Source organism: Excalfactoria chinensis, chromosome 2 (assembly GCF_039878825.1).
Source record: "Excalfactoria chinensis isolate bCotChi1 chromosome 2, bCotChi1.hap2, whole genome shotgun sequence".
Taxonomy (NCBI): domain Eukaryota; kingdom Metazoa; phylum Chordata; class Aves; order Galliformes; family Phasianidae; genus Excalfactoria; species Excalfactoria chinensis.
The window spans coordinates 36,590,771-37,167,486 of record NC_092826.1 but is presented as its reverse complement, the minus strand read 5'-3'; the positions used below and the strand labels follow the sequence as shown (position 1 = coordinate 37,167,486).

The 576,716-nt window shown below is 38.7% G+C and overlaps 6 protein-coding genes across 10 annotated transcripts; 4 read left to right on the top strand and 2 right to left on the bottom strand.

Moving 5' to 3' along the window:
* Window positions 1–21,342: 21,342 nt before the first annotated feature.
* On the top strand, window positions 21,343–23,030 carry LOC140248547 (transcription factor Sox-17-alpha-like). Its single transcript, XM_072329367.1, has 2 exons — window positions 21,343–21,682; window positions 21,774–23,030. Exons 1-2 carry the CDS (start codon window positions 21,394–21,396, stop codon window positions 22,709–22,711), a joined length of 1,227 nt encoding a protein of 408 aa, XP_072185468.1. The 5' UTR covers window positions 21,343–21,393; the 3' UTR covers window positions 22,712–23,030.
* Window positions 23,031–25,595: 2,565 nt separating this feature from the next.
* Window positions 25,596–27,988, top strand: LOC140248530 (transcription factor Sox-17-alpha-like). The gene is made up of 2 exons (XM_072329333.1): window positions 25,596–25,926; window positions 26,019–27,988. Exons 1-2 carry the CDS (start codon window positions 25,638–25,640, stop codon window positions 26,960–26,962), a joined length of 1,233 nt encoding a protein of 410 aa, XP_072185434.1. The 5' UTR covers window positions 25,596–25,637; the 3' UTR covers window positions 26,963–27,988.
* Window positions 27,989–54,887: 26,899 nt separating this feature from the next.
* Window positions 54,888–263,463, top strand: RP1 (RP1 axonemal microtubule associated). Its single transcript, XM_072328072.1, has 60 exons — window positions 54,888–54,999; window positions 62,543–62,682; window positions 87,982–88,632; window positions 90,528–90,699; window positions 113,984–114,147; window positions 116,086–116,172; window positions 119,909–120,041; window positions 126,545–126,696; window positions 127,312–127,390; window positions 128,372–128,447; window positions 129,683–129,759; window positions 129,861–129,892; window positions 130,016–130,145; window positions 132,460–132,563; window positions 134,250–134,423; window positions 134,709–134,921; window positions 136,694–136,875; window positions 137,363–137,478; window positions 138,591–138,722; window positions 142,184–142,386; window positions 144,302–144,391; window positions 146,407–146,536; window positions 146,824–146,975; window positions 149,341–149,495; window positions 151,964–152,022; window positions 155,504–155,667; window positions 164,034–164,259; window positions 174,278–174,432; window positions 175,078–175,156; window positions 180,284–180,365; window positions 182,470–182,525; window positions 182,678–182,710; window positions 188,453–188,622; window positions 194,546–194,765; window positions 196,074–196,228; window positions 198,542–198,755; window positions 199,791–199,978; window positions 201,727–201,937; window positions 209,716–209,867; window positions 211,391–211,469; window positions 212,591–212,722; window positions 213,297–213,478; window positions 214,014–214,100; window positions 215,644–215,776; window positions 217,067–217,206; window positions 221,458–221,710; window positions 226,589–226,830; window positions 229,180–229,306; window positions 230,056–230,204; window positions 241,947–242,154; window positions 244,513–244,572; window positions 244,889–245,067; window positions 245,600–245,822; window positions 249,484–249,638; window positions 249,772–249,847; window positions 251,963–252,041; window positions 252,251–252,533; window positions 254,107–254,185; window positions 257,719–257,794; window positions 263,362–263,463. Exons 3-60 carry the CDS (start codon window positions 87,994–87,996, stop codon window positions 263,414–263,416), a joined length of 8,553 nt encoding a protein of 2,850 aa, XP_072184173.1. The 5' UTR covers window positions 54,888–54,999; window positions 62,543–62,682; window positions 87,982–87,993; the 3' UTR covers window positions 263,417–263,463.
* Window positions 263,464–272,402: 8,939 nt separating this feature from the next.
* Window positions 272,403–506,956, top strand: XKR4 (XK related 4). Of its 3 annotated transcripts, XR_011902793.1 has the most exons (5): window positions 272,403–273,406; window positions 411,213–411,412; window positions 490,234–492,395; window positions 493,003–493,093; window positions 494,728–506,956. XR_011902793.1 is itself a non-coding variant. In XM_072328202.1 (3 exons), the coding sequence occupies exons 1-3, from the start codon at window positions 272,568–272,570 to the stop codon at window positions 491,178–491,180; spliced, it is 1,986 nt and encodes a 661-aa protein (XP_072184303.1). In that variant the 5' UTR covers window positions 272,403–272,567; the 3' UTR covers window positions 491,181–506,956. The 3 variants fall into 3 exon arrangements, 1 of the variants encoding a protein (XP_072184303.1); XR_011902792.1 differs by having other exon boundaries at window positions 493,003–506,956; XM_072328202.1 differs by having other exon boundaries at window positions 490,234–506,956.
* Window positions 505,559–536,873, bottom strand: LOC140247967 (DGAT1/2-independent enzyme synthesizing storage lipids). 2 transcript variants are annotated; one of them, XM_072328203.1, is made up of 8 exons: window positions 536,631–536,873; window positions 533,560–533,904; window positions 531,073–531,237; window positions 525,209–525,402; window positions 523,062–523,122; window positions 521,153–521,292; window positions 519,364–519,478; window positions 505,559–510,952 (listed from the first exon to the last, which is right to left on the bottom strand). In XM_072328203.1, exons 2-7 carry the CDS (start codon window positions 533,891–533,893, stop codon window positions 519,374–519,376), a joined length of 999 nt encoding a protein of 332 aa, XP_072184304.1. In that variant the 5' UTR covers window positions 533,894–533,904; window positions 536,631–536,873; the 3' UTR covers window positions 505,559–510,952; window positions 519,364–519,373. The 2 variants fall into 2 exon arrangements, with proteins under 2 accessions (XP_072184304.1, XP_072184305.1); XM_072328204.1 differs by lacking the exons at window positions 505,559–510,952; window positions 536,631–536,873 and having other exon boundaries at window positions 517,202–519,478; window positions 533,560–533,660; window positions 533,756–533,900.
* A 3,151-nt stretch (window positions 536,874–540,024) lies between these two features.
* Window positions 540,025–559,363, bottom strand: LOC140248409 (DGAT1/2-independent enzyme synthesizing storage lipids-like). 2 transcript variants are annotated; one of them, XM_072329116.1, is made up of 7 exons: window positions 559,256–559,363; window positions 554,689–555,017; window positions 553,024–553,188; window positions 549,672–549,865; window positions 541,620–541,680; window positions 541,126–541,265; window positions 540,025–540,186 (listed from the first exon to the last, which is right to left on the bottom strand). In XM_072329116.1, the coding sequence occupies exons 2-7, from the start codon at window positions 554,972–554,974 to the stop codon at window positions 540,082–540,084; spliced, it is 951 nt and encodes a 316-aa protein (XP_072185217.1). In that variant the 5' UTR covers window positions 554,975–555,017; window positions 559,256–559,363; the 3' UTR covers window positions 540,025–540,081. The 2 variants fall into 2 exon arrangements, with proteins under 2 accessions (XP_072185217.1, XP_072185219.1); XM_072329118.1 differs by lacking the exon at window positions 559,256–559,363 and adding an exon at window positions 555,323–555,353.
* Window positions 559,364–576,716: the final 17,353 nt, after the last annotated feature.

Below are 576,716 nucleotides of genomic sequence, written 5' to 3'. Positions count from 1 at the left end.
ATGGGAAAGAGAAGATAATTCATCACAAGAACAAGACAGAGATGGATAAATGCCAAGATAAAGAAACCTGTAATGCTATATGGGATTATTTTTTTTTTCATAGATCTACACTTATTCACCTTGGGATATTCCCAATTATTTTTAGGGACCTCACTCATTTCCTGGATGACACATGAGAAACATCACACTGTCAAGTCCTTGTGAATAGAGAAAGAAAGTTATGGAGAACCCCTGTATTACTCTTCTTTGTTTACTGGCCTACAATGTAACTGTGATGTCTCCAGGTGTCAGAGACCAAGAACTGACCAGAACTTGAAGGAGTGGGGAGTCATAGACCTTAAAGAATTAAAGATCTTGCATTAAAGTATGATTTGGAGAAGGTCTTATATGTACTGTTAATATCTTATTAAGTAAGCTGATGGCATTTTTTCAACTTTCAGTTTTAAATCAGAAATTGTTACTAATGGACCTAATGCAAAGCAATATCATCGCTAAGGATATGCTACTATAACAGCTCCTTTATCTTTTCTCTTTTTTGCAGCTAGATTGAAGGATGCAACTTCACTTTATAATCAGATTACACTTTCTTCAGTGGAGCTAAATAGAGTTTAACAGCGTAGCTGAAATCTCCTTTTTATTAATATTTGGAAGGTAGATTTCAGTAAAAATACGAATAAGCATCCAAATCTTGTTGTACTGAATAGATACTTGACTTGATTTTGGAACTTCTATTGAAAACATCAAAACAAAAGCTCAGTCTGAATACAGAGTTGTCAGATGAAGATTTTTGTGCTGAAGCTCTGATGCCTGCAGCACTGAATGATCCAGCTTGTGCAACTCAGTTTGCTTTTCAGAAAGATATTTCTCACTATCTTAAAGCAACTTCTGGTGCACCTATGCTGCACAAGACAGGTGATGCTACTTTCTGTATTTTGCAAATTGTGCGGTGTTTTACAGGAACTTTGCAGCCTTGTAAATGGCAGTCTCCCTCACTTCAGTTGTTATCAAGGAAAAAGGAAGAAGAAGAGAGCAGATGAAAGCTGTTACTGGGCAAGGAAAAAGAGAGGATATGGTTATAAACCAGAGTAACACAGAAAGGCTTGAACTTAGAACTGAAATAATCAAAATGAAAATCAAAACGGATGTCTTCAAGAAGGTATTCTTGAAATGAAACACATCTTAAGATTTAGATGAAGTCACAGTGGGTGCTCAATTTTTAAAGTTAAAATCCCCAATTTTGACTTTTTAGTTGATTGTTCTCCTGTCTATGAAATGACTTTTTGTTTGTTTGTTTTGAATATCAATAAATTGTTTGGCAGATGAAAATTACATATGTTCTTTGTGAAATAACACTTTAGAAGGAGTGGTGAAGAATGGAAACATGTAATAGAGAAAGGGAAAAAGAGCTACTTGTAATTGATGTTTCCAGTGCCTACTACTGTTGTTTATTACATGATATATTCAGGTGTTGCATTGCCATTGTGCAGGTTATATTCAATTCCTAGTGGAATCTCTTGCAAGGCCTCTTCTCCAAAGAGGCTTTTTCTTCTCCCCTGTGAGTGGGTAGATAAGAAAGAAACTTGCCCACTCACTCTTCAAAACCTAAAAAAAGTTTTGTACCTGAATTACAAAAGATGCCAGTAAAAGAAATTAATGTTTTGTTCTTTAGGTTTAATCAATTTGTTTATAGGTGGCCTTTGTTTCATGAAAGAGTGAAAACCAAGAAGTTAATTTGTATTTTTCTGTCCTACATTTCTGTCAATGTATCGCATTTTGTTAGAATGTCTGGGCAATTATTTGTTTTATTTAATAATAGCTTTTCTTAGTGTTGTGAAAACTCAGCTACAGATTGTGCATTTCAGACCGTGGTCTGTTAAAGGTTAAGAAAAATGCAGTTCCTAAAAGTATTATTATTTTTCCCTTTTATGGATGAGCACCAGCTTTTAAGACATCAGTGTAAATAGAGTTTCCTGTTCCAGGGAAGTTTGGCTACTGCAGGAGCCCAAAGGTCCTTTGGGAAAAGCTTGATAGTAGAACTGAGGGAAACACATTTCACAGCCCTTTTGTGCAATCTCAAGTCCCATAAGCACTTCTGGGAAAGTAAACCCTTCATCATACACACAGTGTTTATTGCTAAAGGAGAAGCCTTACTAATGGTTTTCAGAAGTTATTTTGTTATCTGCAGATCTGTGACTTCTTTCCTTGAAACTTGTGACTTCAAAAACTGGCAGGTTTGCAGAAATGCTGAGCAGGAATAGGAATGCTGAACACTTCTCTGTGACCAGTTGGCATCTTGCAGACTGCAGTATGGCAGGCAGTTTTGCATTCAGCATTTTTAGGAACATTAGTATTTTGTAAACAAAATGTACTTGAATTACTACATGAACTCTGTGCCATTAGCAACATTGATTTATCGGGACTGTGTACTTATTTATTCAGAAATGGTGTTGGTTATTTTCTCCTGCTTTGCTCACCTTCTCCCATTCATAGCTGAGCAGAATTTCTGCATGTTTATAGGGAATGAGGAAAGCAAGCAGTGTGGGTGAGATTACTCAATATGATGGAGAACAGCCAATGCACATTGGTGTTACTGAGGTTCCTTGGGTGATTACTGCTTGCTTGTATCTTTTTCTTCATCAGACCAAACTTTAATTGGACATCTGCCACTGATTTTCCAGTTAGACATGAGGTGAACTGTCTAACTTCTAACTCTATTCTATACCATTAAAAAAGAAGAGCTAATTGGATCTTTACTGGATTTACTGAATGTAAGTTGGCAAAGAAATGTCCCAGATGGGATCTGTAGGCCCTGCTGTAAAGTAAGCAGTTGAAATGTTAAAACAGCTTGGACTATTTGAAAAACAACACTTAATTGTTTATTTAATATTTCCATTTGCTTTTATATTTCCATTTGATTTCCATCTTTGAATATCAGAAGTAAGAGGGGTTTTTTTTGTTTGTTTGTTTTTTTGTTTTGATTTTTAATTAATATAATAGAAAAACTTGAAGTATATTTTATATTTTTATAATAAAAAAGTATTGGCTGTAGGGATCAGAATGAAACAATGAATTCTCTCTTCACTGTTATTCTTGCTTTGTGTTGCAAGAAGTTTTCTTTTGGAAGTCTGGAGCGTAACTTTTATAGTGAGGAATTAAGTCTGTTAAATTACCACAGTTCAATATTTTAAAAAGTATCATTCTTAATGGCCTAAACTTGAAAAAGCAATTTTCTCTCTCATTCCAGCTTATGTATAACAGTCACTCGTGTGAAGCAAAACACAGGGTGCGTGCTATCTGAAGACCTCCATAAATCAACAAAGCTATACATAGCACAGTCTGATGTAGATAGCAGCTGATATTTCTGCAAAGACACTCCAAATGAGAGAGGAAATTTCAGACTTCCTTATTATTCCAACATGCTGATCTTGCTTGCTATTCAACCAATGTTTTCCACGTTTTATTTAGCATAGTGGTGGCATCTGGCTGGTTGCAGTGGCAGGTACAATTTGTTCCATAATTTTTGTTACCTGTGAGATTTTCTATCATGTTGCAAGTCTGAAACACGATAGAAACATGCATTTCTGACCTATTCTATTATATGAATTATGTTGTTTCCTTTTAAGCATCCCAACTACATCCCCTTTTGATGAGCCAGTGTATTGCAATGGATAGTTTCACAGTGAGTGTGCCACTTTTGTGTATGGAATCAGGAGAGCCCAAGTTGTGGGATCTGGCAGGTAGAAAGGGGAATTGAGCCTAAGCATTGCACTACTGTAGATTTTTTTTGTGTGTTTGGTGCCATTCATGTTGCCAGAAGACAGTCAGCTTCTGCAAAACCAGGTAATCCAAGCTGAAAATTAATGCAAACAGAGTGATAGGAAAGAGATGTAATGATGAGTAATGGTTATTATATAGTTATTATGTAATAAAAACATTGTGTAATTATACTAATAAAGATATGAAATTAAGAGAAAATAAACATAATTTACACTCTAGTGGAAAAAATGCGATGTTGGAGTAGCAGTGAACAAAAAGAATGCAACATCAGAAAAGTCGCGTTAGTGACCATAATAGACAAAGGCTCCCATGTGTTTCGATAGTGATTAGATAAGTTAGTAAAAAATTTACTTGCTATCTTGAAAGTGATCCAGTCTCTCCCTCACCAAATTTAGTGATATTCACGGATCTTTCCATAGCTTTAGCCAGCCACTGTATAGTGCTTCGTGTATATGGTTTTTAAAGGTGAGTTAATTTGGTTAAATTAGGTAACAGGTTCTTGAGTAAAAGTTGTGTTGACTCAGGAACACAGAGGGGTACAAAGTGTTCTTGTCTCTGAAAGCTGAGGCTGACAAATTTTATCAAACAACCCAAAGTGTAAGTAGAAGTAGATGAGGAATATATCCAACATATGTATAAAAATGCACACACACACAAGACAGAAAATTGTTGTTAAGATAACAACATGAAAAATGAACATAAGATCCTTTCTATTTCTGTATGAAAATTGTTGTGAGAACACTAAGACGGTGCAGCTGGTAGGAAAAAAAAAAAAAGCATCAAGAAGTCAGCAGTGATTCAGAGTATGAGATTTTTACTGGTATAGATTATTGTAATATTAAAAAAAAAAAAATAAAAGTGTGCTTTTGGAGTTGTGGACTAACAACTCATCAAACACAAATTCTAGAAGTAAATGTAAGTGAACAAGAGATGTAACCCTGAATCGCCAGTACCTTCATCGAGTTGCAGAGACTCCTTCAGCATGATGTATATTCAGAAAGGAGACAGCAAGGGACGATATTAAAGCTACGTGACACAAAGTTATGGAACCAAGAAGGTAATAGCAATTATGAGGTTAATAAGTCTAGAATACAGAACTTTAGGCAGTAAAGACAGATCGATAAAAACAATTTTTGAAATAAATGTTCAAATCATCTGTCATACAAATCGGTGGCAATTACTAATGTCATAGGGGCCAGCAAAGTAATAAATACATCTAGAAAAGATGCTGTTGCACTGCTAGACACTACATTTTATTACACAGGTGTTCCAGATTGTGAGGATACGCTTGAACCTCAAGGAAATTCCTATGCCACCCAGTATAAAAATACTGAGAAGTAATTTAAGTGACACAAGTACAGTATAACTCTCAGAAGTGAGGGCTTAGGGGGGTATCTTGCTAAAGGCATGGATAATCATTTTGATAAAAATTTAACTTTTCCAAAAAAATGTCTTACACGATGCTGATTACACAAGCAAGTTCAACAAATATTGTTTGGAATGTAAGGATAAAAATAGTGTCTGTAGATAACTACAAAATATTTTTAACTAGCAAGCTTTGCAGCAGTAAATAAAGCAAAGATAAAATCTTTTATGTATGAGGTGAATGCTTTACATATCCTTTTGCATTTCCACGACAAAGTCTGGAGACAATCTGAGAAACTGAGGAAGGTCACTATTAGCCAATACTAATATGGCTTTTGTCAATAAAAGACAAATGGAACAACTGAACAAGTCTACAACTTAATGAGCTCCACCACATATGAAACAGGAACAGAAATTCTCCTGATAGTAGGCATATGTGCTATCCTAGGATAGCCGTGTATCTGGAAAACCAAAGTTATTTGGAATGACTGACTATAAATGTTAGAAAGATAACAGGCAGTTCTGATTATGTATAGCAAAGTGCAATGAAGAAATAAGAATCTAAAGAGTTCTGAAAAAGCTGGATAGCAGCATAGCGGGAGGCATTGCAGAATTTTGCCTGCCAGCAGTTCAAAATCCAAATGGGATTTCAGCATGTACTGTCTAAGATAGAGAAAACAAATATCTGGCATTGTTTTCTGAGGCCAGGCATGTGAGTTGTTTGTTGTTGTTGTTGTTTACACTGTTGTTTTTACACTGGGAGCTCCCTGTGAGTTAGCAAGATGGATTTTTAAGGTTCTGTAAGGGAAAGCAAGGAAGATACAAAACATCCGTATCCTCCTCACCCCCAATCAAAACTAAACTAAACTAAACAAAAATCACTTCAAGAAAAAGTGCTGTTTGGTAAAAAACTTAGTGTGCTGATGTGTGTATATATTGCTGTCCTTAGGTATAGTATTACCTTGGTAACTGTTGAAATTGTTGAAAGGAAAATAACAGAGTTGTAAGAAGGTCTGCATTCCGTGACCTGCAAGCTGGTATATGAAGATTATAAGCCTTGTTACGACTTAACTGTTTTCAGCTGCATCATTTTGTCATTTGACTTACGTGTACTGAATAGATAATAGTTTCCAAAAGCATAGGATGTAATGGCCATATACTTGATTAAAATTACAAATATATCTTCCCCTTTCTAACACACAAGAAGAACAAATTTGTGAAAAAAATCTAAGAGTCTACAGAGACTTGATCAAGATGACATAGTATGAATTTGTGTTTGATGACATAGGAAAGCAACCCAAGAGTGATTAATAGATGCTGGAACAGACACGCAAACAGAGTTATCTAGTGATAAGTGATGGTGTATGCTGTCTCATACCTGGAAAGAAGATTCTTGTTCTAGTTTCAGTATTTAGCTCCTACTTTTGCTCTCTGGGCTTTGATTTTCAGTTCTATTCTGTGGGAAGTCATCAGCCCATTGCTGGCTATGTAACTATCTAGCCAATCAGGTGTAACTTTTTTTAATTATTATTATTATTTTTTATTTTTTTCAGCTCAGGAGATGTGGCTTCATATGGCTTCATTTTAAAATGTGCTTTTCCTACCTTAGTGGATAAAGGTGTTAAAATCATCTTGAAATCATGTTGCAAAGCTGACGCACTAGAGTGGAGTGGTACTGATAGAATTTGCCTTTCAAAACTGCAGAGGCAGTTTCATTCTTTAGACAAGAAAACATCCTAGAATTGTTGCAGTGGTAAAAATGTAAAGCTCTGTAAGTTAGCTGGTAAATTCCTTTTCGTTACTTTATCACACAGTTCTACATAGGACAGTTTGTTTTACATAGGACAGTTTGTTTTCATTTCCTTTTAGTTCTTCTCCAATTTAAAAACAATTTTGTGAGGCAGAGGCATAGTTAGCACTCTTGCAATATGTTTTGCAGTTATTGGTATAGGTTCTCCAGAATGAACAGCTAATGTATGAAGCTGGCAGTTTTTCAGGCTTCATGCAAACCTGGATAAGGACGTGCTTTGCTAAATCTGCTTATCTTTTACACAGACAGTTGGGTTGGAGTTCATTTGCAGCATTGTTACAAGGTATCTCTCAAACCAGAATAGACATACATTGTTCATAAACCCTTTGAATTAAATGTGATCTTTCTCTTAAAGAGCTTTGAAACAAGCTTTTTATCAGAAAATCATGCCAAACAATAGAGCTTGTCTTCAGGAAGGCAGCATTTGAACTGAGGGGTCTGATTGAAAGGCAGGTTTTCATAATGACATACATGTTCAAGTATGATAATTATTAAACTGGGCTAAGCGACTTGTGTGCAGAGTCTTGACAGGTTTCACAATACTTGCTGAAAATGTATACTTGTTTGCATTACTATTCGATTTCTACTCTTCAAAAATAGCTTTCAGGAAACTTCTGTTTTGTTAATATGCATGAGAATGTGAGTTCTGGGGGTCTTGGTGTTTCATTTTAGCATTAATACTTTAAGTCTCTGACAGGCATTCTGTGTTTTCCTTGGTCACAGGAGACAGCTTCATCAGGGAAGGTGTTCTTGAGCATGACTGACTACAGTAAGAATAAAACTCTCTGTCTTTATCCTACCCCAGGCCAACATAGAATAAAGGAACTATAGAATCATAGAATGACTTGGGTTGGAAAAAAATTAAAGATCGTTGAGCTCCAATGCCCCTGCTATGGGCAGGGGCAGGACACACTAGATTGGACTGCCCAGGGCCCCATCTAGCCTGGCCTTGAATGCTTCCAGGGATGGGGCATCCACAGTTTCCCTGGGCAGTCTTTGCCAGCTCCTCACCACCCTCGGAGTAAGGAATTTACTTCTACCATCTAATCTAGATCTACTCTCTTTCTGTTTTAAACCATTATTCTTTGTCATATCACTACACTGCCTGAGAAAGTATCTCCCAGGCTTTCCTGTAGGTCCCCTTTATGTACTGGAAGACTACAATGAGTTTTTCCCAAAGCCTTCTCTACTCCAGACTGAACAAGCCCATCTCCCTCAGCCTGTCTTCATAGGAGAGGTGCTCCAGCCCTCCGATTATCTATGCAAAACTCTTGCTATAATATGGCTATATCTTTGCAGAACGCATCAACACTTTTGTATTTTTAGTAGCAGTAAATGTTATTATTTGTATTTATGTTTATAACTTATATTCTTATATCATCTTCTAATTACAGGAAGCACGAGCAAACCAACATTCCTGTTCATCACGTTCTTCACTGGCCATCAGAAAGCAGCATTCTTTGCTACTGGAGTTCTGACAGTTTCAAAGTGAAAAAAAATACAATGACAGTAACTGGGGCTGTGTTCCCATCCTTCTGCTGTGTGAACAGAGAAGGCTTTGAGGCAGCCTTACTTGTAGAATAAAATTGTACCAGGACTTAACAAATTAAAATAATAATAATAATAAATGTCTTTAGACAATAAGTGAAGGGATTTGGGGGAGGGGTAAGTTTTAGAAACACAATTTCTAGTGTAGGAACTGATACCAATTAAATAAATACTGTTGCTTAAAATAGGGACATGGATGCAAACCAGGCTTTAGCTGCAAATACAGATTGACAGATACAGTTTTAGACTCTTGCTTTAAATGGTCAGTTGATCAATCTGGGCAGCGCTGTGAACTTCTTAATTGATAGTCTTTTAAAGTCAGCCGCGGTTTGTCTGCATAGAAGAAATTTGCTTTTTAGATGGAGAATTGTTTTTTCTATCCTAAAATTGTAAAAAATAGGAAAAATTGTTTCACTGTTATAATGCATTTCAATGATTTTTGTTTATTTTTTAGTTATTTATATTTTATTTAAGTGATCTGTAAATCAATACGATTGTGTGTTTTCATTACTTTGCTGGGAAATTTGTCTAAATGTTTTAAAATGTGTGTCTGAAATGGTAGTTATCCATTACTAGAGGTAACTTCAAAGATGCCTTTAAGAAATAAATACAGGTTTAAATTTTCTTTATCTTTGTCACAGAGTTTATTTGTTGATTCTGGAGGAATTAAATTGATAAATGCTGTGCTCAGGTAGCACCCAGTGACATTTTAACCTGGGTTCAAAGCTTCTCTTGTAGCTCACCTCCCTCAGAGAACCTTTGATGTTCTTACATTCAGTCACCCATCATTTGCTATTGTCTTAAGTATTTACCCTCTGGAGTTTATTTAGGAAAGGTATTCTAGGATGTAGCAGAATATCTTAAGCAGAACCATGGTAGCATAGAGATGCTTGCTGAGAAGTTAATCACCTGTGATCTGTCATGTACTTAGGCACAAATTGCAAAGTCAATACTGCACATATATGATTCTGGATTTATTTATTCTCATTTTCTTCTTTTCCAAACTGCTCTTCAGACTGGAGATTTCAGTAGCTGTTAAAGTATTTGGCCAAATCCCTGTTGCACAGATAATCTTATTAGATTCTCCAAGGTAATTAATGTGAATTAAAACAAACAAACTACTATATATATATATATATATATATAGTATATATATGTGTGTGTATACACACACACACACACACACACACACAGTATATATATGTGTGTATATATATATACACTATATATGTATACATACATATATATATAAGTTTGTTGAAAAATAAATAGCTTTTCAATATAAAATTACCTTTTTCTATACATTACAGTTTTTAATATTATTTTTTTTTCCACAGCTTTGTGTGAGCAATTAGTAATATATATATGTAGGAGATTTGTGCTGTCCTGGTTACTGAGAGTATGAAACAGCTCCTTCAGTGTTTGATACATTAAATAACTGGAACATGTCCTTTCTGTTCATAGCAAAGCTGACCAGTGAGACTAATTGACTTCAAGCATGAGGTTGAAAATTAAGACTTTGAAGGATTAGTGTAATCTGAGTGTGCAATGTGAAATCAGAACTGCACAGTTAGGGCTCTTACTCCAGGGGGACACTGCTGTCAGATTGTTTATTTGCAAATTTATTGTGTGTAAGATTTATATACCTATTTTTATTTGAGAAAGACAGTTTTCCTTTGGTGCAAAAAAAGGTTCAGTTCTGCAAATTTACTGTTTTAGAAATCTGTAGAGGGGGTCTATTAAGTAGTAATATAATGAGGGCTGAATTTAACTTAGGAAATTGTACATATTTCAGCAGTTTCTGAATAGCAATTGCTAAATGAAAAAAGTCATTCTAGAAAAGATAAATGAAATCTATATACAGATTGGTACAAGTGGAAGGAATTTAAGGAGCTGATTAATCTGTCACCTCACAGGCTGCCAGGAGGCTGTGGAGTCTCCTCTTTCAGAACCTTCAGCAGCCACCTGGACATGGGCTTCGGTCCCCTGCTCTGAGTGCCCCTGCTGGACGCCCTCTTCTCTAAGGACAGAGGAAAGTTCATTTCATAGGCTGCAAAGAACATACGTATCTACATTGCCACTATGATGTAATTTTTCTCTTCTTTTCCTTCAGCAGCATGTCAAAGTTGTCTGGTGTTTGAACTGATCTACAATTACTTCTTAAATCCTTTTCTTCAGTACAGCTTCTTGCTTCAAAGTTCATTATCCATAATGTAGCTCTTATTCTACATCACCAGCATAGCTTGCATTTGTCCATGTTAGAATATTTTTTTGCAGTTTTTAGGCATGTTCTGAAATTTTGAAGACAGTTTTGAATTACAGTCTTGTTCTTAAAACTCCTTGATGCCCCTCCTAAATAAGTGTAAGTTTGCATATCTAATAAACATATACCTCATTTCTACCAGTCAGCTTGGTAGAAAAGTCAGCAACAGAACACAGGGAAATGGTTTTAAACTGGAAGAGGGTAGATTTAGACTATCAGGAAGAAATTCTTTACTATGAGGATGGTGAGGCACTGGAACAGGTTGCCCAGTGAGGTTGTGGATGCCCCCTCCCTGGGAGCACTCAAGGCCAGGCTGGATGGGGCTTTGAGTAACCTGGTCTAGAGGGAGGTGTCCCTGCCTATAGCAGGGGGGCTGGAAACAGGAGATCTTAAAGGTCCCTTCTAACCCAAGCCATTCTATGATTTTAAGAAAACATATTTTTTACTGCTAATCGATCCATATAAAACTCCACTCTACTTGTCCTTCCATTTTGGTGCTGACATGTTGATAAGTGATGGCTGACTATTATCCTACAGAACAAATGATGGAAATTCTTAGTGTGGAGGTCTCACTATGAGTATTAGAGGATATCTGTGATTTACTGTAAACAGTATGTAACGATTACACATATTTGTAGAGGATCTTATCCTGAAGGATTCAAAATCTCTATGAAGAGGCATAAGGGGATACTTGTCACAAAAAATGTGGATGTGATTTGGATGGGCTACAGCTATAGTTTAATCACTCACAAGTGGCACTACCCAGTGTTTAGAAATAATAATAATAATAATAATAATAAACTTATTTTCTGTGGGATTCTTCCTCCTTCTTTTTAATTAACTTTCTCCAGCCTGTAAGGTAAAAGCTTAATATTAGGCAGTATAAAATTATTGTGTAAAACAAACTATAATGAAATAAATTACCCAAACTGGAATTTGATCTATATTGTGTCAGCAGTTTCAATACTTAATTTTACAAATAGGTAAAAATGTTTTCTTATGGAATGTTCACAGTTTTTGTGCTATCTAAATGTGGGTGCTTTGGTACATAATTTTTTCAACTATCTCTGAGTGATTTTTTCCTGATGATTTTATATGTAATATACTTTGGCATAAAATAGGATTTTCAAAAGGAATAATTATACCTGATTAATTCACTCATCTGTTAGTGGAGTAACTATTAAAAATCACAGTTAATTATTCGTTGTTTCCTAGGTTGCTACTCTTGTAGTCAGAGATTATGGTACTCAGTTAAAATAAAGATTCAGCACACAAAAATTATGAAAAAAAATCAAGCACTGTAGTAATGATTATGTAGTTGTATGTACTATACAGTATGGATGATTGGTTATTCATTATGCTCATTTACATACAAATACAGTCATTCTTATTTGGTGTGTATGATTTACTACTTTATAGTCTTCTGGGATCAATATGAAAAAAGTTACTTAAACTCGGTAGGAGAGTTAAGCCACAGTTCCAGAATTAGCTTACAGAATGCACAGTAAAAGCAAAGGTTTGAATTTGGCTTGATTTCCTCTTCTAATTATCTTCTGAACCATTGATATACCATTTCCCCAAGTGACTGTAACCAGTCTGGTATTCTTCGCCTTTGATTTGTTATCCTACCCAAAGCTCTTGGGCAGAATCCACTAAAGGGTCCTGATGGTGCTTAGATTTGCATGGTGCTAAAAAGCTAAGGTGCAGGAGCATGAACATAAGGGAAGCTGGGGCCAGTATTTTAGGTCCAACAAGAAAATGCATTTAGACCTGAAGAGGGAAAAGGGAGAGATTTATGATCCATGATCTTTTACTCATCTACTGCAGCTGAGGGCAGTCCGTTTAGAACATGTTTGTTCACAGTTTCCAAAGCTTCAGAACATTGATAATAATGTTAAAATATCTTTGGAAAGCATGTGCTGAATGAAAGATACTACATAAATGCCTTTATGTAGCAAGAAGTTGTACATTTGCTGCATCTGGAGGAAGTGTGAACTCCACTTTTTTTCAGAAAGCCCTCAATTACAAGATAAAAGCAATAGGTAGAAGCGCGATAAAGACAACTTCTAATTGATCATCTAGCATTGTGTTCACATAGGATTTCTAAAGTGCTGTGTGCTCTAATTTGTGATACAGCAATGGTTCCAAGTAATGTCCAGTTTAGTGTGTAAGAAAAGGGTGAAGCTGCAGCTGTTTTTGTAATCTTGGTGTGTTGTCCAATCTTGGGAGTCTTCTTGAATGGCCATTCTCTGCTTTAGACCTTGAATGCTTTGTGATCTTCCCAGTCACGTGTCCAAATTACTTCTGGTTCCATATATGGTATTAAATTCATATTATTATTTAAATTATTCCTGGAAATATATATATATATATATTCAACTAAGCTCTTTACTGAAAATACACCATTGAATTTTAGGGAGCTGAAATTTTATTTACATTATTTATTATCCAATTCTGTTACAGAGATACCCTTTTCTACTCATCTCCTTTTCACTACTGTAGGACAGATGCTGACCTTCACTTATATAAAAAATGACGTTAATGTACAGTTAGTGGGTGGATGAAATCACATTATGTGTATGTGAACCTGTAAGTTCTTTGTATGTGGTTAATGATGAATATAATGTTTTAGTGGTTTGTTGTAGATATGGTAATGGGAGGACGGTTGGACTAGATGATCTTGTAGGTCCTTTCCAACCTTGTGATTCTATGATTCTATGATAGCATGTGCCTTGTATAGGCAGCAAATAATCATCAGTCTTAACTTTAATAGTAATAAACATAGAATCATAGAATGGCTTGGGTTGGAAGGGACACCAAAGATCATCAGGTTCCAAACTCCCTGCTGCAAGCAGGGTTGCCAAATGTGAGATCCAATACTAGATCAGTTTACCCAGGGCTGCATCCAGCCTGCCCTTGAACATCCCCAGGGATGGGCATCGACAACATCTCAGGGCAACCTTTTCCAACACCTCACTGCTCTCTCAGTAAAAATAAAAATAAAATAATAAAAATTTAAAATATTAATAAATAAATGAATAATAAAAATCATAATTAAATATATAGCTTGGGCAACTACATACTTCAGTATTACAGGTTGTTTCTAGTTATTATAAGTAGTGTCGTTACAGCTATCTGATCAGTCTGTGTCTCTCCTCCTGCCCATGGATATAATCCAGTAAAATCAGCCATTGCAAGTGTACATGGATATTTCAGCATTTTGTGTGCTTGACAGTAAGAGCTCTTTGAGACACAAATGTAAACCCTGCACACATTTGTCAAAGGGATTCTCCACATTCCATACTTGTGCATGTATGTAATTTAGTAACTAAATGACTTCATCTTATCTCCTTGTTTTAATTCAAATGACTTTGGTGCTCCTGTGAAGAGAAGTGACAGGCTTGTGACTTGTCACTGCTATTGTAAGGTTTGATGTCTTATTTGGGAAAAGCTGATTGATCAGCAAGTCTCCAGGAGCAAGTACCCCTTCCAAAGACAGCTGATGCATCCAGTTTTAGTTCTGCAATCACATATTGAAATAAAAACGAGTATTTCATAATGTTTCTGAAGCTATAGTCTGCAAGAGATCCCCCAAGAATTAGTTTGAAAGCATTTGTACACTTATGAATTGCACCCTTATTTACTGGATCAAGTGTTTGTTAGAGATTCACAACATCCAGAATGGATGCACTTGGTGGGCACCTCAGGGTCCAACTACTGCCCAAGCAGGGACACCCAGAGCACGGTGCCCAGGACCTCAGTGCTTGGAGTTTGCTATTAAATCAATTTGCCAAATGGCAAACCTGAAGATTTAAAAATCCTTCCACCCACCCAGTAAAAAATTGATTGCACTGATAGATTTGTTTTGTTTTGTTTTTAATGGAAAGAAGATAACTGGTGCACTTTGGCTTTTACTTATCAGTATTTCAGGTCTATGCTTTGGCATCTACTGACTTCTTCTGGCTAGAAAGAAAAATGCTGAAAGATAAAGTGGAGACCAGAGAAGACACAGCAAAGGTAGTAACTTTACAATACCTTATGATACCGAAGGGGGAGGGGAGAAGGACAGACACCAGGAGATATGCAGCTGTAGGTAATCACGTAGTTCTTCAGTTTGACTGTAAAGAGAGTAGAAGAACAGCTAATACAGTAGAGGTTTGTTTCTTCTCCCTGTGGAAACGTGAAGTGAGAGGTGCCTTTTTTTCTGAAATACTTTTATTTTTCTATTTTAAAATATTACTGAAAATTTTATACCACTTTCTTATCTTAAAATATATATCTTAAAATATATATCTTAATATATCTTAAATAATGGCTTAAAATATTCAGTGGAAATATATTGCAAATTCAGGGCCACAAACAGTATGCAGAAGGGGCAATATAAAATGTTTATGTCTACAGACACTGCAGAGATGAGAATGGTTTCCCATGAGAAAAGTTCTGCTTGAAAGACATAGCAGCTTATTCACTAAAGTGCCTTTCGTGCTGCAAAAACTATTAGTCAAGCATCTCTACGGTTCTTCACAGTTTTGTTCTTTTCTCTTCGTGGTATGGCTGTGTGGCTGCCTCAGTTGGCGCGAAGGTTTTGGGTGAGTTATAATGGCAGCTCCCCAGGCAGTAGGTTGGTCGTACTACAAGCGCTGGCTCTTGGGGAAAATGGGCTCCCTCTGGTGAGTGGCTGAGTGCTTGTCAGCTGAACCACCCGAGTGTTTGGGATTGTCTTGGCTTGGATCACGTTTTTGCATGCACTGTCACAGCACTTGAGCACCCACATATAAAGTTTCACTGGCGAGTGCTAACAGTTGTCTTTATTTTACTAAGTAGACATTTTGCACTAATGAGCCTCGCAGTGCTCTGCTAACTGGGAGGCTGACCGCAAGCAATAGATCCCTATAAAAATTCAGGTATTGCAAGTATTTAAGGTAATTTTGCATTGCTTCAGTCCTAACTCTAGCCTTTGTAAATTGTCAGTGTAGTTGGTTAAAACTGCTTGGGCTTTTTTCAGTTTATTCTCTGCTGAGGGATATATTGTCTTTATGTTTTGTAGGCTGCTAGTCTGAACTGAAAGGCACAAATACACTTTGCTTTTGTAAAAGGTGCGTGTATACACATCTAATGTTGGACATTAAAGCTCTGTAGTCGTCCTCCTTGCTTCATTAATTCAAATCTCTGCTGGATTTGATTGCTGCAGGATGTCAAAATGGTGCAGTGAGGTACTGTATAAAACATCTCCTCAAGATTTGATACGACTCTTAACACTATAAAAGGTTGTTCATCGTTAAATTTATCATTGAAGCAAGGTTTGTAAACTGAATATTCTCTCAGCATTTACATCCACAGCCTCCTTAAACAGGCATCCTGCCTTAAAGGAACTGGGAAGCTGGAGAGAAACTGTCTTAGATCTCGCAGGTTGTTTGCAGTAGAAGTGAGAATCTCTAGTTCTTGATCTAGCTCCAGAGCGGGCTTATTGAAATTCCTGCTTTCTTTTTAAAGTTTTCGGTTCTCTGTGATAACCGATCTCTCATCCTTTCAGTAAATAGCCTTTCAAAGGGTGTTGTGGAGATAAAACAGCCACGTGAAGGGGACAAAAGAGGAGGAAAGGGGACATTCGGTCCCTAGGTTTTATTCAAACAGAAATAGACCACGCAAATAAAATAGTTGCGAATGCTGAAGTAAGTCTAGATAATTTTAAACGTATCTCAAGGCCAAGTAATAATGACTGGATCAAAAAACCCACCTGAATTACTCAGCTTAGTTAAGCATTTTCTTCCAGCGTAGCTGCTAGCCATGGCAGCTGTGATCCAATGAGGGGTTGAATCCCGTCCTCTCTCATGGCTCAGCGTAAGTCAGAGATGTTCAGAGCACCAGATTGTAATGCATTCTAGGTAGAGAAACATAATTGTGCCCAGTAAAGCAAGTAGATGAAACTGGGAGCACTGAAACCAAGGCACATTTAGTGAATGGTAATCGTTAAGAAGACGATCGTGTTGACTGGTTTGGATCTGGAAGGAGGGCAGCTTTTTCCTATGGTCTGCAGCTTTCAACGATGCTTCAGTGAAACTGCAAATGGAACATTAGTCAATGAGCTACAAGTAAGATTATCTATTAATAATAATCAGGAAAGATAAACATCCTAAATCTCAACACTTGCAGCTACCAATAACCCCAACCTTCCGTCTGCCTGATTTAATTTCTCTTCATAGTTAATTATGAATGTAAATGTCAGACGTCAGGAGCTGCAGTGCACTTAATTACTGAATATTACTGCAAAGAAAAAGAGAGAAAATCGGGACCATTTTCACTGGGCAAATTTTAAGATTACAACCTTAAACAATTTGATCTTTTGTTTTGCAAAAACAGCATCAAATTTTATACTTGGATGTCTTGGATATAAAGAATGCCCTTTTTGGTCACGTTAGAAGAGATATTCTTAATAGCACCAAAGGAAAAACGAATGAGAGATTCTTTGTTTGCTTGTGTTTTGGTTTGTTTTAAATAAATATATCACTGCCAGCCTTGTTAGAAAGCAAGGAGTTTTACTCCGCTTTGGTGTCACCGAGGGATTAAATACGTTCTTAATTTCTTTCTGATCTCGTCCATCTCTGCTGACTGATCAGAACTGCAGACAGCAAGCTGTTGAAACTGGAGCCGTCATTGTCATGTCATAAGTTTGTCAGCAGCACTGATGTGCTTCTGCTGAGCTGCCGACAGCAGAGCTACGTATGTAGGGTTACATATGCCAAAACTCGTCCCTTCTGCGAAGTAATTGGCGTGTGGGGACATTAACTGCCCAGCTTCAGCCACAGCAACTTTCATATCTGTATAGCACAGCAGTTTTGTTTTGTTTTGTTTTGTTTTGGGGCGGGGAGATTAAATACAACGACCTTTACACCTGCAAAATGCTATGAGACTTTGCTGCCTACTGAGGAGGAAAGCAATATATATACGTATGCTATAAAGCTAAAATACACCGATATAATACACAGTAGTACAGCTCACCTCCTAGAGCTTATTTTATTCAGTTCTTTCATTCTGGCCTTGATAAGCACAGTCTGTGGGCTGAGTGGTAGCAAAGAGGAAATTCATTTCACCCCGGCGTCTTTGGGATGGGCTTTGGCTGTACGGATACACGAATGTCCTTTGCAAAGCCACGACTTTAGTATCTATTTAGCATGTCCCAACGTATCTTGCGCCAGTACAAATTTGTCGTGGCTCCTCTGACATAAAACCAGCGCAAATACAAACGGGCTGCCTCGAATTGTTTAGTTCAGTTCAGATGCCTGATCTTTTGGAGCGACTCCAGCATTGTATTAAGCCTTATTTCTTTATTTATTTAATTACTTGCCTGTACTTAAGTATAAAAAGTGCCAGGATTTGTGTTCTTGGAAATGCAGGCGTGGGGAGCTCTACCCTGCCCCAGACACCGCTCTGCTCTTGGTCCTGCGCAGTTCAACCTCGAACGGAAGGGCACGAAAGCCGCAATGACAGCTTCTGGTGCAGCCCGAGAGTATTTTAATTTCACTGAGAAAAACTCAACCGCTTTGTGATCTTAGCGATCTTTGTGATGGTGAATCAATCTTCATGTAAAATGATCGGCTCCGATCTCTATTACATTGTTCCTAATACCAGGAAAGAGCCACGTCCAGGCTCCCACTGGCTTCACTGGGGTTTGTGTAACGCCACGCGTTACCCACCCGGCGCCCTCACCCCAGCCGCGCTCTCCTTGCTCCCCGCGTCCCTCCCACCCTTCCCACGCTTCTGATGGATGCCTTCTCCCCGGGTCAGGAAGGCGGCACGGCCGCTCCGAGCAGCGCCGGCAGCCCCGCGTAGGGGGTTAACCCTTTCCCGGGAGCTCCGAGCTCCTCCGAGATGCGCTGCTCTGCCTTCCCTGCTTCGGGCCGTTCGGGAGCCGCCGAGATCGCAGTCCCCATTGGGCAGTAGCCGGGCAGGGTGAAGCGCTCTTACCTGAGCCCGGGATCCCTCACGCCGCTCTGCCCCCCCTGCATCCGCATAGTCGGGAGCGTGGAGGTGTCCGCCCGGCGCCGCTGTGAGCCCGGGACGGCTCCGCTCTGCGTGCGGCGGGGGAGAAGGGCTCGGGGCAGCTCGGAGGGGTTCGGCCTGCGGTGTGAGGTGGTGAAGGGGCACCGGGCACCTTTTGGATGCTGGGAGCTGTGATTTGGATGGGAAGCAGTTCACGTTATTTCGAGATGTCGGAGTTTGGAAAGATTTTTGGTTATATATACGTGATGTATTATTAATATACATTTCTTAACTTCAATTGTATTTTAGGCCTTCAGCAGTACACCATCCCCGGGCAGAGGCTCCAAGCACCGCACGCTTTCCCAACGCGACGTCCCGAAAGGTCTTTTATTCGGAGTGATTGCTTTGCACAGAGCTTACTGTAAGCGGTTTGGAACTGCCTGAAGGAGGCAAAGCGCGTTGCCTTTAAGTACGCGTTTAAAAAGAAAAAAAAAGAAAAAAAAAAAAAAAAAAAAAAAAAAGAAAAAAAAAAAAGCCTCTGCCTTGAGAAAGGCTCGGCTCGCAGGAAACCCTCCGGATGTTTGCTGCTTTTCATGTGGCATTTGTGGTCGGCTCTGATAACGGCGCGCTCCGTGAGGGCCCCGAAATAGAAGTGCGGCTCTCTGCGGAGGATCCCCGCGCAGCGCTCGGGCGGGTTTAAAAGGTCATCGGGAGTCGAGTGGGGTGGGGGGGGGGAGAGGGAGTTCACGTCTCACCTCGGGGCCCGGAGGGGGTAGGGAAGCGCTCGGTGAAGCGATGCGGAGCCTTGCTGTTCGCGGTGCTGCGAAACCACCTTTTTGGGCTCGAAAGCACCTCGACGCTGAAAACAGAACGGGAGAACAAAAGTATACGTGGAGAGCTGGAAGGGCCCCGAGCTGGCACAACTGTTGCACGAAGTTGAGCTCGGTTGTGTCCGGAGCGCACCTGGCGTTCTTTGATCCAAGCACACTGAGTTGGAGAAGCGCTCCGCACTAATCGCCCAAAGCCGGCAGCTCAGTTCATCACCTCCCGTTTTCTGCAGAAAGAGACAGCCCTAAAATTGCCACGAAGTATATTCAATGAGAGATCTTTCAGGGTTTGTTCCCTAGACTCGAGAACCCATTTATTTAAAGCACCAAGAGAAGAGCGGGAGGGCACTGTAACGAGATGGGCTCGGGACGAGGTGGCACCCGGGCTTCGGGGAGCTCCTAGGGGCTGCTGTGGCCACCGGCTCCGGGCTGGGCTGGGGCCGGCCCGGGGGAGGCTGAGAGCGCACCGACCCGTCAGGGCACCGTCCGTTGCCTCTTGCCGACTGCTTTGCTCGGAAGCCGGCTTGATTTCTCCGCTACGTGTTCTGTCCCGTGCAGGGAGAAACACGCTTCCCTCGAGCACGATTGTAATTCAGATAAGGTTCGGATGCCGCTTAATTCCTAACGTTCCCTGCGTATCAGCAGGCAGCAAACCTTCCTCGGACACTCGGCCCAGGGCCGGGGGATCTGGACGTGCTACACATCTCAGCTGCAAAGCAGTTCCCGGCATAGGGAACCTCAGATACGTGCTCGACACACCGCCCCGACGGCAGGGGCAGCTGGATGGGCACCCCATTGCGTTCCTGGGCGCCATCACCAGCCCTATAGTGATGGTGTCGACGTAGGGATGGCGGTATTCTGGATTAGGATGCTATCAGCGTGCACACGTACAGAGACGAGCGCTGTTGCTGCTTTCTGCTGCATCTGGTATAAGGGAGATGCAGGACTGGCGCGTGTGCGCGAACCGGGTGAAACGAACTCCAGCTCCCAGCTGGGTATGGGCAGGTGTCCTTCCCCAGACAGCCGTTCGGCCCCTGCAGCGGGGTTACCCCGGCGTGTCAGAGCTCTGGGAGTCGTTCGCGGCTGCGGAACCGAACAGCACGAGGGAGAGGGGAACGGCAATGCCAAGTGCCTCGAAGTTACACTCTCCGATGTCGGTATCTCGCCTTGCTCGCTACCGCTGTTTCCATCATCTATAAAATACGCACTGGGCCGGAGGGTGCGGGGTACCGGGTTTTAAGCTACATGAGTGAGGAATTGCGATGTTCGAACGAGTTAAAGGTAACGCAGCCTTCTTTCGTTTGATTTCAGTGAGAATCCTTCCGGTGTTGGTTTATGGGACCAAAGTGGGTACCCTTATACAAATACATCCCCGGTCATCACTTGAAAGCTGATGAGAGTTTGGCTAATTCGTAACAAGCCGCCTTCCAAGTATGCCTACAAAGCAGCCCCGTGGTGCCACGAGCTGCGTAGGCGCGTTTGGAAATGCTCGGTCCCTTCCACCTCTATCGTGTCACTGCGGTTTCAGTGGCCGTGGGGCCACAAACGGCACTGCCCCATTATCACCGCGACGACGGCCTGCTCCGGCCCCCCCGTCCCAATGGGCGGAGCGGCCGGGCTCGGCCCCCGCGCGGCTCAGGTGCCGGCGAGAGCCCCGGGGCCGCCCCGCGGAGCCGCCGGCAGCGCCCCGAGCCGCGCCCGCCCCCGCGGCCCCATTGGCCGCGCCGCTGCTCAAATAGAAGCGGGCGGGAGCCGGCGGCCGCCAGCGGGTAGCGAGCGGCGCGGCCGTCCGATCTTAGGCGTCGGGGCCCGGGCGCCCCGCGATGAGCAGCCCCGATGCGGGCTACGCCAGCAGCGAGGAGCAGGCGCAGGGCCGGGGCGCGCTGCCCGCCATGATGCCGGCCCTGGGCCCGTGCCCCTGGGCGGAGGCGCTGAGCCCGGCGGGCGAAGGCAAGGCGAAGGGCGAGGCGGGGGCGACGGGCGGGCGCGGCAAGGGCGAGGCGCGGATCCGGCGGCCCATGAACGCCTTCATGGTGTGGGCGAAGGACGAGCGCAAGCGGCTGGCGCAGCAGAACCCGGACCTGCACAACGCCGAGCTCAGCAAGATGCTGGGTGAGCGCCGGGGCTGAGGGCCGAGGGGGGCGGAGGGCGCGGGGTCGGGTCCGGGCTTCGGGCGGCCGCGGTGACGGTGCTGTGCGCGCAGGTAAATCGTGGAAGGCGCTGTCGCTGGCGGAGAAGCGGCCGTTCGTGGAGGAGGCGGAGCGTCTGCGGGTGCAGCACATGCAGGACCACCCGAACTACAAGTACCGTCCGCGGCGGCGGAAGCAGGTGAAGCGCCTGAAGCGGGCGGAGAGCGGCTTCTCGCAGCACGGCCCGGCCGAGGCGGCGCCGCCCGCGCTGGTCCCCGACGGAGGCGGCGTCGGGCCGTGCGCCGAGAGCCTGGCGCTGCCCTACGCGGCGGAGCGCGGCTACGCGGCGGGGCCGGCGCGCTACCGGGACTGCCCGCCGCTGGGCGCCGCCTTCGACGGCTTCGGGCTGCCCACGCCGGACCCGTCCCCGCTGGACGCGGCGCACGGCGAGGCGCCCTTCTTCGCTCCGGGGCCGTTGGAGGAGTGCGCGCCGGGGCCCTACGGCGGCTACGGCCCCGCGGCGGCGGGGGGAGACTTTCAGGCGGCGGCGGGAGCGGGCGAGAGCCCCGCGGGGGCGGCGCTGCGGCGGCACCACCAGCACCATCACCCGCACCAGCACTCGCACCCCGCTGCCGGCGAGCTGGGGCCGGGCGGCGCTCTGCAGGGGCTGCTGGGCTGCCCGGCGCCGCCGCACTACTACGGGCAGCTGTGCCCGGGCCGCGGCCCGCCCGCTCCCGTGGCCGTGGCGCTGGGCGCGCAGCCGTCCCCGCCGCCCGAGGCCGCGGCGTGCCGGGAGCCGCTGGAGCACTTGCCGCAGGAGGAGCTGCTGGGCGAAGTGGACCGCAGCGAGTTCGAGCAGTACCTGCGCTTCGCCTGCAAGGCCGAGCTGGGGCCGCCCTTCGCGGGCCACGACGTGGCCGGGCTGGCGTCGCCCGAGGCGGCGGGGCCGCTCTCCGCCGTGGTGTCGGACGCCAGCAGCGCCGTCTACTACTGCGGCTACGCCGACGGCTGAGGACTGCGGCGGCACCGAGACGCCTCGCTCCTATTTATGTAATTTATTCGGATGCTGAGGACTGCCTGGGCCTGGACTCGCTCGGGGTGCACACGTTTTCGCTGCTGCGCCGCGCTCCGAGTGATGCTGGGATCGATGTCCCGTCTCACCGTGGGGTCCGGTGTTCGTACCGCGGACCAGCGCCGTGGCACACAGCGGGGATGTCATTCCTGGCAGAGAGAACAGGATGGTTTTGTAGCGTTGTACAGTGTTCGGGTTTTTATATGTTGGTCCTGTACAGAGTAATTTTGCACTTTTTCAAATAAAGTGACAATAATAAAACCGCCCCTCGCTGTCTCCTCCCAGAGATGAGGTCGCACTCTGCACACTGTCACGGCTGCTCTTTGCACTGCTCCTATGGGTGCCCCTGCAGTGAGGATGCAGCTCCGGTACAGGCTGCAGGCAGTCCCTCCCGTCCCTCTACTCCAGGTGTTGTGCAGTGTTCTCTGTTGGGATATTGCCTCCTTCCTCCCATCTTTTCCCTCCCTCTCCTCCCCCCCGCTCCCGAAGTGATGTTGTGGCCATTTATTGGTGGGTTTCTGAGACGGCTGCGATTTATCTGACCGCATTTAAAGGCACGACGGCAGGGAGGTGGCTCCGCGGGGTTGCTGCTGCTTCTCCACAGCAGCACATCACGAGGAGCGTTCAAGAACCCTCACTTTCACTTTCCCTAAAGTAATTCCTGTAACAGAATGATCTTGCCTATAGATAGAATTACCTTTGCCGCTGGCAAACCCGCACGGCCAGGTGCAATCTGCCCGCCATCGCTGAGCCTCCCGAAGCACAGCCCCGCTGGCAGAATGCAATGTCATTTACACGCTGCTCGCGAGTCACCGATCACGGTGCACTACACCTGCCAGAGGCGCTCCCCTCCTCTACCCACCCGTTCCGGCTGCAGAGCGGCGTCCCAGCGCTGAGCTCCCTGCAGCCCCACCGGCTGTTCCCTCGAGGCTCCCACAGGTGCACGGCAGAAGCAGCTCTCAGCACACGAACACGGGCGGCCCTCGGTCACCTCTCTGCAGGTCCATGCATACTCTGCACGGAGAGCAGTGTCCAGGTGGTGCCCAGGACATAAACGGCAGTAGCTCAGTGTCACTTTCCTCACACAGTTTTAACCTACAGGGTTTGATAAAATTCATAAACTCATAGAATCGTTTGAGTTGGAAGGGACCCTTAAAGGTCATCTAGTCTAACTCCCCTGCAACGAATAAAGACATCTGCAGCTACATCAGATCGCTCAGAGTCCCGTCCATTATGACCTTGATTGTCTCCAGAGATGGAGCATCCACCACTTCTCAGGGTGACCTGTGCCAGTGCCTCACCACTTTTATCACAAAACAACTTCTTATATCCATTCTGAATCTCCCCTCTTTCCATTTTAAACCATTTCCCTCTGTCCTGTCACCACAGAACATGCTAAGGAGTCTGTCCCTTTCCTTCTTATAGCTCCCCTTTAGATACTGAAAGGCCGCTGTCAGCTCTCCCTGAAACCTCCAGGCTGAACAGCGCCGGCTCTCTCAGCCTGTCTTCATAGGGTAGATGTTCCATCCCTTGGATCATTTGTGTGGCCCTCCTCTGGACATAATCCTACAGGTCTGTGTCTCTCCTGTACTGAGGACTCCACATCTGGACACAGTACTCCAGGTGAGGTCTCACCAGCACAGAGCAGAGGGGCAGAATCACCTCCTTTGCCCCGCTGGCCGCACTGTTTTGGATGCAAACCAGGATACAGTTGGCTTTCCGGGCTGTGAGGACACACTGCTGGCTCAAAACCAGTTGCCATCCACCAGTATCCCCACATTCACTTTCCTCTTCACCCTATTCGTGACTTTGTGGAAGAAAATCACTTCAATTGGTTTAGAACCAAATCACTCTAACGCTGTTAGCATGTTTGAGCACCTCCTGGCAGTGACTGTCAATACACTGTGTTAAATAAGCATAGGGGAATAGGAAACGGGGCCAAACGCATCCTCTTCAGGTGATCGCCACCACCCTCAAGTGAACCCCGTGTCTCTCTGTAGACGTGGAGGCCCTCTCAGCACTAGAGATGCCCGTGGGCATCCACAGCAGCGCCCAGGCCTGCTCTGCTTGTTTGCTTCAGCTGGGGCTGCATGGGGGCTGCGGGTGCCGCAGAGCTGCATGCTATCGGAGGACACCGCTGGCCTCGGGTGCCCCTCGCGGGGCCGCGGGGATCCCACCCTCTCCTCTCTCAGCCCTTCGCCTCTGCTCTTCTCCTCCCAGGGAGGGCAGCGCGGCATTTCGCTGAAGCGCCGCACAGAGGAAGAGGGAAAGCGCGGCAGGTCGGGGAAAGTGGGATTTTCCGACGTGGATCCTTCGGATTTATATCAGGATGGCTATGCCCGCTCTCCCCTGTCCCAAAGCAGCTCCCAGCTCAGCCCCATCTCAGCGCGGCTGGCCCGGGAGCCCGAAGGGAGTCAGCATCCCCGTTCCCGTGTTTCTGTGTCCCCTTGTCCCAGAAATAACCTCCCGGGTCAGTGCAGCACAGCTCTGGGTGTTCGCTTTAAGATGTGCTCAATGCGAAGCCCGAAAGGGCAAAATCACAGAGCCGATGGGTGTCCCACCGCACAGGACAGTGCTCGCCGGCTCCGTACCTACCCTCGACATCTCCACGGCATCCTCCACATGGGCTGCGGGAGGCGTGATCGCTCCGGAGAGGCCGGGCCCGGCCCCCGCGCGACTCAGGTGCCGGCGAGAGCCCCGGGGCCGCCCCGCGGAGCCGCCGGCAGCGCCCCGAGCCGCGCCCGCCCCCGCTGCCCCATTGGCCGCGCCGCTGCTCAAATAGAAGCGGGCGGGAGCCGGCGGCTGCCAGCGGGTAGCGAGCGGCGCGGCCGTCCGATCTTTGGCGTCGGGGCCCGGGCGCCCCGCGATGAGCAGCCCCGATGCGGGCTACGCCAGCAGCGAGGAGCAGGCGCAGGGCCGGGGCGCGCTGCCCGCCATGATGCCGGGCCTGGGCCCGTGCCCCTGGGCGGAGGCGCTGAGCCCGGCGGGCGAAGGCAAGGCGAAGGGCGAGGCGGGGGCGACGGGCGGGCGCGGCAAGGGCGAGGCGCGGATCCGGCGGCCCATGAACGCCTTCATGGTGTGGGCGAAGGACGAGCGCAAGCGGCTGGCGCAGCAGAACCCGGACCTGCACAACGCCGAGCTCAGCAAGATGCTGGGTGAGCGCCGGGGCTGAGGGCCGGGGGGGGAGGGAGGGCGCGGGGTCGGGTCCGGGCTTCGGGCGGCCGCGGTGACGGTGCTGTGCGCGCAGGTAAATCGTGGAAGGCGCTGTCGCTGGCGGAGAAGCGGCCGTTCGTGGAGGAGGCGGAGCGTCTGCGGGTGCAGCACATGCAGGACCACCCGAACTACAAGTACCGTCCGCGGCGGCGGAAGCAGGTGAAGCGCCTGAAGCGGGCGGAGAGCGGCTTCTCGCAGCACGGTCCGGCCGAGGCGGCGCCGCCCGCGCTGGTCCCCGACGGAGGCGGCGTCGGGCCGTGCGCCGAGAGCCTGGCGCTGCCCTACGCGGCGGAGCGCGGCTACGCGGCGGGGCCGGCGCGCTACCGGGACTGCCCGCCGCTGGGCGCCGCCTTCGACGGCTTCGGGCTGCCCACGCCGGACCCGTCCCCGCTGGACGCGGCGCACGGCGAGGCGCCCTTCTTCGCTCCGGGGCCGTTGGAGGAGTGCGCGCCGGGGCCCTACGGCGGCTACGGCCCCGCGGCGGCGGGGGGAGACTTTCAGGCGGCGGCGGGAGCGGGCGAGAGCCCCGCGGGGGCGGCGCTGCGGCGGCACCACCAGCACCATCACCCGCACCAGCACTCGCACCCCGCTGCCGGCGAGCTGGGGCCGGGCGGCGCTCTGCAGGGGCTGCTGGGCTGCCCGGCGCCGCCGCACTACTACGGGCAGCTGTGCCCGGGCCGCGGCCCGCCCGCTCCCGTGCCCGTGGCCGTGGCGCTGGGCGCGCAGCCGTCCCCGCCGCCCGAGGCCGCGGCGTGCCGGGAGCCGCTGGAGCACTTGCCGCAGGAGGAGCTGCTGGGCGAAGTGGACCGCAGCGAGTTCGAGCAGTACCTGCGCTTCGCCTGCAAGGCCGAGCTGGGGCCGCCCTTCGCGGGCCACGACGTGGCCGGGCTGGCGTCGCCCGAGGCGGCGGGGCCGCTCTCCGCCGTGGTGTCGGACGCCAGCAGCGCCGTCTACTACTGCGGCTACGCCGACGGCTGAGGACTGCGGCGGCACCGAGACGCCTCGCTCCTATTTATGTAATTTATTGGACTCTTCTCGGGACATATTCGCTAAGCCCGTCGGGGCTGGAAGTGCCTTTACCGAATAGATTACAGACATTTTTTCCTGCTCTCCTTGCACTGATGTGCCTGTGCAGTTACAATTCAGTTGTCATCCGTACCCTTAGCTTGTGTTTTCTTTGCTGCACTGGTGCTGTTACTGTCTGCATGGTTTTATCCACTGTTTTTACCTGTGTTCTACTTTTATGTAGTTTTTTGTACTTCAGGATAGTAAATACCTGTACAGCTCTTTCTGTCGTTCTTTTTGGTCCTACGGCCCTGCAGGGAGATGCAGCAGCAATAAAAGCTTTCATGTCCTGCGGCAGAGTGAGGGGATTGCAGGTGCTGAGTGACGCTTCGCTGCCATAACTATCTCACTGAAGACGTTTGTTTCTTGGTGTAGCTGCTTTCCTGCTCCAGTGCTACGTGGACAGAGCTGTGCCAGCGTCTCTCCTCGAGTCAGACACTGTGACCTCTTTGGTGATTTTGGTTGTTTGGTTTCTATTTTGTAATTGCCAACTGGAATTTATGATTGTCATTAAATGCATTGGGGAAAACCTCCTAGCCTGAACTGTCATCTGTGACAGAAGAAACCAGGTAAATTTGAGATGCTGCTTTTAAAGGAACTGATTGAATGTAGTTACCTGCACACTTGAAGGTGATTTTGCTTTATGTAGTGTGTTCTGCTCAAAGCCAACTGTTTGCCGCATCTCACAAATGATTTACATGTGCTCTTACTTTCTATCACCTACCCCTGAGTAAGTTAAGGTTCTTTCTGTTGGGCTTCAGACTTCCTCTGGTAGGGTGACGGAATGCCCATGTGCTCATCTCAGTTGCTGTCACTCGACTGCTCGTATCTTTTACCCATTAAGGCAAGTGCTGTTTCAGTGTTCATCTGTTCTGCCCTGTGACTTTCTGCCTGTGCTAAGAATGGAGCTGCACCCCCATCTCACTGTAACTATGCTTATGCAGAAAGCATCTCTGATGCTTCCCTTTGGAAGATGCTTGCCAGGGCCAGCTGGTGTTAATTGATGAGAATGTTAAGAGACATTAATTCACATATGATGCTCAAAAAGTGGTATCAGTGCCATCCATAATAAATAATCTTAGCTATCTGGCACTAGATTCTTAGGCTGCTGAATTGTCATTGAAGAAATTCAGTCAAGGTTCCAATTATCTAATCCATGCTCAGCCTTGTGAAACTTATGGTAACTTTGATCTATGGTGACTGCCATTTGCTGAACACCTGTCACATTCAAAGCATCAGCTGAATTGTTTTCAAATAATCCCATAGCTGCATACTTGAGCAGTGAGCTTTTTACTTTGGAGAAGTCATTTAATGTAGTTCAGAGGAAATTCTGGTTCTGTCTGCTCCAATGGAGTTGGGTTTTCAGTGCTGTAAAGTGAACTAACTGCATGTGGAGTTGAAAAAGCTCATCTGAAGTTGCTGTAACTACGTAGTACTTCAAATGTCATAAATACAAATGCAGTTCTCCAAAGTATCATTAAATTGCCTTAACCTTGAGGTGACTGTTTTTCTGCCTCCTTTGACTACTTCTGGTGCAGGTTCCTTTTTCATTTGCTGTCTGCCTTCTAATACTAATTTTTCTTGGAACTTTGTTCACCAGCTACATTAATTGAAGCAGAAAGTAAGGAATGCCTCATCAAACATGGCATGTATGCCATCCTGTATTTGGCCTGAGACAAGGGGAAGATTAAGGAATGAACACTGTCAGTGGGTTTTGGAGTTAAAAGTTGAGGACAACTGGGGATGTAGAATAATTGGCTTGATTACCATTCACATAATGAAGCTGTTACTTCAGCATCTTTGCTTTTGCCATAGTTTCCTTCTACTATGCTCTTTGCCTAGATGATATTCCTTTTGTTGCTCAAATTTGCTTTCTTCCTTTTGTGTAACATCCCTAACATGCCTACTGAGTTTGTACATCCTCTTTCCATTCTCCAGCATCCAAGCTTTTCCTCTTTGTCTAAAATCTCATATGCTGTTCCCTTCTGTAATTGCTTTGCTTTGTATTTTTTTCTTTTACTCTTTTATTCCTTCCTGCTGATAGTTCCCACTCTCTACCTGTATCCCTCCTCCTCAGTGTTAGCCTGATTTTGTTCCTGCCCCCGCTATGCTCTCCTTCTACTGCATGACATCCCTTCATCTCTCCTATCCTCTTGCTGTGCTGGGTGGTAGTTTAATCATTATGAGCTGCTTCTCTTACCTTCCTGCTTCACATCTTATGGCCCAGTGCTCCTCATCACATGTTTTTGTTTTAATAGATTCTATTCTAGAGTTTCACAGAGGATAACATGAATCACACCTCTGACAATGAGCTGATGCCTACCCTGGACTAAACATTAAATTGTACAGCAAAATGTTTTTAGGTTAGTGTCATGGTTTTGCAATGTTGTAATTTTGCTATCAGTATTCCACATCATAACATCATGTTAAGCATAGATAATTTTGACGAATCTGCTGCTCACAGAAAGAAGACTACATGTCCCAGGGAGCACCACGGTCAGTCATATGACCAGGACTATATAATCTCACTTCAGTGCTGGACTCGCTCTCTTGGATCCTGCCAGCCAGGGGGAGAGCCGTGTGGGAGCGTTCCAGCCGTTTCGCCTAGAGTTACAGTAGGCCTCTCGGTTTCGGGACTCACTCTCTCTTATTTTACTTTGATTTGTTAGCCTTAATTCCAATTATATTGTATTATATTGTGCTATTCTGTATTTCGATATAGTATTTAGTAAAATAGTGTGCCTCCTTAGATCGCTGCCGCTGTATTTATTTTCTCTTTCCCTGTTTTCTTTTCCTTCTGGGCCAGCGGCCTGCGGGCCGACTGCCCCCCTGTCTTGGGTGCAGGTAGATTTTAGGCTAACCCACGACAGGATTTTGGTGGAGAATCGGGCAAGTTGCCGTTTTTTTTTCTGCTGTGGCAAGTTGCCGTTGTTTTTTTCTGCTGTTCTTTTAGCTTCTTACAGAACTGCAGAGTTTTTACAGAGTTTTTTCTCGTTAAGGAGCTATCTAAGTTTACGTTTCTGCACCTGGGAGCTTGACCTTGAAAGTCTGGGCGGACCGCCAATACCCAGGAATATTTTGTAAACTTTGAAATCCAGGCAGACTGCCAACAGCCCGGTATATTTTGTAAACTTGAGCTCCACTTTTTTTTTTTTTTTTTTTTTTTTTTTTTCCCCGCTGTTGAAGAAAATAGATAAATAAATAAATAAAAATGTGGCCTCTAATTGAATTATTTTGCAAAGCATTGCATGCTATTGGTTCTTCCTTCGTAATGATCCAAACCTATTGGGCCATAATTAAGCTCGCCACTTTTATCTATGGGGCTATAGGCATATACAATCGATTGAAAACATTTATGGAAATGCTTACCTGGTACCTGCATACAGCTCCAGAAGCTCCAGAAGGAGCAACTAATATTACAGAAATGGTGGTTTTCGAGCATGCTCCTCGTTCCTTTTTTGAATCTTTTATGCAGTTTTGGAAAGCCCAGTTGACCACACTGTCAATGGTGTCAATCGTGTCAATCTCCCTGAACTTGCTGTTGATTATTTTACTTATCAGTTTCTGGATTTATTACATTCTGAGGAAGTCTTCCCCAGAACCAGAGAATACTGAATGGCAGGGAGTGTGGAGAGGTTTTGGAGAGATTTTTAAGGGAAAGACATCTTCAGTGTCATGGAGCTTTACTCCTGAACACTTGAAGAATCCCGAAAGTTTGATTGCATATTTGAGACAGGAATGTTGTGGCTCAGACAGATCTCAGGAGGCACAAATGTTTTGGGGCCTGGCTAAAGCTTATCAGGCCTTATTCAATACCATTCCGAAGAGTCTCAGAGCTGAGAGAGAGAATCTCAAAGCTGAGAGAGAGAATCTCAAAGCTGAGAGAGAGAATCTCAAAACTGAGAGAGAGAGTCTCAGAGCTGAAAAGGCAGAGAGGGAAAAAGTTTTGGAAGCTGAGAGAGAGAGTCTTAATGCTGAGAAAGAGAGTCTCCTAGCTGAGAAAAAGAGTCTCCTAGCAGAAAGAAAAAGCCTCCTACAACAACGAGACGCACTCCAGTATGTGGGAGAGGCTCTCGAAGATGAGAACGGCTCCCTGCAATCCAAACTTGACGCCCTCCGGTCTGAGCACGATGCCCTCCAGTCTGAGCACAACGCCCTCCAGTCCGAGCGTAATACTCTCCGATCTGAGCGGGACACTCTCCGGTCCGAGTACAACGCCCTCCAGTCCAAACTCAACACTCTCCAGTCCGAGCGCGACACTCTTCAGTCCGAGCACGACACTCTCCAGCCCAAGCGCGACATTTTCCGGTCTGAGTATAACGCCCTCCAGTCTGAGCACAACGCCCTCCAGTCCGAGCGTAATACTCTCCGATCTGAGCGAGACGCCCTCCGGTCCGAATATGACGCCCTCCAGTCTGAGTACAACGCCCTCCATTCCAAGTGTAACGCTCTCCAATCCGAGCGAGATGCCCTCCAGTCTGAGCACAACATCCTCCAGTTCGAGCGTAACACCCTCCGATCTGAGAGAGACACCCTCCGGTTCGAGCGCGACAACCTCCAGACTGAGTACGGTGCCATCCTGTTCGACCGTAACTCTCTCCGGAATCACATAGGTGCCCTCCAGTCCATGTATGATACCCTCCAGTCTGAGAGGGACATCCTCGAATCTGAACTGAACGCCCTCAGAGGCGGACTACAAGCTAATTTGGAGGGCATTAAAATCAGCCAACCTGATCAACCACAGGGGGCACCAGATTCAGTGTTGGTTGCCCCTGTAAGAGGACGAAAAACGAAACGAGTTTCAACTCAGTTAGAAGAACCAGAGGAGGTAGAAGAGCAGAGGGTGATAGAAGAGCAGGAGGAGGCAGAAGAAAAGAGAAGAGAAAGGGAGGGTGAACTGGAGGAAATAGAGGAAATAGAAGAGGAGGAGCCAAAAATTAGATTTTCTATGCGAGAATTTGTTGGCCCCAAGACTTCAAATGGGGGGTCCTCATCAATACAGTTGCCGCCATCAACACCAAGGACTCCTGGAAGAGCAAAAGGTGAGGAAAAAATCACAACTCTTACTGATCGATCTTTAAAACTGAGTGAAATTAGGGATATAAGAAAGGACTATGCACGCCACCCAAAAGAATCTATAGCCGCTTGGTTACTTCGATGTTGGGACAATGGGGCCAACAGTGTGTGCCTCGATGGCAATGAAGCTCGCCAACTGGGTAGCATTTCCAGGGACTCACGTGTGGATAGAGGTATTGGCACATGCCAAGATGAGTCCTACACCCTCTGGACAAGGATGTTGTTAGCAGTAAAAGAAAGATTTCCCCTTAAACAGGACCTGACACCTGAGGAAAAGAAATGGACTGATATAGAGACCGGTATTCGATATTTGAGAGAACGTGCTGTGGTGGAAATGCTATACAGCCCTAACTTCAGACATGATGATCCCAACCAATTACATGATCCTGAGACAGTCCGTGTTTCACGCCTTATGTGGCGTGCATTTACAAGGACTGCACCAAGAGAGCATGCTAGTGCACTAGCAATAATATATGGCACAGGGGCGAGGGAACCCCTTGTGAGTGAACTGATTGATAAAATTCATGGAATTGAGTTATTTATAAATAGTGTAGAAGTTTGCATCTCAGCCGTAATTAAAAGGTTAGATAAAGTGGAAAACACAATTAAAGGGTTAGATAAAATGGAAAACACTATTAAAAGGTTAGATAAGATGGAAAACACACAGAATGATATTATAGATATATTGACTACCATGCCTGATGTTGATGGATCCGTGGTGGTACCAGATGATGGGGACCAGGATTCCCACAATGGCCTATCGGGAAAACTAAACAAAGTAAGATCCTCCCATCCTGTACCATTGAAGATCTCAACCATAAAAAAGAGACGTCTTCATGTTGGAGCAAATGACAACAGTAAGGTCATACGTTTTGCCTTGTTGTTTTTCCTGCGTAGTCATGGGGAGGATATAAAGAAGTGGAGTAATTCATCCACTTCTGCACTCCAGGCACGAGTGAAAGAATTACAACGCAAATCAATCATCAAGGCGAACCCCTCCAAAAGGGGGAAGGCTCCAGTTGCCGCAAGCTACCGAGGTAACCAATAGAGGGGCCCTGCCCCCAGCCAGGGGGGGGAAAGGGACAATAGAGTATACTGGACTGTGTGGATTAGGTGGCCTGGCACATCTCAACCACAGAAATATAAGGCCCTGGTGGACACTGGTGCACAGTGCACCCTAATGCCCTCCAGTCACCAAGGGACACAATCAATACATATCCATGGAGTGACTGGGGGTTCCCAAGAATTGACTATATTGGAGGCCGAAATAAGCCTCACTGGTAAAGACTGGCAGAAACATCCTATAGTGACTGGTCCAGAGGCTCCATGTATATTAGGTATCGATTACCTCAGGATGGGATATTTTAAGGATCCCAAGGGGTATCGATGGGCCTTTGGAATAGCTGCTGTTAACACAAACGGTGTTAAGCAGCTGTCAGTTTTACCTGATCTGTCAGATGATCCTTCTGCTGTGGGGTTGCTCCAGGTAAAAGATCAAGAGGTACCAATTGCCACCAAAGTGGTGCACAGACGGCAGTACCGCACCAATAGGGACTCATTGCTTCCCATTCACGAGTTGATTCGTCAACTAGAAAATCAAGGAGTGATTAGCAAAACTCACTCGCCTTTTAACAGTCCCATATGGCCAGTGCGTAAAGCCAGTGGAGAATGGAGGCTGACGGTGGATTACCGAGGTCTGAATGAAGTCACACCACCATTGAGTGCTGCTGTACCAGACATGCTAGAACTCCAGTATGAACTGGAGTCAAAAGAAGCCAAGTGGTATGCCACCATTGACATTGCTAATGCCTTTTTTTCCATCCCAGTGGCTGCAGAATGTAGGCCACAGTTTGCTTTTACCTGGAGAGGTGTTCAGTACACCTGGAACCGTCTACCCCAGGGGTGGAAACACAGCCCAACCATTTGCCATGGTTTGATCCAAGCTGTTTTGGAGCAGGGTAATGCTCCTGAGCACTTGCAGTATATTGATGATATTGTCGTGTGGGGTGATACAGCAGCGGAAGTTTTCAAGAAAGGAAAACAAATAATCCAAATTCTTTTGCAAGCTGGTTTTGCTATTAAGCGCAGCAAAGTGAAGGGACCTGCCCAAGAAATTCAATTCTTAGGTATAAAATGGCAAGATGGGCGTCGTCACATCCCAGCAGATGTGATTGACAAAATCATTGCTATGTCTCCACCCACCAACAAGACAGAGACCCAATCTTTCTTGGGAGTAGTGGGTTTTTGGAGAATGCATGTCCCAAACTACAGCCACATTGTGAGCCCCCTCTATCAGGTGACACGGAAGAAGAATAATTTCTCATGGGGTCCTGAACAGCAGCAAGCTTTCGAGCAGATAAAGCAAGAGATAGCCCGTGCCGTGGCCTTGGGGCCAGTACGGACGGGACAGGATGTAAAGAACATCCTCTACACTGCTGCTGGAGAAAAAGGTCCCACTTGGAGTTTGTGGCAGAGAGCCTCAGGAGAGACCCGAGGCCGACCCCTAGGATTTTGGAGTCGAGCCTATAAGGGATCTGAAGAGCGCTACACTCCAACTGAGAAGGAGATCTTAGCCGTGTATGAGGGGGTTCGGGCTGCTTCTGAAGTAGTTGGTACCGAAGTACAGCTCCTTCTAGCACCTCGCTTGCCAGTAATAAATTGGATGTTTAAAGGACAGGTTCCCTCCACCCATCATGCTACTGATGCCACTTGGAGTAAGTGGATTTCACTGATCACACAACGAGCTCGGATGGGGAAACTCAGCCGTCCTGGAATCCTAGAGGTGATCATGGACTGGCCTGAGGGTAAAAAGTTTGTGACATCACCTGCAGAGGAGGTGTCACGTGCTAAAGAGGCCCCACCATACAACGAGCTACCAGAAAATGAAAAGAAATTTGCCCTATTCACAGACGGATCGTGTCGTATTGTAGGGAAACATCGCAGATGGAAAGCTGCTGTATGGAGTCCCACACGACAAGTTGCAGAGGCCACTGAAGGTAAAGGAGAGTCAAGCCAATTTGCAGAGGTAAAGGCTGTTCAGCTAGCCTTAGATGTGGCTGAACGGGAGAGGTGGCCAATGCTTCATCTTTATACTGACTCATGGATGGTGGCAAATGCCTTATGGGGGTGGTTGCAGCAGTGGGAACAAGACAACTGGCAACGAAAGGGTAAACCTGTTTGGGCTGCTGAACTGTGGAAAGACATTGCTACCCGAATAAGGAATATTGTTGTAAAAGTACGTCATGTAGATGCTCACGTGCCTAAAAGTAAGGCTACTGAAGAACATCAACATAACCACCAGGTTGATCGAGCTGCCAAAATTGAGGTGGCTCAGATAGACTTGGACTGGCAGAACAAAGGTGAATTATTCCTAGCTCGGTGGGCCCATGAGACTTCGGGTCATCAAGGAAGAGATGCAACATATAAGTGGGCCAGAGACCGAGGGGTGGACTTAACTATGGATGCTATTGCTCAGGTCATTCATGACTGTGAAACATGCGCCATAATTAAACAAGCCAAAAGGATGAAACCTTTTTGGGGGGAAGGGCGATGGCAAAAATATAAATATGGGGAGGCATGGCAGGTTGATTATATCACCTTGCCACGATCCCGAAATGGTAAGCGGTATGTACTCACCATGGTCGAGGCGACCACTGGGTGGCTTGAAACATACGCAGTACCCCATGCTACTGCCCGAAACACCATATTAGGATTGGAAAGGCAAGTCTTGTGGCGGCATGGCACTCCGGAAAGAATTGAATCAGATAATGGAACTCATTTCAAAAATTCCCTTGTAAATACTTGGGCCAAAAATCACGGCATCGAGTGGATTTACCATATTCCCTATCATGCACCAGCGTCTGGTAAAATTGAACGATTCAATGGATTGTTAAAAACTATGTTGAAAGCAATGGGCGGCGGAACATATAAAAATTGGGAAAACCATTTAGCAGAAGCCACCTGGTTGGTCAACACTCGAGGATCTGGTAATCATGGTGGTCCCAACCAATCCAGCTCCCTACGTACCGTAGAGGGAGATAAGGTCCCTGTAGTACACGTAAAGAGCGTGTTGGGAAAAGCGGTTTGGGTTCTTCCAGCATCTGGAAAGGGCAAACCTCTCCGTGGTACTGTTTTTGCCCAGGGACCTGGATGCACTTGGTGGGTGATGCACAAAAATGGGGATGTTCAATGTGTACCACAAGGGAATTTGATGCTGGGGGAGTGCAGCCAATAATTTCTTGTATATATAAGTAGAACCTTAAAGATATATGACGAATGTCCGATTATGGTGCAGGACTTAAGATAGATGGATTAATGTTAAGAAAACATTTTCCGTATACGTAAATTAGGCATCCTATAAGTAAGTTTTTCCATCTGGGCTCTATATCGTGCACTGGCCATGCATGTGTAGAGCACACGTGGAAAGAAGTAGAGTTAAAAGGGAATTTGTGGTGGTTGGGAAAGGATGAGTGCACCTTGATGTGGGGGACGCCCCACTAGCGCTGCTTTTCCCTTCCACCGCTGTCATATTCCTTTTCCGGCAGTTTTGCCATTTTCTCGAGTTAATAAATAATAGCGTGTTAAGTTAGAAAGTTTCATTTTCAGCCTAAGGATTTGCATGAAATAGATATAAATTGTTAAGAAAATAAGGTTGCTGATTGCTCACAACTATATATACGTGTGTATGTGTGTAATAAGCATAATGTAATGATGTAGAATAAGGGGTGGAATGTCATGGTTTTGCAATGTTGTAATTTTGCTATCAGTATTCCACATCATAACATCATGTTAAGCATAGATAATTTTGACGAATCTGCTGCTCACAGAAAGAAGACTACATGTCCCAGGGAGCACCACGGTCAGTCATATGACCAGGACTATATAATCTCACTTCAGTGCTGGACTCGCTCTCTTGGATCCTGCCAGCCAGGGGGAGAGCCGTGTGGGAGCGTTCCAGCCGTTTCGCCTAGAGTTACAGTAGGCCTCTCGGTTTCGGGACTCACTCTCTCTTATTTTACTTTGATTTGTTAGCCTTAATTCCAATTATATTGTATTATATTGTGCTATTCTGTATTTCGATATAGTATTTAGTAAAATAGTGTGCCTCCTTAGATCGCTGCCGCTGTATTTATTTTCTCTTTCCCTGTTTTCTTTTCCTTCTGGGCCAGCGGCCTGCGGGCCGACTGCCCCCCTGTCTTGGGTGCAGGTAGATTTTAGGCTAACCCACGACAGTTAGATTTATTTATTTATTTTTAAGAACACCTTTTGGAAGTGTATGGTGAGCTTTATTGGACTCTCCTGTACTCTTCTATAGCCAGCTGTTTGAGATGGAAAATCTGTGGTCCAAATATGTCACTGAGGCTATGGACAAACCAATGTTGTGTAAATGGAAAGTCTAAGGACATCAGAGTCTGTATTGTGTTCAGCATCAGCTGAAGATGGGCACTGACTTAGGAACTGCAGTGCAATTTAACTTCTGAATTGCTTCAAGCACAGCATGTGTTTTTCAAAAGATCCTGCATAGAGATAATCCAGTATATCTTGTGTTCACAGGCTACACTGAGCATGCTCTGTTACATGTAGTCTGGTGAAGAGCTTCCCTTGTACACCCTGGATGCTCAGCTGTTCTGTGTGTCTGGGAGTTGCATCTACAGGACCAACAGGGATGCTGTGGGAGGCACAGGCCGGAGCTTCCACCTCACTCCTTGCTGGTCCTGCTGCACAATGAGGACATGCACTCATGTGTGTTGTACATGCCAGTGTCTGGTGGTTCCAGCTGCCCCAAGGAACTCAGGTCATCAAAGCACATCTCTGGAATTTTAAAGGGATTATGAACTCTTCTGTCATGATAAAAGAAGGGTCATCCTGCTTTTAAGCCACTGAATTTTCAGACCAGTCCAGGAAAACCTGGAAATCTGGGTATGGATGTTCTTAAATGCTTTAATCATATGTATATAATAATTTTATTTGATTTTTATTACCTACCTTATTTTACTTTTTATACAGGCCACATTGCTTTGATTTGTTTACTTATCGATATAGCAAAATTGCTATTGTTCCCTTTGCATACATTCTTTAAACTATTGATTTACTTATTGAAAAGCTTAGCCATTCTTAAATGAATATAGATATTTAGATAAGGGAAATATATGAAGTGTTTTAGCAACCAAGACTTTAGTGGCTGTATGTTTAGTATATAGTGTATATAATGATGTATCTAATCAGAACGGATACATACATTTTAAATCAATGTACAGTGTGAAGTAGATAAACCTAGGCTAGTAGTGGAATAAAAGCAATTTAACTTAGCATAGTCCTAAATGGTGACTAATTTATTCTTCTTGTCAGGTAAATTATGAATAAACATCTTGACTTACTCCAATGATTTGAAAATATATTTAGTTAAATGGTTGTGTAGAGACAGGGCATGTTTTACTCTGGGATGTTTTACTGCCTGTGGAGGGCTTTCTGTCTCTAAAACAATTAGTACATTGTAACACTGATTTTTTTTTTGAGGTTAAGTGCAATTTAAAGGTGTCTGCCTTAGACATAATTAAAGCATTATTATATCTTAGCCTATGTGTCATTTCCATTTGAAAGTGCCACAGCTCCTGGAATACTGGCTAAGGTTGAAAGTAATAAAAAAGGAAAGTGAACCACACAAAGGTTATGCCGTATCACCTGACGCAGATGAAACAGGTCATTCATGAGCAATCAATCATTGACAAATGCTGAAGTAGGTTTTGGAAACAACACTCATTAACATCAGATTTCATCATGTAGCTGTTCAAAGTAGGATTTTAGTCTATTCTGTGTGTTTAATAAGCAATGATTCCGAGAAAATAAATTTCCATCTTTTTCCTTATCGGTGAGAAAACTTGTTTCATGGGGTATTCTACAGAGTTATCAGGGGAATATAGTTATTGTTCACATTGAGGGTGGCAGCTCCATTTACCCACAGAGAGTATATTTAGGTACCAGCAATCTTGGGCTCCTTCCAAGGCATTGTGGAGTTACTCTGCAGTGTCTGATTTACTTTAAAGCTTCTTGTTATTACAGTTAAGGAGCAGAATTTATCCTGCACACATCCTGTTTAAAACAAAATTTTGTTCCCTGTTCAACAGAGATAAAGAATATTAAAATGCGGTTTCTATGGGTAAAAATTGTGTCCAAATTAACTGAAAAGGTGAACCCATATCTGTGAATTCGTAGAACCATAGAATATCCCTAGTTGCAGTATCTCTGTAAGCATCACCAAGTCCAACTCTTGGCTCCACACAACCACCTCAAATCAAACCCTATATGTGAGAGCAGTGTCCAAATGCTCCTTGAACTTCATCAGTATGAGTCTGTGCCCACTGCCCTGGGCAGCCCGTTCCATACCCTGTCCTCTGGTGCAGACCCTGTCCCTCACTCCAAGCTGCCCCTCCCCTGGCACAGCTCCATGCCATTCCCTCAGGCCCTGTTGCTGTCACAGAGCAGAGCTCAGCACCGTCCCCCGGGGGCTCCCTGTGAGGAGCTGCAGCTGCCATGACTCCCCTCAGCTCCTCTGCTCTGTGCTGAGCAAACCCAGAGACCTCAGCTGCTCTTCACACATCTTGCCTTCCAGGCCCTTCACCATCTCTGTAACCCTCCTTTAGGCATTCTCTTAATAGTTCTATGCCGTTCTTATATTGTGGTGTCCAAACAGTACTCAGTGCTCAAGGTGAGGCTGTACAGCACAGAGCAGAGCGGTCAGTCCCTTCCCTTGCCTGGTGGCAGTGCTGGGCCTGGTGCAATCCAAGTTTACAGCTGGTCTTTTTAGCTACCAGGGTGACTGTTGATTCATGTTCAACTTGCTGTCAACCAGATTCCCCCACATCCCTTGTTGGGCTGATCTCCAGCCTCTCATCCCTCAGCCTGTACATGTATCTGGAGCTGGCTAATCCCATGTGCAGAGTCCAACATTTGCTATCCTATCATACAATTGGTGATTGCTGAGCCTTCCAATTAGTCAAGATCTCTATGCAAGGCCTCTCTATCCTAAAGGGAATCAAAAGTTCTTCCCAAATTAGAGCTGTTCACAAACCGACTTAGTAAACCTTCAAGCCCTGTATCCAAGTCATCAGTGAAAATGCTGAAGAGAACTGGCTCGAAAATGGAGCCCTATGGAACCCTACCAATGCCTGGACACCACCCATTGTAACCATACTTTCTGTAACTCTTTGAGCCCAATCTGTCAGCAAAGTGTTCACCCATTCCACTATTTTTTTGTTGTTGTTCAGCTGTACAATGGGCATTTGTTCCAGAAGGATACTGTGAGATACAGTATTAAAACTGATCGATACAATACAAATTCTGGTTTAAAATGCACAGAATGGTAATACTTATGGGACAAGAGCATAAGTCATAGTAAGGCTATGTAATCTTAATACCTTTTCATGCTTTGAAAGGTATCACTTTTGTCAATTACTATGAGTGAGCCTGTGATTACATACATATTCTGTTAAAATATCAACGTATGTCCACTTGCATAAAATCAACAGTGTTTTCAGGTGTTTTCTGTGAGAAATGGGAAGCAGCTTTGGTGTCAGATTAATGCAATGTATCAATGTTTCATACTTTTGAATTGATACTGATGTGAAAAAGACAAAAATAAGACTAGCTCTACTATTCCTGAATAGGTCAGCACAGTGTTTTGGGGAAGAAGATGCAAGGGTTCTTTGAGACAGGTATGTTTAATCGGTGTGAAAATAACCTGACTTACAGCACATAAAACACTCCTTTTGAGCAACCTCAGACCAGATGGGTTGGTTGTACTGAGTGGTTTAATGTATTTACATAAGGAAGCTTATGTAGTCATTTGTAGTCTGATCTGGTAGGAAGATACAGAGAAGTAGGCTTTGTCTTTCAAAACACACACTTCATCCTTATAAATTTAAATTGATTTCCAGGACAGACAATTTTCCAAGCAAACTGTCACTCACTGAAACACTTCCTTTAGAAATTTGAGAGCCTTGACATGATGGAATATAAATAATCTGAGCAAAAATTTGCATCGAGTACATCAAGCTCTGGGCACCACTACTAAATCACAGAAAAGAAAACGTTCAATTAGAAAACACTGCGTTAGGGCTTTAACTTGACTGACAAATCTGAGATTGTAGTTCCACAAATGTTTTTCATGGTGTCAAAACCAATAACGCTGATCCGAGGTAAGCTATATGTGTTTATAGACTTCTATCCAATTTTGCTCTGACAGTGGTGTCAATGGAACAATAGGTGGAGATTCTGTCAGTACTGAGAACTTTTAGTGGTAGTTGTAGCTGTGCCTGAGGATCCAGGTGGCATCTGAGAATAAGCCTGCAATGCGTCAGTGTTGTCTTAAGAGTCAGAGGAGCAGCTCAGTACTGCTGAAGGCCTGAGTTTTTGCAGCACTTCCTTCTATAATCAATGAAATATTGCACTGTGTGTAGCCTGTGCTTAGAAACAGAGAGCAGACCATATTCTTGTTTTGCTAAACAAATGTAGTGTTAGCAGAATGTAAGTAATCCGATGTGACACTATGTTATTTCTTTCGACAGACACCTATAACTTATTAAGGATGAAATGGACATGAATACTCTTTCATTTCTAACGACTTCAGTGCTTCTGCCAGTTGGGATGGGCTGTTTGGATTAACAGAATCACAGAATGGTTGAGGTTGGAAGAGTCCTCTAGGATGGACCTCTAGGTCCATCAGCTCCCACTCCAGCAAGGACAATCCAGATCAAGGGGTCCAGATCTGTGTCTAGGTGGTTGCTGAAGATCTCCAAGGAGGAGATTCCACAGCCTCTGAGTATAGAAGGAATACTGCCACCAAAACTTCAACCTTGGATTTGGAGTGAGCAGATTTCATTCTCCTCAGGGAACTAGTTAGTAGGGTCCCCTGGAAAACTGGTTTTGGAGGCACGGGGGTCCATCAGTACTGGTTACTTTAAGTGCTACCTCCTAAGAGCACAGGAACAGGCAATTCCAAAATGGTCAGAGTCAGTCAGGTGGGGCAGGAATGCTTGTCTGAACAGAATTTTTCTAAAGGTCAGGCAGCAAATGTATGGCTGCTGGAAGCCAGGAGTTGGACATAATGATCCTTATGGGTATCTTCCAGCTTGGGATATTCTGTGATTTTTCTGGGCAACTTGTGCCAGTGCTCAGTCACCTGCATAGCACAGAAATGCTGCCTGGTGTTTAGAGGGAACTTCCTGAGTTCCAGTTTGTGCCCGTAGCCTTTTGTCCTGGCACTGGGCACTACTGAACGGAGCCTGGCTCCATCCTCTTTGCATCTCCCATTTTATATACATTAATGGGACCTCCTTGAGCACTCTCTTTTCCAGTTCATCAGTCCCAGCTCCCTCAGCCTCTCCTCATAGAAGTGCTTGGTATACCTAGGCTAATTCGCAGTGACTACCCATTGCTGTCAAAACAGATGCCCCACTAACAGTTCACTCAATAGGAGCTTACTGCTGTAGAGAAGCTGCCTGCTGCAGAAACACAGCATGACATGTTCAGACTTGTTCTGTTGCCTGACAGCCTTGACACAATTGCTCTATTTCCTCTGTGTGTATAATGGTCTCTGGCTACAACACACATCCTTGGATGTGAATTTTCATTTTACAGTTTGCAAACGGCCTTCATAAAACTTGTGTGCATGTAACCCCATAATTGCATAAATTACAATACATCAATCCCAAACTTCAGAAGGGGAACATGTTCTGCACCTGACTGCTCTTCCTAATCCAGTATCAATGTGTTTACTGTATTTTAGTTTGAATTTACACACTAATTATATGTATTTTTACTTTATGCAACACTGCAATATTACTGCTTTACATAGGATTAAATATTGCCTACTCTGAGTCTCTGGATGTGTTTAAAAGCCATTTGGATGTGGTGCTCAGGGATGTGATTTAGTAGAGGGTTGTTAGAGTTAGAGTAGAATGATTAGGTTGTGGTTGGATTTGATGATCTTTAAGGTCTTTTCCAACCTGAGCAATTCTATGATTCTGTAGTGGAAATGCTAAGTTTCAGCTTGGAACAGTGATTGAGCACCTGGTGGGAAAGTAGGGCCAACCCAGGGGAGCTCAGGTGGATGTAGTGAGCTCACTTAAGGGCTGGCAGAGGAGGAAACTGCATATCAAATGAGAGTTTTCCCTTAAATGAAATATAAGAAAATTTCTGAACTCCTGCTGTGTAACATGCTGTTCTCAGCTTCTCATGATGAGCAGCCTGGCAACTGTGCTCTTTCTTGGTGAAGAACCGTTGCTTTCAGTGCTGTTTCCTGCACTGCTTGCTGCACCATCTGATACCTTCAGAAAATATTGCTGGCTGTTGTTGTGAGTAATAAACAATCTGCCTTTCATATTGGTTTTCAGCAATCATAGCAGGATTATTGCCTGTCTGTCTGCCATTAGTGGCAATTTTTATTTTCTTTGTTAGAATCTGGGTGTTGCTGATGATCTATAATCACAATAAATGCATTTTCAGAAAGTTTTTAGGGAAGCTTTTAAGCCAGTCACACTTCTGTCAGTTTTAATGTTCTTGTGTTTTACTGAGGCTAGAGATCCAAAAGGAATCTTTCCATGTGCAAAATTGTGTTCCTGTTTCATGGAGAGAAGCTTAACAAATTGGCTTTGTAGACAAGCACATACTGTGGTATCCGCTAATCTCCTTTCTGCTTTTTCTTTCTTCAGAATCTTACAATCTTACAATACAATATTTTTGTTCGTGGTTTAGAGAATCTTTACCTCCACCAAAGGACAAAATGTGGTAGCAGCTGGACAGTGTTTCAAACATCTTACAACTGGGTGCCAGGAAGATTGTCTTTAGTGTTGTCTTTGAATTTACATCAGCAGTCAGGCCATAGCGTGTCTCTGAATTTTGGAAACGCTCGTAACCTTTCCTGTGTAGTGTTCTCATCTGCTGCCTCTGATATATTCTTTCAAGGTTTCCAATGTATTCTTCATCTGATCACTTCATTACTCAAACAATTCCATGATTGCCTAAACTTAAGGGTATAACGTCATTTGAAATGTGCCATCTGAGTCTGGCAGGTGTGACACAGAACGTACCGAAGACCTGCGGCCTTTTGAAACAGCAGCGGGATCTTGGCTGGAATAAGCACTTGCTCATACAGTATAGGTAGTTCCTTTGGGAGTTGAATTTATCATAGATCTGAAGTGTTCTCAAGGGGTGTGAATCTCAGTGTCTGAGCTAGATAACCCCCCCCCTGCTACTGCTACCTCTTCAGCTGTCTCAAGTCTTATGTGAAATTATTCTAGTCTGCAGACTGTCTGGAAATACTCCAAGCTTCCCTTTGTGCCAAGTGATGAATAACAATGAAGGCGTTGTGATGTCTCCTATAAACAAACCACATTAACTTGACTTTTCATACTACCTAAAATAGAACTACAGTAGCATACAGGAATTGCAGATATTTTCCAATATCTGTAACCTCCAGGAGTTCTCATTATTTACTCTAATGTGAGGGAAACAAACTGATATCCAAAGTCTACCTCTGCTATCCTCGATGGTAGGAGAGCAAACAGTGTCAGTTTTAACTTTGATTGTCAGAGTTTGGAAAGTTCATTTGCCAAACAAATTTTCTCTCTTCTACCAAGAGCGAGAACACTGTCTTCTGAGACACTGTGCTGTGCTTATAGGTTCTAACTACTTTTTATTTGATAAAAGATTGCTAAGACAAAAAGTAATTGAGGGAAAAGGTGAGGCAGAAGGGAATGTAATTGTTGTCTCTATTAGGCATTTAAATCAATAGCTTTGTAATGATGGATATAGTGAGATTTTAAAAAGGGTTAGTTATCTCAAGTTTTCTAAATATCGTATTCAAGAATGACTTTTGTTAAACTGATCCTATTTCCTTTGTTAGCAGAGTAAGTGGCTTGTCCCTTTAGAAAGAAACAATAGATAAAGCAAGGTGATAGTAGAACTTTTGATGTTGTATGTTACTCTCTTAAATTAAAGATACATAATCTCAATGTTAAATTACAGGTAAGAATAGTTATGAATGTCTTCACCTATACATATATATAAATGTTGCTTTTGATGTGGTCCTGATGTGGTAGCTTGAGCAATGAATTGAATGAATACGTAGACTTATTTAATGAATTTTCTCCATGTCACAAGGGATGAAAGCACTATAAGGATAATGTTAGAAGTAAAAATGGCCCTGGTAATTTGGAGAAAGACCCTGAGAGCAATGAGGTGAATTTCTGGTTAAAAAAACAAACAAACTGTAAACACAGTTTAATAAAGTAACAAATATAAAGAAAATAATAATGGATAAAAATAAATGAGTAAGGGAATAGACATGAAGTGATACTAGTGTGTGAACCAAATTGCTCACAATACTGAGTGTTATAAAGGATGTGGACTGCTTTGAGCAGCTGCTTTTCCTCAGTGGGGAGTTATACCTCAGGTGAGATGTCATAACTGAATGAAGTTGCCAGCCTGGTTCCCTTCAGAGTGAAATCAAGTACAGTAGCTACATCTCTTAATTTTCATTTCATACTCTTAATGATCTGGGTCAGCAAAGCTGCTGTGAAACAAAATAAAGGTCATATTGACACATATGAAGAAGAACATGTGTGACAACCAAGTTGACTATTTTGCTATACAAAATAGATAGGAGACCTCAGGTGAGTCTTGTGTATTTGCACACAACACTTGAAGAGAGAGAGAGAACTAAAGGTGAGGACAGAGGTTTCAAAATGTAAAGCCTTACAGAAAAGGTGGTGATCTGATGTTCTGCTTGGCCAAAAGACAAAATGAATTCTCTCAATTTATTTCCCTCCAACATAAATTATAACTAGAAGGTTCTTCATTAGATTTCCCATGCTGGATCCAGCTTGTGAGGGCACAGTTAGCAAGAGACTGCACGTGAAAATAGTGCAACTTGGTATGACACCTAAATGCCTGTAGGGAGCTCCTGTCCTTTGTCTCTGCAAATGTCTGATGTACAGCTGAGTGAAAACAGCTTCATCACCTTCCCTTTCACTTCCTCCAGGATTAATCCCAGGTTCTCAGCCCTCTCAACCATCTTCCACATTTAACAGAATTACAAAATACCCCAAGTTGTTGGAGTCCCATAAGGATCATCTGGTCCAACTTCTGGCTCCACCAAGACCACCCAAAAAATCAATCCATATAACAGAGTGTTGTCTAAATGCTCCTTGAACTTTGGCAGCTTAGAACCATGACCACTACCCTGAAGAGCCTTTTCCAGATCCCAACCACCCTCTGGTGAAGAACTTTTCCCTAACACCCAACCTGACCCTTAGCTGATGCTGTTCCAATGCTGTACATTCACCAGCAGCCATCATTAGTCTCAGATGCTCTTCATCTTCCCAAGAACACCTGTAGAGGTGCAGGAACCTGCCCTTGCTAGTGGTAGAGGAGGAGCTGTGTAGTTCATGTGATGACGGATAATTTGGTGGAAATCAGTTTGATTAATTGCTCCTATAGTATTTCACAGAGATATCCTTGTGATGCTTAATCGCTGTCTTCTCATCCTGTAACATACTTTCCATTACTCCATGTTATAATAGCATTTTCATTACTATTAATATTTTGATATTAATAACTTAATTAGTTTGAGGACTCGTGCATTCAGGGCCACGCCTTGTCCTCAAGGCATGCCTAAATTCACCCATCTGAGTCACATGTAGTTAGAAAGCTCAACTCATCTGCTGCACAATCTTTTTTTTTTTTGCAAATTTAGAGTGACAATTTGTCTAAAGCCAAGATTTTGTTTTAATCACAGAATCATTAAAGTTGGAAAAGACCATTAAGACCTTCTTGTGCAACCATTGAGCAAGTACAGCAACTGAAAAACTGTCCAAACAAAACTGGCTTGAATTTTACATTTCAGTTATATAATGTAACTAACTTGAAAACTGTTGTCTGCATTGTGATTCTGTAACAAGGCAATGGCTCCATTCCAGATACTGTAGATACACAATATAAGAGCACCTCAATTGCATTTAAGAGACCAGGTATAACAGATGACTGAAATGAGTGTAGATGGAGGTCAGAAGTTTAAGTGAAAGAGGAATAATACTCAATTCATACTCAGTGAAGAGGAGGAATGAGATTTGGAATCATTTATAGAGCAAAACAATGTGTCAGGAGAGTTTTCTGTGTGCATTATGGTGATAAGGAGTGTGTGTTTATGTGAATAACAAAACATTAAAGAAAAAAACTTTTTTTTTTTTTTTTCTTTTTCTTTTTTTCCCTGTGGAAAACGTATTGAATGATTGTTTTCCCCTATTTAGTTCCTGCTGGAGGAATTGCTTCTTAAATCTGTTTGTTTTCAGTCTTTTGTAGAGTTATCTTACTAGTAAAATGCAAGATGTTGAATGGAAGAGGACTTGTCCTTGTGGTTATAGGATCACTACAGTAATAGTTCTTTATATATATATAAAAGAATTTGTGAATGACAGGGATAAATATGATGGTTCTAGTCTGCTGCTGTTAACTGCCCATCAAGCATGTTTTTCTTTACTCTGCCGTGTCATGTGTCTGTGATTTTTTTTATTTTTTTATTATTATTTTTTTTTTTTTGATAGTCATGCTTAGTGAATAGGTTGAGAAACTGAGGTTGCTTACTGTATTTCATTCAGTTTATTATACGTCACAGCAGGAGAGGCTCACCTTGCCTGGTAAACTCTACTGTAAACTATAATTATAGCTGTAGGTGAACGTGCACGCAGCAATCACTGGAAATCAAATGGCTGTGTACTATTTTGTGACATGAGAAAAGGAACATAGAAAAGCTGTACTTGGGCTGTGCAAACTCTTCCCATCTCCTGGAGGTGACAGTATTGCCATGAGCACAGCTAATCCTAAAAGCACACGCAGACCTGATAATCTGTGTGCACCTCAGACAAGGAAGGAAGATCTTAGCTGGTGAGAAAATAAAGAAAATGTAATTAGCTTGCCTCAAGATTTACTTGTTGTTTCCACTACTAAAAGCTCTGTAATTTTTATTTGAACTCTGCATGACATCAGGCTACCGTGTTATATCCCTGGTTGCTGACATCACTTAAATACATTGCAGTAGTGAGCAAGTCTCTCAATCAAACAGGGCAATTGATTCATGCTAGAAAACAGATGATGTAATCAATTATCTGGTGTGGCCAGTTGCAATTGAATACTGAAGTTGAAGGCAGTGCAAATCGAAAGTACACTTCCTTAAGTGTAACTCAGATATTTCAGATTGAATTAGTTCAGTTCTTTTCATCACAGATACCTTGGAAGAAATATGCAAAGATTTATGTAATGCAGATTACTTTAGTCAGAAACAGGACTTTGCAATACCTGACACCATTTAAAACCATAACAAGACTATTTTTTTGCCTTACTTCTTGTTTTTTTTTTTTTTTTTTTTTTTTTTTTTTTTTTTTTTTTTAATCTCAGTAAACTATTTTTTGGAAGTTATTATTTAAAAAATATCTGCAAATAGCAGGTTTTCTGCTTGAAAGCTTCATTGAAAACTAACCTTCAAGTTAAAGCTTATTAAGAAGAAATTAGGAGGTAAAAATTTGATTAATCTTAAAATGTTCTCAGCTGCATTTATGCCATAAGTGTGTGGAAATGGTTTTGATTAGTTCTTCTCAAAAATAAATGCTTGGTCTCTTGAAAGTAAGGCACTAAATTGATGCAGCTAACCTAAAAATTGCCAGACGGTTTTGAAAGCTTTGGTCTACATGTAAATATTCTCACATGGACATACATATTTTGTTATAATACCATATCTTTAAAGAGCTTTATAATTCTAACCCCGAATCTGGCAAAATTCATTTTGTGTTATTTGAAATACAGTAAAAGTAAATGCTTGCCTTGTATACCTTCGTTTATTTTCTGTTATCCAGCCAATGTTCAGTAATGTTTTTCATTTGAATAGTGGCCACCTGTGGTGTCTATTTGTCCTGATGTGTACACCCATGTGTAGGCAGTGTCAGTCTGTAATCCAAACAGAAATTTCATTTAACCAAACCTACATCTGCTGATCCTATCTCAGCAGGTGTAAATTAAGAAACTTGTGGAGCTGATGGAGCTGATGATAGCTTGGGGGGGGGCTCACAGGCTCCTGAGCTAAAATACTTGGCAAGGCTGTATTAGGGAACTATTTTAATTAACAAGGGATATGCTAACCCAATATAAGGGTGTAATTGCTGACAAATTCTGTTTCACTGGTTTGAAAATATATTTCAAGATAACATAGCTTAAAATAGGACAACACTGATGCATAGTACAGCAAATCTAGAATCAGTGCCCAATCTGTTGATTATTGGAACTGTTACTTCTTTAAAGAGGAGATGAGGGTGTTTATGCAGGATGTGAATGTAGGGCCACTGGGAGGACAAACAGCAAAGATTGTTCAGCATTTTTAGATTGAGTCATGGTTCTCAAGTTTATAAAGTTTGTCTTCCATCTCTGCCAAACATCTTAGAAAGGAAGTATATCTGTCCATGCTTTGCAAGCCCCTTCCCCAAAGACCACACTGGTGTCTGCCTTTATAAGGTAACAGTAGAAAAGAGTATTACTGTGTTCAAAATGGGAGAGATTTCAATACGTTAACTCCTCTGGGATGTATCTTTAGCACTGTTTCTTCCTTTACGTTTGGACTCAGCACGGTTAGGCAAGATAAAGCCTACTACTTAAGTCCATAAAGAACTGCCTTCAGTAGGAATTCTTCTGATGCCTTCAGCCAAATGTGCCAATCAAATCAAGCCCTTCAGTACAATGGAGAACTGGCATGGTAAAGAAGGAGTATGTGTTCTGCTGGTCCATATCTGGGAGTTGCTTAGTATTCTGTTGTGTCTTGGGAATGTCCCATGCATACTCTGTGCTGGGGCAACGCAGTTGGCCATGGCCGTAGTTGGCTTTCATTGTCAAAGCTGACTCAACTTTATGACTTAAGAACTGTTCTTTCTGCTGCTCCACATCCTCTCATTAAAGTTAGGTGCAAAAGAACATTTCTGCTGCGTGATTTGGGTCATACTGACACCAAACATTGCGTTGCATATTAGAAATCCCATTCCTAGTTCACGCCTAAATGAAGGAGCTGAGAGAAGTAGATGCAATCTAGGCACAGTAGCTGCATGTGGATTGATGTTTCATGTTTCTGCTACTGTCCCAGGTTCCAGATAACTCCCACAGACTTAGGTCCCTTATCTCCACACTATCTTGCCTACACAAGGACAAACTACGCTTTGTTTGCAAAATCACTCCACCTTATCAGGATACAAGGAGCGTGGCACTAAGTACCAGCTACCTCCTGGAGGTAGCTGACATGCTGCAGGGGCCCAGACCTTGTCCTTATGGCTGCCTGGGACAGTATTGTCATGTGCAGCGCATGTATTGAGCCAGATGGTGACATACAGAGCTCATAGTTAATGACTTGCTAGTGAATGAAAAGAGCGATGCAGAATGGACAATTAATTTAAGCAACTATATGATTATTGATAGCTTAATAGGATGCAAGGAGGACTGGTGTTTCTTAAGTGTGTTAAAAACATGTAAGCACAAGTGGTGTTTGTGTGGTCACTAGGGATGCCTGAATAAACATGCGTTCTTCATTTCCTTGTGTAACTTCCTGGGAGAGGAGCTTTGGGGAACGGGGTGAATGTGCTGCCTGTCTCTGTCAGGCGGAAGAGCTGCTCTGCAAGAAAGATCTTCTGATCAGTGTTTCCTTATCCTGTTGCACAGCTGTTTCTGTAGCTTTAATAAGGCAGGGTAAAGTGAGAAAATACTCCGATTCCTCACGATCTTCTACAAAATACTAAAAATGTTTAGGTTTCAGTCTTCTGCTAGGCCACCTGTCTTGGTTTCCTAGCCTTCTGGCCTCTGTCTGCCCTTTAGATGACAGATTAGCTGTGAACATCCTCTATAAAAGGAAATAGTGTTCTATAAAATTCACACCAGGGTTTCCAATTTAGTATCAGAGTCAGGACATCCTAAAATAAGATTTGTTTCAAAAATAGGTCAGGGGGATGTCAGGGTTAAAAGCAAACAATCTACTGATGTCAGATCATTCTGTGAGAAAACATGCATGGAAAAGGGGTTTAGAGTCTTGTTCAGGTGCAGTAGTTTTTTTTGCTGATGGGGAGTAAAGCGAAGCAAAACAATAATAGCATGTTCCTTGAATCAAGTGTGATAAAGAAGAGTTCCTATATAGCAAAACAGGAAGTTTAAAAAAGGCCAAACAATTGATCTTTGAGGACAGGAATGATATTTTAATTTTAACCTTTCTGTTTTGGCTTTAATTTAGTTTACAAAGTGATGCAGATCAAAGTCAGTAGGCAAGTGCTTCAATATAAAGAGATATTTTAATATCTATAGAAGAAATACAGAGAACTTTAAATACCTGAGATGTGTAAATCAGGTTATCTACTTACATGACTTGTTAACTTCCCATCGTGTTTTTTTTGTTTTGTGTGAGTAGTGCAGCAAAACCTTTATCTGAGCTTTCCCAAGAATATAGTTCTAAGGATCTTTTCTCCCTTTGTTTGTTTAAATCTATCTTTTGGTAATATTGTTTTGAAGACCTTGTCTATGGTTGAGAATGTTTTGTTTTGAAAGTCTATGCAAAAATGGTCAATTCTCTAACAGCGTGAATAACTTTTAGTCTAAAATCAAACTCTGTCTTAACTGAGACCTGACTTAAGCATTTGCATCTTTAATCCTTTATGTCTGGTATTCAGAATAAACTGACAGTCTTAGGTGCTAACTATTAAATATTGGGGGAAAAAAATTGGTAAGCACTGCTATTATTAACATTTATTTCCTATCTTCTCTAAATTTCTGGCTTTCACTTCTAACATTGAACTTTGCGATGTTTTTGCTGCTGGAATGAAGAACATTGTAATGCCAGTGCTCTGTGCTGGGTACTTAAAGAATGAGATCAAGTCATTGCTTCAGTTTTTCTTTGTTAAGCTAAGAAGATTGAGTTTCTGGAGACCTGCACCATCAAATGTCTGAATCATTCCTGTACTCATAATTGATGTCACTGTGGTTTGTCAGTGTTCTTCTTAACATAATAGTTTGAGATCTGGCTATGCCTTTCTAAAAGAAAATGCAACATTGCCCAAAAGAGAGATAACAGAAGCTCTGTTCTCTTATCTCTTCCTGCTTCGTATTGTTCCTTTTAAACACCCCAGATTCACATAAGACCCGCTGGACACACAGTTCTCGAAAACCCATATTCAGTTGATCATCCTTTCCAATGTTTCCTTTTGCCATTGCTTTTGTTCTTGTGCATGACTGTATTTTCTTATCTTCAAATACTCTGGGGTTGCTCGTGTCCACATCACCATGTGATCTAGATTGCTCTGCAACAGGGAACTCTACCCTTTCTGTTTTTCTTTTTTTGCTTTTTCCACAATGTTCACGCCTTCTGTGATGATTTTATTTTCTTCCAGAAGTGTTATGTTGAAGGAAATAAGAACTGATCATACGGATTCCCATTAGAAAAACATGATTTTCTGTCAGCTTATGTTCAACACTATGTGGCCATGTTAGTCCCATGCTGAGCAGCACCTTGCCTGTAATCACGTGCTATGGCTTTTGGAGGGGAACTGCATGGTCAGCTTGACCTGTATTTGGCCAGCACAGAGTATGGATGGCACAGGACTTGAAGTGCTTTCAGTTATTGATGTGAATGTCATTGGTAACTATTGCACTGACACTGTTTGTTATTATCAGCCAGACTTGTAACACCATCAGAAATTTTACCAAGTTAGTTGCCATTATCTTATGTAAATGCACTCAAAGTATCACTACTGTTATCAACGTTTTACTGACTGAATCCCACTGTAGACAGTTTTGTTTTACCTAGCACTTTTATGTGCTTGGCAGGCCCTATAAGATGGAAGTTTTCCCATTTCTATTTTTTCATAGTGATGCAGACTGACTTTTTTTCATCATCCTGACTCTTTCTCTGTACTCTTGGATCTTCTGAAAATTTTTCAGAGTTCCTCTGCCACTTGTTTTTCAGGTTGATAGGTCAGATGTTTTGATTTAAAAATATCAAATTTTAGAAAGCTTTTTATAGGATTCTCCTTATTTGCCACTGAAATAAAGTAGAATTCCATTGACCTTATGGTCTGTCTGCATTTGATTATCAGTACATAAAACAGTTAAATGAACGTATTGAACGTTTCTGCTGTACCCTCATTATTTCTGAGGATTTAATAGCAGTACAGTTACATTGTTTTTTGTTAGTTTACTTAAACTCAGTCTTTTCTCATCGCTGTTCTACAGTGTTTTTATTCCTTATTCATACAGCTGTCATAAATGTTCTTCTGTGTAATTTTGTTTACTTCTTAAATTACTTTTCTCTCAGATTGCAGCTTTTTGAGCGACTGGTTTATTTCCGAAGCATTGCATGTTTTATTTAAATATTTCTTTTCCTTAGCTTTATTTTCCTCTAAAATAGCTGATACGTATTCACGCCCCTATACAAATATATATATTGATATGTATACATAAGTGTGCGCATATTTGCAGATGACTGTTTTGTGTTGCCTCTGGCAGCATAAAATATGAAGTTTCCAACCAGCTTCATCTGTACTTGATGTATAGTCTTTAATTTATGAAAATAGATTTCATAGTCTTATTTATATTAGCACTAAGGGCAATGTGGTGAATATAACATTTCTAAGCTGAAAGCTTTTGTTTTCAGGATCTAGAAAAAAACAAAGCCAATATTGGTAATACTTGCCAGTCAGATTTAAGGTTTCTGAACACTCTCACAGAATTCTGTAAGCCATCATTTCCTAACTCTAGGAGCAGTTTCACAACCTTCCTGCCTCTTGGTGATGTGTGGGATTTGGAGGAGAGTGGATAACAAGGAGACCTGTAGCCTCTTCATTTGCATCCTTTCCCTGCTTGAGGCTGGGGCAGTACCTCAGTGAAGGACTGCTGTTGGTGGTCTCAAAGGAAGCAACCAATTAAGAAATACATTGGGGTTTTGAAAGAATTACATGAACTGAACTGAAGATCACGTTCCTGATCCTCTGATTCAATGGAAAGCATCTTCTAGCTTGATACAGAACTATATACTGTCAAGAGGCTTTTCATGTCTCCCCGGGAGGCAGATTCAACCACATGAAGTACCTCCCCTCATTCACATTGGAACTCAATGGGCAGGCAGATGAGCTCTCCCTCTGGGCAGATCTGGATGGGAAATGCCCACGATACTTGGCCTGGCACCTGGTCTGAGGCTGCTGAGGATAGTAGGGATCTGGTACTGCTCAGCTGGTTTAGGAGGACAGAATATGTGATATTCTCATTTAGGCCTTTACCTGACCTGAACAAGGAAGACAAAGGAGAAATTTCTACTTGCCTTATTAAGGCATTTATCAATCCAGAACAGCAAAAAAGGCAGCGGGCTCATAGATTCAAGTAATGCAAGTCCTCTGTAAAAGCACAAAGCAGAAAAGACCTTGTAGGAACAGTTTATTTCTCTTCTGCTAGAAATACTCAGTCTCTTTGTGTCTTTTTAATCAGATGGCTGCATTTTCACCTTTGCTGGTTCACTAAATGCACTTAGACAAGAACAAGGGAATCCTGATTTGTTTATTTATTTATTTTGTCATTGTGTGCATCACAGATAATTTGTTACATCTGTTTCCTCTTAAGGAAGTTTAGTGCTGCCTTTTGTCCAGCAGGTGGAAGACTTGCTGCAGTGTGCGTAGCTCAGCAGCCTGTCTATATAGAAACGTTTAAAGAAGAAATCAGTTTTCTTTTTAGGCTGCCACAGCAAGCAGATGTTGTTAAACACAGTTCTTAATTGATGTGTTGTTTGCAATGACTCTATTAGTCAAGGAAATGTAATGGTAAGTAAAGAGAAGGTTATCTCTGTGCTAGAAAATTTAAAACCATAGCAACTGAATCTGGGAGATGCCACTAGGGTAAATCCCAGCTCTATAAATAGCTGCACTAGGCCTGCTGGGTTTTGTTCTATATTCACATTATCATCGTATCTGTAAAAAGTATTTCCTCTTGAGTTCAAGGCACACACTTCCCCAAAGCCCTGCATCTGGGAGATTCAGGAAGACTTAAAGTTTGGTGGGACAGTGGTATTAATGTTTGCCTTTTTCATCAGGGAAATTTGTTTCAAGGAGCCATGAGTTACAGTAAATCATGTGTAATATACATTGTACATATTGCAGTAAATGAATGTTTAGAGAGGTGAAATAGAGTCTAGAGTGATTTATTGACAGTGTACATGTTAAGCATTTTTATGTGATTGGTATGAGTTACAGTAAGAGATTGCAAAGGGACATTGGATATAGTAATGTTAAAACTGTGTATGCTAGCCAGGCAGTTATTTTGCTAAAGCAAGCCTTAGGATTTACACGAGCAGGCTAGACTTTGCCAAGCGTAACCTGTGGAAAAAAAATGAAATTGAATATATTTCTGTACTAAAGGAAAGATACATTTCAGGATTACTGTACTGTTTTTGAAGAGCGCAAATGGGTTGATGGATGTAATCCTAGCACATGCACACAGTTGTCTTCTATGCTTTCATGCTCCCACTGTAACACTTAAGTGTTCATCCTCCTGCCCATGTGTGTCTGCTATTGCCAAGCACAGCTGATTGCTTTTTCATTTATTTGTTTGTTTTTAAATCCCCAGACCTTAAGTACCTGCTCAGCTCATGTCTCTGTTTGTTCAAGAGCAAATCTTTCTTACTATCTTTTGCTTGTCAATGAAGTGGTCAAAGGTTGGTCTTGGGCATCCCAGGGAAGCCCTTGGTGTTATGTGGAGTACTGTAATGAGAATGAAGAAATAATTAATGGACAAAGGAACATGCTAAAAGCTGTAATCTTTGTGTGACTTCAGAGCTCAATGCCTTTCTATGTTTCATTGACTTGCTGACTTATCCTAGAAATAATGACGACAGACAGAGAGATTTTCTTATGATAGTTAGGGTATGGTTATTTAGAAGATGAGAAAGGTAGGGTTGATTTCAGGTGTACTGTAAGAATTGCTAAATAGGAACAGGATTGTGGCTACCAATGATGTTTGAAAGGCCCTTTTCAAGAAAGCAGAAAACAATGATATATCTCCATTAAACTGAAGAGCCTGGCTTGAATCATAGGACTAAATCTGTCAAAAGGTATGTTGTGAAATTCTATCATAACTCAGCAAAACATATTTGTTTGCCAAGCCTGGATCTTTTCATCAAATGTGTACAGACATTACTCCTGAGAGATTCAGAAGTAGGATTAATAATTTACCCTACTGAATGTCCTGGCTTCAAGCTTATTCTTCTGAGGTTTCTCAGCTTATGCTGGTTATACAGAAGTGCTATCTAAATTTTCACTGGTTGCACATCTAAAACTATCATATTGGTTTTGTGCTGCCAGTGCTACTATTTGCCCTCCCTCCTAAAAACAACAACAAAAAACAAACATAAAAACAAACCCCCCAATTTTTTCCCTTTAGATTTTTGCTTCATGAGGTAGCAAAAATGGTGTAATTACATGTAATAGAAAAAGAAACAGGAGAATGAGTTATGAGGAGAATGCTCCTAGCATTCACTGCAATTCATTGTGTAAATGTTGAGTCTGTTGTCTAATTCTTAATGTTATTAATTCAGTTGAATTACTGATTTAATTTTTAAATGTGGTTGCTGTAGGACTTTAAAATTTTGCTTAGGTTCTATTTTTTGATGCGGTAATAACATCCTGCAGCTGACCAAGCTATTGTGCTTGGGCAGGCCCACTGCTCACAGGGTCATAGAGTCTTATCATAGAATGACTTAGGTTAGAGACCCATCCAATTCCATCCCTTTGCCCTGGGCAGGGCTGCCCTCCACCAGCTCAGGCTGTCTGGGGCCCTATTCAACCTGGCTTTGAGCTCCTCCAGGGATGGGGCTCCCACAGCTTCTCTGGGGAGCTATGCCAGGGTCTCACCACTCTGAGTAAAGAATTTCCTCCTAGTATCTAATATGAATTGCCCCTCTTTTAGTTTAAAACTTTTCCCCCTTGTTCTATCACTTTAAGACAGTGTAAATAGTCAGTCTTCCTCCTGTCTGTAAGTTCCTTTTAAGTTTTGAAAGGCTACAATGACCTTTCCCTGAAGCCTTCTCTTCTCCAGGGTCACAACAGTGAGGCAGTGTGTATGTGAAGGCTCAGATTCTCAGAGTGTTGAGTATTGCTGCTGTTAGTTTTGTTGAAAAGGGGAAAATTATAAAGGACTGCCTTGTGGTCAAACTTAGTCGCAGAAACTTTCATTTTTTGCTTGCTGTATCTGATGGCAGCTGTTAAGCTGTGATTCAGATGATTTGCAGCATGTTTATATACAGGGAGATGTAAAGAGTCACTGCAAATAACTGCTAAAGTGTTATGTATACCTTTAATAACAACATGAGTGTAGCAGGTGTTAGTGATTTCATCTAACTTCATCACAGCTGAACTCTGTGAGGCAGAAGATGCTGTAAGGCAAAGAACAAAGCTGGATGGAAGTTGCCTGTGGAAGCTTTGTGAGCTAATCTATAGCTGCAGAAGACAATTGCTGTTTCTCAGAAAAGGTTTCTGTTCAGTGGCAGTTCTGCCTTTTCTGAGATGAGTAAGCTGGATCTCATACCAGACTCAAAAGAGAATCACACAGTGGGATTTTAGAGTTGGAACATATTTTTTCCTTTGCTTGTCTTGGCATTAAGCTCTAAGGATGTGTGATTGATATCTGTGATACAGATTTCTTCTGAAGAGAAAAAAGGAGGCAGTTGGATTGGCATTTTTATCCAAATCCATGTTTTCTCTGAAACAAAGAGATTTATGAAGGGGAAGCATTTTTGTTGATAAAAAGGGTAGCCCCTCACATTAAAACAGTGCTAATATTGTTCCTCTGACAGTGAAGAGAGACATTTTCTCTCTGTCTGCACTGTGCTCCAGAGATCAGTGTGATAGAGGAGAGGCTTTGGCAGAGCAGTGAGGGATTCTGTGTGGTTCCACTGTGTGGGGCTCCTTATGGAGCTTGGTGCTCCCTAGGCTGTTAGACCTGTTCTAAAAATTGAGGTGGGAGGATGGCACCTCTATAGAATAGGTAGAGAGTAACAGAGCATTTGGAAGCAGGTTTTTCGGAATGCTACATTTTCCCTTCTCTCTTATCTATTTTTCCTCTTACTCCAGTGTACTCCGCTCCTTCTATTTTATTCATCAGCAAAAAGAGAGGAAAGGAACGATTTTCTTTTGTGGAACAGAAAGGCTGGGGTTAATTGTTGCAGAATTTGCTGTTTCTGTTCACTGCGTCACTAGGCACGCACCTGCAACTGCAGGTTTCAAATGGCACGTTACTGATCTCGCTACTTAGAAAGGGAAAATAGCGTTAACGCTTAAAGCTTACTACAGAGATGATGCTAATATTAATTTTGAAATCTTTGTAAATCTGTGCTTTGTAGTGACAAAGAAGAGATGTCCTAAAGCCATGTAAAATATGTCTGGTTTGGTGGGACTTGAGACTGAATTGAAGTATTTTTGGTTTAGGTGTAATCTTGTTTTAGAAGCAGATTTCTGCCACAGCTCTGGAAGTCTGTGCTGTATGGGCCCATCTTAGTTTTTCTCTCTTTTTTTTTCCTGTACTTTCTTTGTGATGTAGGAGAACCTTCAGAGCATAATTAACACGTTTATTTTTGGTGGTGTACTTTTACAGGATTGTAGAAACAGGCTGTCTTATAGAGCTGCCTACACTGCAGGGTGAGCCAGAAAACTTTTTCAATAAACAACCATTGAGTTCAAGAGAATATCTGTAAAGATCAAATAGCATTGTAAACAAATAGCCTTCCCTCCGTCTTGCTCGCTTCTGTGTGTTTGAGATTTGTCACCTGATGCGTTATTGTGCATTATATATTATGGTTAGGTATCAAAGTGCTGAGTTTTCTGGGAATTCAGAACTTGGACCTGGGAAAAGATGGAAGAAAGGTGGTCAGAGACAGTGAGATCTGTTAGTGCCCTCAATGCTCTGATGTCAAATGGCCTGGCAAACAATTTTTTTTCCCATATTTTTTGGTGAAGTTTTGTATTGTTGCAGTTCACAGGGTACACCTTGTTAAAAATACATGGGAAGAATTAGATTTGGAAATAACTTTCAAAACCATCTGGAAGTTTTGGAACATGGAAGAAAGAAAATTCACTGCATTTTTGGTAACATACTGAAAAATTCAGGTTTCTTCTTTTGCAAGTGTAGAGTCTTGCACCTGGAAAGGAATAACAACATGTATCAGTTCAGGTTGGAGCATGACCTACTGGAGAGGAGCCCTGCAGAGAAGGACCTGGGGCTTCTGGTGGCTGACGGGGGCCACGTGCCAGCAGCATGCCCTGGTGGCCAAGAAGGCCATGGGGATACTGGGGTGAGTTAAATGGGGTGTGGCCAGCAGGTTAAGGTTGCTGATCCTCCCCCTCTGCTCTGGTCAGGCCTCACCTGGAGTACTGTATCCAGTTCTGGGCTCCCTCGTACAAAAAAGACAGAGATCTCCTGGAGAGAGTCCTGCGGGGGGGTCACAAAGATGATAAAGTGCCTGGAGTATTTCTCCTGTGAGGAAAGGCTGAGTGAACTGGGTCTGTTCAGCCTTGAGAAAAGAAGACTCAAGTGGGGATCTTATTAATGTTTATAAGCATCTTAAGTGTGGGGAGTCAAAGGGACATGGCCAACCTCTCTCAGTGGTCTGTGGGGACAGGACAAGAGGAAATAGCAATAAATTGGAGCATAGGAAGTTCTGTACCAACTTGTGAAGAAACTTCTTCACGGTGAAGCTAATGGAGCACTGGAACACCTGCCCAGGGAGGCTGTGGATTCTCCTTCTCTGGAGATATTCAAGATCTGCCTGGATACCTACCTGTGCAGCCTGCTGTAGGGGGACTGCTTTGCAGAGGGGTTGGGCTCAATGATTTCTAGAGGTCCTCTTCAAGCCCTGGAAGTTTGTGATTTTAGAGGAAAGCAGTTGGTGGGTAAGTACTGCACCCACCTTTTAAGGTCATCTTGCACAACCCCGGTCATCCACAAAACTGTTGTAATAGTGCTTGGAAATCATACATTTGCTTGAAATTTATAAATAGAAAACCTGTGAATGTATTTCCAATATATGTTGATTCTAATTTAAGGGCTTAGACAGCCATACTTTAAAAACAGCTTTTGTAAAGCAAAACTTCAAAAGTTCATAAAAATATTTGAAGGAATTTTAAGTACTTTGTTTAGTTGAAATAGAAATGTTATCTAATATAATGTGATTTCAATGATAGTGTGACTAAAGGGACTTGTCAGATGCTTGTCCAGATACCCATTCACAGGATGTAATTCCTTTACGGGTTTTGAACCCAATTTGTTGTGCCTCCATAGTAATCAGTGTGTGGAAAAAATGTTTTAATGAGGTGATCCATGCAATAACATTGCATGTTGTCCTTACTGTAGCTGTGGGACCCAAGACTGTGAATATGCAGCTCTCTACTTGGGAGATGGTTCAACTCAGTGCCACATATCTCTCCTCATACCACTAACTGAGTGCTTGGAAGGGCTGGATCCATTACAGGGCTCTAAGACCACTGAGAGACCACTGGGCAAAGCTCTCAGTTGTGCAGTCTGATTTTTGGAAGATCTTGGATGGAGCCTAGAGCTGAACTTGGTGATTTGTACATGTCCCTTCCAACCTGGCATATTCTGTGATCCTAGGACTTCTGCATAACAATGACAGGTGTAAAAGGCAGAAGTCAGATGTGACCCAAACTTGTATTGCAAATATGGGAGATGAAAATCTCTCTTTCACCTTCGGGTGGCACTGCTGAAAAACAGCTCTATGTGCTTTCAGGCTCTTTGCCGCGGAAGGCTGCAATGCATTATAACTCCAGTACTGTGCCTCATCTTGCACAGCTGGCAATCTGGTCAGCAAGGGAAGCCTTCCTGTGAAGGGCTCTGCTCGCTTCCCCAGGGCAGAGGGCAGGGTCCCAAGCTGCTGGAGTTCAAGGAGTGTTTGGATTATGCTCTCAGACACAGAGTTTGATTTTTGGGTGGTCCTGGGTGGATCCAGCAGTTGAACTCTGTGGGTCCCTTCTAACTTGGGACATTCTATGGTTCTGTGAAATCAACACCTTAAGATCATGTTACTAAAAAGAAGACTACTTTATTCTTGTGTTTGGAAGAGTCTGTTTCTTACCTCTGGATAGGATGCGGATGTAGGATGCTGTGGAGAAGATCAGAATCACAGTGTGACGAGAAGAATCCTTTTTCTAGTTAAGAGATAAATTTCTATGAGCAGAGCCTCCTAACTGTTGTAATACTTATTTATTTTCACAGTAGATCACTGCTAATTCTGGAACTAATTTTTACATTTTCATACAGTTTTAATTTACTTTCTGTTGCTCTGAATTATGTATTACGGGGCAGAGAAGACCAGCAAAGTATACTGAAGAAAAGAAAAAAAACAACAAACCTCATAATTTGGCCAGGATATATGCCTTGGTGTTTTGGTTTTAAAATCAGTTTCTATTTCAGACAATATGAATATATTATGTGTTGTATTTTAGGCATTGTTTTATGCCCTGATTCACAACAGCATTATTCCATTTTCATATAACTGCAGCAATTTAAATGAAACAATATTCTAAATTGCAGTGTTTCTCAGTAAGGTTCCCAGTAATATGTTACTGCATCTGTCATGTAATTTAAAATGAGTAATATAACACAGTTTTTCATTACATAATTTGATAATTTCCATAGATTTTTGGTCTGGGATTTGGAACTGCTCCTAAACTCTCCTATATCTAGTGTTGGATTTCCACAGTTTCCGAACATTAAGCAAGACCTGTATTATTGAAACAACAAAACCCTTTACCTGGTTACTAACTCAAGCAGATTAATTGGTGCCACTGTGTCAGGGATTTCCCTCAGTCACTGTATCCTCAAATACTTTGTCTCTCTGGTGCATTAATCTTTGCCTTTCTTATACCCTGTTTAATATAGCTAATATAGTGATTTGTTGAGATGCTGTTTTTGCTACTGTAGTTGATCTATCTCCCTAATAGGTAATTTAAGATTCCAAGAGGTGACAAACATGTGATACACATAAGCTATTACATGAACATTGGACTCCTAAAATAAGATCTTAAATCCCCTCCCCCCACCCCCACCTCTTTTTTTTTAAAGCTTATATAAAATGTTTCTCTACAGTGTTGTACTATATTATGAATAAAAATGTTTCTAAAAGGGGAAGTTTGTAGTACAGAAGATACTACAGCATATCTGCACATACAGTTCAAAGATAAAACTGAGGCTGTGGTAAGGGAGTGGTCAGCCTGTTGCTTAAGTGTTCTACAGTGTGTTTGCTGTTGCTATAGGTACAATAGAAAATGGTATTACACTAACATCAACGCTTGCTTTCAGCTTGGGCCATAGTGTCTGAAGCAAACTGCAGCTGGAACACGCTTGAGCTGAAAGAAGCAGCATCCATTGCCTAAGTATCATCTACGTGGTTCTGTTTTTTTGTCACATACTCTTTTAGCCCTTCAAAGATCTTGGATCAGGTAAAACCGCTTTCATTTTTGTCCTGACGATTCTTTCTATACATTGATGATATAAAAGGATGAAATTGTCTTCTGATTACACTGCAGCATATTGTATTTGGTTTTTATTTTGGTTTGAGCCAAAAATATTTGTTTGCAGTATTTTAACAAATAATCATATTTTTGTATTTGTGTACTCGGAATCTTGTCTTTGTGCCAGTATTGTAAACTTCTTGAAGGAGAGTTAGTCACATTTCCTCATATATGTACTTATTGCTAGTTAATTCCTTTTTCTTTTAAAAATATTATTATTTTATTGAATGGCATAGAGCATAGGGAGTTCCACACAACTGTGCACAAGAACTTCTTTATGGTGAGGGTGACAGAGCACTGGAACAGGCTGCCCAGGGTGGTTGTGGAGTCTCCTTCTCTGGAGATATTCAAGACCTGCCTGGACACCTACCTGTGTGACCTGGTGTAGGGAACCTACTTTGGCAGGGGGGTTGGGCTTGATGATATCTGGAGGTCCCTTCCAACCCCTACGATTCTGTGATTCTGTGAATTGCTTCCCACATTAGAGAAGAAGAATGTACAGCATCTCCTTCCTTCTAAAAAGAGATAAAAATACTCCACTTTATAGCTCCTAAGCTCTACTTCTGGTTGGCTGCTGCCTGTGGGTATGCAGATCTTCTAGGAACAAGAGGGACAAAGTACATAAGTTGTGGCTGTTGCGACGGGTAGATAAAAAGCCATGAAGCTCTTGAGATACAAGAATTTTGGTTCATAAATTTCTTAGTTCAAACACCATGTTTAGCCTGCTGCACTGGTTAGCCTTCATCACCTATATCCAGTGGTTTGCTGAAGGCATTCTGTATTAAGCAGCAGCAGTTATATACTTTGCATAAAATATCAAATCATACAGTTTAAACTTTCCAAATGTTCACAGCAAAGCCTATGCATTACCAATGAAAACAGAATCTTGCTGTTCTTGGGGCCATATGAACAAGTTGTTTAACATGGTTTCTGCCTCAGCACCCACAGTTTTAATATAGAGTGGCAATGTGCATCGAGGGAACTGAACCTTTTAATCTGTCCATATCCTCTGTAACCTACTTTTCTGCCCAAGTGACATAGTAGAGAAACAGCTTCAGTTAGAAGATTAAAAAAACCTGTAAGGATTAAGGCTGCAATGGACGCTAGTTCAAGGAATCTGGAACCTCTTCAGGCAGTTTCTCTAGTTTTGTTTCATAGTTTCTGGAGTCAGTTCACCTTAAATCTGTGAAGTATTAACTCATGGCTAATAGAGATATTTCTCAAGATGAAAGACATTTGATCAAAGGAGTTCATTTTTTGTTTGTTTGGTTTTTTAAAATAAAAACGTTAATTTTAATGTGGCCAAATGTTGCAACAAATTCTTGTACACTGGCCTATGAAGTGCAAGGCTGGGAAAATTATGACTTTCCATACATTAAGTTGTGTTCAGAACACTTGTTCATGGAGATATTTCTGTACTGTTATTCCTGGTATTGAAGAGCAAAGATGAAAGGACGTGCTTGGATGACATAATCATTGCATTGTCTTTTAGAATCAGTAAATTAAGGTGAAAATCAGCACACAAATATATATATATATATTATATTGTTTTCGGTAGTCAGGAACCAGACCTGAAGTTGTTTGAAAATCTGAAAAACTGATAACTGCTACAGAATAAGCAGTAGTGAATGTATCTTATTGGGATGTAGGATGGTCTGGAGCTGCCTTTTTGCTGAAGTGGGTGCAATGCTGCCTTGGTTGGAATTTTTCTCAAACTGCACCTTGCAGATGTATGGGGCTGAGCTGGGTCTGAAATCTGAGCATGTAAGCATAGCAAGTTTGTGTTTACTTTTAAAGAAAAAAACCCAGCAAACTACAGATTATTCTGGAAATGCCAAATTCTCCCATGGGGTTCTTTGGTGAGGTTTCTTGAACTAAGTTGGGACTGTGGAGTCAATGGCTGGTTGGATTTAACTTATCAATATGCTTCCGAGGGAAATCTACTCTACTTCTCTTGTTTGTGTCTACAGATAATTGCAGGTACTAAACAGAATTACATAGCTATATCCATATTTATAGCACTGACATTAACTTAATTATCCTATGGTAGCATAACGCATAAATGTTGGTTATCTTATACCCAATTTTATTTGCTCATTAAAGAGTAAGTTATTTGTCTAGTTAGAATTCTCTTTTGAATGTTTTAATGAGCTTCTCCCTGTCAAAGTGAGTGTTCAATATGTTTACTCTTTGTGCCATGGCAATACATGCTTTCTGTTTGTGGCTCCCTACTGCCTTGGTATCGCTTTTATCAGAAGATCATGCAAAATAAATAGTATCCTTAGAAACTGCAAACTAAACATGGGAATTGTTGCCAATTGAACAATTGCTGCTGTATAGCTTGTGACTGCATTTAGCATTTTGAAATATGATAAAGATCACTTGGGAATGACTTTCAAGTTGTAGCTGTACAATACTTGTTGATAAAAATTGCCATCTGTGATATCTTACCTGAATGATGAAACAGCACAGAAAAAAGTATTCGTTGTTGTACAGGGAGCCAAGTGTGTTTTACTAAGTGGCACATGAGGAAAATATAATTATGGTATAAACTGGGAGATTGGGCTCTGTTTCCTTGTTTTCATCATGAAAGACTTCAAAAGAGTAAATGGCTGTAGAATGTCATTCTCTTTCTTTCTAACATGCGCATTTTGCATGGGCAGTTCAAAGAGAGATCACAAACCAAAGTAGACAAAACCTGAGGTAACTTCGGGCGGCTTAGAAGAGGTTTTGTAAAATAGAAACTGAAAGTATGCACTGCATGTTTATTGAAGAAATGTAATTTAGAGCATGTAGTACTTAATAATTTTATCTTCGTAATTCTTTTCTGTTTGTCTGTTCTGTTCTGTAGAATTGTGCTGGTTACACTTCTCCAGTGATTAAATTTAGTGGTGTATTTCAGCAGCTCTTTTCTGGTCCATGTAATGCATCCATTTCACTGTACTGGAGAGTAGTAGGTGCATCACTTCAATCTGTCTTTCACTCCATTGATCTTATTTAGTAGAAAGAAAATATGATCAAAAAGAATGAAATAGGAAATTCTACACAATCAGGAATGATGACTAATTGCTATTTCTCATTACTAATGTAGGTCAATATAGTTTTAGTGAAGTAGTTTTGAAAGAGGAAAGGACTGAATCAGAAATTGTTGAAATCTTTACCATAGGCTGTCCTGGTAAAAAGTATTAACATGCTAAAGAAGGAGTAGAAAAAGCTAAGTGAGAATAAATTCATCAATGGCTATGGAGGTGTATGGTCTGAAATCAACCTCAGGCTCAGGATATCACTCACTGATTGCATTTGGTGAGTGTAGTGAACCAGAGAAAGGAGCTGCAGAAACTACATTCATGTACTTCCTCTCTATTCTACTACTGACTGTGGTCGGAGATTCTGGCTAAACTGATGTTTGCTTGGATTAGCCCAAGAGTTCTTAAGTTTAGGTATTTTTCTTCACAGTGATGAAAATCCTGCATTTGCTGTCTTGCTATAGGAGGACAGTAATGCACATTGTGGGGATCTAACCCAGTCATGGCAATTTTATCATGCTGACTTAAAGCATCCTCTCTTTCCTCCATTTTCAGTTTGGTTGCTGAGAGTTGACTCAACAGGAATGTTTTGTCCCATCCAAATACCCAAAGTCTCTGCTGCAGGAGGATTAGTGAAGACTATATGTCAAAGTAGGGCTGTCTAATTGATACGTTCTACCACAAGTTGCCAGTGAGCTCTGAGACACAACAAGGCAGCAGCAGACTTTCAGAGTTACATTTCAAGAAGCAATATTTTCCATATTATTTCCATTCTCTGCCAACTTCTTCTGACCCTTCACCAAAGCATACTCCACATTATTTTGTGGCATCATTGTTCATTGTTATACATTGCTTCATTAGGTTTGTAGGTGTTTCAGTGATGGGCCTCATCTTTTTAAATGCCATAAAGGTGTGCTTTTGGTTGTGCTTCATCAGGAGCACAAAAATTAATAGAAAACAATCTAAACACAAGACAGCATAACAAGGTAAGTATATATATTTTTTCTGCTATAGTTTCTCCCTGCAGCTGAAAACAAGTCTGCAAAGCAGATTACTTTATAGTGATTTGCATTTGCCAAGAAGCAAAAATGTTGCACTTCTTGTACCTTTTCAAATATGCAGTCCCACTCATCTTAGAAATAGTTCAGCTTTGAGTTCTGTCCTCTTGATCCTTTGTTATCTCTCTCTTATAAAATTGTGTTCTGTTCAGTGTGTGAGGATGCTTTGGCCCCATAAATGAGTGTCTACTGCATGACTTTTGTCACTGTCTCTTCCATCAGTGGATGTCCTATTATTATTTAGTGATCCAGGTCCCCAGATTCACAGAGCACATTTTGCCAAATTCAGGACAAAACCTGTATTTTGTTCTTCTGGAAGACCTGTGATAGTGTGTTCAGTGTTTTATTTGTACTTAAAACAGATTTTGATTTCAGATCTCTGAAGGAGGGTGCAGAGGTCTTTAGTCAAACAGTATACTTCACTGTTCAAAATCAGGTGCCTAGTTTACTTTTGTATCTCAAAATTTAGATTAAGGAAAAAAAAAAGAGCAAAAGAAGATAATCTTAACAGGCTCTAGAAATGAAATGTATTTTCTCATTCTGATCAGTTTAAGTTGCAATTACTTTCTCACTAACAGTTTTGTTAGCATCTCAGAATCCCCTACATGGAGGATTCTCTTGTGCATTGTAAGCTTTTAGCTAAAAGCGTTTTACAACTTTTGCATTAGTTACAATATTACACTTTGAGAATACTATTATGTGTGCTACTTTTTTAACTAGAACATATATTTGTGTTTTCCTCTCTTCAACAATTCTAGTTGGCTAGTTTAAGAAACTTCCTTAATTGGCTTAATACAGTTAGTCTAGATATTTCTTCTTAGTTTTGTGCTTCTGAATGACACTGGCTCTGTGTACTATTTGTGCAGTTTTACTTCTGAGCAAATATTTCCATTTTGGCTTTTATTTTATTATTATTATTATTATTATTGTGAAGTTTTTTCAGAAATAAATGATGCAGTCCTTGATTTACTTTTCAAAACTTAAATTAGTTAGAAAAATTACTTTTGCAATATTACTATGGTTAGGTATCCTGAATATACTGTCACAGGTTATCAAAGGAAAGGTGTGTTTTCAGGAAGTCTGAACAGAATAACAACTAGAAAAGCGACAAATGTTATAAAGCCAAAGTGGAGAGCTGCTAGATTAAGCACCTCCCACTAAGTCTGATAGTAGCTGAAGGTGTTCTGTATTTCATGTGATCTGCCTGACTAAACTTCAGGTTTTAATCTGAGTTATCACTTGTTCATTTGCCTCCCTTCAATTTTGGCTACAAAAATCCTGTAGCAAGCCAGGCTCCAACCTGTAAGATATTTAAGTGTTTATTCCACTGACTATTCTAATAGAAGTTAAACTATTTAGATTATAGAATTCCTAAGGCTGGAAAAGACCCTTAAGATTATCTAGTTCAACAATCAACCCATCGCTACCTTAACCATCAACCATGTCCATCAGTGCCACATCTACATGTTTGTTATCATAGGGTCCTTCAAGTTAAAAGGGACTTTTAAAGATCATCTGTCGAGCTGGTCCACAATGAACAGGGACACCTACAGCTACATCAGATTGCTCAGAGCCCTGTCCAGCCTGATCTGGAATGTCTCCAGGTGCCCCTCTGGGCAACCAGTTCCAGTTCCTCACCTCCCTTATCATATACATATGTATACCCTTTTCATTATGTCCAAAATAATTATTCTTGAATGTTTCCAGTGATGGTGACTCCACTGCTTCCCTGGGCAGCCTATTCCGATAACTACCACTTTTTTCCGAGGAATGTTTTCTTAACACCCAACCTGAAACTCCCCTGGTACAACTTAAGGCCTCTTGTATGAATGAGAGGTGCTAGGAGGTAGCAACTTTTGGCACAGTTCCACGTGTTTTGGTCATTTACAACTATACATTTATTACCGTTTTAGCCCAGAAGACTTAAGATAAACTGGAAAGGACTTTAGATAAACCATCTCTAGACAAACCAAAATATATTTGTGGCTCTGAATGTGATATCAAGCAATTTGCCTCTGTTCTATAGAAGAAAGAAAAAAGTCTGTGACCATTTCATTACAAGGAAAAGTGTCCAGATAGCTTACCAGGGTTGTCAGTAGGTCACTGCAGGAGCAATGGAGAGAGAATCTCTCCTCACTCTACACTTAAGGCAGATCTGACTCTTTGCTTGTTTCTGTTGTCCTGAAACCTTGACCCTGACCTGATGATACATCTGCAGCAGCAAAGGACAAGTGAACATATCACCTTCCTTCTAAACTGTTGCCTGGACACAGATGAACAAGAGAATGGCTTAAAGCAGAGTTCTCTGCTGTGTTATTGTGATTACTTCAGTATTTTTTGTTTCCTTTTAGTTACTTCCTGGGATAAAATTGTACCAGCTGTCTTGCCAATTGCTTTTATCTTCTGTAGCCTAAGGGGGTAAAAACCCTGGGACCAAAGTTTACTCTGCTGTATTTTGTATGTGAAATTCATCTTTCTGGATATAAAGGTAAGAGGGAAAAAGTACAAGAAGCAGAAGAATTCCCAGCACAAGTGAGGCATGAATGTCCTGGAGTGACTTCAGCAGAGGGGTCACTAAGATGATTAAAGGATTGAAGTATCTAACATACAAGGAGAGGCAGAGAGGTAGCTGGGATTGTTTAGCCTTGAGAAAACTCAGGAGGGATGTTGTCACTGTGTATAAATAGCTGATGGGATGAAGAAGATGGTTAGTCTCTCCTGAGCGTATTTAGTGAAATGATGAGAAGTAATGGGTACAAGTGAAAATGCAGGAAATTCCACTGGAATGGAACAGAAAACATTTTATTTTTCCTCTGGGAATGATCATATAATGGCAGGGGTAGCCCGGAGGCTAAGTCTCCTCCTTGGAGACCTCCAAAAGTTGTCTGGATGTGAGCCTGGGCACCCTGCTCTGGGTGGACAAGAGGATCTCTAGAGGTGTCTTCTAATTTAGCTGTTCTGTGATTCTAAGCCAAAATCCTTACAAATTGTGCCTTAACAGACTATTTATAATGAACTGCAAAGGCACTGATATCTGATTGTTTGAATTCAAGATTCACTTGGAATGAAAAAACAAATTTTTACTGGACAAAAAATTTAGTCAGATATAAAGGATTAATTGAAACTCACTTTATTGAAAATAAGGACAATATTATTTTATTTATAAAGTAAATATATATAGGAGGAATGTATTCTGTCTGTATTCATTATGTGTAATTTATAGCATTTCCCTGTAGTCTCTAGTTTAATTTTTAGCATCTGTTTTGGAACACTAAACTCTTCATAAATGAAGGACTATGACTGACCTTTAAAATTAAAGAATTTGCACAGCTTTCATTGAAGTAGAGAAAGAGATCTACACTGGAACCCTGGGAGCTGGAGAGCTGGAGAATTTGTAGAATTTTGTGGGATTTGTGTTTGTACTATAATGTTCACACGTAGAATCATATATAAGCTTCTACAACTTTGCAGTATGTACACTCATCATCTAAACTTTAACTGTTGGTTTAGTCTGACCACATGCACGTCTTTTCTTCCTTTTTGCCTGGCTTAAAAAGCAATAATTAATTAAAAACTTGTGAAATGTGTAAATAATTGTTTGCTTATAAGAAGTATGAAACAAATAAATAGTTTCTTCTTTATTCACATGCTTTTAATGAGTAATACTACCAGTTGCTAGCTTTAAGTTTGTATCAGGCAAGTGTTAGTTATCTTGAAACTCACATTCCTTTATAGATCTAGTCAGAGTAAAAGCTGTATGAAAAATGCTAAAGTCTGCAAGTGAAAACACTGGGAAGTGATTTATCTCAGCAGGGAGGGAGCTAATCTTTTCCCAGATTTTTGTCCGGAAACTGATGGGTTTGTTTCATAGATAAGGCTCTGCTACCAAAGCCAAACTGATATGAGGCACTGCAAAAAACCTGTGGGTGGGGGACAGCATTAGTCAGTTGCACACGAGCAACTTTGTCATCAGTTATAAATATCTTACTTGATGAAGTTAAGTGATATGAAGGATTTTATATGGCATTTAAAAAATACCTATTTACAGCTGTTCAGTCAATCTAATATTAAAAAATGAGCAAATACAGGATCCCCAATGACTGTGAAATGAGACTGATCAAATTTTTGTGTTTTAAGGTGTGTTTTTGCCAGAGGTGAGGGTCTAAGAATGCTGTGAAATAGAATGTATCACAGAAATATTATAGGCCTTATGCTTTACAAATCAGTTTGCTTCTTAGATATTAAGAGAGCTCTTAGAAGTATTACACCAAATTCAGCTGTGCTTACTCAATTCTTTTCTTTTTGTGAAGGAACGATGGAAACTGGAAGAGAAACTAAATGGACTTATTTTACTTATTCAGGCTTTATATTGAAAATTTCTTTTCCTTGAAGTGAATTTTCTACAGCTTTTTCTTCCTAGTATGGATGTGATCACTGCCTCATGTTGCATCTCTTAGGGCTTTGTGGTCTTTTCTGTCCCGTGAGGCAGCATGTTCTGATTTAACCTTCTCTTTTTTTTAATAGCTGCACCATAGGAATTTCTACATTTGGATAGAAATAATGGGACAGAAGTTCGGGAAATATGATGTTACGACTTTATTATAAACATTAGTGCAAAGACTTTCTGCTCCGTATTTGTCCATCAAGCTCATGCGAGGATTTCAGACTGAGGAGTCGTTCTTATCACATCATCTCATTTATTTCATTGTGGGAGATAATATGATTTGATAGAATATACCACCTATATATAAATAAAGAATGAACTAACTCTTTAATGATTTAGAATTTTCATTTTTAAAAATAAGATAAAAATTATTTAAACCCTTTGTGATCAAAATATAATATTAGATAGACTGGATTTTTTTTTTCATTAAATTGGTAGGTTTTTTTATGAAGATGTTGGATATAGCTATGATTGCTTTAAAGCAAATATAGCAGCTAAATTTTATTCCTAGGTGGATACTTACTGGTTAAGCACTGGTTTCACGTGGCCTTGAAATCAATTTACTTTAAATATCAGAGGAGTCCTTTTTTAATTGAAATATGTTATCTAATTACTGACATTGTTGCAAAGATAATAGGCACTTTTTTGTTCATACAAGAGACATTCTTGTTTGCCAACATAAAGATGTTAATCTGTCATTCAACAATGCAGTAAGTTTTTCATTAGTCTAATTTCAATACTGATTGACATTTGCTTATTTTCTTTTGAGCATCTATATTACTGTAAGTATGTGCTTTTAAAATCATGTTTGAGTTATTTATGCATCAGTACTATTGAACAGTATGTAGACTTTAATTGAATGACACGGTTATAATATATTGGAAAATGTACTTCATCTACTGCTGGAGCAATTTGCTATGAGGCCCCAGGCGCTAGGACAGCAATGTTAATCATCTGGTCTGTGGCAGTCTACCAGTTACTCAATTGCTATAGTCCAGTTTCAGATGTTACAAAAACAGAAGTTGCTCTTCAAGATGTGATCATTATGCTGACTGCCTAAAATTCTAAACGCGGCTTTTTTGTATTCATTTTCCATCCTGAGATTTCATCTTTTTTTTTTTTTTTTTTTTTTTTTTTTTTTTTTTTTTTTTTTTTTGGTGAAGCCAGGACCAAAATAACAAAGGAAGCTGAGATCAGATCAAGAGGAAAAAGCTCTGACTGGTTTGAAACATTTCATCTAAATGACTTGCTGTGTTTTCTTATTGTGATATTTTTATTTTGCTATTTTAAAAATATGTTAGTTTTCTAAAACAAAAAAATGTCTTCAAAGCAGTAAACTGAAATTTCATTTAAAGAATATCAGAATGTTTGATGGCTGGACTGTGGATGATCTTGTAGGTCTTTTTCAACCTTGATGATTCTACGATTCTTTTTATTTATGAGTTTCAGATTCTGAAATGCACTGAACAGTGCCTTTCCTCTGAATGGCTTCTCTTCAGACACTACTCAACTTCAGTTATGTGGCCTGAGGTTATAAACTCTTGGTCCCACTATTAACTCCACTTACTTGAATGAGCTTACTTGGCTGAAGCACATAGTTTGTGTCAGTTTGCAGGTTGATTGTCTGAACTCTGACAGTATTGAGGGAAGTATCACCATGACTAAAAACTTGCAGTTAAGAGAATGAGGATTTCAGCTCTAATCTCTTGAAGATAACCATGGCAAAAAAAAAAAACAAAAACAACCAAAAACAAAAAAACAAAAAAACCCCAAACATTTTCAACTTTATTTTCTCTTATCTACACCTGCTGCTACCAGGCAGGGTGTTTTAAAAAGGAATATTTATGAGCCAGTAGTTACTATGGAACACCTTGATTTTGCTCGGACTGATTGCAGGAATGAAGGGCTGCAGTTTCTGAATCCAAGGATCTGTGTTTCTCTGGGTGAGCTGTGGTGAAGGGCCAAGAGCCTGCTCTCCACTTTGGCAGGACAGGTTGAGGAAATAGGATGAGAAAAAATGTGGTTTGAGGTAAAAACAACAAAGCTGCATACTGATTATTATTTTGGGCAAAGCACTGATGACTTGGGGAAGACTAATTTAATTAGTTAGCCAGCTAAAATAGATTTCAGTAGCGATAAACAAATACAAACTTTAAAATAACAGCTATGAGTTCACAATGGCTCCTCTCTGCCTCTTTCCACCTTGTAGTCCCCCCCCCACCCCCCCTTCCAGTACTGGGGTCTGTCCACGTGCTGCAGTACCACAGAAGATTCTGCTCCAGCATAGGACATTCCATGAGCTGCCGGACATCTGCTTGGGAGCCTGTGGCACCACCTCCTCCTTTTCCGCCTTTGGTGCTCACACTGCTTTGTCTCTCACTGCTTTTCTGTCCTTCTCCACCTGTCCAGCATTTTTTTCCTTTCTTTCTAATATGTCATCCCAGAGGCACCACAGGCATGGCTCCTGGGCCCACTGGAGCCAGCTGGAAGCAGTTCCCTCTGCAGCAAGGCAACCCCAGCCCCTCCTCACAGAAGCCACTCCTGTAGCATTCCCCTACCAAGACCTTGTCACTGATACCTGAACTCACCTGTCTTCAGTGTTAAAAAGAGCACTTAGTAAAGGGACTGTACCTTTGTTATATGCCATAAAATATAGCATTGTCTAAACTACTGCAAATGAAGTAGCAAACTTTTGAACTTAGCAGCATATAAAAGCTGTTTCATTCTGCAATAACATTTATTTATTTAGCTTTTCTGAATATATATGTATAAAAAATTTGGTACATTTAAAAGATAGCCTTTAATATTAATTATAAACAAGCTTTAATTTGTCTTCAGAAGACTAGTTGTGAATCATCATGATCCCTTGCATGATCCCATTCTCTAACTTTAGGATTTTAAGGGGTATATCTCACATTTTTGTAGTGCATGCTGTGTGGATTCATGAAAGGCAGGTCGTGCTTGACCAACCTCATCTCCTTCTATGATTGGGTGACCAGGCTGGTAGATTAGGGTAAGGGAGTTAATGTAGTCTACCTGGACTTCAGCGAGTCTTTTTACGCAGTCTCTCACAGTATTCTCCTGAGGTAACTGGCTGCCCGTGGCCTAGACAGGTATACCCTTCTTTGGGTAAGGAACTGGCTGGAGGGTCGTGCCCAGAGGGTAGTGGTTAATGGAGTTAAGTCTGGCTGGCAACCTGTTACAAGTGGTGTCCCCCAGGGGTCAGTTCTAGGGCCCATCTTGTTTAACATCTTCGTTGATGACCTGGATGAGGGAATTGAGTGCAAGCTAAGTAAGTCTGCAGATGACACCAAGTTGGGAGGTGGTGTTGATCTTCCCGAGGGTAGGGAGGGCCTCCAGAGGGATCTGGATAGGCTGAATCACTGGGCTGAGGTTAATGGGATGAGGTTCAACAAGGCCAAGTGCCGGGTCCTGCACTTTGGCCACAATAATCCCATGCAGCGCTACAGGCTTGGGGCTGAGTGGCTGGATGAATGTGAAGAGGAAAGGCACGTGGGGGTGTTGGTTGATGTTGCCTGAACATGAGCCGACAGTGTGCTCAGGTGGCTAAGAAGGCCAACAACATTCTGGCCTGTATAATAGTGTGGCCAGCAGGAGTGGGGAGGTGATCATCCCTCTGTACTCAGCTCTGTTGAGGCCGGATCTTGAGTACTGTGTTCAGTTTTGGGCTCCTCACCTGAAGAAAGACATTGAGGTCCTGGAGTGTGTCCAGAGAGGGGCAACAAAGCCACGAAGGGTCTGGAATACAAGCCTGATGGGGAGCGGCTGAGGGAGCTGGGATTACTCTGTCTGGAGAACAGGAGGCTCTTCATTATCTCTGTCTTTCAGCTTTAATGATTCTATGGTTCTTTCATTTTGATGACCCACAGTACAAATTCCTATTGTACTGTGTGTGTGTGTGCACGCGGCATTGGGTACAGCTCTTGTCTAGCCGGTGAAGTTGTCAAACTGATAGAAATGCTTCTTGTAAAACATAACCAGTTTTGAATCAGATTATTTTGTGTAATACAAATAAGTATTCTCTCTCCTTCTTGCCCGTGTGCCTCTGTGCTTGCTGTACTGATAAACAGTCAGAGATCTGATTTAGCAGAGGGTTAGAGTTAGGGTGGTATGGTTAGGTTGTGGTTGGACTCGATGATCTTTAAGGTCTTTTCCAACCTGAGCAATTCTATGATCCTATGACTATTTTAAGTTATATTTTGCTTAGGATTTTTTTTTTATTTTTTTGTTTTTAACTGCAAATAATTTTGTCATTATTTATTGAAGTATAAATAAATCCTGGTGTGTTACAAATTATCTTACAATTTAAATTATTTGAGAAAAGCCCATGAAAATTTGTAATTTGAAAAGTGTCAAAGGCAATGAAAAGAAAGACATGCATCTAAATTAAATGAAAATTTGCTTTTTAGACCTGAAGTGAGGACACAAAAAAATAATTTTCCTGCTGTCTTTCTGAAAGGAGATAAATGTTAAGGGTTAGTATCTGGAGAAAATGCTGAACAATGTATTTATTATTATTGTTGTTATTTTTTTCCTATGTGTTTCAAAAAGTGTGCTGAGTACCTCAGTTCATTTTGAGGTTATAAATTTTATGGTGACTACAGTATGGTGACAAATTTTATGGTGACTATAGTAAGCTTTGATACCATGATAAATAGATGTACAACTTAGCATTATATATACAGTATTTTTCTAGGAGCAAGTCTAATTCCCAAAAGCAAAAATAAACCTAAAATAGCATTAAACCAATAAGACAGTCTAATTGCTTAGAGACAGTTTGCGTGACCAGATTATACTATGTCACTTCTTTTTAGATCAGGCTCTTCTAAGTAAACAGACATCCTTCAGCATCTGAGTATTTCCCTGTGGCAGTTTGCTAAGAAAAACATGAGAGGAGATCTATCCAGCATCCCTCTTTCCGCTAGCTGTTGCCAGTGATTTATTTGAAGTCCTAAGAATTGCTTATCTGTTGAGATAGAAGCAGAGTCCTAGTGCCTAGTTTGCTCTGTGCAGCAGGTCTATTGTTCTGTCACCATTCCTGAGTGATTGCTGTGGTTGACCTTGGCTGGTGACCTGATCAGAGGAGGTTTTGCAAATACTGGTTTATTTCAGCCATATTCCATTGGCTTTTTATAAACTGTTTTCCTAATACACTGAGAGTTACAATGGCAAGGACTTTGATTCTAGCTAGAGCCTGCTCTGGAGGGGTTTCTGTTTTTCTACATTAGTTTTTTACTCTCCAAAGCCTTATGCTGTCTTCTGCATCCCTAAAGACACAGATGGCTGTACTTGTGAAAAGAATGAACGACTGCTGCTCTTCCTTATTTTCCTTCTCACGAAACCTGAAGACAGTAGCCAAGGATAACTCAGATACTCTGATCCTCTTGCACTGGTTTATTTTGTAATGCTGATGGGTTTATTTCCTGGTTTACAGGCACTAGACCAGGCTATGCCATTTAGTCAGTCCTCTACACAGGAAAGGGTAGGTATTATCTCACAGAGGTGTTATGATGATAAATTCCACCAGTGATTACTAGCTGCTATAAATATGCAGTGGTGAGAGCAGTATAAATACCAACTACAGTGGAGCTGGACTTGAGAGAAATGTAGCTCCAAAATCATATATTTAGAAAGCGTTTAAAGCAGATAGCACAAGTTAGAAGAAAAACATATAAGGCAAGAGACTAGCATGGCTAAACCCAGGACCTGCTGGTCAAACTGGAGAGCTAGAAGAAAATGCACTGGCAGTAGAAGTAGGGACAGGTACCAAGGAAGAAGTATAATGAAGCTGCTGGGCTTTGTAGGGATGGGGTCAGGAAAGCCAAGGTACAGCTTGAACTAAATTTGGTAAGGAGTGGCAAGAATAATGATAAATGCTAGTACAGTTACCTCAACCAGAAAAGGATAGTTGAAGAGAGGGTGTACCCCCCCTAAGTGAGTGATGCAGGCAAGCTGAGAACAACTGACAAGGAGAAAGCTGAGGAACTCAACAATATTTTTGCCTCAGTTTTCTCTGATAACTGCTTGTCACACAGCCCTCAAAGAAATGGTTCGGTAGGAAGGGATTAGAGGCCTTCTGTGATGGTGCGACTGCATCGATGGACAGGGAAAGAGACACTGATGTCAACTGTCTGGGCTTTAGTAAGGCCTTTGACACAGTATCCCACAAAATGCTTCTCTCCAAATAGGAAATATATTAATTTTATGGGTGGACTGTTTGTTCATGAAGAACTGACTGAAGGATGGAGTCTGGGGAGTGGTGGTCAGTGGCTCAGTGAAGATCAGTGACAAGTGGTGTCCCACAGGGATCAATGCTGGGACCAATACTTTTTAATATCTTCATCGCTGACATTGACAATGGGGTTGAGTGCACCCTCAGCAAGTTTTCATGTCACCAAGCTGTGGGGTGCAGTCCATTGCACGTGAAGGATGGGATGACACCCAGAGGGACCTAGATAGGCTTGAGTAGTGGGCCCAGGAGAACCTCATGTGGTACAACAAAGCTAAGTGCAAGGTCTTGTACCTGGCTGGAGGGAACCTCCACTAACAAAACAAGCCAGGGAATGCAAAGATTGATCTATGTAGAGTTTGTGTATTGCTGCAAGTAAGAGAGTCAAATATAATTCTGTGTTTTCCCTCAGAATACTCTGTACCTGTATTTTCTCTGTACTTCTTGCTTATACCTGTGTTTAGCCGAGCTGAGCAAGCTAGACTCATTAAGGATACAGGCATGGGGATGCTACACTAGAGGTGGTCAGCTTGTTTTCTTTGGGAATTCCTAGCTTTGAGTTAGATAAGTTGGCTCCTGAGTCATGGCAAGTTGTAGAGTCTTCAGATTGGTGTTCTTATTTGATATTATTTCCATGGTTGACAAATAAGTAGGTATTTAAACCCAAGCTTGGAATTATCTTTCACTATGAGGTGATTATAGCTGGGAAGTCTGTTACGGAATTAGATGCTCTATGCAGGTCAGGCTTTTTCTTACACAAAGCTTATACAGCAGGAGGAGTGTAGAGCTGTCTTGAAAGCTGATATGCATGTGCTTAAATCCCTGCTCTAAATCAGGCAGTGAACCAGCCCTTCAGAGTTGTAAGAGTGCTAGTAGCTGGAGGAAGTGAGGAGGGTGACAGCTTGCTGCCTGGGCTGTTGCAAGAGGTGGTCAGGTTTCTTCAGGCTAGATGGGCAAAACAGTGACAGGCTGTGCACTGCATCAAGGCTAAGATGTTAAGTGGCTTAGTGCTGTCAGAGCTGGTAAGGTTGTACATGTGCTCAGCAGTAGAGCTGTACTGTTATAAATTCAGGATCCTCAGCCTCAGATCTGAGCAAGTGTTTGAGATGTAAATTTTGATCAGAGTTTTACAGTGTTAGGAGGCAAACCTGAATAAAATGTATAAGCCTTGTCTTTTTCCCTTTTTGTCCTCAGTTTATGAACGTATACCATCTCTGAACTGCACCAAGGAAATAACACTATAGCCCAACAAAGGGCTTTATGATGTCCTCCAGATCAACAACAGATCTGTCCCTCTCAGTCACTTACCCTGATGGAGTTTCATGACATTTCTTTAATCGATGCTTCACAGTGTTTCTATGAAATATGAAGGTTGACAAGGGTCTTTGCAACCAATGTCAGATACACAAACTGAGGCATATAGGGTTGATATTCAGGATAAACTGATAAGAGATTGTCCATTGAGCTCATTCTTAACCCTCTGCTTTGGCCATATTCCTTCAAAGATGCAAAGAATTATTACAATAAATTAATAAACTGATAATAAATACAGTGAAATAATAGAAAATTACACAGGAAGGAACATGTTAAAAACTGAAGTTGTCTTAATAAGTAAAAATTTTGAATAAAACTTTACATGCAGGAGTTTTCTAACCAGTTAGGGGGAAAGGTCAACATTCACTGAGCTGACAACACTAATTAGACCTGCAGTTAGTTGAAATGTTACTGTATTTTACAATTTCCATTGTGCTAAGGTTGCTTTTATTAATTTGATGAAAGAACCGTGGTGGGTCATGAAGGCTGGATTTAAATGGAGAAAAAAAATAATTAAATGTGGGATAAGAAAACCGGAGCCAGAAAAAAAGAAGAAAATTTTAGTCATGATTTTTCCTGTTTAAAGAATTTGACATACTTTGCAAGCATGCACATATCGGTGCAAGGAATTATGTTGATGTAAAGTAAGTATAGCAAAATATAGTTGGTGGTTGCTTTTTTCAAAGGATTAACCTTAGAAAATATGCAGAGAGATGAGCTATCCCTGTTCAGCTTTTATATTTCACAAAAGCAAGGCAAAGTAGATGGCTAAAATAAGGAAAAGTAAAGAATGCTTATACACTTAGCTCTAAGACAAGCTTTCCAGGGAGGTTGTTGAGTCACCATCCCTGGACGTGCTTAAAAACTGTTTGGATGTGGTGCTCAGGGACATGATTTAGCAGTGAGTTGTTAGCGTTAGGGTAGTATGGTGGTTAGGTTGTGGTTGGACTTGATGATCTTGAAGGTCTTTTCTAATCTGAGCTATTCTATGATTTTATGATTTATGCACTGCACAAGTTTACAATTTGCTTCTACGATTCTAGGTCATACACTCCAGAATGAAATTCTAGCCCACTAATGATGGTGGGAGAATCTGTACAGTCAGGCTGGAAATTTCCTGTAAGAAGCTATTTTCTGAGCACAACCATTCAGATTTAGGTAAAATTTAGTGAGACTCAGTGTTCAAAATCCAGAACAGCTGGAACAGACATTTTCAGACCTTGTATTGCAGTCCACCTAACCAGTTAGAACTCTATTAAGAGCAGGGTGCTGATTTCATTTTGATTTGTTTGCCTCCCCCGAGACACATTTTTTTCTTTTTTTTCCTCATTCTGCATTCACAGCTGTTGGTTATCAAATCTCTGTTGGAGAATTTAATGAATAAGAGTCTGTGGGGATTAATGTGATAAGAAGTTCATGCATATCAAGCACTAAAGTGCTGTTGTAATGCAATAGCTTGAAATCTTATCAGTAGTAACATATTAATAATGGCATATATTTTTTTTGGAAGGCTTAACTGGAAAGGATGTAGAAAGGTTGGGCACACCACGGGGAACTGAACCTGGTCCTCTGCCTCCAATGTGATAATTTCCTTTTTAGCTTGATAGCATTTTTCTTATTACCTCACTGAGAAGTCCAATTAAGAAAAACAACAACAACAACAACAAAAACCCAAGTAGAGGTATAAGAGGTTGAAGGGACTTGGAAATATGAAGTGTATTATTGGCTTTTTCTTGGGGCAGGAGGTCAATAATAATAGTTTAAGTGGTGTAGCTACTGCTCTTTTTAATTGAGTGACTCATACTGGAATGATAAAAATACTCTGGTGCTAAGTGTTGTTCCATATGGCTTGAGCTTAAACAAAGGATGTCATTCAAAGGCCATAGGATTGCCAGTCAGGGAGGGCCACTGTGCACACAGTTCTGACCCTGCTCTGACTCAGGATAATCCTGTAAAAAGACTGCTTACATTTTTCAACCTGGGGTGCTGGTTATCTGCTAGAAAAAAAAAAAGAATATATCAGCAAGCACGATAATGTAATTGCTAGCACAATTTCTTTTCTTGAACATCAGTTTCCTGCATATGATTCTGATCTTGAGAAACAGTGAAGACTTATAAAACAAAGCTTAAAATATTGGATTGTATTTAGGTACTTGTACCATTTAATCAGTTTGGTTATTAAAATAAATTCCAAAGACGAGAAAGAGTAATAAATCAAAATCAGAAAGTGTAAGGATAAAAACATTTAAAAAAGTTATTTGGATGTCATACTTTCCTGGGCTGATCCAAAGAATCCTGGAGTTGGGAGTGTTCTCTTGACTTTGAAATTTTTCTCTTTAGCCTTAGTTCAGCCCAGGGATTATAGTCCATGTATTTGATTTTGATATTTGACCCGAGCCTTTCTGATGTATAGAATGGCTTTGCAGGCAAACTGCAGACGTGGGACCTTTAGTTGGTCATTCCTGTACTACTGTCTTTCTTAAGAACACCCTTTGACATAAAAAAACTGCCACTGATACCTGTGGTCATTGGAGTAGGTCCTTTGTATGTATTGATCTCCGTGTTCAGAAAGAACAAAGAAATAAATCCAAATGCTATTCACTTTCCTCTTCTTTTCAATGAAAAGCAAGAGCTGTAGTTAGGGACTACCTCTGAATGTAATCTCAGCTGTTAACTGGCAACACTTGGAAGTGTTCACTTCGAGATCACTTCCTTGAGGTACACATAGCATAGTGTATTTTATTTCTTATTGTTTACTTCCTGTGTCTGAATGTGTAGTGTACTGTTTTTCTAATAATAAATTAGAATTTGTTGCTACATTGTGCCATTAATATTCTAATTGTCTGTGTTTCGTTTGCGTTTGGTCTTATTACTATCTTCTCTGTTCCTCAAGTTTTAATATTATCACTGAATTTGATTGCAGCAGTTACCTCACAGAAGCAGTAAATTTCCTTCATAAATACTTGAAGAGCTTCCCATTTCTGTGCAGTAACTCAAGGAAGCATGCAATCGAGATCTGCTTAGGGAGTATACATGAACATTTAAGTGCTTTGAAATGGCTGTGTAACAGAGTCCATGGAGGATTCAGCTAAAATCCAAAGGCAGTGAGTCCCTATGGGCCTGGCTGCAATGTGCCAAGAGGGATGCCAGCCCCTAAGTTGCCTGTGATTCCTTTTTACTATGTATACCTCAGACGGGGAGCTTGTTTTAGTTTGTATGTCTCCTATGAATGGCTTAAGTGTAGCATTCAGTGGTATTGAGAAGGTACCTCAGAGCTAGGGAAAGAAGTTCAAAAATGAGATTTATTTCAAATTCAGCAGAATTTAATTATCAACTTTATAAACTGTTTCTTAAAGTAAAAGAAAGTCATATGCTAGCAGTCGAATTCATGTATTCAGTCACAGTTCCAGTTCTTTATCTGTAATACTTATGTTTGCAGTGAATAGTGAATCTTTTCTGTACCATAATCATTTTGTGGAATAGAAGTGCAACTCTTCAGCTAATATCAATAAATACTTTTGAACTTATGTAAACTGCAACTTAAATAAGAGCTAAAATGGCTTTTTATCATATAGATCAGAAAAGAGTCCAGGTACACTAAACAGAGGCCTGAAAAACGTGGGCTGCAGAAACAATGGAAGAAATATGTTGCTGTTATTTAGAAACTGATGACTAATGAAACATAGGATTTAAAAAGTAGCTAGAAAAATGAACAGAGGCATATTCCTCCAGTGTGGGCAAAGTAGAGTCAATTAAGGGCAGAGGAGGAATGGGATGTCCTCTTAAGATCACTTCCAAATTATCGATCCTACAGGATTGAGTTTCTAATGTTGAAAGACAGTTTAACTTTTGCTAATTAAATATATTGGTTGACTAGGCCCCTTTCTAGTCAACGGAGGAAAACAAATAGTTGTAAAAGTTGATGTATCCAGCCCTAGAAAAGGTGGAATGAATCAAACACAAGAGATGTGCTTTTATCTACAGACAAACCAGAACAAAAGACTTAAAACAGTCACTTTTCAGATGGTTGAAACTGAGGTACAAACTACCCTTTATTTATGTGTAAATTATATTTATACTTTAGCCCATATATAATTTAGTTAAAATAAATTTTATGTAAATCTGCAAAAATTTCTGTAGTCTTGAAACATTTCACAATGAAAGAAATAAATGTTTCTAAAAAAGTAGGAGCAAAATTGTAGCCTTAGCTATTAAGCAAACTATTGACCAGTCAATAACTCCTACAAAATAAGTAAGAACAAGGGGGATATTGAAGTTAGATGTAATGTTTAGTATCAGAACTGAGAACCAGAGATGTTCTGGAGATTTAAAAGTGAAAATGGCAACAACACAGAAAACTGCAATGCCACTTGCAATTGCAATTTCTGTCACTGAAATAATTTCTTACGAGGCATATTTCGCATTATTACATTTTCAAGACTAATTTTATATTCTCTGATTTTTGTTTACAAAATATAGAAGGAGCATATTTTCTCCAAATATTATGACCAAATTCTTTTCACATCACTTTAGTAGTTCTGTGGATGTCAGTCAAGCTGCATGTGTGTACAAATGAAAAGTGCTTTTGTGTGGATATCGTGAGTAACAGGACTGTGATAATCTGTGTTTCAGCTCTAGAATAATAGGAATAGAAAGGAAGTCTTATTAATGCTATTTTTTCCTATAAAGTTGATGTTTTCTTCTGTCTTTTCTGACTAAGTGGAATGTTTGTAGTACAAGAAGGAACGCAGTGGATCACTTAAGTTGCACTTGTTTGAACATTTTTTGGTCATTGTGAGCCCTTTGAAGACTTACAGGGCTCTCATACCATCAAATGGTAGCACTTGTTTATCATCCTCACCAGGCACATAAGTATCATCTCATGGGTACCACATTACAGAGGTGTTCAGAAGCAAATGATTGATTAGTAGGTTATAAAAAGTGGCACTGCATGCACTGGAACGCTAATGAGAGTAGCAGTGATATTTTAATCATGCACTTCAAAGAAAAACAACCCAATGAAAAATTTTAAAAGTTTGATAATTCTAAGTTCCAGAACTTAGATTTCATGAACATTCAGGTGTTGCTTGTGCTGATAAACATGTTTACTAGCCTGGCAGCCAGTGTAAGCTATTGGAGAAGAGTAAAAGAATAAATAACAAAATAATGACTGGAATATAAGCATCACATTAAGAAAGATATAGACAAGATAAGAAATATTAAGGACTTAAATAGTGATATTAATATAATATTTAAGAAAGTTACGTTTATAGTCACATCTTTTAATGTTTGTTTCCATATGTTTTACAAATGTAAAACTGAATCAGCATTTTAAAAAAAACTTATGGGTATTGAATTCTTTACTAAGTAAAACAGTTAAAAAGTAATGTGGCCTGCAGTGGTACTGTGTGCTGAGAAGTGTTTTTGTTACTCTGTTAGTTTTGAGAGCTTGCTATAATCCTGATTAAGTAAAGAGATTATGATTAAGTAAACCAGATTATACATCTGGTAGTAATTAGATGGAACAGTTACCATATGAGGACATAGTGTTTCCACTGGAAAAAGAAAAATATCACCAACAGTCAGTAGTATAACTAAATTACGGTCAGATGTAATTCCCCTCTGTCTTTGCAAACTGTATCACATACATTTATCACCATTGCATCACCTTTTTTTCCAGCAAGCAAAACTGAAGAATGTTTCATAAAAAGAAAAATCCATCAGACTGTGAAATATTTTATTGAGTATTGTGGAAAAAACTGTGGGATTATTTTCAGCGTGATATTTGAATGGAGGAAATATCAGAGAATCTTCATGGCAGAGATCATCTTTACCAGATGATTGAACAGAAGAAAGAATTAATGCCAAGAGACAGTTAATAATTTCAAAAAGTCATTGATAAAAACACCATCTCTGAAAGCATTTAATATTTATATTATTTAAAATTTTAATTTGGAGGGTAATTCTATATAGATAAAAAGAGATTAGATGATCTATGTTATCTACTCCCATTTTTATTTTATGTGGTTCTTTTGAGAGATTTAAGTAAAAACTGTATAAATGAAATATTTAAAGAAAAATAAGGTTTAAATATAATATGAGAGAACTTGTTGAATGAGATGTTAGATAGTCTGCTCTGAACAATGGCTACCTAAGGTGAACCTAGTCTGGTGATTAACATTAGCCAAGATTAGGCAGGTGGATTATGATGTCTTCTAGAGCTGAGCACACTTGGAAGAACACTGAGGATGTTTAGTTAATTTGCCATAGACAATCACACGTACATTTTATGAATGTCTGAAAAGGAGCTAACTACAATTTTATTTACATAGGATGTGACATTGGGTGAGTACAATGAAATTACATGCAATAGTTAACAGCTATAAGGCATTGGATATATCCTTATAGTCTAGAATAAACTGTTCCTTTTATTGTCTTTATTAAACTGAGCATTTTTTTTCTGTAAAAACTTTGACAGACTTATTTGTTTTGTGAGAATGCAAGAAATGAGATTCAATTCTGAATTCTGTTCCAGTCTCTTGAAGAACTGAATTCTCAGTGTTGTAATTATCAAATTATCTTAACAGACGTTGTGAATCATGTTAAGGACATCTGACTATAGCTTAATTTTAGAAGAAAATGTGATCACCTGTAGAATGAAATAGCAATTTATACAATACATTGATTATTATTTTGTTAAATATTTGTAAGTTATAAGATATCTGAAAGATGCATAAGAATTTTCCTTGGTAAAGTTAATACTAGAATTTGTTAATGTGTGCTATGAAGTTATCAGTTCCCTGTTAAAACTGTGTATCATTCATTTTATGACTGGGTAAAGAAGAGTTCTTTTCCTTAGTTACTTTTCTAACTTCAAACTATTTTATGTTTACGGTGAAAATTATCATTTTACTTTCTGACTTTGTTTTGGGTTTAATTGTTGCTACAGTACAATAATTATTCAGTCTAATAATTATTTCCATGTAACATATATTATGTTTCTATCCCAAATACTGATGGGATCTACATCATCTACACGCATCTACAGCATCTACAACAGCTTGCATAACTGAATGTTTTATGCCAGTGCAAATATCCAGATCCACTTCTAAGATTCTAATTGAAAAGTGTTTCTTATCAGTAGCCTCATGAGAAAATCTACTTTAAAAAATCTCTTGTATGAGCGAACATTTGTATTGTTGGATGAAATTTCTCTCAATTTTTATAAAGAGTAGGAAGTCATAGTATAAAGTAGCTGCGAATCTGAGTTGTTCCCTGGCTACTAAACATCACAATGGTTTGCTCACTGATACCAGTCTGAACTCCTTTAGCTAGCTGAAGTCATCTTGGCCAGTTGAACGGTGTAATTTGGCATGCAGATCACTGAAGAACATTTCTGCTGTTATTGATGTCTTTGTAGTAAAACATTTCCTATGCAGAATAGGAAGGATCATGTTGTAGCTAGTAATACAAATGCCCTGAATGAATTTCCTCTAGGAATATCACTAGGTACAGAATGAGGCATGAGACTTAAAATGGCTGCTCTAAATTGTGTCCCTAGGCTTAACATGTCTGCCAACACTTCTGTTTAGAACTGTAATGAAAATTTAGGCAGCTAATGAGTAGGTGCATCAAAAATGACAAAGAAACTGTATCTCTCCATGATCTCAGTAGAAGTGGAGTTCTGCCGTACAACCGTGAGAACAACATTTAAAAAGATATTAACTTTCCATAAGGGGAAAATACAGAAACTGAAAGCACTGTTGGTTTTTAATTTTTAATATATATATATATATATATATATTTTTCCCTTGGAAAAAAGACTAAAATCTGACTTTATTTGAACTTCGTCTGTCTTGAGAATTGGCAATGTTTTCTTATCAGTTTTGAAAGTGAAACATGTAGTAAATAGTAAAATATATCAGAAGACTGTTTGCCATAGTTATATTAATAAAAACACAGAGTAGTCAGGAAAGATTGTTCCATTAGTCAGTATGGCAGCTGTATCAAGGTGACACTGTCAATTTATTTTCTATTATTTTGATGTTTAATATTCCCTGAGGCTGCTACACAGCTTTTTAGTAGAACTGCGCTAAAACTCCATCTTTGTGGCTGATTGGATGACCAGTCATATCTATCCTATGTTCTAGACAAGGTAAACAAATCATTCAGATAAAGCAATTTTATTCAATTAAAGGACTGCCATTAAAGTATCTGTGTGTAGATCAAATTAATGTGGAAAGACTGCAGTGAGAGTGGTCCACTCTCAAGCATGAAGACTATTTACATATTTGTCAGAAACAATCTGACATCTATTTAAAAGACTAGTATTTAAATTTACCAGTCACAGAAAACTGCTACTTCTGCTGAAGAATGTCTGAAATTGTTGTGTCTTCGTAAGGACTTTAAAAACTTTTTGATTATTAAAAAATATTTAATTAGTAGTTTTTCAATTAATTTAAAACATTGAAGTGATTTATCATAAAATATAAGACAGTATAGAAAAGCAAATGATCTGTCAATTTAAGATGTACTATAACTTTAAAACAAGTTTTGGGCCTAATTCTCTTTTCTCTGAATCCAATGGATTTGCCTTGGTGTAAAACTAACATATGAGATCAGAATAAATTGTATTGTCTTTCAGTTTTGTTATTTTGTACTGAATATGGATTAAGCCAAGGCACAAATTGCTCTCTTTTCACAAAGGTTTTACTAATATATTAAACCTGAAATGTTGTCATTAGCTTCATTCTCAAGAAAGAAAGCATCTACTTATCATTCTGGACTGACAAAGTGCCTTCTTCTAAGGAAAGGTCTCTTGTAACAAATGATAAGAGATTTGAAATTACATTGGAGAGTGCTGGGAATACTTGCAAGTAGAGCTATGCTAACTTAATCCGACAGTACTGGAGCCTTTGTGGAATTTAGAGATAACAGCTTGGATCCATTTAAATCCAGTGATTTTTGGCTCAACTATCTGCTGTTCATTTCTTACAAATTCTCTTTCTGTTTTTGTTTTTTCCTCAAAATTAAGACTCTATTACTGTTACTCATAAGAAAACTTTTACACTCTTTTTTTTTTTTTTTTTTTTTTTTTTTTTTTTTTTTTTTTTTTTTTTTTTTTTTCCCTCCCAGAGTGCTGTCAAAATGAGTGAATCTCTTTCAAGCAGTTACTCCGTGAATCAGCCAAACTCCTCAGAGAGTGAACAGAGTTTATCTACACGCCACTTCAATGTTACTGAACCTGTAGTGGCCAAAAGGATCTGTTTTTATAAAAGTGGAGATCCTCAGTTTAATGGAATCAAAATGGTCATTAACAACCGGTCTTACAAAACATTTGATGCCTTGCTGGATAGCTTATCTAAACGGGTCCCATTACCTTTTGGAGTAAGGAATATCAGTACGCCAAAAGGGAGACACAGCATCAACAGTCTGGAGGACCTTGAAGATGGAAAATCTTATATTTGTTCCCATCAGAAGAAAATAAAGCCTATCAACCTAGAACGGGCTAGCAGAAAGCCACTGCCCTGGCAGATCAGTAGGCCTGTCAGTGCTCGTCGTCGAGCTGTGCAATTAGCAAGGGAGAATGAAGATGGATTTGGCCATCGAGAAAGCAAAATAACAACTCCCAAAAAGATGCTTGTTTTCAAAAATGGGGATGTAAGACTCAGACGGACCATAGTTCTGGGAAAGAAAAATACACAAACCTTTGAGGCCTTTCTGGATTACATGAGTGAATTAATGCAGTATCCAGTTGCAAAACTATATACCACTGATGGCAGAAAGGTAAGAATGAAGATAAGTACCGATGATTGTTCTATGTTTGCTTCTAGAATATAAGTACCGATGATTGTTCTATGTTTGCTTCTAGAATATATATATATAACACATGATGATAGTTTAAAACCATTCCCCCTTGTCCTATTACTATCCACCCTCATAAACAGCCATTCCCCCTCCTGTTTATACACTTCCTTCAAGTACTGGAAGGCCACAGTGAGGTCGCCCCGGAACCTTCTCTTTTCCAAGCTAAACAAGCCCAGTTCCCTCAGCCTTTCTTCATAGGAGAGGTGCTCCAGCCTTCTGATAGTCTTAGTGGCCCTTCTCTGGACCTGCCCTGAGAGCTCCATGTCCTTCCTGTGCTGGGGGCCCCAGGCCTGGACACAGTACTCCAGATGGGGTCTCACAGGAGCTGAGTAAAGGGGGACAATCACCTCCCACTCCCTGCTGGCCACTTCTCTTTTAATGCAGCCCAGAACACAGATGGCCTTATGGGCTGCAAGCATGTGCTGCCGGCTCATGTCCAGCTTCTTGTCAACCAGGACCCTCAAGTCCTTCTCTGCAGGGCTGCTCTTAAGGGGGTCTTGCCCCAGTTTATGTAATTACCTGGCATTGCCCCGACCCAAGTGCAGCACCTTGCACTTGGCCTTATTGAATCTCACTAGGTTTACATGGGCTCACTTCTCCAGCCTGTGCAGATTCCTCTGGATGGCTTCCCTTCCTTCCAGTGTATTGACTGCACCATTCAGCTTAGAATCTTCCACAAATTTGCTGAGAGTGCCCTTGATGCCATCACCGGTCACCAGGGAGAAGCAAGCAGGAACATTTTATTTCAAGTCAAGAAAAGTAGTCTTTCTTTTTCCTACTTAATCCTCATCCAGATATGATCTCAGTTATATATTTTTGCCTAATTTTACGGATGCTTCCCTTAGTATTTATGCCATTTTTCTGTTTTTAAATGTTTTATAAATACTGTAGGTAGTATCTAGTAGACATTTCTATTTTGTCATTACACAAATGGAGACCGGTTTGCTAGTAATTACTTGAAATTAGTAGATCTTATTTTATCTTACCGTTTCTGAACAACAGACCAAGATTTGTACCTTAAACCAAGATGTTGCAGCAATAGTAATTCTGGTTTTCATTTCACACACTGTTCTGTATGACTTCATTTCAATATTTAACAACAGAGAAGGACTTATGGTTTATACCTGAAGACCTGAATCTGGAAGGGGAATTCCATGCAGAGTGTCTTTTGAGGGCAAATATTTGCTTAAATTCTACATTAGGTTGGGAAAATCTCCATGTCTGTGAAATGCAGTTTGCAATCCTCATTTTGCAGTATATCTTGGAATACAAATTCAAAGACTTTATACGGGGACCTGAACAACTTCATCTGAAGTTAGACCTTGTTTAAGCAGAGAGTTACACTAGATGATCTCCAGGTGTCTTTTCCAGCAGAAATTGTTCTAGGATTCTGTCCTGTTCCTTTGTGGTGGTAGGTATGAAGTACATTTGTGATGTACTCTGAATTTTCCATTTCTTCCTCCTTGTTCATATGTATTATCAATCTACAAATGTACATTCTTATTCCGTGGCTGTATATTAAAAGGGAATTTTTATCTATACCCAAGTCTTCTTGAACTCTTTTTCTAGTATACTTATATAACGAGACATACCCTCATAGAGATAGGAATTTCCTTATAGGAATTGAAAAATTAATTCTGCTCTGTGATACATATTTAATAGCCAGCTGCAATGTAATGTAGAGACTAAGAAGTGAAGATATTAAAGCATGAAAGAGATAAATCTTTTACATTATTTTTTGTGGTTGCTAAGGCGGAGAACTTAATGTCATGGGTTTGTTTTTTGCTTTTTGTTTTTTTTTTTTTTCTTTGCAGGTTCCTAATCTTCAGGCCCTGATATCGTGCTCTGGAGCTGTAGTTGCTGCAGGGAGAGAGCCTTTTAAACCAAGCAATTATGAATCTCTAGGGTATTCAAGGCCTGCTAAATTGCTTGGAATTGCAAATCGTGTGTACCCCAAAGCAAATGCCAAGTCAGAAAGTGAAAACAGTAAGTTCTTTGAATTAATTTATACTTTTACTAATTGGTTCATCTCTCACAGCATAAGATGTAAACCATGACAATCTTACTGGGATCAAGGATATTCAAAAAGGCCAACTGAAACTGTTTATTTTTGTTTCAACTCATCTGTAGGAATCAGAAAGATAAAAGTGTTAATTTTCCTTTTAAAATATGAGTTTCTGCTAAGAACTCAGTTAGTATGCATACTTTCTCTCAAACTGGCTGATTTAGAACAAGAATTCAAATCAAGATATATGTTATATTTCAATGAAGTTGATGGTTATTGTTATTTTAATGCACTTATTTTTATTTTTATTTTTGGTATTGCATTTAATAATAGCATAGATAACAGAGACCCCAAAGGTTACTTCAGAATTCTAAACTATCTAAATTGATTTAGCAAAACTTTTGTGCAGTTTTCAGAACTTAGCAAATGGGAATTTAATTTATTCTCATGACTTTCACATTTTCCTATGTCACATGGTCAGCATAAACATGAAATTCATCATAGCAGTTATCAGCATACAAACTCAGACTCTTTTTGTGAAGCCTACAGAGACTGTTACTATTTCCTATATCCTCATGCTTGTGATATACACTTTTCTTTTGACTACTCAAGAAACCTGCCACTGAGATATTTCAGTGAATGTGAAATGGTTAGATCAAGAATATGAGGAGAGAAGCTGGGCCAGCTGAAAAGCCTCAGGCTATGGGGAAAAAAATGATGCAGCAGTAGAGCTTTAGGACATTCATGAATCCTTAGCCTTAGAGTATGCTGTAGGGCAGAAGTGCTATCTCAGGGGAAATTGTTTAATCGAGAGGTAGTGTGCGCTCATGATATAGTTGTATGCTATGCTGTAGAGCCTAGGGTATGCTATAATTGTTTCTATGCTGAGATTTTCTATGGTAATCTTCACTTTGTCATGGAGCATGATTCTGTATAAGACACTAAACTTCCATTTACTTGAAGGGATTTCTTCCATATCCCTCACAGTTTATAATGTCTCTGCCAAACTATTCATTTTAGTTTTTCATGGCCTTCATGTTCTTTGACTTTCATAGCTTGACAGCTTTTTGCAGAGCATCAGTAACGAGTCAAAATGAACTGGAGAAATGAAAAAATGAATTGGAACATTTTGTGAATGCAAATTCTGAAGAGTCCAAAATTCATATCCAAATCCTGCTTTAAGTCAGAAATCCAGGCTTACAATGCTTAAAAAATAAAAGGAAAAAAAAAAAAGTGAATAGTTGAGAATCTGATAAAATTCTTTGTCTAATCCTTAGTTAACAGCAATAAGAGAGAAAAAGTAGTTGGAGAAAAAGTAGTTAATGTGTATGCAAGCTCTTATTGGCCCATGCTCATAACTTGCTGAAGTCTAACAGTATTCTCATTGGCTTCACTGCATTTGAAACTGTCATCTAGTGTGCTGTAGCATAAAATGCATCTCAGAGTGTCCTGATTTAAATTCAGATTTTATAAGCTGTCCAAATGCTTCAAACATAGAGAAGTTTACTTCTCCATAGAAGGTCAGTCTAGGGGACTGAATCTGAAGCCTCTAGTCACGTATGTCAATAACACTGCTCATAGTAATGACTCATATGTTGCAGATCATTGGATTAAGACCTGGAGAGATGTATTTACACATTGGCTGATACATTTTAGCACTCACTGTGAGGACTAATAGAAGGTGTTATGCTTGTGATTGTTAGAAAAAGTATAAAGTTAGCTTAAAGCTCCAACCGGTGCAGGTGTGTGAAACTCTTGAAAAGTTCAAGGTAACATCATCTCCCAAATGAGTACACAATGAGAACATTACCTTTTTAGGCATTGGAGCTTCAAGTAGAAATATAGCTCTATCATTTCAGTGTCTATCACAAAATAAGGAAGAGAAAAAAATAGTTAAAATCTTGATATTTTATTAAAAATTGGTTGCATTTTGCTCTCTTAAGTATTTCTTGAAGTTAATAGTTAATTTTTACTTTTTTTTTTTTTCCTCTTTATTTTCTAATACTCTAGGAAATAAACTTCATTAAATTCTTTTGTACTAATTTTTCTCATTTCTTCTTGTCTTTTTTTTTTTTTTCCTTTGCTACCTGTCTACTGTTTGATCATCTGGAACCTGTCCATCATATCTATCTGCTTTACTCTCAATCTACTGAATGAATTCGGGTTCTTTAAACATAATTGTTGGTAGTGAGAGCTGAAGTGATCTCTAGCCCAAGATCTCAGATATTCTCAGTTTCTTCTGGTAAAGGGTCCAGCAATGATAACAACTTGAATGATAACAACTCAGATTCTTCCTATCTTCCTGACAATCATAAAGGCATAAGAGGAAATCAGACAGTACACGGGGAAGACTTATCTGTGGCACATTTTGAAGATGACATTGAGAAGTCTGTTCACCTCAATGAAGATGGCAGTATGACAGTGGAAATGAAAGTTCGATTCAAAATTAAGGAGGAAGAAACTATTAAATGGACAACAACTGTAAGTCGTGCTGGCCTTTCTGATGAAAAAAATGCTGTCATTTGCAATTCTGTGATGGGTGCAGAAGACTGCTTATCCGGTGTAAAAGTATCAGAGTGTATAAAACAAAAGGATGCTCCATTTTTAGACAGCAACGGTAAAGAAGAACGAGAGTCATTAAAGCAACTCCATACAGAAGTCTCAGATAAAGAATCAGAGTCTGATTTACAAATGGATGCTTATCATATCTGTCAGAGGAACAGTTCTGGAGATCTAGATGTAAGCAATGTACCTGAGGAAAATATCAGACCTCATTTTTATAGGCCTCCCACCCCTGGGCCAAGACGTGTTAGAAAAAAGAAAGCAGTAGTTGAAAGTGTCACCTTAGTTTCTGAGAAAGAGGTTCAGGAGAAGACAATAGGACAGTTTTCCTACAGTGAGGAAATACAGAGTGGAGAAAATAAATCTGAGTATTGCATGGTAGCACAGTCAAGCACAAAAAAATCAAGTGTCAGTAATCCAAAGATTAATGAGTTAAGCGACAATGACTTATTAAAGCTTTCTACAGAGAATATAAAAGAAGAAATGCTTTTTAAAGTAAGGCACAAAAGTTATGATTTAATTGGAACCTCAAATAGGAAGACGTTAGATGTATCTGATGAGCCTGAATTGGTACAGAATGTATTAGAGAAATCAGCTATGGAACAAAGTACGTATAATAGTTTAGTATCAACCTGCAAAGCCAGCATCAGTGGTTTCATGCCATCATCAAAAACATGCAAGACAACCAGGCCAGTTTCAGCAGACCATATTCGTGAATTATGCGATATAAAACAAATAAGAAGATCTCTCAGCTCTTACATTAGGTATTCAGAAATTTCTCAGTTGGAAAATGAAGAAATAAAACGTAAAACTTCTGATTTGTCAACTTCTTCTCAAGATTCATTGCATTCAGCCTGTCATGGACATAATCAGATGGAGATGGTGGTGGCCCCTACTGAGAAAATAAATCCAACAACTGGATTCTTTCCTACTGTTAATGAAACTGAGAATCAAATCAGAGTCTTGTCTGAATGTGTGATGGCATCACATGTGGCTGATGAAAGCCAATCTGCATCTTCCCTCACTAACAAGAAGAAGAAGAAGAGAAAATCATTGTCCAATTTTTCAGAGCGAGAGATAAATGAAAATAAAAAAGATGCAGAATTCTCAGGGATAATTAAAAGTGAGGGAATGCTTATCACAAGCGAAACAACACAAGTTTCTGCAACCCAAGCTACAGATAACTGTTCTGACAGGCTTCAGAAAAAAGGAAATGGATTACTCATAAAAGATAATGATGGACCTGCCAATTCAGAGAAAAGCAAATGTCCTGAAGATGAGATATATCACCCTGAATCAGTGGAACAAAATGGAATATCATCATCTAATAAGAAACCAAGAGCTAATAGACAGTTGACTGAGGTAAAATTGAAGTCAGGCAAAAAAGATAGTTCCCTTTTGTCTGCAGAAAGTGAAGATGGCCTAATGTCAGTTGATTCAAGAACTGAAACCGAAAACAGCCAGGATGAACTGAGTCCTGCAAAGGAAGGCAAAAATCTCATGACTAATGTCTTTGAACGGATGCCTAACTCAGCAATGATTTCAAATCCATTGTCAGAAGTGCCTGAAGATCATAACATAGAAAAAGAAATGGAGAATGTTTTGGAAAATTTAGCATCAAAGAAAGAGAAAAAACAAAAGAAGAAGAAAAATCTGAGTAAAAGTAAAAATAAATTAAGCATGTCAGACAGCTCTATTACACTAGAGGCCCTGAAACGGGAGTATTTTAAAGAGGATGTTGTTGAGCATTCACTTGAAAACTGTGTCCAAAGTTGGCTGAAAAACCTGTCACCAAATGCTGTCTTGCCCCCTATAAACAAAAAAGATGGGAATGTAAATAATAGTGACAACTGTCATTTTTCTAAAGAAAAGATTGATGCTTTTATGGATAAAGAGGATAGGTATCTTATCAATAAAGTACAGATGACTGGAAAGAAACATTTGTTTGAACATAATCTAACAAAAAAACAATTAAAGCCTCTTTTTGAATTGGGAACTCCAGAAGAATCAGCCAAACAGTCAAGCGGAAAGCAAACCGATTCTTTGATTCATGATAAAACAACAATAGTAGAAGAAGCCAAGTATTTACTACAGTCAGAGTTTCATCAAGCTAGTAAACTGCACTTGTTTCATGAAACACATATTAGTGACAAAAAGGTGTCAGAGTGTGATATCCAAGACACCAGTCTATGTCAGAGAGAAAGGTCTGAAGTTGCTGTTCAAGTTGATTGTACAATTGGCAATGAGAAAATTGGAACTGATATTCAGAATAATTGCATGTCTAGTACTTTGCTTCATGAGTTGCAATCAACTTTGCTTGGTCTCCAGAAAGAGCACAGTGGATGCATGGAAAAAACATGCAGTCTTCCAGATCTTTCTCTGCCAGTTTTTGGTTCTTCCTCCAACCTCCTCCTAGCGTGGCTACTACTTCTGAGTCTGAGAGAGAATTTGATTGGCACAATCAAAGACGATATTCAAAAAGCTTCCTGTAGCTGTTCTGAAATCTTAATGCAATTACAGTTCCTGAAACAGGGAACAGTCTTAGAAAAAGTTGATGAACTGAAGGCTGCTTTCTCACATTTTCAACATTCAACAGAAAATAACTTATTACACACTGGGAAGGAACACAGAAAGCAAAATGTCACATGTTGCCATGAAAATATGCCTATATCTGAAATTCATAATGTTGTATATTTGCATGAAGATGAAAAATCAGATAAATCTTGTATTGCAAAGGACAATTTGAATACTGAAGAAGACTTAAAATTGTCTGGTGATTTAGAAAGCTGTTCTGATATACAGGAAGAGGTTTGTAGAGCAACAGAGGTTTCAGAATTGAGTTCTCCCAGAACAGAGCTAGGTGATCAATATGCCAATACTAATTCAACTAAACATAGCCTTCCATCAGCTATAGAGCTACCTGAAGCAAATGAAGAAGAGGCTTACAACCTGCATAAAAATCCTCAAGATAACACTGATGCATCATTCATTAATGAAGAGTCGGATACTTCAATAGAGCCTAATTCAACAGCTCAAAGTGTTACTTCTAATGATAAAAATTGTGCTTTAGATAAGGATACTTCTGAGATAGACTGTGGTGAAGATATTTCACATGTTACTACTGATAATAGGGAAGATGAGATGATTCATCCAAATTTGAGTGACAAAAAAGCAAATAACCAACATAAACAAGGTGCTGACACCCATGTAGAATATAGTGACAATGATTATTCTGTACAGGAAGGGAAGGAAGACACAGAAACTTGTGAAGAAACCTCTGAGAGGTCATCTACAAACTCTCCATTATCTTTTTGTTATGAATCTAAGCAAATTACAGAATATGACATGAGTGAAGGAGAACAGAAATTGCAGGTAGAAGAACAGGAGAACAGAACATGTTCAGAACCTTCTCAATTAAAAAAATGTTTTAAAAGTCCTGCTACTTCAGATTGGTCAGATTACAGACCAGATACTGAAGAGAGTGATTATAACTTTAGAGCATCCAGTGATTTGACCAATGAAAGTGGGGAGGAAGCAGTACTTGAAAAACATTATAATACTGGCTATGTACAAAGAACTATTGAACGACTTTATGGTAAGACAGAAGCTGCATTTAAGCCTGACTTTCAGAAAGGATATCCTTATATATCTAAAGTACTACAGAAAGATACTGAAGAATTCCATTCTGCAGTGGTGACAAAAAACACTATTTTTTTCCAAGAATCTAGGCCTCTTTCTGCAGATAACTTTTCACATTCTTCACTGCAATCACAAGAATTTCCAGATATCATTAACAAGGATGACACTATACAGAAAAGAGAAAATATTTCTTTACCAACAGAACAACCTACACTTGATGGAGAAGAGACAAATTCTACTTATAACTATTCAGGAGAATTTCCAAAGAAACACAGTCACTCTAGTACACCTGCTAAAGAAGATGAAGGAGTATTAATTGATAAAGGCAAATGGCTTCTCAAAGAAAATCATTTGATAAGAAGATCACCACCTGAGCAGACTGGAATGTATGGCAATTTGGATACATCATCAGCTGACACAGTCCTTGATACTAATGGCGATGATGCTCCATACTCACATTTTGGCAATGTGAATCAGTACCCAATCCTCAATGAAATCTCTTCTTCAGAGCTTGAAGACATGGTAAGACCCTCTAAAAATTTTTGCAACTACTTCAATATACCTCACAGCAGTGATTCAGACCCTTTGCAGGATGACTTAAGTACAAAAAGCACACCTAGTCTCAGTGGTAAAACCACCTCTCTTCCTGTAGAAAACAAAGAAAAGATCAAACCTTCAGGCACGGTATGTTCTACTTCCACTCAGCTTTCCAGAGAGGTTGATACCAGTTTTCCAGCTTTTGCATCTGTAGAATTTAGATTGCCTGATAACAGGGTGCATCCATTGGAGCAGCCTTTGAATGATGAACCCATACAGTCTCAGCCAACTGATAATAGTAATGCTAACAGAAGTGCTCTTCAGGAAGAAGATTCTCTGGATAAGCTCCATGCTATATGTGGCCAACATTGTCCAATACTGATGGTGATGGTAACACCAATTAATGAGGAACAAAGAGGATATGCTTACCAAAAAATATCTGATATTGAGAACCAGCTAGGTCTAAGTTTGTTGAACAAAAATATTGAACATTTGCAATGGTCAGGCAAAAATTTAGTAACAAGTGAAAATAATTGTGTGAACCTGAAGAACAACTTAATCAATAAGATTGCCAATAGTATTTTTAATAGACTTAATGCTAGTAACACACTAGATTTTATTGGTAACATTGGGATACCGATGTCTTCAACTCTGAAAAATGAGATCAATTTAGAGACGTTATATAGCATAGGGGATGTGAAAGCTAAGCCTATGGTAATTATCAATTGTCAAAACGATGTATCCAAGCACATATCCTGTGATCATATTGTAGGCACAAATAATGAGCCATCCAACACAAAGCCAAAAACGTGCCAAGCATTAAGGATAAACAGAAATTATATTGAAGAAAAACTGTCTCCCACAGTAGAGGATCCAGTAGAAACTCAGTCTGAAATACTTTTGAAATGTGACACTTTTTTAAATAATATTGAGCATAATGCCTCTGAGAATATAAAAAATGAAAATGCCTTTCCTACAGAAGATGAAGAAGAAGAGGAGGAAGAAGTTTACATTTGCGCAGTTAAGAATGGATGCAGCAAACATAAGAAGGTCACATAATAGTGGTCTTGGAAGTCCTGTAACATCAGATCAGTGACAACATCTTCCATAAACGTATTCACAAATTGAACCACTAAATGTCATATCCAATGAAATTCACAGTGAGATAAATATACATCACACAGATAAATATAAAGCACGATTGTATAAAATTGCTGAAATACAGATTATTATTTAGATTGTTTTTTTTTTTTTTTCTGGGAAACATTATGGAAAATAAACTGTTCTAAGATGATGATTTCTTAGTTAAAAAGCTGCTTTCCCCTAAATGTTAACTTTATTAGTAGCATACCAACCTCTTTAGAGAAACAACTACTGCTTGTTAGAGCAAAGAATTAACATTTAAAATACCTTAAGTTTTAAATAAGATGTCTGTATTTCATGAAATTTGATAAATGGTTTGATAGTTATCATTCAGTATAAATGCTTAGTCCTGTACTAAATCAACTGTAATGTTTAATTTGAAAAGAAAAGTAGGAAATGCTATTCAAATACTGTATTGCAATGAAAAGCAGGAATCAGTAGTCATATTTTTTTTATATAGTTTAACATTATAAAATAGCAATTTCAGTTTTTAAAGCCAAATTCAGAGTAATTAAGTGAACAAAGAAGTCTTTCAGTCTGTTTCTAGGAAGGTCCAGACTCCAAGTGACATTTGCCTCTTTTATCCTATCTAGTAGGATACTAGAAAAGGATCATACCTATTCATTACATAGAATTGCACAGGAACTGTGAAAGGGAAACTGTGCATCAATGGACTTCTTGATTGCCGTTGCCATATTCCCTTTAAAGGCAGCATCACTTACTCCTAAAACTATTCTACTTATTTTACAAGTGTTAACTGTGTGTTCTTTTTTTAACCTCTGTATTATGTTATCCATGTCTTTTTTTCTTTTCTTTCTTCTTTCTATAAATATGAAGTACTATGAGAATATTTGGAATATTTAATATTATTGTTAATATTATTAATGTGTTTCAGAGTCTGTCAGTATGTTATCAAATTATTTTAGATAATTGTTTACAGCATTTCTTAATATCCTGTGTATGTAGTATGCGTTTGTGTGTGGTTTACAATTTTCAGTAAATGGTTTTAAATATAAAATTGGAGAAAATACATATATTATGATATATTAGAGTATTTCTTTCTTGTTATTTGTTTTTGTTTTACTTTGTTTAGATTTTAATCCTTAATACTGCATGTTTAATAAATGTCAATAAAGTCAGCATACCTGAAGAAGGAAGGTGCTATTTTTTCAGTTAGAGAAAATGAATTTGGTATTCTGTACTATTGGAAGCCGTGACTGGACTAACTGGTAGGTCTTTGCTGCCGCAGACTGGACTATAGTTATTCAGTTATCCAGACTGGGGACCTAACTGAAGCCTGACACAAATACCTTTTGGCTCATGAGCCTTGATTGTCTCCTTTTGGCAAACAGGGAACATGGAGGAGAAGCAAAATCAGGATCTGGAGCATGAGGGGGTTGCAGTACAGGTAGGGAAACAAATAGCTCTTCAGTTCTTTTTAGGAGGCTAGTGGCAGGTATATTTCCTCATAAACAGCTGATATGTTTCTATCTTTTGAAGCAGTATTATGTACTTGTAATAAATGAACTTTACAACCCTGATGCAATGCTGTGATATTGACTAGTTACATGCCAAGCAGCTGTGTGCTTATCTGATGACACTGGTCGTGTCTCCCCATTTCTGGGTATATTCCTCAGCATGTTTTAGAACTGCTCCAAATGGAGTGTCTCAGTGGTATTTTTTCATCCTTTTACATATCAATGCAGAACTAAAACCTATGGATTAAAAAATAATCATTAAAATCACTCAAATCTGTCTAAATGCCATATAGCATGCTGTGTACCAGTAATAATGCCTAAAGCTTACACAGACAGTTATACACATGACTTCATCACTTGCATTTTTTAAGATGGATTCACATTCACCCTACATGACATTCATGACACCTTAATTTATTCCAATGTTCCAGAGCCTTTAATCAGATGCTTATTGCAGTGTTACCGAGCAAACCGAGAACTCAGGTGAGACGTGGGGCACAGCCTTAGGTTACAATCAAGAGAGACCACAGCAAGGGATGAAATTATCATTATATTTACTGAAGATCTCTTCATTTCCGTACATTAACTAGAAGAGAAGGAATAAAATGGTCAGCTCAGAGCAGAAGGACAAAAGGTTCACAGAGGTGTTCCATAGGGCTTATATATTCATTAATGATTCAGAGAAGACATAGAATATTAAGTAGCTGAGATATGCAGAGAAAATAAAATTGCTTTTATTAGGTAAGATTGGAGAAGACTGAAGATAGACCTTCAAAATTCTGGTGACTGAAAGAGGGAAAAAACACCATGAGGAGTAATATGAACTACTTATATATAGCTTAATTCTGTGAATTAACTGCAAAATCCATAGAGGATCTTTCTGAATGAGTCAGGATGAAATATACTTGGAAGTGACAAGCATATCAAATAATTTGTTAAGAAAAGAAGAAGAAAATTCTGCAGGCATTTAAACGCTTTATAAAGATTATGCCATTCTTCTGGAAGGAATGCAGTTTTGTCTTACTATTACTAAAACAAGAAGTATCATATATCTTTCATCTTTTCCTTCTATATAGGATAGTCTCTCCATTTCCTCTAATCATAATGTTTGTCTTTCTTGGGATCTATTCTAGTTTTATTTATTTATTTATTTATGTATTTATTTATTATTATCATCTTGAACGGCATTGCCAGAGCTTATTGCAGCATTTAGAAGATTGTGACTGAACTCTTTGACAATGATCAGAAATTTTCTCTATTGAATTTTTTTCTCCTGGTGCATCTTATAGTCATAACTATGCAATGTATTAGTGATTTTCTCTCTCTCTCTCTTTTTTTTTTTTCTTTTCCCCTCTTTTTTCCCTTTTTTTCTAATCGATAAGTTTACTATTTATAACATTGTGCCTTACTTGTATTTTTTAAATGCATTTCCTTACATTTTATGCTGTTGCATGTTTTTTTTTTTTTTTTTTTTTTTTTTTTCATACATCTTTGGATTTTCTTATTCTCCAACCATATTACAGAAGCTTTGCTATGGAGTGTATTGATGGAAATACAAAATCCAGATAAATCTCTGTACAGATTCCTGAGCAATTTACTAGTATCTCTATAAATGAGTACCCCTCATTTTGGTACAAATTTATAAACTCCCATTTGGTTAGTTAGTTTGTTTGTTGCTCTGCATTCTTGTGCTGGTCCACCTTTCCATTTTTAAATACTACTTTCTCATATAATATTCAGATATTTTAGAACTATTGTTTTTTTATGTATGCAAAGATGAATTATTTTGTCTTACATGTCATCCTTGATCTAAATTGAAGAGACATGGATTTAATGGGTGGATCACTTAGTGATTAAGGAATTGGCTGGATGGTTGAACTTGAGTTCTGGGTTCTCAGATTCAGTGTGTGGTGTATGTAGTCTTTCTCTGTTTTTTCTCTTTTAATATATAATATTATATAACATTTTTGTGGTTTTGTTTTTATTTCTTTTGTTATATTTCACTTTTCGGTACATTTGACTTTATTAACCTGTTCCTTTATATTTTTATATTTGCCATTTGAAAGCTTATTTCAAAGCTTATTGGTGTCATTCTTTTCATTTTAACTTAAAATGAACCAGTTTATTTTTTCTTATCTTAGGGATATTTTTTACATATCTTGTAAATAGTATAATTAAAAATATATATATTCCCCAGTAGTTGACTATATGAGGAAAAATGTATTGATATACTGATTCTGTCACTTAGAAATAAGTGTTTTCTACTATTTAGTAGGATTTATTCTCATAAATTAGGTAGTATCTTAATAATACACTTTTGATTTTGACTTGCACTGTTTATCCCATTCCAAAGTAAATGTGATCCAAGCAGATTCTGTTTCATTTCTTATTATCCATCTGTGCTCTTGTAGCTTTTCTGAAGGCTACGTACCTCACTTATCTTTTGAGAACCATGCTCCAGGTGTGCTTGCTTCTTCAGAGTTTGTTACCTCTGAATATGCAAATCCATGTTTTGTGCTAGTAGTAACTGCATGTCTTCATTTGCACCCTCCTCAATATTACATCTTTCCTTCATTTTACTGTTCAGAATCCTATATTATTCATTACTTTTTCTACATTTATCAGATGTTCTGCTTATGTGCATTAAAACTGCCTGTAGGGAATGAACAAGTTCTGTTACATAATACTTGAAACCATGCTTACTAATCATTATGGTACTTTCATAACCTCTCTGGTAAAAGAAAATGTTTTCCATGAATACATTCCAAGATGTCAAACTCTTCTTCATGTTATGCGTGAGTATTCAGATGATTTTTATCATCTTACTTCACCTTTGACTTCTATTTTAGAATTTCAGAGAATTCGATTTTCCTCTAGTTGATCACTTACTTCAGGCTGTTAGTGGTATTTATTCATTCAACCAGTAGTTTTGGCAGTAGTGTTTGTTTCAAAATAAAGAACATCTGGTGAATGTACTATTTTCATAAAGATCCTCAGTTTTGTAAATTAGCTTCTAGCAGCCAGGGTATTCTTCTGTGTTTTTTGTGTTTGTTTGTTGCTGTTGTTTGTTTTTTTGACCTGGTATTATGTTTTTCTGTGTCATCTGTTTCTATTTGGACTCCAATGACACAACCATCTGTAATAGTGAATTGTCCCGTGTTCATTCCTGACTGTTCGCGGCTGGGCCAGATGCCAAGGCAGTAGCAAGCGAGCACATGGCAAAATGGCAATTTATTCAAGTTTACACACCCTTATATAACCTTGGCACAGAGCCTTCTGGGTATGACCTTGGCACAGTGCCTTCTGGGTGTAACCTTGGCACCGAGCCTTCTAGGTAATAGGCGTGGCTTATCACGCCCACATGATTGCGTCATGCATATTCATTAGGGAGGTGGAACCTTACCCGTAACAGCCCGAGTCCCCGCTATTCGCCTAATACACTACATTTCCCCCTCCCTATGATAAAGTGACTTTACCCGTAACAACCCGATCGCTTTTTGTTCTTCATTCTTCATTAGAGTCTCTCATACATCCGTTCTTGCTCGCGTTTCTCTTCGAAGATTCCCGTCACCATCCGTCTGATGCATCCTTGGAGGCACTGGATGATGCACGGTATACAAATCATCAATGCGAGAAACATAATGAGCCCTATCACTAGCACCTTTAGTAATTGCTTAATCCAAGGTCCAATACCTCCAAATGTACTATTCAGCCAATCCCCAAATGGATCGTCCTGGATGCCAATCTTCTTGGTATGATCTTGCAACCAAGCTAACTGCTTATGCATCGATTCACTATGATCACTCAGGTTAAAACAACACATCCCTTCAACATCTTGACAACCATGCCCTTGGGCAAGAAGCAAGAAATCTATTGCTGCCCTGTTCTGAAGTACAGCATGTCTAATGCTCTCCACATCCATAAGCAAATTTGAAAGTAGCTTGGAGGTAACATTAGCCTGTTTAACAGTCCAACAGGCCAATCTCTCAATTTCTTTTAAAGCATGTGCAGCAGCCACCCCGGGAGCAAGGAAAGAGGCAAAGACCCTAGCAGTAGGTCCCCACAACCTTACATTATCCCCACAGTCAGGCTCCAGAGCATGTATACTCCTTTTTGCTCGTGAATGATTAAACGCCTTATAGATCTCAAAAACACTTGGGGATAAGATGGACAATTTCCCTAAATAACAAGGACCTCCCACTGGGTTCTTAGGAATCCCTTGCCAGGCACGATCCCCACAAATAAGAAATATCCCTGGTGGTAAGGCTTTTGCTGTGTCATTGTTCCAAAGTTCTCCCATGAACGAATGTGATGATTTGGGGATAGGGAAAACACAACAACCCTTGTTGAAACTCATATCTTGACAGTCTACCTTTCGGATAGACCCATCCGTCCTGCTAATATTAACAATCCCACCTATTGGAACGCTTAAAGGGCAGTCTCCAGAGGGATAAGGCAGTGACCCGTTAGGGTAAGACCCACAATACGCTCCATCAATATCAAAGGTCTCCTCATCACGGGGATATACAAGGGTATATGAGACAGATCGATTAGTTTTTGGGTCCCAGTAGGGGCCTTCTGGCCCAAGAAGTTGCTGCCTAGTCAGAGTTAACCTTCTCATTGAGCCAAAAATCATACACCCAGGGGACAACCATTTTGAGCTACTCTTGTCCCAAGTATCATTTTGTACCATTTGCGAGCCAAGCAAATCCAACTGCTGAGGCTCCTCAGGAAGGGTGATGTTTAACCTGCAAATAGTACAAGCCATTTTCTTTCCAAGATAGTATAGGGAATCATTTCCCAGCCACCTCCAAGATCTTTCTAGTTTATCGCAGAACTGCGAACAACCATTCTTTTCCCCCAGGTAACCCTTAAATGCAGAGTCATCCCATTCTGGGACCCCTATAAGGCATGTCTGAAAGGGTGAGGTAGCTGACTGTAATGCGAGACAAAATTCTGAAGTCCCTGTCTGATTAGCCCATGTAACCCAAAGGTTTCCTGGCTGTTTAAGCAGGTGAATGCCCCCCACTGGTGACCACAATAAACACAGGAGGTATATAGATGTAAACATAGTAATTCTCGTAGGCCGCAAAGATTCTTCGTCAGGTGATTCACGTCCCTTCTTCTTCTTTAGCATCCACAGGAGCGTCTTCCTGGATATCTTTTGTTCTCGGTTCTCCGGTCTCTCCAGGCATCCAATCGGCAAGTCCTATAAAGAAACACTCGGCTCTTGCTACTTCCTCAGCCTTCTTGTTTTGTTTAGCCAATTCTGGTTTAATTCGACGCGAGGGTACCCATTGAATATCCCCAGTCTCATTGCTCTTTACTGCTGCAAACCCCCTGCCCCACACTAATACAGTCCATCCTGATTCCCAGGACCCACTGTCACCTTTAACTTTTACCGGTGGGCCCTCCTGCAGGACCCTTGGTTGCCAATGTTTCTGGGTAGGGGTTCTCATGCTTTCTCCTCGCTCAAAATGATTCAGAGCATATAATACACGGGCTAAAATTTCACCCTGTTGTCCTACTGGGATTCTACCTGAGTACCCTTCCCCCTCCCCAAGCACACGAATCTTCTCTTTGAGGAGGCGGTTAGCTCTTTCCACAATAGCCTGACCCTGGCTATTCCCTGGGATGCCTGTTGTATGTGTGATGTTCCAGCGAGCCAACCACTCCTTGGTTGACCGTGATATAAAGCAAGACCCATTATCTGTCTTAATGTGGCGTGGCATTCCCATAGCAGCAATAGCTGTAGCCCAGTGATGTTGAGCCGCCGTCGAGTTAGCACGGCTATGTTGTGTGGCTACAATAACAGATGACGCAGTGTCAATTGTAACTGCTAGCCATTGGCGAGGGGCCATTCGTGGCTCTAGCGTGAAGTCCGTCTGCCAGATTTCTAACGGGGCAAGACCACGCGGGTTAACTCCAGCCCCCAGGGCTGGTGCAGTGTTACAGTGCGGACAAGTCTGGATGACCTCTCTTGCTGAGGTGATCGGAATAGAGCAAGCTCGAGCCAACGCTCTGGCTCCCAGATGTAGAGCATCGTGAAGCTCCCGCGCTTCTCGAAGAGTAAGAATCTGACCTCCAGCCACCTTATCAGCTACATCATTGCCCGCAGTAAAGAAACCCGGCACATCAGAATGACTCCGGACATGGAGGATAGCTACAGGGGTTGTCCGAAGTGCTAGAGCATCCTCTAATAAGGTCGCTGCCCTAGTACTTGGCAATCCCTCTTTACCCATTCGTAATAGCAGCCTTGCCACGAAGGCAGAGTCTGTGACAATGTTACAGGAAACTGAGGGCAACAGACCCAGGGCCACGGCAACGGCCCTAGCCTCTAGCATCTGAACGCTTAGGGTAGGATCAGAGATAATCTTGCGGTCCCATGACCCGTCGGAGGTCTGCCAGACCACCACCCCTTGTCCCGTACTAGAGGAGGCATCAGTAAACAAAGTTGGACCCTCAACAGGAGTGTCTAGTACCCGCACCCGCAAAGAAATCTGAAGGGGTCGGGCCAAGTCAAAAATAGGCAGAGAGTCCGAATAACAAAACTTCCCTGAGAAATCATGCACAGCTAGAGAAACTTCATCAGGTAGAGGTTGAACAGTCCGAAAAATAGAAGGCAGATATATAATGTCTAAATCTTTACCAAAAGCTCTAACCGCAGCGAGACGCGCCTTTCGCAATAAGATTGAAAATTGCTCCAACCATGGAGTAAATGCTCTCGTCGGCTGTGCTGAGAACAACCAAAACAGTGGGCGGGCCTTAGAATTAAGTGTATTCCCAATAACTGCGGCGGACCCATTCTGACATCTAGTAGCGGCAACCTCCAGCAGATGGTCTGGTTGCCATCTGGAGAGAGCATTGCTGGCGCTAGCAGATAGAATTTCTCTCCAGGCTTCCTTCATTTCAGGTGTCCACTCCCTAGGCTCCTGAGGATCAGATCCTTTCAATTGATCATAAAAGGGCTTCATGAGTCTGGGGGGAATACCTATAGCATTCCTTACCCACTGTAAAGCTCCCACAAGTTTCTGCACATCCCATAGGGTTGTAATATAGGGCTCGATCTCTAATCCTTCAGGAAGAACCGTGGAGGGACCAATCTTATGTCCCAAGAATTCAATACCTGGTTCCCTCTGTATTTTTTCTTGGGAGATGACAAAGCCAGCAGAAGTCAAAGTACTCATAATCCGAGAGGCTAGGCCCTCCAACAAACTCTGATCAGGCGCTGCAAGTAACAAATCGTCCATATAATGAGCAATCTGACAGCCCGGTGTTGCCTGCCTAACAGGCTCAATAACCCTGCTCACCACAAGCTGGCAAATAGTAGGTGAGCAGACCATCCCCTGAGGCAAAACTTTCCACTGATATCTCCGGACTGGCTCCAAGTTATTTACCACCGGGACCGTAAACGCAAAAGCTTCCCGGTCCTGCTCAGCGAGAGGGATAGAAAAGAAACAATCTTTAAGATCGATGACCATCAGAGGCCATCCTTGAGGTATTGCCGATAATAAAGGTCCTCCCTGCTGGACAGCACCAAAGGGAACAATCTGTGTATTAACTGCCCTAAGGTCATGTAACAGGCGGAAGGCACCTGAAGCCTTGCGGATAACAAAAACAGGCGTATTCCAATTACTAAGTGAGGGTTCAATATGGCCTGCTGTCAGTTCCCGTGACACAAGCTGTTTGAGCGCTGCTAATTTCTCAAAGGGAAGAGGCCACTGATCCACCCATACAGGAGAGGCATCAGCCTTCCAGCAAAGTGGGATTGCATGCTGCAGCGCTAAATGATGGACAGTGGCCCTTAGCATAAATTTGTCACCTGGGAACCGAACGAATTTGTCAACTGGAAACCAAACACTGGCAACACATCTCTTCCTATGATGGAACCTGTCACAGGAGCAATGGTGGGGGTGATGAATGCACGCCTTTCAATCGTGTCGTCCCTTCCTAACAATGCCAATTCAACTGGGAACCGCGATTTACTGGTGGGGACTTCTGCACCTCCCACTCCCGTGATGATATTGCTTTGCCAGGTCCTCGGCCACTTTCGCGGCCAATCAGAATCCGCTATAACAGTAACATCAGCCCCTGAATCAAGTAAAGCAGTAAAAAAGGTCGAGTTGGGGTCGAACACATGAGCCTCAGGGTCAATAGACATCATGAATCGGCCAATGGGGCGGTGAAAGAGATCTTCAGTTATGGCCACAAGGGGGCAGTGGGGTTCTGTTGTCCCGCAAAGGCCCCCTGAACCGGGAGATGTTGCCCAGGGAACTGATGTGGGAAGGTCCCCTGGGCACCAGAGACCCTCCCCCACCCGTTTCCCCGAAGCATGTTATTAAGCTTCCGGCACTGGCGTGCCTCATGACCCCCAGTACCACAGAACTGACACCTCTTCCCCGATGTATCCTTTTTTGGGCATTGCGCTTTAAAATGCCCCTTCTGTCCACATTTAAAGCATGGACCCTTTCCTGTGGGTGGCTCTGATTGGGCCACTGCCGCCGCGGCAGATTTGACTACTGAGTTCACAGACACGGCCATATCCTTAACAGCCGTGACAAGACTATCTGTTGGCAATGGGGAACTTTTCTGATGATCTAAAACATACTTAATAATTTCTCCAGGGGTCCTAAGTTCACCTGGCGCAGCCCTAATAATCTGCTGGACGTCTGGCAATGATTTTTGCTTAAGGCAGTCAGTGACCACCAGAGACTGAACGTCTTTAGGCAAGTCCGATCCCTCAACAGCGCGAAGCAATCGATTCGTGAAGTCAGAGAAAGATTCTGTTGGACCCTGTTGGACATCTGCCCATGGATACACGGGCTCTGCAACTTTAGCCACCGCTTTCATCGCTTGTAGGGCGGCAGTTGTGAGCGCAGCCACTTCCCCTGCGACTAACTCCAATGCTTGGAAGTCTGGGCTGCCCACCATCTCATCCTCCAAACCCTGCAGGCGATCAAGAGTGGTTCGGTTGACCCCCCGATTACATGGATGGGCAGGATCGCGTCTTGCTGACGCCACGACAACTTTAAGCTGTCTAACCCATTCATCCTGCCATACAGTGAGTTGCATGGGGTCAAAAACAACCCGCATCAAGTTATCAATATCATAAGGTAACAGGCCAGGGGCCATAAGCAATTCAATGGTTGACATTACAACTGGGGACCTTAATCCTAACTCTTTGACTAATTTTGACAGACGGGAAATTGCTCTGCAGTCCAAAGGCTTCCAAGAAGAGACCCCGTTCCTAATCACCAGAGGGAGAGCAAGAGTAGGCGTGTCTGGATTTTCAGCTTGAATGTAATCTCTAGCCTTTGCCCAATCAGTGAATGTGGGCTGGCCCCACTGCGTAGGGGCAGCCTCTTCCTTATCAGAGGAATGACTGGAATCTGGTAGAACCTGATTAGCCGCTGCAGATGCTGCGGCCCATCCTTGATACCATTGGAATGTGGCAGCAGGGCAATGTCCTGCCCCCTTCCTTTGTTCGCCTTTTTGTCCACCCTCCCCCCCCACCGCTTGTAGGGAAGGATACAGCGTGTTTGCCGGGTAGGGGGGGGGCGATTGGTGTAGACCTTGCTCAACAGGTTGAGCAACTTCGACTTGCGAATCCTCTTGAGAAGAGGGGATGCAGGGTGGGGCAGATGGACCCAGCGCTGTCTGCTCTGCAGCCGAGCCTGTTGAAAGAGCAGAACTCCCCCCCCCGGAAAGAGCAGAACTCCCCCCCCCGGAAAGAGCAGGATTCCCCCCCCCGGAGAGAGCAGGATTCTCCCCCCCAGAGAGGGCAAAACTCCCCCCCCCAGAAAAAGCAGGATTCTCCCCCCCAGAAAGAGCAGGATTCCCCCCCCCGGAGAGAGCAGGATTCCCCCCCCCGGAGAGGACAGAACTCCCCCCCCCAGGCTCTAATCCCAGGAGCGATTTTGCCCGATCGTTAGTGAGTTTCTCATCACGGGCCGCCTTAAGGGCCCCCAAAACCAAACCCCAGGTCTTAAACTCTGAGGCTTTCTGCGTGACAAGAATGCGCTGTGTCAACACAGAAGTAATCCCATCCCAAGTAGCAGGATCGTAAATATCTGAGGGGACCGCCAGCGGCCCCTCCTTCTCTAGTAAGGAAAGGAGAGCAAACAGCTCCTTCCTAGAAGGAGCCTGTTTGTGAGGGAGAGATTTACAGGAAGAAAAGAGTACCTTAATCACGGCTTCCATGGCACCACTAACCCGCGGTCAGTATCTGGCGCAAATGTCCCAACAACGAAGGATAACGGCCGATTTTCCTTCGACCGGGCTTCTGTCTACTCCGCGACGAAAAAATTGTCACTACCGTAGCAGGAACAAGCCGAATAAACAGCCCCAGTCAGGACACACGGAGGGGTCACCAATTGTAATAGTGAATTGTCCCGTGTTCATTCCTGACTGTTCGCGGCTGGGCCAGATGCCAAGGCAGTAGCAAGCGAGCACATGGCAAAATGGCAATTTATTCAAGTTTACACACCCTTATATAACCTTGGCACAGAGCCTTCTGGGTATGACCTTGGCACAGTGCCTTCTGGGTGTAACCTTGGCACCGAGCCTTCTAGGTAATAGGCGTGGCTTACCACGCCCACATGATTGCGTCATGCATATTCATTAGGGAGGTGGAACCTTACCCGTAACAGCCCGAGTCCCCGCTATTCGCCTAATACACTACAACCATCATTTCTTCATTTTCTAAGACTGACTTTCCAAATTATTCTCTTAGACATCATGTCGTGGAACAATGATGTTCCTGTTTTTCTCTATTATCTTCTTTGCTGTTACAGGATTTCATTTGATTCATCCATTTTTCAGGCTGTATCATCAGCAGGTTTCTGCAAAGCCATGCAATTCTTGTTATACTAGATACACCTGCTTAGAGGGAATTTGATAGTGTACACTTATCCAAGTTTGTTAGTTATAAGTGAGATTAACATGTAGGTTCCCTGTCATGCCTCACAGGAAGCTTGGTGAAGTATAGAACTGCCTTGGTAATAGAAACAGCAAGCTAAATTCAGCTGTGAACAAAGTAGATTACAGCAGCTTTTAAGAAGGGTCACAAAAGTTGTTGGAAAATGTGATTCTTTGAATTATTTCTCTTCCTCGGGCCTAGCAGTTAGCACTTATTCACTGTAATTCTAGTTTATTGTGTTGAAGCTGTGGCAATTCTTTTAAGGATGAAGTTTAATCCAATGGAAAGAGTAACTGCTTTGCAGTTCATTATTTAATAATGACAAAATAGTTACTTATAACTGTATATACAGTATTTGTGTACTCACAGTATTGTTCAGAAAAGTGCTACAATGTCATCTCTCAGGTAGTGGTGTCCACTCCAAAGTCATAGTAATAACAACATATTTCAGATTCCTGCGCCTAAGTAATAGAACTTCTTTCATATTATGTCTACATCCTCAAAAAATTTTACTGCCTACTTGGACCATTTTAGGTCATAAACCTACAAACATTTTTCAAACAAATAAGTAAATACCAGAATGCCACTCTAGGACAGATGAAGTGGAAAGAAAAAAATAGCGAATTTTAAGTAAATAGGTCATAGATCACAGTTAGTCCCCAGGGTGAAATTTTAAAGTCACTGTTGACCTTCAGAACCATTCTGTTTTTAGTGCTAGTCTTCAGCTGAAAGGAAGTGTTGTAGAACTTGTGTAGAGAAATGCTATTTGGAAAGAGAGAATTATAGGAAAGAAAGGGGTTTTATGCTTATTAGAGCTGGCAACTGATAGACTTCTCTGTATGGTAAGACTGACCTGCTACAGCAGTATTATTATGCTAAAGCTGAAGAATTAGTAGTAGTAGTACTGGAACACCTGTATTTACAAATAGCATACTACATATTTCAGATGTTCATAATTTATCTAGTAAATACAGGTTGCTTTTTTTTTATGAAAGTAGTTCTTTGTCTCATACATCCCAGCTGACAGTATACTCTACAAATCCACTGATCTTCAGTGATACCACTGTCATTTCAAGATAATGGACGATTCAGGCAGAGATGAAATCAACAGATCCAATGTTACAACATTATACAGTCTTTCCTAAGACGTATTTGTGTAACTGATGCTAATACATGTGTTGTTATTGAATAGCTCAGATATGTGAAAAGATTCATGGCAGTTTCATACTGAAGTAAAAAATATTCACTCTGCTGCATTTCAGAACTGGCAGTTTTGTCCTCAAAGATGAAGCAAGGACTCTGTTAATGATTTCCTGGCTCTTCACTCAAAGTCTGGGGAACAATATCTATTTTAATGGTTTCTAATTCTACACCACTGCAATTCCCAAAGAACGCGTGATTTATGTACTAGCATAATGGCCACACAGAACAAAATGCTTATACCAAAAGCTTGACTACAGGCAGGACTCATAGATTCTACCATCAGACCTCATTAGAGGTTAGAATTTATAATGTGTCTATACTGGGCACTTTTTTCTGCCTTTTATTAAAAGCAGTATTAATAATTCAAACATAGCAGCTAAGAGGCATGGAGGACATAGATTCTCAACTCATTTGTTTCCCATTCAGAAATTTACTGACACAAACACCTAGACTAGGTCAGCCTAATCTATTTCTTAAACAACTTTTCTTTTAGATATGGCTAAATATGAGCTAATAAAGGTACTAATCCTACCTTATTTTTTCTAGAATGCCGTAGAAAACAAAATGCAAATTCCTCAAATCAGTCTTTTCATTGGTCCTCAAAAATAGTCAGCTTTAGCTTTATCCTGTGTATGCATCAGTGTCTGTTAAATTATTTAAGAAAGAAAGTGTGCATGGCTAACACTGAAAACATGGAGTGATACTGGAAACAAAATTGGTTTCACTGAATCTTACAACTGAACTGTAGGAATTCTTATTGCCTGGAATTTAAGACACATAGATATATTTTAGGCATCTCAGTCAAGAAAAATAATCATTATGTCATGCCCTTACTATCTTATTTCTCAGTGTTTTAGCTAGAAAGGATATGATGAGGATGCTGTGACGGATGGAAAAGTAACATAAGTAAAATGTAGTGTAGGTGGCAGGGATCTTCTGTAATTAATAAAGCTCTTCAATACTACTTTTGTGCTTTAAAGAGTGTCTATTTTGAGAAACAGTTACATTAATCAGTGGTGCTAAACAATATTTATAAGCTTGAGAGGTGCTTAAATGTTCATCATTTGAGATGGGAATCAGCTGTTTTGAGAATGTTTTCTTAATAGTCCTTCCTAACATTGTTGTTAATATGAAAAACTGTTATCAGCCACCCCTCAGTGATATCATTTCTCTTGACTCCATGCTCTTGATACTCACCTTCCACTAAGCCAAAGCCTAAATCCATATACTCGGTCTTGTTAAAAATGAAATTAACCTGTAGAAAGAGTATTGATATCTGAAGGTATAATGCCAACACTGCAATGCAAGAACATACTGGACAATTTTGTCTGAGCTGTTACATCTGCATGGCTTTGTAGACATACCTTAAGAGTTCTTAATGCTTAAAGCAATGAGTTTGTCGTTCCAGAAGTAGCTTGTTGAGACCCTGCAAGGGTGTTGTTACACAGCACTGCTCTGGGCAGAGCTGGCATATCCTAAACAAACAGGAATACCTATTTCATACAATTTAATACAACGTTTCAAATGTTGTATTTGAAAACTGATACACAGTCATGCAATTTGAGTTTGTCACCTATCGCATGCATACAGAAAAGATGTAAATGCAACCTGACATTTCTTGATTTTCGCATGCACAACTTACCACAGACAATATTTGCTGTATCTTTGGGAAATACATATTTTTATATTCGACATGATATTATTTAGAATTCTGATTACTGAAATACACTTTACTTAGGAATCTTGAGCTTCAGTAATTCAGCAAGTCTTTTTATCTTTTGATAGCTGGGAAATGGAAGGTGTCAGTCCTCACCAGCGATATGCCATCTGCAGGAACAAGCTCAAAGGTTTATATCATACTGTATGGGAATCATGGCAGTTCAGGGCCTATTTTTCTTGATGGAGAGAAGGGGAAATTATTTCAGAGAGGCAGTGAAGATGTCTTCACAGTAAGTAATTTATATTTATTGCATTACTTTCTTGTGTCCTCCTAGATTACATGAAATTTCAAAGTCTATATGATATTTTGTATAACACATATATCTGTAAACAAGAAGCAGGATGTAAACAGAGAAATAAATGTAGTATCCTTTTCCCCTAACCCATCAAAAAACTGGTTTGTTCCAACATATTTCTTGTCTGCTTAAGAGGAACTACTGATTAGTTTATATAGTGCCCAAAAATACTGGGAAGAGGACAACTGATACTTCTGTAGTTTTAATATTTGAAGCGGAGCAACTATATTAAAAATGAAGTGAATGTGGAGAATTAGAGGGTGGAATAAAGTTTGAACTTTGTTAAATCTTTGCTGTCTAATTTCAGTTAACAGCTCCCAGTTACACATGTAAATTCCTCCTCTCTCAGTCTTGTTCCTTGATGATTCAAATAAGCCCAAGTAGGGTCTCTTATCAAGAAACACAGAGTCTAAGCATATATGTGGGACTGTCAATGTGAAGTTTAGCAGGTATCTGCTACAAGACCATGTAACAAATGATTATTTCCATCCTTAGCATCCAGGATAGCAAGTACTTTTCTGACAAAATATACTGAATGGCAGTATTCATGAGGAACTCACCTGTTTCTGGTCTCACAGCTGTCTGGGATGTAGGAAATGAAGTACTTAGGTCTCATCAGCTGATGGAGTTTCCCAGGAGAATCCAGCACCTCTGATATTTGTGCCATTCTCCATGTGTGATACAGAAAACAAAACCAAAACAAGTTTGGAAGGAGTAGATAAAATAAGTAACAAGGGTTTAAAATACCATTGTAAGAGATGTTTTTAGCTCTGCTTTCTTCTCCTATTGCTGCTATTCATTTCTTCTCAAATGTCTCCTAAATGCAAGATGTGGAGACAGTCCCTAGTTTGGAAACTGGCATTTTCCAATTAGGTGAGTTTCCATGGCACTTAATACAGTTAAGGAGGTGTACGGTAAAATGTATAGGAGTCAAGCCTCTCTGCTTGCTTTCTGTGCTAGATCCAAGTTAATTATGGTTTGTTCAGAATACAAAGAATTTGGTTCACACCCAAATTCTGTATTATTTATACTGTAAATGAAAATGTGGAAATAAATTCTGTAGAAAGCATGGAAAGGAGGCAAAGGCTACATAATCAGAAAAAAAAAATAAAAATTGCAGCAAGGAGAGGCACTCACAGTATATTTCCAGTGCTTTGAAAATAAGCTTTCTGACTCTACACTTAAGTTCATGACTACTTGTTTGAATAACCTTCACATAAAGTGATTCCCTCAGCACCCTATTATCTGTACTGGATGTACTCATCCGGCCTGCCCAAGAGCTAATCTTTCAAATACAGCTTTTAAAGTGGATTTAATTGAAATGATTTGTAAAAAGAAATGTCAAAGATGAACACAGTTGTTTCAAAATTGTAAAACATGCCATCCAAGAGGGGCAGAGAGAAACTCAAAGGTAGTGGGAGATGCCAGGGATACAGAATTCATTTTTTATCAGGTCAGTGGTACAGATGCTAAACTGTGACATTCTTTGGGGTCAAGCTATATTTTTTTAGTAATGCCTACAATCTGTATTCATCTCCTACTGAGACCAGTATTCACTGGGGAACAAAATAGCTGCAGCAGCATCTTGAATCATTTAGATGGGGCTAGCAGGCCACAGAATTTGTCTTTTTTTTTTTTTGTTGTTTTGTTTTGTTTTGTTTGTTTGTTTGTTTTTGTTTTGTTTGTTTTGTTTTGTTTAAAAGAGCAAGCATCCAATAGTAGTCTGGAGCAAAATATTTTGGAATCACTAGTTTAAATATCAGAATAGTTAGTTAATCTAAACTAAAATGTTACTGATAGTTACTAAATGAACTTTTGTTATATGTGTTTTAAGGAATGTACTGTATTTCACCAGTGGTGTTCCTTTTACAGGTTCATGCAGGAAACATAGGAAATCTCTACAAAATACGCATTGGACATACTAATGCAGGAAGTTGCCCTGCCTGGCATTGTGAAGAGGTAAAGAAACAAGTAGGAATTTTATCCTTCCAAAAGCAGTCTCTATGACAATAGTGTCAAAACATGTCAGAAAAATTCCGTGGGAGAAGTATGTTAGCCTCATGAAGTACTTGTAGCTTTGCTTAAGAGATTATTTATTGTGGAGTGGATTTATGAAGAATGAGAGGCAATCTATCTTCTTTGCTTGCTTGCTTTTTAGTGAGAAATGTATATTGTATTTCTTTAAAAGTACATGAATGAACAGTAAGGAAAACAGTAAGTTTCTCTACTGTAGTCTTGAGTCTTCTGTAGCTTTTGTGTGCCCAGAGTTTGTTGAAACCCAGAAAGTCACTGAACTCAGTCTTGCCAAGTCCTCTTCAGATTGACAACTGACTCCATGTTCTTATTTACAGCATCAGAGCTACACTGCAAGTGTTTCTAATTCTGTGACTCTGAGGAGGCAAAGATAATGACAGATTATTTTCCCTCCTCCCTTAAAAAAGATCACAATGCAGAAAAGGCAAAGTTGCTAGAATATGCAGTGAGAAAATTAGAAAGGCAAAAACCCAAGCTTGTACTCAATCTGGGCACTGTAGTGCTAAGGAGAATCTCCATCCTTTTCTTTCCTTGGATGTGTTTGAGAATACGACCACTGAGGATAAGGAAAAAGTTGAAGTTCTCAATGCCATCTTTACATCTATCTTTAATTGTCCGACTGGTAATTCCCAGAGTACTGTCTTGGAGGCCTGGGATAGGGAGTGAAACAAACCCTTCATAATGCAGGTGGAAAAAGTTAGAGACCCACCCAATTTAGGCTGCCACAAGTTCAATAGGGATGCAATAAGGATGCTGAAGGAGCTGTCAGAAATGATTGCCAAGCCTCTTTCCACTGTCTGTCAGCATTCCTGATCAACCAAAGGGGTTCTAGATAATTAGAGGCTTGCCAATATGACTCCCATCTACAAGAAGGGTTGTGAGGAGGATCTAGGGAACTACAAGCCTGCTATCCTGACCTTGGTACCAGGAGAGATTATGGAGCAGATCATCTTAAGTGAGATCAAACAGCAAGTGTGGGACAGCTTGGGAATTAGGTCCAATCAGCATGGGTTCATGAAAGACAGTTCATGCTTGATCAACCTTATCTCCTTCTATGATTGAATTATCTCCCTGGTGGATGAAGGAAAGGCTATTGATATAGACTGCCTAGACTTCAGCGAAGTCTTTGACACTATTTCCTACACTATTCTCCTAGAGAAGCTGGAAGCCCATGGCTGGGACAGGTACACTCTTGGCTGAGAAAGGAACTGTTTGGATTGCTGGGTGCAAAGAGTAGCAGTAAATGGAATTAAATCCAACTTGCCATTGGTCATAAGTGGTGTTGGTGTTCCCCAGAAGTCAGTATTGAGGCCTGTTCTATTTAGTATCTTTACTGATTATCTGGATGAGGGCACTGAGTGCACCCTCACTGAGTTTGCAGACAACACCAAGTTGGCTGGAAGTGTTGATCTGCCTGGGGGTAGTGAGGCCCTACAGGGGGATCTGGACAGGCTGGATAGCTGGGCTGTAGCCAATGGAATGAAGTTCAACAAGACCAAATGCTGGGTTCTACATTTTGACCACAACAACCCCAGGCAACGCTACAGGCTTGGGGCAGAGTGGCTGGAAGACTGCATAGAGGAAACAGACCTGGGGGTGTTGGCTGACACTTGGCTGAACACAAGCCAGCAGTGTGCCCAGGTGGCCAAGAAGGCCAATGGCATCATGGCTTGTATCAGAAATAGTTTTGCTGGCAGGTACAGGGAGGTGATTATCCGCTTGTACTCAGCTCTGGTGAGGCCACACCGTGAGTAATGCATTCAGTTTTGGGCCCCTCCTTACAACAAAGACATTGAGGCCACAAAGTGTGCCCAGAGAAGGGCAGAGAAGCTGGGGAGGGGGGGACTGGAGCACAAGTCTTATGAGAAGTGACTGAGGGAACTGGGATTGCTCAATCTGGAGTAGAGGAGGCTTGGGGGATACCTTATCACTCTACAGCTCGAAGAAAGGAGGTTGTGGTGAGGTGACAATCAGCCTCTTCTGCTGGGTAACAGTGAAATGACATGGAGGAATGGCTTCTGGTTGGATGTGATGAAAAATTTCTTCTCTGAAAGGGTGTTGAGGCACTGGAACAGGTGGCTGAGTCACCATCCCTGGAGGTTTTAAGGAAACGTGGAGATGCTGTACTAAGGAACATGGTTCAATAGGCAACACTAGAAGTAGGTGGATGGTTGGACTAGATGATCTTAGAGGTCTTTCCAACTTTTATGATTTTATAAAGTGGAGAGAATCAGCAAGTTCTGTTTCTGATTTCAGTTATACACAGTACATAGGTAACTGGATTGGAATGAAAGTATCTGGATTTTATCCTTGATGTTAGTCATGTACTAAGAGTGACAATCACAGAATTATCAAGGTTGGAAAAGGCCTAAAAGATCATCCAGTCCAACCATCACCAATACTTCTCAGCTAAATCATATCCCTCAACACAACATCCAAATGTTTCTTGAACACCCCCATGGTCGGTGACTTTGTTAGATAGAGATCCAAAGGAGTAAAACTACTAATTTCGAGACTTCATAGGAGTGAAACAAAATACAGAAGGATGGCCAGACACTCAATGCCATTGTTCTTTAGGAAATATATATTTTGCTACAAGATCTGAAAATGAGTTATCTGTAACAGCAGAATTTTAATGGTTGTTAGGCACGTTACTTCCCCCTCAGTATACCATGGTTTCTTCAAATGTATTGGTACTGAGATGGTTTCAGGACTGCAAATGATCATGATACTGCTTCACTGGCTCCAAGTTCTCTTTCAAGATCCCTCAGCAGATATTGACAGGCTAAAGTGTACTAAGTTTTTCAGATAGCATAAATTTATTTCTTTAACTTTAGTATTAAAGCAATAAAAATAATTAGTGTTTCAAATAACACAGAATTAATTCAATATCCTAATTAAGAAGATTGGGCTCTACAAAGCTCAGATTAGGAATGAAGTTACAGGTGAAAGCAGTTTTTCTTCTCTCTGCAGGCTGAAATTCTAATGTAGCTACTAGTAAAATTAGCATAATCAGAGACTATTCTACTACATAACAGTCAATGAGATTCTTACTACAGAATGCTTTGAAGTGCATAATAGCTGGATCTCTTTTGATTCTTTAGCTGACATGCATATGGTCCTTCTACTGCTGTGTTGGAAGTTGGATATGGAAGAAAGTTTTATGGGGCAGGCTAGTACTGGAGCCAGCACTATCGGAGACTATTTATATCAGAAGCAGTTTTGAAGAATTGTAACCTTTTCTTTTAATTCTTGTTCTAACAATAAATTAAATAAAAGGAATAGATTAACAAGCATTGCTGAACTTCCCAGCGAGAACTTCCCCATTAGTTAAGCCATGCCACCTAGTGCCTGCCTGCCTGGATATATCAGCTGCAGCAACAAGGCTGGATTTTGTCAAACTACACCTGATCTGATAAACCCTGTTTCTGGTCTGTGCTTTACTTACTCTGCCCTGTCTTCCTGAATTTGATTGAGTGAAAAGTCAAATTGGGTGCAGCTGTATCCAGGCAGCAGACATGTCCCAAATTTGTGCTTTTGTGATCGTGGCACAGAGCTTAACCTGCACAAGTTTTAACAGCATTCTACAGCTGTCGAGTTCTATACTGTCTATTTTGACTCAGATCAGTAAATCAAATTGCAATTCCTTTTTCTGCTTTAGGTGCAGTTGCTGAATCTTTTATCAGGGGAGCAGTTTTCTTTCCCTGCAAATCGATGGCTGGCCTGGGACCAGGCTGATGGGGAAATATCCATGGAGCTTCCTGTTTCACATCAGGGTCAGCCTATTCTTCCAGGTAAACGCAATACCACATCAGTTATGTCAGAGCACAAGTAGATGCTGCTAGAGATGATGTCATTTCTTCATTTCATTTCATCAGTTCCTCTGTCTTTTTTTTTTTTTTTTTTTTTTTTTTTTTTCTTTTCTTTTTTTTGGCAGCTGGAGCATATTTTCTGTGCTGTTTTCCTGTGGTTATTGGGCACAGTCAGATAAAAGGTTAAGAACCACCAGAGAAGAGTTAGCAGAGTCACTTTGATTTCACAGATCCTTTAGAAAGGATCCTGATTTGACAGGATTTTAAGCATCTGTGTTTGCTCTAAAATAGGGGCAATAGTAAAGACATCTCACAATTACTGGTTTATATTTTTATTAGAAAAAAAAATAAAAAAGCCAGTAAACAAAAGAAACACGTCGAGGGACGTGAAAAACAATAAGAAAACCTTCTACAGGTACATTGGCCAGAAGAGACAGGCCAAAACGGACATACCTACTTTGGTAAATTTAAAAGGAGAAATGGCTTCAACAGATGAAGAGAAAGCTGAGGTGCTGAATGAGTTCTTCACCTCGGTCTTTACTGGTGGCCAGGATTCTAGTCTTTTTCACGTCCCTAAGTCTTGCACCCCCATACCTCTATGTGGGGACCAAGGAGGTAAATCCCTCCCCACTGTAAGGGTAGAGCAAGTCCGAGATTGCCTCCTTAGACTGAATGAGTATAAGTCTATGGGGCCAGATGGCGTGCATCCCAGAGTCCTGAAGGAGCTGGCTGAGGTGGTTGCTGAGCCGCTCTCCATCATATTTGAGAAGTCGTGGCTGTCACATGAGGTCCCGGATAATTGGAGGAAGGGTCACGTTACTCCCATTTACAAGAAGGGGAGCAGGGAGGACCCGGGTAACTACAGGCCGGTGAGTCTCACCTCCGTGCCTGGGAAGATTATGGAACAGATCCTCCTGGACAACATGCTTGATCACATAAAGAACGAGCATGTGATCCTAGACAGCCAGCATGGCTTCACCAGGGGAAGGTCATGCTTAACTAATCTTGTGGCCTTCTATGATGGAGTGACGGCGTCGGTGGACGAAGGGAAGGCGACCGATGTCATTTACCTGGACCTGAGCAAGGCCTTTGACATGGTCCCCCATCACATCCTCATCTCCAAATTGGAGGGAAGTGGATTTGATGGGTGGACAACTAGATGGATAAGCAATTGGTTGAAAGGCCGCAGACAGAGGGTGGTGGTCAATGGCTCTATGTCCAGGTGGAGGCCGGTAACGAGCGGTGTCCCTCAAGGGTCTGTCTTGGGACCGGTGCTCTTTAACATCTTTATTAATGACATCAATGAGGGAATGGAGTGCACCCTCAGCAAGTTTGCTGATGACACCAAGCTGAGTGGTGCAGTCGATACGGTGGAGGGAACGGATGCCATTCAGAGGGACCTTGACAGGCTGGAAAGCTGGGCTCGGGTGAACCTAATGAGGTTCAACACAGCAAAGTGCAAGGTTTTGCACTTGGGCCGGAAGAACCCCAGGCACTTGTACAGACTGGGAGGAGTTGTTCTTGAGAGCAGCTCGGCAGAGAAAGACCTAGGGGTCCTAATAGATGAGAAACTTAACATGAGCCAGCAGTGCGCTCTGGTAGCCCGGAAGGCAAATGGGATCCTGGGCTCCATCAGGAGAGGGGTGGTCAGCAGGGATAGGGAGGTGATTGTCCCTCTCTACTCTGCTCTTGTGAGGCCCCATCTGGAGTACTGTGTCCAGGTGTGGAGCCCTCAGTACAAAAAAGATACGGAGATTTTGGAAAGGGTCCAGAGGAGGGCCACGAAGATGATCAGGGGGCTGGAGCACCTCCCCTATGAGGACAGGCTGAGGGAGTTGGGTTTGTTCAGCCTGGAGAAGAGAAGGTTGCGGGGTGACCTCATTGCAGCCTTTCAATACCTGAAGGGAACTTACTCCCAGGAGGGGAGCAAACTCTTCGAAAGGGCTGATAATAGCAGGACTAGGGGAAATGGTTTTAAGTTAAAAGAGGGAAGATTTAGGTTGGATGTTAGGGGGAAGTTCTTTACTAGGAGAGTGGTTAGGTCCTGGAACAGGCTGCCCAGGGAGGTTGTGGATGCCCCGTCCTTGGAGGTGTTCAAGACCAGGTTGGACGGGGCTCTGGGCAACCTGATCTAGTAAAGACGTATGTTTGGTGGCCCTGCTAGGCAGAGGGGTTGGAACTACATGATCCTTGAGGTCCCTTCCAACCCGGGTCATTCTGTGATTCTGTGATTCTGTAACACAATTGTCATGAGATCATTGTGAGTAAAGTTAAAGACTCTACTTTCAGTAACTGAGAACTGCAGTTCTACTATGACTATTTCAGATACCACTTTAGTTTCTTTCATATAAGTAGCTGAGACAGGTTTCCAGAACACTTATGATTTTTGGGTTTGGAACAAAATAATATTCCAGAAAATTGTATATATATATAATTCCATCACTGAAACTGTAACAGCCATTGCTGTTAGGTTGCAGAACAGAGGAAGAGGCTATAAATGAAGTTGAGGGACAGAAGTCCAGAAATGGCACATGAATGTTGGCAAACATACCTCTCAATAGTAACTCTAGTAATAATGAGAGATTAAGACCCTGTAAAGAAGACCAGAAGAAAAGGTTATAATGTAATGTGCCTCATTAATATGAAAAGAAAAAGAATAGAAGGAATTACCCCTCCCCTCCCATTATCTAGTTAACAGCTTCAAATGTTTCATGAAATACTGTAGAGCAGGACTGGGCAGACCTAAACACACTGATTTGTGATCCTAAGTGGTTATGATTTTCATATCTTTGACGGCACAAAAAGCCTGTGATGCAGTCAACCTTTGTCCTCATGTCTGATTCTCTTTTGATCTATTCTCCCTCTTTACACTGCTCTTGTGAGTTCCCATCAGGAGTACTGTGTCCAGGTATAGAGCCCTCAGTACAAGAAAGACGTGGAGCTGTTGGAAAGGGTCCAGAGGAGAGCAACGAAGATGATCGGGGGACTGAAGCACCTCCCCTATGAAGATAGGCTGAAGGAGCTGGGCTTGTTCAGCCTGGAGAAAAGAAGGCTGCGGGGTGACCTCTTTGCATCCTTTCAGTACCTGAAGGGAACCTATATCGAAGAGGGGAGTAAACTCTTCGAAAGGTCTGATAATAGCAGGACAAGGGGAAATTGGATGTCAGGGGGAAGTTCTTTACTAGGAGAGTGGTTAGGTCCTGGAACAGGCTGCCCAGGGAGGCTGTGGATGCCCCGTCCTTGGAGGTGTTCAAGGCCAGGTTGGATGGGGCCCTGGGCAGCCTGATCTAGTAATTGTGGAGGTATGGTGGCCCTGCCAGGCAGGGGGGCTGCAACTTCATGATCCTTGAGGTCCCTTCCAACCCAAGTCATTCTGTGATTCCATGATCTCTTTGGGAAACTTTGATATTATTAGTGTAGAGGGATATACAAACACGTTGGTCAAAAACCAACCTTTTAAATAAATGTTAATTAACAACAATTAAAATGTTGTGTAATTGAATATGCTCAGCTCCCCTACATGCAATATTTCTTTCCCAGTGTTCCCTTACTTAATACTACTCAGAGACCTTGGTCTTTTCCATCTTACAATTTTTAAGTCCTACTTTCTGAGTAAGTTGTTCCTTTGTTTCTGAAATAAAGATATAATGAAAGATTTTCATTATCAAGTACTCTTGGTACATTATAATGAGCAACAGCATACTTAATTCTCTCGATCTCCATTTTGCAGTTAACAATTTCTCTCACACAGGAAAAGAAGAAAAGGACCATGTATTTTCTCAGTATAAGAGGGGTCATGCTGAAAGCTTTGGAGAAGAGAGCTTCATCTCTAGCTTAGTAATTGAAAGACAGCCTCTGTGTCTTTTTGCCAATATTATATTTCTGCATGAGACAGTGAAAAAAAGAAAACAGCTTTTAACTTCAGAGAAGATATTTTGATAACAGAACAAGGGAAGAGGTCTGGATTCAGGCTGAAAGAGAGATAATAAGAGGCCCTTTAAAACCAATTTCTGAATAAAAAGAGGCTGAATCACTTTCTGATTTAACAGTTTTGTGTTCAAAGAGAAAACATCTGAATTAAGCTGTTAAGAAGTATTATGTAGTGACATCGTGGCTCTAATTCTGATGGAGTGAGCACCATTCATTTGACATTTTATCCTCAGCTATCCTACTTTTTTTCCCTTCAACTCATGTCTACAAAATTTGATTATATGAACTTCTTGCAGGGGGTAAATCAGAGTTACAGTGTTCGGTGACTGGCAAACCTCTGCTTTTCTTGAAGCCGAAACTGTACAGTGGGTAATTTATGCTGGAGGAAGTTGTAGCATTGGAGAGAGGATTGTTGATCTGGAGAAACAAATTCTCTTTCCTGCTTCACTGTAAAATGGGGAACCAGTTCATGTGGGTACTGCAAGTAAAAGTTTGGAGAAGTAAATAGATTGGGTGGTGACATGGTGGAAGATGAAGATAAAAGGCAACATTGACTGTTGTTGATACTCAAACGTTTGAGGCAGTGTGCTCTGGAAAAAAATAGTACATGACTCTGCTGTTGAAAACTGTCAAAAGCTTCTGTGGCCTAAATGTGGCTGGCTTTGGTCCAAATGATAATAGTTGATCTGAAATGAGAAAAGTATTCTACCTCTTTGTTCTGTCTTTCCTTATTCATAGGTATAGGGGAAAGAAGAAGTTTTGCAAACAATCTTATTCCTGAAATTCTCTCATTTCAGGCTACAATGTTTATTCATTGAATTTTTTGCACTTATGGGCAAAAGTATGTACTAAGAATAGAATTCCTTTTTCTTTATCTCCATTCTGCACATTGTTCTGTGAAATGTCTAAAGGAAAGGTGAGTCACCTATCTATGTCTTAGGATATAAGAACTATCAATACTTACAAATGCTTATTAAGATCAGGGGTTCTCCCTACGTTCATGAGAGCTAAAGAGGAGTGCCAAAAATTGTGAAAATTCCTTGCTTTTTTTTTTTTTTTTATTTAGCTATTTTTAACTTCAACCTTCTGTTTATTAATAATATATACCTATAGTACAATATTCCAGTGGAATGCAGTGGTACCCTGAGAGTTTTTCTAAGCATTTAGCTGTGATACTAGAAGCAAGTCAACACTGTACCACAGAGCTCTGTGTGGGCACATAAAAACCATCTGTGAAGAGAGCCTACTGTTTTAGCTAGATGGTTACCTTTATCAAGGCTGAATTATTTTAAGTCAGCTTGTGTAGTCTGCTAAGCACAAGTGCCATGTGAATAAACATGAGATAGTCATAGAAAAAAAAGACAGAGAAAAAGAACACCAAAAACAAGCATTGGGGGAAAAGCTGTAAATAACTGCATATAAGGACTGATTATGAATAAATGGACCAAATCACTGTTGGTCCATCAGCAGAATGAGATATGGGAGCAACCTCCTTCAGGCGAATTGCAGGAAAACTTCTTAACGTATTGAAAGTGGAAACTGATAATTGAACGATGCTAATGATCTTGTTGTTCTGGATCCAATTGCCTAGAAAGATTTTTGTTCTTGTAAGACAAAATAGCACAAGGATACCTACATCAGGAGGAAGAGCTTGTGTTCCAGAATATGAGTTTGTTCTCTCCTCATTTCATTCTCTCTAACTCATTTGGTCTAGTTAATATTGTCACTATGTGCTGGCATAAATTTTGCCCTTCCTGTGTTTCTGTTGAGAATTATCATTACATGCTTTTATCTTAAGTTTTCTGGAGTTCTGATGTCCACATTCTAAAAATCACTGCTTTCTGTTGTTATATATTTTTAATATGTCATAGCCTTTATTCCAGTTTTGTGGGATTTAGACTCAAATGTTATTTTGCCTTTTTGAATCTGGATTATTTATTTCTTTTAAAGAGCTTCTTTATTAAACTTAATCCCCTCTTTTTTCTATAGGCTTTAAAGAATTTCTGTATGAAATGTCACAGAGGAAGTCTGTACTAACCTATTGCAGGAAGCATAAAATATTAAATCAGTGCAGCTTTCTGAAAAAGTAAAAGAAAAATAAAATTTTGGTGCTGGATTTCTGTTTCTTTGTTGAACCAGTGCATTCCAAATGTTAACGTATCCTGCTGCTCACTGTAGTTTGATGCCAATACTTATGGTGAGCCTAATCTTGGGCTTCTGCTATTTGCTTTTCAGCTTGGTGATGATTTCAGATGAGGCAACAGGACAAAATCATACTATTGTGCTTTTGAAATTCAGTTCTTTTTGCATCCTTGGATTTAAAAAAACCAACAACAATAAACCCAATCAAACAAACAAACCCTCACAAATATAACATCGAAGGAAGTTTATACATTTTTTTTTTCATTATTTTACTTCAATAGGATTTTGTGGATTTTATAATCTAACTGCTCTTGACACAAATGCATTTGTAGTCTACAGGCACATTTGCAGTTAGATGTTAGTCTAAATATAATAATGTTTGTAATATGAAATGTTGTCATTTCTATTTTCAGTCACTGTCTATGAAGTGCATGTGACAACAGGAGATCTGTGGAATGCTGGAACTGAAGCTGATGTATATATTTCTATCTGTGGAGAAAAAGGTGATACAGGATCAAGACAGCTGATCAGGTCACAGAAACCCAAGAAATTTTTGAAAGGACAAGTGAGTACAAGAGCTTTTTCTGATGTGTTTGTCTGGCTTTTCCCTCTCCAGAGGGCAGTAATACCGCAATTATGAGACATAATTACTGCATTCCTATGTTAGTTCGAAATTCCACAATTAAGCCAAAATTACATTCTAATGGTACATCAATGCTTTTGAAAGATTAATAGAATTTTCATTTATAAAACACATAAACTGTGCACTTTCATACTTAATTACTTTATTGTAGAGTCATAGAATGGCTTGGGTTGGAAGGATAGTCATGTAATTTGATTTAACAAATGAAGAGAAAATTAAACTTTATATATTATGACTGCATTTCTGGTGATGAAATCTACTGCAGCTTGTAAAAGTTTATGCCAAATTAAGCTTTGAACAGGTTTTTATTCTGACTTTCATCCCTGCTATATACAATACTGCTATATACAAAGTGATCAGGCTTATTTATTTTGTTTCAGGAAAACAGTCCCTGATTTATTCTGGAATTATCATTAAATGATATTTTAAATGTATCTTTGAATGAAGATTTTTATGGGTTTAAGTAGGTCTTTGGGTTCTGAGTCTGAAGAGTTTCTTGCTTTTCAGATCTTACTGAAATATGTTGATTTATTACAGACTGACATCTTTCTTGTGGAAGCTGTGCACCTTGGCCATTTGTACAAGATTGTTATAGGACACAATGGTCTTGGATCAGGTCAGAATTATCTCTACACAGTCTCTGAATACTATCTGTGAAGTTATTCACCTTTTCATTGAAACAAACTAGAATAAAATAAAATCTATAAAGTAGAATGCATGACAGTGTTCCAGAGGTGAGAGAGAGAGAGATGTTCGTAAGATAACATATGCCTAGAAAGGAAAACAGCTTTGCATGAAGATGATCTTGCTTTTATTCTTCACCCCCAGTGCCATGTAGCATTGTCAGCCATGCAAGACAAGCATGAGTTTCCCAATGTAACCTGCCCTTGATTATCAGCCTCCTACTTTAAGGATCCATCTTACCATCGCCTTTGTTCTGGGCTTACTTGAATGATGCTTTTGAAAACTTGGGCAAACTGAGGCTTCTCATGAAGCTAATTCTAAGCTACTAATTCTAGAATTTATTATTTAAAAAGCAGATGAAGTTCTAGTATCATGATAAGATGCCATCTAATCTAATTTTGGTGATAATACAATCAGTAAAGTAAAATAGTTTAATACAATGACTAAACAAGGGGAGATGTGATCTCAGAGCCACAATAGCCAGGTAGAGAGCTAGCAGCTTTGCTGGCCCACCTCCAAGTTCTACAGTACCTACAGCATGTAAAAGCTGTAGTCCTCCCTGCAAGTGCATGGAGCTGTATATTTTTCGGTTTCTGTAGAATCAATCATAGGATCAATCAATCAGAGAATTACCAAGGTTGGAAAAAACTTTGAAGACTGACTGTCCACCCATTACCAGTATTTCCCTACTACACCATGTCTCTTAGTACAACCTCTAAACATTTCTTGAACACCTTCATAGATTGTGACTCTACCACCTCCCTGGGCAGCTCATTCCAGCAGCTGACCACTCTTTTGGAGAAGAAACTTTTCCTAACTTCCAACCTGAGAAGAGAGAAAGCTACAGGAAACAATAGTCCACCAAATCTGCTTTTTATGAATTAACTTTTTATTTTTTTTCTTTAAATCTAAGGAAATGGATGGTATCTGGACAAAGTTGTAATCAAGGATCCTGTAACAGATCTAGATTATACTTTTCTTTGCCACAGGTTAGTGGTATTTGATTTTTAATACATTTCTAATTGCCCATAGATTTTCTCCTGAGATGTGCTGTCAGATCAAACACATTTCCTAAGAAATGAACTGAAACTATTTGATTCTTCTCATAGCTCTCTGTGTTGCACTTGTCCCAAACTTGTGATGTGTTTTAGTTAATGAAAAAGCAATAAAAAATTCAGCCTTGAAACATTTCATTCTTTTACCCAGTGAACAACGTAAGACATGCTATCATAAGTGGCTATCACAAAAGTAACTATCTTACAACACCTCTTCTTCTTATTTGTCTTGCTGCCTTGGGTTGTAGTATAACTCAAAGCAGTCCTACCTTCCCTGCTTTTTCCACTGCAGATGCTACTGCTCTGAATCTTCTGCTCTGGAGTGTATTTCTAATTTTATCTGCTCCTGGTTAATTCTCAACACCTTATGGAATAATTATAAATGATAAAGTGCAAATACTAAGAATGAAACAGTCCAGCCACATGTGAGTCTATCTACAGCTTGCCAGTGGCACCTCAATTCTATTTTCTTTTCTCACTTCTCTGAGTGAATAAATAACTGTCTGAGACAGCTCAGAGTGAGTGATGTGCACACTGAAACTGACTTATATGTGAGTAAGGGCTTTCTGCCTATCAGACACAGCACCTCATCTTTGCCTGACCTAATTTTTATTGTGTATTCTAGATGAGATGAACTGCTATGAGGAGATCTATAATGCTAGTTTCATACATAATTTAGGGAGAGTTCAAACCCATTTCAGGCAGAAAAATACAGAGTATGTGCTAGTTATTGTTAGGGCCTGATGCCATTCTTGCTGATGATGCTCCTACAATGTGTGAATCTTTCAGACTCAAATGCAGTTAGACTTGACTTATGTAAGGGGATGTGAAGACACTACAATAACACTGTAAAAGCATGGTTCAGATGTAATATGGGTGTTGTCTGTGTGTGGAACATATAACAATTTGCTCCCTGCTGTAGCCTTCTTGCAGACAGGACAAGCAAGCATTTTGATCACTACAACTTTGATTACTGATGGGATCAATATGACATCTCTAATTTGTAGTAGCTGTCTTAAGCACTTTCATCTCTTTCTGTTTAATCAAAAAAAGGAATAAAACAACAATAACAACAAAATAATTCCATACCAATATTCAAACACCAGGTATACAGTATTGTAGGATTTGCCTGTCATAGTTATATTACTGAAAAGTGGTCTGTTTTTCAGATGGCTGGACAATGGGCAGGATGATGGCAACATTGCAAGAGGACTGACTGTGACAGATGCCAGCACATTTCCAGGACGTAAGTGAAAATTGGTGGTGAGGAGAACCCAGGCTCACAACAACTGTGTCAAATGGAATGAGGATGATTGTAAATTAATCATATGGTTTTTATCTGTATAGGGAAAGAGCTGGAGCTCAAGAGAGAAGAAACTGTAAGGAATTACTTTTTAATTTTTATTTTGACAATTCTAATTGTACTTTGAGTGAAACTACATCAGTTGTTCTCAAGCATGTCAAACTCATAAGTCTTTTCTTCTTGTTGTTTATAAAACCAGTGGGCTGCTGAAAAGTGGAAATTTCAGAAAGGCAATATACTTCAGTTTTACAGCAGGCTCACCCGTGGTTTCGTATGCCTCTATCCAGACAGCAGCGTTGATGCTCTTGGTGACAAGAAGAATAAATACGGTAAATTATTTTTCATGTTGGTGTATGCATAAAGATAAGGAAAAGAGGACTTAATAATTCACTGTGTTTTTTGTTGTGATTCCTGTCAATATAACACAAAATTTTCTTCCTTAGGACATTTACATATACTCTAAGACACAAATAAAATGCTTAGCTTTAATATAAAGCATGAAAAAATCAGATATGTTGTCTTGCACAGTCTATCCCTTACAAAATACAATGTGTATAGTATGTGTATATATTTACACACACATATATGTGTGTATGTGTATATATTTATAAATACACACATACACGCACTTCCTTTTGTTTCCATCCTGTAACCCACTGCAATGCCACTCTTCCTGTCCTTCTCTTTATCAGCTTCCACCTTATATGTTACAAACACTTAGAGCTAGTATCATATTGGCCGCACATTTTAACATCTTTGTACTGATGGAGTACGGCTTTTCTCACATCTTCCTAGGGACCTTACATACATCTTTTTGTAAGTAGTAGAATAGAACCCTGCAGGACATACCAGATTACATGGAGAGCAGGGGAATACTTAACATAACCTATAGAAGCACCTCAAAAAAGCTACATTGGAAGTGTCTTTTACTGCCTTTTAGCAACACCCTTTTTGTTAGCAGTTTGGTCCTTTAGTTCAAGCACTGGTGATTCAGACTCTGACTAACTCAAATATCCTCTCTACACCTTTAGGATTAGAGAATGTCTGAAATACTTGAAAATGCTGGCAACAAAAAGGAGGAGTGTCCTTTCTTTTAGGAGCTCCATTTAGGATCACAAAACATGGGTTACCTGGTGACAGACCATACTGTCTGCTTGTAGAAATTTGTAATCTTTCTAATTCACTTTTGCTGTTTTTAATGCTATGTCTTCAAGTGATGTTTTGGGTCAGTTTTGATTTCACAGAACGCCACAGTGTCCACAGACTCCTAATGTATAGAGTTCAAGTTCGTACTTCAGACTGTTTCATCCCCTTCTATTAATTCTTATTTCATTATGATTACATTTTCAGACAAAAACATGTGAGATTTTTATTGCATTCCATACTGTTCTAGTACAGTTTCACCTGCTAGATATACATCAGTGTGTGTAAAACTGTGCAAATACCAAATCTGTCACACAACTGTCAAATATCATCAATATCATCAGTATAATTAAATATATTATAAAGACAATTAGATCAAAACCAAACTGGTATAAATCAATTATTCTAGATGGAAAGTCAGAAGAGCAGACACTGTCACCGTATGTTTCCATTTTTATAGTTCAGAGTACAGAATGAATACTAGTACAAAATTAATACAAGCATTTATCATGCAAGGCTTCTTCCTTCAGAATAAGGTCTTTCTCTGATGATTTCTTTCAGATTTATTTGAGTTATTTAAATGTGCAGTAGGTAACAGAGTGACTAGGTTGGTCATGTGCAACAGAAATACATTAATGGAAGATTTCATAGGCGGAGATTTGGTCTAGTGATTTTTAATTTCTCAGTGAGCTTTATCTCTATTGTAAAACGGAGAACTTGTTTGTGATAGTTATGTGTCCTCCATCTCTTGCCCCAAGGGCTGGAAAACCCGTCTATATCATATAGTTTGTGACATCATTCCTAGGGCACAGTAGTCATTGACTATATAATCCTAATTATCCTGATAAGAACCTGAAAATCTTATGCCATGGGTACCACAGGAGTGCTCCAGAGACATCTGCAATGTGCAGATTGGGCAGCATAGTGTCATGGCACATCAGTTGTTCAAAAAAATCATCTGTTTCTGCTGGGAACACTAAAAATGGCACAACTTTAGCTTTCATCAGTATATCTGAGCTGTAAGAAGTAATTCTTTGAAATACTGACCAGATTTGAAATTTTCAAATCCATGAGCTATTCTGCAAGGTTTGCTTTAAAAAATCCAGTATGAATACACTGAAAAAGATAAAATCTGTTCTTCTACCTGAGAGCCTCATGTTACTTGAGTGATTTGTTATTTACCAAGTCATTCATTGTGATATTCTGGTTCATTACACCATAGACCTGAGCTACTTTTTAGAGATTTTTTAAAGCATGTATGCTCACCAAGAGATGTTTTTTTAGCTTGTCATTTGCTTCTAGAACTTCTTCCTCAAGGCAGAAAATGAGATATTAATATCTAGGCACCTTCTCCTAAAGGAATGAAGAAAGCGATTCATTGATCAGTGAGGTCAAACTGTTGAGATAATATAATTTAAAATAATACATGATTGGTTGTAATTAAATGAAAATATGATTTTATTTATTTATTTATTTATTTATTTTTCATTTAACTCTAAGGACTTTTCAATGTAATTGTCAAAAGGGGAAATATTTGTGTATTCAGAAGTCATCAGATACCACATCTTGCTCTTGCTCTGGTTAATGGCTACGCAACTGGAAAGGTAACGAATACTGGCTACTGGTTTCTGCTTCATAATAACATTTCATTGTCTGATTAAAAACAGTGCTGTATTTATTCTGCCTAATGCATAATCATGCTTTCAGACAGATAAGGACCTATGAAGTGCACAACTGAACTCAGGAAATTGTCAATAGATAGGCAAATTTAGCCACAGGGCCTTGTCTCTTTTCTTACAGTTTACTTTTTACTTCTTGGTAGAATTTTTAATAGCATATATCACTCAGTGCAGGAATAAAGGATCATTCCATGCCACAGCTCATATCAGCTTACCACATTTTGCCAAGATACCTGAAATACCCTAATATTATCTCTTTCTGGATAAGTGTTAATGCTAATGCTGGTTTTAATTGTCACTGTGCTTTGTTGTTTTTGTTTTGGTTTCTTTTGACTTTTTATGTAACCTGCCTGTCATAAATCACCTGAAGAATGCCAGATTTACTTTGATCCATACTGGTTCTTCCCATTTTCATAGTCTTACTGTTGTCTTTCTTTCTCAACACTTGAAGAATGCAAGTATAATCTGTAGAATTTAGTACTTTCTGATGAAACTCTCTTTTACTAAAGAAAGAAGCTGCTTTTCCTTCCTTCCTTCCTTCCTTCCTTCCTTCCTTCCTTCCTTCCTTCCTTCCTTCCTTCCTTCCTTCCTTCCTTCCTTCCTTCCTTCCTTCCTTCCTTCCTTCCGGGAATAATCTTATATGCAAATCTGGTCCTGTTCTTTTCTTACATGACATGAATTAGTATTAGAGGAAATAATGTACTCTCAGTAGAGCTAGATATCCCAGTGGGAGCAGCAGCAGGCTGCCAGGCGAACTGTCAGGCTTCCTTGCAAGACTTTCTAGTGCTCTTGTTCATTACTGTAATTCCATACAGGGAACACCTTGCGATCTGTCACATTGCAATATGTCTTAATACAAAGAGAGTATTAATTGGGCACTTAAATTTAAGCCCTCTCTCTCTCTGTCTGCTAATGTGCATTTTATGAGTTTGAGCAGTCTACTGAAAATCTGGATCTCCATTTTCTCGTTTTCAGTCTTGCATGATTCTTGTCTTCTCAGGGAATATTAGAAATGTTGTTATGCGGAAACTTTTGAGGTCCTTGAAATGACAGTAGGTAAATGTAAAGCAAAATGTCAATACAATTTTTTTTTTTTCTTAAATATGTGGATGATGATTGAGTTGATAAGTTATTTAAACAATTGTTTTGTATACTGCCTTTCATACAGTGGAATCACACAGTCTGCACATCTGAATAGACAGACATGAATGTTGTGATGCTTTGTACTTTTGTATAAAACGTCTGACTCTGTTTTCCATGAGATGAATATGGACTAAAGAGGACAACCACTATTTGCCACCATCATGCAAATTAGAGTAGCAGAAAGTTCATTTTTGTTCTCCCTGCAGTTGAGGTACTTTGGTATCTTTCAGGTTATTCTCAGATTTGTTTCATTTTAAGATGAACTGTTTCTGTGCTTAGAAGTACAACATTTTAGAACTTCAGTATTAGAACTGCAAATCTGGAAAATATGGAGTAAATTTCCTTCTGGACTGGTAGTATCACAGAAACTCAAACAGTACAGTAACCACGTCACTGATACACTCTGATTTGGATTTTGCTTTGTCTAACAGTTAATATAATTTATTGTTCCTACTTTGTCAATGTTAGAGCAAAGACAAGTCTTGTTGTGAGCTCTGCATTCACCTTCAACCAAATGGTTGTGCCATTCTTGAGTCAGCGAGGAACCCAGGTCACACTGTAATGTTCAATCTTCAAGGCAAAGTAGCTGATGAAAAGACAGGATATGCTGGAATTTCCAAGGAATTTGTTGTGCACGTCAAGGTACGGATTGGGGAGAGAAATTAAGTAGACTTTTCTAAAATGTATGGTTAGGAAGTAGATCATATCTAATAGGATCCGAGAAATGTAAGCTGAAGGAATGATCCTCCTCCACCAGATGAAGCCACAATTTAACAGATTGAAATTTTCATTTTTTGCCCTTCTTGGGCAAATGATGGTGATACTGTAGCTGGTACATGCAAATAAGAGGGGCTTCAAATTAGAGAAATAAATATCTCTCTAAAGATATGTACTATTGACAAAGGACTTATTATCTTTCAACTGAAGGGTGTGTTTCACCATGGTGCCATCATTCTACTCAACACAAATCACTGTCAGGCTCTGACTCTCAGATCTGATGGGGGCTGCAGTGGAGCAGGTCAGCAGCAGCAGGAATCCTACTGGAGGGTGCATAAAATTGACTCTGGAGTCTGCATGTTTGAGAGTGTGAGAAACCCAGGAATGTACCTGAAGATCAAAGATGGCCAGTGTAATGGAACAGTAAGCACTTCTTTGTATTTCCATCTGCAGATAATTTAAGTAGATTGTCAGTGACAGGAGAAAATCTTTATTTCTTGGATAAAAATTTAATGAAAGCATTGTCTGGATTTAAGGCTTTTCAGAACTTTTCCTTTATTTGTCAAAGGAATATAGGAGAATATAGCAAGACAAGCCATCATGCCTAGTTGGCACTTAATTATAAAAATATGATAATATTTTAAAATATTTTAATTTTAAAAAATTAAAGTATGAAATTTATTTGTTGTCAGATAGCTGATGACTCTGTGTCAAGATTCTGTTGCATTAATTTGAGATTTTAAACAACTATAGTTCTAATTGTGTACGTTTGTTTCAGAAGATGTTGGAGCCACGTCGGCATCCCATCTTTTACTGGATTCTCTTTTGTCTAAAATGAAGAACTTGATTTTATTATTTATCAACTAGCTATGCAGAGTTTTTCTTTCTGAAATGCTTCATCATTTATGAGCAGCTTTTACATGTAGGAAAAATAATATATTTGGAGAACATGATTGAAATATTCTGATTCTTTGACCCGTAGTATTCTTTACCTGATTGGAATGTAAGCAATGCATTTTCAATCTTGAGAGAGGGGGAAAAAAAAAATTAGAGAAAGAAATAAACATTATTTGTTCATTGGACTTGGTGTTTGCTAATTCTTCATCAATTTGTTGATAAGAACTGATATAATTGTTTTGAATGTGACAGAATACAAACATGTTCAGGGATTTAGACTGGTGTTAAATCTAAATAGACTGATGATAAAAAGGACTAATGAATAATTAAAACTAAGCAATTTCATGCTGAATTGACTTTTGCAATGTAGTTCTGTTAAAATGAACTAAAATTCACAAATCTACTCATGATTTTTATTTGAGAGTTTAACTCAAGTGAGTATTAAATAGAATCAGAGCTGAGATCCTCAACAATTTTGCCCTTGATGTCAATATACTCTGATCAGAGATTTAAAAAAAAAAATAAAAATAATAATTGATCCATATATTAAATGCAGGTGTTCTGAATTTGTTGCTTTTTTAGCAGTGCCCTCACCACAGGATGGAGAGGAGTCTTTCATGTACATTAAGGATGTTTATTTTGAGGAGTTACTGGATTTTGAGGTTAAAATTATAGCATATGATAGGGAGCTCTTCTCTCTGAGACATGTTGAACTGGGATTTTTGTAGCCTGTTTCTGGTTACTGGCCACAAGGAGGTTGTCTTATTCTGAAAACTAGTTGAACCCTAGTGCCTATTCCGTGTTACAGTGGCTACTAAGTTCACATGCATAGTGCTTTTAAATCTACAAACATACTCACTTATCACTGTTGGAGGGCCAGATCATTGGAGTAGTACACTGATGTTTTGGTTGACTAGGATATTGAAGCTGATGTTGTAAGTGTTGTAAAATGAAGACAAAAAATATATTCATATTCCTTAACCTTCTAAAGGCTTAGTAACTGAGGAATTCCTCTGAATATATCCTGGACTTTGCCTAATCCCTAACATGATTCAGAATATTTTTTCTCTTTTTCATTTGCTCATTTTATGAATTGGCCTTTCTGGTCACAGAGGACTACATAGTACCAAGATGTGGACTGTGTGTGAATGTGTAATGGTGTAGTACATTATGAAGACCCTAAAGTTAACCTGAAATGTCATTAGAAAATAGTAATATGTTAGTCTTGAGAAACATCCGACTTACCTAGGTACATCAGTGCAATTGCTGACTTCAGATTTCTGTTTTCAATTTCCTAGGGCATAGGTGATGAATACTGTCACTTTAAAATTGAGAAGAATTGGGAAACTGGAGCTGTAAGTCTGGAATCAGTGAGGAGTAAAGGGATGTATGTTGGCCTTCTGCCAGATGGTCAGACCAAGCCAGTCATTAACATTGGAGAGAGCAACATTTTTTTCTACCCGAAGATCATCAAATGTAAGTGATTTCATAATATTTTAGTTTGCCTAAGTGATTAGTGTTTCTGACAAAGTTCAAAACAGAAACACCTAGGATAGATTGTTTGCTTTTGCACTGTTGTTTTTAGTCATTTTAAAAGTGAAAAGTTTTATCACACAATTTGTCCTGGGTGGCTAGTTAATTTTGTTCTATTTATTTCCTTTAATAAAAATAAAAGGTGTGGAATAATTTTTATTTATTTATTGGAATAATTTTTATTTATTTTTAACTGAAGAAATAAATTTTGGAGCATGAGAATCAAAACAGATGGCAGGATAGACATGGAGTTGACTCCTTGGCCTATTCCCTGTTCTGGCTACAGATTCTAGAGCCCTGGGAGCTACCATCTTGCTCTCAGCTACACCACACTTTCCTATTTTTATAGGGAAAGCTTTAAAATTTAGAGAGGGTGTACATAGCAGAAATGCTAAGTCATGGCCTGAACCAGTGATTGAGCACATGGTGGGAAGGCAGGGCCAGGGCCAAACCAGGGCAGCTCAGGTGCATACAGTGTGCCTGAGTGACTGGAAGAGGTGCAGTCACGATCCACCCCTTCTCAGACCTCACTTAAGGGTTGGCAGTGGAGGTGAGGTTATTGCTGAATCATGGTTTGTTTGTTTTGTCTCCTTTGTAGAATTAAGTTTTTAATTTGGTGAGCAGTTTGGAGCCAGCTGGCTGGGATCTTTACTGTAGAAAATGAAGCTACGTCTGTAGTCTTATCTGAATGACATAGACACAGAGAATAAGAAATGCAACATCTAATGGCAGCAATGCTAAAGTGGCCATCAGTTGGAAATTAAGAATTCTGTTAGTGTTCTGTCAGACAAATGAAGATCAGACTTATCTTGAGTGCCTCAATCAACAAAGAGAAAATTTGAAAACATAGATCCAGTCTCTTTAATTCTGTTTTATGTATGTTGTTACCAAGAAACACAGAAGAATTTTCAAAGTCACTGTGGTGGCATTGTTACCATTCAGTCCCTACTTGCGGCAAGGTGTTGAGAATATTGCAGTCTCTGTGTCATTGTAGACTAAGGGAAAGGTTTTTTCTTTGCTACCTTTTGGAAGAGCAGGGTTTTCAATGGAAATTCTCAAAAATCAGGGCTTAATGATGCTGTTAAAGTACAGGCTGGAGTTCTCCTGAATTCTTGTTACTCATAAAAGGAAGAGAACAGTAGTTAATGTTTTCTATTAAAGCAAGAAGGACTTGTTTGCTCACTATTTTATATTACCAGAAATAGCCTCTGGCAGTTTTCATTTCAGCATTCCTACTGTTAAGAAAGGAAATACTGTGAAGAAACTGATCTTGTGGAAAACCACATTTGAGCAGGTCATTTCATTCATGCCTCGATGTTAGACTGCTACTTATATTTTCAAAGCACTTAATGGATATTTATTGGTACATCATATTTATTCTCTGTTTTTTTTGTGAGATGTTGCTAACAGCAAAAGCCTATTACTAGTGGCTGTGTGATACACAGAAATAGATTTTTGGGATCTGTTGTGCTGAATTATCAGTAGGTCTAGTATTAGTGTCTGTCAAGCTTCTGAGACAGAAAAAAACCCAAAAAATCAACAAAACCATTAAAAAAAAAAAAAAAAAAAAAAAAAAAAAAAAAAAAAAAAAAAAGGAAACATGAAGCAAATGATTTGTAGCCAGAGACAGAAATTACACAAATTTGCATTTGATTGTTTCAGTTGGCTGGGAAAATCTCACGGGAACTCCTACAGAAACCAATCAAGAGAAGAAAGACTTTGGAGTATCTGAACTCCCACCAGCAAAAGCCCTGTGGCAAACATCTCAAAGACCTTTGGTTTTTCCACCCTCAGGTAAGAAACAATCAACAAATAAGTTTTAGTACAACATTAAAGTATGCCTGCCTGCCGTGCATATTTGCAGTTACTTATCCACATTTGCATGTTACTATTCCACATTGGTGTTTTTTGAATATGTAATCATCTATGGAATTTAAAAGGTTGATATCACCAAGAGCCCAGTCCAAAGCTTTTGGGAAGTCATGGAATAATTTCTCTGACATTTTCTGCTTTATAATTCAGTAGGGGAAAGAGTAAGGTTTCAATGTGTTGAATTCTAGTTTGGTTTTCTGTAGCTAGGCAGGTGAGAATAATTAATTTATATTCAGATTGCAATTTCAAAGTGTTCCTGACAAGTTTATCAAAGTGAAGCAGATGCCAATGGGATAATCACTCATAGGGGTAAAATATTGGGTAAGACTTTAAAATAAACTCAATTGGAACAAGACATTTTCCTTGAATTCAAAGTATAGGTATGGATTATTATTGATTACTGTTATTTGTTTCTGGCAATGTTTCCATTCTTAGCTTAAAATGTTCACTTTTTGCTTCAAATCTATCAGACCTCATGTTATATTATTGTGTCAAAGTCTTCCCAAAATGTTGTGGGTAATCAGCAAGAAGAGTGATATGTTGTGTTTAAAAGCCATGGCAACAGCATTTAAACCATCAAACCTGTTTTCAAAGAAGTAGCATATTACTTGGATTGGGTACAAATGACTCCTGTATAGAAGCAATATCTCCATAAAATTGGTTAGGTAAATTCTATTGGCTATTTGAAGTATTTCTGACATTCATATGTCTGGACTCTGCTTATGCAAAGGGAACAGAAATATCAGTTACCTTGCCTTTCAAAGAAAATATTAAAATCGAGTAAGAACTTTTCACTTAGATTACTTTAAAAGTTATCTGATCTTTGATATTCAAATTTTTATTTTTAATAGATATTTATTAAATGCTAATTTGTCTTTTTTAAACAGACTTAATATTTCAAAAAGGGTGATGTTTGGAGTTAGTATACTAACCAGCAGTAGACTTAGTATTTGATCTCAGAACAGACTAGCCATCTACTACATCTACTAGACAATATATATCTTTTCATTGTTATTTTCACAAGTAATAATTGGTTTGGGATTAATTAGTCATAGAAGACTAGAAACATAGAATCATAGAATGGTTTGGAAGGATTGTTAATGTCCACTCTGTTGCAACCCCATGATGTGGACTGGGCTGCCCCCTACCAGCTTAGGCTGCTCAGGGCCCTATCCAACCTGATTTTGAACATCCAGGGATGAGGCGCCCACAGCTTCTCTGGATAGCCTATCCCACTCTTTCACAATCCACTAAGTAACTTAATAAGTAATTAAACTGAAAAAGTACTTCGTGCTTGCAGTAGGTGTTTTGGGCAGCAACAGTGCAAGAAAGGAATTTTTGTACTAACTATAAAGAGCAGCATGGGATTCCTTATGCTTCTTAAAACCTGTGCACTCCTTGGATCTTTTAATGTGTTTGCTAGGGAGTGCTTGTGAGTCACAATATCACCCAAACAAGTAGGATGTGGTGTCATATAGCTTAAGTAAGTCTGTTTTGTTGCAGGTGAGGAACTAAGTAGTTCTAGTGACAGAAAATAGTGTTGCTCTAAGAATGCTGAGAAGTCACTTTGTCAAAAAAATGTTTTTGGATCAAAGCAGCTGTTTTGTTAGTGAAAGACACATTCCATGAGGATGTAGAATTCATTGGTCACAAAAGTTTTGTAAGAAGCAAGTCCCAGGGATCCATGCCAAGTTTTATCATTGCATTCCCACTTTTATTCCATTGATGATAAGGTACAGATCACTGAGTTTTACAAATTTGTCATAGACACTTTATTTATTTATTTATTTTACGTATTTGTATTGAGTTTGGCTAGGGTGATATTAATTTTCTTCACAGCAGCCAGTTTGGTGCTGTGTTTCAGATTAGTGTTATCAGTTTTGATAACACAGTGATGTTTTATATATTCTGCTTATTGTCTGTACTGCATTGAGGCCTCCTCTGTTTCTCTGTTTGCCCCATCAGTGAGTAGGCTGGGGATGGGTAAGAGCTTGTGAGGGATATTAGCCAGGGCAGCTTACCTGAACTAACCAAAGAGATTGTCCAATGTCATGCTGAATGATAAAATCTGGGGAGGATTTTTTCAAGCTGTTCCTTGCTCTGGGACTGAGCATTGGTATGCTGGTAGTAACTGCTTTTGCATCATTTCTATATATGTAGATAGTTTTTGTTGTTGTTGTTGTTGTTTTGTTTTTGTTCTTGAGATAGTTTAACAAGTGAAAGTAAATATTCTAACCCAGCTAAACACAGTGCAATATTTTGATTAAACAAATAAAAAACCTAAGGAATCTGAGAATAAGATAAGTGATGTAGCAGCAGAAGAATGTGTAGTCATAGACTGGGATTTCTTTAACAAATCAGTATTAGTGTCAATTTAAGAATTCAGCAATATTTTAAGTGATTTTATGCATCTGGAGCCTGTGGCCTCTGAAAGCTTGATTCATTGGATGCAACTTAATGGATGAGAAATGACCTGTGGGTTACAAAAGGCTGAAAGAGCTGAGGCTTTCAGCCTGTAGAAGGGAAGGCTCTAGGAAGACTTGAGAGAGGCCTTTCAGTATCTAAAGGAGGGTTATAAGAAGGAATGGGACAGCCTCTTTAGTAGGGACTGTTCTGACAAGATAAATGCTTTCAAAATGAAATGTCATTTAGACTAGGTATAAGAAGTTTTATTTTACAGTAAGGCTGGTGAGGCACTGGAACAGGCTGCCCAGAGATGTGGTAAACGCCCTGTCCCTAGAGACACTCAAAGTCAGGCTGGATGGGGCCCTGAGCAACTTGTTGTAGCCGTAGGTGTCTTTGGTCATTGCAGAGGAGTTGAACCCAATGATCCTTAAGGGTTCTTTCCAGTTAATGTGTGTAGAGGTGAATTTATGCTTGTGCCATTACTGAAGAAGTAGTGCTTCAGACATCTGATGCTTGCAAACACATTTTATTTTATTTTATTTTATTTTATTTTATTTTATTTTATTTTATTTTATTTTATTTTATTTTATTTTATTTTATTTTATTTTATTTTATTTTATTTTATTTTATTTTTTTATTTTTTTTTTTTTTCTCTCTCATAAAGCAGTACTGCACTGCTGTTGTCTTATTCATGCAGAACCTCCCTTAGCCTAAACACTGGCACTATGTGCTTAAGTATGGTTGGGGAAGGGTTTGTTGTAGCTAATCCAAACAAGGCATTTTCCTCATTTGTCACTGAAAAAATGCAATTTCCTCTTCTTTATGGTCTCCTTATCACATAATCACATAATTTCAGGGGTTGAAAGGGACCTATACGAGATCATTGAGAATTATTGAGGTTGTGTGCTGATGTCACAACAGTGACTGGCAGTTTCGTGTCAATTTTTCTCTCTCACTTAATGTTCTGTATTTCACAGAGGAAATGAGAAATCCCCAAGGTGGTGAGTATCCCCTTCCTTCATCTGATGAATGGAAAGTGTCGGTGCTGACAGGAAGTGCAGGAGCTCGAGCAAATGTGACTCTCTGGATATACGGAGATGGAGGAGCAGCCGGACCAATAACTCTTGGCAAGGAGAACAGAAAGCAGCTGTTCCTTCCAAGGCAAGAGGATGAATTTCAGGTAGCTAATGGAGTCTAAGAACATTATTTTACTGTTTCTTTCCAAAGATTATCCTGTCATGTGAAAAGAAAAAATATTTTTCCCTTCTATTTACACATAAAACAAATCTCTCTAATCTCTGTGTATTCTGCATTAAATCAGCTTAGTGCAAATAGTTAGCAGTGGAGGAGCCATTCTTTCTTTCACCTTCCTCTCTCAGACATTTATTTCTCTAAGACCATTGATTTGAAACTAGCTTTAGGAACTCTCTGCTCCTAAACAAATCATGTATAATGCAAGGCTCACATATATTTCACGTATCTTTAGTAATGAAATGCTCTTGTGCACAGTGTTCACAGTATACTTTAAAGTGATTATTGTATAACTTGTTCAGTTAAAGTTGATAACTGAGACATTTTTAAGCCATCATATTATAAACACCCGTAATACCAGAAGTTTTATTGGTAAGACACCAATAAGTGAAATGCTATCATATCATTAAAACACAATGTTTCACTATATTATTTAAGAAAAATCCCACCTTCACTGTGGCAAGATTATTTCCAGATGGACTGAGAGGATATTTTTGAAGGAGCTAATATTTCTGTTTTGCTGAAATCTTTCTGTCTGAGATGCGTGTGACACGTTGCTGTCTTCATATAACTGAAGCAGAAGTTATACTTTCCACATTTTGTGTAATTTTTTTTTTTTTCTGTACTCATCAATTCTTCCAGCGCAGTCTTGGCACAAATCAATATGTCAACAATATTAATAATAATCCTAATGAATGAGAGATAGACAGGAAGATAAATAACTGAGCATTGCACTTGGTTAAGCACGTTGTCTATATATTCTGATCCACAGGGAATCCTGTTCTCTTAATTAGTGAATAATTCATAAGTAGCACTGGGTAATGACATGTTTGCAGTGTTAATCTGTATGTTCTTAAGAGATGGACTGGTTTCTTTTCTCTAAAATAGATATTGCCCATTATAGCACCCATTATAGCTCTGCTCTGTATAATGATATTGTGAGCATGGAGGACCTGTTAGCATCTGGGGCTACTACTATGACCCTTTTACATCATGCTGAAGGTGTTGCTTTCAGACATAAAACAACAAATGTCACCAAAGTGCTTTTCAATCTTGAGTGTGAAGTAGGCAAAGAAACTCTTTGAGTAAGAGTTTTTTTTTCTTTCCTTCCCTCTTTTTTTATCCTTTAAGCTTTATCCTGTACTTGTTTAGCAAGGTAAGTCTTGAAATGAGGAAAGGATTACAAGACTTTTAAAAGTACATCTTCTGTTTACCTTTTGTCTCTTTGGCCTTAGTATGTTTTCACTGCTTTCTACATCAGAATGTATTAAACTTTATTTTTAAATAAATACATTTGATCATAGCTCTGACCATTTGCTCTCATTGTTCATGGAGCAAAACAGCTGGCAAAAGCCTGTGATAGTCAGGCAGTTTGGATTTACTTTTCTTTAACCTTTCACTTTATTAGCAGTATGCATGACTAGGAAAAGTTCAAAAATTATCTGGAGAGATGAAAGCCATTCATACATGGCCTTTCCTCTCCTGCCTTACCCATCCAAGTCGTCTTGTACATTTATGTTTTGTATTATACTTGAAATAATCAAACAGGCATTAATCAGAAAGGCTAAAGAGAAATCCACTAGAAAAAGTAGAAAACACGAGAGCAGTGGGTGTTGTTCAGTATGCAGTTTCAGGCATAAAATACATAGGCCTATGCTAGCCATTAGGTTGCTGCTTCTTCCATGTGTATGAAATTGAAATATCTTTTGGTCATTAATTGGACACTGTTATACAGCAAGGTATGTCCTTTCTTAACCAGTATGCAGCCTCTATTGCACAAATTTAATGTATGCTACATACAGTTTTGTCTGTAGTTATATGGTGTTGTTTTGGTTTTAATTCAGGTTAAGTTAAAAAGCATTGGGAATATCTACAAGATAAGAATCGAACTTGGTGAATTACTGAATAAGCAGTCAGAGTGGAACTTGGAAAGGGTGAGATTTTTTTATGATAAATTCTTTTCTGCTTCATTATTTTTTTTGTGTGGACCAAAAGCCCATCTTTTCATGAAGCTGCAGCTTCATGAATAAAAAGAAATGCTTTTTGTGGTACCTTTTTATTGCTTTGGCTTTGTTGCTTGAGAGATGACAGAAGCACTGACAAAGTCTCTCAAAATGAACTTCTGAACATTGTTTGCAATTATTCATTTAGTGTATTCCAATTTTAGTGTATAGGTGGCTTGTGCAGTTTTACTTTCTGGACGTTCACCTGTACTCTTAGATGTTTGCATCTATACCTGCTTCACAGCTATAAATTCAACTGTGAAAAACTGACAATGATGGAGCAACAGTTATTTCAGGACAAGTGTATGCAAAGAGTGACCAAAGTTTAAGTATAGACTTTTTATGATTGGTGCAAATGTAATTCATAATTATTTTCAAAGAAAAAGAAACTGCCCTTTTTAAATTCAGAATTATTTCTTCTTTTCTGCTTCTATTCTTGCTCTCCTGTTCCCGTGATAGGAACATTTGTCAGATTAAATTAAAACTAATTCTTGAAAACGCTGACCTCCATGCAGGATGTCTTTCATAATTATGGATAAATATTGGTCTCCTGTTTCTTATTTTGAGTCTGTAAAAGACCTAATCTTATTCTTTGGCTTTTCATTAATCTTAAATAAATAAATAAATAAATAATACTAAAAAGGACTGATAAAGAAAGCCAGTATTACACAGTAATAGGAGTCTGACGTTCATCAAAAGCTATTAACCATACCAAAACTAAGTGTAAATATTTCAGTTGCTGAAAAGATTGCAGGAATCTTAATTTCCATCCTGGTGGTTACAGCATATTTATTTAACGTCTTGGTTTAAATTTCATAGGGTAATGCTGGCATTATTTAGGCAAGATGAAATAAATTGCATGGAAAACTGTGTTATCTGACCATGCAGTTAATATTCGCTATTGTTACAAGTCAGCAGGGGGAGCTCTGCCAAAAAACATTAGAGATAACGAATCTGCTGCAGAAATATTTCTTGTTAGACTAAGTACATGCTTTGGATTAAAAGAAGTGTTTCTTTTACTGAATATTTTATTGGAAAAATGAGAGAAAGGTATACATTATCCTGTTTTCTTAAGTATTGTAATGTGAATGTGAGTACTTATTTTCATAACTGTTCAGAAAGCTTATGTATGTTATATCCACATTAAAAAGAGAACTGCAGAGTCAGTTTTCTGCTACTGATTTCCTTTTGCTCATGAAGGCCAATGGAAAACTGCAGCACCACTAATAACAACGGAAACTACTCTCCCATAAAAGGAAAAGAAAAACTGCTTTAGTTATAGGAGCTAAGTAAGACAGCTATTACAATGTACTGTGGATAATAACTGGATAATTTAAATTCTTCCCAGGAATACAGAGGGGGCTGGTACTCTGATTTTTTTTCCCCCTGTTCTACTGTAAAAGCCAAATACAATGTGAATTGATATAATATTTCAACATATCTTTCTGCACCTCTCTAAAGAGAGAATAGGTGATGACTTCCATTTTCATTTTAATATGAAGGCGCTAATCTTTTTGCGTGCCTTAAACTTGCTATTAGAAATACTCAAGACAGTGTTACACGTAAAGGGGGCTCACTGATAGAAATTACAATAACTGACATTCCGTATGGCCAAAAAAAATGTAATTACAATTTTAAAGTTTTATTTACAGCTTTCTTTGCTCCAATAATAAGTTGACTTTAAAGCCAAAGAATATAACCTGGCAATTTCATTTGAGATATGACAGATATGAATCCAGATCCTCCCTAGTGATAAGTAAAGTAGCAAAGTGATAGCTAAAATAAAAAATATTTTCATACTGCAATTTTGCATGTCGTATTTACTGATCGTGTTTTAATTTCTTTTCTGAGATAGAAAAAAATATATCAAAAGATACATTTTGCAGTGGAGAAGCAAAACACTGGAAAGAGTGAACTGAGTCATAGTTAATCTATTTCTTCCCTAGGTGACACTGCAACACCTGATGAGTAAGAAAACACTGAATTTTCCAGCATACACGTTGTCAAAGAGTGATAATGATAGAGATCTTGTGTGTGAACTTCCATTAGTGGAAGCTGGAAAACCTATTTATCCAAGTACGTGTGTACATCACAGTTACACAGTTATGTATGTATTGGTTACTTGTTTTTCGGTATTACTGTCATCCGAATTATATTACATATGCTACATGTCCATAAATGTGGTCTTAGCAACCTTGGAAACAAATAGATTGAGTTATGGAAAATATATTCCAGTAAAGTAATTACAAAACATACTTACCAGTATTGTTTCCATTAAGTTGGAATCACAGAAACACACAGAATCACAGAATTGTAGGGGTTGGAAGGGACCTAATGTATTTTTCTTTTGGTTATTTTTGAAGTTATTTTATATCATGTTTATGTCTACACGGGTGACTTGGAGCAAGCTGGCACAGATTCTGCAGTTTATCTATGTATCTATGGAGAAAGAGGAGACTCTGGTCTAAGACTTCTGCAGAAGTCTGGTATCCCAGTGAAATTTTTGAAAGGACGGGTAAGTCTGAAACAATTTTTTCAGCTATATACATATAATTAAGTCAGTCTTATTAATCTTAAATGGTTCCTAATAAAGAAAAGATCACTGAAACATATTATCACAAGGTTGGAAAGGACCTAGATCACCAAGTCCAACAGTTCTCACATCATGACAAGTGGCTACCACAAGCCACTAAACCTATATCTTGTAGCTACTAATCCAGACGCCTCTTTAATACTGCCATCAGTGTCAGATCACAAAGGTTTAGCAAAATAAGACCTAATAGCTAAGCAAAATCAATTTTACAAATCCAGGAGTGATTAGAATGAATAAAAACACAGTCAGGCAAAGGGGAAGAAAAATTAAATGATGAATTCCAGCTGATGAGAAGAGCCTGTGAACACAAAACATATTCTATCAAGGTATAGTGAGATACAGCTAGAAACAAATGAACATGCAGAAATCACTCCATGATTTCAGATCTTAGTAGATCTGGTGGCTATTTCTTTTAGCTCATAATAGTATAACACTGAGATTAATTCAAGGTGGATTTGAAGTCATTTCATCTTTCAGTTGCAGCTGACCTCCTCCATAAGTGAAATACCTGTTGTCCGAATTTCTGTAGCAGAGTATGTTTGAATGTGAGGAACTTCTGAGTTTAATCTTAGCTCTGTCACTAGACTTCTGTTGGATTCCTAAGAAAGAAGTTTGGTTCTTCACTTGAATGTCTAACTCATGGTATCAAGCTCTTAGGGGAACACTTACAGGAGAGCAAAGCAGTATATAAAATGTTAAGCACAGCAATAGCTTGTCAGAAAACTTCAGAGATATTTATACTGTTTTAGATTTTTTTTTTTTATTTATTTATTTATTTTTTTTTTAAATATCATTACTAACATGTTTTATCCACACTGAAGTTCAGAATTTAAGTGGAGTTGTCTAGGGATTATTCTAGCTGATTTGATAGTAAATTCCCCATGTTTTATATACATGGGACTGAAGGGGCTGTTCAAAGTGCTTCATATTATATAAATGGGTGTAGATTAAAGGAGGGGAGGTAGAGCAGGGCCTGAGGTATATCGTTTTGTGTCAAAATGAACACAATGCTGACTTGAACAACATGTTTTAATCCCTACCACAGGTAATTGCCCGGTATCATAGAGAATAAAGTTAACCTTTCCTAAATGCCCACTTCCTGTATGTGCCTGCTTTGTTGCACAACCAGTTAAAATTTTCAGTGCAGCTACAACTACAATGGAGTTTAAAGAGCATTCTGCCCTGTACATAGCAGGCTCTTTGAAATGCTAAATGTGCTGATAAATTAACCCCTCTGTTTCTCAGTTGAGTGTCCAAACTCATTTGAATATTTGACAGCTTTTGGCAATAATGTCTATGTTTTTACTCTGTAGGTAAAACAAAATATTACACAGATGTTTTATGGAAAAAATAGATGCCAGTGTTAGCAGAAAACACCTAGGTACTATAAGTAAGTCACTAGGGAAATCAGTTCTGCTTCAGTGGACTCTTTGGTGATTGCTGTAAATAATGCATAGAGCCATAAAGATAATGAAGATAAAAAGAAGTATTGAAAAGCTGCAGCTCTGCCTTTGTACAATTTGAGGCAGGGATCCTTCAGAAAGTATGGCTTGTGATCATATATTACAGATACACAAGGGAGAAGTGAAGATGCGCAGTCTTAATTCTGCCATCTGCCAAGGACTAAGAACTTCACCAATATGAATTTTCTGATGTAGTTCATTCCTTCATTTTCCTTTTACTGAGAAGCGTGATTTGGACAGTTGCATTTTGAGAGACAAAGCCATATGCTGCTTATTGTGACAGAAATTACCAACCAGAACCTTTCACCTGCTCAGCTTCATGCTCTTATTATAACAACCTTTGTCAACTGTAAGCACATGTCTAAGGGATTAACAAGAGCAAAGTGGTATATCACATTTCAGTTTCTTTGAGCAAAATAGAATGTAAATTGCAGAGATGAGACCAGAAAGAGCAAAGGATGAAAATGTTTGTATTTTAAATAAGCATTACCAAGGGAAATAATTGCCTGAAGTGGTTCTTACCTCAAGAATTGTTGTAAGCTGTGATGTACTGTGATAATAGTGCAGAGCTGTGGGCTGTATTCTGGATGGTGGATAAAAAATCCCCACAGTTTATTTGGAATTACTATTGTATTCTGATTTTTAGTTGTATTTTCTCATTTGGTTTCATAGATAACCAAAAAACAGTTACCTTTTCAATACAACCCCCTTGATGCAGTCCAGCTGCATGTAAAACCATGGAGCCATTGTAAGAGTAGGATAAGGCTACAGGTTGTTTTAATGTTGGCAAATTATGGAGTGCTCTCTTCTCCTCTGTCCCCTAGGTCAATGCTTTTGAACTGAAAGCTGTATCTCTTGGAAAGCTGCAGAAGGTGCTGTTGCGCTGCGAGGCTAATTCGAAGTCTCAGTATTGGTACTGCGATAAAGTCATTGTCAGAGAAGATGAGAACCACTCAGAATATGTTTTCAATTGTGAAAGGTAATTTTTACAAGAATTGTCTTAAGTATAGGATAGATTCCTGAGAATGTCAATCATTTTTAATAACAATATTTTGCCAATTGGAAATACTGGCTATGATATTTTTTCTTTCTCCAGGAAAAGACAGATTTGGACTAATTTGTGGTTTTACAAATCCATAAAATGCTTCAGAGTAAACTGCTTGAGTTCATAAAATTAAATTATTACAGTGTGATGTAATTACTAGATTATATAGTGTACCTCATCATACAAGAATCAGTGCTATAAGTGTGTGTTACATATTCAGAACGCATTTTAAACTAAAATATATTTCTAAATAGGAAAGAAAAGAGAATTGAAATCCAGAAGTAGCATTCATTCTCAGCTCAGTGTAACATCTGTCCTTGTGTGGGTAGCATGGCCTAGGAACAATGCATGCCAAGGCACTTTGCTATATTAATTCTGCAGTAATTACCATGCTAGATGTTGATCAGTAAAAATTATTCAGTGGCAGAGAGAGAAAAAATTTCATTCACAGCTTTCCAATGAGGAAGCTCTGCCTCTGAAAAAGGATTAAAATAAAGCAGTGGGGCCCAATTGTAAAACTGAAATACTGTGCTCTGTTCAAGGAGGGGAACAGCTTTGTGTTTTGGAAATCTCCCTGATGCATCATATCTGTGCTCAGGTTTTAGTAGGAGTGGTATTGATAAGCTGTCATCTAGTAAGACAAAATTATTTCTTAGTGACTACTTACACAGATTGACCCATTTTCAAGTCAAAAATAAGGAACCTGAAAGAATTACAGAATTCCATCAAATAGTTATGTGATTTAAGCTATGTGTGCCTGTTTCCATCATCCAGGATTTCTTAGCACCAAAAGTATTAGTTGTGATACAATAGTACAGAGAAATATTTTTGTACAGTTTTAATTAACAAGCAGTTTTAATCTGAGAAGTTTCTTTTGCAGACGCTAGAAAGGAGGAAATTAATAAATATGTACAGAAAGCAACCGAAAAGCAATAAACATAATAGGATTTATTTAAAGTTTATTTTGAATTTTATTCGTTAGCAAAAGAAGCCTTTAGAAATAGTGATAATTCCACTCTGTTCTAAGGATTCTTTTTCTTTTTCCTTTTTTTCCCCTGGAAATAAAATTGCTGGAATATTGGCCAAGCATTGCACTGATCCCTTTCCTGAGGGTGTCACAGCTGCCTCTGGTTATTATTATTATTATTATTTTTTTTTTTGAGTCTGTTCCTGCAGTGGCAGACATCTCTTTGTTCCTGTGTCAGTTTCATGCTGTTAGTTGGTGCAAACTTGTCAGGTAGGGGCAGTGGGAAAGGGCAGGAGGAGCATCCAGGGGCAGAAGTCTGACACTGTCTGGGGATAGACAAGGCTTCAGAAATTTTGCACTTGTGACTGAGCCACTTCTCAGCATCTCTTGAAAAGGCAAATTTTGGTTTGCACCTTTGATGTGCGTAGATCACCTGATAAGCAACATAACTGCACAGGGCCTAAGAGCTAGGTAAGGGGAGCTTCTGCAGAAGGGATGGACGAGTATGTGCTGAATGGCATTTTGTTGCTGTTTAGGGAAATGAGGGACAATACATACACAGCTTTGTATCTTCTTTATCATCTACTGACATTCTTGTGGCTGTGAGCCTCCAACCGTGGAATGAATTATGCTGCTCTTCCTCATGCTGGGGACAGCTCCATTTCCTCTTGGCCTCTCTACACTCATTCTCTTCAGGTTATGCGGTTATGCTGGATTGCAGACAGGCTTCATAGAAGACTCGATAATTTAGGACATCCCTGGAGAGCCCTTGGGAGTGGACCAAATAAAAGGAAATAAAACCTAGCAAGCCCAGAAGCTTAATGAATATATTTTTGTTCTGTAGAAAAAGGAAGATTTTTTGCTTGTTTCTTTGATTATGAAGCAGGAGGAAACTGCAAGAGTTCATAACACATTCCGAATAGAAAGTTTTCAAAGTAATCATAACCTGGTGTAACACAGCTAAGAAGCCTAGATAACATTTACCTTCATCCATACTTCAGACTCATCTATCAGTCCTCAGCTGGTAGGGAGAACAAGGAAGCACGAAATTTGATTCCATCTGTTTTTAAGAACAAGTTTTGAACTTAAGAAATAGTGTGATAGATACACACAAGTTATAAGCGGCACTTAGTTTGCAGAACTGAAATGTTTTTCTGTCCCTTTTTATCTTTAAAAATAAATATGGTTGTGTCACATGGGTATATTTTATTCTTATACAGCTCTTATATTTGCAGAAGTATAATTTCAGTTGTTGAGTCAAAAACTTAATTTCTACTTTAACATCTGTAAAAGAAAATACTAGTGGTTTTGTATTTGCTGTCATATATATATTTATTATGAAAGTAAGATGCTGATAATTCAATTATATTGTCTTGTAGAAGAGGAAAATCTTATTCCTACTTGCTTTTTTTCTTTTTTTTTCTCTTATTTTCAGGTGGCTTCCATTTATGTCTCAAGGTGTAATTCATTCAGAAATTGAGCTGTACCCTCAGGGTAAGTTTTAACAGTATTCCATGGAAGCGTGATCAATAAATTGTACTGTTTTTCCTCTGAAGAAATTTAGGCTGAGTTTATACATCATATATCAGGGTTAACCATATTGCTGCTTCATTTTGGCATTTCTAAAAGAGTACGGTTTGTAATTGCATTGCATGATGGGTATAAGTATTACTTGAGGATGTAATAAGGGAATGACTGAGATGGAAAATTCTCTCATATTGGCACGAAGGTTAGAATCACAGAATGTCCGTATGTCCGTTTCTTTTCTTCTTTCTAACCTTTTATTTAAGGTTGAAGGATAGGCCCTTTATCAACTACTTTTTTTTTTTTTTTTTTTTTTTTTTTTTTTTTTTTTTGGTCAGGATCTCGAACAACTCAACAGCTGAAAAAGCAAGAAGAAGCTAATGGTAAATACTTTAATCTTCTGGCTTTAATGTTGAGTATTTCTATTTCAGAACTAACTGCTTTATGTGTTTCTTGCTGTTTCTTTTAAGACCTTAATTACAGTTCTCTATTTAAATATTTTGGTAAACTGAACTTCATATTTTAATTTAAATGATACATCACTTTGTTTTTCTTTTCCTTGTCATTTTTCTTTCCAATGATGGTGATTTTCTGTTCATTTGTAATTTCATTTCTTTTAAGCACTTATTTGTTATCTGTCTTAATTTCTGCTCTTTTATTTAAAATTTGAAATTTTTTAATTTTTTTTCTCCCAGATGATACATAGGTTTGTACTCACAACTGAGTTTAGATTTTTTGATTTTTGCTAGGGATTTCTTATTTGGTCAGCTTGACTTTTCTGTCCTTGCAACCAGTGCAGATTAAATGACGAATCTTAATAACTCATAACATTTTCTCACCTGTGAGAAATCTTGTAGGTTGAGCAACAATTTAGAAGCTGTCAGAAGAAAGTTTGAATATGTTTATTCATAATTAATCATATCAATAAAGATATTTGAAGAGACCAAATAATTTGTTTTAAATAGCAGCCCCATGGAAAGTCATTCAACTACAAAGCCTGTAATGAATTATTTTACAAATTGTATTCAAATTCTATTCTTCTTAACAAACTTTTTCTTTGAATGAAAAGTATCTTAGCCCTTGTTCCTTTCTATGCCTCTTTCAGAAGGCGTTCATTTTAACCTCTTCATCAGCCTTTGTCTTACATGTTTTGCTTGTCTCACTTCTGCAAGGTCTGCACCTACAGATCTGCCTGTACACAGTTAAATGAGTCTATTTAGTGCTTCCTGAATTTACAGGTCTCTGATTTGTGTCATTTAAGTTTTTCTTCTATGATGTATGCATGTTAAAATCTGTAACAGGCAAAAACAGGCCCGGTAAAACTAATAAAAGGCGATAATAAAATGGAATAAAATAAATATCTATTCAATTGGCTTCTCTCCAGTGGAGATGGGCTTGGAATTGCAACAGGCATTTTCATCACAGCACTCCTATCCTGACTCACTGTGAGAAATGTCTTTGTCTGGTCCAGAAGACTTCTGCAGCTTTGTCATTCATAAAACTTATGCACTGTTAAAACAGACCTGTTTTATAGAAACAGAAGGTGTATTTGTTGCAAATGTCCTCAGTCTCGGTTGGTTAGCCAAAACTGTATGCACCAAATAGCCTTGTATTTGGGTGTATGGGGCACTTCCTGAATTATGGAACACCAGGAAGGTGACTGAAAGAGAAGATGGTGATTATTGGAGGAGTGAGCGGTCTGTAATTTTATTCTTTTTTTTTTTTTTTTTTTTTTTTTTTTTTTTTTTTTCTTTCCTCCAAAACAGGGTTGTTTTTCAGGCTGTAGAACTTTCTAGTTATTTCACTGCATTTATCAATATAAGAAACTTGGAGATGCTAACAGAATAGAAAAGGCAATTAAAAACACTTGAGGTGCAACAAATTAAAAAGTGAGCAGGTCCAAAACAGTATTCATTTTGCATCCTTTAAAATTAATGTTTGTTTCTGAATGAAAATTGAATGTTTCATTGGACTGGAAGAGTAGAGGGTCATATCTTACCCTCTATCTGTTCTTCATACATGTTTGTCATAAACATGTGTCTATTGAGTTGTCTCATATTCCAGCAACATGTTCCAAAGTGACTTTATTTTTAAGAAACTGATATTACAGTGTTTGAAAGCAATTGAGATTGACTTATCTGGTAAGTGCACTCTTTGAAGGGGCAAGAAGACTTCTACTTTACTATCTTTGTTTCTACCTCCTGTGCATAGAGGTTGTCCACCCTTCCATTTGATGTTGCTCTCTTTCTATTCTGGTAATGGCATCCTGGTACTTATATTGTGGTACTTATATCCTGGTTATTTTGTTAAAACAGCAGATCTGTAGAGAAAGTAATGAGGATGTAAATTATCTATGGGCATAGAATGAACAGAGTTTGTTACATGCTAGACTGACAGCTTTCAGTGGAAATTCGATGGTTCAGTTCCTTTATGAGTTTCTAATAATTTTCCATCGCTTTTCAGGATGAGGGTTGAGCCACACCTCAAAAATTTGGAAAACAGATGAAAGTTCGTTGCTTCAGCTCAATCTTCGTGAGGCAAACTGCTAACAGATAATGGTGTTTGCCCAAGATAAATATGTTTGTCAGACACCAGATTTAATTCATGCAGATTTTACCAGACATCTTCTTATTAATAAAACTGCAGTGTAGATTGTGGCATTTCTTTATAAAATGACTGTGGGTTTATATTTCATTTGTTGTTTGCCTTGCATAGGATTAATTTAAGTCACTAAGTGGAACTTGTTTCAGACAAGCAACAGCTGAAATCGAATAATGTGTGGAGATCATCCAGCCCCAGATTTTCAAATGCAGAGATGCATTTTCCAATAATGAATGATTCTTTTTAAAAGTAGATTTATATTAAGCTCCTTTCAGATATTTGCATAACTCATGTACATCGTCTGGGGGCAAAGAAGAAATTTCAATATCAGGGAAGCTTTATATAAAATCATTTTTTAGAGTCCTCCTCTCGTTTCAGAATGTTCTCCAAAATCATTTATTTCATGCCAGTCTCAGTGTCTTGGCTCAGTCCAAGAAAACAGAGCTCTTGATGGGACATGTATATAAAATGAAAAGGAATTGTATGCTATAGATTACTTTGATAGGTTTTCTTTTTGCATTTCTTGTTTATATATTTTTGTCATAAACCAAATTCTGGAGCATGAGCTTTTTCTGTGGCAGGGTGCTGCTAGAAATCTTTGTTTGTGACTGTGTTCGTATTTCCAGCTTTAAAGACTGAGGAGGTTGGCAACACACTAAGGTTGCACACCTTATTTGAGTTTGAATGATGCAGAATTTATCCAGCCTTCTATTGTCACTCCCAGCCTCATAACTTTTTAGATGTACATTAGTTATAGTTCTTGGGCTAAAATATTTCTTTGTGTAATCTTAGTAACTTCATATCAGTAGCAGTTATAGATGTATTTTTATTTTACTTTTCCTCTTTACAGAAGGAGACTGGAAGATTACTGTAGTCACTGGGGATTTTGAAGCAGCTGGCACAACAGCAACGGTATCCCTTTATGCTTATGGAGAAAACAAAGCTTCTGGCCCTATTATTTTGGGATCTGGGAAACACCAGCTGTTTAATCCCAACAGTGAAGATATATTTAAGGTACAGTATGGTTTTGACACAGATGCTGGAGACATGCAAAACATGCAAAACAGCTCTCCTCAAAACTGGATAATAATGATAACTGAAGGGACTCAAAGAAATATGTATATAAAAGGATCATTTAGCATTTCTAAGAGAGTGCCGGACTTTTATGATAGTGAGATTTGAATCAGCAAATGTATTCAAAACTGCTTCGAGCAGACATGCATCTCTCAGAATGTTTAATACTTGCATCTGCTTGATGTTCTACTTCTAACAAACTGCTGTTGATTTGCAGACAGAAAGAAGTTTATTTGCTTGTTCTTTGCACTGAAATAGAAAGATAGTCCTAGCTATTGCTTGTATTGCATATCCACTCTTGGAAGCATCTGCTGTTGTAAATTCCTCTATAGGATTCTTCCAGTTCCTACCCATGAATGTCATGAGAACCTTTTGTTGAATCAGATAAGAAAGAAGGAGAAGATGGATAGACATTAGCATCAAGTCATATTTGATTGGTTCACTTAAGTGACTTAGACTACAGATGTCCTAATTCTGAAAGAAAAATTAAAGAATTGCAATTCTGAGAGATGCTTCAGAAATATGAAATTTTTGAGGGATTTTCTAATTTTTGAATAGTTTCTCTAGTTCTAGTATTTCCTTAGAACCCTGCCTCCTGCACTTGTTAAATCTGTAATATGTTATTTAGGTTGAAAATAATGCATGCATAAACAGACAGAGATTCAGTGACAGATGTGACAAGAAGTTTTTCAGACCTGTTTTATTTTTGTTTGTGAGTCTGAAGTGTAAATATGTAAGCTCTGGAAAAGGGAAGTTAAAGGTGGCCTTTCCCATAAATTTATTTAAGTTGCCAGTGACTTGGTTAAAGTTTCCTGGTTCAGAAAATCTGATATCAAAACAGGGAAGTGTAATCAGTGTTCATTTGCCATGAGAAATATTTCTGTGGATGTTCATTTGGCAGCAATGACACTTTCTGAGGTCAGAGGCTTTTCCAGTGATATCTATCTTCACATATATAACTTCTTGGAAGTATTTGGTATGTGATGAAGCACATGCCAAATACATTTGAGAGAAACTATCTGTCTTTCATTATCATTCTGCAGAAGATTAGGGAGACAGTTAGAAGTGAGTGGGGAGAAACCAAACACATGAGGTCTAATGCTAGGAAGAGGCACAACAACCTCTTGAACTCTCTTTCTCCTGTATCCTGTGTCTACAGCACAGTTATTTCTCAGTGTAGGGATTACTGGATGAGAAAAGGAAAACCACTGCTTGTTGTGAAGCCAGTGTCTGCCTTTCTGATGTTATCATGATAGCACCCACTGGAGCAGATATATTTTCTAGTCCTAGTGAGATGATCTTATACATTTCACTTTCACTTTAGAAATGATCTTCATATGTAAGATACTGTCACAGTATTTGTGGAGATGACCTCTCTCCTGTTTCTGTTTCCACCATAACTTCCCCTTCTGCAGGAAGGCTGAGCAGAGAGTGCAGTAAAAAAATTTTTCTGCTTGATGCTCCATGCCTCCTGCTTCTTCACTGCTGATTTGCTGCTCCGAATACAGCTCTAGAAAGCAGACAAAACTTCATTGGAACAATCTTGACATATAATCAATAATAGCAGTTGCATAGGAAGAACAGTGCATAGCAGTTGGATTTCCTAGAAGTAAGTCATGAATTTAAAGTAATCTAAAACTCATGAGAAAAGAATTGCTAAAAGTTGAGTAAATCCAAGTGTATTCCTCTATATACTCCTGAGATTGTGTTACTCATCTAGAACCCGATTTTCATGTTGCTTGCATTACTGTATAAATATAATGCAACTTGATTAGGTTAATTTACCTCTGCTTGCTGTTTGAGTAAGTTATCTTAGAAACTGCTTCACCTCCAGTGCAACACAGGTAAGATATAACACTATAGTCCTTAGAGATTTCTGTATGATTGTAGCATATGACCTCTGCTGAAGGTAATTTAAATGGGGAGGGTTCTTGTTTCCAATTGGAGCCCTGGGTTCTAGGTTCTGTTGAGATAGTTCCATGTAAACTGCCCTGTATTTGTTCTCGTGGCTTAGAGATTTTCTAAACAGATGGGAAAATCACAAATGAACAATATGGAGAGTGGAAAGAAAAGGAATTTAAATTTGATGGGTTTTCCCTTCTGCTCAATAACTGTTCCTGCTTGTTGAAAGAATCTACTTCTAAGCTAAGGTTTTCTGCTTCTGTTACATTTGAGGCATAATTTTAGGGAATAATTTTTCTGTTGGGAGTCATTCCTCCTCCAACAGAGGGACATCAGTCTACTCTAAGTTGCAGCATCCATCAGAACTGTGATCTGTTTCCAGTGCATTTCTTGGTATTTCCAAAATACTGATTTTGGCAGTATGTTAAGTTGCTCTGGTCACTGAAGCTTTAATTATACTGTAAATTACATTTTCCAGATCTGTGCATTCTGCATCATAGTTCTCTGAAGCATGGTGAATGATCTTTTATGACTGTACACCCAGTTTGATAAAGAATTACTTTTCCCATGTTTTAAGTCTAATATGTTTAGGCCACACATTCACTTCTTTGTTCCAAAGAGAACTAAGCAGAAGCTTGTAAGCCTATTATCTTCCATAAAAGCCAGCTTTCAATGTCTCAATTTTTATTACTTTCAAAGAGAAGAATTCCCTACCTTTGGATTGCAAGGATCTGATGTTTAAATCATGTCTTTCATTTATTCCTGTACCTTATATCCATATTCAGTGTTTTATCAATCAGAAAAGAGATGTCTAAAGTAAAATAAGAAGCAACGTAGAGAAACCCAAATATTATAAAATAGGTTGAAACAAATCCATTTTCATGCTTTTCTTCCCATTGTTGAAATAAAAGAAACCGTAAAGAGCTCAGTGAGAATTGTTCCCAAATGGAAAGATAGTAAAAAGCAACTGCAAGCACTAATGTGGCTATTCACTCTCTTAACCATGGGACTGCCAGTGCCTAGAACGCAGGCATAGCTTGCATCCTCCTCTTTTCCAGCTGTCCCTGTTTGTCATCATGGCCATTTTTTTCCAAAACAGTTGAATAAAACTTGGAGAAACCCATGGTTCAGAAAGATTTGCTTAAGGCACATAAAAGAGACATATTGCTGGCCTTAACTCCACTTGAGACTCTTAATCTCTCTACTAAATTTATGATAACAACATGAACCGTGTTCTGTACTGAGATAAAAGGGGGAAGCATCTCTATAAGCTACATGCTGTGTACAAAGCAAAATTTATCTGTTTCTAAGAAAACAACTAAGAAGGACTTTAAAGAGCTCACAGACAACATAGGAGATAAAACCAACTCATCTTCAGGAAATGAGAATGAGTTAACATGTTGTTGCTTCTTTATTAATTCTGCAGTAAGGTCTACTACAGTATGATGTGTATATGTATATAGGAATATACATTATCCTCTTTTGAGATGGTATCATGAGAGAACTTTATGTCCTGTTAGTCAATTTCAGGTTAAATGGACTGCATAGGAGGGGTGATAATACCAGGACAAGGGGAAATGGATTTAAGTTGAAAGAGGGTAGACTTAGGTTGGATGTTAGGGGGAAGTTCTTTACTATGAGAGTGGTGAGGTCCTGGAACAGGCTGCCCAGGGAGGTTGTGGATGCCCCGTCCTTGGAGGTGTTCAAGGCCAGGTTGGATGGCCCTGGGCAGCCTGGTCTAGTAAACATGGAAGTTTGGTGGCCCTGCCAGGCAGGGCGGTTGGAATTTCATGATCCTTGAGGTTCCTTCCAACCCAGGTCATTCTGTGATTCTGTAAATCTTTCAGCCTATAAAATTTCTTTTTTTCTACCTCTGGACAGCAGAAGATGAAAACGTTAAGAAACCCTACATTTTGAGTATCTCCTTTCTCTCATGTTATGCTGCTCCCCTTGTCAGCTTCAGTCAGTTTTATCCGTGATTTTGTGACATTGTTGTCCTTTGCTAAGGGTCTCCCTATTAAGATCAGCCCTCACTTTCCCTGGTCAATTCTACCTTCACTCATCCACACTTCTGCCTTCCCTTCCCCTGAGCCATTTTCTAGTCTATTCATATTCTTGTGTCTCCTATTATGTCAGTATCTGAACACTTTTCAGGCATGAAAATATGACTAATATTCATGCATGCTCTTACAAATATGTTTTTTTTTTTTTTTTTTTTTTGTTTGTTTGAACTTGTCAGGACTTTGTAAAAGAGAATATACTCTTTTAAGAGTGCAGTTCTTACGCTAGACAAAGTGAGATTAACGTGTCTTGCATTAAAACAAAATACAGTAAAGTTTATGATGGCCTATGCTTGATATGACTAGCTCCTTGACAGCCTTTCATTATTTTGTCTACTCTGAAAATGAATAATGCTGTGCATTATAGGGATTTTTCAGTACAAGGGTTGTCACATCTGGTTCTAACCTTGGAGACAATTATGTCAGTCAGGTGATGCCCACTGCACTGAGTGCTGCTGAATTGAGTAGTGGTTATAAAGTCCAACATTCCTGTTCAAAGGAGGATTAGCTGGAGTCGTTTTTTTTTTTGTTGTTGTTGTTTGCTTGTTTGTTTGTTTTTTTCCTCTATAAGATAATTACGCTTCTATTTTGGCAGCTGTGATGTATTCTGATTCTTGAGTTAATGCATAACTGGCAAGTTCATTGACCATGATTCATGAATAGGCTGCACTCAGACAGCCATATATTTCAAAAACCGTGAATGGAGCATGGGTACCTTCTTGGTAGGTGAGTTTTCATATTTTTGGAAACACCAGCTGCATCCTTGCAGAGTAAAAACATTTCCTACTTTCAAAGACTTCTCCATTACATGCAGATGCTGTAGGAGTTGCACAAAGGAAGTCAACGATTCCTCTTTGTTTTAGGAATCCAGATGCTACACATGACTTTTCAGAAATTCTGTTAATGAGGTTGCCTTACATGAAATTAATAACTGTCTGTCAAGCATAGCCTTTAGCAACTGTGGTAGACACTGGGATTCTGATGTTGCTGCTCTTAAAGTATTGACTTATCCAAATCTTTTTCATACCAGTCTCAGTTTATTTTAAAGAGTTTTCAGAATACGGTCTGCACAACAGAGATAGAGTGACTTTTTTCTTCTACTATTTAAAAGAAAAATATAATCATTACATACATTCTTTCTGCCATTACACTGAAGTTTCTTTCCACTCAACAGTCTCTTGGTAAGATCTCACTTCACATTTCACTTAGATAAATGTCTCAAGTACTTGAAAATAGGTCATACTGACTTCACTCAAAATATCATACTTATCCTAGAGACTAAAAAATCTGTTTGCTTAGCTCATTTGGAAACAAACTCTAGTCTTTGCATTCTCTTTAGAATGAACTTTCTAATAAATCTAGATTTTCATTTATGCTGAAGGACAAACTATAAAATGTGAGCTTTGCACAACCTCAATGTCAAAAAGTAATGCTGAGTTTTCCATGTTTTCCAAAAAAATTCCCATTTCCTTCAGAAAGAAGAAAGTTTTGTCCTTGAGCTTGTTCAAAAAATAGGTAACAGTAGTGAGCAAGGCATACAATTGTATTGATTAGCAGTGTCAATTTGACTAACTACATGCAAACACTTAGTATATGGGTGTGACTTATCTACCTATATTTAAAAATGAGGCACATTTAAATACAGTCTGCAGTTTTTCTCAATATCATGTGGAACTGATACTATAAAAAATAGGCGTGAAACTGATGGATAAGGTAATATTTTTAAAGATATCACAGTGAAGAAAATGTTAATGGAATGTTGAATTTCAGAGGACATAGAACTTACTTGTACATTCCAAAAATCTCATAATTTGAGAATTAAAGAGAAAAGGATGCCTCATTCCCTTCCTGTAGTCACAAGCAAACATACTTTTGGCTTGGCATTGTGGATGAAATTCACACTTAGCACATGGTCATAACTTCATTAATATTGTTGCATTGTGTCCTCTTTCAGAGCATCAATGCTACAGAGGGATAGAAATTACAGAAAAGGCACAAACACAGGAATGTTTAGAGATGCTAAACAGGTAGTTTGTGAATGCAGTCAAACTGCAACTAGGAGCATCTTCTGGAGAACTGTACCTATCAGCTGGGCTTTTTGTTCTGTAACAGTTTTGAACCCTCTATCAGTTTTGGTGGATTATTGTGTTAATTCTCCAGTAACATGAAGTAACATGCATGGTGATGAATGTTATTTTGCTTTTCCCTCTTTATAACTCAAATCTTTTTTTTTTTTTTTTTTTTTTTTTCCTTTGGTCAGTTGACACATCTGCTTATTTTTGAGAGCTTTCTTCTCTCCTGTTCTTCTCTCCTGTTGTACTAGTGCTTTGTCAAACATCTACCACCACCCCCCCCCCCCAAAAAAAAAAGCATAATAGATTAAATAAAATTAATATAATTGAGAAAAATATAGCTTTATGGCTTTGCTTCTCAGCTGGCCTGTGCAATGCCCACTGAATCTACATATGCAGGATTTTTTTTATCACTAATGTTTCAGTTTGTTTCGTAGCTAAATGAGTGAGTAGATGCTTCAGAAGACAAAAGAGGCTCTTCAAGAGTTGCTAAGAGTCATCATAATGAACACTGTATGCAAATATGCCTCTGGCACTCCTCTTTCAGCAAGGGCTATGCCAGAATTTCATTGTGAGCATGAGATTTCAATTTTTCTTTTACTAAGTTGCATATAAAAACACAAATAATAGTCAGTGCCTCAGAATCATGGGAATATCGCTTCTGGTTTTTCCAATACTACATTTCATTCAATTTTCAATAAAGGGGAAGAATTCTAATATATTGTTGCAAGGCAAACTTAGTAGTCACTTACCCACTTCAGAGGGTTATTGTGGCAAATTAGCCTACATCTTGGCTACATGTACGATTAGCTTCAGAGAGCCTTCATCTGGTCTTGTAACTTGTTTTTAATGTGTATAGTTTTCTTACAACAGATATAATCATGCACTCAGTTATCACCTCTTCAACGTACTATTTTAATATAGGAAGACCTGCTACTTTATCCATAAGTGTGACTTTATTCTGACTTTATAGCATTAGCACAGGTGTCTTGATACTGTCATAGAAGATTGAATTGTGCCAGGTTTATTTCAGGGAAACAAGGAAATGATGATCAACTAAGAATACAAGAATCTCTTTTGTGATGATTCTCATGGGCAAGAAATGTCAGAGTGACATCTCTCTGTGTCATTGCACAGCAAAACTTTTCAACAGGAGTGAAAGGGATATATCTCTAGTGTCCCTGTGCTCCCCAGCCTCACTGAGCTGAACCATATGAACCAAAGAGAAAACACTGACTTACACTGTTGCTTTAAAAAAAATAAACAAACGCCAAAGAGGAAACTCTCATTCTGTGTCAGACATTAATATTGCCTTCCAGAAGAGAGACAGAGAACTTTCAAACTCAAAACTTAATTCATCATTCTTGATTATTCTGACTGTTGGAGTAATGCTGGTGTTCATTATCTGCTTGTCCGTCTGTGTCCTTCCTTTACCCATGCTCCTCCTCAGTTTCTTTTTCATGTCAAACAGTAGCAAGCAGTAGCAAATAATAGGCAAAATAAACATTTAAAAAAATAATAATTATTTTCCCTTTCTGTGGTTATTTTCCCCTTTTCATGAGCTTTCAAAAACAATGAAATGAGAGCAGTTAACCTTGCTTTTGTGCTTAGGTTCTTGCCATCAACACTGCTCAAAAAAACTTCTGCTGACCAAAACAAAGTAGTTCTTATTTCAGGGCTTCAATATTCAATGTGACATAGCTGTGTTTTATTGTTTAAACTTGCTGCACTCTGGCGTCAGCACTTACAGAAACAGTTAACCCTGACACCAGTACTCATAAACACAGAAGACAAAGGGAAAAGTGTGCCACAGCAGACTGATAAGTGGTAGGAATAGTTAATGGAGCTCTGCTCACAGTAATTCTGTGGACTGTAAAATATATCATTGCTTGCAACATTTACAATAAACAGAAGGTACTTCTGTTTATTAGAATATTTGTATAGAATTAGAAGCTTTCATTACCACTCTACCAAAAGGATTCTGTCAAGAGATCTTAAAAGGAACTGAATTGTTTGAGCCTTTTTGTCACTTCAAATAATGCAGTAATCAAATCAATTAAATTACTCTTAGACTACTTCATATGCTTTTGCTTGATTGCTCTCACATTCACTGTATATTAAAACATCATTTTCTGAAGAAAATAACTCTAGTTACACGTTAGCAGCACACTAAGCTTGCATGCCCAATGTAAGAAGGACTGTTAAAAGATAATAGGATTAATTAAAAAATCTGTGTTTTTGTTTGTTTGTTTGTTTGTTTCTCTTGTTACAGATTAATCTCAGGGATCTTGGGCAGCTATATAAAATCCGTATTGGCCATGACAACACTGGTAATGATCCCAGCTGGTACCTGGAAGAAATCAGACTTGAAAGACTGTCACCTCTTTCTCAAGAAGAGATTTGTCTGCCCATAGAGTGCTGGCTTGCAGAAGACAAGGGTGAATGTGATACATGGAGAGAAGTGGCAATAAGAAACCCTACAAAGGAAATTTTGCCATGTACGTGCTCAGTATGTTAGAATATGTGTTCACTAACCTCATTCTGTGAGTACATGACAGCTTTTCATATTTCTTACAAGGAACATTGTTGAAAAGTTAACATAACCGTGAAACAAACCCTTCCATTACAAGATGCTTTCTGGTTTGAAAGAAATGGAAAGCGATCACCCTGCCCCACTTCCTCCCTTCTCACCATCATAATAATAGCTGTGGCCTAGGGTATCTTACTCCTCTTAGCATTCTTGGTGTGTTAAAGTGCTCCTAAATCACTGACAAATGCTTCTCTTCAGAGTAACTAGCCTATTTACATAAGGCAGGAAATTAAGGTGTACCAAGGTATGTAATGTCATCTAGCATCACGTTCCTTTTAGAAAGCTCAATATCATCCTTTCTTGCATTGCAAAATATATTCTGTACCAGAAATCAGTGATCTGAATCATCACATGCACATTTTCAAATCAAACTGAAGTCACAGCCATTAACATAGAAATGGTTGGCTACAGAGTGGCACTTCTGTGACCTGAAAGTTTATCCACAGCTTCACTGCACTCCACTTTCTTCAAGCGAAGCAGTAAATAGCCCATCGTATAAAGTTATTATTCAAATAGTCCTTGCCTTCTACAGAGGAATAGGCAGCTAGTGTAATCATTTAGCACAATATTTTTTATTGGATGCTTTTAAAATTAACAGAATGACAGTGATGCAGTTGGTAGAAAATACCACAATAGTGGTAAGCCTTGCAGAGATAGGTGCTATCATTTAGGTAAACTGTTTCTGAAATTAAGTAGTGACCATTGCAAGGATTCAGTGGCTCAGCATAAAAGTGGATCATCAGGTATGTGGTGTGTGAGATAAAGTCATTTCAGAGGAAAATATCTAACAAGCGGAAAATCTTAATATAATCCTCTGGTTAAGCAGTAAAGGCTGGTGATGTTTAAATGTTTTCATGGGCTTCAAGGTCAAAGAAGGCTACTGATCTTTGTTAAAGATGCCAGAAGATACTGAGATACAAATATGTCTGCTCACCTTTCCCTTCTGCTCTTCTTTTTTAACTATTCTACAGAGTATTTAGTGACTTTAATAGGAAATTTCTGAAACCAAGAGTGATCAGGATGAGCAGGGCCCTGTGGTGTGTGTACCACAATATGTGCAGTTTGTTACAGTGACATAAAAGTCTATGCAGCTCCAGTAGAAAAATAATGGAAAAGTCACTTAAGTTATATAATCGACTAGTTCAACATGATGAAAGGTGCAAAGTCAGGTCAGTGCTGTCAAAGTCTACGTATACTTTTAAAACAGCAAATTAATTTAGTCTTTCTAATCATTCAGTTACTGCTTCTTTCATTGCTTTAGCAAAAACATTAACTTCAATTAACTTCATTAAAATATTTGCCACAAGATTGTATGTAAAAATATATTAGAAAGGATTTAGAAATTTCCTGAAATTGTAAGGTTTACAAATTACTTATTGATTTCAGGCACGTTTAAATTGAATATCAATGTAAACTCAGCAAGTCCTCCCAAGGATTTTCTATTTAGTTTCTACAGAACAAGCAAATGAAATACTATCCATCTGCATTTCCCATTTAAAAGCTAATTGCCTTACAAGTACTGGGCAAACCACATCAAGTCATTTTCTCCAGCAGAACAAATGATATACTACTTATTGTTTAATAATAATCCGATATGATTTAGTAAATTATGTCCCGTACTTTCAAATCAATTTAATATCTTCTAGTAGTAATTCATTTACTTAACTATGAAAATCTTGTGCTAAAAAATTTAAATAAAATAAATACAAATTTAGCTCAGAAGGCACTCTTTTTTTCTTAAATTTACTGTTCTTTAACATGTTATTACTCAGCTTATTCCTTAGAAGAACGTGTAATTTTTTCCTTATCTTTTATTTTTCTCCACTTCAACCAACCAAACTCTACTACTTACCCTACAAGTTCCCAAAACTGTGGAACTGATTTTTGATTCCTTGTATTTTATTTTTTTCACCCTAATTTCTTCAAATTCTGATCTACTTTCAGATTCTGAGAGCTTTTCTTTAACAGTCTGGAGTGTGCTGTTGAACCACATGATCCCTGAAGGTCTACTCCATCATAGTTATTTTGGTTATTTCTCCGCCTTCTCTCACTTTTTCTAGCAGTTCCAGACATTGTTTTTGGCTTACCAAACTAAGCAAAAATTGTTCAACAGTTTTACAGGTAATGGGCATTGGAATTTGGTCATAATGTCCAGAACTTGGAAAACAGCTTAAGTGTCACTCTATGAAAATAAGTTGAAAGCTTTATATTGGATACTTTGGGCCTAGCTTTATAGCATCATGGCAACACAGTAGTGTTAGGCGAATTCTTGCATTCTGTATTTTACCCCACACCCAGCAGTCTGAAAGATGCTCTGGCACTGACTCATTGTCATGGGTTTCACACCTGGACACTAGGGCTGAGGCTGTCCTGGGATATATATATATATACCCTGAGAGGGTATCAGATAGGGTGTCAGTTTGTCTGAGTCCTTAATATGGGTTCTCACCTGCACTTGTGCCCCTGTGCTTGTGTAAATGGGCTAATGGCTTTTGTGATAAGCCTGGGAAAAGCCATATTTGGGGTCCCACTTCCTGTGCTCCTCTGTGTGTGTGCAGATGGCCCATTACACACAACCTAATGTGGAGAATTAACTGTCTTCAGATAGGGCTGAACTTCTGATGTAAGGGGATGCAAGACGTTTTGAGTTTTCTTACTGTTTATGTGAGTATAAACTTCAAATGGAAATCTTTGCCTAACTGAAAGAATACTGTACTGATTTGAAACAAAAGACAAGTATTGAGGCTGAGAGAGGAAAAAATCCAGCTTAGAAGATTTAGATTAATTTTCCACTTAGGGAAATATGCATTCAAATACAGAAAGAGGTTAGGATGTGCTGACTGCCTCAAATAGTACAAAAGATGACCAAAGCAAATAGTAATGATTCAAGCATTACCTGTACAGAATTTGTATCCATGTTTAATCACTCAGGAGGCACTGACTACTTATATAAATAGCCAAGCTTCTCTTTCCTATTGTAAAACTGATTTGTAAATGTGCTTATTTCAAAGTCGGAATGCTCTGAAGAATATTATCTTCTCTGTGCTTCTCAAGATGAAATTGCTGGGGCCATGAAATCCTGACAAGAGTTCAGAATTTTTCTTCTGTTAAGTTGCTTTATGTGCATCACGTGGCTTGCTGGTTTTCTTTTTCTTCTTTATCTTCTTTCCTCTGAAGCAGCTGATCTACAGTGGTGGAAGCAAAATAACTGACTAGGAAAATCTGATCATTGGTCTACTTGGGTAGTTTGATAATCTACATCTGAAATGTAGCTGTATTTTTGTGGCTGTTATTTGAGGCTGTGGCACTGCAGTATTACGGCTGACAGCTCACTACATACATTACCTCACTTGTGACACCCCACCCTAGAGATATGATGTAACTGTTGTGCAAAGACTATCACTAGGAGAGTAAATGTCTGAGGCGAGAGACTCCAAAGACCTTTTTTCCTTCTTTCTCCTGCTCAAATATCAGCAAAAGGAAAATGGCACTGGCATATTTTCTCATCCCCAAAACTTGAGAATAATTTTTGTACAAACAAAAAGTTTCAATTTGCATTTCTCCTGCTCTGCCATGAGCAGCTTCTGAAAAGTCCTCTCATGGTTCTTAAAGCTACAATGAATAGATAACACCAGACCCTTTTCCTACACATATCTTATGTTTATATACCTAAGTACTGAGGCTGAACATGGAAAGACCTTATGGCTTGAATTTCCATAATTTCCTTAGGATAATTACATCTATTAAATCACTCCAAATTTTCCATGTATGTTTTTTACAGTATTGCTCTAAATACTATGCGTAAATGAAAGCTTATATTAGAAACTCTGAATCTGTAGTTGAAATGTCTTCAGTTGATAGGATTTTTGTATTTATAACTCCTCAAACAGTCTGTGCTTTACTTATGGGCAAGACAGTACCTCTCAAACAGTATCAGCCATTAAGAATTTGTACCCTTTTAGACTTAATACTGCGCCAATCCATATTTTACCCTTCTGTCACGGCAAAATGCCAAATATTATTTCAGCAGATCAGGTGGCGAGTACTAAATGATAAAATCCTATGACAGAGATTCAGTCTCTGTTTAATGAATCCAAAGTAAAGTGATAATTTCATCAAAGCAAGAATATCATAGGGAACCAAGGAGCCTGGAGCAGTATTGTGTTGCAGTGTCTTGGATCACCAATCTTAGATGAGGACTGGATAGAAAAAGTCCTACAATTTTAACGTTGTATAGCAATTACTGTCTCTCTATGTTTTGTGTTCATTGGCCAATTTGTATGTTTGTGCTGGCACACTGACAGGAGTGGATTCGTGCAGTGAAGCAGTAGGCGTTAAAAACTCAGTGAGCTGAGAAATCAGTGGTCTCACCACGAGCTTTAAAGGGGAAGTAAGTTTGGGCTCATTCTGACTGCCAATTTCTGGCAAGATCATCTTAATTCCTTTCCTGGAATGTTTAGTTTAGTTTCATCCAAAAAAAACAAAAACAAAACCAAAAACAAACAAACAAACGACAACAACAAAAAAAAACCTATTGTTTTTCTCTAAAATCAGCAAGCAAGAAAGAAATAAGGTGGGCCAACCAGGGAATTCAGTTTCTTGATTCAAATTAATGTGCTCTTGTAAGCACTCTGGTATCATTGGGCTCAGCTGCAATGCGGAGGAAACCTATTTAATGTATGAATAATGTGATAGTTCTATACACCTGAAATTCCTCTACTCTTAAATGAAAATCTAAATTAATGACTCCTTATTAAAATTACTCTGGAAAGTACTAACAGTGGGTCAGTAACTTGTACTAAGCCAGTGTGAAAATACAAATATTTCTGCCATGAAAGCTTTTCTGCTATTCTTACTGATAAATTCTTCTTCAACCCTATTATGATTATTATTTTCTCATCTCAAAACATATCAAAATATTTATATATAGTCTTTAATGCTGAACAAATTTTGTCGCTTGTGACTGAATTCTGTACATTGCTTCTTCATAAGAAAATGAGAGATATATTCTGTGCTTACAAGATGGGGGTCAAAATAACTTGCCATTGGTGAATGATTAGAAATATACCTTATCTTCTACACCGGAATCCCTGATTCAGGGTTCTTTAATTTGCATTTTGTTGCCCTCATATGCCCTTAGTTCACATTTTTTTTTCATGACCACAGAAACAGAGCTTCCTTTCTTTCTCACTTTTGTCCAGGTAGTTCATGTTCATGAAAATGTTATCAATAGAAGCCAGAAGCTGGAGTTGGAAAATAACAAAACACCAGAGGTCTCAAGATAATATCTCAAGCAGTAGCAGTAGTGTATTTTTACAGACTAAGAGACTATAGATTTGGAATTTATACACTGACTGTTCAGTAACTCTTATACTCCTTTCGGTGTTGAGCACCTGTGCCATTTTTAAACGTGGTTGTTATACTGATTTGGTGTCTGTCTATTGTACAACCATTCAGAAGCTCACCACCTCCATCTGAAAACACTTTCTTTCTCCTCTTTCTACTATTTCATCTACGCATCCATGTCTCAGAGTTTTCTGTTTGATTATTAAGCTTGTCTTTATCAACCATTTTACGAATTTATAAATCTCAATCTCTTACTTTCCAAAAGGTCATTTTATTTTCTAGTGAGGGCTACCTGAGATTTCTTCCAGACATTCCGTGTTAATTAATCCTCTTACATCCTTTATCAAAATTATTACATTTTTCAGGATATTCTATCTCTCTGATGTGCCCTGCATTAGATTGAGCAGCCTAACTGTGAGTCTAACAGGTCCCTCTGAATGCTGAAACTGTATTTCATGGCTTCTGTTCAATAGTTGCCTTTATATTTTTCAACGTTTTATTTCTTTCTTTTGCCTATTTTTTTTAATCTTTATATATATATATATATATATATAAATATTAAATATATAAAATTAAATATATTATATATATATATATATATTGCCATCTCAGTTTTCTGTTGATGTAGTTTCATTAAATCAGTAGCATATAGTAAAGTGAAAATGCTGCTGCAGAGGAAAGGAACAGTCCATAGAGCTGTAATTCTTAAAGTTGTGTGGTTGCTTGTTCTAACTGCTGTGAAGCATGTCTCTATTTCAGATATTGCAGATTAGAGTAGATCAGTTTCTCAAAGGAAATGAAACCAAATACAAAGGCTGAACATACTTTCTAAGGTCTTGTTTTACCACACACACACAAGAAATAATGAACAGAAAACTACAAACAAGCAAATTTCACATATGGTGAGTTTTGTTATCTCAGCAGTGTATTCAACTGATAGGTTTGTTCTCCAGACTTGGTTGTATCTGTCTGAAGTGTTCATCAAACAGCTGGTATGCCTTGCCTTAACCTGCTACATAGTGACATGTATTGTCATTATATTTAAGCAATCCCTAGCTCAGCAGCCATTAACACTAACATCTTTTGCAGATATTCTGCAATGTAGAGGAACTACTTGACAGTTTGAAAAAATTGTATCTGGTCAAGTTACTCTGTACCTACGTTGCCATTTGCAGAGAAAATATTTAACCTGTGCAATCTATTCAGTGAAAGCTTATCTTATGTCCAAAAGTTTACTGTAGTGGCATGTGCAAGACATTTTTGGAGAATATTTTCCTTGCCTTTCATTTGGCAACTGTGAGGGTTTTTTTTCTTTGAAACTGTGTGTTTTCTATAAAATATGTAGGTACATACAAGAAAGCTAAGGTAAAGGAGCATTCCATTTATTATCCTAATACAGCAGCCTAACTCATAGAGTGTTGTTATTTTATATTAAAAACATCAAAGTATAATCTGGTCTTTTTGTTAAGAAGGTTATTTTCTAAATAATGCAGATTGTGTAGCCTAAATAAATGCCAGATCTAACATTCTCCAGATGGTGTGAGATGTATAGATGCAAAGAAAATGGAAAATATTTTTCAGTTCTTTACATTTCAACATGTACATGTTTTCTACTTCAGACTGAATTATTTAGGCTTGTGGCAATGGAATGTGCTTGATTAGATCATTATCATCTCTCTGGTTACCAGAGAGAAGTACAGAGCTACAAAAGGATCTGTCATTTATTTAGCTTCTAATATCTTTGTGTTGTGTTCTAATTGTCTCTTCTGTTCTCGTATTTCCTGTTCTTAATCCATTTGGTTTGGTGTCCCTCGAGAAAGGAAAAAGAAACAAACAGACACATTTGTATTCCCTTCTAGTAATCATTTATTCTTAAGAGGTTTCTTAAAATTGCCTTGACTATGTTTTAAAGTAGTAGTTACCAATATGGAAATTTTACAGTTTTGATCATGGGAATTACTTGTAGGTGTAAATAATATAGATACCAGTCTTTGTGTATAAACAGTCATAGCACAGTCAATCTTTCCCTAGCTAAGCCCTTTCCTTAGCTCCCACTGATATTTTCCTCTTTCAGAATGACAATGTAAGAATGTAAAAGCATGAAGGAGACTTCATGCTGATCCATAGTGCCTTCCTCTGCAGGTCATCTAGCTCTATTATTAAAATGGATGGCAATACTGAATATAATTTTTAGGTTTTCTTTTGGAAATGTGATCTCTCACCTTCCCCACTCCCTGAAAAGAATTTGTCCCATTCATGATTGGTGTGACTCTTTGCTTTCTAGAATGTGTCCTTTCATTGCATATTGTCACCCATTGTCCTCTGGCCTTTGAATAATGTCTTGCTTCTCTAGTATTCTCCTGTTATTAAACTATATGCAGTATGAATATAGCAAAAGTGATGATAAAATGTTATGAGTACTCAGCATCACCTTGGGCACTGTGGGTAGATTCAGGAGCTTCAATGTAAGAAGGACATAAAGCTATTAAAGAGCCACCAGAGGAGGGCTGTGAACATGGGGAAGGGTCTAGAGGTTGAGGTGTATGACAAGCATCTGAGCATCCTGGGTCCTAATGGTGGCTGCAGCTCCTCACAGGGAGTGGAGGGGCAGCACTGAGTTCTGCTCTATGTGACACTGACAGGGCCCGAGGGAGCATGAAGCTGGGGATTAGGGATTGCACCAGAGACCAGTGGACATGGAACGGGCTGCCCAGGGCTGCAGACACGGGCCCAAGTGCCAGAGTTCAAGGAGTGTTTGGGCAACTGTTTCACATATAGGGTTTGATTTTTATGCGATTCTCTGTGAAGCCAGGGTTGAACTCATTGATCTTTGTCAGCCCCTTCAAAACTGAAATATTCTGTAGTTTTATGAGTCTAAAACTCTATGATATAAAATGACATTTGAATATATAACTTAACTATGCAAATTAATAGATCAGTTTCTTCTGTTACTTCCTAGCCATACCTCACATTTTTTGTTTTAACATAATTTGTTCTGTGAGAAACCTTAAGACTTTTTTGGAAATGTGTATTGTGGTGATTATTCGTATCTCAGGCTGTATGGTGACATAGCAGTGCAGGGATGTGAGAGCTGCAATGAATGGTTGGAAGTGTAGAAAATAATAAAATTGATTGGGACACTTTACTACAAATTTGAGACACAGTTATAATAGTGACATTGGGCTGGAGACAGTGTCCTTTCTGGTTCAGGATTATTTCATATGAATTAAAAGTTTTTTAAAATTTCTTAAGCACACTGTCTGTCATCAACATTTCCTACCTACTTTTGAATACATCTGGGGATATTTTCTGCCCTTCAGTGTTTGCCGTATTATTTTACTACCTCTTTAAATATTCTGCTGGGAATCAGAAATTACTTGTTCAGTGCTATGATGTTTAACTCTTATAAGTTGCCTTGGGGTCCAGTGAATGAAAATTTAAAGAAATGCAAGATTCTACTCTTTGGTAGTGTAAGAGTAATACAACTTAACTATCTGTAGGATTTTTTTTCCAGTATCAAGCTTTTTCTGTTTTCAACCTAGTTCTGTCTTAAAGGTAGTGTTACTGGGACTGTCGTTACCTTTATTTCAGAAGTGCTATAAAATTTTCCTTTATTGAAATGGGGATCTCCTCAATGATCTAGGAGATAGAAGCAGAAGTGACCAGCTGTGAATATAGAAACATTGTAAGGAAAATTTGCCATTAAAATGTAAATAGGAACATTTTGTTAGTCAGAATGAGAAAAAATGCAATGAAATATAATAGTATGTAATTATTACAAATAGTTATTTTTAATATAAATATGCTTATCTGGTATACAGTGATATTACTGTGGTGAAAAATGCATTAATATAGTAATTCTGATTTATATTCTTTAATTCCTTGTAGATTTTTTTTTTTATGTGTAAGACTTTTTTCTAGACTAGAACAAGAGACATTAAAAAGTTGTAAATATCTTTAAATTCAGAGCTTTCTTCAAAAGAGTAGTGTCCACTTGTGATAAATGATGAAACATTCAAAAGCAGGGTGGGTGTCTACCTATAGACGAGGAAATCTATTCATGTTCTTGTCCACCATTGCATGTGAGGTGGAAATCTAAAATTACTGAGGTTTATTATTACTATTCTTGTTATTAAATCATATTAAGGTTATGCATCAGAAAATTCTGTTTTGCACAAATCTGGAAGTTGACAGTGTCTTGGTACCACTGAAATGTAGCTGTTGTCTGAGACCACTCTAAAGGAGCAGGTCTCCAGATAACTTGACAAGAATGATTTTGCAAATTATGTCCTGAAATCATGAATAGTAAACATAGAATGAGAGAAGAAAATGGACCACAAGAGAACTTTTACTTGATAGACTGCTTTGAGTGGATGGACTGATATACTCAGCATAAATGCAAAGTTTAGTGTTTTCAGGTTTTTTGTGTGCCAAGAATTATGAGGTTTGAACCTACAAGGGACAGACATGGATAACTGTTACTAATTCCAAACTTGTGTCCTTCTGGCCAAATTTTGATGAGTAAGCTTTTGTATCTTGTGTAAACTATAAGGATAATTTCAAGCTTTTTCTTCTTCTAGTGCTTGTGTATGAGATCCATGTACACACAGGTGCTAAACTTGGTGCTGAATCAGATTTTAATGTTTATATCAATCTTATTGGGACAAGAGGAGATGCTGGCAAAAGGAAGCTCCATAGATCTAAGAACAATAATGTAAAGTTTCAACATGGGCAGGTGAAGTAAAATCAATACTACTTCTTATCAGTAAAAGTAGATTGTGGCTTGCAAACTGTTTCTTTGTCATGCATAAACATCTTTTTACTTATTTTAATATAAGTAGCTTGCTGTTTTCTTGTATATTTTCATTATTCAAAGTTATATACAGAATTACATAATGTGAATAATATTTATCTCTTGATTTTGGAATAATTATTTTCTGAAAGCACTGAATAGTAGAATTTATGTTGTGTGGATTATTTCTATTAGACATACAGATAAAATAGTAAAAATACCACTTTTGTTATCCTGAGCAGATCATTATGAACCTCTAATTGACCTCTAAATCCTTATTCCTAAGAATTTTTCTAGTCTTGGTGAGGCAGAAAGAACTGTAGAGATGACCAGAATATTCTTTGAATTTAATCACTGTGTCATACCAAAGGAATCAAGTGCTTTTCTGTGGAGTATCTTTTAAGGTGCTCCTCACCTTGGAAAATTTTCTTACATTTGTCCTGTCTGGCCAAGACCATTATAAAAAACTCATATTTGTTTTGCAAAAGGAAAAAAAAAAATAACTATACTCTTACACAATGAATGCTGTGCTTATACAATGGTAGCTGTGGTTATGACCTTTGTTATTTTCCCTGTGTGCTTCCACAGATGGATATTTTCTTCATAAAGGCTGTCTCACTTGGAGACTTGGAGAAAGTTCTGATTAGCTGCGATGGAGCTGGTCCAGGTAGGATTTTACTTCCTAGAGACCAATCTCTTTTCAAGTCCTTTTTAAACATAACACATGTTATTTATATTGCATCCTTCATTCAGAATGGGACAGAAGGTCTTACTGTGATAAAAAGTCTTCCTGCAGGGCAATCACAGTGATGGGATGGTGAAAAACAGTGGTAATGGTCAGTAAAGAGGAAACATATTTAATGTCAAATAATCCACTCTGTTTTCAAGTTCATTTATAACAGAACTCAATTCATTTGCATATAAAAAAAAATAATGAAATTGTTGCTTACAAAAGTGAAATAATCTTTCATTACACAGAGTAAATACCAAAGGGAATAGAAATAAAGATGTTCAACATCTGCTTTACTACCAATCAAATTTTGAATAGCTATAGCCTTATTTCTTTGCTACTTTGGGTAATGGGAGAAGATTTTGTTATTAATTTAATCAGTGTAAGTCAATATAGACCTGCTCCAGTATGTGGCATTGCATTCATCTTGTAGTGTTTTCAGCAAAAAGAATTTTGCATTGAGAATACTTTTTTATATAGGCCCAATAAGTTGCACATTGAAGAGAAGGCTAGTATTTAAAAGCATTGGAGATGTAAATACTGCAAATATGTTCGCAGGTTAGAGACACTTTTCATAGAAAAACAGAACGGCCTGGGTTGAAAAGGGCTTCAAAGATCATTTAGTTTCAGCCCTCCTGCTGTGAGTAGGGTTGCCAACCACTAGACCAGGCTTCCCAGAGCCACATCCAGCCTGGCCTTGAATGCCTCCAGGGATGGGCCATCCACAACTTCCTTGCACAACCTGTTCCAGTGCGTAACCACCCTCTGCATGAAAAACTTCCTCCTAATATCTAACCTAAATCTCCCTTGTCTCAGTTTAAAACCATTCCCCTTTAAGTCATTTCCTCCTTTTAAAAATTCAGAAATGTTTTTAAAGCTGCTCAAGGCCACAATTGATACTAGGTAAGGAAAAGACCTTCACTCTCTCCTAAAACAGCCTCAAGCAATGCCCAGTGTAGTGCCTGTTCTGTCCAAGACACTGAGCAGACTTTTTCCTATTACATAATTAATTACTATTAGTGTTTGGCCTTGGTGTAGGGTCTAAATCTGATTCTCAAATCTTTGTAATTCTCTAGGTTTTACTGTCTTCGGCAACACAAAAGCTTGTACCTGAGAGTTCCATACTCTGTAAAGCTAGTACATAACAGAAAAATCAGTGTGAGAGTCTACCTTCACTACCTTTCCCCAGTACACATCATATATTCTCCAACTCTTCCCTCAATTCTCCCACTGTAGGCATCATAGCTATCTCACAGGATATTACAAATCTAGATTTCAAATGGTTTTCAAAATCTCTCTAATTGGAGATTGATCTAAACAGAAACATGGGTTTAATTCCTTATTTGATAACATTTATGCCTAGGTAATAAAATTGTTTGTACTCAGTACAGACAGTTCTCACAAGTTTTTATTTTGTCCCATACTAACCTGAAATAAGCCTGACATGACAGGAAGTGGGGTAAGGCAATGGATGAGAGCTAGAATACTTCCAGTAATTCAGGAGAGAGGCCATCTGCAGAAACAGTCATTTGTGGGTGAGAAGAAGGAATAAATGTTCCTTTAGAGATGGGGCTATCCACTGCTCTAATCATATCACCTGCTTGAATGATAGGGCAGAAGGTCTTTAGTCTTAATTTGGGAACTATCCTGGAATCATGAAATATTTGCTTTCTTTAGTGTAGGAGAGACCTCTGTAAGGTTTAGGATCAGAGTCATAGTCAGTTTTTGCAGGTTTCTTTGCATGGCTGGCAAATGTTCCTGTAATCATCTGGTCTATGTGCCTTTGGGAACATAGCTTTCACAGTGTCAGAGTATTTGGACCCTACTACAATGCAGTGTCCCTTCTGGAAAGTCTACTGGAAGGCTCCTAGACTACAAGGCATAAATCTCTAACAGCTGCAGTGACTGAATAAAGACAAGGAACTTTATGTTACACAACAGGGCTCTGATGTTGACTGAGTGTGAGTCACTAGATGATGTCTTATTTGCTGAAAGATTCATCTCCTTCCATACATTTCCATATATTTGTACAATTAGTGCCTTTCTTCCTTTTTATGTTTCAAAGTGACCGATCTATCTGTTTGCTTGTGAATCTTGGCCAGGCCAGTATGCTATTTCCAATGAGAGAACATCCAAGATCTGGTTGAGATATAGGAGGATGATAGAGGAATCTTGCTGAGGGTCCTAATATGCCATGGGTCTGAATCATGAACTTCAGTTCTGCTCCATGCATTTACCCTTTCCACGGAATGGAGATGGCTGACTTCTAGGGACTTCCAGACCTGGGTGCAGCCAGGAAGGCACAGTTTGCTGTGCTGTTTGCTTCTGACCAAAATATCCCTCATGCTGCTCTACTTCAGTATGCTAACAAATAATGGTATGACTTGTGAAACAAATCACAGAATCACAGCATCACAGAATCACAGAATTGTAGGGGTTGGAAGGGACCTCTAGAGATTATCGAGTCCAACCCACCTGCCAAGGCAGGCTCCCTACATCACATCACACAGGTAGGCATCCAGGCGGGTCTTGAATATCTCCAGAGAAGGACACTCCACCACCTCCCTGGGCAGCCTGTTCCAGTGCTCCGTCACCCTCACTGTAATGATAATGATTAGTTGTGAGCAGTGTAGACACAGTGAAAACATGGTATGTGAAAACAGCTTTCAAGGAGAACTATACAAGTCGCTAGGTTGATTATTGGAAGTGGTCTAAAAGAAGGGAATGTATGTGGCAGTTGTTACCACTGTTCTGTTATTAGCAAGACTGTGTCATATTCCGATGGCCAGCCCCATTAGTTCAGAAAGGGACTCAGCACTCACACAGGCAAAAACAGGACCAATGGCCTCAGCCCATTCCCTTCTCCAACTGATCAGAATGGTAGTCTGTAAATATAACCCTTTTGTATATATGTAGATATGAGGCACCTAGTAGCTGGTCTGAGACACTCAGTCTTCCCAGTAATGGCTCTGAATCCTCACTCTCCTCAGCTGCTGGCATCTGAGCCAGCCAGACCCGGGGGCCCAAATATCCAATCCAGCTGCAGGTAGAGATTCAGATCTCCAAGCACACATAGACACTTCACTAGATCCATGGACTCTGGATCCCTCCAGTAAATAGAAACACACCTTGACACACACGTGTCTCTCAGGCAATACCTTACACTCAGCAGTCTTGCTGTCAGTTGGCACAGACTTCCTGGTTCCCAGAAGGTCATTAATTCACATCCCTGGTTTCCAGGCCACTTCACCTACTCTTTGGATAGTCCGTCTTGATGTTTGTGATATAACACACCCTGACCTACAAGTGCTCACTCCTTCATTTAGAGATACCACATGAACCCCTGTGACCTGTTGTGTGAATCCATTGGCTGCTGCTGAGACCTACACACGCACATGGGATAGGCTTCTTTCTCGGGGTCCCGTGATAAGTCTGATGCTTCTGTAGGCAGAAGTGCCTGTCTGTCTAAAGGGTGCTCTGAGCAGCTGTGCCTCTCCCACTGATGCATTGGATGGGTTTCATATCAGGTGGATAGTTTTCCTGAAACAGCCCTGTGAGGAGTCGTATCAGAATAAGTACTTGTATTCCAATATGTGAACTGCTTCTTCTGTGTTCTTGTGAGAAGAGATGAGCCTTTAATCACATAGAATCGCGGAGTCATAGAATCATTTATATTGATGATCTTTAAGAGTAACCAACACTGTATAATTCTAAACATGTACGCTGTAGAGTCAAAAGTCAGTGAAATAGAATATGGAAAAGAAATGGAAAACAGATAGAATAACAAGATTATTAATAATTTTCTTGCACAGTTTTTCTGTGTTTGCTAATATATGCTTTTTTATCAATGAAAATTATAAACACTTTGCTTGCCAGTCCTATATTTTTCTCTATCTGGCAGAGATAAAGCTCTGTGAAAAAGAAAACAAACAAGCAAGCAGACAAAACCAAGACTGGAATAATGCCCTGTCTATTAATTAATGGGAAATGCTATTTCTTTGGTAAAATCAAGTTCTTAAACATTTTTTCCTATCAGTGTAGTAGGCCAGTAGCAGTCATACCTCAGTCTTACTCTTATGCTGATGAATGTATTTATTACTTGAAAAATAGCCTAGGAATGTCTGTTTGTTTTTGCTTTTCTCTGTTTAAATTACTAATATTTACAATTTTCATACAACCTAAAAGTGTGTTAAAACTTACGAAGCTTTACTGGTAAAAGTCACTTTTCTGACCTACTTAATTATGATATTTAATATTAAAAAAAAAAAAAAAAAAAAGTGTTCTGTAAATAAGGCTCTTTCCTCTCTTTAGAGGACTAAAATAAACAAAAGTATACCTTTGAAATATAGACTTCTAAAATGGAAATTTGGAAAGCTTTTTGAGGAGGCTTGCCACATATTCAGTAGAACACCTTCTGTTTGCTTTTAGCATGTTTATTTATATCCGAATTGTTAATCGAATGTTCATGCAGACTTATGTATATTTTGACTTTGTAGTTTATGCAAATGAACGTATACTGTAAAATCTAAGGCATATAATTTTCAGAAGCTAAGGAGGAATACATGCAAATGGGAACAGTAGATATGATCTATCTTTTAATTAATACTGTTATGTAGAGTAACTTCACTCACAAAGGAGCAAATAATGTAGCAGTCACACATATCTCATTTAACTGCATAAGCAAATTTGTCCTAACATCCTTGTACCTGATCACTAGGAATAAGAAGATGTAGGCTGGGATGTGAATGGTGTTGGCAGATGTATGCATATGCTTGTTTCCAAGCAAAAAAAAAAAAAATAAAAAAAAAAAAATCCCATCCCCCCCTAAAATTACAACAGAGCAAGATGGAGAAGAGTCAACATAGTAGATCTTGAAATAGGCAGAGAATAATAGAGCTTTCATTGTGTTAATTTACTCATTTAGTTGGACTCTGTCCTAATAGGAAGAGTTTTTCAGATGAGAAATATCATCTAGGCCATTTTTTTCTTGTATTATTATTATTACTATTGTTATTATAACAAGTACATTATTTCAGATGATAAACCTTTGTTATTTCAACACAGGTAAGGGATGGTTCTTGGAAAAGATCGTCATTAACTATAAAGAAGGAAAGGAAGGGAAAGAGGTTGTATTTCCTTGTAACAGGTATGTTATTTGTGGCGAAACAGAATTAGTTCATTATACGCTTGGCAACCTGGGGAAAAATTCTTCAGAACAGGCATGCACACAACCTAGATATATGACAAATGCCTTGGAGTTTCTCAAAGGACTAGGGATGCAAAATTTTGCTGGTGAATCTGAAATTTCCTGGATTGGTGTGGGAAGGAGGATGCAAAGGACTCACTAATGCAGACAAGCCCCAAACAGGCAAAAAGGTGCATTAAAATTTCCTTTATCTCAATTATACCAGGCCACATGAAAATAACTGAGGTTTCAGTTCTTGCCTTTATAAAAACTATTATGTGAAAAGATTTAGATGTATTGATTTTGGTCAGTGCATCTGCCTCGGTTGCTTAAAACCTTGTACGCATTGCACAAATCTTTAGGAAGCCTTTAACTTTTCTCCTAGAGAAGAGCTAGACCATTTCCTTTCATTTAATAAATCTCCATTTCTGTGTATTACTATGTGTAGAATTTTGCTGGCATGTGCAAGATTGGAAAATGACTGACTCTCAGTTCTAACAATTACTAAATAGCCTGTTCTTCTAAATATTTTATTACTTGAGCCAAATGCAACCTGAACTCTAGCTGCTGTCAGTGTGTTGAATCACATGACTAAAATAGAAAAAAATATATTAAATAGACCAGTATAAAAAAGTAAGAATTTGTATGTGTTACCTCTGCATCTGTGTATTTAATACAGTAGGAATCACGTGAAGAATTATAATTTAGATCTAGCTATTTCTGGCATACATGGTTTTCAGGACTTGCGAGCTTAGGCTATACAGCTGAAATGATTTCCATGATATTTTGGGAATTGTACAGTGTACATTATATGTTGTGAAATGTACATTATAGTTGTGGAAGTCTTCAGCAGTTTAAGACAGATGCCTCTTTAAGAGTGCTTCATGTTTACAAAATAATACCATAAAGCAACAGTTTCTGTTTGCAAAGTTCCTAGAAAATATTAGCTAATAAATATTTACTCCTGTTGGGTATTATTCTAATGATCAGGTTCTTGTCTTAGGTTTTCTTTTTGGTAGGCATTGAAGATGGCTGCTGGAAGGAGTCAGTGAGGCAATTGTTTCCTTAATGTTAGGGAGATTTTATAATACTTAGCTTAATAAACATATGAGCACATCAAAGCTGTATAAAACTGCCATGTCAAAAGGGAATCATTAAGATCTTAGGAAACAATAAGATTATTAAATATAGAACTAAAGGAATGTCACTGTTTGCACAATGTAAGTGCACCACCAAGGTGTCAAAATTTGCTTTCTACTTTTAGAAAATGCTCGTGGTCTCTTTTTTTTCTTCCTAGGAGTGAATGTGGAAAGAGTTTACAAAAGTTAACTGAGCTATTTAGTGCAACCATAGTTGAAATACAGTGGAGTCCAGACCATGCATTACATATTTATTCACAGTTTTTTACATACAATAAATGAAATGTATTGTGGATCTTTAGGTTTAAACAAAGGCCACATCTATAAAGACCAAATAGAATAAAAAAAGATAATGAGCACATACTTTTTATTTTAAAAAATAAGATGTTAGTGGCTGTGAAGTGTTATTATATGAGTAAGAGTGACAACTGAAAACGTATGGAGGAGTTCTTGCAGGTAAATACTTTTACAAGGTAACTCCTTAAATTCATCCATATCAAAGAAAAGGAGTAATAAAAGAGAAATTCAGTTCATTGCTGCATATCTGTATCTATATAAACTTCCAGACCTGGTTTTATATATCACTTTAAGTACAATGAATCTAACTCACCTCTGCAGCTGGTACTTGAATGTACAATTGAATGTCTGATACTGAAAATGTTTATTATGTCATATAGTGTATTTCATCCAAAGTGCTATATTTCTTCAACAAACTGTTGTGAAAATTCCAATTTTTTGCTGAGAGCAGAGTAAGGTAGATTCTCCCAATACAAATAATGTTAACTCTGATGAATTAGGTTTAGGAGGTATTTTAAAGGCATAATTTGATAGAAAAGGAAGAGAAGGTAATTGTCTGATTACTGGCTGATAATCATGAATACTGATAGTTGTTATTAATCTCATTCTTTCTGTCTATACAATGAAAGGTGGCTAGATGAATATCACGATGATGGGAAAACTGTGAGGGAGCTAACTGCTGAAAGTGAGTATTTTGTTACTACTGTTATTGTGTTATAACAATAGTGTTATTTACTTCTTAGCTAATACTAAAGATCCTTTTCAAATATAATCATAACATATGAAGAAAAGTGATAATTAAGCTTGCTCACATAACTTTTTCTGCTAATATTTTAGAAGCTGGCAATCCAGAGAAATCATTCCGTAAAGGTATGTTTTCTACAACGTTGTCTTCACTATTTGAATTCAATGTCCAAATCAGTAGTAAGTAGCAAATATATGAGCAAGTGACCTCATAGTGTAAGTAAACTATCAACTGTGAGAGAAAAAGAATACAAACTGTCTAACAATGATCTATATCGTGCCCCTGGTGGCGCACGGTGTTAGAACCACCGCTTGCAACACTGAAGGGCCCGGGTCCGAATCCCCCTTGTGGCGCAAGTGGTACAAGTGCTGCTCTGCTACACTAGAAGGCTCGAATCCCGGGAGTTGGACTCGATGATCTCTAAGGTCCCTTCCAACTCGCACAATACTATGATACTATGATACTATAGCAATGACAAACTCCTTACAATTAATTGAGTAAAATATGTTGCTCATAAACCATTTCTGTTTTCTTCACATTTCTACTATTTTGTCCTCAAATCAGCCAAGAACTTCTCTGAGAAAAAAAGAGTAGTGTTATTTTGTATATCCCAATGGCACTGTCATGGAAAACATACATAGGGGTCAACTAGCAAACATCAGATTGCTGAGAAAATGTCTTGTGAAGTGACTGTGCAAGCATTACTGGGTCAAAGTTGATCAGGGTACTCTCAAAGTAGCCATAAATAAAAAATATTAAACTCCAAATGTTTGAGTGAAGAAAGAAGTAGTTGACTAAATCTGCTTGGATTAATACATATAGACTTCAATAAAAAACTACCCACTTATTTGTCTGACGATATACCTACAAAAACAGTCTCATCACTGTAACATGTTAAGAGCTCCCAAGTGTTCAGAACATGAGATAAAATCTCTGTGTTTCTCTCAAATCAGAAAAAAGAAACAGAATACAAATTTATTTATTAACATTTAACTATTAATGCATATTCTGTATAACTGTGTCTGACTATGGGAGTAACTAGAGTAAACAAAGTAATGTTTACATTTAGCTCTGAAAGCAATGGCTTGCCTTCTGTAGCATGAGTGCTGATCTCTCCATCTAATTACAGCTTCAGTGAAAATACAATCATTTGCATTCAATCAAACAGTTTAGCCAACACTTTTATTGTTCCATGGCAAGATCACTTTTTTTTTACAAAAGGAGACTGATTAATTCAGGTAAATTATTTTTCCCATAGAGAGATTTGATTGTCACAAGACAATTTGGACAACACACACTTCTGAAATGCAGCCACAATATCTATTTCACCTTATGTTCATAAAATAGACTATATTGTAGTATTTTAGTAGTTTTTTTCCAGTGCATCTTTACTTTCTACAACAAGCAGACAGAGATGAAAAGACTGCTTAGAGCTTGTGCATGTTAGTAACAATAAGACATAGTATATTGATTGTGAGGAGGTTATTCTTAATTAGTTTGGGAAATGTCACACTGTTAAGATGTCCAGGAGGACCTGGAGGATGTGTTCTGGTTTATTAGAATGAAATCAAAGGTTCTGAATAATGAAGATATAAAGAAGAGAGTCTTCTGTTAAATAGCCATGCATCAGAGTAGCTTGAGCTTCTTTTTAGTCATTTTTCTTTACCTTGAAGCTCATTCCAGTGAGGAACTGAGATAAATGAAAGATTGTACTATTTGTGCATTATGTCAAAGAGATGATGAACAAGGCTGACCTCAGGATAGGTTACTTTTAAATTGTTCTTTTCTTAATGCTGATGTCATAAATATTGCAAGTGAAAAGAATGAGGTTTTAGGATGATAACAAACATGAGAGGTTTGAAGAGCTGTCTTGTATTTGGTTCTGTGCATACGGTACTAGTACTGATCTGAGAAAATTCTAGAGGTGCAGTTTAGAAGATAAAGCAATTGCCTCAAATTTCAGCATCTGCAGCACTGATGAACTCATATTGCAGAGAATATAACAGTGATAAGCAGTCCCACTTACAGTGAAAGTGCAAACATTCTGTTTGAAAAGGAGGCAAATAGCAGTGTTAATGCTAGGAAGCTGAATGTTTTATGTATTCCTGTGGTCATATAGTGTATAAACTGCCCTCTGCAAGTGGGTTTTAAGCAAAGTCACAAAAAATTGATTGGCACAATCCAGTGTTGTTTGGTGATTTCCAGGAAAAGTGATCAATATGCTTAGGTCAGATCTAAAGCAAAGGTTACAAAATCAAAGACTTACTAAATCATTCTGAAGGTCAGAAATCTCTTTCTCTTTGAAGAAGATTAATAAGCTAATAACTACCTAGTCAAGGAAGAGAGTTTGAAAGTTGTCATTACCGAACAGTTCTTTTTCACCCAGGCTCCCACTATACCAGCTTTAATTAAACATTTATTCCAGATCCTTGTGAACACCGCTGGTGGCTATGGATTCTGGCGAGATGTAGAAAGCACATATCAAATAGCAACATTTGTACATCTGTAGATTATCAAGACAAATCAGGTAGAGGAAACGATTTGTTCATCCTGTGGTGACTTCCTCATGCATGTTTGAGGCAAGAGAAATAAGACAAAAGAGATCACATTTGTAGAGAATTTGGATATCTGCTTTCAGCTCTCCAATGAAATTATTTTGAAAGATAATGAATCTTTTCATCACTCTTCAGAAGTTTCCTTCATTGTAGAGAAATTTTGTTGCTGTTTCCCTACATTTTCCCTTTTCTGCTTCAAAATAAGTAGATTGTTATTATAAGACAAGGAAAAAAAAATCTCACAAAGCAAAACTACAGATATAGTACATCTCAATGTTGCCTATCCTACTATCAGTTAAGCTGTGCTAAGTTACTGTAGTGTGGTTTGCACGGTGCTCTGTAGTATTGTGATCTTTTGTGACTGGTGTGTAAAATACAAAGAACAATTCAACATCATTGAACACAGTTCAGTTAACAGGTACGTCTAGGTTAGATTTTTTTATGTTGGGAAAGGTTGTTGGTATTAAGGTACTCAGAAAATTCATAAGAAAGCAGAAAATAGGGAGTAAATTTTCACACAAGTGCCTTTGTTTTCAAATTATTCCCTACCTTTTAAGTTTATGCTACTGGAGTAAGAATAAACACAGAATTCCTAAACTTCAGGCAGATTTATCCTGCCTCACTTGATTAAAAAAGAACACATTAATGTGCCCTAAGAACAGTGGTAGCAATCCTTTAGCAATACATAAATTTTCAATATTTCAAAAGCAGAAATAACCTTATTTGCCCAGTTTTCTGAATTGTATGATAAAATGTTGTCTTTATATTTTGCCATGCTCAATTTGTTGTGTGTAGAAGTCACTACAGGTTTGGTTTTCACAATTTGATTGAAATAATTTTTCAGGATCCAAACCAGTGATTAAAAGAATTTCTGGTAAGATATTATAATGATTGATCCCATGTAATGTTTTAAAAGTCAACAAATGCTTCTGATGTATATTTGGATATATCTGTATGGAATGAAATGAGGTCTTTACTCATATTTTTTCAAAAGAAAAAAATTTGGAGTTTCATTCCCTGAAGTCTGTTTCCAATCCAATGCTCATTTTCAAACTGGTGTCTCAAAGAAAGGGGCCATGGATTTGCACATAAGCTGAAAGTAAAAAAAAATACAAAGAAGAACTAATCAATCTGAAAGGAAGCTAATGCTGTTCAGTGGTATCAGGGAAAATTTATCTTTTTTGTGTGACCATGCATACCGAATGCAGAAGATGACATGCTGAGATATCTTATTTTTAGAAATTACTGAAGAGTTTAGTATTTCCTGGAAAGAGATATAGAAGTCATTGAACCCAGTAGGTGTTTGCAATCAGTCTCTTGTCCTGTGTAGCCATTCCTATCAGTCTCCATCTAAGAGAATATAACATACAGAAAACTTCATTTTTACTCCAGTGTGAGCAGGTTAAATGAATTTTCTGAACTGAGAAAATGTCAGTCTGGGTTAGCTCTGTTACCAAGCTTTAGAAGCACTCAAAGCAAATGGAGGAGTACAAGCAGTCACAGATGCTAGAAGGCTTTAAATCTGTTATCTACTGATTTATTTCCTGGAAAACTCCCAGCTGGTGTCTTAGCCTTAGTTCTGAAATAATAATTAAGAACACAGACATGGATATTAGTTACAGTAGATCACCTTGCCTGAAATACCTTCTCCGTGCATGCTGCTGCTTCGAGCAGAAAACATGAGGCTATGTGTCTTTGCTTTCTCTTCACTTCGGGCTTGCTTTCTCCTAAAGCAGAAGAGAAAAGAAAGGAGTAAAGGTTCTCTTGCAAAACATAATGCAAAATTATCTTCATTTCCCTTCTGCCATGTTCCAGGGAAATCCTACAAAATGAGACATAAGTGGATGTGATGTTCAGGGCTATGTTGGGAGTCTTTGTAAAAATTGGATCTGCTTATAAACAGAGAGTGCTCAGAAACAGTAGAAACTCATAGAATGCTTGACTTCACCAAGTGTGACACCCTGAAGGCTACCACATGCCAACCTGGCACAGGGAGATAAAATTCAAAGCTGGCATATATATCAAACAACAAACATTTCTCATTAGGCAAAATCTGTGTCTTCCATAATACTACCTCTGACTCATTCTTGGAATTGGCCTCAAAAAAAGAGTTCAGATAGAAGGACCCTTTCCATCACTGTTTTACTCAGCAGTCTCCCTGCAAGATGTGTATTTGCCTACTGTTTTGTAGCTGAGCTCAGAAGAGGCAGGAAGCAGTCAGATGAAATGAGAAAAAAGCTTTCATAGCAAAGGGGAGAGCAGTCTTAGCTAAAGAAGACAAAGTAAAAATCAAGGGAAAAATTCTAAGTCAAGAAAACTAGAGAAAGTTTTCACTCAATCTTCACCTCCAGACAGGTGGAGGGAAAAAAAAAAAAAGGTATGAAGAAAACCAACCACATAATGCTCTAAGAAAGAGAATCGCATACATACAATTTATTTCAGAACTAAACTACTCTATGAGTTATTTTGTCTGCACATTGAAATGTAGGCTTACTCATAGTCATGAAATAGTTCTATCTCACTGGCAAATTATCTTATTGTCACACTATTAGTCACAGTCTGAACATGGGGTTTTGATTTCCTTCCACTAAGTTCTCTTTGCCATGCAAGATCAAGAACGTTGTTATTTATTTATTTATTTATTTTAATTCAGGGCAAGATTTCCGATCAACTAGTCCAACAATAAATAGTATTCTGTAGCTTCTGAGTTGCTTTCTATACTATCAAATGTTGCTACTAATACATGTAATCTATCAAAAATATCTGAAAGGCTTCACCCACGACTTGATGTCAGTAAAAACACTTCAGAATTTCCTAGATTCTGAGGTCAGCCCTGATGAATGATCTGATCTGAAACAAGCACATTGAACGTGATCAAGTAGGTTATAAAAGTAGTTTAATTTTCACTATTTGAGCAGCTATGTATTAGCCAGCAGTTGTTGCAAGTAAATTGCATAAAATTTCATATGAACACTCTAAGTACCCAAACTTAATAAATGAATTACTGCAATTTAAACGATTAAATTGTCCTAAGGAATAAAAGAACCTACCCAAAGATTTATTTACTTGCTTTCTTTGGATTACTTTCTGCTTGTATACCCATTTGTACTGTTAGTACCCATTAGTACTGTTTTCTTGTTTGTTTGTTTGTTTTCTTGTAAAGTCTTATTTAACTTATAATTATTGTCAAGAGAACACATGCCTGTCCATTTTTATAATGGCTGTCTTTAAATTTTTTGTTGTAAGATTAACAATAGCTTACATTTCTCTCTTCTACTGATACTAAAAAGTTGCTGTTTCTGTGTTGTTTAGCACAGCAGTGGAGAGTGCGGGTGAAAACAGGTGGAGATTCCCCAGAGCCAAAGGACTGCAAAAGGGTCCTTGTGATTTATGGCTCAAAGGGCAAAAGCGATGAGCTACTGCTTTCACCACAAGACCCAGGACATGTATGTTTCCTACCAAGAGCAACAGATGAATTCATTGTAAGTCACAATATATTTATAAAGTGCTACACTATATTTATATGGTACAACTTTCTATATTACTACAGTCCTATATTTATAATGACACTCCTTTCCAGCCCAAAGATATATATTTATGGAATGCAAGCTTGGTTGCTATAAATAACATATTTATTGTCAAAGATGGAATGATGTAACTTTGCATCTTGGGTCATCTTCTGCTTCTCAACCTGTTTTACCACAGGCAGCTGCAGTATTCTCTTTGAAATTTCAGTATTTATTAGGGAGAAAATTGTCCCTTTCATATAGTTTATAGCATTCACCAGCTCATCTCGTGTATTGTTTTGTTTTTAATTCTCTAAAGAATCTTGAGTTCCAGTTTATACAAAACCATTATGCAATTATTTGAGAAAGAAGGATTATACATTATTCCCAGGGGACATAAGTGGCTTTTTCTTTCCTTCATTTCAGTCTTTATAAAACAGTCCCCACTCTCCTCCCAAATGCCTCTGTCTTTCAGGCAGTGAGTTTTCCTGGATAATCATAGCATACCAAAGTGCAATGAACCCTGAGGCAACAGCGTATACATGTCCAGTATTAAAATCAACCTCAACACAGTCCTGACTACCTGTGCACCTCACACACGTCCTGCTGCTTTGAGAGCATTCAGCTGAGGCATCTTTTTAATGTTCAAATTCTGTCCTGGACTGCTAGGCTACATCATTGCAAATTCTGTTCATTGGCCTGAAGCTTCTAGCTTCTAGTTAGCCAGATGAGAGAACTAGCTTGCAATTCATAGCAGTTTTATAAAGCTCAGAAATGCTTTTCAATCTCTGCAATAAACATTCTGAAAACAATGACAAAGCTACATTTAGAAAATGTTGTGAAGGCTTCCTCAGAATGAGCAGATCCAGGCTGTTTTTTTTTTTTTTTTTTGAATTTAAATAACAAGCTAAAGCAATTTAGAAATTTTACAGGGAGTAAATGAAAAGATAAATAGCACTTGTTAAAGACAAGGAAGCTATTGCTTTACAGAAAGCAAGAAATTCACTGAACAACAAAAGCAGCTTCACCAGCTATTGGTGCAGACTGGGGTCAATAGAAGCAGTTTGTCTATGGAGGTATCCCACCATCTGGCTGAGTTTTGGAAAGCATCACTGCATAAAGCAGATCTCTGCTGCATTCAACTTGTTAGTTATTTCCCAAAAGGCATGTCGTGCTTGTTAAGACTGCCTGATTTCACTGCCTGAGTGCTGTGCCAAGAGAAGCCAGCACTGTTATGTGCCCAACATCTGATTGTTCCTGCTACTCTACTGTTCTTGGTACCATAACACCATATCCAGCATGCTGGAGTTCCAATCTAATGTCTTTCTAAATGCTTCATTATACTTTGTACTGGCTTTAGGTTTGTGGATATTTCCCTTATATTTTCTTAGCTATTTATGCCCTGATTTTGTTGCTTTGTATGAAAGTGTTTAAGCATTGTTTATTGGACGTGAAATTTTCTCTTTTTAACATTGCTTACAGCATTTTCCAGTTTTTCTGGCATTCTAAGGAAGTCAAAATAGCAGGTCTGATATATCCAGGTATTCAGATATCTTTGTAAATGTCTTCTCCATGTTTTTCAGCAAATAAATCCAGTTTCTTTTTACTCTCCTTTCCTTTGTTATCACTAAGACTTTCAGAAGCTTTGCTCATGTTCTCCCACTGTAGCAGCAGGCAGGAGACATGGGCATGATATCACCAGGAGGACAAGCTGTGAATTCATTTTTCCAACAAGTAGCAGTAAACGAACTTTTCAGCCTCCCTAGGATCCTGGTCTTAGAAAAATGTTCTTAGTGCAGTAAAAAGAACGACAGGTTATATGCTATAAGCAGCCCATGCTTGTTTTGAAATGATAGGCATAATTTTGATCTCAGAGATTCATTTACTGCACACAGAGGACAGAAAGGCATGCAAATTCCTGATTTTCCAGGTGCTCTCTTACAAATGTATGCACAGATGTGTATGGTATTCAGAATGATTATTTGATCCAAAATTTTTCGTCCCAGCTCCTGTGAAAGAACAGGTGTAGTTTAATTGCATGTAGCAAGAGCAAAGAATAATTTGTTAAAAGAGATAAAATAGGAGCATGGTACAGATTATGGGTTTCAGTGGCCTCAGATAGCAGCAATAGAATGGGTGATCTGCTTAAATAAGCATAGATTTAAGTAGAACACAGTACTTATAATAACTTAATTGAGAAATATGTGTCACTGAATTGTTTGGATGTTCTGGCAGTGAAGACAGATAGCATGGCAAGAAACCTTGCCAGCTCCAATGAGCAAAAGTATCAAAAAATAATTGATAAAATGTAAGTAAATTGACAGTACAAACCCAGATTTTTACTTTCCTTGATATTTCAGTGTTGACAGAAATCAATTGTTGATCTCTTATGGAATGAAAAAATCTGTGAAATATATATATATATCCCCCAGTCCTCAGCATGATTCTTGGTTGCTTACAGAGCAAGCTCATCAGAGCATGCCTTTGGAGAGTGCTGCTGTACTGTGCACTTTCTATTATACAGATAATCATAAAATGCAAAGTTACACTGACTGACAGATCATGGGACTTGAATCCTTAAAACTATTCAGTTATTTTCCAAAGCACTTGCACATGTAGTATGAGATGAGTGACAGTGCTGTAAACACAAAGCTCTGCAAGGACTTTATAACTAGAATCATTTATGCACAGAAATTTTTCTTTTTCTTCTCTCTCTCTCTCTTTTTTTTTTTTTTTTTTTTTTTTTTTTTTTTTTTCCAGAGAAGCAATAAAAAACTTAATGTAAGGGTGCACCCAAACAGTGAAATGATGACTTTGGACAAGCCTTGTTTGATTCAAAAGGGAAAACTTTTGAAATATTATGAAATTTTCTAATCATTTTCATCAGTTAACTTTCTCTGAGGGCTTTAAATCCCCAGTGGCTTTCGAAAGACATCCTCTTGACTGTAAGAAGTACAAACGTGCAATGGAAAAACATTGCTATTTAGTATATGATAAATCTCATCCAACGCAGCTCAGATTTTTCATGTAGCCAGTACTGCGTAAAACTGTTCAGAAGAAATAAATAGGGATAAATTAATTAGGAAATTTTAATCGTGAATAAAAATGAGGTTAATAATGTCCTCTTGCAAACATTTGGCCAACTTACAAAGGGGAAATTCATTGAGTATGCTTTGTGATGAACTTTCTTTCTGTCTCTGCATTGAAGGTCATTTTTCATCAAGTAATAGGCATAGATGGAAGGAAAAGCCAATTTATAGCATCAAATATTGCGTATCATATTCCAAAGGCAAACTGACCATATTAAACTGCTCAGAAAAGGATTATGATTGTTACGATATAATAACAATGATCTGAAAATGATGGAGCAAAGCAGAAAGGATAATATAGCCAGAGCTGTGGAAAAGAAAAATCCCTAACAAACAAATATGAAAAGAGGAGGAATACCTAATAAGTTCAATTGAAAATATGAGATGCTTTTTGTCTCAATAGATGATCATGGACATTCTGACTGCTAGTACTTTCTGCTTCAAACACATGGAGTGGCATGTGGCATTTAGCTGTATGATATAGTCATAAGATCCATCTGCAAGAAAGAAAATCTGCAGACAATCATTTTACAAATCAGTCTGATTCTGAAAAAGCAGAAGCAATAATTTTGTTGCCTGTGAAGATAGCACAGTTCAGATGGGTGAAGAATCTGTGCGCTGTTTTCTTGGTGTATGGGAGATTGGTAATCACAGCCTGAACCTCTGATTAATCAGCTGAGGCAAGTATGGGGTCAGCTGTGGGAGCACAGGTGAGAGTGATGTAGCTGTGCTCCCAGAAGGGGTGGAGCTTGACTCCACCTCCTCTGAGACCTCATTTTATAGGGCTGACTCCCACTGAGGCAGCATCTCTTGGAGATTGCTCTCCAGTGAGGACTGCCCCGGCTTCTTCAGCCAAGGGACCACCACTGGTGAGTTTCCCTTTGCTTATTCCTTCTGTACATTTGTTACCATCTGTATATTAACACTTGGTAATCTGAGATAGTACCCATTAGGTTTAATAAGAGATTAATGCATATTTTAGAGGGATTAGGCCACTTATAATGTCATAGCTAATGATATCATCTGCAGCAAACATAGAACAATTGAAAAACTCTCGATAAAATATTCTGCCCACATATTTCCTTCTTTTTGGAGCAATGATGGAGATTAAGTCAAGATGTAAAGATGTGGTAAATCCATTATGCATAACTCTCCTCACATGTACACATATCAGCCTAGGATGTCCTTAAATTTTGTATGTATGACAGCATACAGTCAAGCAGGGCAAGCCAGGCTCCAAGGAAGAACAAATCTGGTGCCCTTTTTGATGTAAAATTACTGCTGTTGTGGCTATTGTGCATGCTGTGGAGTTTGAGAGCTGCAAGATTCCCTGCAGCACTGGAGCTGCTGGAACATTACAGAGCCATGCTACTGGTCCTTACTGAACAGTGCTTCAGTTCTTCACCTTTTGGGGTGACATAGTAAAATCTTATGATACTTGCCTTAAGAAATTGAGATTGGAAGGAATCTTTTAAGTTTTCAAGCACAATTCTTTACCACTTTTCATATGTTCTATTTTGTAAACAGTTCAAGCTTCTGTAAAATGGTTTTGGCAGGTTGTTATTTCTTTTTAATTAACAGTTCCTCTTCATCCACTGCTGTTTTACCATTTTTTCTATCCATAGCATTTATTAATGAGGGTGTGCAACACTCTCCTAGAATGACAAAACCACGCCTTTTAATTGTTCTTCCCTAATAAGAATGATGTAACTAATATTTCCTTACATGTGTGTCTCCACTGAGCAAAGTCAGATGTACTAGCTTTAAGAAAGGTGGGTCAGCAGTGACGAACTGTCAAGAACAGAGCTATGCTGAGAAGCAGAATTAATTAAGCTGTTAGGAGCTCCGTGCTGTGTCTTAGGAATCAGTCTGCTGGTGCTTCCCTAGCATGGAACTCCAGAGTACTACTGTGATGCAAAAATTCTACTGACTGCATAAAGAACTTCCTGGCAATAGGCACCAAAGCTTAGATTGTGACTTGTCTGGGAGAATAAAATGCAGTAGAAAGGAATGTATTTTTAGAATAGTTCTGTCTTTTGTTTTACTTGAAATTCATTTCCTAGCATGTCTTTCTTGCAGTTGCCTGCTGAAAGGCTGCAGCACTCTACTTCCTGGGGCTAAAAGGTCTTATTATACAGCTGCTAATGTCATCCAGATCATTAGATGCAGTTTGATCATCCCAATTCCCATAGTGCTGTTTTGGACAGTTTAACCAGATCTCATAGAAGCCCAGAGTCTGCGACCAGATACTGGTTTTCCCATAGGTTGTATAGGAGCAATAGCTGTGCTTTTCTACAGGTTTATTTCTGTGTGGCTCATGATTCAAGTTTATGCAAAATTGTCCCTCTTTTCCTCAGAAGTGGTTATAAAATAATGTCATGTTTTAAATCCAATCATTTTGCAAGTGAGAATTCAGTTAAAATTTTCTCAGCTTGTGGTAATTATCATTAATTTTAATATCTAATGTCACTTCTGATATTAGAAATATTAATTGTAAGTTAACACTCTCCTTATCCAGTAGGGTCATATCCTAATATATTACCTTTGCTTTATGAGCTTGAATGCATGCATGATACTAATTTTAGTCTCAACTCACCATAATGTTTAATTATTATACATTACTGAAAATAGTACAAAATAAAGGAGGCACTCTCATCCATGGAGGAGAGATTCCCTTATTACTCTCATCCTACCCACTGGCACAGTTTCTCCATTGGTTGATGTTAAGTTAAAGGATTCTACACTGTTGAGAAAATTGCTGTCAGTTAAGTGATCCTGACAGTATGCTCTTCCTCTGATATTTTTTGCAGGTTGAGACTGGAGATGTGGGAGATGTGTATAAGATTCGGGTCAGCTGTGATTACGTGCCAGGCTTTGCAGGTTGGCACTTGAAGTCTTTCCACTTAGAAGAGCTACATACAAAACAAGAGTTGAACTTTGACTGCAACTGCTGGCTGTCTCTTAGCAGAGAGGACAAGGAGCTTGTGAAAGAATTCCCTGTAGTCAATGAGGACCAGAAAACTTTACCAGGTGAAAACACTGAGTAGATATGAACACTGCAAACCAACCTCTTAAAAAGAAATAAATGTCACATATAGAATATAATGTTTGTTGGGCACTTGATATATTCAGTGGATCTATGCCAACAGTCTTCATATGTACACTGCAAAAATGTTGACCATTTAAGAAATTCTCATTTTCCAGTTAAGTGGCAAATTGGGCTTTGCAGTTGCTAAATCTTCTGTGTGACTCTCTGTGCAAAATTGAAGAAAATAATTATACTTTTTAAAGATAAAGCACATGTTCAAAGCAATGGAAACAATCTATTGTAGATTTGCTGTTGAATTACTTGGTTTATAATAGGTTCAATTACTAATGGGAAGAATTGTATTATACAAGAAAGTTTTGTAATTGTTCTTCCCTAAGGCGTTTTTTCTGACATGCTGAGAGTTTCAGAGAATATTCAGAAATGCTCTTGGAGTGTGAAGGCCTGCAGAAGCACTGCATTTGTTCAGAAAATTTGGAAGTTACATGAGATAAAAGTAATATGAGACATGACTGCTTTTCAAAACTGAAGTTCCAGAAATTATAGACCCTGAATATCCCAAACCTATTCACAACCTTAAAAGAAACCATGGCATTAAGTTAGCTGAATGTTAGCTTGGGAGGACAGTATGTTAAAAATGACATTTGAAAAGTCTTGGTTATTCTCTTTGTTGAAGTATGAATATATCTGCAACTCAGTGATATTTCTCAGAAGAAATTTCATTCTAACTGTATCAATTGAAAGAAGGAAACTTGTTTATACAGGAACATTACAGAAGCAAAAACGTTTTACTGTTGCTGTCATTACATTAATATGTGCACTTGATAAATTTTTATACTTATATGTCACATCATGAATCAAAAGGTTATGCTACATCAATCTCTGCTACAAAATTTGCATAAACTTTACATAGTTATTTATTCTTTGACCTGTGATAGTTATTAAATACTGCAAAGATTATGCAGTTTTTAACAGTAAAGAAAACAATGCAGAAGACTTCTTATTTTTCAAGACCTGAGCAGTAACATAGATTTAGACGGAACTTGTCTGGATATTACTAAGCCTAAGTTGCCTGAATCCAATTTCACTGAATTTTCAAGGAAGTTAATGGAAAGATTTCATTACGCTTTGCTTGAAGACATCACATACACAAAGAATAACCAATTTTAATCACTGTACAGCAGGTTTTTTTGGCAGTTGCAAAAGTGAACAATATATATTGATTTTTTTCTTTAAGTACACTTTTGTAAGTCAAGAGTTTCATTTGTACTTTTTCTTTTTTTTTTATACAGTCCATAAATATGTTGTCTCTGTACATATTGGTGACCGCTGGGGAGCAGAAACCTTTGCAAACGTTTATATCATTCTTTATGGCAAAAGAGGTGACACAGGTGTAAGGAATCTTCATACACCTTTAACAACAGAAAGAAAATTCCAAAGGAATAAGGTAATGGCAGAAAAATGCTGTCTTACATGTGTAGGACCTACCACTGACTCCACTGTATCCCTTAATGCCCCCTCAAGTTAGTCTCCCTCCTGTATATAATCACTCTTTAAATAATGGAAGGATGCAGTAAGGATTCCCTGGAGCCTTCTCTTCTAGCTGAACAAGCCCAGTTCCTTCAGCCTTCCTTCATGGAAGAGGTGCTTCTGTCCTCTGATCATCTGCTACATCAATTGCATGTCTTTCTTGTGCTGGGGACCCCAGGCCTGAACTCAGTACAGCATGTGGAGCCTCACAGGGCTGAGCAGGAGACAATCACTTCACTCTCCCTGCTGCCAACTCCCCCTCCCTTTTTGGTGCAGCTCAGGATGTAGTTGGCCTTCTGGTCTGTAAGCAAGCACTGCAAGTTTGAGTTGAGCTTTTCATCTGACAGGACTTCCAAATTCTTTGCAGGGCTACTTTCAGTGAGTTCTTCTCCCAGTCTGCACACATATCTGGGATTGCCCTGACCCAGATGCATCACTTTGGCCTTGTTGAACCTCATTATGTTCATGTGGGCACATTTCTCAAGCTTGTCCTGGTCTCTCTGGATAGCATCCCTTCCTATTTCTTATATCAACTGCACCACTCATCCTGGTCTCATCAACAAATGCTGTCACTCCTTTGTAAAAGGCCACCAGGTGGAAATAGAATTTATTATTCAACTATTCACAGTAGACCAGTGTCAGTGTTATTTCCTTTCTGGACAACCAGTGCTTGTCCAGTGCTGTATGAGCAAACACAAAGCAGATTCCTGAGGACAAACTGTGATCATACTTCATAGTTCTTCTATTCCAAATTTAGGACAGCGTGAGTAGCAAAGAATTACAAATTATAGATAGAAAAATATCTAAAGAAATTGCTGTGAGACTTACAAGTTCAGTACTGTTTCTGTAACCTCAAGCCCATGTTAAAAACTATCTTAATGTTTACTCAGTGACTTCAGAGAAAAGAGGAGAAGGCACAGAAAAATTTTGCTTCTAGAAAGTCTTAGATTTCTGTGAAATGATTTCATAGGGTAAGGAAAAACTGGATTTAATATAAATGGAGAGAATTTCTAAAAATATTTTTTTCATACGTATCAGGGCTATGCCTATATACAGAAATAGTCATTTCAACATATACAACGTATATAACATAGCATATATGACATAACACATGTAACATATACAACATATACCACAGTTATTTTATTTTACCTTCATTCTCTGATTTATTTCCAAAAAATATATTAATTAAAAAATGTAATGATTACCACTTACAATCTGGTTGTCAAGTCTTGACTATTGTTAAAGAGAAAATTGGTATTTTTGTCATGCAAAGGTAAGTTTAATATCAGTAACAGAAAAGCTACTTAATCCAATATTTTTATTTTAAATGTAGCAAGACAACACAAAGAACTTCTGAAAGTACTACATTTTTTTTAGGGATCAATTTGCAGTTCTCTTCTTTTTAATTGCCTTTGCATCTGGTTTAGTAAGTTCCTGCTACTAAGTCAATGTTTTATTGGGATGATTGTGTTAATTATAATTCTAGTTGTTGTTTAAACTCCAGTTATTCATAATCTTGCTCACCTTTAGAAGCTGCAATCAAGTCCATCTGACTGTGTACGGAAAACCTGTCTTGTTTCACATTTATCCTGTTTTTCATCCCTCAATGTCCTTTTTCTTACTTAGTCTTCTCCATTCTGCTTCCATTCCTGTTTATGTTCTTTTGCTCAATTCTCTCCATGTTGTCATGCTTAATCTTTCAGTTTTTTGTTACTGCAGTAATTTTCATTTTGTAAGAAAAGCAAAAAGACAGCAAAGTGCTTAGAGTAAGGTTTCTTTAGAGCTATTAACATAAGTAAAATCTAAATGATCCTTAAAACATAAATTTATGTTACACTTTTGATACTGGAAGTGCCCTGAAAACAATTGATTTTAACCAAACTCTTAACTCATAACTTTTATTCTGCCAGAATGTTGATGTGTATTTTTTTTTAAATGTAAAATGATTGGCAAAATGCATATTTTCCAAAGATCAGATGAAGTCACAATACATTATTATGAATGTGGGATTTAAATTTAGATATAATTAGTGTGTTCTTTCTTATATTCAAAGGGGAGATGTTATATTAAATGTTACTGAACTAACCCACAACTTAACAATAACCCCCCACCTCCCCCATGCAAAACAGACAAACTTATAACCTCTGCTGAATCCATGTTGCTTTCCCTTGAGTTCAAGCACATTCTGGTCCAAGCTGTTATTTTTTATTTCCAATTTTCTTTGCAGGTGGATTCATTTTTGGTGGAAGCTGTTTCTCTGAGTCATTTGCAGAAAGTGGTCATAGGACATGATGGGCAAGGATATGGGGCTGGAATGTACCTCAAGATGATAACAGTCAGGGAATCACAAGACTCAGACAAAGAGTGGGTCTTTCCATGCTGGAACTGGCTTGATACTCATCTGGGATTGTGTGACACTGTTTGTGAGATATTTACAGTTGGTAAGCTCTTCTGTAATCTGGTCTGTCTCTCTGTATCTTTTGAATTTGGCCGCAGGTCTCTAAAGTGATTTTTTTGAATTGAAAAAGCTGATTTTCTGTTTGATTTGGTTATTATAATAATACCACGTCTGGTAATGTCGAAGTTAATAAAAATCCTTCCTGTAAATATATTGTGTATAGAATTAGTACCATCTAAATTAAAATTTATCACATTACAACAAAAGATTTAATTCAGTTAAAGAGTTTGAAATGTATGCCTTGTGGGGATAAATAGCTTAAGTTTTATGCATTACTTTTCAGGTTGGTTAGGATCTAATTTGAAATCCAGAGAAAAGTTACTATAGTCAGTCTATGTATTTAGTCACCTGTGGTATAATTCCACTGTGCAAAGAAATAGTACAATTCTGCTATGCTTAGTTTATACACATTCCAAGGCTACTACACCATGAGTTGTTCAAATCCAAATGGAAATGAAAGATAGCGGCAAATAATAGAGAAAAAGAGAAGGAGAATGTCATGTTGATTTATTCAGGATCTGGCAAATATTTTTGCATGTTTACTATATGTCAGTCTCACACTATTGCACCATATACTATAGCTAAATATGATACAGTGTCATGTGAAGTTCATTGTTATTAATTTTACATTAGATGTCTACAGGCTACAGGTGTGTCTGGTGCTTCTAAATGATAAAGTGGCTTTAGTAACATTGGTTAAGTTGATTAGACCTCTAAAAGGTGCCTAGATATTCTCTTAGTAATTTCTTCCAAACATGACAAGAAAAAGAACATTTTATTAAGAAAATACCTGTGAAACTAAATTTTGAACACAGAAAGAACATTAAGCTGTTAAATTCTTGGCAAAAAAAAAAAAAAAAAAAAAGTATTGATGTGTTATTCTTAGTGAACTGTTGCCATAGATACAACATAACCTGCAAATAGAGCTTGCTTTGTGTATTGTAAAGGCTGTGGTCCTGTTATATTATGCCAGTCTGTCACTGTTGTCTTTCTGCTTTCTCTTTGATCATTTTTAAAGGTAGAAGATTGATTTCTCGTCCTAAACTGCCTAAAGATATGCAGTCATCTGGTCTCTGGATAATGGACATCACTGGATCTGACTGGAGCAATGAAGAGGATCCATTCCACCTTTCTTTCATCTTCTTTGGCAACCAGAATCATAAGAAGTTGCCGCTTCAAGTTACAGGAAAATCAATTCAAATCAAAGTACTTCAATCTTTATCAATTGGAAAAATAAATAAATAAAAATCTAGGAATCACATACCTGTTAACCCTTTTAATTCTGAGATGATAAATTGTTTCTTTAAACTAAAGTACGAAATTGATTTTTAAGTTCTTTGTGTAGTTTGGCATGGATTATCATTCTTTTCCTTTGTAGGTAGTAAGACTATCACTTAAGCAACAGCTTCTGAATGAGCAGGAGTAAACCTTCTCCCAAGGTTTCATTCTGAGAATGTTTAAGTGAGCAAATTGGTCCCTAGGTGCATATCACAATATATACCAGACTGCAGGTAGTGATTTACAGTTCTTGTTGATCTCACAAAAGTGAGTAATTTGTAAACACAGTTTGTGGGATACTACAGAGATTTGTGGGCAAATGATGGAGAAGGAAGAAACATGAATGAGATGAAACTTACAGAGCTCATTTTCTCTTTAATTTAGTTTATTCATCTCTGCCATCATGTTTTTCCAGGATGACTGCATTTTCTTCCACTGTTTCCCTCTTTTATTTCTGCTTGTCTTTATCTCTTTCTTTTCCCTCTCGATTAGCTCCTTTTCCTCTGTAAGTTTACTTCTCTATTCAGATCTTTGTTTTTAGTTTCTCCAGTAACTTATCAGTTGAAATATTAAGAGGCTTTTAATTGTATGAATAAATGAATGAAATTTACTTTATTGAAAGGTGGCCTGCTTCTACTCCCACGGCTCTTACTTCTCTCTTACAACTACAATTCCTTGGTTGGTATAAATGCTGTGGTACTTTTATTCCTTCCTAATTTTGCTCTATTTGAATGGCCAATACAGCAGAATTTGGAACTGATCTGTAGGCAAATGCTTCAGATGCCTTCTCTGTCTTAAGAAATCCCTAATCATGAAAGGCAGAAAACTATGAGAATATTCAAGGGAATCATGACAATTACTTATTCTTTTCTTGTAATTCATGTTCCAGCTTACTGTTGGCCTTTGGGGTTTTGAGGAAATTATTGATCCCTATTAGAAAACTGTTTGCTTTATCCTCAGCTAGTACATTTGCTTAAACTTGACCTTGATCATTTACTCTTTCATATTTAAAAGCAGCTGTAAGTGAGCACTAAGACTGAGTAAACAAGGGGAAATGGACAGACAAGACCATAGAAGTTTCTAAGCCAGCTTTATAGTACTATGCCCTGGAAGTGGTTTCTTAAGGATTGATTGCTGGAACAGCAGAATAAGGTAGCAATGGCAGGAAAATAGGGATGAAAAGAGTCCTGGCATAAAGTGCAAAGAGTGAGTGAAAATATTTCTTTTGATTCTGAGTTTCATCAGAAAGAAGCCTTGGCTAATAATGAAACTGTTCCTAGTTCTTCATTCTGCTAGCCATGTAAAGAAGAATTTATGATTACGCTAAAGAAATAATTGGCTTTTTTTTTTTTTTTTTTCATATTCTTCTTTAATGGAAGAGAAACTAAGCATACTAGGTTAGGTTATAAACAGGATAAAAAATAAATAGTGCCTAGGAAGTTTTCCTGTACTGAAGAGCCTACACTAAGTATAAGGAAATAGTATGAAACTGGAACCATTCGTAATAAGAGCAAAGGAAATAATATGATTAGAAAGGGGAAAAAATAATAATTGTTATAAACCTGCTCCAGTTCTTCACCTATTAAAGTTTTTTAGCTATTGCATGGATCTGTTAACTGTGTTTGCTCTGGAACAATTAGAAAGAGATCCAATCATCATCTCCTTTTCTTGCACAGGATGAACTGGCAGATATTGGCTCGCTATACAAAGTTCAGGTAACCGGACCACATACTGAGCTAAAACAGCCGTGGCACTTAGATTTACTGCATATGAAGCACACGGGCACAAAGGAGGAGATGTATTTAGCTTTTGACTGCTTGTTCAACCCTAATGAAGACAAATGTGTGGAACTGCCAGCTCTCTATGCAGATCAGGAGCCTTTGCCTGGTAAGCTAAGTCTGTTTTTGTGCTGGGGTCAGGATTGGTGTCACTGGAATACCAATATCTCTCCTGGGCTGAATACTAAGAAATCCAATGTTTCGTGCATGCATTTATCACAAAAGAAAGCTGAGAAAACAGAAATCACTGGTATTAAGATTATGACAGATGTTGTAACTGCTGACACCAAATGTGGAATACAACTTCTTTTATGTGAGGCAGTTTTCTAGTTTTAGCTATGGATTATTTGCTATATCTTCAAATTAATGCTGTGTCAGCTGAAGACTTACAAAATATTATCTAGTGCAATATCACCTGAATCTTCCTATTCACAAAGAAATGTGTGTGACCTAGAAATGTAGTCAGTGTTATAAGGAAGAAAGAATTGCAAAGACCCCCTACAAAACAGAGGCAAAATTTAAAAAACATGTTACAGTCAGCAAAGGGATAACCAAGAATTTCAATCACTGTGGAGTTTTATTGATACTGATAAGAAATTTATAGTAGAGCAAGTATTATTCCAATAAAATAGATTAAGTTGCACTTTCTTTTTTTCTGCTGCTTACCGGTAACACGTGTAAATTGTCTATATGATGATGACAGAAATATAATTAAGTAGTAACTTCCAGTCTCCCGGGATATAGTAAACAACAGCTGCATGCTGATGACTTGATCACTAGCTATTTAAGAACAGACTTCCCATCTATCCACCTCATTAGAATAAAGAGGATTGATGGGGATAGTAAAGATCATGTATTGCAGCTTTTGGTGACAGTTAAGAGGTTTATTGCCAGAGGCTATAGTACAAAGAGTATTCTGCTTCAGCAGAAACTAATAGAAAAAGATGGAAGCTGCCCAGAAAAAAAGGAATAAAATATTCCATGTGAACTTTTGCACACTGTTCTCTAGAGGGATTTTCCTAACTATTTTATTCCATTTAAAATTGAAATCTGAACAAATTAAACAATGAAGACCTTTTAAATATCTGGTTTTATGTGGGTTTTCATAACTTTAAGCAATTAGAAGTCTTGTAATCATTTACTGAAAAAATCTTATGATTTTACACTTTTGATTTGTCAGGTTCAAAATAACATTGAATTTTGCATGTAATATATACAGGATATGTAATTCCACGTATAATAACTCATAGAGTTTGTTAAAACCTCTGTTACCTCTCTATTGGTAATTACCTTTATTGGTATTTATTTTCAGAATTTGAAATTGCTAAATGTTAAACTAAGTATTAAGGTTCTAGAAATTCATATCGAAGTCTTAGTTATTTTAAGAAACAAATAGTGTCCAAGAGTATTATCCTGATTAGCAGAGCAATTAATTTGAGGAAAAAAAACAAGGTTGAGAAAGTTTCCTTGGAAAATTTACTGGAAGGTGCATGCATAGTTGCTGCTCCAAATTATACCATACTTGTGTGATATCTACTAAACTGGAAAGTTGATGCTCTTACTTCCATATGTAACTCATTTTGAGTCTGTGATGAAATAATGACATTTGTGATATTTAGAAATGCACTGAATGAGCAACCTGCAGTCAGAAGTGTTAGTATCAGTTTTATTCTTTGAGGATCCAACACTAATTTGGTCTAAAATTTTTTAAGTGTCAGCTTTTTCCTTGTATTTTAATTTGATTACTGGAGGCAAAAGCATTCAGTTTTTAGGCATTTGCACTCATTATTGCTTCAAGAGAAGTATCAGTTTTTGGTGATGTCTTTAATACAAAATCTCTTGATAATACCGTTTTAAATAAAGACAAAAGAAAAGTGTTGAAAGTTATGTCACTGCTATCTCCAGACCAATCAGACAAGTAGATAACTCTATAGGGAGCAAAGTAAAAGTAAAAATTATTGAAATAAATAGTATCTATCAATAGTAATGGGAACTGCTTGATTGTATCTACTTTGTCTGCTTTCTTTACTTTCACGTATTATCCTAGTTTTTTAATTCAATTTTATTCAATCAGTATCAGGGTCTAAATTATTACTCATGTATCTTTGTAGCTTTCAGAATAAGAGACACTGATTTTTTTATTTTCCTTCTAAATTCTGCAGCAATTCTGTGAAAGGCATTAATGTGCGTGTTAACATGCTGAAACAAAATTCATTGCGTAAATAAATTGTATTACTTATGAAGAAAATATTCTCAGTTACAATTAAAATTTTAGAATTTTTTGCTTCTTAGCTTCTGTATTTCTTGAAGCTTTCTAGATCATTTCTTGAAGCTGCAGTTGAAGGCATGTGCGAGAAGTTATACAGTGATATATACCACAACTTCAGTGTTGCCTGAATTTAGAATTTTGCAATATGTGATTTTCCAAGTAATTGTTGAAAATGAGTGTTACCAATCTTTATGAGAATATGTTTAACACCACTTATGATCTGGGTTCTTCTGGATCACATCAGACTTCTGTGATGTCAACAGTGTATTATTTTCACAATGTGAACCCAAATTCCAAGCCCCACACCAACCTTGTTAACATAGAGCATGAAGAGATTAATTGCTTATTGTACATGTAAATGTTTAAACAAACATATATATCTTTATTAAAAAATTACCCAGCTTTACATTTTTACAGTTTATAGATAAAGGATAACTTTTCCACTTCTTTTTAATCACAGTAGGTCTTTGTCTTGGAGTAATGGAATATGATATATTCAGATATGGATAAGAATTAGCTTGCTACTTGCTTCTTAATTCTAATAGACACAGTTAAGTCCAATAGCTTGTGTTTATCAAATGATTATTATTAGAATTAATAGTAAGGCTTACATTAGTTTCCAAAATGAAAGTAGTTCAGAAATACTCCAGCTAATGTATTTTTATTAGGCTTATTAGTTAAGCCTTGTTAATTCAAGCATAGCACCAATCTAACATGAATCAGTCTGGTTTGGACATTGAGCTGGTGAAGTGAATCACACTGTTCTGCCTAATTTGGCTTCTGGCTAACGCAGTCCTCTTTTACCAAACACTGCTGAGTAAGATAGGTTAACCCTGTACCTTTGACTAAATTCTTAAATTCCATTATTGAACCTGTACAAGATGATTTGCTCCATGGTCGTGAGCAAATTAACTGTGTGGCTACAGCAACTGTTGATCTTTTTCTCAGCCTCTAATTCTACCAGAAGGATTATTTAAATTTTGAGATTTCCTATGTTACAAATTATCAGGATTAGACCTCAATTTTTATTTTTATTTTATTTTTATTATTTGTTTGTTTGCTAGCTTGCATAGTACAAAACGAACTGTATAAAATATCCCTATCTGCTAAATTACCTTTGATTTTAAGTTGCCTAGCATTACTTTAAACTCACAACTTTCATCTGGGAATTCATCTGACAGTAACTTCTGGAATACTCACTCCCCATGTTGACATCTTCTATTTATCATGCTATTTTGTACAGTAGAATTTTTGCAGAAGCCTGTCAAAAATTGTCTCTGTCAGACATATCCAGCACCTTTGAAATTCAGCACTCTACCTGGCCCCTTTCACATTAACATGACTATATTTTGGTGGAGAGCTTGCTAATCTGCAGAGGAAAGCAGTATGAGAGAAGATTTTTAGAGCTGTAACAGAAGAAAAAGGATTCATGTGATGGTCCACTTCCACCTTCCCAGAATTAATGTGTTACCTGCATAACTTGATTTTATTGCAAAGCTAAGGACCTAATGGTGGAAAGGGTTTAACAGAACTTCTGGTTTTAGGATAGAGTATGGTTTTGTCACTTAAACTCTTCACTGAGAGAGGATATTGAGTTTCCTTTGGGCAAATGTTACTGAATTTTTATATAAATAATCCTTGAATAAATTCTGCTTCCTAGTAAATTAAACAAAAACAAGAAAATTCAAAACAAGATCTTCTGTCCTATCTCTAATTCATGGTTGTTCTTTTTCTCCTTTTTACTGAGCACTAGGTGATAACTTTTACATCTATGTTGGCTTACATCTAAAACAGAGCTTTTATAAATAGGATTTGGCAGAGGCCACGGGTACCAAGGTTGAACAGAACACGTTATTTTAATGGATTATTGTTGCTGGAGGAATATGGTTCATCTCATTGTGAGAATGGTCCCAAATTTTTCATTCATAAGGGCTGCTTTGTATATTTTTGTTTCACTTACATAGCAGGAATCCTTCCTCTGATTCAAAATCTTTGAAAATTAATGGGAAATATTTGCTGTGACTACAGTGAGCTTTGAATTATGCATTAACAGATTCACAAGGAAATTCTGACTCAGCAAAAACATTAGATATGTTTCTACTTTTCATTATGTATTTCATTTGAATCCGAATATTATGAAGAAACTAGCTGTGTGACTGACATTGAGATCATTATTAAGTATATTAATGATCACAGACCAAAGCAGTAAAGGTCATTGTAAGCCCTCTGATTTCCGATCAACCGTGAGTGAGTGGTCAGGTCTGTGGTCCAAGATCTTATTCACACAAGCAGCCCTTTGACTTCAATGGATCTACTCATACGAGCAATATAGAGTACACAGGTGAGCCACCAGTCTGGATGGATAACTCATTGTCTTACTTTCATGTTCTAGCTCCCCAAAATGCAAAAATGCCAAAATTCACCTGAACAGCACACATACTTTCAAATATCTGGATTTCCATCAGGAGCAACTCTGTGTACCTACACTCACTTTCAGCTGTGTTGTCATTCATCTGACAACGCATATTTACCTGCCTTTAAGTTAAACATGACATAAATTAAAGTGTCAGTCTAGGAAAACTCTTTGTCTACTACTCACCATCAAACATGTGTGATGTCATTGATTACAAGCACTTTTTTCAGACCATGGTTTAAATATTAAAAAAAAGTAAATTCCCAAGGGAAGACCTGAGGTAAATAATGACACAGTGAAACAAAATTCCTTTTCAGAAAACTCATTTTCTCTGTTGTCATCCCCACATGGCATGAAGATGAAAATAAACAAAAACATTTCAATGTAGTGCAAGGAATGCACCTTTATTAGCAGCCTGGTGCAGCCCTTATTATTTAATGAATCATTTTACGTATTCATTTTTTAATCAGTATGCAAAACCACACAGTAAGCAAAAGCTCTCTCATTCCACTGATGTGACCTTTTTATTTTAGACATATACAGCTATTTCTTTATAAGATGTCACAATATTTGAATTCCGGCCTTTTGATTATAACACTCAATATGAATAGCACCAACTTGTGAAAAGAGCTGTAAGAAAAGCTTAAAAATAAATATCCTCAGAACACATTTTTTTTTCTCCCTATTTTCTTATCACCTACACATGAAAATAAATGACAGCCTTAGCGTCTGGGATCTTAACAATCACTCTCAAACCTACCAGAAATTTCTTCTAATTATATCTTTTGAAAGGCTGTAATTTGGTTAAATGGGGCCATTTCTGCCTTGGAGTAAATTTGATTCAAGAAGTAAACTGTTGTGAAAATATCAGAAGTTTCTAGGATTTATACTGAGATATTTGTGTATCATAGAATCATAGAATTGCTCATGTTGGAAAAGACCTTAAAGATCATCAAGTCCAACCACAACATAACCATACAACCCTAAAAACCCTCCGCCAAATCACATCCCTGAGAACCACATCCAGATGGTTTTTAAACACATGCAGGGATGGTGACTCAACAACCTCCCTGGGGAGCCTATTCCAGTGCTTCACAACCCTTTCTGTAAATAAGTTCTTCCTGATATTCAACCTAAACTTACCCTGGTGCAACTTGAGGCCATTTCCCCTCATCCTGTCACCTGTCAGCAGTGAGAAGAGACCAAGCCTGCTCTTACTGTAAGCACCTTTCAGATATTGGAAGAGAGCAATAAGGTCTCCCCTCAGCTTCCTTTTTCCCAGACTAAACAGCCCCATTTCCTTCAGTTTCTCCTTGTAGGGCGGATTCTCCAAGCTCTTCACAAACCTTGTTGCCCTTCTTTGGACCTGCTCCAGCACCTCAGTGTCCTTTCCGTACTGAGGTGCCCATAACTGAACACAGTACTCGAAGTGAGGCCTCACCAATGCCGAGTACAGGGGCAGGATTACTCTCACCTGCTCACCACTGCATTTCTGATACAATTCAGAATGCCACTGGCCTTTTAGACTTGACTTGAATAATGAGTATTTCTGTACTTTCTGGCTTGAATTATGTGTTGTGAGGCTGAAAATGCTCCTTTGTTCTGTGTCTCCCTAAAGCACTACTTCTTTTCTTTGTACAATACATGTCTTGGGAAAGCAGATGTTGTGCAACCACATAAGTCCCAGGCATGGGCAAGCAGCAGAGTGAGGTCAGAATAGTTCCTGCAGCATATTGCTGCCACAGTCTGGGCATTGTTGAGATCTGCTTCATGGTGTCATTGATGAAAACCTTTAAGATTTGGGACCAAATAGTTTGGAGTAGTCAAATGTAGCTCAGTATATGTTAAATGTTGCATTTTAAGAGTGCTCGGGCCTTCAACGTATATCTTAAAATTTCTCAGAAAAAAAAATCATTAGATGATATATGCATTCTTGGGTATATTTATGGCATATGTGTATTATTTATTACCCACATCCTAAATGTGACTTTTACAATGGCAGCCTTGTGTGACTTCTTTTTTTTAAGCTGAGTTAATAATGCTTGTGGTTGGAAGCAGAAGAACATTCAGACCATCTACCTCTAAGCTCTTAACTTTCAGTGTCAATCCCTAGAATATGTGGGAAACCCTCACTGGTGTTCATACCCATAACGTAGCCACCAAAGTTAGATACCTACAGTGACAGCACCACCAGTATACCAGTGAGAACACATTTATTATTGTAATCTAAAAAAGAGCAAGTTTTAAGCAGTACATCTCAAGCAAATAAATAATAATATATATATATATATATCTTTTTTTTTTTTTCATGACGTCCTTTTTGTTTTTGTTGCAAATAACCATGAATAACATTGTGACCTTCCTCTGTTTGTTTCCTTGTTCCTTACTTCCATTATAAACTCTATTTATGTGTTAAAGTTGATTTTGAAAGGATTTTTAGTTCATTATTCATTATTAACTTGTTTTAGCTGCAAATTCATTCTGATAAGGTTATGGTCTTAGAAGTGAGGAAGGTAATTACATGAGTTTAAAGCCTGAGAAAATCAAATTTCAGCTTTCTTTTAGACGATTTTGTATGTGCTAAGCTCTAGTTTCATTTAAAGAGGAAACAGTTTGCCCAGAGAAGATATGGAGACTCCATCCTTGGAGGCATTCAAGACCAGGTTGGATGGGGCTCTGGGGAACCTGACTGAGTGGGTGTCAGCCCTTGCTCATGGTAGGGGAGCTGGAAATAGATGATCTTTATGGTCTCTTCCAACCTATGCTATCCTATGGCTCTAGGATATTGCACACTCTGAGAGAAGCAGCAAAGAAATATGAGTGAATTGTCTTAGAGAACAGAATATAGACTTTCCAAAGTCTGAATATTTTTAGGGATTTAGTTTAAGGAGGAGGAGGAATTATTTTTGAGACTCTGCCCCAAACAGCAGTCAGTAGTGCTGATTTTATGGGAGTGTTGTCTAAGTAAAACAAAGTTTATTCCGTGAATTGCCAAACACAGAGTTATGCTGTAGGAATGTGTTTTATTTAGGACATTACCAAGAAACAGACCTGTGCTACTTGTACTGTGACACTGTATGGGATTCAAATGGAATTTGCAATGGTTTCTACTACGGATTATTAGATAAAACAGCTGTTATGCAAGTAGACAAGCACCATTTTCTCATGATGACGTTTTTTGTAAATTCTTTTTTTTTTTCTGAAGTTGTGGAATATTCAATCAATTTGCACACGGGAGACTTGAAGAAAGCAGATGCCACTGGTGAAGCTTATCTGTGTATTCAAGGAGAAAGGACTGACTCAGGGAAACGATGGCTTAACTCAAGAAACAGCCTGATTTATTTTGCTAGAGGGCAGGTAAAACAATGAGGAAAATCATAACTGAATCTGCACGTATCTTTCTGTTATTTCTTACGTTGATATAGAACTTTTCATGTAGAAAGCATAAAAAATACTCCACTAACTTCTGCATTCTATGTGGGTATAATTTTTTCTATTAACTAAGGTGTAATTTTCATAGGTAACGTATTAAGCATCATTAGTATTACACAATAGTAAAGCAATTAAGTTGATGAAGTAATTTTGGGGTGAAGTAAATATATTCTGAAATTTCTTCTTTAATACTTCAGACTCTAAGGGCATGGAGATATCTTTGTTTAAATATACATGGTGGATCTGATAGAATTTCTGTAGAATATCTTTTATACCACAACCTTATCTTGATTAACCTTCTTGAATAGTAATACCTGTATTCCAACCAGTACTTCATTTTTTCATGTTTCCATTTTTTTCCCCCTATACTTCTTGCTTTTAAACATATTCTTGCATTTTGAATGTTAGATAGGTTTTCCTAGTAGTGTGATTCCTTAAGTAGTTGTCAGCATAAAAATAAAGTAGCTAAAACAAATTTCAGAACAAACAGAAATATATGTTTCAGACTGAAAGGGAATATCTTGCTGACACTTTATTAGACCCCCACTGTGATCAGATTTGGACTAATTTTTTCTTTGTTTGTCTTAAGCAAAAAATAAAATCATTGCAAATATTTGCTGAAGGGAAACATGGAAGATTCCATCAAGTCTGTTCATCATGGAAGAGAGAGACATCTATCATAAGATTGGCTTCCATAAAAAATCATTGTTCCAATAGAATCATAGAATCACCAAGGTTGGAAAAGACCTGCAAAGTCATCCAGTCCAACCATCCACCCATCACCAATAGTTCTCACTAAACCAGGTTCCTCAACATAATGTCTAAACTTTCCTTGAACACCTGCAACGTCAGTGATACCACCACCTCCCTAGGCAGTCCATTCCACTGCCTGATCACTCTTTAGGGGAAGTAGTGTTTCCTATTATCCAACTTTCTTGACCACCTGGGCACAGTGCTGGCTCACGTTCAGATGAGATACATAACAGAGTGGTTGAAATCTTCCCAGATGCTATTCATTTGATTCCTATTTACCTGCCTATTTCCCACACAATTTAACTGCAATTTTTAGTCAAAATGAAATTGCTTCAGGTTTTCAGAATAATTAGATACCTGCAAGTTCCATTGAGAGTTAGCTTCTCATTCAGAGTAAGTTTCAACACAAGTAAATATTGTGATTTGGTTATTTTAGTCTATGAACATACAAAACCTGAGCTCTTCATTGCTATCCATTACTTGTAAAATTACATCCTACTATGTAGAGCAGTTTTTTGATATTCATAATCTCTGGAACAGAAAATATCAGTTATCACATTTCCTGTTTAATTATGAACTTTGAGACAATGGAATAGTATGAATGAGAAAAATTTACCTCCATTAAGATATAGAGCAATGTCCAGATGCAGAAAGCTAAACTGTTAAATATAATATACATTATTTTCACATTACAGGTGGATGTTTTCAAAATCAAAGCAGTATACCTTGGCAAGTTGAAACAAGTTCTTGTTGGATTTAAGAGTCCAAAAAAAGGTCAGCTTTTTTTTTTTTTTTTTTTTTTTTTTTTTTTCCTCCACTTTAGTAATAAACTCAAGATTAATGGTTTTATTTTGTTTTGTTTTGTTTTAAATTTGAAATTGCTCTCAACTTTCTGCTGTCCATTATTGCTATTGAGCTATACTTTTCACGTAACTAGCTCTACTAAGATTCACTGCAGAATCGTGTCCTCCCTCCAGCTCAGCAGAAGTTTGTGGAGTTAAAGAAAACTGTTAATCTCTTAAACTGTAATGGCAGGGATCATCATAAATTGATATCTCATTCAATAAATCAGCTAAAATTTTGGCCCAGCAGTGTTTAGAGGCAAGAGATCAAAGCTATTACGGATTTGCCACTTGTGCAGATACTGTTGATACTGGAGACGAGACAGTTCAAGTGCATGATAAACTTAGTCTCTTGTTATTTTTATCAAAAAACAAGACCACAAGATGACTCAGTATATTGAACCTAAAGATGTGCATATAAAAACTGTTTAGAGGACTATTTCTTGTTTATTTCTTACTTAGTAACACTGAAATGAATGATCAGACTTTCATTAACTTCACCAAAACCTGGAGTGTAACCAAGTTTATCAAAATCCAAAGGTCCAAGCCTCATTTCCAGAGAATCACTTAACTAGCTTCTTTTAAGAAAAAAACTTCCAGCTAAGTTTGTGTCTTGTTAGACTGCATAGATCCTTGCCAGAGGAAGTTGTGTTGAGAAGATTTTTTGGTGGCTTATCTGGTAGAAATCCTGATATGCTGTTTTTCATTGTGATATTTATAATAGGATTTTGTATATGGGTCCTATTAGACATCTCTTAGAAGCTTTTCTATCTTTTCCTGATAGATCAAATCTATCAATGCATTTATTTTTTCATTAGGTCTAGATTAATTTTCTTTAAGAATTTTTCACTGTATCAAACATACAAGAGAGTATGGGAACAGACAGAAATGTACTTATACAGTCACAATATTTTCAGGAGTCTCATTTCCTTAAGTCAGACAAAAGGAAACATTACATTGATTTTGTAAAGATAGAAACTTATGACTGCATACCAAGAATACTTTTTTGCTTAAAAAGCTTAAATTAATAATGTTCTATTTATATTCGTACAGATGAGTGGTTCTTGGAAAAAATTGTTATAAAAGAAGTCAGCTACCCTTTTTCTTCACATGTCTTTGTTCATAATGACTGGATCAATAAACGCCCTAAGAAAGATTTTGTGGAAGTGGTGATTCCTCTTAAAGGTAAAACCAGAAGAAATGCTCTTTATTTGTTTGAATCTCTATTGCATGGCAAATCATAATAAAGCCAGCACATGGCTATTTCATCACCACTCACCTACAGTGTAGGTAAAACCAAACACTGCATACCGTAATAGTGGGAGGCTGGGGCCTGAATCAAGGTAAGTTATGGCTTCTTTAAAAAAAAGAAGGAGGTGAAAATCTTGCTTGGGATGAAACTGTTGGGAATGGCAATGCTGAGCTTCTAGTTCTTGCTGCTGCTGGAGGAGATGGTAATGCATACTCTAGTCTTACAAAAGTTGGCATATACTTTCAGAACTTTGGTGAGTAGTTGCAGGTGCAAGGAGGAGAAAATGGGCATGTCACTTGTATGAATATCACAAATGGATTTGTGAAGCAGCTAGCCTGGTTTTACACACTTCATAGGGCTAGAATGAGTAATGGGGCTTCTGTGACCTTGCTGCCTGAGTTGACTGTACCAGATCCAGTTGTACTACGCGAAATAATTTTATGTCATGGTTCATGCTGTCTTATAATTTAGATATGGGCTCTGAATATGTGTTTGTTTCAAATACAGAAATGTATGTGACATCTCTACTTACAAAACAAATTAATACTAAGAGCAGAGGACGATGGCAAATGTGGGTACACTGTGAGCAAGTACCAGAAGATATGCCCGATGTTCAAGTTGTTGTATTTGGAACAGAAGGGAAATCTCCTGCACAGAAAGTTCAGAATCTGAATGATAATCCATTTCTGGTTGGTTTCTTCTTTCTTTCACACAAGTTTTACTAAAGTGTTACAGATTTGCAGCTTATGAATGTGAAGTTCTGTGTACTGACTTTTTTGTTTGCTACAGTTCATGTTTACACCTCTGTATCTTAATTAAGCAGAAATTAAAGTTCTTACATATGGGCTGATGCATATGACTTGTAGAACTCTCTTAATGAGTAAATGATAACTTTGGCATGAGAAACCTCTCTGACTTGTACTGTCTAGTAGTCTTTAACAGTAAGGTTTTAACTAAAGGATTTATTTCATACTTCCTTTACTTTTTAATTCTCAGACCTCATCTAATCTGTTTTCTCTGTTTAGAAGCTATGTTCCTTTACTACAAACCCAGAAAAATACTTATTCTGAAGTGTACACGTGAAATTGATAGCAGTTTCTGAGATGGAATTTGAACCTGAGTGATACTTTCTCTAATTTTTTTATTCTTAAATGTTTAAAAAAAAGCAATAATTACTCATCTTTTGCTTTTTTTTTTTTTTTTTTTCATTTATTTTTCTAACAGTTGACTGTTGGAGATGTTGGAGATATAACAAAACTTTCATTTTTGTTATCCTGTCCATGTTTGGAAAGAGGAATTAAGTTTCACAAGGTATTCCAATACATTCTACATAGAAACATAAAGTGTTCAGCTTGGTACTTGTATAAATAGCTTTTGTTGAAAAACATTGTTATCTTTGGTTTTGTACAACATCAACTGGACCACACATCTTGTGGCTCAGTCACCTTTTGTCAACAGCTCCTGGTTCTCTTTGAGAGCAGAGCCACCTGTTTCTGCCCACTGAAACACATACATTCATACCTACTCACTCCTGTGTAGATCCATACTGCAGCATTTTCTCCTGGTGTTAGAAGATGCTAATCCCTGCATGGAAATATTGATAGCCCCCTGATACAGTGTGACCTAATTGTGGAAAGCCATTAAGCTGACACTTTTTATTTATTCAGTACAAAGTTTTCATTAATGGACCTTAAAAATCTGAATGATGCTTCATATGTACTTAAACTCTCATGAAAAATGATGGTGAAATCATTTAATTCTGACAGTGTTATGATGCAAACAGATTTTAAAGTTATACTTTTCCACAGAGGGTAGTAAGTTTGAATAGAAGGGTGTTGGTCATGTTAACTCTTAGGTTTTGTAGAAAAATCTCAAGCTTGGTGGATTAAAGCAAAGCAAAGTTGTATTAATAAACTAGGCTTGGAGACAAGTGTCCATAAGTGTTATAAACATAGACTGAGTTATTCTCAAGAAAGTAAAATATTCTGAACTGGGTCACAGAGTTCCTTCTCACTACAGTGGATTTAACTGAGTAAAAGCTGATTCTCTAAATTAAAAACAGTCCAGAAAACTTTTCAATGACCAGAGACAGCTGCATTCCAGGGTAAAATCCGAATGGGCTGATGATACGATGATACTCAAGGGGCATATCCTCCACTGAAGATGGAGAAGTTTATCTTCTGAAACCTGTTCATCAGCTAACTTTGTGGTATCAATTCAGACTCTAATAATGGAAAAAAAAGTAGGTTAAAAAAAAACACATGATTTTCTTGTTTTAAATACACTTCTCCAGGCCATCTGATAAAACTTCCAAAGACTGTCTCTAACCTTTATGATATCTGCTACACCTAATAGGTGGCTTCAAACATGGCAGAAAATTGATAAAAATCTGATTGTTTTCTATTTTTTCTTCAAACACAACCCTCTGCAAATTGCTGAGTGAATTTGTTTATGCTTTTAAATTCTTCAGTAGTTTTGTTGTTGTTGTTGTTGTTGTTTTTGTTTGTTTGTTTTTTTAAATAAACGGCTTATTAGTAGCTATATAGTTTGCTGGGACACCATGCTGAGTGGTGCAGTTGACATGGTGGAAGGAAGGAATGCCATTCAGAGGCTCCTCAACAGACTTAAAGGTGGGCCTGGATAAACCTAATGAGGTTCAACATAACAAACTGCAAGGTTTTGCACTTGGGCTGGAGGAATCTCAGGCATTTATACAGACTGGAAGGAGCAGTCCCTGAGAGCAGCCCTGCAGAGAAGGACCTGAGGGTGGATGAAAAACTTAACATGAGCCAGCAGTGCGCTCTTGCAGCAAAATATTTCAGAGAAGCAGATGTGTTTCTACTTTTTCCTGCAGCTTAGGCTGAAAGATCTGGACACTAAGCAGGAGTTGAGCTTTCCCACTGAAGCTCAGGATCTGTTTGGAGAAGATGGGTCTGAGACCGTGACAGAGCTAGCAGCAGTCAGACCAGACAAGGAACCACTCAGAGGTGTGTTGCTGAACAAAGAATAAATACATAAAGAAATACATAAACACACTTATACAAAGTTGCAAACTACTTAATAGAATGAGCACAATGTGCAAGAATATGAAGCATTTTATAATTAAAAAAACACTCAAAATTATTTTAATATATTCATTCAGTATGTCAGAGTCCTCAGTGACATGTATCATTCCTCTGTTTTTTATCTGATTTAAAGCAACTGACGTTTTAACTAGTACTAATCTGAAATTCTGAAAACTGTAAAACCCAATTAGTGTATATTTGCTGAAATGTTCAGAAAAGGACTGATTTACACAAGGTGAGGGACAAAGTCATGGATTTAAAAAAGGCGCATGTGTGTAGATAGCAGCATGATTCACAGAAAGAAAAAAAACACTGAAGTTTTCTTCAAACACCTTTTCTGCTCTGTTTCATTTAATAACTGCATTTGAAAATATGATAAAATTTTCCTTTGTTCTGATTACATTGCAATCAATATTTAGTAAACAAAACTCATCTTCTTAGTTAAAATGCTTAAAACTTTTTTGCATTTGCCATCAAACTAACTTGACGGTAATAGTCTATTATAACATTAAAATCTTCACATTGTTCACAGATACCATATATAAAAAAATCCTATCCTACTGTCTCAAGCAATACTTACTACATAACTCATCAGCAAAAGTCATGGCAAGCTGTCCTTTGTGTTGAATAATAATAATAGTAATGCATATGCAAATAAATAGCTGAGCCTTAACCAATTAATTGATGGTCACCATTTCTCCTGAACAATTAATTAATGGTGGACATAATTATCAAAGTGACAGACTAAAACAGAATGCAGCTGATAGAAAACAAATAGTGTATTTTACCTATGTTGTATCTGTGGTTATTTACGATACAATGTCATCACACTTGTTTAGCCTGTCTCAATTTAAGAACGCTAATCTGCAAGGATTCAAGGCTTGTTAAAAGCCTCACATAATGAATGGTATTCTTTCTGTTGATTTCAGTCACCACTGGATGAGACTCTAAGAAAGTTTTTTCTTCATTTATGATAGCAAGCATGGAATATTGTATTGATTCATGAAGAACATATCATCTCTAATGTTGTGCTGTGTTGTGAGATAGTTAGCAGAGTTAGAAAAAGACAAAACATTAATGTCAAATACAAAAATTTCATTTCTTGTTCTTGAAACCTTACACCTAGAATATCCTGTTTTGTAATGATTAATAATTACATTGCTAAATGAGCTGATTTCGTAATGTTTTTGTTTCTCTGATTTTTCATGACAGAAGTTCTTTACTTAGTCAGTGTTCATACAGGAACTTTGCCTGCATCAGGAACTGACGCAGACATATTTATAACTATATTTGGAGAGCAGGGAGATTCCTGCAAAAGGAGGCTAAGACATTCGTGTTTTGAAAAAGGACAGGTTAGTAGCCATCTATGTTCCTTAAATGTTTTTAAAAATGTTTCACTATATTGCTTTTTTTCACAGACATATTTCTTTTCTGTTGTCAAGTACAAAGCACTGATGTTACACTATGGTATAACCTGAGGAAAATATGTGTTACTTACTAAGTATGGATAATTTTCTATAATAATTCTATGATTTTATTGATCTATGATTTTTATTATTAGTTGCTGCAGTTAGACCCAATGATATATAAAATTCTGTGCCTTAGTTTTTCAGTTGTTTGTGCAAGTTATATTGGAATATCAGGTCTCTTTCTCGTAAATCTTTTAAGATCTACTTTGTAAAAAACACGTCCTGATATTGGTGAAGAAGAGATTTTAAATGTGTTAGCTTTCATATGTTAAATAACTAATTTAAAAATAGAATCATAAACAAGTGAAACTGCTTGTAAAGTTACTATTATTGCTCAGGACCATTCTTCCCTTAAGGGAGTCAGTTGAGCTCCTCCCATTTTGGTGTCAACTACAAACTTTGTATGCATTTGAGCTCAGCATCATTTATAAAAACGTTAAAGAAAACCGGCCCCAAAATGAAGCCCTGGGGAACTTAACTAGTTAATTGTTGCCAACCTGATGTAACCCCATTTATTATATCCCTTTAAACCCAACCCCCATCTCCTTCTGACAATGACTCAGTTAAGTTCTCTTGTGTGGATGCACAATAAATGCTGTGTCTTCTACTGATTCATTTGCTTAAGAGGTACAAAAAGAAAAGTGATGTAACGCTGAGCAGTGTGGATGATACACTGGAAGGAAGGGAAGTAATACACAGGGATCTGGACAGGCTGAAGAAGTGGGCCCTACTGAACTTAATGCCCCTTGTTCAACAAGGGCAAGTGTAAGGTGCTGCACTTGGGCCAGAGCAATCCAGGTATTTTTAGAGATTGGGTGAAGAACTTGAGAGCAGCCCTGCAGAGAAGCACCTGGGGGTCCTGGTGGAAGAGAAACTGAACATGAGTCAGCAGTATGCACTTGCAGCCCAGAAGGCCAACTATATCCTGGGCTGCATTAAAAGAGGAGTGGCCAGTGGGGTGAGGAAGGTGATTGTCCCCTCTACTCGGCTCTTGTGAGGCCCCACCTGGAGTACTGCATCTAGGTCTGGGGCTCCCAGCACAAGAAAAATGCACAGCTCTTGAAATGGGTCTAGAGGAGGGCCACAAAGATAATCAGAGGTCTGGATCACCTCTCCTATGAAGAAAGGTTGAGGGAACTGGGATTGTTTGCTTGGAGAAGAGAAGGCTTCAGTGAGACCTCATTGTGGCTGTCCAGTACTTGAAGGGAACATGTGAACAGGAGGGGAAATGGCTGTTTACAAGGAAGGATAGTGATAGGACAAGGGGGAATGGCTTTAAACTAAGACACAGGAGATTTAGATTGCATATTATGAGGAAGTTTTTCACACAGAGGGTGGTGCCACACTGGAACAGGTTGTGCAAGGAGGTTTTGGATGACCCATCCCTGGAGGCAGCCAGGCTGGATGTGGTTCTGGGCAGCCTGGTCGGGTGGTTGGCAACCTTGCCCACAGCAGGAGGGTTGAAACTAGATGATCTTTGAGGTCCTTTTCAACCCCGGCCATTCTGTGATTCTATGAAAGCATCTTTCATACAAGGAATGATTAAACAAACAAGAAATGTTTAGCCAGAAAAAGGGATGTTGAAAGGAAGGGATAGGAAGTCAAGAAAAGTAGAATGACAAAATGAGTAATTTTGCTTTCTCATTAAATATGAGAGCTCAAGAACATTAAATAAAAGCTGCAGGTGACAAGTTCAAAACAAAATGAGGTGGATTTTTACACAGTGTATAATTAATCTGTCTTAATTTCTGCCGCAAGATGCTGCAGATGCTAAAATGCCCATTGGTGCAAAGAGCTATTGCACATATGAGCACAGGAAAAAGTTTACTATGAGACTGACAGAGCACTGGTACAGGCTGCCCAGAGAAGTAGAACAGTCTCCTCTGGAAATATTCAAATCCTGTCTGGATGCTTTCCTGGGCAATATACTTTAGGCAACCTTCTTTAAGAGAGAGGTTGAATTAGATGATCTCCAGAGGTCCCTTCCAACCCCTACGATTCTATGATTGTAATGGAAAACAATTTTTAAGTGCAAAGGAATAACCTCTGGCTCAGGAAATCTCTGAACCACAAAGTGCTAAAGCTTGAGAGAGTTTTTAATTCTCTCTATATATCTTCCCTCTTTCTCAGCCGTTCCCTAGGAAAATATAATTGGCAACTGTAAGTAACAGTACTAGATGCATCTGTGATCTGACATCCTACTAGCAGTAATATGTTCTTTTGTAGGAAGTATGCTAATAAAAATGTTGGTATGAGGTTTTAGTGACAGTATCTAAGAGGTGGAAGGAAGAAATGTTGAGTGCAAATAGTACTTACAGACAATATCCCTGAAAAATATGGAGTGGGCAGGCAAAGAAGGCAAAGTTAAGGAAACCTGAGATGTAAGAGAAAGGGTTTCTCTTGACTTATAAAGACTGGAATATAAGGAAAAACTAGTAAGACAGAAAAATATTACAAAGTATAAGCAAATATGTGACTGTGGAAAGGACAGCTAGTTTGCATTTATTCAAGTAGTCATATGTCTTAACTTTTTCACCAGTTTAATGGGTTAAATAAGTGGGCATTGTAATTTTGACTAGCTAACTCTCCTTCTAAAGTAAGTCAATTGAAATAAAATCCTGTTGGCATTCATTAATTACACTCAGTAATTACAGTAGTGTGTTTAATGCAGTTCCAAATGCCTTTATACTGAGTAGGAAAGAAAAAAAGAAATATAATGGCATCAACCAAAAGTACATTCTTGCTAATACTGAAGGAGTAGGCAATTTAATGTATTATTACAAGAATTCATTGATAACAATGAGTGATTGTGACCACTGTTGTCTAATGACTGTTAATTATTATCACAAAGAATGAGACTAATGATAGGTTCCTTTTTCAGACAGAGTTAGCTGTGAAAGAACATGAGTATTAGCAATACAGGCTATTTCCTCTAAGTCAAGGGTCATGTAGACTGACAAGAAAATTATGTTTGGCTTGGAATTATAAAGAAAAAAATTAAAATGCAATGAATGCTACCAAAAAGTTATTTACAAGATGTTTCTCCCAGCTATATCTTATTTTGGGCTGCATATGCATTCATGGATATAACGAGGTAATGATGGAAGCTCTAAGGCTGCGATATGAAGAATAACTCTGATGTTTTCTTTTTCTGAGCACACTGGAGAAAATAGTCCCACAGTGCCAAGAGAATGGACCAGATGACATGATAATTTTTAAAAATCGTCTCTTTTTTGTTACTTTCTGGTTGTCATGCTTTTTCCTGCCTGGTGGCAAATTAGTTGGCAACAAATAAAAATTACAGCGTCTGTTTCTACTATCCATCTGCATTTTTTTTTCATGTCACCCACACTCATGCCCATGTATCTCCCCACCCACTTGTATTCTTTCTTGCACAGAACACATTCATTCTCTCACTCATACAATTTATTCATCCTAACATGCACTAGTGCAGTTGCCATTTAGCTTTTGTTTGCTAGTAGCTGTAGCAATATTTAAACAGATGTCTATTTACATCCAAAGAGCACATAAATTCTTGCTTGTATGCGTGCACAGCCTTACTTATAGTTTCTAATGTCAGTATCATCCTTTTGTTTGCATAGGCATCAACACTGTTGGTATTTCAGTTCAGACTTGAATAGTACAGCATTTTTTATTTTTTTTTTTTTCAAATGGGATAACTTCGAATATAAAGTAATTTGTCATTTTTTTAATTTTTTTTTTTTAATCTAATAAAATGCCTTATTTAAACAAGTTTTATTTACAAGACCAATCCTGAAGTCTCATGGACTCTTTTTAATTCAGTTATGAGGAACAAGTTGAAGTTTTGTGAGACTTCTTTAAGATCTGAGATTTCTTTCAGGTGAGTGTACTAGTGGGATACTTTTCCTAATACAGTCCAGGATGCAGTAATCATGAAAAAGGAAAAATGCATACATTCAAGGATCCGCATATTTTCTTTAGGTCTCTAAATATAAATTTCAAAATATCAGAATATCTTCCTTTTCTGTCAGAAATCAAAAGATACTTCAGTACTGAAAAGTGTATGTCTTTCCAAACATTCTCTTAGAGATAAAAGATGAAATATGTCATTTAATTAGTTTAATGCAATTCATTTTATCTTTACCTTCTCAGGTCAGTATCTCTGAGGTGAGAGCAGTAGACCTTGGACAATTAAGCAAAGTGCTTGTTGAACACAGTAATGTCGGTTATGGAGCTGGATGGTACTTGGACCAAATTGTCATCCATGAATCAGGCAAGACTGATTGCCAATATATATTTCTTTGCCAGCAATGGTTAGACAGTGGAGTTGGTGATGCACAGATGGAACGAATGTTGAGACTACTCGGAAAAGTCAGGAAGGAAATGCTGACAGAAAAGATTCACGGTAAGACTCAAAATCATAAAAGTTCCTTCTGTTTGCTGTTGTTGTTGTTCTTGTTGTTGTTTGTTTTTTTGTTGTTTGTTTTGTTTTAGTGATCATTCATTTTATTTTTTAGGTTATTTTTAAGACTAAATCCAAAATACAAAAATAATATAGCTTAAATATGAATTGTATCTCTTCAGCTCTCTCTCCAGACCTGGTAGGTAGAATTATAATTTGCAGAAGGGAAAAATGAAGTAAATGGCAGCAATGAAGAGTGTGTTTAGTTGAGGCTTGAAAAAAAGCTGAAGCAGAAAGAGGTAGGTTGTTCCATATGGCAATCAGTGCAGAGCAGAAGGCTCCTACAAGAGTGGTGAATTCTCAAGAAGGGATACAAAAACTCATATAGCAGAATGAGATTTTCATGTGTGTTTGTATGTTTGCAAAAAGCATTTGCTTTTTTTCCCCAGTTTCATTTTTACTTAAGTGGCATGAGTTTTTGCAAAGCTAGTTAACCTGGACCCAATATCCTTTTCAATTTAATGAGAAAAGGGTTGAAATTCAGAAATAATGGAAACACTGAAAACCTGATAAGTCTTTTACACTTTGCCATGGGACTGGATTTCTTGGCTCTCTGGCACATGTTGTCATTTTTTTGAAGAACTGTTAAATGTTTTGGTTCCATTTATGCAGTTTGACTGAGAAGTAGTAGATCAAACTATGTGAAGTTCAACTAATCCGAAGATGTGAGTTTGTATTCTTAATCAATAATTTTGTACACTGACCATTGTTGATTTCTGTATTCATGGTTATTCCATTTTATTTTTAGAGTTCTATATTCTCTCAGACATGGTTTTATTATATACTCTTATATTTTAAATAATTTTAGGAAATACAAAAATACTATTATTGAGACAACAGAAGGACAGAATAATGTGGAAAGTTAAGCTAGATGAACAGCTAGCATAATGTCGATTTCAAAATAAGAAATTACTGTACTACAATACTGCAAAAATTCCATAGGTGCCCTACATAATCCACAGAGCGTCGCAGGCTTCTCCTAGGAGTTATTTAGAGCAGAAGCCTACAGCTGATCAGGGTCCGTCAGCTCTCTCTTCAATGACAATTTAAAAGGTGTGAGAAATCTTGCACGCTCTTCTAGCATCTGAATGTAGGGTTGTAAAAAGCTTCCACCATCCCATGCTTCTCACACAGCCATAGCCCTCAAAAAATTGAGTGTAGATTGACTAATATTTTATAGTTTATGATTATTTATATTCAATTGTGAATCCATTCGACATCAGTTCTGGTCTGTGTGTATAAAACTTCTAGGAAGAATATTACAGATAAGCAGAGAGCCTACAAGGAATTTAGAAATAAGTCTGATCAGCAAAGAGCACTATACCTTAGGGGTCAGAAAGTATACGGATACAATAGAACTTAACTAAATGTCAAACTGAGACAGATTTTATAAAGGAATTAAAACAAATAGTAAAGGTTCTTCAACCATTCACTTAAAAAAATAAAATATGGAAAGACAGGTGACTATGCAGTAACAATAAATTGGGACTAAAGATGATGTAGGTAGAATCCCTAAAAAAAATGATTAATTTATGTCTGTTTTTATTAACGACCCATAATGTGCAGAAGAGAAGCAAAATCAAGAATTACTAGTGGGAATGAAGTTACTGCAAATCACCAAATGTGAAATACAAATACAGTTTGAGCTTCATGAAGTCAGTGACAACATAAGCAGTCTTTAGTCTGAAATACTGAGAGAGCAGAGAAAAGAAGAGGCAGAAGTAGGAGGCTATGAAATAATTCTACAGCAATGAGAAGTACAACTTGAAAATAACTAAGGTAATATCTACACCTGAAAAAAAAAAAAAAAAAAAAAAAAAGTAGTTAGGATAGCAGAGGCAAATAGGAAATAAAAGAAATGAGTTCACAAATGATAAATCGTAAGACAAAGTTGATACCTTTAAGAAGTCTTCCCCAGTAAGAGAAATATAATGACATTTAATCTGTGTAAATGTCAGTACTGAATTGTATTTGCTTTATTGGATTATAAGGTAATTAGAAATTAGAAAGTGGAAAGAAATGGTAAAAGAAATAATTGCAAAGAGCTAGATAGGGAGTAAATATGCTAATAAAAACAATATAAATATATAACAGATATATATATGCTAATAAAATCTGTTCATGCTATAAAGCTGTGAGTGCTGACAGGAGGATGAAGAGGCTGAAGGATAAACTTTGAGAACTGGAGGAAAGCAATGGAATGAAATAACGCAGATCTTGAACACAATTAGGTTTAAATCCAACTATGTATTTAAGCTCTTAATTCTGGTACTGTTTCTTAATTTCCATTAATTTTATTGGGAAATTATGAACTAAGTAGTAGCTAGGAGTGAAAAACTGTATCAGATTGGTACATCTTGTAATTATTTCTGCTACAGGAGTGCTTCAGTGGTACATCAATAGGGGAAATACCTGGTTTTGTTATATGATCGCAGAATAATTTTTAGAAAACAATATGACATGGCTGTGAGTGTAGTCACTGTAACCTTACAATGTATGGGAGCATTATCAATAAAGGCAAAGGAAAATTAATGCCACTGTACAATGAAGCAGTGATGTTTCTCCTTTGAATGCCATGTATAATTATGACCACGCTACTCCAGAAAAACTTGTTCAAAATTGAATAGATGTAAAGATGTCTGGGAATATGGCAAGACTTTGTTGTGATGGGGTATTGAAAAAACTTGATGTATTCAGACTAGCAAATTTAATGTTCAAAATGGACAGTTGTGATCTATTGTATTAATAGGGGATTTCTTATCAAGATGGGAAAAAGAGTTATTTAAAGGGATAAAGTTGTCATAAAAATAAATCATAGAATCACTAAGGTTGGAAAAGACCTCCAAGATCATTCAGTCCAAGAATCCACCTACCACCTATATTTCCCAGCTAAACCACATCCCTTAATACAACACCAAAATATTTATTGAATGACTCCAGGGATGGTAACTGCACCACCTCCCTGAAGAGCCCGTTCCAGTGCCTGATCACTCTTTAGGAGAAGAAATTTTTTAGCTTGGTTTTCTTTTAGACTTAACAGCAGAGAATAAAAGAAGCTTAATGAAGCTGCTTTAAAATTGGATCTTGACAAATTTATCAAAGAGATTGTACAATATAGTTGCAATAGCAGACTAAAGTGTTACATGATCCAATAGAGATAGTCCTTCTGGTTATTGTTCTTAGGCAGCAATACACTGACAGCTTAAAGTCTTAATATTTCAGTGCTCCAGGGCTAAAAATACTGTGGTTTTTGTCACAGGTGATATTGTAAATTTTCATTTCACTTCCATTTTTTTTTTTTTTCATGGATGTTATTTCTTCCATTTGTATTTAATGTTCACAAACCTGGAACTGGTAGCTTTTTATGATTAATGTTAAAATAATAATTTCTGAAGTTATTTTAGATGACTACCATTTTTCTACCTTCATGGGGTTTGGAATTCATGGCATAGATTCTCACCTGCTGCAAATAGAGTTTTATTTGAATTAATTTGTACTAGGAGAGAGAATGTTTTGCTGGCTGTGATTAGAAAGCAAGACTTTATAGGACAGTGAAAATCACTGTTTCCATTACTCAAAATAAAATATCCCCAATTTACAAAATATTTATAAATATTTGTAAATATTAAACCCATGCTCACTTTGCATAAACAGCTCAGTTGATCACAGTGAATTCTATACCAGACCAGGTGACCGAAACCCTTCTGTAGAAGTCGGGGTCTCTTTAAAAAAGGAAAACATATTCTTGATAACACTGATTTTTCCATATAAGCTATTAACATTAAGGGCATTTTAATGGGTGATTTTTTTAAAGTGTACATATCTGATTCTGATGTTCATGAGTCTACCTGCTATCAGTCTGTGGTATTTATGGGCCACCAGCTGACAGTTAATTCATATGGAATATTTAAAATACGAAATGCTTCAAACCAGGCTTTTAATTTGAACATGAGTTATTATTTTCTTTTCAATAAGTATCCCCTGACAAGACAAGAGGCAATGAACACAAACTGTTGAATATGAGTTAGTGGTGTGCCCTTGCTGCTAAGAAAGCTAACTGTATTCTTGGCTGCATTAGACAAAGAATAGCAGGTAGGTCAAGAGAGGTGATTCTTCCTCTCTCCTTAGTGTTAAGGATTCCTGCTCCATCCACAGCACAAGAGAGATTCTGACATACTGGAAAGAGTCCAACATAGAGCCATCAAGATGATCAAGGAAATGCAGCTCTCCTTTTATGAGGATAAGCTGGAAGAGTTAGAGTTGTTTGACCTGGAGAAGAGTACTTTAATATCAAATTTCAAGCACTGAAGCAGCTTGTCTTATCGGCATCTTGTTTATATGTTGCAATTTTTAAAAATCTAGTTTAAATAGCTCCTCAAAGTTTAAATGCAAACAGTTACTATCCTGGATCAAAGGCAAACCTGATATCCAGTACTGTGTGGTAGAAAATGTGCTGCTTTTGAGAGGCAATTAGTGAGAAAAAGATTAAAATGATCAGAGGAAACAATTATAGGCTGAAAAATGTCAATGAACTGGCAAGGCTCTTCAGTCTCTAATAGGGAGCTGGCAGTCTTATTTGCCTAGTTCTGCTGGATTGTTCCACCTCTAAAGAGACAACTATCACTGCTGAAAGGCTGGTCTGTTTCTCGGTATGTGCAATATATCAATTATAATAACTGAGTCTGTTATGTTTCAAGACTAGCTCAGTGCAAGGATGAGAATGGTTTGCTAGTCATTCACTAGCAGCCTGTTAAAAATTGATGTATTATTTTTGATATTCAACAAACCCATTAATTATTTTTTACTGTTTTTCTTCAACAGGGACTTGGGATGTCTTTGTCACAACTAGTGATATTTCTTCTAGTTCCACAAATCCTAAAATGTCTCTAACTGTTTGTGGTGGAAAAGGTATCTGTACTTCAATCACACTCCCAAAAGGATCTCTTAAAAAAAAGCAAGTTTATGAGACTTCAATTGAATTAAATAAGAAATTCACTACTATATTTAAAGTTCGCCTAGAAATTGAAGAAGCTGGAGAAGGAGAGTCTTGGCATTGCCATGAGGTAAAAAATGAAAACTAGCAAAGCAAAAGTAGAATCAGAGTGGCTTGAGTTGGAAGTGACCCCAAGGATCATCAAGTTCCAGACCTCAGGGGCAGGGCCAGTAGTTCAAGTATTTCTTGTAAGATAATCTTTTTTGTACTCTGTGGTTAGTACTTATTTCAGTTTCCAGTTCCTTTTGAAATTCCTTTTTCTTTTCTTATTTATTTATTTATTTATTTATTTATTTATTTTATTATTATTATTACAAGAATAAGTGGATCTGGTAATGCTCAATGCTTGTAGAATGATAAATTCACAGAATGTTCAAAATGTTTATTAGTATAGCATTGGATACCAAAGAGTTTGTAAACTTAAGAAGATGTCTGGATGATACATACATAGGTTTGCCATTACCACATCTTGTAGTCTCACTTTTGAACTGGAGCCACTGGCAAGCATTGCAGCATTCATGTAATTCCAAACTGAGTGTGGCATGTTGTGAACCCAGTGATCCAAAGTAAACAATTAAGAGAGACACCAGAAATGCCCTTTGATGAAAACATCTGCCATTTATGTTGACATCTAGAAAAAAAAGAAGTGAATAGCAAAAGTGACGATCTTTCTTCTGATGTCAAGGATGCTGAAGCTAAAATCTGACATCATACTGAAATTAGCGTGGCATTTTCCTATGCAAGAAGTATCTTTGTCCTGGGAAAGTAGATACGAGTTTAAAAGAAGGAGTCATCTTTCAAACTGCATCTGCACTTTACCCCATTAAAACTTGTATTTTGTTCTCATTAAAAAAGAGAGAAAAAAAAAAAAGATTTTAATCTTTGTAATATGAGATTGAATAGAGAACTAATCCCCCTGACATTTAACTGGTAGTCAGATTGTTAATTTCATCTTCATAGTCAGAAATAATTATCTAACAAATACATCAGTAAAATTAAAGCTACTTCTTGGAGATGGTGGATCACTGAAAAGAAAATCAGAACACAAATTTGGCAGTTCCAGTGATGTCTATTAATCTGCTTCACTTCATTAGCTCATAACAAGTGCTCAAAGAAGAGTTAGAAAAAATATCAACATAATTTATATAGAAAAAGAAAATAGGTAAATTTTTATCAGATAGGACAAGAAAAAGAAAGAAAATGTAAACTTAGAGGAGTTTTTGGAGGAGGCATTTCCTTTGCTTGATGGATCCAATAGCAGAACAGGTTGGAACCTTGTATGAAATTACGAGGTTGTTGCAAGAGATAGAGGAAAATAGTATTTATCTAGGTTGGATATTAGAAAGAACTTCTTTACAGAAAGGGTGGTTAGGTACTGGAATGGGCTCCCCAAGGAGGTGGTTGAATCACCATCCCTGGATGTGTTTAAGAGCCATTTGGATGTGGTACTCAGGGATATGATTTAGCAGAGGTTTGTTGTTGTTTTTTAAGAGATAGGGTACTGGTTAGGCTGCGGTTGGACCTGATGATCTTCAAGGTCTTTTCCAACCTGAGTAATTCTATGATTCTATGATTCTATGATTCAGATGGTTGAATTCCATATTTAGAATCAGCATTCAATTTAGAATCATATCTGGAAAGTAGTGCCCTTGAATTTTTGGAGGAAGATAACATCATTATAAACTAATGCCTGGTAATAAATAAATAAATAATAAACAAAAAGATATGCTTTGTTTCAGAAGAAATGCACCTTTATTCTTGCTTTTCAACTCCTAAAGAAACAAAGCACAGTAAATGAGACTGCTCAGGAATGTAGATGTTGGTGTAAAAGGAATATGGAAGCCTCATTATTAAAATCTCTTTCCTTGTAATAGGACTAATCTGTGTAGCTCAGTAACACCCTTTGATTTCTTTATGTACACTTACATATATTTCACAGACATTCAAAATATTCAGTAATATGATATATGTACAGACATATACATGCAATAAAGGTGTTTGATTTCAATTTTTCAGCTTTTTCCAGAAACACATTTTCTTCATCCAATTACTCAGAACAAGAAGACATTCTGCCACAAAAACATGTTAGAACTTATCGACATTTATCACAAGCTGAAACCGGCATAACAACATTTATTTTCTTCCATATGCTGCACGAATAGATACATAAAGGAACCTTTTTGAACTATTCCAAATCTTTTTTTTTTTTTTTTTTTCCTGTAGTACCACAAACTCTACATCAATAATGCTGACAACATCTTAATTATTTTTAATTGGGAAAAATCTTTTTCTTCTCATTTTTCCTCCTCTTTTTTGATAATTGAGACTGTGTGTTTGTTCTTAGTACTTTCCAGTCTTTCTATAGTTTACTCTAGAGCAAGAGATGTGTTTAATTTTTTTCTTCTTCTTTTTTGTTAAGGTAAAGCTTCAGCACAGAGTAAGTAAAAATCTTCTGGAGTTTCCATTTTGCCGCAACTTTGCAGATGACAAAGGGGAAAGAGTGGCTGAGCTTCCAGTACTCACCGTCAATTCTCCTTTTCCAGCAGGTTTGTTACAAATCAGAAACACTGGAAATGATATGGCCAGTTATGACAGCTATGATTCTCAAGACAGGCCAAAGGATTTAGCATATAATTTCCATTCATTTTCTAAGAGGAATCTCAGTTCCCATAGTTAGATGTGTTTTTTGCATTCCAAGACTGAGATCAGTTTGGGACCTGTAAAAGAGAAAGTACACAGCATTAAAAACATTAAATGTTTTGAACAGTAAGCAGGGTTCTGCTTTTTCTCAGTAATATTATCTGGTGCTCTCTCAAAGGAAGTACAGGAAATCCAGAGAAAATAACTCTTGTACTGTAATGTCAGATAAGGAAGTCATTGCCCCTTACAGCAGAAGTAGATCACACATTCTTCTGTGACCTTGTATTTATACATCATGAAATTCCTTTGTGTGAGTTATAATTTGATCACCTCAAGACCAGATTGCTTTCATTAGTTTTGTGTTTCTTTGGGGATTTGATGCCAAAGTTAGTGAAGAATGCATACGCTCTTGTTCTGAATGGATATTCTACCATGAGAAAAAGAAAAAAAAGTGGGAGTTGTTTATTTTTTCATTTAGAAACTTTTTATTTATTGTTAAAGTAGTACATAATTTTTTATTGCAGTGCTTCTTCATTATTTTTCATGCACTGTAATACTGTTAGATCTCTTGGTCACTTTAGGTGCAATTTATTAAACTGCATATTTTCAAAACTGATTACAATTTGCTAAACTTTCGATCTCTTTTTCCGAATAGTGAAAAGCTATGTTCTCTATATCACCACGGGAGCATCCCCTGGGTCAGGAACTGATGCAGATGTGTATGTCATGCTGCAGGGTGTTTTGGGAGATACTGGTAAACGAAAGTTAATCAGAAAAGGAGATGATAACTTCACTGAAGGAAAGGTATGTTTACCATTTCTCTATGGTATTTTGTACTTTTATAGCCCAGTCCAATTCACATGGATGTAATGATGGTAGGATAGGATTTACAAAAAGCAGGTTGCAATACTCTATAATTGTAAGTGCGTGTGAACATATCTGTCTTAAAAGTCACTGATACTTACATAACTGATGCTAACAACGCTGAAAAGCAATCAATTGATTATATCGGGTATTTTTAAGTTCAGTTTTGCAAATTGAATGTCTTTGGTTACATGCCAGTATTTTTACTATTTGTTTGATGATGAAGTCAAAGAATCACAGAATTGTTTCTGTGATTCTGTACAATTCTGTACAGAATTCCCTACAATTCTGTATTTCACAGAATCACAGAATTGTAGGGGTGAGAAGGGATCTCTGGAGGTCTGGACAAGCTGGCAATACCAGCAGTTGCTTGAAATACCCCAGACCTGTCTATACAACCCTTACCCAAAAACACCTATGGCCAGCATATCAAAAAACCTTTTGCTTTGCAGTGTCTTGGTGCCTTTTCTGTGTGTTTTTGCCAGTACAGGTAAAATAGAGGTGCACTCTATGCTCTGTGTGTGGGGGTGTGTTGTCACCAGAGTTTCAACCAAAGTAAACAAGGAATTTTTCCTTTGATACCTCTTATCTTCACTTGCCTGTCTTCATGTTGAGGCTCCTTTCCATGAAGGAGCTATGGAAAGGCTCGTTCACTGTCAACCTACTTCTTAGTCTGCCTCTTGTTCTTTCTGCAGACAGTCTACTACTGCCCTCCTAGATGATGTAGATGATGGGATATGATATGATTTAGCAGAGGTTTGTTGTTGTAGTATTGTTTTGTGGTTGTTTTTTAAGAGATAGGCTACTGGTTAGGCTGCGGTTGGACTTGATGATCTTCAAGGTCTTTTCCAACCTGAGTAATTCTATGATTTTATGATTCTATGATGTAGGTCCATAAAGAGAGTAATTTCTTCACTGTGCAGCTCATAGATGTAGACCAAAGACAAGAATAGCTGTTGGAGATGCATTTCCATGTTGCACTGTCAGCACAACCAGAAATTAGAGAATTTACCTATTAACTTTTCTGTAGAAATGCAGGCAATAGAGTTTAAATCTTTATTTGTAAGAGACTAAATATCTGTGGATGAGGGTGCTCAGTATTTAAAAGGCACATTTATCTTCCCTAATTTTGAAATTCCGATTATGGTTTATTGAGAAGCTTTATCTGAGTCATTGGATTTTAGAGCTGCAATCCTTTTTACTCTCATCGAGTAGTTAGTTTAATGTAAGCTTTATTGGATTTCTCCTTAAATCTTAACTCCATGAGTGAGCAATGAAATTTTTCAAGAAGAGGACCAAGAATGCTAATGTAGAAATCCTATGCAGAAATTAACTACAAAGAGAATCTGAAGGATACCCCTATAGTATTTGCTTATAGTTTTGAATAGCACAAAATTTTTCTTTTACAGGGTAAGAGTTGGCATATACCTATCTCTTCTTTCCTTATTTGACATTTCATATGAGCAGTATGTAAATGCAACATGGTATTATTTTTATAAGTAGATATTAGGATAGGAATATTTTATGGACTAAAAGAAATCACATGTAGATATTCAATAGAGAAAACGAAATTCTAAATCTAAAGGTCTAATTGAGAAAGAATAAATTGTTTCTGCAAGCAAGACTCCTGCCTTTGCAGCAACATTTTGTTCATGGCAGTTCTTGGAAATTTCCCAATGTTTTCTTCTTGTTATAAGTAATCTCCAAAAAGACTCTCAAGTGTAGAATGTCTCTTTCTGTACCAGCACAACCACATATTGTGCTGAGCACCCCTGCAGTCAGAGAATCTGGACTTGGTGCTTTGGGGGATTTTGGCATATATCAGACATGAAATTTGCATTCTGAATCTTAACAGTTGTTCTGACATTTTAAAATGTGCTTTTCTTTGCAATAATTTTCCCCCTGACTATACAGTAACAGCTAGTGAACTGGAACAGTATTTCTGTTAGAAATCACATCAAAATATGGTGTTAGTCTCATAGAATGTCAGCGCTTCTACAAACAACAGCTTAGCAATGCAGAAATGCATAGAAACATTTAAATATGCAGAGGACTTTGCAGAGAATTGGAGATATACTTATCTCATTTAGCAGGTCTTTTATTTACATGAGCTGAGTTACAAGACAGTAAAAATCTGCATTTGCTTTCTATATCTGAAAAGTTGCTTTGTATCTTAACAAAATGCACACTTCTGTAAAAACATTGAAGAACTGTTAGATAAAGTACTGTGCGTGAAATTTTTTGTTCACCAGGAAACTCCCTGTGTTTTACCCTTGGTCTGAAAGTGTAAGTCCATCACCGAGATGGCTGGGCTTCCAGTGATCTACTCAGGCAAACGAGTGTGAGGACGAATGCTTTGAGAGCTGTATTCTTTCAAATTGCTATGACACTGATGCCTTATTTGATGTTCTCCAAAAAAGTACAAGGACAGGCAAAGCAATCTTGGCACGTTTCTTCACACAGTTCAGGTTTCATGAATTCCTAATACTATTTATTCATACTTCATGAGTCAGCTCAATTCTGTTAAATATTACTGGCTACAAACACTTTCTTGAACCAAGTACGTTCAGTGCAGACATTTTAGATAAAATAAGTCCCAGTGTGAAATCATCGCAGTCTTACTGTATTTCCTCACTGCTTCTGGTACCCAGTGCTTTGCAGCTAATGAAATTCTTCACACTTCTTTTAGGTGGTCTTTGTTAAACTTGCTGTATACACTATCCTATGTCTGTAAGTTATCCATAAATTTCCTCTCTCAGATTGTGTTTTTTTCAGTTCAGTTCTATCAAAGAAGTAAACTATGTTGAATATTTTATGAATGATATTTAAGTATTTTAATATCTATGTGGAGAAAGTGACCAATATTAAGTATTCTGTGTTACTGAAACTGTAAAATCTCTATGAGCTTTTACTTCATTCTATTAGTTGTTGAAGAGATACATCCTTTATTCTGCCCTATATTTAGACATCAACTGCTCAGGTTGGTACCATGGTAACTGCAGCACATACAGAAATTGTCAGAGAGAGGTGACTGTTGGTGTTCCATTTCCATACTCACAGATTAAATATTGGCAATTTATAAGAATGACTTCAGGAAAAAAATTAGTGTAAAGGAATACACTGAAGAAGGTCATGAATGGGAGACAGAATACTGTAGCCGCTATGAAGAAGTTGAAATTGGTCTGAAGTGTCCACATCATGTCAAGAATACTACTATTGTAGAAATGTAGATAAACCGTTCCCTTATAGAAAACATACCTGACATGATGATTAAATAATTGCAAAATGCCATTAACCCAAATGTATTAATCATAGTGATAGACTCCTGGCCAAGATGTGGTAGTACAGAAGAGAACAGTAAAATGGTCTGCTCACAGAGAAGAAGTATTATTGAGATAGAAACTAGGAAAATAGAGAAAACCATCAGGCTAAAGGAAAGACTGGTGGAGACTGTCAAAAATAGTGAGGAGAAAAGCATAAACCATGCTCTAGAGGCCCATCACTGCCAGCTGGATGAAAGAAGAGATTGTCTTCTCTGTTCTATGTGGTCTCCCCTAAAGCATTGGCTTCAGGTTTGAGCACCACAGTATAAGAAGGACATAAAACTATTAGAGAATGTTCAAAGGAGGGCTGCAAAGATGTTGAAGGTCTTAGAGGGTAAGATGTATGAAGAGCAGCTGAAGTCCATTGGTTTGTTCAGCCCAGAGTAGAGGAGGCTGCTCATGGCATCTGTGGCTCCTCACAGGGAGCAGAGGGGCAGTGTGAGAACCTGAGGGAACAACATGGAGCTGTGTCACAGGAGGGGCAGGTAGAGGTAAGGACAGGGTCTGCACCAGAGGGCAGTGGGCATGGAGCAGGCTGCCAAGGGCAGTGGGCAGGGCCCTGGGCTGCTGGAGTTCAAGGAGCATTTGAGCAATGCATTCACACATAGTTTGAATTTTGGGTGGTTCTTTGAGAAGTTGGGAGTTGGACTCGATGCAATGAGTCTCTTTCAACTCAGAGTATTCTTAGTAACACAAAGCACTGGATTAGAGATGTGCAAATAACTGTTTTAAATACATATTTTCTTCTGCAGCAAGATAATATGTAAAGCTCTGGTTCCAAAAATTAAGAAGTGGAAAAATAATTTACCCTAAAATTAATTTCTTTGGGGGGCTGTTCTTTGTCTACATAGAGCTAAAAAATAAATTTAGATTTCTAAAAATGAAATACATATCACAATTTTTGCTGCTGATAATGTGCACGTTTACTCTAGCATGATGATTTGAGTTTCTTCTGGAAATGGAAGAATGCAGGAGCTTCCAGGAGGTGGTTACCTTCTTTATTTTTTGGGGGGGGATACATATCTTAAAAATTAAGTGAATTATCTTCAGATGGTGTCTGATATTTTCTGTAAATAACAGTGAAATTCACAAATTGGCTTACATAGACTTGTTTTTTAGCTCGACAAAATTAGGTTAATGAGTTCTATGCAACAGTATTTCATTGATATTTAGTGAAAAAGATAATTTTGAGATAAAATTCAGCTGACTATCAGCTTGTTTTAATCATAAATTTCAGAAGAGTTGCTGATAATAGAAGCCCTCATTTTTTCAGTAATCAGTTTATTTGGCCACTTTTCCTTATGGAACATGAACTAAATTTACTTTATTGAAAGGTTTAAAAACATACCCAAATCGGGTTTTCAGATTTAACAGCTTCTGGTGGTGAAGACCTTGTCTAGTTAAAAAGTTGTTTCAGGGCTTAGATATTCCTGGTTGCTTTTGTTTGTTTGTTTAAAAAAAAAAAAAAAAAATCACACTTTTTTGTCTAAATCACTTCATCTTTAACTTCTTAAACACTGGATTTTGTTGCATTTTTTGACTAAGATTGGACAGCCCTCTTGCAGCAAATTTCTTCCATCTTAGTTTTTAGGACAATAATCAAATCTCTATGCTTGTTTATGACAACTTAAATAGATTAGTCATTTAAATACTTAAGTCACTGAAAGGTAGGCTTTCCAGTGATTTAGTAACTCCCACTAAGCTTTTCATGGGACTCTAATTTAGCACCTTCCTTCTTCAAGTGTCATAATTAACAGTTGTTCTTACATCTTCTCTAAAATCTTGTTTTCCTACAGCAAGCTCATAGAAATGTTAAAGAGCAAAGGCTTATGAACTTGCCTCACTTCAAACTCTGCCTGAAAATGCTCTCCATTTACAGCTGCAGTTGCAGACTTACCTAATTAGACACACTGTTTTCCTTTTAACAGTGAGCCCACCCAGCTTGAGTCATCTGAATGTTAGATTACGCTGTCTTAATCAAAACATCATACAATCAAATGGGTTCATAAGGTTGAAGAAAATTATTTTAACTCTATTTTATTTACTTGTCAAACCAGAACTCAAACCTGAACTGATATTGAGTCCAAAAACCAGGCTGTTTAGATCCCAATGGATTTGCTTAGTGAACCTTTTAAATTCTGTCTGTGTGGTGGTGTTGGTTACTTTTATAAATTTCATTTGTGTGATGCAGTGTATGTTTACAAATCAAGATGTGGCTGATAACACTGCTCTCTGTTAAGTCATGCTGCATTTTATTAAGCGTGTTTTACCAGTAGTCTGAATGAAATGCCTTTTATAACTTAGTTGAACTGATAGATCTACTGATTATTGTACTGTTCTTATTCTTGCTATTCTATGCATATAGATACTGTTTCAAGGAGGTTTTATTTCAGATATAATAAGGAAATTGACATAAGGTCAGTTTTTGTATGGTTATTTTAACCTACATATTGATCCTTCTGTTTTCTATACCTCTATCTACTTGTTTATTTTTACTACACTTATTCTTTCATTTACTTTTAACTGATCTTTTTGAAGATGGATACATCATGATAACTGTGGGGTATCAGAAATCTCAGATTATGCATTCATTGTAATTTGAACATTTAATTTTTTTTTCACGTAAAGATTTTCAATAAATTTCCAGATGAGAATTTTGCATAAAAGAAAAAAATTGCTTGCAAAACTGTTTGAATTTATGAGTAAGTTCAGGCTTGACTTTTTGTATTTGTACAGAATGCAGACTGCAAGATGTCAAGGTCACAGTCAGATGTATTGTTTATTTTTTCTCAAAACTGACTACAGTCAATGCTTGCTAGTGCAACTGTCTACCCAATGTCTCCATCCCTTAAGTCTGTGGATACAGTGGTGTGCATTCAAAAATTTTTTTGGTTTAAACAGTGAATGCTATTAATAGTTTGGGCTTTTCTATTTGATTTATCTCTCTAAAATTTGTCTGGAGAAACGTGCTGATTTTTTGGTTATGTTGGCACAGCTAAACTGGTGATAATCTCCATTTAATAGGAGGTAGAATAAGCAAATGTTTGGGACAGAATAGTGCAGTTCTGTTCAGCATAGCTGGAAGTGACCTGAATCTGAAAAGGGATGTATCAGCAAAACACACGTTTTTCTTTTATTTTTTCCTTCCACAGGAATGTTCATATGCTTTTCAGATGCTCTTTCTGACTCAGATTCAGTGTTACTAGGGCTTTTATTTTGCCTCTCCATTCTAAAACTGTTGTGACTTCAATGGAATTTCTCCAGATTAACAAGGGAGATCAAAATAATCAGGCAGAATCAATAAGTTTTCTAAGCTTAATAGAAATGATTCTTTATCTAGACACTAAATTCTTTTCCAATAAAAACCTGTTAAAATGATAGTAACATTAACAGTATGGTAAATCACTTGTGCATAAAGGTTGATGAAATTAAGCATATGGTGTGTCTTGACTCGCCATTTTCAGTTCTGCTGGGAATATCATCATTAACCAACCATCAGCTCTCAATACTGAGTCTATAAAATGACTGGCATTTTTAAAGGTAAATATTGCATAGTACTGAAATGTTTCTTCTGTTTCAAGAGCTGTTGTAACTGCTATAGACTGATTTTTTGCTAGCCCTGACACTGAAGAGCAGTGAATAAAGCCAAACTGGATTACCAATTACAAGGAAATGTTCCGAATGTAGGTCCAGGGATGAAAAGAAACAAGCAAAGACAATCTGAAAGAAAGTTAAGAACAATTAAACTTTTAGTAGTTTGAAAGTGTTGATGGCATGATTTTTCTTTTTAATGAATTATTCAATGTTTAACTTCCTACCTGAAAAATATGAAAAGCATCAATTCAGGTTTTGCAAGAGGACTTCTCCTAGGTCACAAAAGATGTATGATGCAGGCTCTCACATTGTCTGTCTCAGCTTCTCAATATTGGGGAATGTCTTCTTCCAGGAAGTGTTAGTTAAGAACATAGAGTGAGCTATACATATACATATAAAAATAATTTTAAGATTATTCTGAGCAAATTCCATGTAAGACCATCTGAATCAGAAAATATTTATTATTAATATTTAACGTGACATTTCTCCATTCAAATGTAATTTGCTAGTAGTAACTAAAACAAGTCTTAACATTGTTTTCCATAAAGTGAATTTAAAAAGCTTTAATATCCTGTAGGATTATCTATCTTCGGTGCTTTCTCCTTCTCTCTTTTTGCAAAAGAATTAAGCCTCCAGTGACTTAAAAAGTCCTCGTTTGTAAATTAGGTACGAGAAGGTATTTTGTGACATCCAAGACGTGTTGGTGCTGTGCTATGCAAACTGTTGGTCTTGCATATTTCTTCTCATTTGTGAGTAATCCATGGTCTGAAATGAATCCAAAATATATTAAATAAATCATTAATAACAATTAAATTAGTTAAAATTATATTGAAAGCTCTCTACTTGCAGATAGTTTGTGAAAAGTGGATTAGATCTGACAACTGAATTCTCTTTGGCAAATCATTAATCTGGCTCTAGTGGTTATAGTTACTGCTTCTTTCTTTTTTCTTTTTGGCTCTTGAGTACCATAAAGCTCATTACCTTTATATGTGTACACTCCAAGACAAAACATAAACTTTTCTGTGAAATGCGTTTACCTCAGTTGTCATAATTCCCAGTACAATGAATATATTTTTTTCAATTTTTAATTTATGACATGGCTGAATTTTCTGCAGATGTTAGCATGGATTTCTGAGATTTTTATATACTCTAAAATGGACACATTTTATGTTGAAAAATGCTGAGGTAGTATGCCTATTGCAAAACTAACTTTGAAATTTTTATGCTTATTCAGCCTAAATATACCTCTTTTCCAAGGAAAACTGATGTTTCATACTTTAACAATGTGTAGAAACTTTTATCTGTGGATGGATTATCCAGGTTATGAGTAACCCAAAATATGTACTGCACCTGAGTTACTATCTGCTTTTGTATCAACACTAGGAAGAATGGTGCACAAATTCTCTAGCTGATGCTGTGTGAAGAAATTTCTAGTTTAATAGATTTTAGTAACTGTCAAACTTAGTGCAAATCAAAGCCAACTAGGCTACTTTTGGAGACAGCACAAGTTTAATAGTCTACCGAATCATCTGTGTATATTTCTTCATTCGTAAGCTTCTCTCCTTTCCAAAAGTGGTTCATTGACAGCAGATATTTTTTTGAAATGGTGATAGTAGTGTCATTAAATTAGTCATCCTTTGGAGAACTCTCTTGTTTTAAAAAAAACCTCTGTTTTAACAAGGATTATAATTTGGCAAGAACTTCTTCATCTGTTTCCAAAAGATGTAATTATTTTTTACTAATATAAGCATAACTGTTTTCAAGAAGAGATTAGTATTTTTTAAGATAAATTTTCAGGTTGTGGGAACTTCAAATGCTTTAGTAGCTGAGCCAAGAATCTGTATGCTTCTTTGTCAAGTTTATCTGTGTTTGTCACTAGTGTTCCATCTCTGTATATTTTAATACAGTTTAATAAGCGTAGTAAGCTTTAATATGCTTATACAAGCATAATGCTGTGTCTTTATCAGTACAGGTAAAGACAATAAAGATGTGATTGAGCTTTTATCACAACTAAAGAAAATTAAGAGTTCAGATTAGCAATGTTCATCAAATAAATCCAATAGGTATTAAAGTATAATTACGATATTGATGTTGAACTTTACTTTTTTTTGACCTAACTGAAAAATTTAAAGAGGAGCCTCTTTCCTTCCAGTCATGTACTACACCTATAATGTCAGTCATTACAGTGTATGGGCTTTGCTGTTGGAGTATAACCTTCTCCTGAAAACTTTAATTTCCTTCTTATGTATTTGCTAATCTAAAATCACCAAGTAGCTGAAAATCTCATCATAAGGCAGTATAGCAATTCATGCGTTTATCACTTTTTTTCCTTAAGATTATTGTTAGCTTACTGTTCACATTTTCCTCTTTCACACAACACAGCCTGATGGTTAGATGATGTACTGTAGTTGTTTTTGAATAACTGTTTTTCAAGATAGAAGAAGCTGCTGAGTAATTCAACAACAGGTTGGCAGGTTTTTTAAGGAGACTATTAAAGCAATTATTCCCAAACACACATATTCTTGCACACACACACACACATTTATATGCATAAATATACATATATATATACACGCACACATTTATATATATACATATAAATGAGGAAAATAGTTAAAGATATCTCACAAAAAATGGGTCAAAAGAAAAGAAAGACTGAAGTTTTTTTGTTGCTTGGAGATCCTTTTTTAAATGTGTGCAATGTGATCTGCAATTTTAACTTCAGTATTTTATCTCATGGTGGTCCCTTTCTTGGCAGCATTAGGCAAACTATTTCAAGCATTTTATCACCAAGAGTGGTGAACTCTCTACTTAATGTTAATGAGGCTGCACCTGGTGTACTGGGTCCAGTCCTCCCTGACTCTCCCCCACCCCTCCCTCCAGATACAAGAGATACATGGACATACTGGGAAATGTTCAGCGCAGGGCCACCAATATGATCAAGACACTGCATTGTCTCTCTTTTGGAGAGAAACTAAGAGGTCTGGGACTGTTCAGAATGGAAGAGAGAATGCCCACAGGGATTTCAACAATGCCTGAAAGAGTAGTGCAAAGAATATGGAGCCAGGCTTTTCTCAGTGGTGCCCCATGTCAGAAAAAGAACAGCTGCGGAGTTGAAACTACATGATCATTGCTGTCCTTTTTCAACCCAGGCTGTATGGGAGATTGGTAATCACAGCCTGAACCTCTGATTAATCAGCTGAGGCAAGTGTGGGGTCAGCTGTGGGAGCACAGATGAGAGTGATGTAGCTGTGCTCCCAGAAGGGGTGGAGCTTGACTCCACCTCCTCTGAGACCTCATTTAAGGGCTGACTCCCACTGAGGTAGCATCTCTTGGAGATTGCTCTCCAGTGAGGACCACCCCAGCTTCTTTGGCTAAGGCACCACCACTGGTGAGTTTCCCTTTGCTTATTACTTCTGTACATTTGTTACCATCTTTGCTACTATCTGTATATTAACAACCAATACACAGGCCATTCTATGATTCTGTGCTATGAGGGTGATAATGTCATGGGTTGCCCAGAGAGGCTGTAGAATCTCCTTTATGATATTCAGAAGCTGTTTGAATGTGCTTCTGAGCAATATGCTCTGCTTGAGTAAGAGGTTGGATCAGATAAACCCAGAGATCCCATCCAACTTCAACTGGTCTGTGCAGCTGTGATTAATTTGCAAGCTGGTATTCTCGGTGACACAAATCTTTCATCAGTTCTCTACCTGGAACACCTGACCAGGAAACACATATATGTAATTAAAAAGCAAGAGGCCTGCTTTTCTCTCTTGTTTCTCTGAGATCCTTTGAATAATGATTGTTACGACCTTGTCCTGGCTACGCAACTTCAGAGTGAATTAGGTTGCAAACACTTCTCATGATACACTTAACATTCCTATCATCCAATCACCTTGAGAAAGAGCTTTATATCTTTAAATAACACTACATATTCCATTGCAAGTAACATTAGATTCTATTAGTTATAAACCCTTACAGAAATGCATTGGTATTTTATGAATGTATAAAGAAAAACATTTGAAAGGCCTCTATGCCAAGAAATTAATCTCTTCTTTCTAGCTAAGCAAGTAGATATAAGACCCATAATCAGCCAAAATCATGCACTTTGAAAATATTTAATATATTACATCTTTCAGTTTTCTTTAGGGATCGTATTTGAGTGTTCTCGATACTTAAGAAAATGTTGTGGACTTTTTAATCTACAGAGAGCTTTAGAACTAATTTAAACTCTTAACTTTGTCTATCATTTTACTTAAGTTCAATTAATTTTGTTATAACTAATCTCAAAAATGTTAATTCAAATCTGGGGCCGAGTCTGCCATTCTTTCTGAAGAGAATAATATGCAATTTTTGAATTCTCCTCATTTCCTCCATTTCATTCCTCAAAAAAGTGCCCTGGGAAGCTGGTATATTTTGCTGAAAATAAGAAGTGTTTCTAATGGTGTCACTGTAAATTTTTAAATGTAAAATTTGATAATGAAAATCTCTCAGGAAGTGAGCATGAGTAATGGATCGATCCATCTGGGGAGGTGGAGGTGTTGTAGCAATAAATTGCAGTACCACAAATGGAGTCCTGCTTGATGCAGAAGCTTTGCATCTTTAAACTTGACATCTTTGGTTCTATTGGTATTTACTGAATTACTGAAGAAAATAATCCTGATTCTCCTCTCACCTTCGTATTTCAAAATACACTGTTAATTTAGTTTGGTGCTCTTTCAATAGTCATGGCTTTTTTTTTTTTTTTTTCTGAATTTTCCAGGTAGATGTTTTTCAATTGGAGGCAGTAGATATTGGGACTCTGCAAGATATAATGGTTGAGAAAGGGAAAGGCTCTGACTGGCTTCTGGAGAAGATTATTGTGAAAGAGTTGACAACTGCTGGGACAGAAACATTGTTTATGGCTCAAACGTGGCTAAAAGACAGACGTGATGGGAAAAGATCTGCCTCAGTAACTCTGAATGCCACAGGTTAATATGATCCTCAAACTATCCTTTGCTAAGAAATTCATTCCAAACTGCAGAATGCAGCTATGTGATTTGCTTCTACAAACAAGTTATGGTTTAAAATATTGCACAGTAGAGCACTGTCATTATATAGGAAACACTGTGTTTTTTTAAGTACTTTTTAATAACCACTATTTGCTGGAGGAGAATTTCTACATTGTTAACCCAGATTTACAGCAGAGTAAATGGCAATAAATTTGGCCTATTCTCTTTACAAAAGGCTGCCTTTCCAAGTTTTACTCCTACTTCACCACTTTCAAACACTTTTTTAAGCTTCAAATACTTTTGCCTGCCACTTGCTAGACGTAATAAAAGTGAGGTAAATAGCAGGGCAAACTGTGTATAAGCAATGGAGAAAAGGTCACAAAGAAGAATGCTTTACATTATCTGTGCTACAGTGTTAAGGTAGCTTTTGCCAGAAACAGAACATACTTTGGGCTGCTGTCAAGTAGGACCAGCCAGAGAAGATTGCCCAGAATGTGTCTAGACAACTGCTGAAAGTCTCCAAGGAGGAAGACAGTAATACTGCCATGGGCATCTGTTCCAGTGCTCAGTCAACTGAGCAGTAAAGAGTCTCCTAATGTTTAGATACAACCCCTTGTGTTCCCAATGTGTATATGTAACACATATTTAGTGTATATAAGATTATATAATATGGTTTTACTCAAAATTTATAACAAACAGAAAACAAAAAACCCATTTATTTATTTATTTATTTTGCTATTTCTACAAGAATAACATTGATTTGAGTCTAGTCTTATTGAACATCCTCATCAGTGACCTGGATGAAAGCATAACAAGCAAGCTGATGCTAGAAAGCTGGAAGGAGTTGTCAAAGCACCAGAAGGCTGTGTTGCCGTCCAGCAAGACCTGGATAGGCTGGAAAGCTGGGTGGAGAGGAACCTAATGAGGTTCAACAAGAGCAAGTTACAGAGTCCTACACCTGGTGAGGAATAACTACACATCAGTACAGGTTAGGGGCTGACCTGCTGGAAGGGAGTTATGCAGAGATGGGCCTGGGTGTCCTAGTGAACAACAGGTTGGCCATGAGCCAGCAGTTTACCCTCTTGGCCAAGAAGGTCTATGGTATCCTGGGCCAGCAGGTCAAGGAAGGTGATCCTTCCTGTCTACTCTGCCCTGGTGGATGCCCCGTCCTTGGAGGTGTTCAAGACCAGGTTGGACGGGGCTCTGGGCAACCTGATCTAGTAAAGGCGTATGTTTGGTGGCCCTGCTAGGCAGGGGGGTTGGAACTACATGATCCTTGAGGTCCCTTCCAACCCGGGTGATTCTGTGATTCTGGTGAGACCACATCTGGAGTACTGTGTCCTGTTCTGAGCTCCTCAGTTAAAGAAAGACAGGGGAGTACTGGAGAGAGTACAGCAGAGGGATATAGAGATGATTAGGGGACATCTGGAACATCTTTTTTATGAGGAAGGGCTGGGAGACCTGAGATTGCTTAGGCTGGAGCAGAAAAGACTGAGAGAGGATCTTCTTATCAATGGTCATAAATATCTAAATGGAGAGTGCCAAGTGGGTGAGGCCAGTCTCTTTTTGATGGTGCCCAGCAACAGGATAAGGAGAAACAGGAACAAACTGGAACACAGCCCCATACAAACATGCGGAAGAACTTCTTTACTGTGAGGGTGACAGAGCTCTGAAACAGGTTGCCCAGAGGTGTTGTGGAGTCTCATCTCTGGAGATATTCAAAAGTCTCCTGGACACTATCCTGTGCAACCTCAACCTCAAAAGGGAATCTGCTTTAGCACTAGATGTTCTCCAGTCATCCCTCCCAACCTCTGTGCTCCAGTAATTCTGTGATGTGGTAGAAGAAAGTTTTTAAGGTTTTTTGTTTGTATGTTTGTTTGTTTTATGTAATTGTATATAACAAATGGCAAACTCAAACCCAGTTGAAAGAAGACTTTCCATCCTTGGCTCAAACCTCTGTCTAATGTGTACAAGTAGCTTTGATCTCAAACCAACAGGAGAAATATCAACCCTGAAAAAAAGGACAGTACAAAGATTCCATTAGTTCTGATTTGTCTGCGGCATGAATTGTATAAATGTTTTAAAGTGAAAAACACTTGAATCTTCAGGTAACAACCACTTCTCAGTAAAGAGGTAACTCTAGAGTCATTTCATTAAGTAGGTGATATATAGATGCTACTTAGGTAGAAAATCACATTGTACACTTCCTATTAAATCTTTAATATAAATGATAAAACTTAGTTACCTCACTAGGCATGAATGCACACATTTATTATTACTTGGATACAGTTGTACAAAATTATTAATTTGGTCTTCGATCTTTTTTTTTTTAATTAGAAATTCAAGAGCGGAAGAGCACTTCTGCCTATCCTCAAGGAAAAGAGCAAATGAATTCAGGTACAGCTTCCAGAGTTGCATCCACTGTCTTATTCATCAGTTTTGAAATAATAATGGGAGAATACTTTCAAAAATCACAATATGGCATAACATTTAATGATAGTGATAGTATTGTCCTTTTCTAGTAGAGGAAAATACCAATATATTAGAGAGCTGATCTACAACAAAATGAAATGCTTATGTAATTTTAATATAATAATGTACCTTAAGATACATCTTATGAATTTTATTTCAGGTTTTTTGATTAATATATGAAATCAGGAATAGCTTTTAATCTTTATTTTCCCATTTTATTTTCTCTATTCTAATTGCTTAGAAGGCAGATGGAGGATTTATTTCACAAAGCATCAAGATGAAACAAAAAAAGACTTTGAAGAGTTGTCAGAAAATGTATCCAAGTTGGTTATGGTTTTTTATGGAAGCAACGGCAAGTCAAATCCGGTTTCCATGGAAAATAAAGTGGAACACCAAGCTAAGAACCAAATAGCATATGATGTAAAAAAATTATATAGACTTGCTTATATTTGCATTTTCTTTAGGTTTTCTTATGAAGAGAGATAACAACGTATATACTGTAAATATTGCAGATATTATTCTTTAAATATTCAAATATATGAATTTTTGAATTGCATCCCAGATTTCTTTTTCTTAATTTTTATATTTCAAGTTCATATTGATCAAATATATTTCTTTTTTCTGTCAACATAAAGTCATAGTTATTAATGCATCTCAATTTACATGACATTAAGTATTTACATTTAGAAATTAGTGCAGTATGTAATTTGAATTTGAAAGAACAATTACAGTGAATGCCCCTGGAGTACAAAGATGGTCTTACTGTAAGTGTCTACAGTCAGCCTGGTTCTGCTGCCTTTGAACCCATTGGCTTTTTGCATTAGGACTGATGCTAATGGGGCTACATCATTGCTGATCCCTTAGCAGAAACTTTCCCTCTTCCTTTGAATTAGTTATGCACGTATCTATGTATCTTCATTTGTAACTTATAGGGTTTTGTTTTACTTCCTAGATACATTTACCATCTGATTTGGGTATGGTTTATAAAGTCAGACTTGGACTCCAGAGTTTGGAAAGCAGCATATCACAGTTGTCTCTTCATCACTTTAAAATGCAGAACACATCAACCCTGGATACCTTTAGTCTCACTATAAATAAAACACTTCCTCTTTCTCTTAATGGAGACAGATGGATTGAATTCCCTGTAGAGTGGCCATTAAAAGAAGCACTTTCTGGTAGGTAAGAACATGCATAAAGGTAGTAGAGTGGTCCCGGAAGTTAACATGTCTTGATATTACAGTTTATCAAAACAGAAAATTTTATTGTCTTTATTTAATGATTCATAAAGTCTGGATAAGAGTTTAAAATGTGCTAAGAAAAATGCTATCAACTCAGCTTAATTCCCATGTATCATAAAGTGTGAAGTGCAATACTTACTTTCTTGTACAGAACTGTTATTAAAAGCTATATAGAATAATGTTAAGGTACATTTCTTTCTTGCAGCATCATAATATTTCTATTCTTCTGTGTTTAGCCTTCAGCTGTTCATATTACTGACATTAACAGCACGATTTTTAGGGCATTACTATTTTCATGTCTTCCTATTAAGTGATTTCTTCTGTTTGTATGTTCAAAACAATATTCTTGGTGAAAGAATTAAAAAAAAAATAAAAATAGAAAACCAGTTCAAAACGATATATAAACATAAGTTTTATCATTACTCTTAGGCACGCCACAGAGTTATGGCTGTTAAAACTAGCTCAACAATTGTCTTTCATGTTATTTTCACTTGAAGCAAAGATTTGCACAGTATAGATACAGAGTAAGGTGTAATAGTTTTTGCCTCCTATAAACAGGTTTGAAACAAAAATGCCCTTCAGATTAATACAAGCACAAGACTGCCTCTTGCAAAAGACAGATCACCCTCATGCAGATGTATTGAAGGTAGATGTACACTCACACTGAAACACAGGTAGTAAGATGCATTATGGAAGATAAATAGGCAGAGAGACTAGAACCCTAGTGACCTTGGTTCTTACTCTGGCTCCACCGCTGACTTCTTGGTTGAAAAAAAGTCACTTCCCTATTCTCTGTGGGTTGGTAAAAAAAACAAACAAAAATAAAACAAACAAACAAAACACACAGAGAAGGTATTATATTGTCTATGTGTTTAAGAAAAAGAGAAACAAATTAGAACTTAATTGTTGTTGCATGTGTTTCCTTCCACATATGGTTTAGAAGTCCTAATTGAGGGATTTGTAACCACGAGGAAGAAAAAAACTAGAACAATATGAAGCACATTCCCCCAGATCTTTGCCATTTTATGTCCAAGAGTCTTAAGCAGCTCCACAGAAGTTGGCCTGAATGGAGCTCAGAGTGATCTTTTAGAAACAAACCTACTTGAAATTTATGGTGCAAAACAGATCTACTTTTCTGCCAGATTTCTAAATCTAATTTATTTTCTCATTGGTTTTCTTTTTGTCAGCTGAAAGAAAAACAGTAATGCATTAATTGGAATGAAAAGCAGCTGATCATAATCACCTTAACTAAAAGCTTTGTGCTGTTTAATTTCAGATGCAGCTCAGTATACCCTCATTCTTATAGTGCCTTAGAATTTCATTTCTTGGTTGTTCTTTTTTTATTATTATTATTCTGTACTTGGGACTGTGATGAAGCGTATCCTAATGGCTAATTTTAAGCTATCAAAATGCAGCTGATAAAACACAGGGCAAATCCCTGAGAACTGGCTGTGTTTGGCTGCATTAATGGGAAGAGACCTCCAACCTCTGTATATACAAAATAGTGTCTCTGAAGCATCTGCCCCACTGAATGTAATTTCTTTTCAGAATTTGCCTTTAATTTTTCCTACTTCCAATCTATTGCATTCACTACAGCTATAAAAGCTCATCTACCCACTTATGTGATTGTTTGATCCCACAGCCTGAGCAAAGACACTTTTAAAGCATTTTAGCCCTGTACCCTTTCCTTCACTGGTTTCCTTCCATTGTCTGTCTTTGTAGTATTTATCTGTCAGTTCTATCGCTCTTTAATCTGGTCAGTCTGGTTCAATCAAACTTCAGTTGGCTGCAGACTGTCAAGGGCCCTCACCTGGGGCCTCCAGCACATGAGTATAGGACAATCATTTAGAGTCATGCCCGAGCTATGCTTGATGTACACTTGCTTTTCTTCCTGTCTCTGGCCCTGTATCCTGAATGAATTTAGGACTTATGTTATGGCCTTGTGTTCAGTTCTATCTCTGGTCTTTTCTCCATCCCCTTCTCCTGTTGTTCCCAATTGGACCATTAGGATGATTTCTGTATCTGTTTCATCCTTGGCCATGTTTCGAATTGTTAATGGCACTGCCTGCAGTGTACAGACATTCTAGGGCTGTTTCCTGGACACTAACAGCTCTGCTTAGCTGGGCTCACTCCCAGATCCAGTCTCATCCTCCCTCATGGAGCAGTCTCACTCATTTGTCCCTAACACTGACCCTCAAAGTGAGCCTCCTGAATATCATCCTAGCTTCATGTCTGAAGTTTGAGATCTGGGAGTTTGTATCAAAACAGAGATTAAGTATAATAAAAATAGATCACTTATAAAATCAAAGCTACAGCTGAAAATAACACTACTAAGATTTCTTTCTTCTTTGTTGTGACCTAGTGGTCGCACTGCATTGCATCCCTGACCAAGCATATTTTTTCTTCTCCTTGTTCTTCATCAAGTTTGAAACAGTACCATATCCCATTCAGTCATTGTATTTCATCTTTTCTCCAATATCTTTCCATGCCATGATTTATTGCTACTTAGGCAGCATCAATTTTTTATTTCCCTTTTAAACTTAGCTCTATCCTGGGCTTTTTGTAAGCTTTACCTTTACTGATAAAACTGTATACCTCTTTGGCACTTTAGATTTATTTCCATGCACTTGCTCAATTACAGTGTGCATGCATCAAGAGTTTGTTCTATCCGTATTAGTGATGTTGGGAATCAAGACAAGAGCTGATTCTTGTTCTATACTCAGTTTTTAGGTGGTCATTAGGTCTGAAAGCAGATAACAACATCCTACTATTTGCTGTGCCTGCTCTTTATCCTCTGAACTTCCAAAAGATGCAAATAGTCTGCAAATAGTCACTGTCTTTATCTACACTTTTAGCCATTTTTTGCAGAAACCTTCTGCAAGGCCAAGATTCATCTCCTTCTACCAAGGTGTCTGTAGGAATACAAAGGAGAAGATAAATACATGATTAAAAGATTCAGAATGCTCACATGATTTGATTCTGTGAATAGAATGCAAATGAATATAAACAGAAGCTCTGTGAATGTATTTACTTCTAACAGAGTTCAGATATTCTTGTCTTCAATTAGGTAAATGTTATAACCATTGCATAAATCATAAACTGCCCAAACTCATGAGTGCCAACTTCTGTCAAGTTAGATTTGTCTTCTAGGGCTCACTATGTAGTCAGAGGATGTGCTCCTATACAGTGAAGTTCAAAATAGGAACTTTGGTGTTGTGTACTACATGCAGGAAGCTTTTCTTCTCATCTCTTAGGTGATGAAATCTGAAGAACTTATCTCCCCAGCTAAGTCCCCAAAGTGATTTATAAGTATGGAACTCATTAAGAAATTATCTATTAGGCATTTGCCATTTAAAAGAAACAAGTAAATAACTGTGGTAGTTTACCCTTTGTCTCTCACTTAAAGACATTAGAACCACTAGTGTTCAAGACATTTAAAGGACAGTATTATGTAAATATGTGGGAAAAAAAATCAAATTTTATTATAATTGTCAAGTGTAATTTTTAATTTCACCTGAGTGCACATTGTCATGTTGTAAAATAGCTGGTCAAGGTTGTGGAATGGTATTAACATGACTCTTTCTGCTTGATATTGCAGTGGTTACATATCATCTAACAGTATTTTCTAGAAATATTTTGACTGACGGAAGAGTAGTGCACATGACTGCATGTATATATGGTACTCATGGTGACACAGGGGACAGATCCCTTCTCTGGTCATTGAAGAATGCCCAGCAGGGAGATAACAATGAGGTACTCTACTTTAAATTACTCTAAAATTTAACATTTAATCTGTCCTTGTACTTCCTAAACATTCTTTTCAGGTCTTCTTATACACCTAATACTATATGGTTTAAGATTGTAATGCTGAAAACTTTTATTTTAGTCATTTCTTGTTATCATGGATGCTGTTGAGCTGGGAGAAGTGGACAAAGTTGTTCTCATAATCAGCAGTGAGAAAGGTAACATTTTTTTCTTACTCTCTAAAGTTAGTTATGTGAATCACATAGCTTAACTCCTGTTAAAGGCAATGCAATCACTGCCAGAGTTGCCAGATTAATTTACTTCTGCTATGTTTTAAAAATAATAATATTTTATAATGAAAAATATTACATTTTGATGTTTTAAAATCCCTGGTTCTGAAACCTGTACCATTAATCATTAAGAAAGTAAATTATCCTTTTCATACAAGAAAGAAAAACAGAACATAAATAATTATATTCTGTTATTAGTACAGGGTATAAGAAATAATTCTAACTTAAGAAACTGGTATTGTTCAACTGTCCTTCTGTGATACAGTTAATTTTGTTGTTTTCCCCAGTTGTTCTGTTTTCTTACTGTAATATGAAGGAGATATTACCTCCTTTAGGCAAACAGTAGTTTCGTCACCAAATTCCTTTAAAATTGCCCAAACTTTCACTCCTCTATGCCTCATCTTTAGGATGGCTATCATGCCACTAAGGAATATTTTGTATAAACATTTTCAAGCACTACTGTAAAATATTTTCAAATCCAACAATGAAAACTGCTCTATAATTGAAAATTATTACTTACTGTGTATTACAGTGGACCATTTTCAGATGGTTTTCCTGAAAATCAAGGGTTATACACTTCTGTTTTCTCTGTCTTCTTAGCCTATCTGTTGGCTCCTCATAATAATATTTTAAACTTACCACACAGTTTCAACCAAATTTGAAAAATATGTATAATCATCAAAGAGATTTTGCCAGTAAGCGTGAACATACTGATTGGGTAGTCAGTGTGTTCTGCACCACGGCATGATCTGCTCAGCCTCTAGAGGCTCCAATGAAGACGTGATGTGAAGCTAAATGTATTACAGTGGGAAAGGGAAGGATGGAGATAGCCCTGTCAGGCTGCTCTTGGGTGCTCACTACATTTCATTCCTGCAGTTCCAGTCATGAAAGTTAACTACAGACATCTGTCTGATGGACAGTCATTCAATATGGCAATTACACATTTCCAAAGGGCACCACAGAGAACATGACAGACAAGGTTTGAAAACATGGTTCACAAAGGAGGGACTTCAGGGTTCATCGGCTATGTGTGTGCTATGAAGAGAAGATTGGGGAGATGTATAATTGATTTCTTCCAAAGGAATTTCTTAAAATGATGGAGCACTTTGGATAAGGAAGGATGTCCGCAATATGTCTAGGGGTTTTCTTGACTTGTTTATGTGGAGACTTTGAACAAAAAATCCCCAAGAACAAAAGCTCTTTAGTGTATGAATTCAGATGAGCCCTGCAGGACTGGTCAGCTCATATGGTGTGTTGGTTTCATTTATTTATGCTGCTTTCACTATCTGAGCTAGTTTTTAAGATCAGATGGGTCTTTCCTCACTACATGCATAGTCTGAGATCCCTGAGCTTCTGATTGTTTCCACGGTCTATCTGGGCAAGTCATGAGTGCTACACCATGTCCTGAATTCCTCTCCAAGAGCCTAGTGCTATTGATGTAATTAAAGGGACTTGGACTACAGCAGAAGACATCAGGATGCAGTTTGCTTAAGAGTGCTGCACAGACAAATTATACAAGAAAAGAGAAAGCAAGTACGCTTCATAACTAGCCCCCAGCAGAAAATTCAAAATTGCAATTCAAAGAGCAGTTTTTCTCACATATCAGAAATATACAAAAAGTTGAACTTCCTTCATGTTTGTCATTCAGTAAATCTTTGTGCTGCATGTGTAAGAGAGTTCCAACTCTTGTCAACTGAGGAGTAAACATCAGACACATATTCCTGCTCTCCCTTTTCTAATGAACTTGAATCATGCTGAATCTGTTCTGCATACCCTTCCAAGTGTGGTGAGGACATCAGTCCAATACTTTACAAAGACACAGAAAATGCTTACTCCAAAGTTTCTAAGTAGACGTTTTAAGTAGGAACAAAATAAGGGATGTTGGGACGATACCAGGATCTTATAGACAATTGTTATAAATAAATTAGTAAGTGATATTCTAATGTAATATGAAAGACACTGTTACATCATCATCAGACTCTATCTAATTCCAAGATGTGCAGTAAAATATTATGGCTATTTTTTTTTTTTGCTTCTTCGTAGACTGCAAAATGGACATTGAAAAATTGCATTTGAAAGAATCTGCAAAGGATCATCCTATCTATGTGTTTGAAGTGAATGAGTAAGTATCATATGCAAAACTAATTGTTTTATAGAATAATATTTGAAAACAGTAAGGAGGCACTGGATTAAAATTACCAGCATGAAACGAGTGAGTCAATGTATAATATTTTGAAAGTCCATCTTCAACTGTTCCATATAAACTCATGGGGTTTTTTATTTAATGTATGGTTTACTTACTCCAAAAAATTATGGGGTTTTGTTTTGCAGAGCGTTTTCTGTGGATCCAAATAAACCAGCAATACAGAGAGAAATCCCAGTATCTTTTGTTATTGGAGGAGGCAAACAAAAGAATGGCATAAATGACTTAAATAAAGAAGGAAGTCAATCAGGAAATCAGACAGACTATACTATCAAAGTATACACAGGTGACAAAATGGGGGCAGGAACTGATGCTGGTGTGCATATTATTTTATTTGGGAATGAAGACAAATCTGAAGTATTTCACCTCTCTCAGTCACTGGAGCATCGAGATCCCTTTGAAAAAGGAATGGTGAGCATATAGTTTTCTTTGAATTTCTAGACTGGGAAAGTAAATGTGAAATCTGTGCAAGAGCTTTACAAAACTTCAAGCATTTATCCTGGTTTTTTCATCGTTACATGAGATACAGTCTCAGTTATCTTGCTGTGTTTAGCCTTTTCTCCAGTTACCAAGGAACATTTTACTCTGTTGTGTCTAGCTGGCTGTATTGCTGTTATAGTCCCATACATGTCCTCATATTGATTCCACTTAACTGCCCCATTGCATTTCCCTGTTCTGAAATCCACAGCATGCTCTGCCTGTGCATGTGCACGTATGTGCAATATTCCTTGCTGTTACACAAACTTTGAATATTATGCTTGAGAATTTATCAGTCTCTTGCATCCCATCATTTTACTTTGCCATGGAAACTGATGCAGTGAGCCTCGCTGAATGCATAAGCCTACAGCCAGACAAAATGGAACCATGCATGCAAACCTGATGTTAATATCCATCACACTTAGGATATTCAGAGACTCATAGTTCAGGTGCAAATCCATCCACAAAAGTGCTGATTCTCTGCAAGACATTCTAGTTCCTCAACTGAATGCTCTCCTCTTTTTAACAAACATTTTAATTTGACAAAGGAATTCCTCCACTTCCTTATCACCTGTGCAGTGCAGTATAATGATGGTTACCCTTACATAGCAAGAAATAAATACATTTCTCATTACTTTCTCCTTTGAATTTCTTGAAGGTAATGACTGAATAATTAAAACATCCATTGCAATATCTTCCTTGTAAGATCTACTTCATTATTTCTAGCAATATTGAGAATCTTTTTACTTGCAATTTGGTTCAAGTATTTTTGTTCTTGTTATTTTTTTTTTTTTTTTTTCAGCTAGGTGGTATGTGGATATCTCTTGAAAGATCTTTATCATGCATTGTTTTTCATAATAAGAATATTATAACACTAGTAACCTATAGGCAGGAGCGAGCAAAAGAGCATCTTGTCTAGTAGCACACTGGTGGTATCATTGCTCTTTGAAAAAAGATTAGATGCACACAAATTGCATCGTTAGCTAATTAGCAATTTAGCTGAGTCAATGTGAACCACTGACATTCTTAAAGAATGCCTTATGAAAGAAGTGATCTTATTTTTCTTTATTTAAATCTGTAATATGATACAAGGGAATATTTTAAATGAAATATCTTGTAGACATTATGCTGCATTGTGTAAAATCCTTTATTTTATACATTCTTGAACATCTATTTGCGTATTGTAAACTAAACAGATTATAGAAGATATTGCATCAGTTAAGAATTGACAATATCTAGCAAAATATTTTTCTGTTATATAGAAGTCGGGAAAGAGATAATGATTCTCCTACTTAAGTTGAAAAGCAAATCTTTCAGGTTTATCTGAGACCTAGTAGGAGCAAATCTCTGCCAAAAGTCTTCACTAACCATAAACAATACCAGGTGTCAGCCATATATTTTGAACTGATATTTTTACACTTGATTTAGATTTGAAACTGTCCTGAATGAAGGTATATGTTTCCAAAAATTTACATATTATTTTAATAACTATTTTTCAAAATTAAAGGTTGATACATTCAAGATAAAGACTAAACAATTAGGAAGCCTAAATTCAATTGAAATTGGTCATGATGGAAAAGGATTTGGTAAGTATACCACATGTGTTCTATAAGCTTGTAAAAATCATCTGCTTAAAGACTTGCCTAACATTTGGACAGGCCTTTGAAGTCATGTTACTGTTACTGACAGTTAACATGAATCTGTATACAAATGAGGTCAGCCTGGCTTCTCTTGCTTACACTACTCCTATTCCTATCAGATTTCTCTTGATTTTACCTTTGCTTTTTTTTTTTTTTCATCAGAGATCTAGTTATTACACAACTCTGAAAGTTTTATACTTCAATCATTGCTCAGCCAAATCTTTTATTAAACATGTTGAATAACATAAAACTGCCTTGACACATGGCTTTTCTTCTTGTAAAGTTAAACTATAAGGAAAACACCATAGTGCATCAGATCAAACAAAGTACAAAACAAATCACAATGACAAAAACTGTTTCCAGATACATTGTATTCCATAGAATATCTAATGCGTGAATTTTATCAAAACATAAGATAGGACACTACAACGTGTAATATTTTGAACACATAGTGGTGTTATGAAACAAACAAACAAACAAACAAAAACCAACAATGAACAAATTACGGAGATACAAATATTTGAGTAGAATTTCCAGTTAGTGTGCAGCTTTAGTCAAAAAGGTCTCACTGAATTGAGATATTCCAGTCAGGTGAACTAAACTTATAAAAAAGAAATGTATTTGGGCTTTTAAAATAATAATAATAATTAAAAACAAAACAAACAAACAACAACAACAAAACAAAACAAAACAAAAAAATCCACCTTATTTATAAAGTGGCAAGAGTTTATCATACCTAGGATGAACCAAGTAGAATTCTGTAAGTGGCAGATCTAGACAAAAGTTGAACAGGATTTTTCTGACTACCCAATCATGTCAGACATGTGATGGTATTGAAAACTCAAAAAGTATATAATCTTTTGAAATAAAATTGACCCACTGACTTTCATTTTATTACTATTAGCTGCTGTATACAATTCAGTTTAACACCAGGGAATTCTGCATCAGCAGGCTTTCAGTGCTCTGAGAGTTGCTCAGAAGTCTACAGAGTAAATGCAGGTTAAACTCTATTTCCTGGGTCCCAAATCATCAATATTACCTTTCCTCCTTGTATCTTGATCAACACAGTATAGTTATTAAGACTGCCTTCCTAGCACAGCTGGTGTGTGGTAATTCATGTTAAATCCATTTCTTCCTTCCTATATTTTCTTCCCTGAAATTATCTCCAAATATCCTTTGTCACATCAGCTGTTATCTGTACAAGCTTTCACAAAGGTAGCAACTCTTTGAAATGGTATTTGTGTTTGCTAATCTATCCTATCTGCTTCTGGATTTCTTTATACTTGGAGCTTTCAGTGAGGTCAGCTGGAGTTTTGTCAATACAGGGTAAAGCATAAGCTTATAAACTTTTCAAGAGAGCAAATATAGCTTAATATTTGTTTATAAAGTGCTGTGTAAATCTGGGAGACTGTAAAATTTTATTGCTAATAATCTTGACTCTGAATTACAGAGATTTCATGAAAGGTCATATATTCCAAGTAGAGTCCATGATATATTAAAGCATTCACAAAATTTCATTAAAGAAGTTCCAAAAATACTTCACAATTTCAATAAATGACTTCTGTGAATTGAAGATAAAAAACCTGGGCACCTTTATGATCTAGTTATTCTAGATAATTGTTTGAAAAAATCCGTGGAAGTTGAGAAATGTTACCTTTATGTTTATCTAAGTTGGTACAATACAAAAATATTTTTACACCATATTTTTAGCTTACTTAGAAATAAAATTATTTTGGTTGTTAGCCTGTATGATTCTTTCTTTAAATATTTGAATATCAAAATCTCTAGGTTATGCAAAGAATACCAAATTGCTTTCAGCTGCTAGCAATATCAGTGTGATTCTAATTAGTCTTTTAAATGTTGTTATTAAGTATTCGCATTGGCAAACACAACTAAAGACATCAGCATAAACTCTGCATTTCAGTATAACGAAACTTTATTTTAAAAACATCATATTTAAATATTGCATGAAATAAAAATCTTTGGCGCAAGAATGATGATATTTTTTCTGCCAACAAGATAGTTGGCTATACTAGAGTATTAAATACTTTCTTAAAGCTAGAACAGATACAAACATTGGCCTAAATGGTGATGCTCTTCTGAATCACTGCTACCTGAGATATGTGAACATGAGAATTGTTCAGCATATATACATATATGCATATGTGTGTGTGTGTACTACAACAGATACAAAGAGCACAATTACACTATTTGATAGAGCAAATTCCCAGATACAAAAGACTGTTTTTTTAACATAGTCGTCACCAGCAATGAACAAGAACCTGAATGTTCTGCTCATGAAAATCTGCACCAGTGGAAGTGACCCACTGTCACCATACCTATCCTGAAAAATACCACCTCACTGTGCTCACATCCACTGCTTGGTCTCCATAAATATTCAGCAATTGTTAATGAATATCAGTGGGTGCCATTTTTTCCACACAGAGGAATTCAATGATACACCTTTGCTTCACACACACTTTCATGTCTGATGCCATCTTGTCAGTCCACCCCTCTATTTCAGACTATAGAGAAAAGTAAAATAGGATTTCAATAATGTATTCAGTATTGCCATGCGCTGTTTCATCTATCTTATACTGGCTCCATTCAATGTGGAAAAATGACTTAGGTTGTAATAAAAAAAATCCTTTATGTTTTATGTCAAAATCATCATAGATTTCCTCTATAAAACTGTAAGAATTTGTTTTTCACTTGAATTATCAACATTTCAGTTGTATTACTGATAATGGGCACATCGAAAAGTATTGAACCACACAGACTTGGAAATGAGATGAGAAACCTTCCTTGTTGTTGCGGACAGGGACACCAGGGAGAGACTCAAACTCGTGGGTACTCTAGTGTTGATTTTATTAACAAGCTCAGTACAGCAGACATACAGAGCTCGGGTCACTCCTAGTGAATGACATTCAAGCTATACGAAGGTCCTATATTTATATGATCAGAAAAACACTACATCACTTATGTTATTCATTCTTAAGACTAATTATTAATAGATCATCAGTTCTTCTTCTCGATGCTGTTTCCCATTTTAGGATCTGGTTCGCGCCGGTTTTCATGCTTCACGTGTTATTCTTCTTTCATCTAAGCTATCCGGTCTTGACCAGTCCATTCCATCTGTCTCATGGTCTTCTTTCATCTGAGCTATCCAAGCTAGACCAGTCCATTCCATCTGTCTCATGATCACCAACTTATTAACTACTAAATAACAATGTCAGCACTATTTTTGTCTTAGTCTACTGTTTATGATTTCACAAAGTCTAATACCCCTACATGGGTCATGGTTCGGGGCTGTACAGGGGATAAATGAGTAGCATATTGGTTGAGAACTTTACCACTTTCCGATAAATGAGTAGCATATTGGCTGAGAACTTTACCATTTTCCTTATCACTTGTGCTTTATTTGTGTTTTAGATGTATTTTTTATATGTATATATATTTCTTTTTTCTTTGCTTTAAAGCAAGTGGCTGGTTTCTGGAAAAAGTAGAAATCATGGATGCATCCAGGAATTCAGTGTACTGCTTCAACTGTAACAGGTCAGTAGATCAGTTATTCCATAGACACTGTTTTCTTCATTGCAATAACTACTACTAGACTTTTTAGTCTCTCAGTTGTTTCTTTTCTGATTTCCTAAAGCAGCGAGAATTTTTGAAACTATGCTGTGTTCTGTCAGTCCATTCTCAGTAACTTTTGAACCTTTCTTCTCATTTCAGTTTGTCAGATTATACAGAGAAAGACATTGTACTTTTCCAAGTTATTTAAACTGGGTGGCTTTAGAGGAGTGAGACACAATTTTTGCTAAGATAATAGCATGCCATTTTCAAGAGGTATTTTCAAGCAGTCTGGAGAACCATTAAATAAGCACTAGCACACATGTAGCCTATCATATCGTATGTACACAAACATGAGATGGAATTAGAAATACAATCTGTTGGGTGGATGATAGGCTGTGGCAGAAAATATAACAAAAGGAAAAACAGTGGATTTTGGTTGTTGGGTTTTTTTATTTTTTTTTTATTTTTTATTTTTATTTTTTTTATTTTTTATTTTTTTTTGCACAAAAGCAACTCTAAAATCCTTCTGTTTCAATATCTACTTAATATGGGTCTATGATATATTAGACCCATCAGCTGTCCAAGTGAAACATGATTAAGATTTAAAAAGAAAAAGAACTTTTAATAATGCATGAATAATCTAAATACGGGAAATTATTCAGATAAAGAGTTGCTAGTGTAAAGATATTCTAATGTACAAAAGAAAATCCACCTTAGTTTCTAGTGTCAAACTGAAACAATACACTTTCAGAACTTAGAGATCAAACTGAAAGGTATATTTGGAGTGACTGTCCACTAGAGTATACAGTTTACAGCTTAAAACATTTCGGAGTAAACAACAGAAGCAAATGCATTCATGTCTTGCTAAGTGTAAAATAAAATTTTAATGCATCTTGAGAGCAGACAAGTATGAAGACCTAGAAGTTCTTTATACCTAGGAAAAGAGATGTTGCCTGGTGACCTGAAAACAAAATGGTAGCCAAGAATATTTAATGTTTCTAAATGTTTCTACAATCTTGACAATTCATGGTAGTCAAATCTAACCCTGACTATTTTTGTTGTTGTATAAAGTAGCTGAAAGTTCCCAGACTGCAGCTCACAAGGGCCAGCTTTACAAATATGATTAATGTCACACAGTATCTCAGAGTATATCTCCGTACAGCACTGCAACTAAGATTTGCATGTAGGTTCCATAAATCTTCTTCCAAAAACGTGTTCTGGTAATATCTAATCTTCTAGATACATAAATTTAGGCAAGTGAACATGAGCAAAATTTCTTAGATGACAATATCAGATCTGCAATAATCTGTGAAGAGAATTGACAGTTGATTTCACAGAAACACTGACTGGTTGGAAGGGGCCTTGGAAAGTCATTTTGACCAACCAGTGCTGAATGGAGGTGAAGGCTCACCTTCTGCAGTCTGCCAGCACACTCACCCTAATGCAGAACAAGATACTGTTTTTTGTTTTTTCTTCTGCAAGGGTATATTGTGCTCTCATATTCCACCAGGACCTACAGGTCCTTTTCTCTTAAGCTGATTTCTATCTCTGTGGCTTCTGGAGTATATTTATCAGTGCGATTGTTCCTCCCCAGGTGCTTTGCACACCTCTTTGTTGAACTGTATGAGGTTCCTATTAGACTATTTCTCAAGCCTTTTAAGCACTCCAATTCTTTGTCTTGTAAACATTCTCAGACCACATCAGTCTGAGAAAGACTCTAAAAAGAGAGCTTGAAACAGCTATTTTTTAAGATATTTTTTTTTCCCCCATAATGTTACTGAAAATCTTAAGGTAAAAGTTCAACGGGATTTAAGAGACACATTTGGAGCAAGCACTGTTGAATCACTGACATGCATTAGGACTTAAGATTTTCTCTGTCATTTCATCTAGGACTGCTATTAGAACTGCTATTCTTTGCATTTCAAACAGAAAACTGGGATTGACAGACACAGACTGACTATAAAGGCTACTGAACAGGACATTTACCTGGAACACTTGTGGTTTAGTTCTCATCTTAATGAGTACACACTTAATCAAAATAAATAGAAAAAATTCAGTAGAAGTTAGGAGACCCAGTGTAGAGTGTTCACTGGCCCAGAAACTATGGTCCACTCCTAAGATATAGGGAACTATGAGAACATGGCCCTGTACCAGCTCACACAAGATACTTCTCATGTCAAAGCCTACTGGGTAAAAAACAAAAACCAACCAAACAAAAAAGATGACTGTGGTATAAATGCTGTCTCTAAAATATAATCATCACTGAGAATCCTGAGAGGAGCTGTGCATCCTTTACTAACTTGGCATTTTATCTGCCAAGATTAGTTGTGTTGCAGCCTGGAACTGTTTGGCTTCAAATATATTTCCCAGCTGTTCGATAGTGCAACTTCAGATGTGAATTACATTAATGCTATACCAGCTGGGAATCCCTCCCATTCTCACTACTTGGTTGTAATGACATTAGCTAGTCTGGCACAAGCCATGCAAAAGTGCTAGAAGCTACATTAGTTAACCAGTCTGCCTGAGCTCAGGTCTGTTTCTCATATAGTCAATGATAAAAACTCCATAGGCTGTTATGGAGAAAGAGTTCACCGTATGTCACAGTATTTTCTTAGCCAACCAGAAGGCATTAGAAGTATGAAGTATACAGACAATAACTTGCTAAGACAGGACATACTTCCTTACTCTAAAATATCCTAATTTAAACCACTCCATGAAAAAATTTACCTGTCACTTGTTGTTAAGCAACCTAGACATTAAATATATGTACATTTGTTTAATATATTCGTACAGTTCCTTTTAAACTATGCATATATGGATACTAAAGCAATCACTCTTTTCATTGTGTTGGTTATTCCTGTATAAGTCAATACTGCAACTCTTAATCCAAAAGCACAGAAGCAGGCTTTTATTATTTGTTTGATAAGATATATATAGTGGAAGCTATCAGCTCCAGTGAAGGCATGTTCTGGAACAGAATGGAGGATCTCGCTTTGCAGGGGGGTTCCTGCATGGGGGAACCCAAGAGAGAGCTGCTAGGAGCCAGCAACCCTCACCAGGGATGTTGATGATGTATGGGCAGGGCCCAGACCCTGAATTACAGGGATCACCAGAGCCAGGAAGTCTCTACAGGGTTTGAGGGCAGAGGTGTTTGTCACAAGTGCATGTGTGCCCAGCTCAATGCACTCTCTGAGCAAGTTGTCGTGTTGTGAGAGAATCTCATCAGGCAGTGTACTATCCAGGAATCCAAGTGAGAGATTGATGCATGGTACTGTGCACTGACATGGACTGAGTGACAACCCTGTATTAAGTTCCTGCAAGGGAAAGGTAAGCTGTCTTACAGCCCTGTGATGGTAAATTTGACTGACTTGCAAGACAAGAAAGACAGGAACTTTGTTTCTGTTCAAAGCAGAAGGAGGAATCTCCCTCTTGCTCTCCAAGTGCTCCTACGCAGCAGTTGGTGCAACCAACCAGTTTCACCAAAAAAAGGTGATTGGTGTTAGTAATTGGAGGTTCCTTGCTGAGAAGCACATTTGCCATCTGTACAATCTAGTGTGCTGCCTGCTAGGGGGCCTGTGTTCATGATATCACAAGGAGACCACTGTCCCTGGTATAGCTGGAGAGCTGCTATCAATTCCTACTCTTTGAGTCAGATTGGATGAGGCTGCTTAGAGGCGACGACAAAATATCTGAAGGGATTTGATGTGCTTCAGAATGGTGGTGAAGGGATCAGGAGTACAGACAGTGTTCTTCTCTGTCCTCTCAGTTGGAGACTGGGACACAGGCAGAAGGATACAAATGAGTCTCATGAATGACTGGCTACATGGATTGTGTCGTACTCAGGGTTTGGGGTTCTAAGATTTCAGACTCATGCCCAAGAATCAGGAATGCTGATGTTGCATTAGAAGCAGCTGACCAGAAAGGGGCAAGGACATTCTCATCAGCAAACTGGCTTGGACTGATTAGCAGAGCTTTGAACTAGATTCAGCGATTCGGCAGAGGAAGGGGATGTACTTCTCAGTGGCAGAGAAGGAAAAGGGAGTATTATCACTTCAAGAAACAATAGGGAAATGCCTGTGAATTGTCTCAGAGGAATAAAAGAGGACTCCTCTAGGAAGGGAATGTGGCCAAAAGCTCTGATGAAGTGCCTCTGCACCAATATACACAGCTAGGGGAACAACCAGGAGAAGCTGGAAACCATAGTGCAATAAGAAATCTGTCACCTAATCACTATTAAGGAAACGTGATGTGATGGGTCACACAACTGGAACACTGCTATCAAGGGCTACAAGCTTTTTAGAAAAAAAAAGGCAGCAAAGAAGCAGCAGAGGTGTTGTCCTGTATGTTAAGTAATGGATAGGTTGCAAAGGGCTTTCTATGAGAAACAGCCATAATTTGGCTTAAAGCTTGTAAATTAAAATTAGAGATTGGACTAATAAAGGACATCTGGTCATTGTTGTCTAATACAGGCTGCCTGATGGAGGGGAACCTGTTGATGAGGTCTTCTTGCTTCAGCTACAAGAAGCATTACACTCTCAGGCTCTCATCCTGATGAAAGCTTTCAATGAGCCATATGTCTGCTGGGAAAGAAATTCAGTGGGTTGTAAGCAATCCAGGAGACTCCTGAGGATAACTTCCTGGTCCAGGCATTAGTCAAACCATTCAAAAGAGAAGCGTTACTTGACCTGGTGCTCATCAATTCAGAGGAGATCATTAAAGAACTTAAGATTGGAGGTAGTCTGGGCTGTAATAATCATGCTCTGGTTCAGTTCTTGATCTCAAGGATTATGGACAGACAAAGAGCAAAGTCAAGATCTTGAACCTCAGAAGAGCAAACTTCTGACTGTTATTTAAGAAATAAGTGGTAGAGATCCCTTGGGAGTCTGTCCTTAGGGACAAAGGAGCAGGACAGGGACAAAAGAATGGAGCAGAGCTGGCAACTCTTAAAGGACACTTTTCTTAGAGTACAAGAGCTCTCCATGCCAGTTTGTAAGAAATATAGCAGCAAGGCAGGAAAATGGCATGGCTGAGTAATGACCTACTGGTCAGACGGGGGGATAAGAAAGAAATGTTCAGGCAATGGAAGAGATTGGTGGCATGGGAAGAATATAGGGATTCTGTCTGGATGGAGCATGGTTTTTTTTCAGCCTATAGAAGAAAAAGCTCCAGGGAGAGCTCACTGTGGTCTCTGAGTACTTAAAGGGAGCTCATAAAAAAGGCAGAGACTCACACTTTACATAGTCTGATAGGACAAGGGGGAGTAGTTTCAAACTAAAATATGGGAGATTTAGGTTGGATGTTAAGAGAAAATTCTTAGATATTGGTGAGGCACTGACACAGGCTGCCCAGAGCGTTGTGGGTGCTCCATCCCTGGAGTCATTCAAGGCGAGGTTGGATGGGACTCTAGGCAGCCTACTCTAGTATGTAGCAGCCCTACCCACAGCAGTGGAATAGAACTGGATGAGCTTTAATTCCATTCCAGTCCAAGACATTCAATGTTTCTTTGCTTCTAGGATTGTATGACAAGTTTAATGTTTTTTGCCTTGTAGGTGGCTTGCTGGGGATGGAAGCGACGGTAGCACCGTAGTGCGACTTTATCCATAGCTGCTCATTTTCTGATTTTTTTCATAGTGTGCTGCTTCTCCAAATTCCTGCTTGTTTGATTTACTTGTATGTTATAATTCTGAAGGTATTGTAATTACTGTGAAGGAATGTCAAAACAATGCATTAAAAACATCACAGTAAATTAAACATGTCTAATGTGAACACTGTGTTCCAATCCTACTAGAGTTGCTCAAAATCTTTGCATGACTGAAATTTAGAAAACATAAATTTTAATCTGTAACATGGCTCTGTGGACTTGAGATGAGCATTCATAATAGTAGACATATTTAGTAACACGTTTTTATTTCAGTAATAATTTGTGAGTAAGTTAAAGTTAGTGCTTGGGTCAAATCAGCCAATTTTTATTAAACTGATAAATTGTTTCAATTCCTATTTTTATTAAAACTAATATTTCCTCAAAATCATTTTCCAAACAAGCTGCACTGCTCTTTGGCCTTACTGTATGTTACTTCCTTTTTTCCATAAGACCTGGCATGTAACAGAGAGGAATAGAGAGTTTATTATTCAGGCATTCAACCTGTGGCAGTAAGCTTCCCACGGGCATTTGACTGCAAAATCTTGTAGCTGAGCCAGAACCTCAGCTAAGATCCTTTAGATCCAAAGGGTCTCTTAAGAGAGACTTTTCCATCACTTATCACTAGCACTGCAGTAACTCACTAGCTAGCTTAGGCAGCTCCCTGCTCAGCTTGCTTATTTTTGCAGTGCCCATTCTTAGGCTTCTATCTGCCTCTCTAGTGCTGTATGTGCAAATGTCATTACTTCAAAAAATCCCAATTATTTTTGAAAACGCACCATAGATAGTTACGTATTTTGCAATAAATGCATAAAATAAGAAGTGAATAATAAGTGGCTTGATGTTTAGTTTGGTATTGTCAGAGTTGGCAGTTGACAGAAAGAGTTTAGGATAAAGTCTGAAATGGAAGCATGAGTTGCACACCACTGAAGTTTGATATTTGTGATCAGCATACAAATACTGTGTATTAACTTCACAGAGCCTCCCTCTGTTTAATCAAAGGCTTCACTTTTAGTACCTCCAACACTTAAAATCTGTATAAAGATCTGAATTTTAGACCTGTTTCACCTTCAAGGCACTACCATGTTTTGTAGCAGCAGTGTACTTTCTGTAATCACAAGAATTAAACGAATCTCTATGATACGTTGTCTGGATTTTCAGTACATTTAATGTTTATTTACTCACATTATTCTTTGAAATGAGGAATGTTGTCAGATATCTGTGTGGATTTTGGGATTTCAGTTGTTACGTTGACTCAAAAAGTAATAAACAAATATAACAGGTCTTGGCAGGTAATTTCATTTTTATTTACTTCATATGTCATCGCACGGAAAGCTGGTATAAGGTGTGGATGTGATCCGAGTGTGCAATGGAACAGAGTCAGTTTCTTCTAAAAGTGCTCATTTTGCTTACGCTGCTACCGCGCTCACTGGAATGGATTTGAAATTGTATCCCCAGAGTGCACAGTTCACTTACTTAGTATCAGTATTCATTACACTGAATCACTTCGTTGTGATCTATTATATGATTTGTTTCATTATTATGTCTTTCATTAATAGTTTGTAATACTAGCTCTCTTTGATGCCATCTCTGATTTATCAAGTGTAAATAATGCCTTCCTAATCTGTTTTTTATTACTAGCAGTGAATACCCTCTTTCAGCAGCTGGTGTCCTTACTTGAAAATTATTTCCTCTGAACATACAGAGTATAAATAAGGTGTTGGATTCACTCCCCTACATCCAGTCATGTAAACACCTCTACCCTCCTACTACTGGAAAACTGTCACTGCAGAGGGCTTCATCTCATTTCAAGTGCATTGCAGGTGCTTGCAGAACATATTGCTGGGGGATTAAACTCTGATAAGAAAGCTTGAAATACCATAACTTCCTTATCAGGTCTTGCTTCAAAGACATACCATTTAGCATATCGAGATTGTAACTGGAGCCAAACCCCAAACCTGCCTCTTTCGTGTGGCAAACAGTGATGTCTGCTGTGTTTGGCACATGTCACTTAATCCATGTCCCTTGGAAGGGACAAGAGAGCTGGCCAAAGGCAGAGACATTGCAGAGGTGCCACCTCATGTGCACTCAGCTTCTGCTGCACAGACCAGATGCCTTGCTCTTGTAGCTGCCAGCACCCACAGTGTGTATAGAGACCCTGGGCAGATATTGACACCAGTGGTGCCTCTGCAAGGAAAAGAGATGTAGCATGGAAATGAGACCTCCTGCGTCAGCAAGAGACCCAGGCATTTGGCACCCATGGAAGGAGCAGTGAGATAAATCAACCAGCTGGAAGATGCAAGGCTGCAGTAGAGAGAAGGGTTTGTCTTCTGCTTCCTCTCCCTGCTGCTTCCTGTCCTTACTGATCTCTGTGAGGGCAGTGGCTGCAGGATTTTATTATTCTTATTCTTGCTATTACTACAATGAAGCAGTAACAGTGAATTTTGCACTGTAGAGAAAACTTCAAGTAGAAGGTGGGTGCTAGAATATAGCCTGAAAACATGGCATAGGCTCTTAAACATGACAATCTGAAGGTGTTAAGAGGCCATTATTAGTTAACTGTACCTTTTTTTCTTATCTACTCCTGTGTGCTTTTATAAATATATGTTAAATTGATCTAGCTGACATATTTCTGCCCATTTAAGCCCTATGAGTCTCAGTTTCTTCTGTTCATGATTTGAAAAAAATATATAGCGATGTTCTTACTGACTCATTGAACCATTTAGACTCCAAGCAATTCCAAATGTACTGAAGAAAGGATTCCTTCCTCCTAAGTATATATAAGCAGCTTTATTATATGTATCTATTCTGTCAGTGGGGGAAACAGAGTCAAAATAAGAAAAAGAAAAAAAAAAAAGAAAAAGGAAAAAAAAAAGAAAAAAAAAAAAAAAAGCCATTCTAAGTGCTCATCTGAGTTACCTTAGAAATCTTGCGTGAGTCCCAGAGAGCTGTTAGTATCTATAGACCTGCTTGCAAGTGTAAACCTCTGCTCACACATCAATTTAAAATGTTCACAGAATCACAGAATGACCCGGGTTGGAAGGGACCTCAAGAATCATGAAGCTCCAACCCCCCTGACTGGCAGGGTCACCAAACTTCCATGTTTACTAGATCAGGTTGCCCAGACTCCCATCCAACCTGGCCTTGAACACCTTCAGGGACGGGCAATTCCCAACCTCCCTGGGTAGCCTGTTCCAGGACCTCACCACTCTCCTAGTAAAGAACTTCCCCCTGACATCCAACCTAAATCTTCCCTCTTTCAACTTAAAACCATTTCCCTTTGTCCTGCTATTATCAGCCCTTTCAAAGAGTTTACTCCCCTCCTGACCATAGATTCCCTTGGACTCCTTCCCCATAAGGAAAAATCTTTAAAAGTCCATGATTTCCTTGGGGCTAAGCAGTGCTGTGCTGTGTTGTGCCTGAATCTTCTTGTCACAACTCTTTTTTTTTGGCATGAACTCATTTTAAACAGCTGAAGCAAAAAGGGGGAAAAATGGAATTGTTTGTTTTCTCCTCCAAACTTTTGGAAATTAATTGTGTATTAAATGTGATGTCATAGGACATCTTAATATCCCATAGGCATTCCATAAATGCTTTTTCCATTTATAATGAAGTGTGATTTGCTTGGTGTCTTGTTGGCTACTGAATGCAGAATGGCAGTGGAAGAGTTGTGCACCTTGTACAAAGCTTGGCTGCAGGTTCGCATCCCGCAAGGTCTTCCCATATATCTTCTGCCTTCATTCATTATACGTTGACATTCATCTTTGGTTATGTTTTAAAATACATGATATGAAGCAACATAAAAGGTAACTGACATCCCATTTCTGAGTAATAAATGTAAATGTATGAAATCTTCAGTCAATTTTTTTTTGAAAATCTAAGAAATCATTTCTTCTTTCATACAAACATTAAAGTCAGTATGGTGTCACCAAGGGAGAGCTGCTCTCAGTTATTCTAGCTTCAAAAACTTGGACTTTTTTGTTGTTGCTTTAAGTGAGCAGTGGAAAGTATTGGCACGTATTTAATGCCTAAACATTCTGGAAATAGACATAACACAAGGAACCACAGCTCCCAATTTACCATGTAATGTAAGTATATGTCAAAAATGAAAATATACTCCTAAATTATAGATATATAAATTATCCCACTAAGATTGAATTATAGTCTAGAATAAAGTTAGATGTTCACTTAAGAGCTCTGCTACACTGAGTATCTTCTTTTGCAGATCTTATGAGGTAGGTGCACATGGGTCAGCACTTTCATGACTGGTGTGTTGCACAAAAGAGGTTCATGCAAAATAAATAAATGCAGCATTATCAGGGTGCTATAAACGAATTAATTTCACAAACCAGGGAACATTTCAGAGTATTCTTTGCAATTGTAAAAGTGAACTAACATGTCAAAATACTTGATTCACACATTTCACCATCCCTGGATGTATTAAAAAACCATTTGGATGTGGTGCTCACTGACACGATTTGGCAGAGGGTTGTTAGAGTTAGGGCAATATGGTTAGGTTGCGGTTGGAATTGATGATGTCTTTTCCAACCTAAGTGATTCTATCATTCTACGATTCTCAATTTTAATGGCAATTTTATAGTCCAAAAATTTCTCAACATGTAGTCTATAAATAAAATAATCTCAAGGTAAAGCAAGCAAGCAATAGCTGCTTAGACTTAATATATATTTAAAAATATGTGGTAATTTTACATTCAATTTGTAAATATTTTACCAGTTTACTTTTCACTTGTGCTTTTGTTCATTTGCTGAAGTATTGGCTTTATTGAAAGGCAGTGCCTTCCCAATGAGGTATTATCAGAGCATCCATTGGCACGTGTGTGTTGTCAATGCAATTGTTTGGGCACAAGGGCAGTTTGGCACTGCAGTATGTAAATATTAAAGAGATATTCTGTATGAACTTCTACCGGTACCATTGTAACCTAAATCTACTGATAACATCTAAAACTTGTGAATGTTTCATGAAATATCTTTTTCTTGCTGTTTCTAAAGTAGTTTAGTTGGATGTTTGTGTGCACATAGGAGGAGCACTGTCTTAGTATATGAAATATTACTTAAAGTGTGGAAGACACTACTGAGGCTACTTTGGGAAAATAGATGTTAATCAGGCTCTCTGTCATCATGCACAGCAAGAAAGTGAGAAGCAGCACAGTGTGCCTTTGGGAGGGAAATAAAGCAGGTACAGGAAGGTAGCTAGAAGAGAAAGGGAAATGAAGGAAGGAGGAAAGGAAGCAAACCCGCTGGCAGAATCACTAGGTCTTCTGAAGGGATCACCAAAGAGCTCCTTTTGACATAAAACTTCATTTATTCCAGAGGGGGCTCACCCCAAGCCCTGCTGGAGCAGTGAAGTTCCGCACATGACACAGAACTGCCAAAGCTGCTCTCCAAAGGTTCGGTCTGGCAAGAAATGTAGGATTTTGTGCCAAAATGGAGCCACGGGGCATCATTCTGTTTCAGTTATTTTGAGCTAGATGAAAATGCAGATAAGTTTACATACAAAGGAAAATAGATTTAAGAACAGTTTGGAATGAATGCATGCAAAAACTGAATCGTAGAATCAGAATCATAGAATGGCCTGGGTTGAAAAGGACCAAAATGATCATCTAGTTTCAACCCTCCTGCTGCGTGCAGGGTCACCAGCCACTAGACCAGGCTGCCCAGAGCCACATCCAGCCTGGCCTTGAATGTCTCCAGGGATGCAACAGAAAGCAGTAAAACAAGAACAAATAAAAAGTATTCTTAGTGTAGACAGAGACTGGTTTGATATTTTAAGGGTAAAAAGAAAAAAAAAAAAAAAGGAAAAACAAACAGTGGTTGTAATTCAGAAGAAGGCAAAAACAGTTCTTATGACACTCGTAAAAGTGCTTTCTTCAAAGAAAGGTAGGAGGGGGGGAAAAGCCATGAATACAATATGCTTCAGAGCACATTTACATGAGAAATGAGTGTGCCTGTACTTTGGTTTATGAAATATGTATCGATGTCTGCGATTGCATTTTTGCCCTTCAATTATATTTCATAATTAATAATTTCTGAGGTTTAGTAACAACATTGGCTTGCTGAATGCATGCTGGTTTGTACGCCGTGTGTATACAAACTCCTCTGGCCCTGATATAGCTCCATAGGAGCTATGCCAGAGTTACAAAGAGGAAATTTGGTTCTGTTTCTTGGAAGCAATTTCTTCAACGCTTACTTATTATTTGGGGGCCCTTTCCATTGATTATCTCTTAAGTAAGAAAACAAAACAGAAGACATTCCCCTGAAAGTATCCAACAGCCGTACATTTAGTACATTTAATTTAGGTTTAAAACTTCATCTGCCTTCATTTAACAGTGAAAGAATATCAGTTAACAGAGACTATATGAATCCTCTAATAAATGCCACAGAAGTTGAATCCAAAAAGAGGAAAACAAACCAAGCAAATCATAGAATCACAGAATGGCCTGGGTTGAAAAGGATCACAACGATCATCTGGTTTCAATCCCCCTGCTACGTGCAGGGTCACCAACCACCAGACCAGGCTGCCTAGAGCCACATCCAGCCTGGCCTTGGAGAAATAGAGAATACAGGGAGGAAAGTGCAAAACCCTCTCCACTGTAATGAAACACGAAGCAAGCTGAACACACTTCAGACAGATGGGTCTGATCTAAAACCTGCTGGGGTGAGCCAGGGTTCTTCTGTGTGGTGGATGGATATCTTTCAGTCTATTTATATCCTCAAGATAAGTGGCTGAGGGTGAATATAGCTGAAAAAGTGCCCCATGTCCAGATCAGGGAGGGCAGGACATCAGGGACGCATGGCCACAGCAGTCACCACCTCCAAACTGATCGATAATAATGTGTTGCAATGGGGCACAGCCTGCCTGATACCATCTGTGTCCCTAAATATCCGCTGCATTGCTCATAGGAATCTTCTGCCCTTCTAGTCCATGGGAGCCCAATCTCCACCTTCCCATCCACACCCTCAATCTGACAGCTTCTCCTCTCCCCCACCCCAAATAGTTTAGGTGAGATTTTCAACTCCAGGAGCACAGTAGTTGTACCCCACACAACCCCATATCACCCCATAACCTCTGTTAGAAATCTATTGCACCGTTTGACCTGCATATGTCATAAAGTCTCAATTGAAGTAACATAAAATGCACTCTAAACCATTTTCTTGAAGACTTATCTATAAATAGAATGACTTGGGAACTTGTTGAGATACGTAAGCCACGAACTTGCAGCTAAATTAGCTCTTTTATTAAGCACCTTCTCTGCTGACAAGAGGAGCTTAGGTGCATATATTGTATTATATATAGGTGCTGAGTGAATTAATAAAAGATACCTGGAGAAAGAAGCAATTTGCATTAAAAGTCTGAGGCAATGGAGATCATATGGACCGTAATGAGAATGAAATTAATGTGGGGTTAAAAAAAGGAACAGAAATAAAAGTGCAGCTCCAGCACTGCAAAGAGAGATTGCAGAGGAAATGTATATTATTTAAGAACCATTATGCAATGATGTAATTAAAGACTCTTGTAATGTGTGATAACATGCAAAAGAACAAGCAAAAATGAGGTTTCTGCATGCCCGCCGCCCTCCAAAGACTGAGTTCTGTGTTCTTAGCACCCTCAGAATAACCCAGCAGTGCACATGAATGCACTTGAAATCTGAAGTATAGATATCACCTATATCAGATATCGGTTATTTCTGAAAGGCAACTTCATACTGACCATGCAGGTTGAACGGTTAGAAGGTATGATTTTCAGCCACCCATATAACTCTTTCTCTTTCGTTAATGAATTGGTAGGGGCTATGATTTGTCACCTGTCTTAATGTAAGTGCCCCATCACAGCCACGTTGACATTCCCATCACAAAATTCCAGCAACGAGCTTGAACTCTCTCGTTGCTCTGTTTTAGGGAGGGAGAGGGCATGGTTTGAGCGCAATCCACAGGCAAAAAAAAACAGAGAGAGAGCCAAGGAGGCGCATCAGCGGCTCACCCCGCACGCACTGGGTATGCGAGGGGCGAGAGGAGACAGAAGGGCTGAGGGCAGGCGGCCGGAGGGAGCTGCGGGCACCGAAGCATCGCGCTGAGGTTTAAAGGGCTCCGGGAGCTCCCGGGCTGCGGGAGAGGGGCTGGGGCGGAGGGCGGGAATGCACCGAGAGTTCGCCCGCTGAAGGAAATGCTTAAAATGCCATTTCTTAGGGTTGGCGGACTGAAACGGTGCCTCCCCACCTTCCCCCAGAAGCCTGTTAAGAAAGTGCGAGTCAAGGCATCGTTTGGGAATGACACCTCTCCCGGCCGCGTTTCACAAAGTTACGGCAACTAGAGCGGCGTTTCCAGCGGGATGGGCAGCGGGCGGCTGCGGGGCGCCCAACTCGCGGGGGGTGTCCCGGGAGGGCGGTTCCTCCGCTCCGGGTCCTCCCCGCCCGCCGCCGGCCCCCTGCGCTCCCCCAGGGCCGCGGCGACGACAGCGGGGGGCGGTGGCAGAGCCGGCTGAGCGCCCCTCCCGCCGGGACGCGGTGCGGTCCCGGCCCCCGCCCCGCCGCCACCACCCTCCGGTGCCGCCGCACCCGCACCCCCCGGCAGCCGCGGGGCCGAGCGCCCCCTTCCCCGCCCCTGCGCCAGCGCCGGTGCCGGTGCGGGGCGGGGGGCGGCGGCAGGGAGGGAGGAGGGATGAGGTCATCCTCTTTGCCGGCGTCAGTCAGCTGGGTGGTGGCGGCGGCGGGCGGAGGCGGGTGCGGGATGCGCTGCTCCGGGCGGCGCTGCCCTGCCCGCTCCCGGCTCGGGCAGAGCGCGGCGGCCCCGGCCCCGTTGGCCCCCGCAGAGGAGGAGGCGGCGGCGGCGGCGGGCGCGGGGCGGGCGGGCTGAGCGGAGCTGAGCTGAGCGCGGCTCCCGCAGGCAAGCAGGCAGGCAGGCAGGCGGCGCTGCGGCCGCGGCCACCGCGGAGGAGCCGCCCGCGGGCGCGGAGCGGGGACGCGGGGAGCGGCGGTCCGCGGCGGCTGCAGAGGGCGGGAGGCGGGCGGCGGAGGAGGAGGAGGAGGAGCAGGGGGAGGCGCGGGATAAAGGAGCGCTCGCCGCTGCCGCTCGCTCTCCGGCGGGGCTGAGGGAAGCATCATGGCCGCGAAGTCGGACGGGCGGCGGAAGATGAAGAAGGGCGGCGAGGTAGCGTTCACGCCGCTGCAGAACTCTGAACACTCGGGCTCCGTGCAGGCGCTGGCCCCGGGGCTGCCCGCGGGCTCCGGGCCGGGCGGCGGCAGCGACGACGACGAGGCGCCCGGGGGCGGGTGCTGCAGCGGCGGCGGCGGGGACGGCTCGGGCGGCGGCTCCCGCTGCTGTTGCTGCTGCTGCGGCGGCGGCAGAGGAGAAGGAGGGGGCGGCGGCGGCGGGGGCTCGCGGGGCTCGGGCGGGGGCTCGTCCTCACTGTGCCTGCGGCTGGGCAGGGAGCAGCGGCGCTACTCGCTGTGGGACTGCCTCTGGATCCTGGCCGCGCTGGCCGTGTACTTCGCGGACGTGGGCACCGACATCTGGCTAGCGGTCGACTACTACCTGCGGGGCCAGCGCTGGTGGTTCGGGCTCACCCTCTTCTTCGTGTTGCTGGGCTCCCTCTCCGTGCAGGTGTTCAGCTTCCGCTGGTTCGCGCACGACTTCGGCGCGGAAGACGGCGCTGCCGCGGCCGCAGCCGGGCAGTGCCCCGCGGCCGAGAGCAAACTGCTGGTGAGCAGCAGCTCGGCGGCCGCGGACATCGACGCCGCCCGGCCCTGCACGCCGCAGCGGCAGGCGTCCACTGCCAGCAAGGGCAACGCCAACAGCAGCAGCAGCGGCAGCAGCGGCCCCGCCGGAGGCGGCCCCTCCAGCAGCGGCCGCGCCGGCAGTGGCAGGTCGGCGTCGTGCGCCTTTTGCATCTGGCTCCTGCAGTCCCTCGTCCACATCCTGCAGCTGGGGCAGGTCTGGAGGTGAGCGGGAGCCGTGCGGGGTGCGGGGAGAGGTTACAGCCGCGTGCGCCGGGAACTGGGCTGAGCCGCTGGGAAAGCGTGCGAGGAGTCGGGGGGAGGGTGGTGGGGACGGAATGGAAAAGAGGGGAGAAAAAGAGAGTGTTCTGATAGCGTGGCCGTCGGTGCGTGCGTGCCGGGCTCCCGACGCGCGGACGGGACGGCTGTGCTGCCCGCCGGGAACTTTTCGAGGAGGTGGGAAGGCACGCAGCCTCCCGGCGCTGTGCCGCTGTGTGCGTGTAACGCCCCGCTCCGTGCTCTTTGCCCTCAGCGTGCGCTTTCTGTACGTTGTGATGCGGTGAAGGAATCAAACTTTTGAGTGGCTGCTGTCAAACAGATCGGGCGGCGGTGGGCTGTGCCGTGCGGAGAGGCTGTGCCGAGGTGGGCGCAGGGGGAAGGCTCTCCCTGAGAGGCAGATGGATGACATCATAGTTTGCACAAGTCGCGTTTGCCGAAGTTTGGAGAGCGTTTCCAGGCTGGATTTCTCCGGGGGCCGAATGCAATGTAAATACATTTAGTGCTGCTCGAACGGGGCAGAGTTCAGCCCGCGGAGTGTTTTGGGGATTAACGTTTCCATGTGGAATCGTGGAAGTAGATGCTGTGTCGTGCTGTGTGATACAGCAACAGCTGAAAGTGTTTCTGGGGTTCCTTACCTGCTGGGTGGAATGGAACGCCTTCAGGTTTCTCTTCGGGAAACTCTATTGCTTCAGAGTTGTTGCATCAGAGAATGTAATGCGATGTTACTCCAAACATCTCTCCCTGGAATTCTTCATCTCATTCCTAATCCCCATTTTGGACATGGACTGGCTATTGCTCTGTACCCGTGCAGTAGCAAAGCGTCTCTGGTTCTGCCTGTAGCCTTTAAGCCTTAGAGAGCACAACAGTGCTTCAAGGCAGTGCGACCCTGGGATGCCATAACAAAGTATCACTCACTTTCCAGATCCTTAGATTTATTGCAACAAATGGAGTATGTTCACAAGTGGGAAGAATTCTCAGTCCCGGGTGTCATCGGTTCCTTCATTAGTAGCTGCAGCACAACTTGACAGCAAAGCTGATTTTGGAAGGAAAAGCAGTGCTTTGTTGTGGATCTTGTATGCTCCTGTGTATGCTCTAACTCCATGTATAAGTGTGGGGCTTTCTGAATGATCAGGCTTCTATGCAGTGTATGGTGCAATTCCTGTAGCAGTGTACATACAATGACTTCCATGGAGAAATTCACACCAAGATCCATCTGTACAACAGCTGAAAGTGCAGCATGCTCAGTGAGACAGAAGAGAGTTGTACAAACTCATGTCAGAACTCTGTATTGAAAAACACAGAGGGGAGGGTTGGGTGGAGCAAGCTGCAGTCACCCAAGGTGCAGCTCTATCCAAGAGATGCCTGGTACTTTCAGCTACTGGCTTGCACATGGAGCACAGTCCCTTTGGCTGGTTGAGCCTCTTCTGATCTGATATAGCTTCTCTTCATGTTTTATATGCAGGAGTGTAAGCGTACAAGAAAATTAAATGGTAAGGAGTGCTAGGGCATTATTTATGTTTTAGTTTGTTATGCCCCCCCCTCCTTTTTCTTTTTCCCCAGTGAAATGGAGCCATAGAATTGTTTGTCAGTAACTTAGCAGTACTAGCGGTTATCCACAAATGTATGAATTATACGGTCAATTGAACGCAGTCTTGCATATCAACGCTTTGTAATTAATTAAAGTGACTTCATTTTAATTCCCTGGGTACATCCCTCATAAGGGAAATTCTTAGCAGTCATCTGAAACTAATAATCAGCATCAGGAAGGAGAGGCCCTGTCAACCCTTGAAAGTCTTTGTGTAAACAGAGACTTGGAACGAGCATCATCCTTGGAAAATGAGCCCTATTTTCTGGGAAATGAAGTGCTGACAAGAAGTAGTCCAAAACTTCTCTGAAGTGTAACATCTGCACTGGCCTGAGCAAACAGCCCCCCGAGCATTTAGGCTGACAGATCTGAAGGGTGTTTGATTGCATGCATCAGCAACACAAGAGCACCGTCCCTGTCCCTACAGGTGAGCAGGTGCTGCTACTCTTGGTTCTGTGTCTCCTTCTTCTTGTCTTATCTCAGTTTTCAGTATTTCTTCTTTCTGCTTTGGGCCCTGGTTAAATCTCTCCTATGGTTTCATTAAAGTTTTCTAACACTATTTCAATTGAATCCCCCAACCAGCAAAAATGACAGTGGTATTTATGTCCTTTCTCTGATGAGAAGGAACCCTAGGCTGTGTCAGGGGAGGGACAGCTGGGGGGTTAGGGACAGGTTCTGCACCAGAGGGTGATGGGCATGGGACAGGCTGCCCAGTGCAGTGGGCATAACACCAAGTGCTGGAGTTCAGGGAGCACTAGGATAATACAGAGCTTGGGTTTTAGGTAGTTGTGTGGAGCCAGGAGTTGGACTCAATGATCCTCACAGGTCCCATCCCACTCGGATGTTCAGTGATTCTGTGAGAAAGGAGGTTTGGATGTGTGCTATCACAGGGTATGTGGAGAGAGGTTTACTTGTGCCTGGTTGGAATTATACTGAGACTGGTGCTTGCTTTGGTCTCATTTGGCATTCATCATCCTCGGTCTCCTCATTGAGTGCTGAATTGATTCCTGAAGTCTTCAGTTTCCCTTCATTTGTTTCATTGCCAACTTCAGGCTTCAGGGGAGGAGCTGTGGCAACTGTTTATTTAAGGAGGCCATCCTGGGTACACCTGGCAATCCATGCTCTTGGATTAATAGAGTTAGAAATGTGGTTTGAGTGATTAGTTCTACAGGCTGACTTAACAATTTCAAAGCTTTTCTTTGTTTCACATATAAGATTAATTTTTGTTTACAAATATATTGAAAGCCAGATCATGGAGAATGATTGTGTGTTAATTCTAACTAAAACATGTTAATGGGAAAATGAACGAAGTCTTTAATGTGGCATGGAACGATGCTGTAAGTAGGCAATTTAAAATTACTAAAACAAATTTTTACTGGAGTGTGAGGAGGGGGAGCTGCAGGAACAGCTGAGTTGCAAATCCATTCTGTACAGAAGTGTCTTCTTTCTTCTGACATTGGTGTCTTATTTTTTTTTTCCCCTCAAAACATAGAGGAATAAATTCTTACATTTTGAAGAACAAGGATGTAAATGTTTCTTATTTTGGGGGGCAAGGGGGATGGATGCACTCGCAGATTTCCTGAGGACACTGTCCGTCAGTTCAATTCCCTTGGAATCTCTGAGGAGGTGTTTGCCACAGCTGAGTGCAGCCACGGGGTCTTTATTGGCAGCTAATTTCATGCTAAAATATGATCACGATCAGATCTGTTGGTTTTTGAAGAGGCATTGTGTCTTCAGAGTTAGATATGGGTACATTCCTAATGTGTGTTCTTCATTTTACCAATACACGAGCATGAAAGCCACACTGTGAAGCCAGTTCTCCCAAAAATGTGCTGTGAGAGACATGGCTTTTTATTAGCAGGCTCTGGGGAGTACAAAGAGGATGTAGCCCACTGGGTCTTTGTATTCCATTGTAAGGAAAGAAGGGAGTGAATGCTTTAATATCCCTTCCCAATTTATAGTCTGTAAGGATTGTTCAGGGGTATAAAGGCCAGCAGGTTTCAGATAAACTATTGGCCTTTGAGCATGGCATGAAAGTATGTAGACACTGCCCTTGAGCATCCCTTTGATACGCTGAGCTTCCCAGGCTTAGCGCTGGCTTTCAGATCTTGCAGCAGATAACGGGCCGTGTGGCTGGATGTTGGAGATAATAGCGTTCATTTGGCACCTGTGGAGCAGCTGGGTTTCCTGGAAAGCTTTTTGTTCTGAGTGAACAGAAGGTGGGTGCAGGGTGGCAAGGGCCCCAGAGTGAGGGGTCTGGGCTGAGCTCTCCCAGCTGTGTGGGAACCCACATAGAAGAGAAGGAGGAGGTGGAGCCAGCTTCAGTGCTGACCCTTCCAGGTGTCACTCATTCACAGGGCAGATGTTTATTCCAAAGTAAGTCTGGTTCCCTTGGAGTTGCCCTGCATTGATTGTTCTCCACTGCTCTCAGTTCTGCCTAAATATTGTCAGCATCTTCATCTACAGCTGCTTTAGTTTGTGTGATTTTAAGAAATCATTATCTTCCTTCTCCTTCCTGTTTCTTATTTGGGGGGAAGGTTGCAGGAGGATTGTGGAATTGATGCTGGATTCTAGAAGTGGTTCCTTTGGATTCATCTGCCAAAGGAACTTCATCACCTGCCCTCAATGAGCTTCCCCTCTGCAATCATCTGATGCTCCTAATATTTCAAAATAAAAAGGGAAACAGTGGCTGTGTGATGCATGAGAAGGCCATACAACTTTATCAGGTGCTCCCTATAAAGCATGCTGAGCCCTTAAACTGAAATTTTGAATAGGTAGTTCACATAAAGAAAAATATCATTATCCCACCTCCATCCTTAAATAGGCTTATGGTGTTTTTGCTCTTTGCTTCTGTTCAGGAATAACGTAGGAACTCAGTTTGGTTAGGTGGTCAATAATTCCAGCTGCCATTGGACTTTAAAGTGAGATGTGATAATATCTCAATCTGACACCAGTGTTTCTCACTGTTTTGAAATCTGTCAGATAATTTGTCACATTGAGTCCAAATTTATGAGTCATAGCCATTTCCTAGACAAGATTATTGCATATCCTTCCATCTGTCTCTTAGTAAAGCAAAATGCTATCGCTCGGCAATACCACATTTGAAAGAACCATAAAATGGTTTAAGTTGGAAAGGAACTTGAAGCCTATCCATTCCAACCCCCAGCCATTGGGCAGGCCTGCCCCACACTGGATCAGGCTGCTTGGGGCCTCACCCAGCCTGGCCTTGAATGCCACCAGGAGTGGGGCATCAGTATTTCTTCTATTGAGTTACTGCAATTCTTGGCTTCAAGTCCCGTTGACCACCCATTTTGCTTGCTGTATCTTTAGGATTCAGGAAAGGTGATGGGCTGCCAGAAATAGGTATTAAAGTTCTTGATCTTTTGTTTTTCCTCATGCCAGGATTACAAGGGACAGACTTTGGTGTAGGTGACCTAACTACATTTAAACTTTCCTTAATACATTCAGCAGAATAAATATTCCATTCTTTTTTTCTTTAAGACAGTGATATGCAGATGAAGGCTGTGCCTTTCATAATTTTTTTTTGGAACATAAATGTGAAGCTTTACTATGTTCTTAAAAATCTCTTACAAGTCTGCATACAAATCAGATTTGGTGTTCAGTTTATTCTAATAACCTGAGCTACATATAAAAGATGCTGATGTACTTTAGAAGAAAGATGCCGTACTTTAATAATTAACAAGGGTTCTCTCTGTAGAGAATATCTATCACTTACATAAGTTTTCAGATTTTCAAAGCACTGCTTAGACACTAAAATCTCTGATTGCTCATTGGCTTAGTAGGTGATCTCATATTTTACACACAGAATGCTTTCTAGCAACTTACATGTGGGGGGGATTCATATTTGGCTTTTGTCCACATAAGTGGAAAATTCAGCCTTCAGAGAATGTTGTGTCACCATGTGTAGATATTAAATATAGAGTTTTCTATTGAAATGCAGGAAAGAAATGCTTCATTCTCTAGCTTGTTTCTCAACGTTGCAGTCTTGCAGAGGATTTGTCCAACCAGTTATGTTTTTCTGGATTTTTCTTCTTCTCCTCACACACAGAATTACAGAATGACCCGGGTTGGAAGGGACCTCAAGGATCATGTAGTTCCAACCCCCCTGCCTAGCAGGGCCACCAAACATACGCCTTTACTAGATCAGGTTCCTCAAGTCACACTGGGAAAAGAATGTAGCGTAAACAGTCAATATGCATGTCCAGACCCCCCATGGGAAAGCAAGAAAGAGTAACCTTGTGGAGTGATCATTTATTCTGCTCCCTGTCTTCAGGTTATTTACATCGGAGCTCTCCTCGTCAGGAAGAGTATTCTCCATCAGCTGGCTTAGTCTTTAATATTTGTCCACAAGGACTGACGACTACAAAGATGCAGAAGTTCTTGTAAAATTAAAATGAAATCAATACTTATGTCGCATAGCAGGATTAGCTTGTTCTCTAACCTCTGTGTTCCAATTAAGTAGCTTTTCATGCACAGTGCGTTAAACACAACAGTAACTTACAGTTTCATTAAACAGGTTGTTTGGGAGGGATTTATTGGGCACAGACAAAATCAATAGTTCTTCTGCTTACATTTCAAGGTACAGTAGACACTTGTGTTGCTGAAGTGTCCATTTTTTCCAGTCCATTTTAGCAAAACTCTTGGTTGTGTACGTCACATCAAAAAGACATATGAGGCAAATGGGAATATAAAAAGATCTGTTTTTATTTTTAAAATGCAAGGAGGTTTATAAGAAAGAATATGAAGGAGAATTCATAGAATCAAGGAATGGCCTGGGTTGAAAAAGACCACAGTGATCATCTAGCTTCAACCCTCCTGCTGAGTGCAGGGTCGCCAAGCACCAGACCAGGCTGCCCAGAGCCACATTCCGCCTGGCCTTGAATGCCTCCAGGGATGGGGCATCCACAACCTCCTTGGGCAAGGAGATGGGTTGTGGAGTGACACAGGAATACCAATCAGCCTTTTTGTGCTCTGTACCTAACTCCAGCTTGTTTCCTTTCAACATTTGACCAAAGAGAGAGTATCTGATTAATGCTAAAACTGACTGCTGGAGAGACTGGGGAAGGAGGCAGGAAAGAGGAGGGGTTATATGTCTGGACAAACTCAGAGGGAAAGTTAGATGCAATTTGAACTCTGACTGTGGCAAGTGATCATTTGAAAGATGGTAAATACAAATGTGAGGTACTTGTTTTGCATCAATTTACTAGGAGAAAAGTACTCTTAATATGTTTCTGTAAAAGGTAGAATTAATAAATAAATAAATAGGCCTTGTATATATTTTTCTAGCAGATTTTGCTTCAATTTCCCAGCAGTCATAACCTAAATTAGCATCTCCTGGTGATTTCTGGTTGCTGGAGTGTTTCCTTATCACTCTTACTCTCATTGTGGTTTCCTCCCTCAATGGCTGAAGTGTAATAATGCAAGACTTTTTTTTTTCCCCAAATAAAAAATTTCTTATGCTATACTATTTCTGTTACTTTTCCTTTGCTACAGTGTGCTTGTGCTGTTCAACACACACATGGTGTAAGATTCGTATGGTGCACTATATGAATCTTCTCGACTGACAGAGTGAATCAGTGGGGATGGTTAGTGCTACCAGCTACTAATGATTTGGTATCACTGGTTGGAGCGAATGGGATGAGACTGTTTTGTGGGGTGTTTTCAGAGGAAGACTGGCAGTCAATGATGTGACAACAAAAGTAGCTTCATGTTCTTCTAAAACTGGAAAGTGTGACTTCAGCAAGACTAATGTACCAAGGTCTGGTACCAGCTGCTTCAGAGAAAGATGCAGATGTTTTACCATGAAAAAAATGTAAATTAACCTACAGCTGGAAGAACAGTTTTCCTTATTTCTTATGGCTGCTATCTATCAGATTGATTTCTGTCCTAAAGGATAAAGGCTAGCAGTGCCACAGTTTGCAGCATTACTCACTTTAATGAGATGTTTTTTTGTGTAAACATCTAGTCTGCCAACTTATTTCAGTCATGTTTTTTAGTGTGTTGCACCTGGGATCAGTAGCTCAGGTCCAGCAGGTCCAAGTAAAGTACCTTGTGATAGTGAGCACTAGACTTCTGTTGTGTTGGGGCATCTGTACCTCACAGTGACAGCATTCAAGTGTATTTGCATAAAAGAGAATGAAAAACCACTGTGCTCATATTCTCATGGTTTAATACTTATTAGTGTGGAATTATGAGCTTTGTCATTATAGTTGTGTTGTCATTTTTTATCTTAAAGAGGGGTACGGGTGGAGTTATTTCCCTTCTTATTTTTCTTCAACTCCAAGCTTTACATTCTCACTTTATATGGAAATTTTTCTGAGGAAGATCTAAAAGAGGAGCTGGCTTAGTAAGGCAGAATTCAGATGTTCTTCAGGTGAAATGGATCTGAAAATGTGCTCTAGAGAATTGGGCTGAGAAGCCCAATTGTTAAGAAGTTCCATGAAGAACTGAGCCATAACAGGCCTTAGTGTCTTGAAAATGCTTTTCAGGCTTGTGTTTCTGCATTTTGGCTTGGCTATGCTCAAATTGCCCCCCACACTGTCTGATTTTCTGTTTCTCCTTCAAGCCTGCAAAGCAGGAACTAGGCTGAGTAGCACTAGAATCCCTTTGTGAACAGAGTAATCATTTGGGAGTTAGCAGACTTGAGTCCATTGCCCTTTCTGCCTGTGAGACCCTTTGCCCCAGAGTGTTCCCTCCACCAAGGCTTAGGAGGGACTGGACTGAGACATTTACATTTCTTCCCACTGGAGTTGCATCATCATGCTGACAGAAATGTCATGTTCATGAGGGCAGACAGGAAGAGCACAGTTCTTTGACCTAATACTTATGGCCCTTGAATACCAATTTCCTCATCTTTCTTGTACTGCTTAACTGATTTTAGATGCCTGCCTTTTATCCTTCTCTTTCTTATCCTAAATGTCCATGCTGCCAGTATTTCTGTTTGTGAATGTATGGTAACTGTTGAGTAATGGCCCGAACCACTGACTGACCACCTGTGGAAATGACCTGGTCAGCCCTGGGAGCACAGGTGAAGGCAATTCAGCTGTGTGACTCAAAGGGGTGGAGCCTGGCTGCACCTCTCCTAGACCCCATTTAAGGGCTGACTGCGCCAGGGAAGGATTGCTTTCTGGAGATTCCTCCCTGATGGAGCTTTCCCCTTAGAACCTGGAATCTTCTGATATGGGTAAGCGATCTTTTTCCCTTATAGCACCTTTCTATTGTGCAGTTTCCTCCATCATCACATCTCTGGTGAAATACCTTTTACTGTCATATTGATCTGTCTAATTGCTACAATGAGCATTCATTCTGTATGCATAGTGTAGACACAAAATATATTGTACATATTCACATGAAAAATACCTGATCAGTTTATAAGAGTAAGAGTAGGGTGAGGCAATTGGAATTGGTGGAGGCAGAAGAGTAGGTACTCTTTTTTCATTAAGCTCTTTCTCTGTCATGTAGCCAACTATAGAAAAAAGGCATTTTTTGATGTGTCATTCTGGTTGCTTCACCCTTTTCTACTGCTGTCTCGTGCGAAAGGAAATGAGAGAGAAATTTAAAGAAGCTCAAGTGCTCTGTTCTTACTGAGTTTCTTGAAGGTGGATATTTTTTGTAGTTGATCTTTATCAATATAAGACGCATAATTTTATGGCAGAAATAAAGTCTGAGCAATTCTGTATTTTCAGTTCCCAACTTTGTCTCCCAGCTCACCACAAGGAGAGGGGCTGGGGGCTGAGTTTGTCTGCTCTTCTGTCAAGCCCCACTGCACGCAGAGCCCAGATTTTTCAGTATGCATAGCTTTGATTGCACTTTTTTACATGTCTGAATTTCAGAATGAAGAACTGCATCTCTCCTTTATTTTTGTTGGGGTTGGGCTTATTAACACTTTAGTTTTCTTGAAGGAGGAAATTTAAATTGCCTCAAATTAGGCCGCTAAAAGTAGTCTGTACCTCTGAAAGCATTATTTAGTCACATATTACATACCAAAAATATAAGTGCATACATATTATGATGCTTAATTTTTCTAAGTTATGTTGATGTTACTTATGTTTATGTTTTAAATTACACATTCAAAACACAAACATCGCTCTTTAATGGACATCACTGGGACATAAAAACATAAACTTAACATTTTAAGGATTTATTTCCTCAAAAGTTTTGTGTTTATTATGTCCATAATATGCTATGTGACTTCAAGTTCCATCCTTCACCCTCTTTCCTTTGCTTATGTGTTCTATGCTGCTCTGTGTTAGTTTGTTACCTCCTCTCTTGCACTGTTTTCATTTTCTGTTCATTTGTTTTGCAAACTGAACCCAGCATGCTGTGTTAAAAAAGGCCTGGGTAAGAAGTGATGGGAGTTTTGTGTTGTTTTTTTTGTGGTTTTTTTTGTGGTTTTTTTTTTTTTGGGGGGGGGGGGGGGGGAGGGGTGGATATAGTGAAGATGCTAGGATCAAAATCAGTCCAAAGCTTCCAAGCGCTGGATGTTTCTGCTTCAGAAACAGTGATGTGTTTAGTGACAGCAGACAAATGAGCCAAGTATGGATCTCATTATCATTTCCAGAAGTAATGGTGGAAACTACGTTACTACATTTAACACAGCATTCTTGGGAAAAGCATAAACATATATGGAGTTCATAGTATATTAAGCAAAGATATTCTGTAAGTAAAGACTGGGCAATTAAAGAGGATTTGCCCAAGTGAAGCCAAATACAGCACAGAGGATAATTAATGTGGCTGAGATAATTCAATAATAATGGCTTTGAACTTTTACAATAGTGCATTAATGTGTGTGTCAGAAGGAGGGATTGCATTTACAATCAACAACCATTTGTTAGGTGTTTTGTTGTTTTTTTTACCACGTAGGTTAATTAAGAACTCATGATCATGGACTATGAAGATTGCCTTACTGAACTAAGAGCTGTTCTTGGTCCTTAAGTATGTCATTCAATATTTTTCTTGTACTTAAACTAATAAATTCTGTATTTGTTTTGTTTTCTGTAATGCCCTCTCATTCTGTAAAAGTCACTTCTGTGGCAAAAATACACCACAAATTGACTCGGAATTAATTAGCCATTGGTATTTTTGTCCACATGGCTATTGTGGAGAGCTGCTGGAAAAACCTGTGTGGGTTTCAAGAGAAGCCACCCTACCATCAGTTTCTAGGTTCCTCTATAAGCAGAGCATGAAAGCTGAGGAACTGAGAAGATCAGCTAAACGTTGGATTAAGTGGATCCATCCCCTTGCACAATAGAAGCTGTTGTGCAGGTGGTGTCAGGGAATGTGTGAATTTGTTGGGTTTTTTTTCTTTGTCAGTGTGTGATGGCTTTAACCTCATGAAAGTAGAAGTGTAGCCCCTCACAATGGAGAAAACTGGTCTCATGATTGAGCTGTAACGTGCTTCCCTTTCTTCAAAAACTTTCCTAGTGCAGCAGGAAGCTGATGTTATTTGGGGATTTGGTGATCATTCTGTAATACAAATAATAAGCAGTTGCTAATACTTGTGGTTTAAGAGCATGCTCAAAATAAAACAGTGTTTCCTAGCTCCTCTCATAGCCAGTTCCAGAGGTGGACTCAGTCCTTCTCCTTGAGTCTACACTTCTCACATGTTTCTTACACACACTGTGGACTCTCCGAAGGGAGTCAGCCCCCTTTCTACAGCATTAACTTTTTTTTTTTTTTTTAATAAAACAAGTATCAGACTTGTTGTGGGCTTCAATGTTGTTATTATTGATAATTGCAGTGTATTACAAATGAACAATTTATGTGGAAATAATGAAGTGATGCATACACACCTTCATACTTATTAAATATCAGGTGATCTGACTGACTTTGCTTAAGTGCAGGAAGCATTAGATGAGAAGAACCTGGGTGGATAGTGGTAGGAGAAGGTGGAATGGTTTTGAACTGAGAAAGGGGGAGGTTTAGTTTAGAAATCAGGAGGAAGTTTTTCACACAGAGGGTGGTGATGCACTGGAACAGATTGCCCAAGGTGGTTGTGATGCTCTATGCCTGGAGGTATTCAAGGCCAGGCTGGATGTGGCTCTGGGCAGTCTGGTCTGGTGGCTGGCAGCCCTGAACACATAGCAGGGTGGTTGGAACTTGGTGATCATTATGGTCCTTTTCAACCCAGGCCATTCTATGATGATTCTGTGACGAATGCTGAAAAATGTTGGCTGTCAGCTGAGTTATGATTAAGAATATTTCAGTAATGATGGGGAAGTGTTCCTAATGGATACTCTGAGTAAGGAATAGTCACTGAACATTATACCCTTCTAGTAATTTTTTTTTTTTTTTTTTTTTTTGTATCTAATGTTATTCTTAGAGGACTTTAAATTTCTGTAAATTAATTCATTGAGCTTTCAAACAATTGGGAATTAAATTACCAGCTTGTGGTAATGTAGGATGTGTTCTATACCTCAGCAAAACTTATCTTCTTAATTTGATTTTATACCAACACCTAAGTAGGAGAGATGGCTAACAGCCTCGTAAGACAGCTAGCATTAGTATGTGAGTCCAACTTAAAAGGATACTGTTCATGATGTAAAAAAAAAAAAAAAAAAAAAAAAAAAAATCTTAAATATTCTTTTGAAGTTTGCTTACAAATTCAGTTTGTCTTTGTTAATGACTTGTACTGATTTCCTGAGCTTGAGCTTTATTAGAGCAAATACTTATGGAAGGTGTATTTTAAGCCCAAGTGCCAGAATATTAATCAAAAATTTAATTACATATTCCGTAGTAATATTCACAATTCGTATGAGTCTTAATTTTGGTACTCATCCAATCAAGGACTGGAAGAACTGACACATGATTTAAATATTTTTTTTTTTTTTTAATATTTCTAATTAGCAGACAGAGGGATTGGTGATTGCAGAAATTAACTTGAGCACCTTGAATACTGAAGAATAACCTTGAATTAACAATGAATTCAACACTGAATCTGTTCAGAGGAAATTTATGGGAAGATTTAATGCATGTCATGTGTATATAAACTATCTGCAAATTTATAAACAACGGAAATATGGTAGAAATACATCTTCTGTCATGCCATAAATCATTCTTTGAAGAATTCTTTCTGGATAGCACCTTAAGAGCTGTGAGGAAGACAAAGGGAAGATAGAAGCATTATTTATATATGTTTCATGTAATTATTTTGGTTTTGAACACTGCATCTGTCACTGAATTGTGTGCTTGATTCTCACCAAATATCTCCTTCATCAAATAAAAAACACATTTAGTCATAATATAGAATATGTCACACTGGATTTACATTAATATGTGAGAGTGCTGCTGCTTCATTGATGTTTTTGATCCTTCAACCTCAACAACTCACAAAGGCTCCTTTTGGAGTGGCAAGGATTTGAGCAGTGTTTGAGAGCTTGAAGGACTAGTGGAAGAATTGGGTCCTCTTCCCTGTTCCTACTGACACTGTATGCTCATTTTAGTCAGCTCCATTACAACTCAAAGCTCTTTCATTCTGATAGGTACCACTCTTGATGCTAAAAAAGAAGGCTGTTTTGTGGCTCCCTTAATGCTTCATTTCTATCAGTAGTATCAGATTCTTTGGGGAAGGGAGGAAAAAACCATGGGAACAATCCAAGAATCCTACTGATTTCCATCACTGAATATGTTTGTAACTGTGATTTGTTGCAAGCAATTTCCTGACACAAGATACACCCTGCCCACCAGAAAATAAATATATATTTTTAGGTGAACATTATTTTATTATATAGTTTACACAGAGAAAAGAAATGCATGAAGGAGTCAGGTGAAATCTGGGAATTGTCAATCATGGGAGACTTTTTTTTTTTTTTTTTAATTGCCTTTTTCTCTTGGCAACTATTTTTATCATATTCAAGCATTAGCTCAGAGAGAGAAATAATGTTCACTTCAAAAGCAGCTTCCTTCCCAATAAATAATTCAGGGCCACAGATTGTTCATGAGGAAATATCAACACTCTAGTAGTAATTTAATATACTGAGCAATCCCACTCCCTTTGCTTATGTATGATTTAAATGGAATATGACAGTTTAGGGTCTCCGTTTGCCCTATGGCACGTTGGGATCAAACTTGGCAAGTGATTGCGGCATTCTCATATCTTCTGAAGAACTGAATGAAAGTTGTATAATTTAGGGAGGGTTTCTTAATTGCATGCTGAATCAATTTGCCCGTGTTCTGAATTTGTGCTGTGACTCCAAATTTTGGCCCAGGACAGGATATAGAGCATGTGAATATTTATCTTAACTAGTATCTTGCAATTATGTTTCTTTTTTGAGCTCCAGCTACTCTTCTGAAGCACAGTTTCACTATATTAACCATCTTTGCTTTAGCTTGTGGGTGGAAGTCTGGCCATTTAGAGCTGTCTGACCTGTGGTATTCATCTGCAGAGGACAATCTGCTTTCTTAAAGCGTTAACATGTTTTGCTGTTCTGTACAGTCACTGTGTATTTGTTTTGTCTTCCTTTGTCACTTAGGCCAACATCCTACACCACAGTATGGCAGCTGGGAAGGTTTGTGTTTCCTTCTGTCTTAAATAGTTGCGATTTAAAATAGATTTCTTCTAACTCTAGTACCCTTCCCTTATGGGAAGAAAACACAGAGCTGAGGGTCTATCTATGGAAGAGGCCTCAGATAGGATAAGGCTACTGGTGTATTATACTGGCACTTAAGTTAGGATTTCTTTCATTCTTCACATCACTTTATGTGGAGGAGTTCATCTGTATTTGAGCTGTTTTGTGCTTGGTGCATCACACACATATAACATTAACTTTCTTCTTTGGCTCTACATGTGCAAAACCAGTCTAGACTGACTGAGAATAAATATCCCTGGGAAGCAGCTGCATAATCAATTGAACCATAGCAAACTTATCTCTGATTTGCATCCTTGGAAGTGGTTTTGCATTGAAAGCAAAGGATGCCAATGGATGTTAAGTGCAATCCTTAACTTCCTGAGTTTGTCTTTTGTGTTTTTCAGGGTCTGTTTCATTCTAATGAGCCTACCATTAGGAAGTCTTCTATCCATAACAGCATTTATCTTGAAGTTATATAATTAAATCAAACATAGGTACCTGTAATTGCTTTGGTGATAAGATGTAACCTAGAGTTGTACTTCTCCAGGAAAAGAGTAGATTGCAGTTGAGAATAACATGTTTTTTCCATGTTCTTAGAAGGAAACAATTGCTCACTCAATTTCTGTAGCATTCTCCAATTTATCTGGTTGATAGGGGAAAAAGGTAACCAGGGCTTCTCACACAAACCTGTTCTCCTACAGAGGAGGTTGTAGCTGAGTAATTCTTTTTCCAGAACATAGTTTCAGTATAAGATTAATTGACTGTGGAAGGATGCGAGGGGAGACATTCCCTCATCATGTTAACCTGTGCTCTCTTGGAAAAATGGAATGACTCAGGATCTGGCTTACTATAAAAGAATGCTGTCCTTTGTTAGAATATGCCAGCAATTTTCATTTTGTAAATAGCCTGCTGATCATATCATCCACGTGAGGGCAGAGAACATTAGATCAGTGGTAGATGTGTGTCTCCTTAGATTTAAAAAGTCTTTAGAATATTTGGAAATTTCACTTATGTTCCAGTGGAAATAAGAGTGTGGATCCTTGATAGAACAGTGGTGATTGAAGCTCAAGGACAGCGTTATGAAGGATGAGTTTTGGAGCACCAGCTATCAAATGCAGCTGGATGAAAAAGATGTCTATATCACTGTTCTTGTCTGACTGGCCTTAAACTTAAGTTGATACATGTGGAAGGATTTCAAACTGGGAAGTTGGAGAAGACTGGAGGAAACCCATATCTCCTCTACATTTCTATATGTAAGCAAAAAGTGGTGCAAGATTAGTAAAATAGGAGTAAAAGTGTGAAAGAGCAAAGAAAAAGACGATTCTGAGCTACAGGGGAAGTAGAAGAGGGCACATTGCTGTCAGGACTGTGATTGATCTGTTTAGTAGTGGTGTGATGTCTATCAGGAAAGGCTGAAACATGCAAACAGACCTGCTAAAACCTGTGCAAGCAAACATAAGAATTCAGAGCATCTTTGCAGAAATTGAATCAGGTGAACTAATGATTGGAAGTAGGTGTTTGAAAGTTTTATGCTACCAAGGAAAGACAGAGGAAAATAGAGAATTGCTGGTATGGTACTGGGTATTAATGATGTAATAACTTGAAAGAGTGGGTGATATGTACTCATTTATTTATTTATTATTTTTTTTAAAGGGCTGCGAAAGTAGTCAATGGTATTTAATTGCTGAAGTCCTGTTGTGAGAAGAGCAGACATTCTAGCAATGTGTTGAAATCTTGTCATCACAGAGGACTTAAATGGATGCTGGAAAACACAACCTATTAGTAATCATCATAGATTTTTGCGTGTGGGAGCTGACAATCTTCATCGAGTAGCTGATGTATCAATAAGATGTGTTACAGTGTTTCTTTCATACACAGATGTAGTTCTAGATTTTCTCAGTGAATGATGAGAACACTGTCAGAAAGTGGGAACACCAAATAAGCTTCAGCAGAGTGGTCACAGTTATCTTCAGTTTCTTTCCTGAGGAAATTAAAGTAAATAAATAGAAAACTTTTTAAAATTTATTTCTGAACAGCAAAATTTCATAATGGAGGGAACCTCACTAGAAGGAGAGACCTGCAGATATAAATATATAAAACCTCCTAAATGTCTTTGAAATTAATAATGCGAACAATGCTGGGAGTCTGAATGTAAAAAGAAGAGAAAGATTTATAGCATTTGGCTCTAAAATAAGGTGACTATTAAAACTTTGTGGCACCATTAGGAATAAGCAAGAGAGACCTTCCTGCCCTATCTGCCGTCCTTCCCAGCTGGCTGGTCAACAACTAAAACTGAGTCTCAGAGGTCAAGAGATTTGGAGTGAAAGAGAGAATTCCCAAAGCCAAGCAGAGCTGGGCTTTGCAAAAGAAGTAACAAATGGCAAAGCATTGTTCAGCTACGTAGTAGGGACAGAAAATGATGAAAGAGAGCTGATATCTAGTAAGGATGGATATTAAAGATAATCTAGATATAGCTCAGTGCTTTCCCTCATTTTTCAGTAAAGATGATAATGTTAGCATGGAGGCAAAGGGAGGATAGATAATGTATATGATGTATATGAAGGTATTAAGTTGGAGATCACCACAGCTGCAGTTAAAGCAGCAGTCAATGAGTTGATCTTAGTAAAGTCAAGAGGAATGAACCATTTCCATTCCAGGGTACTGAAAGGAGTGGTGAATTACATTCTAAGTTGATTCTGTCAAGGCAGAGATAGTACCATACAGCTGGAGGACACAGTAAATGCAGGGGCATATTTAGGAAGCTGAGAAATGAAATTATTCAGCAACTATAGTTCTATGAGTGAGTGAAACTTTAGGTATCTTTTTCTGCATAAAGCTTTTCTGAAGACATACAGTTAAAGGAGCATGTGGAATGAAGTGCAAGCAGATTTACTAAATAGATAGCACCAGCCTAGCTTATCAGCTTTTGCAGTACTGTGTTTAATTTTATAGATCAGGGAAATGTATTGTGTGTATTCTGCCTGGCAGTGGAGAACAACTACCATACTCTAAAAGTTTTCAGAAGAGGTGGTCAAAAAGGGACTTAGCAAGGGGCTGTAAAATAGTAAAGAAACTAGCTTACTAGTGAGCATGTTTAAGTGCAACACAGGCACTATTTTCTGAATTATAACAGGGAATCTGTGCAGCCATAGCTGCCATTTCAATGAGTGACCCAAACTCCTGGTGCACTGAGAGTTTACATCCCTCTTCATTACCATCCAGGAGTTCTGTGCTCAAACAACTGCACTGGCATTTTGCATGCATTTCCAAAGTACAGCTGCTTTTGTTTTCAAAATTCTGAGCTTTGTATCAGATAGAAGCTTGCATTTCATACCTTGTGTGAGCATATAGGGATTTTGTTTATTCTCCAGGCATGATCTGAACCGAAAAAAAAATAAAAATGCTGGTAGAAATACAGTCAAAACAAATCGAGGCTTTCTACGCTTTGATTTTGCTCCACAGAGATGTATTGTCACATGCTATGAAATCAGAGTGCTTAAAAACTTCAGAGTCAATGATTTAAGCTTCCGCTAAATATCTTCTCAAATAGGATCCAAGCATCTGTATCTGTGGCATACCCTGAGACCACAGTTAAATTAGAACTCTCCATATGTTGCAGCACGCCATAAAATTGTACTTAAGCTTTGCTGTGATAAAATATTTGTGAGACCAAGTTTTTCTAAAGGTAAAAGCTTCAGTGTTATGGGAGTTTACTGGCTGCTTGGCAGTCATGAGCCTTCAGTTATTTGCTGCAAAGTGACAGAAAAATCCAATTGTTACTGCTGAAGTTTGTGATAACTTATAAAAATTTAGATCTGAACTGTAGAGATTAATTACTCAAAGCAGCTATCCTGTTTTTTTGCATGAGCCCGCATCCTCGGTAAGACTTCCTGCTTTTTGTATATGTCCTGTAGTATCCTAAATATTATCATCTTTTTGTGAAAACAGTGTCATCCTTTAAACGTTTTTACCTATTGCAAAATGAGCATAGGACCCAGAAAATGAGTTATCGAGATACAGAGCAGAACGGCTTCACTGAGCTGGATTATGTGTTCCTTGTCCAAAATGACAATTCCATAGGTATATGTTAAGATGTGTTGAAGAGTTTATTTTAGAGCATGTTCAGTAGTTTTGTTCTCAGTTCATACTAGAGTTTTTCTCACCTTGGAAATGGAAGTGATTCTTCTCCCTGGCCCATCATACATCTAAGCACTTCAGAAACAGAGTTAGTCTGATGGGGGGAAAAAAAATAAATCGCATTTTGAGCAGAGTCTGGAACACGCTCCTTGTTCAGAGTTCCACAGCCCCAGCCAAGGAAATGGTGCTTAACAGAGACTGTGGTGAAACAGAGGTTAGGAATAGTGCCAGTGTGATTGAACAGAGTGTTAAAGCAGTTTGCAGTGTAGAAGGTAACTGGACAGGTTACCCTGTGTGTTGTTCTGGGGGTAAAGACACCCATCCCTTTGTTTCCCCAAGCTGCCCCTGCAGGCTTAACCACAGCTCCTTTAATCAGCCACTGATTGTGCAGTTCAGCAATTCACAAAATTAGTAGCATCTTGCTCACCATGGGCAAAAATGTCAGAATCAACCCATTAGGTGGTAAGTTTGCTAATAGCTGCACAGTGGATTACCCAGTTGCTGCGAGCAGTGTCACCTTTCTTTTTCATCGAGCGGGGATTTTTGTTTGGTGAGTGCTGCTTGAACAGCCATCTCAGTGAGAAAACACACTGTGATGTGCAGGGGAAGGCAGGGCCATATGTGTGTACCGGGTTTTGTAGCTGGCATGACAAAGGGGCAGAACTGTATCCTTGTAGAGGAGGTGCTCCATCCCTTGGATCGTTTCTGTGTCCCTTCTCTGAATGAGCTCCAACAGCTTCATGTCTATTGTGCTGAGGACTACACATCCAGATGCAGTAACAGCCATGTCAGGTGTAACTACATCATTCAAATCAAATATTTTGAGGCCAAAAGATTGTTTCCATTTCAGCTATCAATTTGAACTCATGAACAGACATGAGACACTTTGGATGGCAGAGTAATTTGCACTGCTAAAGCATCCTGGAGTTGCGTATTCTGCTGATATTCTGTATTTGCATCTTTTGCATACTTCTTGGTATTAAAACTCACTTAAAATTTTTTTAGAAGTCAGCAAAAGTGATTCTGGTTGTGCTTGATGCTAGTGGAATTTTTTGCTGAAAAACAGGACACGTTTCAATAGTGAGATTAGCTAGACTGTGAAATATTACCCCTCAGGGAAGTTGTAGGAGACCAGTTGCACGGATCATTTAAATGCAATTAGAGAAGGCATTGGAGGATGGAGCCAGGCAATTTTCCCTTCCCTCCTTCTTGCCCCCCCCACAAATAAGTTTGACAAAATGTCATTTGGGGAAATAATAACAGATTCAGGTTGCATTTAGAAAGTAGTTTTAGCTGAAGGGAGGCAAATTTGGAGACGTTAAATTTCAATACTTTGGTGAGAATGCCCACACTTTGGGAAGTTTCATTAAAAAAAGAAAAGTGACTTGTCATTTTGCATTGGTATTTGTCATTTAAGAATTGGCTTGTGCTTGTTCCAGGTTAATGCAAAAATATGTAATTCTATTTCTTTTTCCTGCTTCTGTCTTTTCACCAGCTTGTGATTTAATTCTTCTATTTTATTTTTTTCTTTCCTTTTTTCCTTTTTTTCTTTTCCTTCACTAAAGCAAAGGATCTGTTATTTGCATAGGTCTAGAAAATATGCTGAAAAATCGGTTTGGGGCTGACAGAAGGTCAGACTTTGTCTTCTTTTGTGAAATCTCTTTTATTTAAAGTTCCTGATTTACAGGTTAAGTTGGTTGACTCGGTGGAAGCACTACCTTTGGAGCTTTCAGCTTTGATTTTGCTGAAAAATTTAGTGTTCTGTATCAGTGACCTCAGTTTCAGTGTGAGATGTAGTGGCTCAGACTGTCACGGTTGGGCTCTAAGTTGCTCCAGTTGGTGCTTAAAGCTGCAGCAGTTCTAAATAGAACTGGAGCAAAGACTAAGAAGGTCTTTGGTGGTTCATAAATCTTAGACTGCTCTTTGGCACAAGGGTGAACTACACCTGCCAAACCCTGGAAAGTTGCATCCTATGTAACTTCCATTGCATGCATGTCAAATTCCCTGACAGATGTGGAAGATATGACATTGGTAAGGCTTCATAGAAATAAGAGGCTTGGAGCTAGTGGGATTAACACTAATGAAATTTAGCAACCTATAGTAAAGCAACAGTCTAAATATAGTGTGATATATGATACTTCATTAATCTTGTTTTCTTTTTCTTAAATGGTAATCAAAAAAGAAATGAAAGTTGTCCACAAAAGCTTGCTTTTGCCTAGTTGCTTCAAGAACGTTGTGTTTTTCCTCGCTCTGTTGCTGTCTGTTGTTAATTAGGGAAGTAGAGATGGATGTGTAGAATTAGCTTGCACATAATCTCATCTGAATATTTAATCATAAATGATTAAGATGAAGATTTATAACACAGATTTTGACATTCTGGCTGATATAGCAAGGTTAATAGAGCTATATTCTTCACAGTTAGACACTGTCTGGGAAAGCAGGAAAGCCAGTAGTGTCTACAGACATTAGAGGGTAATAAGATCTCCAAGAATGTTTTTTCATTTCTTTATTTTTAGGAAAAGAAAGCCAAAACAACATTATACTGATAGTTTGGAGAAATACTCTATGAGAGAGAATTTACACATACATATAAAAAAAAAGAGAAAAATTGTTATATAATAAAATGTACAATATTGGAACCTGACAGAAAAACAGAAGCAGATCTATTCATCTGATATTTGGTAGAATAAACAACTGATAAGATATGGTATGGCATGACATAGAGGGGAAACTGTCCCAAACTGTCCCATTGTACTTTTTTTTGGGCTAGAGACTAGTGAGCAATAGTGTTATATTCACTCTGTAGAATACAGGACCTCTCACAGTACCAGGACCCCATGAGTTAAATGTACTAACATGTATTAGCTATATAAAAGTTATTTTCCCAGGAAGTGCAGTCTAACTACAATTCTTAGTACGTTATTAGTGCAATATATTTTCTCATGATTTCCCAAACAACAAGGAGTAATTGTGTGGTTACAACACCACTATGAAGGACATAAACCATCATTAGATAATTCCTGGTTTGCTAGAGGAAGAACTAAGATACTGAATAAAATACACAATACAACCACCCTAGTAAACAAACAAGCACATGAATAATCTGTGTATGATGGGAAATGAATATCTGCAACCAGAATTTAATCTGAAATTCAGTTAAGTCACTGTTTCAGTACAGAAATGTACACATCCTTAAGCACCAGTGTTCAGACTATGCATTTTTGTGTAGGTGACCGAAGAACTGCTTCTAATATGAAGACTATAATGTTAATATAACTGGTCAGGTTGTTATCTGTGTCAGCCCTGTCTGCACCTGGGATCCAAACACTGCATTCTGCACAGATTGTGAAGATGCATGGAGACAGGCAATCTCTAAGTCAGCCGATGAATACATCTGGGGTCAAAGTCTCAGAAACTGGTTTATTAGCTCAGGTATTGTGTTGCTTTCAGGTCTGGTGCTAGCATACCAACGTGGTACTTTTTGGCTTTGTGCAGCCTGATTCTGATTATCCTGTGATTATCTTTTCTTTCTGTTCACAGAAGGACTTAAGATAGAATGTTTGTGGGTACCAGCATCAAGCCAACCATATCATCACAAAAGCCAATGCAAATTGTTACTAGAGCCTTTCAAAAGAGAGTTAGCAGATTGACATATTTGAAAATCTTCAGTATGGGGTTTCACAAAAACCAAATTTATCCTAGGAAACCTACTCTTGTGTTTGGAGGGAGTTTTTCCCAGGAAGGGAGTTGACAGCAGAAGATTGGTGATAGCTGCTTGGTGCTTTGAATTATCACCCTGGAAGATGTAGATGTCCCTGTTCATTGCAGAGCAGTTGTGCTAGGTGATCTTTAAAGGTTCCTTCCAACTCAAATGATTCTATGAACTTCTCTGCTGCCTGCAGAAGGACCCCAGCCAGCCTGGGAAGTTTAGCCCCTGTAAATACCTTCCCAAGAGACTTTCCCTCCTGGTCCACCTGTTTCTACCTTCACAGCCCTGAACTGTGATTGCTGATCATTTTCCTCTTTCACTGATATTATCCCCTCCTGCCCCTGCTGTTCTTGCTCTTTGTCTGGGTTTTGGGGAGGAACGCTACCTATTCTGTTCAGAAATGTCTCTTCCATAACACAGGCGTGTCTCTGATGCTTATATCTGTTTGCCTATGATATTTTTGTTATAATTTTCGTCAAGGGTAGAAGACTATTTGTTCTGCAGTGTAGGTAGCTTTTTGGTTTTGCAGAGACAAAGGTTCTTTTATTTTCCCCTACAATATACAATTTTCAGTGTTAATTGAAATATTTAAGCCTTTTTGCAAAAGTTGTTCTTTCTGTACAGTAAAAAAAAAAAAAATAAAAAATCTCATTAGCCTGCATAGAGATAAATGCCTTTTATACCATTTAATTGGTAAGCTTCATAAGTATAAACTGCAGTATCAATGAAGGCTTTTTCCTTCCAAAACATCTAATTAGATATGTTTTAACTTTCATTGCTAATGCAGTGTTCTGAATAAATGGATATTAATATGAGGTGGTCATTGTTGAAAACTGTCAGTCTACAGCCAGACACAATTTTTGCATGTTTTTTGTTAAAATAAATAAATAAATAAAAATATTAGGGCCTACTTATGTTTTTTTCATGTACAGTTGAATGTTTTGATGGAACAGGTTTTTTTTTAACTTAGTAAGCAAGTTGGCTGAACTCTCATAGGCAAGCAGTGATTTGTGATCACTGTTTCTTACCCAATGTGTATTCTGAAGCCAATCCATCCTAAAGTGTTCAGGGTGTCTATGTTGGTCAGATGAATTTGTTACTGTAAAATAAAGCTTGGTACAGTAACAAAATCCTTGTATTTTGTATCAAATGCATAATGCAGAGCAATGCCTTGTCATCTCCCATTATACTTGAAATTTAGCCCTTTCTTTATGTCATTGTTACATTTACTTTAAGAGCCTGACCTTATCACATGCTTTTTCGAGTAATTATGCTAAGTACTCCCCATTTGAAAGCCTACTGAGCAGGGCTGGACCTTTAATCTGTAAATGTCCTCAAGCACTGACCATAACTAAAGTGCTCATAGAATTTGTACCTCAGCAATAATGGCTAATATGTCTGGAATGAGAAAATAACAGCAGTATATAATGAGAGGATCTTGAGGAAACTGATGCATTCATGTAGAGCATCTCTGGCCCAGTGGGAGAGACACCTGTTTCTCTGGTCAGATCTCCCTTTTGCACAGGAATTCTGTGAGGTCTGGTGAAGGGACAGCATATCTTCTTGACTGGATGCTCTTTGTAGCTGTATCAGCAGGATTAATAAGAGATTTTTCCTTAAACTGGGCTGCCTTTCCTTTTATCCTGAAGCTGTTGTGCCTAAAGCAGCACTACCACATTAATTTCTAAGGCAGAATCATGATGGCTGCATGGGAGTGAGTTAGTGGCCATGAACTGACAGTGACCTGAAACATAGCCAGGGGCTGAAGGTACTGCAGGGATGGAGGGGTGAGTGCTAAATGTGTAAGATATGATGCATGTAGCATACCTCCCTATGCAATTTCTGAAGGGAAGGTGTAGTAAATCTAAGTGTCAAGTGTGCCTTTTTGTACTCACACTTCATTCATAAGGGAAAATAGCCACCTTTTTTTTTCAGGCCAGTTGGCAAAACTGCAGACAATTGACAGTGTTAGTTGAATATTTTCTTTGTTTTGTATCAACTGGTGCTGCCAGTGTTAGAAAAGCACAAGTGACAGTTTCCTGAAAGACTTTTTCCTTCATATGCTGAAGTCAGAAAGAGCATAATTGTAAGTTAACTAAAAATAAGAACCGGTTTTCTTATTGACAGATGTTGGTGAATATCTGCACAGCAAAAAGTATTCTGCCACAGTCTGCACATCTGAAACTGTGAACTGCTAAAATTGCTGCGACTGGCCATAGCTTTGTTTTTTTTTTTAATACTTATAATATTTTTGTTGCTAGGAAGTGTCATTAATGGTTAAATTTCCATCTTGAAGCAATTTTTATTGCAGTACCTACAAAACATGAACAAATCTTTAATAGCAGTACTTGAAGGAAAATTCATTTTCTTGAAACCATTCAGCTAAATGCAGTAGAATTTCGCAATATTCTCTGATTAAAATTGTTGCGGGGTTTTGTTTTGTTTTTCTTCTGCATTCTTTAAATCTCTTCTGTCAGTGCTTTATTGCATTACTTGAACTTTACTGCTGTCAGGGCAAAATTTTTCCTTATAAGGGACATTTGAATAATGCCAATAGGCAATGCTACTGCTGTTTTCAAAAGCAATGTAAACTATATATATTTATATATATATGTAAAGGGATAATTTTAGCCAGATTTAAAAAAATCTCCACTACAGGGTTTTACAGGAAGGCAGTCTACATATGTATACTTGCACACTATTTGATGGATCTGTCCACGGATGTACAAATGGTAGCATTAGCTGTATTTCGATCCATTATTTTTCCTTCCTCCTGTATGATACTAGTTTGGTGCTTCACAGTGACCCACTTTCAGACAGCATTTCTAATGCTGTTCCTTTATACTTGGGACAACTCATTACTGATATAGAATTTGACCTATGTGGTGTTCTCCAACAAAAATGGCAAATAAGACAAGAATTTACTAAAACTGTATATCCTTCCTGTTGATGAAATGGATATTGGAAAGTCTTATTGAACCTTATAATCCTGTTTGAATGTATAGTAAAAAGTGTGGTATGTATGTTTGTAGTCCCAGAATGCAGTGTACAGCACCTCTTGAGTCTATCAAGTTGAGCAACACCTCCTGTAGATAAACTCAGTTTATTCTCCTGCTGTGTGGTACAAAAACTCACTGGGACCTATTTCATGTGCAGGAAGGCCTATGCTGGTGTTTTGCTAGAGTTTATTGGGATTTACATGTTCGCTAGGTTCTCTGAATACTTCTATCATAAACATTTTTCAAAGGATAACTTGAACCCATAATAACATGGTGAAAAATGATGAGACAGAAAGATGAACAATCAAGAAAACGAGAGAGGAAAAAACTGTTTAATCATATCTCTGTTAATGGCATAGGTTATTGCTGGCATTAGTAACAAATAGATCAGTTTTACATTCATAGTGCAGTGGGGTGCTGGCACAGCTTCCCAGAGAAGCTGTGGGTGCCCCATCCCTAGATGTTTAAGGCCATGTTGGTTGGGTCTCTGGGCACTCTGAGCTGGTGGTGGGTAGGGGTTTGGAAGTGATTGGGCTTTAGTGTCTGTCCCTTCCAAACAAAACAATTCTGTAATTCTATGATTACAACATCAATTGAATTTCAATTTGTAAGTACAGTATTTAGGAAGAATACACTTATGCAATGAAAGTGTCTATGAAATGATTACTGTTGTTTTAAGGAATCAAGCCTAATATTTTGCAAATTACAGAAGGAAGTCGAATGAGAATAGCTTTTGGTCATGAGACTCAAATTAAATCCCATGTCCCAGGTTTTATTTTTGAAGTGAAAGGTTGTTTTCTGAAAATTCTGTCCCAAATCCATCATTAGAATTTTTGTGTACTGAACTCCTCCAAAAAGGTAATCCAAATTAAACAGAAGTGTGAATCCACAGTGGATTAATTAAATGACATTAAACTCTCATGTGGATAGTCTGAATCAGAATTAAAAGTGTCTTGATTCAATTTACCTTAATTTTCAGGGCAAATTAGTTAGATTAAGTGTGCTGGAATTCTGAACGAAAGTGTCTACACCAAGGTTTAATATGTTTTGACTAATCCACTTTAAAAATTAATTCAGATTAACTCTCGTGTGACCCTTGCATTGACAAACCCTTGGTAACTTGTTAAAAGGTTGAAATGAGAAATGCTGAAAAGGTAGTGCTCAAAAAGAAGACTGTAATCATAGTTTGTAACTCAGAATTGAATTTTGCCTTGGAGCTTTGTGCAATCAAGAGGCAGCTTTATTTCTTGGGCTGGGAATTATGCTTCTGAATATATACATATATAAAAGGGGGAATAGCCATGCAGCCTGAAAAATAAAATGTACTCGATGATGCTTTTGTTATTGGCACAGGAGATTGCTATATAAGATACAATTTTGAGTGTCAGGGAAGGGAGATCCCGTGTGTTTCCGGTACTAGTGGCATAGAACAAAATTGTGGTGTTTCTCAAGCAGTGAACAGAAGAGAGAGGTCCAGTTAATTTTGGGGGTTTTTTTAATCTTTTTTATTTGGAAAAAGATAGAGCACTATAGACTTAATCCACTATTGATGTTGGAAAGGAAGCACTGGAACGAGGGAGAGTGCTGCTCTGGTAGAAGGAAAAACAAATCCATCAGTAGCTTTACATGCTAAAATATTGTGAGTGAAGAATGGTTACAATTAATGTCAGTTGAAAGGAGGAGAAGGGAAAAAGTGGCTGTGACTTGGGATTTGTGTAACAGTGGAGAGGCCAATGGAGAAGAGAGAAAAGGAGGGGATTTTGCTGCAAAACATTTGGGTGCTGGTCAGACACTGCTTCGGCCATGTGTCTTCTGGATGAAGTGTGAGGACTAAGTTGGATCTGGCAAGGTCAAAGCTGAGGTGAAGGATTACAAAGGTAACCCATATGCGGAGCACCTTCCTGGTGCCACCACATTCATCTGTCCCATGCTTCCTGACACAGCTGACACACTTGGAACTTGCTTATTCTGTCTCATCTAAGGAGAAGCAGAGGGGTGTGTTTCCTCTTCCTTTAGTGGAATATAAAGGGTAACATATACGGTGGAGTCAGTTCAATACGAGACCAAATTAATACCAAGGAACGGGCAGAAGGCAATGTGACCCATTGGAATGAGATAGGAAGGATATCAGGGATGAAGAGTAAGGACTGATCTACTGTCTGGCAGAAATAGAATTTTCTCTATCGACCTAGTAGCTAACATATTTAACTTGATCAATACCTTTTTTCTTGATTGGTATTTTATTACTGTTTTTGTGGTGAGTAATTTGGGCCATTTTTTTAAGACATAGTGCTATGTAAAGGTTAATGTGATCCAGGGAAGCTACAGAGTTCAGCAAATATCAAATGCATGCTTTAATCAAACTTTGATAATTTGTCCTCCTATTAATCCACTTTTGCTATACTATGTCCATTACAAGAACCTTTAAGATCAGACATAAACTTCATGTACTTAAGATATTACAGCAGCTAATGCTACTAGCAGAAACAGGTGCATGAGAAAATGAGATTTTAAATGCCTGCTTTAATTTAACTGCAAGAATATACTCTCGAAACAATGCCTTGATTGGAAAAGTGCAGAGAATCAAAAACAAGTTGCATGAGTGTCTTCACTGCATCTTTTAATGATGAGGAAATTTTGCCACATTTTTGTTCTGTATTATCAGAGCACAATTTTCATGCCTTTCATATTCTAAAAACTACAGAGTGACACACACATTTATTTCTAGTATTAAATTGTGCTGCTAAAGCACATTCTGTTTGGCATGATGTCCTTTCAGTTTAATTTTCTCCAGAAATCCGTTTCATCTTTTCAGAATATAAATGGCATACCATTGACCCTTCAACTTCCTGCTATTCCCTCTTGTCTTCAGTACTCAGATGACTAAGTTGGGATTGTGTTCAAGTGGTGGCATCTGGCTCTTTGGGGAGCTCTTTGAGCAATTATGTTGGCAGCTTTACAGATGGTTCTTTATGCATTGTGGGGTGAATCTGAGCTTTTATCTTTTAGATATCTGTAATTTGGAAGAACTTGCATACTGGTAAATAACTGCACTCATCCCATCTTGAGCACCCATTCAAGGCAGAAGTAAATGCTGCTGCATGAACAGCTTATCGCTTTCTGAACTAACAAAGATTTAAAACAAACAAACAAAACAACAGCATACAAATGGTCATCTACAGAGTTGATTTTAGAAGCTTGGATATACAAATATCATCATCCTTAAAGACTCTGATCACTGCAATGCAGATCACAGACAGTGTCTTGTTACCCAAGTATTTTCCAAACTGAAATTCAAGTACTGATCTTTGAAAGAAGACCTATTAGCTCCTTAAACTGATTATTTCCTCAGTTTATAGTCCCCTTTAAAGACTGGTTGTTCTAAGACCTGAATGTTTTGGGGTCTTTTTTTATTTTTTTTATTTTTTTATTTTTTTTGACTCTGTATCTATTAGATATATTCAGAATAATCAGAGGGCGGCTTTCTCAAAAGGTTGTGAGTGAATACTGAAGTAGAATAAGAATGATTTAGAGATCAGGGTGTACCAACAGGAGCAAGAGAGCACAAGTGCTACATCCTTTTGCTTTTATACCCAAGATAAATGAAAGCGTGGAGACCAAACAATTTGTTTTCAGAGCACACCTGTCTTGATTTCAAGCAGTTTATTTAATTGGTATTTGGGACATGCAGGCATATGTAGGCTGGTAGCAATAAGTCTTGAAAATTTGTCAATGTGGGTAACAGAATTAGCCTGAGCATCCAAAAGGCATCTAAGTCCAAAATGAGATCTTTAAATGAAGATCTCAGTTCAGCCCCTACCACTGCTGAATCCAGAAGACAAGAGATTTACAGGTGAAAATGACATGACCACACCTGATAACCTAACGTAAGGGATTTGTGTGTGAAATTTGTATGTGGAATCTGTTTATAGAGCAGAGGAAAAAGTCTCATCTGCAGCTTGGAGCCTGTGAAAGGAGTTGCTGGCATGGTTTGTCTGCTGATTGCCTACTGTTGGTGTATAAGGGTTGCTCTTAAGCAGGCAAAGAGGATGCAAGAGAAATCTGGCCACAAGTATTTTCTTATAGTCTTTTCTTTGCATAACTATACCTAAAGATAAGATATAGATAGGAGAGTGTAGATGAATAGGTAATGTATTGTTATCAGAAAACATCCTATATCACTGGAAAATGTGATAGTTACATTACTGCTAAGATTGTGCCTTGCCCATTGATGTCTGATCTGCCTAGTTGCCTGGTATCAAATGATGGTGAAATGGAGGGATTTTAGGCAGGGAACAGTTTGTTTATAGTTGCACAGCTCCCCCTGGAGCAAAGAGAGGGCCTGGGACATGGTAATGAGAGAAGTACTCTCAGAAATGCTGAAGTTTTGAGGAACTTGAAATAACCTGGAAAATCCAGACATCAGGATGCTGTGTAATTTAAGAAAGTTCAGTAGAATCTTTGCTGTGATTAAAACTGCTTAAATGCAGTCTTTGATTATAAAACATTTTAAAATGTGTTCTTTCTGAAGTGTTCCAGGAATGAAGAGTTTTACACAGCATTTCTAATGAGATGGATTTTGAGCAAATGCACCATATTTGAGTTGTTATGCATTTGTAATCTTTTTTAATGCTTAAAAACAATGACTTCTGGCTGGTGTTTTTTCCAGTTGTAAGACTGCTGTGTACTCATCTGAAAGATTAGCTGATATTTTGCAAGGGTATCTATAGTAAAATGTGAATCAGCTTAGAGAACTGAGAAGGAATCCAGAATTTTTATATATCCTGGACAAGATGGAATTGCAGCCCCTGGAGATCTTGTTCACATTCCCAGTCATAGCTAAGAGACAGTAAAAACTGTTTATGAGTTGTGCAGGTCCCACGACCATCACATGTCTTAGCTGCTTTGGTTATTGAACTGTGCCCATTTTTTAAAGAATTAGTTTCTAGCTGGGACAGTTTGCACAGAGAGGAATGCAAGCAATGGCTTTAGACAACCCTTCTGGCATTTAAGAAAAAGTAGGGAGCTAGCTAATGCTGAGAGCGATCATGACTCTCCATTCCTGCTGCCTTGGGGACAGAGAGGAAGAACACTGGCCAGGCTCAGAAGCAGACAAGAGCCTACGGGAAAATGTTGAAACTAGGTAAGAGAAGATGCAACCTGGCTTTTGTGTCAGTGTTTTCTCAGATTGCTTTTCCCCATGACTTCTGTAGAAGCTGCTCTGAGTTACTGTATTTATTATCCAGCCATGACTCCAGAGAGATGTCTCTTGCAGATGTCAAACTCATTAGGATCTACTGAAGAAGGAGGCTGATGTACAGTGAAGACTGATGAATCTAGGCATTTTTATCTTGTTTAGGTGTACACCCTTGGAGCACAACCTGATATTGCACTGTGATGAAACCTGGGGATGGCATATACCCCAGAGTCTCTAAAAAAGAAAGCTGGGTTTATGAGCAAAAAGAGCCAGAATACCTTCCAGTGAATTATTTGGTCTCGATAAGACAGGCCAAGGATTCAGAGTGTTGCGGTGTGCATTTATTCTGTGCTTTAGAAACAGTTTGGGGCTCCAGCTCTTTGGTTTCCAAAGTAGAGTGTGTGCACCTCACAAGGGGGTGGCTAAAGACAATCTGCTGGGGTGTGGGAAGAAAATATGTAATATTAATGCATAAAATAGCATTGTATTTTAAAAATGTTGTTTATTTCCTCTTTATTTCATCCTTTGTTAATGTTTAGTTTTGTGTATATTTTAAACCTACATAACATTAGTATGTTGGTACATGTATATAATTTATAAATAAGCTTATATTTAAAGTGATGCTCATTTGTTTTTTAACAGCCATGTATGATCAAAGACAGTGAGTTTCTCTGCTACAGATCTGACTGGAACACATAAGTTGTGCGTAAGGATAGTATGTGACTGGGAAAAGACTTAAAGGCAACTTCTGACAGCATGGAAATATCATGCCGGGATGTTTAATTACTTAATATTTAGAGGTAGTTAAAATCTCATTCTAATTCTTTTTACATTGTGCTATTTAATCATAAGCAATGTATTTAACAACTAGGGGCACCTAGATACCATAATCCATTCTTTCAAGCAGGCAAGTTTTGTGACAAAAACTCAATTCCAAGTGCATAGTAATGTAATGCAACAAACTGATCTAGAGATATTTTGTTGCAGGTGGTATTACTGAAAGTAATTGTGCGTGTGTATATTTATATACATAAATATTTCTTTTTTCCCTAAAAGAATTTCCTAGACAAATGAAGTTCTTTTATGCATCAAATAGCAGAAGCATGGCCAACTTCATGGAGCTACACAAGTAGAAATAAAATAGCATGAAAGACAAATGGGAGGTGAAGCGAATTTCTAGGATTAATCCATAGGACTCATTTTGCAATGCATTTTGCTGAACTTACTTTAGTAAATGGTATGAATGTCATGAAAATTTCTGACACTACAGGTAAATTATTGTCAGTATGTCAGGTTCTGAATGCCTACTTCTGTGCTGCAACTTGACTAGCACTAGAAAATGTGTAATAGCTCTCTATGTCCCCAGGTCTTACAGGCGACCTGCAGAAAGAAAATATAAGAGGAATATTCATTTCTCATCCCCTCCTCATCTTTTAGTCTAACTTGTTGATGAGTTGAAGTACACGTAATTTATTTATTAGAGTGGACTGACAGTTACACACCAAAGCCTACCATAGTATGTGTATGGAGATAACCAGGATCAAAGCATACACCCATTTCTGAACTCTCATTCCAATGAACTCAGAAGAGGAGTACTAGTCTGCAGCATGCCCTGTGTTCAGTAGCGCAAGGCTGTTGACCAGAATAGTGAAAAACAGAGCCACACAGGAAGATGGTCCTGAAGGTACAGCTCATAAAAAGAGGTGCTTTCAGATTCAGCCTGTCAGCTACTGACTCTGAGTCATTCATTTTGAGAAGTCAGTTAGTCTAGTTAGAGGGACGAAATAGTTTTACATCAACCTTGATATCTTAACACCTATACATACCTTTGTACATAATTTCCTTTCTGACTTGCACTGACCTCTTTAGTTTGCAGGTTTTATATGAGTATGTACAATGTATGTGTTATAGGCAAGTCCATGCTTTACTGGCTTTTGTTTTTAAAAGATTTTGAGGCTCAATACATTACAACTGTGCAGAGTCATGGTATAAATAGTTACAGTAAGTTACTTGCTGCTCTTTGTTTTTGAATTAAGTGGGCAGCCATGCCAAAAGGGTTCTAGGAGATTAACAGCATCCCTTGCTCTACTTGTAATCGTGTAGAGGATGAGCACAGCAATATACACATGCAGTTATGCTTTCTGTTGTGTTGCTTAAAACTTTTGGGAAAAGTACATAATCCTGTATGGTGAATGTGCAGCACACAAGCAGGGTTGCAACTAGCAATCTTTGATGGACATGTAAGCAGACCCAGTAGTCACTATCTGCTGTCAGCAGGGCAGCCCACAGCTTATGCCTGGCGTGAACCTTTCACCAGCTATCCTTGCAGTGCCACCAGAGTGAGAAAAGGAATACAACCATGTATGGGGGCTAAAGCAACAGCAGTTTCCTATTAGCAATACGAGTAAATAACAAGTAATAAGACTTTTTTTTCCCCCTCTAATATAACATACTAAAAATATTTTCTGTAACAAGGTTCTGGCCCAGAAAGCCTCACATAATACACGATGGAGATGTATGTGAAAAATGTGTACAGCAGTTGTTGGCTTGGGTAAAGGATTCCTTCAGTGTTATCAACTTTTCTTTCAATGATCTCCATTTACTTGGAAAAAGTAAAATTTATAATGTATTTCAAAATTTGTTTCATTCTATTTGTTTGGCTTTTAAGATCAAGGACAAGATTACTTCAGGATTGTTCTACAGCATATGGCTCAGAATCGCATTACTTTTTAAAGATGCATTATTTCCATGTAATCTCATTATACCAGCCTTAGGGAAAATACCAATTATTGTGAGATTTGCATGAGTTGGCAACTCTGAAGTAATATAATGGTGTGGTGCATCATGTGCTAATATCACGGCACTGAAGGGAATAATCTGCTGTGTTAATTCCTTATTCTATGGGGGATAGCTTGAGAAACCCCTTCTTTGACTGTTGATGCTTTAAATCTTTTTAATTTTCATAAAAGCTCATAGAGAATAATGTGACACTGTGTTCTCTTTCTACTGTGGAACTAGTGGGAGGTGATGAAAATAACAGATACAGAGCAGACAGAAGAGAACTGATGGGTTGATTCTTCAGGTTTATTTCATGTTTTACACATGTCCAATATTCACAGAAGTCTTTCTAGAAAGAAACTAGAATTTACCTTCTGAGGATAACATTCATAACTCTGAAACTAGGCACTATGAGCTAACTTTCCTCAACAGGTCTGGAGATAATATTTTAAAATCAATTTTATGGGGTAAGTTTGAATTCAGATAGTAAATCAAAAGTTTTAAGGCTACAGAATATGTTGTGTTTTGTTGCCTTTAGGGGTATATTGTTCAAGTTTTAGAATGAATGCTAATATTACCACCTTTACTATTTTACTTCACCATTTACATCACACAAGTATTCAGGAAAGCTGTCAGTGTAAAGGAAAGAGAAAACCAATAGCTGACTTCAAAACAATTATTTTAAGAGACACAGTAACCACTAGTTTTCTTGGCCCTCCTAGTGACTGAGATTTTAAAGCTCAGATGTATGTTGGGAAAGACTTCTAGCCTGGAAGGAGGAGGGAGCGACTGTCTGGGTAAGACTGCCTTGTCCAAGAAGTAACTTCAAATCTCCTTCATGCTGTTATTTTCAGGTAGGGAAGAGGATTGGTAGCTGGAGAGCACTGTTAAAGAATTTGATTATTTGGTTTGATCTTCTTTGGGTCAGTTCTGCTGTGAAATTATAACAGTGTTCAGGCAAGAAGGGCTAAGAAAAGATCTTATTTCAGGCAGCTTCTACAGCAAAATATTTATGAATAAAATATATTTACACCTGCGATCCCTTTTCAGCCGAAGAAACTGTAGTTGCTGAATGCATTTCGTTTGGAATTAGAATAGAAATTATTTTTAAAAGCCTGAATATTGGTATAATGACAGTTTTGGGGGCTTATTAATGAATCTGTGTGAAAGAAGGCAAGGTTAGAAAACAGCTAATCAATGTGCAATCTGTTTTAAAGTGGTTACAATTTTATTACATGACTGTCACAAAAAGAAGCAATATCTGTATCAGTAAATACTATATATATTTTTTTTCCTCCTCATGCTTAGAGCTTCTTAAAATATTTTCTTCTTTATCTGAAGGAAATAGGGAATACGTAACACTTCAGATTAAATATGTGTCAAAATACATTTCTTATCCTTAGCTATATTTGCAAAACTTGATCACTGATTGAAAGTGTAAAGAGTGCATTTAAGGGTACTTCAGGAATTTTCATGTACTGTCCAGAGGTAATGAAAAAGGCAGGGGAAAAAAGTATGCTACTGAATGTCCGTTATAACATCTGAACATACAATGTAAGCATGTAAATATAGTTTCTTAACTTAGTTCTGATTCTGAGCTTCATAAACTTATAAAATTTCTGCTCCTGGAGGGATGCCATCCTGCTATTCTCTGTGTAGTCTGCGTATAAACTATCAGTGTGTTTAGAAGACAAGTTGTCCCTTTTACCTCACAAAACAGGATTTAATGGTAGTTCAATATAATTTATAATGGTGTGGCAGCTTTTGCATTCTACTTTTGTATTCACATTCGTTTCTGTTAGTCACACTAATGCTCTTCCTGGTTGATTAATTGAATTCTACCTATAACAGTTCATGATCCAAAGAGAAGTAGTGATCCGGAATCATCAAGTCCCTTTCCCTGTATTGAAAGCTGAAGTTGAAGACTTTGTGGTTGGATTGTGCCCATAGTTTTAGGTTTTTGTCTGTCTGAGTGTTTGTGTTGCGTTGTTTCTTGTTTGTTTGTTTTTTTTTTTTTTTTCATTGGGTGCAAGATCAGAGAGGATCTGAGTAGACTGTAGGCATGAATGTGGGTCTCCCTCACAGGCATACCATAGAATGAGTCTCCACATGTTTTTAACCCCACTGGAGCTCTCTCCTCCTTCATATAAACAAATAGTTGTAATGCTGGGGAAATTAGGTAAATGAGTTCCAGATTTGTTGGGATACTTTTCGGCCAATTGAAATTCTTTCATCAACATAAAGAGATTCCAAAAAGAGTAACTAAGAGAGGTTTATTTGATAGGAGGTTGAGCTCCAAGGAGATTCCTAGCCACTTACCATGTGTGCTGTCTCTATTTTACAAGTCCTCGGCCTCAGCTTTTATTTTTATTTTATTTTGTGTACAAATGTGGAGTAAATATAACTTCTGAAACCTTGCATTTTTTGACTCTTGTTTTCCACTAATTTTATTTTTAAGACAATGGTGAAAATGTGTGTATTTTAATGTGTGTTTTTTTGTTTTTTTTATGGGATAACAATAAAAACTATACTAAGCTTATTTCAGAGTTCATCCCTTTAGTGCCTGTTGTGTGGTTTGTTGTTTTTTGTTTGTTTGTTTGTTTTTTGTTTTGTTTTTTTTTTTCCCCATACAATTTCACTACTGAGAAGCTTCCATTTAATAATGAATTTTAATGTTGTACTTTATAGTTCTGACACCTGCTGTCTCTAAGGTCTTTATCTAATTCACCAAAAGTTACAGTTTTAGCCTTATTCCTTTGAGGTAAGTAATAACAAATATTTTCATTCTATTTCTTCTTTAGTGTCTCTCCTTCTCAAAGATCTTGCTCTCTTTGATTTCACGGTGTTTTGGCTCCAATGATTTGTTTCTTCCAGGCAGTAAACAGTTGGATCTTGGACTTTTGGGTCATAAGCTGGAATAAAATTAAAGATCTTTTTCTTTTTTACAACCATGCACCTATTACTTGCAGTCAAAAAGAATTTCTATTGATGTGTAATAGTAGTTTTTGTTTTCTTTTCTTTAGAATGAATGCTAGAGGGCAGTATAGCTGAAGCAAAACTGACATTTTATTAACACGGGAAGTCAAATATGCAGTAGTCAGTTCTCATGGGTAAGACAGAATATACCACAGCCCATGGCAGATCTGGATACCCTGGCAGATTTAAGAACCACTGAGAGCAGAGCATTTAGTCAACCCAGTTAGCTCTCACAGTGGCTCACTTGCTCATTCCCTTTCCCTGTGGCCTTACGCTCACCGCTCCCTGACTTCCTCCAAGAAGAGTAGCTGCTGTTTCTGGAAAGGTCAGACAGGTCATAGTGGTTTGTGATGTGTTGCTGCTCACAGTCACCCATCTCAAGTCTCATCAGCCAAGGCTCCTGAGCATTCCCTGGCACCCATCTGTGTGTTGCGATACAATCACAAGGATCTTGCCCTGCTTCCAGGAACTCTTATCTAGCAAAAATCTTCACTTTCTTTCATGGCACCCTTCTGTCTGAGACCACCTCTTCTGTTCTGGTACTCTCCTATTTGGTAGCAGTTGCTTTCTTCAGAACTTATGCCCTCAGCTTCCCAGTTTAAATAGTTCTGTTGTACTGCAGAAGTACAACATGTGAAAGTGTAGATGTGACACTTAAGGATGTGGTTTAGTGGACGTGGTGGTGATAAGTTGATTGGACTCGAGGATCTTTTAGGTGCATTTAAAGGAGCGTGGCCAACAGGTTAAGGGAGGTGATCCTTTCCCTCTACTTGGCCCTGGTGAGGTTTCATTTGGACTACTGTGTCCAGTTCTGGACTTTTCAGTTCAAAAAGTGATGGGGATCTCCTAGAAGCAGTCCAGAGGAGGGCCACAAAGATGATAAAGGGCCTGGAACACCTCCTGTATGAGGAAAGGCTGCATAACCTGGGACTGTTCAGCCTGGGGAAAAGAAGACTGAGGGGTGATCTGATAAATGTTTATAAGTATCTAAATGGAAGTGGGAGGCAAGTGTGGGATGTGGCTAGACTCTTTGGTGGTGTGTAGCAATAAGAAAAGGAGTGATGGCCTAAAATTTGTACATAGGAATTTCAGTGCTAATATGTGGAAGAACTTCAATAAACGTGACGGAGCACTGGAACAGGCTGCCCAGTGATGTTGTGGAGTCTCCTTCTGTGGAGATATTCAAGACCTACCTGTGTGACCAATTGTAGGGTGCTAGATTTAGTAGGGGTGGTGGACTTGATCTCTTGACATCCCTTCCAATTCTTGCAATTCTGTGGTCTTAGAAGTCTTTTCAACCTTTCCAAGCCTCTTGACTAGTGTATCTGTCTCAGGTCTTCTCATTAATAAGACGATTCAGGATGTGCCACTTTTCTTCTGTATATTATTGAAAATTGTTCCTAGTTTGTATCAGTTGCAGCTAGCGAATAGCTGGCTTCTGCTTTCAGAATTTGAAAGTTCAGTTCTGGACATCCATGCTCTCATATACACAGGCTCAGAATTGGCTGCCTGTTAGGGTACAAGCTATGTTTTTCACTCACAACACCCATTTACATTTGGAGAATGAATTTCTTCTATTACAGTATTCAGGATCTTTGCTAATTTCACCGTAACTACTCTAGCTATTATATTCTTAAACCAGATTTAATTCTGTGGAGACTGTTTGTACTATGCTTTATCTCTATACAATCTGTTGTATCTTTGTCTTTTGTCCTCATATCATACCTTTGGAGATTATGACAGTTTTATTTTTTTTGTATTGTGTTTACTCTCAAATCACTGTTTACTTCCAATGCTTTTCTCTGCTCTGCATGCCTTTTTGCATTTCAGCATTCAGCTGTGTTAGACTACCTTTTCTGGTCTGAGGAATGATTGATATTCATGGGTGAATTTTAATTGCACTGTTCAAGGATGGGATCATGTGATTTCCATTAACATTTATGGGAGTCGTATAATGAAATCCCTATGTACCACAATGAAAATTTACCCTTTCATCTCCTTCTCTTTGTTGGTCATTTGTATACCATGTAGATGGAGTAATTTGAGCATATTAAAAGAAATGCAGAAACGCTGCTCTCTTTTTCTTTTTCCTTTTTCCTCCTCCCCTGAAATTTTCCTTTTTATGTGAGTGAATTTGCAGGAAATTCTAACTTGCCATCACGAAATATACCACAGTCAGGATGTGAGTTATGAGTGTAGAACTCTGCTTCTTGCTGCTTTCTGATTCTGTCATACTTCCAAGACTTGTAAAACTTGGATGTTCTCCCAGCAGCTGCCAAGTAGCTCCACAGATGACAGATTAAGTTTAATTTAGCGGCCCTACATAATGGAAGGAGGTCAAAGTTTTTACTTTATTTTAGTTGCTGATTTGAAGCCACTCAGGTTGACGGTAGCCAGAATCATTACTATATGATAAATTAGTAATTGCTTAAGAAATGGACCCAGTATTCTTAGTAGAGCTGCAAGTTGACAGGTGACTGTAACAGTTGACAGTGCAGGAATTATTAGCGCTGTTATTAAGAAGCCAAAGATGAAAAAAGCATGAGCACTAAGCAGACCTCTGACCCCAGCCAGCGACTGCTCGTGGTCAGCAGTGAAAGCAAAACAGTAGTGCTCTAAAGAAAGTTGTAGTGCATTTGCATGTGTTACCATAATATTATGGCTTAATTACATTTTTTTTTTTTTTTCTAGTGCAGTTATGTGCTTTTGAGACAGCCACCTTTATATTTACATATTATGAAGAGGGAATGAGCAGCATTTAGTTCCTTCTCATAAAAACTGAACAAGTCTCATTATGATTTCTCCACTTTGTATTAGGTAATTGAACCTAGGACTGTATCAAAAGGAACAGTTTTATCCACTGCGAGAGGAATGTTCCTATTTCTCATCTACATAAGCGATAACTCACATTCTGATTTAGATAAGCAATGCCTTAGCAGTCATCTGCTATCAAGTGCTGAGTCATTTGATTGCTGTTTCTGCAGTCTCTTGCTGACTCCAGCAATGCTTCAGCTCCTCGCTTCCTGGTCAAAACAAAGACCTGAATTGGAAGAGGCAGAAGCAAGTTAAGTACTGTAAATGCATTTTTAATTCAGAAAAGGCCTTGCTAAGAACAAGTTTTTACACGTTTATAAGTCAGAAAAAGCTTTAAAGAGTTGGGATGCATCTTTTGTTCCTGTCATTTCTCAAAACTTTCAGTGTCTTTTCATGTGTATTTGTGCGTAGAAATATATGTATTTCTATATATATGTAGAATGTTAATACGAATGTGCATTTATATATGCATATCTTTATAGTATTTTATGTAGGTCACTCCAAAAATCACAGTCATAGAATCGCTAGGGCTGGAAAAGACCTCTAAGATCATCCAGTCCAACTATCACCAATATTTCCCAGTAAATCGCGTCCCTTAGTACAATATGGCACAGTCGATTAACTCACCAAAAGTAATGCCTCCAATTTACTTCCACAGAAACTACAAAACACTCAAAGAAAACAATAGCACAATTTAATAGAGCAGATTCTCAGCTACAAAAATTTTTCAACATAGTGACCACCATTAGCTACGTATTTTCACTTGTGGTGAAAAAGAGCCTTCAGTCTGAGCTCGTAAAAATCTGCATAGCCGTCTGGAATATGGTTTGTCTTTCACACTGCTGTTGCCACTCCATGAAATTCAGTGACGCACCTTTGCTTGATATTCACTTCCATGTCAGACTTCGTTTTGTCACCTCTGCTGCCATCTGTCATATGGCAACAAAATGTAATGGGATATTGGTAGGAAGGTTCAGCCCCTTCTGCCATACCACCAACATCTGCCTCTGACATTGTAGACAAGCATAATAACAAAGGAGACGGTACTTTCAGAGTGACCCTCATATATCTGAGTTAACTGAAGTGGTTGTTGTATAAGGCAGGGTTCCTATTAAGTAATCGTGAAAGTTATATAATAATCCCTAGGATTTAACTCCAAAAGTGCCCCAAAATTGATTTACACAGACAATACCAACATGAAGCAAACTGAGTCTTGACTGCTTGAAAATACAGTTCATAATTTTTAAAGGTTGTAGAGATTTGTTTTTGTTTTGCCAAATAAAACTAGAAGTTTGGTTTATGTAAATTGCATGAAGATTGCATACCTTGATATGAGAGTGGAAAATCTATATGGACAAACTATTCCAAATGTTTTTTTTTTGTTTGTTTGTTTGTTTTTTTAATGAATCTGACTTAACATTTTGGAGCAATGCAGTGTAAAAATTGGACTAATGCTGAAGAAAGCTTTCCTTGAACGTGATAAGAAACAAAATGCAAATTCCTGAGAGGATACTTAAAATAGACCTGAAAAGTCTATTAGCAAACAGATCTACTTGCTGAATCCAAATAGACTGACACAGAGGTTGACGTAAATCATTTTTATTGTTTAAGTTGTTTCTCACAGTCTCTTTCAAATCCCAACAAAAGTATTTACTGTCATAATAATGTCTTGTTTTCCTCTGTGTTACCAGAGCCATCTTTAGTTCTTGTAATGAACAGGTGTGTGTTAAAAGTCCTCCTTCAACTGCACAGGAATTTTATTATCTGTCTCTAGTTGCTGTTGATTTTCTGTGCTAAATCCCAATTCATTTTTAAGACTAAAATTTTTGTATTTTAAACATTACCCGGGAGACTTATTTACTAAAGATATTTTGCTGCAAATATGAATTGGTTTTCAAATACAGTTATTAAAATAACAAGATTCTCTGATAGAGGCCTAGTACATATTATGGCAATTACTGTTATTTCATATAAAAATCAGGTCTTGCTCTGATGACAATCTACCAATGATTTGGTCATTTTCAGGTCTGTAATTCAGCAGGCACTTGCAAACATTTACACATCTGAATTCAATTCTAACTAAATGAGCTTTTATCAGCTCAGCAGTGGTCTGTGACTTGAACTTGGTGCTCTTTTGCTGCTTGATTTGCACATATGAACCTTAAATGTTGGCTTTAAATGATAGCAAGTAAATAATACTTTTAATCTTTTTCTTTTGGATCTCTCTTTTGAATGAGAGATGCAATCTCTCATTGTATCAACAATATTTATTGTGTAAAATTTCTTTGTGTGTTCTTTAATCCAATATTTCAACTTGAGCTTTATTGGCTGTCAGGACTGCTTTCAAAAGCCTTATCCCTAAATTTTCAAGTAACTTAATGATTTCAATGCACATAATAATCCTGTTGGTCACAGAAGGACTTTCATTTCTTCTTCTATTTTTAGTAAACCATAGCTTCTTAAACTAGGTTTTGTGGATGAATAGTCATTAGCCCATAATTACTTAGATTAATTTAGATTATCTGAAATCACTTAAATATCTTAGGTTAACAAAAATACTTTGATTAAACTTTTACATGGAGAAGGCGTGTTTCTGTGAAAAGTGTTGAATTTCGCCCTCTGGAATTTCCTTTGCAGCAAGCTGGAAGCCAATACTCTTCTTCTCCTAATGGATCAAAATTTGTTCATTATTAACATAGTGAACTCAAAAAGCTCCTAGCTCAAAAAACTTGTAGTTTTGTCTTCCATTAACACCTTCATTGAACTTGGATTGGCACTGATTATATCCCTACTAACAGAGAGACATGCTTTTTTGATAATATCTTCACACTTAAGTAGTGGCTTTTTTGTTGTTGTTTGTCTGTTTGCTTGCTTGTTTTTTCCCTGTGTAATAAGGTACTGCAGAGCATGATGGATTCCCAGATTTTGGTTCTTGATAGGAATCTGTTTCTATTGGCAGCGAGGAGACGGAAGTGAGGGAAAAAAAAAATGTGATGGCTCTGGGGGACACTCTCTAAATATATGGGTTTATTAGAGCATGCAGGCAAGACAGGTTTTGCTGATTCACTTCTGTGTGATATTTTTGTACAGTAATTTGGCCTTTGAATTTTCCTTAAAAAAACCAACCAAACAAAAAACAAAATACATAAAGCATAAAATGTTATAAGGTCGAATTAATAGACTTGCAAGTTGAGACGCTGCATTCTGTGGTAGCTGAAGTAATATGAGCAACCTTGCTAACTTACAGGTACAGCTAGCAACTCTGTGTTTCAGTGTGGAAGTTCTTGAGTTGTATAAGCTATCTTGGATTAAAATAAAAATAAAAAGGAAAGAAGGAAAACAGAAGGCCACACTTATTCTTAATCATGTTATTTTCCCCACTGTACTCTGACTTAAAACAAAACAGCCCTTCAGTCCCCAGTCAGAGAAGCTGCCCCACAGTAGCCCCTTCTGTTGTCTCCAGATCATGAATTTCCATCTTTCTGCCCCATGGCAGATCTGCTTTCCTAATGTTAGGAATTCATTCAGTTGGTGCAAACCCTGTTGAGGTAGCTTCCTTCTGGTTTGGTTTGAACTCCTTTCGGAAGAGTTGTGCATCATGTGTTGGTGAGAGCAGAAAAGAAACATTTTGTTAGAATATCTCTGGAAGGAGAGCTAGGCTGTGGATTTGAGGGAAATCTGTAAGAACAAGGAGTAGCATTTCAGGCTAATCTATTTCAGAGTTTTCTACATGTATATGTAAGTAGAACATACTGTGCAAGAAAGAGTTAAAAGCAGTTTTGTCACTTTGGATGCTTTTGTTTATCTTTTATTGCTAGATGTCCATTTCAATTTTTGAGTTGATGAAGACAGTAAATTAGAATCCTTTGAGACCAGTGTATCTTCAAGGAAACCTTAAGACAGGCTCTTTATTACACACAAATAATGGATACTAAATTTTATGTACACTAAATTTTGCAATAGCACAAGATTACCCCATACAGCATTGATTTACATTAGGCTTACAGTTCCGGTAACATGGATCAGTTTCCAATAATATGACATATTTCTCTCAAACATGACAGACACATTTTCAAAGTCTAATTTGCTGCTGCACTGAAGAAGGAGACCTGGGGCCTTTTCTAACTGGCTTATAGTTCTGACGTTGCTTTCTGCAAGTGGAATAGGCCAGCTGTGTCTTTTGTGACTTTTATTAGAACAAATGAAGTTAACTGAAAGGTTTGATTTCTGTAAAGCAGTGCGTGCATATTTAGTAACACAAATGATTTAGAGTTATTGTTAGATCCCCTGAAGCATACAAATTTTTGTTAAGCTTGATTAGTATTTGCTAGTTCCATATGTTCAAAATCTTTCAATTTTAGACCGTCTGTTTTTCAGTAAGGAATTAATTTCCAGTTTGATCTTTCTATCTGCAGTGTGTACTTTGCAGGTACAAAACAGTATCAGTGATCATTAGAAGAAACTAAGTTGTGCTATTTGTATTAAAGTACAAACTCCTTTCAAGATCGTGCACCACAAACCTAGTGGCGCTTCAACAAAAAGTAGCTTTGTGCAATCTGTACCTATTACCTTATGTAATATTCCTGTGTTTTCCTAAATTACACCTGGAGGATTTGATTGTCATTTCAGAATGCTCAAATGGATTGGAATCTTTCTGTCTTACAAAAGAACTCTTCTTAAGGCTCCAGTTATGTGAGCTGTATAGCTTAGAAAACATTTGCTTTGAATTGTAGCCTTCAGAGTTGCAGATGATATCTCAAACTAAACCTTAAGGAATATAGAAGAGAACTTAAAATTAACAGCATACATTCAAATTTAATTTCTTTGTATCTAGACTCAGGTTCACTACTGCTGAACATTTGGAGTCGGCCATGAATATTAACATTACTTGGTAACCTTCAGAACTCAAATTCTGATGACTCATATAATCATTAAGGTTGAAAATGAGTTCTAAGACTTTCAGTCCGACCCATCCCCGCCATGCCCACTAATCATGTCTCTCAGTGCCACGTATCGACACTTCTTTAACACCTTCAGGGACAGTGACTCCACCACTTCCCTGGGCAGCATGTTCCAATGCTTTAGCACTCATTCTAAAATGTCTTTCCTAATATCCAGCCTAAACCTCCCTTGACGCAACTTGAAGTTGTTTTTTGCACTTCTTTGTTTATGGTAATAAGGGTGGAGGTGTCCCTCTTGGGGCCCGCCAGTGCCAACCTCTTCAATTCCAAAAAAGCTGCAGAGCAATAAAGGCAGCCCATCTCCTGTGTCAACATGGGGGTGAATGTTTCTGCACAGCTGCTAGACTCATTGCTTAGGTGCATGCCTCTCCAAGAAGAGACTTTGCTCCTCATCTTCCTATGTAAAATCCAGGTCTGTACATTCTTAGAGAAGGCAGTTGATCTATTATGCAGCCCAATAGTCATTTATAGGAATTCGAGCATTACCATCTGCTAGATAGGTAAATATGGTTAGTTGCTTTGCAAAAATAAATAAATGATAATCTTCTTAGCATAAGGTGTAAAGAATTTGTTTGGCCTGTTCATTGATAATGAGGGTTTTTATCATTTCATTCTATGCTATAGGGACTACTGTTACTATGACCAACATCAAGAGAAGACCTAGGTTTTTTGTTTTCTTCTTCCCTACAGCCTAAAGAAAAAGAGAGTTATTTATGGGACACGTTCTATTGTTTGAATTTTTACTTCAGTTAACAACATTAGGTGTCAGAACAATGTTTATATATACTTTAACAGAAGTTTACTTATTCAGTCCATGTTGCAAAATGACCTGAACTTGAAAGGTCAGAGCATCAATTGGCAGACTTGTGTAAACTTATAAATACCAGGGGTAAGTCCAGCATGGTTTGCTATTTCAAGTTATTTTGTATGGGATTTTTTTGTGTTAAATATCTGCATTTTTCTCTCACAAGGGGTCTTGGTTTGATTGGTTTCCTTGGTAACAGCTCTTTACTCTGATTGCATAAGCACACTGGAGTAGTGCAGAACAGATTACTGCAGAAACACATTGGAATTAGTCTGATGTAAAGGGGTGTTGTCTGAGCTGTTACTGAGTTCTTAATTCCATTATCCTTTATTATTCCTATTAATGCTACATTGTGGAGAAATAACAGGTATCTTGCTTATTACTAATCAAATTTCCTTCAACGTGTTAGCAGTTGGCTTCTGAAAGAAAAGTTTTAACTGAAAGAAAGTAACCGAACAAAACCCTGAATAAAATGTACTGTCATGAATGGTGCAAATGAGCACTTAATTCTTGGGGAATGAATTTGCAAGACAAAAATATTTTTACAGTTTAAATTTCTGTTAATGGGTTGCCTCATTCATCTTTTCTTCTTAGTCCATGGAAGAGCTCCCTTTGGTACTTTTTATCAGATTCTCAATGTCAGTCTCCTATAATTTTCAGAATATATGCATTTTGATAGGAGTTACATTATTATGGAGGTTGTGATTAATCCTAAAGTAATGGAGAGAGTTAGATCAAATGAGATGTCAACACAGTAGTGGAATTGGGCTGCATTAGAAATGAATCTGCCGTTTGCTCCTGTTTTATAAAAATGTTCACCAAATTCAAAACTTTGAAAAGAAAGATTTCCAGCTTTTTAACAGTGCCTGAGAAGTTTGTGTGTCATCTAGATTGTCAAAGTCACAAGGGTTAAATAGCAAGTCAGCTTTGGAGACTTTAATAACTTGGACAGAACTTTATACAGCATAATCACAAAGTATGTTGTGTCTTCTAGCTCTCTCATTTTTAGTCTGAGTTTGTTTAGATGCTTCATTTGTGACTGTAAACATTTTTCCTGAGCCATATCCCTGCTGCAGGTGTTGGGACAAAATTGTTTTTAACTCCAGTTGAGTTTTGTGACCCTGTTTATGGAGTTGGCCATACCTACATGCAGTGGTAAAACTCAGGAGGTGACAAACTGTCACCACGGTGAGAAATGAGCTATGGGCAGAGATCACTCCTTAAACTGTTTTCAGGCTTTCCCACAAAATAAATGTGGGTATGCCTGTATTGAAATGTTAATTTCTGTATATACGTAGTACGTACAATCAAGACAAGAGAATGTCTTCACCTGCCTATTTAGGTGTTTTCTGTTCTCTACCTGATTGCACACTCCATTTTATTGGCTTAATCTGGACTTTCTTGAGCAGAAATAATTTTCCTGTGTTTTCATACATGGGCCACCTTTCAAGAACCTCGATTTTCACTGTATTTCTTGGAGATGGTGTGATGCAAATAGACATTGTACAAAACGGAGAGTGGGGAAAGTTGACCTTGAAAAGTACTCACAAATGTTAAACTTCAGTCAGAATTCACAAAGGTCCAGATTATTGGTCTTCTATAGCATTATTTAAGGTGCTGTGGCATCTGGTGGAAAAATTAATCTGGGGGTTGGTCACAGCTCAGTCAGAAAATTGTTCTCAACTGTCAATGAACAACAATTTTGTTGGAAAAATCAAGTGGCAGTTACAACATTTTACAGTTAATCCTTTTTATTCCATACTTTCTCAAGTCAGGCTGATACTCCTTCTTAGACAAATCCAAAACAGCAGCAAGTCAGTGGACTTATATCCACTTTAAACTTGTGACCGAGAGAGAGGATTTAACATATCTATGCCAGCAGAGGATTGGGAGTCTTAAGCTGCCCGCAAGCCATCCACGATGAAGTTGTGCTCTTGAAAGGCAGATGGCTTATGCAGCGCGCCATAACTCTACCTTTTCTTGCCCTGTCGAGTGTACTGTAAGCATGGCCAGTTAAGACTGCAGGGCTTCAGTCATTTTCTTCACTGGCTGGGAGGTGAACTGTGTTCTTATCATTTTTTTTTTAAAAATTTTCTTTCCTGGTTATCAATGTTACGTCAGCATGTAGGACAATGCTGTCTCCTTCTACCCATTAGAGAGTTGAAGTAGATACACCATGTCCTTCATATACATACACAAACAGACATAGATTTTTTTATCTTTCTTTTTCCATTTAATTTATTAAAAATCTGTGGAAAAACATTAGGGAGCTGGGTCAAGGCTAGTGTTCTATGTAAAGCTGCAGACAGAGTTAGCAAGGAAAAGACTGGGTAATATACAAGAGGGACAGGATTTGTGACTGCAGTGGTGAACACTGAAAGTTGTGCTTTTCTTTCTCTGTGAGTCAAGCTGTATTATACACAATATGGTTTCCTCAGATGCAAAACCAAAGTTTATCTGAAGGATCCTGAAGGAATTCAGCAGCCTGTTCAGATATCTTGATGTTAGAAAAAGTATAAGGGCATAAAGGAATATAAAAGAAAATTGCACATTTTAGCTGTTGGACAGACTTAAAGATAGGGAAAAGTTATGTCTGTAGTGGTGAAATGGTCCAGAAAATTATTTGCCAAGTCCCTGTTGAAACCACCAGGGTCACTTGTGAGGATTGGATTATTTGTCACTAGCTATGGCAAAAAAACAACAACAAAACAACACCTCAACAAAACAAACAAATATTATTTAAGTATCTTAAATCCAATTTTTCTACACTATTCCTGCAAGCAAAATTTCATTGCTACTACGGTGTCTGCTAGATGTCATTATGGCTTGGTGCAAGAATGTAATTCGGTCTTACTTAAGTTTGTTAACAACTTCTGCTTCCATTTAGCCATCTCAACAAGAATAGGTTTTAACTGTTCAAAATAATACCTTTGCCCTTAAAATCCCTGTCTACACTAAAATCTGACTGAAATTACACAGAACACCATTATAGTTGTTGTCAGTCAGTGACTTCCAGATGACTTTTGGTCATTTTACAATTAAAACTTTTCACTTATTACCCCATGTGCAGGTCATTAAATGCAGGTGTGCTGTCTAATCATCTTTAAAGACATTTCTTATTGTAAAGCTCAGTAAAACTGATACTGGATATCTGCCAATGTGAGACCTCAACAATCTCGCACTGCCCTGCACTTATTACTAAATTAGTGACAATATCCCTTTTCCTATGCCTCTGTTAAAAAAAACATGATAAACTGGTTGACACATAAGCTGGTTTTGGTCATGTGTATACACACAGAGAAGTGCTATAAGATGCTGCCCCTCATTTAGCACTCATCTCTGCTAATAGTGGCATAGTCTTCACTCATGCAATTTATTCTATCAAAATAATCCTTTGTAATTCAAAATCTATGGTTGAATAAGTTGTTGGTTAAGAATGCAGCATTTTTACAGGTTTAATTTACATAGCAACCTGTTTTCTTGCAGGTTTGCTTCATCCTGGCCCTTAGCTTCCTTGGCTGAACCACAAGGTTTCTGGAGATTTAATATGATAAATACAGGCCGCTGGCAGATACAGCTTGGCAGCTGCTACAAATATTAAGCCATTTTTTCTACAATACGTACATTCAGACTTGCATGCAGTATCAAGCCAACTCTAGTAAATACAAGGCCAGAATTTGGTTTGTAGAAAGTAGCAATATATTTTGTTATTCAAGATCTGCTACATTTGTTGATCTTTACAAATGTTTTTAAAGTCTTTTTTTCTTTTTATTATTATTATTTTAATCTTGCATTTCAAAGTCCTAGATACTTCAAAGTTAGCCAAAGTTAGTCAAAATTCTTTCCATAAATATTGTTAAAATCAGATTACAATATGCAACTGAAAATTAGCATCTATCTTATCTCCTTGAATTGAGACGATTGGTAAGGAATCATTGAAACCTGGAATCCTTTGAGTTAGAAGGCCATCTAGTCTGACTTCCAACAAAGTATGACTACTACAGCTATATAGGGTTGCTCAAAGTCCAGTTTGGCCTAACCTTGAGTGTCTCCAGGGACAGGGCATCCACCACCTCTCTGCCAGTGCCTTATCACCCTTTTTCCTAGATCTTTCCTTTATTAGTTTGAAACCATTTCCCCTTATCCTATTACAGTAGGCGAGCTGAGGGTGCTAAACAAACAGGGACACAGTTGTGGTGGTTCCCAAACTTCTACAACTTTGAGAAGTTGCAGGAAGCATGAGCTGTGAGATGTAACATAGAAATATTTACACACTTAGGCCTGTAATACGTGTGTATTTCCATAAATAGAAAATATATTATTGAGAGCTGTTTTTTTTGTTTGTTTGTTTGTTTGTTTTTTCTTGAAACAAAGAGCATATGTAGTTAAAGATCCTCTAAAGCGTGAGATCATGTTGCTTTTCTCTCCTACTCCCAAACATGGGTTCAAACCAATAATTTTGGCTTGAGTGGGAGATACTAGAAAGAGTGCCTGAGGCCTATAATTCAGATTGCCATTTCTTCTTGCAATGCCTTTCTTGCTTTCTTTACTCAGCATGCACACAAACCCTCTTCAGGTAAGATGTAGAGGTCAAAAGTGACCTATCTGGTATGTAGGGAATATCTGAAAATTACCAAAAATTCTAACAGGATGGGGAGACTATTCAGTGTCTCAGATCCTCCTACAGAAGTGCCACTTCGCTACACAGAGGGCTCGAATCCCGGGAGTTGGACTCGATGATCTCTAAGGTCCCTTCCATCTCGCATGATACTGTGATACTGTGTGTGTGATACAGAATTTATCAGATTAAATTTAATTCTTGGAATAACAAAGCTCTTTCTTGTATAAGTATTGCACATCATCAGCACCTCTCAAACCTTTTATGAGATTATGGTTCTTTGAGATTCAGAATTAATGATGCTCACTGGAAGTGGTGGGATTAGTTTAGGTAATAAAACTTACGATCATTTTTAAATATCCCACTGCAGTGAATTTTAATTGATGTGATTGATATGGGCTTTTGTGTTTTATTGTTACTGATATTTAATATCTAGAGAATAAAATTTTAGTTCAGAAATATGTCTTACTCAATCTAATGCATGGTGATCAGCAAACTATCAGCTCAATGTAAGGCAGCTCATATCAATAAGGTGAGTTTAACAAGGTATTCCTGCCTTATCTTGAAAGTTGACAAACATTTGACCAATGATTTGCATTCAGAGCTGGATCTGCATTGTGTGTACCATATTTCTTAGCCATGAAGCAAAGATGACTACATCCCTTTTGTAGGTGTTATCCCTGTGACAAAGGCAGCCATTCTTTTAGTTAGAAAAATGTCTGTCTTCTCCTCCTCCTACTTCTGCTGCTACACAACAGCAACCCAGCTTCCATTGTTGCTCTTAAGAATATAAGAACTGAGGGAAGAGAGCTCTTGTGATCATTTTCTGTTATTGAGATCTATGTAAGTCAAAGGAACGTTCTAGTTTGGGTACCTTTGGGTCTTGCTTATTCTTCTGCTCTACCCAATACATGGAAAAGTGGGACTTCATGGAGGGAAGAATATACTATCTGCAGGCACCTGGGTTTGTAACAAAAATATTCCACCATCCAAATGTGGAATAATTATATAACAAACACTACTGTGTTTGCTCAGTACTACAGAAGCCAATACGTATCATCAGCATTCCAACTTTGGAAGTTCTTCTGTTACCTACACGTGCTCATTTATAACACAGGTTCACTTCACAGGTTTGGGGGTTTACTGCAGAAAACAGTACAAGAATATTAGCCTGGGGAATTTTAAGTGGATTTAAAATAACTAGGTAGTCAGTCTAAGTAATATTTTTTAAATTGATCTTGAGAAAGAAATTGCCAAAGAAGTAAATAGGGCTTCATTGTGTTGCTTCTGTCTCATTGCCCAAACTTTTTACAGACCAATCAAGAAACACAAGGCTAAATTTATCACAACTATAGTAGTCTTTACAGTCTACAGTCTTTCAATTTGAATTGTGGCTTAGCATTGTTTCTAGCTCCTTTTCTGAAGTGTTATGTATATTTTGTATTTTGTCAGATATGTAGGATTGGCTGATAAAGGATAAAAACGTTTTTTGGTTAAGATGAATTTTTTTTTAAGGCAAAATGGACTTTGAAGTAATGTCTACAGAAGCTATTTGAAAAAAATATGCTGAACTTGCAGTTTATTCTTAGTTACAAATAATTTTATGGGAAATCAAACGCTTGAGTTAATTATTTCAGGAATTTTAATTGATACGGAATTTATTTTAGAAAGAAAGGTATTAAAAGAATATGTATGCCAATAATTGGGAAGACTTACAACACTGCCCACAGTTCCATTTCTTTAACTTAAAATATGTTGTTTCCAGGAACTTCATCCAGTTAAACTTTATTTAAGTAGAAAAGAACATCCCTTGAAAGATTTAGCTACGAGATATGGTTACTAAACTACGATGTAGTATGGCTACTAAGCTACAATATATGGTTTAGTGGTTTGCTGTAGCTACGGTAATGGGAAGACAGTTGGACTAGATGACCTTGTAGGTCCTTTCCAACCTTGTGATTCTATGATTCTATGATTTTGGCATGAAAATTTTGCCTATTAGGTCTAACATCATTTCTTCTTATATTAGCAGGCTAAATAATGCAACAGAAAACATGTCAGCATATCCTATTTAGCAGCAAAGAAATGATCAGTGATTCTATGATAATTAGTGTAGCTGACAGTCATTCAAAGTGATGAAAATAAAAAGCTCGGATCAAAAGACCTGTGCATTGCAAATTAGCATAAACATTGCCATCCCTTCATAATGCCAGTGAAACAGCAAATACTGCTTGGCATAAAAATAATTCTTCTCTGGTTAAAGGGCAATGGAATTTAATCCACTGCAGTATTCACATATATGTGAGTATTTTTTTATTGAGTTAGACAATATTTAACAAAACGGATACTTCTCAGAAGTGTGGAGTGTGTTTGTATTGCTTGTTTTTAATGTCTGACATCAGCGAAAGCTGTCAAAACTGATTCGCGTATAAAACAATCAGATTTGGAAGGCCATAGAGCTGGATGATTATGCTGAGAGAGAAAGTAGGTTAACTTAAAAAGAAAGAAAAAAAAAATTGCAAAAGTAGCAGAGAAAAAAACAGCAACACAATCTAGTATAGCATCCTTAGTTCCTGCAGGCTTACTCCTTGGTTCTGTTCCCTGATCTCTGGGAGGCTGTGAAAGCTGCGCTATGACAGATTCCATGAACAAAGCAGTTTTGCCTTGTCACAAGCTTTGTTTTTAGGGTAATACCTGTGACTTTGGTTTATTTAACTTCATTGTCATTAGGGGGATGAGTCATGATATTTGTAAGTACTCACATGATTAATTCCTACTATTTAACAATAGTTTTATTCCAAATAACAACAATCAAGTAAAAGACTAAAGAAAAAATCTTTTTTAAGATCCACCATTGTGGAGAGGATGGATCTTTTTCTATACAATCCTTGGCTACATTTCCCTAAAACTTAGAGTTAGTCACTCAAGATCAAATAATATTTTTTTTTCTTGACATGTACTAATATTCAGTGCAGCTCAAAGTAACAAAACTTCTAAAACTAACTAAAACTTAGTAAAATTCACAGATGTTTCAAGAATAATAAAGCATTTTTTTCCCTTCTGCCACTGTTATTGCTGACTTATCACCTGAGCTACCACACAATGAAATAGCTTCACCTTTCTCCTTTCTACCTCTTGTAGTCATTACATGTTGTGGTTTAATTGATATTTAATAAAAGAACCTATGCTTCACTGTTGGTTTTTGGTACTTTCGAAAATTTACCTTAACAGCAGTGAAGTCTTATCCTAAAATGTAAGAAATCAGTTGTGAGAGAAATTGAGAAAACAGGACCATGTCTTGAAAAACTGCCATTTGCTGTCTACCTACCTACTTCTCACTTATAGAAGGTGGAGCTACACAAAAAGCTGAAAAATGTTTGCAAATGCTATTCACAGTGATTTTCATTTGATCTTACCTTGGGCTTTTTTAAATGAATATTCAAACAACTTGATTTGTAGGGGGGAAACACTTGATGCAGTTTCTAGCACTCAGAAGTGAATTCAGTGAGAAGGTGCCCATGTTCAGCCATTTTCCCTCATCTTTCTCTTTCAATATCAGGTTCGTTTGAAATAAAGGAAAGTAGATCAGACTGAGAATCCTCATAAAAGTGTACAAGAAGGGCTCTGCACATGCTAGAAGGAGAGCAGAATATCTCAGCAGTGTATAAGTGAAGAGCACCAGTTAGAAAAAATAATCCCAAATATAAAATCCTTTGGATATTTTGGAGGCTTATTATACCATAATTTCTGAACACCACAACTTTAGCGTGTGTGTATATCTGAGGTAGGGTGATCAGTTATGGACAGGCTTGATTTAATTCCTTTGCTTCTTTTTTCCTGGGAGCAATTTGCTAAAAAATGTTTCTTGCGTGGAAACTGGTGTATAAGTTAAAAATGGACAAGAGTTATTCTGATGAGCTATAGGCTATGAGAGGCAATCGGTTTTGTGTGTTTTTTCTGTTAATAGCCATAGTACATGCTTGGAACTCTTTGGCCAATTAATGTATGGTCAGTGCGGATCCTATGAAATCTTTGATTCTACGTATATGTCATTGTAGTCTGTTGGCTTCCTGCCTGAAAAAGATGAAAATGGCTTATAAAGCAAAGCACAAGCCATTTCACCCACTGAGTAACCCGCCAAAATTGTAAACTGAATTACTCTTCTTAGAGTTCCTACCACCGCTTAATTTGTGTTTATTTTATCCTTTGGCATTTTATCTTCTAATAAGCTGCCATGAGAGAACAGAGTATTAGCTTTCTATTAAAGGAAAGGACATACAGAGGCTAAAGAAGTACACTGTTGAAGCCAAAATTATTCAAGATTTTTTGTTTCCTCAAAATGCAAATAAATGTTTGCATTTACTAGGTTGGAAAAGGTTTGTTTGTTTTATAAAAGGATTTGCCAGAATTTATTTCCAGGTAATAATATTTATTTACTATCTCTTCTCCATTTGAGCAGATACAAATTTCCTTAGGTTATTTATTTGTGGAACACCAGCTGTGTCACTATACTTCTGATTCAGCATTCAGCATTTCTGTGTTCCCATCATTTGAATATTTCTTTAATGGAGAAGCTGGCACTAAATTTAAATCCCTCTAGTTCTTCATTTATCAGACCATTCTCCCATTTGTGACCCATGTAGTTTATTAGCTTGGCCAGCTGGTGGTGAAAAGTGAGTAACCAAAATACTACAAAAAAAAGTACCAATAAAATAAAGATAGAATGGTATTTCTAAGATTTTCTTTCTGAAATAACAGTTATCTGAAACTATTTTCCATTCATCTAACTCAATTTTTGATTATAAAATTAGAGAAAAATGCTTTCAGAAGGTTATTTTTATTTTATATGCATTTTTTTCTCACTGAGACTCTTCAGTGTTTCTAGAAATGCAACAGAGGAGCTCAGCCTCAACTTGAAAGTTTCCTAAGTGCAATTAGTTTAGAAGGTTTTACACTTTCTTGTGCTTTCTCAATGCTTTTTGCTTTATTCAGGTTTGTTATTAATACCTTTGCTTCCGAGAGAATATTCTGTTATTTTGTGCTACAGTCTATCTTCAGAGACATTTTCTAAAACAGCTTGAACAAAACAAGTCATTAAAGTTCCCAATTGCAGATATTTGATATCCACCTGTAAGTTGCCCTCTTGGTCTCCCAGTAGTAAGGTTAACCATTCCCATTAACATGTACATAGTTGGTATCTCCAGCCTGAATTCCATTCAACATGCTCCACGATGATGGGAGTTTGGCCCTATTTTATAGGACTGCAGTTTAGAGTATAGTATAGTTCTGGACCACAAACATTTAATGAAGGAGGCTGTTGATATGCTGGTGGCAAACATGCTTTTAAATCATCATCTGAAGCTCAAGTGCTGTAAATCCTTTCTGCTTTGGTGGAATAATGAGACCTGTCATATTCCTGCACAACCACATGGTATGCAGAGGTGTATGGACCAGGCTCAGCAGGCTCCTCCTGTCTACGCAGAGGGACTGAAGCTCCCAGACTAGCAATATCCAAGAGTTTGCCTTTGGCATATGAATAGGAGTAGACTGCCTGCAACACCTGTAAATTTTACATTGAAATACTAAGTTTGGGTCTGAGCTATTGCTTGGGTTGTGGTTAACATATAACCAGAATTAATTCTCTGTGTCTGTGAGGAAATTTACACAAAATAGTGCCTACGTATTTTCTCATTCACTATGTATGTATGTAAGGAGCTAATATGTCCATTCAGGGTTGGGAATCAGAAAAAAATCTGCCCAGAAAGAGCAGTAATTGGACTTTAGGTGCATTTGCCCTGAGTAGAGGATTTCCCTATCGCTTAATGTATTTTTCTCAAAAGGGAACAAAACTAATTGCTAATACCTTTGTGTCCTAGGGGATGTGTCATGGCTAGAGAAAAATATTCTTCACAGCCATTACCTTCTCATAGTTATTTCTTGCCAGACCCTCAAGGATAAACTGTCAGTGCCCGTATACAACAAATTATATAAGATCATAATTTTCCACTCCACATAAGATGTTACTTTGAAAGCTATATTCTGATATTAAATAAAAATACTTTGCACTACATTGCGTCTTTCACCCAAAAACATTAAAGCACTCTCCAGTATTATTATTCATGCTTATCAGAAGACTAAAATGAGATGTTCAAGGGTAAGGTGTTTTGCCCAAGGTTACGGGGAGTCAGTTGTGGTTATGCTAGTCCCAGTCCTCTTCCTGAAGTATAAATTTAAATGTTGGGTGTCTTGATCATGCAATTTAATGCAGTGAAAAGCCTCCCTGCTCATGTGCAGCACTAGCACAGCAGTAGGATTATCAGAGCCTAAATGTCATTAGCTCAGATCAGATTACAAGATAAAGCTTTCAGAGGCGAATGTGAGGTAAATCCAGTAGACATGTTCAAATCTCCTTGCTGGACATAAGTATACCCAGACTTTATGGAATGAAGAGTAGTACTAGATAATGATCCACGCAAAATTTCTTCAGGGAATCATTTACCAAAATCTGAAGATTAGATACACATGAAACTAATCCAGGTCAAAATGATTTGTTCACTCACAGTAAATTCTTTTATTTTCATTAAATCGCAAGCATAGCTTTGATGCTTCTACTATATTTTTGTACTCATGCAATGTTATACCTTTCTGAACCCAGAAGAATGCCTTTTTATTCTTATTAAAAGTTTTGCTTGGAAGTGGGAAAAACTAAGTTGTAGTATGTACTTGACAGATAACTAGTACTACTATGTACATGGGTGGTACATCATGTAAGTAGGTTTGTATTGTTTAGAGATGTTTGTCTTTGCATTACTGCCAACATTGTGCACAAATGTCTATGTAAGCAAAGATAGGGGATTTCCATTGGCACTGGGTATCAGTGTGAAGCATTGTAATTGCCAAGAGCATTTCTCACACTTTTTTCTTCAATCATCTCCTCCCATTTCCTCTTGCACAACACTGAGCAGGGCTGCCCCCAACCCCTCCTCTGCTGTTCTTTTTGTGGTAAGGAGCCTTCCTGCTCCATTGCCTAGACCAGGAAATCTCCACAGCTCTCACCAGCAATGATAGATGTCAGAGCCAGAGCACTCCAGCACTGTGACCTTCTCTCTGCCCCTAGGGAGACCTGCTTGTTTTGGTAAGATCATGCTTCCATTTCTCCTGTGCTCCTTCTTCTCAAGTCCATCGTCCTGCTCAGACAGGATTTGTCCTCCTCTGATCACATGTATTTGTGTCTGTGTGAATTAGGTGTCTTATCCGAACAGCTGTTTTGACAATTTGCAGTGACTTTCTGTTTCTGAGGAATGTATACCACATAGCATGCTGATCTACGGAATTAATGTGAGTGATAAATTAGGGTTTCAGTCTCACTTTGTTGTACTGTATGGAAAAAGGACCTTTCTCATGCATCTGATGCATTCCTCTACACCTGGCCTTTTAGAGAAGCTCTGGTTACAAGATTTTCATCATCCCAAATTTGTCACAGTAAAATTCTAAGCAAGACCTCTGCAAAGCTTTTTTTACCAGCTATCACGTTTTAGGCTAATCTATCAATTTGGTTATAAGGGAGTGAGTAATTTAGTCCCCTAATAGCTATAGAATGTGTACAGATAGTTCTGCAGATATAAATGAACAAGAAAATAAATAAAACAAAACTTGTTTTTGATTTTAGACTAAGTCTCCTGGCATATATTCAAGTATTTTCTATAACATACAACTCTTCTCATGGCAAGTACCAAGGCTAGTTCAACTTGAGGTGCTTGAATATTTGCTTTAGAAATTATACTTGTAGTATTTACATACTGAGATTTAATCAGTTGTCCTGAGCTACTGCTTAGTTTACATCAACTAACTAATGTATTTACATATCCTCCTATCTAATACATGGGACTTGACCCTTGCCTAACCTTTTGGAGGACTGTCCACTCACCCACCTAAAAGTTGTGCTTTTCACTGTAGAAAAAAATGTGCTTAAAAAGACAAATTTTTTTTTACTGAACAATCAGGTTAGCATGAAATAAATATGTGCAGTACACTTGCAGAACAGTTGTTTCTACAACACACAGAAAACTTTTGAAAATCATACGATGATACTGCTTAGTCATAACTGACTGAAGGTATTTTCAGATGTTTTCACAACCACCGTCATCTCCACCAATGTCCTTTCCCTATCAAGCGATAAAGTAATCACAAAGCACAGCTGCATGAGCCTAGCAATATCTGTGCCTGCTGTTACTTTGCTTGTTTCACTCCTTTTACTAACACTGATGATGTAATGCATGCAGATGTGCTCACGAAAGGCTACATACTGGAGAAATTAAGCATTTTTCTCTTGTTCTCTTCCTGTTTTCCATTTATGGCTTTGCTTTTCCAGACCATGAACTCCTCAGGTGAAAAATTACTCTGTAGCATATAGAGAGAATAGCCTAGGTACTACAAAAAGCACAGCAGCTGTGCAAGCTGTAGGTTTTTCAGTATTAAATAGCACCAGGTGACTGTAATTAGGCTGCATAGAGTCAGCTCAGGTTTAGATCACTTAGCCTGGTATATCTGTGAGGTGCTGTGTTGTCTAGCTCTGCCTTTCTGACATCTCTCTGAATAGCACAGAGCAGCGCGTCTACCTGATCTGACTGTAATATGTAACAAGAAGTTGACCTAGCATGCACTGAACAGTTATAATTTGTAGGGCTTTTTAAAAAATGTAGTACAAGACAAGATATACACAAATTTACTTTTTAAATTAATGAAGCTTCAAGCAAGTGAAAATCGCTATCTTATTCAATGCATGATTATTTGTTGGACCTAAGCAGCTATAGCTGTATTACACAGTGCAACACTGTACCTGTAATACTGTCCTTCATTGAAGAGTTTACCATATAGAAGCTAGTCATAACAGCTGTACTGGGGAAGATGCTTAACGGTACATGTATGTGTTAGGGATGGGCTGTAAGTAATTCTGCAAATAATTGAATATCAGATAACGTAATCACTAAGAGAGAAAAACTGAAATTTACAGAATGTCATGGCTTGTAATTTGGTGTGATATACAAGCACTTTTTTTGTTGTGTTCATAATACCTATGTAGTTACCTACTTCCTCAGTTTCTTTAATAGATTGTGCCTCTCATTTCGTTTCTACATTTTCTCACTAGTAAGAAAGGAGAGTGATTTATTGCATGCTGACACAACAAGGTTTTACAAGCCTACAGTTACTTCTGTGTGGCACTAGCATTATAGAAAATAAACCAAGAAACATTTGTCAGTAAGAATCTTCCTTGCATTGAGGACTGTGATGTCTTTAACATCCATCTATTAGAATTTTCCTAAGTCTGCTCCATAAGTCTAATCCCTGAAGGTTAGGTGAGAAGAGCTTTCTGTTAGACGTCATTCAGCCAGAGTTACAGAAGGAAGGGTGACAACATCATGTGAAAGCCATTCACACAAACTGTCATGTTATATTTCCAGGAGGAAAAAGATTTTAACGTTCAGTTAATATATATGCTTTTCTTCTTATCTTTTTCCCCTTGTCACTTGACCCTTCTGGAATATATTTTCTGAGCTGCTTCTCAGGGCAAAGCCTTGACACCCTATAGGCTTTCTGTCGGGCATTCTGGCTTGCACTTGTGACCCAGCTGAGGGGTCTGAAGAATGTGTAACAAGATAAAGGTCTGAATCCTCTCTGAAAAGCAGCCATTCTCCACAAGTACAATGCCTGTTACTGAAAAGGAATGATTGGACCTAAATTGTCGGGAAGAAAATTGATCTGAAAATTATTCATGCTAGCTTCCCTATTAGAACAAAACAAATTATATTAAATACATGTTGGTGTGTGCCTTGCATCCTGCTGCTATCTCTAGACTGCAGAGAGAACCCAAATTTGAAGTGTGATGGACTTATGGTTTTACTTCTTTCATCCAACAAAACACACTCACCTGGCTGCTGCTGGTGCTGATGACCCTATTTTGTAATTTCATATTACATTGTTAGGAGCAGTACATACGCCTCAAGTCTTTGGAGGGTTTCAGCTGGAGAGTAGGTCTGAAAAACAAACAATTTTTATCCTGTTCTTGTACATTCCCATCCCCTTACATTACATGTAAAGCCCACAATATCTGTTTTATTCTTAAAGCAGCAATTCTATGTTGAGATTAAATACTGAGGATACTGTAGGTACCCTCTATCAATGTTAAGCTGAGATATGCATTGTAATACAGCTGCTTTGAGCCTCTGCTTACCATACAGATGTACTAAGTGCCTGTGATGTGACATGGGGCTGAAATGGTGGATTTTTCTTAAGAATGTCTTAAAAATGTCTTTTAACATCCCAATTCTCAAGTTCTGCACAATTAAAGAAAGAAATTCACTTGCCAGCAGCATGGATTGTAAAGAAAAATAATTGTAGCATTCAATCTGTGTAAGAGTTTGTAGAATGAAGGCTGCAGATTACATTTTAGACACTGGGGGATTCTAAATTAACTGTTCTGACCAAACTTGGGAATTCTGAGTTAAGTCTGAAAATCTATTCTGAGAATCAGAGCTTATCCCTGACTGTTTCCAGAAAGCAGAACTGCTAAGATGCACAGCCTTTTGGTTTAATTTTAGATCCTCTCTTTTGTGTGTGTGTGTGTATTGTTTGCTTAAATTTATATGAATATCTGGGTCTATTAATGTGACAGTTACATTCATAGGTAAAACCCCTAAGCTGAATGTCCTCTGTCTTCTTCCTGATTTAAGGTAATGAGCACATAAGGAAGTATAGGCAGAAACTGAAAGCAGTAGTATTTGGTGCTCATTAACATACTCCTCTGTGGAGTGCACATCATTTAATTCCACTCCTAGTCGTTTTCGGTTGTCTTCCTGTGACTCCATGGAGGTACAGGAAGAAAAGGCAACTTGTTCTATATATCAATAGAAAATAATTCACACAGCTTGCCAAAAATCTGAACATCTTCTTTGAATTGATTATAATGTCAATATGAGCACCAATAGTCACATTTATTCAGTGGTACGGATATACTAGCAAGGAAGTATAGTTACCTCAGTTAATTTTGTGTTGTCAAAACACCTTTGCTTTTATTGTACTACATCTCAAGCTGTATCACAGAGGCCAGAAGAGCCAGTATTAGTAACAGAAGCAGCAGTTACAACCATTTTATTTTAAAGGCCTGATGTACATTTGAGTACTGGAAGATATGATGCATGAAAAGAGATGCAGAAGGAGGATGGAGAATCTAATTGCTGACCTCAACTAACTCATGATAGAAGGTAGGAGAGGACAGTCTTGGAGGTGCTCAGTGAGGAGATGACAAACTAAGATATAAGTCATAGCTAGGTGTAAGGGACAAATTCTTCAACATGAGGGTAATCAAACCTGGAGGCAGATTACACGGAGAGCTTGTGGGATCTCCACTCTTGGAGACGTTCGAAGGACAAGGCTCTGGGTGAACTGATACAACTTTTTGGGCCCATGGGGAAAGCAGCTGACTTCCATTTCATCCTTGCTTATGAACACTTTGTACAGTTCCATGATTTTGAATTTTCTTAAAAGAATTTCTGAATTTCAGCATCTATCTCCACTTTTCTTTCAACATGCAAGATCTCATGTATGTGGAAATATGCACTCAGCTGTGCTTCATGTGTGCAAGGTCACTTGATGAAGAGGGACCAGCTGAGGAAAATCTGGATCCTTCCCTTCCTCTCTTCTATTTCCCACCCACTCTTATTGTTTTCATCTAAGCACACAGCCTGGCAAGTGAGCACTGTGCTTTGCTTCAGCACATCCTCACACCTCTCTCCTGGAGCACAGCAGAAGCCATCTGCCAAGCACATGCAGCTCCTGAAAGCATGTATTGTGGAGCATGAAATTCACTGAAAAGTTTTGTTGTGTATTTAAGTTCCTTCAGTGAGCCAAGGAAGAATTAGATATTAGAACGAAGGTATTAGTATCAGGCAATAGGCACAAGTCACAGCCATGCTCAGCATGCCAGTCTGGGTGGCTAATACCACAATGAAAAACAGGAGACTGGAGATGGGCTCTCATACTAAATGCAGATTGTGTAAGGCTTGTCTGTATTTCATGTGACAAGACGTGTATTTCATGTGACCCTAAATACTTAGTTCAGTCACTCTGGAGAAACTCTGAAAGGTTACAGAATAAGTGCTTACCATCTGTTAAAACACTTAGATGAGCTCTGCGATCACAGAAGAGACAAAATTTGCAGAGAATCTCAGCCTGTTAGTTACAGTAGAGATGGTTATTTTTTTCAGTTCTTACATTTCACTAGTAATTTGGGTGGGGAGGGATTATAAACAAATATCCTTATTTCTTTAAATCACACAGATCCCACTGATTCATTTTTAAAGTTCTTTGAAGCTCATTAGAAGTAGCATCAAAGAGTATACCTTTCTTTTTTTGAAGTTGAGAAGAATAGCGGCAATCTGATCTCAAAAGGTGTTTGTAGTAAATCCAGATATTAGTCATGTTATTGCATTGTATTTCCTATGTTGTGTTTGGAAATAAATTCAGTGATCCAATGTGATGTCTGAACCTGGAAAAAAAATGATATCGTATCCTTCAGATTAGATAAGTACTTTCAAAATGGATTTAAGATCTGTTTGACAAGGAGAATTCTATAGTTTTATGAATGCACATGGAATTCTTTTATGAAGGTGCTCCAATATGTTACCAGCCTTTCAAAAGATTGTATATTTTCTGAACATCCTTGTGTTATTAATTTTTTAACATTCTTTTGTATATCTGAGTGTATGTAAACTGAAATAATTCACAAGTTTTTGTTAGATTCTTGGTACAGGTTCTCTGCTTTTTTGAGGTTTTGGTCACCTATTCTGAAGGCAGTTAGTCAGTATCAAAGAGTGAATGTAAATGTTTTTGCTATAATACACTACAGTTCCCTTCTGCTATAAAGATCTTTTCACTTTGTCCATCTTAAAATATTCCAAAGGAAATTTTAATTTTGCTGTTTGACTGTCACTTCATTTTACATCTAATAATATATGAGATATGAACGTCATATATTTCAGTGTATTTAGTTAATACTGTAACTTTTCTTTGTGAGATTCTTTGGTCTACATTAGGTCGTAAATTCTTTGGGGTGGGAATTGTCTTTAATAAAGTCACAAAAAAAGGCTATACAGAGAGTTTGGTGATATTACTTACATTAGGAGTAAGGTTAAATAATGTCTTTAAATGGAGCTCAGACTGGTGACGGGCTTTTTTTGCACTTTTCAAAATGAACTTTTCTTCATCAGTCTACTCCACGTATATATTCAGAATTAAATTGCAGATTCTTCAATGGAATAAAGAGTCGTTTTTAAAAAACCCTTTTTCCCTTTTAGTGGTGTTCATAGCAGTGATGCTTTGCAGGATAACAGGAACATTGCCCTGTTGTGTGTCACCAGCAAAGCTATTTAATGAAGTTGTGAATGTCAAATCCTTGCTGATAAATGATCACAATGAGCACAGCCTGTTTTTCAAACTCTAGATTTTGTTTGCAGGACTAGTAATAAAAGCTGTTTCTCTTTGATATTCTTATCTATGATAACTGCGAAGCAAGAAGAATCTTATGAAACAGAATAAGATTTTAAAAGTGTGAAACAAATACTTGAGTTCATTTAGCAAGTTCTTAAGGTGATGGGATAATATTAGTTTCCATTAAGGAGTTGCATGGATTGCTAGAAATGAAGTAGGATAATAAATTCTTAAATTATTGATGCTCAGTTTTGAATTTAGTATGCTTACTGATAAAAGGTTAGATGTCATTCCTGGTCCTGTCAAAGTAATGTGGGTATGTTCTAAAAGGTTCTTCATGGTTTTAGATAGGTATCTGACAGAGCATTCTTTGTTCCTTCAAGAAATCTAAGATTTCTGCAAAGGATAAATGAGTAGAGTGCCATTTGGTCATTGAAGTAAAAAATCTTGCTACTTGGATAGCATCTTTAATACTCCTGTACTTCCTTTACTTCCTGTACTTCCTGACATTTCCAACTAGCATTCTTAATCTTTTTTTTTTTCTTTCTTTCTTTTTTTTTTTTTTCTTTCTTCCTTTCCTTTTCCTTCCTCTTTCCCCTTTACTACCAGAGAAATCACTTTATCCTGTGCTTTGGTGTCTTCAGGAACTAACAGTTAATAATGCTGATACCGAGAAGTGCTCTAGAGCAAGGTTACATTTCTTAATATTAGCAGTCAACAGTAGGGATATTGGTATTAATTGGTAAGTAAGCAAATCTGTAATTTTACATGTAATTAGTCTAGTAATTTCTAAAGGCATCTGATTGCAAGAAATCCATTTTCTCTAAAATAATACAAAGATATAGTAAGGGTCTTTAAAGTAGGTTTTTCCTAGTAGAAAAGAGTCTTTGTTAGAAACTCAGAGTAGCTCTCCTTTCAGGCATTTTAACCAATGCAGTGTGCTGTGTTAATGTTATACTGCTTCTGGTATCTAGTAGGTAAATTTAGGTTTAGATCTTATATACATTTACTGTACTACATTTTCATTTTACATTATGAAGTTTTGTCTTAACGTCTTTCTTTAAGCAGTTTATTGGAGAACCACACAGAATTACAGAGTGGTTGAGGTTGGAAGGAACCTTAGGAAATCACATAGTACCTCCTAAACTGCAGTGATTGTTAGCTAATTTCTAGCTGAAATTTAGTAGCCATGTTGACTGGCTTTTCAGATAGCATTGGTCCACTGTAGACGGGATTTACAGTGGCCTTTGACTTCAGCATGCCTTTCCTTCCTGGTCGATAGATGCATTTTCAAGGTGTTGGCAATCTCCAAGGTATGAAGCCTCTCTGCTTTATCACCTTGTTTCTGAGGATGGCTTTAGGTCAATTTGTAGAAAATTGGAAAGCAGAAAGTTATTACTGTGAGTGGAGTTCTGTTATAGTCATCTCATTTATAATGTTTATAATCATGTATTGTTCATTGTGCTAAAAATATGCTTCTCATTTTAAAATATGAATGCTTTGCTGCTTGTAATCTAGATGCCAGACTTTATAGTTCTGATTTGTACTTTTCTCACGTATGGGAGTCCTAAGATTCTCCACAAGAACGAATGCAGTCAAGACATTGTTCTCTGTCTCGCTTCGTCAATAAATAAGAACAGCAGCTGATTTTTGTTATTGTGACAAAGGTCTTCTCATCTCAGCATTTTGCCCTTACAGATAAAATTTTGATCTCCCGGACAACAATTTTATTTTAGCAATATGACCAAAGGATTAAATTAAAGAATTAAAGCTACTCCTAAATACTAGGATATGTATTTATATAAATACAAGATGCTTAATTCTCTGTTTGTGTTAGTGGATTACCACTCATTCTATTAGCATGGTTATGTGCCAATAATATATTCATGAAAATAAATGGTTTATAGTTTGATCCTAAACTTATTCTAAAGGATTTGACCAGTGAAGTTTTCAGAAAATGCCGTGCCTTTTTCAAAGGGGGGAAATTAGACCTTGAGCATATCAGCGGTCAACTAAAGTTTCTATATACTATTTCAAAAGGGATATTTTTTTTTTTCTTTCTTTCTTTTTAAAGAATCCATTAATTAAACTTCACAGGATGGTGTGTGTTCATCTGAGAATTTATTTTGGGAACTGAGGAATGCATTTCCATACTTAAAGTGAGCATTTAGCTGCGATTTTACTAAACTTCTTAATTTGCTCTTGCCTACTTTGGTAGCACCTATCAGAATCAAACAAAAAGAACCACGTGAGCTTTCTGGCACTCATTACTGTCTCACACTGTAAAAGTTTTTTCTATATATTTTGAGAAGGGTGATAACAGAATTTTGGAAACCCCTTCTCAGCATATGGTGTAGAATATAGCTAAGCCTGTACACATACTTCTTGGTTTATTGGCATATTAATTTGAGTTTTTCTGATTCATCTCCAGACTATGAATGTATGAACTGAAGTTGTATGAACTGTCCAACTCCTAAGTTCAGGTATTCTTTTCTCTTCTTCTCTCCTGGGTTTCTGCGAGACTATTTTCCTGAAATCCCATGTTCTGCCTTCAGGTAGATGTGTATTTCTTTTGGACTGATATTCAGAAATGAACATTCTATTTCATCTCTTCACTCACAGGATATCAGTAAGTCTTTCTAGCTCCTCTTTAAAATTTATCTAATTGACATAAATAATCCAGGTATCCAGATTACTTCCACTGAAGGATTCAAGTCACAAAACTGCTATTAATTTAAATCAGACACATAATCAGTACCCTATGTTTGTATTCTAAAGGCTACCAAAGATAGCAGTGATGACAAGTACTTTTGAGTGCATCACTCCACGATACTTTTTGACAGATTTCATTCTGAAAGAGAAAGGAAAAGCTGAAATTTCAGGAAACTGAAAATCTTTTCTCATTGCTCATGGGGGAGTGCCATTTGGTTCAAGCCTTTTTACTTGGTCAGCCTTTGGTGACATCAGATAGCTTTGCTGGTTTCAGGAGGGCAGTTGGTTCGGGTAGGAAGACATCCTAAATGACATAGCCTGTGCAGGCTGTTGGCTTTTCTCAGGTTTATCTCAGACACAGACTGTTTCCTGTAAATTCCCATGCAACGCTTTTGTTAATTCTTCATCTAATTTAGTATAAAATGAGGAGTTTCTAAATATTTCTGCTGAAAAGTTAATAAAAAACCTAGCAGAATTTGCTATGATAAAGAAAATTCATGATTCTGAAGTTATTGAAAGGTGAATCAAGTTTTCCCATTTGTACTGACCGGTTATGCTTACCCAAAGGGCTACCCTGAATTCCTTTCCCTTCAGACAGTGTTTCAGACAACATTAGTTCATTTTGGGTCAAGAGGTGTTCCTGTTTCTCAGCATATATTATAGAATGCTCAAACATATTAGAAGGATGTGCACTGAAAATTCTCTAAAACTGAAGTATTTCATAAGATCGATAAAACCATTTCAGTTGGAAGAATTCCTTTGATAACTTCAACGTTGAATCAAGGTGTCATCTATTGTTTCATGGTTAGTATTGTTTATTTACAGCTTGCCTAATTTTTTTGTTGTTGTTACTGGTGCTTTTTTTGTTGTTTGTTTGTTGTTTTTTTTTTGTTGTTGTTGTTGTTGTTGCCTTTAGTAGGGTGCTAGCTGTAGGAAAGTACTCTTTTTTCTAAATACTTAATAAGTGATTTTATTAGCCATATTCTACAAGTACTGTTTTTGTTTGTTTGTTTGTTTGTTTTCTGGAAAGCATATGTTGCTGCGTTACAGGAGCTCTTATTGGATTTCACTATACTGAAATGTATTTAAGAAGGTTGATTTTCAATTTGGCAACTCTATTTCATTGTGTGTCCTTTTACTTGAGGTATTTTAATAGGTAGCCTGTTAATGTATCATACTTGATTTATTAAAATAATTTTAGAAGTAAACCATGTGATTTAAATTTTCTGTATTATACACAGACACAGGAAGTAGCATTTTTCACTTACGTGATGCTGCTGAAGTCATTGGGGTTATAGCAGTGTGAAGCTGACTCGTTTCTAACTCCATGAACAAATGAAGATATGATTTAGAACAGCCAGTAGATGTCAGTAAGCACAAATCTGAACCAGGGAGGTCTAAGAGTATTCGTCCTTCTGGGAAGGGTTGTAAATTTAGTATTGAAGTGTGATAACATGGGAGTTAAAAGACAATTGAGTTTCTTCCAAAGGAATTGAGTATTGTGTTTTTTTATTTGCGATAAGCCTCTTTTTTTTTTTTTTTTTTTTTTTTTTTTTTTTTTTTTTTTTTTTTTTTTTTTCCAAAGCATCTTTCCATGGGAAAAACAAAGAATTTTCAATCTGTGCCTACAAATACAGTTTTGCAGCTGGGTGAGATTACTTGGTTCCAGAGCTTGACTTTAGAGGCAACCCATAGAGATAGTGACTTGGAACCGGGAAGAGGAATTGCAGCAGCAGTTCCTAGGAGCTTAACCCTGTTCAAGTATATACTGATTTGCTCAGATATTGCCTTCCCTCTAAAGGAAAAATGCATTTGAGGGAATGATTATAGCCTACGCCAGGAGGTGACTTGGAGGGACTGATGGTAGGACCAGCAACACTGAGCGCTAACCAAGTTTAAGATCGATTTTAACATTGGAACCAATCAAAATGATTATATTTAGAGAGTCCAACCTTAAATGCTCTCCTAGTTGCAGAGAATGAATGTCAGAAGCAAGTCATCTTAATGAAGAAGCAGAACATTGTAATGACTCCTATTATGTCAAAAGTACTTTACAAAAGGTACTAAGGAATAGTCAAGGGTTGCAACATGGTAATGTTTCTGGAGTACTTTTACCACATACTATTAGTACACTAGAATACCTACTGAATTAATAATGGATTCAAGCCCTTCATAGGAGACAGGATAGGCATTCTTTCAAATGAATCCATCAGAGAAAGTAATGGCATACTTGCCTTTTCTGTAACATCCAAGTGCTTTAGGCAGAAACCACACTGAGACAAGGGAGTGCTAGGGTCTTTACCCCTCTTTCTGTGAAATCCCTGTGGATTCATTGCAGTTCAGTAGTCTCAGCTTCAATAAGAAGAGGTTGATTTTGAACCCCCTTTAAATGGGTGGTTGCAACATACTCTTGGTTCTGAAATGCCTCATACTGGAAGAAAAAAAAATACTGCCGTCTCCCATGTCCTGAGTGTTCTTCTATTCACAAGGCTTTTATCTTACAGATTGGTCTCAGCAGAGAATGAAACACAGCTGTGTTTAAAGTCAAACCATAAATCTTACTCTCTTATTGAAAAAAGAATCCTTTGGAGGGGAAGGAGGGATGATTTTGAAACAGTGTTTCTCAGACAAAGAATGAATCTCTCCATCCTTAGTGGCCTGAGATGTTTGTCTGTAGCCCTGAGTCAGCTGCCTTCAATTGTAAGAGAAATGGGATGTCAGATCCACCTCTAAGCTAAGCATTTATGGTGAGCAAGCTCTGGGCACTTCATTGTTTAAAGGTGCTGGAATTTTGAACCATTGCATTCTGATGTTTTGCCTTGTAGTATGCACTGCATGTGAAACCTGGATTCTTAATGCTGTCTTCTGAATACTGCATCTTTATATTGGCTATTGAGTGGAGGGGCTGCAGAACAGTGATGTGAGATTGAGGCCTTTGCACAGTGCACTGGGTAGTATCAAACATATGGATTTCTCCTGTGATGCTAATAGAAGCTATCCATTTATGTGTGTGTGCTAAATGGCAATGGTAAATGCAGGCAGAGTGTCATTTTTTGTTATTACTATTGCTACTTGCAGTCTTTAAGTAGGCTCTTTTAACTGGAATTTAGATGTGCTTCAGTCACTTTGGGTAGTGACTAAAATAAAAGTGAAATCTTTTTTCCACATGACTTTTGAAGGACTTAACCTCAGATATATGCGTATTTCACCTCAGTGCTCCACCTCAGATGTCTTGTTCTTGTCTTTCAGACCTGCAAGTAAATTAAAGCATTTCAAAAGTAATTTATTCAAAACAGGTTATTTAGTTGCTTGCTTAAGGGTCAGAAAAGCAAATGGTAAAAAGCAATAAAGCTTCCAAACCCATCTTTTCTCTTATGTAAATCTTAATCTCTTCTCCCAAGCTTTGGGAAGTGCTGTTCAGCTTAGTTACTTTCATGAACAACCCACAAACCACAGATGTTTTGATTTTTCTTTTCATAACTCTCTCTCAAGCTTCTGATGATAGCCCCATTCATCTTCATCTCCAGCCTTTAGTATTTCACTGCCTGTTTTCAAAGCAGAGGCCTGGAAAGAAAGTACTTCCAAGAATAGGCACAGCCAGGTAGTAAAATTCTCCAATTAATAGCTCCAGGTGTTGTTCAGTGAAAAGACTGTTTTTTGTTCAGTTCCCTGATACCTTCATCCATGTAAGCCTTGGGTACTTTCAAACCATATGACCACATAAATTGAGTTGGACATGATGTAATTTTCGTATATGATGTAAATATTGAAGTGATGCAAGCATTTTTTTTTCCCCTCCTCCACAGTGCATTTGGTGAGTTGTTATGATTTGTTTGCTGATTTGTTGATAGAATTCAAGTCCATTCTATACATATTTGAATGTATATAATTGTTTAGCACTTGTTATGCTAAATCTAATGTTATGTAGTTACAAGGTTTTTTTTGGTTTATCAAGATTTTCCATGAAAGAATATCCTGGCTTTGTTGGTTTTGTTTTTTTTAAATAAATCTCTATTGTCATGCTAGACTCGAAACATGTGAATGCTGACTTACTGTTATGTGAATATGAAGACATTTCTTTTTCTCTCTGCTTCATCTTAAAGGGAAACAAAATCTGTGAAAAAACCTGTTATTCTAATGTACATATATATGGATTTTTTTTTTTTTACTTTTTTTTTTTTTAATTTTATCTGTGATTTTCCAAGAATCTGGTAAAAAAGAAAGTGCAAACACATTTCACAACAAATTTTGTAAGCAGAAATTGACTATAGGTCAGGTAGAATTGTATCGGATCAACTGCACTGCTGTGGGTGAGCTGAGTACACTACAAACATCTGTATTGCTTCTCTGCTGCTTACTGCTAGTCAGATGGAAATCTATTATTGGGTGCAATATGTCATGAAGTTGGAATGAATGAACTTAGGGCAAGGGTCTTCCATTAGAGTTACTGAACAGATTGAGAAGTAGATAGCAGTCTAAAAAGATTGAATGGTGTGTGATTACGTGGCAGTGAAGAAGAGTCCAAGAAGATTGTGTTTCAGTCCAGGGAGGTGTGAAGTAATGTTTCAGCATGAAAACCAACACTACTAAATACAGTGCACATATTGGAAACTAAATTCACAATAATGTTTTATAATTATACATATAATTAAGGCAACAAATAGCTAGTTATTTTTGAGAAATATATCTTGCTGTAGATTTGAAAGTGGGAAGTTAAAAGTACACCTATCGATTTCTTAGTTTCTCTAAATTACAGGCTTTTTATTTCTATTCTCTTTTTTTTTTTTTTTTTATTTTTTCCCAAAATCGTTGTTCTAATAACAGCATTGCAAGTGAAGAAGAAAAAAAATCTCAGTCTTTTGTCAGGCATGAGGAAGCTGCAATCACTTCAGGATTTTAGCACAATACAGCATTTCTTCAAACATACCATAAACATTTCCCAACTATTCCAAACAAGTTTTATCATATAATATTATATACTGGCATATATTTCCCACAAATCAATTTTTTTTTTTACTATTTTTCAGTACAGAGATTTACTTTCTCTTGGATTTAAACTGCTTGCATTTTTAGCATTTACTCCTCAAGCTGTTTTCCCATAGAAAAAAGCAAGACATCTTTTGTGGTAACGGAGTCACGGTGACAATGAATTTTGTTCTCGTTCCATATTTGTCCCTAGGGAGCCAGGACCACACTTGAGAGGTAATCAGGATATTTTAATGAAGCAAGTTAAAATGTGAATAAAAGCTCCAGCCTCTTATTCAGGCACAGGAGATCCTATTATCCTTTTATTCTCTGTAGGGTGCATCATTTACCCACATGATGGAGTCCTTATTACCAGAAGTCAGTAGTAGGATGTGACACAGCTGATCTCCCTCTTGAGAGGGATTGCAGCAACTGTTTGTTCTCTGAGGAATCCCAGTGGAGGATGTACCTCAGGTCTTCACCAGAAACTGAAACATGGTCTTCCTGCCTGCAGACAATATCTCAAGCAGTATAGTATACATGATGGAAGCCTGTGCCATCTTTAATAGAAAGATTACAGAAATATGTTTAATGTTATTTTCCCTGAATTGTGCCACATTGGCTGCAGGGATTCAGTTGTGCAACTGATGGCAATGTATATAAGGGATGTGATGGAGACCTGCCCCAGAAACAGCCCAAACTGTGACTGAAAACAGTGTGCATCCATGGACCTCAGTGCACTCAGCACCTACGTCTTTCAGGCATGCACATCTTCCTCCTGCAAACACTGAGGGTTGCTCTTAACCTCAGAAAACCTTCTCTGGGCTGTTTATATAATTTGTGTTCCTATCCATGTGACAAATAAGTTATTTTAGAGTCTCACATTTTTCTGATTAGGCCTTTAACCAGTGTATGGAAAATAGCAATTTGCTGGAAGTCCTAACTGCTTTACTGGTGAGTGCCTGCAATCCAACAATTACTTGTATGTTTAATATGTTAAGAATAGCATAGACTTGGACAATATTATAGTGGTTAAAACGGTGCAAAAGGAAAAAAAAACAAACAAACAAACAACAATACTGTTATTTCTGAGTTTCATATTTATGAAACTACACTCTAATAGTGTCTGTATTGAAATATTTTTTCTTCCCCATACTTTATTGAAATACTCTCCCTGTCTTCTTCATAACAACTATCTTTATACATGCTTTTCTATGTATGTGTCCCTTCTGTCCATAGTCCATGCTGAACCAATACAAGTCTTGCACTTTTTCCTCATCATTCTGTGTGTCTAGACACCTACTTCAGCCACTTCTGGTGCTGTCTTCTGGATGCTCCCTAATCTGCTTGCCACTGTTTTGCCATGACTTGGGCAACAGCAGACACAATATTCCATTTATGTCAGCACTGAGCATATCAGAGGAAGGTAGCTGCTGGTTCCTGTTCACTGTTATTCTGCTGTTGTTCCTAGCTTTATTACTTTCATTACTCATATATCAGTGTACTTACTATATATATATATTTAATCCAAAGATTCTTATATATTTTGAATTTTGTGGCATTGAATTTGGGCTTGAAATTATCAGTATCAGTGTGTTTTGAGCCTTCTTCTGGAGCACCTTCAGTTCTTTATGTTCCATCATCCATTGGTAGAAACTGAGATGGGACTGAGGTAAACCATACAAAGCTATTCTTAAAGGACAAATTTGATTGAACAACTTTTTTTAGAAGTCTTTGAGGGAGCTTTTTTCAAGAAGAAAGGTGCTCTTTGATGGGGGTTTCACGTGGACCGTGTTTTCTAAGTCTATGGGGATATCATTTAGCCTTATCATTTACCTTTACAAAATGCTAACCTTAATGACCTACTTAAGAGTTGAATTTATGCTTAGGAGATGGAGAATTCAGTTGTGTTTTGGGGAGTTACAATAAGATGCCCAAAATGCTCAGCCACAAATTGAGTGTTCTATTTAAATCTTGCTGCAACCAATCTCTTGTAACCCAGACCCACGTCATTCATATTCTAAACCTTGTCAAAGGCTGATTCACTCCGAAATTTAAAAACATTTTTTATCATTTTGGAAGTGGAGGGAGGTTTGAGTCATTTTAAATTTATTTTCTTCTGTAAGTATTTTAGGCAGGCAGTGAAGCAAGCACCAGGTTATTATTGTGGTACAGGTTATCCCAAAATAGAAGAAGTATTGAATGCCAAAATCTCCACACATCTACTTTCTTAAGCATATAGAAAATGATGGAACTTGTGGAAAGCCAATGTTTCATATATATATGCTTATATATATATGTATGTATGTATATACATATATAAAAGTAGAAAATTAAAGTTTGTATAAAAACATGCAGATTTTATTTTCTTGTTCTATATTTCACAAGGTGAGTTTCATTGATTGCAGCACAATGTTGCTCAGTAAATCCTTCTGTCAGTAACGTCTGTGCAGCATAACTGAATGGTTTAGATGTAATTTATAAATAAATCCAGCATTCAGCTGACAAAATCACCAGGTAGACTAGCAAATTGGCTGGAATTCCTGGATTCAGATCACCTGATGAGGTAATGCTTTATCATCTCACAATGCCTGCTGCAAAAATTACCTTTATGTTTTCAGTGTATGCTTTATCTTTGCTCGCAGAGCTAATGCTTGCAGAGTATTTGTACTCTTGTTTTGTAAAATTGTGTTTATTTTTTTCTTGTGGTGGGGGAAGGTTCAGGTCCTTCTTCAGCTTCTTTTACTGGGATTTGAAACTCAAATGTTTTCAGTCTTTTGAGAAATATTTTCTATCAAAGGGCACAATGATAACATTCAGAAAGTTCATTCACGATTACACGCATCATTCATGGGTTTTATTCATGTATAATCTCCTATTTGTTTTGAAAGCTTGCTCCCAAAATATTCCATTGTGCTGGAAATTCCCCAGAGCATATTCCTTTTACAAACAATCCAGTCTTTTATAGGTCGCTTCCAATTTGGACACTTCACTGAACACAGCTGCCACAATTAGAGTCAAATTTGTGATTTTCTCCATTGTATGGTACCAGTGTGAGTGATACATAAACACAGCTGGCTTGAATGCAGATTTCTTCACATGATGATGCCTATCAGCAGCAGCAGTTCTCTGAGGCACTGACCCACGGAGGCCAAATTAAAAATCAAATTAAGCATCATAAATGCAACTTCATTGCTATTCACACTTTGAAAATCACTAACGGATATGATTTATGTAAGAAAATTGAATGGATGTCCCTGACTGTAGAAGTGTGCAGGCCAGTATGTTGTTTCATCATACCCCAAGACCTATTGGCATCAGATTGTTCCCAGGTAGAAGTGTTATTTCAAAGGATCTTTGGACCAAAAAGGATGATGCTTCTTTCTCATTTGTGTGTCATTAAGTAAAAAGATTTACGCTAAAATGATGTCATTTCTGTTAAAAATTATGTTCTTTCTCTGTGCAGAGACAAAACTCTATAGTTATCAGCAGGAATTCAATATTCTTGGGAGTCAGTGTGAATAGATATCACGTCTTTCTAAAATTTTAATAGGTTTTTGAGCACATTTGGAATAAAATTTATCACAAGTGGTAGTAGTGGAAGAGATTAAAGTTGAAAAGGATTAGGGAATAGGCTGACTCTGTAAAAAACAAATTCAGGCTGAGATGGATTTGGCAAACAAAGAAAAGGAACAAGTGGACAGATGATGAACTGCAATGCAGGGATGCTGGTGGAAAAAGAAATGATAGGACCCCAAAAGTAGGGAACGTATGGGAGCAGGTTAAGCAGAGAGGATGAATCCAGGGGAAGATGTTTGTGGAGAGACTGGGAAAGCCTGAAGCCCAGGTCTATGATGTGGATCCAGGGATCAGGAAGAAGCAAGAGTAAGAAAGAAAGAAATTGAGCAGTGATGCTGGAGGGGCAGATTACCAATGCAGCTGGAACTTCTGACAGTGAGTGGAGGAAAGGGAATGAAACTGGACAATGAAGTAGTTAGGCTCATTTTTCTTCAAAATACCTTTCAGTCTTTTGAGGTAATCAGAAATTTCTGAATGGCTAGAGGGAGATCAGATAGAGGGTTTCAGGTTCAAGGGAGTACATTTACCTTCATGAAAATATGAAAATATGTTTTATACCTGCCATGTTTTCTAAAAGATAAATATGATTTACAGATAAATATAGATTCGGTAGATAAATATGATTTTGTGATTCTATAAATCTTTTAACAGAGACCTTTACATGGCAGTGATTATATGTGCTTTTCTGAATGCTCAGCTGAGTTCTTTAACTTTTGGGTTATGCCCTCTCATAATAAGTGGAAATTTCTCATGTGCCAAACAAAAACAGCTGCAGTACTATCTCAGTCAGAGGAGAGTTCTGAAAATAGATCTTTTCATATTTGCACCACTGATGTATGATGGTGACAAGCACTGCTGCAGAGCCCAGGAGGCAGCTAATTCTGTTTTGGGGCAAGGTTGGGTAGGAGGCACAGGACCACATCCTGACCATTGAAAGGGAAACAAAGGAGAAACATAAACTTGACCAGCTGATTTTTTTTGCAGAGCTGTTCCTGCTGGTGAGCTGAATGCAACAGTGGTCCTGAGGGGAAAAACAGTGTGTGAACACGTAATTACAAGACTGTATTGTAATGTTTATACCCAAAGGGCTGGGTTAATTTTGCACAGGCATCCTTATGTCTGACATTGCCCAACTCTGAAATGCATGATTATTGACTGTAAGCAGGAGCACAGGGACTGCTCTTTTGGTAGTTCTCCCTTGTTATTTAAAAAACACAAAGGCAGAGCTTTGCATTTAAAGTAAAATTGCTTCAAGAAAAAATGAAATAAAAATGCTGCAATAGCATCCCTGATCCTTTTCAGTCTTGAAGTTGGAGGTAAGTTTGTTTTATTAAGACTGTAATTTTTGTATTTAAGATAGGCTTGTATTAATAATTTCTGTGACCTGAACTTCAGGTTAAATTTAGCATGCAAGGAGTAATGTATGTAGGACAACTCTGAGTAACACAACAATTTTTATTATAGTCTGCAGGGAATAGCAGAATAAAATTGCTTGTTTAATATTCAAATCTGCTGAGAGATGTTCCTTGCAGTCCTTCCTCATGTGGCTCCTTGAGCTTCCCCAGAGAGTTGGCTATTCGAGGTGGAAGGAGAGGTTATATTTCTCTTTGTTTGTAGGCTGCCGTGTTCTGTAAGTGACTGTGTTGAGTGATGGGTTTGCTCTCTGGAGGAAACTGTGAGGTTTCCACAGTGGAGCCTCTTTCTCTTCTGGCCCTTTTGTTTCCACAGCTCTCTGCACTGAGATGCTCCACAGATCTTTCTCAGGTCCTATTCCCAGTATTGTTCCAGGAAGACCTGCAAGATGGGCACCTGAAGGCTGTAATCATTCAGGGGACTACAGCTGGTCTTTATATGTCTATCCTAGCATGCTTGCACATGCTTCAAAGTCCTGCTGACCCACCACTGGGAATGGTGTGGGAAGTTGATTTTTTTTTATTATTTTTTCTTATGCATATTTTATAGAAGCAGCATTAACCTCACCTGATATTCTCACCTCATCATAACTTAGAGATCCACTCTTCTGGGTGAAATAAAATACGGGATTCTTTTCCAGTTACACTTGATTTGGGGGGCAAGCACTAAGCACTAAGCAGACTCACCAGCATTTCAGGAACACACCTTGATTTTACAGGTTTGTCCCTTTCCCCTTTCAATTCTGAAGTTGCTGTAGGGTTGTTTTTTCCTTCAGTTTTTATCAATCCAGTGTTGTTATTATTATTATTATTATTATGGAAAAAAAATATGTCCAAATAGAGGTTTTTTTGTTTTAAAATCAAAATCATGATTAAATGTGGGTGGTTGTTGGGTTGTATTTTTTTTTGTTTGTTTGTTTGTTTTTTGAGGTTACCCATTTTAGTCACTGTGAAATTCTTTTTCAAGATATGCCCTGAACACGTCCAGCAATCAGTTATCGAGTAACTGTACATAAACTGTAGAACAAAGCACTGTTTGCTTTTACTCACCAGAAGAAAATGTTCTGTGTTAGAGTATCTTCCAGTTTTCTACTCTGAATAGCTTAGATTTCTTCATTATGAGAAAAATTTGCCTCTGATTACTGGAATGTCAGACTGTTTTGTAGTCCTCTAATATCCCTTGATTTAGTCTAGCCAGTTAAAGGTCATGTTTCTTAACTTTTTGCACTTAAAGAGCAGATTCAGACAGACAGGAAGAGTGTCTACTGAGGGCTGTGACAGATACATATGAACATTATGGCTACCACAGGCCCATACAGTCTTTTTCCGTTTGGAAGGCAATAAGATCATGAGCTACAGGGTGTGTCTACCTTTGAAATGCCTTGTGGAGAAGATGCGAACATTTATGAAACTGCAAGTTACCAATGTGCACTAGTTGTGTATAATCAAGCTTTTTTCAGTGTTTTTCATTGTATCCAGCCTCTGCCTATCTTGACGTGCCACAATCTGTATTCCCATGAATCTAATTATATTTGGTTCAATAGCTTTTCATAGAAATTCATTCTGTTTAAAAATAATGCTGTTCAAATCTCTTGTTTTAGAAAAATATTTTGCTTCCTTACAATTGGTGGCATTTGGGGATTTAAATGTGTCGATGCTAACTCTTGGAACATATTTGTAAGATAGGAAAGTATAACAGTCTTCTCTTAGGGACAGCAGTAAAAAGCAAAACAACATGATAGCAGTCAAGCTTGAAAACAGAAGCAGAATAGGCTATTTGATATATGCATCAAGCCAAAGTTGTGACTGAAACCTGAATTCACTTTAGTGGAATAACAAGTGCTAAACAAGATCATATACTTACATGATGAAAGCAAATTTGACTACAGTCCTAAGCATTTTGTGATGTGCTGACTACAAATCTATTTCAAGGTTTCAACAGCTGGAATAAAGAGAAGGACTCTTCTGTCATGAATAAATGTTTCAGTCTTTCCAGGATAATCTTTCAGGCGTGCTTCTGAAAAACCACTTCCCAGTAGATTCTCATGAAAGCTATTCACTCTTCCTAATGGTCATACCTTTTCCTTTCTTTCTTTTTTCTTTCTCTTTAACTAATAGTCATGAAAGAGAGTATTTGGCTCCAAACTAAAACAGAGCTGTGATTGTAGTTTGGCTGCTTGTATAGAAAGAAGCCATTAACATAAAAATTAGACTTGAAAGAATTTTTCATTTAATATATACCATAAGCAGTGTTTATGGTATCTTCCTTGACAGAATTTTTAAGAGAACATAGAAATCATTATTTTACATCACAGCTCATGTTAAGATAGCATAATTATTCTAAAATTCTATCTAGGACAAACTTTTTCAGAGAAAAGAGAAAAGTGTCTAGTGTAGACCAAGGTGAGGGCTATTTCTGATTTCTTTCTGACTACTGGAAGTCCCACTTAAACCTGTAAATCTGAGAATCAGTGCAGCTGCCAAAACTTGTCCTGTAGGAGTTCAGATTCTGTTATCTATATAAATGTTTTTCCTTGACTTGCATTCCTGACCTTAAGAATTCACAATTGAAATGAATTCTATAGTTTCACTACACAACATGTCAAAAAAGCATTTTCATAAAACTCAATATTGAGTAATATTATTCTTTCTGTTTCCCTGGGTACCTTTTGACATAATGCTTACGATTGTTAACATACTATTTCATACTCTACTTTTTCTTCTACCTGAATTATTTTCATGAGAATGAATTGAAATGAACTGAAAAAATGGGCCACAGCAAAACTATTTTGCTTAATTTAACAATATTTTGCAAAACAGTGGGACCACATTATGCAGTAAATGAGGGCAATACAGTTATCAGACTTGAAGGCTTGGGCTCAAATTTCAGTACTTGTGTAAGGATTTGAACCCATTCCTCCCACCTTTGGATAAGAATGCCTTACCCACCATGACATGCTGGAAAGCCTATATCGGCCTCTCTTCTTGGAAATTCTTACAGTTTCCTGCAAAACTCAGCTTGACATGTACTGAGAAGGAATGGAACAGTATAGGAATTGAATTCTGCTGTTTGTATCAATAGAAGAAATTGAGGAATGAACTGAAAGTCCTTACTTGTTTCTCAGGCCTCGTGATCATAGCCCTTTGTTCAGCAAGCTAAACAAATCATCATCTGCTTACATATTCTGTACTAGTGTCATTCCATTACTTATACTGAGCTGACAACACCAGCATTTTCCAATTATATTCATGAACATAAGGCTTTTTTTTTCTTCTTCTTCTGAAAAGCATTCTCATCACTTTTCCTTGGTCATCTCCATTAGTTTATCAGTATCCTCTTTGAAAGGAGTAACAAGCTCTGCTTACAATACTGCAGGTGAGACTGACACAGTTATAGGTCAAGCTGCATTTCTCATCTCTTAAAAGCGCACACCACTTAGATATGAAGCTTGTTGTCTTCATTTCCTTGGGGTGAGCTCATAGACTGAAAGAAATTCAAGATCATATCTTCAGTGCCTTGTATAGCAAAGACATTTACATCAGCAGCTTTTGTTCTGGGAGGATGGGATCAACAGTAAATGCAGTATGCCTTTGTAAATATCATTTGTTTTTATGAGTGTGAGCAAGGCATAATATCACAGATTTTTGCTAGAATGATAGACCTTCATGTATAGATCTGTTACATTCTTTTATCATTTCACGCTATAAAAGCTTAACTGCTCAAGTGCTGTGTCTCAGGCAACTGGATAACCACTATCTTGCCTTTTTAGGGTGAATTTTTCATTTCTTTTTATCCTTTTGATGTACAAGTTTCTAACCATGCCAAACAAGCGTTGTAGTATAACTAGAGGTTTGGGAGCAAGTTACTCATGTTTGATAGCTCTGGAGCCTCCTAACCCTTAAAAACTTGTCAGGTTATTTTATGTAGGGTTTACATCAGATTCGTACTGACTGCTGTTCATTTGAGCAAATATATATGCATGAGGAGTCAGAAACTTGGCTTCTGTTGAAACTTGTAGCTTTGAAATGTTACAATACCTTTGTGAACTGCAATTTGTAGCATTTGTTGCTCCTCCTTGTTTTAAAGATGTTAAGAAGTGAGGTTATGAGCCAGACTGCCTAAATCCTGCCTACAATGGAATTAGAAGGCTTTAAACCCTGCTGAGTCCTAGACACTGATCCAGTCTTCTTACATACTAAGACTGTTAAATCCACAAGGCACTGAAATTCATTAGCTGCCGCCCCCCCACCCCAGTGTAATCTGAATGTTCTGTAGGCTCTAACATTTTGCCCATCTGTATGTACAGAGAAACATTTCCTTCTGGAGAATGGTGCCCCAAAAGGTACATTGCAGTCTAAGTTTAGGCAGAATGGTATCTGAGCCCTTAGAGAAGTCCCAGTTGTTAGAATGTGAAGTCTGTATCTGGGTTCACCTTATATGAAAATGGTGCAAGGGAGATAGGGACGAGACCTAAGTTTCTGTCCGAGTTGATGAGCAGTTTGACAAGGAAATGGCTTAATCTAAAATGAGTTGTAATATACGACTCATATACATCATATATATGAAGCAATGGCCTTATGTTGTGCCATTGGAGGTTCAAATTGGATATTAGGAAGAAGTTCTCAGAAGCAGTGGTGAGATATTGGAACAGACTGCCCAGGGAGGTGGTGGTCACTGCATCTTGAAGTGTTCAAGAGACATGTAGATGTAGCGCTGAGGGACGTGGTTAGTGGGCATGGTGCCGGTGGGCTGTCTGTTAACTAGGTGATCTTAGAGGTCTTTTCCCAACCTTAGTGATTCTATAATTCTGCAGGTAAATAAGTAAGTTTTCTCACAATTGAATGTTTTATCTAATAAACTGGACTTGAATTCTTCCAGTAATTCCTTTCATTCTTATGTGATAGACACTGACATGGTACCTAGAGATCCCTTGGGTAGAATATTCACTGGGGCACCCTCTTCAGGCATGGCCTCAGCTCTGATTAGATTCAAAACAGACTGGCATTCACTTCTTTCACACATTTTTAATGCCATGGCATTTTGATCCGGTGCCACCATTCTGTGGCTTTTTTGGGCACTTGTCATCAAAATGTAGCTGAGGCTGAGTGAGTGGAACCATCCAAAATTTTCTTGTTTCCTGTGTTCTCTGTGAATAAGATGAACTCCTCGTTTAAACAGATTGGATTGACGTCATCTGGAAATGTCTGTAGACCACATATAGGTAGGATAGAGGATGAAATACGTAAGCAAGTAAGAATGGGTATAGCTTTGTAAATCTTCAAAGGTTCCTTACTCTCTCCATTGATTTGAAGAGAAACTGGGCAAACTACACTACCTTCTCTCGCCAAACACATACAACCAAGGTGATGCAATATCTAAATTGAGCAGACTGGATAATACCTTGAAAAACAATGTTCAGTGGCCAGATGGTTGAATGAAAAAGGCATGAGTCTCCTGCGGTATGAATACTGCAAATAGCAAAATTTCATGTTGCCCTTGCCAAGCAGAAATTTTGTGTAATGAACTTTATTGCTGGAGGGAGGAGTCACATGTCTAACCTTTTCTCTGACACTCCATGAACTCCTTCACCCAGAAGGTGCAGCAACATACTTATTCCTTCTCCATATTCTTGTTGTATTGTTCTGTCTCAACTGTGCAACTTGAGAGCAGATTATCTTGACAGAATCATATCAATTTCTGTATTTCTCTGTCTCTAGTTTATCGTAGCATTCAAGGACAAACAGCAGAAGACCTGTATCTGCCACATTTGAGATATTACACCATTTCCACACAGCAGTGGTTTTGTTTTGATTGTTGCTAAATGACTGGTAAAACATATATATATATATATATACATATACATATATATATATAAACATAAATGGGTAAGAGCTCATCTCAGATAGAGAGAAGTACTTTCTTAAAAACATGAACTTATCACACACAAGAGGGCTCTGAATATTTAGGAGATGTTTAGGAATAAAAGGAGAAAGGGGTAGTTGTTTGTGTTTGGGAGGTGGGGGAATGTTTTGTTTTTCCCCAGTGAACATCAGACTTGTTGGTTCCATTTTAATGAATGGAGCAAATCAATGAGACTGAGTTGTATAAATCTTATTCCATTTGACCTATTTGAAAAATTCCACGTGGACTTTGCAAAATGCTTTTTCACAGAGTTTGCTGATAGCATATCATGACCTACTGAATGAAGTCTGTTTAGATTCCTTTGGAGTGCTTCAATATTTTCCAGGGTCAACAAATGTACTGCCTTGAGTTCAGCTTGCAGATACTGCTTTACTTTTGTTCAAGTCACACCTAAATTATTAAATATGATGAACTTCTTAGTCCAAGGAGAAGCTCGTTCCCTTGGAGGTGAGTGATAGGCATTCACTTTATCCACTTATTGCTCAGTGCTGTTAAAAATATCATTTTTGTCCATGTTTATCTGAATAGTAACTGCCCTCTTGTATACACTATGCATATTCTGACTTTATCTTGTTTCTTTGAACAATGATATTCCAATCCATGTGAGCACATTTGTAATCCTTTTACCTCAACTCCATGCTGCAGTATTTTTTTATTCCTTAAAAGGGACATGCAAATTAATTATACTTTACAACATATAATAAACACTAACACTTGAAAATCCATTATAGTGAGGATATTTTCCAATCAGAATAAATGATAGAACTACTGGGAATCTGTCCATACTTTTTTTTTTTTTTTTTTTTTTTTTTTTTTTTTTTGTGACCAATTGCTCTAATCTTTAACAAGGAGTTCCTGTGTCATCTTTGAGATTTAGCCTTTATATGACATTGTGAATAGTCTGTTCAGAAGCTTCAAATTTTATAACATCTTATATTCATTGTTTTTTGGTGTTTTTTTTTTTTGTTGTTGTTTGTTTGTTTTGTGTTTTTTTTTTTTTCAGTGGATATTAACTTAAAGTTTTTGCCACAGTGTTTTCAAAGCACTTTTCTACCATAAAATGTTAGACATTCTTGTTTGCTCCCAGTCATTTGTTAACATAAGATCGGGCAGGTTATATAGCTCAAGACTGAACTTTGTGCGTCTCGAAGATTTTAACATTTACTTATGGTGTTAGAATTAACTTCTGATTACCGGTTAAAATAGCCATTTTTTTTTTTTCTAGATACTTAGAAGAATATTTTGCTGCTTTTTGACTTTCTTTTTTTTAATAAAGAATTGATGATGTTGCTAAAAGCCCAGAAATAACTGTCTTCATGATTTCACTTGATCCTTAAACTTTTAGTTTATTCTATAAAAGAAACTGACAGACAGAGAAGGGTCATGTTAAAAGTTTGTGGGAAAGCATAGTCAACTCCTCTTTGCAGACCTCTCAGACATGGTTGAGAGATTTTCCAATAACATGCTGCTTGCTATTGAAGATGAAGCATAGGGGAAAGGGAAAGTGCCTTCCTGAAGTCTAGTGTTTTCAAGAGATGTGTCATTTGGTTTTGAAGATTATCCATCCCCACCAACTGCAAACAGGCTTTCACTGCAGCTGGGCCTGATTCCTTCCTCTTGATTTATTTGGCTGAAACCCTTCCCATCACTTCTGGCAGTCTTCTGCTCAGAGGTGGTCTGGGCACAAGGACTACACAGAGCCTTAGAGCAGCTCAGGGGTGCAGGGTTTTGCCAAACCCTTGAGGTATCTGGGAATTAGGGCTGTACTGAAGCCCTTTCAGCCTAGGTTCTGTGCACCTGGGTTGTACAGTGCTGGGTCAGAAAGCAGCACAAATGTGTTAAATAAGGCAGAAATGCATGATATGCAATTGAGGCCAGCTTCATAGCCTTAAGTCAGTGTCATGCTGGCTACAGAAGGACAAATGATGGTAGCCTGGTACAGGCTTGATTTCTAACATTTTTTTGGACTAGGATTGCTTTGTGTGCTTCATTAAAATAACAAGTCTGGTATAAGGAGCTATAATAACAAATTTGCAGGATTCAGCAGTCTTGGCTGACTGGGGATGTCCCGGTGGATTGGAGACTGGCAAATGTGACGCCTATCTTCAAAAAGGGCCGGAAAGATGATCCTGGCAGCTACAGGCCCATCAGTCTCACCTCGGTGCCTGGGAAGGTTATGGAAAGGATAATCTCAGGTATCATCATGGACGAACTAAAGGTCAGCCATGGGATCGGGCCTAGTCAGCATGGGTTTATGAATGGTAGATCCTGCCTGACTAACCTGATTTCATTCTATGACAAGGTGACCCGCTTAGTAGATGAGGGAAAGGCTGTCGACGTGGTCTACCTGGACTTCAGTAAGGCCTTTGACACTGTCCCCCATAACATTCTGGTAGAGAAGCTGGCTGCCCGTGGTTTGGATGGGTGCACGCTCCGCTGGGTGAAGAACTGGTTGAATGGCCGGGCCCAGAGAGTTGTGGTCAATGGAGTGAAATCCAGTTGGCGGCCGGTCACAAGTGGCGTCCCCCAGGGCTCGGTGCTTGGGCCGCTTCTGTTTAACATCTTCATTGATGATTTGGATGAGGGGATTGAGTGCACCCTCAGTAAGTTCGCAGACGACACTAAGCTGGGAGGGAGTGTTGATCTGCCTGAGGGGAGAAGGGCACTACAGAGAGACCTGGATAGACTTGATCGATGGGCCAAGGTTAATGGAATGAGTTTCAACAGGGCCAAGTGTCGGGTCCTGCATTTTGGTCATAACAACCCCAGGCAATCCTACAGGCTTGGGGAGGTGTGGCTGGAAAGCTCCCAGACAGAAAGGGACCTTGGTGTGCTGATGGACAGTCGGCTGAATATGAGCCAGCAGTGTGCCCAGGTGGCCAAGAAAGCCAATGGCATCCTGGCTTGTATCAGGAATGGTGTGGTGAGCAGGACTAAGGATGTCATCCTGCCCCTGTACTCAGCATTGGTGAGGCCTCACCTCGAGTACTGTGTCCAGTTTTGGGCACCTCAGCACAAGAAGGACATGGAGGTACTGGAGCAGGTCCAGAGAAGGGCAACGAGGCTTGTTAAGGGCTTGGAGAATCAGCTCTATGAGGAGAGACTAAGGAAGCTGGGGCTGTTTAGTCTGAGGAAGAGGAGGCTGAGGGGAGACCTTATTGCTGTCTTCCAGTACCTGAAAGGTTCTTACAGTGAGAGTGGGGCAGGTCTATTCTCACTACTGACTTGTGACAGGACGAGGGGAAATGGCCTCAAGTTGTGCCAGGGCAAGTTTAGGTTGGATATTAGAAAGAACTTCTTTACAGAAAGGGTGGTTAGGTACTGGAATGGGCTCCCCAAGGAGGTGGTTGAATCGCCATCCCTGGATGTGTTTAAGAGCCGCTTGGATGTGGTACTCAGGGATATGATTTAGCAGAGGTTTGTTGTTGTGGTATTGTTTTGTGGTTGTTTTTTAAGAGATAGGCTACTGGTTAGGCTGCGGTTGGACTTGATGATCTTCAAGGTCTTTTCCAACCTGAGTAATTCTATGATTCTATGATTTGTTGATTGTTTACAGCACTTCACAACTGGGGTCTCTTTTTTATTGTCATCTGGGGAAATATGACTAACATGTATCATTCTTTCTCCCTCCCCTGATATGTATCCTGGGAAAACATCCCTACCCTGAAACATCTGTCCTTCATTTGAAGTGAGACTTCATTTTAAATATTGACTTTATGAACAGTATGGGAATTATAAGTTCTGAACGTCTCCACTGATAATCTTGGTCAACTTAATTTATTTGCCCTGTCATTGGCTTTAAATTACTAAGTGCCTTCTTGGAAGAAGGAACGTTTGCTATTCTGTGATAGCCTGAGAAATTCAGGGTTGTCGGGTTGTTGTTTTTTTTTCTTTAATGTAGTGTAACCATCCTGTGGAAGAATTGCAGAGACATGGCTCCAGCTGTGCTTCTTAGCTTCTGTAAGCAGAATCAAAATTGCATATAAATGGTTTAATTGCCCTTCAGTTTGTAATATTGCAAACTCAAGCTGTGACTAAATTTCTTTTCTGTATCTCTAAATATAGGGGGAATATTTTTTAATGTTTTATACATAACCGTTCTTATTTATGTTGTGGTTTGTGGGCAATAAGATAAGGTGAGTACCTCAAAAGACCTACTCTTGGTACATGTAGTTCTGCAAAACTGCTACTTGACATTATTTTCATGCCTGGGGTGACTCACTAGATTTTGATTAATGTTTTAAAAGAAGCCAACACTCATTAAATACAGAGTAGCTGTTATCAACAGCTACTACAAATGAACCCTAATGGGGTTATTGAATTTCATTTTACATATCAGGAACAGCTGGTCTGTTCGGAGTTCCCATTCAACTTCTTATAGTCCTACATACTCAAGAATTTTTTTGTACCACTGAGGGGCCAGTCTCAAAATGTTGATGGCAGTAGACACCTCCTGGTGCCACTGCGGAAACTGTTAGAGGAGTGTAAAATCAGGGATAATGAAATATGACAACATCTCTATCATATCACTGTATTGACAGGTTTAATATTGTATCCACAAAAGCTTTTTCAGTTAGATGAAGAATTGCAATCAAGCTTGTCTCTGATAGAAGGGGGAATTTGGCCCTTCTGCAAAGAAATACACCCTAGGTCACGTGGATAATATATTCCTAGTCTTAGATAGAAGATATTTTACTTATTGTTTCAAATAGACAGCATGTGCATTACTATACTATCATTTTTATTTTGGCAGGAAATTATTTTGACTCCAGTTTTAATTCCATTTTATCCTGAAGGAAAAGAAGGAGGAGATGAACATTTACATGTTCTGTTTTAGTGTGCACTTAGAGATTAATGTCCATTCAACCGTGGAACTTCATATTGCTGTATCAGCGAAAACCTGTCCAAAGTCTATGAAACTATGAATTTCTGTCACTTCATATCCCAGAATATATCATTATTCATTTAGCATAATGGATAGATTGTGATTGCTTATGCTAAATAACCTCGGCATCAGCTAGCTACTATCATGGAGTTAAGAAAATGATGTGGTGAGCCTAATGTATTGCTTGTATAATAGAAAAGTGTATGTTTTTCATTTTTTTAGATGAGAAAAGCATATTTAGTTTGTCCAGTCCTGCATAGGAGCTGAGCTAAGAGCGTACACATTATTCATGGATAGAGTCAAATACCTGATTATAAAAATGAAGCAAATGAAGTTTTCTATCTGTAGTCCCACAGTGACCCTACAGACTCAATAAAGTCTTCACAAGGAATCGTACATTTGTTGTATTTGTCACCTTCACATGTGCAGTAACGTACAGTATGTACTGTATTCCTGTCAAGGTCCTATTGATATGAATTGCATAGCTGTTGAAACAAAGGGCTCTTCAACAAGAGTATAGCTTCTTTCATTAATAACGTGATTTTCAATTGCAAATGATGGTTAGTGTATGTCATGCTCATGTATGTCTAAAGAATGATGGAAGGCTGTGAATTTAATTTAACCTGATCTTCACTTCAGTTTAATTTCAATAAATCTAAGTTGATTTTCTCTCCTTTGTTGTTCTTTTTTTCTGTCTTTCTTTCTTTCTCTTCCACTCTTTGTTTTGATTTCAGAAGCAAAGCTTTATAAGTGAAGCTTTTTTAAAGGCAAAACTGCTAGCATCATTCTTCTGCAAGTCCTATGTGTAATTTAGTGGCTTAGAAGAGATTCTAAAGTACATGCAACATTAACTTCTTATTCTAAATCATCACACAGAATGGATAGAACTTCTTATTCTTAAAACTGTATCTATCTGCAGATTCCTAGAATTGTAAAAGGAATAAAAGCATGAGAAACTGATTGTGCTTGAGAGGGGATCATCATTCTCTTTTCCAGATATTTCTTAAAACCCCTTCACAGTGTGGGAGCCAAACTCTTCTGTGATGCTTCTCTCAATTGCTCTACTTATGCAAAAGCTCTGCAAAGAAAATAATCTCCAATGCTTTCAGGGAGGAGAATATAACTCTGGGGGAGGCTTTTCTGTGACCGTTCTGTTTACATGCCTGATCAATGTTGCTGCATGACAGAGATCCACAACTAAGTTCATATACACCCACCAGAAAAGTTTATCCCAGAAAACACTTCCCTGCAAAGCAGAGCTAATGTGGGCTGGCCAAAGGTGCTTTATTCCATTCTAAGTGCTCTTTGGATATAGTCCAGTCTGAGTGAGCTCAGTACTGTCATCCTCATTTTGCTTCCTAGGTACTGTTAACATGATTTATGTTTATTGATGGAAGAAATATGCAGAATCAAAGATCTGTTCCATGTTTACTTTCTCCACAAATCCCCAGGGAATTTTTTCAATCATAAATTGCCAAAGGATGGGTACTTCCTTCATCATACTGCCAACGCAGAATTTTGTAGCATTATACTAGCAAAGGAGGTAAAAAGAAATAAAATGAGTGATAAGTGTAATTCTTGTTTTCATTTTATTTGAAGATGTTTCCCACGCTAATATACTGCTGGCTTAAATACAAGTGATGGATAAATGTCAGGACAATTCACTTTTTGGACTCAATAAACAGATATTAACTTCTAAAATAGGAACCATAAGAAGTGCAACATTTTCTTTATCCTCTCTACAGGTCTTGTTGTGTCTACCTACATTTTCAGGATTTTCCTAAAACTCTTCATTTAACAACTATAATCTAACCTGGGTGCCAACCCTCTACTTTTGGGTTATTAAATGCTGTCTTGCCCTTGCTATGTAACGGCACTGCTGAAATGTAGCCCCTTGCTGCGTAGGCTCATGCAGTGTAATCACACTGAAGAGCAGAGCTCTTCATGCAATGCAAATGTATTCCTTGCTGATCATAAACACTTCCACATTACTACATGAAGTCAGTAAGGGCACATAATGCTCAATAAATTGAGAAGCCCTGATTAATTAAGAATGAATTAAATTTGGGGGTTTGGATTAGGTGACAGTCGGAGGCAGCTTGCTGTATTCTGGAGACACTGTGGTATTTAAGGATCCCATGACAATGCCAGCTCTTACAAGTGCATGCACCTTACTGCAGGAAAGATATCTTCTTTAACTGATCACAAGCAACAGGTTATGAGTGAAAATGTCAAAGCCACTGTCATGCATACCTAACTTGGCAGAGTGCATTGATAGCAAAGGAAATTTTTCTAGTAGTGAGGATCACAGCCTGTGCTAGAGCAAAAGGATGATAGAAAATAGCTTCACCTTTGCAAACTCACATTTTAAACTGACTGCCATATATTTATGCATTTTTTTCAGAATTCAAAGTATTTCAGGATCAAATCAACTGGCAAATATAGTACATAATTATGCTGCCTTTGCAGAATAATTGATTAAAAAGTGGCCAGATGAGATTAAAAATTTCTGATGAAGGAAACAGCAGGACACCCCGTTTATAAATACAGGAAAGAATTAATGCCTCAGTTCAGTTTGCATACAATGTGCAAATACCTCATTTGAGTTCTATTGACTGAGTAGTCTTCCTATCTGTCTGACAGAGAAACAGCTGGTTGTTTCTGAGCACCATGTATAGGAAATGCCTGTTAAAGTTTCATCCTAACATGCTTATTCCTGGGAGCAGAACTCTGTTATTCGAAATGGGCTGCATCTGATAAATTCTTCTGCAAAACCGAAGTAACGTTCAAAAGAGGAGCACCAATTTCTCTGGTGGCATCAGCAGTGAGTTTGATGAAAAATTACCCTCATCAAATAGGTGAAAGGCCCAAGGGGTTTCTTGCTGTCTGGAAATATTGAAACTTTTTTGTTTAATCCTATTTTAATCAAAAGGACACTTAAAACAACCACCATCACCACCACAAAACTCTTCTGCCATCAAGCAATGCTGTTTGTTAACCAGCTTCTCACTTCATGAGTTGGAGATAGCTGTCTTTGGATATAAAGAGCTTTGGCTGCAAGGCACTCCCAAAGGGAAAGTCAACATGAGGTTTACCTGTCTGCCTCCTGCTACATATGAAAGAATCAGCTAATTTCTTTAAGGCTTTCTCAAAAGAAGCAGCAGCCATACAGTGAAAGGCTTTGACTGATGCAGTAATAGAAACAAGAACCTATAAGGAACAGATATTTTGAACCTGTGCATAATTTCAACATTTGGAGTGTAGGTTGTTGGCAGATTTATGCTAATGAGAAATGGAAAAATAAATAAATAAAATCAGTTTCCTGTTGTAGTGGAAATGCTAAGTCACAGCCTGAACCAGTGCCTGAGCACCTGGTGGGAAAGCAGGGCCAACCCAAGGGAGCTCAGGTGCATGCAATGCACCTGAGTGATTGCAAGGGGCGGAACCAGGATCCACCCCTTCCCAGACCTCATTTAAGGGTTGGCAGTAGAGTTCTTTCTCTTGTGTTGCACTTGTAAAATACATGTCCTTTTCCCTTCCTATTGATTATTTTCACCAGAAGTTTTGATTGTTTTGTTTTTTCATTAGCATTACATCTTATATAAAATTTTGAAATAATGCTAGTCATAGACACCTAGTTTGTATTAAAGCTCAACAACTTGAAAAGTATGCCTATTGAAGTTTGCCTTTTAACTTTCTTCCAATGAAAATCAATTTGCTGGTCACCATGACTTCACAAAATAGAAAAAATGCGGTAGTATTTCTTTTATTTATTTATTTATTAAGGAAAATTGTGTTTCTCAGTCATATCAAATACCTTCTTGTTAGTTAAAGCCAGCTTTTCACTTTTCAAGTGCTGTATTCCTGAAAGTGGTATTACTTGGTGGTGTGTGTTGTATTTCATAGAATCATAGAATCATAGAATTACTCAGGTTGGAAAAGACCTTGAAGATCATCAAGTCCAACCGCAGCCTAACCAGTAGCCTATCTCTTAAAAAAACAACCACTAAACAATACCACAACAACAAACCTCTGCTAAATCATATCCCTGAGTACCACATCCAAGCGGCTCTTAAACACATCCAGGGATGGCGATTCAACCACCTCCTTGGGGAGCCCATTCCAGTACCTAACCACCTTTCTGTAAAGAAGTTCTTTCTAATATCCAACCTAAACTTGCCCTGGCGCAACTTGAGGCCATTTCCCCTCGTCCTGTCACAAGTCAGTAGTGAGAAGAGACCTGCCCCACTCTCACTCTCATTTGGTGGAGGATTTTGGTTAATATGCTCAGTCTTTGATTCTAATTCATAATATCTAAATAAATATGGGTAGGCACTTCCAAGGATAGATATTTATTACCCAATAAATATGAGTAGGCATTTCCCTGCATGTTGGCGGGGTATTAACAAGCTCTGCTGTTGCTACTAGATAGCAAATAAGTAGTTCCCTTCATGTGAATGGACCCTCTGAAAATGCATCTGTTTGCACTGTCTTCTTGAATCTTCCTGCAACTCTCTTATCCAGAATTTATCTATGAATGAGACCTACGTAAAGGTGTAGATTATGGTTGCATTAAGTATTCACTGGGAAAAAGTATTTGTCATGTAATCATAAACAGAGAGAAAGCAAAAATGTCCAGTCTACCACTAGTAGTTCACAGTATCAGGCTTAAGGAGCTCCTACTTCCTCTGAAAAACATATATTTATATTCTCTCAGTTAAGTCATTATATATATGTATATACATGTGTATATATACATATATATTTTTTTTTTCCATTTTTCATTAGTTATTGTATTGGTTTTAAATGTACAGATGGAAACAAAATGTACAGAAGGTATACAAGTGAATAAGTAAAGGAAAAACTCACCAATGGTGGTGCCTTGACTGAAGCAGCTGAGGCAGTCCTCCCTGGTGAGCGATCTCCAAGAGATACTGCTCCAGTGGGAGTCAGCCCTTAAATGAGGTCTCAGAGGGGATGGAGTCAAGCTCCACCCCTCCCGGGAGCACAGCTACATCACTCTCACCTGTGCTCCCACAGCTGACCCCATACTTGCCTCAGCTGATTAATCAGAGGTTCAGGCTGTGATTACCAATCTCCCATACAGTTATTATATGTATATAATGACTGAACTGAGAGAAGGAAGAACATGGGGTACTGTGTAGTTGTTCAAATAATTAGTGAATAAATAAGAATTCCTTAATGAGATGGCACTAGGAAATGGACCGTACTTTTTTTCTCAGAAGGACCGGAATAGTTGCACTTGAAAGGAATGCATTTGAGGAAGTGGAAGACAGTGTGCACCCTGAAATGTTGAATTCTTATCCTATAGTGTGATGCTAAGTAACTCATTAAAATCACTTCCTCCAAGAAAGTGAATCACCAATTTTCATGTGGTGGAGGTTGAAAAATAAAATGTGTAATAGAGGCGTGTCTTAAGAAGTCATATGTTTCTGAAGCATAGGTAATGTTCTGCCTTTCAGTGCGTCATTTCTGTGCCTAGTGCCAGCCTTTATTTCACTCAGCAGGAGCTATGTTTGTACAGATCCAGGTGTAGAAGTGCCCAAATGAAAAAATACTCAATAGTACTCAACTTTTCTAAGACAAGTGCCAAATACACATTCAAACTAAGGGCTCTATCATAGTTGGACAGAGGGAAGTTCAGTATCGTACTGGAGAATGAACTTATGTTTATCTTTTTTTTTGTTTGTTTGTTTGTTTGTTTTTCTCTGTCAAGAGGTATTTGCTGTTAGGCTTTCTTAATGGCACAGTAATGTTCTCAGAACTTGGTGATTGTCAGCAGTTCTGGAGTATTAATGATAATTCCTATTGGCTAGTCTGACAAATTGTCTTAAGTTAAAAACACCTGTGATTTGTCCAGAATCAAACTTCAGTGAGTCTTAGAGTTGTTTGAATTGGAGGGAACATTTAAAAGTCATCTGGATCAAGTCTCTTGCAATGAACATGGACACCTACAGCTACATCAGGTTGATCAGGGCCCCATCCAGTCTGGCCTTGAAAGCTTCCAGGGATGGAGCATCCACTGCCTTTCTGAGCAACAAGCTCCAATGCCTCACCACCCTTTACTGTAAAAAGTTTCTGCTTTAAATCCAGTCTCTATTTGCCCTGTTTTAGTTTGGAAGCACTTCTGCTTGCCCTTTCTCCTGGACTCTTCAGTTTCTCCAGTGCACAGTGATATTTTAACCTACTCAGCAATGGTTTTTGCTGCTGTGGTCTTTCCTGTATGCTCCCTGACCACGTAGAAACTTTACTCTGCGTGTGTTTGCCTGGCCCATTTTTGTGAGGTCTTGTCACTGAACATATCACAAGCAGGTGCCTGCTCTGGTTTTGCAAACAGTATTGCTGTAAGAGAGCAAACATGCTAGCAGTACTCATTTTTGCATTGAGCCAGATTGATTACTTCGGGGATGGTACCAGCAGACCCAATGGCACAGCTGTATCTCTTGGTGCCTTTGCTCCCTTAGTGCCATTCTCTTCAGAGGTGCTCAGAGAGAGGAAAGCTTAAAGATGCAGCAGAGGGGAAACATCCTTGTTGTTAGGTGCAAGCACAGTAAGGTCTGCAAACCTCAAGCAAACAATCAAACAAAACAGCACTACAGAAAAGGGTAGATTTTTCTCAAGGTAGTCTGAATGCTATTGATGAGTGTACTGAGTCACGTAGCCAGATCCAGAGGCATCTGTGGTATGTGTGTGTGCTCAGGTGCAAATCTTCTGCCTCCAAGAGAGGTCTATGACCTGCAATGCCCAGGGAGCCTCACTGTTGCCGTTTGAGAAGACAGCCATGTGGGAGTGATCATGAAGTTTTGTACAAAGGTGCCTAAATGTGTAGAACTTCTCTTTTGAGTGCATTTCATATTTCAGCCAAAATTAATTATAGCTTTGCAGGAAGGAAGCATGTCAGCCTTGTTTTCATCTACCCCTTTCCCACATCCAAGCAGTGGAGTTTTACCCACATAACTCTTCAAAAGCGTTGCTCTGAAATCATACACCTAAATAGATGTAGGGTTTTGGTTTTGCACTATCATAAAAACTGAAGTAAAAATGACTGGTATTTGCTGGACTGGAATGGTGCAGTTCAGATATCAAATACAGCAAATAATTTCAAGATTAATCCACTGGAAGGAAAAAGCACCAAATCTTTTTAGATTTTAAAGTGAAGGGAATTGCGATCTGCCTGCAGATATTTGGCAAGGAAACCATAGGGCAAATCAGTCCCTAAAATTACTCGCTCATAATTACAGTCAAGATGAAGAAGAAGAATAAATGCAGTAGTAGCTGTAATTTTAAGGAGAGTATACTGAAGCAGTATATCGGAGCAGCAGGCTCAGGTGATGGAAGGCAGCCATTGTTCTGTGGCACTGAAGTGCTTCCAGATTGCATGACATTATCAAGATGCTTCAGTGAGCTGGGAGGATGGCAGTGACTCTTGAGCCTTTCTACATGGAGTTCCAAGCTTCTTGTGTGTCTTATGATCTTTTACTGATTGTTTCCTCTCAATCAACATACAGGAGGAAGAAAAATCAGAAAAAAAATGACAAATAGATTATTTGCTTTCCCCTTGTGATGAATTTTATTTTGTAGTCCTCCTTCCCTTTCAGTGTGCATTCAGTATTTACTGCTCATCACTCATTTTTCATTAAATATCACTTATGCTGAAACTGGGTTAATGGTAGCAACATCTATGCATGAATATTTTGTCAAATTGAAAATTGCTGAATGCAGCTCTCAGAGAAAATCAGAGTTCATTACTAAATTAAGCGGCCCTGATTACAGTTTTACTTTGTGTTAGTGGTTGTATCTGTATTAACTATGAGAATAGTTTGAGTGTCACCCATTTATATTTTCACAGTGCAGTGAGCAGTTTAGTGTGTGTTACATGCAATTGTTTGGACATCCATCTGGGCACTGCTGTGCACAATGTTTGCATATATCGTTGCAGGTTCTGTATATAATTATTATTCCACTCTCTGTTGGAACAACTCATTTGTATTTAGCTTGCATACAGTAGGATTTTTCAACCTTGTGCCAAATGCTTGGGCTCCATATATCGTGTGTGCAAGGAATTTCAAGGGAAGGTTTGTGGAAAATGATCAGTTGAGTGGGAAGCCCTGTAAATTAGTCAGAAGGCAAATGGGTTAGGTGTGTACAGAAGAAGGATGAGTCCCAGTACCTGACTAAGCTGTGACAAATGTCACATCTGTCTTCATGTCTTGTTGCAAAGTGTTGAAAAGTACTAGAGCTGGGCACCTGATGGGTCAGATCAAGTATTTAAGTAACCCATGCTGGACTGCTAGAATTGTTTTAATTTGATCCTTTTTGGTTCCTTGTATCCACCTCTCCTCCCAGTGCTAACATGCCTAATGCAGGCTAGGAGTGTGTTTGGTATCTCCAGGGCATGTCTGCAGGACTGGGTGCTGAGATACCTGTTTCCTTAGCTGAACCAGAGTTTCCTGTGAAATCTGCCTGGCACAAGGTGTCTCAGGACACTAGGAGGGGCTGTAGGATCTACAGTTTAAGTGTTTTTTCATCTGATCAGTGGTGGAAATTTTTGTGCAAGGGACCTGCAACTTGGTGTCCAGGAAGCTGGGCAGCAAGTGACCAACATCTAGAAAACATCAGTAGCATGTCCTTGGAAGACATCAGAACCTGGATAGCAAGCCACTCATGGAATGTCTGTGTAGAGTTATAGAATCATTTGAGTTGGAAAGAACCTCTAAAGGTCATCTGTTCAAAGTTCCCTGCAATGAACAGGGATACCTATGGCTACATATATTTGCTCAGTGCCCTATACAGCCTGATCTTGAATGTCTCCAGGGACAGGATATCCACATAACTGGGCAACCCATCCCAGTGCCTCATTACCCTTATTGTAAAATCCTTCTTCCCTATATCCAGTCTAAATCTCCCTTGTCCTATCACAACAAACCCTGCTAAAGAGTCTGTTCCTTCTTTTTAATAGCTCCCTTTTAGATGCTGAAAGGCTGCTATCAGCTCTCTATAGAGCCCTCTCTTCTCCAGGCTAAAGAGCCCTGTCACTCTCAGCCTGTCCTGCTGCATGGGTTAGTGGATGACCTGCTGGAGAGAACTCTGCAAAGGACCTAGGTGTTCTGGTGAACAACAGATCAGCCATGAGACAGCAGTGTGCTCTGGTGACTAAGAAGGCCAATGGGATCCCGGGGTGCCTTGAAAAGAGTGCAACCAGAAGGTTGAGGGAGGTGATCTTCCCCCTCTACTCTGCCCTGGTGAGACCACATTTAGAATACTTGTACAGTTCTGTGCTCCCCAGTTCAAAAAAAGATGGGAATTTCCTGGGAAGAGTCCAGTTGAGGGCCACAAAGATGATAAAGGATCTGGAGCATCACCTGTGTGAGGAAAGGCCGAGTAACCTGGGACTGTTCAGCCAGGAAAAAGAAGAATGAGAGAGGATCTGATTAATGTTCATAAATATCTAAAGGGAGATGGGATGTAAATGGATGAGGCCAGACTCTACTTGATTGTGCATTCTGATATGACAAGGAGTGATAGTGTAAAATTTGAACATAGGAAGTTCCATAATAATGTGTGGAAGAACTCTTTACAGTAAAGGTGATGGAGCACTGGAACAGGCAGCCCAGATGGGTTGCGAAGTCTCCTGTAGAGATATTTGAGACCCATCTGGACACCTACCTTTGTGATGTACTGTATGGTGCTGGCTTTAGCAGAGGGCTTGGACTCAATCTCTTGAGGTCCCTTCCAACCCTTGTGATTCTGTGACTTACTGACAATGTTTTGGATCACATTATTTGCTAGTACAGATGTAGACTTAGTTTCTCTGAAATGAAGCAAGGAAATGTTTCCAGACCAGCCAGTGCAGCGTGAGCACTCAACCATGCTCTCATGCTGTGCAGCAATGATGCAGAGCTGACTGTAATGTGATGACCGTGCAGTGTCTTTGATTTTCTCCTATGAATACCTCTTTTCGGATTATTGGCCTGACCCACGCGTCTAACAGAGTGGAAGCCCATGAGTCACTCTGTTGTTTAGCTGGATCAATAGATAATGGTTTCCCCTCTTTAGTAGCTATATTACTGAAGAGGGTTTTAGTTATAGATTTTCTCAGACATGATTTCCATGAAAATGTAGTCATAGAGAGCAGCTCCTTCAAAAAATGTATTTTTTTTCCCATTAGACTGTAACAAGCAGGAGAGAATGGGTCAGAAAGACAAAGCTGAAATACCTGTTGTTTTTTTCCTAAGCCTAGTATTTTTTTAGTGTTAAACTTTAACTAATCTGGATCCTCTTTTCAGTGGCCTTTAAAGATCTTCTGAGCTTGAGCTTGTTAAGTGCTTTTTCAAACTTGTATGTGAGTCCAAACCTGCCAAAAAGTTATAATGGCTTAATTACCACAGTGTTCATGCCACCACGCTACACTGAAAGTGTCCTTTGAGAAGTCATTTCTGGGACATCAGAGAATTAGCTCTTCAGGCTAGTTGCAGACATTAATTTTTGTGTTGTACAAGCGAAAGCTGCAGTTAGTTCTTGATTATTCCATGGGTATCCTCAAGACAACCCCCAAACGTAGTGCAATATGATTTTTTGTATATCAGACACAGTGATGTAGACACTTAAGTCTGTGGATATCCATAATCACTTTTGTCTCTCACTTGCTTTTTTATTTTAATATCACTTGACTTTTCATCTAATATTTTTCCAGTTCTTACCTCCCTCTTTTTGTACTGCATGGTTCCACCACCAAAATTGATTGGTTCATACAAATTACAACTTTCAGCAGAAGTTTTTCCTGGCTTTTCACGGATTGTTTTTTTGTGTGTGGGTTCCTTAATAGAAATACCAAGCCAGAAGGAAGATTGACGGATGTTAGGAAAGAGATGCAGGAACATAATTGTTCCTGGAGTGTCATGTCAGTCTCCGAAGCTTGCCTGTAGTGCAGGTCTATGCTACAATTTAGTGCCATAGGGATAAAATGTTTGTTATCTGGCAGGCATACCATTTAGTAATCACAGACTGTATCACCCAAACTGTAGCCACACTGGAGTGATTTTCAAGGCATAAGTATGGCTCAGCAATTTCAACTTGGTAATTCTGAAGTGAGAGAGACATACTACTACATGTAGTAATGTGCGAGAGTAATTGTGAAATGGTGCATGCTTTACATTTTGTTGCATTAGGGTGGTTCCTGTGTTTAAATTTGCCCAAGAACATTTGTTAGTACACTGTCTCCTGATTATAGATCTGGGATGCTAGATATTGCTTCATGCTGGTTCTTAAAAGGGAAATTGTTTTTATAAGCTTATAGCAGTTTTTCAACTTTCTATAGAATGATTTTTTTCAGTAAGACAAACTGCTTCTTTTTTTCCCTCTAAACTCCAATCGAGGTTTTTGTGACTAAAATTATAATATATCTTCCCATAAATTAAGTGGTTAAAATTCAGATTTTTTCCTATAAATAGGATGAAGGACAGTACTGAAGGTAATGAGGAGCACACATTTTCGCATATTTAATGTAGTAGTGATGCTGAAAATGGGTAATTGAGGATCGACAGCATGAATCATTGAGAAAGATATTCTTGATTCTATGAATATTCTTATTAGCTATTATGAAGTCAGTGCCATTTAACAGTGCATTTGGGTTCTGAGGTTAAAGCTTTTGTAGGTAGCTAGGACTATGGCATTCTTCATATTAAGGCTTTCTCCTTTACCTTTAATGACTCCCTAAATGAGCTCCCCATTAGAAAATTAAGTGTGGCCAGCTATACTGGGCAAATATCTACTGTCTGTTTTAGTACCTGCCAGATTGGCCATCATGGCCCGATTTAAATACTTATGTCAGAATGTGAACAAAGAGAACTTCAGGCTTAAATTAATACTGGTGGTCTATGCTTCTTTTATGTTGAAAACTGTGTTTGTATGTTCAGTCTCAGACTAAAAATACTTGATTATGTTCATTTCTCTTTACTTTTTACTGCATGTAGATAGAGATCTGGGGGAAAAAATTATATATACACTATGCACAGAAGTTTTAGATTTTCTTTTTTCTCAGAAACTATTTATATGCCTACATGGGAGGCTAAGCCCAAAATTCATATATGATCGAGCAGTTAGAGCTCCTGTCCTCAAAGCTGTCAAGTGTGCGTTAATGTATGGTGGTCTGTTGAAGCTATCTAAGTTTTGGTACCTGCTAAACTGTGAAGGATTTGTTTCCCATTGGTCAGATGTCATCTATGATCCAGTGAGATTTAGCTTAGAGATCTTTTTCCTCTTCTTTTTGGCAAACAATCAAATCCAGCTCTTTCATAGTCCTCTGAGGGACATATCAGGTTTATCAAGATTTCTAGTACCTCACATTTTTTTCCACTGTGTTTATTGAACCCCATAAATTCCAGCTTGTTCTGCAAACATATTTGAGCTGTAAACTCACACTGCAGGAAGAAAGAGTCATATCAATTTAAATCAAAATATATCTTCTGGCAATTAGGTATTATTTCATACTAATATGTATGTGTAAGCTTTTCAAGCTTCTGCTTCTTGATCGAATTAGCTGAGTATATTAAATGAGATAAGAAATAGCTTACAGTGCTTCTTTGTCTAGAGGTTTGGAAGACCTCAAAATGCCATAATTTCTTCTTTCTTATTCTGTCCCTTGACGCACTCTTTCACTACCCCCATAGTGCATTTTGCTCTACCTAATATGGAAAGCACAGTATGTGACCAATTTGACCTTATTAATTCTACAGTACTTCAGTCACCTTCTACCCAGAGAAACCCAAATGAGACTGTTTAGTCCCCATTCTGTTCATGGCCTTTCTAACAGGGTTCAAATTCAAGGGTTCTGTTTTAGCACATTTTGAGTACCTGTTTTAGTTTCCAAAGCCCCTTCTGGGGGGATCTTTTCCTTTTATGTACTGATGTTTCATCTTCTGTTAGTGAGGTGTGAGTTATGTGTGGCCTGGAAACTATGACTGTCCTTCCATGGGGCAAAATGTGCTTGGAATTTATTAAAGTGACTTTTTTCTTCCTAGAGTCTTTTAGAAAACTTGAGGATTGGAGAAGAGGTTTGATCCAAAATGTGGAACAGAAAAGAAACAGAAGTTTCTGTGGCAAGTTAGATATATACTGATTGCTGAATAGACAGGGGGCTTAAGGTAAAATCATTATGTATATTATGAATGGCAATGCATTTGTTGGCTTTAGAGAGTCCTCAGAACTCTTTTCTGACCTGCAAGTAGCAGGTGATGGGCACAACTACAGAAAGTATGTGGAAACCAGTGAACCAATGTAGAAAAATTGTTTTTCTATGACTGGCATTGTATGCTTCCACCTAATGAATGACTTACAATTGCTGGGCCCTGTAGTGGATCTTATTTACAGCTCTATATTTATTTATTGTTATAAGTGGCATCACTGACTTCCCCATCCTTAGATGGAATGATTGGTAATTTAATGAATGAGAGCAGATCATGAAAACTCATGATTGGAAAGAACAAACTAGTGCAAGCTTTGTGATCACATGTAACTAAAATAAAGACTTCCAGCATTTCTTATATTAAAAATATGCATCCTATTTGTGAGCCTCAGATGTTGACATGGATTCTATGACTTGGTTAATAAGCAGGGATCAGAAGTGGTATAAATAAATACAGTATGAGAAGTCAGAAGATACCAGCCTGGACTGGTAAGTCAGAGACCTGTGATCTATCACAACCCTGCAATCCATATGATCTGGTGCCAAGCAGTTGAATTATTTGCTCTTGGCACTATTTTCAGTTCTATACAAGTCAGTTTGGAGGATAGTTTCATTATATTTTTGAGGAAATGATAAAGTGCATCCTAGATTCTGTCAGTATAAGAGGATATTCATACAACACAGAACAGAAAATCTCACACCTCTTCAAATGTGCCTTCCAACACTAGATCAATACTGAAAGATGGAGTTCTACTACAATGGATGAATATTTATTGTTATATGGCAACACCTGTAATTAAGATGGGGTAATGCATTCTTTAAATGTTTCCTTTGAATCTGTTATAAAGTAACTTCTCAGGAAGCTGATTCTCGCATTTGCAACATGTTCCAGGACTGCAGTAGTTCTTTCATTTAGTGTTTGTAAAGCCCTGTTTTCTTCCTCAGGAGACCTCCTGGTCAGATTAACTACTTAAAATGAGATTTTCCTAGTCAAACTGTTACAAAAAGTGGAAGTTTTACTTTGTAAGACTCAAGTGAAAAAAGCACAGTTTCTGAGAAGGGCAAGTCTGTAGGAAGTCATTATTAACCACAGAAATAAAACATGATTAGGAAATGGTTACTCTAGAAAGGAACTTTTTGATTTTTTGAGTATAAAATATATTTGCATGACTCATGTTTCATTGGTATCTTTGTCGATTAGGAAGCTGGTCTCACGTAAAATGTGAAACACAGACTCTGAGAAGTTGCCTATAGAGTGAGAACAGCTTGTGTAGAAACACTTGTACCAATGTACTGGAGAAATCAATTTAGAACATTTCTCATTCTGAATTAGTGTTTTCTTCATGACTTAACAAGCAAATAATAGTCTTCAAACTGTACACACAGGAACCCCATATTTTTTCTGTTTTTCCCCCTCTCTTTTTGCCTCTTTATTTATTCCTGCTGTGGAATATTTCGAAGTCTCAGACCAGGCACATTTTGGGACTAACTTTGACTGTACAGCATGGAACCTGTTAATTTCACTGCTGAGTCATTTGTACCTATGGAAAATGCAGTCACAGATTTTATTTTATTTTATTTTATTTTATTTTTCTTTCCATGGGACTAAACATTTAATTCCAGATGCCTCTAGCTGATAATGAAACCTTAAAAGGAGATAAAAGCTTTCAATTATATGCTTTCCAAAATGCATGTTTGTTTCCATATCCTATGAGGACTGAAATAATTACTGCAAAATAATTTATATCTTACAGAAACATGCATGGGGTAGATTTCTTGGATACTAAGTTGGATTTAGCAACTTTTCAATCCTTAACATATTCCCATTAGTAAAGACCTTTTTCTCTTTCAGCCTCCACAGCAGTGAAGTATTTATCCTTATGATTTTCTGTAGCAGAAGCCAGTGCAATGCAAGCAGTCCTACCTGTAATAATGCAGTGAATGGAAATCTAAGATTCAACCTAAAGCCTGGATATGTTCAACAGATAGTTGTAACCTCAAAAACAGAGGTTACAATAGGGGTGAAAATAGGAGTTGCTGGAACACTGGTGTTATACATGACGAAGAACCAGAGTGAAAGTATGGAAAATGAAAGTCCAGCATAGCCATAGCATGAAACTCATGAAACCTCACCACAAACATTATACTGGTGATTGCTTTCAAGTTTGATTCATAGGGTAGTTCTTTTATTGGTAAAGCACATGCTTGGGTTATGCAGTACAGAATATGCGAGTGCTTGTGAGCAGTCACACTTAGAAAACCTGTTGGATTCTTTCAGAAGCAGAGTGCTCTGAATAAACCTGGCACACCAAGCAGCGTGTAATTGCAAAACTGGCTCAGCTGATGGTCCAGGTTTCCAGAGTCAAAAATGCCCTCTAAGTAGACAATACTTGATCAGAAAATGGTGCCTCTTCTTTTCTTCACTCCAGGATAAGTGTGAAGATTAAAAAAAAAAAAAAAAATCATTGTGGAAGGAAAGGGAATCTGTCTGTCTGGTATCACTACAGTGTTACTCAGATAAAAGTTTCAAATATGAGGTTTTTGTTGTTTTTTTTTTTTTTTATAGCTCTCTCTATATTTATTTTTTTTTTTCAGAAAAAAACTAAGGGAAGATCAATGCATCCATTCTCCAAGAGGCTCATCTAGTATTTTGCAGAAGGGGAGGCGACTTTTTTTTCAGTTTGTCATTTTCATGTTGTATTTTAAGCATTGCTTGTAAATGTTTGTTGCCATCAATTTAGAGTTTTAGGCAATATGCCCAGTACCAGGCTATTGCTGTGCAGGGTATTTTTTCCTAAGAGATCTTGCACAAAAATTTGCACTAGGTCCTAGGATATGATAGAGTCAAATCCCAGTTATGTATGAGAAAGAATGCAGGGTGATGCTTACAGCACTATTTTGTAGAAACTGTTAAATCAGATATTTACTGTTTCTCAGCAAAAGCTATTCAGAACTGTGCTGATTCATAAGTGAATTATACAAGCAGGAGTATAAAAATGATAAAATTGCAGATTGAAATGAGACAAAACTATACTTGTTCTTTTGTAATAGAATTTGGGGAAGTTGAGATGTTTGGTGTCCATCCCTTCTTGGAGTTTGAAGAGATTTAGTATTTGTCTGGGAAAACATTTAATCTGTTACAAGCAACTTAAAAAATAATAATAACTTTAGTACATATGCCAATGAATGCCTTGAATGGTTTCTGTAATTAGCTATTGCTTAGCTGGGGGCAACTGCTCTCCAGGTTATTGACTTCTGAGCTCTCTGGAGAGGCAGTGCCCTAAGCCCTGTGTTGCAGGCATCAAGCACATGTGTGTGAAAGATGCTCTAGGAACATGCAGACTGCTTAGAAATTTGCTCTGACCTGCTTCTTAATGTTGCTTCATCTTTATCTTGCTTTCTGCTGGCCTCAAGATCTCATTGCTGCTATCCTTGCTTATATTGACTCCGCTCCCATTTTGGGACCCTCTTTACCACTTGAATTTCTGTAAATAACAGGTTCTGGCCCAGTTCCTGACTGTATTCCTCAATGTAGTTTATATATAGTATTTAAGGACCCTAACAGTCTCATTCATTGAAATGGTGGTGCTCTTATTGCCCTGATCCTCCCTAAGATCGTTACTCTTTCCACATTATTTTTCACTTTAGCTGCAGCTGGGACTGTATCTCCAATCTAATACTTCAGCAGGGCTTGCCAGACAGGCTGTGGGTTTCAGACAGGTTGATGCACAGAAAGTGTTCCAGCATGACATGCGAGTGCACTGATTACAGCTCATTTATCTCAAATCAGTAATATAGATCATATTTCTTTTCCTACATATGATACCCGAATGTCCACCTAGTAGAACAAATTAGATGACAGTGTTAGAGTGATGGAAGACTGCTTCGCTTTGCTGCAACTTCTGTGTTGCATCAGTACAAAATGTTGCCTGTTATCTGTACCTTGTTTCTAAAGATATCTGTAAACATGGGCTTGGCATGCAGTTTTATATTTGAAGATCTTCTCATGAATATTGCTTACAGGAAGATCCCATCAGTGCACTCATAGTGGGAAGGATGTCATATATGTTCTGCGTTTCTATTAACATTCTAAATGATCCTGCACTACTTCTTAGATCTCCTCTAGTTGTTATACGCATTTTGCACACATGCTTCCAGTGAGAAGTAGGAAAAATCCCAAGGAAATATGAACACTTGTGTTCCAGTAGAATATCCAGCATACTTCTTAAGGTTTGTAGAGGGGATTTAAAGCCTAAAAGATGCTAAGGAAGATTGGGTCATTAATATAATGTCAGTCTACCTTTTAAAAAAGGAGAGTATGAGAAGCAAAAATGGAAATCACAAAGATGATGTGAGGAAAAGTATGAATTTTCCTTATGCATTAGAGGGGGCCTTATAGATACTTGAAGGGATCTCCTGGGATACTTTCTTTTCTGTCTAAGTAGAAGAAAAAGTTTACAGAGGAGTATATTTTTATCAAATGTAACTCTGAGCTTGTGTATCAGCAGTATAGTCTCTTCTGAACTTCCTGCATGGTTTCTGGTTCCTTTGAATGCTATGAAAGAAGATCACAGTGAAGTGTCTGGATTTCACTTGTGATACACTTTCTTAGTTTTGGAAGTGTGAAACGTTTAATTTGAACAGGGTGTTGATAATGAGAGCTACCTGGCCAAACACTTTAAATGGAGATTTATTCCAGGTGAACATTTAACAGCCTCACAGGGTCTTAGTGTTAACTTTCTGGATGTAATTGTTCTTAGCTGTAATCTCTTTTCCTGGCTCATTTTAAAAAGTTTTTAAAAAAATAAATAAATTAAAAACAATGGACACCTCAAGTCTGTGTTTCAGTGTGTGTTGCAGTGCCAGCACCTACCTGTGCCCCGCTCCCTACTGTGGCTGTTGGCTGTGAGGTGACACCTCAGACTGGTTTTGTTATACATCTGCTGGGCAGCTGACAATGGAATATCAGAGAGGCAATGGCAGAAAAGGTGTGGGGAAATGGATGGCAAAGCTGCTCAGGCTGCACTATTGCCAGTGGTTGGCCACAGTTTATGACTACCTGAGCAAAAAGCCTTGCTCTATGTGAGAAGGTAAGATTAGGTTCTAATTAAATACCTGCAGGGGAGTCATTGCAATAGTCAATGTGCAACGCCCATGAGAGGAAGAATATAGTTGGGATGGAGAAGTTTTATTGAGGCAACTGAGAGCATATTTGATGTGCTTCTTATAAACTGATCCTCTTAGGCAGGAACCAAAGAAATTAGTTTTAATGTAAGAACTGTGGTGTCATAGTGAGCAGGACTGGCTGAAACTTATCCCTTCTCTTTCTGCGGTAGACTGCCCTGTTTGAAAACGTGATCATAATTGACATTACAATCAGAAGGGTCAAAATAGATATCCAGGTCTACAGAAACAGTGTTTCAGCAGATCCAGGACATTCAGCTGGAAGAAGCATTTCTGTCCTAAACTTAATATACAATAAAATCTTGGGGTTTTTATATTTTACAGGAAAACAACTTTTCTACCTGTATTTTTACAACCCTTGTCCTCAACTAATTTGATCTCCTGAATAAAATATAAAGAGTTTCATCCGGGAATCAACTGAGACATCTCCATCTGCTGTGCCAAGCTTAAATTTCCCCTAAAGTGCTTCACATGAAAATTGTTAAGGTGTACTATGTTAACTGTGTATCTGTCTTTGGTTTTTTTATTACAGCGCATCTTTTTTACATTAACAGTCCATTTCATGTTCTGAAGCAAGGAAAAATAATAAGAAAAATGATCAATAAAATAAACTTTGAAAAATTAGAAATTCAGGAAATTTTCTGAACCAATTGTCAGCTCTGAGTATGTGTGAGAGCAGAAACCTGAAGCAGCTCCAGTGCAGATCAGACAGCAGCCCGCCGGGCCAATGACACTGCCCTGTAGCTGGGTCATTGCAGGGAGGAAGCCTTCTTTTCTGCTGCTACATGTGGTTGTAGTCCATGCCATGCAGTCTTTTTAAAAGGGGAGTTGATTGAATTCCACTGGAGCTCTGTAATGTAGCAGTGAATGTAGAAAATGGCTACACCATTGTCTACTTAACTGCTCTCATTTATTTTTCTCTTAGCCTTCTCAATGAAAGGTTATTAAAATTAATCCAATTAATTTATTTTCTAGCCATTTAAAATTGGCTATTTACTTAAAGAGTATAGGAATATGTGCTCTTTAATGAGAGCATGACTGAGTTTCACTTGTACTTGATTTATGAAATCAAGAGTGTAATTAGAGCACTGATAACAAAATGTGCTCTTCAGCAACTAAGAGAAGGCTTTTTGTTGTCCATCTTTTCTTTGTATCAATACTGTGAGCCCACTTGAAGCTTCTTCTATGGCATCTGTCTCCTCAGATCAAATATACTGGTCTAGATATAGAATCATATCACCATATGCAGAAGAACTTCTAGATCATCAAATCCAACCTGACCTACCAAGTCTTACCACTAAACTGTGTTCTTTAGTGCCATATGTAAAAATTACCAATGGTATGAAAGGAATATTTCTTCCTTTCTTTACTAATGATAATTGCATATTTATTTTGTCCTTAATTCTTAATAATATATTTTATTGTCTGTATGCTCGCACTTCAGCCTTTTGCTTTCAAGCGATTCTGGTTTTTGAACGCAATCTGATAAGTCTACTCACTTTTGAATATGTTACCTTCTATAAACTGGCTCTTGAGGTTAGTATTTGCGCTATTATTTCTGGTAGTTTTAGGATGCAGTTTCAGGGATGATACAGGATACTGAGCTCTCTTATCATTTGTACTGACATCCTAATGCTTAATGGTGGACAAACTGTGGTCCTCATGTCCATCTTTAGTTAAAGATGAGGCACTGAGAGAGCTATAGTTTGTAAAAATGGTATGAAATCTGAGTTCAATGTGAGTTCAGTATCTCTACTTACAAGGGGGAGACAGCTCCCAGAGGAAAAAACTGAGATGTCTCAGTTGATTGCTGGATGAAAATCTCTTTAGCTTCTCTTATTCAGGAGATCAAATTAGTTGAGGACATATATGTCTGTAGCAAGGTTAATGACCAGTTTGTGGCTTTTAAGGACTGTTAAATTCTAGGTTTTATTTTTAAATTACATTATCAATAGTTGGGTATAAATTATGGTGGAAATAGGGTCCTTTGAATACATACACTAAAGTGTGCACAGAAATGGAACATAGGAGTATATTTACTGTGATATGCTACTTCCAATGAGTGTGTACTTGTAGCCATTCCTTTATGCTCAGTGTGTTCAGACACTGTGTGATATGTGGAGGCAAGAATAGGAAAGATGTATGTGTAGTCAGAATTCTATCGCTTTCCTGGAAGCTGTGCACACAAAGAGGGCAAAATTTGTTTTCTTTGGACACGGTAGTGATTTCTTTTTTGAAATGTAGTCACATATTTGAAAGACAGGCATTACTAGACTTAGTGCTTCAGAGAGAAAGTTCTCCTTTGTATTTGAGAGACTATCAATGCCTGCTATGTTACCAGTGAGGTGCTATAGCTTAAGTCAGAATTAGGCATAGGAGAGTGAACCACCATCTAAAGCAATTTCAGTATTACTATGAGACTCTTGGCTATGTAACTACTGAATTGTCTGAGATATCATCTATGAAGTTCATTCTAGTCTCTTACATTCACTTTATTTATTCTCTGATATTTGTTCTTGAGTCACTGAAACAGCAGTAGGGAATAGTCAGTTAAAGGGAGGATTACGCAGCTAAACTCTATATAGTTATTACTAACTCCAGAAAAAGATATTTTTTCCCTGATAATTTGTATTAGGCAATACAAATACATTTAGCTCTTGAAAGAATTTCACAGTACAACAGTACATTTCTAAGATGTTCTATGAAATTAATCTTGTTGCCAGAACTGTTTACAGTTTTACAGGTGAACTGTGAACCACCATCTCTGACTCTGTTCATAAACTGCTCTAGGCACATAATTCAGTACCTCTCAAATGCCTCATATTTTGAGGTTTGTTGCTCATTTTAGCTATGAAGTTGCCCATTTTTTTCCACCAAACTTAGTTTCTCTCCAGTATCTCCTAAATATCTCTGAAATCTCTTTTGTTGTTGTCAGCTTCACACCATGCTTAAAAATGTCAAAGTTCATGTAGAGAAGGCTGTTTATATGGAAGACATGAATTCTTCAGCTCTCCTTGCTTCCTGCAGTCTGTTCTATGTCTCTGCCCAAGCTACAGGAGGGTTGTGTTTGTTGCCCTGTCCCAAGCCTGAGCTCTCAGTGCTACAGGTCTGTGGGGGCACACCGTGACTGCCTGTCATGCCTGCGCTTCAGGCCACAGACTGACATGCAGCCCAGGTGCATCACCACAGCCATGAGCCAGAACACGCTCCTGGGCTCAGAGTTCAGCTGGACCTGTGATGTCTTAAACTGCTTTTTTTGATGTGAGGTTTTAATACGTGTCACTAGGGATTTTTGTCTGAAGTACTTTTCTCGATGTCTACTGCTGTCACTTTATTTTTAGCCTGTGCACAACCAGCCAAACCAAACCATGACTATTCATGACAGTGTTCAACATGCTTGTCGCCTCTGTGGTTAGCAGATCATTCCCTGTGTTAATTGTAACACAGCCAACACAGATGGTTCTGGAAGCCAGCTGTGGGTGCTGGCTGAGTACTGGCCAAGGCTAGCAACAATTTAGGAGGCTGGCAGTAATGCAATCTATCAAAATCTGTTATCTCAATTATAGGCTTTCAACAAAAAAAGGAGACTGGGACCTATTCTGTCTTCTTGCAAGGTGCTGCTGTGCCACTAATAAGTTATGGCATAGTATCAAGGATCCTGGGATTTGAGATGATTTGGAAAGAGGGAGAAGGAAGACAGCTACAACAGTGAGCTGTGGGATGTAGGTCTTCAAGCAGGTAAGTCTTCATGGTGAATGTGCAGCAGAATGGTGTTTCTCAGCAGTGACAGCACAGAGGTAGGATTCAAGTTGTGGTCTCTGGGAAGCATGGTTGCATACAGTTGTACCTTGAGTATAATACAAACAGGGCTTGGCTTGTGTTCTGATGGTTAACAGCAGACAAGACAAATGTTGATGGACTGTGTTTGATCCCTCAGCAATGTAGTAAACTGGAACAGTCTTCCTAATGAGATGGTTGATCCCCAATGCTTGTCTGTGTTCCAGAGGCACTTGGACAATGCCTTCTATAACATACTTTAAAACTTGTTTAGCCCTGAAGTTGTCAGGCAGTTGGGTTGCATGATCCTGGAGGTCCCTTTCAACTGAACTATTCTATTAATGAATGTGGCACTTAAAGCATTTCTAGTATTGATTTTATTTATTTATTTATTTATTTTGCAGCCAATTTTATCAGGTGGTCACAGAAGCCTTATCCAGATGAATGTTAGAAGGCAGTGTCTGCAGGTTGTGAACTGGATGTCAGCCTGACAGGGAAGCAGTCATCTTTCAAGCATGAGGGAAGATTATTTGAAAGTGAAAAGCATGCACAACTAGTTTAATACATCTGTGAAGTCAGCATCCCAGTGGTGATAAGCTATCAAAGACCTGAGAACACAGGCCTGCAAATGAGTGCCCAAGCAGAAATCATCAGCTTCAGGAACTATATAGTCTACTTTCAGATAGATGTGGAAGCAGAAATTACAAACAGTGGGTGCTGAAACAGAGTTCTGAAAATAACTGAGCTGAGATTTTCAAGAACGAGCTTTGTGGACAAGTGCACTCTGAAACTGCAGTGTGTAAAAACTTTCCACAGTGTAATGAACAGTGTGGGGAGTATTCTAGAGTGCTTCCTGAGCAGATTGCTGGCCCTCACTGACTTACTTGACATAGCCATTTATTGTCCACAATTGCATTTGTAGCTCAGATTCCTACCCTCAAGAGAGAGACTGTAGGAATGTAGGTTCAGTTCTTACACATCCAGTGTTAGCAGTGAAGGTGGAATGGAGAGCAACTAACAAACTTGCTATCCAGCCTTTCTTAGCAATCATTAAAGTGTCAGTTCTTGCTATTTTTTCTTAGCTGCAGGCAGGAACGTTACTGCTAATTTTCAGCTCCCTGCTAACACTTAAATTAAGACTCTAGAGAGACTTGGTTGGGTTTTTTAGCGCCTGAGTAGTCATTTGACAACTTGCGAAGTAGCAGATGAATGCTGGTGAGGTTGAGAACTAGGTGTTGTCCAAGGGTAAATATGTGTGGCAAGGAAAATTCACAACAAAAATAGTCTGTACTGACCTGGGAATGAGGATACTTGAAATAGAATAGCTGCAGGCAAGCCTGTTTTCAGAGTGTAAAGACCAAACCAAGTTCCTTTGCCTTGTTGATGTATTTATATGAACTTGATGTGACCTTGGAAGAGCAGTGTGCTTAAAAAAACAACGATCAAGAGAGTAAGGGTTGAGGTTGGGGATTTAACAGCTTAAACAGAAGTCAGAGTAGTGTTTTGACACTGCTTTAACATGGCATAACATGCAGCATGAATGCCATGATGTCAGACAAAGGGATGCTAGTTTCCATCTTCATTTTAGTATGATTTACTGTGCAAGAGAGTGTCATGATTGCTTGTGCCCATCATCTCACACCAATTAAAAAGTTCTGTTATGGGAAAGAAAGATTTGATGAACTTGATTTTCCAGAAGCCCTGGTAAACAACAATCGATAACACAGGCAAGTGGCACTGGGAAGTTAGCTGCTTTCTCCATGCAAACACGTTCCACTGATGTTGCAGCTTTGTACACACAGATTTCTTAGAACTTTGGATAAATTCATAAATGAAAGGGCTGATCAAAACCTCACAAACTGAGCCAAATAATAAAATAATAGTTTGCATTTATTCACCGTTATGATACTGTTATGTTTTGTTTTTTTAAATTGAACAGACACATTTTATTGAAAACAGTAAAAATCCACAACGTAAAAAATTTACTATCTAGAGAAATTCATTAAATAAATGCTTGTTGAATTGCTCATAATAGTGGCTCTGTATACATGACAATGAATGTGGTTAAGAATTTCTAATCAGAAAGCAAAAAAAAAAAAACACAAATATAAATCTAGATAATTCTACTACCTCTCAAAAATCTGTGATTAAAAATAATACGGAATATCTTTTAAAAAAGGAGTCTTTGGATGATTAGCTCTTATGTTTCTACAATTTTAAAATTTATTCAATGGATTCCTGTAGGACATGAGTCGGGTTTTGCTTTGTCTTGGGTAGGAAAACACAATTTTAGTAACCTCTTATGAGTCTGCAGAATGAAACATTGAACTTAATGCAGGGATCAATTTACTTAAGTGAAGACCTGGGTCATTTAATCATTACTGCCTGCCAAAATAATTTATAAATTGCTAAGCAGTCTCCGACAGAGGATGGTACCTTTTTAAAAAAAGCAATGATTTGGAATTGTAAGCAATTTCCATTTTATTCTTTTTCTAAATGGAGCTGCAGTTACTTACCTCAAAGCTGAACATAGGCTCCAAGCTCAAATATTTAAGAGCACAAGGGACAAACTTAAGCTAATTCTGTGTCTCTAATCTGCAATGCATGACTCCGGTGTTTCTTGGCTCATCACCGCACGTTAAAAATAGAAGCACCACTCTAAAGCACGTTGGCTTATAAATTTGACTCAAATACCCACTTGGCTCCCTGTTTTCCTGGTGATGATTGTGTGGAATATGGTCCCCCTTGGCCTCTTTTGCTGCTCCAAATGCTCTCTTGCAGGGCTGGTGTGACAGCTGCAAAAACAGATGCCAAACTCTATATGATACCGTATTTTTCTGTGTATAATCCTAAGTAGTTTGTGTTAAACAAAGCCACCCTGCCACTGCACACCCAGAGCATTTCCTCTGATTCAGCAGCAAAGGAACATTATGTATGATGATATGATGAGAGGTTTACCCCTTTGCTCCTAATACCTCTATTCCTAATCCTATAGCAAAGCTTTTTCTCTTGCTCACTCCTTTCCAGTGTGAAGGGGGAGAGGAAGGAAAAAACTGTGGTTTGAGATACAGTTAAATAGGACAGAAAAGCAAGGGAAATTAATAATGATATTAAAGAATGTACAGTTGCACACCACCAACCAGCTGATGCCCATGCAGTCCCAAGGTGGAGGTGGCCTTCCTGACCAACTCCCCCACTTCTATTGTTCCACATGACAGCATACATTACGAGGTATCCCCTGGCTGGATTGGTCCAGCTGTCCTGGTTCTGTCCTCTCTCAGATCCTTGGGCAGGGCAGCATGAGAAGCAGGAAAGTCCATGGCTTTGTGTTAAGCACTGCTCAGCAACAATCGGTGTGTTTTCAGCATTTTTTTCCTCATTCTAAGTCCAAAACCCAGCACCGTACTAGACACTAGGGAGACAGTTCTATCCCAGCTGAAATCAGGGCAAGTATATAGGACTTACTTGTTACTGTAAAAATGAATTACAAAGCAGTACCTACTGATGCTTTTCTATATATACAGTGCTTAAAGCATCACTGTTGTTAAGCTACATTTTAGAAATGATCGTTACTTTTATATTTTTCTTATATATTATGTACAGTTTTTCTCTCAAGCATGTTAAGCTTGTTTTCTCAAAGAATAAGTCTTTTCTGTTAACCCCCCCCACTTTCAGCAGCAACTTCCAGATTATGTACTTCCTTTTTTTTTTTTTTTTTTTTTTTTGTTCTTAAAACACTAATTACAACAGTGTTCCTTCCAAGTTTTTCAATTTGGCAATTTCTTAATCAATTTTATGACTTCTTTCCACTTACTGTAAATGTAACAACAAAGAATATGTCTGTACTCACCAGAAGGATATAATCTCTTACATTCATTTGTCTGTTTGAAGAGATTAACAGATTATATTTGACCTTGAATGACAAGGGTATGTGTAAGGAACAGGGAAAAAAAAAAAAAAAAAAAGGGAGGGGGGTTCTCTTTACAGTATAATAAAATTTACAGTATTTCACATCACCTCTATTTCTTTTCACCGTCCTTTTCTGTTGTCCTTCTTTGGTTCAGAAACACTGCCCTAAATCATTACTGAAGCATCAAATTGTACTTGAATGCTGAGAGACAAATCATATTGAACGCAGAGGAGCTAAAGTGAAGAATGGTTTGGATTTAGATGCTTTGCATTATTCTTGGTCAGCTGCATTACTGAGTGCTTCTCTAGAGGTGTTGGTCTACATGCTTTCAAAATCATTCTCCAAAGAGAATGAAAGTCTGGAGTCTATTGAGAGATCGCTATACAAAATATGCAGATTGAGGATCAAAGGTGTTGGTATTTTCAGGCAGATGTCAGCCTTCTCTGTCTAGATAATTAGAAAAGGGGAAAGTCATTCACACTCATTGGTCCCTTGTTTGGACCTACAAGGTAAGACTTAAGGAAAGCTTAATTCCAAGCCTTGGGTAATATGGTCATGGACTTGTTTGTTCTTTTTGTCTTGTAGTATGAACAAAAGAAGCTAAGGTCTGTTTGAAGCATGAGCAGGAACAAATGCTTCTGCTGAGAAATGTTTGCGCTTTCTTTGAACTCAGTTTATTCTAAACATCTCTATTACAGCCTCTAATACTTTTTCTGCATAATCTGTGTGAAAGAACTCTTGGCATTACTCATACGTTTAGCAGTGTAGCAGGCACTGAATGTACCATTTTAATTCTCTGCTTTTCCCCTTTGTAAAACAGTATTAATGATGTGTATCCACTTCAGAGGCCAAAGTACAAATTCCTAATGCTATATCTATGCAAAGTATTATTAAATGACCATCTGGCAAAGGATAGGTTCTGGCTTGCAGCCCTTTGTTCTTTCATCTAGGCTTTCTGCTACTGTTTTCTAATAATTCTGAGTTCCAGACAGATCTGCAAGTCCGACAAACCTTTTAACACTTCTGGAAGCTTGGGATAAGCTAAAGAATTCACAGCAACTGTTTTAGCGCTCAGGGGAAACAGAACAAGGATCCCAAATTCTATAAAATAGCAGTTCCTGCTATCCTCAGTTATTCCCCACAGGAGTAGATGACAGTTCATGGATCATTGAGTCTGATTCCTACAAACACAGACAACCATGTAATTGATGTAATAGTCCAGAAACAGCCACAGGAATATCCAGTCTGTATTGGCTGCATCAGAAAATGCTTTCTTTCCCAGCATTTCTGTATGGAAGGCAAAAGCCTCTGAGAAATGTGGTGCCATGGGAAGAGACCACTACATATTTGTTCTGGATTTCCACAATGCAATGAGCTTTGCAGAAGTGCCATGCTATTCCCATAGAGCAGACTGTGACGGTACTTCAAGAGGCATTTTTTCCACCCTTGCTGCCCCTCAAGGTGCAGTGTTCCACAGTCTGACCTTTATTTCTTCCCCATTTTATATCTGACCATGAGTGCTTTACTTCTAAATGCAAGGACAAGTCATAAAATCCAGGAAACTGAGCTTTCCTGGCTCTATGAAGAAACCTCTTTCTATCCCCAAACTCTCCAGCCTCAGCTGTAGCAGTCTTCAAAGAATAATTGGATGCATCCAGAAGAGAGAGGAAAATAGTATGGTCCTTTCTTCCTTAGTTCTTGCAGGCAGCCAATCAAAGTTCTGAGTCAGAGGAAGTCAGGCCTGAAGTAGAATTTCTAAGAATCTTGATAATGACTATGCATTAGTAGCCATCATAGAACATGATGCATATAACTCTACTGTAACAATTGTTTCTGCAAGTGAGAACAAGGCATAACAGGAGATGATATGTTAAAAAATGGAGCGGTAGAATAAAATGGCTAGCTACCATTCAAGTAGGAACTACAGAGATATTTGAGAATGAAGTGGTAGAGGTACTAATAAAAATGTAGCATCGTACCAGAATCAGTACCTACAGTCCTGGAGTGTAACATATATTATACTTAACATATATTATACTCCTTTTAAAAATGTATATAAGGTATGATTCTGGGAAGTATAAAACACTGAGCTTAAATTAGGATTGAGAGTATTTGCAAATTTAAAAAAAAAAAAAAAGAAAAAAAAAAAGACAGAGAGAAAGAAAAAGCAAGGTATAAATCATTAAACTAAACACAAAACAAAGACAGAAATCATTTCATCTTCTATGAGGAAAAAAAAATAATCTTCCTAAGCTCATGGAATTTAAATCTGTTATTAAAGTAACAAAGTCAGTTTGGTATCTGTGGTTTTTTTTGTTGTTGTTGTTTTTTTTTAAATGACTTTGTCAAAAGTCTTGCAGGATGCTGTGTCTGCTATTTATTATAGTAGGAGTCTGTCTAGGGCAGGAGGTCATTTGGAACAGCAGATGACTTTTCCTACAATAAAAAGATAGCCTATTTCAACTCTTCCAGTAAACTCCTTTGCAGTTCCTATTCCCAGCCCCTGGCATGGATTGAGGCACAAGAAATGGCTAGGGATACTAAACCAATCAGAGTTGGACTCTGCTTCCGTGTCAGGATGAAGGAAGCAGAGAAATATTAGCAGTTTCTCTCAGTAGGGTGAAGGTAAGCACTGCTAGAGAAATAAACAAGAAACCTGTGGAGAGAGCATGTTAAAGAGAAGCCAGAAGTCCTTCACATATCTACCCAAAATCCATACTAGGTCTTTCCTAATGTATACTTGTCTTGTAACCCAAATTAACATTTTCCTGATTTTGTTCCTCTCTACAGGCCCTAAAAACCTGTGAGTTTATAAGACTTTTCAGGCTTCTTGGAAATCATCACAGTGTTATTGCAGCAAGGAAGAAAAAATTCAGCTATGCCTTCATGATCTTAATATGATTTTGAAGGGGTGTTTATAATCATAGAATCACAGAATTTCTTAGGTAGGAGATGAACTTAGGTATCAGCCAGTTCAAACTCCTCTGCCATGGACAGTGTTGCCAACTACTGGATTGGGGTGCCCAGGATCCTTCCCAGTCTGATGTTGAATGCCTCCAAAAATGGAGCATCCATAACGACTCTGTGCAACCTGTTCAAGCTCCTCACCCTTCACTGTGTATAAAATTTCTTCCTAACATGTAGCTTAAATCTTTCCTCTCTTAGTTTAAAGCCATCTCTCTTTGTCATGTTACAATAGGACTATCAGACTGTGTAAAATGTTGGTTCCCTTCCTGCTTACAAGCTCCCTTCAAGTACTGGAAAACCACACCAAGGTCTCCCCAGAGCCTTCTCTGTGGCTTCACTGGGGCAGAGCAGAAGGGAGGGGATTGCCTCTCTTGATCTGCTGGCCACAGTATTTAATGCATCCCAGAATATCACTGGCCTTCTTGGCCAAGTTGTTGGCCATTAACAAACATCAGGACCACCAAGGCCTTCTCTGCAGGGATATTCTCAAGTTTTAATCCCAATCTGTAGTTATATCTGGGATTGCCTCAACCAAAGTGTAGCACCTTGCTCTTGGCTTTGTTAAATCCCATGATCTTCCCAGGCACAGACATGAGGCTCACTGGCCTGTAGCTCCCCAGATCTTTCTTTCTTCCTTTCATGAATATGGCAGTGATGTTCTCTTTTTATTCCTTTTTCCCTTTTTTAAGGAAGTGAAGGTAGACATGACCAAAATGAGACAGTGTTAAAGAGTGTAAACTGAATGAGGGCAACCAAGAGGAGCTATAGGTGTCTTATCATCAGTATGGAAGTAGGTTAATTATCAGTTTTCTTCAGCGTCCTATTAGGACTGATGCTCATTAATGGCTAAGAAAAATGAAATGTGATAGGATCTGAGAATAACAAAGTGTTATTTAATTAATCCCAAACAAAGGAGAAGAGAAAATCTCTTTTCATTTTTAACTTAAGGTAGATCACAAGTATAAGAACAAGGGAACTTAGATCTAGTGCTAGGAATGCTTTTTCCTGCCTGAATACATCAGTTTCAAACCCATCATACATCACAGCAGCTTCTTAGATGGTATCATCTTGGTATGCATTGCAGAGTAGCTGCTATTTCTAAGACCCCGTGGCAAGATGCTGAAAGGATGGAGAGTTAAAGTTGAAAAGAAATCTGAAAAGCTGTGAGAGGTCAGTATGAGTGAGCAGCAGTCTGTAGAGACAAGCTGGCATAGAAAGCCCTACAGAGCTGGGCCTTTTTGTTCCAGAAATATGAATAATTAAATATGCACAGAATATATTTTGATACTCCCCTCTTGAAAGACCTTTTTCTAACTGTTTTCTAAATAACGTCATGAACACAATGGTCTTCAGGTTTTGTCTCATGTTCTCGTTGTACCACAGGGACCAGGAAAAGAAAATCCTGAGCCTGCTGGAGATTTAGGGATATGTCAGGATGATCACAAATGCTCTGTGGAAAGCTACTACATTGGTCTTGTCTGCATATGTGAATTTTTCTCTGAAGTGGGAAGGGTTTATCACTGGATCCTCATCAAGGTGGACAGTTTAGTTTAACCAGCAGGAGTCTTTGGTGTACGCTCTATATGCAACAGCTGTGCATTCCAGCAGTTTAAATATTTGCATCACAAAGAGAAATGAAACAAGAAACCAAAATGCTCATCATTAAAATGAAAGCCTCATGCTCATAATTCCAGAACAAACAATATTTTAATAAAATTGGGTTCAGTTATAATCACACTTGCACAAGCTTTTCTGTCTGGAACATGCATGGCAAATCAAACTTTTAGTAATAAATTAAAACAGCAGAAAGCTAGTAAAAATCACTGAACCTCTTTCAAAGTATTTTTTTTATTATTATTTCCTGAGGGAAAGTGCCTGAAATTATAGTCAAGAAAGAATTTAAGAAATTGGTGGCTTAATTGGTGAATTTGAATTGTAAAGCTGATTGTTAGTGTCACTGTAATCTGAACATACAGAGGAACATATGCAAGCAAACCAGGGCGAGAGTTCTCATGCTCTTCGTAGAAAACAAACATGGAAAATTGACCTTGATATGTTTTCATAAGCCCATAAAGTAAAAATAGCTTAACTAGTGCCTTAGAACTGATGGCAGTGCTTGAAAATATGAAGCTGACATTTTAAACAGGGAAGGCAGCTGCTAAACCCATCCCTTCACTGTACTTATATCTCACAGGTGAAGTGCATGAGCTCTGGGATTATAACAAGACAAAATAGAGGTATACTAGTTCAAACAATATTTTTATACTGCTGACTGAAATATCAGTCTGAATTTATATTGCTTGGAGGAGGGTGAGAAGTGCCAGGGAACACTACTCCAGTAATATCCTTAACCACTGTCCGTATAGCCAAATTATTTCAATTAAAAGCTGAAAAAATGTAATATTCAATTTTGTCTTTTGAATGATTCATTTAAATTCTTTACATCCATCAAACCTATTGTCCAAAGTAGAAATTAATGTGAACTGGAAGAGTAATCAGATACACTATAGGGAAGTCACATCATTTTATTTGTATTTAAATGATAATTAGGGTTTTTTAAGTGGTTACAAACTAGGAATATATCCCTTAAAAGGTCAAAGTTATTTCCCCTGATGTGATAAAAAGATGCTGAGTATATGGTACTGACTGCCAGAATGCAACCATTTGGGCTAAGTAATGTCCTCTTAGGATCTGGTGATATGGGAAGTATATGGGAAGATGAGGAGACAAGCTGGCAGTCATGAGAAAAAATTCAGGCCTTTTGTCTGATACTTTTTCTATATATGTGTCTGTATATAATTTATATTCTTTGTATATACATCTCTCTGTATATCTGTATCCACCTTTTTCAAATCGAAGCACTGAAACAAAAATGGCTTAAAAGAGATGCTGAGCTCCCATAGTTTCCAGTAACTGAAGCTTAAGGCTGCTTTTCCCCTGAAAGATGGCAGCTATACAATCCATAAACACATTAATGCTCCTTAACCTTTAGGTACAGCCCCAGTTTGTGTCCAGCATTATGCCCAGGGAATCCATGCTAAGGATAAAAAAGGACTGTGGAGATGCAGCTCTTTCAACTCCATAACACGTGTACTCTGTATTTCACGTATACAGTTGAATTCTCTTAAATCTTAAGAGCAACTCTGCTTTAGCAAAGTCTTGCTCTCCATGGTTTTGTCATTCATTTTGTCCAGTGTTAAGAAAAGATTTAATAAAATACAATTAAAGAGCAAGTAAAACTACATTCATGGAAAAGTGTAGTGATCTGCCTTTCCAAATTAATAAATCAGTTTTAAAGAAACATTTTTAATATTCAGAGGAATCTATATATTTTCTAAGTCTGTTCACTCCAAAATATACAAAAGCAAGTGCTGAAGCATCCTATTACCATCTGTGTCGGGAACTTTAAGTTAACTACCAAGAGTCCTAGGCTACCATGATCATTGCTTTCAGTGTTTCTGTTAATGCACAGTCATTCTTGAAAAGTATAACACTACAGGCTTTTTGTGTCCTTTACAATCAAGGGTAGAAGAATTTCTTTGTGTACTCACGTTGCTATAATTATACTGTATGTAGTTGCATTCCTTATTGGAAAAATCTTTAAAAGTATGAGGCAGTTTTGAAGATTTCATTCCATTTAAGACATATGGTGACAAATGATATAGTTCATACATGCTATATTGCTTAAGCCAGTCCACCCTTGTCTGCTTCCTAATTTATGATTTTCAATAATTATTTTTCATACTCTCTTATTTGTTGGGATCATAAGGAAAATATAATGGATTACAATTAGGCAAGATTCTTAAAGGATGTAATACTAGTTTTCCAACTTTTACTGGATATCGTGTCATAACCTGAAGTATTAAAACAGAATTGCAAAAAGAGGTGATAATATTTGTGTTTTTATTTTTCTATGTATGTATATCATGCATACATAGAGAGAGATTACTATTTTCTATGTTACATATATAAACCCACAAGAGTTCTGCTTCCACCTACTAGTATTATTATTGGAAGAACGAATATTTAAATATTTACAATCTGTCACATATCTACATAGGAGTGACTTTAGAACTTTAATCCATAACCCCACCTAATACTGTTATGTCAGTTCTGTGTAATATCCCCACAATTTGTGAAGAAAAGAAGCAGTATGTACAATGGCTGCTCAGCAAGTAATGCCTCCCATTTTACTGTATTACTGGCCTACAATGTCAGAGGCAGATACTGGTGGTATGGCAGTAGAGGCTGAACCTTCCCACCAGTATTCTGTTATATTTTCTGGAATCTGAGAATTTGTTCCATCAAATTGTAATATTGTGCTCTTTGTGCTTTTGTAGTTTCCATGGAAACAAACAGGAGGCATCACTTTTGGAGCAACCTATGTATATTACAAACAGGGTATTTATTTACTTTTAAGCCCTTACCAAAACAGCAGGATAGTGTTCAACACTCTCTGGGTCCAAGGTGTAACTAATCCTTTTTGAATGCATAGAGCTTTTTTTTAGTGCGTGTGTTAACAATGGATTTTATTGGGAAGAGGCCAAACTTACTGCAGCCAAGGGCAATGGTAGTTTTGAATGAACAAAATGAAAACATGTAAAAAGGAAGTTTTATACTGTTCATAGATAATGAATTTCTCTAGGGCAAATTCAGTATTAAGTGCAGATTACAGCTGGAATGGTTATTGGGGGACCTCAAGAGGATATTGCATCTTATGGGGATGATAAGTTAAAAGAATGGCTGGCCAAGATGCATTTAATAACCACTGGAAACCATGATGTAGAAGAGGAGAACAGGGAGAAAACAGTGTCTGATGTGACACAGATGGAGGGTAGCAGTCTTCATTAGGAAGTACCTGGGATTGCCATGACTTTTAAAGAATGGACAGAGTGCTATTATTTCCTGAAATGTGAGAGGAATATTGAGTTTTGATATATAACCAGCGTCTATTATGAAGCAATTATTTTCTTGGTTGAAATTTAATAATAGAGCCCTTACTTGTATTACTCTAACCATTTTAGAAAGTACTCTGCTTACTTACTAATTTAATATAGCAGAAATGAACTTAAAAATAATTTGAAGTGAAGGAACGATATGGGTGAAAATGCTCCACTCATTTCTTTTTTGATATAAAAGCAATATGTTGTTTCATTTAAAATATAATTATTTACGTGTGAAAAATTATCTGTTAAAAGTACATATGCATTCATGCAAATATGTTCCTGTCTCTGTTTGTGTATATGGTAACCGTGTGTGAGAGACAGAGAAGTATTTGTAGCCCTGAAAAGAAGTAAACTTCCCCAGTTTCATACTTTATTTTCCTCATTTAAAAAAGCCAGGTTTTCCTTTGCCATTCTGGATGCTTCGAGATAGCTGGTGTTCTGGGAAAAGAGTAGGAGGGAACAGTGAGGGTTCTAGGAGGAGGGGCTGGTGTTGACAACTTGTTAATGAAACTTCAGCTTTAAAACACATGGAGGATTTCTGAGATAATCTTCGAAGAAAACAACCAAAAAGAATCCCTTAACGTGACATGTTAAATATAATCTCAGTTATGTAGCACCTGCCATCCCAGGGAGCTACTATTTAGCAGGTCTTAATTTAATTAGCCTCCAAATATACCTACCATGTTACTGAATAGAGCCATCTCAAATAAAGGTTATGAGACATATGCAAGGAGATAAAGAATGTAAAATTACTGTTTTGCATTAGAATCAATGTCCTTTCTCATGTTGCCTTCAACACAGAATATTTAAGAAGTAACACTGAGGAGACAGGAGATATCTGAAACTTATTGGTGCTGATGCCACTGGTTCTTGGTCTTAATGCTAAAAACTATAGAACTTGTAACAGCATTGGCCTACAGTTTGGTGTGTCAAGCTCTGCTAAGGTAGTGCATGAACCTTCTGCACATCCTCCCAGCCTGTGGGTTTGCACATCCCAACTGTCTGTCTCATGGGAATTACACAGCCAGAAGGCCACAGAAAAGTCCTGTAATAAGAACACACTCTTCTCATGATAGTTACGAGTTGCTTGGGCCACAAAAGCAGTATAAGAGATTTATGGGCCCCTTGTGTGAAAGGGTGATTGAGATTATAGCCTGGATTGAATCCACATCTAACTGGTAGGTATATAAATGTTGGTACATCCCCTATGGACAATAATAGAGAGCAGATGAAGGGTCATTCATCTAGGCCAGTGTGGTGGGAGTTCTGGAGACTGCCATCATTCTGGCATTCCTTATGAATGAAATCGAAGACACTGCATGTTTTTGGCTACTCCAACAAGAAGTTAAAACTTTTATCAGGCTTTTGACCATAATACTTAAATTCAGTTGTTTCAGCTCTGTGTGCATACCCATTGTGTAAGAACTGTGTCTGATCTTTGTTGGGATACTGGGTTGTCTATGTAAGGATTAATGAGTGCATACAGTGCAGTTCTGAGAAGACAGAGTGTTCTGGAATAGCTGAATTACAGCCAGTAGGTTAGGGAGTTAGTGGGCGGGGGTATAGGCAGGTGTGTGTATAGGTCCTCTCACATGCATCGGGTTTGCATAGTGGGTGTATGCATCTGCAAGGGAATTAGGATGGCATATTAGGAGTGTGATGCAGCAATAAATTGGGAGAAGACCTCATGGCATCCATGACTACGTCTCTCTCTTCCGGACGGTCTAGGTCCAGAGATAAGTTGGGTTGACAGTTACATCAGATCTTTTTATATTGAGCATATTGTTAGCCTCTGTTATCATTCAGGTGATTCTGCAAATTTATGTGGGATTTATTGCATGAGAATTAGGACTGAATTCTTCTCACTCCTTGCACTAATTGTTTAGAGCATTTCTCCCTTCTGTGTGAAGTGTTTCCCCTCATTGCCAGGTTACAGTTCAAATCAAGCCAAGAAGACAGTGATGGATAAAACCCCACAGGTTTGCCCTGAACAGCAGTTTCAAATGTGAAGAGCTTAACGTAAGCTTAGTCAAATTCCTTAGGTGCATTAGAATTAATTTGGAGCTCTCAGGAGGATCAGTCTTCCTTATGATTTCTGACATTCACAGTTCCTTGTTAAGGTCCACCCTTTGCAAACATAGACCAGATTCCCAGAAGGCTGAAATTTGGTTCCAGACTGAAATCAGCTTCCAGGCCAGCTTTAGATACCCAGCTTTAGATACTGAAGTCCAAGAAAATAAAAAATAAATAAAATAAAATAAAATAAAAAAACATTATTGGAAGCCAGCTAAATAATGATATTTAGACATTCAGGTTCATTCAGGTTTTTGTTTGGTTGATTGGTTGGTTGGTTTGGTTTATTTATTTGTTTGGGTTTAATTTTGAATGACAAAGACCAGGTTCACTTATTTTTAATCTGTTCTTCTTTTAGACAAACTGATGTCAGTCTAGCTATGGCAATTTAAGCACCAGATTAACCCGTATGAGGGAATAAGATGGACAGCAAATTATAGCAAGGGAAAGGTACTGTGGTCTGTATTCAGTCCACTTAATTAGCATAAAAGCCTGGGAACAGTATGGGAACTGCATCCTGTGAAGTGGGCTGGAGAGTGCATCTGTGGCTGAGCTTGTTCTTAGCTCTTGGCTGAACCTACTGGAAGGTAACATTTTGGTGCAATTACTTGAGAGAAATTCAGTCAGTAGTGTCTCATTTCTTTGCCTTAATTTCCCCAGAATGTCTTTATTGAATCTCTATTGGTAGAAGAATGTTTGATCACAAGCATGTAGACTCCTGTAGGGTGTTCAACTAATGTATAAGAGCATGATATGTAAGTGCATGCATATATGGAGCATGTGTGCATGCATATCTGTATGTGCATGCACATAAAGTCTTCAACCTATCCCATTTTTTCAATCAGACCTAATTTTTGAAGAAGGCTAGAAGGCTCAGTCCCATTGATTTCAATCAGAGCTGGTCTTCTGCCAATGCTTTCTGATAAGTGGGATGTTTCAGTGTTCTGTGAAGTTGTAGCTATAAAGCGTTTCTAACATAGAGTAATCTGAAGCCAAGCTTAATCAGATACACATTAGTGAATGGAATGCACTTTTCAAATAATGAAATTCTAGTTGGACCACTCAGTGCAAGATAAGAAAATCACAGCAGATGCTGCTAATGCAAAGGTGGGAGTTGAGGGCAGAGACTGCCAAGAAACACTAAATGTATTTTGCAGAAAACCCACTGATTCTTTTATGTCTCTTTCTTTGTGTGCCATCTCTCTGCAACTAATTTTCCCCTAGGAAGTTGTAAGGTCACATTGACTCGTATGCTCAAACCGTGTGGTCAGGAAGGAAAAAAACCACCACCACCATAAAAAACAACCAGATAAAAATGCATTTGTGAAAATACTTAAATAGTCACTACAAAAGGAAGCTCTTGGCACAGGAACAGTTTTTTCTGCAGACTTTTTGAAACTTAATTTCAAAAGCAAATTAAAAGAGTGAATGATGGTCTTTATCTTGACCTAGAGTTTCAGTGCTTCACAAGTATTTCATGTCAGTCTGCAGTTTGGTATAGAACATGCACAACAATATGGAAGAAAGAACCAGAGGTCCTTAGAGACAGTGTTGATCATTAACATACTTTACAAGGAAAATAATCATTTTTCGTGTAGAGATTCTTTTTGGTCTTTTAGCTTTCATGTCTATCTTGACAAGCACAAGATGGAAAAACAGAATGTACTAAGAAAACCATTCAGAATTATACCTCAGTACCAGAATGTTTTTTTTCTTCCTTTCAAGTGATTTATAACACTAAATGAGAGCTTTAAGTCTTAAAAAAAATTCACAGTGTGTGAATTAAACAGTGTGAAGAGAGATCCTTATGCCATTACGTGCCTGATGCAAGTTAGTCAATAAGCAAACAGGATTCTTAGGGGTATAGTTAAATGTATTTGACCAGCATGGCAGTTGAGATACATTATACATATACTTGGATCACAAATGTCAGCAAAGGGTAAAAGGGTCCTAATTAGAAAAAGAATCAAAGTATTCTGTGGAGAAATCTTGCAAGGCAAACCAGCATACTTCAAACTGCTGAAGTCTTTTCATCAGCCAGCTCTGCCATGGATGTGGGTCTCCCTCAAAATGCTGGGCAGTGTGGTCCCACCTTCCTCCTGCCTTCTTTTCCCATAGCTTCTAAACTTCTGACCTGTTCCTGCAGTCCTTGTCCTCTGAGATGCTCCCAGAGACATTTCAGCAAGCTAAGATGACAGAAAGCTAACCAAAAATGAAAATGAGGAAAGCATGAGAAATTCTTTATCAGCATGACATGTTGAAAAAGTTCAGCACAGATTCAGTTGTGTGCCTGAGCTGAAGAAAGGAGTGGGTCTGTGCAGCTGGGATTAGTGGAAGTTGGGTGTCAATGGACAGACCAATGTAGGCATCTGCAGTGGAACTGAATGTCACAGCCTGAACCAGCAGTTGAGAACAAGGTGTGAAGACATGGCTAACCCAGGGAGTTCAGGAGCATGGTTTGCACCTACTGGAATGGGTGGACTCTGAGTCTGCCCCTACTCACACTCATTTAAGGGTTAGCAGTCAAATGAGCAGTAGCCCTCTTGGACAGAGACTGCAGTCCTCTTGAGCTGTTGCTGGTTGTTGGAGGGGTGAGATAATTTTTCTTCTTTACCATCTTCTGTTGCTTCACAGTAGTTCTTGTATCCCAGCAGAAGGCACTATCATTGCCTTTTTTTTTTTTTTTTTTGCCTCACAGCATCCCTGCAATCATGACTTAAGTTGCTTTTTTTGAAATGGCCTTCAAGGCATGGGGTCAAATTGGCCTTGTATCTATGTAGGTGCAAATTGCAGAGACAAGTACAGGTGGGCACAGAAATGAAGGACAGTAGCTTTCTGATCATTCTGATTTTCTTCTTACATGAAAAGATACTTTGAGAGAGAGAAAAGAAATGCTGCCAGAAGCAAACATGTCAAGACCCTCTGAAAAACAATAGAATCGAACACCCTTGCTACTGAGACAATCATCTTTAAAAGGTGCTTCAATTCCTTCCAGTGTTTTTTTTTTTTCAAAGACCAGTTCTCAAACTTAATTAGAATTCGTAAGACATAAAAGACCTTCTCTGACATGGAAAATGGTAGAAGATATGTAGAAAGCAAATGCGTTACCTTAGCTACCTGTTTGGGGTGACATTTTAAATACGGAAAATAAAGCTGGCAGAATTATAGTGACCTTTCAGCCTGAACAAATAAAATAACATCTGCCAAATCTAAATGGCTGCCTCTAGCTGTACGAAATGATATGCATCTCTGAACACTAATACATAGGTCTTTAGTAGAGCTAGCTTTGGACCTCCTAGACCTGAACAATTTATTTCTCAGCAGAGCATGAAAGGCTGAAAATTCATGGAGTGTGATGTTTATGGCAAGGGGCAAATGGGGAGCAACCATGTCTGTGTGTTTTTGGAGCCTTTCTGACTAGTCTCCCTCCCTCTAAGCCTACCACAAGTCCCTCTTTTTCCTTGGAAAATGCAAGAATTGCTGCTCAGTTTATCCCTGTGTGTTTGAATTGCCTTTCCTATACATTCAAATTTCTGTGTACTGCAGTGGTCTTCCAAGTTATTTTCCTTTTCTAAATTTCCTCTGGAAACTCTGGGTACCTGTGGCTTGGGAGCCAGTTGTAAGCAAACAAATTGCTGTTAGAAAGGAAACCAGTGGGCCTAAAAAAGGACACCTTGTCTTTATAATATTCTCTGTAGAAAATGAATAACTTTCAGAAGTAGCTTTTCCTGCTTCTCCAAGCTCTTTTTGATGTCAGGTGTCAGCTTTGCCAACAGAGAAAGCAAGTTTTTGACTGCACCCACCAAAAGCTAAGAGCAGTTCATAGTTTTCTTTGTCAGAAATATTTACATGCCTTTCCATCTTCACCTCTAATACTACTTAAATTCTGAGCTGCTGCATGCATGGAAAATCTTGTTCTGCTCTTGGGTCATCCATGGGAACTATAATGGGGATGGTGGTATTTTACCTATCTAACACAGAAAGGATGCAGGCCCCATAAACGGCAACTGCAATTAGCCAAAAATACTTAATTTCATAATGGCTTCCAAAGGTTAAGGGAAGTTCATACAATTTGCTGCCTGGGTTAATATAAATGGCCTTCAATTTTAGCAAATAATGCCAAGCAGCCTTATTATTTAGAAACTGTACTGGTAGCAGTACATACAATTTAATTTTCACTTGTGAAGCAGAGAGGTTTTTGAATTCACTACAAAGGCATGTATCATATTTGTCTTGAAGAAGTAATAAACTGTAATATAGGCCAAGAACCAACCTTGACGTTAGGAGATAATTTGGAGGTGGGGTGTCAGTCTGTACAAGGAATTCAAGCACTGGCATCTGGCATATGTCTGAGAGATGTAGGTGGCAGGGACTGGTGGTTTAAGAAAAGCCTGCTTGCTTTTAGAATTGCAGTTTTGGTGACCAGAAGTGGTGGACCCTGCGTCCACCCCTCCCTGTGCTCATTTAAGGGATAGCTTCCCAAAGGAGAATGTCTCTTGGATGAAGGCTACTTTCTGAGGAGTGCTCTGTAGCTAGAGACTCTATCATCACTTGGGTGAGATAATTTTTCCTATATGCGGTTATTGATATCCCTAATGATATTCTGCCTGGTATCACAAAGAAATTATCAGAAGCAATTTCATTGCTTCTGAGGACCAACGTGTCACAGATAAGCCTTTTGGCTCCAGCATTTTTCCCCCTTGCTCTAGTTAAGAGTAGATGGCCCGTTGTCTCCTGGCAATCCTCTGTCCAGTTCTACCCCCTCAAAAGCGCTCCAGTTTTACAGGCCTTTTATTGGTTGTTATACTTTTCTTTACTGGAATAAAAATTCCTATACCGAAAGGGAATGACAGGCTTATACATATGCATCTGTATGCAAAAAAATGATTGTGTTTATGTTGCAGAACTTTACAGATTTTTACCCCTACTAAAAATAGTATTTAAAATGTTCAGATGCCAAACCATAGCTATTTTTTTTTCAGGCCTTCAGGTGGAGACTAATTCAGCATTACTGACTTAATTCAGTCTTTCAGCTTACCTTAGACTGGCTCTTAATCAATCTTGCAGCAAAGCAAGTCACTTGTAAAGAAAATACCTAGTCAGGAGTTCAAGTGCCTGCATCAACCATTTTAAAGTCATATTTTCAGTGAAATGGATGTAACTGCCCATGTAGACCAATGCTTACTGATAATACATATTTTCTCTGATGCATTTTTTTTCTCTTAAATATTCTTTTCATTAGAGCCTCTCCTTCTGCTCAAGAATGAATATTTTCAGAGCTAATAGGTAGCACGTGATGTTTATGAAGTTCTGACGTCCCTGCTTGTTATGTGGTGCCTCTTTCAGTGACCATTGTGTTCATATTTCCCTTAGGTTTTCCTTCTCAAAATATGCTAAAGGAGATTGATGTGGTCAGATCTCTTTTCTCCTGTTTGTCTAGGAAATCCCTGACACAATAACAAATAAATAAATAAATAGTTCTTCATTCTTGTGGCGTTCCTATGTTATTTCTGCCTTCCTTTCTGAATACCTTTACAAGCAAAATGGCTATTGAATTTACAGGGAGTTTAAGGATTTCCTATAAATTTGTGTCCTTTTCTACCAGCTATTCCTTGAAGCGTGTATTTTTATGGGCATTTTACTATTCTTGGCTGTTTTTTGGGTTTTGAGCTATATGTTAAGATATAGCTAATAATGAGATAGAGAATTTCCATTAAATGAAAAACTGTTGTTCTCTAATGACCAGCATTTGCTTTCAAGTCCTAATGTAACTGCTGTCTTGCCAGCTCGTGCTATTTTTTCTTTTGGCTTGTGTGCTGCTGCCAGCATGTCACCTCTTAAGTTTCTTGTTCTTATTCTGTAAAGCCCTGCTGTACACTGTAATATTGGTAAGAGATCAAACCAGGAGGTGCGTAAATGGGTAAAATTCCCATTAGTTTCTTAAGGGTCTTTCTCTCACTGAGGTTCTTTGGGAACTTCTGTGGGAACTGATGAAAGGCTGAAATGAAAATGCTGCCATTTGCCCTAGACCTTTACCCCTATGCAAATCTCAAGCCAGAAATATTATTCCAAAGATTTCTGAATGCTACATTTGCAAAGCATGTGGGTAGAGTTTGTGGTGCAGTGTTCAACTTAACATTCAAGATCATTACTTTGTGAGATGCTGCTCAGCACACTATTAGCTGGCAGATTTGGTTTGAATTGACTCTTATATAAGGTTCTTCAAGCAGGCAACAATTCAAGTGCATTCCCCATTAGTCAGACCATTTCTAAGCACCAACTGGAAATTCGCTTGAACTATTAAGTAATACTGACAGTCATTTGACTATCACATAAAAATCACAAAAGTACTGTCTGACCATATCTTAATGAGTGATTAATCCCACATTCCTTCCTGAATCTTAAAGATCGCTCCATCCAAACAATGAGTGCTCAACTTACTAGACATTCTGTATCAGAGGATTTGCTGAAAGCTTTTCCTGACTACTTCAAAAGGAAAACATGAAATATAGACTCCCGTATTAGTAGGCTGAAAAAGAGTAGTTATTTACAGCATTTGTATTTCCAAACAGAATTCTCAGTTGTATGTTTCCTCTGAGATGGAAAGTGCAAGCAGGTTCTAACAAAGCTCTTATAAGAATTTCGGAAGGTTTTGTGGGGGGAAGGAAGGGGAAAGTTGGCAATAGTTATTTTTACTGGTTAGTGGAGGAAGCCAGCTCCTTCTGCTTCACAGTGTGATATTACGTGCTGGACCCCAAGCGTGTCAGGAACTAGATTCATCCTGGCACACACCAGTAGTCTTAGAAAAAGATATTTATATGGAAGGAAACACATTATATTTTGTCAATGGGGATAAAACATGGCCCTATTTTATCTTTGAGGATGAGATGTAACCTGTACCCTATGCATTCTGATTCTGTAGTGTTTGCACTACTGTTGATTCTTTTGACTTTCACAAAAGGTACTTCAGACATATCCACTGCTTCAAAAAAGCACTTTTTTTTTTTAATTTTTTTTTTTTTTTTTTTTCCCCTTTTGGACCAAGGAGATTGCAGCTGCCAGCTCTTGTCCTGTGGAAGTTGACTTTGGAAAGCTGTCAGTTCTGCAGGCAGCTTCATCTATTTAATTTATCAAAGACACGAAAGAAAGTAACAGACACCGTGGGTTCTTGTAAATAACAGAGCATAGTTGTTCCTTCTTCTAGGTGGTGAGTTTGACCAGATGTTCACTAGCTTGCCATCGAAGGGTTCCCTAACAAAGCTGGCCATGAACTGGTGCAGGAATGCTCAAGGGTATTTATCCTGCTATCTGCTCCAGAGCTTCATCTCCATGTTGAGCCCTCCCCTGTGGATGGTTCAGAGCAATAAATAGCCCATGTCCCTCTGGAAATGGTTTGAAAGACGGGTGCAGGGAGAGACTCAGCTTCCCAGAGGAACCTGAGCATCTCTGTGTGTGCAGTGTGAATAACAAACACTGTAACCCAGGAGTTGAGCTTGCCCCCAGACTGCAATGTCTCCAGCCTTGAGACACTGATTTGCAGTGTGCTGCTGTGTACTTTGCTCCTATGAGAACTACTACGGAGCTAAGAAGGGCACCAAGAAATCTTTGCCTTATACTAATCTCATCCTAATTTGGTGTTGGGATGCTGCACAGCTGCTTTTCTGGAGGACTGGGAAATACACTTGCTACCCAGTGCCTAGAAGTCAGAGTTACTGTTGTCTAGCTATGCCCACATGTTAACTCTGCAAGTGTTTATTTCTTCAAGCGTAGTCAAACAAGTAGTCATGAGAAAGGTTTGTCTTCCCTGCTGGTCTTGCAAGGAGAGCCTTGGGACTGTTTCCAATAGCTAGGTTTTTGCTGCAACCCTTGAGGCTGGTGAACCAAGGACGCCGACAATAATGGTTATATTCCTGGGGCAGCTGGGTGGTAAGGATACCTGGCTGTGACTGATTGTCTTTCCAGGGAATGCCTGAAGCTCTCCAAGGGAGTCTCATTTTCCACTCCTTGATTCTTGGTATCTGTTGCTTGCCAGGATGTTTTGAGATTAATAGCATGCAGGTAGGGCTAGAAGTGAATGCAAATATGATAATGATGAGGATGGTAGGAGCAGAGGTAAAAAAAATTCTGTGCAACCACTATTGGTCAGAGAAATCAGGTGGTTCAGAAGGCGAGAGACAGGCTTCTACATGGAAAACCCTGAACAACCTTTCAGTCTGTAGGAAGAAAACCAGAAGGAGACTAAAGAGGAGTCAGGAACTGGATTTAATTCTTTGGAGCACCCCAGCTTTAACCAACAAAGCCATGTTTTCCTAATGGATTCGAGTAAGTGTTGCTGATCTAAGAAGCCTACGTGGACCCTTCTGACACAATGGGACAGCCTTTGGCTTCTCAGGGAATACAGAACATGGATCTCTGCTCTCTCTGATCTGAGCCTGTGTTCATTTGGGAAGCCTCTTGTCCCTAGGGGTCTGGTCTCACACAGGCAACCGATTCCAGGGCTGCAGCTTTAGTAACATGTAAGAAACTCCTGCATTTCCCAGCAGTGGAAACCAAGAGGCCTCTGGGGCTCACAGCAATTTCATCAGCTTTTGATGAAGCGGACATTGCGGTTAAAGAGCACATAGGTGTGTGGTGTCATGCAGGAAACGTGAGCACAGTAGAAGCTGTTAGCTGTGGTAAATGTCTAAAAGGCTTTGTCTCTGATTAAAATAGAAAAAGTGGCTGTTATGTAGCATCAGTGGCAACAACTGGCCTGAAGCAATGCTGTGAGATGTATAGCAGGCTGTGAATTTTTCTCATTTTGCTTGTTCATTTTCCTTTTTTATTCTGGCCTGTGGTATGTGGTGAAGAAAATGCATGAATGACAGGTTTCCTTTGGCCATCTTGTCTTCTCCTTATTAAACTCACACCTCATCATACCTCCTTCTACCATCTCCCTATACTAGAAATTCACATACTGCATGTCCACAGTTTGGCCTTGTCAGATAGGGAAGAGTGCTGGGGTTGACTGATCACATCTGATTAATTCAGATAGCCATGAAGACTCAGATGGCCATAAAATGTTGCTATTAGTCATGGCCATTTGGGAAAGATCACCCAGTCATGGAAGATGCTGCAGAATGCTTTAGTGGTCATAATGAAACAGATGTAATCGCTTTGTTTACGCCTATAAAGTGTTTTGCTTCTTATTAAAGGAGATATTTCACTGACACCTTAACATTTCAAGGGAAAATTAAATACAAGAAGTGAGGGGCTGGTTTTATTTTTTGTAATGGAGGTATATTCTGGAAATAAGGCTTCTAACAGTTTTTATGATGAAATATTCCCCATTAGGATCTGTCCTCATGTGGATCTCCTTTCAGTGACACAGGTGAAGATGCTGCACTCATAATTTAAAATAAATTAAGCCCATACATTTGGTTGCTGGTAAATTGCCAGAACCATGCTTGGCTGAACAAGCTTTGGTCACTGCTGCGCTACAGGATGTATTGTGGTTTCCCTTTGCACATTAAACCTTAATGCTCCTATCAAAAAATAATTTGATTGGAAAATTAAGAATTGGCTGTTATGGCTTGTACCTTCCTGGAAGAGGGAATTAGAACTGAACTATTTTGTCCCTTTCTTTAGAACAAAAAGAATAAGCATTAGCATGTTCTGATAAGAAAGTAAGCCTTCCTTCTAAATGAACTTTTTTTTATGAATTCATGCTTACCTAATAAGAAAGCACATAAGAAGCAAAACAGAACAATCTGTTGTTACTTAACACAACAAATACTGTTGAGATACAAATACAGTTAAGTTTTCCTGGTAACTAGGCAACAGAAGAAAATACCACTTATCTGAATTGCTGTTTATTCTACTGTTTTTTAGCTCTTCAATTGTGATTTTTATTCTCCTCACCTCAAACACAAAAGGAGCAATTGTTCATGGTATGGCTAAATTGTTTAATGTACTGTTTGATACCAGGGCAAATTAGACATCAGAATAAGCATCTCAGATTGCTGCAGCTAGCCATTAATGGTTTTTGATCTTCTCACAAATGTTCCAGCAGATTATGTAACATAAGCAAATGTCCTCTACTGATTTAGGCAATTGTAATAAATATGGACTACATGAGGCATGAAATCAGAACGCTTCCATTTTTTCCAAAGAATGCAAATGGCTTCTCATTCATGTGTATCATCCTAAGGACTTTTTAGATGAAACACATGGTAGCAATATAATCTTTGACACTTCTAAACGGAAGGCTTTTTTTCCAGAGCTGCGTGAATTGCCATCAGATGGATGGTTTCATTAACGTCAAAGTCTGTAACAAGAAGAGCTCAGAGCCATAACCAGACTGGGTTTACATATGGCATTATGCTTGTGCATGGCCATGCTTGCCCACACCGTCTAAATGAAGAGTTACTGAATATAACTGTTCTTAATCTCAGTTTCTAGCTAAAGATGTGCAATAAAATGCGCAGCTGGAAGAAAGGAGGTGAAGACAAATGGCAAAATTTGGGATAGGAAACCCAGAGGAGATCAGCAGACTGAAAAACATTGATGAAACCAAACCATGGGCAATGAGATCAGTTCTGCACTCAAGTGAGCAGCTCCACAAGAAATCAGGACCTGGTTTCCATGTCCTACTCAGTTCTCTCTTCTAGAATAACTGAGATCTTAGGAACAGAATACTGTTTGCAAAGTATTTGGGAGGTTTCTTTGCATTGTACTGGAGCAAGAGCTGAGGAAGTATTATCAGGACAGGAGTATTCAAGACAAACATATTCCTTAAAAAAAGAGAGAAAGAAGGAAAAAAAAAATAAAAATCTGCAAATCAGATAAGGGCAATTCATTCCCATTACTGGCTTAGAGAATCACACCTGGTTTTGAGTTTGAGTGAATGCTATACCTTGCTCTCAGAGGAAGGTATTGGATTGGTTAGCTGCCAATTCTTGGGCTGTGAATCCTGTAAGATTATTTACATGCATCCCAGTTAGTTAATCAACTAATGTTTGTAAAGCCCTTTAAACTTGGAAAGCACTCTTATAAATATTTGGTATTATCATATAATTACAGTACCACATCTCAATTAAATGCACAATTGGGCATGCTTTAATTATGCAATTAAAATATCACTAGATGTATTTTAAATTTAGAGGACATCTCCTCAAGTTTAGCATGGAAACCTGGAGCAAAATGAGAATTCTTGATTTTTGAAACTCTGGAGAGCCACCTTCTAATGAGAATGAATGGATCTATCCCTAGTACAGAATATTTTCCACAGCTACAAATATAGGTGAGTTTTTCCTTCTGTTTGGCTTTCATCATGAACACTTTTTGTAGGCAGCATAGGGATTAACCTGCTTTTTTGTTTGCTTTTGACTTTACTGCCTTCCTTCATTAATATAATGGAAAAGGAATGTCATTCAAGATCTTGTCCCAGATATAAATCATAACCCTGAAGTCAGTGGAATGCATACCGTGTCTTGTGGTTGATATACTGAAATAAATTGAAGCAATTAAAAGCTGAAGCATGTTCTATTTCCTCCTGAGAGAAAAATTCTCAAAGAACAATGTATATGTTGCTATCTGATTACTAGGAATATAGGAAGTATTACTTCCTACTCCCTTCTTTTTATGCTGAGTAGGAAGCTTGTTTATATCATTGTTGACAAACTGAGCTGTGGTCTGGCTTCAGAAAAAGAAAAGGAAAAGAATTTAAAAGATCTGATATCACTTTCTGGTAGTATTTTTTTAGTCTTCTAACTTTTTCTAGCTTTAGGAAGCTCTGTTACTTAAGATTTTCTCTGCAAACATAAGTCTTCTTTAATGAAATAAGAAACATTGATGGACTATCTTGACTTCTTATTAGATGTAGTTGCTTTCCTAGATGGCAGTATTGTCGCCATAGTTCCCATTCCTTGTTTCTCCCTCTAGTACCCAAACTCTCAATCACTTCTTGTCATTTATTTTCATGTCAATTAAATACTTCTCGGGGAAATGAGTAGGAAGTTTTGTCTATTTGTAGGGACATGCATATGGCTGAAGTTTAGGTCTTAAGATATAATCACCACCGAAAATAACACACCTAAAACTTCATGTTTAAGCAGTGTGCTCCACAGTGAACCTAAGATAGTTTCAAAGCCAGAGAGGTCATGAATCCTTCCTATATCTTGCTTGAATGTGGTTTTACTTAAGAGCCACAGCTTGAACTCAGGAGAAATGTGAGCTGCACTAGAATGATACCAGATGACCAGAAAGAGAACAACTCTTCAGGGCGCGAGCTGCCTTTGAGTGTGTCTGCATAGCATTTATAGCATTTGCTGACAATAGGACTTCAGTAACAGTGTCTAAGATTCAATTACATAATGCGTATATATATAATAGAATGTGTCATTATTGCAGTGATAAACTATATTTGGAAACCACAACAAGAATAAGAAATTTCTTTTTTAAAATTTAACCGTGGGTATGAAATATCTTTGATATATGAAGCATTTTATGAAACCGTCTTTTTATTTTAATAACTGCTAATTTGCACACATAACATCAATTGCTGGTGCAATTAATTGTGGATGCAAATGAGGATGTTTAGCTGTCTAATCACCTGATTGTGCCTATAAATCAGTGACAGTAATTATGTGTGTAAATGCTCATTTTAGCCTGCAATTAATTTGGCCAAAATTTATAGGACAGAAATAAACACCCTGGGCTGAAATTTTGTCCCTAGTGTGTAAAAAGAGAAAGTATCTTCTTCCTCTGCCTCTTGTCTAAATTGTAGAGAGTAAAGTAGACTAAGAGCAATGACTCCCCAGTTCCCAATAACTCACTGCCAATGTTTCACAATAAAGTGCAATGGGAGAGGAAATATTTCCATAAGGGTTCATTAATCACAACGTATTTGCCATGCACAACCACTCTGCAGAGCAGGTGAAGAACCCTAAGGGATGTTGCCTGGCACAGCGTGTCATTTTCCTAATAGGAAAAGTATTTTTTGCACAAATGCTGTAAAACTGAAGTTGCAGATGGCTCCATTGGCAGGGTTAGAGCCTCCTGGCACAACCTTCAGCAGACGAAGCTACTTTAGATATTTATAGCAAGGGTCAGGGATATCTCAAAAGAAGGATGCTGAAGAGGCTGTCTGCCCCACTAAGTGCACTATTCCCAGGTGTGCCCCTTGGAAGGACATGTGAGTCAGGCCAAAACATAACAAACCACCCACAAAACACAATCCGCAGGACAGCATGCGAGTCTTGCTTGTCCCTGTTGTGATGCAGGACTCTAAAGACCTAGGAACAACTAAATCAATTGCAACCAAAAACTTAAGTGTTGAAAGGAGTCCGCTAGCAAAATTGTACTAAATAAATAAATTAATAAAAGATATCCTACAGTTCAGAGCTGCCTGATGTAGTTTTAATTTAAATGTGATTTTTATGTTTTTTGCTTTTTCTATTGCTGTGTGATGTGAGTTGTCAGCAGAAGGGCTGCTGGCTCAGATATGAGCTCTGTGCTACTCCCTGGTTTTGTTTGACGTATGTTCCTGAGTGAAGCTGTTGCTCTGATGTGTACGTTGGGTACGCGAGTATGTTGGGTGCGAATACAGAAATCATTCTCTGCTGGGGCAGCTGAACCCTGGTCTCTTCTGTCTGTCAGAGAACTTTCATTGAGAGAAGGTACTTCTGGAGTTAGAACTGATTAGAAGAGGAACAAATGTTACATGCAGCTGATACATACGGTCCTCACAATTCACTGTGCTCTACTAGTTATGAAAAGGATTTTATGATGAAAGCATATGAGAAGACGCAAAAATGCTGGAATGCTGTATCTTAGCCAGCTGAAGCATTTCATATCAGAAGTTGTTAAAATTTGTTAAATATGTCTTCATTAGAAAAAACAATTTTTCTTTAAAAAAGGCTGTGAAAATATATTTAAAGGATCAAAATATCATAAGAAGCTATTTCAGGTCCACGATGTGAGAGATTCAGAGGGAGAAAGAGAACAGGGGATCCAATTCATTTAGTAGACCAACAGGGCACACCAGTAGGATAGGGTGCAAGACAGTATCTTAATCTTGAAAATTTTTCATTAAGTTAGACTGTTTTTTCAGCTAGCCTCAATTAGTACTAAGCTATAGTTGTAGGGGCAGAGTCCAGATTTTCTGACAGAATAACAAGATAAAAAGCCTCACATGATGCAGATTTTCCTTCAGCTCCTTGTCAAAGCAAGGTGTCCTACCCCACACCTGTCAGGTGAGAGGAGAGCAGACCAGAGGCCACATAGTGTAATCATTGGCCCGTAGCAGAGAAGATCACAGCAGGCTCTTCAGGAGTCGTGGAAAGCATCTCAGCATACAGGTGGCTTTGCTGTAATAGGGTATACCTTGCTTTCTAAAACAGAACGTTGTTCTGACATCCACTGGAATCTATGTTGTTTGCTGATGGCCAGATATTCTCCCCACCAGAGCTGACACATTCTGCCCATTAGAGGTCTGAAACACCTGTCCTATGAAGGAAATGCTGAGAGATTTGGGAAGAGAAGTCTCTGGAGACCTCGTTGTGGACTGTCAGTATTTGGAGGGAGCTTATAAACCTGAGAGAAACTGACTTTCATACCATCTGATAGAGATAGGACAAGGGGAATTGGCTTTAAACTAAAAGAGGGGACATTAAGGTTAGATGTTAGGAGGAAATTTGTTACTCAGAGGCCAGTGAGGCATTGACACTGACTGCCCAGAGAAGTTACAGTTGTCCCATGCCTGGAGGTGTTCAAGGCCGGGTTGGATGGGGTCCTGGGCACCCTCATCCAGTGGCTAACAGCCCTGTCCATGGCATTCTATAATCCTAGGATTATATGATTCTACAACTCATTATTTCCCTTATCTGCCAATTACAAGCTCCTGGCTCCTGCTGGTGCTCCCTGCTGCTGCACAGAAGCAGTCATAGTGAGTTAGTTCCCATCACCAAGGCGACTCACAGACAGATCTCCACTCCTCCAAGAATAGAAACCGTCACTGATAGATCTTCTGTCCTTCTAAAATAGTCAATCTGTGAGAAAAATCATTATGTATTTTGCTGTATCTGAAACATTGTATAGTAAACTCTGGACCTGTGGAGAATCAGGAGCTCATCCATAGCAAGGCTTGGCCTTGGTGGTCTTCCAAGTTCATGTAGAGCTCCACAGAAATGGACTCCGTTCTTTGCAATTTCTCAGTAGAGGCCATCACAAAATCAGGTTTTTTTCCCCCAACATTATTTGAAAAAGCTTCAAGGGAGACCATGTAGTCAATATATCTCCCCTACACTTCTGTTCAGAAAACTGGGTCTGTAAAAGGAGTACTATTTAACAAATGTATATATATATAGTGCTATGTTTTTTTAGCAGTTTTGCAAAGGCAAATCTTGTCCTCAGTTTAGTTTACTATTAAGACATCAACTATTATAAGTTGCAATATGATATTCCTTTTAAATAAATGTTCAGAACATTGAAGTACATTGGGAAAATGTAGGTTATTTTTGAGCAAAACTGCTACCTGTAAAATATCATTCTGCAATTCTATAATTTTTTCTCTTTTATTTCCAGGTATTTCCACACTATATACTTGGGTATCCGGAGTCGACAGAGTGGAGAGAATGACAGATGGCGGTTTTATTGGAAAATGGTGTATGAATATGCAGATGTGAGTATGCTGCATTTGCTAGCCACGTTTCTGGAAAGTGCACCACAGCTGGTCCTGCAGCTCTGTATTGTTGTACAGACTCGTACACTCCAGGCCCTCCAAGGTAGGAGTTCGTTTCATCTACTTGCTTTTAACATGTTCGAAAGATGCAGTTCCTGTACATGCATATTTATGCACATTTCAAACTGCTGTGTGCCTCATACTCCTTTCATAAGAGCAAATCTTGCCTACTAGCTGCCATTAAGCTGTTAACTATGACTTTGTCAAGAAAGCCTGTACTGTTGGTGTTGTTTTGTTTTGTTTTTTTTACATTTCTTATTGCCTTGGGTTGTGGGTAGGCTTTACAGTGCTTTGCTTTCTATGCAGTCTTGTACTAGAACACTAGAACAATGTTAAAACTGCATCACTCAAGGTACTGTTCTCCCTGTGCATTTTCTTGTGAACCTCCAAAAAGCTCCAAACTCTAGAAGTGACTTTCATATGGTATTATGCAAAGCAGAAGATGGTACAGAAGAAAGCAGATATTCTGTGAAGAAAATGCTTGTGTCCGTGGAATAAGTATCCATCAGTTCTCAGCCATGTTTATCTGAAATAATACAAGTCAGCTGCTGAGCATTACAAGAGCATTAATTCCTTCAAGATATGGGTTTCTTCCTAAGGCTGATGCCTTCAGCAAGCATGATTACTTCTTTCAAATGGTAAATGCATGCACATGTCCTTTCACAAGGCTTGTCAATCAGCAATACAGATATAGAAATACCACCTTCTCTGCTTCTTTTCTGATTCTACCTTGGGGTATCTGACAGCTTGTCTTTCATAATGTACTAATGTTTTGTTTTATGGATGCATGTGGGCAGAAATCATTGGCAAGTGAGTAAGAACTTGGAATCCAGAAGGTAACACAAATATCATGAGAGACTGAAGAGTAGAAAGGAGGAAGGACAGAGGAAGGAAAGAGCCTCTGTACTGTACAGAACTGTTGCAGCACCTTGCTCCAGGAAGTTCTTCATTTTGTTAGTTCATTGTGAGTAACATGCAGTGAGACTGATTAGGTGAAAAGGAACTGGGAATAAAGTAGGTGACTGTGAAAACCTTGATCCTAGGCAGTTTCCTGTGGATAAATCAGACTTTTTTTTCATTTATTCCTCTTTGAACTGATGTCTAATACAGGCTGTCCTTCTTCCTGTGTGGGGTTTTTGGTGTTTGTTTTTTTTTCTTTTTTGGTTTTGTTTCTTTAGATCTAAAACTCTGTCACCTAGAGGGGGAAAGAAAGCCGGAGTTTCTACTTTAATTAGTTGGTGCTCTGTACAAACAAGGTTGCCTAAGCACTTCTTACAGCTATTTCTCAAAATGATGCTGCCCAACACCAAGTCATTGTTATTGTTGAACATTGTTATTGTTCAGGAGATTGCATTATCACTTCAGGAAGCTTTAGCCCTCCAGAAAAAAAGAGACTCCAGAGAGAGGATCAGGAGAAGAACATAGCAAGAATACTGTCTGGTCAGTTGTAATTGAGGTATCTTCATAAACTATTAATACAGAAGGTCTTCCACTCTCATTTTTGTGCAATAACAGATGTATGAGAAGTGTGGCTGGTGAGTAGGCACTAAGCTTGTGATGTACTATGTAAGTGGTTTTTAATTAGAGAAAACCTGGAATACTTCAATTTAGAAGGCAAAGATCATTTCTGAAAGCTAAAATCAACTCTGAAATGTGTGCATCGGAAGACAGAAAGGTATAAAACTATAATTATTTATTTCAGCTGAGAAGGCTGAAAATATTTACAGATTCTCTTTTCCCCTCTTCTCTTCCATCATTGAAGGAGAAAAGGTTCTATTTTAAAAAACTAAAAAAATTAAACAAGTTTCCAGCATTTTCTTTTAACAGCAGTGTCGTTATATTCTCCTGGTGAAAGTTAATAAATTTTAGTACATTGCCAGCTGTGAAAATCCTTTCTTTATTTTCTGTGCTTCTTTTGAAGAAATGTTGAAGATAATACATTGTACAGTAGGATGGTAGATTTGCTGTGAGGTTGCATAAGGGGAGCATAAATTCACTCTTGCTTCAGCTACGTGTTTAAAAAGGCATAGCCACACCATGCACACTTCAGCTCCTTGTCCACTCACTGAGCCTGATACAAACATTCCTAACATGAATCAATAAAGAGAGGTTTGGATCAATTTTCTTTGTTTAGAGAATGGTGTTTGGCTTTTGTTATTGCTTCTTTAGCCTTCTCACCCATAGAAATAAATTATCATGATAATTGGTAAGTGCCAAGATCACTTCTTCACCTTCTTGAGAGTATGCTTCCATCACAAACCACAAATATGGCATGGGGATTGAATGATACTGGAAATGCCTTTGTGTCTAAGCAGAGTAATTTTAAAATCAAGCCATTAATGACCGCAGAAGAAACGGTTAAATATTTTATTTATGAAATCACATTTATTCCCTTCAGAATGCACCAAAATAGCATAATTTTCAGAAGGACAATACAGGATGACTGTAGATTTCCCTCTTTGGTTTAGAGTGTTGAATAGGTATGTTTGACTGCTTCTGTCAGTCATTAAGCCCTGCTAATTAAGATAAAAATACATACAGGTATGTGCATAAGTCCTAGAATCATAGAATGGCCTGGGTTGAAAAGGACCACAATGATCATCTTGTTTCAACCCCCTTGCTATGTGCAGGGTTGCCAACCACCAGACTGGGCTGCCCAGAGCTACATCCAGCCTGGCCTTGAATGCCTCCAGGGATGGGGCATCCACAACCTCCTTGGGTTGTTCCAGTGTGTCACCACCCTCTGTGTGGAAAACTTCCTCCTAATATGCAACCTAAACCTCCCCTGTCATAATTTAAAACCATTCCCCCTTGTCCTATCACTATCAGCCCAGGTAAGCAGTTGTTCACCTCCCTGTTTATACACTCCCTTCAAGTACAGGAATGCCACAATGAGGTCTCCCTGGAGCCTTCTGTTCTCCAAGCTAAACAAGCCCAGTTCCCTCAATCTTTCCTTATAGGAGAGGTGCTCCAGCCCTCTGATCATCTTAGGGGCCCTTGATCTTAGGAAGATCAAGAAGAACATTGTGCAGTGCATGTGAAACCCTCACTCTTCAGTTTTTCATACACTGCAGTGAGGGTCATTCAGAAGCCCAGAGGATGCACCACGAGGTGCACTTGCATGGACACACTAAGCATGAATAAAAAAAACTTCTATCAAGGGCAGTATATCACTGTACCATGACTGCTGCTGCAGTGCATTGCTTAGGCCAGAGGCTGTCATAAAGGAATGGCTTCTCTTTCATGTTGGTATCCAGGGAAGTCTGAGTATTGATAGAATGGTATCAAATTTTCCTGCTTATTATTTCAATTCTGATTCTTTAAGATTTCATCAAAACTTTCAAAATTAGAGGCAACGGTCTGTCTTATTCTGCCTGCAATCATCAGCCAGATCTGTCCCACAGAGGAAGGAGTGAAATGCATTATGTGGGAGATAGATAATTTCTTAGCACTCATTTTTCAAGGTAGATAACTTCATTATGATGCTGGGCTAAGTGGAGCTCTGCTAACCTCTTCTTCATTTTACTTATTGCCTCCATCTTTTCCACTCTGGTCCTTCGTGTTTGAAGAAATATCTTCTGTCTAGAAGAAGGGCCTAGTAAATAAGTAATTTCTCAGTCTCTTCCTTGTGGGAGTCTGTTCCCCTTTCTTTTGCTTCGTGTGCTCTGTGCACAGCACTCCCACAGCAGTTTCTCTGCTGAGCCAGCAGCACCTCCAAACTGCATTGCTTTTTTTTTTTTTTTCCTCTTTCTTAATTATTCTGTAGAAAAGTAATCTAAGAAGCTTTATGGTGGGAGTCTGACTTGCGGAATCAAACTCTATAACCCAGAGACTGGTTATAAAGCAGGTATGTTTATTCCAGCGTTGCGCAGCGCCGGGTGCAAGGGGGATAGCTCCTCCAAACTTGCACACCGTAAGGAGAAAAGTGTGTTACAGATATAGGTCAAGCTAATACATAATCAATAGTCCCCTCCCCAGTTTGATTACATATTCATTACATTCCCTATGGCCCCATTCCCTTGCAACCCCATTCCCCCATTCCCCCTGACCCCATTCCCTGCGACCCTTGTTGTTGTTGTGGGATGACATTCTTCTTCTGTTTTCTTCTTGGTGTTATCTGCTGTTATAGTTCTCCCATGTCAGCGTCGTCTTGCCCGGGGTATCTAATCCTTCTTCTTGTCAGAGGTCTCCGGACAATTCCTTCTTATCTTTATTTCCCTCTTCTCCGGTTTTCTTTTGACTAAGTGTCTGTAATTCCTCCTTTCTCTGTCCTCCCTTAACATAAACTACCTATCTGTAACTACCCTTTGCCTTGGTGAGGCCACTTTTCCCTTTCTGTAGCAAAATGTTCCCCTTTCAGCTACTATGGAGTCCTTTTTCACTATTCAATTCCCCCCTTTTCTTTAATCTAGCAGGGCTTCCACCTGCTAGATTATTTTATTCTTTCTTGATGCATCCTGAAATAAGCCCCACTCTCTACCTTTTGCCTTAGCTCATTCCTCTTCCATACCTCATATTCCCTTCTGGTATCCTGGCACAGACACAAAGAGCATCTTATAACAACACAAGCAAAACACACGAAGAGTAGTAAGGTGATGCAGGCTAAGAAAAGCTGTTTTAGTCATCCGAAGTTTGGCAACTAGTAAGTTTATCCCATAGTCCAGAGAAAACCATTCTTCAATCAGTGTTATCCCTGCCTACCCCATGTTGCAATTCAACTTTGGATAAACAGGATGCCTCCTCTTGGATTGTCCATCAGGCATCTGCAGCAGCATCCTGAACTGTTTCTAAGGTGACAGAAATTTTCATACATTGATACCCCCCTTTTCTTGGGAGTTCTGTGAAATCAATTTGCCATTGTTGCCCTGGAAGGCCCCTTTGACCCTGTTCTTGGTACTGGGATTGTACTTTTTAGTGTTGATTTGCCCAATATATTCTCTTATCTTCCCTTATAACCAATTTCCATAAAACTGGAACGTAACATTGTGTCCATCTGGGTTTGCACCCATCTGTCAGCTTGCTCTCTTCCCTTCTAAATCATTAATTAGACTCCTGTCCTCTTTAGAATATGTTACAGGTTTTGACTTGGGTTCAGAGATTTTAAGTTTACCGTCTGGAATTGAAGCCCTCTTCAACTGCCTGTTCTGCCATCTGATCTATCATCTTATTCTCTGTTTCCTGTGCTGTGTTACATTTCTGATGTCCTTTACAACCTATAGTAGCCATTGGTAGATTTACATCATGCTGTTTTCCTTGTGTGTGAGCAATCCTTGCTCCTTTCAGATGGTACTATGAGCATGTGGCACCCCAAACACATATTTAGCATCTGTCTATATAATTAAGACTCTCGTCAAGGCAGTTATTTCAGCCTTCTGAGGGGAAGTCCCCACAGCTGGTGACTGTGCTTCGATTACCTGGTCAGTAGCAGTTACTGCATGTCCTGCCTTACAGTCTCCTTGTCTCATCAAACTGCAGCTGTTGGTTAACCAGGTGTATTCTGCATCTTCTAAGGGTTCATCCTTCAGGTCCAACCGACCAGCTGGAATGTGCAGCTTCAGTTGTTTCAAAGCGGTCATGCAATCTGGGAGTTCTGCTAAGGAAAGATACTGGGTTGACAATATTAGTTACAATTACCTCTACATCACCCTGCATACCAGGATGGGCCTGGTATTTCAGGGATCTTTGGGGTGAGAGCCAATGTCCCCTTTTGCCTCCAATACAGTAAACACTGTATGAGATATTAAAATTAGTATCCTTTGGCCCAGTGTAGATTTATGGGCTTCCTGAATATTGAGCACCAGTGCACCCTGGCTATCCCTTACTCACTTCATGCTGTTTGAAGTTCACCATCAGTCAGTAGCTGTGTGTCCATGGTTGGCATCCTCCTGTTGTTACTGGGAACGTATGGAGCTCCTTGGCAGTTTGCAGCTCAGGGGTTTAGCAGATGGCTTCTTTCCTGGCAGTCCTTAAGGTTCAAAGCCCAGCTGTAATCTCATATTCCAAGTATGTCACTTGCTGTGGAGTAAGTTGTGCTTTCTGTAAACCAAGAAACTCAGCAAACTCTCAGTCTATTGTACACAGTTCTTTTGTTGCTGTGGCATCCATGTGCTGCAGTAAAGTTCCACCCTAGGATGGAGGATCCCAGGTCTCAAGTTCACGAGTTGACCAGTTCTCAAAAATCATGAAGCTGTTCTCACGATCCTGGGTAACACTGTCCAGGTTAACTGACCTGGAAAGCCCTCTATTAGGGCTTTCTTATTCAAAGGCAAATAACCTTAGGCTTCCTTTGGCCAAACCAGGCAGAGGAGACATCCCTCAAATCCAGAAGGTAAACCCCACCTATTCATTCCTTAATTTGGTTGATAAAGTGCATGGATTTTCCATGACTGAGTGTACCAATTCGATGATTCCCTTACTTGCCCTCATGTCTTCTACCAAACTAAAGCACTTGCTATCCAAAACTTTTAGCAAATTGGCAAAATTGGAGTTTTGTACTTGAATTCCCATTCAATTAGTAATTAAAACTCAAAAAATTATCTATTATTTCTTTTATCCTTCTACAGTCACATAACCTCAAAGGGCATCACTTTATCCTGACTGGGTGAGCCCTTGCTTTTACTTCTATTTAGGGTTTCAACTTTGGCCCCAATGCCCACACCCCTAAGTGTCTTATTTGAGATTGCTGTAACTCCTGGGAGTACAACATTGTTGGTTTTTTGTTGTTGTTTTTTTTTTGTTTGTTTGTTTGTTTGTTTGTTTTCCAGTTTGTGTTAAAACCAGACTTACAATTTTAATTAGCTAATATTGTTTGACCCTTAGCCCCAGTTTTATTAAATTTCTTGCCAGGGTAACCTGACAGGTACAAGAATTCCTGTATTCCTACTTGGTTTATTTTGTTTGTTTGTTTTTGTTTTTGTTTTTTGTTTTTTCCCATATTGTGCACTTCTCTTCAGTCCTGACATCCCGGCTACATCTTGCTTATCTTTGCCAGCCTCAACCTGTGTCCTTCCCAAACTTTCGCGCTTTCCAAACTGTCATTATTACATTTCACCTCCTCTCCAGAGCCATCCAGTGCTAACACTGGGATTTCACGTTTCCTAGATCTCTGCACATTCTCACTTCCAGTGCCCTGTCCTCTCCACCTCCCCCTTCGCTGTTTACAGCAGCAGTCTCTGATCCTGGCTCTCCCTTTCACTCAGAGTTCTGCTTGCAGGGGAATGGTGCGGGGGGGTTGCTCTCATGCCAGCACAGATAAACTCACTTTCTCTTTAACCCTTTTTCCTCTGTACACTATTCCACTATTTGTACCCTCAGTTACACTTCCACATACCCTCAGTTACACTTCCATATACCCTGTTACACTTCTGTAAGCCATTAACAACTACACTTTCTTATACCATCAAAACAGTTTGTCCCATTCCCTTCAAAACCCACAGATTAAACAACACAGTTCTTCAGTTTCCGTAACCACCCTTAATACCATGTAACTTTCCCTTAGCAATCCGTATCGTTCAGTTATAAACATCTCGCCACAGAATCATCACTGACTGATCCACCTCCCTTACACCTCTTCGCAGGCAGAACACAATATCACATAAATGGGTTGACACTCATTCCACACAGACATCCCTCTATATGTTCATTGTTCCCATCCTCCAGCTTATACATCAACCACCACTGATTACAATATTTAATCAGGGTTTTCCAGCTCAGGGTTCCTCCTTGTTCCCCAGCAGTATCTCACCAATGTGCCAGAATACACCCTATACACCCCAGGGGTGTACACTTGGGGACCTCCTTTCCCTGTGATCCCCATCATAACTTAATCTAAACCACCGTACTATTTTACAAGTAGAAACACCTCCTCCCAGCTAGCCCCATATGCGTTTTACGACACTGTATTTTACAATAACCAGTAATTTATAACACAAAAATAAACACATATTAGAACAAGGACAAACAAGTATTGGGGGGACAACTTTCGCTTCGTCCGTCCCCGGCCGTTTCCCTCGCGGGAGGACGGAACCGCGGGTCGGGACTCCGCACTCGCCCCGCAGCTGTGCTGCGTCTCACTCACACCACACTCACACTCATTTGTTAAGCTTAACCAAAGATGTTAAGAACACCGGTGCTAGTTGTTGACTTACGTCACCTATATAGACAGCGCTGTATGATACCAATTATCCCAGGATTACCCAAATCACCCTGTAGGAGAGAGCAGACAAGCTCTGCCCTGTTAGCAATCACCTGAGAGCAATAGCTCTTTTACCATGCCTACGACTTACTGGCCCCTTTGTAGGCACTCCCTATGGAGTCCTCCTAACCCAGCCGGCAACCTAACCCGTGAGCTCACATCCCTCGGGGGGGAGCACGCCGACTCCTCAGTGCCCTGCGTAGGACGTCTCCTCACGACTTACGGGTCCCCCATTTCACATACCTGGTCCGCCGATAGAGGGTCCTTGTCTGCTCCTGCAGTGATCAGATGAGGGAGGGGAGTCCTTCCGAGAAATCTCGGGGCGCGCCAAAGGCGTCCCCTTTCTCAGCTGGTCCTGCAGCCGAACAGAGGAGGTCCCATCTGGGGTGCCAAATTGACTTGCGGAATCAAACTCTATAACCCAGAGACTGGTTATAAAGCAGGTATGTTTATTCCAGCGTTGCGCAGCGCCGGGTGCAAGGGGGATAGCTCCTCCAAACTTGCACACCGTAAGGAGAAAAGTGTGTTACAGATATAGGTCAAGCTAATACATAATCAATAGTCCCCTCCCCAGTTTGATTACATATTCATTACATTCCCTATGGCCCCATTCCCTTGCAACCCCATTCCCCCATTCCCCCTGACCCCATTCCCTGCGACCCTTGTTGTTGTTGTGGGATGACATTCTTCTTCTGTTTTCTTCTTGGTGTTATCTGCTGTTATAGTTCTCCCATGTCAGCGTCGTCTTGCCCGGGGTATCTAATCCTTCTTCTTGTCAGAGGTCTCCGGACAATTCCTTCTTATCTTTATTTCCCTCTTCTCCGGTTTTCTTTTGACTAAGTGTCTGTAATTCCTCCTTTCTCTGTCCTCCCTTAACATAAACTACCTATCTGTAACTACCCTTTGCCTTGGTGAGGCCACTTTTCCCTTTCTGTAGCAAAATGTTCCCCTTTCAGCTACTATGGAGTCCTTTTTCACTATTCAGTCAGTAGCTGCAACAGCCTTATTCTTGGTGAGGAATGAGGCAGCACTGCCTGTGTGGGGGGCAGTGGCAGAAAGTCCACTGAAACAACTGATGTTCATCCTACATCCATTTGCATAAGTACGTAGATGTAAACTGAAATGTCTAAAGTTGCTTGCAGGTGAGATAGCTCAGCTGCTAGATATAGTCTAAGAGTAATATCCCAGAGATCAGGAGGAGCTAAACAATCTCACTGCAAGCCTACGCTGATCACCTGAGATTCCATGTAGACCTGGGTCCTGTGCTCCACGTTTTCAGTTCTGCTCCCAGGGCTGGGCAGCCAGGTCCTTCACTGCACCTTTGGTTTTTTAAGTCACAGAGAGCTGAAATACCAAAGGTGAAAGTTCTTGGATAATGGAATTGCCAATAAATTCATCAGACTATCCATAATTCCCTTTAAAATACACCCATCTTTCAAGCTACTTAATAAACAACCAGTATCTTCATGCTTTTCACAATGAACTACCATGGACTGTCTACTGAGTGAGATCAGTCTAAAGGCCATCACTCTTTCCTTTGCTTGGATCTTTGGACATCCATCATAGCCACCACACACCACAACATTTGCTGTATTGGCTTGACAGGTCCATGGGCTGACAGAAAAATTGACAGACCTGGATTGGCAAACTGTCTTAGGGAGTTATTCCACCACCACTTTAGGCCAACCTGCCTGCAGGCCGCAATTATAAATCTTCAATTTAATGATGGAAAGTCCTGCCTGGCACCTCACACAAGTTGTGTGATCATATCACTGGCATTCTCATGGCTGCACACTGGTGGACCCCACTCAGGTGCTTTTCCCCACTCTTTGCTTGTTTGGGTCTCAGCAGGGTGCAGCTGGACTCTCTGGGGCTGAAATATGCCACTCAGCTCATAGAGGTTACACAGTGTCATGTGGGTCAGTCCCTTCCCATGTCACCTCAGTTTGGAATCTCTCCCTCAGACTGGCAAACATCCTTGGGCCTTTTCCTTTTATTTCCTTGGGTTTCCCTATTATGCCACTTGATTTTGGAAAGACTATCTTAAAATGTGTGAAAATAAGCAAACATATAAGCCTGCTGACTGCCTGGTTGGAACTCCTATGTGTTAGCAGAGTTACTGTCATCTTATTCAAGGGCATGGTGTTCTAGCTACTCATAGATGAACAGATGATAGACAAGATTCCTCTCTGCATTTACCACAGACTTCTTTATTTATGCTGTATTAATTAAAGCATTGTTTAAATTATAGATTAGTTTCTCATTCCTGTTTACTGCATATTACTGCAAATTATGCTCGCTAGTCAGCACTTAAATATTCTTTTTTTCCATCAGCCCCTGGGGGATTGTTCTGGCTTTTCCATACAGTTCTATTAATCAACGTCTCTATCAAAGTTTAATCAAAGTCTAATCAAAGTTCTTAAAATAGACTGACAGTAGTGTAGAAGCAAAATGAGAAGTTCAGAACAATTAATAAATTAATCAAGTTTTGATAAAGTTGCCACTGAATTCTGCTGAAATTTCATTTCCACGAGGTCTCACTGTCCAGCTGTTTTCCCAGTTTCTACCAACTCTGCTGGAAACCCAACCCTGTTCATACACTGACAGTGCATACAAAAATCCACAGTGCTACCAAGAATCACTCTACAGTTTTTCTACTCCAGACAGGTCGCTACTACTGCCTGGGCTGAACAAGAATTTCAGGATCTCACTGGTAGTTTGTGACATGGTTGATAGCTCCTAGCTTTATCTGGCTGAATGAAATAACATGTTAGGTCGTTCATTATAAAATCCTCTGGCAAAACTCACCTTTGTGCATCAGAAAATTCAAACTCTTTTCACATCAGTGCAATGAACTGAAAGTCATTTAGGTTTTGTGTTGTTTTGTTGTTGTTTTGTTTTTTTGTTTGTTTTAGGGTTGTTGTGGGGTTTTTGTTTGTTTGGGCTTTTTAAAATTATTTCTATTTATTTATTTATTTTTGTGAGGCCAGCACTATGTATTGTGTAGCTTCTCCTTTTTTTGTGACCTTCACAGCAATTCTGGATTACCGTGTAATGTGCTGTGTATATTTTCAGTGCTCTTTGGATAAAATAAAATTTAAAAAAAAAAAAAAAAAAAAAAAAAAAAAAAAAAAGAATGTTGATGGAAATTCTTATCCAATTTGATATGTATTTGTATGGAAATAAGGTTTAGCTCTTGAGTTCTGGGCAGGCTGCCATTGCTTTTCTCTCTGCTGTCAAGGTTCTGCACCACTGCAATCCAGCACCTGAACTTCCCAAAGAAAAAGAAAAGTGGAGCAAGCAATAGTCACAGAATCTGCCTGAAGCTTGGCAAAACAGATTTTCAGTGGCAAAGATGAATGAGCACGGTACACTTGGAGTAAAAGAATCATTGGCAAATGACTTAAAGTGATCTATGTGCTCCCCTTGCAAGTCTTAAAATGTTGTATCGCTATCGTTAGGGTAGAACCATTGTATTAACTTATCCATGTTTCTGATAGAACAAGAGAGGACTTCCTGAAGGCAATCATGTCATACAATTGATTTCATAACCAGGCTAGAATCTTAAAACTACTTACATCTAGTTATATCTTTTGTTCCCAATATGCCACTTGAAAGTGTATTTCTCTGATAGAGACCTACTGCTTCTTTCCTGACTTTTTAATTTCATCACTAGTCTGTCCCTATTTGTTCTTAAACTATCCATGATTTTATACGTTATTTTCTACAGAAATGATGCTTTTGTGATTATATAGTCTATTTGTTCTTCAGTCCTGACTTTTGAGAATTTCTGAGCCATTGGACTATGCCAATCAAATATAAAAGAACAGCTGACTTCTCAAGGATAATTATTTTTCTTTAAATATTGTGGAAAACAAAACAAAACAGCAGGTTAAAGAGGAAAAAAAGACAAATGAGAGCCTCCACAGAGGGAAAAGCAGTCAGACTTTGGCTATTTCTCATTCTGATAGCACCAGCCATTCCAAACAGGCATCCTTTCCAGACAAGCCATTGCCCTGCTCTCCCCTACCCAATGGGACTATTGTGATAGACAGACCTAACTAGAGAATAGGAGACTCATTTTCTTGATAATCTTCACAGACCCTGCCTTCATGAGTACCAGACTGGATTCACCATTGGGGAATATGGCTGACCAAGACTGTACAGAGAACTCCAGATTGTATTTTGTCAGTGCTCTCATCTTTTGTCTGGTACTATCTCACTAGAATTGTATTTCCATGTTAACTCAGACATTGCACAGTTTAATCCAAGTTACTTCATGATTCTTTGAAACACATGGGCTGTTCTAGTGTTCGTGTCACTCTGATAAGTCTTCAATTACATTTAAAAATTTTGCTGGCAACTAAATGCATGTAATGCAATTTCATCTCTTTTTTTTGTTTTTCCAGTCTGCAAGGTACTTCTGACTTTTCCATGTATCACTTTCATTTTCTAAGTTTATAATGTCTCCCAAAACCTTATTAGTATGCTACTTTTTAAAACCAAGGTCATTAAGAGGAATATTCAGTCAAGATTGGTTTCAATTGTAATCAGTACTGACCCAATTAATAGTAATCTGATTCCATTCTAAGAGTTTTTCAAAAGCATTTCAACACAATTCTGCAGTGTCTTTCTTTACCTAGTTCATTTACCTGCCTCAGCTGTTTCCTACTAATTCCAATCTCCTCTCCTCACACTCTTCCAGTAGTTTCCCATAAGCTTGGTAATCTCTATTCTGCCAAATATTTGATAGATTAGATCCACTACACTTTATTTGTTGAGATTCGAAGTTGTGAGAGCAAGATACCAAGTTACCTTTCATACTCTTGGGATCTATCTGGTTTTTGTAAATATACATTTACCTTCATCTTCAATTATTTTTTCTTTAAAAGCTGCTCTAAAGCTATGATATTTTGTATTGAAGCCTACATTATAGGTATATTTTAGCCCAGAACTTGTGTGATGCACCACATTTCCTGTCGCATGGTACCAATCTTGAGTGGATAGATTTATTGAGGATGCTTTTCACCGCAAGCAGTATTTCATACTACAGCTCCTTGGTGATCACAGAACAGAGGTTTTCTAGTTCCAATAAGTGATAACGTGAAGCTTGGAAATTCTGCAGTAGCATAGATTAGCTTTCTGCTCTCATTTCCTAGTTGCCAGTTCTGTCTTTGATCCATTGTTTCAAGTGCCCTTATTGAAAATTGACCTTTAAGACACCACTTTTATTGCTGATCATTCTTTTACCATTTCTATCCAGGCATCATTTTTGACATGAGTTTGCATACAGGTAGGTTTAGAGACTTTTTCCAAAAGTGTTCCCTTGGCAGGGTTTGAAGCTCCAGAAATTCTTCTGAATTTTGCCTTAAGGGAAAGCCAAACCTCCTCCACAGAGATGTCCTTAAGCAAATAATTTCTTTGGCCTTCAGTGACTTCCTTAAATTTCTTATATGCAGCCTGACCTACAGATCTATTTTTGTTTCTCTCTCCCTTTTTTTTTCAATTTGACCTGCACTCGTCTAAACCAATGTTATTTTTTTACAATTAGCTGTCCTGTAATAACCTCAAAACTTTCTGTGGCTAAGTTTAGAAAGAAGCATCCCTGCTTTCTGTCAGAAAATCTGTCAGTTGTCACATTCCAGAATATCTGGGCTGTCTCCAGTAGCATTTGGTCTCCAGCTTGTACCTCAGAACTGAAGTCTCCCATAGTGAGTCAATTCTCGGCAGAATTTCTCCCTGTAATAACAATTTGCATATCTCTATCTGCCACCAAATTTAACTCTGGGATTCTACAGCATACTAAAAGTATTTCTCTATCAACATCATGAATAAGAGAAGATCTGACTCAAACTTCTTTATTTATTTATTTATTTATTTATTTATTTTTAATTGTAGTTCTTGATGACTCTTGCTTACTGCATTTAGAACTGTATCCCAGGTATTCTGTTTAGTTCCCATTAAGCAATCATAAAAAGATCACGGGGTCACATATTACTGGCACACCAGTATGAGTTTGTGATGTGATGCAGAAAATAATATTTGTGGAGCTTCACTGTCTATTCATCATTTTTACCATTCATTAAATCAGGAATAAATGAAGAGTATATCACATAGGTCATTCTGAATCAATGGCAGTAAGGCATTGTAACATGCCATCATGAAATCTGCATGTGTCATTTTAATAGCAAAGATCATTAAAACAGTATTGGGAAGTCTTAGTGTATACTTCAGTGCAACTCTTTTCATCTACTTTCTTCTATCCTAGCAAAATTTGCAAATAAGATGTCTCCAGTTTAGTTTCATAATCCTTTTGAAAGGCCTCAGTCAATCAACTCATTAGCAAAGATATTAGATGGATGTAATGAGAGTTTACAAGGGTGGATGGTGATAGGACAAGGGGGAATGGTTTTAAACTATGACAGGGGAGGTTTAGGTTAGGTACTAGGAGGAAGTTTTTCACACAGAGGGTGGTGATACACTGGAACAGGTTGCCCAAGGAGGTTGTGGATGCCCCATCCCTAGAGGCATTCAAGGCCAGGCTGGATGTGGCTCTAGGCAGCCTGGCCTGGTGGTAGGCAAACCTGCCCATGGCATAGGGGTTGAAACTAGATGATTCAACCCAGGCCATTCTATGATTCTGTGATTCTGTGTCATCTTCTCTCAAGTTAAAATAAATAAATAAATAAATAAATAAATAAATAAATCATATTTTTAAATTGTGAGATAAACTTTATGCTCATGTTTTGGAATAACTTAAAATAATTATGCCAGTCTGGAAAGAAAGTCCTAAATACCCCCACTGGCACAACCATGCCAGTTTGCTGTGAGCTTTGTGGATCTTTGCGAGGCTCCAGTCAGCCTGCTGAATTTCTGCTGGAGGGCAGGCCTGCCCTGCAGCACATCCCATTGACTGTTCCCTTCTGGTGAGTCCAGGCTAAAAGATCATTATGAACCTGGAGGTAAAATGACAAGAAATTCTTTATGGGAAAACTGGGAGGAATGGGGAAAAAAATAAAAAATAATAAAAGGTAACTTTCACATCATCTACTGGTTTTAATTTTAATAGTGGCTCCACACATCTACTAAGATACACAGAGTGATAAAGACAGCCCAAGATAGCCCAAGTAGTGCATTCACTTTCTGCAAGCGTGGTATATTGCCTACACACTGAATTTTATCTGTTAGGGAATGTCAGAAACTTAGTGGCATATCCTTCTGCTCCCTTTATTTTGTGCTAAAAGAACATTTGCCAAGGAACAAATTCAGAGTTTCATGCTTTGAGTTACTATATTTTCTATGACTTGTACTTTTGTTCATGGGTGAGGAAAGAAGTGAGGCATACTTGGCAGAGAAAAAGCTTTCTTGTATCTAATATAGCAGTGAGAACTTTCAGTCATGATTGTTTCTTACCCAAAAACTGCACAATGCTGCAAAGAATTAACTTGAATTCTTCATCATTCAGAGGCCTTTAAAAGTTCTTTCAAGGAAGAAGTGTGCACTTCTAGCTTTACTCCAAATACACAGATCCAACATTTCCTCGGCTATTTCCCTGCTGGTCCATGAAAACCCTCTTTCTTATCTATTTTGTACATTTTGACCTACCTGCAAATTTGCTCAGGTTGACAACATTTTGGAAGAGTAACCCTTTCTGTTGAGAGTGATTTTAACTAAAAGTTCCATGTCAGAGTAGGACTGTACGCATTAAAATGTATCTTGTATGAAGTTGTATGAAGTTCAAGTCTAGATGTATACAGGATAGAATAGAGGTGATGAAGTCACCTATGGAAATTAGTGTCTCTTAATGATTTGATGAGTATTAGTATTTTTGGTCATGCATGCACTAGATGAATAGTGAACTGTGAGTACAAGCAAACCCCACTGTATTCTTGTTCCTTGCTCAGAGTTTCCCACATATCAGAGAACAATATCTTGTGCAAAAGTGAGACTCAAAGAGCCCCCGGTCTGGCACAAGAAGGTCATTTCTTTGGGAGTCTTCTCATAGGACGCAGTTGAACTTTCAGGAATAAAGACTGCTCCCTGGAATGGGCTTTACAAGACCATGTTTTACAAGACATCATTAAATAGCTGTCTTTTGTGTTAGGCTTGACAGTATACCCAACCTAACGGGGATAAAAACCCATTAAATATACTTTATTAGTTTTTGGTTTCCCAAACTAAATTATAATGACAATAAATTCCAAATCTTTTTTTTCCTCCTGTGGGTGTTACTTTTCATACTGTGTCAGTTAATAAAGTGGTAAACTGCATTCTGTTCTCTCCCTATTGTGGATACAGTTTGAAAACAATCATTAATGGGGTTTGTGCTATAACGGGAGGGAGGATTTCTGGATTTAGTTCTGAATGAGGCCTTTTGCCATGTCATTTTTGCATGGATGGCCAGTATTCTTTCATGAGTTAAATACCCTAGACAGGAAGAATCCTATGACAAGAGGCTCCTGAATCACTATTGATCCCAACCCATTACATTTGATGGACAGTGCGTCTGCATGCTCCTTATCATCCTACAGACAGTTCAAGGTGCAGAGGAATTCTTTCATACTCACACAAGTGGCTCAGAAGTGTGAACTGAATCCTGTCTTAGTGTAGCTGTCCTGGCAGTGAATCATTTCACCATCCAGAAGGCATCTCCCATGCCATCTTGCAGGAGCTCCAGAGGCTTGCAAAGCCCCTCCTGGACCCAGCAACCCCAGCAGTGAGGCCAGAGAGTGTCCAAGCACCTGGGAGCATCCTACAGGTGCTGGACCACAGGATCATGAGGCTTTTTGGGATACATGAGGTACAGTGGTGAAGCAGTAGCACGGCCCCTCAGCCAGCTTCTGTGTAGCTCTGAACAAGGTAGTTGTCATGTCCCTGGTGGCAGGGACAACCGGATGGCTCACAAAAAAACTTCCTGATTTGCTGTAGTTTTCAGTCTGTGAAATTAAATAAGCTAGCCCTAGTTTGAGCTGTCTATTGGCATGCTGAAATCTGTGATAGCTGAGGGGCTGCTTCGTGAGTGGTGCTGCTGTCCCCGTCACAGGGGCAAGCAGAGGGCTGGGTGTAGGCCTCATTCAGCCATCTGCTGCCACCCCTGCAAAAAAACTTATGCAACTTCAGGCTGTTTTCAGCTTTTAACAAGTGTTGTCAGTGCTCTTATATCTCTTTACTGCTCTGTGAAAAGATGTATTGAGAGGTTTATTGTGACTGGAAACCTAGGACAGCAAAGAGGTGTTCATACACCATGTCGCTTAAATCAGACCTTTCACAGGTCCATTGTGCCATAAAAAGACATCCAGGACTCATTTTGAACCACTAGATTCATCACTCCTGGTGTTGAAGCTTTATAAACAAGATGCCCCAAAGCCAAAAATAAACCAAAAACCCTGAGCTCTGGTGATCTGGAACTTGAACCTAAATGGCACAGTCATGATTACTGCCTGGGTGCTTGTAACGGCTTGTCCTGCTCCTTACTTACAGCGTAAATCATAACTTCTTCCCTCAGTAACTGAGCTCTTTGCTAGCTTTGCTCAGCAGAAGGCAAAAAAAACATGCAGTGCGAGTCCAAGGCAGCAGCAAATTGAAAATGGCTTCCCATGTCTTTTTTCGAATCTATTGAAGTCCCAGCACATCTTGTAGGCACACCATGAGACTGGTACTAAAAGTTTTTAATCAGGTGTTTTCACCTCCAAGCACAATAGGTACTAAAATGGTTTGCAGTAAAAAGTGATTCTTCTAGGTGATTAATATTTTATATCTCTTTCTCGGCATTTCCTTCAAAAAGCATCATTTTAGTTTTCCTATGGAGTCAGTTTTGTTTTAAAGAGCTGTCTCAGAAACGCCAGAGAGTGTCTGGAATGGTGAATCAGCAGGAAAAAAATGGGGCTACAATCATCATCTTGAGAAAAAGTCCAAAATGTTTTCTATTTCTGATGTGTTTTCTTCAGACTTTGAATTATACTTCCGTGATAAGGCAGAGAGCAGTAAAGCTGGAAAAACAAGCTGGAAAGAGTGCATTACGTAGGCATATGCATGGCTCACTTTTTTCCCCACACCTGGTTTGGGGTGTTGTGCTTTCAGCTACTGCAGTGTTATTCTTTCAGAGTTGGGGAGGCGTAAGCACAGGCAGAATGAGGCCTTTGGCTTTTCAGCAGTGCATCGTGCAGCGGCAGAATTGAAGCCAGATGGGTGTTCTGAGCAGAACATAATGGATTGCAATTGCATTGATATTTTAAGCTAACACATGTTTAGATCAGAGATGCTTACAACACAGGCACTTACAATAGAGGGTTGATTGCAGCATGGCAGAAGCGTCTAAATGCTGTAATGAGGAAGGTGGTGTCAGCATTTCCCTTCTAAATTTCAATTCTCAATGACTTCAAGCAGCTGTTAAAAATTACTTAGCTGAGACTTGAACAAGGACACAGGCAAAGGCCCAGAGCATTCCAAAGAGAGATCCCAGTTCACCTTCCCAGCATGAAAAAGAAACCCTTAAATGTTGGAGTGTAGCAAAGCCTTTCTCCAGCAGACTGTTCCTGTGATTGTTCCTGAAGCTGGGACATAAATGAAGCAATGAAAATGAGTGGAGCTTTGTAAAAGTGATTCTGAGAAGATCAGCTCAATAAAATGTATAGACCAGCAAAGGAGCTCTAGGAAAGCATGCTGGCCATACTTAACAAAATGAGAAAGCTGAAGGATGGGGCTACGAGTAAATTGAGTCAGAGAATCATAGAATCATTTGAGTTGGAAGGGACCCTTTAAAGGTCATATAGAACAACTCCCCTGCAATAAACAGGGACGCTTACAACTACATCAGGGTGTTTAGAGCCTGGTTCAGTCTGACCTTGAATGTCTCCAAGGACTGGACTTCCATATGGTAACATAGTCAAAACTGTATTTTGAGAGAGTACTTCCATTAGCTTGTATCAGGTATCCCCATATAACAATGTATCGCTGAGGCCAAGCAACCATTCAAATGACCAAGGACTGCAAAATAATCTTGAATAATAATCAGAACATAATGCAACAGTTAAAGCTCTAAATCTAGCAATTCTGGAGGTATTTCCATAATTACATCTTTCAGTGACCTAAATTTCTAGTACTAAGGAAAAAAAAAAAAAAAAAAAAAAAAAAAAAAAAAAAAAAAAAAAAGGCCTTTTTCTTCATGGCAGGATACTCCTCAGCCGTTTATTGCAGAATTTCTTTCATTGTGAAATTTCTTTTAGAAGTAACTCAAGTGAAATAAGGTCCAATACACATGACTTGTGTTCATCCCGTATTATCGTTAGGGAAATCTGTTTTGTAGCTTTTTTCTACTACTCCAGGTTCATAAATACAGAATAGTCACGAAGATCAAGTCTTCCAGATCATACAATTAGAAGTATTTAAACCAGCTGCACAGAACGAATTAGGAAGATCAGGCTTTTAAAAATATCCCCCATTTCAGCTATCTGATATCTGTACACACTCCAAACTGCTTTCCAGATTTGATGCTAACTATAGAATTCTTTATGCACCTTAAAGCAGAAGAGACAGATCACTGCATGTTAAAAGTAAAACTGTAAGGCATTGTAGAAGATGGTTAGACAACTATCCTGACACGAGTAACTCACAGAACAGAGTCCTCAGCTATGAGACAGCTCCAGTTCAAGACTTTCACACATTTTTCTACATATGAGCTGTACCTGCCATGAAGTAAAACAGCCCTGCTGGCAAGAGTGCAGAGAGATTGTTCTCAGACACAAAATTCCTCATCCTTGGAACTATATAGAAAACTTCACCAAATGTCTTCACTGCCAAGCATAGAAGATAAAGACCTGAAGTCTGGGGTAAGCTCGAATATAATGAAGAGAAAATCAAATGTTTAGGTCATGTCTTTTGGGATGCTATTTATGTTTCTTCCAGTAGTATACCATTAACCTGTTACTTTGATAAATGCTTTTAAAATTGGATATCATAAAAACAAAAATAAATAATTGGGGTGATGGGGGGTCCGTAGTCAAACACGTAAACAGGTAATGTGCTTTTCAAATGAGTAAGCACTTGTAACCTCCCAAAACCCTCACCCTTTTGTGTTTGTACATATAAGGGCAGTTCCAAAAGTAATACCTTCTATTTAATTATACTGATCCACAGTGTCAGAAAAAATGGCACCCACTGACATTCATTGATGCTTGCTGAACATTTATGTAGACCAGACAGTGGATGTGAGCACAGTATGATGATGGGTGGTGCATTTCATGATGGGTGATGTGTTTCAGAGGTAGCAACAGTGCATCACCTTCTCTGGTACAGATATTTACAAGCATGCAGGCTTCTGTTCATCACTGGCAGAAATGCATAACTAATAGTGGTGACCACATTAAAAAGTAGTCTTTTGTAGCTGAGAATTTGCTCTATCAAATAATGTAATTGCACTCTTTGGATCTGTTGCCTAAGTAGATGATAACTCATATTATTGCTTGCCTCATCAGGGAACTGAAATCGTATAACCTTGAAAGCCACAAAAGTATTTTTGCATCTTTTCATAATATCCTGTAAACAATATTTTGTAATACTGTGATTGATAATAATTCAGTGTAGAGTGTTTTGTGACTTTTAATTGTCTTGACTCTATTAATAAATGTCATAAAATCATTACTAGAATTTGAATAAGTACAAATACTTTTTTTAAACAGAGTTGTCTGGAACAAAGATTTTCTTTATTTTTCACTTTATTATTGAAGTTTATTGGCCCCATCAGTCTGTTAACTTCCATGTAAGTAGGTCTACCTTTTTGCTGCTTGATAAGATGGCCAAGTAGAACAAAATCTTTCCTTAGGGGTAGTATTAATTAACTAACTAATATTTAGTTTTTGATTGCTTACCCCATATGGATGTAAAAACATACATACAAGTTCATTAGCACCTCACTGGTGTATGCTAAACTGTTTATTGGTTTCTCACAATGGCTGTTTGATGCTGGTTCTAGTTAAGCACTGCTATCCAAACATTCATTCTGAAGTTTATTAATCCATGGTGACAAATCTTGTTTCCTCCTTCCTGTCCTCCCTTCCAATCCTCCTCCCAGACATGCTTTTCCCTCCCTGTCTTTTGCTGAAGATGCTGGTTTTAAAGGCAGTGTAATACATTTTGAAGAAAAAGGAGGTGACCCTTTCAAATAGTATTTCTGTTGTCAAAACTCAGTGCTTTAGCTGCTAAGTGTCTTTGCATACAATCATTAAAATATACTGAGCCCTCTAAAGCCATTACAAAGGCTGTGATGCCACAAATCACAGTTATTTTTTTCATAGCCTCTCACAGCAGTTAAGGAAATTTTGGATGTTGGACTGGAAGGAATCTATCAAGGTCATCAGTCCCATTCTCCTGTAACAAAACACGAAGAAACAAGTGAAGAATACTATGCTTCAGGAACACAAAGCAATAACCAATAAAAATTAGAATTATGCCATCTGATTGTGTCCAAAGTGAGGAAAGAATAGGCAAACTGCTCAGAGTAGTACATGTAGACCAATGGCATCCTGGCTGGTATCAGAAATAGTGCAGTCAGCAGGAACAGGGCAGTGATCATCCCTCTATGCTCAGATCTGGTGAGGTCACATCTTGAGTACTGTATTCAGTTTTGAACCCCTCACTACAAGAAAGACATCAAGGCCCTGGAGTGTGTTCAGAGAAGGGCAATTAAGACAAGCAGCTGAGGGTGCTGGGCTTGTTCAGTCTGGAGAAGAGGAGGCTAAGGAGAGACCTTAGCACTCTCTACAACTCCCAGAAAGGAGGCTGTAGAAAAGCAGGGGTCAGCTTCTTCTTCCAGGTAACAGTTATAGAATAAAAAGTAATAACTTCAAGCTGCACCAGAAGAGGTTCAAGTTGGATATTAAGAAACATTTCTTCTCAGAAATAATGGTGAGGTATCAGAACAGGCTGTCCAGTGAACTGATGTATTTATCATTCCTGGGGGTGTTCAAGAAATATGTAGATGTGGCACTGATGGATATGGTTAGTAGGCATGGTGGGGATGGGTTGATGGTTGAACTAAATGATCTTTGAGGTCTTTTCCAACCTTAATGATTATATGATTCTATGTATTCATATACAAAGGAACCATGACTGAGTCCAGAGACTTCTGGATAAGTAGGCACTAAGTGTCCTCCAGCTAGGGCATGAGCATTTACACTGCAGGTTCTCACCTGTTCCAGGAGCATGTGTCCCTGAGGACTTCAGAGTGAATATCTCACAAATGGTTGTACAATTGAAGAGCTGTTAAGAAAGAATAAGAATTTTACTTCTCAGAAAGGGTGGTCAGGCACTGGAATGGACTGCCCAGGGAGGTGGTGGAGTCACCGACCCTGGGGGTGTTCGAGGAACAACTGGATGTTGTGTTGAGGGACATGGTTTAGTGTGAACTATTGGTAATAGATGAATGGTTAGACTGGATGATCTTTTAGGTCTTTTCCAACCTTGGTGATTCTGTGATTCTGTGATTTTGTGAATATTGGCTTCATTTCAGTTTGGTTAGCACAGAGAATATCAGTGGTGCAGCCTCTGGGCATGTCTTCAGGATATTGACAACCAACCCCACAGAGTTTTTGACGCTGTTCCACAGACTGGTACCCCATGTGCTGCAGTCACATCTCTGCCTGCAGTCCTAACACACCCCAGAGTCATGGGCACGCTACAGTTCCTGTGGTGTCAGTTCTGCTTCAGCTATCCAAAAGTCTAATAAAACCAATTTGGCTGTTCCTACAGCCAAGGCTGTTACATTCTGGGTGCAATTCTGATTGAATTGCAGTCAGTGACAATGCTTGCAGTGATATTTTTGGGGCCAAACAATCACCTTCTGTCTTCTGTATTTATGTGTTGAACTTACCAGATCACAGAATGTGTCCTAAAAGCTATTCAGACTTGGCGGAAGTGTGCATCTCTGCAGACTCTGTATTTCCTTTAAACAATTACAAGGAAAAAGAAGTTAAGTTCATGATTGGAAATTGCTCTAGCCAATGTTTCCATGTCCCAGTGAGCTTCAGGGCTTCACCAGGGAATACAAATTAGAACTGACTGCAACATTTGGCTCTGTATTTTGTTGTCAGGGAGCAGCATTCATTTTCTTCACACCTTGGTTTCTGTTGCATTTCTACTTCAGAGAAAAAGAACAAAAGGAGGAAAGGAAGCATATCAAGAAAGCACGGCATAAAAGATAAAATATGCTAAAATTGTACCATCTTATTGCCTTGGAGTTCCAAAATGCAAGGATACTAAATAGCAAGATCTAAAATAGCAGAAATATATTGTTTTCAGAGGAGAAGAAAGAAGTCAACAAGTAAAGGTACTGGCCAGCAGAGTACTAGCTCATAACTGATCCACCAAACTTGAACTTTGTGGTTTGGTACTCACCTTTGTACAAGCTTCACTCAGAGTTGTTTTGAGACATAAGACCAAGTCCTTCTGCAGCCTTATGTTGAAGAAAAACACATGGCATGTATTTTGCTTTCCAAATAAGGTAGCTTTCTGGAATGACTGCAGCAGCAGCACCATGAGCCCTGACAATAGCCTGCAGGAGTTTGGCTTGGCCTTCACCCTTGCTTAGCACTGCCTGTAAGGATGCTGTCCCATCTGTACAGTTCACCTCCAGTTGAACTCCTAGGACCTGTAGATATTGTGGGCAGCCTCTCTTACCACGTATGTCAGTGACAAAGCTGCTGTGCACCTTGATGAGCAGATCTGTGTACTGGAGGAGAGCAGCATTGGGTTTGCTTAGAAGGATGTTGCTTCCCCAGTCTGGCTAGGGCTTTCTAAGCAAGATCTAGGGCACTGAGCCCCAAATGTTAGCACCACAGAAAAGGAGACAAAGGAACTCTACTGGAAGCTCATGTTAGCAGTTGGGGTTCAGCTTTGGTTCTTGATTTGAATGATTTCAGTGATTTGAACTGCTTTTGGCTCAGGCTCAGTTTGACTCAAATGATTTTGAATTATGAATCTCAAACATCATCCACCATCGCATGGCTAATGTGAATGATTATCTCAAATGCATACCATTGGAACATGCCAATGTGTTCAAACATCATTGATCGTGCAGCTCAGATGCCTCTTCTGACTCGTATATATTAAATGAGATTATGTTTGTTTTGGCTTGTTGTGTTTTCTGCCAGTATTCAAGCTATCTCCAATGAGCTTGTTTTTAGCAACATTCTCCTATCTGCTTTTGGCTTGATGTTATCTGATTGATTTCAGACAGCTGTTAGTCTATACTTTCTTGCAACCAACTCCATATCTTCTGCATAACCAACTCATCTTGTCATAAGTGAGAGTTTTGTATAAGAAAATGTATAGATAGGTCGGGAAGAGAGGAAAACTTTGTCATACACTATCTGTCCCTCAGCCAAGTATGGAAGAAAAGTTTTCCTGAAATCAGTGTTACAACAAATTGAGAGGTATCAATTGTCTGTGTATGCTCCCTGGATTCACATGTGAAGGAAACATTGGAAGCTACTCAAAAAAAGTGACAGGGATTTTTGTATTTTTTATTAGGAACATCAAGTGTCAACAGCATCCTGCTCACAGAAATCTAATACAATTTATGGCCCAGTGCTGTTATCCCTACCATCTTCTGCCATGGGAGCTGCCTGAACAATGAGTCTTTATTATGTACAAAGCTTTTCATACCATCTGTGTCCCAGAACACTTTACAGAGAAAGATAAAAGAGTCTCAGTAAATAACAACAGAGAATAAATAAATTTAAAAGGTTTAGGCAAAGAAAAGCAGAAATAATTCAAACGCTTAGTCAGACATGCAGCACAGAGTGTGGCAGTAAATGATGCCATGTATTTCTTTTGAAAATACCAAGAAATTAGAACAGCTTTTTCCATTTACTCTCTAAAAAAAGTGACAGAATTGCTCAAGAAAGCTAAAGAGAATTATTGTCATAAACAAGAAGATTGAAGTTGAAGTGGGGCAGCCAGACAATGTTAAGTCTTCACTTAACACAATCCTGGTATAACAAGATACTTAAACTGGTCCATGTGGTTTGAGTTATTCAACTGTGGACTTTGTCCACACATGGCATGTGTATAAATACTTTGCTGGGCTGTAACGATGATACTAAGCAAACTGTATTTTAAAGGAACTCTAGTTTATAGAACTTTAGTTTTGCTGAGAAGTTTGATGTCCTGTCTAAGGTACTTCGGTAGTCAGTAAAGTGAAAGGGCCACCTGAAGAGGTTCTGACCTTCCTGAAGTGGCTTGCCCTTTAGACCTGCTCATTTCTCTCCACTAACTAGAAATGGCATCCAGGTAATTATTTTAGATTCAGTGACTGACTTTTAGATGACTGAAACCCAAGGAATGGACACATGCTCAGCTTTTCTACATCTTCTTCTGCAAGGTAGCTGCTTGGAAAATTTGCAGCTGTATAACTTTCTTGTAGCTGTGTGTGCATGCCAGGAGTTTGCACTGCTTTAGAGTCTGCGAAATCTTGAATCTCTCCACCTTTACACATTTTCCTGCATTATCACTCAAGACTAAGCTCAGTGTTAGATTAGCATGAATATTAAAGTACAGTGTTGCACTTCAGAAGTTCACGGTTGAACTCACAGCAGTTGCTTATCAAACCTGCAGCAATGAGAGACTGCAAATGTTTGTGACTTAACGCTGCCACAGGTCATGTAGTGATCTGTAATACCTAAGCTGCCCTCAAAAATGACAAGGGTGCCACTGTCCATGGAAGGAACAGCTTGTTCCACCTGCAACAAGATCTGCCTTGCAGTCTTGTACAGGAGGTGGTTCAATATGAAACCTCGAGAGCATACTTGTACAACTGATTTGTGTAATACATGTTGGCAGACACAATCTGAATTCAGTGAATCAGAAGATACATGAGATTTCATCAGCCAAACTGTTTGGATAGAATAACACAGGCATCACCAGCATCTATGAGCTGTTTCAGAGTGCTGTTATGAAGGAGAAAAGGTCAGAGGGTGATTAAGACTGCTTGGTTGCAAGTGTCTCTAGTACAAACACTGCATCATTTCTGCTTTGGAAAGGTTTTCTAGGATTGGAATATGATGTTCCTGGTCCATTCTTTGAGCCTGCTTTACCTGGTTCTCACAGACAGGCGCATACAGATCCTATGCTATGTTCTGTAATTCTTCCTCTAGTATTTATAAATGCCTCTTGTATAGTGAAGACGTATCTTCACTGCCTCAGAGATCTTAATAAGGAGTGAATAACAAAACACAAACATTATACTGTGTCAGCATAAACAAAACCACAATTATATCAAAGGTCCTACAGGCATTGCTCATTTGTACTAATAATTCCTGCTTTGCAATCAAGCAGTACAAGATGCCAAATTAATTATTTTAAGCACTTTCCACCACTTGGCACTTATTTTGGACTGCAAGTAGGGAAGTGAGGAGAGTAACAAAGAGCAGGGAAATGAAATTCCTTCACCATCAAATAAGGGAAGCATATGACAGAAGAGGATTTAGGAGGCAGAAAGCCCTTAGGAAACGTTTGGAGGTTTCACGAGTTTGTTTAGTGGTGAACCATCCAAAATGAACTGTCTGAGAAACTAGAGACTGAGCAGCATAATATACAGTGTGCACACAGAAACATGGCTATATTAACTGCTGCAAGAAGCATAAATTATGCATCTCTGATGTGTCTCTATAGGCTCTGTAACCTTTTTTGCCCCTTAGGGTGCTCGTTATCTGCAGGAGCAATTAACAGATAGTATCAAGCAGCTAGCATGATTTCTTACCTTTAGAGTGATTTCAAATCAAATAAAAAGAAGGCTAATAGGGCCAAGGAGACCAGAGCTGTGAAGTTGTTTCTGAAGTATATTGGATAGAAATAATCAGTAAATTGGAGGTACATGCTGCCAGGAAGCCTGGATTATGTCTAACTAGTTCTGCTTGCTGAATCTTTTATGTTTCTGGCCGATATCATTGTTACTGTGAGACATTATGCAAGCGACACAAATAATGGATAAGCCTTTGTTAAGTAATTCTGAAAGGAAATGTTTAAATTCTCTTACTTTGGCAACTTAAAGTTGATTAATCAAAAGATGCAGATTTTTCCACTACCAAGAAAATTTTAAACACAAGGCAGGGGAAAAAAAAAAACAAACAAAAAGCATACCTAGGATTTGTCTTGGAAAAGAAGTTGTGATGATTAGAATTCTGCTTAATTCCTAATACTGATTGAAATGCTTCTCTAGCAATAGGTAGTTTATCATTTTTCTTTAGTGTTAATGTGCATTATTTTCAGTTCCTTCTTAGTGCAGGAAAATCCTACACGAAGTCTTGCATGCGCTGAAATACACTGTAAAAGGTACATAACTTAAAACCAGAAAAAGCCAATGCTTTATTTTCTATTTAAGAAACAAAACAACCAATCAACCAAAGTAAAAGAAAACAAATCACAAGGAAGACATACTGAGTCATTCAGTCCGCCTGGAGTTTGTCCGTTCTAGCAATGTGGCCAAGATTTCACTTACAGAGGAAATGAAACCAGATAAAGAATGAGATGAGAAATGAGATGTGTAGAAACATGCTTTTATTTTTCCCAAAATAATTAGAATAGCTATTGATCCTAAAAAGTGTGCTTAAATTATGTTAAAAGGTGCAAATTCATCTTGTGTGTAGAAGCATCATATATGCTCTTAATAAATAAACAATGCAGAGATTTCAGAAGCAGAAAACGAAGGGATGATGTTGAACTTGTAAGGAGGGGATACATTTTGGCTGACACAGCAGTGGCAGCCTGCTTAGCATTTAGGACAACAATGACAGTTATCTAATCCTGGATGTTGCTGTCCTCCTCTATAGGAGTTAGAGAAAGTAGACCAGGAAAAAGGGCAGTCAGAAGGTCACAACTTTGATCTTGGAGGATTTCAATTATTCAGGTATTGATTAGGATGACAATGACACAAAAGCTGAAAAGAAGAACACATTTGTAAAAGTTGCCCGGGATTGCTTTCTTTAGCCGTTTGTTGAGGTGACTACATAATGAGAGCTTACAGAAAAACTTGCCTTAATAGAAGTGACAGCTGTGATAAATAAGCAGAGGTCAGGAAGATCTTTCTAGAAGTGGCTAAAAGTCTGCCGTGTAGTGAGGAAGCACATCATTTCCTCATCACAAGAACTGTTCTGTACTTACAGAAACTCTTGGTAGCTCACAGCTTGCTGGAGATTAGCATACTCTTTCCAAATGCATTTTCTCTTCCCCACGTTATCTAAAAATAGATGTCTACCGTGACCAAATTCCCTAAAAACTCACACTTGAATCAAGAACGTGATGCCTGCACAGATTCACAAAGCCCCATGCATCTGTGCATGTATGTGCATATAAATACTAACTCATCAGCCTAATATTAGAAGGAGCTTGGGGGAGTGATGCCTTGTAATTCTCCTTTGTGTTCTGTCCAGGAGAACGTGTGATTACAAAGTGCACTGAAATAAAGTTTTAGAACTGGCTTTTTGCCATATTATAAATGTTCTGGTTCTGATGAGCTTGTGGAAAGTCCACCTGCTTCAAGTAATTCTCATTTTCCTTGGAGCTCCATGATTAGGTGGAACATCCTAAAAAATTGCCATAATGGCAGTTTAGATTTCCTATGAAGATTTAAATACATTGTTCCTTAGTCTATGCCAAATAGGTCAATAGAAGTAACATCTTAGCCAGAATATGATCTCCTTCTGCTACCAAACCATTTCCCCATCATACACAGATAGCATTTCTTAGTTCTCACAACAAAGGCTTTTCCAGCCTTGTTTCATTAAGGCAAGGACTCCTTCTAGGCCTAGGATCTCAGATCGCATTTATAATTTAACCCATATATTTTTCTAATGCTTGAATGCTGACTTAATTTGCACTGATCAGAGGACTTTTAATGCATTTTTATTTCTTCACTCTTGAGAAGTGGAATGTGAAAAGATTGATACTGCCTCTAGCACCACTGCTTGCCTTGCATCCTTGTGCCCCATTTTATCCAAAGGCGATTCCACTGCAATGAAAGTGGTATCTCATCTGTCTCCAGTCCTTGCCTTTCATGTCACTTCTCTGCAATAGTCTGCAATGAGCAGTTGGTGCCCAACTAGCTGAGTCGTGTGCCGAATTCCCAAATTTCAGCCTCTCTCTTAGATCAGGAACATTGCTCATCAGCTGCTGCATATCCTGGCTGGAAGGAAATATCTGCAGAGGACTCTGAAGCATTGGCTCTATTTTGAGTAATTTAAAAAGGTTCAAATCGCCTTAGAGCACAAGGATTGGCTAAAAAAACATTGACATCACTGTGTCATACAAGTCAAAGTCAAAGTCTAAGCAAGGGAGCTGTGAGGCATGCTCAGCCCTTCTGTAAACCACCAAAACGTTCATGTGAAGCCATCAGCTTCCACCTGCCTGTTAGAAGGAACAGCCCAGAAAAATTCCTCTAGGTGCCTTGTGCACCGTATGGAATAGGAAAGGGACCGTTCAGCCGGCAGATCCCATTTTTCCTTCACTGTCAAAATGTACTTAAAGCCCTCCATGCTTCGCTTAGCCTTGTGAGACGAAGATTAAGGGAGCCTGGCTGCTCCGGGGACGAACCCCAAAGCAGCACTGCAGTGCCATCTAGTGAGAGCCCGGCCTGAAGCTACCCGCAGTGGGTACAGCTCGGTGCTTTCCGTTCCTAAATCCCGACCACACCTGGCCCTGCTTTACTTGTGCCCCTCCAGCTCCTGGTCACGCAGTGATAAGAACCTTGCAAGGAGATTTTTAGGGAATTCACCTTCGTGGGATCATTACTTTGGTTGACCCTTTGATGGAATGGCAGCCAGCTCATCACAGACATCACAGTGCTGTGAAGGCAGAGGCTTAAAAGCTTTACGGTGGCTTTAGTGGCAATGGCTGAGCACTGGGAAGATGCTGCTGTGTATATGATCTATGCTGCTGTGTATATGATCTAGAGAATGCAAATACAAAAATCAAGTGGGAATTCTGGTCAAACTTTGTACTTCACATTTATGAAGGTAAAAATACCACCTAAAACCAACACTGGGAGCAGTAGTACAAACAGGTGAAGAGGAGACTGAAAGCAACTGGATGCAGAGAATGAGCAGGAGGAGACAGCAGCAGAGTGCTTATGTTGCCTGAGAGCTTTGTTCCTCCCTGCCAGGTTCTGTAACTTTCTTGACGGGGATGCTAATGTGTGATGTGCATATAATGCAGTCCCAAACTGATAAAAGAAATCAGAGCAGATTTGTGATATTGCTTGGAAAAACAATTCCACAAATAATACATATTCAGACAGGGCACCAAAATTCATGTCTCTTTTTAGGAAGTGATATGCACACATTTATTGCTGGCTTTAAATTTTTTATAATATCAAATGTAGCTGCATCCAAACCCAGAGGGACTCCACTGCAGAAAAGAAAGGGAAATATATTGCATCAGTATTTCACTACACAGTCCAGTGATCACAAAACACATCCACTCTGTGTTTACCCCAGACTCCCTAACCCAACACGCTGCTCTCTCTGAACAAACGCAAGCTCTGGAGTCTCAGAAAAGGGAGTTCAAACCGCAGTCTTTCATTGTGGCACTGTGTACCCTGTTGATAATTAACACACCTCACAAAGCTCTGATAAAATTTATTTATTTATTTGAAATCTTGCCCTAGCATTTACTGATCCAAATGCTGCAAAAATGAAAAGGTATTCAGTGAGTTCATAATTTTGTAGACCAAGACCCAGTATCTCCTGTATTTTCTGCCTTCCTTAATCAGTGCTTCAGCTGAAATCTGCCATATTTACCCATTTTGGAATATAGGAACCTCCAGAATCTGTGTAAGAATCTGAGTTAGTGGTCTGTGAGCACACCAGCAGGGTATATCCTCAGCCCCAGAGGTGTTATCTGGCCTATTTAACCTTCATTATATTCCCTTTATGATGCTCACGTGGGGAAAAGGAGATGAGGGGGCAAGAATCAAGCAAGTTAATAGCTTAAACCATGCCCATTTAAACCACCCGAAATGGAAAGCCACTGAAATAGACATGAAAGAAAAATATTTTTTATACTTCCAAATGCAACAGATTTAGTAAGTAAAGAGATCCAGATGCCTGCTGTAATGGACAGTTAGAGTGTTGTACAGAATCTGATCTCTTCATCCTGTGAAAAGCAGGTATTCAAAGTGATTCAACCCAGATGGTAATTTTCCAGTACCAACTTTACACAGCCATAAACCACTTCAAAAGATGCAAAGCAATGACAACTCAGGCTCCCAATAAGGAGAGCAGTATATGCAGGGACATTATGCTAGCAGTGACAAAGTGGTTACAGCACAATGCAAATTGTTCGCTTTACAATTCAAGCTGCCTGAGACCCTACTGGTTGCATAACAAACTCAGACTCAAACAATAATTACTTTCCAGACTCAAGCACCATTCACCTAAAATATCGATACTGTTCAGAATTTTTGGAAATTTCACTACACAGTTAAATCAAAATTCATTCAAAGTGTACGAATTTAGAACTGAGCAGAACATTTGTGTCAAACAAGTCAAAACATGAGAGTATCCTGTTTTCTTCTCACGAATGTTCCACCACAGCTGCAGTTTCAGCATTGTCTCTTACACGTTGTTTTGTCTCTTAAAGCTGAAATTCAGAGTGTAACCTTGAGAACATAAAGATGAGAAACTGGAATCAAAAGCTGCACCATAACAGTCCTTATGGGAAACCTCTACAGAACTGAAAGAAATTTCAGTAAGCACGATTCTTCATCATAGGAATACATAACTTTGGTTAACTAGTATTTTGCATTGAGGCAGTATTTATAAGCAGTTGTTAACTTCGTCGCATTGTGCTGTGCACTATCTGTGCATACACTGAAAGTGCTAACTCAGTTATGTTAAAAGTTTGGAGGACAAGGTAGAAGCATAAAAAAAAATAAAATAAAAGGAAAGGGCAGATAAACAGTCTGGTTGAACCTCTGAATAAAACAAAGAGATTAATAGTTTGCAAGCTGACTTGACCATCACATGGGAATGAGGGTTGAGGAAGAATGAAAAAGAGGGTAGTTTAGTTCTGAATTCAGGTATTTTACTGAAGTTCTTGCTGTGAGTGAAAGAGACCAGAGAAAGACAGACTTCAAAAGAGCATCAAGCAGATGTGGGCTGGTGGACAATAGAAAGCTGTATTTTTGGCAAAGCAGAGGCAGGGAGATGAGATAATCATGATGAGGCAGCATGTTGACAGGTTAACCCCAACTAGAAGAACTCTGGGGTAGGAGCAGGTTATTTTCATTTTGTAGGTAATCTGTTTTGAACCCGATGTTAATATAAGTAATAACTGCATTGATCTTCCTGAAAAGGACATCAGGCCGTGTTACAGTCTGCTCTCTTGTCTGGTGGATAGATCTGGCTGGCACTGATGACCCCTTGGCCACAGCTTAATGGGCTCTGTATAAAGGAACAAAAGTGAAGAGCCTCTTCAGCACTATAAGCGCTGAAGAGCTCAGTGCAAGCCAAGTACCCTGAAGTGTCTCACCTGTGGGAGGCTGGAACTAGATGATCTTTGAGGTCATTTTCAACCCAGGCTCTTCTATGATTCTGTGGTATGAGCAATGGAGTGAGCCTAGTGCCATCCACTAAACCTTCATAGGACGGAACTTGTACTGGGGGCTATTTTTGTGCACTAAGTGTGGACAGAACAGGGGCAACATGTGAAAGTGTGCCTCATTTATGCTGAGTGTGGTGTAATGACAGATGAGTGGAAGAAGTTAGAATAGATGAATGGAGCAGGATAACCATGCTTGAGTGTGATAAGGAAAGCACTGGAAAGATGGAGATGATGTTCAGAAATGAGAAAAACATAGTCTGAAACAAAAATATGTACAGATAGGAATCTCCCATGCACCCATGGAGAAAGTCAGATGATGTGAATGCTGAATGAAGAAATGACTAAAACATCACCAAGTGATTTGTTTTTTGAGAGCTGGGATCTGACAGGTAGCAATCAACAGAAAGCAACAGCAAAACTTGTTCGTGTCTGGGAAGCAGGATGTCAGTGGGACAGAAACATTAAAGATTGGCTTTAAGCTGTCATAGTGACACAGAAGCAAATGACAGTTGAGGATTTAGAGGAAGAAAACCCTAAGGAGATTTTTGGAGACTTTGCAGAATGCAATGGTGAGCCATCCAAAACAAAAGGCCTGAAAAGCTGGAGGGTGATCACAGAATCACATAGTCATAGGAATTGATCAGAGTAAGAATGTGCACATAGAAAGATCTATTCAGTATATGTTCAAGTGGTACAGTTGTTCAACTGCAGTTGGCCCAGATCTGTTGGGATCAGGCATTATCTTACAAACCCCACAGGAAGCACATCTGGACAGGGACAGGAAGCTGGAACACTGCTGGCCAAAGGCCTTAATTATATTCCTTGTAGTGGGGCAATCCACCCATGCTGAACTACTGGATATACAAGTTGGTAGAGGATCCCTATTGACACATGTCATGTAGAGACAAAGCATCTTCCAAGGAGTGGAAAGTGGCTAAATTCAATGTTTACCGTGCACCAGACAGGACAGGAGAAAAGGATGCAGAACTGAGCAGAGGAGCATCATCAGATTTGGCTTTGCAGAAGCACTCATGAAAGAAATGGTTTTGTATCTCAGTGTTTGTAGGTTGGTCATCTTGAATAACTCAGTGCAAAAGCAAATTGTAAAAACATGTGTCCAAAATTCCTTCTAAAAAATGTTTAGGAGAAGAAACCAACAGGAAAACACAGAATCACAGACTAGCTGAGATTGGAAGGTACCTTTGGCAGTCACCTATTCCAAACCCCTCACTCAAAGCAGAGCCATCAGCCTACAGCTGGTTACCCAGCACCAAATGCAGTCTGGTTTTAAAGCAGTAACACCTCATGCTCTGTTCAACAAGCATTTTCATGCTCAAGCCCAATAGCCCCTAAGACATCAAGTATTGCAGACAGTGAGCAGCAGGACTTCTAGAACAGTACTGGATGAGCAGGTGCCTGGGTAGTTCATCTCCCCTGAGCCTCTAAGCCAGTACCTTGACTGGTACTTGCTGTACTGAGGAAAGAAAGTTCTCCACGGAAAGACACATTCTTAAAATCATAGAATCATAGAATGGCCTGGGTTGAAAAGGACCATAATGATCATCTAGTTTCAACTGCCCCTGCCACGGGCAGAGTCACCAAGCACCAGACCAGGCTGCCCAGAGCCACATCCAGCCTGGCCTTGAATTCAAAAGGAAGTGTTGTATTTAAAGAGATTTCTGTGCAGGTGACGACCATGAATTAATTTCATAAGTAATTTTGAAACTAGAAGACTGCAGACTGTTTACTGTCGTAATGACTGTCAGACAGTGCCTGGGAGTCTGTGCAATGTGACATTTCCTTGCAACTTCTCCATGTAATTTTTCCTGAACTTAAAATAAAATGGATGATGAATGTCTATACGCTGCAGCTTGTTTAAGAAAAAAATAATAATAATAATAAAATAAAAATAAAAAACAAAAAATATATCACAGGTCATGATGATATTGCCTTAGATTAATAGAGAAAAAAAAATGTTGGTTTTTTTTTTGTTTGTTTGTTTTTTGTTTGTTTGTTTTTCTAAGGTTTTTAAACTTTCGTAAAGTTTTGCAGACTTTGCCTTTTAGTTCTAACACAGCAACCTCAGCACCCTGGATAGGGGCATGATTCAATTCTAATTCCAGAAGTCGTTGCTAGGATGGGCTTCAGAAACTGAAAATAATTTTAATAGAATCGCTATAGGTTAAAGACATAATTGAGTAAAAGCTATAGTATATACAACCTAAGTTCACAAAGATTAATAAAAGATAAAGCTGCTGTGTTCAGTCCAATGAATATACTCCTTTTTAGAAGTAAAATTTTCAGATAAGGAAGGACATTCATTTTTTCTTTCCGTGCCTCAGCCTTAATAACAAGTAGCAACTGGAGGGAAAATTTATCTCCACTTTTAGATATCCAAAGGTTTTAATCTCTGTTGAAAAGAAAAATATTTCAGATGGACGGCTGCAAAATTTTGCTATGCAGTCTCCAAAATAGCTTGACTGTTGATTGGTACTACTAACATAAAGGTATGAGCTACGTTAGGAAATGTAGCTATTATGAGGTGTTTTAAATCTTAGAGTATAATTTGGAAGTTATATTACAGCATTAAATTTGCCATTAAGTTGGCCATTAAATCATTTCTCTTTTTATTCTTTTATTCTAATAACAAAAGAATAATTTAAATAGATATTTAATACATTTCTGTTCATGACAGATAAATAGGCATGACTGATTTCTTCAGCACTGGTAGAAGTTTTACAAGGCTACAATAAAAACCTACTGCCGTGGGTTGAGTCCGGCCAGCAGCCAAGCACCCACTCAACTGCTTGTTCATTCTCTCTCTTTCCCAGAGAGACACGGAGAAAACAGGAAGGAATAGATTGAGAAAAAGACAGTTAAGTAAGTGAAGGAAAGAGAAAAAATACTTAGCTACATATATAAAAATATATACACATATATGTGTTGATGCAAAGACAATTGCCCACCAGCTCCCATAGGCAGAGTGATGCCCTGCCCGTATCTGAGCTGTAGCCACTTTGGAAACTTAGACCTTCTTTGTCTATCCTAGTTTTCATTGCTAATCATGATGCTGTGTGATACAGACAATCCCTTTAGTCAGTCCAGGTCAGTTGTCTCAGCCATGTCCCCTGTCAGGTCCTTACCACACCCAGTCTAATGGATGGAAAGAGTAGAATGAGAAGAAATTTAAAAAGAAAAAAAAAAAAAAGCATTGATGATGTGTGTTAATGGTATTGTTCTTTTCTTTTTCTAAATTTATTTTTAGAGTGCAGCTGACAGCTTCATATTTGCCTGTGATTACCTTGGTTTCTTGACAATAAGTAGACATGTAGTGGCTTCCCTGTCCATTGCTTTAAGGCTGCTTTGTTTTCCTTTGCTGATGTGGGGAGATGTCTTGCTACTGCAGTGCATTCCCACAGCAATTCGCCTGTACAGGATGCTGCCAAATAATGCTTTTTCATACTTTTCCATTGGTTCTGACTCCCATGGTCCTCTGTATTTATTTGTGTTTTGTATCTCCCTCCACTTTTGTCAGTTTTCACATTCTCTACATCCATACTTCTATCTACATCTGTATCTACAGCTATGTCTGTATCTGTATCTGTCATCAGTTTACAGTGTACATATCTGTCTATCTATCGATTGATCTACCTTCTCATCTGTCTATCTACCCAAGTACGGGAAATATACAAGGTATGGTATAGATGGATGTACAGTGTCCCCAGACTACCAGTGCTCTCCCAGGAAATGATTAGCCATACCTGGGAAACTACTACAAGTCGTCCAGGGTCTATTTCCAGAGGACTGTTTGGATGAGACTGCCCCACTTGTCTGAATTGAGGTTTTGGAAGAAACTGAGGTGGAGCAGAAAGGAGATTATAGAGATTATAGCAAGCAACTCCTGATCCATTTTATTTACCAGTCTAGATATTTTTTTGCACTGTGTCATTGCCTTACATCCACCACCGTTCTTGCTATCTGTTTTTTTTTACCCCATCGAGACACTCACTCTCATCTTTTTACAGTTATATTGTGTAACCCCCAAATAAATCTTCTCTAAGGGCCTTCTGTCTCCCTGGAAACAGTAGAAAGGATGCTCATTTTACTGTGCCTTACCTCCTCTGAGTGGGGACTATTCGAGAAAAAGCAATTTTGCAAGACTGAAATGCGAATGTTCTCTGCAATTAAGATGGAGATATTAAATATATATCATGATAAATCAGAAGAGATGGTCACACTGCTAATCTAGGGTCATTTGCCAACAAGCACCTTTATGTAAGGGAGCATCTCATCACCTGGATACCCACAGACACCCCACAGGGGACGGTCTGGGATGTGACATCTCTTCAGACCCCCATACAGTGCACCACCACCTTGATCTGGTTGTACCAGTTTTGGATAGCTGCATACAGACAGTGTTAACTAGAGGAAAAGTAAGGGGAAACAGCAACATGCAGGTTTGTACTGACTCACATAGGTGCTGTGATGGAGACTGAACAGGACTCTGGGTGTCTGTGTGGGTCAGTATATGCCAGTAGTTCACTGATCCCACTTACTTGCACAGCTTATGGGGACAGCCAGGAAACTTAGGCAACATTTAATTTTTGTGATGATTCTGTGAAGTGTTTCATGGACAATCAGGTGTTTTTGTTTCTGTTTGTGTGTATACATACAGAACTATTTGTGTATGCCCACTGACATTTTTCAGTTTCCAAGTTTATCTATCTATCTATCTTATACATACACAGATTTAATTATGCTAATTACTAAAGAAATCTATTTTTATCCAATCTTGTGATTTGACATGGAGTTGTTGGAGCAGGTCCAGAGGAGAACCATTAAGATGATCAGAGGTCTAGAGCACCTCCCCTACGAGGACAGGCAAAGAGAGCTGTAGCTCTTCAGATTGGAGAAGAAAAGGCTCTGAGGAGCTGTTATAGTGGCCTTCCAGTACCTGAAGAGAGCCTACAGGAAAGATGGGGAGGGACTTTTTTAAGGACAGGTAGTGATAGAATGAGGGGAAACGGTTTTAAATTGGAAGAGGGTAGATTTAGACTAGATATCAGGAAATAATTATTTACTGTAAGGGAAGTGAGACAGTGGAACAGGTTGTCCAGAGAGTTTGTAAATGCCCCCTCCCTGGAAGCATCCAAGGCCAGGCTGGATGGGGCTTTGACCAACCTGGTCTAGAGTGAGATGTTCATGCCCATAGCAACAAGTTGGAACTAGATGATCTTAAAGGTCCCTTCAAATTGTGATTCTGTGATTCTGTGGTTCCCAAGCATGAACCCTCCTGCATACGTAGACAGCTGTAATCAAAATGTCATCCACTTTTCCCACCTTTATAATGTGAAAATGGTGCAGACTGTGGATGTGCATTAAGATTTAAACTGCATTTCTTTAGTTCTCCAGCTAAGAAATAATACTCAAACTTTCTGGCTTCAGAATGATGTGATATGATAACTTTCAATAGAACAATATTAATAAAATCAGTGACAGTTATTTGTTCATTTGTTTTGTTTTGGGCTTAAAATTAAACTGTCTTTGATGCATCTATTTTTAAGTGCTTAAAGTAAGCTGAGGCCCGAGTTTGGTTGTCATGTTTTTAGCTTGCTTTATGAAATAAGTAGCATGTTGTTTTTTTTTAATTTTATGTCAAGCCTTGAAAACAACATGTGCTGATCTGTGATAACATCTCCTCTTCCATTTTCCTTCTTATACCCCCACAGGCAGTGTCTAGGAAGTATCCTTCCTTTTTGCTCCTGATACCTACACATAGGTCCATTCAAAACTATGAGCGAGTTAAAATAGAATTTTACTTGTGCCTGTGTGAAGGTAGAATAGAGCTAACCAAAGTGAAAATGGGCCTAGGACCTATCTGAGAAATAACTGTGAGGGATTTTTTATCATCCTCATCTTTGAGGAGAAGGTTCAGGTGGATCTAATCAATGCCGATAAATGCCTGAAGGAAGGGTGTAATGAAGGTGCTCCTTTCAGTGGTGCCCAGTGCCAGGACAAGAGGCAGTGGGCACAAAGTGGAACGTGGGATGTTCCCTCAGAACACCAGAAGCACTTCCGTGCTGTGCAGGTGATGGAGCACTGGCAAAGGCTGCCCAGAGGCTGTGTGTGGGGTCTGCTGCTTGGAGACCTTCATCTGCTACCTGGATGTGGGCTTAGGCCCTTGCTTTGGTGTCCCTGCTGCAGCAGGGGATGATCCCAGTGGACCCAGAGGGCCTGTCCAAGGTTGTGATGCTGTCCTGCAATAGACCCCTTGGAAGACAGATATCACTTAACTGTCACAAACATTTCCGAATTGCTTGCATAACACCATCACCAGTGGAATGAGCTTGACCTCAGTCACCTTGTGACAGCACCATGGAATGTTATCTGACTCAGTTGGTACTGTGGGGAGCTCAGCACAGAGCAACTGCCCCAAGGCTGCCATTACCCCTTAGGCAAACAATCTCTTCCATGAAGAATGGGAAATCAGGGAGGAAAAGAGTTAGTAATACAATTTTCAGATATGCCTATTCCATCTAAACACAAGAAATAAACATCAGCTGAAAGACCGGGTGCACAGAAACAGGCTTGGGATGTACCTGGACTTCACAGTAGTCAGGTGAGATCAGCAGAGAGCACAAAAGCATTCGTACTTCATCATCTGTGGTGGTCTCTTATCTTTCCTCTGGTTAACTTAAGCTGAGGAGAAATGCATCAGGCTGAATGTGAGCTTCAGAACAATGCCTTGCTGTGGGTTTCTCAGGGTTTCTATGACTTTGATTTTTTATTCAATGCAAATGACAAACTTTCCTCATACCAAACCTTCCCCTCACACAAGCAGACATGAGGATGAAACTACTGAAATTTCTGTGTTTTGGTAGTATCTGACCCACTTTGTAGGCAGACTTATTTTGAGTTAACTTTGAAAAGCAGTGACAACACAGTCTAGGGGACAGCTGTACTTAGGAATTTGCTGTAACACTGCTTTTTTTCTTTTTTTTTTTTTTTTAATGATTTTAGTTGCATTGTCTACTATATGTCCTCTAGTACAAACATAAAGAAAAATTGTTTTTGTCCCAGACCCCAAGAAGGGGCACTCTCAGTTGAAAAGAACGCGTGGAATGCTCTGTGATTATGATAAATTGAGAAGCTGAGAGTAGACAAGTATGCACATAATGTTTCCATTATTTTGTCTTCTTTAAATTAAAGCTCAATGAGAATCAATGACAGTGTCCTTGCCCTTGTGAGAAGAGAGGCAGCGCTCCACCCAGAAGTATGAAAGTGGTCAATACTTGTAAGTGGGAATAGTTAGAGATGCAGTATGCATGTGTGAAATACTAAACCTAAAGCAAGGGCACACAGTGCCCACCTGCTCTCTGAACGGGATATATAATTCTAACCCTTGTTCTTTTCTTTAAATTATGTAAGAGACTTTCACGGAAAGGCAGAACTGAATTGGCTTTACAGCCCTTAAATGACAGAGAGAGAATGAGCAAAAGTACATTTGTAACAGAAAGCAAAGCCAAGAAAGAGATAATTACATTAAGTTATCTTTTCCTATTAAATTCAACTTTCACATTTTTCCTTGATTGACTAATCTCTGTAATTTGCCAGATTTTGAGCTGGTATTTTTTAATACCTTCAAGAAATGGAGTCTGTATCCTCTCAATACGTCTATTTTAAAAATTTCTGCCAAGTAGATTTGAATTTTCTTTTAATGCAAATACTTCACTTCCAGCTGGATACAGAAGTATTCCTACACGATGCAATGTAGATTCATTTGCTTAGATTTTGTGGGAATATGGAAAAGTAAATCTCTGACTTCTTTCTTTATTTTTATTAATGTTCTAATTTCTGTGTTAAGTCGAAAGCATAGTTATAAATATTTTAATCTTCTAATTATTTATGGCATTTTAAAAAGCAGTTATGGGAATTTAATTAAGCAAATGCTAGTAGCAGTAATAGGGTAGGCCAACAGGTAAAAATTGCTATATCTTCTGAAAAAGGCATTTTGCAGGAGCTTAGCAATAGAAGTATCATAAAGACCACTCTTCTTATCCCTCCATCTTTCCTTTCAATGTGCTTTTGCTTTAATTTATTTTTTCTGCTTTCCTTCTTGTCTCTTCCTTCTTTTCCATCTTTCCTACTTTCCTACATTCTCCATGGCAATTCTTTTCTTTCCCTGCTTTCTTGTTTTACCTTTCTCAAATTCTCTTTTTCATACAGGCTCTCATACAGGCTAAATTACAAAAGGAGAGCAGAGTCAGATGGATATCAGTGTCTTTCACAGTGGTTCCATTCCAAAAGCAAATACTGCCCAAGAGGGTAATAACTGATTAACACATTTGTACACAGATACCATGTTAAAGAAGAACAGTGGTATGATTTTAGATTGTAATTAGTGGTTCACAGACAGATAACAAAACAGGTTCTCTGACCCACTAACATACTAATTTAGCAGCAAAATTTGATGAAGGATAAGCTTAGAAAGGCACAGGAAATGCTGTCATTGATATGTGGGTTTTCTTTGTGATTGTGTGATGGTTTTAACATGCATTCCTGGACTATCTCGACACATCTATTTCTTAATCTGAAAAGGTGAGAATTACACATTCCTGCCTTGTGAAATGAACACTGGTAATCTATGCCTTAAGTATTATGGGAGAGTCCATCCAAGTATTGTTATTTATTTTTCTCCTAAACCTAGTTCTTCTAAGATCTCACTAAATACTTAACTCTCTGCACCACTGAAGCAGCTAAGAAATCAATGCAGTACAGTAACAGAAACTGTAAACAGAGTTGTTCTTGCTTGGGGTAAACCTCTCCAGTACTCATATTTTTGCATACTCAACAGACATACACAAAAATATAAACCACACAGAGGCAGACAGATAAACACCCATTCTGGTAACTGATTACCCACTCATTAATGCATAGGATGTGATACCAGATTATTCCTTTTTCATGTGGGCTGAACATATTCTACTCCATTTGCTGACATAATATATCCCAACTACTTTATCCCAGAAATAAATAACACATTTTAATCTATGTTTGGACACCATGTTAAAGCATCCTCTGATTCTAGAAATACTCTATGAGTACTTCTTATATTGGGGCTCAAATCTAGATGCTGTATCTACAGATGGCCTAATGAACGCTGCATAAAATAGGGCTATCAGTTCCCTTGAACTACAAAGTATGCTGCTAGTACCTTCTAGTATGCCATTGGCTTTCATTCCACCAGCACATATTGCACTAATGAGATGCTTGCTCTCTGCCAGGGCATCTTCATTAGAGCTGCTCCCCCACCAGTCCATCTCCAACCTGTAATGCTTCCAGCCTTTCTTCTTTCCTAGTGTCAAGACTTTGCAGTTTTTCTTACTGAATTTTATGATTTTCCTGTCAGCCCATTCCTCCATCCTATCCCAGTCCCTCTAGATGGCAGCTCTGCACAAAGCATATTGCCCAGTCCCCCAAGTCTGGTGCCATCTGCCCATCCAATAAGGGTTTACTGTCACTTGCTCCAGATTAGTGACAAAAATGAGAAGTTCACAGGCCTGGTGTGGTGCTCTGTAACTAGATGTGTCCCCATGGTGCTGTCACCTGCCTCCAGTTAGAGTACAACCCTTTAGCAATCACTTCCTGAGCCCAACCATCCAAACAATTTCTTTATCCATCTGGTTTTTCACCTCAAACTATAGTATACTGTCTTGAATAGAAATGTATTGAGAGAGACAGAGTCTTGTAGAATCAAAGTAGATGACATCCACTGCTCTCTCTCGTACACCTGAGTTTTGTCATTCAGTGAAGGAAGCACCTTCAGTCAGTCCACACAGAATGTTCCCAGTCACCTTCTTCTCCACATGCCTAGAAACATACAGCAAAAGCAGTCACATCACAGTTCTGTGGGGGGGAAAAAACAACTTTCTATCTGTGTTTGTGCAGAAGCCATTTCTTACACGTGTCACAACAGTGGGGGAGATGGGGAGCGGGAACCAGTTCAGGGCAGGGAGGTGTTGACTGATTAAACCAGTTAGAGTGCTTCCGCTGCTGCATATACTAGAAGTTAAATCTTGATATCCCTTCAGATGCTTAAGTATGCATCTGAAGCTCGTTTGTCTGTGTCTCTGTGAAAGTTTACTACAGCTTCCTACACAAAATTTTTGCACGTTCAATGGGAAGATGACATGTTTATAGCAAATAATTTGTCCCTTACCTGTGTAGTGCATGCCATTGCTGTAAACAAAGTAGGATTTGTGTTTTGTTAATATCTTGGTCCATGTTGTAGTCTGCATTTGTATGGTAGGCTATAGTCTCTTCTCAAATGAATATGATAAGTCAACAGACAAGGCCCAGCACACACCTATGAAATATGTGAAAATTTCCAGTCCTGTAACGGTTACATTCTTTTTATATTTGCAAAAGTGTATGTTCTTTCACACATTGGCCTTAAAAAAGAAAAGAAAAACAAAAACCAAAACTGTTTGTGTTGTAAAGCAAATTAAAATTTAAAAATTAAAGAATTAAAAAGATAGAAAGATCTGCTATGTTTACGTTTTGCTTCTGAAGCATCCTTACTACTTCATGCTTCTAAGAAACAGTGATGTAGGAGTACATCTGATCATCCTCTGAATTTGAGCAAAAATTCCATCAACTTTTTGTTGCGTGACATTCACTTCAAATCTCTTTCTTTTTAAAATGCCAAGTGAAGACTGCTGTATGAGTTGACTTCAGTCGTTTCTCTTTCTTCTTCTGTGCTGTGCATCACTATCACTGCTGATCATTGCCACTAAGAGAGCAGACAAGGATCGCTGTTCCAAATATGGCAGGCAACCCAGTTTTCCCTATTCTAAGTAAACTGTAAATAATGTAACCATAATGCTTCAAGGGTATAAGTATACTGGTCGTTATAATAATAAATATTGTTTCTCCCTTCAAACTTCCCCTAAAGCGAATTGTTTTCTTTAGATAAGTATTAGGTTTTACAGAACTTTCAGTAGGCTAAAAGTCCCTACCATAGTGATGAAGGCAGAGGTTACAAAAGAATTGTGGACAAAAGCCAGTGGAACACTTCTGCACTTAGTTAAGAAGTCCCAGTGCCCCATTTGCCTCTGTGCATAAGCTCCAAAAAGGATTTGACACAGTTAAATGTTACAGTTGAGCACGCTCTGCAAGTGTCTGTTAATTCTGTGTGAAGCAACCTAGAGAGTGCATTCATATCATAAGCTTAATATCAGCCCTTTCTAATCCCTGATGGCAATTCTGTTTGAGTAAGCCCCATTGAGCCAGTTTCCTTGTTATGTGATAGTATTCTATTGCAATTCCATATACCCTGATGGCACACAGGCTTCCAGCTCTTGTTAACAAACCAGTCGAGTCACTAGTTTCAACAGTTTTGACATCACCTCCAAACTGCACTCCTACAGGCCTGCACCTGTCGTTTCTTAGCAATGCCTGCATTCCTCCTGTAGTGGGGGTGGTTATCATCACGTTTCCCCACCTCCATCCTGCTGCTGCCAGTTTGTTCTCATTTATATAAGAGCAGAGATGCAAGCGAGTTGGAGCAGTAGGAGATGATACTTTCTAGTTTGGAAAAAATTGTGACATACCTACCAATAAATGCACACTTGGCACCTGTGCACTTTTTGCCTCCTCCTTTTCAAAGTCCTTTTCTGTTCCTGACCACTGCTCCATAACTCATCGGCTCCTTTTGCTAAGTGATGTTTCCCACGTGTTGTTTTCCCAAGATTGAATTTTCTGAATTGCAATATACAAGGCAGTTAATGATGTCCTAATTTTCATAATCTCACTCTTTGTACATCAGACATTTAATTGCTGAATGTCTCTATACATCAGTCATTGCTGAGCAAAATAAATGCCAAAAGGAAAAGAAAGGGAGATAGTAATTACTGTTCAATGGTTGGTACAGAAAAGTTGTGGAAGTTCTGCCATAGGAACATTCTGCCATAGGCACTGCATTTGATCAAACTAAAAGTTCTGCTAGACCACAATTTATTGCTGGCAGTGTCCACTAGGAGAGATACTTATGGAAAATGTGTAGGAAATATGGCTCCCACCTCTTCCAGGTTCTTTTTTTGTATTGCACAACTGGAATATGAAGAACAGTGATTTTAAAAAAATAAATAAATAAAACTGAAACAGGAGATATTCTGACTGTATATACAAAAAATATTAAAATATCCAACAAAAAAAGTGATCATGGGACAGGTTGTTCAGAGAGACCGTGAACCCTTCCTCCTTAGAGATATCCAGAAGCTGTGAACAGACTGAACATTATTCAGTTTTTATCCTGCTCTGAGCAGGAGTTTGACTGGGTGACCTAGGTCTCTCCAAGATGAGTGGTTCATTGCTTCTAGAAACCCTAGAGGAGTAATTGTCCCTTCTGCAATCAGAACTATCACATCTCCGAGCAGTTCTCACTCTGATTGTATGTGTCTAAATCTGTTCTTCACGAAGTGAACAGAGGCATTTCTGTCTGTTCTAAAGGCAACAGTATTCAGAGTATAATTTCATAGAATTTTAACTCTGTCTAAAGCCATGATGGTTTTTATTCAAACATTGGCTCAAATTCCCTCCCCCTCACTTCAGTGCGTGAACAGACAGCTGTAGCTAACAAAAAGAAACCTGGCAGTCACTGACACTTGCAATACACTTTCTTCCCTGGAAAGAGGTATGCTTGGTAGGAAAGTTTTTATTGGACTACCACAGGGCAATTGAGTTTATCTGAGATATATTTTATTAGAGGTACGATGTGCTATAGGTATCTGCTCTGCTTTCTACAATAACAACATGACCTGTCTCTGTTGATGATGTGAACATCCAGTAATTGCATCCTGTTTGTCTCTTTATTCGCATGGCCATGGACTTAAGTAACAAGTACATAAGTAATTTACAGTGCTTGTTGCATGTTCAAAATAATCTGCAAACACTTTGAACTATATTCTTTTTGGTTTGTAACTTCATATTTCTAGACCAAACAAGAAATTAACCTTGCAGACTGGGACTGGTGTCTTGGCAATTACAGCTAGGATCCAAAATTCGTCTCAGTCTGAATAAAAAACCAAAACATACGTTCCTCAGACAGAAGTTCTGGCAAGACTAAAGTAGAGCGCAGTTAATCATCGTTGTATTTAGGGATCATGTGGATCTTAATTCCAGTGAAGACAATTTGAAAACACTTTTGCATTGTGCAGAGACCAATTTAACAAAAGGATTCTGTTGATGTATTGATTGCAGAATTAGTGAGCGGAGACATGCATTTTTGCCTATTGTTTCTGAAAATAGTGCAAGCATCTAAAGGCATACAATGCCTGTCAGAACTCAAAGGATAGTAACCCATTGTCAGTCCAGGCGAACATATGTGTTTTTGTGGAACTTGACTTGAGATGACTGAACTAAAAGATTTCTTGTCATGCTTGATGAACGGGAAGCAAAAATCATTCGTCCTTTAAGGTGTCCTAGGAGGCAAAGGAGAAATTTCAGAGGCTGTCCAACATGGCTTTGATGAAAAAGTAATTAAAGCCACTGACTGAGCTGTCCACATGCTTAAGTCAGATAACAGTGTAACTGACTGTAGTGGTCCCCCTGCTGAAGGACAGCAATCAGAAGATAAATGTGACCGAAACCAAATTTGCTGAGGGAAATTTTACTGACATTCCTAGCCAGTAGTAGTAAGTAAAAAGTTCATTCTAGCATATGAAAGTTAACTGAGCTATGCTATGCTAATTTAGAAAATAATAATAAAAAAAAGTAAAGAAAATAATCATTGAATTTTATGTCCTTTCTCTGTTATAATAGCCTGCTATTCATAATTTACAAATATTGTTATTGTCTACATTTTTATTTTTCTTTCCCCTCACACAATCACTTAGGTTGGAAGGGATCTTAAAAACCACCTAGTTCCAACTCTCTGCAACAGGCTGGTTGCTGCCACTGGTTCATGCTGCCCAGGGCCCCATCCAACTTGTCCTTGAATGCCTGCAGGGATGAGGCACCCACAACCACTCTGGACAGCCTCTGCCAGTGCCTCACCACCTTCTGAGTAAAGAATTTCCACCTAACATCTAGCTTAAATTTCCCCACTTTTAGTTTAAAGCCATTCCCTCTTGTCCCGTCACTATCAGACCATGCAAAATGTTGGTCCCCCTACTGTTTATAAGTTGCCTTCAAGTACTTTAGGGTTGCAAAGAAATCTCCCTGGGTTTTTCTCTTCTCCAGGCTACACAAGCCCAAATCTTCTAGAAGTTATTGTATATGCACAACATATGAACCTCAGCTGTTCTACCAAAAACAACTGACTCTACAAACAGTCCTTATGGGCCTATCCTACATCACACCCTCATCACATCGTACAGCAGCATTAGGAGCTCATCTATTCCCTCCCCAAGATCGTTAGCAGCTAATTTTAACTACAGATAATTTTGTAATTTGCAGGCAAAGAAGTCAGTTTGACATATTCCGCTTAGCCTGATTGAATTAATTTTAAATGCTTTGGCAGCTTTTCTCCTTGCTGCAGTTGAAAGAATTGTAGATAATGACACTACTCACAGCTGAGCTCAGCCTTTCATCAAAAAGAAGACAATAGCAACTTCTACAAAACCTACAACTAACTTTATATTTTTGGATATTCATACAGTTTTATTTGCTTCTTTTCTCCCCCCTAGTTTTTTGTATTGAAGTACAACCGTCATAGTTTTCTGCCAGCCAGTGAAGTGCCTGCCATGGGAAGTTTCAGCTCCATAATTAGTCAAAGGGGCACCAAGGGACCTTTCTATGAATTAGAATTTAGCCCTAGATTTCATCTGCACCATTCTCTTAGAAGCTGAAGCAAGGCATGAGCTCTTCTTTTAGTTGTATTACTGGCAAGAAAAGCAACACACCTTTTAGTATGTAGAATAAATGATATTTAAAAGGAACAAACTCTACTCCGTATTTCTAATAGTCCTTCCAGCAACTTTTCAGCAGAGAATCAAGCCTGAGGCATTGTTTTTAAGGGAACCCACAGCCAGCCTTTAATTTACATGTAAACTAATCATTTGTACACCCAAGCAGCAGATGTGTGCCCACAACTTTTTATACTTATTAAATGACGGTGACAACTCCTTGGCACAAAAAAAACAGTCTTATCATTCAAATTCAGTCTATAATCACAAGTTTCAAAGCAGTTTGTTTGTTCCTGAAGTTAACTGTTCATCCTTGCGCTGGTGCAGCTGTTTATGGCATTACTTCCTAAAACTGATCAAAAACTTTCTACTTCTGTTATTCCCAAAAGCTTTAATAGTAGCACAGATGCTTCTGGAGATAAGTTGAAGCTTTAGGAATAGGGGGATGTATAGGGAGTAAGAGAATAGGAACTTTTCTAGCCAAGCTTGGTACCAAGGAAAATAGATTTAAAATCACAAGTTTTGAAAATATAAACTGATTAAAGAAGGGCAAAGATCACATGTGTTAATGGTCAGTTCTTTGCAGATGACTGTGATATATTGATCTTTCAAATCTAAATTTTATCTTAAGACTCTAGTTCATCAAAAAACCTTAACCCAGTATGGCTTTTATTGAAGGTCATTATGAATGCTTCTCTAAACTCAGATGTATTTCCTATAATGTTTGAAGTTGGTCATTCGCGTAAGTCTGGATACTCTTACAAAATCACAGTCATAGAATGTCACATTTTTGAAAGGATCCACAAGGATTACTGAGTCCAATGCAATCATTGTTGTGAATCCTCTGCTAGAAATATATATAGCTGATAAAACATTTTAAATACATTTTATGGAAGAAAGATCTCATTTTTTCTTGTACAAAGGATTTATTTATTTATTTATTTATTTATTTATTTATTTTTGATCATGATAGCTATTCAGAAGCTTTAGACCTGCCAAAACATAATGTGTACCTCTTCCAGAAAGCAGTGGCTTCTGATCACTGAGATGAAATAGTTGAAGCCCCAGAAAGATGCTTCACACTGAGATCCAGTGACAGCAATATATAAATTCTTTTGAAAATATTTTTCTATTTAGTATTGGCTCCAAGTTTGAAAGCAGTTTTTACCTGGAATTGTTTTAGGGCTAGTATCACAAGGTTTTTACACCAATTTCTTAGCAGACTTTCCTACCTTTCTGCTGTGCTAGTAGTAGGTCTTTCAGGTCTTTCATGTAGGTCCAACTGAAACTAACCCTACACACAAACAAAATGCATTAGTTTTCAACCAGATCCTGTTGACAAACCACCAACTGCAGGACTGCACAAGTATTCACGCTGGCACGAGATGGGTGGGAGTGAACAGAATGGAGTAGGAGCCTAGGAGCCCTGCAGGCAATGGGAGAAGTGGGCTGAGAGACCTCAGTTCTGATTTCCTGGAGGAGAAACTCCCACTTATCCACCCAAAAAGTCTTGTTTAATCAGAAAGCTGTTGGTTATTTTTGTGGTTCACTTAGAGAAGGTCAAACATAAAAATACTGTGAGAATATTTGAAGGTATCTGAAGGAGTGAATCCAAATGCTTATGTCTTAGAAATGGTTTGGCCCATTTTATGGTCATTATGAAAAACAGAAGGAAGATTCTATCTTCAGCAACAGCTCTTTGCAAGATCACGACAGGAGTTTTATGCTTGTGGTATCTAAATTGAGTAGAGGAGATGCTGAAATAAATCAAAACATTACTTGTATTATTATTTTCCCACTCCTTTCATAGAAGAAGAAATTGGCTTTTAATGCAAAATTAATATGCATAATTTATAATGTGGGCTATTCATTAATAAAAAGCAAGCTTTTACTGGTTAAGCTAAAACTGTTTAATTTGATAACTTGATAATTAAGACCAACCCTCGATCTGCTCTAAACAGGGTTAAGCACGAAAATACAGAAATGTTTGATTTTCATTGTAGCCTCAGCCATACTGAAAGACCTTGTGCTAATTCCTAACCTTCTTATCTCGTTTGTTCCTTGGATAAAATAAAGGCAGTTAATTTCCTTACCAAAATCTATATAGTGCATTCACCTCAGTAGGGACTGAGCAACAGAACACACTTAACAGAGGCTCTGCAAGGATGACTTGTTCTGTACAGCCCCTCAAAGATTAAAATGATTTGTTAAGCTGTGAGGCACAACATAGGCCACTTACTCTAGGAGGTCAGTTCAGGAAAACAAAAAGGACAGTCCTCCAAACCAGCATGCTTTGCTCACTGCTCTGCAGGCACCCCCAGCCTTACAGTCCTGACTGCAGACACTGGCCTCAACTTTCCTTGGCAGCAAATAACAGTCTCTTCAAAACACCTAAGTCCAGCAGGTTTTGAAGCTCAGGTCTCTCCTCAGTGTTTCTAACTGACCGGACAGCATGCTGGTTTTCTCTTTAAGCACCTGCTTCACTTCCTTTTGTGCCTCTCATTGCCCAGGAGCCCAGCACTTACACCAGCACTGGGGATCACACTGTAGCATACAGCAACACAGAGGCTGACTCGGTGACTGAGGATGAAGCTAGCAATGTAGTACAGCAAACCATGTGTTCTAACCAGTTTCTAACAGATCTAAACAAATGGGGCATAGACCCTGCTTAAATTGTGAGCCTTATAGCTTCTTTATTGAAGCAGGACACCTGCCTCACTCACTCCCAGAGAAGACAACACTGCTGCTGTTACAGCATTGACCTTCCACCTCCTTTTGAGACTTTATCTGTTTAGGCTTTAAACCTCTGGCATAAGTCATGTGTTCCCCAGACACCCACACTCATAATCCATGATAATATCTTCATTTTAGCAATGAACTCTTTCTGTATTTGCTTTTCACACGCAGCTTCTTATTATCACCTCCTTTTTTACATTCAGGGAAGATGATTTCAGATAAATGAACAACCCACTTCTGTATACTGAGAAATCTAAGACTCATGGCCCCTAATTCCTGGGTTAATGATGTTTACATTACCTAGAATGTCTCTCAGATCTATCTTATTTAATTTAAATAGCATTTTCTGAGATTCTAGGGATATGCGGGGGAAAAAAAATTGTACATGTTTCAGATCTAAATGACTCTGTTACTGAAGTAGTCATGATCCCAAAGAAACCTGAGAGGAACCTTGAAAGAATTAAGGAGAGCTATACTGAAAGATGCCTCAGCACTTTGAGCCACATAGTACGAGGCACCACAGACCCAGATTTACTGATACTGAAGCACAATCTTCTAGAACTGTGCGGAAATCCCTGGAGCTACAGGTCTGGAGCTGGTTTATTTAGAAAGTGTTGTGAGAGACAACACTTCTTAACACTAAGCAAATTTTGGTTGTCAGGTTAGAACAGTCACCAGTCTTTCCCACTGTTTTTTACATGGCTGCTTAATTTATTCCTAAACCGGGAGAATAATAGCACTGATAGTTATATGGTTATTCCTTATCCTATGATAAATTTCAGCATGTTCTTGTTTTTTGTCCTCAGCTTTTCTTTGAAAGATTCCTGTACTCTTGAATCTCTGGGAGCACTAGTAATGTATCTATCTGTTCATTCCTAAAAATGATATGTCTAAGGAGGAAGGCAAGGCAAGGAAAGGCAAGGAAAGGAAAGGAGGGGAAAGGAAGGGAAGGAAAGGGACAGGAACGGAAGGGAACAGAAGGAAAAAGGAAAGAACCACCTTGGCTTCAGGAGGAACCAATTAGTCTTTCTAATGTAGCCCAATGAAAGTAACAACAACAACAAAAATTTCACGAACTTGAAAAAAATACCAAGAAATCAACATTTAGATGTGAAGATGGCTGTAACACTACAACAATGATGTAGCTTTAGATGAGTAACTTGTTGGCATAAATGAATCTTTTACCTCCGCTTTTATCAGAAACTCCTAGTATGTGTGGTGACCCCTATGTGACTGTGAACCACAGAATCTGTTTGTAAAGAGCCTTGTTAATCACGGAATTATCAGCACTATCAAAGAATCTCTGAGAAATGAGTCTGACATTCCTTTTAAAAATACATTATAGTGAGAATACACTACCTGTGAATGATGAACCTTTTATTTAGCAATTCCAAGAATATCACTTGGCTGTATAATTCCTCTTAAAAGCTGCAACAGCAGCAGTGAATCAATGCATGACACACTAATCTCATCTACTTTCAATAAATGCATTTAAACTGCCTCACGTCCATACCTAGTACACTACTTAACTATGTTTGCATCACTGGTGTCTGAAAAAATTCAGGCCGATCCTCATGTCCAAAGCCTAGAAAAAGCTTTCCAATGAAATGGCATAGCTAGCCCACATGAGTCCTTTTGACTGAGATCACTTCTGAGTAATAGGCCTTTGCACCAATTTAATATCTGGTGTGACTTTGATACAGAGGCTTGCTAATGAAAGGACTTTCTGATGTTGAGTGATGACCCAAAGGCTTACTCCAACCACTGAGTGCATCACCGTACTGTAGCGGTCTACAGATAACCTGACAATGGTGTCAGTGCAAGGGAAAGCAACTTTGTGTTGTCTTTTGTTTCGAGGAAGAGGAAAATGGTCAAAGAGTATGTTGCTAATAATCAATGAGTACATTGCTAATCAAGTATTTGTCAAGTTTCTGAGACAAAATCTACTATGTGGTCACTGTACTTTAGTGACATAGGTCACTCCAAATGCAATGCCTCTTCTTCATTTCCACAGAAACTACAACTGATACTAAGAACGCAATGATATTATCTGATAGAACAAATTCTCAGCTACAAAACACTTGTTTTCAACATATTCACCACCATTAGCTATGCATTTTTGCCAGCAATGAACAAGAGTCTGCATGCTGTGCTTATATAAATGTACACCCATGGAAGTGACCCACTGTTTCACAGCTGCTATGATGGTGTAGTTGCTTGGAAAATGTTACCCATGCAGTCCAATTTTTGCAGTACTAACAGACACTGCTTGGTCTCCAGAAAGCATGCAGCATTCAGCAAGAGTCAGTGAGTATCAGTGCAGGCCATTTTTCCCATATGGAGGAATTCTGTGACATGCCTTTGTTTTATATGAACTTCCACATCAGCAGTTTCTCCAACTGCCCCTCTACTGACATCTGTTGCACGGCAACAGAATATAATTGAATATTGTCAGAAAGGTTCAACCATATCACCAACATCCGCCTCTGACGTTGTGAGCCAAGATAATAAAATACAAGAAATTACATTTGAAGCAGCCCTCATGATTTCATAATTAGTTGTAGTTGAGCTTTCAATAGGAGCCTGCAGACACTTGGTGGAAGTTACACTGAATGATATTATTGCTGCACAATATTAAGTCATTTTACATACATAGAGAAATATCATGCTTACATTTCAATATTTTTTCTAGTAAGGTTTTGTGAACCAATAAAAGCTCATTTGAAGTCTCTTTATAGACTCATATTTCAGCTTAGTTGAAATACTTTGATAAAAGTGAGAACAAAACTTTAGCAGTGATGCATTTAAGTAGATCGTCATACATTTCTCAGCACCTTTGAACTGCTCCTAGAGCTGCCTTGTTTGGCCCTTCATCCTTTATACAGTCCTCAGAGGCAAGAAAGAAAAAGATTTTGTCTCTAAGTAGCCAATGAATTAAAAATTTTCAAGAAAAATTATTTATAGTCATGACATCATCTTACACTGGCAAATATAAGTAATACAATCAACATTTATATTTCCTATTTAAAAGAAAAATATAAGCATGTCTATATAAAGGCTGATAGTCCTGGAATCCTTTGCAATAATAATGTGTGTCTAAGGTTTTACTTAACTGGTTTTACTTAAGACTTGAATCAATAACATGTTGTGCAACCTGTTAAGGAGCACATTGCATCTACCTTCTTACAGCATTATCTAGCAAATCTGCATTTTTTTAAGCTCCGGTTTAAGTGTATTGGTTTGTTTGTTTTTTTTAGCTAAAGAGGTCCCTAGTTAATCTTTCAAGTTTTAGCTACCATCACTATCCTTAAATGGTAGTATTAAAAGACTTCAGGTATTACTTCAGTGATAAATATTACATAAAATTTTCTTACTATAATATGCACAGCTTACATTTGTGAATCTATACCCAACATAAAAATGTAAGTAGGATTCATGCACAAAGCTATCAGAATACCCTTAGGTGAATTCTTTCTAATTCTACTCACCAAGAAAATGAGTTTTCAGACTCTAGGGCCTCTCACTGAATACACCTTACAACTGATATGCCTACCATCTCATAAAAATAAGCTATTTAAGTATAGTTTTCCAGATTCTGATGACAATCTGATAGCCAGGACCTAAATCATACAGTGCTTTGAGCTTTGAGCTCTCTAAACTTAACTGTTTAATTAAGCAAATATTCCAGACATCATCCATATCGTATAGACACTATATTACTTCTTTTAAATACTTATCTAGTTGCCAGAGAGCACCTGGGGGTTTGTGAATAAAAGAAGCACTAGAATTAGAAATTCAGCAACTGTTCACAAGAAGTTCTAAAGTTACTGCATGTTTATTACTCTTTGAATCATAGAATCACCAAGGTTGGAAAAGACCTCCAAGATCATTCAATCTAATAGTCCACCTATCACCGATATTGCTAACTAAACCGTGTTCCTACATGCCATGTCTACATTTCTCCCCCGCCTCCCCCCACCTCCATGGGCAGCCATTTGCAATGCCTGACCAGTCTTTCAGAGAAGAAATTTTTCCTGATATCCAACCTGAACCTCCCCTGGCACATTTAACTCTTTTTATCTGAGGAGTCATTTGGCTAGTAACATTTGCAAGGACTACAAGATTGTATTAATCCAGAACAGAGAAAGATAATATAAACTGACACTTTAGTACTTTTCTTTGCTAATGTAGCTTTGACACTTTTAGAAAGGATGAATACCAGCTCAATTTTCCATTTAGTACTCTTTATGAGTAATGTTTACAATCAAGGTACACTATAATGCTTCTGGTACCAAACCAAACATAGTATCCCTGGCAACCAGAGGCAGAGATTTCTCTAAGACAATCTTCTTTTTTTTCTGTAATTTAATTAACTCGGGAAATTCCAAGTTCACTGGCCATGAAGCAGCCTTGCAAAGCTTATTTGTTTATCAAAGTCATATTCTTGGCAAATGATAACAATGATGAATGGGAAGTTTTTCTTTATGGCTTCTGTAGTAGACAGCTTGATGTTATCTTGAGTGTTCTTAATATTTGTTATGCTCTTTAATTCTTCATAGACTTTCAGATGAATAGTCAGAAGAAATATCATGTGCACTGGTATTTTTCAACATCAGGAATGGCTTATTTTGCTGCTCAAAGACAAACTGACTTAGAAGACTGCTCTTAGTTGTCACTAGCTGGTTTTTCCTCTTTTAGTTAGACTTCAGGTCTATACTGTCCTTAAAATAGCGCTGGAAAGAAACCATTCATTGGTTCAACTTTTGAGAATCCTAATGTTCCAAAACCTCTTTGAACTATCAAACTGTGAAGGACACATACCCATGGTAGCTGGAGAGTGTAGTGTTTCTCACAAAAGTGAACAGGTCAAGCTCTTCATCTTCGCATAAAAACTCTTGACTCTTCATGGTGAAAGTCTTTTCTCTAAATTTATCTTCCAACCTCTTTAGTGGAGTTTTTTTCAATGAGTTCCCAAGGTAATTCTTTTTATTGTTGTTGTTGTTGATTTCATCAGCTTCTCTGATTAGAATCTGAATGAGGAAGAAAAATTTCATGACATGTTCACCCCATCCTGGCAGCAGAGAGACCAAGTTACCAACTCTTATTCTCAGCCTGTGAGAAGCTGTGAACTATTATTATGAAAAGATTAATTGTAGATCCGTACAGAGCAGGTGATATGGTTCTTACATTATTCTGTTTTTGTTCTGTTGCAGGACCTAATGAGTAGCTGTGGGTAATTGCTTTCCTGTCATAAGGTCTGTTTAGTATGGATTACAAGTAGATGTGATCTACTCCCAGCTCTGTGGTGTTTTGTAGGAGGGATGTATGAATCAATCTTGATTAAATGGTGATAAACAGGGAAGAGCTGGCAGAGATGGCATGGGATCTTTCTGATATTAACAAACAAGGGTGACATGATTTGTATCACAGATGAATATACTGGTCTTATTCTGTTCCAGCTACCTGTAACCAAATTCCATTTCCCTTGCTTTTAGGTGGCCTCAAAAGCGCAACCTCTTGCTGTCATTGCAGAATTCAGTCTCATCTTCTCACACACCATGTAACAGGCACAAGCACCAAAATAATTCAGGAAATAAGACTTTACCATGTTCTTCTTTTTAAGTAATGTGCCAGAAAAACATCAGTTATCATTTCTAATCTGAGTAGTTTGGTGCCTAGGTGCACAAACAACCTATTTCTTACTGTTGCAATTGATATTGCCAAAGCACTACAGCTCCATTGACATGAGTACATGTTATTGGCCAGACACACTGGCTCTGCTGAGCTCTAGACTATGTGTCCTGCATGATCCATTAAGGCCTGTATTAGACCACTTCCAAATTCTCTGTTACAGCTCTTCTTTAGTATAAGGTGTTTCAAGAGAGCACTAGATGGAATGTCTGGGGTTTTATTTAGTTACTCGTATTTCAGAGCATTTGTTGTTGAGATGGGATTGATTGTGAAATTAAATGACATGAAAATTCCCAGAGCATAAGGCAGAAAATTATTTGTGCTATGAATCTAAATAATTAATAATTCTTCATAATAAAGCAATATGTCCTACATATGTTTTTGGTATAAACAAGTCCTATCAACTGACTGAAAGATATCTTTATGACCTACAAATCACAGCTGGACAAGCCCTCTACTTGGAAAATAAGGAACGTGAGCAGAAATAACCTTATCCAGGATACCTCCATCAAAAATGTATTGAAACATGTCAGGACTTGTCTGATAAACAATATAAACCTACCTTTATATGAAGGGCCCATTGCCCTATTCAGTCACCATAAAGAGAAAGAAAACTTCCACTACATTATGTAGATAGGTCATAAACTGATCTATAGATAGATCCATAAATAGGTCAGAAATATGCTGTTTCTTCAGCTAAATAATTTTTATGAGAATAAAGTTAATGTGTTGAACAAGTAACTACCATAACTGAAGTAAATATTGTGTTCTGTTCAAGTAGCAAACCATCCAGACTCCGTATAAAGGAAATTAGTTACATAGATTTTGCCAGGATGAGCTTTTGTGGGAGCTTGTTTATTTGCTAAGTTGTGTTTTTGAGTTACAGACAAAGCTTATTGAAATAAAGATTTTTTTCCTTCCTTGTTACTATGAACTGAATACATATATTCTCCATATATGTATTTTCAATAGGTAATACATAGTACAGTGTGCAACCGTGTACATTGATCTTTTTGCAGTATGTCACTTATGATGAAATCCTACAAAACAATGGAAGAAAGGCACAAGCTGGCAATCACTGCCAAGAAGTCAGTGACAATTTCAGTCCCTATGACATATATGTAAATAGCCATTTTGCAATCCAGTGGTAACATTTCTAATACAACCTATCAAAATACACATATGAAACTGCTAAACAAGAAAATAAAAATTGGTTGCTTGGGGGATAATGTTAAAGTATACATTGTCAGTGCTGTTAGGAACTGCTGGTTCAGAATGTGTAACTGTAGCAGCTTTTGGGCCTACACTTTAAACAAAAAAAGAACTAATTGCCAGAAATGATTCTAGGACAATTGTCTAAGTAGGCAGCATTTAGAGATTTTGAGGTCAGTGGGTCCTATGCACATTCTGTTGACTTCACCACATTCTTCAGACAATTCAACACGATAGTTCCTCTTACAAGAATTCTCGTTGTCTTCTGGAGGGAGAAGGAAAAGGCGATGTAGCAGCAAAATAGCTTCTAGTATGCAAGTTTAATAGATTGTTTTGCTTTTTATGCAAGCCTTTTGAAAAAGCAAAAGAGCATGTTCAAATCACGTTTCTTTTTAACTGTTTTCTTAACTTCTTTGATTCTTGCTATAAGTGACATTCGCAGGTCAGATGCTTTAAACTTCATTGGCTCATAAGCAGAGATATTGAGCACCACCAAGCAATTGAAATATTGCTTGCATTTTATTATTTTATTTATTTTGCCTATAAGAAATAAATGAGGGTCTACTGACTCGAAGGGACTTCATTTTCCTCCACTATCTTCCCTCATCAATAGTACCATATACTATGTGCTAGCGTATGATGTGAGAATGGTACAGACTCATAAACTAAGAATAAAATAAGAAAAATCTCATGAGAAGATTTCTACCAGTCCTACCAGAAGCTGAACAAAGTTGAGTTGAAAATCAATTTGCTCTTGTTAGAGGCTGACATTTTGTTCTCCAGAATCTCAGTTTTGCTACTTATACAGTTTTCAGTTCCTGTACTTATAATGTGAACTTAAAGAGCTCTGGATCAAGAAAGTACTACGTGCATGTGTTTGACTGAAGTCTAAATAAATGATGCTGAGCACTGTGAATTATCTAAATTATCTCCTTTGTGCCAATATGTTGTCAGGTGTTTGGTGACAGCTATTGAACTTGAGATCAATGTTAAGGATTTCACCACTGATTACAGCATATTACAAAACATTATTTTATTATAGACATAAAGACATTTTGGTGTGGTCTCATGCTTAAAAAGTTCACTGGGAAGCTGTATTATTTCCTCTCTCATCTTTCTGACGTGGGCAGCCTACTACACAGGAGGAAAGTCCATGTACTGACATTGGTCCATTCTCCACAGGGAAGAAACAACACTACAGTGCCAGATTTGGCTCTGCAGGCTTTTTTTTTCTCCAAGTGGAAACTCCTTTTTTCTTCTATGGAGGGCAAAAACAGATATGTTATTACACTGAAGACATTTCAGTCATATTTTCAGCCTTTTCTGAAAACCAGAATCAAAAATCGTATCAAATAGGAACTTGTGAATGCAAAGAGTAGTGACCGGGTTTGCAGTTTCTTTCAGTACAGTGACTGATGGCTAAGAATGGAAGTTAGCAGGTGGTATGTTCATACCGAATAAACAGATGTGGCTTTTCCTAGAGAGAATATTTAAGGTGCAAAGCTCCTTGCTGGAGGACATTCTTGGTGATAAATGTTACACAAGTCCAAAGGGACGTTAGATGCAGTCATGAAAGAGAAGTCTTGAAGGTTGCTGAAGCATATATCCATTCTTTGGGAAAGAAGGGCGCACAGCTGTCGTGCCTGTGTACTTTTCCCTAGGTGGCTGATCTGGACTAGTGCCAGAGTGGTGAGGTTCCATGAACCTTTGACTGAGCCAGTGATGTAGCTACTGCGTTTCTAACCTTTCTTCACTTGTATTTCTTTACAAGAGCTGTTTTCCTTTTGATTTACGTTTGGTAAAAAATGAGTCATCACTACTTCTTTGCAAGCAATCAGGTATTCTCAAGACTGACAAAGAGAAAAATTATTGTAAGATCTTGTCTGTTAAATCATGTACCAAAATATTACAAATTTTCTTATACTTCTGTTAACTAAATAAGCAAAAATCCAGTGCAACATAACTTTAGTTCTTATAATCTCTCAACATCAAGGCCTGTATTTCCATCACTGATTCTCCTGTCTAGAGGATGGAATGGACTCTCACAGAAATTGCAGTCTTCTGAAACTTTTCTTAATCTTAACAACCTTGTCAGGACCATTGTCTCTGAAGATGCCCCCTCCACATTACCATGGAGTCAGTCACACTCATGTAAAGTCAACTGAGCCAGCTGACCAGCAGGGAAGCTGATGAGAGTGATCTAAGAAGAAACTAAAGATTTACCATCTCCACTATGAAGCCTGCATCTGTCTAGATGCAAGTAGATGTTCCATTTTGTTTTGGCCTGCATAAGGCAGAATGTTTTCATATTAATTTATCTTTTTGTAACCATTAAGGGCAATATTTTCTGTCAAGGCTTCTTTTGACAAGACTTCTCATTTTTAGAGTGTTTAAAAACCATTCCTCAATGAAAAAAAGTATGTGGTTTAAAATGTGAGTGAATAGTTTTTTCCATTAGTCTGCAGTGATTAGATACTATTACCACCACACCCAAATAACAAGCAAGCTGAAAAATGTGGTTCTGCAGAGAACTAACAAACCATGGAGAGGTCATTTGCCTCTTTGAATTTATAGAATCATAGAATGGCCTGGGTTGAAAAGGACCACAATGATCATCTTGTTTCAAGCCCCCTGCTATGTGCAGGGTCACCAACCACCAGACCAGGCTGCCCAGAGCCACATCCAGCCTGACCTTGTATGCCTCCAGGGATGTGGCATCCACAACCTCCTTGGGCAACCTGTTCCAGTGTGTCACCACCCTCTGTGTGAAAAACTTCCTTCTAATATCTAACCTAAACCTCCCCTGTCTCAGTTTAAAACCATTCCCCCTTGTTCTGTCACTATCCACCCTTGTAAACAGCCATCCCCCCTCCTGTTTATACACTCCCTTCAAGTACTGGCCACAATGAGGTCTCTCTGGAGCCTTCTCTTCTCCAAGCTAAACAAGCCCAGTTCCCTTAACCTGTCCTCATAGAAGAGGTACTCTGGCCCTCTGATCATCATTTGCACTATTGTAAACACACAATACATTTCTGTGAAATAGAATATTGTATATCCTCAAGGAGACTGTCTGGTATCCATACAGTCACTGTGAGTAATGCTGCTACTGTGGGAATATGATAATGCTACCTGCCATAAATAAGAACATGTAAACACTGCCCTATAGATTTTTTCTTTCATCCACCAAAGATTAACAAAGCTGTGTATTTTTGTCTTGGACTACACATGACTGATAGTAACAATTAGAATATATGGGCAGCTTGTTTTGTTTCATTCATTTTTTACTTATCTTCATGTCTTCACAGAACATTTTCTGAAATAGAGCACTACATACATTTGAAGATTTATCGATGGGTTTGAAGAGAAAAATATGATGGTTTCTGTAATATATTCTTGATCCTACAATTATGCGTCCTTCCTAGTAGGAGAAAACAGAGCCTATTAGTAAAGGAAAGTAAATGGATTCATCTTGTAGCTTTTCCCAAAAGTCATTGTATTAATTTGGACAACCATGGTTTCATTGAAATTAAGTCCAACTGCTTGTATATCACTACCCTTCAGTTTTAACTGGATATCTTATGCTGAGCAGAATGACTTGAATCAGATTGCATTTCATTCTAAAAATATCTAATCTGGGCTACACGTAGAGAATGTGTTGAACTGATGGTTCATCAGTGCATTCAGAATCATAGAGATTGCTTAAAGAAGCTGCATTTCTTAAAGAAGTCTATCTACACCTCAGTATTTAATTTAGAAAATGAGAGCAGAGACATAATAATACTTACAGGGATGTTTGAGGCTCAACCATAAATACAGAGGAGATTTTCTCTGAGAGGGTTGTTTGACAGTGTGGGCTTTATTATCTGGAAGAAGAGCGCAGTACCAGATGGATTTACTGACACTCAGCTCATATTTGCTCAGGATATTCTCTCAGGACAGATGACTGTGAAACACATTTAGTTTAAGTCTGCACTAAATTAGACCTTGAAAAGCTTTTGGAGAGTTTTTGTCTGCTTGTTTGGGGTGACTGTGCTAGATATCTTACAAACTTAACCAAGACTGTATTTTAAATTTATTTATGATGGATGTATTTACACACTATCAAACATAAATAATTGATGACTTAGAATAAATATTCATGATCTGAGCCATAAAATTAACTCAGGATAAGCCAGTTGCGAGCCTTTTCCAAGTCTCAACATCCATCTCATTGACCTTCCTACAATACCCAGTAGATTTTCCATCCTAGAAATCTAAGTTGTAATGTTCATCCAGACAAACAGCTGTCTCCTTTCCGAACATACCCACAGCTCTTCCTCACTGGCACTGTCTGATTGTCTGCAGCCGGTTGGCATCCACAATGCATCAGAGCACATCACAGAGGAGGAGAGTTAACCTTTCAAAACTATTTATCTCCCTCCATATGTGACCAGTTTTTGCAGCACTGCAGTACTGTGGAACAACCTCTAAGTATAGCCTTCAGATGTGTTTTTAGGAACTCTGGTTTATGAATAAATACAGTTGACAGTCTGCTGATCAGAAGGCTATATTTACCATAAAGAAGTTGACATAGTGTCATGTAGGATTTGACAATTAACCTTGAAAATTCCTGAAATATGCTTTACATCTTTTGTATTTTTTGCTGAGTAAAAACCAAAATGCAAAACAAACAAAAAAAATTAAATTAAAAAATTAAAAATAAAGGAAGGAAGAAAGAAAAAAAGAAATTTACAGCACGGTGTTCCTTTGGGTTGCAGAAGATAATCACAAACAGTAAGTGAAAAAATGGTAATTTAATCTCTGTCCAAATGATAGGATTGCATAATGTTTTCTGGATTTGCCATTTGGTGTCTCAACTGGCTGCAAATTAGCGAAGCAGTTTATGTGTTGCATCTTTTCTTCTCTGTATTCAGTTAATCCAGACAAAAAGCTGTTTGTGCCAACTTGTTTTTTTCACTACTTTCATCTGAGCCAGTAATATACCTGTTTGTGTGAGAGAATGTGCTGTGATTTGGGCAAAATGACCCTGGAAGGATATGACAGAATGAAACTTACACTGTACTTGGATACACGGCAAATGAGTCCCTCTTTGCATTGGTCTGGATTTCCTGTAGGTGATACTTGCCTATGGCTTGTTAGAGTGCAGTGCTTGTGCACTTAATGGCAAGTAGAGAAAAATCTTCTGTGACTGCGCTAAGGTCTTTTGTTGTTGGAAAGGGTCCTTAACTCCATTCACACTCATTTTGCAAGACTTAGTAAAATCCGTAGGTTTTTGCAAGGAATTAGTAATTTGTCAAAGGTCTAGAAGTTCAGTGGACTCAGAATGAGTCTACTGTGAGATTAATGTTTAAAACAATGAAAAAAATGGAAACAATCTAAATCATAGGTAAATTAGGAAATTAAAATATGTCAGAATTAAAACTGTAGAAAATACCAACCCTGATAGTGGTAACCATGATCCATCCTCTCATCAGCCTAAGTAATGCAAGGTAGCCTTTTCCACTTATTATGTATCAAGTGGGCTTTACGGGTGCTTCATTTTTGCAGTATAGATCTCCTTCACAAAGTATAAAAACTTGGATAATTAAAAAAAAGAAGAGCTGTGAGATTGTTAATTCTGAACATTCTGAGCCTGACTGAGGTTGGCATAACTGTATAATCCTTACCTGCATTAAACATAAGGTTTTATTCTAAGATGTAGTAGGGGACTTACAGCAAACTTAATGTCAATGCTATTTCTGATGTGGAGATCTTGGTATATAGAATTTAATTTACAGTGCTTTAATGGTGCATAGGATTTAATTTACAGTACTTTAATATCAAATTCCCATTGGTACCAGGTGGTTTGTTGGTACCAATCTTTGGTGGTACCACCAAAGATCTGAGTTAAAGTTACTTTTTGAGACTGGAACCAGGACTTTCTGTAAATTTCAACTGAAATCTTTCTTCTGATTGGTTCACTTTAACTCAAATCCTAAGTGCTATGTGTTCACTTTGCACCTTGTTGTGTACCATGGGTCACCATTCAGCAAACAAAAGTAAACATTTTTACTAAGGTGAAGTATTAGCAAGTACAACCAGCTCAAGAAAGAAACTTGCATTAAGAAGCAGCTCTTTATATTCCTTTACAATACGTTTTCCTCTTGTAAATATGTGTACTGAAAACAGTTCTGGAGAGCCTATTTTTTCCTGATAGAGAAGATTGTGGGTGTTTTTTGGTTGCATGAAACCTATTAAACCTTTGCTCACCTTTCATTGCTCCCTCCTCACCCTCTCCTCTCTCACACATTTATGTGAGGTGGTTTTCTGGGGCTTTGATGCTTTGTATCCAAGGGAAGAGCCTTGGATTTCTTGTCAGGCTGGCCTGCTTCCCATACACATGCAATTACTCCCACCACAAAGCAGCCCTTAATTTGCAGCTGGGGACCTCAGAGAGCTTTCAAGTGTGTACAGATTCCCTGATGCTGCAGTAAGCAGAGAGCTGTTCCTCCCCTCACAGAGAGCGTGGCCAGGGGAAAAGCAACATGGCTCTGCTCCTCCTGAGCTCATCAGCTGAATCAATATTCCTTTAAAACTGGCGGCAGCAAAGGCAAATGACAGCCGCCTTGAAACTGCTTTAATTTATACCAAGTTAGCGTATTGACAAACTCACTTGTTCCTCTCTCCAGCTGCCTTGTGGGCCAAGGACCTGTGAAAAATAAATGTAATTATTAAAGCATTTGCTTTCAAAGGTGCAAAGGGTTCTTTAATGAACTTCATCTTGAGAAAACAAAAATATGCAAACCAATTGTATTAACAATTTAAATAATTAACTGGCATTTTAGCCAGGATACGCAGTGTTTGCCTTTTGAGATGTAAAGGCATTCTTTGCTGTGCAGTGGATACCTGCTGAGTGCAGCCCACCTGGACTGGCAAACTCTTCCTCAGTTCTGTTATCATACATGCCTCATAAATTCATTTATTATACAAATTGGCTACTTCCATTTCTTTTTCTGTATGACGTTTGCATTTTTAAATTGCCATGTGGGGTGTTAGCTTATTAGTCAATTTTCTATAGCTGTCACTCAAAGTGACTGCACAGCTTGATTCCCTGCTGGCTAAAAAAATCCAACACAGAAGCTGCCAGTCAAGCTTACCGAACAGTCCAACAACAGAGAAACTGCAAGCCCAGAATATTCTCCAGTTTCTGTGATTATACACTGTGCAGAGTGAGAATTGTATGATAGTCTGACATTCATTACGTGCACCTAAGTGCTCACATTAGTCTTCTATTTTGAGGACATGATTACCATACAGCAATAATTCTGTTCAGGTTGCCGATACCTAGCATACATTAGCTTTTATAGAGTTAGGGAAATTTATTAATATTCTACTTACAAATATACTTACAAAATCAAAGCCTGATTTCCATTCTAAAAATGCAAGAGAATTTTTTAAGGGTGAATAATTAATCACTGCCCACCTTCATTTTGAATGTTTCAGAAAATATGGATTTGAGCCAATATCCTCATTTAGTCAGTACTGCTATTAAACTGATATTTACACAGCATGGCAGTGTGTATACCCCATGGCAATAAGCATGCAAGTGCCACAAGTGACTGTGGTGGAATATGCCATTGACCAGAAATAATAAATTCAAGTCACACTAGGTATGTCAGAGAAGACATTTTCAAAGGATTCATGAGGATTTAGCAAACCACGTTCCACAAATGATCCATAGAATTTATGCTCATATATACTTTGATCCAGAATTTTGTTTCAGATCCAAAAAAGCTATAGAAATTTCACACCAAACTAGAAGTAATTCAGTAAAACCAAACTGAAAGGAATTTGTTCATCTATCAGTTATTGCCTGTGAAGTAACATGAAAACCACCAAGAGGTCTGTTTGCAGAAATGTGAATTCTTGACCAAATCTATCACCATTTCAATAATCTTTTGAGAGGCATCTAAGTTTGGAAAAGCTGTATCATACTCACCCAAAGGCACCTCTCTACCCAAACGTGAGCCTATGTTTGGGGTAGGCCTTCTCAGCATCTTCAGAACACTGCCTCAGGTGAGCAGAGGCAGTTGTGAGGTTCTAAGTAACTCACTTTTTAATAAAGGTAGTGGAAAGCTGATAATCTGACAAAATGGTTTTATTTGTATAGCTTTTGAGAATAGCTGGTGGTGGTCTTTCTGAGTTGTAATTGTTCCACCCAGGGGAATTAGGCTTCTAAGAATAAAATCCCTGTTATTGCCCAGTGCTGCTGAAGGCTAATGTGAAAGTATTTTCTCTGTTTTACTTTGACTTACTTTTGCAGACCACTTTCTTTTGAAAGATTGAGTGGAACTCAGCTGGCAGCAGCTTCCTAAAAAACAAACTCCTTATCTCTTTGGTAACCTAATTGTTCGGGAAACAAGCTTCTAATGATCCATATCTATGCTGATAAACTAGCTTTTGCGGTGCGAGCACAGATTTCCACACACACGTTCTGCTGGTTCACGGACAGTAGTGTTCAACTCTCCTGATAAGCATAGAATCATAGAATCATAGAATTACTCAGTTTGGAAAAGACCTTGAAGATCATCAAGTCCAACCGCAGCCTAACCGGTAGCCTATCTCTTAAAAAACAACCACGAAACAACACCACAACAACAAACCTCTTCTAAATCATATCCCTGAGTACCACATCCAAACGGCTCTTAAACACATCCAGGGATGGCGATTCAACCACCTCCTTGGGGAGCCCATTCCAGTACCTAACTACCCTTTCTGTAAAGAAGTTCTTTCTAATATCCAACCTGAACTTGCCCTGGCGCAACTTGAGGCCATTTCCCCTCGTCCTGTCACATGTCAATAAGCATCATACCAATGAAGACGACTCATTTGTTGTCTGAAAGTTTGGGCAAGGAATATGCTGCAAACTGGTAGTGAGGTGCCCATGAAGCATGACCCTTGTGGTTATGGTAGTAGATTCTGCTTTGAAACTCCTGGGTTCCCCCTCTTTGAAAGGCATTGTACACTGATATTACAGACAGATAATTCTGTTTTTCTTTCCCTTGTTCATCCAGCAGTAAAATGGATGTCATACTGACATGCCTCATGAGCTATTTTGAGAATAATGCAATGACTATGAAGAATACTAAAATATTTTGACAAAAGGTGTTAGGCCTGCATTGTTAAAATGTCCCATTCAGATGAATGCACACATTCTGAGAGATAATATGTTGCTCATTTGGTAGAGCTTACAGGAATACAATGGAGCTATGAGAAGTTTTGTCACCTTTTCAGCACAGGTAGGGATTAATATACTGGGAACGGGAATAATGTGTTTTACTAACTGGATGTTGGCACACACAAACATCGCTGTCACATCCTATAAGCCTTTGAGAGAAGTAACTTATGAGCTCTTGTAATTTCACTGGGAATAGGGTGTATTGAGATCGTGCCTATACCTATCTATTTTAATGTTAAGTTATTATTAATTCACAGATCCAGGTAATGTGTGAATACTGTAAATTATTATTATTTTTCAGACAAAAATACAATCTGACAGCAAATAATTGCAAATATATTCCTGCAGTCTACAGATCTTTACCTTGATTACCTGACTATTGCATTCAGTTCTTGATCGCCTCATCATGGGTAAGAGAAATATTAAAAAGGAATAGAGGTGCAGGGCAGAGGTTATTCTGATGGTAAAATTCAGCAAGTGGGAACATTAGTCAGAAGAGAAGAACATGAATTGAAATGAGCCAGATAATTAGAACTGCTTAGGAAGAAAGTAAGAAGCAGTGAATACCTAGAGTCATTTGTTGGTTACTCACACAAGCAATCTTTTTTCTTCAGTAGAACATTTCCTGTTAAAATATGAAGCAGTTAATAGAACAAACACTTCCATTAAAATTAACAAGAAATATTAATTTCCTGTGGAGTTTTAAGAGAATTTTTTGAAAAAGAAGCGGTCATTTAAAAGGGTTTTGAGATAACTGATTATGATAATGGTGAGCCAATGAGCTGATTGAAAGGACTGCCTGATAAAAAGCAAAAAGGTGCAATCTGTCTGTGACTAGATCCAGGCTAGAAAGCAGAGCAGCGAGTTGCTGGGACCACCTGCTGCTGAGAGAAATGTGAATGATTGCTGCCTAGGATTTATGGTGGGCTACCACACATTGCTGATTCCAAGATGATCATCAGGGGGTTGTATCCAAAAGCATGAGCCCGAGCACCTTGTCCTAAGACTGCCATGGTGACACCAAATGTTGGGCCTGTATTGTCTTGAGCATGTCTAGTGAAAGTAAATCTGAGATGGAAAAAAACGGAAAAGCAAGAAATATGAGGAATGTTGGGAAAAGGCTTGGTGGACAGTCTTGTAGGTAAGGTGACAAGAAAGGGAGGTGTCTCAGGCAACATTTGGGATGTGGGTGATATTGTAGAATTTTAGAGGCAGAAAGACTTGAAGGAAAAGCCGCATCAACAAAATGAATGAATTGTTCAAGAAATAATGGGGGTTGTATTGTGGGAAGAGGAGGAGACACTGGGTACCTCAGAAGGCAAAAATGCACTCGCACTCCAGCACTTTGATAGACATTACTTTTCAGAAACAGAATAAGGAGCCAAATCTAAGTTTGTATTCATAAGGTGCCCTTATTCTAAACATAACTGTCTCTCTGTCTCCTGCCTGCCAAATCAAGTTAAAATTGAAAATAAATCACAATAATTTAGATGGACTAGTTTATTGCAAAAGTGCTGCATTTATTCTTAAGCCATTGTCATTGTCCATTACATGTTGATCCAAAATAAACAGCAATAGAAACAGAAAAATGATAAATTTATTAAGATATAATCAGGCCATGAAGCACTTAGTTTTCAAATTAAGAAGCAATATCTCAAAACATTGTTTATTTTGGTATTTTTATAGACAGTCTATAAGCTGAATGCAAACTATGATTCCATATTACCTTTCAAATCTTGAAAAGTTATGTTTGACTGACGTGGTGTTGGTTCTGACTCTGTTTGGCAACATGTTTGTGACATGTCTCAGAAGGCTTTCTACAAACCTTGCTTCCTAAGGAAGAGCTAGATTTATAATTGGCTGAGGCTATTTGAGTTCCAGTTACTTACAGGGCTCTCTTTGTTCTCTATTTCCAGCTGGAGCTATACTGTCTCCAGCTTCTAGGACTCTGTTTCAGATGTAAATGGAAGCATTCATTTTTTACAAAAACAGGTGAATTCCAGAAGAGCAGTGTGCCTATTCACATCATTCTGAAGATTCTTCAAACAGCAAAAATAATGAAGGCATATTTCCTACTGATTTCTTTCTATCCCTGCTGTAGTTATGAACACACAATGTCTTCATAGTCTTCTTGCACAGTATCTCTTACATCACCCTGTCCTTAACCACTGCCCTCAAATTATCTCCATCCTTCCCTCATTGCTCCTGGACTGCCACACTGTACATTTCATTCTCTGCCTCATTCCCAGTTCTCTATCATGATTCCGAGTTTGGCTGGGCAAGAGACAATGTCTGCTGATGTTAGTTCGAAGATATATCCATGTGGATTTGATGCTGCCAGGCATTAACTCGCTTTCTAATTAGTCCTCTTCTCTGGGAGAACTGCCTGAAGACACCAAAATATTCAAAAGTCAGGCATAAAAATACGTAAAGTCTGCTTTCTTCTCTTGAAGTGGAAGCATTTCTTTGAATCCTTTTCTAGTTCTTGTTTTCCCTGTCCTTAACTAAACTTAGCATAAGACATTATTCCTATGTTAAATGTTGTTAAAATCAGATTAGAATTTTTTAAAAATCACCTTAGAGCACACTGATGTCCAGATGTCTAAAGAAAGTAGTCTAGAAATGGTAGAAGAAAAGTGCAGTGAGATAAAAATAAGTACAGATTATTAGGCTGGCATCAACACAATTTAACATAATATAAATGCTGGCTGGACACGGAGGCTCATCAGTATAATTCTGCTAGCAATCATTTTTTGAAGCTTAGGTCTTGTTCCCCAGGTCTCTCTTCTTTCACTGACAAAGTTATAGGTTAGGATGATGACAGCAACTATAATGAATCATTTATTTATTTGTTCGTTAAGTTCATGGAACTTCAGGTCATGAGATCTTGTTTTGAAATTGGATGGAATTCACATGGAGTTAAGTAAGGGCTGTATCTGCAATGAATATGAAAATTGGGGGAAAATGAGTAAGGAAATGCTTAGCAGCACTTAGCACACATTTGTCCTTGCCCTTGTTGTGTCTGATAGCATTAGGAACTTTATGAATGATGAAATGAGATATTAGCTATCTGCGCTTCCACTGGCTGGCTGTTTGTCCAGTTTTTGCCCACATGATACATACAGAGATGTGAGAGTAGTATAAAATGTATACATAATAATATACATAATGTATAAAATGTACACATAATACATAATATTTACCAATGTATATCATGTGGGCATATTCAGATGTATGAGAGATAGGTTAAAATATAGCTGGAGACCTTTCCTACTGATAGCTAATTTATTCACATGATATCTAAAGTGATCGAATACCGGGCATGAGCTAGAACAAGAATTAATCTCTATATTCCTTGGAATACACAGAATATTCTCCAGATCAGTTAGACTGCTTTATTTTGCACTACCTACACAGCAGGTGAATATATAGATTTTCTTTGGGGAGGAAGGTGAGGTGGTTAGTGTTTGTTTTTCTGCTGAAAGAAAACCAGTCTGTTTAATGAATTATTGTGAAAAAATATTTGAAGTCTGTCAAGGTGAAAGAAACATAACGAAGAGTGAGAACTGTAATATCTCAGTTTGATCCAGAGGAAACTTAAATAGTGTCGTGTACCAAATAAAGCTAACAGTTCCAGTTTTCCCTTTGCTAAGAAGGATTGCACAAATGCTAAATTGATTTCCTTCTCAGAGTGATGATAATTGCCTTTTGTCCCAAAGCACCATATCAGACATTATCCTCATCACCCCTTCAGAGTGGAAAAGCTTAGAGAAGCTTAAAATGGCACAGAAAAATGTTATATATATAATATTTATTATACAAATTGTATTATATAATGTACTAACTTCAGACTACTTTTAATGTTCAGGTGGCAGAAATATCGGGTGCTTAATGAGGGAGAAATGTATCCTCTTGTGGAAAGCCAATACAAGCCTATGAACCACTGAAAACCAATCCTAAACTTATGTCTTAAGGAGATTTGAGGGGATTAATGGCCCCATGTTATACTTCTACATAGAGTCAGTGTTTCATTATCAGTGATCTGGTCCCAGGCTATTGACTTGTGATAAGACTTAGTGCAAGGTATTTCAGATATTTTTCACAGCAAGACATGTCTTGTTTTCTAGTCTTCTTTGTGTTAGATGGAGGCTGCTGCTAGTGCAATATCTGAACAACCAAAACATTCCTCCTGCATTTGAGATATTGATTTATGCCTTCCTTTCCTAAAATTTCAATAGATTTTTTTAGGGCCAGTGTGATACTGCTGCGTGTATTTTATGATACTCAGCATCTCTTGGAAAAAAAGAAAAAAAAAGACACTTTGAGGAGATATAAAATTTGTATCAGCCAGATGATGCTCATCTCCTTTCTTCTACACTGGTCATAACAACTCTTGGAGAATATTTCCTCAAAAATAAATAAAATAAAATAAAGTAACATAAAATAAAATGAAGACATAGTCTTATTTCAAAGATATTGACAGCTTCTAAGTGATAAAGTAAAAAAATGGATGTTCCTAAAATTTGTTCCCTTGTTCCTAAAATTCTGAAGGTCCAGGAAATGTCAAGCTCAGGTTGAGAGATCTCTACAGAACATCACCCAGATCAGTGGCTGAAAACCAAAGGTAGATAAAGTAAGGCTGGAGAAAACTTGCTTTTTTATAGGGAAGTTAAATCTCTCTCAGAATGATGTTTTTCTCTCCTATTTGAAACTTTTGATTTACCATGCAGCTGTTTGAAGCAAAGGTCTGTGCTTTGTGTTGTACGTTATGAAACATTACTGAGGTATCAAATTTTGTGCATGTTTCATTAAAAAAAAAAAAAATAATAATGATAATCAGAAGACAATGTGGCTACATTAAATCAATAGAAGAAAAAAAAAAATTGCTGATATGTATTTCCAGAATTTATACTTCTATTGTGGTGATTTTCCAGTCCTCCTGGTTACTTGGTGAATTCTGATATCAAATCATCTAAACAAAACTGGGGAAATCATGTGGTGGCTTTGACTGTTTTGGACATCCATTCTGTAAGCACCATTGCCCCATGGGGTGCTGGCAGGTAGCAGGGCACACTTTAGAGAAAGAATTGTTTACAGAAGATTGGGATATGTTTATGTTTACTCCTCTGCAAGAAAAAAGGCTTTTTCTTGAACAGTCCTGAAAGGGTCAGGTACACTGTGGTCCTTCAAGTGTTGCTTTGTGCATGCAAAAATATATTGCAGTGAGTTGATTAGATGTGATGCATTGACCCAGGACTGCATCTAGGTGCCTACCCATCTGCTCGCTTTCTCCCTCTACTCAGCAGGGCCACGGAAGAAAATTAGGATGCTGTTACTTCAGAAAAACCTCTTGCAGAGTTTGTCCTCCATGGGCTGATATTCCTTCAGAAAGTACTTCCTCACTACAGTGTGGAGTGAGGCAGCAATGTGGAGATCTGCTCCAGCATGGTCCTCCATGGGCTGCATCGTATCACCTGCTCCATTGGGATCCTCTCCCAAGGGCTGCAGATCAACCTCTGCTCTGGTACCTTGGAGCACCTCTTCCTTCTTCTCTGACCTTGATTTTCACACTGCTTGTTCTACACTTTTTTCTTCCCCCTCATTTGCCTATCGGGCATTTGTTAAATGTTTTCACAGGGACACTTATGGCTTTGCTGGTAGACTCAGCTGCATCCTGCTTCTGCTCTGGTAGAACTGGCTAGACCTGGCTGTGTCAGGCATAGGTCCACCCCTTCTATCTTCAACTAGGGTTGGACTAGATGACCTCTATGATTCTACAATTTTCTCACAGAGGCCACCCCTACAGCCTCTCCCCCCTCCTTGTCCTCAGCTCCCAATACACTGGGAAACAGTTTTACAAAGAACTGATTAGGAAACCAATACTGTTTCTGTTATCACCTGATTTTTAATTTAACGCATTTCATTTCAGTGTTCATGCTGTATTGTAGACAAGCAAAATGTCCTTTTAAAATATATTTTCTTTAGGAATATGAAAATATCTATAAATTTTGTTATGCTTTAAGAGATTCTTTTCCATGTAGACTACAGCTTTTCCTCTTTCCCCTACTATATAGCAGGGAGAGGTGTTGCTGTTTCTGCCATTTATTTTCTTGAAGATGTCCAGATGTGCAGCATACTGGACCAGGCAGATGGGGGCCTTCTCCCATAGATGGTGCCATGTCTTTGCATAGCAATATGTTATCATGTTGTGGTTTACCTTAAAGAGGTGATGACAGGGGTTCTGTTCTGCTTGGAGTTGCTGCACTCTCCAGACAATGCCTTGACTTCTATCAGCTACTTGCAGCAGACTAAAGATGTCAAAAGCACTTTTCCTAAGAAGAAATGTACTAATCATGGAAATGAGCCTGGAGTCAGTGGATATGTTTATGCTGCACACACTTCACTGGAATATAAAGATACCAAATTACTTAACAGGCAAGAATGAGTCTAGCTGTGAGAGTACAGAAGTCTAAGTTTAGCTTCCCAACACAGCACATTATTTCAAGCTGTCTTTCTGAGCCTGACAGTGTGCAGACTGCATGACGTATGTGAGCACCCACTGCTTGCAGAGGCCTGGACTTGACTAGTGGCTAACAAGGACTCCTACATTTTAACTTATAAGAAGGCTTTAGTAGAATAAAAACTAACAAAAATCACTCAGCTCAGCCAGCTAATTGCTAGCATATTCTGGCAGGTTGTCTGTTATTTTTACAGACTGATGAGATGGTATCAGAGTTTTGGGTGTTGTGCCCAAACCCTTTCATCATTTAGCTGTCCACAAAGAAAGAGAAACTTTGAATCACTAGCTCTGGTCTCTCAAAAGGCAGGAGAGATCCAGTTTGAATGCTCCTTCTCATCCCTGCATGCTAAGTTGACTGTTTTTTATTCATAGTAGATTTTATTCATAGTTTCTAAAATAGCTTCTGAAATAATAACAACAACATTTGTATGGAAGACGTGGTTCAGAATTGAGGAAATAACAAAGAGAAGCTGCTGTTTCTGTTGACTTGAAATTATGACTATTATTCAGTTGTTTCTTTGTGCCTGTTTAAATCTGTGATCAGGATAGCTGCTCAGCAGAAGCGTCTTAACAGTTTATCTAGCAGTTAGATTTGCTAGGATGGACGTGTCCTTGATTACAGCCAGAGTCAGATCATTGAGCAGGTATCTGGTACAAACCCTGAGTCCGCTAGTGGTGTGCACAGTAAGCCAACCTTTTGTCCTCTACACTGAATCCACACCACCACTGGAAAAGATTAGGAGTCTGTCAAATGATTAAGACTGATTGTAACTGATCTAATGTGTATGTTTCTAGGCTTCCAGGGCAAAGATGACTTTCTGTGGAGAGCTAAATTAAAGAAAGAGCTGGAAATGCTCTCATCAGGATATACCTGTAGCATAGCATAGCAGCTCAAATAAATCCTGGGAGAAGCTATTCTTATACATGCTTGCATGTTCTCTAAGCTTTATGGAGCACTTGAAGAGAGGTAATATCAGGCATAAATCCCATTTACATTTCAATGAGGAAGTGTCCCTGTCATCTTCCGCACTGCATTATCCCACCCAGTATGCAGCAGGAGAAAGTTAAACCATATGCTGTAAGTAGATAAAACCATCCATGTTACTCATCCCCAGTCGTGAATGTAACCTGTGAAAAACATTGGAAATGTGAACTACTGGAGACTCATCCTCAAAAACTTTCATTCCCCATGCTTGTGGGTGGTGAACACTCTAAATCAAATCAACAGCAATGGATGTTTCAGTAAGGTGCCTTTTTTAGATCTACTGGCAAGTAAGAAAGAACAAAAAAAAATCCCTTTCTGACATTTGTTAGAATGTTAGAATGGCACAAAGGTGTTTGACTATATGTGAGGACAGCTAATATAAGACTAACTTGCTGCTGTGGGAAAGTTAATAGGATTATCCTGCCAACACGCTTATGGAGAATCTGTTACAACAAGAACACAGACAGATACAGTCCTGCATAAGATCACTGTTCTGCCTGTTTCACAGAGCAGCCTGGTGAAGGCTGTGTAAATATACCAAGTCATTTTTTGAAGCTGGATGGGAGCAGCAGTGATATACTGTTTCCTGCAGGATTCTGGCCTGAAAGGGAGCTGAGTTTTAAGAGATTCTTGGCTGCAGCAAAGCACCTGGAAGTTCAGATACATTTATTGTCACTTCTCCAACCAAGTAAGAAACTCATAAAAATAGGTTTTCTTAAAATGTTTCCTAGTTCCAGTTCCTAGGCAAAGTTATCGCTCCCACATGCCCTGCTCTGCTTGTTATTCCTGCTTTTAGCATGAATTTACTCCTGGAAACAATGACATGAGTGCAAGTTTAAAAAGGGAGGATGCAGCAGAAAGAGGAGCCTTGGCAGGAGTTGAATTTCTGAAATCACGTCTGCCGAGGAGCACTTTCTCTTATAAATTCATTAATTTTTAGGGGTTTCAGCTGACCTGGGGCATCCTGTACTTACTGTACAGCAGCCTCATGAACCAGTGTGATTAGAACAAAAATGTAGTTCGTGGATCTGAGTACACTTTCATGCACATTCAAATATGTATGAATCAGGGAGAAGATAAAATTGACATGAAAATGAGACAAAGATTTTTTCAGTTATATTCAATTCTAAATATTATACTGTGGGAGCAGAAGAAAAGTACGAACCAGTAGAAAAATATGCTGCTAAGATATTGAATTGCTTTCCTCAAAGTTAAATAAATTATACATGTTTGGAAGAACCAGAATGGAAAGACAGAGGTGCCATCAAGGTACAATTAAGTGGTGACTGTCAAGCAGAGGTGTGATATGGAAAGCCCCTATCTGTTGTGTGCAATTCCATTTGGATTACTCATGAGCAAAACATCTCAGTCAGATTTCTCACAACTGCTGTTGAGGAGAACTTCATTAGCACTCCTGTAGCTATTTGAGCTCACTTCCCTGAAAATATATTACATTTGTAAACATGTCCATCTCTGCATACATTCTCTTTTCCCTTTGTTTTCTTTCATTTATGTTAGTGGCTTTTTTATCTTTTCTGTATGAGCTGCAGCATGTTGTGGCTTATTATGAATTATATTTACAGTGCCAGTACATATATGCCACATTCTCTTATGAAGAACACTTATATCTACAGAAATGACTTTTAACTTAAACTAGCTCTTTGGCTGCAATTTTTTTTTTTACTTCCCTTAGGGCTATAGGCCATCCTGGTGCTATTTAAAGTTTTTATTTGATAGTAATAGAAATATATTTTAATTCTCTTTTGAAATATGGATAAAGAGTTTTCTATGACCACGTGCTCAGAAATGCATTCATATGTTCTAATTAATCAATTAACGATTCAGTTCGGTATTAATTCACATCATTGATGACTATTCCTGGTGATTTATCTATATTGTAGCATTTAGTTAGTAGAAAACTGCCATTTATTATCACTTTTACATTATTTTTAGTACTTGTTCACCAATAAAGAAAAATGGATGGTGTCCATGAAGCATTTAGCCTTATCTGAAGTCTGTATCCCTAATGCTGTTGCCAGTAGTGCAAGATTAGAGACACAATGTCTTAACAGGTAGCTCTTCCTTTCCATGGATTCCCTTGATGCCTTTTTCCTTCCTGTAAGCTGTCATTCCTGATTTTGTCCTGTAAAAGCATAAGAATACTTCTTTCTTAATGACTATTTAAATAACTGACTTACCTTGTGATTGTGCTTGCTTCTTTCTGTCAGAGGAGATGACTATGAATTAATTAGCATTAGAGCACTGGAAATTCCTATGAATTTTATCTGGAACATTCCGTGCTCCTTAATGAATGATTTTACACCTCCTAATGCAAATCTGATGATATCTCTGCAAACCACTGGGGGCGTGTGTGAGGTCATTAAAGTTAGATTTGCAATGGAAATATATGGGTTTTTCTCTCGTATTATTCTTCCCTGTGCTGATAATGCTGTTTTTGAGCACTTGCTCAGACTGGCTTATTTGTATTGAAAGATTCTCTTATCCTTTGTTTCTGTTTTCCACTTTTTTTTTTATTTTATTATTTTATTTTTTATTTTTTATTTTATTTCATAAGGGAAATGAGCAGTGGGTTTTTTTTCAGAAACAGTTAAAACATTCCTGCAGGAACACGAGAAACTACATTTTGAGCTGTTAAGTGTCATCTCCAGAGATTACGGTCACTGAAAGGCAGCCCGGCGTGAAGAGCAAATATGCATGTCAGAAATGAAAATACCAATTTATACCATGTCTCCTTCCTGTCTTACTGTCTGTTCATTTATTCTCGGCATGAAGAAGTAATGTTAGTGTTCTGGCATCCAGGCATCTAAGTATGGAGAAGAATGATGATGTTTTATTCAAAGTTGTTCCCCAGAATCCTAAGTCTGTTCCATATTTCTGCTTATTGTTTATTTTATCTTCTTTAAATTCATGGGTTCATCTGAGCTCACAACATAATTTGCTCCTTTCCAATGATGTAGGAGAAACATTGGCAACAATCCTTTCTGAAAGCAACAAAGCCCTGCGTACTACTTAATAGTAAAATCTTAGTGTGTTAAGCCAGGAGGATTGCTTAAGTAGAATGAGATATTATTTCCGTAACCTACACTTTTCTGTTTTAACCTAAACTTTTTTCTTTTTTCTCTAAAAAGAAATGGTGACGTGTGCTTTGGCTTAGATTTACCACTGTGTGTTTAGAAAATATGCTCAGAATTTATATTTAAGTAATTTATTATGGACGGTTTGGTGCTAAAGAAAGATGTTGTAGAGGAAGAAAACTACTGTTTATGCATCCTGATCTGAAGTTTGTTGAAAGGATTAAACAGCTTTTAGCAGCAGACAAATAATATGTTTTCTTCCTTTCAGCTTCATTTTCTTCAATAACTTACTCAAAGTTAAGAAACTGTTTAGATATTGAATAAGTTGAAATGCTATTATCTTCCTGTGCTCTATGACTCCGTTCATTACCTTCATGTAAAATTTGCTCAGTTGATCAGTTTTAAGTGTAAAAGGTTTAATAGATTTTTCCTGTGCACGCAGCATATTTATAGAAATTGTATTTGAATAATAAATACAGTGCAAAAGCAGGGTTTCTGCCTTTCAATTGAATTCCCATTTCCATCCAAAGCAGATTGATAAGAGTCATAAGTAAATAAAAATTAATCATCAAGAAGAGAAAAATCATAATTTATTTCTAACAGAATGCTCTGTAAGTGTTAAAATATTCAAATAACTATTTTAAAATATATCACCGCTTAAATGGGAATGTAAGGTATCTGTCTGATAGTGAATGGAAGTAGCAGATGAGTTTAAAAATGTGATTCAACTGCAAAGCAACTTCTTTAAGTTTTTCTTTCCGGGAGAAGTCAAATTCACTTCAGATAAAATGAACGATACCCACCTGAAATAAGTGTTGAAAGGTTTGAGTGAATGAGAATTATTTTCACAAAAATAATCTAACATAATTTTGTATTGTACTTTTTAATGAAAAATACTTGATATGTACTTCAGAAATGCCATCACTTAGGGCTTTCTGCATAGGCAGTTCTGTGTTGTATGCGATATGTATAAGGCTCCACAAAAATTTATTCATAACTGTCTGTTAACTATATCTATAATCAAAAATTTAATTCCATAGAAAATTCCAGCATTTCTAAAATTAAACCTCTAATTGAAACAAAATGAAGTTTTGATATTTTCTACCTGTTAACATTCTGTTACAATGTGGTGGGATTATCAAAATGGGTGCCCTTTTTTCCCCCAAGCAAGAGTAAGGCAGTTAAATTTCGATATGCAGGAGTTTAATTTCATTCAAAAATTGGGATATATTCTCACATTTTTATGGATTTAGTAAACTGCATGTGAGAATGTAATTTGAAAGTGATTTGTAGTTAGTTAGAAAGGCTTGCTTGCTTTTTATTGAACTTATTTAATGACTTATCGAAATCAGAAAAATCATATTCTTTAATACAATAACCAGAGTAGATCCAGCTAAATCACACAGATGGCAGAGACACCTATTCCTGTATTCCTTTAAGCTGTGAATGACTGAATTGGTTTCAAACGTAGAAGTCCCTCAGAGCATAGTTTATTAGCCACTCTTGTTTGTGTGTATCTAACATTCAGTGTGATTGTAATGGCTGCAAAATCTCTTCTATAGAAGTCCATTTCTCTTTACTGCCTGAGATAAAGGTGAAGAAAGAGATTTTACTATCCAAATGGTGGAGTGCATTTAAAGCAGCAAGGATCTCACCAGTTTCAACGAAGCACTGATATCCCAGTTATACCCTAACAGCATCTCCTGTTTTTTCCTAGGTCTTACTGCTGCAGCATCTCTCGTATCCCTAGCTTGGGCTCTGGCTTCCTACCAGAAGGCCCTCCGTGACTCCCGTGATGACAAGAAACCCATCAGTTATATGGCTGTTATAATCCAGTTTTGCTGGCATTTCTTCACCATTGCAGCAAGGGTCATTACTTTTGCTCTCTTTGCCTCGGTTTTCCAACTGTACTTTGGGATCTTCATCGTGCTCCACTGGTGCATCATGACCTTCTGGATCGTCCACTGCGAGACAGAGTTTTGCATCACCAAATGGGAGGAGATAGTTTTTGACATGGTTGTTGGAATAATCTATATCTTCAGCTGGTTCAATGTCAAGGAAGGAAGGACACGCTGTAGGCTTTTCATTTACTATTTTGTGATCCTTTTGGAAAACACCGCCTTGAGTGCTCTCTGGTATCTCTACAAGGCCCCACCAATCTCCGATGCATTTGCCATACCAGCACTGTGCGTGGTGTTCAGCAGCTTTTTAACAGGCATTGTTTTTATGCTGATGTACTATGCCTTCTTTCATCCCAACGGACCAAGGTTTGGGCAGTCGCCAAGCTGTGCTTGTGAGGACCCTGCAGCTGCCTTTACCCTACCCACAGAAGTGGCAACGAACACTCTTCGGTCCATCTCCAACAACCGGAGTGTGACGAGTGAACGGGATCAAAAATTCGCAGAGCGGGACGGGTGTGTGCCTGTATTCCAGGTGAGGCCCACTGCTCCGTCCACACCTTCATCCCGACCCCCCCGGATCGAGGAGTCGGTCATTAAAATCGATCTGTTCAGGAACAGGTACCCAGCCTGGGAGAGACACGTGTTGGACAGGAGCCTGAGGAAGGCAATTCTAGCGTTTGAATGTTCCCCTGCTCCTCCACGGCTACAGTATAAAGATGATGCCCTCATCCAGGAACGCTTGGAATATGAAACCACATTATAAACAAAGCAAAACACAGCTTGGAGAAGCTCTGGCATTACAGTCCAAGTTAAGGATTGATGGGAGGGCTGTAGGAATAACTAAACTGTGTACTACCATTAGAGCAGCAAGCTGTAGTGTTCTTAGTCTGGCTACCATCATGATTATCATTTGATCCACTGTGTGCAGTCTGTCTGCAGGACACTGGTACAGCAACATCACCCGAAAGCCTCAAAAAATAAACAAAAACCCACAACCATCCCACACATACTGATCAGTTACTGGGAAAACTCACCCATGACTCCTTGCTGCTATGAAACTCGAACTGCGTGGTACTAACAAGCAAACCAACAGGGGGGTTTCTGACCAGAGCTTTCAACTTTAGCCAGTAGTGCATTTTATTTTAGAAATGAATGATTGATATTTGCATAATCAATGGTGAAAACAAGCAAAGAAAAATCCTCTCAAAAATATCAAAACTGTAGCACACAATGTTGCCATTATTAAAAGTGGTTTCTGGGGGAAAATAGGAGCATAGTAGTCTTCAACATCCCATAAATAGATCATTCAGGTTAGACAAGGTTTGCAAACTAGTTCTTAATTAAAAAGATACATCATCATGTTAGTGAGGTTATAAACGGAAAACAACTCTGATTACATAGCTCACAAACATTGACACTGTTTGTTTCCTGTGGAATTTCAGTCTTTTTAAATGCAATTTAAGTCCTTTATGTTGCTTTCAACAGAAATCCTATGCAGCTCACTTCTGGTTTTCAGGAGAAATAAGGAGCTCCAGCACGTAGTGATGTAAATTAAATGATAATCATGATTCAGTGTTCAATTTGCAAAAAATATATATATATGTATGTAAAAGAACAGGGAAGTATAGTTTTCATATTCTAAAGTTTTTTGGAGGACCCCATTGAGATATTTCAGAAGGAACTACAAGGAGATGAACGCGCTGAAACTTCTCTCTGTTTCAGAACTGGGAATGCATGATTCAGTGTGTGAATGTATGCAGGGGTGACAAGAGACTATGACATGCCATACCCTTCTAGTGCCAAACATTGTGTAACTGCAAGATTGATGTTGCCCAAGGGACAGATCACGAGTGGCATGAACCCTACAAGACCAAGAAGCAGGAAAGACCAATCCAGTTCTCAACGTGTCAAGACAGCTCTGATTTTTCCCACCCATGGTGAAAGTGATGTCATTTAAAGGCTTTCAGTCACCTCTTTAGTAAGTATATTCAGTGAAGTGTGATATAACCAAGCTGTGTGGAAGACCCTCTTCTGCCTGTTCAGAACTTGTTCCAGATATATCTAAAAATTACACTGTAATACAGAGTGCTTTTGCTACAAGCTTTTGGGTTTGAAATACCTCCCTAAATCTAGTCAACGGTATCCTTCTTTATGTTAAAAGTATCCCCTGATGGTGCTTTCAGATGCATTAAAGGTGCAAGTCAAAATTTGATAGTATTTTTTTTAAAGCTGGTGCAGAGTGAAAAACTCATGGATTATTTCAATATTTTTGTAAAGCAAAAAAAATGGTATAAAAAAGTTACTTTTTATAAACCTCAAATCTTTTAATACATTTCATTCTCTTTATAGCTTAGATTTTAAGAATTGGTCCATGGATTTTATCATCTAGATTCTGCAGGTTGATACAAACCTGGTTTTCACACATTATGGATTTCTTTTGCAGTGTAATGCAATATGAAAGCCTACATGGGTACTTTTAGAATACACCATAAACTGCGGATCCTGCTTCAAGTATAAGCGGTTTGTAAAGAGACCAAGCAGTTCCATAAGAAACAATTTGCTAAAACTATTTCCATCCGTTCTAGGAGAGTGAAGCAGAACTGAAGAGTTACTTTTTTAAATGGCATTGTTAGGATGGAGAAGACCTGATGATTGGTATTTTAATCTTCATGTCAGGTATATTCATTGTAGTCACTGCTGTATATGCTGCTGGGTAAATTTCAGTCTTTCCTGTTATTAATATTTGTACTATGAAATGGCAGAGGTTACATGCCTTTGTTTGTTTGTATGCGTTCAATTAGCCATTTTTAACGTTGACTTTTTTTATTAGAGAAATGTTCAATATCTGTTGATCTTTGATGGGGCAAGTTCCTCAAAACAAAATATCTATCTGTGAAAGTGCAGGAACCTGCAAGCCAGAAGGAATTTTGCACAGGTCAGAAAACACCCGTGCTTGAATGGTTTCTTAGGTGTTTTCAAATTAAGCAGTGGCCAGCTGCCTCGATAATCGTTTTTAAATAAAAAAGTTCTTTGATAGTCCAAACCCAAAGCTTTGTAGAAAGTGATTGCCCTTCCCTCCATGCAGACATAGATGATGATAAAGAGAAGATCTCTCATGTTTTGTCAAAAAAAATATACCACTATAAGACCTGCTAAAAGGAATTTGGGGACAAAGTCCTTTGGATGAATTCAGTAGAGCCTTTGCTACAGAATCCAATGTTTGGTGTCAAAAGGAAATTTGCCTTTACAAACAAGTGTAAGCTTTGTAATCCAAGATGTGAGGATTTCTTTCTGAAACCATTCTGTATGTTTGGTGCTTCTTCAGTAACTCAGAAATGTTAGTGTGAGTGGGGCACAGCGGGCAATGCTCCCTGTTCACGTGGGCTCTCCTGGGAAGAGAGACAACATCAGCAGACCTGGTCCTCTTTTGATGGCCTTCTCATACCACATCACTCTTCCTTGGAGCTGTGAGCCCTTCGGTCAGGGCTGACAGTGCTGAAGAAGCAGTGCAGAGCGCAAAAGGTTATGGCCTGGAGCAGTGCTTGCATTGCAAGGTTTCAGAAGAAGGCAAGCAGTGGGTATGTTTGATTTTCCCTCCGGTTTTGGAAGAAAGGATGCAGAAGTGTTATTTTTACATTGTTAGTATCAACCAGTTAATTCCCTTACCCTCCCATCATTTTTAGTATGTTTTTAGTAGAGCTTGTAAATTCATTTCAAGCAAACTATTGCAGGTTCTGAGTGCACAGTGCCGTATTTGATACTACGTACACACAGAGGCAGTATGCGTACTCCACTGCCTTCTGAATTCAGGCTGGGTGTTTCAGGAATAAGGGGAAGTAATTTTATTCTGAATCAAAATCTGTTCTCCACAATCCTGCTCTGTTATGTTTGTAACATCAGTGATACCTGCACTGAGAACAGGACAGCTATTGAAGCTTTAATGCTCAGATGACTACATGAACAGTTTTATTAGTCTGCTTTGCTGTGAACAGTCACCATAAAAGCTGTAAGAGAATTTTTTATACAACTTGTCAAAATTAAATATAGTCCACATTTAAATCTCGTGATGGCCTTACGGACAGTAAATAATCAATATGCACTATTCTTTTTCATGCAAACTGTTTTAAGGTCTATCAATAAAGTTCAATGAAGACAGCAATAGCAAAAAAATAAATAAAAAATAAAAATTAAAATTTAAAAAAAAAAATCCAGAAAAGTGTAAAAAAAATAAAAAATCTTCTGCTTTTAAAATACTGAAAATATATGTACATATATAAAAAAAAAATCAGGTCTTTTAAATTCTATTGCAGAATAACAGGAAAATAAAAACATTCATAATTACATTCTGGGGAAGAAAGTGATCAGTTCTCTTTACTAGAAGGAAGTGTCATGTAAACGTTGTCCTGAGGAACCAAACAAATTTACCAGCAAATTTCAAGGTAACTTATCTTGGTCTTAAAACTTTGAGAGCTGTGGGTTTGTGTGCTACAGAAAAGGCAATTTAAGTAGTAATCACTGCTCTAAAGGAAAAGAATGCATATCCATGTTCATTCAAAAAATGTAAGAAAATGTAAGATAAACTTTTTGTCTTATTTTTAAAGAAGTGTTATTTACTCTACAGTAAGATAGTCTTATAAGAATATTTGAACAACGTGCAATACTTTTTTTTTTTTTTTCTAAAGTAAAAATCATTTCCAGTTCTCTTTGTGTCAGCTAAAATATGCTTCTTGTGTTAGAGCAGTGTTTCTGTGCTTGGGTTATTTGGGCTTGGCGGTATATAAATACTGTTTTCATTGACAAATTAACAAAGTTTATATTAATTTATGTAGCACTGAGGTTAGGGAAAATATTCCTTCCAAACAGAAATGCTAGACTTTAGCTGTCTGATTTTGTAAACTTTTAGGAAGAGGAAGAAAATCTAAAAATTTTTGGAGTTGCAATTTTTAATACACGGTGAATATCAAATTAACCCATTTTTTAAAAGATGTATGGTAATCTCATCAACATACCATGAGCAATTCATGAGTAGTATTAAAAGCTTGTCTGGTGCTATCTTTGGAAAGGGACTCCCACTCTACCTAAAAGCCAACATATCCCTTTACTTTTGATTGGCCTGCAGGTATTCACAACTAGCCTGCTGTATAACCCTTCATCCAGTAATGAAAATTATTTGTGAACTGAACATCCAATTCCATAAAAGCCTTAAAAATGGCATCGTACTCAGTTTTAGTTTCTGACAGTGACCCAGCTCCCAAAGCCACCATCCTTTCTCCGCTCAGCCCATGACATCACACAGCCCAGAGCTGCTGAGATGCTGTGGTTTACTCTCCACCCCCTGCACTGCCTGCATAATGCCAAGGAAAAGCCCCTGGCTGAGTGCCGGGGTCCTACTGCTGCCTCTCTTGCTCCTGTGCATGGTGGAAGTGGAGTGAATCACATTTGTGCATCCAGCTAAATAGGCTTTTTTTTAGGTTGAGTTCATACCAGGGTGCGTAGTAAAAATAATCACAACTTGTGTCCTCGAATTTACAAGCTCAACACTAATGACTAGTTCTGCAGCGTAACAATGCCTAATGTGGGAAGAATTGTCTAAACAGACAATAAGCCATTTAATTTTGCTAATTGTAGCAATTAGGCTAGCTCTCATGAAGGCCGTGCTCTCAGCAGAAAGCCAAATGGAGCAGTGGCACACAGCCATTTACATGGCAGGGACATTACGCTGTGAAGCCCTCCCTTGACTGTTTCTAGAGCTAGGTCATTTCATTACAACGTTGAATCCATTCCTCTTCATTCTGATAAAACAGATAAAGTACAAAATGATTACAGATCTATGAATTTAAAAAAAAAAAAAAAAAAAAAAAAAAAAAAAAAAAAAAGGAAAAGGAAAGAAAAAAAGAAAGAAAAAAAGCAGTAGATTACTGCAATTAACCGATAGTGATTTTCTGAGACACGTTTATCCATCCTTTTCACTTGGCTGCAGATTACTGAGTGATCTGCATCCAAGAGGATTTCTCACCTCTGATATTATCTCTCATTACAGGAGAGATGGAGATGACCTCACAAATCCCTGCTTGCACCAGGTTAGAGAAATGTGTCACTGGTTCACGGATCGCTGTCAAAGCTCTTTTAGCATGTGAGCAGTCCATTGGGATTGTTTGTAATCTTGCTTTACCACAGTGGCCTCACTGCAGGTGTTTGGTAGGATTTCTTCACAAAAACCTTGAGTGAATAATTTCATGTACTCAGAGCATAGTGCTGCCATAGCATGAATCAGATCATTGTTTTCTCCCTTAGCTAAAACATTCATTAATATATCCGTTTTGACCTAGTTGCCATTTTGTGATTATTTTAAAAATACTTAGAAAAATGTCTATGAAACCCCACTTGTTTCCAGTGATCCCTATACAAACCCACTGCTGACCAGTACCTTCACTAAAAGAAGCCTTTCGCAAACACAGCTTGGTTCCAGCACTTACATTCTGTTCTGAACTCTTTGCATCTAATTCTGATGCAGAGAGTCATATATACTCATTAGTAAGCCGCGTCCCTCCTCTGAATCCTGCAGCAGAAAGTACCGATAAGCGAGATGCAGGAAAAAGGCCTCTTCAGCACATTTAGGCAGCAATTTGCATGAGTTAGACATGGTAGAGAGAGAAGCTTGCCTATGATTACAATGGAGCTATAGATGCTGTATGAATTGATAGACGTTTCCAATTAATTGTGAAATAAGTGGCCAGCTAATACTGAGATCAAATCTAAAACTCTACATGCAAAGCATTGTAAGAAAAGGCAACAAAACACTTTGAAACCAACTCAAAACTCTCATTTCCAGGAACAGCTGGAAAAAGCTTAAAAATTGAATGGATTTTTCCATGTAACAAGATGCTATAGTCATAGAAACATAGATACGACAGCTATGGATACAAACATTTTCTCTGTCTGTAGACTGCACTCTCATATTTCATGCATCTTTGGAAGCAGTTGCTTCTAGACCTCCCTTCTGAGTATGCTGTGGCCGCAGACATGCCAGCAGCTTTTCTACAAGTGGAATCAGTTCTTGTATAGGCGAGGCCACATGCTGTTCACCTCTAAGTGATTTCCCAACTGTAGAGAAGCTGCTTGTTGAATGTCTAGAAGAGCCCTTGCAGAGGCAGCATGTTGCCAAGGCAAGATGCAGGCTGAGTTGGGTGCCACAAGCCCACTGGGGCAGGGGCTGCATGTGGTACACCCATCCCTGCTCACCCTAGGTGCCAAAGAGCCTACCCAGAGGAGAACCACATGGAGTACACAGAGGGGTCAACAAGGTACACTGAGGGCCTCAGGCTAATGTTGTGATCTTCCAAGCTGCACAAGCCAGGAGCTCCTGCATATTTTTTATGTGGAAGGTCCAGGCACCCAACATTTTGTTCCTGGCCTTGGTCGGGAGTGCCTCAGTCTTCATAGCACAGAGCAGCACAACTCCTGTCTACGCCTGCCAAGATCCCCCAAGCTGGTATTCCTCTGCCCATCATACCTGAAGGGCAGCACCTCTGAGTGCTGTCAGATGGATCTTTGCATAGAAATACCCGTAACTGCTTCTCCTGCAGGAGACTTCTGACAAGCAGAGACCACAGAGAGAGCCAGGCTTAGTTCTCTCTTCAGCTAACAGTGATCCATATGTCTAGCAACTACCTCTCAGTGGAAGGCTATAGGGCTGCACAATACTGAGGAGAAGGGCATGCTCTCTCTCTCCTGTTTTGAGGCTGTTGTCACTTGTTGTGAAAGACTTCAAGGTTATGCTGTGCAGTGTAGATGTCTTTTTGATGCATTGTGACCCCTTAGTGAGGAGGGCTCTAAGGTTGCCACACATATCCAGTGCTATTGCACGTGTGCAGACAGAGTAATGTCTACAGGAAAAATCTGGGGCAGATGCAAAACCAACCAGACCAAAAGCTGTATGAACATGCTTAGCACTGTGACAAGCCTGAATCTTTGCACACTGCCTTCAGCCCGGTGTGTTAGTGCAGTGTGCTACCCAGGCCACGTCCACTTGGTATGCTGTGAGAGCTCAGGCAGACTGCATGTGTGCACCAGAGCTGCACCATACAGCCATACCCACAGCTTTCTGAGCCCACGGTGCACTCTTTGTGTATACACTTAGTCCTGAGATTCTATTAGGATTTAATCTTATAGTTCATTTAAATTCTATAACTAAAGAAAAAGCATCAGGAGTGTCATCATCATTAAGGGCAATCAAGTGATAACTGCAGAAGGAAAACCACATTATTGGAAAACACATTCCAGTCATTACTGGAGACAGCTTTGAGATGCATTGTGTCAGTAACTTAATGAAAAGTTGTGGAAGAAAAATGTTTAATGCTACATTTCATTAATCATGGTTAGTTGAGGGGGGGAAAAAAATCATATAGGCAAACAGCAAAGGGATTAGTTCACCCTTTGTCTCATTGAGTGTTGGCTGTATTCGTTTCACTGAATATCAGTGTTATTAATGTCAGTAGCTTATATTGGAAATAACCTCTAATACATCAGCTGGTTTACCTGACATTTGACTGAAGAACACAAAGGGAGTGTTTGTTGGCCAGCACGCGTGCAGTTGTCTGATACATGCTGTCAGAAATGAGGTTTTGATAATTCATGTATTATATCCTGATGATAAATTTCAAACAAGTGTATGTGAAGATGAAGCTACCTCTGCCAATTTAAAAGTCCCGTGACTATACAGGAGCTATTTCTGACATTTGAATTACTATTGCTTTTCTGAGTCTGCATTCTGCATTATTATCTGTGCATCCCAGATCGTTTCTTAGCAAATGTTTGATATGAACTATTTTTAAACTGTGTAAAGCTGAGGAAAAGACTATGAGCCGGTTAACTGAAAGCTTTTGTTTTCAATTATGTGATACACTTCTTCTTAAGCTTTAAAAAGCTGTAAAGTCCCAGTTCTGCAAACTGCTTGCTAAAAACAAGAACGGTTCAACAGCCTTCATGACAACCTTGGCTGTGCTGCTGTTCAGGTGTAAGACAGAGTTTGTGACCCAGCCACCGTACAGCATTCAGCTCTGCCTTTGGGAAATGTCCTAACTTTCCCACAGGATCTGCTTTATAAGACAGATGAAAACTAACCACCATGGTTGGCTCAGACAAGCTGAAAAGCAGCTCCCGACCCCTCACGGTGTCACTTCCACATCCATGTTTTGGAACACGGGAGCCCATGTTGTGGTGTGTCCCTGCGTGAGCACTGCAGGTTTGGCTGTCATTGATGGGGAAGGAAAAGTGGGGTGCTTCATGAGATGGCCATGTCAGTTCAGGCAGGGTTAGGTCTTCAGGCAGTGCTGTATGGACAATGACAAATCTTCTGTTATCAGCAGAAAGGGAAAGTGCTGCTATATGTAGTGTGCCAGCAGATTGTCTTGTATCTGGCTGCTATCGATTCCTTCTTTCTTTATTCCATTGGAACAACCTGGAACTTGTCAAGCTTTGCTCGGGTTGATTTGCAGCTAATTAATTCAACAGGCATTTTTAATCTTGCAAATTTGCGACTTGTAATACAGCAATCAGGCTCCCGCAAGCGAACATTAATCAGTGAGAGGGGGCATAAAAGCGCTGCTAGCTGCACTCAGCGCAGTGACTGCCTGCAGAGTGGAGAAACTATATTCTTCCTTGCTTTTAGCTTACAGGTGGATTTTAGCTTCATTGATGGGAATCAGAAGGGGGAAAAAATGGCATGTTTGCCCAGGGTGTACATGTCCATGAATCAACCACTGATCAGTGTGTATTTTTTACTATGGAAGTGCACCCACTGGTACCCACAGTAGGGAGGCCAGAGACCAAAAACTCTTGAAAACTGGGAAGTAAAGGATTCCTCTGGGCAGGATTAAGAGGGTTTGTGAAACACTGTGGAAATCTGCCCCAGTTGTTTCAGCGAATAAGGGGAGAAGAGTCTTATGAGGAAAAAAAACCACACACAACCTTAATGCCAATGCAGTATTTGTGGTGCAGTGACTGTCTTTGCAACTAAAGATATCAACTGAGAACATTCTAGATCTGTTATGAGCTCACTGGAACATAGAGGGAGACAGCGTAAGCCACTTCATAGATATACCTGCATTGCTATTGGCAGTTGTTTATTAGCAATAAGATACAAAGATGTCTCAAACTAGAGCATACAAGACAAGGATTTGGTTTGACTGTTGTGTCAATGATTGTTAAATCTAGAAATTGTAGCTCTTTGTAATAGCTTGTATGGAAAAAAAAATAAATAAATGACTTTTTAATGCATATTTTAATTTACAGAGGCTAAACCTCAGATGGCTTCCACAAAAACATGTCACTTAAATTAGGCTTATAAAGTGGGTTTTTCTTTATAGGGAATAGGAGAGGCTTTGTGTTGTTCAAGTGCTTTATGTGCTTTTTCATGCTCTTAGTTTCTCATGAAGTACACATGAGAATAAGCAAATAGTGGATGCACAAGTTCATCTTCCCTTAGTGCAGGTAGTCCTTGCTCATCTACACATCAGGAGCATGTACATGCGGCAGAGAGGTGATCACCTGTAAATCAGCTGAAAATAAAAATGGAGATCAGTGGATGATGTAGGAAAAACCTTATTACAATTAGGGAACAGGTGTGAATCCATGGGGCAGATGAGCCCTCATGGTATTTCTTCATGCTCAGGTATTCATCACTCAGCTCCTTGTGCACATCACCCCTGAAGGACTTTTAATCTTATCATAAGTTGTCAATTTTTGCTTCTTTAGAAGTGGGAACAGTAACACCCCGACTTGCAGTGGAAATCACTGTGGAGGTGCCCATAACCTTCATACATGATCTGGAAGTGTAGCACATTGTAGCAGTTGTGTTTTCTTCAAACATTCACTCAGACAAGTTTGCAGGATGCATTAAACACTGTTACGATTTTATTCCTTGCTTCCATTTCCTTCCTGCTCTTAGGAGTGTCAGTGTAATCCCCGCTGCTGAGAGAAGATATGCCCATAACAACCTGGTAGTGAGTATTACAGAATCATAGAATCACAGAATTGCTCGGGTTGGAAGGGACCTTAAAAGATCATCCCAACCTTCATGGGCAGGGCTGCCACCCAACAGTTCAGGCTGCCCAGGGCCCCCTCCAACCTGGCTCTGGATATCTGCAGGGATGGGGCATCTACATATCCTTTGTTTTGGAGATGCTGGCAGAACAGCCACTAAACTGGGATCCTCTGAATCAGCAGCCACAGTTCCCCTCGCAAGTTCAGTTCTTTAACTGAACTGCAGTTCCTTTAAATCAATTCCCACTTATTCTCAAAGGCAGAAACACTTCTGCATAATTTGTTCTACACAATGGGACAGACATTTTGCTATCTATTCTTTGAGTTGTGCGTTATTCTAGCAAGTGAGCATCATTGCATTTTCCTGCAAGTACCCTTCCATGTATAAGGCTGTCTCACCAGTGAAAGCTGGCTCTGCTCTCATTACCACGCTGGCTTACCTGCATGCTTACACAAATGCCAACTTAACAATCATTATTTGTCATGCTGCAGGTCCATGCCAAACCCAGTATGACTTCTGGATTTGACCCAGGGCATTAGCAAAAGGGAGAGTCATCTCACTGCAAGCACTGGACATGGAACCCACTGAGATGCAATAAACACAGTTCCTTATCATGCTGATTTGACAGTAATTTTGCAGGGTACATCTGTGCTTTAGAACTTTGTTCATCTTTCTGCAGTCTTCTTTTTATTATTATTAAATATATACATACACATATGAAGCAACAGCAAAAAGCCACACACACACAAATCCAAGCAAACTTTCATTGTTCTTCTTCATTGTACACTGTTCTTATGAAATCCGCTGTGTGAGGAGCGTGCTGGTTAATTCACATTGGAACAGCCCTTCCTCTATCCATTTTCCAAATGGATTCTGACAAAAACTATTCACAGTCAATCCAGTAGTAATTAAAATGAATATACTCTCCAGTCGTTATAGCAAAATGTACACTCAGATAAGGCTAGGTAATTTGCGCATCTTTCTTCCTTTCATTTCTTACAATGCACAACTCAAAGCTTCTTTTTTGGGTTGACCAGTGAATTTGATTGTTTGGGGAAAATGTGTCTGATTGAGAAATTTTGCCTGGTGAACACACTGATAAGTAACACTTTCACCAGCAGCACCCTGGAAAGGAGCACTTATTGTACTGAGATTTGCCTTGACTATAGGTATCTTATAATATTAAAGGGCTTGCCTGAAGGGTCTCCATAGCAATGGATGACTTTCTTTTGACTTTACTGAAGTCCAATAAGACCCAAGAGTAAGCAAGTGTCATTTTGCTATTAAATTTCACAATGCCTCTCTGGATGAAATTTATTTTTAAGGAATCTCTTTAGTCACTATTTTACAGCACACTTGAACTTTACTATCAAGTGAACTGCCAGTCATTGCGCATCCAACACTGATTAGGCAAAGGAAAATCTCTGGGGAAGGAACATCAGTCTTTGTGTTGAAAAAATAGTCCTCTGGAAATAATATAAAGCACTTCTAGGTCTTCCATTTCTGTGAGTCACTGAATGAGTCAAAGACACCTTCCTGGGTTCCAGAATATATTTAAATATCTGTCTAAATGTTCAGAAAACTTACGAAGATAGTAATAATATTTTAATATTTTCCATGAAAAAAAAAAATAAATAAAATACTTCAAGCTACACATTTCAATGTCAAGAAGAATGCATATCTCTATATAAACTCTAAGTCACTGGGCTTTGGGTCAGCAAGGGAAAAAATGGCAATATGAGGATGTGACATTTTCACCTAAACTCAGAAAGAGTTTCCTGGTGTCCCCATCATCCTGCTGCTCCAGCCTTCCTCAACAATTGCTTGTCACCATTTCACTGCTGAAACCCTTGAAGAAGGATCTAGGGTTTAGATCTTGACCAACCTCATCTCAGTCTTCAGTGCTAGGGCACAGAGAAGGGATGCAAGAACCTCAGAGATAGGTAGGGTCAGGCAGAGAAAGGTAGATCCTTTTATTCCAGTTTCTCTACTGGCACAGTTGAATGGGTGATGGGGGCAAGGGCTGCTTCTTCATGGGGCAGATACTGAATGCTGATACATGGGGATGGTGTTTGTATCCTGCTCTTTGGAAAGGAAAGGCAGCAAATAAAATTTAGGAAGCAGCGATGTTAGATACCCACAGTGCCAAAGCACTGAACCATCAAGATGTATTCCTAGCCCTTAGAGGTTGGTGCCAAGAATGGAAACAATTTTAGTAGCTGCTGCAATGCAGTCCTCAGAGATGCTGTCTGCAGCTTTCTGTCCTTTGCAAGTTGGTATGCGGAGGGAAAAACAAAGGATTGTAAAACATCTCTGCAGCTGTTTCAGAGGTGTGCCTTTTAGCATCTTTGGGTTTTATGAAGACCTGAAATATATTTCTCTCCTTTACAAAAAAAGTATTATTTTTTCATACATCGCATACAAAGTCATAAAGCCTCGGCTTCTCTGAGAAACTGAGATTCTCACAATTCCACTCCTTCCCATCTCCCCAAAGCCTAAAAAAGAGAAAGAAGAGAAGAGAAGAGAAGAGAAGAGAAGAGAAGAGAAGAGAAGAGAAGAGAAGAGAAGAGAAGAGAAGAGAAGAGAAGAGAAGAGAAGAGAAGAGAAGAGAAGAGAAGAGAAGAGAAGAGAAGAGAAGAGAAGAGAAGAGAAGAGAAGAGAAGAGAAGAGAAGAGAAGAGAAGAGAAGAAGAGAAGAGAAGAGAAGAGAAGAGAAGAGAAGAGAAGAGAAGAGAAGAAAAGAAAAGAAAAGAAAAGAAAAGAAAAGAAAAGAAAAGAAAAGAAAAGAAAAGAAAAGAAAAGAAAAGAAAAGAAAAGAAAAGAAAAGAAAAGAAAAGAAAAGAAAAGAAAAGAAAAGAAAAGAAAAGAAGAAGAATGAGCAGGAGACCCTGATGAACATTTTGGGGAATGCTGCAGTACCACACTGCCTCAAGAAATCTTGCACCTCCGTGTTCAAGTTTCCCACTTAGTTCAGTGGTAAAAGCAGAAAAAAAATGGCAAGCCCTGATGTGTAGGTTGTGCGAGGGTTACTGGCAATATGCAGCAGCTCTGCTCTGCCACTGTGGTTTGTAGGTTCAGCATCGGCGATTCCCCATTTTGGCCTGCCACAACTGAAGCTGGACAAAATGACACATCAATTTGAAAACCATAATCAAAATATGGGGAGCTTAGGAATGTAACATTAAGCAAAAAAAAAGTTTCAGCACTTCTTTGTTTAACGGATGGCAAATATTAAAGAAGGCACAAATATATTATTCTCTTAAGTTATGTGTAAACCATATGCACATGTTTCAGAAGTACAAAGCCTGTGTTTTCAGTCTAATCACAAAGAAAAATAATAATAAGAATAAAAATCAATAGGTTTTCAGTGGTCCCTAAGTACGACCTTTTAGAGTTGGGTGCCAAGTGCAGAACTCATGACCCCAAATTGCACGTACCAGTGGTGTTGCAGGGATCAGCAGTGGGGTCTGACAGCAGGGTGCAGAACAGCCAGCACAATGCACATTCAGAAACAAGATGAATTAGGTGGCCATTACTGAGGAGAGGAACATACCTCCAACTTTGCCATCTTCTAGAAGTACTCTTATTCATGAAACTCCTTTCCCGACCCTGAAGTCTCCTCTTGTGCTTGCATGTATAGATTTTGCATTTAGGTAGGAATTCCAGGCAGGATTTAGGGGGGAAGCTGGGCCTGCCCCTGTGCTAAGGCCAGAACTCCAGGCTCAAACCCCTCCTTATATCGAGTAGATTGAAGCCAACACTCCCTCAGGCAGTCTCCTGTCTGCAGGCATGGGACACAGTCCCTTTCGTCAGATGAGGAATGGCCACCATGCAGCTTGATGTGCAGCAGTGCTGGCTGAGGAAGGGGAGGTCTAGGAGATAGGGCTCTGTGCTGTGAGGTCCAAGAAGAGATAGGGCTCAGTGGTGCACAGAGACAGACACAGGAAAACACCAGGCATACCCCCAGCAAATCGAGTCCCCACGAGACACAGGCACGTGACCCATGGGCCTGTGACTCTCAGGTGGCCTCAGCAGAGGATGGGTGCATAGAAGGCCACTCAAGCTGAGGTGGTGGTGTCTTTGGGAACAGGCAGTTTTCAGGCCTTTCAGCAGCTGCAGTCCCAGAGGTAGACCAGATCTCAACACCTGATGAAAAGTAAATGACTTCCTAATGCTACAAAAAGCCTGTTAAAAAAAAAAAAAAAAGTGCACATACAGATAGATTCAAATACTTGAAATTCGAATTCCAATAGTGTATTCCGTGTTCATTCCTTTGTTATTACCACTAAAATCACTTCCTTCTTTTGTTCAGGAATCATGGAGTCTCCTGCTTAGCGTTAAGTTGTTGCATGATATAGAATCAATTCCAAATGGGTGGTTTTTTACTGTGTATGTCCTGGATTTAGTTTTTCAGTTATCTTTCGTAAATACATTTTACATCTAACTACCTCAGCTGCCTTTTGTTTTGTTTTGGCACATAAAAAGTCATGCACTTTCTATATTTGGGGATCGGGGCGGGGGGAGGGGAGTTCTTTCCATTTTGAATAACCAGGTTCAAAGCCATGTTGATCAATTTATAGAGGAGAACAAGAAGACAAAATTATTGACAGCAGTAGAACATACATTTTATTTTTAGGTTCCGTTGGGGTATAGTTTAACAAAAAAAAACCACCATAAGCTGCTTATTAATTTGCCTTAAAAAATGTGTGCTCTTTCCTATTCAAGTTGTGTTATTTAACTCTTATCTTGTACACAATTTATGTGACAACAACAAACGTAACAGTTGGCAGAAAAACAGCAAATTGAACCGAATGGACCAATAGTTTCTCAGTTCTCTGTTGTGAACTGTTGCATTATACACTGATTGTGCTAAAACAATTGTTACTGTGCTTATACTCCTTTGTCACCATTGCGGAAATAAAGATACGGAAGATCACATTTGTGTTTATGGAGCAGTGTAGATATCCCCCCAGTACAAGCACAGTGACTTGAGGTGAATGATAATCATTGCAGAACTCGTGCTTTGACTTGTAAACATTGTAAAAAATGTATTTGGTATTTTATTTGAAATGAAGAATCAAAATAGTTATTAAAAAAAAATAAAAAAATCTTCCTGTAAATATATATATTCCAACTCCATGTATACAAACATTCCTTTAGAGTTCAGATTGTGAAGAGTGTCTTTATCGGCTAGAGACTGCTGTCTCCCTGGCAGAGGTTACATGTGCTATAGTAAAGAACACAGTGTGTGAAGTATTTGATGTACTGCAGTACCATAGTTCTTTTGGTCTGTTAAGTAAGTTGCAATTTGTGATGAAATGAAATTGAAAGTAGTGCTTCATACTAACAAATTTCCTTGGTTACAACTTGATTTTTCTTGTAAAACTTAAAAGGAAAACTTGAAAATTTTATATATTTGGATTTTGTAGATTTTTTTTATTTTATTGCAACACAAGGTACCAAAATCATTAAATAAAGTACACTGTGGTCATTTTACCATGGCTCTAGAGTCATCTTTAAAAACTCTCGTAAAATGGTGGATCAGCATAAGATGTCATCTTTCACCATTATTACTAAACAAGACCAAATCTGGCCCTGCTTTGACAAAGAGTTGGCCTGATGATCTCCAGAGAGCCTTCCCACCACTGATTATTCTACAACACAGGCAATATCATCAAAGGAGCTCTGTGTTCAAGCTCAGGAGTGGCATGAGCAACTCCTAAGCCACTTCTGGCTGCTGTAAAAGATTTGACAGATTCCTATGGGATGTGGACAACTTTACCAGTGGTGTCACAGCAGGGACTCCGAGGAAGCCACCAGGCAGTTCACCCCAAGAGCAGCAGAGCAGGGTGCTCTGGGCACCCATGTTAGGGCCTTGAGTGATGTTTGGTAGGAAGGCCTCCCAAGAAGCTGCCCATGGAGCAGGTTCACACTCCTCAGCTGCACCCCTGGGGGTCTTCAGCCCTGTGGATGGCACAGACCCTGCTGCCAGGTGGTAAGGATGCTCCCTGGGAGAGGGGGAGATTTCTGGACTCTGTTCTCATGGCTCTTGAAGCATTTCAGCCACAAGGAATACCGAGTGAGGAGTGAAGAAACCCAGAACTCCTCCAGCACCTGAGACGGCTCACACAGAACAGGAGACAGTGCTCTGCTGTTTTCATCCTATCTTCTGTCTCCTGAAAGCATCACTACCTACCAAGCAGTGATCCTCATGCAATATAAGGCAAGGGAGTGACGGGCCTCACACAGCCTTGTCCTGAACACAGTAGCTAGGAGAAACTCCAGGGAAGAGGCAGCTTCCCTGATCTTCCTGTGTTCGAATCCCTTGGGGCTGAGGAGGGTTTATTTTCTTCTCCTCCTGCCTCTTGGTCAAGTGCTTTAATTATTAGATCATTACACAAGTTGTTCTGATTTTGGAAGCACCTCCAATGGTCTTAATACCCCTCAAGGACATCATTGCTACATTTGGGAATGTAATGCTACCCCAAGCAGCACCAGGAGTTTGTGCAAGGTAGGACAGTACCCAAATCCATCAGCCTTTCTGTCCCTTAGCCATGCCCCCACTTCTTAAATGCTTCTTCTTGGCCTATCTGAGGTGACCAAGAAAGGGAGACCAGGGAAAACAACCACATCAAGCACTAAATGATTACTGTGAATCCAGAGAGAGGAAATACTTATCTATCTACTGTCTACCTGGATAAAGATATACCACGGGTAACTGGACTTGCATTTGTTGACTACATATCCTGTAGTCTGGCTAAAGATAGAGCAGTTTGTTATTGCAGATTGGCAAAGTGCAATGGAAGGAGGAGCGCTCCAGCAACACAACTGGTAACTGCCCTATTTCACAAGTTATAAATCTTCAGTCTCTGTAACCCTGCAAATCCCCATCAAAGAAAGAGAGAAAGAGAGAAAGAAATTAACAAACAAACAAACAACACACAAAAAAAGAAACCACCAAAAACACCAGAAACACACTCAAATGACTTTCTTAACTGATCATGTGAATCAGGCACAGAAGACATCAAAGCCACAATCTTGAACACTGGGAAGTCATTTGATGACATCCCATAAGTTTATAATTGGTGAGGCAAAAGAACATTAAGTGGGTGCGTAGCTGCCATGGTGTGGGACTACATACATCGGGGTAAAAGGGACTGACTTATTTTTTAGGCAAATTATTGACCATTGATGCAAAAGCCTTCTCCAGGATGCTTTTAATGTAAGCTTTTGGCATGTGAAGAAGCAAAGCAGTTTCTTTTTAAGCTAAACAATGATAACAGACAGTTTAAACACATTCTTAGTAAAGGGAAAAAGTGGAGAAATTTTTACAGGCTGCTTGAACAGTGTTTATTGAGAGCACTTCTCACCTCTTCTGACTTAAAAAAGAGAGAGAGTGAGAGAGAGAGTGAAATTGCTATGGTTCCCATAGAAAAACATGCTGAGAAACAAAATAGAGAGACTTGGCAATAAAAGCCCCAAGTGCCTTGGCAAAATTATCCAAGTGTGTTTTTTCTCCTCCTTAGTTCATATGAGCAGTTAACATAGCTCATAAAGTACACAGAGACCTGTTTGTGTGAGAAGGAGCTGTATGTTCCTCCCACCACAATGGGAATCTTGGATAGGCCAACCAGAGATGGGCAGTTCTTCTGTTATAAAACACATTTCTTCACTAAATTCTGTGTTACAGAAGTGAGACAGGAAAGTAGGTGAGTCCTTATATTGTACAGCTCGTTTGTGGTGGCAGTGCTTCAGACCCACGGTCAGGCATATCGGCTCATGCATATCGTAGACTTCACATTTGTTCTTATGCACTCAGTGTCTCCCAGTTGGAAAGATTTCTCATTCATAGGAAGCTATATACAAATCTGAAGACTTATTCCTAGTGGGTCTTCCAGCAATCAAGCCATTTCTTTTCAGTCAGGTTCCAATTAAGTGCTGCGAGCATAAGCTGTACTGCCCTGAGCACACCAATAAGCACAGTAAGTGTTACCAACCATTGTGTTACAGCCATATGTGCTCACAGGACTTGCATTGTTAACCAAGCACATCAGCTCTGAGAGGGACATCAGTTCAACAGTGATGTCTCAAAACATGGAAGGATAAGCTTATGTGCTCTATTATTATAAACAAGGAAACTGAGCGAATGGATTATTACTGATAAGTGGACTCCTGCCATTCTTCTCCAAGCAATCTCAAAGTTTTACACAAGTTAACCTTAGATTGATTTTGAAATTGTGGTGTCTTTAAAGTTGATACAGATTGGAATTTGATCAATTTCACTGCCAAGAAAGTCTCAATAAAAAGGGGAAAGTCATCTGAGCACAGGCCTGGTGCCAAAAGCATCTGCCTTTCCTGTTGGTCGTCTCCACCTACTCCTGACTTAGACTGTCATTGAGGCTCTGGGCTCTCAACATGCTCAGCAGGGGTGCTCGTTTCCACCTGTAATCAGCAACAAAAAGTCACTGGGCAATGATGCCTGCAGGGAAAGAGTTGTTTAGCCTGAGCTTGCCCTAGCATCATTCTGGAAGGTGGTCAGGGCCTGCTGTTCCAGCGCTCTCAGATGGGACCCAGCAATGCTCAGCAGCTCTGAAAAATGCAGCCCTTGTTTTTCAGACTGAATACTCACAGTGTCTCAATGTTCAGTGGGATTAGAGCCTGCTTTCAGAAAAATAGGCTTTGACTGCTGCATCCGCCAGCTGCTTTTTCCCGAGGAGACAACTCACATCTCCCTGTAAAAGGTGTTGTCATGAGTGATGAGCTAATTCTGAAACCTGCTCTGAAGCAAATTCTACCAAATAAGTAATTCTGCTGTTCCCCTGATATCAGAGGCTGCCTAGAACACAGAGTCGATTTTCTCACTTCGCAGCACACCAGCTATTTCACAACTTGCAGTCACATGAGAGAAACAGGGAACATCTGGAAGCTCCTTCAGGTGGAGTGGGCAGCATTATGCAAAGCACACCTTCCTTATTGCACATTCGTTCCTACCTTTCTTTTTTTCTCAGATGATTTTGCAACTTTTCCAATAATTTCCCTCTAAGGCTTTCTCTTTTTGTTTGTTTGTTTGTTCATTTACTTTAAAGGCCTGTTTGGTATTTGTTTTTGTGCTTTCCTTTGGGGATCTGCTTTCGCTCGGGGCTGTGCTTGCCATCTGTTACATCTGAGTCTTCATTTCAAACGCTGTCACCTTCTCATGGTGATTCTGATTCCAGTTTTCCGTGCCAGCACAGCAGTGGGAGAGGAGCTCTGAGGTTACCTTGTGCCTATATGTGGCATTTGGCCAGAGGTCTCGTATCCTCAGGAGTGTCCTACCAATGTCCTGATAGCAGCAGGAAACTTGTCCACAGATCAGCTCCTCTGGCTGCTCTGAGTGTTCTAGTAGGTATCCTGTGTCACCATTTGCCTCCAGCTTCATCCCAGGGTCCATTGTGCTGACATACAAAGTCTTTGACTTTGATATGTCACTTCATCTAGCCCATATCGTTGTACCTAAAAAATGAAATAAAATACAGCATTTAAAAGTATATACTAAAAACGAGGAAACATCATGTGAGCAGCGCACACAGCACAGGGTTTACAGAGTGCGTAAGGGAAAAAGTTTAAGTTCAGCATTGTGATATGATGGAGGAGCAATGGGATGGTATGTCTCCTGCCAGAAGCTCTACTGCTCACCAAGGGGTTGCATGCCCCCGGTTTCTGTGATACTATCTTCTTCAACACCCTAACAGGACGGGATTTCATTGAAGTGGCGCATTAATCTAGCACATAAAGTAGTTCATCTTGCCTGTAGAACACCTTCTGCTGCTGTCCCATCAGCTACCCAGTTGCCTATGTGATGTCACCTGTGGCTTCTGCCCACCTGACAGTTTCTTGTGTCTCCTGCTGAGCACGTGGGCATTGGTGATGGTCTGCATTCATTGTCTGCTGTTCAACCCAATGGAAGTACATAAAGGCACGCTGTGCTGTGGGAACGTTTACCCATGATCTGAAGCAGTCCACACCAGTGTGTGCCTTGGTTTACGTGGTGAAATGGGCTGATGACCTAGCATGGCACACCCTGAGCTGTGGCTGAGAAGTCACTGCAATGTGTTTTCAGTCCAGTAGGTACTGGCAGAGCATACAAGTGGGACATAAGAAAATTGAACTTATTTTAATATTGTTTAGAATACAGATCTCACAAAACTCTTTCTTTAATTAACTTTTCTTGCATAGATAATTCATTTCACCAGCATTCTATGCCACAGGATGCTTCTTCCTGTGCACAGAGATAATGCGCTCCCTTTCTATTTCTGCCTGAAGCAGAACTGAAGTAGGAAGGGAAGTGTTCGGTAGCACTTTTATCCTTTGGAGTACTTTCTCTTCTGTGCACACAAGCAACATATTTTGAGATCACAGCTCTCCTATTTCCTAAGGGATGAAGAAGAAAAAAACAGGGCAGCCTTAGAGAAAAACAAAAAATCTTGGAAGAACATAAAAGCCTCGTGTTCATTACAGCTTGCCTTGAAGAATTCATCTGACATTTCTCTGAAACCTGAGTTATCAGAAGCAATAATTTGCTCTGCATTATCTACTATCTCGATTCAAAAGCAGTTCTGAAGAGGTGCCATTTGAATTCACACAGGAAGACAGATCTCTTGATAGATGATTTACTTGTTTACTTTACCAGGCACCTGCTGCAGCAGGAAGAGAGGAGCCTGTGGTTTCAAGAACTCTTGGTTACTTCTCTTACAACTGCCTGATTAGGGACAAATACACAAAGACACGGTGCCCAGAGGTGAAGTTGCAAGTGTCCAGGTCCAGTCATGCAGAAGGAGAAGGCAGAGCCAGGGAGGAGACATGCAGCCTGTCTGGCATGATGGGGAAAGTGAGAAATGGAGCTGGACACCACCAGCTGCTGCCTAAACATGGAGGGGCAGTGTGCTGTCTCCTGGTTCTTTTCCAGGCTCCAAATGTCCAGATTTAAGTTATTCTGCAACAAAGGCCCCTCCCATGCTGGCTTTTTCAATCCACATCAAGCTGTGTGAATAGCTTGCTCTCTGTGTGCCACTTTGCATTACTGCTGTTCTAACTGGTATGCAGCCCTGACTGGAGCTCCTCCTGCGCCCTGTCAGGATGCAAACACAGGATCTGGTATTAAAGCCCAGAGAAGCTCAGCTGAAGCATTCAGAGGAATAACCTCTGCTTCAGCAGCGTGGTTTGCCATTCATGCCAAGGCAGCAACGCTTTTAAATTCTCATGCCCTCATTGTTTCTGACATCAGAAAACACTGTCTGCAAACTTTCAGCCAATATGCCTGAAGGGGGAAAAAAAAAAAAGCCAAAATAAAGGCAAAATGTTTCACAGTGTAAACTTCCTCATGCAAAGATCCTTCCTTTGTTTGCCCTTAGATGCCCACAAAGGCACTGCAGTATTGGTTTTTATTCCATGCTAGCAGTTATTGCTTCTGTATTGGTAAATGTGAAACAAGCATCCAGAAGGCAAAGGTCCTTGCAGATTAGGCATATAAAACAAGTTTTTTGGTTTGGTTTGTTTTTTTCATCTTAAAAAACAGAACAACTGCAATATCTGAGCAACACTGAGCCATCTTGCATTGTACAGCTTTTCAAACTTAAGAATGATTGATGAATATTAACCCATTTCAGAGCTGCAGCAGAAATTGGTGAGGTGCAACACTGCTTGCTAAGCAAAAGAGCAAATTATAAGGACAAAAAATGAAAGGACAAAAAACAAAGAAAATAACTCAGCTCCCTGTGCAGGGTCGAGTTTCCATTTCTCACGGGTTCTTGTAAGGCCAGTGAATCGTTGGGAGAAATCAACTTTCAGCTTTGTCCACTGCAAGAGAAGGTAAATTCAGCACATGCACAGAGCAGTACGGGATCTCAGGAAGGGAAACTTTCATTGCCAGCATATGAATTACCTGGGAACAGTCATGTTTTCTTCATTTGATTTATTTACTTCAACGAGCTGCCATCACCTGCTGAATGTCTTCAGATTGATTTCACTCCACCCCAGCAGCAGGGCATTTACACTGGGATGAATCACTTCCACCATCTCTTGATGCAGCGTACTGATGTAAAGCCAAATGTCTTTTGCTCTCCCCAGTTGCAAAACAGGAGCTGTTCCCAGTAGTTTATTATCAAATCTGATTAATTTGAGGTAGCACATCCTCATCCTGCCACAAAAAGGCTGCTACTACAGGTTTGTATGTTTTCCTTCTTCATGTCTCTGTCATCTCTTGCTTGGCACGCAGCCTGGAAAGCACGAGTGACTGGTGAAACAGGACAGCTTGCCAAGGAGACAAAACTCCTTCTGAAGAACAACCCCAAAAAGAGTATTGGTCTTTTTAAAGTGGTCCCTCCTCTCTCTGGGTGAAATCGGTAGCTCACAATCGCTTATATTTGAGTATGTGTGTTTTCCCCATTGTCAAACCTGCTGTTCCTTTGCACGTTACTCTGGAGCTCAGGAAAACTGGTATTGCAAATATCTGTTGAAGTGGCAGTGCTGCTCTGGGTCCTGAGCATTCCAAGCTTTATTTGTCTGAATGCAAGCATGCTGCCAACATGGATGCTGTCCGTTTCAGACATTGGAAATGGGGCCAAGTCCTCCAGAGTTGTAACTTCCGACTGATAAAAAAACACATTCCTATACAGTTAGCTCCTACACTATAGGAAATCTGTATGAACATCTGAAACTTGGGCTTTAGAAACCACTTAGTTGCTTGCTGTCATAGTACAGCCCACGTTTTGCTGCCTGGTTTGAAGAGAAGTCCTATTAGAAATCAGCACATCTACAGAAACTACTTAGTCCACAGGCTGATAAAAAATGATTTAATGTTTTGTTAAGCAAAACAACAACCAAGCAAGTATGAAAGATATCATCTTGACATTCTCAAAGCAGCAGGTAGATCGAATAATAATGGTCTGCTGTTTCTCTTGCAACAGCGGCTTAAGTAAGTTCCAGGTTCCTGTTTATACAGAAGAAATGGGATCGTGCACACACAAACATAGACACGGTGCTGGGTAAGTAATAAGATTAGCTAGTATCTGGTCCTGTAGCCATTAATGGTCAGAAGAAGTTAGTAGGCAAGAAGCTAAAAAAAACACACTATTTTTTGCTCTGTTACACGCGTTGCTGCACACTGGTAGGTGCTTAGCTGCCTACATGCTGAGTTCTCCGTACTTTTCAGCAGACAGCAACAAAAGCAAACTTCCAATGGTCTGCCAAAACCTACACCCGGTATCACAAAGAAAACTCTGCAGAGCTGAAGTAATTTAGAGGCACTGGGCACAGAGGAAACTAAGCAAGTTGAAACTGGTGAGATCAACACAACTTCAGGTCTGCACACAACCCAAATGCTCCACCAGAAGGGTTGAATAACTTGCACAGTGTTAAGAGCATCTGCCAGTTCATCTATCATAGCTGCCACGTGGAAACCTCATCGCTTCCCAGAAATGGCAACTGTGGATACCATATGTACGACACAAAGTAGCAGAGGCTCTTCTGTATAAAGCTTTTTTAATTGCCAGCAGGCTTCCTTGGTAGGGCTTGCTCTCAAAAGAACTGTTAATTGTGGTGGTAGGATGTGCACAAAGACTGGAATGTGACTGAGTCAGCTCTCCAGCTGTAACTTCTAGTGTCTGTTAAGTTGTATCTGAGGAAGATACCTGAGGATACTTGAGCCACAGAACACTAGTGGTAGATAGAGAAATTTGGTAAGAAGTATGCCTGACAGCTGGATTGCAGTGAGCTACAACAATTTTATGTCCTACTGCCAGACAATAAGTCCACTATGGGACTGACTACTAGCTATCTTCCACTAGAGTTCATTGGTTTTTAGCATGCTCCCAACTGTAACAATAAAATCTGACTCAAGATTGTCCAGAATTAGCATTCCAGAATTAGCTTGGGGGTCAGGGTGTGATTGTTTCATTTGTGGGTTGTTTTATATTTTTCATTACCGCCTTCAGAGGCTGGGCCAAGCAACAAGAAGCATCTTCCCTTTTGTTCTCACAAAGCAAGATCAACATGCCAAAAAGCTTTTCTGGAATGTGAAAATCCACAGCTAAAAGAAAAGAAGATGATCAGCCAAGCAAGCCTTCAACTGCTGTGCTAGCTAGCTTAGAAAATTAATCCAACCTACTATAGGCAACAGAAAACTGAAGGGACGGAGCACTTTTACACTGTGGTGGATCTACTAGAAAAGTAGTTTTCATACTGTAAGGAAATCCAACCATTAAATAAACACCCGGAGAGCTGGCAGCTCTATCACAAAGATTGTAACAAAAGCTTAGAAACACTTCTAGGTATCTTTGGTAGACTTCAAGTAGATCAAAAGGAGAATTAACAAATGCTTATTGGGCTCTATATTTTTGTTCTTATGTAAGTAGTAACCTAAGGAAGCATGGAGCTGCTCTGAGCACAGAGAAGACAAACACATGAAACCAATATTAACAAAAAAGAAAGAAAGAAAAACCCAGTCTAGGATACTTGAAGAACAGGCAAATACTGCAAATAACACATGATGATAAGAGTAATTTGCTTTGAGACTACCATTCATTTTATGACTTAAAAAAATAATGAAAAAAGTACTAGCATCACTGATCTGCACTGTTGAAGACCTTTGTAGACTCAAACTGAGTCTACAACTCCGAACTTAGAAGATAAGTCTGAGAAGATAAGTGACATCAGATAGACTCATGAAGTTGTAGCAGAAATGTTTAGGAGAGTACCTTTCTTACTATGCATTTTTAAAGATAACACAGCAATTCCATGCACAATTACTTTTGATACTTTTTTTTTTTTGGTGCAAAAATAACATTAAAAAAAAGCCAAGTTAGTGTCTATGACAGATATAATAGGGATTTAATAGGGATTCGATCACTGCAGAACTGATTGAAGCGTCACCGTGGTTGTCTCTTTCTCTTCAGAGTGTAACAGGATGAAGCAAGATTATGGTATACTTGTACAGCAAACCCAATACGAGATGAACCACACAATTGTGTTGACAACACTTGATTAAGTGCTCTAGTTTGCATTTGCAGTGATTAATTTCATATGAAAGCATCCTAATAATAGATATTCAGGCTGAGCTCTGCTGTTACACAACAGGACAGTAAACTGGCTTGTAGGAGGCTTGTTATCTTGCTGAGAAATAATGACAAATACCTATCAGTACTGTAGTTGTTCCATCTCTACTTCCAAACAATCTATAAAGGCACATCCTGGTTGTGCTGTTTCCAAAGAGAAATCTGAAAAGTCTTCAGCCTATCCAAAGGCTAATCAGGTAATTAGTGGTCCAGTATAACACTTTGCAAATTTCTTTTAAATACCTCTACCTAACACAGAGCCCCCCCTTCCTTTTTCAATGAAAAAGTGTAGATAATCATTTAAACACCCAATATGTACAAATAAATCTTAGTGGTCGGTATTTATGACTTACTTTCTATCACAGGATCTTAAATGTAACCCACAGTGGTACTGCAGCGCCTCTGCAGAACTGAATACAACTACTTGAATTCAGACCTTATTCCTTACGTGACTTTTGTCCCATTTTCCACTGTTGTCTGAATTACTTCTTTAATTCATTCCTTCATGGACTTGGATCCTTCCACCCCTTATTCAGATACTAGGCAGGAATAGCTTTCCAAGGGTATTACAAATACCTCAAAACCAGTAAAGGTTCAACAGTGCAGGACATGAGTAATTTCATTTAGTTCAAACACAACATGAAACCTCAGAGCCTGTTTCAATGGTCAATTTTATTTGAAAGGTGTCTCCTATACAATTTTATATAAAGAAATAAATATGAAAGGCCTATACAAATATGAACACTTAAAGAGTACCAGTACTGTCCTTCATTTGTCATACTCATCTTTCAATATTTAAAGGGACAAAAATTGCATCGAACATCCAACATTTAGCAAAACCAATTTTTACAAAGTCTCTGATCACAAAAGGTACATTCATACCGGAATCTTTTTGACCGAGTTTTCTTTTACATACACACAACCTCAGTGTTCAGTTTTGTTCAGCTGCCCTTGAGAATCTCACAACATAGACCGATTTATATCTTCCTCAAGACAGACATTAAAAACAAAGTCATACCTATGCTGCACTCCAAATCAGTGTCTTGGCATTATTAATTTTAATGATACACAGCATTAACACTGTTTCAGAAATAAATTCTTCTAAAGCTGAAGGATAATCTTGCCTTTAAATAAAATCTAAACCATTTTCAGAGTTCCAGAAGGGGCACTTGCTTTAACATAACATGATTCTTACGCAAGCTTCAAAGAAACTTAATTCAGCACCACAGAAAAGGCTTTTGGTATCAAGTAACATTATAAAACAAGTAATCTTTTGGGATTTTTCAAACCATAGACTCTGAGAACATCACACCGTGATATTATTCTAACATAGGATATCATCCTCAAGCAGTTATGTAATCCCACTGTTGTTCAGTTTAAGGAGCATAAACCAGAGCACGTGCTCAGGTGTTTAGGGGAATAGATACTAACTTGAATACAACTGCTTTTTCTAAAAAAGTTGGGCTTTTTATTTATTTGTTTTTTTAAAGAAAAAGTCAAAAATCAGCACTACTGAAAAGAGACCACATGACAGAAGAAAAACCTTTTATGGCTTTCTTTAGGGAATTTGTCCTCATCCCAAAAATAAAGAGTTCTCTGATACTAATTTAAGGACAGTAGATTATGTTTGCTGCCAATCACTGGAAACATTTCAAACATATCTCGACAGTAAAAACGTAGGTTTTAGTTCAAGGAAAAAAATAATAATTTACTGTAAGTGCACAAAAACTCAATTCTACAACTCCTTCCTTTCTCATTCAATTGTTTTTATTTAATCAAAGTATACAGTTTCCCTCTCAAGTCTGACTTAATAACTTATATCAAATCTATGTTTGAAAAATGTGGAGGTTTAACAGCTTACATATATACTACATATATGTATATATGCATACATAAAATATGCACCTTGTTTTTGAAAAGAACTATCACTTTTTAAAGGAACATCATATTCATTTTTTAATTTCCTTTACAACAAAGCATTCAGAGCTTGTGTTACTAAATACTAACCTCATTTCTGTTTCTTAAAGTGTAAGTGCCTGGTTCATTTGTTCAAAGGAGAACCTACAGATTTAGAATCACTGAGTATTCAGTCACTGACAACACTATACTTGAAGGTAAATATCCATTATGGATCAGCATGAAATAGTGGCCAAGCTGTAGGGCTGTGATTCACTCTACACCAGAGTGGTTTCTGTAACAAATCTGCTTTGTTCACTGCAGTTCTTTCCCTCTCTACTCATGCAAATACTTTCTGAGCAAACCCAGTAAAATGGAACATTTTCCATCTCAGGTTTTACAGGCATAGCTAGTTGTTCTGCAGGCCACTGAAAGTTAACTGCTTCCGTCAGCAACAGATTTTTGAGCAGCATGGAAGTAACAACCTGAAGAAAGCTTTTACTGATGAAAACAGCTGCAGAGTTAACCTGGCCTACAACAGCTAGTTTGCAGTGGTAACAATCAAAACAGTGAGACCTTAGGTCTATTGTGGATCTAACATCCAGGTTAAGCAGCGGGGTGAAAAGAAATAGAAGGAAAAAAACAAAAACAAGAAAATAAACATATAAAGACTTGCAGCGTCATTTTTTGCATAAACATTTTCAATGTAGGAATGCATTTGTCAAAAATTAAGTTTACCTCATTAGGAATTACTTAAATTTGTGTTTCCCAACCCTGATGATACTGGACAGGGAAAAAGTGTCTCATATCTTAAAATATACAACAGCATCATTAGGACAGTATTTAAAAACTATTAATGAAAGAATGAATAAGTTATTAATATGACTTTAAGAATATCATAACTAAATAGTAGCTTACTCAGAAGACCTTAGTCTTCTTTCTGTCGCGTTTGAAATCGTTCCATTAAAGCCCTCAGTATATTTCCTGGTATTTTCTGATGTTTAACTATTAGAGCCTGGAGTGCTGCTTTTGTCTGCAAGGAAAGAGAAAAGTTTGGGGTCATCTTTATGTTGTTCACACATTAACATAATTTCTAGGATCTTTTCATCTTTTCAAATACTGGAGAACTTCTGCAAGTAGACATCACTTTTTTTCAGTGTTATTTCAGCCCACAGGACGTGCCTGTGGAATCATTGCTAGGAAACAAACCAGAAAACAATTATCTTATCTCTGCTAGATGTCTTCACAAGCTCTATTAGTGATATGCAATAGTAAAATGATGACACCATCATAGTAAACTACCAAAGAGATCTAGATCTATAGAGCATGTCAGTATCTGTATACTACTGCAACCCTGAAACTGCTGTCTATGCCCAGGTTTGCGTCAGTAACTCTTTCAGTATGAAGGAACCTTGCTTCTACACTAACTCAGAAGCAGCACTGGACACACAATTGTGTCTTGGCTGCATCTAAATCCCCTAAAGTAGCTGGTCTAGTAAAGTATGCTTAGACCACACCTAAAATACTGCGTATTGAAAGTACTTTCACTCAGAAATGTAGCAGGCCAAGAAGTTAATAGCAGCCATTCTGTTATATAATAGCTCCGTGGAGAACACTGAAAAACATAGCAATAAGTAAAAGTGAGGGTGAGGTAACAGTAACTTTTCTGTTTTGTCTACAAAAACACAGGCTGTTTAACTCGTAAGGCTTGAGACAGAACAAAGACCTACATGCTTTGGAAAACCAGTGTTCAACAAGGAGAAAAGTGATCCTTGGTACAAGTTCAAAAGTAAGTCTCTAAAGCATGGCTGCAAGTGATTCAAACGCCTTCCTCCTGCAAAGCAGCACTCTTCTAAGAGGCTCAGCCAAACTGAACTCCCAAAAGATGCACTCACTTCTCCACAAACACAAGACAGTGCAGACTAACATTTAAAGATTTCATTTTGCAGCGATGTAACGAGAGGATAAGCAGGGGATGACACACAACTGAATTGATACTTGCATGGCTAAAAATAAAAATCCCTTTCTCTCGGGTGAAGTTTTCAGAATGCTAAAAATGATCCTCAGTGTAGCTTTCAAACATGGCTGTTTTGGCTGCCTCAATCAGACTGCTCCACACCCACACATAGCTGACTGGTATCTCTGCGCTGAATGAATATGAGGACCTCACAATTAACAAACCACCTAAACCTGAAGAAAGCGAACATCCTAAAACAAATCTGTTGGGAGAGAAATTGGAGGAAACAGAAATCGAAATAGACTGTACAAAACCATGAAATAACATGGCTTTTATTGTTGTTGTTTTTTATGGAACTTCAACAGCCTGTGGCCATAGACTCGCTATATTTGAAAGACTTCACTGGTAACTTTTTAAATGATCTGGAACACTTTCCATGGCTGAACTGAACATATATGTTTGTTTTTTTTTTTAAACCACCTCAAGGTAGTCTTAGGAGACTGAACTTCCTGAGTCTCTAAAGCAAGATGTTTCTTGAAGCAAATAAAGAGTACAGGATTGACATTAGAAGGCCAAGACCATTCGCAAGATGCAGTAATAAAAGACAGCACTGAAAGTTAAGCAAGTCCAGAGTTTGGCACAATTCCATCAACTTCTTCAACTACCTCCATGGCAGAAGTCATTACCTTGACAAGAACATTTTAGTATTTTCAATCAGAAGAGTCATATTTACATGTATATCCATCTTACCTTCAGAGTCAGTTCCTCAGCAGTTATATTTGGATCATATGGAATGGGTTCTCCAATAAACGTACGAAGCTTGACTGGAAACCAGCCGTACATAGGAACTACTGGCAATCTAACACGTTCATACAGTTTCCTCAGTATTTCTAAAGTTAAAAAAATAAAATAAAATAGGGAGGAGGGGAGGAAAAGAAAACAAAAGGAACAGGGGAGAAATAAAGGGAAGGAAGGGGAAAGAGAGAGAGAGACTGAGATTACTCCGCAATTTTTTTTTCCCATCATGTTCTAAAACTGAAACTGGCTTGTTGAGTAATCCAGCCCATGACCCAGATTCTCAAGCAAGTCATCTCAAGTACTGTTCTACTCTCAGCTTTCGTTTCCCAAAGGCTGCATTAACATTAACCTAAGACTTGCTTCCAAACTCACTTCAAGTGAAACATCTACCCCAAAGAACAGCTGCAGAGGAAAATTCAGTAGCTCTATAGGAAAGTAGCTGGAAATACTACCCAATAAAGGTGACCATTTAGCTAATTTCACAGGATAGCCCACCAAACTGCAATTAGTGCAAGCCTGTTTTGTTCAGTACCACTGTAGTCTAAGGCATCAGAAAAAGTCTTATGTACCAAAGAGGCAGTCATGGTAAATACTGAAAGGCTCTTTGAGATCACACACTGGTTAGAGTGAAACACTACACAAAGAGGAAAAGAAAACAGACAGAAGAAAAACTGGTATTTCCATCAGCTTTATGAGGGTAGTTCTTCCTTCATGTAACTTCCTAAGCATCTATTCTAAACACTATAAGAACAGCACTCTTGTGAAATGGGTGCTAATTTTTCCATATGTTAAAAAAATAAAATCTTAAGTGATTGAAATGTCAATTATTCTGTATACAACCTAAAACAAAAAACAAAAAAACAAGGAATAAATAAAAACCAAAACCACTGAAAGCAGAGTAATGTCTCCAGCAATCATCAGAATAAAATTCCTCTAGCACCTCTGCTATAGAATAAAAGTAGCATCTATCTTTCTAGCTTAGGCCTCTTCCAGTTTGGGAAGATTGTCCTGAAAACAGTAAGAATGCTGTTAATTTTTGTAGGACAACATAAAAAATCATTCTGCATGCCTATATTTGATGTCTGGGCTCTCTCCATCCAGTATTCAGCTTTCAATTAGAGAGGATGAGAAATGGAATTGTTTTGTCCTGTGGACCTATGATGAAAATGTCGATGTTGTAAACTGAAACAGAACACGCCATATGGAGAAGACTATTCAGGCTCTTTCTGATAGCAAGTTAGAAGACAGACACACAAAATATCACAGAGGCAAGGAAAGAGCTAGCACTGTCAGATCAGCAGAGATGCAGACACAGACATCCCAGAGGTGAGCTCTTCAGACATATACCTGCTAGTATACCAGAACTCCCAATAAAGGATGAGTAAAGAGCAAGCAAACAAGCTTGTGCAGAATTTAGTGCTGCATTGTATAACAACTACGGACAAAATAGGTTTCAAATATTATGAAGTTTAAGTGTAAGCACAGAGATTTAAGAGGTTATTTAAGGGAACTGTTATCTGCAAACCTTTGCTTCTTAACAGCAAAAAACCTAGAGTCAGTCTAGCAGTTATCAGCAGAGCAAAACAATATTCTAAACCTATCTGCCTTTTTCTGGTAACTTTTTTCCTTTCTTCTACTTCTTTGTGAAAGCACATTGTCATATTGAGAGTGACTGAGATGAGCTAATACCACATTTAATGCTGACAATAAAACCTGGTCATGTTCCTGAATTGCACTGGCAAGTAAACCTCAAGAAATAAGGCTTTGTCAACTCTCAAATCTATATGAGATTATTTCTGCAAAGATAGGCTAAACACATATGGAAAAATAAACTACGAAAGAAAAATATAAAATATCTTACTTATTCCTCCTAATGTCCTAATGCCTTCTCGCACATTTTGTGTAAACATAGGAATGATGGGCTAGGAGGGAAAAAACATATTAAGAATTTAATGAAGATATCTAAATAACTGCTACCTCACTTAAACCTAACACATAAATCAAATTCAAAGATGTTTGTCAGATAAGGACATATAGAGAGCAAAACAAGGATTCATTAAGTTCTTCTGCCACCTTCTGCCATGAAGTTTCAGCCTTGAGAACACTGTGAGGTTTCCCCATGTTTATTTTCTTAAAGCAGAACAGGATTTCAGAACCTATGGAGCATTTAATAAGCCTCCACTTGTCTAGAAGTACTTGCACACCTGTGAATCCTGTTGTTAAATGTCTTGCCTAATTTGTAGTTGCACTTAAAGTCTTAATTCACAAGACTGGGACCCTAAACTTATCTGATTCATCTCTACCATGCTGACTATTGCTTTGCACGTGATGTGTCACATTCAGTACAGGTCCATGATTCATTTCTGCTGATGAATGTTTGGAACAGGGCTATTATTTCAAGCTTCTATTACTGCTTTTGAACTTGCAAACAGCAGTCATGATTTGCAAGAATGAGGTGAGGGGGGAGTTTCTACTACATGATTTATATTTTTTTCTCCAATATTAATTTACAACTAGTGATCAAAACATAGAAGGCTAAGATTTTCATGCATCCATATTCTTTCAGGGTTAAAAAAACCAAACCATACAGAAATGAGACTTTTCATACAGGCATCAAGGTGACTAAAAAATGAAGTCTGTAAATAATCCAACGCAACTATAGAGAATTAAAGAAGTGCAGCTGCCTAAACCAGATGGTAATAAAATTCCTTATTCCAGAACCATTGTCTTTGGAAAATCTGACTTGCAGAAGTTGGTTTACATGACAATATTTCTGGCAAACAAACTGCTGAAATGAGACAATCTGAAGAAGTTGAAGGTCCCAGTGCTAATATTCAGGCATATTTTTCTTTCCACAAATAGTTATACTCATGATTAAAGGTGACTTAAAGTTCCTCTTTAATATAAATACAGATTTATTTATTTTTTTCATCAATTTCATTCTGCCTCCAGTACTGTCCCTATTATTCTGCATCTCCTCCATAAAATAGGGGAAAATGAAGCTGCATAATCTTTATGAGTGCAGAAAGGGAACTGAACATACATTCAGTTAAATAAATATAAGCAGTACAAGCATAGCTGAATTACAAGTATGGAGTTTCGTATGCTACTACAAAGTATTAGTAAAATTTGAAGCTGTTGAAAATATCCTGTGTAAAATGTGTTACATTCCTCCAGGTTAAAAGTAAAACCCACTTAAAATTTGGTCTTAAAAATATTCTACTTAGGTATAAAATCCAGAGATTTACGTAGTCCACCTTTGGCCGTGTTCAAGCATGAAACTTGTGGAGTGATACCATTTCAAATTAGGTATATGCAGACCTATAGACATATGCATACATCTTTCAAGTATAAATATAGAATGAAAGAGAATGGCAAGTGTTATTAGAACAGTTGCAGTTCAAATATATTTCATATTTATGTGCATTCCATAGTTGGTCCCTTACAAATAATTGTGCCTACTGATCACAGACAATGCTTTGTATCAGACAGAACTGAAGAGGAAACATTTCATACTAATAAGCATCATCTTTTGCTTCTGCTGTATGCCCTAAAGATCCCTCACTAGCACAGAAATACCAATGCAGTACATAATGTCAGTGCTTCTAGTATGAGTACAACAGCAGAGGCAGGTCTGCTAATTTACAGCCTATTTCAACAGGAGAAATAGAAATACAGTGTGTGGCTGCTGTCTGGTTATTCTGGTAAGAGGCTGAGCTGGAACAACCCCAACCAGGCAGGTGGAAAACGAGTTCATAATCTAGATATTGTCCTTGCTTTCACCTCTTATTCTTTTAAACTCTGGACTTCTTAACCACAGTATTCTTAGACGACTCCAAAACCTTCCTATCAAATGGGACAAGTCTTGAAATTTAGTTACAAAAGCAAGTAGGTTGTATTCATGTCACTCCGCCATCTAACACCAAATATTTCACAATCAGAACAGCTTCCCCTAGAACAAAGAAATTAGCATTTTTTTGCTTCTCTTCTGTGATACATTGTACTTACCACTTTTGCATCAATGGCCACCTGGGCAAAGCCCTTTCGATTACCCCACATAATAGCATATGTTTCATCACTAAAGAGTGCTTCCCGAACTCCACCTGGAGAAATAGCTAACAGATAGCCTTTCTTCAGAGCACTGACACACACTTCTTTTGGTCCATGCATAACGCCAAGTACTTCAATAAACATTTTTAAACCTGCAGGGTAAGATCAATATTAATACAGAAAACGTTAATTCATACCACCAGCAAGCACAAATTCTCAAGACAGAACACAGTGGCTAAAACTTGTCTAATAGTCTAATATCCTAAATCAAAGATATTTCTAGAAGGACTGACACAAAGTTTTGCTTGTAAATTTCAGTTTAAGAAGTTGAAAATTTAGGTTCTCTGTCATGGTGAAGTCAGATGCTACCTCAAAATCAGCAACAAACTGGAAATAAAAAAAACACAACAGTCAATTACTGCATGCAACATTCAGAGTTGCTAAGGCTTCTACGGTGTGCCTTCTTTTTGCCCAAGCTTTACTTTTCAAGCAATGTGATATAGTCCTAATAAAGTCCAATAAAAGAAAATAATCAGCAAATGATGGTGTGGTATTTTTTTGGTAGCTTCAGCACACACCAGGAGCAGTCCATGCACAAGGAGGAGAAAGACGAATGAAACATTTTTTATTGACTTCTCAGCTCAGTCTGTGAGCATCCAGGTGGCCCCTCACAACACAAAGGGACCTGGAGAGCCTGAACTGCACATATACAATTAGGTGAAGAGCTTTCATTTATTAAAGTTTAAAACTGTAAAGTTACATAAACTCCTCTTATCTTCAGCATGAAATGTCATACTTGGCTCTTCAAGGAGCAGCAGAACATCAAAAACTGCTTACAGATATCAGATGGACACATTTAGACCACTAGCTCAATTTAGGCAACTGGTATAACGAAGAAGAATTAGCTAAAAACCAATTATGTTCACTTAAATTAATGTATTTTAAACGCATGTAGTATTTGTGTATACTGCATACTGAAACGGGAACTTCAGATCACTGAGCAACATGGGAAGGATTACTTCTCTTTCTTAAAGTTTCCCACGGAGCCAAACTTAACTCAATCAGCCACAAACAAAGCTACAGAACTGAACTAGCCAAGTTTAAATCTCAGTAACAGATCACCAGGTTGTTGTTTTTTTTTACCCTCGGGTTAGCAAATGAATATTTGTTATTATGAACACACATTTGTTATGTATACACACACAGCAAAAAAGATTCCAAATCATAGTTAAGACGACAGTGTTCTGTCTTGTCTTACTGACCATATTAAACAAGGACTCAAAGAGCAGATCATGAGGCAGCACATCACTACTCTTAGGTAAACTCCAGTCTCTAACTAATCTTTGTAGGTGATGTGATAATAATGTAATGATTCACCCCCATGCACTGTCAGCAGTTATTGGTAAGCATGACACTAGAACACAAGCTCTGTTGTAGCTCTCATAGTTTGTTTTACCTGCCTCACATACTACACACAACACCAGCAGACCTCAGCCAGCGGTATCTGCACAAAGGACTACTGAATTAGTGTTCCTCAAATGATTTCATTTCTCTTAGGTGCTTTCCTTTTGGGATTTTAAATAGATGATTTTTACAAGGTTCTACATTCCCAAACTCATTAAAGTGCTTTGAAATGTACCTGGTGGTATGAAGCTGCTTGTCTCTCATCTGTTTTCTAACTGTACATTCAAGAGAGATACAAAGCAATATTAGTAAGGGTAGGAATGTAAAGGAAGAGAGACTCCAAGGAAGCAGAAGTTGTGAAAATAGTTTTCCTTTCCACTGTGGAAAGGAGGGACAGAAGTGACAAGAGTAACAATTTCTGAATCTGTACAGTTCATAGGTCATAAAAAAAATAGGAAAAGAATGTGTACAGAATACAGACTTTATTTTGTAACAGAAAACAGTGGTGAGGTTTCAAGCCTCTACAATGTTTCTCAGTCGTATTTTCCCCTTGACATTTAGCTCAGAATATAAGGCTTTGTATCACACAGCCCGGCTAGCAAATCATACGTTAATATTAACAATTCTGCTCCAGCAGCAGAACATGGCAAGCTAGAACAGCAGAGAGAAAGGAATTAATCCTGTGGCCCAGAAGAGACAGCCAGGACACCCTATGCCAAGGTAAGGGTCATCACAGGGAGATAAAAAACACCAAGACAGTACCTGCCAATAGCATGAAAGTCACCAGGAACCTATTTTTTTCCGCTTTAAACAACAAAAAATATCCTAAACACAAAACCAGAACGTCATGGTATGCTAATTTTTCCAAACATCAAGAAATCCAAAATTAGTTTTATTCAGCAGTTCAATCTAGACAGCGTTCCTTGCACAAGCACACTCTTCTATTCACCCCCAACACCATCCTCTCACAGAAGTCTGAAAATCCTTTAGAGAGTACCTACTAAATTACTTAACACTTATCTTGAAGCAATTATGCATTACATTAATTTCTGTAACTTAGCTCCAGTGATATGGGGTCTATCAGCTCTCTGGTAGCAAGCCAGCAATGAAGTCACTCAAGATTTTCCTCCAGACAACCTTGAGAAACACAGAGAGGAATCATCCGGGTCACTAAACCCAACCTTCCACAGCTGTTTGCAACTGTGCATGTATATCTGCAGAACAACTAGTCCACAAGTGACAACAAACTTCAGAGTACTCTGTCTGAGCAACAGAAAAGAAGTCACAGCTCCTTTCCCATGGGACATATCAGGACAGAGACTTTGATCTCTATAACAGCTGGCAACCTTTTAAAGACGGCTCCTGGATGACTCTAGGAAGCAGATCATATAGAGGCCAAGGGAGTAGAACACAAGTGAAAGCTCAGCCCTCACTGCATTCTTCAGCAAAAGATTTTCTTTCAATTAAAACTTCGAGAAATCAAAGTAATCCTGGGCATTACGCAGCTGAGAATCTAAAAGGACCAAAAATCACCAGATTTTTATTTCTTTTTTCCTGTGACTAACCTCTAGTATTAAAAGAAAAACATAGAGGAAAAAATAAGCCCAAGGATTGTATTTCGTATCTTTCTGCCCCCAAAACATAAGCAACAGAAATATACACAGTATTAATATAGGTTGAGACAAGCAAACAATTTTCTTCTGCATCTACACGAAAGACAGACACATTAGGCAATCACATAGTCAAGGAATCACCAAGGTTGGAAAAGACCTCCAAGATCATCTAGTCCAACTGTCCACCTATCACAAATAACTTCCCCACTAAACCACATCCCTTAGTACAGCATCCAAACGTTTCTTGAACTCCTCCACAGATGATAACTCCACTACCTCTCTGGTCAGGCCATTCTGACCACTCTTTTGTAGAAGAAATTTTTCCTTATATCCAGTCTCCTCTGATGCAACTTGAGACCAATCCCTCTTGTCCTGTTGTCTCTAGTTGCACAGGAGAAAAGGCTGACTCCTACCTCAGGACAACCTCCTTTCAGGCAATTGTAGAGAGCTATAATGCCTCCCAAGACTCCTCCCTAGACTGAACAATCCCAGAGCCCTCAGCTGCTCTGCATAAGACCTGTACTCTAGACCCATTACAAGCTTTGCTGCCCTTGCCTGGACACACTCCAGGGCTTCAATGTCTTTCTTGTAGTGAGGGACCCAAACACAGTACTTGAGGTGCAGCCTCACCGGGACTGAGTATAGAGGACCATCACTTCCCTATTCCTGCTGGCCATGTTTTTTCTGACACATTAGGATGTCACTGGCTGTCTTGGCCACCTGGACACACCGCTGGCTCATGTTCAGGTGAGCATCAACCGACACCCCCAGGTCTGTTTGTTCTAAATAATTTTCCAGCCACTCTGCCCCAAGCCTGTAGCACCGCATGGGATTGTTGTGGCCAAAGTGCAGGACCCAGCACTTGGTCTCATTTAACTTCATCCCATCAGCCTCAGCTCAGCTATCCAGCTTGTCCAGATCCCTCTGAAGGACCTTCCTATCCTCAGGCAGATTTATACTTTTTCTCAACCTAGTGTCCTGCACAAACTTACTGAGGGTTCACTCAATCCCAGGTCATAATTAAGATAACGAACAGGACAGGCCCCAGTACCAACACCTGGGCAACACCACTCATGACCAGCCATCAGCTGGATTTAACTCCAGTGTTTAACAGGAAATTCCCTGTATCTGTCAACTTATGCTTGTTTGACCCGTTACAGGCTCATGCATCCCTCAGAGGGCACAGCAACATGCTACAAATACAATCCAGTTAATCATAGTTAAACTAGTACAAAAAGTGACTGACAAGGAGGAGGCAATGACACTACATGTTAACAACTGCAAACTGGCACATGTGAGATTCAGGTTCATGGACCAAGCTATTCCCTCACAGCTATTCATAACATATTTACGAATATTAACAGAATTATCATTAAATCATCTTATCCAAGTATGCCTTCCCTCCATTTCTCCTAAATCAAGTCAAGTAAATTTTGGTTAATTACAATATCTTCTGGAAAGGCATCCAATTTATCTGAAGTCTCAAGATCAGAAAGTCTAAGTACTAGTACAAAAGGATGGCCATCTTTCTGGTTTGATTCACAAAAGAAGCCCCATCTATTTAGGCTGCCAGCCACAGAGTATTGTACAGTCTTCAAAACAATCCAAAACAATTACCTGGACTCCCTGGGCTTGTCTTCCCTGAACAGCCTTAAATCATTCACATAATCAGAGAACTATCCAGATTGGAATGGATCTCTGAGGGCCGTCTAGTACAGCCTCCCACTGCAAGTTGTCCAACTGGACCAGCCTAGTCAGGGCCTCAGCCAGCAGTGTTTTGAAAATCTCCAGGGATAGAGATCCCCCAGCTATTCTGGGCAATCTGTTTAGGTACTGCAGATTGCCCGTTGCCTATCATCCTATTCTTGAGTACCTTTCAGAAGAGTCAAACTCCATCTTTTCTGGACCTTACAGTTAAGTAATCAAAGACGGCAGTAATATCTTCCTCCACATTTAGTTCTTAACACCAAATAAATAATGTGTGCATCAGCCTCCAGTCAATATCCTTCTCAAGCTGGGAAGTACAAAACAGGACACGGTACCGTTGGATGTACTCTCACAGGTGGCAAACCAAGAGAAAGAATCACCCCCTTTAACCTACTGGCTACACTCAGGCTGAAAAAGGCCAGCACACAGTTAAGTTTGCACTGTGCCTTTGCAACAAAGATGATCATATTCACTTCGCTGTCCACTAGAACGCTGAAGTTCTTTCTGACAAAGTTACTTTCTACCCAGACTCACATCTGTCCCGTCACATGAGATTACTTCAACCACAATTCAAAACTTCATATTCACTTTTGCTGAACTTCATGATATTTCTACCAGTTTCTGGGCAGTAACTCTGAATACTAGCTCTAATCTCAGAGTATCAACCACATCTCCAGTTTGGTATCATCAGTAGATTTCTTGAGAGTACACTCCAACTCACATTTGATTAACAGATTAACAGTCAGGCCTAAATACTAACAAGCATATTATGGAGTATCAGCTACTAATTAATACCGAGACAAGTCTTTCTCCCACTATCTTAATCTCTTTGTTTCTAAACACTCTAAAGTTATTACATGCGTTGCCCAGATTGGAGTGCAAACCATCTTCACACGGGAAATACTCCATAGTTGCATAAGATTGTTCTTGTTTGATAAGAACACACTCTTAACTGAGAAGAGTTGTTCCAACAGACTAACTAAACTTGTCTGAAAGTCTGTTCTGAAAGCTGTATTTTTATACAACAAATTTCAATAACTGCAATCTAAAAAAAAGTTTAAAGAACTCCCAAACTGGTTGTTTATAATGAAGTATTACCTGGTAATCTAAAGACGAAATGATCTGCTACTACGTGGCAGTATCTCTTCCTTCGTATAAGAAGTCTAGCCATGAAATAAAGATAGTCAGCAGGACTAGCTCCATGATAAAACACAATAAGTGCTGGTCCTTCCGGAATATTTTCATCCCCATGAAGTTCATAACCTGTTAGGAGTTAAAGGCATAATGGATATCAAAGCGTGATACAATTCTATCCTAAATAAACCAATTTGCATCAAGTTGGCAAGATGAAACCAGTATCTACCCAGAAGTGTTAGAGCAAAGTGACTGCTAAAATGCCAAGAGCTGTCTTGCAGCATTTGCTAAGTTGCTTTCACAGCTTCATGTTTACAAGCCTTATTTAAAGCTCTATTTAAAGAGAGAACAAAAACAACAACAGAACCAACAGCCTCGCTCTGTTCAACTATTGCATAATTTTATCCTTATTTTTTTCAGTTCACTGCCTTCAAGGCTGTAGTTCTCTGAATCAATCATTCAAGATAAATCAAAATAAGGACTGAATAGGAGTGTTGAAACACTACTGTTTCAAGCTATTACCTATCTTTCAAAGTCAAGTTCATTGCTGCAAGCAACTGTTCAAGGCAGTTTAACATGACAACACCCATTTATGTGTCTTTTTTTATTCCAAGGTATGAAACTCATCTTTGTTATCGCTCTCTCTCTCAGAGTTACACAGTTACAGAGTTACTTTTCCACCACTTAGCACCAAGAGCTGTTTGGTACTTTATATGCTTAACTGAAACATACAGGAACACATACAAGTGTCAAATTTACATTACTCATTTATTCAACAGTGAAAAGAATATTCAGTTAACACAAAAAATAATAAAATGGACCAGTTTACAACACATTTAGTTATATGTTCCGTTAACACTGAACAGTTGCAGTACTGTTGTTTTTCTCTAATCCCACTCCATCCGAAGCAATCAGGTGTACAAATCCCTTCTTCCACCACCACTGTGCCGCCCCCCCTTTTTAAACCTCAGTATTTTTGGCTCTTCTCCCACTGTTCTATTTTCGATGCCTGTGGAGATGCAACCTATTACAAACATGCATCTACCTACCATATGTACCAACACAAGCTATCACAAACTGTGCTCCATGCTAGCTGAGCAGAACCAGAATGATACCTGTGGCTAGCATTTGCATAATAAAGTTACAGGTATCACATACAAGGTTGGGCTTTTGTTTGGGGTTGTTTCTTCTTTCTTTTTTTCCCCCCCTTTAATGTTTTGAGTTCTTCCTGTGACATAATGATTAACCAAGTAGCAAAAAGCTTTAATAATAATAATAATAATAATAATTAATCAAACCATTTCATAATTTACTAACAGAAGTGGAAGCAGCTGACAGGGCAGAAAGAAAAGTCACAATAGTAGATGAGGGGCTGGATAAGAATCTTTTCTGCACAAATAAAAAGTCAGACCTTATAAAAGAGAAGTTACTATGGATGAAAAAAGCCAAGGCCTTAAAAAAAAGTATGAAAAAAAGTAAACAGCTTTTCATTATGAAGTGAGCACTTTAAGCTCTTTGATGTAGCTGTTGATTTTGATCTAGCGTACTTTCTCGGATTCAAAAGTTAGATCTTAGTCTTACAAAGCCTATCTGATACAGCCGCTGCACCATCTGGTTATCAATGCCTTGAAAACCCTCTTTCTTTTGACTGGAGAACAAATAGAGATGATTTTCAAGACGGATTTGTTCTTTATGTAAATTGCTCTTAAACATCTCTTTCTCCTCTAGACTGAATGGTTCTGAAAGAAGCTTATGATTTCCTTAGAAAGAAGTCAAATCACTTATTAAGTCTATCTTCAGAAAAGATATAACAGCAGAGGGACAAGGAGCAGAGCCCTTAGTTTTGCCATTCTTTTACCCCTGAAAGTGAAAGTAGTTGTCAAAAACACATGGAAAGAAAATACAAAAAGCAGGCCTCTGCGAACTGACTTGAGAGCCCAAAAGTGTTGAAGTAGTAACTAGTGAGCAAACTGACACCAAGTGCCCCTTTGAGACAACATTTGGCACAACGTCAGTTGCATGCAGTCAAATTACGCTAACAAATGTAGAGATATTAGCTATTAGGGAGCTAGTACTTGGCTTCAATTGTTTACACAGTCAACCTGAAAGAGAAGCAAGAAGGTCCTATTTTTTTGTTTGTTTGTTAAATAATTCCTGAGACACAGCAAATTAAATTAATTTTTAATATATATATATATATATATATAAATAGCATTTATTTGGCTAAGTAAAAGGAATCTGTAAGCAGCAAAGGAATAAAAGCATAAGACAAAAATATACAGCCAAGAGAGTCTCAATTCCCTTTTTTTTTCCCCCCAGCTCTACAACAGTTGAAGAACCACTGGCAGTCAATAAACAGCAACAGCAATTAGATGTAAACTCATAATCCTCACAGGTAAAGCCAGAAGCTGAGTGTCAGCGCTTTTTAGAGATAAATCAGATTTTGCTTACCATGCCATACTCTCCCATGTCCATCCCATAGGTTAGCCAACATTTCTTTTGCACCATACCAAACATCACCAGAATGTCCCTCATTAAGTCCACTCTTCCTCCTTTTATAAATATGAAGAAGGAGAAAGGAAGCGTTGAAGCAGAAGAAGAAGATAGCTATTGGAAGTATAAAAGCTATTGCAAGTGGAAAAAGCACCCATGAAAGGTAGACTCCATAACTCAGATAGTCTTCAGTGTGTTCCACACCAGTCCATTCTCCGAGTAAGTAAGCCAGGAAGGTTAAGTAGGACGTAGGTATTGGTCCTTCAGTAGAGGATTCATTGCTACCTATCATCTTCCGCTTAACTAAAAGAAAAGAAGGAAAAAAAATAAAAATAAATAAATAAATAGATGAATAAATCCTCAAAGAAAACAGACAAACTTGTTTAATCACACAAAAAAAACTTATTTGATTCATATACCATAGGAACTGGTACAATCTCAAATCCACTGCTATTAAAAAAAACAAACCACCAAACCCAGCAGACATGACTCAGTAACAGCGCAGCCTCACTCGTGTAGAGACCTTCAAATGCATCTGCACGTGTACAGAGAGTAAAATATAAGTCCCAGAGTGCAACGTAGAGAGGCAACATGGAGGAGGAGGAAGACGGATCACAAAAAGTTCTCTAAAAGCTTTAAGCGCTCTGGTTTTCCTGTGTCTGTGTATTAAAGTCTTCTTCTCCCAGGGCAGATTTTGAGATGCATCTCTCTGGGCTGATATTCCATGATTCTGGTTCTACTTCTCTAATCATTTGTCTTACAAACCTGAGACAAACTGTATGCTTGGCTATATCTTAGCTGGAGTTCTACAACAAGAGGAGTAGCACCTTGGGAAAGCAGTGCTGAAGAGTAAGACTTGACACTGGGATGTTTACCAGATTGTTATGGGCTTCCCCCACGTGTCCCACCTACTAGCCAGAAAACAATATGAAGAAATTAGTTCTGGCACAGAAACACCTTCTTAAAACTCATAGGTGATCATACAACTTGAAAGATAATTCGAAGCAATGCATTCCTTCCTATTACATGTTTAACCGTTCACAGCTTTCTCCAAACACCGAGTACTCAATCAAGTAAGGTTTAAGTCCTGCCCACACATGCCAGCCTTGCAAAACATGACCGGGCTTTCTGCATGCAATGTTAGATATAAAACTGCAGCGATTGCATTTGAGGTATTACAAGCCTGCTTGCAAATGTATGCACCAACTGGTAGCACAAATAAAAATTGTTTGTTGCCAACCATGCAGGTAATATCTATCATACTTCTTTCCCTTAGGGGCAGACAATCCTACTGTGAAAGACCTGCTTCCTAACCTTGAAAGGATCATAAAAACATTCAGATTGGAAAGAATCCCTGGCAGTGCCAGCCCAACACTTTGTCTGCCAACGAGTTAGATCAGGTTGCTCAGGGTCATGTCCAATCCAATCCTCGCAGATCCCACCACTTCTCTCAGTCACCAATCCAGCATTTGATCACCTTCATGGTGAAGATGCTTTTCTTTATTCTGGTTGGAATTTCCCTCGCTGCAATTTGTACCTGTTGCCTTGCATCTCTTGGCTGAAAAGCATCTAACCCCAACAATATCCACTCATTACGAAGAGCAGCAAGATCCCCTTTAAGTTCTATAAGCTAAATAAACGCAGCTCCCTCCACCTCTCCACAGACACCTGATCACCCAGTATCACTGGTGGCCCTTCTCTGGACCTCCTCCAGGCAGCCAGTGCCTTTCTTGCGCAGCAAGGTTCTAAATTGTTTGCATGGTTTTGTGAGTAATGAAAAGAGGCAACAACCACTTCCTTGCTCTAATGCCATGGTTTTGTTCACATAGCGCAGCATGCAGACAGCCATCTCCACTTCCATTTGGCTCAGTGTCCAACAGACAAAGATATAACTCCCTATAACAAGTCCAGCATAAGTTCTGAACTCTACAGGAATACTCTATCCAGTCTAACCGTGACTTATGTTACTGCCACATCTAAAGCTTTACCAAAGGTAGTGGCACTGAAAAAGGGATGCTGACTTTATCTCAGCATTCAAAAAAGTACAGGCGTGCCCATCATGGACAAAGGCCCAAGGCAGTTCGTATGCCCTACTAACAGAGTCATTTTGGTCTGGCCCACTTTAGAACCGCCTAGTGTCAGCCCGGTTAAAATTACAAAACCAAGTATGCCGCTTTCTTGAATCACCAGCGACATCCTCTGATTAGGTCCTCCTGCAAGCAAACCGCTCAACCTGCTCTCCTTGTCTGATGTGCTCTGACAGCTGTCACCACCCAAATGTAAAAACACAGTGGGGTGCAGTACTACAAAGCCCCAACCTCAACCAGCTTAGCAGCAGAACCTTTCCGTATCACCATCACACCCTTAAAGGCCTTGTGTTAGCTGACATCCCGAACAGGTCTCCTGCCATGCAGCATGAGCCAAACACACGATTTCACTGATAACTTCTTAATAGAGCTGCCTATGGATTTGCACTAGATGACAAAGGCACATCTCCTTCAACCGACAATCTGGCACACAGACTTATGCTTACAGCCTTGCACAGAGAAGGCTAACGCACAGTTCCCTTCATTGAGCCTAGAGTTTCACCCAGACAAGCCCCTGTTAAAGCTGCGTCCTGCCCTATCAGCCACTCACAGGAGAAGCTACACCAGAGCGAGCAAAGCTGCCTTAAAAAGCAACAGCGGCAACATAAGAGCCCAGTAACGCTGCTAACGGCACCTGCGACCTAGAAAGACGCTGAAATTTAGCAGGGCTTTTTGTTTTTTGTTTTTGCCTGGAACTACGAAGTGGCCTTGCTTCTTGAGGCGGCGGCAGCCCCACAGTGACTCCTTCAGCAGGGAGCTGATCAAGCTTTCTCCTAAGAGAAACTGCAGGAACCGCGCTCAGCAGTCACAGCGAGCACAGCGAGCACTTCTCGCCCGCCCACCCGCTCCCAGCCCCGTTCGATGCTCAGCGGCGGCTGGAGTTATCCCGGGCCGCACCCACCGCCCGGAGGCCGCCCGGCCCGACCCCGCTCCGCCGCTCACCTTTCCCCGGCGGCCGCCACTCCGGCTTCAGCCCCCGGTCCCTCTCGGGGCCCGCTTTTACTCCTTCGCCCACCGCCCCCGCGGAGGCCGGATGCCCGCGGGGCGGCCAGGCCGGGGCGGTTCCCCGCGGGGCGGAGGCGGGAGGGGCACGGTGCCCCCGGCGGGAGCGGGGGCGAGGAGATAACGAAGGCGGCGGGAGGCGAAGAGGGAGGAACTCCGTGCCGCCGGGGAGGCGGGAGCCGCCCGGACGGCTGTCCGGCTGCAGCACGCAGCGCTTCCGGCGGGAAGGCCGCCGCTAGGGGGCGCCGTGATCTCCAGCCTGTGGTACCGGCACCGCGTCGCTTGTGCGTCGTGCGCCCGGCTGCGGCTGTGGTGAAGCGCTGGCACCGAGCCGTGGTGCCTCGCTTTGTGCCTTTGCTTCTGGGCCTCGTAAACCAGCGGGTGGCACTGAGCCTCCGGAGACCTGATGTGGGGCTTCGTGTCTCAGTGCTGTTTGGAAAATGGAGGAGTCCGCTGTGGCATCACTGTCCTCAACTTTGTGATGTTTCCTTCGTTATACCACAGTACCTTGGTTTGTGTCAGCTTCTCTCCTGTTTATAAAGTCCCCTCAAGTGCTGGAAGGTCACAGTGAGATCTCCTGGAGCCTTCTCCATGCTGAACAAACCCAGCTCCCTCAGTCTGTCTTCATAGGAGAGCTGCTCCAGCCCTCCGATCCTCGTCATGGCCTTTCTCTGGACCTGCTGCAACAGCTCCGCATCTTCCTTATGCGGGGAGCCTCAAGGCCCAGATGCAGTGCTCAAGATGCAGAGCAGCCTCTCCCCACCTCTCCCTACCTCACCTTGGAGACAATGTTTCTCTATGAAAACCCCTTCAGATGACACAGCCTTAATGCTCCTTTGGGATCAACTACCCCAAAGCATAGAAGTCTCCACAAGTACCCACTGTAATGTCCAAAATGAAGCAGAAAATACATACATATATTCAATGTATGCCTGCTTCGTAATATGCCAGGACAGGAGTAAGAATTCAAACCACAGTGTTACATCATGCAGTCCAACAGTATATCCATGAAGTAGATTTGCCTTTAAGGATAGCTGGAGTCAAGCAGCTTCTGAAGTCACGCACATGATTCTGTGCAGATTTCTGAGGAAAAAATGTTTGTTTGTTTTTTCTCATATGAGAAAAATCAGTGTCTTATTCTCTATTCAAAACCACTTAGATCTCTAAATAACATTTTCGTCCATCACCTTGAGAACTCAGTAAACACTCTCTAGACAATTGTGAAAGAAGAAAACCTACAGAAATCAAGTTTCACACTCTTCAGATAAGCTGCAAATAATATATGAATGTATAATTGAAATAATGAATGTATAAGGTGAAATAGCCCAGAAAAGCCTTCAACTTTTTAACAGACTGTTAAGAGCTGTCTAGTTAGGTACTGGAATAGGCTCCCCAGGGAGGCGGTTGAATCGCCATCCCTGGATGTGTTTAAGAGCCGTTTGGATGTGGTACTCAGGGATATGATTTAGCAGAGGGTTTTTAGAGATAGGGTACTGGTTAGGCTGCGGTTGGACTTGATGATCTTCAAGGTCTTTTCCAACCTGGGTAATTCTATGATTCTATGATATAGAAGATCCAGGCTCAAATCCTTTCTTGGAAAGAGAACCACTCTTTTGGATCACATATTCTCTCTCCAAGGCTAGTAGTGCTTTATTCCAAGTTGCAGTACAGTCAGGTACCAGAGTATGTGGAGCCTGAAAGGTAACTCCAAAAATACCCGAAATACAGGTGGCTGAAGTGTATCAACAGATGATGCTAACATGCTTGGTGAATGGAACAGGACAGTCAGAGAATGATGCCATCTCATCCTTCTTTGTAGTATCTTTGACACAAGGAATGCTTCCACTTACTCCTCATTACTGTTGCTTCATCATCTGTATTCACTTTAGCATTTGCTAACTCTTTCTTTCAGTTGCTTTTCTCATTTACTTTAAGCTCAGGCTCTGAATGTTAGCTTACATTGTTGGTGTAAGTTACACGAGACTTAGTGGTGTGAATTCCCATTCGTGTCCAGGCATACTAGTCAGCATCTCAATTTGTTCAAGTTTTGTCTCTGCTGGGGGAAAAATCCTTCTGCTTGCATACTGCAATTACAGTTAAGGTGTTCAAGTAAACATTCGTGTCTTTGAACAGATCTGAGGTTTTTTTCAGGATAGAATTTTTTTCTTTATTCTTAAGGGGAAAAAAAAAATTCTTCAAGGTATGCTCACCTGTCCATTCTTCTGATGTGCAAGAAATGTTTATGGAGAAGAAATACAAGAAGAGGAGAGGTTTATTTTAATCCAAAGAGTACATTTAGATTTCTAGTGACAATAAGCTCATATATACACTTTCTTAGATGCTACATAACATTTTAGGATGTTGAGGGAAAAGATTATATAGGTATTAAAAGCACAATAAAAAAAAACAATGAGGCACAAAAAATGACCTTCCTTCGTGTCCAAAGTTAACAGACTTGGTTGCTTTCAATGAATTAATTTTAATGAATTAATCTTAATGAATTAATTTTAATGAATTAATTTTAATGAATTACACAAAGCTCTCCCACTCCCATCAATAGCAACATCCCCTAGCTTGTAAAAACACATTCTGTTTTACAACTAAGACTCAGTATTCTAAAAGCTGTGTTAGGAAAACGACACTGCTTGCACATCCACTTTCCAAGCAGCACCACATCTGTACTGCATGGTGCAGCAGTGCATGAATGTACCAACACAGACTTGAAAGTACTACCATTTGCATAGTGCTACACTTAACTGAAGCCTTTTTTCCTTATTTGAGAGTATAAAACTTTTTCCTCAAACTGCAGTTAGAATCTGAATCAGGAATTTCTGTCACTGTTATTTCTTCTCCAGAGCTAGCCAGAGTTTTCATCTTATAAGAGGGGAGGGGGGGGAGCTCTCCCTCCATCGTACCAAGGGGATAGAAGACTTCTCTCCATCAGAGCAAAATACTGGATGCAGAATTCTTACGTTGAAGGATACTGAGCCATTAAGCTGCTGTGTTGTATGAGTCTAATACCTGGCTTAAATAGATAACTCTTAAAACCCAAAGAACCCAGCAAAACTTTTGAGCCCTTCGGATACGTGTAAATATTTGTCTTAGGAACCTGTCGCATACTGGCTACATGATCTCCTTCTGGGAAATTTAGTACTTGCATTGCCTATTATATGTAAGTTTTCCTATTGAAGGGCCCACTTGTCTTGACTTCAAGAATACTCTCAAAAAGCAAAAGAGCTTAAAGAGGGGAATCTTCAAGAGGTTGTTTGTTTTCTTCTGTTGACTATAGAAACTTGTAAATTAAACTGGTTAAACATCAATCAGTCATTGCTGCTGTAGGACATTATCTTTTACTGCAGGCTGTAAAAACAGTAAAATAAACTTAAGTATTCTAATCACTTTTACAATGTTTATCAAATCTGTCCAATAAAGCCTTCCATATGCTGCCTGGGATTGTTTGGTGCTTCTTTATTAGAGCCTGGACTGCAGTCTTTGTCTGAAAAGAGAGGAGAAAGTTGACCTTTACATACCCGCTGATAAAGAACAGTACAATCACTGGCTTCTTGTCAGTTTTAAGAGGTATTGGGAAATTCACACGTAGATGTAATTTAAGAAAAAGGTTCTCTTTTATATTAGTTAACTATCCTAACAATGGTTTATTTTGAAATGAAAGGAATAAAAGCATCAATTGCATCGATTGCAGTTTGGATAGGCTCAAATTACTGAGACGTATGAAACCTGAGAGTTACTAAGTCCAAGTAGCTTTTAACACTTACAGAAACTAAGCTTATGCAACTTCCAGGCTCACTAACCTAGTCTGATTTCATAGCTGGCAGTGCTACAACCAGGCTTGGGAACTTCATACATCCTTCCAAGCATGAATTCTTCTGTAAGTTCATCATATTTAGTGTACACATGGTAAGCCAATGATTATCTAAACTCTGTTAATATTTACTCTACATAAGGTTCAAATACAAATTTGTGATGAGAATGCATAAATTCATAGATTATGCAAATTATGTATTTCTGCTAGGGATAGAAATTAATCTGTCCTAGTTTTTCTTAACTATTTAAAATCAAGAGAGCCAAATACTACAGTGGCCTACTCCTGAGCGATGGCAGTGTATCATGGTGATATAAGTAAAAGGTAACTAAACTTTTCCTGGCTTTTTCCAAGGCAGGATCAGATGGGAGTCAATTAGACCACTGCTCTCATCACAAACTCAGTTTAAGTCTTAAGAGGTTTAGTACCTGAGTGAGATAAGCAAGTCAGTTCCATGGGAACTTTGAATTTCACTTATACAGGTATACAGAATAGCATTTCTCTAAAATCCAAGAATAAGCATAAATAAAGTCTTACTATGAGTTTTGCATGCAGCCTCCTAAACCTGCTAGGAACAAACCCTACCTATGATTGCAAGGAGAGCTAACTTACCTTTTCAACCAATTCATCTGTAGTTATATTTGGATCATAAGGTATTGGCTCCCCTATATACGTGCGAAATTTAACTGGAAGTCCTCCATACGGAGGAGTGAATGGCAGTCGAGTACTTTCATACAATTGTCTGAAAAATCCTGGAGAGAAGAAAAAAGTGAGTTATAGACATAGAAAACACAGTGCAAGTTTTGAAATCTGATGGATTTTGAAGATTCCATAAAAATGCTCACTTCACTTGGCAATCGAGAATAAATGACAGGATTTAGGCAGCTGTTCACCAACACAAAGCTTGGCAGAATTAATAGATCACTGAAATTAGACTGCATTAGAGAATGAAATCAAACAACACCAATCAGTTAATATTTGAGGTACCTGTGACTTGCAACAGGCATGTTAAATAATCTAAAGTAAGCAGAAGTCCAAAAAGCAAAATTTAGGAGAAAAGTGGATGAAACATTCCAAAAGTTTGAAGTATATTTTAAAGTTCTTACTTCGTTCTTTAAACATCCTGTATCCCTCCCGGACATTTTGAGTATACATTGGAATGATGGGCTGTGGAATCGTGAAAAACAGAAAGGTCAAAATGTTATAACAAGTTTGAATGTGTATTTTAGTGTCTGTTAATACAGAGAAGAATATTACTTGAATAAAAAGGATGAACATCAGTTGGTCAGGTAGAAAACATGGAATTTTATTATCATCAATACACCGAAGGCTGCAGTGTATCTTGCAGTGATAATTCATTGTATTTAGAGCTTATCTTAAAATCCAGAAGTTCCAAGACTCTGATCATTTATTAATACTAATTTTTCAGTTTGAGACATATACACACACTGAGTATTTTTCTTAGGAAGCCATCCATGAAGGGGGAGAGAGCACATCACATCCCAGTAGTCAACAGTCCACTGAATGGACTTCGTATCTTCTTTGGTGATCATAACAAAGGCTTAAATTTCTGTTCTGCCTAAGCAAGACAATAAATGAGCAAACTTCCTTAAACTGGCATTAAATGCCTTTATCAGCAACTGATTTTGAGCTTTGTGTCCAAAGTCTCATTTTGAAAGCCTGTCCTGGACATCAGGAATCTTAACTAAAGACTGTACCAATGAAACTTTCCAGAAAGACTCGCGCACACACGCACTGTAAGATGCAATGCCCTTTTGGGACACTCGGTTGTGAGGGTCAAGTGCCTTGATTTCACCATACTGTGATGCAATATGGTACTTACCTGTAAGCAAGCAGATGATCAAATCCTTGGATTTGATTCAAAGATTATTCCAGTAATGCAAGATCAGAATCACATTTTTAATCTCTGGTGTTTTAAAGGGTGACAACTGCATAAACTCTCTCATAGCAAGATAGAAGTGTTAGTCCTACTGTGATTGTGCTGACAAAATGATACAGAACTTCAATGGCTGTTTTCAGCAAGTTAAAAGGGGCAGGCAGACAGAGATGGCCTGGTGGTTATTTGGTGACCTCTTAGCCATTTCAAAAGCTGCTGGTTCTATTTTCTTAAAGCAACTGTTAGTCTACCTTGCTGATTTTTTGGATGTTGACTTGCATCCCGATTAGGTCTGTTTTTTCTTCCTGTGCCTTTGTGCAGTTATACACAGCTTGAGTAATATATGTTAACTGATATTACACTAAAAGCTTAAATGGACAGTGAACTACCTTAACATCCTGTTATTTGAGTAAAAGTCAGCAAGCCAGTGAATCAAATAAATTCCAATATGGAAACCAAATCATATTTCTCAGCTCTCACGAACACTGCTGTTTTAAAGTCACCACTTCTGAGGAAAATGAGTGATACTGTATGAAAGGTTTATATCCTTCCCTTTGAACGTATGTCATAAAATTTAACTGCAATTCTATGAGAAATCACATTTATGTTATGCATTTATTGCAGTATCATTTGCAAAGTCAAAAAATAACATTTTTACAGTTTCTCTACCTAAAGTTAAACTCATACATCGTGAATAGAGAAGCAATCTGATCATGAAGTCCTGCAGAAAGCAAGGAGACATTCACATTTGGCTCACCTCAAAGTAATGTATTTCTCAAGGTAAGGCGTCACTAAAATAATATTTGGATAATAAGGGCATTGGAAGAAACTTCAGTGAATTCCTTGGACAAATAAGGTAACTGTATCTCCTCAGTGACCTGTACCACACTCCCTCTGAAGTGCATGTCCTTCAGCAATTACAGAATGAGAGAGCAAATTCACTTCGTTATTGCAACTAAAAAGAAAGGCACACGAGATATGTGAACTTGAAAGTCATATCTTACAGTCTGCAATAAGGCTTTACATTTATGCAGATAAAATGACGGTGATAGGATCAGTCCATACAAAGATTTTTTCACCTGTATTGTCCCTGTACATGTTATGGAACTGTAATTCAAATGTGTTGTTGAAATTACTTTTCAAGAAAGGAAGCAAAGAATACCATCATATTGTTAAGAACCACCACCACAGAACAGAAATTATGGCCATCTACAGAAAAAAACAACCCTTCATGTTGCAAAAATACTGAACATAAAGTTTTAAGATTTCAGGAAAACTGCAAGAGAATAATCTTTTCACTATCTAGCAAGTGAAACGTACTTGCCTACAGTGATCATCTGATGAGTCAAAGAGAAAGAAGCATTCAGTTCCTAGGATGATAAAAAGTTGTACATACTATATACAGGTTTGTGTCTGTAACCCAACACAACCAGACCCTCAGGTCTGATTGGCTGAGACACTATAATTGTAGAATGTCCTGGGTTGAAAAGAACCATAATGATCTAGTGTCCAGCCCCTGCTGTGTGCAGGGTCGCCAACCACCAGAGCAGACCTGCCCAGAGCCACATCCAGCCTGGCCTTGAATGCCTCCAGGGATTCACCACTCTAAGTGAAAAACCATAATCCATAGGTTTAGATTCACTATGTTGAAACTGAGCTGGACATACCCAGCCAACTAAATAATAATAATAATAATAATAATGATAATAATAATGATAATAATTATAGAATCATAGAATTACTCAGGTTGGAAAAGACCTTGAAGATCATCAAGTCCAACCGCAGCCTAACCAGTAGCCTATCTCTTAAAAAACAACCACAAAACAATACTACAACAACAAACCTCTGCTAAATCATATCCCTGAGTACCACATCCAAACGGCTCTTAAACACATCCAGGGATGGCGATTCAACCACCTCCTTGGGGAGCCCATTCCAGTACCTAACCACCCTTTCTGTAAAGAAGTTCTTTCTAATATCCAACCTAAACTTGCCCTGGCGCAACTTGAGGCCATTTCCCCTCGTCCTGTCACAAGTCAGTAGTGAGAAGAGACCTGCCCCACTCTCACTGTAAGAACCTTTCAGGTACTGGAAGACGGCAATAAGGTCTCCCCTCAGCCTCCTCTTCCTCAGACTAAACAGCCCCAGCTTCCTTAGTCTCTTCTCATAGGGCTGATTCTCCAAGCCCTTAACGAGCCTCGTTGCCCTTCTCTGGACCTGCTCCAGTACCTTATTATCATAATAATGATAATAATCATAATATCATATCATATCATATCAATATCAATCATATCATATCAATATCATATCATCATATCATAATAATGATAATAATAATCACAAAACTGCAGGATAGCTGACGTTAGGAGGAAGCTCTGGAGATCACCTACTTCAGCCTCGCTGTTCATAGTGGTTGGCCTCTATACTGGTGCCATGGACTGGTGAATAAGATTATTCTTCCCTATAGTCAGGGCTTGGTATTTCCTTTTCCTAAACTTAAAAGCCTTTCTGACTACTCTCTGCTCCAAGTTCTCAGCATCCCTCTGGATGGCAGCACAACCCTCTGGTGTTTTGGCTAATTCTCTCTTTATTTATTTACTTATTTATTTTTATTGTCATCAGACTTGATGAGGGTATGCTCCATTCCATCATTCAGATACTTAACAAAGTGTTTAACAGCACTGGACTCAGTTCACACTGGGTACTGAATTCATGACTGGCTTCCAGCTTGACTTTGTGCTGCGGATCACCACTTTCTCCGCCCAACAGTTCAGCCACTACTCAATGCATCTTAATGCCCACTTATCTAGCCAAATTTTGTCAGCCTGTCTACAAGATTGTTGCAGACACAGTCAAAAGCCCTACCAAAGTGAAGACAGACAACATCCCTACTGCTCACCTCACCATGACCCTTTGCTTACTGAGCTTGTCCATCACTTTGTCACCCAACTGTTGATGCTTCGCTCCCTTCTCCTTAATGTCTGGTTGCAACTGATCTCTCAGTGTTTGCTCAGAATGCTATAGACTACCATCACCAGTTTCAGCACATTGCTGCATCTTTGCATCTGTGCTTTGCAGCCACCAAACAAAGTGACCAGCACCATTATTCTAACATTCTTGATTTTCAGGTGTGTATATTTTAAATTACAGAAAAGAAAGAAAATCAAAGTGTCTGAAGCACTACTTTTTATACAAAATGTTAAAGCTATAGCACCTGTGTATCTTTTACCTAACTAGATACAAACAAATATAGATAATGTGCAGCAATCTCCAGAAATGATTCGTCCCCATTAGCCCGTCAAACTCCAGGCATAGACAGAGGGTATTTCTGAAGGTCAGCTCACTGGCCTACCTAAATTAAATTGATACAGGTGTACATCCAGGAGGTTCATTGAGTCACAACATTACATTAAATACTAACACACTCTTTCTCTGTCCCCAGCTGAGGATAGTTTTACAAGATGAAGTGGAAACAGAATGTGGAATTCTGCAAGGAAGAACAGAGGAAAAAACTACATTTTATGCTTGTTTTTCTTCAAGCTTTTCAGTGCAAGAACTGTTGGGCTTCTGTAACATAATACGAAGAACAGAAATGTCTATTCAGATGTATAAAGCTATTTCAGTCTTGAAATCCCCATTAAAGTCACCCATGGCAGCTTTAGAACTGCCATGTAGTCATTGTGAGTACAGTAAAATGTGTTTCTTTGGCTGATGGCTACACTGTATGATAAATAAATTCAAAACAAAGTGCTACTAGTCTTCTCTTGCATTTATCCAGCATCTGAGTAAGTATTAGCAAAGCGTAGGAATTACTACCTTGCAGAGCAAGTTCTGTCAGTTTAGATGAGTTTATCCACAGCCTTGAGTCAAAGTCTGAGACTGGTTTGACCAGTATTGAAAAGGATGTAGCAAGTATAAACAGGAGCAATGAAAGCCAAAATTTATCAAAAGACAGAGTCCAGTTAACCACTGTTGGCCTAACTTCATATGAGAAATGCTATATGTGAGTAGTAGAGTGGGTAACATTATTAAGTTGTTGGGTTGTTTTTTTTTTTAATCATCTCAGTAAATTCTGGTCAAAGACTTGCAGAGAAATAGCAAAGATGCCCAATCTCAGTGGACCCTGGAAGTTAATTACAGTGATGCTCACAATTCTGGGTAGCAGATAATCCTACATCAGTCCATTTGACCACATATGTTATACAAATGACCGCAAGAACTTCCCATGTTGCAAGATGTTTATCCTCAAGAGATACCCAACACACTAACTCAAAAGAAAAAACACTTGTCAACAGAGGGTGCTAGGAACATTAGCTATCACTCACTGTACAGTTCTCCCTACTTCTGAATTATAGAAAAGTGAAAAGATTACAAGGATTCACGGCAAGGATTTCTGTGATGTTTCTGATAAGGGTCACACAATATTATTTTTAAATTCAATTTTTATTTGAAAGATATTTATATTTTGTGGCAGAGTAACGCTATAAGGTTGCAAGTGGAGTGAAAATATCTGACAAAAATATTGTTCTAATGTTTGAGGAAGCTTGAAAGACAGATATGAAAACAAGTGATTAGAAATCACTTTCAGTTGGTAAAGTGACAACTCCGACTTTTCAAGTATATTATTAAATTAATACATTCAAAGAAATACTGTAAAGGAATTCAAGATACCAACATGAATTTGAGTTTATCCTATCCAGATTCTGATGTTTTCTTAGCAGTGGTGGTGTACAATATATGGAGTATTTTGGCTAACACTTAAAAGCCCATACTTTTTAGGAAAGAGAGGAAACAAAAACACAGAAGTGTGACTTTTAAGAGGCCATACAACAAAGTGGTATGAGTCCTGGGCTAAAAATACTTTATCCATTGAGTAATTACATTTCTCTATATTTATTCTAGTGTTTAGTTTTCTACCCACAAGATTTCAAAGGCAGATAGAGCAATGAAGAAATCACAGAATCACAGAATTATAGGGGTTGGAAGGGACCTCTAGAGATCATCGAGTCCAACCCCCCTGCCAAAGCAGGCTCCCTACACCACGTCGCACAGGTAGGCGTCCAGGCGGGTCTTGAATATCTCCAGAGAAGGAGACTCCACCACCTCCCTGGGCAGCCTGTTCCAGTGCTCCGTCACCCTCACCGTAAAGAAGTTCTTGCGCACATTCGTGCGGAACTTCCTGTGCTGAAGTTTCAGCCCATTTCCCCTAGTCCTGTCCCCACGCACTACTGAAAACAGACCAGCCTCGCCACTATGGCCCCCACACTTCAGGTATTTATAAACATGGATCAAGTCCCCTCTCAGCCTTCTTTTCTCAAGGCTAAACAGACCCAGTTCCCTAAGTCTCTCCTCATAGGGGAAATGCTCCAGGCCCTTCACCATCTTTGTGACCCTCCGCTGGACTCTTTCCAAGAGATCCCTGTCTTTTTTGTACTGGGGAGCCCAGAACTGGACACAGTATTCCAGATGAGGCCTCACCAGGGCAGAGTAGAGGGGGAGGATCACCTCCCTCGATCTGCTGGCCATGCTCTTTTTAATGCACCCCAGAATGCCATTGGCCTTTTTGGCTACAAGGGCACACTGCTGGCTCATGGCCAACCTGTCGTCCACCAGGACGCCCAGGTCCCTCTCAGCAGAGCTCCTCTCCAGCAGGTCTTCCCCCAACCTGTACTGGTGTATGCAATTATTTCTACCTAGATGCAAGACTCTACACTTGCTTTTGTTAAACCTCATCTGGTTTCTTACTGCCCAGCTCTCCAGCCTGTCCAGGTCTCACTGCATGGCAGCACAGCCTTCAGGTGTGTCAGCCAATCCTCCCAGCTTCGTGTCATCAGCAAACTTGCTGAGGGTGGTCACTATCCCCTCATCAAGGTCGTTGATGAAGATGTTGAACAAGACCAGACCCAGCACAGACCCCTGGGGGAAGCTGCTAGTCACAGGCCTCCAGCCGGACACCGCACCACCAACGACAACCCTCTGCACTCTGCCAGTCAGCCAATTCTCGATCCACTTCACCGTCCACTCATCTATCCCATAATTCCTCAGCTTTGTTATAAGAATGTCATGGGGGACAGTATCAAAAGCCTTACTGAAATCAACATAGACTACATCTACCGCTCTCCCCCCGTCCACCCAGCTAGTGACATCTTCATAAAAGGCCACCAGGTTGGTCGAGCATGACCTCCCCTTGGTGAACCCATGCTGAGTACTCCTGATAACCTCCTTTTCTCCCAGTTGTCTGGAGATGGCATGATACTATGATACTATGATACTATGACACTATGATATATATATACACACACTAAAAAATTGGTGGTAAGAAATTCAAGTTTCATGGAAGATATCAGACACAGTGGTGGAATTTTGTATTTGAAGGTCATCACTCATATGGAAAACATAACTGAAACTGTGGCCATATGTACATTAGCATGGTATGAACTAACAGGAACACTCCTCTGAAGGAAAACAGTTGACGCTGGGGATCTGACATCAACACTGAATACATTTCAGTGCCTTGTATTTACTTAGAACTCATTCTCATCTGGTACCATTGACTGAATACCCACTTGAAATTGTAGGGTATTTGATTCCATTTTTTGTTTCTGCCAAAAGGAATGCAGCTCACGTACTCAGACGATCGTTCAGTGGTGCAAATGAAAGCAAAATGAGTGAGGAAGATGGAAAATCTGCTTCAGTCAAACTCAAGTACTAATGTAGACGCTGATACTATCTTTCACAAACATGAAGAAAAGTTAAATGGTACGAACAAAATCCCCCTCAGAATATAAGAATATATATATATATATACACACATATGTATATATATATGTACAATATAAGAAGAAAAAAAAGAAAAGTAAGGATAACATTAACACGTTGAAAGACATAAGGAAATGACTGGGCACATAACTTCTAAGTCTAGTATGATGAGGAAAGAAAAAAACAAACAAACAAAAAAACCCCAAACAACAAAACATTACATCAATACTGTGAAAGACCACAGTTCTGAAATACAGTCAATACAAGAAATTAAATGTCTCCATGATGGACCCATAGAAACAGAACTGTTACGAGGCACTCAGAAAGAAAGTTATACAGTTCCATAAAATTACCGTGGTTGAAGAAGGTTAGAAAAGGAAATCTTTTACTCTCAAAAACTTTTCTTCTGTCTGGGAGATTTCCCAATGCATCTAAAGTGCTTTTTAAAATGAAACACATATGCATTAAGCATAAACTGGGATTGATAACATACAATACTCACCACTTTTGCATCTAGAGCAACCTGAGCAAAGCCTTTTCGATTTCCCCACATGAGCTGGTAACTTTCATCACTGAATAGGGCTTCTCTAACTCCACCTGGTGAAATAGACACTAAGTGTCCATTCTTCAGTGCACTGAGACACTCCTCCCTTGTACCTGGCATGACACCAGTCACTTCCAGTAATAATTTGAGCCCTGCAATAAATAAGCAGCGTATGAGTACAAGATTACAGCCAAATGAAAGTCTAATGCTCGTGTATGTAGGTTAATGCAAAGGTGTGAATACTGGTTGGCAGTGGTTTTGTTCAGATGTTATAAAGATGAACCAACTTATCAAGTGCACCTCAGTAAGTCAAAGCTTACACATGCCATTCTTCAGAATCATCAAAACAGCAGCCACACAACTGAGATTTGTGCCACACAGCTAGAAATCGGAAAGTATCTATTCTTGCTATCTTCTCTTAAAACAAGATTTTAATACAGAATAAATGTAGGATATGTCTTACTATACAAATACATAACAAACATATACTTTTAGAGTCCTTATAAAATGTGATTTTTAACATCTTGAACACTGATTTTTAAACTCTTAAATTGAGTATTCCGTGGTTAAGTTGGGCTGCTGTATGACTCTTAAGATGCATGAATGGCACAATTTAACAGGGTAGTTCCAGCATTGCACAAACCATTAAATGAGTCTCCTCCCTGGGATTTGCCCAAAGTATAGATGGAGAAGCACTGAATCATAGAATGCCTTGGTCTGGAAGGGACCTCAAGGATCATCAAGTTCCAACCTCCCTACCACAGGCAGGGCTGCCAACTGCTATACCAAGCTGCAAACTTCCTACCAATTCATTATGCATCAAGTAGTTCACCCTTGAAATCCTTCTCACTCCAATTTAGAGATAAGGATGTGGTGGGGGACCATATCAAAGGCCTTGCAGAAGTCCAGGTAGATGACATCAGTTGCCATCCCTTTATCCATCACTGCCATCACTCCACCATAGAAAGCCACCAGATTGGTCAGGTATGGTGAAGCCACACTGGCTGTCTCAGATTACTCCCTTGTTCCTCATGTGCCTTAACATGCCTTCCAGGAGGATCTGTTCCATGATCTTCCAGGCACAGACGTGAGGCTCACTGGCCTGTAGTACCCTGGCTCACCCTTCCTCCCTTTCTTGTAAATGGGAGCCATGTCTCCTTTTTTCCAGTCCTCAGGACCTTTGCCTAACAGCCATGACTTTTCGAATATGATGGAGAGAGCTCAGCAGCCACATCAGCCAGTTCTCTTAGGACCCTGGGATGCATGTCATCTAGCCCCATGGACTTGTACACATTTGGTCTCATGATTCAGCCCCAGACTTGCTCCACCCTGACAGTATAGGGGCAGTCTGCTCCCCGAGTTCCCACCTAGAGATTCAGGTTCAAGGATGTGAGAATCCTGGCTGAAGACCAAGGCAAAAAACTCACTGAGTACCTCAGCCTTCTCCATATCTGTTGTAGCCTGTTCTTCTTTCTTGTTTAGTGGAGGAGGTGCACTCTCTTTGGCCTGTTTATACTGATCTGTGTATGTGTAAAATCCCTTCTTGTTGTTTTTAACATCTCTCACCAAATTCAGTTCCATCTGTGCCTTGGCTTTCCTAATACCATCTCTGCAAGTCTGGACAGCATCCCTATATTCTTCCCAGTTGACACATCCCTGCTTCCACTGCCTGTACTCATGCATTTAAGAAGCATTCTATGCTTTCTTATTTTACATCTATAGATCTTTAATGGCCACAGGGAGCTTCTGTAAATGAGAATCTTCAAAATCACTATGATAACAGCTTGACTTGGAAAAAATATTGATTCTATTAATAAGTGTAAATAAAAATTACATTATGCCGTCAGAACTGGTGTCTACACTGCAACTTCGACAAAGGCGAATTACAGAAACTTTGGAAGACAGTGGAAAAAATAGTTCCGCATCTTGTAATTGTAAACTTTATTCGATGCATCATATTTGATAGATATTTCTGTCAAAGACAGACGCTGGCTTTGTCTAATCTCTTTATGAACTCTTCAGTATTGCCCTTTTTCCCTTGGATTTAAAACTTTTTTGTTGTGGTGGTGTTGTTTTTTTGTCTACAAGTTGTGAAGCATTACATGAACATATTATATATATACCTTGTTCATTTTCTCCAGGTCACTCATTTTTATGTCCCTTAGTGATGTAAGACTTCTGTTCCTGTTCCTCTTACCTGGCTCCTCAAAGGAAGCCATTTCAGGCCTCTGCAATGTTTCTTTTTCTTTTCTTCCTTTTTCCCCTGATGTGTGTCTTACTTACTCTGTAGCTTTACTTACACGGGGAGAACAGAATTCAGTACTCAAGATGTGGACACCATGAGCATTATGAGCACCTTCATGCAGTTTTTTGTTTCTTCCCATGATGATCCTAAAATTCTACTTGCTTTTCAGTAATTGCTGAGAGTTGAGCTGATATGTTTTCCTAAAGTCATCTACAGAATTTAAAGCCTAATAATGTGTTTATTTGCCTATTTAAAGTTGTGTGCTTTTTTTTTCCTGTATTGCATTACATTTAATATTGAGTTTCATCTATCACTTAATGTTAGTGATTCACTATGGTTAGATAATTCCACTGTGAACTTCTATTGCCTTGAAAAAAACAGACAGTTTAAAATTTTGTTCCTTCACTTCAGATCTAGATTATGAGCATTCCAAACAATATAGGTGCCAGCACGGTTTTGCATTGGTATGCCAAAAACCACTACTTCTCTGTAAAGTAAGAGAACTATTTATTTCTACCCTTTCTCTCCCACCTTTTAACCAGTCACTAATTCACAAGACTACTCCTGAAGCAGTGTGATTATCTAATAGACTTTTGTGAAGGACCTGGTCAGAAGTCTTTTGGAGACTTTGGCACAGCATATCCTTATGAGCATTCTTCAAAGAATGAATCTATGAAATATAACTTTTCTGCTGAAAAGCAGATTAGTAGCACAAGAGGGGACGCATGAAAAACAGTTCTATTCAGTCTATTACCTTCAACTACATTTTCTACTAACACAGCAAATAGAGAGGCCTGGCTCCTATTATTTGTGGGTTTTCTGGTTGGTGGCGTTTGTTTGTTTAAGTTTACTATGTATTTACAACAAAAATATTTGACCCTTCAAATTGAAATACCACTCTGTCACTTATCCCTTGAAAAAGAAGTCTGTTTTGCAGCAATCTGGTAACCTTCGTCTTATTTCTTATGTCCTTTTAAAAGCCTTTCAATTGTAATGAATGTTATTTTCACCAAGATCAGCAACAGCTTGAGTGAATTCAGGATGTCTATACAAGAGAACTCTTACCTGGTAAACGAAAGACAAAATTATCAGCTACTGACAGACAAAGTCTCTTCTTCCAGAGAAACAGCCTAGATAAAAAGTAGAGGTAATCTATCGGAATAGCTCCATGATAATAAACAACAATGCCTGGTCCTTCTGGTAGGTTTTCCACACCATGAAGTTCATAACCTGTTTGGGATATAAAGCAGTACACCAACAATGATAGCTGTAAATCACATGGCAATTTAAAGCAAACTTCTTACTACCCCTTATTAAATCACTTCCAGGTAGTTGTAAACACCTGTGATGTAGCTTGAAAAGAGAAAGCCCCTCAAACACCACAAATTATCCTACTTAGTGGTTTAATTTGTTGATTAACTTAATCGTTCAACCAAGCCTTGAACGCCTCCAGGAATGGGGCATCCACAACCTCTGGGCAGCCTGTTCCAGCACCTCCTCACTCTCATAGTGAGAACTCATAGAACTTCCCTCTGACATCCAACCTAAACCTTCCTTTCTTAAACTTAAAACCACTTCCCCTCATCCTGCTGTTATCCACCCTTTCAAAGAGTTGACTCCCCTCCTGTGTATAGGCTCCCTTTAGGTACTGAAAGGCTGGGGAACTCTTCATTCTGATTTTACATAGTACAAAATCATCATGGCTTATGTACTTATGTCCAGAAAAGAATCCACAAAATACAAACTCTCTCCATGAGAGTTAAAACCATTCCTTCACAGGTGAAAGCAACTTCATCATAGACGTGGATTTCTATGTATCTCTTTCCTGGTTTTTCCTATATTTGATCTAGGTTTCAGGTGGAACCAAAATAGGAGGCTTGCAAAAGCCACAGCTTCTACTAAATAAAAACCTTATTCCACCTGGCCCGCCTTTATCTCCATCCCTGCTACAGCTCCATAAATAAGCCACCTGGGGAGGAAAAGACAGGAGTTCTAAAAATGTGTTAAAGAAGTTCTAAGTTGCAGGATATTTAAAGATTAAGAAGAAAAGCTGTGAAGAAGAGCAGCAAGTAACAGATAACAACCTATTATTCTTTATCCTTAGGGCAGCAAATTAAGCCTTGCTAATAGTCTTAAACTACATCTGTGCAAAGAACAGGTGTCTAGCTTGTAGCTGAGGATTTCCCTAGGGACTAGGGTGTGGTGCAAAAGTGTCTGAAGGTTAAACACAAACTAAAAATGAGGTTACTTTTAAGTTCTGCTACAGCACAAACTTAAATATGGTATCTTATTTTTTCTTTTTCCATACAGTTCTTGAAGTTATATTCTCCTGACACAATAAGGTTTCCTCACCTAAAAATACAGCAATTACATTTCCAATAACTTATTTTGTTTTTAGTCCTGTATTAAATGAGTTAGAAATAGCTACAAAAGCAGAAATAAAATTACATATATCCCTTGCACTTAAGTCAGTATAACTAACATTAACACTGTACTAAATTCTGATACCATATAAGGAGTGCATCAGCCTATCCACCTAGAACAGCCTTTGAGGGAGAAATTTCTTGGTTGGATGCCAAACAAACTTCATATATATATAACATATATATATATATATATATATATATATATAAACACTTGCATACATTTGGAAGAAATCTACTACCAAAACTTAGGTGTACTTCCTACTGATCGTAATTCAAAGCTTCAGACAAGTCATGTCATACTTACCATGCCATATTCTTGCATATATATCCCAGAAGCTTGCCACAGTTTTCCTTGCACTATCCCAAACATCACTCAAGGGATCTGCTTTTACCTCACCATTCCTCTGATATATTATAAGCAAGATGCTAGTAAGGTAAATGAAAAAGAGAATTGTTAAAGGAACTATAAAAAAAACTAATATTGCACTAATTGTCATTGATACAACAGCCACATGGAAAAAATATCTCTTCAGGTACTCCACAGCAGTCCATTCTTCCAGCACACAAGCAAAGTAGCTTAGGTAGGTCATAGGTATCTGTCCTGGCACAGGATTCTCTTCTATCTATCATGTCCTGGATGAAAGAGAAAAATAATAATAATAATCTAATTGATCACAAAGGCTTCTCAATGTAAAGAAAATTTTTTCCATAGACATATCTGATAGCTGTTTTGGCATAGCTCAAAGTCAAACATGTTTCCTCTCTGTCATATTAAGATAGCTGCTGGTAATTGCTACCAGTTGCTTGGTATGGGTAGGTGGTGATGAGATTACTATATGTACTTATGTGTCTTTCCTACACTGCTAGACAACAGGATTCTGAGTACAAGGGCTAGAGTACAGAGTTCAGCCAGAGATTGAGGCAAGTAAGGTGTGTACCTTAGGAACACCTTTCTTCCCAGCAGACCTTCAAGACAGTTTTGCCAGAAGGAAAAGCCTGGACAGCCAAGGCTCCTTCTGCAGAGCTAGAGGAGTGTGAGGCAGCATGTGCTATTTGCTGGCAGTGCTATTTAAAAAAGCCCTTCACTGCTCTTCCCCATCCACACAACAACCCCAATACACCCTTCTTTCAGACTTACCAGGCCTGGAAAAAGTTCCATGGGCCCAGTGATATTTTTGCCCTAAATACAGCTATTATGTGGTCCGTTCCTGCACACAACTCCAGCTGCATTACAGCAGGTAACGGTCTCTCTGGAGTGCAATAGCATCACAGCATCTCTTGCTTGTTTTAGGCATCTTAAGCATTAGCCAGAGATTTAAACATTACAATCAAAGTCAGTGATCCATAACTGAATTCAGCTTTTATTTGCCTCAGTCAGGTTACTGCTTGTTTAACAAGTAAATTCTTCTGGCTCAACACCAGAACAAGTACCAACAAGAAACAAATTACAGTTGCTATAGTCAGCGCCAAGATCATGGAGTACAGCAAGCCCAGACTTAGCTCTGACATAGCGTCTTCAGCTGAATACTTATAGGAGCAGCACTGACTCCAATTCTTATCTTACTGTTTCCTTTCTTGGAAGCCCTGGGTAAAATACTGGGGTGAGCTGATGTAAAGCGCAGCCTCAGTACCATGAACACTGGCTCAGCCCTTCAGGACAAAGGCTGCTATGAGCTCAAAGAAATCAACTGCGGTATCTGGAAGGACAGTAAGCTAGGAGCACAGAGGAAGCAAGCACTGTTTTGTATCAGACTCAGCATGCCACCAAACTGGCAAAGAGAAACACAAAATTAGTATGGAGTTGTTTATATGCTGGCGATAGGTGCCTGGCTAAAATATAACAAGATCTAGAAATTCTCACCAATGAGAAAATCTATAGGCAAAATGGAAGAAATAAAAGGAGTAGTCTGAATGATTTGGGTATTAAAAACTGTGTTTAGAAGGTGCTTAAGAAGGATAAGGCTGATATAGCAGTGCTACTCTATAAGGATGTAACTAATTGCTTTAAGTTGCTGATACAGAATAAGGACTACAAATCCCCCCTGCCTGTGAAGCACACTGTTGAAAGGCCCTAAGAAAAGGTAATGCCAAGGGCTTGCCCCAGGCTACTCAATCGGAGGCTGTGAACACCGCCGCAGGTAATTCATTCAGCCTGCAACACAAGGTGAGGGAAGGAAGAGAATGATTTCCACGTTGTTAGGGAAGCTTCAGACTGGGAACTGTAACAGCCGGTAGCTAAACTTAGAATTTCTTAAAATAACACACAACATTTATAAGCGTGTAGTAAATACAATGATAATATTTATAATAGTTACATGATATAGATGTTAATCAGAATATTCTAAACATGGACTGGAACCTAGGGATTGGAAGATCGTATGATCTACTAAAATACTAGAGTATAATGCGTTCAGATGTCTTTCTGTACCTAACATGATTCAAATTCAGTAAATTAGTGAATAAAGGAAATAAAACAGAAAGCCAAACTGAAAATCTGGCCCCGTGCTGCTCATTCTCAATAACTCTGGAAACATGAAGGAAAATCCAGAAGACTGGAAAAAATTTAACATTATTCCCAAGTCCAGCACAAGTAATCTCAGCAGCCAGGTAAGACGCCAGCAAGATCATTGAAAGGCTGGCATGCAACGAGCGTAAGTGATGCAACTCAATACCATTTTGTGGGAAAGCGACCTTTTAAACAAATGCACCTACACTCTGAGGTTTTACTGAGGGCTTGTTGAAAGGTCACCATAAGCCACACACCTGCTGAGAGGTAGAATTCACTTCCCAGCACCCTTCACCTCTCAATGTACGTCTCCCAGCACAGGCACCCCCAGCCCAGTGCCCAGCAGGAACAGCCAGCTCCCTGCTAACAGGATGACTGCAGAAGCACTGGAACAAGCAAAGCCATTCATGGGAACAGATAATTAAACTACATTACTAATGCCGGTACAAATTTTACATGAAAGTAGTTTGCCACACACAGAGTGGGTTAACTTTACACCTGGGTGGGAAGTGGCTGGGCAGGTCATAAGCCAAGTCTACATCATTCTAGATGAATCCTTGCCAGAGCAGGAAAAGCATAATTTATTAACAAACTAAAAAAGAAAACACCAACAAACAACTAGGAGTGTGACTTTTCCTTGTAGTTAGGACACTCAACCAAGTTTCAGTTCTAGTTCCCATACTTCAGTTGTACACTACCTCCAACATTTCAAAAGGAAAGAATGAACCCTGACCAGGGTTTCAACCATATGGTGTGAGTTTGCGTCCAACACGCTAAATGCATCTCTCTGTTGTGCCAGGGTAACAAAGACCACAGCAGGATAGTACTTTGATGTTTGCCATGTCCTACTGGATAGCTCTCACCAGCCCCTTGTTGAGACCAATGCAACTTTGCAGCATCCTTTTTATCAAACAATGTAGAGAGAAATTATTACACATCTATCCGAGTGCCTGTTACAAATCTTTTCCCAAAGACCCTTTTGTCTTTAGGACAATATAAGGGTTACCAGAATATGCTTGCTTGTAACTGCTGTTTTGCTCAGAATTTTAGGGAGATATTCCTCTTCTGCCCTTCTGAAATGTGAGCCAAGAGCAGCTCCCATACTGAACATGCCATAAAAGCCTAACAAATGGGCATAGCATCTTCTGAACCAACTTGCCTTAAGTTAAGAACCCATATTTTTCTCATCTCAACTAAGGATGGATATGAAGTGTTACTGAGCTGGATAATTCCACTGCTCTTCCAGAAAACATCATCCATGTTGTCATGCAAGATGTTTGTTTTGGCTCCACCTATAAAGCAGACCAAATTCCAGAGTAATAACCCTATCTACAACATGAGATCGCAAATGATGTCACTGGGAGACAGAACTAACATCTCCTTTCTTAAAGGGAGCTCCCTTTACAACAAAATACCCATATAGTGTGAGTCATTCAAATCCTCAGCTCATACTGAAGCAGCATTTGTCCATACGGACAGACCTATCAGCTAACACAAGAATTCCAGGGAACAGAAAAACAACAACAAAAGTGCCACAAGAGACCTATGGCAACAAAATGAAAACCTCGCAGTTGGCTTTCAGCCTCAACTAAAGGATGGATAATCTCGGTCTTGCTGCCCAGCACTTTGCTCTTGGCTGCAGGCTTAGCAGAGCAGGAAGAGCAGCATTAAGCAGCTTAAAACTTCTGGACAGAAGTTCTTGACACCTGCTTTTTTGCTGCAGCAGCAGCAGCTTCTGCTTTCTATTCTGTCAAGCCTAACTGTTCTATTTCACAATAGAAGTGATACAACAGTTCAACTCTACATCTTGCCTTCAACATAAATTAAATCCCATTTTCTATTTCCCGGAATTCTTATTATTATTATTACAGTTCCACAGCAAACCACTCCTGCTGTTCCCATACAGACACTACCCGCTTTTCCTCTCCCCATAGATCCAAACACCTTGCATACTGCTATGTTTCTACAGCTTTCACTATCGTCTTCACTTATGAGCACATCCAGCCCAAAACTTGACGGATGCACCCCTCCGAAGCAGAACTGCCACCCGGCAAGCAATATCAGAGCCCTGCCTTCAGCATACACATCCACAAAGCTACGCAGGGCTCAGCCGAAATGAGCTCCTCTGTCCCCGTGGAGAGCAACAGAGCCACGGAAACATCTCCATCTGTCTGCTCCCTACACCCACACGGATGCTCCGGCGCGGCAAGGGAAGAAGCAAAGCCTGAGGTCGGAGGGATTGTGCAGGCGCCCGGCCCGCCGTCGGAGTACCGCGCCGAGCAGAGCACCGTAACGCCCCCCCGTCCCCGCCGCGATCCCGTCCCCGCCGCGATCCCCTCCCTCCACTGCCCCCCACCCTCCTCACCTGCTCGCAGCAGTATGAAGCGCCACGCCGAGTGGGTCCCGGCCCGGAATAAGCTCGGTGCCGCCCCCGCTCGCAGCTCTGGGAGGCGGAGCTGCGCCTCTGGGTTCCTCACCCAAAGCTCCATTTTTAGCACGTCCGAGGTGAAAACCTCTGGATGGGCGCTGGAGCGGGATTAGGGGGGCAACATGGCACACGCTCTGAGCCTTCTTCAGCTGCCCGTCCCACCAGCCGCCCTCTGTCCCTCTTCTCATCTCTCCCGCGACCCCCTCAGTCCCTCGCTACGGGGCAAACAGCGATGGTTGACGGCTGTCTGCCCGCGGGGCTGCGAAACCGCAGAGGTCCGCCAACGTGTACCGCGAGCGGAGGGGATTTAAAACCGCTACCGCTGCAGGGAGCGGGTTTCGGGGTTGGTCACACGGGCTTTGTTAGCGGACATAAGGAGGGAGTACCCGGGCAGTGCGCATTTCATGTCGAGCGTGGAAACATCGTCCAGCGTGGAAACGTGCAGGCAGTGGCACTGAGTGCTAAGCTGAAAATGTGTAATGCTTGTGCAAAGGAAGGAATCTTTAAAAGCTTAGAACAGGGTGCCAGACAGACTGTGGGCGTAACTGAAACGGAAAAGGCTAAGCCACGCTATTACAGGTACACCATGCAGGGGAAACCTGAGTACCCTTCTGCATTACTATTATTCACTCTATAACTGACTGACAGGTAAAGGTTGGAAAAGGCCTCTAACAGGATCCTCTAGTCCGACTGCCAGCCACCATGCCTACTGAGCAACTGTCCCTCAGTGCTACGTCTACACAGTTCTTGAACTCCTTCAGGAACAGTTGACTCCACCACCTGCCTGGGCAGCCTAATATCCAACCTGAATCCCCTTGGCACAACTTAGAGCTATTCTTTCTCATCCTGACACTGTTACCTGGGAGAAGAGGCTCATATGGATATCAGCCTCATCACCACCTCCTTTCAGGTCACTGCAGAGAGCAATAAGGTCTCCCCTGAGCCTCCTCTTCTCCAAACTAGACGATCCCAGTTCCCTCAGCTGTTACCCATCAGACTGGTGCTCCAGGCCCTTCACAGCTTCATTGCCATTCTCTGGACGTTCCCCATGGCCTCCATGTCTTTCTGTAATGAGGGGCCCAAAACTGAACACAGTACTATAGGTGCAGTCTCACCAGTACTGAGTACAGACCTGTTTGGGACAGATTGTTTGCTTTGATACTGAGCAAGAAATTGAGGGATAACAGTGGTTTGTAAATGAATAATGGGGGATTCTAGAACCTAGTTTCCTTAGAGAACACCGGGAAAGAAAAGCGTATGTATGAATAGATTCAAATAATGAATGAAAAGGCTACTGGGAGAGATTTCAGGATCTGTCTTTTCCACGTTACTGATTCATGGCACAATTCCTGATGGAGGCATAATTGTCTGCCAGATGGTGATCACCAAGTGACACTGCTGTAGTGCTTTCAGCGGTGCTTTCCATCCGGACCTGTAAATGCTCAGAGGACTGAGAGCATTCAGTAGCACTGTGAAGAGGATTTGGAATAGTTGCCCAAAAGGGTTTACTCCCAAGGACGATCCTTCAGCAGAGATTCCTTCCAAACTTTTGAGGATCTCAGTTCAGCTGACACAAGATGATGTGGAGGACAGCAAGCAGTGCTCCTTCAAGCATCTCTTCATACAGCCACATATAAAGTGTTAAAACTGATAAAAGTGTATTTATGTGATCAATGCAGATAGAAAAAAAAAAATGAAAAAAAGTATATAGTGCTTATTCACCTGAAATGAATTTTGTTTTGTTTACATGTTTTGTTTCCTTGTATTTGCATGACTGTACTGCCACTCAGCAAATCTACATCAGCATGAAAGAACAACTACTAGGAGGAGAAATAGTGGCCTTAAGTTATACCAGGGGAGGTTTGGGTTGGATATTGGGAAGAATTCCTTCTCAGAAAGAGTGGTGAGGTATCAGAACAGGCTGCCCAGGGAAGTGGTGGAGTCACCATCAAACACCTGGGGGTGTTTGAAGTACTAAGGCCTGAACAACAGGCCTCGAACAAAAGTTGACCTCTAGAAGAACCTTACAACCATGTGTTATATATCACATTAGTATCTGATCATTAGCAAAATCTCTGTGATCGCTAGTGAAATATATACATTGGATAAAACGTCTCATTTGGAAGAGATATATCTTAGACAAAATGTTATGAGAATGTATTAACCTTTCCTTGTTTAGAAATATGGTATCGAGGCCTAGTACACAAACTCCGTGGAGCCCTGGCCAAGTGGCATCCAAAAAGAGGAATGAAACCAGCTGTTTCCCCCCTTGAAATCATGTAAACATTTTTATTCAAAAATATAAACTCTGGACCCTCTTGCAGTGAAGTTGGAGACCTCACCTACAAGTGAACACGCTGTGTAGGACTTCCCAAATACTGGGAAAGGCTCTCCAAATCCTCACTCCAACCAATGCTCCCCAGAGACTGCAGGTCTGGATGATGGTAATAAAGTATAAAGGCAATTGGTGATGTGTATTTCTTAATCACTATAGCTAATCTTGTGTTGTAATGATTAGGTATATTACCTGGTTTGGCTTTATTTTTGCTCTGTCACTTCACTTATTATTTCACTGCTTTATGTATGTAAAGATAAACTCATTTCTTTAACTTGATGTCTGTGACCTTTGTGCTGACCCCATCCATTGGAAAAACAGTGTTCAAGAAACATGTAGACAATCAGGAATTTGAGGATATCTTCCAATTTGCAAATAAACATAGTCCCTAGCAGGAATTATTCTCTCTTTATTTTACATATGCATTAGTATTTTGCAAGTTTCCTCTGCATTCTTTTCTAGTATACCTCCATTCTACTGATGTTCAGATCAGCTTCCTTCCCTCCATAGCCTTCTTATTTAATGTCAGTCTGCATTATTTTTACTCACTGTTTCCCAACACTAGTCCTTAAACTGAGTCTGTCATTTTCACATCTCTGTCTTTCTGTTCTCAGCATTAATCCATCTCACTTGAACAATCTCTGCCTTCTCACCTTGTTCCTGGTTTCTTTGCTCAGTTCATCACAGTGTCCACAATGAAAGCTTTGCTCTCCTCCTTCCCAGGATCCCCAGAGCTATTGGATCTCCAAAGCTTCATTAATAAATCTAGAAATGCCATTTTCCATTCTTAGCTCTTTTATGTACCATGAATCCTCTTCATATCTTTTAAACCCCACTGATGTTTCCCAGCCCTCCAGCCTCACTTCCCACAACATCCACTAGTTCCTTGTACTCCTTTCTCCTTCTGATCTTCTGGAATTCAGTGGCTGCCATAAAATTTAATTGCCTCTGTTGATGATGTTGAACTATTCTTGTGCCTAAAGGTAGAGGAACTAGAATTTTTTTCTGCTTGGATGTAGTCTAATCAGTGCAATATATTGTGAAAAATTATAGTATTTAGAGAGGATAGAAATGTTACAGATATTTAAATATTAAAAGCTGACCCTCTTTTTGAACAGAAGCACACCACATTTTTAAAGTTTAGAGTAGGTCAAAGTAGACACTGAAATACATCCACTATTTGTAGGTCAGAAATATATCAACTAATTTCCCTGATTTAACTCCAGTTTCACTGCAGAACAAGAGTTTATCCTTCATATAAATGGTTGAAAGTTCAATAAGCATCTGATAAGGTCATACAAGAGCTGAGCATAGCCTGTAGAATATGATTCTTTTTATTATTTTTTGCTTATTTTTTTCCTCTAGATCATGACAATCATATCCTGACCTGCCGCCAAAGAGGTAGGAAAAAAGATCCATCCCAAATACACACAGAGGTTAAGGAATGTTGCAGTAGTTACTTCCTGTTTTCTGGATTGCAACATTTGCGGTACATCAGCAAAGTCATATATACGTATTTTCTCTGATAACTCATCACTATTCAAGACAAAAAGAGCCAAACCCAGTGCTGGCATGAACAGTCACAATACTAGTGATGGCCTTAAGTGTGCCTCTTTTAACAGGTCTGAAGCATATTTAGTGCATTTGCCCTGCGGCGATGTTGCTGATGGACATTTATGCAAATTATAGGTCTATTAACTATTATGTTTACCTGAATACACAGTTATTTTCTAAGCTTACGCACATATAGACACAATAAAATATGGTGTTATCAGATCAGATATTTTGCCTGCACACAGTGCTATACAGCTCATGTTGTGGCTGGACTACAGTCAGGACTGAGGTCTCCACTTCAGAGCATTCCCACCAATGATCCCCTGAAGGGCTCTTGGATAATTTCACATCACAACAAGCATTATGAACCTTATTCACAATTAAATCCCAATTTAAACTTTGTGATATAATTCAGGTCTTGATTGTCAAGAAAGAGGTTAGGCAGCCTTGCACTAGCTATTACTTTAGCTAAATACTGTAATAACAGCATTCTTTCTATTGCAAGCTGTTGAGTGGGAGTATATGTAGCAATTGTGTGAGTGGGTAGAATGTGCACGAATGAAAATGAAGTAGATAAGCTGTAATATCAAGTGTGGGTGACATGCCTCCTTTATACACCCTTGCAGCATGCCCACACAGAATGTACTCATGAAACAAGGCTGAAGTCTTACAGATCTTACAGGAACATGGGTTTTCCTGAATGGATTAAATTAGGATGCTTTTTATTTCAGGATGTGGGGTTGTTTTTTTGTTGTTTTGTATTCATTTTTGACTTTGTTTTCTAATATCTTCTTGTATACTATCAAAAATAATTTTCATTTCAATATTAATGAAACTACCTAAAAAAAAAAGGTTTTTTTTTAATGAAACACATCTTTTTTTCTGCATCATTGAGTGAAAACATATGAATTAGAATCTTAACTAAACAACTGCAGAAATAGAAGGTTAAAACCTGTTTGAGTTTGTTGAGAATTGGAACAAACATTAAGGAACGCATTTATTTTTATAGGGGAATATATTGCAACTTCATTTCAGGTCACAGGAGAGTGCCATTCATACCTAAAACCAGAAAACTCAACCAGAAATGTGACAAAACTCACATACAGAAGTCAGGAGCTGTAGACAAATTTCTTCCTCAGACAGTTTTTTCTATGATATAAAATACAACAGACAAATGACTGCATTACGAGCTCGATCCAGCGTCACTGAAGCATTTGAACTGATGGTTTAGTAAGTCATCCTTTCACATAAATAATTGCAAGATATTTTAACTATTTTATATTTTTATGTATTAGAGGCCAGTATTCACTATCCTCTAGCTGGGCTTCTTTATCAAGAGCCCTGTTAGCACTAATTCAACTGAATTCATCTACATTTGAGGGAACTAGAGGGCAGTGGCAATCATTTCCAGTATCTCTCCATAGACGCAAATGCTGCACAATCCTTATGGCCAAGTAAATGTAGGGACAACCCCTGATGGCCAGAGCAGACATGCATTTGTCACAGAATCACAAGGGAATCACAGAATCACTAACAGGGATCTCAATAGGTGATCAGGTTCATCCCTTTGCCCGAGGCACTGATTCTGTGCCTTCACATATGTTTGTCTACCTCAGTCTAAAAATAATCTGGCGGTGAAGATTACCCCTCAACACTACAAGCTGGTTATTATTTTGGCACTTCTGTAAAGCAAACAGGTCTCTCAAAAGATGGATAGTTTGGGAGGTCCTTTGGGAGGGATCTGAAAGACGATGAGTTAAAGCATCTTAGCCTTGCGTTAAAATTAGGGGCAATCACAGATGCACATGCATTTTCCTCATTTCAATTTCAGATGTTTAGTTCATGCCACGTGAAAAAATATATATATGAGCTCTTCAGGAGTATGTAAAATGAAGTAATCTTTGCAATAAAACAATAATAAATCATACTTTCAAATAATTTCTGAAAAGCAGTGCTGATTAGCACCTGAAAGAAGGCTGAGAAACAGGGAAAAAATTAAGTACATATTTGAGTAAGAAAGTGAATCCAAACCATCATATTTCCTTAATTAGACTGATTTTAAACCACTTTTCTGTCCTGCATGTCTTTCAGTCCCTGCTTCCTTTAAAAGTGCTGAAGTGCTCCATGAATTTAGGTGTTGCATTTCTTTTGTGTTAGATTTTCAGTGATAAGCCGCACTTTATACCTAAGCAAAGCCAGGATTTTCAAGGCCTCGCTGACTAGTAAGGAATTAAGTTGCTGATTTACATTATTGTGATCTTATTCCTGCTGAGATTTTATGGTAACTCAGATTATATTTATGGCTCTAATATCTACTAATAAAAACTATTTAACAATTAAAAATTAACTCAATGTGTTTGTAAAATAAGGGCTTCCCATGAAAGAAGTACCATTTTCTTGCCCAGCAACGTTTCAGAATAGAGCCTGAATTTAGTAGACACGCTGCAGTGTATCAGACTAGAGAACATTTATTTTACTTCATTCACTGTACCAAAGATCTTTCTAATAGCAAAGCAGATTCAAGAGAGCAGCATCCTTGATTCTTATTCACGTTTGAGGACATTTTATACTTCTCTAGCAGTGTGAATACACTTGAAAATCTGCCTACTATCCATATATCTTCAGGGCTTCTTTGTCATGTTAGAAAAGGGCGCATAAGAGGGATTCTATAAAAAGATGGAGTATGTACACATCTATTTTATGTAACTACTTTCGTTTCTAAAATACATGTTGTATTTTCACGTGTATCGTTCATTCTTATGCCCAAACTATGATCGTGCCTGTGCTCAGCCACTGAAGCTCAAATAACCTGAAAAAGAGCCCTTTCCATATTGTATTTTTTTTCTGCGGGTATTTTGTAGCAAGGATTGCTTCCACCTGTTTGACCTTTGAATCAATTTCCTTTCCCTGTCTGGATGTCTAGAGAGTTTTTATCCAGACAGTCATGATTTCCAGTGAGATATTCATGGGTAAGGAGTCTGGGCCACAGAGAAGTTATCAACCAGCATGACCTAAAGTGGTGTTTCCAGTCTTTGATGTCATTCTGTCTCTCTTGTCACAGGAAGATATATAGGAGGTAACAACCACTGGCCTGGGGTATTTTCATCACTGATTTCCAGCTTTGCCTTTGAGAAAGTTATGGGATCTTGGCCAATCCAATATGTTCTTGTACATTATAGGTAAAATCATATTTGGGAAATTAACATGCATATTCCCCAAAATCTTATTCTCGATTAAACAGGAAGTATAATTAAGTAAATCATTTAGTATCTGCAAAGTTCATTTGACAAAGTGCACCAGACCATGACATGTTGTTGAACCTTTCCATCTGCTTAGCTTTTTTAGCCATCCTGAACTCTCTATTAGGATTGAAGGAGTCTATCATTTTTATTTTTTAGTTCAAACAAGAACTTAATAATCTGGTAACTCAAATGGTAGCTAACTTAGGCCACTGTGTGGCACTTCAGTTTTTCATTATGCCTGCAAATATATATATATTTCAATCTTTTAATATTTCCATACCCAGGTGTATACAACTTGTTTAAGGCACTGCCCCATTTGTTGCTATCTGTAGAAGCACATCATTTAGTAAGGTCTGATGTAGATGTTCATAAACTTCCTGAATCTACCTTTCAAGCCCCTAGAAATGTATTTATCATTACATGCATTCAGAAAGGTGTTTCTTCCAACACTGCAAAGTGGGAAAAAATCAAGGACAATTTGGCTTCTTCTTCAAATGTAATACTCTTTTGGTTGAGTGCTTCTGACTCAACTGATTCCCAGAAGCATTGCTAAATTTAATCTGAGGATTAAATTAACAGTTCTGCTTCCTAAACCTCACAACTCTGAGGCAGATATCAAGAGTGCCATCTCTTTTTGCCTCCACAGCACTGTGTTTTTGGTTTTCTTTACAGATGATCTGGTAAGCTGATTTGCAGCCAAGAAATAGAGGTATAGCCATCTCCAAATCAAGGAAGTGTAACTACTGAACAGACTGTCGAAAGACATATTATGACGCTGCTGAAGTGGATGGAGCTGTATCCTCTGTCGTCACAGTTCATGCCAGTTCAAACTCCATTTTTGACCTCTATGAGAAAGAGATGTATGCTGCCTTTCTTCTGCTTATGTCCCATTCTATGCCTGTCCTATCATACTACTCCCATCCACTGTGTCACTACTGAGGTCCTAGGGAGAATCCCACTGGCTGTAAAGACTGTCAAGTTTGAGTCAGAACAGCTCTTTAGGGTCACCCATAAAGTTAACAAGATTATAAGCAGACATTTGAAGGTCAAAAAGAACATGAATTCCCCAAAGTGGAGTCCTGCGAAATGATGGCCTTTATGAAAGTTTGCTTCTTGCTATTCCTCCTGTCTCCTTCAGAATCTACTACAAATACAAATTCTGGGATTCCGATATTGGACAAGGGTCTGACTGCTGTCAGACAGTTTTTTGTCCTGTGTATTTAGGTGTCTGACCTACCTCCTTACTGTAAGGCTGAAAATCCCATGTCAGCAATGGTCCTAGTTTTCTCATCTAAAACAGGCAGAGTGAAATAATTCTAGGTGAATATTACAGAAATACCTATATGTTCCTGTAAGCTCTATTATTACCTCTAATTGTTAGGTAAAGAAAGAATTCTAAATAGTGCACTCCCTGGTGATTTGGTCACACTATTACAGATTTCATCTTGAATTAACGTACTCTTTCAGTTGCTTCCCTAGGCCTTGTAACTGCCTGTCTCCCCTGTGACTCAGTCCCACAGCTGAGATCATTCTTATTTTCAGCCATCTTATACTGGTTCTCGACATAACTCCAAACCTAACAACTGAAATTGCAAAGAAAATACCATTGTTTCTTGTATCTTTCTGCTACTCCCATCATCCTAAGGCTGCCCCATTCCTGAAGGTGTAGAAGGCCATGTTGAATGGGGCCCTAAGCAACCTGATCTAGTGCCTGACTTAGTGGTTGGCAACCCCGTCCACAGCAAGTGGGTTAGAACTATATGATCTTTGAGGTCCCTTCCAACCCAAGGCATCCTGCATTTCAGGTAGGAAGCAAATTACAGTTTTATCACTTACAGATTTTACCACTTACATCATATATATTATATACAACGAACCAATGAGTGAAAGAATGCATGAAAAAAAAGATGTCCTTTTTAATATCCCAAGTCAAGATAAATACATTAAAATGCCTCTTCTTATGTTCTCACTCATTTTTTTTTCCTATTCCTGAAATGCATTTTGGAGAGTACTCTTAAAAATACAGGGTATTTACTGACAAGCATCTACATTTAAGTGCAGCAGTCATTATAATTCACTGCAACATCTTGAGATGTAGAGAGACTGATAGATAGATGGACTACTTAGTATAAGTTTCAGAAGTTCTACCTTATAGCAATATAGACCATAGATCCATAAAAATATCTTTTGAATGTTATACCCTGTGGGGTTGTCAGAACAATATTTTTTTTTTCTAATTTATTCACCAAACATTATGCATCATTCTGTTACATTTACGGCTATGAGTAGCCAATAACAAAAGAGTAGATTTTTATTTTCTTAGTTTTCCTGTCTCAGTTATGTGGTTCAGCACCATGATGTCTCAATGAAAAAGCACCTGCTGACCATCACAAATGTGGCCAACCTGGGAAACTGCTTAAAATCACAGACTTCCTCAAGATTCAAGCTCTTTTTGTAGCCCGGTCAGAAGTTACCTGGGTCATTAAAGTAAAAGTGAGAGAACAAAACATTAATTGATTTCACATCTGTGGGCTGAAACCAACTTTGAAACTAATAGGACTGCCATTTACCCAAGTGCTCTAAGTTGTAGAGCTGATGATAAAGTCATACTTTGTAAACAGCCTAATCAAAGTTATAGGAGTTATATAACCCCTCTATTAACACCACCCAGGTGTGGAAATAATCTTATTAATCATCAGGGTGAGAGCAGTGCCTGTAAATAATATTGCATAACAGTTACCATAGAGTAGAACTTTTCTTCATCAATATGTTTCTTTTTTTAAATGTATTTAAGTATATCTAGTTCCAGACTAAACTTTTGGGTTTTGTTCCTTTTCTAAAATGAGTTTCATAAACTTCACAACAAAGTTTTGGGATAGCAACATCAATGTTGAAAGCATTTTTTTCATTAGTTTGAATAAATAAACAAATTGTATAGAGATAGTGTATCTAGACTATGTATATTTTTATTGATTTTCCTTGTTTGGTGGATGCTTCAATTGTTCGGCTTGTTTAAAGTAATCTTAGATATAGATATATACTATGGGTTTTTTTGTGCGTTTTTGTTTGAGTTTTTGAACTGAAGATCTCTTAACACGTGTTTCAAATGTTACTTCAGCATAAATTCTTATTTAAAAGCCTCTTGCTTTAAAGTTCACTCAGCATGTTTTCTCGTTCTGGATTTCACTCCCTCTCACATCAGGATCTAAAAGCTCAAGTTAGGTTGAAAAGGAAAGAAATATTTATTGAGGTGGGTTCTGCAGAGTAAAAAAAAAAAAAAAACAAACCACGAATAACAAGATAAATACCGAGTATGTGCCTTACGTAGTGTATCTGTACCCATTTGCACCAACTAATGTGTGGCCAAGCGAGGGAAAAATTCATTGTGTTTATTTATGAAAGAGAGTGGCTAATTTTGCAATAGCTGGACTAAGATTGTTTATTTGTGACTTTGCTTTAGCAAATCATAATGTTATTTCTACTTAATGCTTCTTTGTATGAAATACTTGTAAAAGATAAAAACACTAAGGTCATAAGAATTTTGCACGAGTAACACATAAAGAGACTTCTGAAAAACATAATAGGACAAAAATTGTGTACTAAGGGGATTTTTAAAGCACGTAAGTATGCATGTGTGACATCCCTTGATACCTTAATTATTAACAAATATCAGCTGGAGAGTCACATGGCCAGTGTATTTCCCTCCATGTAATTGTGGGAGTTGCATCATCCATTGGAGTAATCTGTTGATATTCCACAAGACTAGATTTATTTTAATGCAAGGTTACCATTTGACATTTCACTCCACCGACAGGGTAATGAATATTTTCTTTTCCTCATATTACATGAAATTATTCCCAGCCATTTGAAAGGGACAATAATTACCTTGTGTTAAAGGTCTGACATGTAAAACTGGTAGCCTGCGTTATGTTTAAGGCTGCTGAAAGCAAGATGATTACTACCAGCGTAAATGGGGACTTTGTGGGAGGTAAGAGACAGTTTCTGAAAAGAAAAAAATAATTAGGGTAAACCAACTGAGCATCAAGTAGATCGAATGTTCCTGTCCTGTTGACATGCTATTGTAACTGGGTAAAGGGTAAAGAAGTGCCTCAGGCTTTTCCCAGTTATGCAAAAATAAATAAAGAAATAAATAATCTCAGGTTTGGAATGTACAATGCCTTTTTCATCTCCGTTGTTACATGGCAAATGACAACGAAAGAGTTGTTAAGATTTTGAAAAGAAATGTCTAGGTGTCTTGAAAATGATCTGAGACATATAGAAGCACTGACTACAGGGACTTGTAGTCTCCTGATCTCAGAATGTCCACCCTATTATCATCAACACAAATTATTTTCCACCATTTCCAAATTCTAAGTAGGCTCATGCAACATTCAATGGAAATCCTGGAAATGAACCTGACAGGTTATCTTGTCCATTTCAACTCTAAAGGAAGTTCAGCTACTTCTGCTTATCCCTGTTTGACAGATACATCACCTTCTAAATGAAATGCTGGGCAGCCTTATTGTCCAGAGAGAACACAACTCAGTCCCATAACTTCCCCCTATAAGATGCAAAGTCTACCACTATAGCCCATTTCCAGGGAGTGCTTCCTTCCTAATGTATTTCTCGTCTGTCATAATTTCTAGCTTGCAGTATTTTTAGTTCTTCAGGCAACTTCCTCATCTTCCCTGGCAAAAACTTACCTGTCTAAATATATTTAGGCTTGTAACTGTAAAAAGTGCACCTCTACAATTGTTCTTCAGCTTCTTCTGTGACAGGTTCACAGTTTTTTCTGATAATTGAATTTCAATATGTCTTTGATTTCCTGATTAATTGCAAAGCCACATTTGGGCATAACACAAAGAGGTTTTACTTCCTTCTCTTTGTACATTAAATCAATTCCTCTGCCTACATGCACAGGCATAAGAAACATTTACTTGTTTTACTTTAATAAAGAACCCCAGATGCAGATTCCCAGTTTTCATTGGCCTGATATGTCACTAATTACCCACTTTCAGTGCAGTATTTGCAGACAGATTTTGGTGTTTGGGACGTGGGTTACACCACGTAACTTGCCGTGTCTTGTTCTGATTGGTGATGTGTCATGCTTGTTCTCAGTGCATCACCGTGTTCTGCAACTCTTGGCCACAGTGCCTCATACAGACAGTATTCAGTTCTTGATATGTGTGATAGAGCAGGAACAGACCTTCAGGCAGCTGCATTAAGAGGCAGGACACTGGTCTCAGTCTTTGCATTCCTGGAAAGTAATAATTGCTCTGGAAGGTCAGTGGCATTACCCTCTAGAAAAGAGACATCATACACCTGTAAAGAGTATAGATCTCCAAATGTATTTTGAAATGACTATGATCACATTTTTTTGTCATCCTGAGATCACATCAATTTCTCAGTTAAGGTTCTTGGTAAAGAGCAACCACTGAGCTCATCTTACAGCTCTGCTAAAAATCCAACTGAATGGCTGCATTGTACACAGACATTAATTCTCCAACGCATCATTTGTTTGTTGGTGCAAGTATGAAAACTCTGTTCCTTCAATTTTCATATACTTAGTAAGAATTGTATTCAGTTGTTTTTAAGTTCTGCAGTCATAACTTTAAAACAATACTGTTGCAACGTGAGGTTTTCAAACACAGCTCCACTTTATTTTGTTTCTTCTGACTGACAACTGTTTCGATCTGTAAATTCTCTCTTCTTCGTAATATAACAAATAGAAATATTTGTTATTGTCTTTTTTTTTTTCCTTCCCAGCAAATGACATGAAAAATCATTTGCTAAGTAAAAGCGATCACTGACAACTTACTGAGTACAGATAGGAGACACTTTGCCAGATGAAAGGACCACGTCGTAGTTTTGAACAAAAAAGGAAAAAAACAACCAGAAAAAAAAAAAGCAACAGGAATATTTTTGATTGTAAAAGTCTTGTTTGTTTGTTTGCTTTTTAACATTTGTCAGAAAGGCTGATCTCATTGATGATATTTTCTCTTCAGAGAATATATGTAAAATGAATTGTGGTTTCTCAGGGGTTTCCTCTTTGTACTTCACAAATACCTCTCTGTAGCGATACCTACAAGAGAAGAGAGGTTGCCTGTTGTTTCCTAATTCCTCAGAGCTGATTCAAAGCATTATGCTTCTAGTTCCTGGAGTCCTATGACCACCCTCAGCAGGGAGCACAATGAACCTGAAGTGGTGACTTCATCTTGCTTGACCCAAGCAACAAGAGGAATCTCTCTGATGGAATGCTCGATTCTTAAGAGTTGTATTAAGAGAAAAATCTGTACCTAATCCAGAATGGATGTTTCTTTAACCACCCGGTGGTTGTGTGTTCTGGTGGCGCACTGGTAGAACTGCTGTTTGCAACACCGGAGGCCCGGGGTTCGAATCCCCCCTGTGGCGCAGGGGGTAGAAGTGCCGCTTCTCTACACAGAGGGCTCGAAACCCGGGAGTTGGACTCGATGATCTCAAAGGTCCCTTCCAACTCACATGATACTGTGATACTGTGATACACCCACAGTGCTAATACTGTACACTGGGTAGTCAAACTCTGAATTTTAGCCAAGCCACCTAAAACTTCAGGAAAGTTCTCAGGATTTTATCATATGGAGAGTTTAAATGCTACTGTGGTTGATTCTGCACAATGGTAACACCTTAGCTTCATCTCCTCTTACTCTCAAAGATTATTTAGATCAACCTCCTTTTAAAATACATCTATTTCTAGCTACTGACTGAATTAAATACTTTGCTCCTAATTCTGTTTTCAGAAATCTCTCTTTTTTTGAAGGTCTCTAAATAATGGTTCACAACCTTTTGGATTCCAGTAGCTAATTCAAGCAGGAGATACAGGACCTAAGTCAGTAACCAACCCCAGGTGGCTCACAAGGTGACACCATGAGAAAAACAAGATGTTCAAAACAAAGCCTGCATGTCCAAATTAGACTTGATCTGGTGCAACAACTTTTTCTCAAACCCTCCCAATGGTTAAGTTCCCTCAGGCTGTTTTGTCAAGGAGAGCTGGATCAAACAAATCTAAATATGAAATTAAGTGAGAAAAACACCTATGTCTTGTTGTTTCATCCCTGCTGTGTTCAACAGATCTGAAATTTGTACTTCCTAGGAAAAATAAGTGAAGTTTCAATGATAAGAAAAAAAAACTAACAAACACAAAAACCTAATAGGAGCAAGCTACTGAACTCCTGTTTGTTTTATAAAAACACAGAACTGAAAAGAATAAATGGGGAGAAAACAAGCCTCTGGAAGCTGAAGGTATGGCCAGGTGACTACTGGAGAAGCCCGCAGAGTATTTATTTCACTTGCAATGACACACAGTGCTTCCACATCACCAATGATAAGAATTTTAATAAGAGGTCAAGAGCCATAGTAATTAAGTGTCACAGATGGAAAACAGGACAGATTAAGGGAGTTGTCAATGACAGAGACATTTGCAACAAGAAGAATTTGCTACAGAAAACTCCCAGATGATAACATAATCCCTGCCCAGCGCTAAGAGCAGGTGGGAAAAACCTGTTGTCCCTGCAAAACTGACTTAGGGAAAAGGTCACTACTGACTATGAATCTGGCAAGCATTATGAGCACATAAGCAGGACACACCATAAATACATCTTGGCAATATTCATGTCAATGGGCACATGAAGATCTTTTGTCACGCAAACCCATTCTTAGGAAAGAAGTTGGAAAAAAGCCTCCTGTCCTCATCCAAAGATAAACACCAGAAGCACTAACGTGTGGAATCAGTGTAATGCTTGGATTATATTATACAAATGTAAATAAAGGTGAGGTACTGTTGGAGGTAATAGCATTGCAATATGCAAGAACTTAATTTTCTCTGTGAGGATTTTCACTGTGATCATTCAAAAAAATAAATAAATTCAAAGTAAGTTTTAAAACCTTTGTTTTTCACACTCAGTAATATACTTAGAACATTATTTCAGTTCTTGGTCTTCAGATATGCATTCTAGTTCACTTCTGTTTATTACCACGATAACCAGTTGAAATTGTGCCAGCACTGTCTTTTTACAGCTCTTCACATTTTACTCTGCCTGCAGTTGTGGCTGGTTCCCTGTTCTGCTTTCCCCTCACTTATTTGATCTACCATTTAGTTCAAAAAGGACATTCTTCATGCAGATTAAATTCATTTCCTCACCCCCTCCTTCTTTTTTGATCTCAGCATCTCTGGTAACAACCAACATATTGCAGCAGGTTGCAACATCCCCTTCATCCTGTATGCCACTATATATTCTTATTGTCACTCTGTCTGTATAACTTGGGGCAGATTGTTGGCACAGCTTGTTCTGTGTTTTGCTAGAATACTTTTCTTGAAAGCAGAATGAAACCTCATCTGATCTCTTCCCAGCAACTCCTCTATTGCATACACAATCCTATTTGACAATCGTGTGTCCTCCCTCTTTTCCTTTTTCAGAGTCTGTTTTACCCCCTCGTAGAAACCTCAGTAGTAGCTAAAATCATGGAACAGAGAATACAGTTACGTAAAGCACTAGGTAAATGCAAAATGGTCTTCACCTACTCCAGAGAGGAAGCGAGGGCTTTCTCAGAGAAAGCAATAGGGGGCGTAATAACAGTGACAGATCTTGTTAGTAATTGCATATTCTATGTTAATTTCCTAAGTTGGGACAAAAAGCAATGTTAAAGGAAGGAAGACAAAGGAAGCAGCTGTGAAGAAGTAGTGTGGATGTTGTGAACTTCTCAACTCCAGCTGCTAGAACTGAGTAGTGGGTGTAACATTACGCTAGCTTAGGTATGCACAGAGTCATACGTTCAGGTTGGATCTGATCACCAAGGTAGAGTGTGAAGTCTTAGCTATATCTACCTCCTTTGCTTTTAACACAATTTGGTCTCAGTAGTGAGATTATAAAGGATGGGTGTATCTCTGAGGCACTACAGTCCGGTGCTGAGTATGTGTTTACCTTGTTTACCACCTGGAGCTTCAATCAGATCTTCATTTTGCACCCTAATATCTTGAAGTTAGGCAATGGACACTGACCTCCTGTAAACATTTCATAATAAAACACTGTCTAAAATTTCATTATTAAGATTCCTATTTTGAAACATAATTAGGGAAATATATTTCTTCCACGCATCATTTGTCAACTTTTCATTTCTTCTCTCTATGGTGATCAATATTTTCAATAAAAGTATTTCAAAATCAATTCCAGAGCTAGTCCCCTGAATAATTCCCAGAGCCTAATTAACCACACAGCTCATTTTAATGATAAATTGCAGTGATGGAAACCTGTATGTGTGTATTGAGTTGAAAAGAGGTTTTCGACAAAAGTGACATTTAAGTTCCAACCCTAACAAAAGAGGTCCTGGAGTTATCAGTAGTTTGAAGCCACTAGATGAGTATTTAGTGTCAGGCAAAGCACAGAACAATCTATCATCACACAGAAATCTGGTGCATCCATGTCTTGAGTAATCTGTGTAGTCTGAAAAGCCACTTCTCAAAAGGGCATCCTCAGGTTAGAAGGGGTATAGAGAATGGCAGCTAACATGATCCAGAGAAAGAAATAGGTATCTTCTGAGGAGACACACTGAGCCTAGAGCTCCTCCATTTCAAAAGGAAAAGGCTGAGAGGAATATTGTTGGGGTTTATTGTGTCAAGAAGGCATCAGAAAAGGCTAAGGGAGAATATCTGTTAAACCTTACAGAGATAGAATGAAGGTACATTCTGTGAAACTAATGGGTTTAAATCAAGATAAAAGGAAATTTGCTGCCAAAGAAGAACACGAAGGCAGGCAGTTTCAACAGGTTCACAGAATCATAGAATCACAAGGTTGGAATGCACCTACAAGATCATCTAGTCCAACCATCCTCCTACTATCATAACTACAACAAACTATTAAAGCATTCAAAAGGTTCAAAGGGGAATTAAATTAAGCAAATTCATGGGTAACTACCTGGTCTTTAAAGGGATACAGAAAAAAACAAGCAGAAATGCAGCCTTTAATATTACTAATACATTGCTGGATGCTGTGAAAATACACAAACATACCGAAAATAAACATTCTCATGGTCTTCCTGAACAGTATTTCCTATTGCTTCTGTCAGACAGCACATGGGGCTAGCTGGATTCAGTTTGGTGTAATACAGCACTTCTTATTTTCTTAAGAAAAAACCATTTTGTTTGCACTCTCTTCTAGCTGCACCTCCTTGATGTTGGTAAATACAATTTAAATTCCTGGCAAGAAAGACAAGAAAGTCTTTGTGTTTAAGGTAA

Bases quoted from the DNA above. Each gene is read 5' to 3' on its own strand.
- LOC140248547 (XM_072329367.1), top strand. From the start codon at position 21,394: ATGAGCAGCCCCGATGCGGGCTACGCCAGCAGCGAGGAGCAGGCGCAG. The intron at 21,683-21,773 runs GTGAGCGCCGGG...CTGTGCGCGCAG, and splicing joins CGAGCTCAGCAAGATGCTGG to GTAAATCGTGGAAGGCGCTG.
- LOC140248530 (XM_072329333.1), top strand. From the start codon at position 25,638: ATGAGCAGCCCCGATGCGGGCTACGCCAGCAGCGAGGAGCAGGCGCAG. The intron at 25,927-26,018 runs GTGAGCGCCGGG...CTGTGCGCGCAG, and splicing joins CGAGCTCAGCAAGATGCTGG to GTAAATCGTGGAAGGCGCTG.
- RP1 (XM_072328072.1), top strand. From the start codon at position 87,994: ATGAGTGAATCTCTTTCAAGCAGTTACTCCGTGAATCAGCCAAACTCC. The intron at 164,260-174,277 runs GTACGTGCTCAG...TTCTTCTTCTAG, and splicing joins TACAAAGGAAATTTTGCCAT to TGCTTGTGTATGAGATCCAT. The intron at 188,623-194,545 runs GTAAGTCACAAT...TATTTTTTGCAG, and splicing joins GAGCAACAGATGAATTCATT to GTTGAGACTGGAGATGTGGG.
- XKR4 (XM_072328202.1), top strand. From the start codon at position 272,568: ATGGCCGCGAAGTCGGACGGGCGGCGGAAGATGAAGAAGGGCGGCGAG. The intron at 273,407-411,212 runs GTGAGCGGGAGC...TTTTATTTCCAG, and splicing joins CAGCTGGGGCAGGTCTGGAG to GTATTTCCACACTATATACT. The intron at 411,413-490,233 runs GTAGGAGTTCGT...GTTTTTTCCTAG, and splicing joins TACACTCCAGGCCCTCCAAG to GTCTTACTGCTGCAGCATCT.
- LOC140247967 (XM_072328203.1), bottom strand. From the start codon at position 533,893: ATGATAGGTAGCAATGAATCCTCTACTGAAGGACCAATACCTACGTCC. The intron at 523,123-525,208 runs GTAAGTACAATG...TTTCCCTCCTAG, and splicing joins TGGCCATTGATGCAAAAGTG to CCCATCATTCCTATGTTTAC. The intron at 521,293-523,061 runs GTAAGATATTTT...TTTTAACTTTAG, and splicing joins TAGGACATTAGGAGGAATAA to AAATACTGAGGAAACTGTAT.
- LOC140248409 (XM_072329116.1), bottom strand. From the start codon at position 554,974: ATGACCTACCTAAGCTACTTTGCTTGTGTGCTGGAAGAATGGACTGCT. The intron at 553,189-554,688 runs GTAAGTATGACA...TATCCCAAACAG, and splicing joins ATATGCAAGAATATGGCATG to GTTATGAACTTCATGGTGTG. The intron at 540,187-541,125 runs GTAAGTTAGCTC...CTCTCTTTTCAG, and splicing joins CAGATGAATTGGTTGAAAAG to ACAAAGACTGCAGTCCAGGC.